The sequence below is a fragment of the Tetrao urogallus genome, assembly GCF_951394365.1.
Source record: "Tetrao urogallus genome assembly, chromosome: 1".
NCBI lineage: Eukaryota > Metazoa > Chordata > Aves > Galliformes > Phasianidae > Tetrao > Tetrao urogallus.
The window spans coordinates 109829946-110406661 of NC_136813.1; the positions used below are offsets into that span (position 1 = coordinate 109829946).

At 39.5% G+C, this 576716-nt stretch overlaps 8 protein-coding genes across 12 annotated transcripts; 3 read left to right on the forward strand and 5 right to left on the reverse strand.

Annotated features, from left to right (window-relative positions):
- Positions 1-18021: 18021 nt before the first annotated feature.
- Positions 18022-26213, reverse strand: LNP1 (leukemia NUP98 fusion partner 1; the record flags this gene model as incomplete). Its single annotated transcript, XM_079542835.1, has 3 exons — positions 18022-18201; positions 20181-20426; positions 26064-26213. 3 exons carry the CDS (start codon positions 26211-26213, stop codon positions 18022-18024), a joined length of 576 nt encoding a protein of 191 aa, XP_079398961.1.
- Positions 26214-30670: 4457 nt separating this feature from the next.
- Positions 30671-50679, forward strand: TOMM70 (translocase of outer mitochondrial membrane 70; the record flags this gene model as incomplete). Its single annotated transcript, XM_079549214.1, has 12 exons — positions 30671-30919; positions 38172-38345; positions 40109-40235; positions 42226-42335; positions 43636-43784; positions 44900-45107; positions 45735-45869; positions 47778-47885; positions 48541-48657; positions 49506-49603; positions 49936-50058; positions 50526-50679. 12 exons carry the CDS (start codon positions 30671-30673, stop codon positions 50677-50679), a joined length of 1752 nt encoding a protein of 583 aa, XP_079405340.1.
- Positions 50680-55609: 4930 nt separating this feature from the next.
- On the reverse strand, positions 55610-62100 carry NIT2 (nitrilase family member 2; the record flags this gene model as incomplete). Its single annotated transcript, XM_079544663.1, has 10 exons — positions 55610-55698; positions 56048-56103; positions 57033-57131; positions 57744-57822; positions 58253-58327; positions 58702-58795; positions 59135-59223; positions 59347-59467; positions 61407-61525; positions 62073-62100. The coding sequence occupies 10 exons, from the start codon at positions 62098-62100 to the stop codon at positions 55610-55612; spliced, it is 849 nt and encodes a 282-aa protein (XP_079400789.1).
- A 2283-nt stretch (positions 62101-64383) lies between these two features.
- On the reverse strand, positions 64384-93062 carry TBC1D23 (TBC1 domain family member 23; the record flags this gene model as incomplete). Of its 4 annotated transcripts, none has more annotated exons than XM_079546652.1 (19): positions 64384-64465; positions 65633-65827; positions 67175-67310; positions 69295-69383; positions 72082-72126; positions 73315-73457; positions 74140-74249; positions 74962-75004; positions 75228-75398; positions 77597-77689; positions 78716-78838; positions 79402-79505; positions 80683-80726; positions 80839-80963; positions 82918-83041; positions 84213-84417; positions 86739-86844; positions 87065-87176; positions 93028-93062. In XM_079546652.1, the coding sequence occupies 19 exons, from the start codon at positions 93060-93062 to the stop codon at positions 64384-64386; spliced, it is 2085 nt and encodes a 694-aa protein (XP_079402778.1). The 4 variants fall into 4 exon arrangements, with proteins under 4 accessions (XP_079402778.1, XP_079402777.1, XP_079402780.1 ...); XM_079546651.1 differs by having other exon boundaries at positions 69295-69386; XM_079546654.1 differs by lacking the exon at positions 72082-72126.
- Positions 93063-93114: 52 nt separating this feature from the next.
- Positions 93115-321223, forward strand: CMSS1 (cms1 ribosomal small subunit homolog; the record flags this gene model as incomplete). Of its 2 annotated transcripts, none has more annotated exons than XM_079546699.1 (10): positions 93115-93301; positions 302404-302501; positions 306974-307045; positions 309666-309795; positions 312678-312737; positions 313453-313555; positions 314941-315001; positions 315809-315896; positions 317437-317525; positions 321140-321223. In XM_079546699.1, 10 exons carry the CDS (start codon positions 93115-93117, stop codon positions 321221-321223), a joined length of 972 nt encoding a protein of 323 aa, XP_079402825.1. The 2 variants fall into 2 exon arrangements, with proteins under 2 accessions (XP_079402825.1, XP_079402826.1); XM_079546700.1 differs by lacking the exon at positions 93115-93301 and adding an exon at positions 293097-293193.
- Positions 97376-245343, reverse strand: FILIP1L (filamin A interacting protein 1 like; the record flags this gene model as incomplete). The annotated part of the gene is made up of 7 exons (XM_079538174.1): positions 97376-97466; positions 98801-98985; positions 109639-112393; positions 163530-163708; positions 169377-169550; positions 172617-172903; positions 245292-245343. 7 exons carry the CDS (start codon positions 245341-245343, stop codon positions 97376-97378), a joined length of 3723 nt encoding a protein of 1240 aa, XP_079394300.1.
- A 1304-nt stretch (positions 321224-322527) lies between the features above and the next one.
- LOC306957902 (cell cycle control protein 50C-like) lies at positions 322528-330194 on the forward strand (the record flags this gene model as incomplete). The annotated part of the gene is made up of 7 exons (XM_079549252.1): positions 322528-322740; positions 323504-323614; positions 324864-324965; positions 326282-326372; positions 327669-327806; positions 328735-328944; positions 330004-330194. 7 exons carry the CDS (start codon positions 322528-322530, stop codon positions 330192-330194), a joined length of 1056 nt encoding a protein of 351 aa, XP_079405378.1.
- Positions 330195-343814: 13620 nt separating this feature from the next.
- Positions 343815-383574, reverse strand: DCBLD2 (discoidin, CUB and LCCL domain containing 2; the record flags this gene model as incomplete). The annotated part of the gene is made up of 15 exons (XM_079538473.1): positions 343815-344257; positions 345382-345519; positions 347107-347156; positions 347520-347613; positions 348537-348710; positions 348960-349107; positions 351916-352040; positions 353195-353410; positions 355834-355874; positions 357209-357342; positions 360424-360496; positions 361742-361793; positions 363030-363167; positions 367315-367542; positions 383463-383574. 15 exons carry the CDS (start codon positions 383572-383574, stop codon positions 343815-343817), a joined length of 2166 nt encoding a protein of 721 aa, XP_079394599.1.
- Positions 383575-576716: the final 193142 nt, after the last annotated feature.

The window sequence follows — 576716 nt, forward strand, 5'->3', positions numbered from 1 at the left end:
GCTCCTGGATCCCCTGAATAAAAGACTTTTGCAGAGTATAACTCATGGGTGTCTCACATATTGGCTTGCCTGGGCTGCAAATAAAATATGTATGTTGCTCTGAAAGTAATGCTTCCTATTTATTTCCATAAAAACTACAACAGATATAAAGAGGAAAATAACACTATTAGATAGAGAACATTCTCAACAACAAAAAATTATTTTTCAACACAGCCACCACCATTAGCTATACATTTTTGCCATCACTGAACAAGAACCTGCATGATGTGCTCATAAAAATCACCAGTGGAGGTGATCCGCTGTCACCAGTGCTACAGCACACCACCCACCATCTCACTGTGCTCACATCCACTGTTTGGTCTTCATCAGCATTCACAGCAAGAGTCAATGAATGTCAGTGGGGGCCATTTTTTTTCCCACACGGAGGAATTTAATGATGCACCTTTGCTTCATATGTACTCTCGTGTCAGATGTCACTCTGTCAGACTGCTCCTTTGCTGCCATCTGTCACACAGCAACAAAATGTAAGGGAATATTTGTGGGAAAGTTCAACCTCCACTGCCGTACCACCAACATCCACCTCTGATGTGGGCCAACATCATAAAATAGGAGGCTCACAAATCTACATATTGCCAAAAGCGATAACATGGATAAGGTGCGACTGAAGCGAGGAATATCTTTCTTTAGGTAAGAGAGTGCTTATGAAAGTCCAGTAGAGAGATACAATCAAACTTTTGAGTTGAATGTCTGATTCCATTTGAAAATTTGCAGATAGTATAATTATGTTGACTAAAATGGAATTGCAAATATACCAAAAAACGGATGGTTTTTTCAGCACTCTTGAAACCTATTCTTAAATCCCTGTACGACAACAGAAGGCACGTCTGCATATTATTTGCTGTTCATAGGGATGTGTTCAGCACTGCACTGTGCCCCATGTCCCAGTTTCAGCCCAGACAGTGCTGCTCACACAGTTCTGTGTGGTTGCTGGGAGTGATGGTTGTGTGTCCAGGGCTGGGATGGGCAGTGGGGCAGAGCCACTGCCATGATGGCGTGGCATGAAGCAGCTGGAAGGCAGGATGGGCCAGGCCATGGGCTGCTGGTTGGACATGCCTGCTATAATTCCTAGCTCTTTGTAGTTCCAGGTGTGTTTACCTACATCCTCGCTGCTTCCTGCTAGACATGCTAGAAAAATATCAGGAGATTAAATGTTTGTTGGATCAGCTGGAGATTTAGAGCTGAAAGCCCAGCTCTGGAGAGGAAATGTAATAAAACAAGATTTGGTTTATATTAGCATCTTTTCTATGGAACTGCTCTTACAGTACCTTAACAATAGAAAAAGGCTTCAGCAGAACGGTGTAAGAAGACAGCAAAACAGTCAAGACTTCCAGATCAAGATAAATATTTGTAATCCATACTAGTTACCATCTGGACTGTGAAGAATCCTGTCTTTGGTGCTTACATAACACTTCACAAATTGCCAGAAGTTGCTGTGATGATTTACGTTTCCAAATACCTATTGAAGAAGAATCCATATTATTTTAAAAAAAAAAAGGATATTGAGAAAATTTAGGGCTTGAGCGGTCCAAGAAGGTATTTTCCACCTGCAAGTATGCCAGGTCTGAAAGAAAAGAAAGTGAGGAATTCTTTGGAGAAGAACAGATTTTCAGGTATCAAAGACAGGGCTTAGTATGATTTATTATCCTTTTGCTGCAGGGATTGTTCCCTTATGGTAGTGAGCAGTTACTGGTGGGAAAGGCATTAAGGTAGCACTTCATTTTGTAGTACTAGTTGCTAGGGTGACCAAGGGCTTTGAATGAAAAACTGGAATGAGAATATTACTAAGAAGACTATTTTAAAGAATCACCAAACATGGTAAGCAGAAGTGTCATGTACTGTGAATGCTGGTAGGCTTTCATCTGAAGGATAGGATCAAGCTGACAAAAATGGGATTGAGCTGACTTTAATACATGCAAGAGTACTAGTAAGTTATGGACAGTGGCACAGGTGGGACTCAGTTTTCATACCAAAACCCCACAGGCCAGCTCAGCCAGGCTCTGCAATGCTCAGCATGGCTCCTGAATGGGCACCAAGCAGGTGGCCCCCAAAAGCCGAGCTCCTCCTGTACCCTGTGAGGGAGGAGACTGGAGCACAGTGGCGTGTGTGTTCTGTGTGCTGGCTTCTCATGGAAATTGCTGATTCCTGTGAGACACAGCCTCTTTTTCCTGCATGCTTCTGAAAGTATTCCGTTACGCGATTCCTCACCTCCAGCCATCCTGCCTGTCTGTGGTGTATATCCAGGGGCTTCAGCAGGGAAAGGCAAACAAAGTGATTTCAAATATGTGTTTAAACCTCATGGATTTGGACTCTGTAACCAATGATATCTGAGAGCATGGGGCTTGCAGAGTTGTGTTATGATACAAAGAAAAAAAAAGATTAAAAGCTTCCTTGTGAGTAATTCCCATAAAGCCAAGCAAGGGAGTGGAAGGTGGGATTTGCATCAAGAGCTTTGCCTTTGCAGACTTGCCTTTGTAACTGGAAGTTTTCTCTGTAAGCCATGAAGAGATGTACTGCTTGTCACAAGGACAACCAAATAGACTTTACCCACTACTACAAATGCCTCTACCCTCTACTGCTTGGGAGAAACAGGCTTTCAACAGCAGAAACGTGGATGCAAAAGAAAAACACTAATGAATGAGTACTGGCAAGGTAGTCAATAACATTGGTAATATCTGTCCTAGTTATCCCAGCTGGAAAAATTAAAACACCTCACAGAAACAGGTACAGGTTCTCATTACAGGATCACCTTCATTCACTGGATGGGAATCAGCGAGAGCTAATGCAATATCATCAGGGAATGTAATGAGTCCTTCATAATGCAAAGGTACAGCAGCAGCAGCCCCCGCTGTCTCTCAGCTGGCAGTGGAGGTGGCACAAGCAGGGACACTGATGCTGAGCAGGAGTTGTGGGATCTCAACAGTCCTGCAACTCATCTAAAACGACTAGCATTACAGATGCTACACTCTGCATCTTAGAAATGGCTCAAGTGTACAGTCACGTGAAGAGGTTTTAAGAATTTTGCTCATAGAGCACTAAAACATTATAGCAGGTCCTAATTCAGGCATCACTGGATGAGAAGGGACTTAGGGCACCTTCTTGTCATCCAAGGCACAAAGCAGTCCCAGCACGCAAAGTCTGGCTCATGCTGAACAGTAAGAAAGGAATGCGACAGTGCCGTGCTACTCACTTCAGAAACAGATTTTTAAAAAAGCAGTGTCATTTACAATCCCTGGTTTTAGGAGCTTGCCTGACTCTCACCAAATTAGAGAAGATCAAAGTGACCACTGCTGCCCACCACAGCAGTGCGTGAATGCATCCAGTTGCACCTCAGAAGTGGAGCATGAGCCAGCTGACAAGAGTTCTAGCACCAAGAGCTGATCCACGTTGCCTAGAGAAGCTGTGTTGCCCCATCCCTGGAGGCAATCACAGCCAGGCTGGATGGGGCTTTGGGCAGCTGAGCTGGTGGGGAACAACCCTCCTGCCCATTGCAGTGGGATTGGAAGTGGGTGCGCTTTGAGGTCCCTTCCAACCCAACTATTCTGTGATTCTATGATTTCTGTCTTAAGCCTGAAAAGCACAAGTCTTAATTTTGTGCCGCCACGCTGGCTGTCTGCAGCACCGTAAGATGGTATTTCCAGGCAGATTCACTGTGCGAGAGCAGAGAATGGCTCAGCCAAACACTGGCATAATTATTCACACTGCTCCTCGAGATTCATGTGGCTTCTCTGCTCCTGCAGATACTTCTACCCATGCTCTCAACAACTGAGAGAAATCTGTTTGATTTACCCGTGTTTGTAAAGAGAAAGATACAGGAAACATCCACATAAACAACACTGAAAAGTTGCAAAAAAATTTTGAGTCAACTCTGGAATAGTAACAGCAGTCAGTGATGAGTTTTCATATCAGATAGATGCTGAATACACTCCTTTTGCAAATGACAAAGTACTTATGGTGATGTATGGAATCGCACATGCTGCAACTCTAAGAGGACAACAAAAATAGCACTAAAAGGCAAAGCAAACAAAGTTACACACACTAGAAAAATCACACAAGTCTGAGCTATATACGTGCATATATGTAATCCTCAAAGAACCCGTTCGAAATAGGAAAAAAAGCATACTTTTTCATGTAGTTCTACGTTCAGTTCCTGAGCTCTAACATCTCCAAAAGCCATTTCTCAGAAGGACAACGCAACGCTGGATACCCAGTCAGCCTTAAGCGCTGTTGGGCGAGCCGAACGCGATCCATCGCCGTAAAACCGAAACGAAACGCAGCAGAGGCAGAGCCTGGAAAAGTTTTCCCGAGCTTTGCTCCGTTTCGAAAAGGAACCGAGAGGCTGCGAGAACCGAAGCGCGGAGCACCGCTCCCTTACCTGCGCCGCCGGCTCCCGCGTTGCCCCTCGGCGCCGCCGCTATCGGCCCGGGCTGCCCCGCGGGAGGGCGCCCTGCAGCTGCCCCGGGAGCCGGCGGCCGCGGGGGGCGGGCGGGCGGGCTCCTCCCCACAGTCCTCGCCCAACGCCGGGGGCTTCGAGGGAAGAGGGAAGGGGCGGCCCCGGGAGCGGCGGGCGTGGTTGGACAGCCCGCACACAGCAAGGGGGTTGAAACTAGATGATCGTTGTGGTCCTTTTCAACCCGGGCCGTTCTATGTTTCTGTGATTCTGTGATCAAGGTTTTCTCCGCGAAAATAGTCACTCGTCGCTGTAGCTCCTGTAATTACACAGGAATGTATGGCAGAGCCCTGAATCCAAAAGAAGAGTGTCCAAAAATACTGAAAGGGTGATGCCACAACTTGTTTACAAATGTCTTGCCATCACAAACGGTGTTACTGACGATGCTGAATCAATCACATCATTCTGATGCACCTCTTGCACTGCCAGCTCAATCCTCAAATCTTACAATCTGAAAAATCCTCCTTCGAGACGTTTGCCAGGAGGCTGTGACAAACATGTATTTGGGCTCTGATCAGCCTTCCTGATCATTCCCACCACAGCACCAAGCTCCTGTGTTGGCAATCTCTATGGCACCTGGAATGGCCAAGCAGAATGTTCCCTCCAAACTGTTAGCTGTATCTGGGACTAAGCACTGAGGCTCCGGCAAGTCTCCTAAATTTCTGCCACGCACCATGTGAAAGCTTTTTGCCTAAAGGAAAAAATGGGTGAAATTAACTCCATGTAAAGATTAAAGCAGATTAAGAATGCATTCTTGTTTGAATCATAGAATCACAGAATGGCTTGGGTTAGAAGGGACCTCAAAGATCATTTAGGTCCAACCCCCCCTGATTTGCACTTCATCTTCTCAACCAGCTCTACCCTGTTTGTCTCTTCAGTATCTAGTTACACTTTCACTCTCAGATAAATAGTAATACAGCAAGTACCCTTCAGCATCTGGCAAGCAGATGTCTTTGCAAGTTGGGTGATGTCACCAGTACAGAGAAAGAGCTAATGAATATTTTCCAGGAGGACCACCTCTCTCCAAACAAAGCTCAAGAACCCATCTTCTGTGACTGCTGCTGCTCCTCCTTTCTGGTATGAGCAACTTTTGCAATTTGTTTTTATTTTTTATTTATTTATTTTTTTTGACAGCAGAATGCATCTCGCATAATAGCATTAATTCCTACCTAATGGATACTCTTCTTTTGCAAAAGAGTTTCCAGTTGGACTGAACTGAATCAGCAAATGAAACTCATAATCTCATAATCGCAATTATCTCTTTACCCTAGGTTTGATGTGTTTGTCTCAGCAGTGGAGAAAAATCACTTCCTGGGATTCCTCATTTCCATCCATTATTTAAATGACATGAAAGTGATTCTAAGTAACAATTAGTATCTCCAGTGTCAAAAACTCCAATTACAAAACTCTAACTGGAAGGAAGTCCTGTAGGGATTCTACATATCTATAAGGATGACTGCAATGTGCATTAAGGTAATCACAGAGAAGTAAGTGTGCAGTACTGTTAGTGACTACAGGAACAACAGAGCATTTGTCAGAGTTTTTTTAGAAAAGACCAACCAACAAGAAATCAAGGATTAGGATGCTGTTCCAAATGCATGATGCAAGCCTGGCACAACTGTGCCCTCCTCTAGCTGAAGGAATAAGAGCATCTACTCATTTCTGAAAGGGTTATGTCCCAGATGTTTATTGGTAAAATGAGACAAGAATATTTGCCTTGCTCATAGTAGATTCTGAGAACCAATACTAGGTCAATTTCCTCAAGGAAAACTTGAATATGTAAAAATTGAATAAAATAAGTGAAAAAGACTAGTTTGGTTCATACTCTGTTGTCCTGTCTGTTCAGGATTGCTTTCCACAGTAAATTTATAAAAGACAATCTAGATTATCAATAGATTCAGTTTACTACCTTGTAACTAATAAGCTATTTATTCCATTCTATTTTTCTTCCTCTCAATATGTCCATAAGCAAATGAACACTGCCTTTACATGCTCAACACTGTATTGAAAGTTAGGCCTGTTCTAGGAGTGATGACCACTTGCTGCTTGAATAACATGGTTTTGATGCGATTAACACAGCTTATGCTCTCTGGTAAAATGACCGCATAACTAGAGAATCACAAAATCAGAGAATGGCCTGGGTTGAAAAGGACCACAATGATCATCTAGTTTCAACCCCCTGCTATGTGCAGGGTCACCAACCAGCAGACCAGGCTGCCCAGAGCCACATCCAGCCTGGCCTTGAATGCCTCCAGGGATGGGGCATCCACAGCCTCCTTGGGCAACCTGTTCAGTGTGTCACCACCTCTGTGTGAAAAACTTCCTCCTGATATCTAACCTAAACCTTCCCTGTCTCAGTTTAAAATCATTCCCCCTTGTTCTATCACTAGACACACTCTTAAACAGTCATACCCCCTCTTGTTTATATGCTCCCTTCAAATGTTGGAAGGCCTCAATGACGTCTCCACGGAGCTCAATTCCCTTGACCTTTCTTCATAGGAGAGTCATCATGTGTCCTCTCCAACATGATAAATCCTATTAAATTGGCAAGAAGAAGATATCAACTAAAGGCAGATAAAAACTATGGCTTTTAAAATGGAAAAGCAAAATTGTTTGACCAGTTCAACAGAGGTGCATTCTGTATGTCTGCCCATCTGAGAAACTCATTATTTCTATATGCCCTTCTATCCTCCTGTTTTTGACTGGAAAATTCCTTCACAATTGGGATCCCTCTTTTCTTGCTAGTCAAAGGGAAAAGCATCCGTAAAAAATATTAAGAAACATACTTCAAATAAATATCCATTAGCCTTAAGTCCCTAAAATGCTTGGCAGAGTAGACTTTCTTGTGGCTTGTTGGTTGGTTAGTTGCTGCTGATACTGAGCACTGCACCTGAAGCAAGTCATAAAACGTTTCTTCAAGACTAAGTGCTATGGTATGAATTTACAATTAGTGCCTGAATAACTTTTCAGAGAAGTTACCTAAAGAAAGGATTGCAAGTTGAAATGTCTGTGGCTTTGAAACCCACAGGTCTGTTACATTGCTCTTGGTGCTGTGCCTGGTTTTTTTGCTTCATCAGAGTTATTATCAGAGGTATCAGGCTCTTATATCCACCACAGCAAGAACTTTCCTCTGTACTTTGCCATTTGCTCACTTGTCACACATTTGTGCCTCAGTCCAAATGCATTAAACACAAATTAGAGTTACACATGTTCTAGGATTATTTTCACACTGCAATTTGACCAAGAAGGCTCACAATAGCCCTTAAAGGCATCAGAACCAGTTTCAGCCTGGTCGTTTGAGGCACACAGCTCCTTCAGCCACTGTCACCACAACCACAACTTTGTATTTCCATTTTCTGGGCAGCCTGGTCTAGTGGTTAGTGACCCAGTACATAGCAGAGGGATTGAAACTAGATGATCATTGCGGTCCTTTTTAACGAAGGGCATTCTATGATTGTAACCCTGATCTCTGAGCTGGTTCCTTCAGGGCTCTAGTAGCTGCAGGCCATGTCTTTGACCTTTGCTCTCTCACTTCGGGCAGCTGCCTTCATAGCTGCCTGCCTGCAAGGAAGAAGGCCTTGTCCCAGCATGACTGCAGAGCAGACATCTATGCCATCCCAGCCCTGCACGGCCTGTGTACCTCCTGGGTCTGCTCCAGTCCAGCACAACTGAAAAACATTTCTGTCTGAAAACAACCCTGAAAGCTTCAAGCCCAAGATTTGCTCTCTGTCAGCATCTCTGTACGAGCACATCTAATTTATAGTGGAGGAAATGTAGCATACAAGTGTAGCTGATACAGATAAAGCAATCCATCTCCAGATAGAGTGCACAGAAAGTTGAACAAATAGTTCTGGTCTTGCAAAGCATGTGTGGCAGTTGAATAAGGAGCAAGTTCATACATTGGCTATGCCTTAAGAAAAGCAAACATTGACATTCTCTTTTCATTACAACTTGTTGTGAGCAAAATAAATGAGAACTGAATACAAAGACTCATTTTATAGTAGCCCAATTTTCAGAGGCATGCTAGAGATATTTGCTCTTGTATGGATTGAGAAGACACTGATTTAAATCCGTAAAGGTTGAAAAGGTTTCTAGGCCTAATTCTGCCATCAGTAAAACATGTGCTATGATATACACAGCATTTTAGAAAACATTGGCTTTAATTGTTATTAATTATGTTGTTGTTACTGTTTGAAGTACTTTTCTTTTTTACATATTGCTTGTAAAATTTTGTAAGAATTTTTTTGTTCTATTTTCGAGCCTGTGTACTCTCTGGGTTTTAACCAGCAACTTGCCAAGCTCACTTCTACCATATACAAATGTATACCCCCTTATGAAAGCCTTCCACATAGAATAATATGCAAAAACGACTACTGAGAAAAACAAGTAGAAAGAGGAAATGTCATCGTACCCCTACATGCATTAACAAAAGAGCTGCAGTGACTGCAAGTGAAAATCTGAAAAAATCCATAGGTCATGTGTAATTGGCACTGTTTCAAAGTGCTTATAATCCTTTGAACTGATCTAACAATTTGGCATGTGTAATTTAGTGCAATAAAGTCAGAAATGCCAAACATGCTAACAGTAAGAATTTTCTGTATAGACTTCTCCACTTCCATGTATTGAAGATTCAGAATGGAGGAATCTGGGAAAAGCAGAAGCACTGTGAGAGAACACTTTGCACATCCTGAATATTTTACTTCTCGTAATCTCAGTACTCAAATATTGGCACTGACACTGTGAGCTGTGCAATTGTGTTCTTCTACAGCACAAACATGTATGCAAACAGTGATCCCTATCTGAACTTCACGGATAAGGAATCTTTGCTTTTCTTGTCATAAAACTGCTGAATGAGACCAAACATGATTTCTAAGGCTGCAGAAATTTGAAAATCAGTTCTAAGAAGAATATTTCTGATTGGATGTGTCTTGGCTGATTGGATGTGTCTTGTAGCTGAACTACACTCCCAGTAAGCAGAGAATACCTTTATGTGCAACTATCATGGCAATTCCAGTGTCAATTCCGCAAACTCATGTCATGGTTTTAAACTACGATGGGGGAGGTTTAGATTAGATATTAGGAGGAAGTTTTTCACTCAGAGGTGGTGACACACTGAACAGGTTGCCCAAGGAGGCTGTGGATGCCCCATCCCTGAAGGCATTCAAGACCAGGCTGGATGTGGCACTGGGCAGCCTGATCTGGTCGTTGGCGACCCTGCACATAGCAGGGGGATTGAAACTAGATGGTCATTGTGGTCTACCCAGGCTATTCTATGACTCTATGATTCTATGATTTCTTTTCACTGCTCTTCAGCTCGCAAAGCAAATTATAACTCAAAGGTAATGTCAGACGAGGGAGTTCTCATCTATTTTACTCACTCAGGGTCAAATACCAGGCAAAGCCAAAGTTTATCAGTTGTTTCAGAAGCTGGGATGTGGAAATACTAGACAGGACTTTCAGAAAACAGGGGACATTCTGTCAGCTAATAAAAGAAACTAAGGCTATGGAAAACTAGAAACTGTCCCAACCACTGTTAGGTTCCTGCAGTAAAGGCACCCAAGAAAGTCTTATGAAGAAACCAATGGTTCTGAATGCCACACAACTCTCAGGTTGTATGGTGGCAAATAGAGCCTGTAGTCACACACAGAAATGTAAGCAAGGAAGTGCAGACACAATCTCCATTCCCAAACACTGTCCTTCATTTACACTAAATGAGGCACTAGCCCTGTGGGAAAAGTAGTATGCAGTCAAATGATTAAATCGTGTCACATAACGTGTTTCACTGGGGGAAGAGAGGGGGGGTCGGACTAAGCTGTAATCTGGATTTGTCTTGTTCTTCAGAGTTTAACGTTGTGAACCTAATGGTGTTCCTTCCACATTTTTTATGATGCAGTTTTGTCTTCCTCATTGTTTTGCTAATTTCTGTTCCCTCTGTCTCTCTGACTCATGTGCTGTTCTCTGCACGTAGGTCGGGTGAGTCAGGAGGGAGGGCTAGCAGGGAGGAGCATATGGGGTGAGCAACACTCTGGACAGAGAATCTAGGAAGGAGCAGCAAGAGGAGAAAACCTGCCAGCTGAACAGCGATATGAAAAGCACCAGCTGCAGCCCAGATTGTGGAGAGAGAGAGCGAGAGAGAGGTGCTTTTACTGGAGAAGGAGGAAAAGCAAGAGGAATAGTATGGGGTGGAAGGTTTTTGTGGAGGGAAGACAGGCTGGGAGATCAGAACCCTGTGCTGCCATGCAGGTGTTACTTCCTGTGGTCTGTCCGTAGCTTGTCTGGCTTGCCTTCAGTCTCCTTTGTGGCTTTTACATACAAAACTTTTGCTCTGCCAAAGCACCTCTTTTTTTTTTTTTTGCCCAGATCCTTGTCCACCAACCCAAAATTCCCAAACTAGAGACAGCTCTGTACTTTCTTCACCATGCTCCTCACCAATGGTGTTCTGTTCAGAAGGTCCCATTCAATCCACCAGCTCCAGCTCCTTACTCCTGACTTCGCTGTCTTTGCTTTCCCAGAAGCTACGAAGCTGCAGCTGTATAACATCAGTCAGCTCCCTTCATCTCTGCTGCAATCCATATGTCCTGTTAGTACTGATGAGGCTGCAGGCCCACCTCCACCTCCCTGCTGTAGTTTCAAAATGTCCATCTGTCTGTCTGTTAATAGATGTTGGCACAGTTGTGCGATAAGCATCTGAATGTGCATTGGAACTCACAGGGCGACGTCAGGCAACCTGATGGCAGGCAGCGAGGCATCTTTTTAGAAAAAGAGGGTGATAGGAAAGGAGGACAGTGAGAATGAGAAGGCTGTTTGGAGAAAGGAAGCTGAGTGAATGCAGAGAAGCATGGGGAGAGCTTGAAGGACATTTTGTGGTGAGGAAGAGGAAAGGGGAAATAGAAACCCAGCCTGCAGCACATTTCTCATGAAAGGTGCAGGGGCACAAACTTCTTGTGTGTCTCTCTATATATATCAGGTATATATTTATGCAACACACATATAATCATAGTCAATATGTATTAGAACATACGTACATATATGTGCATGCACATATATGTTTCACGGTAGGCAGGCACGTGAAAATGAAATCATCAAGTAATTTGGAAAGCTAGTGATTGGTGTAAAGGACAAAGAGTGAATTCTGATTCTGGATCTCCTGCTGAAGTTCCCTACCAGAACACTGTTTTAACGCCTTTCTGTTTCTGAGCAAACGTATTTCTTTATCTGCTCGAAAATAGATGTAAATGTGTGCGCTTGTGCTTCATTTCAAGTCTCAGTATGGGATGTGTCCTCCTTCTTCAGCTGTGACAGTACACAGCCCAGCAAAGCATCACATACCTACCTGCAGCTGCTGGGTCTGAGCTGGACCGGATGAAATCCAGGCAGTGTGCCACAGTGTTGGCTTTGATACAGACCCTTGCAGAGCAGAAGGTACACTTGGTGATGGACATATCTTGAAATGCATTCCTAAGCTTTCTTATTTTAATTATGTAGTATACAAAAAGTGCCTTTAATGTTTATTTTTTATTGGGTGAAGGAATGCAGATTTCTTACTAGTTAAGGCTGTGTGACAAGTCAAGAAAAGCCATGAAATTATTTGTACAGACCTGCACAGACCTCCTTAATGTAACTTACATGTTCTGGAAGGAAAATATTCCTTTAAAAAATAATGTTAAAACTGAAAACGGAAGCCATCAATTAGTCTTTCTATATTTACATTTATAGACTAGAATGTGCTGTTTATAAGGGGGGAAAAAAAACCAACAAAACAAAACACTTTCTCAGAAAGAAACTTCTGGGATCGCACACAGTTGATCTGTCAGAATAAAGGCCAAACTGGCCATGCCCTGAGGCAAGAATTTCCTAAAAGTGAGTATTAGAAGAGAGCTTCCCAAAAGCTTTTGTGTATTTAACAGTGAGAATACAGACAGTAAAACCAACCGCTGTGAGTACAGGTGATACAGACATTTTGGCCTAGAGAAGCAGCTCTTCTCATCCCTTAAGATGGGCACTGATCCCAAGGAAAGCAGGAACCACAGAGGCCTCTTTCGTTTCGTTTTGCAGGGCCCTTCTGGCCTGGGCATTCAGGGTATATGTTAGTGAGAGCACCCAGGGTAACATCAGCAGCTCCCAAAAAAATGAAGATGGGAATTGTGAACTGTGTGCTGGAAACAGAGGGCAGATTGAGAGAACAGTTGGGGATATGCCTGCAGAGAGGAGCTGCCAGCTACTGACTGAGATACACAGGGTCTCAGGAACCAAATCAATCCCTTAAACAAAACTGAACTTTGCCACGGATTGCAGTCTGTATTGATTTCTCTCATTTCAACAAAAGTCATATGTCAACAACACCGGGAAAAATTTAACCATATAGTCCTGTGCTCCTGGTAATGTTTTTTCTCCCACTGGCACTGGAATTGATTTTAACCTTAAACTGATTCTTGGTGTGAACTACAGCACGTCAGCTGAATTGGTATTGATGGGCTCCCTCTACTGGGAAATTGCTGTTCATGCTGTCTATCCATGAAATAATTTTTAAACGATGTATTTGCTAATGCATATACATTTTTTAATTACACTGTCCATAGAATTCTAAAAATATTTCAACCTTTTCCCTAAACACTACATGTTTCCATAACATGTGTGGACAGAAGGAGTTGGGTGTTGTTTTTTACCTTTAGAGTTGGTCTCTGAAGTGTATAAAAAGCCACAAAACTTAGAGTAACCTTGTAATGGATCACCTCATTGAGTAAAGTTTTCTTTCTTTTTTCTTTCATAGCTGGAATCAAAACTTGACTATTTCCTCTCTGTAGTCCTAAAGGTCCTTTTGTTCTTGGCTCTTTCATCACAAATGACAGGAGTCTGTTACTGACATTGCATAAGCACATGGACACAAACTGTTGAACAGGTTGATTTCCTTAGCAGACACTTAGAATTACACTGTTAAAAGCAAATGGAAAAGAGTGCTAGCAAATAAGATCTTAAGTGTTATGTTATATTAACAAAGTCATTTCCCAGGAAATTTGATATATGCTTCCATAAGAAATTAAAATCCTTGGTCTAAAAAATGTACTGAGTCAATATACTAAGTAAACAAGGATACTACTATTAGGTGAAGCCCCGTTATCATCAGAATATCTCACGCAAGATCCAGAACAGACAAAATTTTATTTTGCTCAGGAATGTGCTGTGTTCAATACTTTCAGTTGTTTGATACCAGACCAACAAATACTGAAATTAGGGTTTTGTGTTTGAAGTACAGCTATATCAAGGACATCATCTATATCACCTAATTTACCTCTATGGAGAATGGTGTACCCTCTTACACCAGAAATTAAATGAACATTTTGCTTCCTGCCTGCAGTGTCAGCTCAGAAGCATAGATGTGCAAACACCCAGATGCTCACAGCTCCTTTGGAGCACTGGTATTCCCCTTATTTACTAATTCAGTCATAAAAAGAATGACCCACACTGGCTAGAGCAGTGACTCCAGCAAGGCCAATCATCTTTACCCTTGGGTCTTTGCATCAGTGCAAAATTGCCTAAAAACCACTAATGATCATACTGAGGATTCCTCTGTCTTCTACATAGCTTCTATGATAATGAAGGATTGGTGATGCTTCTCCAGCAAACATAAACATCACTTTTAGCCACCATCATTCAAGGTTTAGTCAAAGTCTGGAGAAACTCATATATAAAACCCTTCTCATCTCCACATAGCAAGTTAAAAAAAAAGGGCCCTGGGATTTTGTCACAATACTTCTTTGTGAAAACTGTGCATACAGTTAAATTCTATGTTGCTGTCAATTCTCCAATGATCGTGGCAAACAACACATGGATGCAAATCTTTCTCCTTTAACTAAAGAAAAATTTTCATCAGTCTTGAATGGCCTCAGCTCTTTTTTTGTTAACTAATCAAGTTGCTGAGTTACCTAAAGGATAAATATTATGAATGGTGTTTGGTATTTGGATTATAATAGAATCATAAAAGGGTTTGGGTTGGAAGGGACCTTTGAGATCATCTAGTTCCAACCCCCTCCTAAAGGAGGGATACTTCTCTCTGGACTGGATTGCTCAAAGGCCAAATTGCTCCAGCCTGGCCTTGAATGCCTTTAGAGAGCGGGCATCCACAACCTAACTGGGCAACCTATTCCAGTGACTCATCACCCTCACAGTAAAAAAATTGGAATATTATGTCAATTCCACGTAAAACAGCAGAGTAATTGAAAATCAACTCCCTACTATGTTATATGCTATCATGAGGAAGTATATTACAGTGCTTGCTTATTGACAGCTATCTAAAACTCTGGTACACTGGCAGGGAAGTGTCTAAGAAGTTTGTGTGATTTTGGTACTTATTTCTCTGTGGTCTCCAGGGCTAGATTTTGGCTGCATTATCCTTCTGAACATAGTTCAAGACTTGCTTTTTTTATCAGTGGTTTTGGCAGATGGCTGTAGAAGTTCAAGGTCTCATGATTATAAATCATTTCTTCGTCAGTAATTCTGATAATCAGATTTGATTATACCTGTATTTAATTTTATATTTTTTATATGTACAGTGAGTACGTTCAGAGCCAGGGATTTTGCCTTGAAGATGCCCACCTCGAAGATCAAGTAATCACACCAGAAGATCTCTTCATACCCCTCTTTGAAAATACTGTGCTGTAACTGGATCTTGCTCCTGAAATGCTTACATACCCAAGCCCTAACATCTCACAGGAGCTCTTACCAGTTAGCTAGAAGCAGTGGGAAGGATCCACAAAGAGGTGTTGTTTACCAGAGCATTGTCTCCCACCTTGAACCACAGCAAGTTCAAAATGTTCTTCTTGGGCCTCTAAGCCAGGTCAGTTTTAAATGACAGCCCATGGAGGAAGTGAGCAACCTGCTTCTGCTGCCTACTACTCCACTCTGTTCTAAAACTGTTATATGTGTTCTGTGTTACCTGTTCCTGAATATTCTGGAAAATACATTTTTGATCCCTCTGTCTTCGCTGCCTGCTAACTGATCTTCTTTGTATCCAAGGTTTGGATATTGATCCAATTCATAGCCATCCCACTCTTGGAAAGAGCAAAAAAGCATGTGAGAATGAAAGCCCCCTTGAATCCTTTGGATTACTCGTACATCCCAGTTGTATTTGTTCCATCTGTTAAAATAGAAATATCAGCCATGCTATCCAAATCAAAGCCCTCTTTGAATGATTACCTTCCTTCTTCCTTCCCAAATGCCTGATTAGTTATGGAATAATTGCTGATATCTGTGGAGAATGATTTAATCCCACTACATAATTTTAACTCTTTCTAAGTAATGCTGCTTGCATGAGCTACATGGGACTACGTTGGAAAGTGCTGCTATCTGGCTCAAAAGGAAGCATCCAAAAGATTCTGTCTCCAGCATTACACCACAGGGGTAATGGCTGGCAAAAAACAACAAAAACACTGAAAAACTCTCCCATTTGAGAGAGGAGATTCAGTAATAAATACATGAGCTGCTTTCAGAGAGCAGATATAGTGAGAGACAGACCTGATAGGCTGCCCTGGGGGCAATGGGGCTTGCCTGTGCATTCACGAGGTAGTAAACATCAATTCAGAGCCAGTACTCAAGCCTTTCTATGTCAGCTCTCTTTGCTGTTTCCTTCAAGTGTGATGTACAACCGGTGCATTAATTTTACATTTGTTGCTGATCAGAATCTCATGAATACAATTTTTTTGCAAATTCTGGATATTGCTGGGTCTGCTGAGTTAATGTAGCTGCAAAACAGGAGGAGGATGTTGATCCTCCAAAATCCAGGCAAAACTGATGCAGCTATGACATTCAGCTCTCATGAGATGTGAGAGCAGGCTGCTATCTATCTGATATCATCTAGTAGGTGGCAATAGTGTCCAAGGCAGGGGATTGGAACTGTATGGTCATTAAGGTCCCTTCCAAACCAAGCTATTCTGTGATTCTATTCAGGTCTATTGTAAGGCAGTCTTCAAATCAGGATTATAAGAGGAAAGTTATCTGCGCAAAAGTTTTGGCCAATGGAAGAATTTTCTGAAAATCCCATCTGAACTGGGGAGGACAGGAACAATACATAAGAACAAATATTTTTTCAGTCAGATTTATTAGTTTGTAATATATGTTGCCAGGCAAGAAACATCTTACAAGCATTAGCAAGGGTTCAGTCACTTTCTTTTATATCCTCAAAGTCCTACAGAAACAAAACCAATCCCAGAATGAAGATAAGTGTCACAAAGTTTTGAGGATGCCCTAAGCTCTTAAAAGGTTGAACATTCAAAATTAAGGCTCTAAAGTAAAGTAATAAAACCTTTGTTGATTACAGAAAATCCTGAGAAGGATACCCAGCAGGCTTTGACTCTGGCTCATAAATCCATCAGTCTTCACTATCCTCTATTACCAAAGCAGGCTTTCTTCTTACTAAGCCTGGAGAAATTATTCCCAATGACAGTGATTTTCTCTGAAGGGAAGACTCCATGTCAAAAAGCTGTGTTTCTAAGCATATGGAAATTGTATTCCTATGCATAGAAGGAAATCTTACTTACAGATGATGAGATTTACAGCTGAGTTTAGAAAATCCTCAGCCAGAAAAAAAATTCCCAAGACCTGCTTATCCCTGGCAGAGTCACTTCCCAATTCCTTTGTTTGGCCTTAATTCATGAAAAAAAAAGGAAAAAATGAAAAGGATCCACCACCCTGAATTTGTGGGAAGTATAATCAGCCCCTTGAAGAAATTATATAGAAGTGCAGGAGGCTGATCATCTCTGTTTTTTACCAGAGGTTTGAGCAAGGCTCAAATTTTGATGAGGCAGAACTAGAGTTGTAATAAAAGAGTCTTACAGCTACGAGTCACAGCTACAAAATAGAAAATGAAGGGAGGAAAGGCCACAGCAGAGAAAAAGCTGGCAGAAAAACTAGTTGTGTGACTTGGGAAATGAGACTGGACATGGAGAGAAAAGAGTTTTATTGCACGGACAGTGACAACAGCAACATGTAGAGGAGAGTGTGAGGGCTTATTTATTTTCCTATCATCTCCACAAATTTGGGATTGGGAGACTATCAAAGAGAAGAGATCCCCGTTTCCAAACCATCTCTAAGTCTATGTCAGGGCCAAGTAATGGATGATAATTTATGTGTACATTTTCTTTCCTGATCTTTCTGTTCACAATTAAAGCACAAATATATGGCTTTGAGTGACTTTCCACAGCTCTGTAATACATAGGTGTTCTCCTCCTAAACAAACATATCCACTATTGTCCTGCTGCAATGCTAAATCTGCCTGAAACCCTCTAAAGGTGTGGTTCATTGCCCCATATCTCTGAGCAGGGTCACATTCCTACTGGAGAAAAAAACGACAGGAATGTAGTAAAATGGTATCAATTATGCAGTTGAATTCTAGTTTCATTTTGCAGCTTTGGATTTGCTCTAGCTAACAAGCCTCTTCTAGTCAAAACAAGAACGCTCCCTCTGTTCATCACAGATAGTGCTAAAATTCATTAGCCCAAGACATTCTAGCTGCCTGTGCATCAATATCCTTTCTCAGTGCTTGCTTGTGAAGGGAACTGTTCGTTGTGTTTTGCGGGTATAGCTTCTGAGTGTTCATCTTTCTGCACTCTCCCTGGCTCTGATTTCTCTCCCATTCTCTTGTGAGACTTGTTCTTTCTCAGATGCAGTCTCTCTCTTCTCTCCTTCATGCCTTCAGGTTGCTAAAAGGCAGGAGAAAAATAGAATAGAATTAAGTGACTCTTACATCATCAACAAAATCTGATAACAATATTTCAGTAGTAATACATAGTAAAATACTACATTTACCAAAATATCAGGCAGATCAGCTTTAACACAATGGGTTCAAACTCATGGCCCCAGCCAGTGACATTAATAATCAGCAAAGAGCAACACGCTCTAATACTTTTTGGGTGGTAGGAGGGTAGTCTGCCTGAAAGGCAAGCTTGGGAGAAGAGACATGAGGGGGAAAGGAGGCTCTGAAATTTCAGCTTAGATTCCTTGTTTTTCTTATTTCACATGATCCATCTTTTAAAATCTGAAAGTTGCTCACTGACAGTTACAAAGACCATGCTGAAAACAAGTGCTGAAACATTTATTTAGAGAAAAGCAACGTGCAGGGAAGGAGATGAAGTGAAATTACCTTTTCTCCACTTTTAATTTCTTTTAATCTGCTGGTCGTATAAAGGGTGGTTTGAACAGTACTTGTAGGGATCCAAATGCAAAAAAGGATTTTTCAACACTCTTTTTGGAGCTCTGTGTTTAAGCCCACTCACAAATTTCCTTTCAGATCTCTAATACCTATCACTCAGTTCTTCAAGGTTCTTCAGTCCTTGACATCTTACAGGCTTTAATAGTTTGGCCTAGTTGAAAGACAGATCAAAGTATAGCCCAGCACACCTTGCTGTAAATTACAGAAGAGTTCCAGAATCCGTGTTTTTAAAATGCAACCAAAGTCAAACTTAGTTTATTATATTCGCTGTACTTATCACACAACTGACATGCTCACAGACTTCCTAGCAGAAGTCTTTTGAGAAATGATAAACAATCAGCTACTGATGAGGGCTGGCAAATGAGGCAGTGGGAAATTCTGAATGAAATAAATACTGAGTAGTTCCTGAAAGGAAAAAAGATTACAGAATTCACATAAAATCTTAAAAATTGAATAACAGAGTTGTCATCACCATAACTCTTCATATTCCTAGAGGACTGAGCATGCAAGGACTGTAACTGTGGGACTGATCGTGTAATTATGCTATTTATTGAAAAGAGATTTTTATTGTTTCTTCTCTTACTGCTGAATGGAAGGTCTGCATAGAGAGATAACGATTACTTCTCCATATGAAACTGACAATGTCAAAAAACTGAAAAAATAAAGGACACTTCCATTTGTTGTTACTGATGATAATTATTCAGAGTTATTCAAGCACAGCTTTTCAGTGGGGTGACTGAATTTGACAGAGTTCTTCCAATACTTAAAAGGGATTTACTGTTCAGTACCCTTCCCTCCAGTATGCGATACAGCAGATAGTATGTATCATTATAATAAATGCATTAAATTGTCAGAAAGGTCATTATTGGCTCCTCCTTCAGTGCAAACCATGCAGAATCATGCCTCAGGAGAGAATAACAGGAAGAAGAATGAAATAGGAAAAGGTTCCATGCTGGCTGCATGCCCTTACAGTGAAAATATAGCAATGGCTGCTGCTGCAGTAGTGCAATGACACTGGAGTCCCAGGGAAGAGAAATCCCTCAAACACCCTGATGCTTGGCAGTCTTACAGATAACATGGCATGTGGTTAAACCAGGTCAACAGCAATGAGAAAGTCACTTGGATATCACAGCAAAAGCAAAGCAGGTCTGTTTTTATATTGTCTTGTTGCCACAGGGTGTGCAGTGTCTCATTTTGAAGTTACACACTTTGGAACAAGTCTAGGTGGTGACACTACATCCAAAATGCTCATGTTAATGACATTAGCAGTTTTACATTTCTTCAACTACAGTAAGGATAACATCATTCAAGAAATTCTAATTCAAGCTTATTTCTGCTCCTCCCCAAGCAAAGACACAAAGATTACATAAGGGATAAAGCTAGCCTGATTTATTAATTTACTTATTTTTTATTTTATTTTATTTATTTATTTCTGAAGTCTTCTTAAGGTTGCTGCTAGTTGTCACCTACCAAAGAAACTGAGCGTTTGCTCTTGAAATGCAATTGCTTCTCAAAGGACTCTGCAAATTCCTGCATGGAGTTTGACCTTGTCTCTGGGCCTGAGCTGTCTGCTGAAGGTGTTCTGCTTGCCTTCTTGTGGCAGTGGTATTTGACATCTTGGTCTTCTTGAAATTCCTTGGAGCCCTTGAGATGACCTGAAGATGAACCTTTGGCAGAGGCATGAAGTCGTGTTGTATGAAGAGAGGAAAGCCTGGCCTGCAAAAGAAGAGGTCTTTGCTGAGTATTGAATTCTAAAGCAGAGCACACAGGGCAGATTCTCTACTACAGAGTACTCTCCAAGCAGTACTACAGAACAAATAACCTTTCCCAGACTTCTGTATCTTTCCTTATTTGTGCCGAAGAATCACACTGTCAAAGAGCTTGCTTCCTTGGGGCAGCAACGAAATTTACTCATTCCCATTTTTGAGTATCTAAAGTTCTGGCATCCAAATAAGCATTTGAAATGTGAGGTGTGCCCACTGTCATGGAAAAGAACTGGGACACTTCATAATCCCAAACACCCAGCCATCCCCTCAGGGAATGGGTTCTAGGCAGGGCTTTTAAACAGCAGAGACCCAGCCCTTCTGTGGCCAGATGAACCAGACACTGAGTTTGACTCACAGGTGCTCTGGGTCTTATTAGAGATTTTGAGGTCAACTGAGTGTGACAGAGACCATTTCTAGCCCAGTCTTATTATATCTGCTGCCTGGCCTAAATGCAGACAAGATGCTCTACTGTTCAGCTCCAGTTTTTTTAGTGGTTTCTTGGGCATATTCATCCTGACCTCACAAGAGAGCATTTTCAGGGCACTAAGGGACACATCCCTAATAGAAAAATGATAGAATGATAGAATCATGCAATCATTAAGGTTGGGAAAGACGGAAACAGGCTTTTCACAATGGCTTGATGAGAGGTGCTAAATCACCAGTAAATCTACTTCTGTTGCATCTTCCAGCAAAATACCACAGCTCCATATAGGTTTTGCCTCCCTCATTATGACTTCCTGTATGCAGCTATTGGCAATAACTGAGGGACCGTATATCCTGCTGTTTATTAATTTATACTTCCCATTTTCACAGTCACCTGAAACTCTTTTTGTTGTTGTTGTTTTCTTTTATTTTTACATAAGTCTTATACTTTCTAGATGTACTTAACACCAAAGGGTCCTCAGCACATATGATGCAAGTTCAACTTCATTTCCAGACACAAGCTAACTCTGGCAACTAGTATTACAGACTGCTGCTGAGAGTAGTGGTAATGATTCCTGCTATGCTATTTTTACTTTGAGGCATACTGTTACAACACTAATCGATATTGCTGTGATTTCTGTAAGGTCATATCGTATTCTTATTTGGAAAAGCACCAAAGCAATCGGATTGTGCTTGAGGGACAGGAGTACACATGCCATGTCAAGCTGTACAAGCTGAACATCTTCTATGTCGTTTTAATGGTATCAGTGTATATTGTTTCCTGGAAACACACATTGTTTCACACTAAAAATCACAGGTATTTTTTCTTAGAGGCTTTAAAAAAAGAAAAATAAAACAAAACAGGAGAACAGATGAAGCAGAGGATGGTATTCATCAATCTTGTTTTGTTTTATCTGTAAATATTTTATGCTACAAAGATGTTGCTTTTTATTTTTCCTTCAGAGATGAAATTATAGTGATGCTCTTAACAAAAAGAATGTAGTTCACATGCTAACATAGACACTATGGTTCAGAAAAGAGACAGGCCTTCCTCTGAAATGCAGATTTGTCTCAGTGAACCTAGGGTACAGCTACACATATGACAAGGGGAAATGGTTTTAATCTGGAAGAGGCCAGATTTAGACTATATATTAGGAATAAATTCTTTATAGTCAAGGTGTTGAAACACTGGAACAGGTTTCTCAGAGAGGTTAGGAATGCCCCCTTCCCCCCCCCCAGAAGCACTCAAGGCCAGGCTGGATGGAGCTTTAAGCAACCTGGTCTAGTGGGAGATATCCCTGCCTTTAGCAAGGGGCTGGAACTAGATGACCTTACAGGTCCCTTCCAACCCAAACCATTCTACGATACTATGATCATGTAATCTCATTACAGTGGCCATGCTTTCTCTCACAGTGCACACACACATTAGCACGTTACTGTCTTATCAGCACAACCTGACAGAGGACAAAGGCCTTAGTACAATTGCTAAGAATGAACATTTCATGGCTTATTACTAGTAGAAAACAGTAGTCCTCTTTTATTTAAGATAAATTCTGGCAATGAGTTTACGTAAGATCCATTTCTTCGACTTAATACATGTGTTTAATACATAGATTTGGTGCCAAATGGATTGCATGATACCACTGCAAATAAGAACAGGCCTGAGATATCTTTAATCTATGCTTCCCTTCCTGATGTCTCAAGAGCTGCTGGAAACAGAGATTTTTTTCTGTATCCATGCTTTCTTGTCCACCCACTACTGCTGCCTTCCCTTTCCAAAAGCCTCTGAGTGCTGCTCCAATGTCTGCTCCCATCCTTGCCCCAGTAGCTGGCTCCTGTTTTCATGTGATGCCTCTTTAGCAAGCTTCTATCATCTCTGGCCTCTAGGATTTGCCTTGAGTAGTTCTTCAACTGGAGAAATGGAGAGGAGGTGAAACAAGGAAAAAGGCATGGGAAGTAAGAATTATATCTGTTCTTTGATATCACAATAGGGAATTTTTGCTACCTCTCTGCGTTTGTTTCTCACTCCATTTAGTACCCCCTTTTTCTGTATGAGCCTTTGTGTAATCCCAGTCATGCTTAGTGTCTGTTTATATAATAGGCAGCAGATTGTTTGCTAACGCAGAAAAAGCCCAGAAACAAAAAATCCTCAAGAACTTGGTGCCAATATTATTTGCCTATTCTATTTCTCAGTTTCTGTTGGAGACAAGATAATTTCTTCCATCTTTTGGCTTTGATCTGAGGACTCACACAGCTGTCAGTGAGACAATTAATCTTCAGACTGTCAGCGTTGCATTTGTTGTTTGCTCAAGTTTACATAACGACCCCAGTTCTCTAGGAATATTTTGGAAAATCTGACATTCCGATTCTGTCCCAGAGCATTCTTTCCTCCCAAGAAGCTTATAGCCAAGCATGAATTCCTTAAAAATGTTTCAGCCTAGGCTTACACTGATCTGTAGTAATGATATTGCAATAGATGTTTAGTCTGATTTTTAGTTTAGAATAAGTGTCAGTACCTTCAACTGTAGTCAGAAGTTCTGCTCTCACCCTTGGCTGTTTCTTATCTGCTTTTCTGTCATGAGCAATGTCTACTTCAAAGTTCTCCCATATATAGGGTTGTAAAACTCTAACCAGTGCTCCTCAGCATGCAATATTTTCCCCATAGCAAAATGCCTGGGAAGTAGGAAACAGTCCTGAGCTGAAATGATGGAGGATAACTAGAATGCATCAAGCAAAGTCATCAGCTTCAGAAAGAGAATCAGTTACTGTATCTAAAATTTGCAGTGTACAGCAAATTAATTAAAGCAGTTGAAAGCAGATGACTTAGTTCTCCTCAGGCTGTTTCCACATTCACTGCAGGCCTGTGATGACTTATCTGAACCTGATGCTTTTCAGGGGAGTGGATGTATTTGTTTTAATGGAGAGTTCTGGACTTATTGTTTTAGCCTGTTTTGGCATGAGAATTCCTGAGGCCAGTTACATGTTCTGCCAGTGACCCAGTGAGGGATGAATATAAGTTTGTGTTCCTCTGCAAAATGGGAATGATCACAACAAAAGCATTTTGTGAACCGCATCTCAGTAATGTTTGTCTTATAAGGTATGATACGATCCTGGGGAAAAAGAAATACAAATTATTGTTAGTTTCTGTGAAGCAAATCACAGAGGAGTTCTTCTACAAAGCTTTTTTAATTGCACTATTCTGACAAAAGAAAGATGTTATTTAACTAGCACTGGTAATTGTTTTGATTCTCATAGTAGTTATTCTTTGTAACAACAGTCTAAAGAGCACATCTAGGTGCAATAGCAAGTCGTGGCTCTGAGAAGGAGATGCACTTTTTGAAGATGTTTCTAAGGAATTACTAGTGCACCCAATTGAATAATTTCTAGATTTGATTTAACACAATGTATTTTAGTAGTCTTCACTATCAACTGATCAGAAATTTCTATTAAAATAGTTTATTATAAAAAATTATCAGAATTTGTTATAAGAAATCCAAACAAATCATCCTTTTTCATTCCCATGGTCTATTTCTGGCACTGAGATTGAGATCTATATGTGCTACATAGTATAGCTGAGCCAAGAAAAAAACTGTGGAGCACTAACATGAAGGCCAGACATAATTAAGTGTACAGGGTAACTTTAACTGATTGAACAATCATACAAAAAGTCACAGCCTTTTCTCTCTAAGCTAACTTCATTAAAGTTCAAGTGCTGATTCAGGGATACAATTATCATTAGCAAAAGCATTGAAATAGCTTTTGATCAAACTGAATTTAAGAACGTGCTTCAAATTAAATGTATGTGTACACACACAAGCATGCAATGAAGCCGTATTCAGCAACTTGCTGAATGGAATGCAATTTAAGGTACATTCTGATGCTTCAGTCTGTATTAGGCGTAAAGAAATTGTGTATGCATAATTCTCTGAAGAACAAAACTAAAATATCGTAAAGATGATATTCAAAGAGTAAGGAGGTCGTTTTGTTCTGTTTTGCTCCTCTTAACCATAATTTTTGAGAAAAGAAAAAAATTTTCCTGGAGGTGTAAGAAATGTGTAAATGTGAATGTGACACTGTGGGATGTGGTTGCATGGACACGGTGATGATGGGCAGATGGATGGTTGGAATGGTGGTTTTTTCCAGCCTTAATGATTCCGTCATTCTATTTTATGATTCTATGTAAAGGAAAAATCCCACCGCTTAGAGCATGGCAGATTCAGTGCAAGGTGATTTTCAAGGTGAAATATAGTACATGACAGAAAAAAATCTTTGGAATAAAATAGTATTGGCTTTGTTGCAGACATTATGATTTAGGATATAACTGAAAAATTATTTGTAAGTAAACATAATTACTTTGGGAAGCCAATCGATGCATCTGGAAAAAAAAGAGACAGGTTTGAGGTACCTACACTTTTTTTTTTAAGGACTGGGAATATCTGCTTTTTTTGCATTTTGATTATTAGTTAGTTGTCAGCTACCTTAAAAAACTGCTTTGGCATTTGAACCCTGTCCCTTTCCCCACTGTTCTGATGGTTTAGGAAAAAAGAAGCTGTTTCTCCCTTAATAATTTACTTCATAATATAATAAGCTTAGTTATGTATTTTTGGGTTCAGATACTTTAAACAAGGAGGGACCATATCCTCTAGCTTAAATTCAAAGTTACACCAGCAAGCAGCTAAATTCCAGAGAGAAAAGCACACAGCTTCCTTGAGAAGAGTGGTTGTAGAATTAGGTCAAAATCCAATGAATGTATATAGGCTTATGTAGTTTTACATGTGAGAACATACTCATTGAACACAAGTTCATGCACGCCAGATTTCTGAAGTGCTTGTATCTCTGTCAGGTCATGCTTTACCAGACAGAAAATCATAATGCATAGCTAGGACTCCAGCAGTTATCGCAGCCTTCTTCTTCCATTTTTTGGTCCTGTCTTTCCTCATCATGAAGTTTTCTCATCTTCCTCTATCCCAAAGACCTCTGAGGCTTCTGGAGGGAGCTGAGTTTGAGAAGCAACTTCTGCCAGTAGGAACTGAACCTAGTTGACAAGGTAAGTGAGGCATTCTCATCCCAGTGGATCTCTAGGGTTAACTTTTGGGATGTCTGCACTGAAGATTATACATAAGCCACACACACATGAACACAGAAAACTGCACGCAGCTCTTACCGGAAGGGAGGCTCTCCTTTCACTAAGGGATCTTGTTTGACGTTTCTTGTGGCCTCTACTCTCTTTCTCATTCTCATCAATCAAACTGTGGCCCCAGAAACTGCTCATCCATCTTGCAAAGGAAATATCATCATCCTCTTCATATTCCATGTACAGACACTCCAAATTTGCAGCAGTCTCCCAGCCAGACAAGGAAAAGCAGTATCGAAGGCTTCCGGTAAGCCAATAGCCTCACACTGTTCTGTCAAGAGGAAGAGGAGATGCAGTTTCAGGCACTCTTTCTGCACTTCACCCCCCAAAGCCCAACCCACTGCAACCCTAGGCACTGTCTAAACATAAAATCAATCCTTTCTCATCTATTTTCAACAAGGTTTCTTTTAATCTTTCCATTGCAGAGATGTTCAGTGACAGTGCCGCAGGGAGCTGATAGGAAGGGAAATATGTTCTCTACTCCATATACATTGCAGTTGAGCGCATCAGCTGTCAATGCCAATGGAGAATTGCCCACAGTAACATGCCTGGAAGGCGTGTACTCTAACCCAAAGCAGGCTTGTGATTTTGAGAAGCAGAATTGACATATTGACAGTGGTCAGAAACTGGCACATCTGCCTGCAGAGGCCTAACTGACTTTGTGGAAGGCAGGACAAATAGCCCTCTTCATGCTGCCCTCGCTGCTGATCTCTGTTGCCTCTGTGCTTCCTTTTGGTGTCCAGGAAATATGGTCTCTCTGGAACAAAGGCTCTCCTGAGAAAATAGTTCATTTTTGGGTCGTGGCATGATGCGTGAATGTGCATCGTTTGCTTTTCACCAAAATAGTTTCATCTGTTGTATCTGCTTTATGATGGGCCTGGCTTGAGCACACTGAACACAGAGCAGGAATGAGTCTGACCTCCTAACCAAGCACTGGGTGTAGACTATTGACCGTGTCTACACCGTAAAACAGAACAGAGTAGGGGACTGTTCCTCGTTCCTGAGACCAAGTGGCTAGACTGGACTCATTCATTCTACACTACATTTTTGTGCTACCAGTATCTTGTTATAATATTTGTGGCTTTTATTTTAAATTTCAACATAGCTGATGTAACCTGAAAACTCTGTTTGTAGCACATTAAAATGTTGTTTGTAAAACATGAAACTGAAGTATGTTACAGTGTTACATGCCTTGGAACACAGATGAAGGAAATGAAGGAGTGTTTAGAGGATGTGGAGCCTCTTGAGGTAACTATGGAAAACTGCGTAGGAGAAAATACATAAATCTATCTTCTTATTGGAAGCATTGGTGTGTTCTAGGTAGCCAGGTGTTCTCCTGATGCTTTGATATCGTCTTGGAGATATTAGTCAGCACTGTCCAAAAGTATACCGAAAAGCTTACTAGCAGTTTAGCATTATGTGCAATCAATGATACAGCGTTAAACCTTGCCGCTTGTCTCTAATCTATTTAGCAGTATACGGATATGATAGCAAAACTCTAGTTTCATTCAAGTCTGTGTAGATGTGAGGCTTAAGCTCTCCCAGTACCATAACTCAGATGTAGGACTCTTCATTCTGAATAATACAGGTGAAAGAACTGATTGGTAATAGATACCTATGTGAGTTTTGTTTTCTCTGGGGCAATGAGACCATGTGTAGCACAGAAAACTGTAGAACATGGGTATACACACAGAATATCCTTGGATGTTGCACATTAGAGCGTAGAGTCATAAGCAAACCTGCAGCAGGATGTGCTCTTGGTGAAAGTGTGAAGGGATAGGGGTGACAAGAATACCTACAAAATGGCACAGTAAAAATACACCTGAGTAAAAAGAACATGTAGGCCGATTATTCAAGTAGAGAAGAGTACTCCTGACCATATTCTGAGAGCCTAAATTTTTCTGCACACCCTGAGGCTACAGGAAAGGTATATGCAAGGGACTATCCTGGGTCATAAAAGACAACATGTGGCAGAAATTCAGACCATCCTGGTAGGAAACTATCAGCCTGTAGATATGCCACTTGTAGTGTATGGCATAAGGTTCTTCTATTCTGTACATAAAGTGCAAAGTGCTTCTGCTTTGCTGAAACAGCTGATGGAAAAATGAGACAATCCCACAGTTTTGGCAAAATATACTTAGGCAAATTATGATAATTCACACATGGAAAGAGCTGTTTATTACCAGGCACCAAGACATACTGAGCGTCCAGCAGGACAGCAGATCACACCAAGCAAATTACCAGGGCTCCATGAGATATGGGAAGAGTGGGAAATAAAAAAGGAGCCGCTGCTGCAGCTGAATGAATAAACCCTGTAGCAAACAGGAGGCCAGGATGTCCTGGTGCTCAGATCATCAGCACTCAGGGCAAACCCAAACTCACTTTGGAAAACATTAACAGGGCTTCTGAGGTGTTTGCCTCACAACCATGCCACTGTTTCTGTTTTCAGCACTTTTTTCTTCCTTCATAGTGCTACATGTGCCTACTGCTCACTTCAAATATCTGAAAGGTGATTGCAGCAAGAGCAGGGCTGGTCTCTTCTCACTGGTGACAGGTGACAGGATGAGGGGAAATGGCCTCAAGTTGTACCAGGGGAGGTTTAGGTTGTATATCAGGAAAAACTTCTTTACAGAAGGGGTTGTTAAGCACTGGAATAGGCTTCCCAGGGAGGTGGTTGAGTCACCATCCCTGGATGTGTTTAAAAATCATCTGGATGTGGTGCTCAGGGACATGATTTAGTGGTGGGTTGATAGAGTTAGGGTAGTATGGTTAGGTTGTGGTTGGACTTGATGATCTTTAAGGTCTTTCCAACCTGAGAAATTCTATGATTCTATGATTCTGATTCTATGTCTTCACTTCTATTCATTTTCCTTCCCACTTGCTAGGAAATTTTTGCTATGTGATGACAAGAACTACCTGAGCATGACATGGGACCAGGGACAGCTTCTCCATATCATGAGCTGAATTCTGCAGGGTAAGTGGAGATAGGAATGTCAGTTTTCCCTTCCTATCGATAAGTGTGCAGAGTTGACATAGTCACATGAATACACAACAGATACACAGTTCCAGTATTGCATATTTAATGATTTCCATGACAGATTCAGTCAATAACTTTAAAAAGAAGCGGTTACACTGCCGTGGTTACCTGGTCTAAAGTGAGGTGTCCCTGCCTATAGCAGGGGATTGGAATTAGATCATCTTTGAGATCATGTTCACCAAGTGGAGGCCGTGCTCGACCAACCTGGTGGCCTTCTATGATGTTGTCACATGCTGGGTGGGTGGGGGGAGAGCGGTAGATGTAGTCTACCTTGATTTTAGAAAGGCATTTGATACTGTCTCCCACGACATCCATATAACAAAGCTGAGGAAGTGTGGGATAGACAAGTGGACAGTGAGGTGGGTTGAGAACTGGCTGACTGGCAGAACGCAGAGGGTCGTCATTGGTGGTGCAGAGTCTGGCTGGAGACCTGTAACCAGTGGTGTCCCCCACGAGTCTGTGCTGGGTCCGGTCTTGTTCAACATCTTCATCAGTGACCTTGATGAGGGGACAGTGGCCACCCTCAGCAAGTTTGCTGATGATACGAAGTTGGGAGGATTGGCTGACACGCCTGAAGGCTGTGCTGCCATTCAGCAAGACCTGGAAAGGCTGGGGAGCTGGGCAGTAAAAAACCAGATGAGATTTAACAAAAGCAAGCATAGATCTTGCATCTAGGGAGGAATAATTGCATGTACCAATACAGGCTGGGGAATGACCTGCTGGAGAGGAGCTCTGCAGAAAGGGACCAGGGTGTCCTGGTGGATGACAGGTTGGCCATGAGCCAGCAGTGTGCCCTTGTGGCCAAAAAGGCCAATGGCATTCTGGGGTGCATTAAAAAGAGCGTGGCCAGCAGATCGAGGGAGGTGATCCTCCCCCTCTACTCTGCCCTGGTAAGGCCTCATCTGGAGTACTGTGTCCAGTACAAAGAAGACAGGGATCTCTTGGAAAGAGTCCACCGGAGGGCCGCAAAGATGGTGAAGGGCCTGGAGCATCTCCCCTATGAAGAAAGGCTGAGTGAACTGGGTCTGTTTAGCCTTGAGAAAAGACGACTGAGAGGGCATCTAATCCAGGTCTATAAATATCTAAGGTGTGGGGGCCATAGTGGTGAGGCCAATCTCTTTTCAGTGGTACATGGAGACAGGACAAAGGGAAATGGCCGGAAGCTGCAGCATAGGAAGTTCCGCACGAATGTGCACAAGAACTTCTTTACAGTGAGGGTGACGGAGCACTGGAACAGGCTGCCCAGGGAGGTGGTGGAGTCTCCTTCTCTGGAGATTAAGACCCGCCTGGATGCCTACCTGTGCGACCTGATGTAGGGAACCTGCTTTGGCAGGGGGGTTGGTCCCGAAGATCTCTAGAGGTCCCTTCCAACCCCTACGATTCTGTGATTCTGTGTGATTCTGTCCCTTCCAACGCGCACCATTCTACGCTTCTGCGATTCTAAGACCGCGCTGCACAGCATCTGGGGTCCTCCTAGCCGGCAGGCGGCGCTGTGAGCCGAATAGACCGGAAGTGCTCTCCCGCCCCGCGCTCTCCCGGCCTCCCCGCGTGTCCGGTGACCCCGTCCCTCCCCTCCCACAGGCGGCTGTGTGGGCGAGTCATGGCCGCCTCGAAGCCCGTGGAGGCGCCGGGCGGCGGCGGCTCCGGCACGGGTCTGTCCCGCTGGCAGCTTGCTTTGGTGCTGGGGGCGCCCATCCTGCTGGGCGCCGGCGCTGTCTACCTGTGGGGGCGGCGAGCGGCCCGCCGCGGCGGGAAGGGCGCGAGCGAGCGAAAGACCCCCGAAGGGCGGGCCAGCCCCGGCCCCTATGGCGGCGGCGCGCAGCCCGATGGGCCCGGCCACGAGGAGATGGTGAGCGCGTGCCGCGGCCGTTGGCGCGGCCACTCCCCCGGCACGGCCGTTGGGGTGGGGGGAGGGGACAGGCGTCGTGCCTAACGGCCGGGCCAGGGTTAGCCTTCGTAGAAACGCTGTCGAAGCTTGCGTTTATCCCGCCGTGAGTGACTTTGCTGAGGGTTTTCAGGCAAAACTCCCCAGCAGTTGAAGGGCGATTTCAGAATCGAAGTCAGAATCAGATGCGCGGTTCCCTTGTATACCTGTCTGTGGGAGATATTTCTGCCGTTGCTTCCCGTGACTGTATCCGCAGTCACAAGTGTACTGTGACACTCGTGTCGTGCTGCTGGGAAGTTGCAACTGGTAAACACACCTCCAGCGTTACATCTGGCAGCGTGCTTGAGTGGGAGAGCAATCAGTGCTCTTGTTTTAGTTGTGTTGAAGTTCTTGTTGGCGTACAGCAGCTAGTTTTAAACTCGGCTGACTGGAGCTAGCTTAGAGCCACGCTGCCATTGTTAAGTAAATCCCATTAAGGTATTCCTACTTTTTTTTTTTTTTTTTTTTTTTTTCTTTTTCTTTTCATTCTTGTAAACGACCTAGATACTCTGTCCTGGTCTGTGTGTAGTGAGAAAGCTGTTTAGGAGGTATGAGAAGGTAATTTTTAACCCTTAACACTTCAGTGATAAAGGTTAATGTTCTGTGAGCGATGGACCGGCAGTGAGGGGAACACAAAGGAGTGGTGGAGAAGGTGACAGCTTCACAGATAGGCCATGATAGAACCGCAGTGAGCTATAAAACCTTTGCTGGACCTGGAGGCAGTCATTTGGGTATAATGATTTGTTCTGAGCCAGCGATGCACAGAGGACTACTTTGTTGTAGTAGGCTGCAAACAACATCTGGTGCTCCTGTGACTGTTTACTACAGGTGAGCTCCAGTTTTTAGGCTATCTGTGCACTTTGTTCAGCAGCAGTGATTTTTCTGTTAGTGTACGTTAGCTCTGCATTACTTGATTGTATTTCTGGATTTCAGTGTGTACTGTCAAGTAGTTTGTAGTCATTCCGTTGTTGAATGTGAAGCAAGAAATATCTTTTGTAAGCAGCTTTTTTTTGGTTTGAAACATTGAGTGTCTGCCTCTTTCAAATTGCTCCCCAAAATAACTTGCTGTTGGACCCTGTGCATCTAACAGTAAGTATATGGTTGAATGGTATGACCCAGAGTTACTTGATGAGTGTCATTGTGTAGTGCAACAAAATGATGAACATTACTTAGGAAAGCAGAAGAAGGTGGTATCAGATTTGCCTGATTACATATGACAGTGGACTAGCTGGTCTAAATACGGCTGCTGCAGAGCAATTCATGTGGCAGCTGCTTCTCTCCGTGTGTATGGAAAGGGTTGTCTTCGTGTTCATCATGTCCAAAGATATGATGTCATGTAGATGTCATGTTTCCTCACATTTTATTAGTTATAGATACCATTGGTAGGACTCTTGATTCAAAATACGATCTTTGCAGATGCTTTACTTATTAACTACCTGCTCTGCATTGTATTGGTCTACCTTTCTAATAAGTTGGGATGTCAGATTTTGAATACAGATCTGTATGGCGATTAAGCGTCAGTAATTCATTTCACGGCTTGAACACAAGTGGAAAGTCCTTTAGAAAAGACATTGGTTGGTAATGGATGGGCTACCAAGAGATGTGTAACTGTTTGTCTGGCAACTGTTCTTTTACTTATGTATGCTACTTAGGACTTAGATTATTTTTTTTTAGCTTGAGAATTTATTTAAATCAGCTTCTGCATTCATTTGTTGTTCCATTTGCTGTTTCTGAAGGCACAACCTCAATTTATTATTTTTTTTTCTGTTCTTTAAAAGTATCTAAAGTCTTCTTTGTTCTTTATTTCCACTTATTACTATTTTGCATGCAGTTGAAGCTTTTGTTTTACCTGCTGCAGAAGCCTCACATTTTTTTCCAGGTTGTGTCTGTGCTACAGGAGCCTCCTGGCATAGATGTAGTGGCCGACTGTGACTGGCGTCGTGTTGGCAGAAGCCCTTAGCACAGGTGCTATACTGGGAAAAGCTCCAAGAGTCTTGACATTGCTTCTTTTATAAGCTTAGCTCCTCAACAGTACAGTGAGCTGGTATTCTTTTACCAATTAAGCATTGATGATAAAAATGTATCTATGGATGTTCAAATAAAGGTCAGAAAACCATATTGCATCTGTTCGTTACCAATGTTGTCATTATGGCTCATAGTTTGGATGGAACGTGTTTTAACTACTCAGTGACAGTAATTGCTTTTTAGATGCTCTACTTTGTGGGGAATATTGGCGTAACTTAAAATTGTTGCATTGGTTCATACTCAGTTGATTTGTGTTCTTTACTTACTCTGTGGTAACTTCTTATCAAGTTTGTCCTCCTTATATGAGACGAATGAGAGGAATCAGTGGGTAATGTGTTGGATGCTTCAGTATTTTTTTCCACTTAAGTTGAAATTGTTTCTTTAACAAATCTGTAATAGACCATATCTCACCCATTCACTATTTCATCAAGTTTGAGGCTAACCCTTTGCTTGATATGCCAGGAAGTATTGAGCAGTTCTGTCTGTTCTGTGGCAATGTCTTTCACAGACAAAGCTGCTTCAGTCCACAGCTGGACTTTGCTGTCAAGCACATTTTTGCTCAGTGTTTTCCTCTGAGCTGGGTATGCTTACTAGAGTGCAGTGCTGGGTGAATGTGACCAAGCTCATTGGCTTGTGTGATGCCACATACCAGGATCAACAGCCAGCAAGCATGGCTTCTTTCCAGGATCTATTTTAATAGCATTTGCTGAATGTTACCTGTCTCTCTGCTGAAATGTTAAATCACTGTATAAAAGGATTTTGCCTTTGTCTAGATGTATTTGTTTTGGTACTCATTTTGAATTAATTTAAGCAAAAAGTGTAAGAAGTCGTGTCTGTTGTATTGTCCACCTGTTGTGTAATAGATCTTATCAACCTACTGTGAGTTCTGTGTTTCATGTCAGCTGTAGGAGACAGGTGTAGAAAACCTAAATGCGTGTGTAATAGTGGTGGAACAATTGCTGGACTCCTGGCAGCTCAGGCAGCTCTTTTATTCATGGTAGGCATGGATGGCGCTCATTTAAAAGGAAGGTGACAGATGAAGAACATTGACCACTTGTGCTGTAAGTTTGAACTTGATTGTTTGTAACACATCCTAGTTAGAGCTCTGAATTGGTAGCTTATATTTGTGGAATATCTATTCTCCCATTGTTTTTATTGCTAAGGAGAGTTTTAAAACCATTTATGCTTGGTTAAAACCTTTCAGTGTGGTTCTGAGATAAGACTTGAAGTGAACATTAGTCAAAAAAAAAAAAAAAAAAAAAAAAAAAAGGAGGAAAGATGGATATTGAGTAGTAGTGAAAACAATACTTTTTTGGTGCCTGATCGTATCAAGAGAGCCCTCTTGCTTGGAGAGGAAGAAAGTGGTGTATACCACAGTTTCTTTGGAAGCTGATGAATTGAGATGGATGGCTGGAGTATTAGTCCCCCTTCTCCATGTTGTCTGTTAGCAAAGGGCTCATACAAATCATGCAGATCCTTTTCAGTCAAAAGAAAATACTGAAACACGCCACTGGTGTTCCTTTTTGTAAACTCCTGCCATCATTGCTGGCAGCAAATTTCTCATCCTGCTTTAAAAAACGACATCCCTCAAACCCAACCAAACTTGTAATTCATTTGTATCAGCATTGCTGGAGGTTGCTGTGGTTTCTTCATGCAGCTGCCTGCCTTTTGCTGTGAAGTGGCTGCTGTTTGCATGGCAGTTTCTGAACAGTTTGTGAGGAGAGCACATTTGCTGAGGTCAGAGTAATAGTTAACAGACGTTGGCCCATGCTGCCTGGTCTTTGGAAAACTAGGAATCTGCTTATTTGGTTAGCTAGATAACTGATCGCTTCTCAAATACACAAGTGTCCTCTGGCTTGAAGTCTAGGTTTTAAGACTTGTAGTGAACAGCTGCTAAAAGCAGTCCTAAATACAGAGATGTGGTTGGGTTGTTTTTTCCTTTCCGAGTTGCATACAAATTCTGAAACGTTGTCAAGATATGAAAAAAAAGCATTTATTTTTACCGAGTTATATTTTGCTCATTTTATTGAGTATTTTGTAACATAACTATTATAGAGACATGTAAATGGTGGGTGTCAGGAGTGTGTATTAAACAGCAGAGTAAACCGTGACGCATATCAAAAAATCACCCAGCTTTTGACTGTAATGGAAAATCCATACTTTGTTTTGGTGTGGCTGTGTCAAACATCTGTATGACAACCCAGTCCAGGTCTTAAAAAAAATAATAGTAAGAAAAATTGTACTCTAGAGGAGATGTGTTAGTGAAAGTTATTGTAATTGCTGCCTTTATGTTGGCACCTGTGGTCCTATGGCTCTGCGGTGAGAACACCCAAGAAAGTCCTACATTCTCTATGTCTGTGCAGTGTGTCAGCCTGAGATCTCCTTGCTGAAATAATAGTATTAATGCCCTGAAAGTGTATCTTCTGTCTTTTGATGGGACAGAGTGCCACTGGTGAGAATGAAATAAAATTCCCTTCTTGTGAAGTTGGGAGTAGAAGGAAGCCTTGTGGTTTATAAGCTCCGGGGCTTTGAGACGTAAATGCGCCATTTTTGTTATTTCTATTGCACACTCTGTATACGGTTTGTATGGGATTTGTTTACCATCCCGTACCCATGAAAAACAACTGTTTTTCGTATAAATCCCTATCAGATAGATTTATTCATGATACAGAGCTGTATCAGCCCCTGAGTGTAACATGGCAGCCATTTGAGAATGGTACATTGTGAGTGTAGAGAGAGCTATAGCAGAATAATGTGACAAAGCTTGCAGAGATGTGACCATTCATGAGTTAGGAATCTTGCTTGCTTCAGGCAGTACAAGAAAAAAGTTCATTTCCTTCTTGCATGGGCATTATTAATGGCTTTATTACATGGCAGTATGTTATGTTGTTCTCAGACTTGGGCCCTTCTGCCCCCAAATTACTTGCCTCATGTAATGCATGAGGCAGTGAGTGATCACTGAATTGTCTTTTCCTTGTAGCTCACTGTATGTTATTTGGCTTTACTGCTATTAATCACGCCTTGTTCTGGTAACAGCTACTGATTTTGAAGGTTTTCCCTTTGGCATCTTGCCCATATTCTCCAGTGCCCCAGTCCCTGTTGCATACACTTAAGCTTTTCTGAAGGCTTGATGATTTCCAGGAGCCAGCAGAGAACCCCAGAACTAGATTTCTTGCTGCGGGATATGGGTCAGAGCACTGGAGCAGCCATTGCACCTGGCTGTTATGCAGCTGTCATTTGTGGTGTGTCCCATGGCAATGGCAGCACAGTGCAGGGCAGTCAAAGTCCGTGGGATGGAGCAGACGGAGCAGGCAGCCTGCGATGCAGGTTGGGGTGGTACATCCCTGGGCTAAGGGATTTGGCAGTGACCACAAGTTAGCAATTTATCAGTCTTAAGAAGTTTTGATATAGGGGACAGAGGTCTGAATGTTGCAACATGGCTCTCTTGTCCTGGATGTTTTTCTGTTTGATACTGAGTGACTTGAAACAGCAATTAATTGTGTAGGTTATTTCACAAGGATATTTCCATTGTAGAAATACAGAAGAAAAAAAATCAAGCTGACTTCTGTGCATTTAGATTTGTTTGTTTCATGTATTAGTTGTATGAGAAGCAGGAGTTGAAGGAAAAAGCCTTAGAACATACTTGAATTAAATGTAACCTTCCCTTCAGATTTAGGTCTAATTTTTTAAGTAACAATTGATCAAAAATACAATTTTTTGGTTCCTGTAGAAGAATTTGCACTCCAATTCTAGTTTGTGTATCCACACAGTTGAAAACAGTGAGTGGAAAGGGTTGCAGTTAATCATCTTTTACCAACTGGAATTTAAATCACTAAAATAAAAACTTAGCGGTGCAGATTATTTTGTTCTGCGAGCAGTGGAGATGGCACAGATGGCATTCCTGTAAGCCTAGTGACTGGTGAGGCGTTACTGAAGAGCTTTGCTGGCAGTAGAGATATTTAAAAAATACTCTTCCTTATACGGTTTCACTGGTAAGTCTCTCCCCAGGAGAATGCCTGTAGAATATTTCTGTGATATCTGAACACTTGTTTTTTTTTTTTATTGGAACTTAAGGCTGGCACCCACTGTCTGATGTTTCTCATGCCATGGTTGAAAACCAGGCTTTAGAAGAGGCCTGTACTGCAACTCCTAGCCTTCCCTTCAAGTTTCCAGTTTTAAAAATGGTTTAGATGCTAAAAACGGTCAGACTGGCATCAAATAAGCAGACATCAGGGCAAATGGGCTGATGAAAAGATGCTTTGAAGTGTATGTGACAGCAGTCTGGGTGTAGTTGGTGATGCTGGCAGAGAATGAGGCACAATGAGAGACAAGTATGGTCAGAGAAGGATGACGTTTAGTGCTAGATAAGCGCTAGGATCTTCTGTAGCTCTGTGTGTCTTGAATATGAGTCATAGGCCTTTGATGAAAGCCCTTTTTACATCTCGTTCATCATAAGCTGTGTTTATGATAACCAGTTTGGGAGTTACATGCACAGGTTTCCTCACAAACACAGGTGATCAACGGGCAGCGCACAACGTAGAGATTCATTTAGCAAGGTCACAGGCTGGGTAGCACAGAGTTTTCCATCATCTGCTAAGAATGACAGAACTGTGATGGTTCAGCACTTTCTGTTAGCGGATGGATGAGCAGGTTGTGTAAGGCTGTGAAGTTAATTAGCCCAGTGGAAGGGAGACAAAGCAGTTGAGTTTTTCCAGGAAGTGTTTTTCTTAGTTCACGTTCTACTGAGTCAACTCTGATCTCATGGGCTGTATGTATTTCAGTAGCAAACTTTTCCTATTTGAATTGCTTTGAGGGCTTTGTGGTCTTCACACACTTGTCTTTGGAGAAGTATCTCTCAATTTCAACAAGAAATGTCATTGGTTCTTCTGATCACCAGTCACAGTAGATTAAAACCTGTCCCTTTGTAGTGAATCTTCTAGCAGCTTGTCTGCTATTTCCTATGGTTGCACCTGAAATTGTTTTTTTTGTTCCCAATGAAAGGAAGGGAGGTTTTCAGAAGTCCAGGCTATAATTTAACACAGACCTCCATTGTATATTTTTGAAGATGGACCCTTAAGTACCTTGCTTGTGAGGAGCAAAGCTTTTCTTACTCAAACTGACCAATCACTGTTTTTCCTTCCCTTTTTTTCAGAGCCCTCTTGATAGAGCCCAAGCAGCCAAGAACAAAGGAAACAAATATTTTAAAGCTGGAAGATATGAGCAAGCCATTCAGTGTTATACTGAGGCTATCAGCCTGTGCCCTCCTGAGAGAAATCTTGATCTTTCTACCTTCTACCAAAATAGAGCTGCTGCCTATGAACAGCTGGTAAGAAAGTAGTGAATTATGTTTATTCTAAAAAGTTGAATTTTAAATTATGTATACTTTCACTTTTGTCCACTGAAAGATCCCAGGTGGTGATATGGGCTGCATTCACAGCAAGATGCCATTGCTTGCAGCTGTTTTTGTCTTGTTTGTCGTGCTATTCCACATACAACTCAAATAATGTTCTGTTAACTAGAGTCTGTCTTAGGTGATTCTTAAGTACCCCTCTCTTATAAGACAGGGTTTTAATTTCTTACCCTCTGGAATAACTTTCTTGTTTACTTGTTAGTTTTGTTTCTCTTTACAAGACCATTGCTTTAACTGTTGAGTGAAAGGCCTAATATTTCAGGGGATGCCACTTCAAAAATGAAATGTCACAGAGCGTCTACTAAGGCCCAAGCTCTAAACTTTGCACACGTGGAAGTAATTACTTGGTAGCTGTGCATATGTGATATTAGTTTTTAGAAATCAACTAACATGTGTTTTTCATTATGATATCAGTAGATCTGCTTCTAAGGTCAAGTTGGTAGGCTGTATAAAGGAACGGAAAAATTGGCTTTATGTAGTCTGGAGTATCAAATTAGAAACAATGATTAAGAAAAGAAGGCTTGAACAGACTTTTTGGCAGGATCTGAGGCAATAGAACAAGGGGAAATGGCTTCAGGCTCAGGGAGGCTAGATTTAGGTCAGATAAAAGGGAAAAATTTTTTACAGTGGGGGTGATGAGGCATTGAAACAAGTTGCCTAGTCTTGTGGTAGATGCCCCATCCATGGAGACTTTCAAGGCGAGGCTGGATCAGGCCCTGAACAACCTGATGTAGCTGTGGTGTCCCTGCTAAGTGCAGGGGACCTGCTAAGGGAGTTGGACTAGACGGCCCGCAGAGGTCCCTTCCAACTCTTAAGGACTCATTAATTCTGTGATAGAGGACGGATAAAATTGTTTTTTGTTTAATGAAGTACCATTTGTAATACTAATTCACGCCATAATTAATGGCTGACTAAAAAATGTGCGTGGTTCTTTTTCAATTATTAGAAAAGCCTCTTTTGATCATTAATTTTGAATCGTAGAATGGTTTGGTTTGGAAGGGACCTTTGAGATCACCTAGTTCCAACCCCCTGCTATAGGCAGGGACACCTCCCTCTAGACCAGTTTGCTTGAAGTCCCACCCAGCCTGGCCTTGAATGCTTCCAGGGAGGGGGCATTCATAACCTCACAGAAGATAAATGCATTTTTAGTTTTTAATAGTCATAGCCAGTTCTGCTCCTACATATGGATTTATCATTCCTTTGTAGTAAGTGTAGTGAATTGCAATATCAAATCAAAAGCTAACAAACAAATGAAAACAAAAAATGAGTGAAAAAGACACCCCAAAACTATCAGTTTTAGTACTTTGTTAAACTTGTTTGTTGATTTTCATTGTGTTTTCACCCTTTTTCTTCTGTTGTATGTGTACCAGTCTTTCAGTTCCAATGTTACTTCCTGCGAGTATCTGCATCTTCTCCCATATGCTTTGTACAAAAACTGTCTGGTTTCATTTTTCTGTAGGAATTGCTTTTCTGTTTTGTGGCTCTTCTGGTGCAGGTGGCTTCCAGTGGCTCCTGACAGTTTCTTACTGAGAAACTTGCAGAAATAGAAGCCAGCAGGTAGAACCAGAGCCCTGGGAACTGCAGCTACTGTTAGGTGGGCATGACCCTCGAGTTGGTAGCAGAAAGCTTACATCATGCAGCTGAGTAGGGCTTCTTTCATCGTGTTTTTCTGCCCACAGCAAAAATGGACAGAAGTGGCACAAGATTGTACAAAGGCTGTGGAGCTTAATCCTAAATATGTGAAAGCTCTCTTCAGACGTGCAAAGGCTCATGAGAAGCTGGACAATAAGAAGGAATGCTTAGAAGGTGAGTGTCTCTTGATACGTGTACTTAATAGTGCTCAGGCACTTTGGAGATGATTAAACTTACATAATAATTATTATTTTTTAACTTCTTGTAACTACAGTAACCCCTAAATATTTTTAAATGCCATTTATAGTTATAACAGATACATTTTCTTCTCTTTTGAGAAGAAACATTTTACTGTTTTTCAAGTTTAGATCTGAAATAACTGCTGCAAAATAGATCTTACTGTAGCCACATCGGGTATTCTTTGTCCAGGAAGCTCCCTATCTATTGAAACAGAACTCATACATTATGTTGGGTATGTAACACAGGCAACAATCATTCTAATTCTGCATGGTAACAAAGTTTCTTGCTTTTAGAAAGAAAGTTCCAAAAACAAGGTGTTTTCACAGATGGAGGTGCTTAGTCAGAGACCAGTGTTACAGCCCTTTAAATGCGTGTGGCAGGTGTAAAAGGGAAAACAGTTTCAGTACCGTTTTTTTTCCTGATACGGAGGAGGCAGATTGGAATAGATTAGAATAAAAATCGTTTTTTTTATGTTAATGATGTGTATTTGGCAGAATCTGCTGTGTTAAACTCTTGCAATGCTGTTCTCCTGATGCAAGATTAAAAGGCAAATGAATTTTCAGCTAAGCCAAGTACTGTAATAACATCAATGACCTTACAGAGTTGGAATAAACAGGTTATAAAAGCCCTAAGAATGGGCTGCTGTTCTGATAGTATGACTCTCTTAGTCTGTTAGAAGCAGCAGTGTTTGTAATAATTACATTCAGTGCTTGATTTTTAGCTTGCAATTTGCTATGCATCTATTAAATACTTTTTTTTTAATCTGCCAACCATATATGGGCAATATGGTCTTTGGAAATAGAGTATGTTTGTGTAATGGAAAGAAGCAGAAACAAAACAATCTGCCACCACTGGTAAAAACCCCTCTCCACTGATCCATGGTAGTCTGGGAAGATGTTGATGCCTCACTCAAGCCTGGGCACTAGTTTGCAGCTTGCCTATATTGGGCAAAGCGTCTCTGCCAGGCACTTAAAGTGGCAGAGTATGGTATTACTGCATATGCTGTGATTGTGCTGTGTTTTTCCAGGGGCTCTTGCATTTCTTGACCATGCCCAAGTTACAGGGAGTTGTGCTGCATAGCAGTGTAGTATTACAGAAGTTAGACATAAACTCCAAGGTAGGACACTTGCTTTTCAAGTTTATTCAAACGAGACAGGGTTTGAATTTCAAGTCCAAACTCTGCTCATCTTCACTTAATAACCTTATTCATGGGATATTGTATCTGAGGCCTCTGATAAACCTCTTTTGTTGATTTTGTTCTTCGTGTATTTCCATTAATGGAACAGCAGTTTAACTAGAAAATAAATAGAAAGTATCAATAGTAGCATTGCATTAATTAGAAGAAATAAGGATAATGTACCATGAGAGTGCATTTAACACTGCAAAGCATTATTCAGGCATCAATGGGTTAACATTTTCAAAGGCTCTCAGTGAATGAAAGTGATAGGAGTTAACACTGCCAATGTGCTAGCAAGATACATCTTTTAAAGTTGCTTCTTTCCCAAGGCACAGAGGTAGGCAGAAAAAGATGGAAATGTAATATGGGAAGATTTCTTGAAAGCTGAGAAAGGAGTGAGACATGAACAAAAAGTGAGGTTTAAAAGCAGAAATTTATGTAGAGAATTATGACCAATTCCAGATGACAAACCACTTTGGTTCTTTTAATATGCACAGGTTGTTAACTTAATTACTATTCTTAACATTTGAAAATGTTGAGAGCCCCTGCTAGATGTATGAATTTTTACTATATGTCTATGTGTGAAGTCATAAAGATTAAAAATAGTAATAATGATATTTTCCTTCATTTGCTGTTATTACAGGACATGTGTTAGTTTGAGAATAACTCACTGTACTTGTGGCACATTTTAGTGCTTAGTAATTATCAGAATTGGTTGATAATCTCAATTTCTATGTTATTTCCTAGATGTCACTGCAGTCTGCATTTTAGAAGCCTTCCAAAACCAGCAGAGTATGTTATTAGCTGATAAAGTTCTCAAACTCCTTGGAAAAGAAAAGGCCAAAGAGAAATACAAGGTAAGGCTTGTGATGCTGCTGACAAATGCTAATTTCACTTGACTGTTGAAACAGCATTTGTTGATATTCTGGTGACTGTTGTAAGTTTGTCAGTGTCTTCACAAGACTAGTATGTCACCGTTGTTTTATGTTGGGATCTGATCAAACAATTTGAAACCTTTGTAAGAAGAAGGGCCTATTTCTAACAGTCAGGTTGTTTCCTTGTAATAATCAAAACTATGATGGTTTTCAAGAGACAATCCTGAGCTGATGTGCTGCCTTACTTCAGCTTTTCTTGACTTGGAAGATAATGGATGTTAGAACAACAGCAGTCAAATATTCAATTGCACATCAGGTGTTGAGATAAGAAAGTTTATGAACAATAAACGAAAATGGGTAAAAAACTTGTAATGAAAAACTAGGTAATGACTAGCTTAAAATGAGAAGGATGATAATAGAGGAGGTTTTACCCCTAGGTTATTCTTGGCTTTGTAAATAGAAATTTCATGCAGGAAGGATTAGGTCGACAGGGGAATTTCTGGATTTTAGAAAGTGGTTTAATAGTATTATTGGTTTGGGTGAGATTTTTTTTTTTCTTAAAGCCAGAAAACATTGCTGAAAAAAAATGGTGCAGAACAAAATCTCATCCTTTTATCCATGGTCAGACTTCCTGATTCTGTCTTGATAAATATGATTTAATCCCTCACAAATTATTTGCAACAGTCACTGTTCTTCTGATCCATTTATGTAGATGGGTGCTTACATTTGTACTTTTCTATTTGGACACTCAGATTTCTTTGCGTAAGTGTTTGGAAACTGCAGCAGCAAGAATTGTGGAAGTATAGAGGTAGCCTGGAAGAGTCATTTTAAGTGGCCTTAGGTTTATGTTAAATTATGTTAAATTATTCTAGCTTGTTATTTGTGATTATAGTTCACCTACTGAAATGCTCATTGGCTTTGAGATGCTGAATTTCTTTTCTGTCGAAACTTACATAATTGTGTGACATCAAGGTAACAAAAAGAAAATCCTCCTTTTAGTATGATAGTGGTAGCATCATAAAACAGATGTTCTTTCTGTCAGGAGTATTATGACTGAATTTAATAGAGAGGAGTGTATTCAGATTTCACTTGCAGGAAAGATTGAATCGTAATTCTCTTTTGTAAAAACTTTTCATGGCTGTGCAAAGGATTTTGCATTCAAGGTGTTATTTCTCATGCTTCAGGTGAAATATTTGGTGTCTGAGCCGAGCCCCAAGTAAGAATTAGGATATTGCCATCTGATCTTACAATCTAGTGAACTGACATTGTATTTGTGTTTCAGAATCGTGAGCCTCTGATGCCCTCGCCACAGTTCATTAAATCCTATTTCAGTTCTTTTACGGATGATATCATCTCCCAGCCTTTGCTTAAGGGTGAGAAATCAGATGAGGATAAGGATAAGGAGGGAGAGGCTTCTGAAGTAAAAGAAAAGTGAGTGTACAGTACAGTTGGAAATTGTTTGCTGTTGAAACTGTTCTTAGTGATTTTGATGTGCTTTTCAGTTTAAGTTGCTGTTATTTTATAGTACCTGCCCAGGGAGATCCTGTGGTAATAAAAGAAACCTATGAAGTAAAATCTGTATTAAAAAGGAAACTAGGAGGGCTGACTGGCTAATTCCAAACTGCAGATGTCTTTGATCCCTTACACAAAGGAAGTGCAAAATGGGGCAGACAAGCCAAAATTTTCTAAAATACTGTGATAGAGAGTAAGAGAAAACTAGAAAGTACTGAAAGTGGCTCCTGAAGAAGGGAGTATGTTATGCTGAAGGAAGAGAGCAAATCATCCTTTGGATTGAAAGGGAGAAGGAAGAGCTCAGAAAAAAACCCGTCTATTGATGAGAACTGAACAACAGCAACTGAGGCTGAAAGGATATTTGTGTTTTTAGAATCAAATGCCTCATAAACAAGTTTCATTCTGACAAAGAAAAGCTTGAGTGCTTTTGCACTAATTTTTTTTTTCTGAGTGAAGTTTGAGTACTAAGTAAATGGGGCTTTGACTTACTATGCTGTTTCCAGTTGATTATTTGGAAGATAACCACTGCTGTCAATATGGAGACCATTGCAAACAGCACAATGAATTTTTAAAATCAGGATAGAGTGGCCTGATATTCAGGCAGATTCAGTGAATCCAGGACATGTAGCTGAGAACAAGGCAGCATTTACTGTAATTTTTTTAAATCTGAAATCCATTCGTCCGCGTATAAACTGCACGTTGCTAGGTTCACTGTTCATTTTTCTGACCTGCTGTGCCATCTTAGCCCTTCCGTCTTAAAGTAGAGATTCACACAGTCCTTAATGTGAAAAACATTCAAGGGACAAATGAAGCAAGTAGGTGGAAAAAAAAAAAAAATATCTTTCTTTCCAATGTTACTGTGGCATTTTATGTCTGAATTGTTCTGGATCTGTGATGGTTCTGCCCAGGAATATTTGTTACTTTACTTATAATGCTAGTGTTATAATTTAGTATAGCAGAAATTAGTTTTAAAGAAAAGTCGGAATTGAAATTGCAGTGTTCAGTGAATACAACTGTTCTTACATCATTTACAGCTCTGGCTATTTGAGAGCAAAACAATATATGGAAGAGGAGAACTATGACAAAATTATCAGTGAGTGCACAAAAGAAATTGAAGCAAAGGGAAAATACATGGCAGAAGCTTTGCTTCTGCGAGCTACTTTCTACTTACTTATTGGCAATGCAAATGCTGCCAAACCAGACCTAGATCAGGTCATCAGCATGGAAGATGCAAATGTGAAGGTAAGAATCTGTCACAGCTGGATTGAAGTTTGGGTTGAGAAAACATATGTTAGATAATAAACTTGAAGTATAGCTCAGACCTTTCTTTGTTTTTTTCCAAGTTTTGAAGTGCTTTCATGGAAATGTTTTAGTTTCTCTTACTGTTTTGTCTTTTTTTTTTTTTTTTTTTTTTTTTTTTCCCTGACAAATAGTTTTTTCAAGGGGTTATTTCCAAAACATCTGTGCTAAGTGATAGAAACAAAAGAACAAAGGAAGCTAAATCAATTAGAGGCTTATGCAATCTGAAAATTAAGTTAATAAATAAGAAGACATTAATTACAGTTGCATATTGAACTGCTAAAAATGCTGGTTTATTTGTATGCATAGGGAAACCATCTTTGAATTAATTTCTGGGGGGTGGTGCAAATCCTATGGGATGGAAGCATAAGATGATATATTTGAAACTAGGTGAAGGAATTTACTTGTTTTATACTCAACGTGAAGTTTATTCCTTCTTTAGAATGAATGATATCTGTCTGTAGGAGAAAGCAGTCACTTGACAAGTTTAGTGTAATTGTAACAAAGAGCTAAACTGGGAGGAGTGTTGGAGTGGTTAATACTTCTTGGAACTTGTTTTTTTTTTTTCAGCTCCGAGCTAATGCTCTGATCAAACGAGGAAGTATGTATATGCAGCAGCAGCAACCTGCACTGTCCACTCAAGATTTTAACACGGCTGCTGATATCGATCCTCAAAATGCAGATGTTTACCACCATCGAGGACAAGTAAGAATCATTAGAGATTTTAGTCCCAATACTCAAATAATTCAGTGTATACTAAAAGAATAGTAAAGAGCTAAAAATGCCCATAGGCGTGGGCTGTGTATATATACATCTGAACTGTTTATGGTAGAAAAAGTTAAAGTCCTAATTTGGAACTGTTGCATTCAGATCTGCAGGTTGAGGTCAGGGAGAAGTAGCTAATTGCTGTAGGAGACAATGCAGAGTAACAGAAGTTCAGCCCTCTGTCAATATGAACTCTGACTTGAAAGTATTAGAGCTTATATATACTTAAACTGCTCTGTAAAGGGGCCTGATATGTCAGAGCAGTAGCTACTTGGAGGGAAACTTTGTTAGAACAAATGCAACCACCTGTTTTTGTTAACTCAGAATCTGCCTTGGTACATAAAAGGCTTACAGATAGGGGCACAGCTAAAGCATAGACATTCAATGTTTTTTTTACCTATGTTTTTAACACTGATGATGCTTTCTGGGACCCCAGATCCCTGAGTTGGTGAACTTGACTGCAGTAATTCCAAGCCAACTCCACCTTGTTCCAGCTGTGTGCTTAGGATTCTATAGGGCCGGATTAGATTCACCCCAGGGTATTCCAAGAGCTGAGTGATGTTATCATAGGACCTCTCTGAATTATGTTTCAATGGTCTTGGACATTAGGAGAGATTCTGGTCAACTGGAAGCTGGTAGACTTTGCCCCAGTCTTCAAAAAGGCAAGAAAGAAGACCCTGGTAATTATAGGCCTATCAGTCTCACTTTGGTGCCTGGCAAAATTGTAGAGATTATTCTGGGAGTTACTGTGAACAACTGTAAAACAGTGCAGTCATTGGTAACAGCCAACATGGGTTCTTGAGGGAAAGCCTTGTTTCATGAACTTAATCTCATTTTATAATGAAGTTACTCACTTAGCTGACCAAGGGAAACCAGTAGATGTTGTCTTGTTGATTTCAGCTAAGCTTTTGATACTGTTACTTGCTCACAGGTCAGGTTCAAAGGGTTACAGTAAATGTGTTTTTTAGATCAGGTTGATGTCCAGACTGTAGTGGAGGTCCACAGGGCTCCATTTTAGAACAAGTTGTGTTTGGGATTTTTGACCATGTAATCAATGATTTGGATGTAGAACTGAGAAGTATACTAAGTTTGTGAACGATGCTAAATTGACTCCCTTGAGGGTAGAGAGGCCATGCAGAGGGAGATCTTGACAAACTAGAGGGTTGGGCAGTTGTGAAGTTTAACAAGAATAAATGCTGGATTCTGTAACTGGGATGCAGCAGCCCTGGATCTGTATACAGACTGGGAAACAAGAAGCTGGAGAACAGCTTTGCAGAAAGGGGTCTTGGGGGTTCTAGCTGTCAGCAAGTTGAATGTGGTCCAGCAGCGTGTCCTGGCAGCCCAAAGAGCCAACTGTACCCTGGGGTGCATCAGGCCCAATGCTGCCACCAGGCAGGGGGAAGGGTTGTCCTGCTCTGCTCTGTGCTGTGCAGCCTCTTGTGAACGAATCAGAATGTCAAAACACCAGTTGGGAAAGCCAAAATATTTTGATGTCCAGACAGTTCACAGGCATTAGCTGCAGCGAGGTAATGTGACTTGAGAAAGTATGGAACAGTTTTGGAGACTGGACAATAAGCTCAAGCAATGATGACAATACGCCAGTCTAAAATGAAGGTGTTCTCAATCTCTACACATGAACGTTGCCTTTTTATGTATGAAGTCGATGTTTCATTGGTGGCCTTATTGTTTTATGACAGTAATTTTTTTTTTTACTCGTGGTTTTTGTAAATTTCTAGATCTAAAACTGAACTGTGGACAATATGAATAACTGATGCTAATTGAATTATCACTTAAATGTACGAAGCACAGATTAAATACAGAAATAGGATTTTCTTTTATTCTGGTTAGCTGAAAATTCTGCTTGACCAAATTGAAGAGGCTGTGGAAGACTTTGATGAATGTATCCGATTGCGACCGGATTCTGCCTTGGCTCAAGCACAGAAATGTTTTGCTCTGGTAGGTAATGTTATCTGGACGCTCTAATTTTAAAGATTTCTTTTAAGCATACTTTGTTTCTCTGTTTTCTTCCGAGTTTATGGAAAAGTAGTGCAACAAACAATATATTACAATAATAGGGCAAGGAAATAATGATCTCTTCATTGGAATAAGGATTTACTATTATCTCACAGTGCTCACTATTTAACAGTAGGTTGCCTTGCCTGTATTGTGATCGAGAAGCAGAAATTTGCAATTTAACTGTATCACACAAAGCTTTATTTAACTCAGTGTTATGTAAAATGTTGATCTTCAAGAAGATAGAAACAATGTTTGAAGCTGCTGTGGTATGTCTGCATGCAGAGATCTCCAGGGGTCAGCTTTGCGTGGTGTGAGAAAGGAACAGTTCTAAGCTTGTAATGTCTAGGCTTTTGAAGTAGAGGGAGGCTTTTGGCAACTATTGGATCTTATGGATTCCTCCTCTTACCCTTTCTTTTCTAGTAGTCCAGTCTGCTAGGAGGCTCAGAAACATGGTGGGTTCCTAAAAAGCAGGTTTGATAGGTTCACCTCCTAGAACTTGGAATTGCTGTCACATGCATCTCTTGGGGAAGTGAGTAGGTCCGATGAACCATATTTTTCTTACTATTTTTTTTCTTTTTTCTATTTCCTTGAATAGTATCGCCAAGCATATACAGGGAATAATCCTTTGCCTGTGCAAGTAGCTATGAAAGGCTTTGAAGATGTCATTAAAAAGTTTCCAAAGTGTGCTGAAGGCTATGCTCTTTATGCTCAGGTACATTTTACTCTTCCTTTATAAAAACAACTGCATTTTTTGTGCCTTTTGTCTTGGATAAGGTAAAACTCTTGAAATAAAAGTCTTTGAAGGTAAGTTCTGAGGTAACACACAGTGCTTGAATTTATGGGTGTGGGGGTGCTGGGATGGAGGAGGTAGTAGGCAGAATTGGTGCAGCCAGAAGGTAAACAATGAGAATAAAAGATGGTTATTAAGACAGAAAGGACTGAAGTACGCTTCCTATTGAATTCCTGCATATATACAATATCTCATTTGATTAATGGCAGGGATTCTGTCTCTAATTTGGGAGTCATGCGTGCAGAACTAAGGTAGCAGTTTTGTTCTACTACAAATTATATACTCTGTTTGGTCAAGGAGATTAAACTACTGATGTTTGAAGTACACTTGTAACAAAGAATGCACTTTGTTCTTTACGAAAACATGCTGCTGATTGTAGTAATATCAGATGTTCTGTTTTAAAGCAGGGGGTTCTATGGAAGCATGTATTTCTGATTCCTTTTGATCAGTTCAAAGAAATAACTGAAGCAGAAATACATTAAAAAAGGAAGTTGAGATGTGCATGTATGGACTTCCAGAATGATTTTTATTGTTATTTTTAGTTGCAGTGCTCTTTAACATGTTACTTGGGGATCTCGTGTTACAGATGGTACTGTGATCAGTAACTTTTGCACATAACAAGCAGCCTTCTTCTGAAAAGACACAATTTTGAAACAGGCTTGGCCTGCTCTCTGATAAGAGAGCTATATCCAATCTAATGTTAGAATTAGCTTAGCTGGGGCTGCAAGGTTTGATTACATATTGATACATAGGTTTCTCTTTCGTTGCAGGCACTAACTGATCAACAGCAGTTTGGCAAGGCTGATGAAATGTATGATAAATGCATTGATCTTGAGCCAGACAATGCCACTACATATGTTCATAAAGGGTATGTATCGAGTTTGCAATCCTCTGGGTCAGGGACAGTTGGCATATTTAGTTGAATCAATCCAAACTGAAGGTAGGTGTTGAGAAGTTTAGCCAAAAGTGGCTTTGCAAAAACAACTTGGTGCTGTTGTTTCTGCAGTTTCTCTTGACGGAACTGGAAATGAGATTGAAATTTCAGTAAAGTTTCATCAATAATCATTCAATTGAGTATCTGCTTGAAGTGTATCTGACTGTCACTTTAACCACATCTTAACGTCTGCCGTGCTCTACCCTTAAATGTGATCTGGGTTATGGAGAATATGTGAAGTTCTAAATTTTCTCTTTTCTTTTCAGTTTACTTCAGCTTCAGTGGAAGCAAGATTTAGACAAAGGTTTAGAACTCATAAGCAAGGCCATTGAAATTGATAACAAATGTGATTTTGCATATGAAACCATGGGAACGATTGAAGTGCAAAGGTAATAATGAAGCACAGTGTTAAGAATTCTGAGTTATTTTTGAAATACAGCAGTCCTTTAGCTTTCCCCAAAGATCTTAAACCTTTCTTAAGATCATCTCCAAGTGCAGTGAGAGGCCAGTTCTTAACTGTTGTCTTGATTACTGTTCTGTAACTCTTGGGCAAAGCCTTGCTTTTATTTGTGGTATCATTTTGGTTTATGATCTGGCCAATTTCATACTTACTGGATAGCGTGTAGATGAGTCTGTGTGTTTAAATAATCCCTTCTGCATTTAAAATTACTTCATTAATCCTCATTAGAATTCCTATGTATCTGATGTAGTCCTTAAACATACCTTAATGGACTATTTGTACTGAGAGTCCTGAACTGTACACCCAAAGCTGACCATTCGGTTTCAGAAAAGGTGCTGCAGAGATGCAAAAATTAATTTGCTGTTCTTAATTGGATAATGCTTTGGTTTATTTCAGAGGTAATCTAGATAAAGCCATTGAAATGTTCAACAAAGCTATCAACCTGGCCAAATCTGAAATGGAGATGGCCCACCTCTACTCGCTCTGCGATGCTGCCTACGCCCAGACAGAAGTTGCAAAGAAGTATGGATTGAAACCACCAACACTGTAAAAACAAACACAAAACAAACAAGAGGAGGAAATGACTTCACTTTAGAAGTTGCCCACTTCAGTCAGCCCTAAAGACGCTGTTGCAAACCATGTTGAATGGTGGAACTTAGTTTTTTCCCGTTCGTGGTATTGTCATTTGCTACATCTGTTAAATGTTTAGGTGTTGTGGGAATGGTTATTCAAGGGAGTATGCACTGTTGCATCTTGTTTCTTCTGCAACAAAAACCTTAAAGCGTTTTAAGAGGAAAAAAAGTTGCAGAGGAACAAATGGAAGATACTTAGGCCATGCAAATAAAAACTTTATATTGGTTCATTTTGAGTGATTACGTTATGGGTGATTTTTGCTTTACTAAATAATATTACAGCATGTTTTTTTTCCCCCTGTTGATTTTAAAGGTAATACTAGTCAGTGCTGTAAAATAGGTATCTCTTTTATATTAATTCTTGAGGGTTGATTTTAATTTTGCAAAAAGGAAAAAAAAAAAACAATTTACAAACTGTTTGTTAACAGATTTTTTCTTTTTTAAAGCCAGTAGCTGTGAAGAGAATTCTGTAAATATATGCAAGCATGCACAATCTTCCCTTAAAGCCCTTCCTACCCTCTGCATTACAACTTAAAAATAGTCTTGTGGCAGCTATTAGGGAATTAATTTGATAGTCCTTATTCTCACCCCAGAAAGCCCAGGTGTCCATGTAGGAGAGCTAGTACAAAGGTTTTTTGGGGAAAGAGGCTAGGTAATGCTACTTTACTGCAGATTTTACTGGAAGAGATGCCATGTTCCTGTGCAGCAGTCCTTACTTGAATGTCACAAGAAATTGTTCTGTAGGGTTCTGAGAGACTTTCAAGGATAGAAAGCACTGCTGGGAGTGGAGCTGCCAAGGTACGGTCATGCTTGCTTGTGATCTGTCCATTGCTGAAATCTAAGAGTTCATACAACTGTCTAAATTCTCTTCTTTGGTCCCTAGAGACTTCTGTGTTCTGCTCTAATCCTTGTAATAGCCCTCTGCGGGATTAAGTGAGATAAAGAACAAGGCATAGTCTAAACCCTCAAATCATGGATTCAGAACCTTTGCTAGTTCCCTTGTTCCTCAGGCCCTGTATTGTCTAAGATTACAGATACTGAACAAAAGAAGCAACTGTTTGGCAAATAGCAGGTTGGCAAGTTACTGCTAGCATAAACACTCATCCTCTAACTATGAACTTCAGTGAGCACTTCTCTGCTGCTTTGGGTTGATCCATCTGATACTGTAGTCAGTCTGTGGTGCCTCTCCCTGGGCTGATGTGGCTGGATAAAACTCATGCAATTATGTAATTGATGTCGCTTAGTTTACCATACATTGATCTGTGCTTCTACCCGTTCTAAAATCATAGATTTGCTTGTGTTGAATTTTCTAATGTATTTCACCTCTTAAAGAAATGAACCAGACTGCCATCAAACTGTCTTGTTCTCTCCTTGTGGCACTCCATAGCAGCAGCTTGTGTTTTCAACTTGACCTACCTTTCTTCCAGCAAAAACAATTGAGAATGGAAATGGTGAACTGTAGATGTGGAGAGTTAATCTTTGTATTTTAGTTAGCTTACTGATGTGATCCGAAATCGTGGTGTTGGCATAGAATTGAAGGCACTGGAAGGTACTTGCAGCTGCTAAGGACATTGTGTGTAACAAGTGTCAAATGCCTTCTGGAACTTGCTATCTCTGCATCAGTTCCTGCATTTGTTCCCGAGAACAAAACTATGCCATTCTGACCGAGTTGTCCTGTTCTCCCGAGGAGTTTTTATTTGCATGGCCTTATTTACATTGGTTTTTTCTCCTCTTCACCCTACTTTTACCCCGTTCCTGTCCCCACCAAACCAATTAAGGGAAAAAAGCATGTGCTCTCAAATACTAGCATTCCAAATCATCACAGACTCTTGCCTGTTCTTGAACTAGTTTGAAACTGCACTGAAAAGGATGCATTGTCTGTAATTTTTTTGTAAATGACGTATCACCTGTAAACTGAAAAAAAAAAAATAAATATTACCTTCAAGTATCATTCTCTGACATGAATAAGAGCAGGTTTTGATGGAAGTGTTCTCTGCACTTATTTGGGTCGCTCCGCATCTAGGAAGAATTAGTAATAACTGACTGCCTCTCATCTCTCACCTGAGCCTTGAAGAAAAGATGAGGAGACATGGAATGAAGGAACCTTATCTCTGATTGCTACCATCCCCTGCAGAGGTATGATCTGGAGGGCTGAAACTTGCAGGGAGATAGAGCTGGGAATTTGAGTAGCTGACACCCTCTTCACATGCGTGTGCAGTTAGATTCTGCTCAGGCTCCTCCAGGGAAAGGGAATTCATTTTTTTTATTGGCTGATGTGTGAGGGTTTGTTTTATGCCAGGTGTACATGTGAACTTGCCTTGAAATGCTTTTTTTCTTTTTTTTTTTTTCTTTTTTTTTTTTTTTTAAATAGGGGTTGAGGGCTACTGTTGAAACAATTATTGCTGCTATTTAAAGAAAAAACAGTGAAGTCATATAGGAAGTTAGTAATGAAGGTCGGGATAGACACTGTGTATGGTAAAACCTGTGGGAAGTTGGTTCTTCGCATAGTTGTTATGCATCTTAATTCTGATCACATATAATTCCTGCTGTTTGTGTTAAGATGCAGAGGTTAGTTTGCCAAAATGGAGATTAAAAGCTGTGCCTTGATTTAGTAGGATCTACTTTCACAGCCATTTCAGAGCTGTTACTGGCTAGTTTTATATGTTTAACAGAATATTAGTGCACATGCAAAAAATGGATACTTTAAAGTGCCTGTCTCCTGCTAACATAGAATTGAGTACTGGCTGCTTTAGCTACCTAGCTGAGAACCAGTTGTGTACATTTTGTTTGCAAAACCCTCTCAAGTTCACAGTCCATTGGTATCACTTCTGAGTGACTGAGTAAATTTTCCTGGAGATTCCCAATGCAGCCTCCTAGGACAAGGTACTTACAACTCGACCTGACAAATAGGGCTGAGCTCACATCACCTCTTCAGCTTTGTTCACCAAAGTGGGCCATGACACATTTTCACTTGTTCTGTCCATTTGAAATTCCAGGGGAGGATCATCCATGCCACAGATTTTGTTTTATTGCCTGTTTCAGACTGGATCTTACATCACCGCATTGAAGTGGTTAGCTGTTGAGAGACCTGCATTTCTTTTATCCTCCAAAGATGAGTGTTCCATTTTGCTGTATATTAGTATAGTGTAGGGGTGGTAGGAAAGATGTGGTAGTTCAGAAGGATATATAATAGCTGGTGTGGTTTAGAAGCCAGACCCCTGTGATGGCCTTTCAGTAGTGTTGATTGTTATGTATGTGACAGGCACCAATTTAATGCAGTAAATCTGACTCAATGTTAATTTTTCTATATTTATTTTTCAACAAATAAATTTTCACTTCACCTTACGCTCCATGGCGTGTTTCTTAAGAGTTCCATTACGGTGTGTAGACCAAAATGCTGAGAAAGCACAGGCACAGAAGGCTGCTGGAATAGATAATGCCACTGAATGGAACGATGGGACCTGCCTTTTAGGGGAAAGACTTCTTAGGGTTTAACTTAATGTAACCATTAATTCCCCTATAGGTGGCTGGGGCCTCTGAACAACGCAGCTGACTAACCCCAGAGAAGTCAAAGGAACATCAGAAAAAGAGGATAGCTGAGGGAGAAGGATGGCTGAAGAAGGAACAGGTAAGATGGTTTGGGCACAAGTAACTAGATAGAACAAGACAAAAGCTTTCAGCTGTCCTCTTCTGTAATCTGAAATCTCCTTTTGCCTGTCGATCATCCTTTGTGTTGGTGGTAAACTAAAAGCACAGAGGTAAAGCATGAATAGTCATATATGCTTCTTTTTGCTTCCCACTTCAGGAAAACATTTGCCATCAGCAAATACTTTGCTTTCTCATTAGAAATGGAACCACTAAGGTGCCCCCCTGAGAAAAAATCTCTTACAAAGTGCAAGACTGCCTTTAAGTTCTTTAAAGCCATCTTTAACCAGTTTGCTGGTCTCTTAAGCAAGAGCAGTGCAGTGGGGAACATATCCACGCAGCTGGAGGGAGCTGGCCTTTGGTAGCAGTAATGCTTGTAGATGTTTAGTGATACAGGTATCTGCATTCTGTGACACTGTGGACAGAAAGGCAACCAGTTTTCCAACCGTTTTGACTGACCCCTCAGCCTTTTCAATAGAACACAACAAGAAAGCGAAACTAAAACCAATTCAGACATTACACTCAGGAAGCAGTAATAGAGCAAGGGTGTGGTGACAAGTGAGCTGCTTTGACAGAACAGTAACATCACTTCAGCAATAAGCAGGAATTGTATTAAGAATTTAATACAGATATTCCAGCCAGGATCTGTTAACAGATTCTTGCATAGTAACGATTCTGTTTGACTGCTAATCACATTATCTTTAAGTAGTTCCAAGTGGAATTTGGCCTATTTTGCTTAGTGTGTTAAACTTTAAGCTTGCCTGGTTTGAAGTTGGGCATTTAAGAAACTCAGAATCATTTAGGTACTGATGTGGAAGTCATACCTGTAAAGCCCCTGATAATTCAGAGAAAAGTTCATAATACTAAAGCTGACTTCAGAGGATTTCCAGAGAGAACATAATTCCCACCTCTCTACATCCTAAAAAATACCTCAGAAACTTAAGAGCAAAACAAACAAAAGTATCTAAATGCAGTAACGACTAAAAAGGTTAACTGCTACTTAATTGATTTCACCTCCAGCTTCATCCTAGCTGTTTAATACTGTAAATTAAAGTTGTACTTCAGTCAATTTTAGAATTATACCAGTAAGTCATTTTGCCCCTAATCAATTATCACAGTAGCCTGTGGAGCAACCAGTAAGGGAATCCTGAAGATGGAAGCAGCAGCTACTGTGCTACTAGAACCTTTCCTGTTCACCCAGCTTCACTTTTTCATCTCTATGCTGTAGAGATCATGACGCTTCTGGCTTAAAATGGGAATTTGTTGACGGATTTCTGCAAGTTTCTTCAAATCTGAAGGAGAAAGAAAGAGCTATTAGAACAGTGGTCAAAAGGGACTTGCTGACGCAAGGCAGGAAGAGCGCTGCTTTCATGATGATTGAGTGTAGGGCACAGCAACTGGGCAACCAGGAAAGAAGCCTCAGCTTTGTTCTTTCCTAAGGTGGTAGCTTCCTCATAGGCAAAGAAGCAGTAATAGTCCAGTCCTGCTGCTGCTTGTTCTTTCCTCTAGTAAAGGTTGAGAAGGGATGGCAACACTGCTTCAGCTGGAACTGGGTGAATAAGGCCACAGACAAAAAAAAACAAAAAAACAAACCAACAACCTGTCTCTTTAGTCTTATGCAGGACAAAAACCTTTGCTTACCGATATCTGAGTAGATAACTGTTTCCTCAGCCCCAGCTTTGGCTATGACTTCACCCCTGCAACACGAAGCACATTTGTTCACAGCATTAACACAATCTCAAGGCATCAGATCAGCTGCTGCTGTTTGTATAAAAGGGAGTTCCTACCCTTGATGTCCACAGCTGTAGACACAGGGCTGTCCTAAAAACAGCATCATAATTCTTAACTGTGTGATAGAAATAGCTTCTATGCTTTACATGTGGCGCATTTTGAGTGTGGCATATACACATACTTAATATAAGCACATTTCCAAAGATCAAAAATAAGAGCACTTATGAGAACTAGTATGTGAACGTGGAATATACCTCAAGGGGAAGGAAGCAATTTCACCAGGAAGAACCATCGGCAGCAAAGATTGGTACTTTCTCCTTTTAGATCCCATCAGCTTCTAATAGGAGCATACATTTACACACTTATGTGCCCCATTAGGTGCTGTTGTATTCAACATAAACTTTGCAATTATCTAGAAGAGTAATATCAGTGGAATGATTTATTTGGAAGAAAAGTAACTATCAGAAAACTTTGTTTACCCAATTACCCATGTGCGAGGGGAAGAGTAATTGCTGCTTAAGTGAAGTGAGGTCTCATCTAGTTGAAGACATCCTTCTTGTTCTTTCTTAGGTCAAACTGATGCTCTTTGAGCAAATTAAATGCTTTTATATAAAGTTAAGATGGCTCTGTTCTACACAATTACCCCCATACACGGTACATAAAGCAAGTTGAAAAGGGCAGCAGCTTAATTCGTGCTTAATACTACTAAACTGGCTATTGTGCTTCCTACTGGAATGTGTGCTGTTAAACCAGTTTTAGTTTAAAGCTGGTTGGCTGAAAAACAAAAAGAAAAAGATGATTTTTTTTCTTTTTAAGAGTAATTGGAAATGTGGGACTGAAGTGAGACTCAAATAAAACATTTAATAATTTTGTTGGGTTTTTTTCCTGAACTCACCATGGATTTACTACGGTGCTGTGTCCCCAGGCAATGTAGGACGCTTTTTCATCTCTAGCAGGAGATACAGTAGCTACGTAGACTTGATTATCGACAGCTCTGTGTTCACAAAAAGACAGGGGGAAGGAGGGAAGAAAATGAGTAGCCTTTTCCCCTCCCCTCCTTTCCCTTATGCCACCAATTAACCAAGCAGAGGAGTCAGAATTCCTGCAGAAGGATGGGCTGTCCAGCCTCCTGTAGGCTTTTCAAAATCATAAAGGACACAAAGTTTAGAGGCAAAAGTGGAAGGAGTCTCTGCTGCCTGCCCCAGAGTTAGTGGACAGAAAGAATTACGTGTTAGTTTAGTATGCAGCACAACTGATGGAGGCAGACCAGGTGATTAATACTGCCTATTTGGGAGTCTCAGGATCTATTTCTGTCTGCATTTAAAGCAGTTCTGACATCATTGTTCCTGTCTGTTGGCCATTCTGTGTAGAAATTTCTTTGTGAACAGTGCTCACAAAGCCATGGGGAAAAGGTCTTTGTGAGGGCACAGCTGCAGTGGGAAGAACAGGAGTGAAGGATAAACAGTTTCTCCTTCTCTCCCTCCCAGCACAGTCATTTTGTCCCATGAAAGACCTGAAGAACTGTAAAGTTCTGACAGCATAGGGCTCCTGCAACAGAAACAGTTGTTTCACACCTAAACTCCCTGCTCAGTTACTTTGTTCTTACCGGCCCCTTTGTAGCAGTTCCCAATGAGCTGGTCCCGTTGTCATATTAAAAGCCCCTGGATATATCAGCAGCTGGCAACCTTTGTTAAAACAAAAGTAGAACCCAGCCATCATTAAGGAGAAGAAGGTTTAACCTATGGTGACTGCACATAGAAGCTCGAGGTCAGCTTTGTTGGTTGTTTTTTTTTGGTTTTTTTTTTTTTGTTTTTGTTTTTGTTTTTCCCCTGACTTTTGCCAGGAAACAAATAGACCCCATCCATGCATCACACAGATGATTACACCAACAAAGTGCTACGATACATTGCAATTGTGTGGGGCCACATACATCTCCATGTAGCAGAAAATGACTGTTACTTTACTCAAGGAGAGTAGATATTCATTTCAATAACAAAATCCTGTCCATAAGCTGCAGCTTGTGTTAATGGACAAGGAACACACAGGGAATTCTTGTTACGTTACACGCAACCCCCTTTAGTTCAGGCCTTAGGGCTAAGCATGACCCAGCCTTACCTTTCTGTCCGTAGATTTGAGCCAGCTCAGCAAATCTGATGTCATAGCAGATGCCCAGGCCCACTTTACAGTATGCTGTTCTCAAAACACCAGAAATAACAGCTGTATTACTGTCACATGCACAGAAAAGAGGTATTTGTCTCTGATTAGCTGCAAGCTTTTCAGTGGTAAAGAAAGCGCTCCTTGTGCTCCACGGACCAAAGCTACAGTGGCATACTTTCTTAGGGTGTGCACATTACCAGGAGGAGAAAGTCAGTGTGAGTCAAGACTCTTAGGAGATCTAAGTTAAGGGTCTGTGTTGATTTCTGAAGATGGGGTGGGGGTAGCAGGCTTGTTTGAATCTGATGTAGTTGATTCAAGGATGTTGGGATAGGATTTACAGTTGATTGCCTTCATTACAATACCATCCTCACATGAAACAATGTGCCAAAGGCTTGTCTTCTACTCACGAGTATCAAACATGGAGAAACTATCCCCTGGACTCAGTGTTTCAGACTCCTTGAACTGTATCTTCCCAGGAACATTAATGTCAAACAAATGAATCTGTAATTACAATATTATTAATAACAATTTATCCACCTGGTGTTGGAGCCTTTTCCTATGTGACACGTATGCTAGTCACTGTAATCTGGATTATTCTTTTAGCAAGATCCCAACTAAATATTGCTGAAGATTACAAGAGCTTCTAAGGATGATGTAAAGCAGTTTTCTTCTTTACAGAAACATACATATCTAAAGTTATTTGGGGAAAACAGCAACAAAAAAACAACTGAGCACACAAAACCTGTAACTTCAGTGTTCTGCTTATCAAATGTCATTTTTCTCAACACTGCTAATACTGGCCATGTGGATGAGAAACATAATAACGATTCTCTACCTTACCTTCCTGTGCTTTGCCAGTATAGCACCATCAGGACCAAAGACAGCACAAGTATTATACAGCTTTCCACCATCCTCTTCTGGAATGGATCCTTTAGAAAGTAGAGAACAAAGGTTTACCCACCCCATTGTATTCTATAGAGTTTTGATTCAGTTGCACCAGTAGACATTGCCCATTCACCCCTCAATAGAAGCAGTCACTAGGAATAAGCTACCTCCAACAAGATAGATGCTGCACTCCTTTGCAACTTCTGAGAGCTTCTGTGTCGATTCTCCAGGGATCTTCTCTGCATATTCCTTAAAGTTTTGGGTTCCATACGGAGAATTAAAGCATTCCTAGAATGATAAAAGAATTAAGTTCAAATCTCAAAACCCTGGAATTCTTTTGCTGATCATCACAGTGTGTTTTCTTCATTTTTAAAAGGCATGTAGCACTTTTAAAGATTACTTTTTTTTTTTTTTTTTTTTTTTTTTTTTTTTTTTTTTTTGCTATGGACAATCACTTAGACACCATTTCCCCACAGCTGAACTGTACTTTTGTCCTGGAGGAATCTCATTCATTTAAAATTTGTTGTCCCCCAGACTGAGGCATGTAATCTTTAGATGCTAATATTAACAGTGCTCTGTGTGGTACTTGAGAGGCCCACAGTAGTCACTTTCACTTGGCCTTATGTTTCCTAGCTCCAGGAGGATGCGAGACACACCTCCCTCTGCAACCTCTGTCTCCTTCTAAGGGAGTTACAGCTGAAGGCCACAGATGGGATATCTAATAGCAGAGGCGATAGAACTGAACCAGAATTAGATGGAAATTGTTTTGGCTGCATATATATGACACTGGGCCAGCAGAGCTGGCCAATCCATAGCACAATTTGCAGGTCCAAGGAGGGAAGCAAGTCTCTGCAGACTGTCAGATCTGCTCCCTGGGCTTTTGAAATCTGGACAGCACTTCAAGGAAATGAAAGCACTGCCAGCTGCCCCCACCTTCATCTTGCTGCTTTTGCAAGGCAGTGCGAGTGACACTGAAACCACAGACTCAGGAGAACAGGTGAAGATCTGTATGAGCTGCAGCAGCTCATGGGGCTGTGCTAGAACAGAACTGCAGATTGCACAAATCATCTCGTCCCCTGCTCTCCAGATTGGGAAGAATGTGGGGACAGACCTTTGAATGGCTTTCAATCACATTCCAGATTAAAATGGATTCTGCTGTTATTATTCCTTTATCCATAAGTATTACAAAGCATTTTTCTTCCACATTTTTCTAGGTTCATAAATCAAAAACACATGAAGACCAACACCACAAAAGAAATGGTCAATGAATTGTGAAAAGCTGTAGGCTATATGCTTGGTGCATATAGCTTCTTTATGTAGTGTGACTTCAAAAACAAGGTGGAGGTGAGAATATTTCACCTCTTGGTGTTAGTACAAAGTTTACCTTCCCAAACAGAAAGTGCTTTTGTTTGAGAGGTTTTACTCTATGAACAGAAATTACTATTTGTTTGTACACACGACAAAAGTAGCAAATAATAGATAACTAGGAGGCCCAGACAGAGCAATCAAAGGTCATTTTTGCAATAAAAGGGCTGTGTTAGCACAAAAAAGAAGGGGAGGTTGCTTAATGTTTTGCCCGTGAGAGCAGGAGAGAGAAACATTCTTTGTGTAAAGCATTGAGACCAAAAGTTCACCCAGAAAAGAACTTTGCCCTCCTAAGTCAGATGCTGCAGGGCACAGTACGTGTACCTCCAGGTATGCTGGGAAGATCACCTCACTGACACAGAGAAACAGATATGAAGTCCAAAAAGGAAATCAAAAGCGATCAAAAATGCTGTCATTGAGTTTCCACACAAGAATGCTTTTCCCTTCTGTAGCCTCCTACAGCATCCACACATAGAATCACAGAATGGCCTGGGTTGAAAAGGACCACAATGACCATCTAGCTTCAACCCCCCTGTTATGTGCAGGGTCGCCAACCAGCAGCCCAGGCTGCCCAGAGCCACATCCAGCCTGGCCTTGAATGCCTCCAGGGATGGGGCATCCACAGCCTCCTTGGGCAACCTGTTCAGTGCGTCACCACCTCTGTGTGAAAAACTTCCTCCTAATATCTAAGCTAAACCTCCCAGTTTATCCAAGCATATCCAGAGAGAAAAAGGAATAGACAATGCATAGTTAACAGTAAACAGAGGTTTGCCAAGAGTGTGAGATATAGGCATTTTGAATCACAATGCAAAATTGTGTTAAAAACACTTATTTAATTATGTAAATGATGATCTTTACTCACGGGCAGAGCCACAACTTTTGCTCCTTTGGCTGATGCTTCCCTTATCAGCCCACAGGCTCGCTGAAGGTTATCTGACTTAACAGCAGATACGTGAAGCTGAATCAGTGCCAGGCGGAAGTCTATTGGCAGAAAAGAAGAAATTACTCAGCAGAATTCCCCCAGGTAAAACTTCATAACTTTAATTCATGAATGAGTGTCTAACAGAATAAATCTGCCCGCATGTGGACATAGCACAAACCACTTCCAATGGCTCTGCAGTGGTTGCGTGACTCTGGAAATGGCCTCCTAGTGCAGGGAGGACCGCAACGATCATCTGGTTTCAACCCCCCTACTACGTGCAGGGTCACCAACCACCAGACCGGGCCGCCCAGAGCCACATCCAGCCTGGCCTTGAATGCGTCTAGCATTCCATTTCCAGCAGCAGGTGGTAGGGCAGGTTGTAGGACAGCACCCCCGGCCAGGTGTAGCCAACCGGGAACGAAGCGCTGCAGGCCCGCGGCAGCTCTGCGGTCATCTCCGTGACGGAGCCGGTGCCAGCCTTGCCGAGCCGCCCTTTACAGCAGCCATTAGTAGGTCACACCCGCAGCGCCCCGGCCCGCCCGAGCTGCGCCGCGTGGCCAGGAAGCGCCCTTCCAATCGACCCGCCGCGCCGGCGCCGCCACTCACTGGCCATGGCTCCGCGCGCCGCCTGCATCTCCGCGCTCCGCCCCGGCCGGGCGCATGCGCCCAGAGCGGCGCAAGGGCTGCTGGGAAATGTAGTCCCGGAGTCTGCCTACGGCTCAGGGCGGAGCAGCAGCGCACCAGTAGACAAGTGACCAAGCAGAAGGGCTCGGCTCAGCTCCGCTCCTCTCTCTCAGCAGGTGCAGCTCATTACAAGTAATCAGATCCTTCAAGATATCGCTATATAGTTCACCTGCACATGACATAATTCCTAATTCTCCCCTAATTATGTTTTCTATTTTATTTCTCCTGTTCGCACTCTCGTGGCTAAGAAATTTGCTGTATGTTCTCAATGTTTTGTCAGTGCAATATAAGCGTGTGATGCTGAGATGGGTGGAATTTACAGATACCTCCTCTGTGATCTGGTCATTTGTTATCTCGACCTTTTGGGAAAGCTGACCACGGTTCACCCAAAAGTATTTAATCCAATCAGTCAAAATTCCAGCATACTTACATTAACATGCTACTGCCAGCAGCTCCCCGTGATCCATAATCAACCACCTCTTCTGCAAACGACAGGCTGACTTCCACTCATAGCTCCCATTTACAGCATGCCTCTAAGAAAACCTGTTAACTGATTCAATGAATCCCACACTGTGCTGACAGAAATTATGTTCAAATTGTACTGGTTTATTTACATCCGTTGTTTATAAACAGTAACACAAACATCTTTACATGAAAAAAATCTCATTGCTGAAGTAGGCACGGAGTCAGAGACTCTTCAGGATATTTTCAGAAGGGAGGAGGAAGAAGAAAACGTAATACAACAGCTGCTGGGCAAAACTATAAATACACGAGAGTTGGCCCAGGTGCAATTTCATGCAAATATCTTTAACCGTTCAAGTTCTAATGGTGTTTACTCAGATAGTAAGGAAAAAAAAAAAAAGGAATTAGTTCCAGAATTAAGGTGCCCTAGCTTGATTCCTAGTAAAATAACTTAGAATAACTGGCTTTTATAAAGGTCAGTTTATTTTTTCTCCCGATGATGTACCAGTTCACAGGTTTTGACTCAACCAGAAAACTTCACACAGCAAAACTAACCCCTAACTTTTTAACTTCACAATTTTTGGTAATTTCCACAAAGCTGTCTACAAAGGTACTTTGCCTCAGCCATAAGGACATTCCTATACTGGGCTTCCTAGCAAGAGATCCATTCCTGTACCACGAAGAAGGCCAAAAATGCACTATTACACAGCTGCCTTCTGTCAAACATTCACTAGCTTACAGTTATTAAAGGAGTAGAAACAAATGTTGAACCAATGAAGGTGGCATTTATTGCAAGCATTTATTGCAAGTGCAAGCACGCAGCACAGGAAATCACTTTATTTGTACGCATTAATTTTCTAGCCACACCTTCAATCTTCAACACTCCTTTAGTCAACATAAACTCAATTCTGTGCTGAACTGAAGGCTTTTAAAAGCCTAACTTCTATTTTAGACATTTTACTTGACAGGAGCCAGATTGCTGGTTTTCCACTGCCATACGCATTTCAATGCGTGCACTCACCCTCACATGAGAAGCAATTTCAACCTATCAAATGTAAAATTTAGCATAATTAATGAAATCACAACCCTGTAGGAAAGGTTTATTACGCATGGTTCGTTTTGGTATTTAAAGATACCCTTATATTCCATTCCAATTATTTAATGTAAATTTAATTTCGTAGGACTGCTAAAATGTTAGTTTTCCAAATTATTGGCATTTCTTCCCCTTCATCTGCACTTGCCCATTTCTGACTGAAAGGAAGCACTATTCCTAAGATTTTATCTGCTCTGCTTACAAAGCTAAGTTTTTAATAGTTCAATTTATTACCCAGTAGGCAAAAATCAAATTTATAGACTGTAGGCTATGGAGATATTTTGCTTTCAAATATCAGTCATTTAAAGCCATCCTGTCTTCTACTGCTTCTCCACTTTGCTTCATTCTTGTAACATACTGTATACTGTATAATGTATACTGTATGAACCTAGCAGCACGCCCTCTTATAAATGTGCACATCACTCATATTAAAGGTGCATCGCAGTGAAACAAACTGACCTTTATAATACGTACTTCTACAAAATAAAAGAAATTAAAAATCTTGTTCAGAAATTGGTAATAATTTACCCTATCTTAAGCCTGCTATCCAGGCACTCCCGTCAGTAAACTGAAAAAACACAAAGTTAGTATTTGATTGGGAAACCATCAGCTCATGTCCACATACAGTATCTTTGTTACTTCTTCTTTATAAACTCTTTTCTACAACGTCTTTAGTTATTAACTCTCCAAGGCATCCAATACTTTCATGATCTGTTGTTTTATGGCTTTGGTTGCATCACCTGCATTTGGAATCAGATACCTTAAAAAAAAAAATAAAAGCCATCATTAATTCACTACAAAACTTTCAAGCATCAACTGAAATTCTTTCTTTCATTTTTCTTTCTTGCACAGATTAAGGGCAAAGCGAAGGGGAAGCTATTAAAATGAAGACCTACTGAGGAACTAACATTTATTTTTCACAAAACATTTTCTGCATGTGAAATTTGATCTGTTCAGTATTTCACAAACCATTCTAGAAAGAAAAAATTCTTTATTAATTAACAATGGCAAAGATTGATTGCTACAGGTACCAATGTCTGACGCATGTATGGCAGTCCTTGGTTTTCTTATTTTTTATTGCTATGGATATCTCCAGGTAATTTAAGTTGCCATCTTCTCTTTTGTATTTGCTCCAGTCAGTAAGCTGGTGAGGAAGTAATTCAACAAGCAGCACAGCTTTCTGCAATATGTTTAACTTACCTGTGTTGGACATAATACCAAACTCATTTTACCCTAAGCAGCCAGCAGGTACAGACAAACTTTCCTGGTGAAGCAGGAAAGTCATCTCCCACTTATTCTGAAAACAGAGCGCTTGCTGCACACCATTTGCAGCAAGGAAAAGGATGAGGAAATGACCAACTGATGTCAGCAGCTTTGTTAAAGCAGTGTCAAGAAACAGGGGGCTTTGCTGATGAAAGCAAACAAACCAACATCTCCCTGGCATCTTCTCCAGGATTAAATATTTCAGTGCTAATCATGGCAGTGTCTAATTTTCAGAACTTAGGTTTTCAGGAGTTCAGAGTTTGAGATCAGACCCTTATACAAGACACGGGAAAAACGGAATGTCTCAAAAAGCATAGCACAGAAGGAGGACCTCTCCTTTAAATCCCACCCTTCAGAAAGCTGTACTTCAGGGAGCAGATACATGAAATGAAGGACAACTAAGGCATTACAGCAAGAAAACTCTCATATTCATCTCACCCTCAGCAACAGTCACTGGGGATCCTGGAGTTCCCCCAGCTTGTTCTCCTTACTTTTTCACTCTACTGGCAGATATTCTTTCTAGCTCATATCTGAATATCTGCTCCCAAACAAAATCTATTACTTTTTAACTCAGTTTTGGGAATTACAGCACACATCTGATTTCCAGCTGACAGCATCCTGTGTATCATTGCTACTAATGCCAGTAGCTACTAAGAGGGCTTACCTTTCAACTGCCAAAATTTCTATGCCTGAAGTATTGCTATTTCCATATTTAAAGGTGATCAGTTCTGGGTGCTTCTTCTTGGATGTGATTTTGACTACAGAGTTGAGTGCCTGTCGAGACTGTATGTAAGCCAGCCCCTTCCGCGACGGAATCTCCCTCAAACAATACATATGGGTTGCCGTTACTAGGAGGTGACTTGAAAGGAAAGAAAGAAGGCAATCACATTTTTTGTTTCACTAAATATCAGCTACTTACAAAGCTAAATTTTACAAACAAGTCACACAGAGAACCAGGTAGAATGGTTTGCTAATCTAAGAAACGATTTGGTACTTCTGTCAATTAGGTATGTCTACAAAATACTTCCAATTTTCCCAGAGTAGTGCATCATAACCATTTTTAAAAACAAGCATGGCAGCCTCATAACATACATAATCAGATTGAGCAGTTTGCATCATCACCTCATCACAAACGTTATGAGTGCTATCAGTATCAAAAACCACCTGGAACAAGTCAGGTCACGCAGTGTGGGGAAAATGTCTCCAGCTTTCATCTTCCATCCTTCAGTCATACCCCAATGCCATCTCCTCATCTACAGAGTTGCAACTCTACATGTGAAGCATCAGACCTACGCCATGACTGACTGTCGCTATGCAAGCACTAATGTGGAACTCCTCACTTGCCCACTCAGTTCAAGACCCACTTTTGGCTTCTTCCCAGAAGCAATGCATGTGTGTGACCATGTGGTACCTGAGTGACAGATCACTCCACGTTTCATATGGCATATAATTTTATGCTTCCATTTGGTTTATGTTAACAAAAAATAAAAGACATTAACAGACCGTGATGAAAGAGAACGATCATCGTAATTTTCTGTTATCCACATTCAGTAGGATTTGTACTCTTTAGGGAAGCTAAAATGCAGTAAGCATAGAATTCCAGAATGGCTTGGGTTGGAAGAGACCTTAAAGCCCATCCAGTTCCAACCCCCTGCCTTGTGCAGGGCTGCCAACCACCAGCTCAGGCTGCCCAGGGTCTCATCCAACCTGGCCTTGAACACCTCCAGGAATGGGGCACCACAGCTTCTCTGGGCAGCTGTGCCAGGGCCTCACCACTCTCTGAGTAAGGAATTTCTGCCTAACATCTAACCTAAATCTCCCTAAAGCATCATTTTCTGCTCTTGCAGGTTAAACAAGGTCACTGAATCTTAGGGGCAAGATGAGCAAACAGTACAAGGCAGAGAGCTAGATAAGAAAAAACTGAATAACTGATACTCAGGTCTACCTGGTTTTGAAAGTAAGCCTACGTATACTAAGAACATTTTTCTTCCTTTCTTGTTTTACAAAGTAAACCCTCATACTATGTTTTGTACATAATTAACACTGAAAACACAAGAATGGAAATACAGTGGTAATATTTTGTTCTTATGTTGCTTCACATCTTCATTTTCTGATATAGTATCAAGAACAGTTTAACTGCTTGAGCATATTTTTAGAAGTGTATTGAGACAGACATGTTCATTAAGTTTAGGACTAATTCCACTACCTGGGAAACATATGTCCATTTTCTTTTACTTCATTACAGGGGAAGTTATACTTCACGTCAGGTTTATTTATCCATGTTTGGATGTTGACAACCTCTTTTCGATCATCATCAGACATTGAAGAGCTGTCAATTTCATCTATTTGAAGAAAAGATGGTGGTTTATAAGGAAAAAAGATTATTACATGTCAACAACTTTTCAATTCACTCGAAACAATAGGAACTATGCTATTTTAAACCAGGGTCCACCCAGCCCCTAAGCATCCATATACAATTCCTCTGAGGGAAAAAGCAGCATGCATATTTGATACTTCTCTATTAGTTCTCTCTCAGCAGACAGCTCTTTTCAGCTCCTGTGATTTCTTAAACTGCTTTTTTTTTGCTCTTTCAGTCAAGTGTGATAGATCTCTTCTACATGGGTTTGTTCAGACTCCCCATGAACTCATGTAAACTTTTTTCATCTATTAAACCAGTATCTTTCAGTAAGGAGTAATGAAAATATGGCATAATTCTAAGAAGGCCTCCTCTAATTTGTTTTCAGACTGTGTACTTTACTTGATGGCTCCTTGTTTCTTGCACGGAAAAAAAAAATCTGAAAAGATCTGTAGATCCCTTCCTAGATCTAGCTTATTTTATAGGCCACTTTTCTTTCCCTAAGCTGAGTATTTTACAGGACAAAAGTTCTAATATATTCAATTATGCCTGAATGTGAAAGCCATTTCACACTTGTCCTCACATTTGCTACCTCCCTCTGAACCTTCTCCTGTTCAAGCACATTATTTCTGATAGAGGATCAAGATGCACAATATTCAATGTGTAGGAGAACAATAGGTTTATACAGAGACAGAATGACCTCAGTTTTATTCTGTCCCTTTCCTATTAATTGCTTGCATTTGACCTATCATAAACCTATTGTTCTACCACTGGCTGGACAACAGCCAAATCAGCCTAACATTTTCTACAAGTTGTAAAGTACTGCTTTTATGTCTTAATATGATGATTACATTTAAACAGCACTTTTGGTGCTATATTAGAAGAATTAAATCAATCTACTTATCTGAAGCACTGAAGTGTATTAGAAGATGTACATAGAAGATACCCCCAGAATTAACTTCCAAGGACAACTTATTAAAGTGTCCCTTTTTAAAGTGCCAATTTTCTACACTTAGTTATATTATTTCTTTCAGAATTATAAACACACGCTTGAAAAGGTTCTCATGGAAAAATAACTGTGAAGTTGGAAGGAATGAGACAAAACCCACCCTCATTCCATAGAATCACATAAAGGCCGAGGTCAGGACAAACATCTGCTTGGAGGTCATCTGGTCCAACCCCTAGGCTCAAGCAGGGCCTCTTTGAGCAAGTTGCAATTTTAGCTGATTGTAGTTATTTAACTATTAAAACAACCCAACCAAACAAAAATGCCTAAACCACATCAAAACTTCACAAAAAAGAGATTAGTTTCACTTTTTGCACTCTTCTGTACTAAAAATAACACATTTCTCTGCATGTGTTGACTTGGCTTATTCAGATCATTGCAGTGATTCTTCTTACTCGAGTCTAATAGTGCTTTTAAGAGCAAATTGAGTAGAAATTAGCTAAAAGACATTACAGTAGGTATGTCCCAGGCAATTAATCTTCTAGGACCTGGTTTTCTGAAACCATATAGGCTCTGAGCATCCATAATATTTTGTGATAAAGAATGGCACAAACTTAAACTTAGCTATATGGGATTTGGAGAAGTATCTTGTTATTGTTAAAGCTTGCTTCATTTTGCTCCTTCCCAATTCTTATAGAAGAAAACAAGTGATCATTTAAACAACTCCAGGTATTATAAATCTCTTTTCTTTATCTTCCTAAATTATTTCATTTTCAAGTCAACAATTCCTAGTCTAGATATTTGTTTGGGCACAGAATGGCTACTTGTGATGTGTGTTCCACTTTTGCCTATAATTTTTCAAGTGGATAAAAAAATAAAATCAGCATTAACAACCATGATCAATGATAATACTTGGAAAAATGTCATACTGTAAGACAAAGATGTACAATATGCACCTTCTGACTTATGGACACTTAATGTCTAAGCATGTTTATGTAAGCAAGAGGAAAATTGTCTGCTTTACCAGTGTCATATTCTTCTTCATCTCCGATGCTGAATACTGGTTTCACACCACGGTAAGGTTTTCCTACTCTGTCACTGCTGCTGACATGTCTGCTGGCAATGAAAAGGGAGGAAGGGACATTGGATGGATGGGAAGAAGACAACTTCAAACTGATGGTATGAATCCTATCAAAACATACTAGCAAAATGTAAACACAACGTGCAATTGAAAAAGAGAAGTTTCCATAAAGCCTACAAGGAAGGTCGACCCATCAAGCATTCTGGTTAGTGAAAGCCTGTATTTCATAGTTATTTGGCAAGGCTCAGTACTGTAACAAAGTAAAATAAATGCTTAGAAAGAACTTTTGATCACCTTCTCAAGTGACAAAATACATTAAGAGACTGGAAAACTGAAGACATGCTATGAATTTTCAAGCATGGAACTCCTGAGTTCAATCTGAAGTGTTTCTGAACATCAAGGATAGGTTTATGAAAGAAAGTGCCAAATTGGGATGGAGGAACAGATGAAGACTATTAATTAGCAAGACTAGAAGTTCATTTTTCTAGTAAATAGTCACTCTTCAGAAAGATGAAATAGCTTAACCATTTCAAAGGGGGAATATTGTAAAGCATTCACTGTAGTGTGAACTCTGAGTTCCTGTCAGGATTGCTTCCTCAATGAGTCCAGTCCTATAATCTTTAGTCAAGCAATGCCTACTGCTAACCTCAGCATCACTGGGATTTCTGCACAGATACTGACTTCAAAATCACATTTAAATCTGCTTCTACAGATGATGTTAAATCACACAAGCAAACAGAACTGAGTTTTAATGTTTAAGGTGTCTGCAGTTACCAACTGAGACAGCTTAAAGCTCCAGCTCAAAGTAATGTGAAGACAGTCACAGCTGCCGTGTTAAAGGTTCTGGAGATTAACTGCAGAGAAATACTTGAAACTAATAGGAGAAAACCTAAGGTGTTCAGAAAGCCTCCAAATGTGCAACTGCCGAAGAACAAACAAAAACAATACCAAAACAACAATGCCCAAAAATTCATGATTTTTGCCTTTATAACAGGCAACGCGTAACAGTTCAAAACAAAAACCATCACCCCAAAACACATCTGTCCATTTCTCCCTTTGTAATTTCTATAACTTTTTCTCCACAATATCTACATTTCCTATCAACTATAACACCTGGTTCCTGTTCTGAGTATGTTCACACACTTGTTTACACGCTACTGTAGAACCAAGTCATGAAGGCCACCTCTCCAGTAATACAGAAACAAATGCTAATGCATTTGACGCTCTGTATTTATATATATTTGAAAGCAAATTTGAAAGTTTAAAAAAGCAATCTGTGTTTTCTGTGACTAAAACTTATCAGTGTAGACAAAACAAGGAAATGTTTAATAGGAAAAAATGCATTCTACAAAAAACAACAACAACAACAACAAAAAATAAACATACAGAAACATGCTAATTAGTGCTTAAGACAATAAGCATCAATGACACTGACAATTCAAGAGGGCAGTGTTTCTTTACGTACATTTTTGTAAACATGGACTTGTTTTAGGAATACATAACCAATTGAGTGAGAAGAAACACATTTAAGTCATGTTGACTTGGATTACACAGGGAAGATTTAAGAGAAGGTCTTATTGGTAAAGAGCAACGTTAGTCAAGATGAGAAATGAAAGAGCATTTTAAAGCATCCTAAAAACTGATCAACAAAACGAGTGTAAAAATTTCCACAATATTTAGGATTTCTAAAATTAACAGAATATGTAAAGTGCTACTGGGACAGCTGCACTTCTTTAATTATTTTTGTAAAAGGATACTGGTTAGCATTATTATTGGTTTTGCCCACAGGCAAACATTATTTTCAAGTACGTGCAATCTACTTGGAAAGCAGTGGACCAAAATTGTTGAGAATTCAAAAAGCATTTTAATTCTCCATTAATCCCTTTGGCACCAATCTTAGTACTTTTCAGTCCATGAGGGCAAAAAGCTGTAACACAATGTTCCTAAAGCATAAGCAAAGTTCCTAAGTGATTATGCACGAGTTGTGGAAGCGTGTACAGCTGTGGAAATCCTCCATTTACCACAAAGCCACGTTTGTGGTTTGTGAAATAACGATGAGGTAATATATCTGGCAAATGTGAGGGCACTCCACTTCTGTGTGAGATGCAGTAGTTACGTGAATAAGATGAGGGAAAGTTTAAGGCACGTTTACTTATTACCTCAGCATTTTCCCTTTCCCAGTAATGAGTACTTCTGGTTCTATCAGTGTATTCTGTCAGTGCATGCTGAGGTGTAAGAAGCACATAAATTCCAAATTGACAGACAGAATTTCAGAATGGGCTCCTTACAGAGTAAGTCTATCTCCTGAAGTTCTGATACTTTATGAATAATTTGAAGCAAATCGTTTCTGTAGCTGCAGTCTCTCTGAGGCCACAACTCCTTCAGTAACATCAGTACCTGTTCCTGGTGTCTCACTAGTACATGTCATTTATAAAATATAATAACTAGAAATAAACAGAAAAAAAATTGTTCTGCAGAAAGCCACCATGAGGAAGAAAACGGGAGTAACAGAGCAGAACCCAAGAGAAGAAAGCACTTCCAATGCACTCTTTTCTTCCTCTAGTCCCCAGAGTAGTACTTGTAAAAAGCTTTGATAGATTTAAACCCACTGAATTAACATGAAAACATCTGAGCAATTTTGTCAGTGTAACCAATGCTTACAAATATTGCAATGCCATGCTAAATACGACAAGGGTGGTTTTAGTCAGACTGCTGAATTCTCAAGCTTACCGCTCCAGGCTTGCTCTGTCTGGCCACGGAATATTGAAAGGTATTCTATAGCAAATTGGGGCAGAGGACAGAACAAAAGAATTACCAAAAAAAAAAAAAAAAAAAAAAAAAAGTTCAAGGGAAAAACCTGGAGAAGCAATGGAAATGCTCTATACTGGCAATGTATCTCTCTCAAGAGACTGTTTATAAAGAAATTAAGCAATTCCTCGTGACAGCTAGCCATGAGGTAAAGAAATCTGTAAAAATGTTATTAACAACATATTCCTTAATGCTAACTGTGGCTTTTATATAAATGTGTGTCCTACTGGAATTCTTCACAAGACAAAAGACAAAATTCTTCACAAGACAAATGTGATTTAAGAAGTTTTTGCTTCCTGTTGTGAACAGTTAAAAAAATATAATTCTAACGCACCAGCAACAATCTGTACATTTAATTAAATGCACAACTACCAAAAAACTGCTGTTGGCTTGACCTATGCCTTAATTCCTGCTATCAAGCAAACACTACCTCTGTGAGATTCTGGAATACTCATGTCTTTGCCATATACAACTCCAAGGGCTGAATTTGAAAGAATTCTGAAACAGACTATTCAATTAAAACTTCAGATGAGAGCTGCTATTTTTTAATCTATTTAAGGTAAGTATTTAGAAAGAAGACTTCATACTTTGAAAGTGTCTTTTAACATGCTTGCCTGTTCTCATTCCCATTTCTACTTGCAGATGAACAAATGAACAAGAGTTGATTTGTGGTTTAAAAATTACATTTACACCAGCACTTGAAAATTGCTATCTTCAAAAATTTTCATCCTCAACTTGATTGGATGGGGTAGTAAGAAATTACAACCAACCAACCCCCAAAAAACCCAACACAACAGAAATACGTCCAGAATCTTTCTTTCATTACCCATTCCATTAGAGTTAGTATTTCACCAAAATAGTGAAATCGTTCTCAACTTTTTGTCTGAAGATAGAAAATGTATGACAGTAATTCAAACTAATCACATAGTGACAAATTTTAGATAAACATGCAAAAGAAAAGGTTACTCACAGTGGCCTTGCAATTTCTAAGGCAGCACAACAAGCTCTATCAGTGGTAAAACTGTGAGGGGGCAGGCAGTGTGAAATCTAAAGGCTGAAACTATAAGGTAACTTTTGTCTTCACATTTACAAAATGGCCACCTGAAGTAGGTGGCATTCCTCACTGTTAATCGTAGTGAGATATAAATGACCCACCTGTCCACTGGAGTGGATGTATTTTCAATGAAACTAATAACTTTTTCTTTCACGTTCACAGATTTAGTCTTCAAAGCAACTGTCATTTTATTCACCAAGGACTTGACTCCCTTTCCATCACTTGAACCATTAGGAGAATCACCCTGTAAAAGTAACTCTTCTCAGGATTAATCGTTTAAAAAAAATCGGGCAATTTAATTAGGGGTCCTGTTTTCTTTAAGAGACAAAACAGACTGCAAGATATTTAACTCAACAGAACATCAACAACAGCATTACACGTTCTTTTGAATTCTATCAAATGACAACAGCAACGTGGGTCTGAACTAAAAACCTGAAAAAGCAAGCTAACAAACCCTATTAATCAGCATTATATATGAAAAATAGAAAAGGAATTCCATTTGTGCCAAATTGCATCGAAATCAAAAGCCAAGTTCTAGGTCTAACACATTAGCTGTAGAGAAAAGACAACTGTGAGCTTTCCTATGAAACTGTAAGCCAGCTTTGGAGTATGTTATTCCCAGAGTGAAAAGAAGCCAAGAAGAGCACTGCCCATTGCTTATACTCTGTTGGAGAATGACTACTTATACTCTGTTGAACTCCTAGAGAGTTCCTCTCTATAAGTAGGCTCCTCCTTTCCAGAGGACAAGAATCTTTAGGTCACCTCCAACTAGAGCTGAATAAAGTCTGAAATTAAACATACATCTGAGAACAATTGTGACATGCAGTAATGCACTTCACACGTAAAAAGGAGGAGCCTGAAGAAAAAGTTCAGTACATTCAATGGCTCTGAAACCACTGAATCACTTGAGCTTAATATTCACTTACATCGACAGAGGAGTTTATGCTACTTCTGGAGCCTGAGGTGCTAGCAATCCAGTGACCATATCCATTTTCTGGTCCTTCCACGTTGATATCTGCTAAGTGCTGCTGAAGGGCTGTTAAAAGGCCGTTAAAATGTTCAGAATTACAGTGGCATTAATCTGTAGATAAAAATACTGTATAACCAAGACTAATCTGAAACAATTTTTTGCTCCATCTGCATGAGTAAAGTTAAAGATAAATACAGATACTGCTATAATATAACTATTTTTTGTTTGTTTGTTTGTTTTTTGAGTAATAAAAGGCATCAGCACAGTTACTATTTAAAAACAAAGAAGTCAAATACAGCAGTAGCAAAAAATAAGTCACTGCTTTGATCCTACAGGTAGCTGCACATATTGACTAGCAATATCTCTGTACGTGTATGGTATAGACATCCCACTGCTGTAGAGCCTTACTGATTGATTCCAGCAACCAACTGTGAAATGATGAACTAACAGTTAAAGAAAACACAATAATTATTAAGCAGCATCTTCACACGGATCTGCAGTGTGCAGAGACTAAACACAGGGAATGAACACTTGGATGAGAAAATTTCCCCTACTTTCTACCCTAATTTTGCACCAATCAGAAATGCAGGTACACTGTAACAGTTATCCATACATGTTTAAATGCAGACCTGAGCAAATAATAAATCTGGCAAATGAAACAAATTTGCCATTCATTTAAGTGATTTCTAGCTGAAGGCTAATAAAAATATCAACAACATTAAGATACCCTGTTTTCTTAAGATAATATTAATACAAAAGTTGTTATTAATAAGCTTACCCATAAATCCTCCTTTGGCTATGCTTACATACTCCTTATTTTTCTGCAACAGAAAATATATTTTTGGCTGAAGAAAACATCCTTGGATAGAGTTTTGCAAGCATGGCAATCAAATGCAGGTTTGTTTAAAAAAAAATCACCACAAAATCTAAATAATGTTAAAACAGTTCATATTTGAAGGGGAAAAAATTCTGTCATTTAGTATCAATCATACAAACAGATAAACTTTATTTCAACTATTAAAATCAGCAGTAATTTAGTTGTACCTGTAAGAAGTGTGCCAGCACCATGTTCATATACATATCTTCTTCTTCCCTGCCACTTCCCATGAAGCAGAGATGTTCCCCACCAGCTATAGAGCCAGACTCAATAGACTGTTTTTGTGCTTCTAATAGGGATTTCACAGACTGTGCAAACTCTGATGGGTTTTGAAGCATCTGTGGAATGCACAAGAAAGTCTGTTTGACACTAACATACTGCAACACAACTTGTGAAAAGATACAGACTTTGAAAATGGTTGTAATTTGTTGAGCACAAACAATGCAGCATCAGCACTTTACTGGACAGACAGACAGACGTACACACATCAGACAGCTCAACCCAGACCTCCTTCCTCCTAAAGAACATGGAGAATGGTCCTTTTTTTTCCCCTCACTGCACTCCCCAGGAAAGAAATACAACTTCAGTACCTCAGCTTATTTTAATAGCAGACACTAAATAATGATGGAAAAAAAGTCTTTGCAACTTTTATGTTGCAGTAAGCTGGCAATATGTCAGAGAAACTGATTTCTGTTACTTCTATATGATCAAGTACAGCACTTTCTAACTTTGCCATTTTGGAAGCCTTTAAAATACTTAGAATTTACAGGTGCCAGTAAGATTCTCCTCTTGTCTCTTTGCAGAGCTTTTTTTCATTGCCCTATCAAGATTTAGGGAAAGAAGCTGATCAGAAATACAAGGAGATACCTGGATTTCTTAGTACTTTCAAAAAGTTAAGGCTGTGGTCTCCCGAAGGCCTATTATGCACGCAAATGCAATGCACTGCTACACAAAAGAGATGGAGAAACGTGGACATTCTAGATACATCTGAAATTTCTGCCTGCTATTATGAGGAAGGCAATTAATCAAATTAATGAGGAAATGTTGATTTGTAACTGGATTTACAGGGGAAAACATCATCCTTACCTAGCTTTTACACTGGATTAAAAGAAGAATTACAAAGCACGTGGGGTAGCCATCAGTACATTTGCCTGAATTTTAACTAGGGTTTCCTAGAACCAAGTGCTGGTGCTTTATAACTTAGAGCATGCAGTAAAATTTAGCACCTATCTAAAACTGCCTGTGTTTTTATCCACAGTCTTTCCCTAAAGCAAACTGTATTTTCTTTGCATATAGAATCATGAAATTGCTCAGGTTGGAAAAGACCTTAGAGATCATCAAGTCCAACCACAACCTAACCATACTACCCTAACTCTAACAACCCTCTGCTAAATCATGTCCCTGAGCACCACATCCAAATACAATATATATAAATACACAAAAGGCACTGAATTTCCATGAATGGTTTTTTGTCTCAAAGATTATTCTCTGTAATTTTTTCCTCACACTGTATTTCTAAGAATACAGGTGAGCCTGGCAACCTTCATGGCAACCTTCATGCAGCATGATTTGCAATAGATCTTATCTACGTCAACTGACACACAGTTCTACAGAGTAACTTAAATATGCAATAACCAATAATGTCCAATTTAAAAATTACTTTTGTGGATGTTTTCCCCCATATGTTAACAAGCTTCATTAGCAGTTTATAATGCTTATTTTTACTTTATTGAATCTGGTATTCAATTAAGTCTAGAAAAAAACACTGTCATGTACTGCTGGGAAAGTTCTTCCTAAATAATGTTTTATCTAAGTTAAAACCCCAAACACTAAACATTTATGCTTGTGCAAATCATACCAAATAATACAGTATCTTAACTACAGAGATTAAGATACTAGAGGCAGGATTGTGTTCCTTAACTGAGAAAGGTAAAACAGCTTGTTGTGCCATACGTAAAGAAAAATTAATTCAGAGCATTCATGGAAGCAGTATGGAATGAAACAGCAGAGGGTTAAAACAGAAATGAAGCATAGGTGATTTGGGGAAAAATGATAGAAGTATGATTGAATGTTCAATTAGAAATTCATAATCAAATAGAAACTACAGCAAAATTTTTAATAAAGTAATTAGTCTATAGTACATCTCAGTCCCAAGATTAATGCACTTCCTCTCTCATGCTATTTGCCAGCATTTTAAAGGAGCAACCACACCATTTTCAGGACGTGTGCTTCTTATGACCAGGCTACTGCAGTGCTAAAAAGAGATGATTTCTCCAACAATGTCTAGACTTTTGCTTCTACGAGTTGCCAATTCTCACCAGAGACCAGGAAGTTTGGAATCCCACATTCCAATGTCTCAAAGGACTACATTTCTCAGTAAAATGATGGTACCACCAGTTGTCTTTAGTTTTGAATCGTTGTAATGCAGCTAGACTACAGTTGTCCAGACAAGCTGTTTTTTCAGGACAGACATTCCTCTTTCCTTCCACTTAACCTGGGATTCAAAAATCAGTAGAGAAACAAATATCATACGAACCAAATCTGAGTCTAAATGAAAAGCTGTTGATAAGTGCCCAGCATTGTACTGTTCTGCAGGACGACAATCCACTACGAAGAACCTCACTCCTTCCTGAAAGAGAAAGATTACAAAAATTTTAAAATCATGTAGTTTGTGACAGGAATGTACACAATCCAACTATATTTTAGTAGTAATTCCAAAGTTTCACAAACCTTCTTCAAATGGGCTATTAGCTATCAGAAAACTCTATTTTGGAGAACTCCATACTACTATTATCAGATGACCAGCAGCGTTTTCATAGTGATTTCTCACTGATACACAAGCTTACAGATCAGAAAAGATCACAGAGTACAATACGCAGTACAGTTATTTCACCTCTACTCTTAATAAATGTAGTGGATACAGTAACATGCAGCAACAAGACAAGAAGGCTCTGAAGCTCTAATCTAACAATTCATTTCTACTAAGCACAGCACATATGGATAGATTTATGTCCCAATAACTTAAATATAATATAAGTACATGCATAACTTTATTTGCAGTAGGAGAAAAAACACATGCATTTTCCAGTTGGGACCTATAAGCTGCTACATAATACCAGCAGTGAACAAGAAACACCGTAATCTAGTTACAACATTATCCATGTATTGGTTTCAAAAATTGCAAGCATGGTATGAAGAGGTCTTACGTGCTGTTCCCTGCATCTAAATATGTCTGCAATGAACTACCACAGAAATATCTTGAATCCATTTTTTGTGTGTTTAAGCAGCTCACTGACAATAGACCATTATTTCAAAACAGCATTTTTCTCAATGGTGGTGGGTTTAAAATTTTTCTCTACAATAGCTACATCTGGAAAGGAATTCAAATTAGTGAATTACTTCAAGCATCCACCCCTCAGGTCCAAATCATTTATATTAAGTTCCCCTTCGCTGTAGCCTCTGGTTGCTACAGAACAGATGTAATGCAGTCAACAGATTATTTACAAGGGGAGACAACTTCAGTACAAGAATACTTTTTCATGAAATAGCAAATATTTATTTGTGTGTTAGCACTCAGAGCATTTCTGATACATGAAGAAGTCAGAGATTCCTTTATTTTTCTTAAAATTGGAGAAAAGTAATTCAGCATACTGACTCCTTGCTGCTGATTCGCTTGAAGAATCTCAGACACTGAAACTGCTAGACAGAGAGCCTGGCTCAAGTCTGTGTCATCATCTTTGAGGCCCAGTAAGCTGCTGCCAAAAAGACTGTGATTGTCCTGAAAAGACAAGAGGGGAAAAAAAAGTTAACCGAAGCCACTGTCTTTAAATGTGAAGGCACAAAGTAAAAATACATTTGCAATATCAAAAATATTAAGCCCAACATATGCACATTTTGTCCGCATAATCAAATACATTCCATGAATTCACTGAAGTCGGATTTCTTAGAGTAAGGAAGGACTGCGAGAACAGAGCATGTGACCACAGCTTTACTTCAGGTAAGTGACTTGTTTTCTGCTTGCTGTTACAAATACAGCTAAGACTGCTGTGCAGTCTGCTACAAAACAGTATTGTCGGCATGGAATTTGTACTTCATCTGTTCTTACAAGAACCTGGTTTGCAAAACAAGGTCACTGGTAATGAAGCAGCAATTCTGTAGGGAAGCTTCCTGCCAATACATTCCGCTTAAACTTCTTATCTTTCCAAGATTCTAGAAGTGAATGCTGCCAGAGTAATAATAAGGAAAAGATGCCTAAAATATCACAATAAAATAATGTGATACTGTTGGTAGAAGTTTTCAGTCACCAAAAAGAAAAGAATTTCAAAATTACTTTATTATTACCTTCCTGAAAGAAGCTGGAGTTTTGCTACAGTAATATTGTGCCAAAGAGAAGAGATCCTCTATATCCTCTACTTCGAGATTGGCTGGTGAAGTTTCTAGAAATTCTGACATATATATATAGAAACAATGTAAGTGCATCATTATTTCAGACAGAGAAGAGCCATATTTTAAGTTATTTCTAATTTTTTTTTAATTTGAATCTCTTTTTAAGTTTTTATTTTTTTTAATAAAGTGCAACATGAATGTTGATTCATTCTCTAAAGGAAACTACTCCTCATTCTAAGGAAGCCTATTTGACACAAATTCAAGGCTTTGATACAGAGTAGTTCAATTTTACCACACTCAGTTTTTGTTGTAACATTAAGTCAGCTGCCTTTCCTAAAACAGACTGAACAAGAAAACCCTCTGGAACAGGTTACTTACAAGTTGTACTGTTGTCTGCCTAGAATGATACAAGGGTGCAGTTCTGCACTATACAGCTAAGATGCAAAACCCCGAGCAATCTCATTTTTAGCTATCAGAACTGGTTTATTGATTGTATTGTGTTTTGCCATGTAAAAAAATATAAAGGTAGTGAAATAGGCTCACAAGAAATTTAACGTAAATTCTATTAATCATATTAAAACAAAACAGTATTTATTAGAAAGATGGAGATAGACTTTTTACAAGGATAAGTAGTGACAGGAGAAGGCAAAATGGTTTTAAATTGAATGAGAATGAATGGTGGTGAGGCACTGGGACAATCTGTGGAAGAAGCTGTGTATATCTCATCCCTGGAAGTGTTTTAGGCCAATGTAGATGGAACTCTGAGCAACGTGAAGTGAAAGATGTTCCTGTTCACAGCAGGAAGGTTAGACTAAGTAATCTTTAAGGCCTTTTCCAACCCAAACAATTCTGTGATGCTATGAAAAGAGCAACACATTAAGCCTGGATCAAGTGCATACAAAGATAATAATCACGAAAATGCAACTGCAGTAGTTCTAAAGAAGGATTTGAAAGTTGCTGTTTTGAGCTTGGAAACAAATTATTTCAATTACTCTGAACTGATGAAGAAAACTGGGTGTGGGAGTGCTAAAAAGAAATGAAAGAAAACAGGACAGGGCAGATGTAACACAGCAAAAGAACAAGAAAGAAATTAGTATGTGAGAGGATGTATCAATGAGAAAAACGAGTGGGTAAACAGTTAAGTGATAATTCACTTATTTAGTAATAAACATAAACAAAGAGGATTGTGCTATATGGTGAATATTTCACCAGTAGATGTATAAGTGAAATACTTACTTAGCATTTCTTCTTTCTCTGATTCCTGTGCTAAGATAACATCTCTGAAAACAGTAAAGTCACAGGCAAAGGTTAAGACAGTAAAACCAAAATGAAACAAAAAATAAATTGTAAATGTCAGCATGGAAAGTTTCAAAGATTTAACCGTACACTTACTTTGCATTGACAAGGATGATCAACATTAAAAAATAAATAAAGAATGGATCTGCTTGTTGTAGATAACCATCCCATATTGCCTGAGTTACTTCAGTTGAACAGTAATAGGAGAAAAGGCTTCCAAGCTAAGAATTTAGAAAATATTGTGAGCAAGAGATAAACATAGAAACAGTCTTGTCAAAATAAGATTTTTAAGAGATACCAACCAGCTAAAAGAAAACAAATAAACAAACAAAGACATGTGAAAATATACCTTTGTACTACATACTGAAACACACTTATAGCTTCAAAAACAATATTTAAGGAAACAGTGCAGTAATGCTACAGCTCTAGTGTGAATAAATATTCCTTGTGGGAAGGCAAACTCAGCTTTATGTTGCAAGCAGAGAAAACTCAACCAGTGATGCAGCAATCAGACTGGAATGGTCTTTAGCTCACGGCCACTCAAAACCAAATATACTATGCTAAGTCAGTTACAAGAAACTAATAACATTTAGTCAGGTAGCTTAGCAAACAAGAATAAAAGGAGTCAATTAACAAGCTAATTGAATATTGTCGTACATTAGTTTGATGACGTTATTTAACATTCTATTATGATTAGTTAGGGCTGACTAATTGAACATTTGCAAGCAACAGAAACTTTTCATTACCATTTAACAAACTGGCTGTTCCCACGCTCCCTTTTAAAAATACACTATCTGAAATGCAAAATTCAAAGTGGATAGAAGAGAAGGTAGCAATTTCCTTTTATGCATCCCAGATAAAATTTGTAATCTCACCTAATTCAAATGTATCCCAACTGGCTTCATTGGCATCTTACTGAGTTTTCTGTTACATTTAAATTGGTATTAACAAAATAACAGCTTTCAAAAGCTTAGTTAGCTGCCTTAATACACTAACATGGAATATTTCCATGCTTCCAGCATCAAACACCACTGAAGTCAGCATGTCTCTGAACAGTGACACAACAGGCCTCTGAATATTGCTTATGAATTTCTACACTTGGAGAAAGCTCTATATAAAGTTTGTAGTGAGTTTCAATGTAATTATATAAAATAAGATTTACGATTGTTCTCTAAACTTGTACATCAGAGAGCCTGACACTGAGAGAGACAGTAACATTAGCTCATTTCCCTACGTCCTTTCAAACAGAAGATGTTTTTCCTAATAAATCACTCTACTTTTAATAAACAACTTTAAAGAAGTTTCTGTTTACTAGGGAAAAATATACAAAAGGAGGTAGGCCCAGTAGACTCAATTCCTCTTTTGAAGATTCACGACTGGCCAAAGGCCAGAGAATACAAAATGATTTCTGGATATATTTTAATATTAAAACTGGTAACAGCCTAAAAAGTCTTTTTAAACACAAACAATCAAGCAAAATCCTAACCTTGTAGTTTAATACGTTATTCTTTAACTTACATAGTGAATGGAATTACAAAAAATTTTGTAAAGCCAAAGACAGAAGACTATGGAAAAGATCATGAGACAGTAATGAAGCCTTCTTTCAATTTATGTTCTGCAAGTCCTATATCATGTGATTTTATTGATGATGCCAAGAAACACTGGAACATGTGATGATTCTTGAAGGGTGAAATATATGTATGTCTAAGCTCTAAAAGGCATAACAGCTGTATGCTGTAGCACTGTACTAGGTAGTAAAATTTATCTGTTGGAATGGACATTCTTAAAACAATTAGAAAGCTTATTCTGAAAGATCTGTTATGCTGATATTTCTCCATATCTACAACTATACAACAACCCACTCTAAAAACTAATGTCAAACATTATAATTGCTTATATTTTGACCGTATTGGTTGCTCTCATTCATAGCTATTCCACATAGTTCCTAACATAAATGGCTCTGTCAACATATAGAACAATAAAAACGTAATGTTTACAAGATCTTACACCTTGCATCACACAACTGAAGACAAAGAAGCCCACACTATGCTATGTAATTTATTTCAATTTACGAAGTTGTAATCTCTTGTACTGCTCTTTGCTAAACTAGTAAGGTATATTTCAGTGCAAGATAAATTTAGTTTTCATTATGTTTCCCTACTTTCACTTTATTACCCAGTTGAGTGCATATGAGTCCGGTGTCATCTTCTTAGTATCAAGAAAGGAGCAGAGTTCAGGCTCATGGTACTGAAGAAGCAACCTGAATAAGTGAAATGGTCTTCCCTTCAGAAAACAATCCCTGAAAACAAGCAGTGAAAATAATCGTGAACCTTTCCAATAAAATTTCAGTCATCAGACTTAAAGTAGCAATTCTTTATCAGCTCTGATAATGTAATTTCCAGCATAGTTCTTGTGATTTACAAGCGCTAACCATGAAACCAAAATACCTCATAAAATTCAGGAAAAGCAAACCAAAACAAAAAGGACCTACAGATACCAAAAAACCACTATGCTGATAAGGCAGGAGAAAGAATTTAATACTTCTGTATTACACCCTTTCTCAAATATTTGCAGTATTAAAAAGATTGAAATATCAAAATAAACATTGCATAGTTAACCCAGTGTTGTGAGCTCAAAACAGTATTATTCTAATACAGCAGCCAATGGAATTTTAAAAGGTGGTAATTCTGCACACAACTAACAGTGAAATGTCAATTCATCAGGCAGGAAATAAAGTACTATTTAGAATGAAGAAGCGGGTGTGAATAAGGCATTAAGAACAAATCTCAAGTGCTACAAAACATTAAGTAAGCATATGTGGAATGGGATACACCAATCTCCATACAGTTATCAACCTAACTTCCTTAAACAAAAGTACATCTACATTAGTGACAGGGAAATATTCATAGCAAATTCCATGTGGAGATTCTTTCTGGAAATTATCACGCAATCTCTGATTTCCCATTAAGTTAACGACAAAAAATGTGACAAGAATAATGTTCTATTACCGAATTTAGCATAAGATTCTACACTTGCAAATCATTTTGTTTGAATGGCTAATATGGTCAATTATTCAAGTCAGTCACTAATTCCTTACCACATTTTAACATTAGGGATGGATATATATCCAAAAATAACTTCAAAAAGAACCTTCCAACATTTCTAGTGACAGCAAAGCAGCCCTGTTTGAGTTTTTCCCAAGCATTTTTTCGATTTCTTTTTCCCTTGGTATTTTCTGCAGTAATCAACTCTCAACAGCATACCCAGCTTGGAATAAGAAAAACAAGCCACCTGATCAAGAATTTATAACCAACAGGCATTGAAAAATGGTTCAATTTATCAACATATCAGAGAATCTGACAACACTGCTAAAAACAACGCTTCTGTAGTCCATACCAACATACACATTCCATCACAAAATACTTCTAATGCCCTTAAAAATAGCATACAGACAGAAGAAAGCATTTTACCTTGGAATGTATTTATTCATGATAGCATAAAAGCAGTTGTACAGATCACTGCGTGGCAATCGAAGGTGAACCAGAGGTCTGAGGAGATGTATCCAACCAAGGCAAGAACTGTATTTAACATTGCGTGATTTACAGTAAAAAGTAATAACAGACTCAATGTCCAAAAGCAATACTGACTTCTCGTCTTCTGGCACAGACAACCGGTCTGAAATAAGCACAGAAATACAAACCATGTTAATGGCTTTTCAAAGACTGAATACATTTAGTTCATAGTGCAACTGCACCACTATGGAATTCTGGATGCTTGGGAAAAAGAGAATAGCAAAAAAAAGAACCCCAAATTAGTAGCATAGATTAAATACTAATAGAAATACATCTTAAAACGCATCAAAATATGAGTGACTTTTTTAACCTCTGTAGAGTAAGACATTTAATATTACAGCAAAACGAGAGAAGTTAAGATTTACTGGAATCTAAAGGAAACAAAAAGATAGAGCCTTTAATTCTTCCATTTCTATTTCATATGCTCAGCAAATAGCTTATGGTCAACTCCACAACAGTTTCATTTGAATTTCAGCACTGATCAACTCACAATTCACACCTTCCAGTTCCTCAAAAGCTCACTGATGTGCAGATTCATGAATATCAGTAGTTTGAAATCAGCAAGGCTTAGAGACTTAAAATCTAGTCTTTATGTATAAATCACATTTTAATATCTACTCGTAAATTATTTTCGTAAAAGGTGTTTGAGTTTCTTGGGTAACCATAAAAAGAAAACAATTTGCTTACAAACAGGCTTTAAATTTAGCAGGTTTAGCACTGCTGCTAATCAGAAAATACACTGTGAACATATATTCCTTCATACAGTGCAGTACATTGTTCAACTTCCTATAAATGTTGTGAGGAGCTGGAAAGTTAAGATGTCCCCTATTTACTGACAGACTAATTCTGGACCCATTAAATAGCACAAAAAATTGGGACAAAAGCAGTTCTGTAATTGAAGTAGTAAGGCTTACACTTCTTAAATATCATCATGGCTGAGTTGGATACTTACACAAAGCTTCAGCTTTCATTACTTACAAAGCATCCTTCTGCATAGACTCTTACTTAAAAAGCTGGCACACTTCAGAAAAAGTACTGGCATTGTATTTCTAGTAAACTTCTTTCCCCATCAGTTACAAGAAGCCCCTGAGTCTCACTACTGGTAACTAAAGTTTTTTTGTTGCAGAAGCTTTTAGTAATTTCCCATCAAAGCCATTGGACATTCAATATTTCCTTTCCTCAGCATCTCTGAAGAAAAGATAGCATGCAAAACACAAATGTCATCCAAAGATTTACTTTAAACTGGGAAACAACTCGCATTGCAAGAACATGAAAAAGACATATTTAATCCAACCCTAAACTGAAATCGCTATATAACTTCTCTTCTGATCTGACTCTACATTAATTAATCAGTTTAATACTATTATATATTAGAAAGTTTGGGAATAAAGAGAGAAGGAAGGAGAAATAATGGCATGTAGAGAGTGAAGTGATTAATTTTATATGATATGAATAATAATTGTGATTTGTTGCCATCTTTCTGAAGGGATATGTGATTTGACAGGAGTCGAACTCCTTTCCTTTCCTTTATAGGACAGGCGTGGAAGGAAAACAAGTTCTACTACATTTTCAAGCTGGAAAATGTACAACTATTTTAGAAGTGGTATGTATGCATGCATGGAACAACTCCATTCTCTGCCTTAATTTTCAGTTCTGTAAAAGTAAATTAAAATGTGCCAGGAAACAAAATGGAAGATTCTCTTATTGATGCCATGGGAAGAAGTATCCTTACTGATCAGTCAGCACTGACTCCATAAGCAGATCATTGATGCTACCATTGCTGCAATGTTCCATCAGGAAATTGGCCATTTTTGTAATGAGCTGCCAATCAGATCCTGCAGCAGCTCCTTACAGGCATGCTGGAATACGAGTTCCAGTGCCAGGACAGTGCCCTACTTTCAGAAATACAACCTTTCATTTCTCCTGAAAAAAAGAATGATTAAGAAAATAATTCTTACCAAAAAAAACCAGCTTACTAACTGGAAGATGTTTAATACGCTCCTCCTCTTAGAGGTTATATGCACTTTTGTGCTATGGCAGTTTTTCAGATTAAATACTGACAATTAGACAATTAAAAACTTGATGGACACCATGGAAAGTTTAGAAGATAGAACTTGGAAAAAAGATATTTTTTCTTTTTTTTTTTTTTTCTTAACCTCCTGGAGTCTTCATCCTATTGGACTGTGTCCACACATGCTATAACTTATGAGTCATTACTTTAAAATTCCATGAGATCCACCATCTCAAAGTTTGAGCAAATATTATTTTCTTACAATGTTTCTGATTTCCTGTGCGTTGCTTCTCATCCTTCTCAAAGCTTCCTCCAAAATGTAAATATCATTTAGGCTATTTAATTCAAATAACAAAGCCCTAAGACAACTGAGAGCAGTTTTCACATAGGTGATCTAAATGCAACTAACTTACCAATTAGCTCTTGGCAATCTTTATGAATTATATTCTGTTCCGGTAGATCTAAACAGCCATCCCAGGATGCGAGGCTGTCCCCCTTTCCTACAACATTAAGTGCAATCTGGAAAGAAGAATACAGAAAAATTCTGAACATCTTAGTGTCCTCAAAAGTTGAATTCACTAAATAACATCCTAAACCTGAATCAACATACACACATATTAAAATTCCAGTACACATCAACAAGTTGGCTTGTTTGTGAAGATGCTTGATAATTAACTCATTCACCTCTAATCACACACAACCTCCTCAGGTATTTCCTGCTTTTTAAGACTGTATTCACCTTCCAAACTTTGGCCCTCAGATCAGCAGGCAATTGCCTTCCTTGAATGATGTTTCTCACAGTTTCAAGATCACAGCCTCCTTCTTCTAGAGCTTCCGCAAGATCCTTTTCCCTACAATAACAATACGTAACGTATTTATTAAAAAAAAATATTAAAAACAAAACCAAAACCATAAAACAATGCAATGCTCTTAAGTCTTTATAGACAGGAGGCTACTATCAAGCAAAAAGACACACATGTAAAGGCATAATACAATTTCCCAGTTACTGAAGCAACGATGAAGAAAAGGCTAAACTATTCACTCCTTTATTTTTAAGGCTGTTTGTTCAACTTCTCATTCTATTCTATTTACACGAGAGAAAAAATAAGTTCAGATCAGTTTTTTGTTTTTTGTTTTTTTAATGAAGTGACAATGCTGGAAAATGTGTCATAAAAACGCAAATACAGTGTTAGTTAACAAGTCAATAGAGACAATAAATTTTCACCCACATACACACACTACATTCAAAGCAAATGCTAAACCTAAATTAGATGGCAGAGCTCTTACAGGTCAATTATGAACGATCTAGAGAATGGAAAACTTATTTCAAAGATTTAGAACGTTTAGTTCCTAACTCTATCTTTCCCTGAAGTGGGGAAGGACCTTTTAGTTAAACTCAGGTTTACTTAGGTTCCAGTATTCTAACTGTGGATGTGTGCTTTAGACTGAAATAAAACACACACAAATACTAGTAATAGTGTAGAAAGTAGAAAAACAAATTCACAAGAGAATTAAACAGTAACGATACTTTGCCACAGTAAGACAACAGAAGTTATTATGCATTTATAGATGACAGAGTGCACATTCAGAAGTGACTGCTTCACAGTGTGACAGCTTCTGCAGACCGTTTCAGTGTTCCCATGCTGTCGGTAATGAGACAACCACAGCTGATGATTATTTTAGGATCACGTAGCAGAGCAATGGCAAAAGATCTGGTTCACTGGAAAAACTGCAATGGCAAAGATATATGGGTCCCTTAGGCAAAGCTTCTCACTCCCTGTATCCCCTTCACTGTTTACTAGGAGCTCTGACACATGCCTTAAGAATGACTCTGTGTCACCACCTGACTAACCAAACACACACCCAGGAAGTCAATAGCCAGTGCAAAACACAGAATATGGCTGTTAGGACAGATAGTGAAGTATAAAGATTCATTCCTTGTAACAATGCACCTCTTGGCATCACTTTGTATTTCCAGCATACAGTAGGGCACAGCCAGCAGTCTGTTTCTTTGGGTACCTTTGCTAATTTAAAGTACAGTTTACAATAATTTCCATATACTTCAGTATTGAAAATAATATCCCAAAGCTCATAGATCTACAGACTGCATGGGAAAATATCACCTCCCTGATAGAAAAATGAGGGGTAAAAATACACGAGCACACTTGCACATCTCTTATCACATCTCTTATCCTGTTGTCTAACTGTGTACATAACCATCGATGGTGGAAAAATTAAACCACCAAATTAGTTCATCCTGAATACAATTCACGGATTTCCAGGACATGTACGTAAAAGACTTGGTGCTCTGCAGAGCTGGATGAACTGAGGGGTGATCTAATGCCAGTAAAAGCCAATATCAGACATAAGCTGAAGGGAGACAGATGCTCTCACCTGTACTGCATATTTCTGTGCACTCCCTGCATGACAAACAGAACAGAGAGCAACAGCCAAGCTGGAATTATCGCACATACAAAATACGGTTAGTTGCTACAAATACTAGCCAAGTACTGAATGGGAACATGGGAATGAATGCAGTAGTTGCATGCAAGTTGTACTGTACACAACAAGGACTTTAAACGTAATATTCAAATTTGATTTCTATGTCCCTCAAAGAAAATTATTTTGGGGGGAAAAAAAAGTCATTTAATATATGGAGAACAACACGTGAAAATGTAACTACACCAATTACAAAAACATACCTGTCAAAGAAAGCTTCACGAATCTACGAGTAGCTACTTACCACTTACAAGTACCTAATATTCACAGCTTAAAAATCAGCAAATGGACTACACCAAGATCATCTTTGATACATTATCTGCAGTGGTGTGCTTCCTCTGTTTGGTTGATATTACATTACAATTTGCAAAATCTTCCTAAGTGCTGTCACAAGTACTTTCTACTCAATGAAGGCGACCATTGTTCAGTCTGTGCAGAGGCCAGAAAAGAGGACTTCTCAAAGGTTAAGAGAAGTTTTTTCCTAATAAATACTGTATTCAAGCTAACTGGTTAAGTACTGTGAGAGTGGTTTTGATACTTTATTACACGCCCCCCCGGCCATGTTTTAGCTGATTTCACTCTGTGTTGTACTATAAACGCTCCAGCAAACTGCTAGCAATCTGGATCCTTGTCATCCTTGTGTGAATATCAGCTAGGAAGTTCTCTGTTCTCACAGACAAGAGCTTTTTAGTTACTTTGGAAAGAATGCAGCACTGATCGTGGCTTTCCGTTCTACCATGGCTGCAGTCTATTTCAAGAAGCCATCCAAAGCTTTGATAAAGATGTAGACAATCCCATTCCACACATAAGCCATGACCCGAAAGGTTAATTCCCACAAGGCATGTGGCTTTAAATGTTATAAATCACAGTAATGCTATTAGTGTTTCTGGAGTAAATTTGCATACTCAAAGGATCTCTGATATTCAAGCCAGAGACCAATGATCTTCAGGAATAGTCAAATGCTTTTTTTCCACTATTTTTTTTTAATCTAGACACTTGAGATGTGACAGTTGGGGGTGTTAGTTGACAGCTGGGGGTGTTAGTTGACAGCTGGTAGAATGAAGCCAGCAGTACATCCAGGTGGCCAGGAAGAACAGCAGCATCCTGGCTGGTATCAGAAATAATGCAGCCAGCAGGAGCAGAGAGGTGATCTACCCTCTGTATCAGGCACTGGTGAGGCCACACCTTGAGTTCTGTGTTCAGTTTTGTGTTCCTCAATACAAGGAAGATATCAAGACCCTGGAGTGTGTCCAGAGAAGGGCAGCTAAGCTGGTGAGGGGTGTGGAGCACAAGTCTTATGGGGAATGGCTGAGGGAGCTGGGATTGTTCAGTCTGGAGAAGAGGAGGCTCAGGGGTGGCCTTATCATTCTCTACAACTACCTGAAAGGTGGATGTGGCAATATGGAGGTCAGCCTATTCTGCCAGGAAACAGCAATAGGACCAGAGGGAATGGCCTCAAGTTGGGCAAGGGGAGATTCAGGTTGCATATCAAGAAAAATTTATTCTCTGAAAGAGTGTTAAGGTGCTGGTATGGGCTGCTCAGGGAGGTGGTGGACTCACCATCCCTGGAGGCGTTCAAGAACTGTGTAGATGTGGCACTGAGGGTTGCAGTTAGTGGGTAATATTGGTAGTGATGGGCTGACTGTTGGACTAGATCTTACTGGTCTTTTCCAATCATAATGATTCCATGAAAGCCATTGTGTCCTAGAACATCAAGCACATCCAGTTTGCATGCTACAGTTATTGGGAATGCATGATAAGACAATGATAGGCACACATAAAGCAATGGTGCCATCACAACTGCTGGGACAGACTGTGGCTATCAAAGTTGGTGCCAGACTGGATTATTTTATTCTCCTAATAAATTTTTGTAACAGGGAAGGAAGAGCTAAACTGTATTTTAAGCAAATGACTTTACTTTGAAAAAGCTCACAACTGCTAGTAGTTTTATAAAACATTCTAATTATATACATGGTTTACTTAAAAGAAAACTGGGGAAGTGACAAATGCCTGTGAACATTTCCCATGTCAATGGCTAATATAAATGTATTTCTACAGCCATCTTTTACCTTCCCAACACAGGAAACCATCTACATAAAGGCCGCTATATTCCCCAGAAATATAACTTATTTGCCATGATTTCCGAATTTAGTTTATGATCCTCCCAACCAATGGAAAAATGCCTCAACAAGAGCTATATCAAATCAAAAGTAAACAAAACATTCATAGAACGAATCATAGAATGGCCTGGGTTGAAAAGGACCATAATGATCATTGAGTTTCAATGCCCCTGCTGGGTGCAGGGTCACCAATCACCAGACCAGGCTGCCCAGAGCCACATCCAGCCTGGCCTTGAATGATGTATTTGGAGATAGAATTACACTTGCCTTTGAATCCCTCTAAGGAACTGAACACAGGACAACAAAACAGAGCTGGCCTTTTTGGTCCCAGAGTTCAGATGTACATGCACATCATTTTATGCTTTATTTGTTTGTTTTTTTTTTAAAATGTGAATGTTAGTGCACAGCACTATATGTAGACTTTAACACCGTGATAATACAGTACCAAATATGCTGTAACTACTTTTTAACAGGGCTAGTCAGAATAGTAATACTGCAGTACTGAGTCTTAAAATATGTCAAGAACAAGCCCTTGCATCTCATTCTAACGGGAATTTTACCAGCTTGTTGCAGTCTGGAAGACTGTAATACTCTTTGATCATTGGTAATGGACGAGGTTTGCAGTAAGTTTTTTCACAGATATTTCAACATGGCTCTTATTCTATGTCCATAACCTTATTCCAAGGTTATGTTCCAAAGTGTCAAGATTGAAAGTCAATGACTCCATCCAGAATCACAGAATCACCAAGGTTGGAAAAGATCTTCAAGATTATCCAGTACAACCATCCACCTATCACCAGTAGTTCTCACTAAACCAGGTCCCTCAACACAAAATCCAAACGCTCCTTGAACACCTCCAGGGTCTGCGACTCCCCCACCTCCCTGGGCAGCCCATTCCAGTGCTTGACCACTCTTTCAGAAAAGTCTCCCCTGGTGCAGCTTGAAGCCATTCCCTCTAGTTCTATCACCAGTTACATGAGAACTGCCTAGCTTTGTAACTATATATACCAACAGTCAGGACTATTTAGAAATAATGGTACCAGACACTGTACTTGTATAAACACTTCATAAACACTAAAGCTGTAAAAAAACCCTAAATAAACAAACAAAAAAGAAACTCCATTCATTCCCCTTTGCTACTAAATGACTCTGGGTTGTTTCATCCCCAAGAGCTGTATTTGCAAAACCAGTGTAGACAAAGAACAGGCACCAGCAACATCTGCATGCTTGTCAGCTCTGGTTGTTTTCATAGAGAGACAACAATGCACAAAGAAGCCTGGGCACAGGAAGCATCAAACTTAGAATCCTCCACATCAAAGCACAGAAGCAAAACCAACAAGATTGGGAACGATGGTAAGGAGCAGCTCCACAACACACTGTTTGCAAAGTGCCTATGTGGAGGGGACAAAGAGCAAGGCAATAGCACAGCACTACATGCAATGCAGAAACGCAAAGAGAAAAGGGAAGATACGGAGGCGTAGAAGCACAGGGTGCAGTGAAAACAACTTCAATGTTTAAACCCGATTAAATTCAGCCTCAGAAATCTTAAGTGAATAAATGTGGCTGATACTGAGACCCCATCGGTACTGTTAGCATTGAAGTGATGCTACACACACACCAGAAGCAGTCCCTCACTAACGGACCAGGGACTCGATGTAAAATGCATTAGAAGTAATATCTGCGCTGGGGGAGGCAGAGGAGCAAAGCTATTCTAGAAACAGCCCAGCACCTACGGTTGGCAGGTTTGCAGGGAAAGCAAATCCATGAAGTGCCCGCTCCCAAAGGCTCCCGTCCCGCCCTAAAGCCACGGCCTAGCACTGGGACAGCGCCCTTCCCTCCGGCCGCTCCGCTCTGAAGGCAGCGCTTCCCCATTCCGGCACCCTCCAAGGGCTGGCATGGGATGCGCTGCGCTCGCCCCGCTCTGGGGCCTACGGGCCCCGCGGGAGGATGGCACCGAGAGGGTGGCGAGCACGGGGCGATCTCTTTTTCCCTCTCCACCGCCTCCCCCTCTGCTCGCCGGCTCCGCTCCTGGGAGAGGCGGGAGGGAAGGGAACGGGCGGGCGCGCAGCGGCATCCAACTCACCAGCTGCTCGGCGGCGCCCCGTCCCCTTCCGCCATAGCTGTTGACGTGCCGCCCCGCTCAGCCGTAAAGCACGGCCGGGGAGTCGGTATGTTGTTGTTTCTTTGCAACACCTTTCGGCCAGCCCCTCCACGGTGCTGTCGCAAAGTGAGGGCGTCGGCCGCAAAATGCGGAAGCCGGGCAGAGAGGAAGGCGGGCCCGCGTGGCGCTGGCAGCATGGGGGACGCGCTGGACGAGCCGTGGTGGGAGGCGGCGGCGGGGGAAGGCAGCGGCTCAGGTATGCCGCGCTCGGAGCAGGCTCTGAGCCCTCCTTCCTCTGTCCGCTGGCTTCCCCAGCCCCGTTTGCCCCCTCCCACTCTCAGCTTTTCACGTCCCGCTCCACGTTTTCCTCTTTCTTTCTCCACCCGCCAGAAATACGCTTTACGAGAGTTTAAAAGCAGAGGGGAGGGAGGGGGAGAAGGCAACGAGCCCTGAGGGCGGCTGTCCCTGAGGATACTTAGCCTGTAAACTGCTGCGTTCAGAACCGGGCTTAGCTGGTCATGGAATCATAGAGCATCTCGAGCTGGGAGGGACTCACAAGGATCACCGAGTCCACCTCGTGGCTCTGCGAAGGAGCAGCCAAAATCCAAGCGCTGTGTCACAGTGCCGTGTACGAAGGCTCCTTGAATTCCCGCAGCTCGGGGGCTTGATGAAAGGATGTTGCTTGTTGTGGGCTGATGACCGTTATCGTGAGCGCATGTATGGTTCTATAAGGCCTTGGGAATCCTAAACCCAAAGAAGAGCCTTTGGAGGGAAAAGTACCCATGGTACAAGAGTGCATCACCCATGTGCTCAGCGGGTGGACTCACCGCCCTGGTGATGTGCTGTGAAAGGACAGGAGCTGAATGGCTTCTTCTCCCCAGCCACTGCTCTTTGAGCAGGTAATTTGTTTCTCTTCCCAATGATGATGATATCTGGCTCTTATACCCGGTGTCTTATCATAGAATCACACAATATTTTGGGTTGGAAAGGACCTTAATTATCACTAGTTCCAACCTGTACCGTGGGTAGGGCTGGCACCCACCAGCTCAGGCTGCTCAGGGCCTCATCCAGCCTCACTTTGAGGGCCTCCAGGGTTGGGGCATCACAGCTTCTCTGGGCAGCCTATGCCAATTTCCTTTAAAGAGGCACTAGGAGAATATTTGAGATGAATTGTACACATATATTGTAAGGAGGCGGGGATCACAAGCCTTAATGAGGCTGCTGAACATTTCATTTTAATTCTCAGTTTCATCTGTGTTCTACAAGCACTTCCTATTCCCATGAAAAGTGCTCTTCATAAGGTATTTAGGATTCCTTAAGCCTCTGTGCTTACCCTGCCAACTAGAGGTTACCTATACGGTGGCTGATAAGCTTTGACAGCTTTCCTTTAGAAACTGAATATGTTTCAGGAAAATATTTATTCGCTTTGATGATAAACCTTAGGCATGATGTATAAATCATCTGACTTTGAGCTGAGAACCCCAGCTCTCAGTTACACACAACTCTTCCTGATTTTTGCAATTGTAAGGTTGCTAAGGTGTCTAATCCAGCCCTGTGCTAAAAGCACTAAATGTAGTGAACTCCAAAAATACTTGTATGGGAACTGCTGAGTCGCAGCCTGAACCTCTGATTGATCACTTGAGGCGAGCCACGAGTCAGACAGAGGAGCACAGGTGAAGGCAATTCTCCTGTGCTGCTGGAAGGGGCGGAGGCTGGCTCCACCTCTCCATGACCTATTTAAGAGCTGGCTACCAGTGGGGAAGGATCTCTTCTAGAGATCCAATCTACTGGTGTTTTGAGTGAGCCCAGGATAGGGGTAAGCCTTCTATTTATTCTCTTTTGTTATCATAGTCTGCTTTGCTTAACTCTCTTGTTTGTTTTGTGATTATAACATCCTAATATTCTTTGATTATACAACACTATATGAATGTTTTACTACTTACATTGCAGGTGAATGTTGTGCATGCCATATATGCGTTCTGATCCCCAGATCCCACCTTTGCAAACTTGCTGGCAGGTTCTTTATGTGGAGCCTGCTGTTGTATGATGTTGACACAAGCCATCAGTTAAGTAGGTAGAAGGTCCATATATTTTTTTATTTTGTGTTGCTGCTCCTCATGTACAGCAGATGTAAAATCAATTGTTAACTTGTACCATGTCTTGTGGACACTATAAAGTGCTTTAAGATCAAGTGGCAAGAAATAGGAAGTCAAGGGTTTACAATGTACGCTGTAAGCAGAAATACAAGAATATAATTTCCCACTAGAGCTTTTGACAGATTTGCTCATGTTTATTTCTGTGAAACACATAGTTTGTTTAAAAAACTATCCGACTTTAATTGCTGACGTATTTTAAAAAGCATCTCTGCCATAATGATGGGTAGAAAGCAGGAAAAAAAAAAAAAATTCTTTAAATACCTACCTTGTGCCAAGTCCCTTACAACTAGCCCTAGAATAAAAACTGACCAATGAAGTATTCATCCTAATATCTCAGCCCTTGTAAGTGTCTTCCATTTTAGCAACTTGTACTCAGAAGACACCACTTCTAAAAAGTAGTGTGTAAGAAGTGTTCAGACCCGCTAGAAAGGTATGAAAGAACAGAACACATATCCTAATAGATAGATGTATGAGTAATTCCTAATCTGATTTTGACCACATCATTAGAAACCATTAGTTTAGAGTCTGTATTAAAAATTGAAGGTATTTACTCCCACTTTTGGGACATGAAAGGATTAGCTGTCTATTTTACCTTGCCACAAGACAAAAACTAAAGCATCTTGCTCAGTAACTTTTTCAGCATACTTTTTGCTTTCAGAGATGTGGAGAGGGTGGTTGGAGATTTTTGGCTATTTATTAGTTTTGCTTAGTGTTGCGCGCGTCCCAGGTCATATAACTTCAGGCCTTCCTTCCTTCCTTCCGTTTTACCAGTTCATGCCACAGCTATGTGCAATACTGAATACCATTTTTGTGTTGTACTCAGAACTAGAAGGAGAGATTAAGGAATACTGAGGAGTTTGTTTAGCGCTGGTGTAAGACATCAGCTGTTTCCTTTTCTCTCCATGAGCAGAAAGAGCACTTCTGACAGCATTACAATGTCTCTCTTGCCTGTTATGCGTGTGCCGCATCTTTGGGCAGGTTGAGGGAGGGAGGACAGGCTTTTGTTTTCCAGAAATTCTTCCAGTTACCTCTTTTTCTGTTACCACTCCTTGTCTTTCATTCTCTGTGCTTTCCTTGTCTTCCTTTATCCGTAAGACTGTAGTATCTGTCCTTGTCAGTTCTTTTACATCCTTAAAGAAAAAGATGTGTGGATCATGTCCCTTATAAGCTGAAATAAATTGTGTCATCCCAAGTTAGAGCAAAAGGCAGGGAAACTCTTTTACACCAGCAGTAAAAACAGGTATGAAGTATAACACTGTACTGTAGATGATGATCTGACAGTACTTGTGGGGCCATTCATATGCTGTAAAGCAAAGGATGTTGTTGTGGGAATTCATTTTTTTTGCCCATACGTTTTTATTTTCTGTTTGTAGGCTGGTAATAAGAGCTGCCAAATGGCATCAGTTTGTTATGTGGGCTTTGCAACTAGTGAGAAGTGGACTGTTCACTGTAGCTCAATTATTAAGAGTTTTGTTGCATAATCAGAGCTGGGATCTGTTGGCGAGCTGACCTGTGTATGGAGAGTTTTCTCTCTTTCCTTTGGCTCATCCATCAGTTGCTGTCCCTTCTGATGAAAGCTGTTTTTGTGCTGATGCTCCTTTTCACATCTGTCTGATGAGCATGCCAGGCTGACAGCTGCTTTTTGGAAATCATTTTGCTTCTTTGCGTCGTGCACGCTTGTTCCGCATCTTGCAGAACGTATCACGGGGTGCTTCTGTGAGCTTTATTTGGACCTGAGCATGTGTCACTTGTAGCTTCAGAACTTTACTGTTAGCTGTAGATTTAGTGAATTAAATTGGAGTGCTTCTCTTTCTAATGTAGAAGAGTCTTTTCTCTGTTTCTTCTTTGCCAAAATGTGTCTTGTAAGGCACATGCTGAAGTAAGGTTTCGGTAGGCTGATCTTTTGAAACCTTCACTTTTTAACTACCCATTGAGATTTTCTTGTGAGGCTGTTGAGGGAGGCATAGATTTCTGTTGTGGGTTTGCAAAAATAGTCCCGCAGGAGTGCTAATGTGTTGTACTGGCTCAGTGGCTAAGTTAAACTTTTAGCTGTGAAATAAAAGGGAAACAAATTGGGTAACCGAACGCATCAAAATCTGTCTTTGCTTCAGCAAAACGGTCCCAATTCTGGCTGTGATGTTGCGATCACCACTAGCTTTTGCTTTATTTAGGAATTAAGATTTGGCAGTTCTTAAAGAAAGACCTATGTGAAAGGAGCTTTCCCACAAATTATCAGTTGAGCCATTTAGACTGTTGGAATGCACTCTGTTAGGGGAAGAAGAATGAGGGAGACATTAATACCAGGGAAATAAATTAAGTTTTATATTCTACAACAGTAACTTGGGTTAGTTGGCATTATGGATTTCCTGTGGGAGAGTTACTTGCAGTAATAGTATCTTGTTAGTTTTAACTTTCTACAATAAAACAGTCAGGAATTTTCTTGTTAGAGCAGCAATTGCTATTTTGCGGACAACTAAAAACAAAGAACAGATGTGGAGACTCTTCTAGCGTTTGGTTTTTTTTTTTTTGTTTGTTTGTTTGTTTGCCTCTCCTGGAAGTAAATTTGATTAAATTGTAAGTCTTTTAGAAAGGGTATACGTTAAGGGGGGGGGGGGGGGGGGGGAACAAAAACCCAAGAAAATGGCAAATTCTTTCATGGGTGGGCAAGATCTACTTGTGCAAATAATTAATTTGATTAAAAAAAGTATCTTCACTATGATTTAAAAACTATATCTTAATCTATGATTAAAAACTATATCTTCACTAGAAGATATGACTGCAACTGTCCATTTTCCATGACAGTGGGCAATTGAAAGGGAGGGGCAGAATTGCAGAGGACTGAAATAACACAGTTGCACTTCTTTAAACTCATAAGTATTGTTACACTTGACACAAATTTTGATCCGTTCCAATAAATACTGTTTAAGTGAACTCAAAACTAAATACTGTAGTCTAAATAAAAGGATGATAGTTAAAATAACTAATACAAGTAATGTCAATCTCAATTTTGCAACTGTTTTCTAAAGGTAACATCTGCATGCATGCAAGTGGGGTGAATCAACTCACTGAGGAGAGAATTGTTCATCTGCAGGTTATGCTTCCTAAGTGATGTTTTACACAACAACTTTTTGAAGCTCTATGCATTATGAAAGTAAATTTTTTTCTATCCCTCTCATCATTTTGTCTTTTGCTAGTTAAGGTAAAACACCCAGATTGAAACACTTCTTTAGTAGACTGACTGATAAACGAAACATTCCCTTGTTCAGCCCTGTTTCATGTAGTTCACTGCACAAGTCTGTAGAGACAACATTGGTGTTGCTGTTTGTGGAATGCGTCAAAACTGGTTTGTATCTCAATTGTTTCTCCACTGCAAAGGACAAATTCTGGAATTATGCCAGAAAAATGAGAGCAGACCTTGGTCCTTACAGACATGCAGTTGCCTGTGTCTCTTAAAAATCTGGCTCTCTTGGTCTCCTATAATTGGTGGCTGTTAACCTACTGACCATGCGGAAGGTTTCAGACTTCTCCCCAGTGCAAATAACTGCTGTTGAGGTTCAGATTGCTTAAACCCGTGTCATAGATCGTAGAAGATGATTTACCTTCTCCCTCCACTGTGAAGGCAGGCTTTAGACACAGTCCTTATAATATGTAGCTTTCCAGAACTGCTGTCTTGAAGTGGCTTGTTGAGATGTCCTGCAGGAATTCTGACAGGTAGTTTAGTTGCATTTGTTGGCTTTGGTTTGGGGATCCGACTTGGAACTGATTGACGGAACGCATCAGTAATCTTGAAACAAACAAACAAAAGGTCATATTAGGTGGAGAGGTTGGTTGTATGTTTAGCACTTTACTGTTCTTTTCCACTTCATATAATTAAACATGTTGCTCTCACTTAGAACTGTCTGCCCAAACTTCCTTACCCTAATTGGTAACGAGAGTGTAACACTGTATATAACTCACCTGCTTGTTTGATAAATAGCAAAGAATCCAAAAGGTTGGAAGTTCTCTGCCTATTAATAGTTTTTCTGTCAGGCCTCTGACTAGGACAGCAACCCTTTGGGCTAAGTGATGGCATGGCATTCAAAGGCTGCGAACTCTGACTTCTCTGGGTGAGTAATCAGAGAATTTCTATGTGCAGAAGCAGGACATGATTGAGTCCTGAGTAGCAGAAAAGACTTAGCTTGTATGTGAGAAACCCATTCTTTGAGAGTGACTGCAGTGTACACAAAGTGAATGTATTTGTAGGAGGGAACTCTCCATCCAGAATCAACTATACATGGAATAAATATTTTTGGAGTGTATCATTTTAAGAGCCTACGACTTGGCTGCAGACAACTGTATATGATACAAGTTCTCAAAAGGATAAAGCAGTAGTGGAAAAGCCAACATTAAATTTTTGCATGTATTTTTTCAGTATGGAGGAACTTGGGAGAAGTTTGCACTTTGTATATTTGCTTAATGGATCATAAATCAGGGAAAAAAGATTCATGGAACCATTAAGGTTGGAAAAGATCTTTAAGATCATCTAGTCCAACCATCAGACCACCCCCACCATGCCCACTAACCACATCCCTCAGTGCCACGTCTACTCAGTTATTGAACACCTCCAGGGACGGTGACTCCACCACCTCCCTGGGCAGCATGCACCAATGTCTCATCACTCTTTCTAAGATTTTTCCTAACATCCAACCCCAGTAGGGAACTGGAATTCTGAGGTCTGAACCAGTCAGAAGTTGTTTGAACTGGCTCAGAATTGGGTATAAAAGGATGCAGAGGAAGATAGCAAGGGTGATCAGTTATGTAATGCCTTCTGTGTAAAGAGTGGTAACATATACTGAAACTTATGTTTAGAAAATAGGCTGTAGAGAGAAAAACCAACACAAAATTCTAGCATTATTCCTAGTCCATGGATGGTGAATGGGGGAATTTGCTCTTTCAAATGACGTACATGAGAGGGCATACACAGAAGCTGTCAAAAGACAGGTAAAAGATGAGAAGGAGTGGTTTTTTTTTTTTTTTCCTTGCTAATGAACAAAAACGCCTTGGCACAGGCAGATAAGATGATCACATAAATTTCTTTGGAGAGAGATTAGAATGATTCATGAAGTTCATCAGGGACTGCTGAAAAAATAAAGATGCGATGCGGGTTTCAGCTGAGGAGAGCCCTAAGTTTTAGACAGCTAGAAGCTGGACTTGTTGCTCTGCTTGCTTGATACACAAGCTTTTTTTGGTAAGCATTTACTGCTGGTCACTGCTGATGTTGAGATAGATGGATGCTATGTCTAACAGTGTGTGACTTGTTTTATATTTTTCTTCTTGAAATTAGAAAGTATTTATTTGTAGCTTTTATCTGTACACTGGGAAGGGAAAGTGTTTGGCCTTGAAAATGAGAAAGAAAGGAAATGATTTTTGCTTTGCTTTGTGGTCTTTGAAAGATTTTACCTCTAGGTGGCAGCAAAGTTTGTAGGTGTGTGATGCATCATTATTTTACTGTAGCTGAACTGAAACTTAATTAAATGCTGAATTAAAAAAGGATGTGCATTTGACAAATAATTTTATCACTCAGATTGTTATTATGAAAGGGAAAAAACACAATTTTTTTTCCACATGTGAATGAATTATACCAATGTTAAGTGTCTATGTTAGGATAACTAAACATGCACTTCTGCAATTGGACTGTATTTGACTGTATCACAAATTTGATAAATCGCAGTGATTTCTGTTATAGGCAGGGATTTAACAAACAATTCACCTAGCTCTCTCCCTCCTCTTTCATCTCTTAGAAAAGATATTGGTGGTCTTTTCAGTTTGATATTTAGCTCTTATCTGTTTATGGGTAGTCTGCATGCACACCAAAAATGTCCTCAAATCTTTTCAACCCTTATTACCAATTCATTTCTTCCATCAAAAGGAATGGTTTTCTGTCTATCCAATTCTTCATTGCCACCCACTTGTTTCCTGAATTTGCCAGCTCCATGTTTGATTGCTGTTAAGTTATAGCTCCTTGAGTTCTCATTTGTAAAGCAGTTCTTATATTTGCTGTCTTTCTAAGTGATGGAAGAAGAAATATGACATTTATCCTTCAAAAACCAGGCTGAACTGCTTTTTATATTGCCTTTTCCATTTCCATCAGTGCTCTCAAAACACTCCTAGAAATTAAATGTTTCTCAGGAGCTACCTAATGAGATTTTAGCAGTTGTGTGGTTTTCCTTTATTTCAATGTCTGTAAATGCACTGATGCAAATGCGGGCAAATAGTTACAACAACAGTAAAGGCATAAAACTAGTCATGCTTTTGAAACGAGCCAGTAATGGAGCATGTCTATCTGCAAAAGTAACATAATTATATTAATTTTAGGTGTTGGATGCAAAAAGTATCAAACAAGTAGTTAAAGCAATGATCTAAGGTATGAGAAAACTGCTGGGCACAGAGGCAGCTGATCAGTACCAGGACTTCTGCCACAATGCAGTGCTGGTTTTCTGGGGAGGGGGCTAAGGCAGGCGTGCGTGCAGGTGTCAGGGAGGGCAAATACACCTGTTTATGTGCTGCTCAAGTAGTTTTGCCTTTGGTCCTAATCTCATTTTGCTCTGGAAGTGTGGTGCACGCGTCGCTTCCTGTTCAAACTGTATTCATTTGAATAGAAGAGTGTGCGTTGCACTTCTGCTGTGGGTTTTCTCACTTATGTTTCTAGTGTCATTGTAGAACTTTATCTAGGAGAAATAACTTCAGATCTGGTTCTCTCTTACTCCTTAACTTCTTTAGTTTAAGAAATTTGAGCAGTAGAAAGAATCATTTGCAGCTTTAATGAAAGCGGCCAGGGGATGGTGCTAAAGCCCTTACAAAGAAGCCTTGCCAGGCTGCAGCTTTTTCCTGGATGACTGAATGCAGTCAGAACATAAGCCAGGTCTGCAAGTGAGGATGAGTTAAGATTGAGTGGCAAAACTAAATATTCCCTCTGGTGTCCATGCAAGATGTTTTAGGCTGAAATTTTCAGTTGGGCCTCTTGAGCTGTGCAGGGCATTTGAGTATTTCTTTTTCTTTTACTGTGTCCTGGCATCCATCGTCTAGGGATCCAGTGGGAAATTTCTCAGTTGCTCTGTATTTCCTTTTGTGCAACTTGTTTATGTGCATGACTGTGTTCAAATGTGTTGGAAGGAGCAGGATTAGTAGTCCTTATTAATATCGGTAAGACCTCAGCCAGAGTCTGAGTCAGTCGCTGTCTGGCTTGGCGCATTGCATTTTCAGAAACATACACACCATTCTAAGTAGCTGTGCAGTGGGGAAATAATTACTGATCTGTATAGCTGTAGTACTTGAGCTATTAGGCAGGAAAGCGATTGGGTTTGTTTAACCTGGAGAAAACAGAAGTGAAGAAAGATATGTTAATTGTTTTCTAATATGTGAACGGCTGCTGCTGGGAATGTAGTTCTCCAATTCCAGTGGGAGGATTGGTAACAAAAACTGGATATCAATTTCAGCAAAGGGAATTCAGCTTACAAATTAGCAGGAGTTTTAGTGGCAGGAAAGCTTCAGTCCTGTTACAGATTCCTGAGGTAACTGAGAAATTATCATTGCAGGGGTTTTAGAACAGGAGGAACAGGCATTTGGAAGGGTTTAGGTCAAAGTGTAACAGGAAAAGAGGCAGAAAAATGTCCCAAGGTCCTTTCTGTGCTCAGTTTTCTGATTTCTACTGTTTTGCTGATGGTAGGCCTATTACAGTACCTGTAATTTCAACAACATGAAGTATTTGACAGAAACTCCTATATTAAAATTAGAAATAACATATACTTGATAAACTGTACTCGTGTGCCACCATGGTGTTGTTTGCTGAATGCCCAAGCTTGCATCTACTTTCTGACAATAGGGAAAAGAAAGTGCTGGACAGAGTTGGGGACAAAATTTGATTTCCTAATTATCAAAGTTCTGCCATGTGCCTTGTTCTTTTGGGACATCTTCACTGGGAAATGTGATAATCTTGAAATGTAAGGTAGTTAAAGGCTCATTTTTTTTAATAGACAGGTAGCAAGACACAGGGAAAGGTGAGTTTGTGTTGAGGGTCATTTCTCCTAGGGGAAGGACTGGCCTGGGCCCACAAGGCAGTGCAACCTGCCCTTTACTTACTGAGATGGAGTGCCTCTTGAATGAGAAGGGCGCTCAGGTGCCCTACTGGGAAACTGACCATCCCCAAGAAGAAAGAGTGCGTCCTTTTTGGGCTACGGGGCACCATGCAGTATTAATTCTGTCCAGGTGAGGGCAGTGCTGACACTTCAGTGTTTCTGCTAGTGCTTAAAAGGTAGCGTAGTTCTACAATGAGTTATTTTACAAATGTTTATGAGATCATCAATTCTCTCGGTTTAAATCACTGCTGCCATTCGTGGAGTAGAAGTCTTGACATTGAGTCTCATTCTGTATGGATGGTGGGCATCTAGGGAGGGATGTGTTTGTACATTCGTAAATATCCACCTCTCAAAGGTGAATAGAATTGAACTCACACCTACGGACACTTTTTAACATGAAAGCATTCTCAGTATTAAAATCATCAGCTGAAAAGCTCTGAATATATCTTTTCCTCATATTACATATTGTTTTCAACATATTACATATGTTGAAGAAGTTTACAGAGGTAAGAGGTAACCAGGTCGTGTCCAAGAATACTCTGAATGGAGGAGGAAAAAGAACTTTGTGATTTTTATCATCAGGGCCTTTTTTCTGTTTGGGAGCAGGCTGCTTTCCTCTGTGAAGGTCACATTTAACAGTGTGTTAATAAGAGTTCCATTTTTACATACAGAGATATATTTTACTATGCAATTAATATATAAGTAATTGTGTAATTAAACTAGCTACATATTTTATACATAGACATATTTAATTATATAATTATTTTATATTATATGCTAATTACATTGTTATGATGAATATACATTTAATTATGTAATTAATATGTCTAATCACAAATCTTTCTCTATATATACTACTCACATACAAAAAAAACCCTACATTTGTCCCCATTTGATTTGATGTGGGATAAAACATCACCTATAAGGGCTTCAGTGTGAGACATTCAAGGCAAGAAATTCTGGGTTTTAGTCATGACTGGAGCTGCCTTGCTATGCCTGTATACAAGTCAGTTAATTTCTCCCCTATTTTTTTCTTCTCTCAGCTGTAAAGTGAGAATAATTTCTTTACTCCAGAAGGCTGCTAGTAGGACTGTTGAATGGTGGTTGTATATTTGGAGTGCTTTATGATGTATTTATGTGCTAGATTGCATCTCTGCAGACATTCATGGTGATATCTAAGGAGATAAGGCCAGCGCTTCAGCAGCAATTTCAGTATTAAGAAGACTCATCTTTTGTTACTTGTCCCAGCAGTTTTACTGACACAGCTGCTTATTTGAGCTATGCTATGAAATTAACCCTTCTTTTTGTTAGTTTGAATCCAGGTTTGCTTCTTGGTCTTACAGTGCTACTGCATGTGCAGTAATGTCAACAAAACTGGAGTGGACAGTACCCTGTAGTAGGGATAAAGAGGGGAAGTAGCTTCTCTTGCCTGTCCTTGTATGAAGACCCTGTTACGTCAGGCCAGTGCCTACAGAGTGGAGAGTCCCTGACTGAAACAGGCTTATCCTGCTGCACTCAAAATGTGCTTGACAAGAGTGCTTACCTTAGTAGTCTGGCGACAGTCAAGTGCAGTTGGCAGCTCTGATAGTTGAGGCTTTCTGGATGCCCACACAATTGAGGGACATTTGATGATGGGCTGTGAGACAGAATTTGGCCACAGCAGGGGGCTGCTGGCCGCAGGTTTGTGGAAACACTTCATTCATTTTAAACTTTTAAGGAAAGCCTTTTTCTTGAGCACTTTCCCGCTTAGATTGCTCGGTGCTAATTTTGAGATGTCTTTATGCACCCACTCATGCTGTGTCTGAACTGAAAATAAGGTGTTTTCCTCTTCTATTTCTTGTTAACATAATGTGTGGTAGTCTTCACTTATGCCTGGAGATCAGGCAGTTGCCAGTTTTGTTTTGCCTGTATCAGTAGCAGTCCCTAGACATAAAGTCCCTGGGAAAATGGGTACTCCATTTCTATCACCTAACCCTGCAGAATCCATTCAGCCTTAATTAGAAAGTAATACTTTATAATTCTGCTTTTTATTTTTTCCTTAGCATGGGAAGCATGTTTTTTAGGCCTTTATGAGATCCATACATAGAGTTCTTTTTTTCTTCTTACAGCCTTGCATTCGGTCCCCAGGTACCATGTTGATGTTATCTACAGCGCTTTGATATAGGAAGATTAGCTGGCTAGTCCCATATTTTTTTTTCTCAATTATGTTCATGAATTAGCAACTGGAGGAAGGGGTTCTTTTCTTAAACTTGAGATACCTTTCAGTTGATGTATGGGCACTCAGCTCGCAGTACCATTATTGGCTCTTAGTTTCTTCGTTATTCTTTTCCTTCCTTCCCCTCCCATCCCTCATCTGTCCTCCCTTTTGTGACAAAAAATTATAAATATTTCAAAAGGAAATATTTTGTTACGTAAACATAGTGACTCAGAAATGCTGAGTACTGAATTGTTGATGCTGCCTTTACTTGTATTCCTTTGCTTGCTTACAGAACTAAAACTGAAAAGAGAAAGCAGGCTGATAATTTCTGCCATTTCCTTTATGATTTAATTTTTTTCCTTTCTGTTTCTGAGGACTTAACGTGACATCCAGTGGAGAGAGCAGATTTGTAGATCTGAGAGGAGATGTCTGCATGCTGTTTTGGAAAAGGGGATGGGTTGATACTATGGTCTGCTGAAAACTGTTCTAATGCTCCATTTCATAGTTTAATCCCTCAGATATACCCTATTTAGTGGTTTGGATTTTTTTCTTTGCGATCGTATTTTCCATTAATATTTATTTACATCACTGTTGTAAGTATCTGTCAAATTTTAGGCTTTTGAGAAAACACTGAAAACTAAAGTGTCTCATCTTCCAATACTAAAACAGCAGTACTTACCACCTGGATGCATCTGAATCCTGGGAAAACTGCCTTGCTTGGTTGAAATGTAATACAATTATGCTTGGTGTTTTTGTTCAAAGTGTTTAAATCATTCTTCAGACAGGAAATGTAATCTTTCCCTTGCTGTGTTTTCTCTTTGCCTGCTAAGCAAGCAGGTGAATATTCCCCTTCAGTAAAAAGAAATCATCTGAAATATGGAGTGCTGATCTGAACAACTTGATGTAAATTTGTAAACAATTGCAATTTCATTAAGCTATGCTTTCTCTTATGATGAAAATAGAGCTAGATTATTTTTATTCAGTGTAAGTTTCTGCTCTCAAGAAGTACGTCTGAGCAAGTGTTCTTCTCTGCTATATATTTTGAAAAGATACTGGGAATTTGAATGGATTGAACAGGTTGTATTCTGCAAATAAAATTATTAGGCAAAATAATAATTGTGTTTTTCATGTGTTGAAAATCTGTGACAAAAATTCCCGTGTGAAGTCAGTTGAGGTCTGTATGTAGATTATTTAATTAATGGGGGGATATAATCAGTGCCCTTAATCAAGGCATGCTTTTGAGGAAATGTAGTAGGTTCACTTACATATAATATCGGTACATCTTATTTGGGAATTAATGGTAATGAGTGACTACTTCCTCTGTGTTTTGTTAATTGGACAGTTACTGGTAAACCACCACCAGTAGAAGTCCTGAGACAGGAGCAGAAGTACTGCCCCATTTTAATCATTAAACTTGTAAGTGTTGTGAACTTTGGCTTAGGCTTCGTACTGAAAGCTTAGCTTTAGACTATGAAGTCCTTATTCATAATAGCTTGGGAATTGCCCAAAGGTCTAAGTATGCTTGTTGCTATTATGTCCTGTTTTGTGCTGTCTTTCAAAGACATTGCAATAGATGGGCAGGTAGTTAATAACACATTTCTGTACAATTTGAACATGGCTATAAAGTGAAATATTTTTTCCACAAGGCTTTAAAGTCTGATTGAAGAAAATGCTAGTGTTTCTGAAGGACAGTTGTTTATCCTTTAATTTGTAGAGAATCTGGCATCCATTAGTATGCTGTCAAGTATGCACTTCAGGCACAGTTACTCAGTACCATGCTTATAACATGCCCCTGCAGAGATCTTGGGTATCAATCAACAGAACATGCAGTATTCCAAATTCTAGATGTGCATAGAATGCGCTCTGAATGGACTGCTTCTGCTTTTTAATTTTGGATGAGCCTTTCAGTTAATAATGTGTAAGCTGAATGCAAGAAAGTTACTTGTTTATGTAATTGGCACAGTTATGGTAAATTTGTTATAAAAATCAAGTTAGAATCTTGACTTGCCTGAGTGCTAGCTACTGTCTCGACTTGTAACTTCTGCTGAAGTTGGTGGGAGCCAACTTGCAGTCTGCTTTGCAGGATGAGACCATTCATTTCTTCTGACCCAGATCTTAATCAAATCTCACTTTCGAGTCAGCGATAATAAACTGAAACAAATCTAGTGTGAAGGACCTCTTATGAAGCCTGATAACCTGATACAGCAGTTCTTGAAGCTATTCATGACAGTAAGCTAGACTTAAACCATCCCATATTTTGACCTTAAAGTTTCCACTGCTCAGCTATAGAATCACAGTCACAGAGTGGCTTAGGTTGGATGGGACCTCACAGATCACCAAGGGACCTCAAAGTACATTTGCTACATTGAGTTCCAAACGCAAAATCTTTAACTTAATAATTTTCCTTCCTATTGCTGATTTTACCTAGAAGAAATGTGTATGGGTGGTGGGTTTTGCTTTTCAATAGAAGCTATTCCTTTAAATATAAGCTATTACCTACAGCTGTAACCATTTGGGTTCCTGTCCCATAAAAGTCCCTTTATTAAAGTGTGTGCCAAAGTCCTTTGCTGAATCAGCTGCTAAATTATACTGCAGATGCGATTATTATTTCTTGAACTCCAGATAATGTAAGCAGAATAATGATACAGGTTTAGTGAAGAAATGAATAGGAACTTTGTCCTTACATGCAAACTTCCTTGTTGATAAGGAGATTTTATTTTAATTCCAATCCTCCCACCCCCTGGATGTAAGTTACTTAGCTTCTGATTCTAAAGAAGTGCCTGCCTTTCCAAATTCCTTTTTTTTTTTTTTTTTTTTTTTTTTTCCCTCCAAGACAGCTTTTGTAATCTGTGATCTGAAATTCACTTTCAGAAAAAAGTGAAAGTGAATTTCAGATCTTTTGGCTTGACTTACGTTCAGTATGAAGCTGGTCTACTACTTGCAATATTTTCTGGGAGGCTACAATTTGCTGTTTGGCCCACATGTAAACTGAGGCAGCATTGTTTAAGTTTCTGTCCTTTCCTCAGGTGCTAATTCCATATCCATCACTGAAATATCTTAACCTGTTTTGTCTGTGCTGTATGGTACTGCAAGTTACCCTAGTCCTAGAGGCCTGTGTGTTCAGAGAGGTGGTCTAGTGCTACTTATTGCTTCAGTCGAGCTTCCTCTGCCTATTATGTGAAAAATATGACGGTGGGCCACAAGTGCTAATCTTGTTTCTCCTTCAGTGTATTTATATAGCACATTGGAGTGATAATGAAGAGCTTATATGAAATTTGAGTGTTGTATGTGAATGCATTCTGAATTAACAACTTAAAAATGTATTTCTGTTAATTGTTTTACATGTTAATTGTTCTACAGTGTACTTAAGTGATAGCAATTCTTCTGTTGTATGGGGAAAAAAAACCACAAATGTTTGCCTTTTTGGGAGGGAAGTAGGGTTTACATGAGGGTATAAAAAGAGATTTATAAAAGGATGGGGAGAAAAAAGTGGTTGTCTTGGTCTGGAGCTTATCATTTATGCATCATAAATCTGATACAAGATACAATACATGTTTTGTTGATTGTGTGTGTGATATAATGATAATTATCTGAAATGAGAGAGCTAGGAGGAATTTAGAAGAAATGGAAGGTAACAAGTTAAGTCTTTTCTGAAGTTAGCAGGCAACATTATGGCTTAATTCAAATTCTTCCATACATGCAAAAAATAAAATAAAATACAAACACACACACACAAAGGAACCAAAAATGTTCTGCAAGCAATGATAAAAATAATCAATTATTTACTGGTTTTGTAATGTTAAAATATTTCACCAAGGCAAGTTGCAGTCAAAAGTAATGTGAGTTATTTTGAAAATGGAAATACATAAAGATGCATTTATACAAGTGCAAGACTAGATATTTTACATAACTGTATTTCAATTAGAAGATATACAGTAAGTGCACACTTGATAACACTAAGCAGGCAAAACTTAACGTTAGTTTCATATACTGTTGTAAAGTTCATGCACAGATCTCTCCCATAGGAAAAGGGCCGTTCCAAATAATTCTTGCTGGGATGAAAAACAGGATGGGTTGCTGGTAAGGGTGTCAGCATGGATGAGGGTCAGTTATAGACATTACTTACTGTAATTTGTGATTGCCGTGGGAGAGGAGTGGCTGTTGGTGTGATAGTAATACTGCTGGTGATTTTATTGGTGGGCTTACTGGGTATTCCATTAGCTAGTGCTGGAGTTCTGTTATCTTGCACTGGGGTACAGGGGCTGACGGTCTTGGTACCGGTGAGAGCTTGGACGTAAGGACTTCCTAAGTGGATGTGGATTTTGTTATCCTCAGTAGTTATTACACTTGATCCCGTGCTGTTAGATCTCTGAAACTGCCATGATGACTGCCTGTCTGGGGATACTCTGAAAACGGCATGCTTGGCTCCCATTTCCAAAGGCTCTGAGGAGAGCATTTGTTCCTGAGAACTTGAGCCTGGTAAAGCCAACGGGGACATTGTTCTTTCAGGCGTTAAGGAACCGCATGAGTCAGGAGTCTGAGATCTTGCAAAAGCAGCCATAGTAATGGGAGAAATGGCTTGCTCTGGGCTCATGTAACCTTCTGATGCTTTTGACTTTACAGGTGCGAAGGAGGCATTTTGAATAATAGTTATTCTTTGCTTGGGAGTGCCGCAGTTAGGTATAACTGCTGTGCTTGTATAGGAGTGAGGACTTTCTGTAGTAGGACTTGTTATTTCGAGCGTTGCTGTGTTCTGCCCATGGTCTGGAGTTACTTTTATGTGCAGAGGTTGGCCAGGTGTATGGCTTAGCACTAAGTCTCCAGCCTGTGCACAGTTTCCATTTTGCTTTGTATGAATCTTTCCATTCTGGTGGTGGTTTTCTTTGGACTTCATCCAAGGGATCCATAATTTCTTATGCATGGCATTCCCGATGGATGAGTTGCTTTTGAAAGCCACTGATTGTTCCTCCTCATTGCTGTCCTTGTCCTCATAATCACTGTCTTCATACAGCTGCCCATTTATGACTGCTCTCTCTAAAGGCATGAGGGTTTTGTAATCGGGTGGTTCGTTGTCAGCTGGATCTGTCTGGACTTCTTTAGAAAAAACCTGCAAGTCAGATATCCGCCTTCCATTAGCACCAGGTCTGAGGCTCTTACTGAAACGTCTGTACCTCTCTAATTCTTTTGTGAGGCTTTCCATTTCTCTTGCTAACTCCCTGTTCTTGTTTTCTTGTTGGGTGAGTTTCTTCTGTAAGACAGTATGATCACCTCGGAGGTGACAGATTAGGTCTTCTGTTGCCATGTATTCATGAATTTTCTCCTTCAGTGCATCTACTTCTCTGGAAAGGTGACTCGATTTAGCTTCTTCTTCTTTGAGCTTCTTAAAAAGACGCTGCTCTTGATTGGACTCTGCCTTTTCTGATAGTTTATACCTAGCTACTTCCATTTTCACAGCCTCCAGTTCCTCTGACAGGAGCTTGGCTTTGTCCCGTTCATTGACATATCTTCGTTCTAAAGACTCAAATTCATCTTCAGTTTTCATAAGATCGTCTTCTATGGCCTTCATTTCTTTCAGCTTCTGCTTAAGCCCCTCAACTTCTTGAGAAAGCTCTTTGATTTTGTTGTTCTCCTGCTGCAAGGAAGTGCTGGATTTAGTAGTCTCTTTAAGCTTATTTTTAAGAAATTCTTTTTCAACAGCTTCCAGTGACTGAAGTCTTTTTCTTAGAATGTTTACTTTGGAAGCAAGATCATTTCCTTTCTCCTCTTCTGCTTTGAGTTTGTTTTTCAGCTCATCTCTTTCTTTTGTGACACTGGACACTTTTTCCTCTGCATCAGATTTTGATTTCAGTGCCTTTTTACTTTCCTCAATTAGTTTTTCTGTAATGGACATCACTTTATTTTTTTCCACCTGGAGCTGAGAAGTTGCAGCTTCCAGTTTTTCTTCTGTTTGCTTTATTTTTTCACTCATAGCTTTTCTTTCATCCACAAGCATCACTGTTAGAGTCTTCAGCTTTGTTAAATCTTCTTTGAGTGTGGACTCAGTTTTTTCTAACTTGCTTTCAATTGCTTCGAGCTCTCCAACCCTAGCTTTTAAGCCTTCCAGCTCAAGGGACAACTGCTTTGTAACCATTTTTTCTCTTTCTAGGTTGCATTTCAGGGAGTAGCATTCCTGTTTGCTTTTGTTGAAAGCATCCTCTAATTTCTCCAGCTCCATAATTCTTTTGTTGAGTTTGTCAACTTCCCCTTTAAGGTTCTTGCTCTGTGATGCTTCTTTTTCTAACTTTTTATTAAGTTCTCTGCACTGATCTTCCATTTTTATGAGCTCTTCATCTTTTCCTTCCATCTCCAGCAGTCGTTTCCTTAATTCCTCCACTTCAGACATAAGAGTGGAGTTCCCATATTCTCCCTTATTTATCTTATCCCTTAGGTCTTGCAGTTCATCTTCTGCTTTTCTTAAAGATTTATTGGTCTCTTCCAGCTCATCAATTTGCCTGCTGAGTGCATTCAGTTTTAACCGGAGCTGACGATTCTGGCTGTCTTCATTGGTTAGTTTGGCCATCATTGCTTCTTGATCTTGGGAAACCTTACTGTTTTGGACTTGAAGTTCAGCCTCCAGCCTGCTGGCTTTCTGTTCTTGCTCTTGAGCTTTTGCTTCAGCAAAAGCGAGTTTCTCATGTGCTTGGTCTGCAGAAGTGGTTAACTCTTGAATTTTTTGACTTTGTTGGTTCAACTGCTCAGTGAGTCTTTGTTGTTCATCCACAACCATTAAAGCAAAGGATTTCAGTTTAGTCAATTCTTCTTTCAGTTTAGCTATTTTCTTGTTGTTTTCCTTCTCTTTTTTTTCTTGATATGCTGTTTCTTGTTCAAGAAGCTTTTTCAGTCTAGGGAGAGGAAATAATATAATATTTTGAAGCCATTTCAATGGGCATTTAAAAACACACTTGAAACATTATGACATCTGCCAGATGTGCATGAACATTATTTGTAACTAGAAGCAGAGCTCTCCTTGTAGTGTCATAAGGAAGACCCTAGTCTTAGCTTTTCTACTCAGAATTCTTTTATAGTGGACACTTCAATAATTATCGTTTACACTTAAAAACTTCTTTAGTTGTGCATCTTTAATTACATTTTTAGCTTTTGACAAGTATCAGCACAATGCAGCTGTTTGTTCTGCTCTGAAACAATGCTGATTTTGCTGTCTGCTGAGACTAGGTGTGTACATGCAGGTTATTTTGAAAATGCAATAATCACATGGTTGAGAAATTAAATCAGTGCAGCCCTCAAGGGCAGGTATACTTTACAGCTGTATAAACCTCCTAATACCTTTAAGCGACTTGTAAACCATCCTGATCTTTTACAATGTTTATCATTAAACCTTTAATGTTGAAGTGTTAAAGTGCGTGAAGGAAATGTACCCACACTGGGCTATTAGATGCGCTAACTAATGCCACTTTCTAAACAGTGCATCAAAGCAAAAAACCAAACAATGTCTCTGAGTCTGTTCTCTGTGGAAATACAGACCCTATTACATTATATCACCAAAAATCTTCTGTAAAGAGATAAACGGGAATGTAGGTTGTGAACATAAGAAGGCCAAATTTTCTGCTCCCTGCTGGGTTCGGATTTGGTCTTATATTAGAAATTTGAAGATGTAGTGAAGTGCATCTCTACTTTCTATGACTCTTGAAATTTTTCACAATGGTTCTCCCAAATCATTGCATACAAATTTGTATTAATGCTGTCTTAACCGAGATGCAACAGACTTAAATTGTTCAATGCCTGCGATTAGGTTGCACATTTGTTCATTTAAAATTCCAAGAAACCTCCAGAAATCTCAGATAATAATTAGGTTCTTTTGTAGATTTTTTTCTTTGTCAGGGAGGTACTTGTACAGTGCATATGAGACAAGATTAGGTTTGGGAGCACCTCCTTTCAATTAGATTTTTCCCATCGCTGATCTATACATTAAGTATGTTTCTGATATTCAATAAAGTACTTAACAGCCTAGATTGAACTAATGAAGCTTTAGAATTTTATCATGCTTCACTGCTGTTCATATGATATATATTGAATTGCATGGAGTGGCAAGGAGGAGAAGGAAGTGCCTTTCAAGAGTGTTCTTCCACAGCTTAAGCACTTATTAGCTGAAACCCCGTGCTTTTTTTCTTTCCTTTTTATTTTTTTTTTTATTTTTTTTTTTTTCCTCTTTCTGAAGTATGATAAGGACTTTCCAGAGTAAGTACTGATGCATAAGGTTCCTGTTCTGCATTTGTGCCTGGTCAGTGTTGTGATGTCCAAGCAGGAAGTCTTTACCTTTCCACTGACAAGCTTCTGTTGCAGCTAGCCTTTTAGTTCAGGAAGAGCTTAGATAATGGCATCCTTAGCACAGCTCTTTATTAGCTGTTGACTGACTGGAGGTATGTATTTCTGGGCCTGCCTCAGCAACATCCTCTTTGGTAGCATGGTAGCTTATGTGCATGTAAAGAGGAAGCCCCTGCCATTCTGCAGCTGTCCATCAGACCTGTGTGGTTTAATCACAGAATCATAGAATTGCTCAGGTTGGAAAAGACCTTAAAGATCATCAAGTCCAACCACAACATAGCCGTACTACCCTAACTCTACCAACCCGCCACTAAATCATGTCCCTGAGCACCACCACACATGTTTTTAAACACATCCAGGGATGGTAACTCAACCACCTCCCTGGGGAGCCTATTCCAGTGCTTATCAATCCTTTCTGTAAAGAAGTGTTTCCTGATGTCCAACCTAAACTTTCTCTGGTGCAAGTTGAGGCCATTTCCCCTCGTCATGTCACCAGTGAGAAGAGACCAGCCCTGCTCTTGCTGAAATCACCTTTCAGGTATTGAAAGAGAGCAATAAGGTCTTCCCTCAGCATCCTTTTCCCCAGACTGAACAGCCCCAGTTCCTTCAGTTGCTCCTCATACGACATGTTCTCCAAGCCCTTCACAAGCCTTGTTGCCCCTCTTTGGACCTGCTCCAGGATGAGGATACTCAATAGAAATCTATGACTATCAAATTTTGTAACACCTTTACCACCGCCCCTACAGTCTTTATTTTAGTGCAGCAGTTTCACTACATTCAGTGTAATGAAATACAGTGTAGTGAAAAATTGGTGGAATGCGAAAAAAAAGTGAGTTGATTTCAAAGTTGTCAAGCAGCCCCAAGTTCTTTACAACAGTAGATTAGCGTAATAGGGAAAACTGACATGAAAAGGTGTAAGGGGAGAGGGAGCGGTTTGTGAAGTGAGCTCGGAAGAATGTTGCTGGCTGACAGAACAAGAGGTCTACGCCATCTTCAAAGGCGGCTTTTTACTGTGTTGTCAGTGCATAAACTTGGGTCATCTTTTTAATGTTAGCGAGTCTGATTTCCTTTTAGAAAAAAATCACCCTCCTCTCCCCACCCTTGTCTCTGAATGCTTTAGTAGTGAAGTTCAATCGATGATTTACTGTTGCCATAGATATAAAAACCATAACAGAAGCACAACTAACGATTTCATTTGGAATAGACTCATTTTTTTGTGTGTGTGCGTGAAGTTAGGACAGATTAATATGGATGAAATAGATTTGAGCTATTAGCATGTGTTTTATTTTAGCTCGCTTTGTTGTAATTCATTTTTGTAAGGCAAACTTAGCTAACGTGATTAATACCTAAATTAATTGAGATTTTACTCAACACTTCTTTATTAGCTAGTTGATATCTCTGGCCAAACAAAACTGTAATGCCACAGTGACTGATGCCCCTTAAATTGCTTTAGAAGGAAGACTCTTGGGCTAAATAATAACCCAACAATTCTGATTTTCATGGGAATGCTGTGCAATATTTTATGGTGCAACTAAGAGAATTGTTCATAAATAAATCGGTAAAGTCAGTTGGCAGATCTTTGAGTGAATAATCCCACAAGTCCTTCCAGTGAGTATTACGTACATGTACAGTTTGTATTATTTTCCCATTTTCCTTTTTTGTCATGTAACTTCATTTCCCAAGCTTTGATTCAGCAGTATGCTTGAGGTTCCAGCCCAAAGTGAGTGCTTATCTGAGAGAGTCTAACCCAAACTGTGATCAGTAACCATGTATTCCCGTGGTTATTCGAACTGAAGTGCTTAAACTATTGGTAACTCAACTGGATTGTTGTATAAGCTGATAAGAATTTTCAGGAGATTTTGTTTCCTTGGTCATTCCAAAACACTCTAGGGTACATGGAAATGTTTCTTTGATTGAAAACATAAAGTACAATTTTAAAATTCAAGCAGACATATAAAGAAAATACTTCTAACCCCTTAAATCTATAACATGACTTCAGTGAAGTCAAATTATGGAGCATAGTTAGAAGCTGTTAAATGATTTTAATGTTTTTCTAAATAGAAGAAAAGGGGTGTAATATTATTACTTTAATATATGTAATCAAATATGTTTTTGCACTTGCTTTTGGTGACTGTGGGACTGCAAAATGGAAACTGAATACTTGGTGGACTTTCTGCACTGCCAATGTTAAGTCTGGCTTTCCTTGTCTTCTCTTATAAAGTCTGGCCACATAAGTAGCGGAAAAGTAAAAGTGAAGATGTGACTTTGGGCCTGCTGTGTTTTTAGCCATACCATAAGGTTTAAAGCTACCAGGTCTATTTGAAGGACCCAAGTATGCTGGATTTGAAGGAGCTATTTGACCAAAAGCTCTAGCGTGCGAAGGTCAGAAAAAGGTGGCTTTAAAAAGAAAAAAAGTAGAAATAAAATGAATAGACGCCCCCTATCCCATAAAATATTTTTAGCATTTTCATTTCCAGTTGAATTTTGTGATCAAGTAATTTTGTTTTAGACAAAGGCAGGTATCTCATTTAGACAAAGCATTCATAGATAGTTCCAAGGAGTTGACTTCATAGGACTACAAGAACCCTTTCTGAATCCAGGCCAGCAAAAACAGGCATTGGAAACTGCTTTTATGAACTTGAATGGTAGGTAGTTAAACAGAGTCAGGGCAGTGTCTTATTACTCTTTCTATGTGGCTTCTGTTATAAATTATTGTTTTATTGTCTTACTGTCCTACCTGTTTGCAATACCAGTCTTTTTAGCTTAAAGAAATACATTGTCTTTGTAAGCTCTCCTCTGTTCATTGTAATTGCTTTTCTCAGTATTCATCCTATAGCTTCTTGTCCTTGATATCATGGATTTAATTGCGTTGTCTTGGGCTGTATGACATTACACTTAGCAGCACAACTTTTTAGTTTGCCTAGAATTAATCATTACTCTTAGGATTATAATAATAATTTTTAAATGCTTTTTTAAAATTTTTTAAGCAGTCACAGGGTGAATTCTGTAAGGATGCTAGTGCAGCAGGTGTTGGCTTTTAAAGCTGGACTTCTGTCATCTCTTTCGCCAAACTACTGGTGATCTTAGTATATCTGTGATGAGTATCAAGATTTTTATTTGATTCAGCAGAAATGGCAGAGATTTTGAATGTCATTGGTGCTTTTTTGGTAAGTTTTCAATACACCTATTTTTATTGAGCTCATGTGTTATTTCCTCGCTTAAATGCGTGGCTTACCAGAGGTTCTGCAGGTTATAACATGAAGGAAACTTGCGTCTAAGGTTTTTGGGCATGTACTTGAATTTCCCCCTGTACAATGCAAATAAAAATGCTAAGCTGAAAGCTTTTAAATGTAGATGAAGTCATGCCTCTCCGTCTGAGGCATTCTTCCCAGTTAGCAATAAGCCACGGTCTGGCTTTTAATAAGAGAAGAAATGTGCTTCATCATTTCTGGTAAATCATACAAGTTGGTGTAATTTTTGACACCAATACAGTTAAGTATTTATTTTCGGCAGAAAGCCAGTCTGTCTGTGCCTTCCGCAGTTTGTGGCAATAAAATCTGGGTTTGCTGAACTGGGTTTCTGGCCTTGGGGTGGCTGCACATTTCTTTTCTTTGCCTGCAGTCCTACTTTCTGATGCGTAGCTTTTATGAAGACATATGTTTTGGCTACTTTTATAGCTCTCTTTATTATCTTTGTTGATGCTTCTTTTTTTCCCCCGTCATAAAGAAAGTCAAAAGCCTTTGAAATTACAGCGGCAACAGCATACCATAGCTGTTGGGTAATGTGTTGCCTTTATCTGAATCAGTCAGCACTTCCCAACAGAATGCTAGCACTTACGTTAATATTTTTTTTCCAGTATGTTATTTATGTATAGATATTTTTAAATCATTAGTTTATACTAGGATGCAAATCTCCACAAAGGGTGTTTCAGCAGCAAGAGACTGTCTGTAAGGCAGATTTCCTGATAAGGAAATTTATCCTATTAAATGAGGACTTTTAATGAGGGGAGTGTGAGTTCTGCTTATTACTCCACAGACTACTGCAGAGAGGTAGTCATTGTTTTATCTGATGCTTAAAATGCTGACTTGCTTCAAAAGGCTTAATACAAGTCATATATGGTGAATGGCGTTGCCAGTTCTGGGTTAACTTGGGCAAAATTTTAAATGGATAACCAGAAATATTTAGCTGTGATGCTGAGTAAACGTGAATGGGATTATTTGGTCTTTGAAAACCAAATTAATCTGTAAGAATAACACTGATTGTGGCCATGATTTCACAACTATTGTGCTGCTGAAAAATCATCCTGTGGGATAGAGATACAGATATTAGGACTGTGGTTGGAGTCATTTTAGTCCAGCACTAAAATTCAGTTTCATTTTATCATAAATTTTATGTTAAACCTCAGTTTAAGAAACGTCTATCTTGAATTATGTCCTTTCCATATCTGGAAGTTTGTGTAAATCATCTATGAGAACATCAGTCTTTCATAAATAAATCTCTTGGCAATAACTGCTTGTATTTGCAAGTTATGAGTTCTTAATTCTGGCCTTTGATTTCTAGACTTGTAATGCTAGCCCTGAGATTTGCAACACCTGAGACTTAAAGGAAGGAGCAGGATTCTTAGGAGTGAAGATGTTGCTATCCTATTCACTTGCAGACAGCTTTATTTTTTTTTTTCTTGACTGCATATCCTGAAAAACATAATTGTAATGAGTTCTGTCTGACCGCAGTAGTAATAATCTTTACTTGGGGTTAGCCTTAATAAGTCTCACAGAGTTCAGCTACTGGAAAGCATGGCACGATGAGCTGTGGTCTGTGTTGTGGTGCGTTACATGTTGGAGATGTATGTCTCTTCCTTCCTTCCTTCCCTCTTTCTATTAACAGCTATTTCAGGTTACTTAATTATTCTTTGAAGTTAGTATCTATTTCTCTTGGCATTTCAGTGGCATGCAAGTGTTAATCCTCTTCTGTTCAGAATTTAAATGGATGAATAACTTCACAGGCTCACAGGAATACGACTTGGGTTTTGCTGGTTAATAGTTTGGGATTTTATCAAATTACCGTAGTGCATTCTCTCCTTCCCCCCAGCAAACTGCCTGTAAAGTCAGAAATAAAACAAGTAACTTCAGAATTTGGAACTCTTCAAATTTGCGTCAGCCAGGAAATTATAGTTTTGCAGATGGAAAGCTTTCTGAAGGAAATGGAAAGATGAACCACAAGAGATGTGGTATAGGGGTCAAAGCAACAAGACTGAGGCAAATCTTCTCAGTTACTAATCCAGGTCCTGCTTTTTTTCTTTTCATCTTAAACAAGTAAAATTTTGTGCCTGAGCTTCAGATTTATTAAAATGGAAAAGCAGTGTTGACTTACTATAACAGACCATTTTGAGAATTAATTCAAAGAGGCTTTAATGATACTGTTACTAGACAAAATAAGGCAACTAATGCTTTGTGTAATTTGTGAATTTTAAATGACAGTGTCACTTTGACTTCATTTTGAATAAATTAAATCAGTAGGAAAGATCATGTGTCTTTATGAGCCTGAGCTGTGTACTTAATGTTTAATTATTTAATCATTACTGCTAGAGCGTTATTGCTTGACCCCATGATGTTGAACTGTTCTTAGAATCACCAGTGTTATGAAGCACTTGGTACCACAGGGGTAAACAGGATAGTGCTTTCCCACCATTTTTACTCATCTTTATTCCCCGTGGGCAGATGTATGTGTTTGCATTCTCTGTATGGAGTATCTGTACCGTTACCACTGCGGACTTCTACCTAGTATTACACTGCATGTAATACACTGTATGCTGTGTTTCCTGTTCATACAAGTGCCAACAGTTTGAGGGTTGGCTTTTTGTCTTAGGTATCTAATCTCCATCAATTAAGTAACTGATCAGTTTGCAGAAGTTTTGAATCCCTAAATGTGTCAGTCATTTTAGCTCTATAAAAGTGTGTAACATTTAAACCTTCCTTTCACACTTTTTGGTTAAATAAACGTGTTACTACTAGATTAAGACAACAGTCTGAAATTTGTTATCTCTAAACAATTTCAATAGATAATTCCTGCCTATAATTTAATTTGATTTCCTCCCCCCTTTCCCCTAGGTATATGATATTATAGTGCGTAGGTTCAAGGTGGACCTCCACTTTACCAGTGCTCTTCTGGAGGCAGTTAGGTAAATAGATGCTTTTCTGCTACCTGATTCACCTGGAGCTGTGCTGCTGTCCTGACCAGAAATGAGCACGATTGTGCAAGTATCCAATTCATACCAACTTTTTTCTACTTTAATTGGTTAATATTTTTGGTATGACAGAAGATGGAATTTAGCCAACAAAAACACATCATGTTTCTCAGAGGAGACTGGTTAGTCATAAATGTCATTTTCCCATAACATTTACAGGAATTGGATGTTCTCTAAAACAATTTTAACACACGTTTAATATAGAAGTAAATGTCTGGGGCCACATTTTCATCTAAGGGCAATATAGGCATTGTGCCTCTCTGTTATGCTGGCATGGCCTTATTTGTATGTTATTGGCTAGCAACAATGATAAAATTTAAAATTTTCCATGCTCCCATGCATGCTTCTGTTGAACTGAGAGGCTGAACTTTCTGCTGCCACCAATGCTGGGTAGGCTGCTCAGTCATACAGTGGCCACTTGCTCTAAGGTGGAAGTTGGCTGCAAACTGGGATGCGTTCTTCATGTACTCAATGAACATGACAAGAATGTATGTGCTTAAATTGTAATTATTACATTTAGATTAAATATTGTAAGATAAATGTTAATGGTATTTAAGTCTAGAATGGGATTTTCTGAGAAGACATTGAGTTCTCTATCATTTTGAGGAACAGGAGATACATAAAAACAATCGGACAAACATTCCTCAGGCGTGACGTCAGTGTCATCACTCCTGTGTGGGAGGACAAAACTATGTGGCTTCTTGAAGTTCTGCTCGTATCCATAAAGTCTTTATTATATACATACATCCTAGGACAAAAATAAACCCTTTTTGGTGTGCTTTGCTCCTGACGTAGCTCTGTGTATAATAAACTCTGGGTGCTTGAAGGCTGGGCTGGGGTAGCACCCCATTCTACTTTTTCGGGGCAGAAAACATGAACCTCAGTTTTTACTGAAAATTTAGACTGAGATGATTAAGTTTTCTGTGATGCAGAGTTGCACGAAGCAGTGCTGTTAAGGCTTCCCAAAAAAAGCAAGGGATTTTAATATAATCAGGTTTGTTGATATGGATGCAGTTCTTTCTAGTAGCTAAGACTGGAAGCAATAAGAACAGTAATAACACTTATATAAAACAGAGATTTCCCTTTGAAGCTAAACATACATCTTTTTCTTAGTGGCCTGTTAATATGAAGGTATCTGTTTTCTCTAAAATGGACTTTTCCAGCACTTCACCTTGGAGGACATAAGTGAAAAGGAGACTGTAGGAATGCATTACAGTGCAGTTCACTGGCTAAAGATAGCTTTGAAGTGAAAAAGTGATGAAGGATGCTGTTAGTTTCCAAATCTGTAGTATTGTTCCTTCCAAAATTGTATTAAAACTATCCCAGTATATTACAAATTGCTTCTTAGCACAGTTTCAGGTATTGAAGCTCCAATTCTGTGGACATTGCTGCCTGGGAAATAACTCAGTTCTTTGCCATCTGTCCTAATCCTCCAAAATGTTTTGCTCTATGTCTCCTACATCTGAATGTGTTGAGACTTGAAGTGTGAGATGCTTGGCTGTTGTGTTTTCTCTTGTTTCAGTAGGACACTGGTCCACCTTGGCCTGGGAGTAGTCAGTGAATCATTTAAAGGTGCAAAGTCAAGACGTTTAAAGCATTTAAATCCTTAGCATAGATGCTCTTGTTGGCGATTTACATTAACATTCTCAAAACTGATCCTCTTCAAGAGGATCTTGCACTGTTTTAGAATGTAGGATGGAAAGGTACAATTGAGAGCTATAGATGATAGTCTGAGAATTTTCTTTTACTTCTGATGTTTTAGTAAAGAGGAAAGTCTGTGAATTTCTATTTCCCTTGCCCCTTCAAATAAAGACTTTTGGACTCCAGGTATTCCCTGATCTTCAAACAACTGTTAGTTCAGTCAAGCAATCCCTACCTCATGATTGTACCCCAGACTGATTTATAATTGAGTATCATTATGTGACTGAAGGGCATTTGGCTACGTGCCCTATTTGATCTCTTACCTCTTGGCTGATGATCTGTGATGTTTAGGTTACATTTTCCTATTTTCAAATGTCACTATAAATGAAGGACCTGTAGTATGCTTTCATGTACAGTATGTTTCTGATGTAATACATTTTAGCTTTTATCATTAATTAAAAAAGTTATTTCAAATGCTGAATATAAAGAAGACACCATTATCTCTAGACAGAACTTGCTAGTTGTTTGGTTTAGAAATATGCAAAGGTCACATACAGGTTATAAAAAGTTACCTTGTCAAATTCTGATATTTTCCCTCTCAGTTAATCCTGATTGAAACAGGAGAATTTAGCCATTTACAAAGATTCTCAAGCAGAGAATGGGAACAAGGCAAGGAGAAGCAGACACTTTCCTAAAGGCTCCTTTCTATGTTGTGCTGCATTTTTCCTTCTCCTTTATAGAGGTTAGCAAAATCTTTAAGCTTTAAGGTTACTGTCAGCTTTTCTCTGCTATTTTACCAAAAGAGAATAAAGGTGCCACCTCTTAGCAGAAGCCTAAACACTGTTATCCTTGCTTTTTGCACTGCATGCAATCTATTTTATCTAACTTGGAATGTCCTATCTAGAATTTGTACTTGAGAACTTTGCTTCAGAGGGTTTATATCCCCTATCCTGTTAACCCATATGCATCCAAATGTGTATAAGACTTGGTTTTAGAAACACATGTTTTAGGAGAAGTTTTAAGTCTGCCAAAGTTCATGGTGGCTTTCTCACTGAAGGGAATTCCATATTTAATTTAAGATTGATGTGGGCTGCTAGTCAAAAGATTTTCTCTTTACATGAAAAAGTATATGGTGCTATTTGCAGGTTAAGAAAATGTTTTAGCTTTGAGCATTAGCAAATTGCGTTTTTTCCCATGTTCCTATACACTAATAGCTGTTGATGAGTTAGTTCTCAGAGAGCCACATCCAAGTTAATACGAGCAGTGCTGGATTTCAGACACATAGGTCAGGGGCTAGCTGCTCTGAATGTGGTACTGTGGTACCCCCAAGTTCAGGAGGCCAAACTTTGAGGTACAAATTAGGCTCATTTAATTCACTTTCCTCTTCTCTAGGAAGGGATCTGAAAGTGGAATGACTGAAGTTGAAGAACTGCATAACTGAGAGGAGCACTTTTAAAGTTTAAAAACTAAAACAAGTGTGGCATTTATTAAGCTGCTTCTGAGAGATCTCTAAACCTTCTAACCTATTGTTTCCTCTGACTTCAGTGTAATTGCCGTGTTCCTTCCCAGGCCTTTGGAAGCCTGTAAAGGACAATGAAATTTGGTTCATGTATTGTTTTACTTCCCTGAAATGTATGCAAGATTAATCCACCAGCCCACGTCTAAAAAGAAATAATGGTAAGGCTTTTCAAGGTCTCAATGTTGATTGTGTTGGATATTGTATAAACATGAAAACTGAATGTTGTTTGTCCTGTTGGGTGTGAATGCTGTGAATGATACTGGCATCTGGCAACATCTGGCAAGATTAGCAGAAAGGTTTTTTATAAACTAGAAATGGTCTTATTGTGGAACTGTGCAAAGATCAAAACGTGTCTGATAGCTAGGTATTTTTTTTTCCTTGTCAGAAGTATTTCAGTTCACTCTTAGCATCTGCATTCTCTGTCATGTTCATCAGAGCTTTGTGTACCCTGCCTGTGGTACTTCTCTAACGGTTTGTGGAAGCCTGAGCCCGAGTGGGCTCTGCAAGTAGGAATTCTGCTTCTTGACCATGGCAGCCACTCTCTGGTGGTCAGCAACAGGTTCCCACACACAGCTCAAGGCTGAAGAAAAGTGTGTGTAATGTCATCACGACATGCACGATGAGCTGTAGCAGAAGGGGTGACTTCTGCAACAGAGGAAAAAAAAAGTGTGTTTATCAACCTGAATGACTTGTAGTTGTTTTGAAGTGTTGCCTAACAAGGTCAGTTTGAACTCTCACCCTCAAGCTTTCTGTTTTATAATTAAGGGAGGGTTGCATGGTGCTGGTGCTGGGTGTTCACTTGTCTTGGATAACCTGGCGCTCACTTACTGCAGGAATGTTCCCCTGCTCTGTCACCTCGGTTCTGTCACTCTGCTTAGCCAGCAATGCTTCGGGTGGGACTGGCTTTGTACTGCCTTTAAACAGGAGGCTACGCTGTGCTACTGAATTCTTAATAGCATGTCCTTGAACTCCTGAAAACTCGAGGATGGTGGGCATGCTCCATCAGTCAGGCAGCGAGGTGCTGTTCTGACCTCCCAGAGACAAGATGGTGCCAGAGTTGCAGTCAGAGTGGTTCTTGTCTCACTAGCAGGAAACACAGCAAACCTCAACATCAGTGGAACAGACTGAGAGGTGTTAAGACACAGAATGCCCATTACCTCACATAAGCACAAGCTCAGCCTTGTGCTTATATGTACTCATATGTGCTGATTTAAAGTATTTCAGCAATGTCTCCTACCCTCTTAGGGGACAGGAGTGAGGGACTGAAACTAACCAAGCCTTCGACCACATTGAGAAAACTCAAGATAAACCTTGTGGATATCCATTTATGAAGAATCCATTTATGAAAAGACAAACCTAAGCAGTGAAAGCTTTTGTTTTTTAATGGTAAGGCATGGTTTCTAATTCACATCAATTTGATGACAGGCTGGAGGATTAAAGGGAACTATTAATGAGTCAGAATTAAATTTTATAGGATGGTTTTTAAAGGCGAGTCTTCCTACATTATAACCTCCTTAGTACTCTCTGACTTAGATATTTTCCAGGGTATTTTAATTGCATCTGTAATGAGCTGTGTTCTGGTGATACCACACCCAGGATCTGAGAGAAGCTGTGTGCAGGAGAGCTCCCAAGGAGTGTTGGCTGTGCACTTTCCCATGCCAGCCTACCCCTATAAAGGACTTTTTCTAAAGAAAAATGCCAGCTTTTAAGAACTGACATGAAATGCAAACTGTTGCTGCGAGTAAAATCAGGCTGTTTGGTTTTCTTTTTTTTCCTCCCATGACAGTGACAAATGTGATAAATCATTCCAGCATTAGGTAAGTAACACGGGTGATGTTATTAAGCCAAATCAAGCAGTGACTTGCTTATACTGGTACTGGTGGGGAAAATAAAATAAGGGCAAGTTAGATATGTTGATCCATGAGATCAATCTCTAAAAATTCCCCTATCAGCATTTATGTGACATCGGTCAGTGGAAGGAAGGGAGTGACAGGGAAGGAACAAAGGGTCAATGCAGTTAGATAGGAGGCTGACCCTCATTTCTGGAGGAGGTGCTTGCTCCTAAAGCACTTTCTCTTTACGTTACCTGTTGTAAAAAAAGTTGAGAGGTACAGAGAAAGTTAACAGAAGAAATCCAGGTGCTGAAGACTGAATTACATGATTATTCTTTCCCTTTACTGTTTTCTTTCCTCTTAGTGTTAAGTGATATCAGCTAACATTTTGTTTACTTAAAACTCGTTAGTTTCGAGACGTACTAGGAAATCTATAACAAAACAAAGGCACACAATACTGTGGGGGGGGGGGGGGAAACAACTACGAAAGATTGTTATACCCAAGTCTAATTATTTTGGACATTTACCAGTAGAAATTAGATCAAAATTCGTCTAGAGGTGTAAGGCAAAGAATGTTTTCCCTTTAGGTGTGTGGAAGGCAAACTATGGGAAATGAAGTAGTTTTATTTTTTTAACAGATATCATGATTTGCATTAGACTGGTAGTACTCACAGTACAGATGACACTTATTATCAAAATAATATAATGATGCGCATTGCCCTTATTCTGTTTTGGATTTGGAAGAGCTGAAGTAGTCTCTTAGATATGGATAGGCTTTTTTCTATTTCTAGTTACTACCTTCATAAAACATGTTTATTGCATTTATAGTATTCCTGCAAATGCTTTTTACTTTATCATAGTGTAGTCCTTTGAGTTCAGCCTCTCCTTTTCCTTCAGATATATGTGAAGGGCTGCTTATTAATTCTGCTTTTTAACATGTCTTTTCATAATTTAGCTAACATTTCCACATTATAACTTGCCAATGCATTTTTAAAGTATTAAATTGACTGAATTTATAATGTATAGGAATCAAAATTTATCAGGGAAGGAGAATTAGGTTGCTAGTCTGCAGCTACAATAGAATAGCAAGCAGAAGGCTTGGTAAGGGTTTAGGATGCCGGTCTGAGTTGTTAGTTTTCTAGTATAAACTTCCATTTGTTCTGCTTTATGGGCTTTGTTTCGTTCCATATATACTAGACATTGCTTCCGTGATTCTGTAGTCTGGTGCACTGATGGCATCAACGGAAGTGTAAATTTTGCTTGTTACAAGAAAAACTACCTTGGAAACATGACATCTATTTAAATGCCAGGGTTATAATAATATAATATAGAAATACCTGAGTTATGTTTGAAAGGAAGGGTATATCTATAAAGGATTTTAGAGCCATGTGGAAAATGACTACTCAAATACTGTTTGCTACTTGTTTTTAGAGGAAAAATGTCCCGAAAACATTCACAAGGGATTTCAATTCTCAGTCTCCCATGCCTTGTGTGCAGGATAGCACAGTAATGCGTATGGCTGTATAATAGAAGCTTAAACTTTTCTGAACAAGGATTCTGAAGGGTTTAAAGCACTGAATGAAACTAAATAAATAAAAATCTCCACAGCTTTCTGCTGTCTGTACTAGTAGCTACGTAGCTCGAGCCTGTACTAGTGTTTTGTAGCTACGTAGCTTGATATTAAGGAAAATGAAAACAACAAAACCAGATTTTTTTTTCTTTCAAGTAGAGTTTGTCCGACTTTAAAGGTCTCGCGGCAACATTTGGAAGCGCACATGAGCCTCAGGAGAGCATTGCTTGGCAGCCTGAATCAGCAGGTAGCACGGTGGAGCTGACCTGAGCACAGTTGTTCCTACAAGCGGAGATGTGACAGCTCCTCAGCCCGGGGACAGGAGCGCGTCCCCGCAAATTGCAGCTGACAGCCGCAGGCTGTAGCCGAGCCTACCGGGTGCCCATCCCGCTCTGCAGCGGCTGCTCTCCTTCGAGATTTCGTTTGCTCGGTGACCGGGATTTAAAGTTTCCTTCTCACCGTCTGACAGCTCAGCGCTGCTGTGACTTGACACTTGCACACAAGACACGGAAGAGGGAAGCAGCGTGTAGAAGTTGGGAAGTTTGTCGATCTCCGAGCTGGTCGCAACTGCTCGGTTCAGACGGAGCGCAGCCCCACGGGCAGAATCGTGCTGGTGGCAACTCCCGCGTCGCCCCATGAACTACAGCAGAAGTTGCTCAGAAGTCTGAGCATACGCTCAGCACACCACCTGTGCGGATAAGGGCAGCGCAGAGGGGCAGGAGCCCTACCTGCCGCGTTCCCACGCAGCTGCAGTGCAGCCGCGACGTTACCCGGCTACGGAGGAGCTCCCGCATCCCTGTCTCCCTCCTTCCTCACCGCTGAGTTCACCCCTCCTGTCGTCTGCTCTGCACCTATGCCAGATTACAGGGAAATAGGATGCTCTGCCAGCAATCCCGGTGAAACCTGGCGGCTTTCAACCTTTTTCCTCAACGCCCTTCCGTAAGCAGGGTCCCCGCAGGCCGTCCCCGCCCGCCCGCTCTTACCTGCCGCTCCCGTAGCCGCTAGGGAAGAGCCGGCTACGCGGGACCGTGCGGGCTGCGCGCCTCCCGCCGCCGCTCCGCCGGCAGCACTGCGAGACGGGCGCCGGGCGGCCCGAGCCTAGGCGGCATGACGTCATGGCCGCGCCATATAAGGCGCCGCGCGGCGAGCGGGCTCGTGGCGGCGCGGCGCTGCGGGGAGCCGTGCCGCCGGCCGTGCCCCCAACCGTGCCCGCCGGGTCGTGGCCCAGGGACCACGGGGGAACGGTCCGGGCTGCGGCAGGTCACTTGTAACGCAGGCGCTCGAGCTGTTGGCTGATCAGCTGTAACGCTTTGCAGTTAGGCTGGAACTTGAAAAAAGAGGGGGTATGTCATATCCAACCGCATCTCCCTTAGTAACTTGTCCCGAAGGGGTTGTTATTATTATTATTCTTTAATTATTTTTTATTTTTCTCTCACTTGCTTTTTCCCGTGACAGAAAAAGTGATCTTAGCTCAGCTCCTCAGAGGGTGATAGGAACTTCAGCCTGTTCTTTTTTCTCCCCTCCTTCTTTAAAGAGTCGGGGTCTGCAGAGGATAGTATTTTATTTCCTGATGATGTAACTACCAAACAATTCTCCGAGTGATGATGGGAAGGCCAGATGAAATCTCTTTTTTTTTTTTTTTTTTTTTTCCTCCTTTTCTTTTTTTTTTTTTTTTTTTTTTTTTTTCTCCCCTCAGTGTTTTTCCTGCAGAGCCCTTTCCTTCTCGCATGTTTGTGTTCCAGCTAACACAATTAAGTGGCCCGACTGGCTATTTTTAGTAAGGTCTTAGAGAAATGAGTCGCTTGTTTTAATATTTAGGAAAAAGGCAGAAGGCCAAAAAGAGGGATTTAGACTGTGGAGCTTAAAGCGTATCTCTTGTATTCCCTGTCCTTCAGCGTACACCCTGAATAAACATGGAGAACACAAGGAACAAATACCTGAAATAACAGTCAGATCTGTTGTGGAAATTCCACTAAGTTACTGAAATAAACTCTTCTGGTGCTGATGAGTAAATTAGGCCATGCAAAGGGCATTCCGTGCTGTTTAGTGCAGCTCTCTTAAGACTAGATGCCTCCACAATTCACTTTGAACATTTGAATTTTAGTCTTCAGATAAACTTTGCTATGATCTACTCCTCATATGACCTACCTGGCCCAATCCCCACCATTCCCACTAACCCCATCCCTCAGTGCCGTGTCTACATGGCTCTAGAACGCCTCTAGGGATGGTGATTCCACCACCTTCCTATGCAGTCTGTGCCACTGCCTCACTACATAATGCAGTTCATTTATTTGGGGGTACTGTCCATGTGTTTGAAGACAAATGGTGATTAAAATGTTTATGTTTCATTAAAAAGAAAGATATCTGCTTGCTACTTGCTCATACTTATCGTGAACGTAGTCTTAAAAATGTGTTTGTTTTTCAGATGGAATTTTTTAACCAAGCCTTTGCACTGTGCCTGAATAAGCTAGAGCTTATTCAGAAGTGTGTTGCTTGTGTGCATGGAGGATTCTGCTGTCCCCTTGTAAGTCCTTGAGGAAATTCAGGCTGGTGTGATCAAAATCTTCCAGATCTCTTTAATAGTGTCATACCTCTGTACTGATCCTTTAAAAATTGACTTTAGGGATAACAATGTATTGTGTGAAAATACCAATGGACAGACCAGGATAACGTTTATTTTGTACTGTAAGAAGATTTACCAAATCCAAACAAAAAAGAGCCTGTCTTCCAGCTAGAATTGGGCTGTATGGAGGCTTGGCTAAAGTTCTTGGGAACTACTATTTTGTTTGGTTTATTTTTCTTAAAAGTACTGTGCTGATGTGGCATTTGCATTACATAGCAGCTCATCAAGGTGATCTTGGTATGAGAAACATGAAGTTGGTTTCATAGTCACCTACATACTCTTCTGTGGGGACTCTGCAATTATCTGGAAGATGAGGACAGCTGCAGGTGCAGGGACTGTCGCAGAGTGAGCTGTGGGGAATGCTGCATCCAACTAAGGTTGCAGGGTGGGAATCTTCAGAATCTTATCTGAAGGTAAGTAAGGGACTACCGTGTGTAACGTATTTGTTAAAGGTAGCTAGGAGTTAAATTTGTATGCATTCTTCTAAATGTGTGTTTACCCATACAGATAGTTAGAGTGAAAAATATTTTTCTTTTTTATTTAATGATTTTTTCTTTCCTTCTCTATTATTATTATTATTTTTTTTTTGTTCATGTGCATCTTCCCCTTTACCTACACATCCCCTATCTCTTTGGTTTTCATTGCGTAAAAATTTCCTGCATGTTTGTTCTGCCATACTGAAAGAGTTATTGTAGCGTAGGAACAGCTTAGAAGAAGACTTCCTAAAAGCAGGTAAACAAAAGAGCATCCTTGTGTTCCAGTTCTGTTTTCGAGTTGCTAGGAACGCGGGTCAGATAGTGCTGGTGATAAGTTTATTGACAGTCTGGGGGCAGGCTAGAGCAGGGAACAGGGAATGCAAATCCTCCTGTTTGTAAATCTGTGTTTACATCTGGGAACGGCTGAAGTATGAACTTCAAGTTTCTTAATTTTCCTCTGTGATATAAAAGTGCACATCTGTGACCTTCTGCAAAAGTGCTTTGTCAAAGAGCATCAGCTGAGTGTGCAGTGACCTGACTTCCTTCTCTTGCACTGTCACCACTTCATAAAAGACAGAGTACAGCACTGTTTCAAGCACTGTTAAGGAGATGCATGATTAAAAATTCCAGCTCTTGGATTCCTGTAACATAAAAAGCCTGTATTAGAGACTAAGAAGCTCTCCTTTACTGCCTTCTGACAGTGTCTTCCACTATTTCTGGGTGCAGATCTGTCTATGGTGAAGTTCACAGGAGGGAAAAAATGTCTTTGTCACTTTCCATTGCTCCCTGTGAACCAATTTGGTTTCCTTAGTTACTAGTCAGAGTTGTTCAGAGCTGGTGTATTTGCAGGTACTGTTGACAGCAAAAGAAAGTGGATCTGTAGAGAGTGAAGACAAAATGAAAACCTTATTTGTTGCATTCTCTGACAATGTGGGGCTGCTCCCTGCAGCCTGTTTGCAGCATCTTCTTTCTAGTCTCTGTTCTCTCTCTGCTTACCATTCTGTTTTATTATTTGCACCCACACTATCTTAGGATTCAGCTTTAAAAAATTGAAGCTGGAAAGATGGCAGGTTAGCAGGCAGGGAAGAGATGGGGCAAGTAAGCTAAATGACTTTGAGCCTCTTATTTAGACTCTATCTTAAAATATCTCATTTCTTCCCATTATTTGCACCATTAAAACTATTTCTCTTTCTTCCCTTAGCAGCTCATAGCAGCCGTTCCAGTGTCCTTAAACTCATAACCTATCTATTGCAGTGTTTGACCCCCCTCCTGTAGCCATTTTGTATCTAAGATAAATAAAGGAAATTAGAACTTGGGCCTCGGTTCAACAGAGCACTTAAACATAGTCCTGTGTATTTTTGTTGAAAAAAGTAAGGGCTTCAGCATAAGCCTGATTTTAATGATATATTAAAATTCTTGGCTGGATTGGGCTCTTAGTCACGTTTCCTCCATGTAGATATCGCTGAATCGCTGAGGCTCAGTCTTCAAAGTTCTCTGTGGGATCTAAATCTTTAGGTTACTTTCATATTCCAAAAATAGACATCTACAGAAGTACAAATACCATCAAAGCATTTGTTAGGATCCTACATTACTTAAAACTGTTTGTTTTCTTGGATGGAGTTCTGCTTAAGCTTTGCAAGGGATACTGGAATACTGAAATGCATACAATATTGACAAGTCTAATTTAGTGGCTTGTATAAATGGGATCTGACATTTAATGTATTAATAGCTCATGTGATTTCAAGGATTTTTATCCAGCGTATACTCAGCCTTTTCTCTGAAGTCTTATGGGAGTTTTACCATTAAGTCAGTGGAAGAGGGCTCGCTTTCTGAATGTTTTCCTGGATTAATAACATCTTTTTAAAATTTTCTGTTCAATTTGTTTTTATTGCTTTTCCTAGCTTTGTTGTTGACGATCTCTTAGATTTCATCAGTAAAGACTGTTTTAGTATTTTGTATCCCACTGCATGTATTATTTTTCTAAATATTATGGGAAGAAATATGAATGTCACTGTGGCTAAAAGATGGTCTGAAATGCAGTGACTATTGATAAATTGCATGTGGAAGGCAAGGGGGAAAAGCAAGAGAAAGTTCTAAAGATAACATTCTTAAGATTCATGTGTCTTGACTATGGACTGTGGACGGAAAGAGATTCATATCTTCATTACTGTGTGTTTTTTAATTTTTTTGGCAGCAGGAAGAAATATTTTCCCAAAGTCCCCTATTGTTTGCAGATTCCATTATTCTCCCCACTTTGTCAGATACAAACAAAATTCCTAGCCAAATATTAGGGATAATTTGATCCCTTTTTGTTGGGCTCTGCCATGAGAAGTGTATGACAGCATCTTTTCATGTCGTTACTAATGACTTCTCTCCTAAGAGGAACTGGCAAATGTTCCATGTCTTTTTGTGAGATGGAGTCCTGTTGTATATAGAGCCAAGATAAATTTTAATGAAAAAGGCATTTTTGTGTGGGACAGAGCTTGCCATGAGCAAACATTAACTGAATTTAATATGTATGTCTTCACGTATAAATCTTGGCCAAGTAAATTTTCTGCATAATGAATGGAGATAACTTTTCATGGTCTATGAAAACTCTGCACAATAGTGTATTTTACCAAGCAGTTTGAACTCAGAAGTTTTTATTAGTGTTGTTCTGCGTTAATTTTTTTTTAAATTTTTGTTCTGCAAATACGCTTGTCTGTTCAGGCTGTTTCTGGAAGCACGGCAGCCATTTCACTATTAATGCGGTAGCACAAGGAGGTTGTGATAACAGAATCACAGAATGGCCTGTGTTTGGAAGGGACCTCAGGATCATGAATCTCCAACCCCCCTGCCACAGGCAGGGCCATCAACCTCCCCATTTAATACTAGACCAGGCTGCCCAGGGCCCCATCCAGCTTGGCCTCAAACACCTCCAGGGATGGGGCATCCACAACCTCTCTGGGCAGCCTGTTCCAGCACCTCACCACTCTCATAGTAAAGAACTTGCCCCTGATATCTAGTCTAAGTCTTCCCTCCTCCAACTTAAAACCGTTTCCCCTTGTCCTGCTGTTATCGTGCTTTCAAAGAGTTGATTCCCCTCCTGTTTGTAGGCTCCCTTTAGGTACTGAAAGGCTGCAGTGAGGTCACCCTGCAGCCTTCTTTTCTCCAGGCTGAACAAGCCCAGCTCCCTCAGCCTGTCTTTGTAGGGGAGGTGCTCCAGTCCCCTGATCGTCTTTGTGGCTCTCCTCTGGACCCTCTTCAGTAGCTCTCTATCTTTCTTGTACTGGGGGCTCCAGACCTGGGCACAGTATTCCAGCTGGGGCCTGACTGGGGGTAGCTAAATTATGTATATGGAGACATATTTGAAAGTAGAACGTATTTTCAGTAGAACATCTTCATTTTAGTCATTGGAACCCAGCAAAAAAAAAAAAGCGGCACTTCACTCAGTTGCCCTTTTCTTCCTCCATGTTCTTTTAAATGCAGCCAAAGCAGTAGAACTTCACTGAAGTGGTGACTGACGCATTTTAAGCTTCAAATCAGGCTCCACATGAATCCCTGTCTCAGGATTTTTTTTCTGTGTGTTAACCTAAGCTGTGAGTCCAGTCATTATATTAAATGGAGCAAATCTTTCTGAGCTGTTGACCTAACTTGCTGCATAGGCATGACCTAAGCATGGTGTCAGTGATGGTTGCTCTTTTCAGGGCTTTGAGGCAGATGAAACAAATTGTAGATTTTTGATGTAGATCAAATTATCCCTTTGGTTCCTCCATATCACTGAACATCTCTTCACTAATACTTTTCCCTTTGTGTCTGTTGTTTCTTTACTTGTTACTGAGTGATGCTGACCCACAGGTGCCTTGGACTGCTAAAAATACATTTTAAAATGTTTTCCTTATTCTCTGAAATTTCGCTAGTCATACAGTAGACTTTAGTTATTGGTGATTCAAGGAATCTATACAGAAAAAACACAGAGGCAAGTGTATCCCATACAGCGCGTTTTAGATTGTGGATTCCCAGGGATGTAGCGTACCCTGAAAAACTTCGATCCAGCGCGTTTTAGATTGTGGATTCCCAGGGATGTAGCGTACCCTGAAAAACTTCGATCCCTTTGGGATTCAGAATTGCAGAGCTATCTGATAGATTAATGGTTTAAAAATGTGACTTTGTCATGTGGCTCAATTCTGTAGTCTGGAAAAGCATTTAGAGAGTTTCTTGATCTCCTCGCATGTTGTCTCGTGTAGTTCTTTGTATTAGTATTGCCCACAGCAGGTACTGTTCAAGGAGTCTCTTGGGCATGGGGAAATGTATTTAGCAGACTCTGACTCTCCTTAGCTTTAGAGTCTGCAACAAAAATTTCACAGAATCCTTGAGTGAGGAAGGAGAATAAATGCAAAAAGGTATTAATTTGGCTTTTTTTGCTTGTTTGTATGGCAGCCTGCAAGAAAGATGTCAACATTAATACCTATTACCTTAAAGTCAGCAATCTTAAATTTGTGCCTGTATCTTGGGACATTTTTATTGATCTCATGCCTTTGGAAGTTGTGTCAACAGGACGGACTGTTACTAAGAAGGTCATTCAGGAGATGAAGTAAATGCTTGAATAACCCACAGATTGCTTCATTCTTGAATGCTGTACTAGAGCACAAAGAAATGACTTAAGGCAATTCTATTTTAGCACCTGAAGCAAAGACAAAATATTTTTGTTAGTGTCTACAATTCTGTGCTCTTTTAACAGTCTTCCCTGCAACCTTCCCTGTGCTTTATTGTCTCCTTTACCTTGTGTTGTTTTGGTTGTTCTCTTTTTTGTTGTTTGTTGTTGTTGTTGTTTTGATCTGGTTTGGTTGTTCGGTAGCTTATTTTTAATCTATTTCTGTTCTTTTCCTTTGAATGTTGTTTCCCCTTGGTAACTTGGTTGGAAGCATTCTCCCAGGGCATTATTTCTGTTTGCTCTAGCTATTGAACTCAAGCTCACAGTGTAAAGATCAGTATCCATTAGATGAATGATAGTTACAATTCAGAAAAGGTTGTGTGTATGTTATGTGTGTGATCATGTGATGTACCATGTAGAACTGATTAAAGGTAGAGATGCATTGGGTTCTCTCATATAGTAATGCAGTTTTGTATAAGAGAAGTCTGAAGTGAGTCCTTTTGCTACCAAACCCATTGTACATTCAATAATCATTAAGTAAGCTGTCTTCTTAAATGAGCACATAATTTCAAGTTGTAATTTTCCTTATCTTTCTAACATAAGTTGTTTTTCCCAGTGAGGGTGATACAGTGGTACAGGCTTTAGAGCTCTCAGGTGATCCTTAAAATACAGAGATTTGAGCATGGTAAATTTAGTATTTTTTTTTTCCCTTCAAAAATAAAAACATAAATGTATGTATAGGTAAAAATATATGCATAACTCTAGCCAGTAGCGAGGACAGAAGGAGGAAATCAGTTCTAGTTACTGTAGCACAGTGCTTATGGTACTGCTTGCAACTGTTTTGTGAAAAATAACATTTATGGTTATTTAAACTTTCAAAGCAATACCTAAAGAAGTGTCTGGATTCTGCATATGAGGAACAGAGGCCTAGAACTGGCAATTGAAAAAAAAAAAAACAAAAAAAAAACAAAAAAAAAAAAAAACAAAAACAAAAAACAAAAAACCAAACCATGTATTTTCCAAATTCCTAAGATATGTTGTGTTGGTTAAATAAAACCCAGTTGTGGATGACCTGGTAAAATTTGATTAAAGTTGGCTTTTCTTAAGATGTCTGCATTTGTGAGGCTTGAATTTTTTTGTTCTTTGATGCATTTTTGTTTTACCCTGGTCATCTGGTTTTATTTATTTCAGAATCCCCATAGTAGATGAGCAAAGGCTATTCTTGCATTAAAAAAAATCAGTCTTTTTGATATTCCTTCTGAGTAAAGAGGAGAATACATGCATCCAACTCTACTGAAATAGAAGGGATTATTTTACTAGAAGTCTAAATTGTGTCCAGAGTGACATAAGGTTATATGGAGCTTGACAAGAATAAACACTTTATTTGGGAGTTATAAAAATGTCTTTGACCTTGGAGCTGGAGTATGTACGTGGAGTCTTGTAGCTATCCACGTGTATCTAAATCAGGGCAAGTCATGTCTGAATGCTGCTATGTATAGCTTGCTCAGTGGTCATTGTGGTGAGTGAGCAGAGTTCTTGGAGCAGTTTTGGTGGGATAGAAACCTGTGTAGAAGAAACATGCATAGCTTGTTGAAACCCTTACTGGTGATTTTGCTTTGGTAGACCTTGAGTGGGAGTGAAATCTGAAATCCCTCCTGACCTTTTGAGAATTGCTCTGAGAAGTTTGCCTGTGTAAATGTACACAAAAGAACTGTAGATACTGCAGAACACTTATGGATGATGGTTGCAAAGGTTGTTGATCTATTCAGTGAGTTATTCTTTAGAAATGTGTCTGAGAGCTGTTTATGATACTTCTAGCTTTAAATGCCATACCACTATGTTTTCCACATGTATTGATATCAGAATTTGGATCATTTAAATGAACTTTTCCTATATTTTTGCTTCAGTATTGTGGGAAATGATTTCTTGGAAGCATCTTCTCTATTTTAGGTATATCATAAAAGCAGGAAAGCTATCCGTTTTTGGCAGTGAATTCCTACAGGCTTCGGGGAATAGCAATAATGACTTAAGTAATACAGAAGAAAGGTGGAAATCGTGTTTGAGGATCCTTTTATAAGTATAGTAATTTATTTATTTTAAGATTACTGGAGAAACAGGTAGGTACAACCATCCTGTTAATTTTTTGACGACTTCACCAGATGTTAATATGACTTTTGCTTTTCTCTTTTTGTGCTGTTCTATGCTCATCTCAGATTTTTAAGGGCATGCAGGAGCCAAAAGCTGTAAAAGAGGCAAGCACTAGTCTGCCTGTGTGATATTGAAGAAATTCAATGAGTGGGTTATTGGAATTTGTGGGAGGGACCATGTGAAGATACTGATGCCCACTAAAGTGACTGGAAAGAAATGATATAGACACTTTTAGCATTTGTACTTAATGGAGGGAGGCTTGTTATCAAACTTCTGGTTCCTTTAGGAATGTCATTAGAAAAGAGAAGAGTTCTAATATAACAGAGTGGTCCTCAGAGAATCTCAAATTCCATTTAGCCTTAATCTGAGTTGAGAAAGGATTTTACGGTGATGATAGTAGAATTTTGTTTTTCACTGTGTGATTCTTCTAGTAAATGTCAGAATGTTTTAATTCTTGTAAGCCTTTTTCTCTTTTTTTTTTTTTTTTTTAGTGCTTCTTCATTGTCCTGTAGTAGTAACTTTATATATATATATATATACATTATATATACATATATATATATATATACATATATATTATATATACATATATATATGTAAAGCCACAGTCTTTTTAAAACTATGTGCACATGTGTGTTCTTAAGATGTTCATAAGCTCTTGCTGTTCCTGCTTTGATGGACAATGAATGTACTGTGTATGTGTTCTCTTCAACGTTTGAATGTAAACCCCAAGTAAAAACGTCTTCCTGACTCTTAAATTATATGTATGTTGATTTAAGTTGCATTTCCATATAAAACTTCTGTCTTAAAAATTGCACAAATTCTTAATGTGTTCTTTTGACAACTTCCTTCTAATTCTTAAAATTAGCTATACAATGTGTTTTTCACATTGATTCATAAATACAAGTTGACAAGCTTACTTGATTTTTTTTTTTTTGAGAACCTGTTAACTACAATTGAGGGAGTTTTGTGGCTAATTCTGAAGAAAATCCTAGTTCTGGTTTGATATCAATGCCTTTAAGAGCTGCAGAGGCAAAGAAATCAAAAAGGGAAAGAACTGATGTTGAATAGTTCAGACTGAAATGTACTTTGGCTTTTGAAACATATGCTTGTTACGGGACATGCTCATATGTTTCATTACAGAGCAGTCACTTCCAGAGTAACATTACATCATCTTATTTGCAAAGTCACTATGCTATAGCTGTCTTTACATCCAAAAGAGCTCTCAAGTGGGATATCAAATTATTAAGCATTACATAATCAGAACAATGCTCTTATTGGTTGATTGTACCCTTAGGGTGGGATGCTGAATGGTAGTTGCATATGGAAGACGTAATCTTTCAAAATTAACCATTTCTTAACCGTCCTATTAACACTGTGGTGTTAAACAATTGACTGGAGATAGAATTAATGTGGGCAGGGTGTAACTGAGGGAAAACAAGATTTTAGAATTGATAAAGGGTTCACTTTACTTTTGTAAACAACAGAAAGAGCCAGAAGACTTTTACAGACATGTTTATAGACCAGTTTGCTGAAATTTCATGTGGTGTAATTCCTGTTGTTAATGAATTCAAAGGAGGCAGACCAATTTCCACTAAGTCTGTAGTTTTGATTTATTGGAAGATGATCCTCTTAAAAATGTTGGAAAGAAACTCTTTGGTTATGGGATATTAAATTTGTCTTTCAAAGCTAATTTAAGCTCTTATTAGGATTCACTTGGTGAGGACCATATGTGCAAAATTACTGCTATGTGTCTGGCAACTTTAGTTAGGCTAGTCTAGAACTAATCTGATTTTACTAAGAACCTTTTTCTTTTTTTTTTTTTTTGTCAAAGATTGCATACAGGGTTTATAGCTCTCGAGGTGTATATGAAAGTGATACAGAGTTTGGTCTTTTATTGCTGACATTTTGTGTGTGATCTCAGTCTAGCTTTAATGAAGCCGGACTCCATAGATCTTAGCTTAAATAAAATAAATAGGTAGGTCCTTACTTGATGGAAAATGAGACTGTATTTTAAAAAAATATTAAAAAATAACACTTAAAATCCTAACCTGTAGACCTGATGATCTACAGATGATTTCCTGTGTTGTCGTAACATAGTTTTTATGTGTGCTTTAAGGGTGAAATTGCACCAAACTTTCAAAGTAAGACTGCTCAACAGCCTTTGGACAAGTTTATCTTTTAGACCATGGACTGTTCTTCAGTGAAAACTCCAGCTCAACCCAAGGCCATGAATTTTTCTCATCTCTTCCAACCTGACTTGCTCCTACACTGAATTAAGTACCACAGTGAGTCATCCATTAATATTGACTTTCTTTTTGAGATAAATAGGCCAGAGTAATTGGCAGCTATTTTGTTCATGTGCCTTTCCCGGTGTGTCTTCGGAAATATTAAATTTGATCGGTAATTTTTTTTTAAAGTCCCCCAATTCTTGTCTAAATCTATCCCTGATAGTCAGTGCTCCCACAAGATTTCAAAACAAGATCCTGATTTTGAAAGTATAAGCCTGAAAATATTCATCTTGGTACTTCAAAAACAACTGGGACATGTGTGTGCAATAACAATTACATTTAAAAAACAGGTTTAAAAAAACCCAACTATTTTCAGGAGAAGTCACTTAGTGACAAAACACTGCAAAAGCAAACTGTGTTGGGTAGTTTCTCTTATCACCAGTACATTTTTAATTTTTTAACAGGAACATGTTCATCGCTTAAAAAAAATACTGGGTTTCATGCAGTGCATCTTCATTGATTTCGTTATGCTCCTGAGAATTTAATGGAGGAAAAAGGTAATTCTTCATTGTCTGATCATGTGGTTTTGCAGTTTCCTTTGAAAACCATCTGTATGTCCTCATGTACAGAAAACAAAACAAACAATCTCAGACCAACGCAAACCAAAAAGCCCACCACGATGTAGAAATACAAAGTGGCATTTTTTATGCTGACACTCATTGTAAGAGCATCAGATAAGAAAATAGTGAAGGTGTTAGTTTTCAGTAGAATTCATTTTAGTTTGATAACACGTTTTGGAATTGCAGAATGACAGAATGACTTGGGCTGGATGGCACCTTAAAGCTTATCCAGTTCCAACCCCTTGCACCTTGGCCTTGAATGTTTCTGGGGATGGGGATTCCTCACTGCTCCCTGAATGAAAAATGTCAACCTAACATCTAAATCTCCCCTCTTTTAATTTAAAACCATTTCCCCTTGTTCTCTCACTATCAGATCATGTAAAAAGTTGTTCTCCCTCCTGATTATAAGCTCCTTTTAAATACTGGAAGGCTGCGAGGATGTCTCCCCTGAGCCTTCTCTTCTCCAAGCTAAAGAAGCCCAGTTTCCTCAACCTTTCCTCATAAGAGAGGTGCTCCAGCCCTCTGATCATCTTCACGGCCTTCCTCTGGACCCTCTCCTTTTATGTCATGAACAGTTTATTGGGGATAGATAAGTTCTTTTGAAACTATCGAACACATCTTTCTTTTGTTCTGTGTTTGTCATTGAGCAGCTCCTGGAAACACTTGGTTATTTTTTAATCTGCTTTTGAAAATGTTTCCTGATGGATGAACTTCCGGTAACCCCTCTTTAATGTTAGCAAGGTTGAAAGGTAGCTGCTGGCATCCATTTTAGCAGATGGGTTTTTCTTTCTACTGAGTTATTAGAATGCTTGAGATAATCCATCCCCATGGGCAGTTGTTCAGCCAGATTTTCAAGGTGCCAGAATAACCACCCTCAGGAGAATGAATTCCTCAACACTGGGGGATTCTTTAGCTGGATGTTTTTTCCTCTTTGAAGAATTATGTTCATGACTTTATTTTTTTGGTGGTCTTTTCTTGAGGGGAAAAACAAAAGCATAGATACAGCTATGCATGTTTTTAGAGGCCCACTGCTCTGAAACTGTGGAGTGCGCATCTAGGCTGACCCCGGGGAAGTACAAGTTCCAGGGACAAAGCTTGCAAACCACTGGTAAACTGAGCAATGAGTATACAGGAAAAGAATGTTGGATCACCAGTGTTGATGCTTGGGTAAGCAATTCACAAAAGAATCCTCCATCTGGAAACTGAAAGAAGAAAAAGTTTATTTAAGGTGGCCTTAAAAAAAAAAATAAAATAAAATAAAATACTTCTCCAGTGCATGGCTACAGCTATATATTTTGTAGCATGACTCATGGATGGCTTCATAGTTACACATCCCCTTGCATAAGAGGAATAAACTTTAGAGAAGAGGAAGTTAAGAGAAAACAGAAGTGTGAATAACTGCTAATGGTGCTCTCTCTGGCTCCATTCAGTCTGCCATTTCATCATACATGAAGGGGGTAATTCAGAGATTCCTTTCTTGGCACATAAGTGGCAACATATGTTTGAAACAGTGAGTGGAAACTGTAGGGAAAAAAATGACAGGCATATGGCAATAGGAAGGCAAGGGAAAATTTGTTGCCCTAATGTTAGCCACATAATTGGTACACTTAACTTCTGAGGGACTGATTTATTTAAAGACAAAAATGCTTGCTCCATTTATTCAGGTTTTCTGTATGTAGCCTGTATCTTACAGTTCCTTCATAATGTCTGCCCAGAGAGCTCTCCAAGGGAATGGAAGGTGATGTGCGAGATTCAGAGTGTCTTTGCCAAGGAATAGAGGGAAAATCTGGATGCAAAACACAACCCTGTGTTCAAACATATTCTCATTTTTAAAGGAGGAAGAAATGAAAACCTCATATATTTTCATATTGTTTACTCTTTGGTTTTCTTTTTTTCTTTTACCATGTTAAGTTAGCAAGAGTGTTTATGGATCAGTGCAACTTAAGATTTACTACTTATTGAGGAGAAGAGGCATCACCCAAAATAGCGTTTCCAGTGTGAAGTACATGCTGAGGTAACCCGCTAACTTTAGTCAAAGGAGCATTGCTAGCCTGAGCACACATCTGTGTACAATTGTAAGCAAAATGCAGCCTCCCCAACTGTATGCGGCATGCAGGAAATGTGCAGCTCTTTCTGTTTTGGTTAATTTTGTGTACTGAGATAATCAATTGCAAGTGAGAGCATCACTGAGAGGGTCAAAATCAAAACTGGTCTTAAAGGCCTTTTGTTGCCATATAAAGTAAGTGTTCAGGGACATAGTTTGGCCTGCAACTAAAAACTCTTCAGTCCAGAGAATATTTTCTAAAAAAAAAAAAAGCTTAGGAGGAAAGTAGAACATTTTCTTTCTATTGAAAAATGATTGTGCAAACCTGATGAGAATGCCCCTCACCATATTTGCCTTTGGAAATATGGCTTCTGTCCTTCTCAAGGGCAGTGTGGCCCTTGGAAAGCTGCAACTGAGCAACTGAATGCTGCTTGATCCATTGTGTGTGAGGCTTGTGCTCCTCAGATTTTAAACCCTTCCATAGGAAAGCAAAATGAACTCAGTGACATTTTTATTTGTTCACTCTTCTTTGTGACCTCTTCTGGCTCTGGGGTTTTATGGTCTGGTGGTTTAATTTCGAAATGAGTCCTACAAGATCATAAAGCAATGTTCATTTATGAGGTGGTTTTGCTAGAGTAGCAAATGAGCTGGGGTGAAGGATTGAGGCTCTATCGTTTCAGCTTGAACTGGGAATGGAGAAGAGTAGCACACAGTATAAGCAACTAAATCTAGTTTTTTTTCTATCAGCTCCCTAATTAGTACTCTGTGTTGAGCACCCTGAAGAGTTGAGAAATCTGAGCTGTGGGATTCTTTCATTTCTTTACCACAGTCATGACATCACAACAAATACCATAGTCAAAAAGGATGAAAACAAACGTTGCTAAAGGAAACCAATTTATTTTTGTTGTCACCCATTCTAACTAAGCACTGGGGAAATGTATCTGGTATTTGTACTAATCTGTGGAGCTGATTAGGTTTTTAAATATACTTCTGTATTACTTATTTTTCTGCATTCAGTTGTCCCCTAGTTTGCTGGGTTGTTTTGATAAGTTGACTTTGGTTGAAGTCAGTTACATGCACACAGAATCCTTAAAGTCACTATGTGGTCTGGAGCGATGTGGGTCAAATAGGATAAAGGCTTAGTGCTCTGATCCCTGATTAAGAGTCTGTTTTGCAGAGTGCATTTAAGGAAATTCTGTCCCTCTGGTGTTCTGTTTGGGTTTCAGTTTATGAGAAAATAATTGTGAAGGAGATAGCTACGTTTTGTATCCCTGTTTTGAGTCTTTCATGAACTGGCTGTTGCATGGGCCTGACTTGCTCTTATGACTTGCCTTGGGTGACACAGAGCTTTTTGCTTCAGTATATTTGTTAAAATTATATCAACCAATATCCACTGTCAGGTGACAGAAGAGAGTTAACTGACAGCATGTACATCATGGTATTCCACAACCATGAAACCGTGACATTTTTATGGTGTGAGAAACTCCGCATGATTTGTATAGCCTTGTTAAGCATGAGGGTTGCAGCTTGTCTGTGTGCCATGGCTGGCAAAAGTCCTGCAGAAGAGCAAATTTCAAACAGACATGCAGGCTGCCTGCTGGGCATGGAGAATATGTGCACGTGTCTCCATTTCTTGTGTAATGCTAACATTTTCAGCACAAATGAACTCATCCCTTTTCTTTCTTCCTAACTTTTCTCGTGTCCATTGCTGACTCTACTGCTCCCTGTTATCCCTGTGCCCATTCAAAAGATGCTGGATAAGAGCCAGATACTGCTGCAGCTCTTTCCTGATTGAAGACTAAAATGCCTGAAAGGTCTTCTATGCCACTAGAAGTCTTGCTTTTTTTTTCTATTGGAGCAACATATACTTCTCAAGATCAGCTGAGCTTTAGGAACTTGTTCTTTCCATAAGACCTGGCAATCAGTTGCCCTATAAACAGTTCCTTTTTTTTATGAGCTACTGGCTGCGTAAAACATATCTTCGGAGCTTTGATATGTGCATGTGTGCAGCTCTTAATTTTTGAAAACGTGCCCAATTTCCATCTACTTTGTAGAGAATTCAGGTAGGTAATCATGTCAAAGTATCAGTGGGCTGCTGATCATGTTCAAGATCTGCAAATGCATCAGTCTTTGAGAAGACTTTGACCAAGCGTGCTCTTTAGAACTAATTGGAGAGCTGCTTTGAGTATTTGTGGCAAGAGTGGGACAGTCGGTTTGGAAGGGGAATATTTTCCATTGCCTGAATTAAAACCCATCTAACGCTCCATTTTCAGTAGTCTGCTATATTTTAGACTCAACTATTGGTGCAGATGGAACTGAACTTCATTATATAGTGTCATATTAATTTGGCTTGTTATCAGGGCTTTAGGAGAAATGTATTTTGATCCCGGTCTACCTTTGACTACTTGGTTCTAGAATTACAGGGCATTGATCAGAAGTCTGTTTCCTCCAGCTACGGACATTGTACCTGCTGCTCTGAAACCCCATTCAATTTGCCACCCAGGATGTGAAACTAAGTGGTCTCATCGTGCGTTTCTCCTTACCTTCTTTCCCAAAACCTTGTTATTCATTCACTTTTAGGTACCTTTCCACGGGATGTAGGAAGGCGTCAGAAGTTCTAAAATCGTATCTACTACTATTACTACTTCCACTGCTGAGTGGCACAACTCATCAGTGCAGGGCTGCCTTCTCCTGTCTTATCTGTGCTGTTACACAGCAGTCGGTACTGGTTATAATGAGGCTTTGGAAATCACTGCCATATTTGGTACAGTCTGAGAAAGTGCTAGTATTCTCTAAACTGAGACTTTTAACCTGGGTAGATATAAGCTTCTTTGGGATATAGAACCCTGGAAATAATTTCCTCCTTTTGTCCAGCGTCACCAGAGTAAATTTTTCAGGATTTGATGTGGGCTTAGTTGGTCTGTTCCACTGGGATGAGTTTCTGCTGTGGGTCTTGGGGCTCAGTTTTCTTGTTTACTTCCCCAGCCTGCCCACATTGCTGTTGTTCTTGTAGATTCTTTTCTATGTTGTAAATCTGTCCAGAGATGATTAAGAATTGCATACTCTTGGTAAACTAACAGACAGCAAATCTAATGCTTTTAGGACTTTATTGCAAATGATGATGTAAAGTTTGTAAATATTATAAGAAAAGGACGTAAGATGACTAGAGTACAGATCCTCTGTAAATATTTGTTTTTTAAAGCCTAGAATGTCATCTGATGCTATTTTCTACTGTTTCCTTTTAAGGAAACTGTTTGTATGCTTTTAAATGATGTAAAATCGTATGATATTAGCTAATTAGTGTGGAGAAATGAAAGCGTATTGAAAAAGCTTCCGTGTAGACTAATGAATAAAGTATTTTCCACCATGTAAATGGATGACAGTAATTGAAATATGGTCACCTTTTGAGATTATGGTCATCAAGTCAGGATTTTTACATTTATGGTTGAATATGTTTTTTTTCTCCTTTCATGGAATAAATGTTGTAAATTCCTTTCCCCTTGTTCCCTTCCCCTCCAAGGAAGCCAAAACATCCTAGTTTTATTTTTACGCGTTTGTTTATTTATGTTTAGGGTACCACCAAGCACAGTCATTGCCATTTCATCATGACTTTGTAGTAGGGAATAAACTAAACTAAGTTTTACAAAATTTACTTGAATCTTTCCTAGTATTTTTTGTTTGTTTGTTTTTTGTTTTTGTTTTTTCCTCTAAATTACAGATGGAGAATTTCTGGCTTTTCACAACGTTGCTAAAGAAACTTAAAATGGAGGTGTGCACTGTAATTTTGTTTTTGAGAGAAATGCAATACATACTGCTGTGTGCTACTGTTTATAGAGGCTGAAGCTTTCCTTACTTGACAGACATATTTGGAGATGAAGTTTTATTGGATCCTTTTTCTCACAGTAAGAATTTCTCTTGATCAAACATCAAAATATACAGGTTTCAAGCTTGTGCAATTTGACTCACTTTAGTAACCTGCAGCAATGCTAAATGTCACAACACAAAAAGCAGCTGAGGAGTGTAGCCTAACCTTTTCTGTGTGTAATCCTGTGTGGATTTTGTTGATACTGTGAAAGACAAACTATAAACACGAAGCTTAGCAAAATCTAATCTTGTTTAATCTGCAAAATCACTTTTACAGATTTCTAAATTATGTTTTATGTTATATTTTGGTGAGAAATGATTAGTCAAACTTTCTCACGTCCTTTATGAGAGGGGACAAGTACCGAAAGCTGGCATGGAGCCCTCGTTGTCTTGCTGCTCCCGCCATTTCAGTCAGTCCTTAGGCAGTGCTTTGCCAGTACCGCTTGTAAGAACTACAGATAAACTAGAAGCTTGCAGGGTATGTATTTTATACACCATAATCTGTAACTCTGTGCCAGACCTCATCCCAAGTTTGTGCATCTAAGGATAACTTGAGGTTTTAGCTGATAACTGCCTTTTCGCAATTTCTTTTTCCAAAGCTTCATTTTTAGATCAGGAGAGCTATTCCGTGACCTATGGGTTGGGCACAGCTTGCCAGAACACATCACCAGGCTTTTTTCCTTTTACCATCTTTCTCTAGAGTTCTTCCATCCCATTCACGAATCTTGTGGCTGGAGGCCATGATGCCTTTTATGCCCTCTATTGAACTGATTGCTGAGATGATGGTAGAGTTGTAACTGAGCAGATCCCATGTCTAAGATCAGAAATTGTGTGGCATGTGCATGCATTTAGAGTGGAACCACTGTGAGTGGGCTGTCTCAAGGATGAAAACAGCCATGCAGTGGTGTAGGGTGACCCCGTCAGCCTGTGCACCTTTCCTGTGCACAACTGGTAAAATGCTGTTTTGAGAAGCATCAGTATTGTTTGCTCCTTGCTGCTTATATAGCATCCTGAATCCCAGGGATGTTTGTGGAGTCTCCTTCTCTGGAGATGTTCAAGACCTGCCTGGATGCCTACCTATGTGACCTGGTGTAGGGAACCTGCTTTGGCAGGGGGGTTGGACTCGATGATCTCTGGAAGTCCCTTCCAACCCCTACGATTCTGTGATTCTTAAGATGCACAGTAGAAGAAAATGTACAATGAGCAGTCATGGTATATTCTAAAATACTGGTCCTGAATAAACCTTAAAAATAATGATATCCATTGAAATTAGAGCCTTCGTATTACTATAGTAGGGCAAAGTATATTATGTTATACTTTGTCAAACATAATGTGAGGACTCTTTAACAGAAAATGGCCTAGGGTGCCCAACAAACCAAACTGCAGGGTAGGCAGAGGCAGGATAATTTCTTTAGTGATAATGCCTCATTTTGATTTCTAAAAAGTGATACATTTGATCTCAGAAAAATCTTTTTCCTTTCTTTTTCTTGCTTGCCCCTGAATCCTGCCCTTGTTTTGCGTGTAAAGACTAAGTAGATATTCCTGAATTCTTAGATTCAGAAACTTCAGGTGGAAGTGAATGTCATGATCTATTTATCAATAACAGAAACAAAAAACGTTTGGATATAATTTTAGTTTTGGAGTTAACATGTTTTTATGTTAGTGGAAGCTCTCTTTTGTTATATAATGTGAGATAAACCAAAGAACAGTTCCTGAGTAGCCTTCTCTATATTCATCATGTACTATGTGTGTGATGCATTTGATTATGCTCCCTCTTCATATATAAAACAAGAAATCCAGTAGAAAGAATAGATGGAAGAATGAACATATAAATATGTATAGAAATTTTACCGAATATGAAAATTTCAGTTTGAAGATGGAATGTTGGAATGCTAATAAATAACATCAGATGTTCAAAACGATAAAATATATCTTAATGTACATATGCAAAAATGTATGCATGTATGTATGCATGTGCATGTGTGTATATGTATACAGATATTAGTTCATCTAATGCATTAGTGTCAAATTCCCAAAAACGTGGTGATGAAAGAGGACTGTTTTAGCTCATGTCAAGACAATATGCTTTAGTAATTTCACCATCCCTCGAGAGCTTATTAAACACTAAACAAAATGCCTCAGAATGTAACTGATTGAGTGTTTTAAATTATTCACTTTTGGTTGGCTCACGGCCAGCTTCTCATTGCAATGGGTTGTGGCAAACAAGACCTGTAATTTACACTGACAATAGCAATACACAGTTTATTCTGCTAGCTTCTCAACTTGGAGTTTTTATAAACATTCAAACAAAGCTCAGGTTCTTGATGTCGATACATTTTACAACTCTAAACCTAGCCAAACAGCTAAAACTGAAACAGTGATTGTATTTTTTTTTCTTCTTTCCATGATACAGTGCTGATACATTTTTCCTTTCCTTTGCTGATAAATAGGAATGTGTAACTTGGATAAAGAGAAGAGGCAGCACTAGCCTAATAACTTTTTTTTTTTTTTCACTCTCACATTTCCTTTTTAACTCTGTGGCTTTAGCACCAATTTCCTAACCATCTTATCCTCTACTGCAAATGTGTCCTTGTGAGACTTGACAAAACTCCCATACACTGTGTATCTGCTAGCCAACTTCCATTTGCTCCACATGCAGACTGCAGAACAGAAGTTACTGGGCTTCTACAAAATCTGTACTTTCTGGATATTTCTGGGATTTTTTTTTTTCCATCTCCTGAATTTTTCTTCAAAAGGTGAAGGAAATGATGTTCTTAAGAACTGAAATGAGAAATCTAATTGTGTAACCAGGGGTGGAAATCTGAACAGACTACAGAAGTATATCAGAGATTTACTAGATTAAGTCAAAGGAGTATAATTTGATCGTACCACTTTATATTTGTGAATTTTTTTCACACATGGATTTCATAGCACTTCATAGATGCTTGAGGTCTAGACATAACTAAGAGTGTGAACCATGTCATAGATTTTATTATGTTAGATGCTGGAGGTTTTGGTTTTTTTTTTTTTAAACACGCTGTTCTGGGCCTTGGAAAGCAAGTCTTATGGTGACATGGCACCCCAGAAAGAATTGAGTCAGGGCTCATAAACACTTGGGCGTTGTACTGAGTAGGTATATCATATCCCCTATCATGCACCAGCTTCTATCACATAACACTGTATTTCTGAACATAAACACCCTGCACAAAGAAAGAGAGAGAAGCAAAATGTGCAGTGTGAGCTGATAAACTGAGAAAGTGAGGTGTTGCTTCCTAGATGCCTGGCAGGATTAAATTAAAAGTTGCCTGGTGAGCCAGCTGTAGTGATTGAGGGGAAGGTAAATTTAAGGAAAATTAGAGTTGAGAGAAAGTAAAAGACACAGGAGACGTGAACTTGCTAAGCTGGGTCAGATTCAGTGGCCTGCACTGGTGCACAAGGGAGTGTTCTAAGATACTGTGCTATTGATCACTGTATTATAAATGTAAGTAACAGCCCGGTGAAAATTTGACTTTCAAGTTGCCTATGAAAACACATGTCACAGAAAGTAGTAGTGAAACTGTCATCTTAACAGTTTCCACCTCTGCAATAGGATTTGACTCCACCTGAAGACACCTCTTCAGTCAACTGAACAGGCCATCATGACCGTCACGGGAATCCATGGGCAGAGGTGGGAGCTCAGCTGTCTGCCTCATAGCAGAGACATATGAATGTAGTGACTCCTTATATGTGACTTTAGATGTTTTCTTCTGTAAGCTGTTTATAAGCTTTTAGTTGTTTTCATCTTCACATTTTGTTTCTGATTATATTTTCTCCAGGTTAAGTAATCTTACTATAGTATGAGGTTATATAACCATCAGATATTATGAGTACCTCGTATAAATGGAGAAAAGGGAATATTATCTGAACAGAAAGTGAAGGTTTGGATTCTTTTTGGATACAGCCAAATATATATGTTTTGTCAGAAAGATTGCAAAAATTAGAACACTTTTGGGACCGGATGACAGGAACCAAAAAAGAAAAGCAATATAATTCCTTTAATATTGAAAACTGAAGTACTTGAGGTCAAATTGGATTGGATGTGGATGCTAGATGTGGGTCTGAGCAGCCTGGTCTAGTGGTTGGTGACCCTGCCCATGGCAGGGGGCTTGAAACTAGATGATCTTTGAGGTCCTTTTCAACCCAGGTCATGTGATTCTGTGATAATTCTATGAAATTGATGAAATAGACAAAGCCTATTTAAAAAGAAAAGGAAACCAACATGCAGTGCTTTCATAAGAATGTCTACCTAGTGTGTTCGTTAGCTGTAGTGCTTTGTTGTTTGCACTTTCCTGAATGCAATCACTATGAGTAAGACATGGCATCAGTAGTGATGCATGGTGTTGTGATCATTCTGTTTTATACTCGAGAAGAGTGAAGTGCTTGCATTAATTAGGAAGCGTAATGATTTTTTTAATGTTGTACATCAAAGGCTCAGCTTTCTTTTTCCAAATGTAGTTATACCAGCTGAATAATAGAACGTTGCCCTGCATGTGGCAGGGGGGTTGGAGATTCATGACCCTTGAGGTCCCTTCCAACTCTGGCCATTATGTGATTCTGTAATAAACAAGATAACATGACAAGTTTCTTAAAGCAAAGATCTGGGAGCTATGAGGAAATGCTATGGTATTCACATGATTCAGGATTTTTTTATCCCTACGTTCATGGTTTCATTATCTTCTTGCGTTGGAATCCAAGTCCTCCTATGTCATCATTACTGAAGATATTACAGTGTCTTAAATCATTATGCACGTTTTGTGCACTGGGGTCAAACTGGTATCTTGTTTAATGTCCTGGGCACTAAAAGATGATTGTTGTCAGGAACCCAGCAGGCGTTTCATACTTTATACATCTCTGCTTCTTTCTTACATTTCTTCTGAAATTTGCTGATGGGTGACAAAGTAGAATGATGATGGAGAGGCACACAGAAACTCCATAAGAAACTTGATTTTAAAATTGGCCTTTGTAAACATCTATTTCAAACAATTGCAAGCAGCTAGTCAGACCCTTTAATTTTGTTCTTAGGCATGTCAGAATGTGAGTGCTTGAAAAACATATTTGTGCTGGGATAGGGATGAATGAACTGCTGTGAGCTCGGTTAGTCTTGCTTCACTTGCAGATACCAGGGTTAATGGGGGGATAGAAGGGCAAAGCATTACTCAATTCAAGGACTGATGGGGATGGAAAACAGACTCTTGGCACGATTCTGCTTTCCTCTCAATTGGCTGGATTTTTTTTTTTTTTTTTTTTTTTGCATTTGCGTGATATCTGTTAGCTCTATTCTTTAATTTCCTTTAATTAGTTGTCAAATCAAATGAATAAGTCTGGAGTTCTACTTCTGTTAATCCTAGAATCTCCGCTTAAAAATGAATACTCTCTCTCATTTCTCTGGCTTCTCTAGGGGAGGAGTTAGCCATCAGCTAATGGCTCACTATTTCTCATGCAAACTTTTTAATACCATTCAGTCCTGGTAAGGTGTTAGTAAGCTTGTTGTTTTGTGTTTGCACGAATTTAAAACTTTTCCTATTACCAGCTCGGCTTTAGCTTGCTTTGTGAACTCATACCCCATAAAGGGACTCATGTGAACGCTTCCTTGATTTCCCACATGGTGGAATCCAGTGTTGGCAGTCAGGGCAAAATTAAAAAAAAAAAAAAAACAACAACAAAAAAACAAACAAAACCCTGAAGTAGTGACCAGAAAAATGAATTTTGTGCTTCACTGTTCACTGAGAAGAAGGATGTCCACAGCAATTCCCTCTTCTCCACTTCGAGTGGGACTTTCCTCTAGACAGTTTTTAACAGCATTTCTATTGAGCAGCATTTCTATTTCTGGTCTGTGTTGCACCCTGGTTTGCACACTTTCCCTTCTTATGATGTCTTTATGCGTAATTTATTTTACTCATGTTAAATTGTTTAGCGTGCTGTGAGGAGAATGTTCTAGTTTCTTTTGATTTGCTAATACGTATTTACATTGAATCTGTTTTGTTGTTGTTGTTTCCATGTTGAATCTGTTTTGAAACTGTTGTTGTTTCCATGGTGCCTTCAAGCAGTTTTAGACTTTTAGGCGCTGTTTTTAACTAGGTTCCATCGGTGTTATGTACCTATCTCACCTAGAGCTAAATATCATTGTAGTTGTTTTTTGTTCTATTTTCTTTTTGCCTTTCCTTCACCCCTCTTAAAACTAACAGGTTGAATTTGAGAACTTACTCATCCCTGGCTTTTTATTATGTATGCTGAGGACTAGTTCCTTGCTCTAGCACAAGCCAAAACCATAATTTGCTCCGCCTCTTACAATTCATGATTTGATGTTTTACAGAAGTTAGACTATTTAAACAGCTGTTCTCTGTTGTACTTTAGTGTGATGCTTATGCAGCATGTGAAAATAACTTCAGATTCCCCTTACGCCTCCACTTTCTACCTCTGATGGCTCTGTGGTTAGTGTTGTTATTTTAGATTGATGGCCAGCAGTCTAGCATTCATATGATCATCTGTTTGTATAGAGAATTCAGCTCATGGTCTTTTACAGAATTACATTTACCTTGTTTCACTCTGCTTTTCTGCTTTCCTTTTTTTTAATTATTTATTTTTAATTTCACATGACCTGCTCCTACATCAACAAAACCAGTGTTTTTTTCTTAGATTTGAGTTTTTCTCTTAGTGAGTTTTTCTCTTAGATTTTTAGACTTCTTGTATTTGTACAGGAGCACTTGCACCTTCATGTTTTTTTCTTTCTTTTTGTAAACTCTGTTTAGATTAAATACTGTTTTGTTAGCAGTAGTGCATCCTATAGAGGTCTCATCTCTTCCCAAAGCCCTTCCACAGTCTAGTAAAACCAAGCCATTTCTTCCTGCAGCATTTTTTCAACTGGATATTGAAATGCAACTTTGCAGCCAGAACTGGCACTTCAGTACTGTTTCAGGGATACAGTGATAGAGACAGGCTTGTAGTCAGGTGGTTAAAATGCTAAATTTGCCTTTGAGCACATTTCAAATTCCTTTGTATGGTGATATTTTTATCCTTCTCAATTTTCTCCAAGAAATGCTCTGGATGCCTCCTGGGTGTCATAAAAACAGCTATCTATGCATTTAGAAATCAGAATACTCAATAGCAAGATTGTGTCTGAAGTTTCAGGACTCCGGTCTTTGCATAAGAGTTGAACTACGCATTAAATGAAATGCTGGCAGTGAAATCATTAACAATATGAAGTTGGCTTAATCATAGGATTGGTTATAGACAAGGAATTTACAGCAGGGGAATCCTAGAATTTGTTAACACTTGTAAGCTTGCACAGAAAACAAAGCCTGATTAAAAGAACTCATGTATTTTAAATGTTTTATACATTCAACTAGCAAAAGCTCTGTTGTGTGCCTTCTTTTCTTTCTGTGCACCTGAAGTTATAATAGGGCTAAAAAAAATGGGAATTAATGGATATCAGGATCTTGAATCTGTAAGATACATTCACTAATAAGGCTCTAGTGAGCTGTATAGCGTACTGTTGGATACGTGCTGCTGCAAGAAATGATGATTTCTGAAATGGTATTTGAAATCTTGTTCTTTTTAGTAATCTGAGAGCTTATGAAGCAAAATCAGCTAAGTATTCCTGTCTTTCTGTAGATTCAATGCAGTTTATTTTACCGATTTCTAGGCGAGGTCTTACAGTCAAGGAGATGTAAAGTGCACATAAACTGTAACAGTGGTCTCCACTGTCTTTTCAGGAGAGTTGAAATGTGCAAGCCCTTGTTTTATTCATTGCTTCTTCAGTCAGAGCTGCAGTGTTGGCTGTTACACTGTGTGCAGAGACCATAAGAGAACTGGGTTCTGAACCAAAGATGATGTATGCAGGGCTGATATTTCTATAAAGATTGTGGATGACTTAGCAATTAATAACATGGGTTTAGTGCTGTGGCACCATTTAACAATGGTGAGGCTTTGACAAGCAGGTTTATGAGGTCCTTTGAGTTTTAATATAGTGTTTTCATTACGTTTATTTATAATCTATACTTTTCATTGGCTATGCTTAAATCCAGTCTATAAGAATTTTGAAGGTTTATAGCAAACTTAAAGTGATATAAGAAGGTAAGTAACTTTATCCAGTGAGTGTGTTTATCCAAATATGTCATTAAACTTCTCAATTTCCTTTTTAGAAGGCCAGTTAGGGACAGACTGACTCATTCTCCCGTCTGACAGAATGCGAAGACATCCAGAGTTTAGCTGGCAAGACTATTGAAAAAAAGGAGAATTTTAGGATTTCAGGGAGTGTGTCTTGCTTCTCAGTCCCCCAGCTGGACGTAAGATAAAATTTTCAAATGAGAAACATGTGAAATCTTGTCTAAACATCTGAATAAATGTTGTCCCAATTTCTTGTTGACTTAAGTGAAACTGGAGGATCTGAACATCCTTAAATGTCAGTTTGGCAGTCATATACATATATATATCAGAATGCGGTTTTCTGATATTCCTAAAATCATTAGCATGCAAATCAAATTAAAGGAAGAGGAGGGTGTAAGGTCTCCATTTCTTCTATATTTTTGTTTCTACTGGATCATCTGTTTTTGTCTTTTGTCTTTTTTTTAATTTTTGCCTCCAGGTTATGAAGAAGGATAATGTGAGCTGGTAATGATTATACTTGACTGAAGTGGAAGGATAATTCAAGAAAGCCCTTTTTTTGTCACTTGTAATGTCTATGGTGGCCATGTGTATTTGGGTTTCATTCTCTTTACTTGGAGCTGCTTTTTTATTGTCTCAGTTCACACCTGAATTTAGAATAAAATAATACAAAATCCATCCTGTCTTTTCAGTCTGTTTGGTTAGATGTGGATATTTATTTATTTATTTTTACAATAACTGGTATCATTTAGATACTTCCATTTGTACTTGTGTTTATCAAATCTCACTAAATAGACTGAAAAGATTGGATGGATTTTGTATGAAACTTACTAATAAGACTTTATTTTATAAATAAGTGTTCATCCTTAGCATTTTTCTCATGTAAAACAGTCCTGATTTTGACCTGAGTGTACGCTTAGTTTTGGTGGGAGCAATCTCCTCCTATAGAATTCTGGATGGGATTTGAGAGTATTCAGCATCTTCCAGGATGCAGTACCTCTTTTCTTCTTTTCTCCTGTGACTTGGAGGTACCGTGAATCAAAATGATATGGCTAAGGAGCTCTGTGATAGGCAGTAAGAGGCAAGATTCCTTATAAGTGGCTTTGAGAGTGAAGAGCTGCTGCTTCAAGTAGCAAGTTTTTAAAATCAGTTCTCAGGTTTTCAACCAAAATTTAGAACTTAAATGTACTGGCAAGCAATACAGCACTGTTACGAAGAGTGGTTTTAGTGATTTTTTTATTTTTTTATTTTTTTTCAATGCAATAACCTGTGATGTTCTCTCCACTGAAACTGCTAGGAGTATCTTGAGCTGGTCTGTGCAAGGCATATCTAGTCAAGCTCATATGCACATCTGAGAACAACCAAGTTTCTGTGTTCAGTGAGTTTCCCTTCTTCTCCAAAATTCTTGGCAAAGGTAGGGTCTGGGAGAAGATAACTGATGTTAGGCCAAGTTTGGCAGACACAAATCAGTTAGCTGTCTGGGTATTTTCAGAGTGACTGTCCCTTCGGCACTTTCAACTTCCCATTTAGGGGGTGAATAAAAGTTTTCTATGGCATAATATCTCCTCTTTCCTCTTCCATTAGCCTGACATCACAACTATTCCTTAATTTTCAGGCAGGAAAAAAAAGGTTGTCGATCAAATGATAGTTTGAGATCTTTTAGTACTGGAGCCTTCTGTTGTCAGTAGGTCTGTACATACTCTGGCTTTTACCACTAGTGTTCTCCAGCACTCACTTATCTGTGGGAGGGTGAAGGGATTGGCAAAGTCTCTTTGCCTGCTCAGCCTTTGGAATATCTCCAAACCATGCCTCACAGAAGCTGCTATATCAGTTTCTCTCCCAGGGGGCATGGTTTGAACCCCACTAACGAAGACTTTGCAGTTCTCCATTCAAATGCTTCTTAGGTAGCAGACCTAAGTGGCTGCAAGCCACTCAAGCACCAGTCTCAGGGTTTCTCTGCTACAGATCTTAGGTAGACTTGTATCTATCACCTATCTGGTCCATCCTAACAGTTTATTTCTGTATTTATGCGCTTTCTCTGGCTTTGTCCTGATCTTCATAGTTAAAAGGCTGAAATGTTCAACATGCTTTTTCAGTGCGCTCATATTGGGCTTGGTCTTCAGACTTTAAGGAAGTTGTGTGTTACTTTGTCCACATATGTGTTGTTTCTCATTGAAGTTTATATAGCAAGCATTTCAGGCTCCAGAAACAAACAAAGAAACAAAAAAATGCTTATGCAAAAAGCAAAATTATCATGTAAGTAATTTTGTTTTATTTCAGATGAGTTTTTTGCTAGTAACCTTTGTTCTCATTAGATTCAGTGCTACTGATTTTCCTCTTTATTCAATTTAAAATTACTGCCCAGTGTGGGGCTGTGACACTGCACTTAAAGTGCTTTAACTCCCATGTAAGCTTCTTTCATTCATATACGTATATATGTGTATATAAGAAACTGTAAGTGATGTTCAGTGATTTTGTAGCCAGGCATAAATGCAGCAAGGTTCACAGTATGCCATGAGAAACTTGGTTATGAATGTAGACCACAGATCCTGATAACCGGTGCATGACCTGTGTCCCCTGTTCTCATGGCCATTTTTCTCTTGCCTATCCTTAAGATATGAAGCCAATATTAGTACATAAAGTCACTTACATTTTTCTATCACGAGAAAGATCTTGACTTCGTTTGGATTTCCCCTCCACACCGAAACAGGAATATAGCTTTTCCCAGAGCAATGACTTATTCTGAAAAATTATGATAGCATCAAACTTTTCTGCTGTCTCAGAGAACAATTTATAGATTCTTCTCTCTGTCTGATGTCGGGTGTTTTCTTTTAAAACTGGTTACAGTATCTTGTGCCAATTTCTGCCCTTCTCTGTGCCCCACCCTGCAGTGAATCAGAAGGGCACTGTGTCTTTTTTTGGTCACAGGTCTCAGTGCAGTCATCCGTTTCTATTGTTGCTTGTGATGAGGCAAGTTATGCTGTGCTATACGTGGAGCAGTGCACTGCGTCTTATTTGGAAATTTAAATCAGTGAGTGGAGCAAGTGCCCGATTACTAAGGGTAGCATCTCAACATGAGAATATTTTGCCTGTCCTTCATCACCCATGCTGGTCACTGGTTAGGTTGCAAATAGAATATATGGAGTTGGTATTGATTTACAGGAGCCATAAATATTGTGACACTTGCCAGCTTTCAAAGATCATCTTTCCCTTTGAGCTGTGACACCACGGTTAGAAGTGCTGACTAGAGCTACCACCAAGGTGGCTTTCCATGCTCATCCCTCTCAGAAGAATTCCTTGCCTTTTGCTATGAGAGCATATGATGATGCCCATTGATTTCCTCACCTAAGTGGGGAGATAGGATAGCAGGGTAGAAGAGTGTCTGACTAAGATTTTTCCATCGTGTCCTCTTCTGCCTCAAAGTACCCAAAGATAGTATGGATGTATAGTCATGACAGTGCCTTTGGCAATGGACAGATATCTCCTGTACTCAAAGTTTAAAGAAACTGAGTGTGAGCCTCACTCCTCTCTCATTCCATGAATTGCGTGAGAAATGGTTATCACCAGATCTTGCATCTGCTGGCTAAATTGCACTAGGTGGAATAATTGAAAATTGCACCACAGATCCAAAAACATTTCTCAGTAGTATTAACACTGAGTTGAAAGCACTGATTCTGTTCACATTTCTCTTTACTCTTTGTTTTGAGTAAACATAATTTGACCTTACTTAACAGTTTTGAATTTTTTTAATTTCTTTGCTAACCTGATCTTATTCATTTATTTTTTAAGATAAAGTACCCTACCCTTCATCATTCACAGAAACTGTTGTATAAATCATGGAATCCTTGAATTTTGACAAGAGTTTAGTTTCACAACATCTGTTGAAAGTTATGTAGTATAATGGTACAGAGTTCTTCACATACAAGCATGAGGTAATTAATCTGCATACATCACTTCCTTGTGTCTTGTCATTGTGTCTCAGTGGTACTTATGATTAGTGGGACTGTTCCATTGGGAACAGTGCAGAATAAGAAAGCTAAAGTTTTGTTTGTGGTGGGTCTCTCTCACTCACCTACAGAGCACTAGATACCCATGAAAAAGGTCAAATGTACAGAGATCTGGCATCGATTTCACAACTTGCAAGACATAGTCTCAGGCATATGTAATATATATAACTCATTGCCAGAAAGCTAAAAGGAAATGATTGCATTTCAGTACAATGCAATCTATAACAATAGTTTAGTGTGCATGAAATTAAAAACTGCTGCTAACGTATAGAATAAATAAGTCGACTGTGTTTATTTTTACTGCAGCTTTCTGTAAAAATAAGGTCCTGCTTCTTATAATATTTAATTGGTTTCATTAATAAAAACAGCAAATATTAATTATACCCATTGCTACAGAATATTGAATTTTCCAGTACTTGACATACACGTTGGAATAACAATATTTTGTGAATGTGTCAGAATTCAAGTACAGCAGGGTTATGCTGACAACATGCTAACTAGCTTCATGTCTGATCTGAGGTTTCTTCTCTTCTTGATGCACTGTACTGGTTTTCCAGCATTGCTCACTTGACCTACTACGTGTAGCAGTTAGTTTCATATGTCATTAGAAAAAAAAAAACAAACAACAGAACTCGAACCCTAAATGCACAATTATCTAAAACCACACATTTCACCAAATTTTACTACATTTGTATTGTGATAGAGAGTTTGGGCCATGTAGTTACATTCAATGAGAGGATAAAGGTGTATTATAAAGGTACACAAGAGGAAATAGATAACCTTTATGCAGTAATGGCCATGCATCCATGGAGAGTTGTATGGAGAGGGGTGAAGTAGCTAATATGGAAACCATAAAAGATTTATTTGGATGAAAGAACAGAAAGGTGCCGGCAGTTGGTTATCTTCTTTGTGTTTCTTCTTTCTTTTTCTTGGAGGTGTGGTGAAGAACTTAAGAGACTTAAAGAAAGGCTCTGAGAGAAAAAGGATCTAGATGTGATAAACTGAGTGACAAACAGCATGACTTTGTTAATTTGTTTTTATGAAATGAGGTGGTGGAGAATCTTAAGGATGAAACCATAGACAGGGGGATAAAAGATCGACTTCCCTTTTTGTCTGATAAAATTCTCAGGCTGCTCACAGAAGGTGAGATTTTTGTGGTTGTGGTGTTTTGAGTAGACCCGAGAATCTTCAGCATAGAGGTGGTAGCTGATTTCAGGATTCTGTGAGAATAAGCACAGGAAGAGAGAAAGGCAAAGATCTAAAGAATAGTATGTATAAGGTCCCATAGACAGAGCAGAGGTGGAAGTTTGCAACATGGAGGACCACTGTGCAGAAGCTTTCAGAGAAGTAAGGGGGTTCCAACTGATTAACTGAACTCTGTGCAGGTGAGATACTGAGGAAGTGTGGAAAATTCATTTGTGTCCAAGGCAGCTAAAATATAAGAGATTATGATGATGATTTAGGTTTAGAGGTTTGCTAGAAAGGAGGTTGCTGAGCTTGTAATAACAGCTATTTCAAGGCAGAAATGAGACCAGGATGATGCCTACAGTGAACCTGAGAGAAAGGGTCTCCAGGCAGGGATGGCAAAGACTGCAGGAGGAGCCTATAGATAGGCAGCAGAATCACTGTTCCTTGGAGTTCTTCGCAAGTCAGCTGGAGAAAGGTCTGAGCAACCTGTGAACTTGGCCCTGCACACAACAAGTTGTGCTGGAGGCTTCCAGACCTCTTCTAACTTGTAGTGCTCGAAAGTGGTCTCTGTTAATTGATTGACATTGAGGGGGATAGCAACTGAGGCAACAAGCACAGTTCTTTTGTGTTTTTTTTAAGATGAGAAAGACCAAAATTTTGAGACTTTTGCAGGTCAGGTTCCAACCATTATGTTTGGTGAATGTTGACTCCCCAAATAGGTACGACAGTAACTTATTTCAACACTGAAAATGCGTTTTTCTTGATGGGTGATGCAGTGGAATAGAATTTGGTTGGCTGGGTTTTTTTTTTTTTGTTTTTTCTTTTTCTTTTTCCACTTGCTTAGAGCAAAATGGGTAACTTTTATTTATGAACTGTTAGGATTATCTTACTTGCAAAAAAATAGTTTTCTTCTCCTTTGGACTACGTTCTCTGTCTGACCTTTTGTGATTGTGAACTAAATGCTAAAGCAAAAACTCTGTATAGAAAAATCTCATCTTTTTCAGATAGAGGATCCTTAAGGTAAGAGCTTATTAATCACTGTCATACCAACTGAGAAGTTTTGGGCCAATAATTGAATTCCTGTGGGCAACATTTATCCTAACTACCTTTAAAGTCTGTTTACATCTCTGATGGTCAAACTGCTGTTTCTTTTCCTGTCCTCTACAACAGCGTTCACTTACTTGTGAATTACATTTTGTTGTTATGGAGAATCAACATGCTAGCCATAGTATGTAGTGAGTTTGAAGATGGAGGACATCTGTTCACTGGGAGATTTCTACCTTTCCTGCAGTCTAAGCATTCAGGTATGCTGTGAACAGAGAGAAGTTATTTTCACTCATACCTTCCTGTCCTTTCAGTATTCAAAAAACAGGAAATAACTGTACTCACATACTATTTAAAACTGTGATATTTGCAGTGGAAAAGGCTATGTAAGTGCTTATCATTTTACCCTTTTTGTTTCTTTTCTCAGGCATTTCATTTTGTTTTGTGAGATGGAGAATAATATGTAAATATATGAACACTTGCATGCATATGTCATGTTATCAAACTAGAAGTATGTCTATCTCGTAAACTATTTTAGCTTTGCAAATTATGTCCTAAAATAACTTTTATTACTTAATTGTACTCCAAAAGCATGGGATATTTATAAAGTTATCTGGACAAGTAGGTACATCCTCAGTAAAGATACAGTGGAACCTATATTTGAATCTATATTTTAAAAATTGTTGTGTATTTTCAGGATTGGTTTTATTTATTCATTTATTTATTAACCACTCTTTCTGACAAATTGGGAAAAGAAAGAAAGGAAACATCAATACTATCAGACAAAGCAGTGGTCCAGAATGTATTTATTCTTGATTCTTTGTAGTTGCCTTAGAGAACGAAGAGGAGAGGGGCAATGAAGTGGCACGTGCTTCTAGGGGGCATGAAATGCTCTTTCTGGCATACGTTTTCTTTCCAACTTGGAAGATCCATTTTCATCTCTGAGCTGAGACTATGGAAGAGTAGTTTTGGCAGGCAATAAAACAATGTTTGAAATATCTAAAGGATTAATATTAAACCTAGAAAGCTGTTGCTAATCTTGTCTTAAACTCACAAGTCTAACAATGCACAATTGCTTAGGAGAAACTTAAGTTTTTTTGCCCTGCTATGGAGTCAAAGGGATTGTTGAATGATTGAGATGAAGTGTTTGTACCGACTCACTGAAGGCTGCTGATATTTTGTACGATCTAAACACAGCGTAGTTAAAAATGTAGTTAAGATCATTTAATTAGAAATTCAAAGTTAACCTTTCTACTGAGAACTGTTGTGTATGGAGGGAGTAATGCAGCAGAAAGACATTATGGTGGAGGCTTGCCTGGTTTTGTAAAACATACAACCATCTGATAAACTAGTTTATGACTCACGTTTTCATTTAAGAATTCAATGGTTTTACTCTTCCTGAGAGCATACCTAAGAAAGAGGAAATGCTTTCCCTCCTCCTTATTTTATAAGAGCTTTAATTGTATATAAGAATTGGATCTGAATCACAGTTTCTTTATTCTGGATGAGGAGCTACGAGATATGGTTTAGTGGCTTCTGGTAGTAAGGGTAGTGGGAGAAGGGTTGGACTAGATGATCTTGTAGGTCCTTTCCAACCTTGTGATTCTATGATTCTATTCCTATTATAAACAGTAGTTCTCAGTCCTTCAGCATCACCACCCCATAACGTCCAAGTCTTTTCATGTTGATCATATAATCCTGTATTACTCAGATACCTTGTTTGGCTTGCATGCATTCTATACTCTTGAAAGTTATTTTAAAGCATATACTGTAGCTTTGCTCTTTCATAAAAAAAAACTCTTCTTTGACTGACTGAATGGAAGGTCAGGATTTTGCTTCGAAACTGAAATCCTGTTACTAATGTTATGCACCTTTCCACACTGATAAAGGAATACTTCTTGTTGAAAAAGGAAGAAAGTTCTTTGACAAACGGTTATGGCTTTTCTGTACAGCTTGTTCTTAAATGGAATTTCAGCAGAGGGAACCAACATTCATTGTCATTGTTTATGTATGAAACTTCTCACAGAGTTTTATTTGTTCTCATAAGCCAAGAGCAAAATTTACATCCTGTGAAGATTTACAATAAGACTAAGATTTTTGAAATGAAAGAAAAGGTCACTTTGCTGTGTATGGGTGTGTATTCTGAATCTCAAGTCATGCAGGTAAACACAGAGAGATGTGCCTTAACTTGCTGAGCATTTTTTTGTTTGTCTTTTTTTGTTTTTTCTCTTTCTTTTTATTATGGCAGGCAATTGCATGGAGATCTTGACGGTGACATGACTTGGCAAACATTTTGGAATCAGCTCAATATGTGACATCACACCCCCTTATGGTTTTCCACATAAAATAAGCACTCCAAAGAAAATAGAAAAATTGAGACTTAATCTGAAATCTATCATTACGTCCTCTAAGGTCTCATTAGGCACCTCACTATTTTCTTTTTTCTTATTTCTTTTTCGTTTTTCCAGGCAGATAGACTAAATGTTGCAGATCATAGTGGTAAATGTTTTATGGGGAGAGTAGGGGGAGGTGCAAGGAATGGAGTTTTATTCCCATGCCTACTTTGTTTTCACAAAGATCGTGGTTTAGTCTTTCCTCCTGAGCAGCATTTCAGGCTGTGAGAGCGCATGTGTCTGATGTAACATTTAGCAATTGCGGTTGTTTAGCTCTGTCTCTAAGAGATAGATGAGTGACTCCTACTTTATGAGGAATGGACAACACAGATGAAAACCTCTGTTCAGCTCAGACTTCAGTTCTCAATAAGTTGATGTTTTACAAAAGCAATTTTTGGAGAAAAACATCCATTCTGCCCTTTGCTGGGTGACTGTATGTGATTTTCTGTGCATGCTTGTGGTTGCGTGCATTAATGCTCTTTTTTTTTCTGAGAAGCAAATTATTTTTTCCCCACCTTCTTTAATTGCAGTGCATAAATATGGCTGTGTACTTGGTGGGAAGCATATGTGCTATCATTGATATGTGAAGGAGAGAGGTGTAGTGGAAAGGGTGAACGTAGTAAATGCTGCCAAAATACATGGAACGTGATGTTACACAGGCGAAGCAGAGGAAGAATTATCTATGCATAATGTGAGTTTAGAATAAGCTTGACATTCTCACACCCAAACATTTCCATCTGGAAGCTGTTCTGAAGCAAAAGGAAGCAGAGACAATATACTCCTATCTTCTGGAGTAGCTATCCACAGCATAGGAAATGTTCTATTATTTTTTCTTTTTCCCTAGAACGTGTTCAATTTTACAGCAGATTCAGAGAAGTTGTGTTTTGAAATTTTAAAAACAGTAAATGTCATTAAATTCTTCTTTATCCTTCTGAAAATTGGTTTTGAAACTCTCATATTATGCTTAAACAAGCTGTTGAGATTTTTGGTTACGGTTTTTATCCAGTACTGATACAGGAACTTATTTTCAAAGCTTTCTCAAACTACCTTCTGCCTTTGTGTCATCTTTCTGTGCTTTGATTTATCCAAACACTTTCTGTTTTTTCTCGTGTCTTTCTTCTGCCATTGCAGTCTGCAGTCCAGATTTCATATTCTCTTACTTACATCCCATTGTGCACACTGAACATCTCAAACACACTGGAAGACCAACCTGCTTTATGTGGTTGTAACTTTAAACACATTTGTGCATCTCCCTGGGCTCCCTGTATTGTAACATACTTGTTGCTCTCTAATGGAGCTGAAGAATCTACCAACATGCTGTTATTTAGGAATAATTCATTATGCTTTTATAGCTGAACTCTCAAAATATGACTACCAATATTCCTAATTTGCAGTGGATGCAGAAAGTGGACAGATCTGTACACGTTATATTAAATTATAGGTATTTCTTAGTACCATGCCAAGTGGTAACCTTACCTTTCACGTTCTTTTTCCAGTAAGCTTATAAACTCATCACTTTTCTCCATGTATTCACTGTGCTTCCTCTTCTCTTCCTCTAATTCATACAGGGTCTGTCTGTGTGATTTTTCTACCATTAGAAGTTGCTCCAGCATTCGTCTGTGAGTTTCCTTCTGTTTCTCTACAACTTTATCAAGCTAAAAAAAAAAATAAAAATAAAAAAAAAAAATTGAAATACTTCAAAACTCTTAGTTGCTCAGACTTCCATCAATAACAGATTATAGGAGAAGCTTACTAATACAAAGTATGTTTAATAGCCTGATGGCTCTGTACTTTGTTTGGAAAAAATTATTTAATTCCATCAGCCTGAATCTAACAAACCAGCAAAATTAGTTAAGGTACTGTTTTGAGGGACCCTCAGTCACCTTCTGTACCTCCTCCTGCCATGAATGTGCTTTTGTCATTGATATTTCTGATACGAAACAGATTCCTTGACAGATGAAGCCTCTACTTCACACAGAAGTAGACCTATTTTTGGTTGAATAGAAGTAGAAATCTTATTTGTAGTTCTGTAGAAAATGAGAGGGATCCTCCTCCTTAGACATTACTGATCTAGCTGAAGTTTGAGGAGGGATCACTTGAAGCCATCTAGAGACCTGAGGAGAATTTGTATTTGTGGGCGCTTTTGTTCACTGCTCATTCATCCTCCTCTGAGGAGGCTGCCTTCCTGATTAGGTCAACAGGAGAATCCTCAAATCTCTTTTGGAGAAGATTAATTTTCAGTGCAGAGCCAGATCCAGCTCCTTCTAACCACAGACTATTCTAGTAGTTGAGCTGCTTTGCAGTAGTTCACTCTATTAATAGGAAAGAATTCACGAATGGGCAGTGTGGGAAGCAAGACTGGTTCTGGTTCTCCGACATTTCCCCCTCTAGGAATTTCACATGCCGCAAGGCACACTGGGCCTTCAGATTCTTAGAGCCACTGCTTATTTTAGGCAGTATAATTCAGAGAACTATAATAAATTATCTTCTCTTCATGCTTATTGACAGTTTGGCTGATAGAAACGATGTCAGGAATGATCAGAATACCTGAACATGAGTTTTTTGGAATGACTGAGAAAATCCTCTACTTTTACATGGGCTCCTCATTCTCCCTCTGCTTACTTCAGCTTCTTTCTAAGCATCTCTTGTTTTTCCTGTCATTGTTAACTTTTTTTTTGTTGTTGTTGATGCTGATATGAATAAGGAAATAAGGTCTACTGACAAAACTTTGATTATTTGAATCCAAAATATTCCATCAGAAATGATGGGTCACTTTGAAAATGGCCTATTCTTTCTCCTCACAGCATCAGTGTCTTTTCTGTTGCAATGGAACTGAGTTAATTTCATCCATGACCTAAAAATATAAAGAAAGTGGTGGCTGACCTTCTCAGCTGCTTTATGGTGCTATTACAGCAGGTTGTCAAGACTTTCCCCATCCCATTCCCTGGCATTAGTGTACTTTTGCTTCTACAAGGTCAATGGGAATTATGAATCTGAATTAGGATTTCTCTTGGGAAAATATTTCTTATCAAAACCCTTCCATACTCAAGCTTTCTCAGGAAACAAGTGTCACCTCTTCCAAACTTCTTGGCTGTGTGTTTTACAGAGGTTGAAAGCTGAATTGCCTTAAAAGGTCCGATTGAAAAAATCCGGCTATTTTAAATTTCTTCACATTCTTCTTCCACCAGGAATGAGGATTTCAAAATTTGAAATCCTTTGCTGAGCTAGTAGATTTGGCAAAAAGAGAGAAAACTTTCACTGTATTTTATCAGCCTTCTTCCCTGTCCATCATTTCAGAGGGGTTTTTGGAGCAGCTATATCACAGATGCATGAAGCACCATTGCCTGAGTTTGTGCTCCTTGTGGTCTTAAAGACCATGCCTTAAGGTGACTGTATGCTGTCCTCTGAAAGCAACCAGCATTCTGCTTTTTGATAAAGCTGTGTTGTGGTGCTGTTTGTGGCTATGGCCTTATCTTGCATGATCACATTTGCTGGTCTCAGCCTTCACTGTGAGGTCAGGTGAGGAAGAAAGCAAACATGTGAAACTCTTCCTTGTTTTGGCAGTAAGCCTGTATGGATAGAGCTAAGAAAATGAAAGGATGCATTTATAGTGACACAAACACTGCTTTGAAAGCACATTTAAGAATGTGAGGGGATGCAAAAGTTGTTATTGTAAGAAAAGAAAGTGAAATTTCTGGCTAAAAGCTGATCATAAATCAAATGACTTGTGTATCCCAACATATAAATGACTGACGAAGATGGGGGTTGCTCAAACTAATCCGTGCAAACAACATGAATCAAACAGAAATATTTCTGCTTCTGCACTGTTGGGTATGAAGGATGCAGGACCTGCATGGTGTTTTATGGGTTTGTTTGCTGTAGAGTATTTGCAAGGGACCAAGCAGAGAACAGAGATATGGTGTCGTGTTGCTGTTTAGAAGCTCTGTTCTGTCCCTGCAGGAGAAAAGGGTTGAACCTTGGGGAGCCAGTTTGCCTCCAGCATTTTCTCCTGGTATCTTATAATGACTCACACATACCAGCAGAGAGGAGGGAGAAGCCATCTGAGCTCCAGCTAGCATGAGATACTCTGAAAAGAGTGTTCTCCAGCAGCCCGTTTCTTCCTCAAGTTACCCTGTCCAAATGCTAGATGTGCACATATGAAAACGCCCATTTCACACAGCATTTACTCAGCCTATACAGTTCTTGGCTAAAAACCCCAAATAAGACTAATAAGCAGTAATATAAATGTCTTCTGTGGAAAATTAAAGTGATAAAATCTTGATTAAATGATTTGCTGTTTTGTACTTGCTAACCATATGGACTTTTTGCTAGAATTAATAGTTCTACATAGTGAACATAGTGTACAATACAGTGGAAAATAGGAGGCATGAACTTACGTAACTGTGAATAGTTGAGCACATTAAAAATTCACAGGCATTTAATTGTTTTGCCACCAACTCGTGTTTGAAGTCAAATTAAGATGGTACATCTCATATTCATTCTGTCTTATTGTCTTTCTCTTTAGACTGCTTTGTGTTTGGCACAGAACCAGAATACAATCCAGGCTAGTTACATTTATTTATCCAAAATATAGTGAAATATTACTCTTGCTAATAATACCCTCATGGTCACTCTGTGGGTGTAAATGTATAGTCCTGAGTTGAGGATCTCTGGAGATGGTGGGAGCAGTTCTTCCCTTGTCTTCTTCAATCCTGGTTGTACCAGAATTCTGTGCGGATACATTGATCTGCTTTTCTTGAATGCCATGTTATCAGCATCTCTTCCTGTGAGTGTAACTCTTTTGGTTTCCTACAGCTGTCTTCCCTTGAAAGTTGAGAGGATACCGTCAGTTATGCTTTGTTAAAAGGCAGATGGTAGCGCTGCATTCCTCAAGACGATTGGTGCCTGGGATTTAAAAAATGGGTTCCACTTTTAATTATCCCTGACTTACGCAGTATATAGGCTTTTGTCTACCATCACTGCTTTTCAAGCACTTAAAGTGTTAAGAGATCCTGTTCATCAAGTTTCAACCAGTGAGGTCCCAGAGTTTGTATCTTTGCCTGTCTGATTTGAATCTGGGATCAATTATAATCCAGAATTGGCTTTCTAATTCCATGAAGGTTTGAAACTTGTGACAAGATGCCGTTAATTCTGCAATATCTTCCTCTTGGTCTTCTCTCTCTCTTACTACATCACCTTTTCTGAGTTGATTTTTGTTTTTAATGTTATTATTTTGATGATTTGGGGTTTTTATTTGAATCTGGGAAAATGGTTCTTTTGCAGTATTTATTAGAATGTTGAATACCATTTGCTTTCTATTCCAGAGAAGTGGCAATTGATCTGAAGCCAGAGTTTTTCATGAATATCTGACTCAATCATCTAAATTTATAAACCATGCAAAGATGGAAATCCTTTTCAGACCTTTATGTGTAAGACAGAAGCAAAAACAAAGAAAGTCTATTTTCCTTTCTTTAGCCTCCTTTAAACATTAAGCAACTTATTGTATCTTGAACTGTGAGTAATGAGAAACCTTATCCAGCATTTGTTAGGTTGCAGAAAGGAATACTGTAGAGCAAATTTACCTGAAAAACCTTCTGCTTAAAAAAAAAATAGTTTAAAAATATATATACATATATATCATAGCCAAGGCAGATACAATTTTGGTGTATCACAGTCCTCATCATTTTTGCAAAGAAAATATATTACTGCCATTTTCTATTTTGCTAGATTTTACCCATGAATCCTGTTCCTAGTGACTAAGGCTATCCGGTCACCAAATTTTAGTGCTCTATTCTTAACCAAATTCACCAAGAAACTTCATAAAGTTTAAGTGAGATGAGTAAGTTGCGAGAGGATGATGAAAAGCCTGTATTCATAGATGTGCTCTGAAATTCACTGTGTTTTCATCTGAGATTTGGGTAGATCCTTCATGTTCAAGGCCACAAAGCTAAATTGATGTGTTTTAGAGAGACTGAACAATTTGTGGGCAGTGAAAGAGGTTCATTGCCATGGTGGCATGGGGAAGATTTAATGGTTATTTCCCACCTTTTGTGCCAGGTTTTCCTTCTCCTTCCTCCCTGCTCTCCCCACCCTCCCTTTCTTTTATTAGTATCTGAAAAAAATGCAGGCAAAACCAAAACAGATCTTGGACTTAGTTTGGGGGTATGAAGATGTGAAATATCTGACAGTTAAGGCATCCTTTGGTTTACAAAGGCGTACAAAATGCTAGTGGTCTTTCTACCCTTTCAGTTGCTCATAGGATGTTTACCTTTGCCTCTTGGAATTGCCAAATCAAGTGGTGTTAGAAATCCTTTCTCTGCCATTAAGTGTAAGAGGGAAAAATCGTGTATAAACTTATGTAAAGTAACAGACTGAACTTACGTTTTCAAACTCTTTTGGACTTCTCTTCAAATCATTTCCATTTGTGCTCAAAGTTTCTGTGACATAATGCCACTGCGGTCTAAAATAAATTAACCTCTGGAGTTGAACTTTATCTGTTTCAGATTATAGGCAGAGGTTTTAACCTCTGAGCTTCTGAAATGAGTGCTGACCTTTCGCCTGACAATCTTCTCTGAAATGAGCTCTGTATTCTTAGGTATGACTCTCTCTTCAGTAAGTTTGGAAAATGCTCAGTAGAAGAATTTTGTTCATAATTTTCTTTTTTAAGAAAACTATAAAGAGCAGAACATTAAGGAAATGTTGATATGACCCAATAGGAGATGTTGGGAATTCTTTTTTTGGAAAACAAGAAGCATTACTGATATGAAGGACTTTTAATATATAGTGACTTGCATTTCAGGACAGAAATGAAATCCTTGTAGCTTGTTCAGAAAGTATGACTTCTGCTCCAGAGTAATTAAACTGTTACTCATACATAGTGTGAAAATATTAGATTTCTGCTTGGATTAAGTTTGTAATGACAGTTCATTATTCAGATCAATCACGTAAACCCATGATTCTCACAGAATTAGTGGGAGCTGGAATATGTAGGGAGTAGATGGCCACAACATGATGCTGTGGCATGACCTCATCGAGGCTAATGGAGAGGTATCAGGCTGTAGGAGCTCTGAATTAGGATAACAAGAGAAAAATATGCAGAAGTGTTAAACACAAAAGGCAGACTATCAGAGTTGGAGGTAGTCATAAACAGTCTCTCCATGGTTGTAGCCCGAGTGAGGATCATTAGCAACCTGCTTTTATTATTGACCCCATTTCTATGTTAGATTTTAAACCAAGAACACGTTTGCTTTCTTTCTCTGCGATCAGTGAGATCTTTACTATTGATTTCTGTGAGATCTATGGTTAGATGTCAGTAATACATACCTCTCCCATAGGCTTTTCATAGATATCTTCTTGCCATTGCTCAGCCTTTGTTTGAATAGCGTCACGCTGGAGGGCTTCCAACACCTTCTTGGGAGTAACAAAGCCATATTGTGCTTCAAGCAAAGCCAAGTCAATTTTTTCAGCCTTAAGTATTCCTATAACTTCATCTTGAGCCTACAGAAAGAGAATGTAAGTTTTCATTTTGTTAAAACCACGTTTGTGTGTTTACAGGTTAGTTGGATGGTTTCTACTTTTGGTTTTATGGGAACAGAAGAACTTTTAGAAGAACGCTACATCTATAAAATGCCCCAAGATAGTAACATGAAGACAGTTAAAGCATGAGGGAAGAACTGGTGTTTTTATTTTGTGAGTCGTGCATAAAGAACAGGATTTTCAGAATCTTCACTGGTGCTTAATTACTTCATTAGCAGTGAGGTTGAAATGCCATGCCAGGAGCAGCTCGTACTGGAAAAAATGTGACTCGTGGCATTAGAACCTAATTTTTACTTTTTTAATTTTAGTGAGTTATTAGCACGGTTCTGGAAGCCTAGACGCGTGTGAATGGTTTGGGTATGGTGGTGGCTTTTGTAGTTAAAGCCAGCCTGGAGAAGTCTGCTTTTGTCATTGCATTGAGCGTGTTTGAGCACTGAGTGTGGGGAAGTATATGGTGCAGGGGATGTGACCTTTCACAAAACGCATTCCAAAACCATGCAATAATGGCAGTTCTTTAAAACAAGATTGATTGCCTGCAAAGTTGGCAGTTGGGGCCTTAGTGCATGGATATGTAAGTATGCATACATGTATGAGACAGTGCCTTCTGTACTTAGAGATATGTAGATGTGCACACACTTGTGAATGTGCCCTCAGTCAATCTTGCAGCATCATTTCTTGGAAGTAATTGCTTTAATGGCATTCTCAATTTGCAAATGCATGCTAAAGAAAAAAAAACATTTTAAAAGGTGAGGATTAACATTAAGTTGGTTATCTGGTGCCTCAAAATGGTGTCATTTTAAAATGCAGAACCTAAAAATATGCATTGTACTTTTCCTTTTCTAATGTCACTGCATTTTTTTCTTAATCTGGCAAAATACCTGATGGCATTCTATTCCCAAAGAACAGACTCAATATGCAGGTGCATTCTCAACATGTTCTTCCATGTATGTATTTCAGAACTGGTTTTAGAAGGCAGTCAGACGCACGTAACTTCTTCCTATTTCACAGCACTCTCTAAGTCCATGCTGGACTGTATGCCTCCAGTATTTGAAATGGTCTATAGATACTTTGCTCTTTAACAACACTTCTTTGTTCTGAATCATAGAATCGCTCAGGTTGGAAAAGACCTTAAAGATAATCGAGTCCAACCACGACCTAACCCATACTACCCTAACTGAAGTTATGAACTGAGAGATAGGAAGTTGGAGGAGACAGAATACCTCCTGTGAATATTGCGCTAATTGTCTGGAAGTCTCACTTCCAGAGATTGTGTTGTTTCATGGCAATGTCTGCTTATCTGAATATTTCCTCTGGGGGACAAACTGGCTTAGGTGACTGCCTGCCCCAGGCTGTGCCCAGCTGCTTCTTGTGGGAAGACATTGTCCTCTGCCTCCGTGACAATGACACAACCACATCACTGTCTCAAACATCACTTGCAACACTTCAGTTAAAACCAAAACCAAGGACAGGCTAATCCTAGAAGGGGGGGGATTGGAAAGAGGTGTGTTAGGATCAGTAGCAATTTTGCTCTGACTGCTGTTGGAAGGAACACTCCTATTTGTCTATTTGTGACTGTGCTTAAAAGAAAAAGAGGAAAAAATCCATTTCTAATCTGTGTCAGAGCAGAAAAAAAAAAAGCTGAAAGAGCAATCTTTGTGCACCTTAAATGGTCTGGAATGAGAGGGTTATGGCACTTAACTTTGAGACTTAATTATGTCTGGATAGTCAGCTGATCTTTAGAGATTTGACTTGGCATTACAGGAGGTGGAAAATCAGGAATAAAAAATGACTTCCCTCTTTTTTTCATTTGTAATGCTTTCTTTAGAATGTCGGACACAATTTGAAATTTTCCTGTCAGGCTCATTGTTTTCCAGTTTCTCGTTTCATTTTGTTCCAGTTTTAAATCTCATGAGTTGAATTGAACGTGGGTAATATAAATAAATAAATGTATATGTATAGATGTGTATGTAGTTCTCTCGTGGAAAAAGAGGACTCTTGTGGAGGAGTGTATGACATCTGCATTTTAATCTTAGTTTAGACAGGGCAAGTGAGCACCCCCAGAGACTGGTGTATCTATCAAAAAGCACTCATATAGCACGTGTGTTCCATTAAACATTTCTATTAGTATGTATTATGTAAATATAGCTGCATATGTTAAGGAGGAAAATACGAAGGTGCTGTCTAGGCAATAAGCTATGAAACAATGTGCTACAGCCATTGAAGCTACTTTGGATGCTTGCTTGTCTCTCTACTTGTTAGCTGTTTAAAGTGGCTGTCACTTTGTCTTTGCAAAGTTTGCAATTATCCATTGCAGAATTATCTCCTCTTTTCTCACTGGAAATCTGCTTCCCAGTTCCTGAAATTATGTTTGGCCTCCTGGCATCATTGGCTGCTTGGCAGCTGACTTTTTCCAGATTAAAAAAATTCACTTTCTTCAAAATCTGGTATGTTGCGGGTTAACTGCATGCATTATGGGACATAAAAGGGATATTTTAATGTGCTAACAAAAGTTGCTAGAAAGCTTTTGAGTGAGTTACTACTGGTGAGCTGGCATGTACTGATTGTTTTGTAATAATGCTCATGACTTCATGGGAGAAGGAAGATAATAAGGAATTAAGTAACATATCTTAAAGGTCTCTACAACTTTCTCCATATAGTTTTCACAGTACAAACACTTTGTAATCAAAATACTTACAACAGGGCAGCATAATGGGAAAGTTTTGCAAGTTCTCTGCTTTGAGAATTTCACAGTTGTATACAGTGGATCGTGAGTGTTTTAGTGTTATACAAACACTGTGAATAAATTATATTTGCATTTAGGAGAATAACATCTTTTCATGTTGATAACTATTCTGAGTATCTGGATAACCTCTAGTTTTACATGTTTTGTAGTTTATATTAGTCCAACTCCATCAAACTAGACAGGATATTTCCTTAATAGGAAAGCTGTGTGTGTTTGCAGTAAAGTGCAGAGGGAAAAAAAAAGAACTTTTTAAACTTGGAATACAAAATAAGATAATAAGTCACCTGTAATTCACCCTCAAGGACACTAAGAAGAAATAGCAGATCATCACGAGAGAGGTCCTCTCTTTTCTTGAAAGAACTTCTTTGCTTTTTCTCAGCCTTAGGGCTTCTTATGATGGTGCTGGCTTGGGGCACATCGTCCTTCTCCTTTGGCCTTCTTTGCACATTCCCTTTCCCACTGTAACCTGTTTCTTCTCTATGGTGGCCTTTTGGCCTTTGTTGGCACGGCTTCGGTCTGGTTGGGCTTTCTGCACTGTTACTTCTGGAACGCATGGTTTCTCTCTCTGAAACTGAAGGAAGGTGGGGAATAAAATAAAAGTTTTAACTTACAGAGAGTATAAAAATCTTATGCTAATTTATGGTAGTGTCCTTCCCTCCAGACTGGTAGTTTCCCCTCCCGTACTGGGCTTGTCTTTTGAAAGGAGCTGACAGCCTTGCATGAACAAACAGGACTGAACTGTCACCCTTCCTGGATCTCAAGTGGCACTGAAGGGAGACTTACCTTGTCCTGTACATCTGGAAAAATCTCATTGCTAACACTTGCAAAGGCAGCACCCTTAGCAGCAATATTGCACGCATCAGTGCAGTCCAGATTTCCCATTTGAGAGATAGCATGAACTGTATGCTTTTCAGGTAGGTCCTTCATTAGGAAGATCTTTGTTTGTATTTCCTTTATTGGATAGCTGTGGGGTTTTTTTGTTCTCTTTCCAAGGGAGAACACAAAAGCAGTCCTCCACTACTACAAGTTACGCAGTTGTGTTACTCGTAGTTCATGAAGCATAGAGGTTAGTACATGCAGACTGTAAGGCATGAGCCTCACCATACCTCTCCTTCCTCAGTGATCACAACGCCTCCCTGTTAACCATGCAGTGTGAAGTCTTACTGCTTCTTTGGTGCTGCACTCTGAGGCCATCATACAACTGTTAGCACCTCACCACCAAGGGAAGCTTAGCCTAGCTTGTTCCCTTTGAAGTGCCACTGTTACATAAATGTACTGTAATGCCTGTGCAGACAAATTACTAATGCTGTATAAATACTGATTAATCTCAGGAACTCTGTTTTGCTTATCACCGTTACAATTAAGGTATGAATGGATTATAATCCACCTCTACAGAAAAACTGTGGTGTGGTCATGGATACAGTTTAGCAGACAAAAACCCAATCATGCAACTGGGAGGGGAAATTATGCACATTCCACATACAGATAAATCACATTTTTTTCATATTAAAGTGTGAAGCTAATTGCTGGAAGTTGTATTGGTGAAAGCTTATCAGTCATTAATTTGCAAACGAACGAGGAAAGAAAAGCTTGAGCTCAACAGCAGCTGTTTGACTTGAAGTGGTGATTTTCTCCAGAAAATTGTTCTGAGCCATGGGGGGCAGGAAATTATTGTGCTGTTGCTTTTTGGCCATACAGATCTGTGGCTGATAAAGTTTCCAGAGCTCCCCCTTCAGCCATGTTCTGAATCTAAATCTTGAGGTACTCTCTACAGCTACGCTCTTTAACCATGGTAATTTTCTACTGATTGCTATAAGCACATCTTTTTGCAAGAACAGAGGAAGGGGAAAACGCTTTTGGTTTGGTATGAATGGTGGTTGAAAGCAGGAAAAAAAATATCCAAAGCATTACAGAGAAAGCAAATGAAATTTCCTTTAATACTGAAGGAAACCTCTTCTAGTCAAAATCAGAATAGCCTGTCTTTCATAAGAGAACTTGTTTCTCCTAGTGTCCAAAAACCAAGGCGTGTCAGAGTTGTGTGACATTGAGCACTGGATACCTGTTTGATGAAGCTCTGCTTCAATGATCTCACATTGGGATGGCATTGTTAGATTTGCCAGAGAAGTTACTATACTTCCTGAAGGGTATTACCTGTTCAAGTATCAGCGCTTGCAATTCACATTTGTCTACACAACTAGTGCTAACATGTAGTAATTTGGTACCACGGCAGAAATGGTCACGTTTGTTTCTAAAACAGCAGTTCAGTCAAAACCTCTTGGCTGAAAACACAGAATATCTTTAGAATATTTTGAGAAATTACAGCATCAATGCACCTGATGTGATGGGAGAAATGAAGGTCTTGTCTTTCCTAAAGGTCTTTTCCAGTCTAAATTTTATGTTTAGTTTACTATCACTTCTTTCACTGAGGTCTGCTTATTTGGCTTGTTCATTTTTTTGTATCTTGCTTACAACACATTGCTACTTTGGAACATGACTGTTGATTTCCTTTCAGCTTCAAGTGTTGCATGTCTGCTTGGTTTTCACATGTGGGTTAATGGCTGGCGGTTGTAGTATCAGAGCCATAAGCTGTGAGTTAAATCAGATAACCAAACTCACTTTAAGCTTGCCTGTTCTCTTTGATCATGCAGGCACAGGATGCAATGAAACATGTAAATAGCCCAAGAGTCTTTCCATTTTTTTCCCCTCATGTGCCAGGTGCAGGGGCAGGCTCGATTGGATGTCAAGCTGTGAGACTAGTAACCAGGGTTAACATGGCATCCTTCAGTGAAGGGAAGTGAAACAGATGGATAATAAAGAGATTCTTACTTTTCCAAGTTTCTTTGGTTGGATGCACTGGAAACAGTGAACTTGAAAATGGCACAAGTCTCAGCAATCCTGATAAGATGGACATCTGCCTTCTGTTATTTTCTTATGTTATATACATTCTCTTGGTTTCAAAGCCACATGCCATGCATAGTTTTCACAGCTGAGGAGGCCTTGTGGTGACTCTTTTGAGCCTGTTGTGCCTGCTCCTTGATCAGGTAGATCAGTCCTTATTACACTGACAAAGAGCACTGGGTGCCTGAGAAGGTCAGTGAGCCTGCTGGTTAGGTCACCCTCCTACAGAGTTGGTGCCTTTCCAGAATCCCAAAGGGGATTTTTCTTTTCTTGTTGAAGCCATTACCTACACTTCATTTGCATTTTGTTCTAGCATTTCTGAATGCCAGGGTCTACTATTAAACCTGCTAATGCAAATGTTTATCAGATGTAGCAATTAACACAAATGATTGAAGTGACATACTAAATGTATGCTTTAAGCACTTTTTTTATTATTATTTAAATATACCTGACAAAAGAGACACAAACAGTCTGGTATTAGTAGGCTACCTTATTGCTATGCTCATTTGTTGATTTATTTAGGCTTTCTTACTACCTGTACATTGACTGGCATTTTTTTTTTGTCTGTAGTGCTGCATGCATACATAATAATGATAGTACTAATAATGTGTTCAAAGGATACAAATATGACAGATTTGGAGGAGGGTGGAATATTTCTTGTTTGCTCATTGGATACTTACTAATTTGAATTTCTATTTGAGTTAAAACCAAGAAGATGGGAAATACCCATTCTTTTTCAGTTCTGAATTAGAGGCTATTGTACTTGAAACTGTCTGTGTGTTGTCTGATGCTAGTGCACCTTTAAATTGTGAGCCTTTATGGATGTAGCACTGTCTAAGGGACTAACAAAGTGCTCCTGACACTTCAGGCAGATTACTGCTGCCCTTGCACCAACGTAGAGAAATGATCACTTGTAGTCCATAGGATGCTGGTTTTCTGTAAGGTTATTAACCCCTGGAGTGGCCCTAATGTAACACTGAGAGTGGAAGCAGTGTCATTTGAAATTTTATAGCGGCGTATTTTGGTAGATTGGGTTATCTTCTTTGAACAACTCTTTCCATTTACTGGAATGGTAATGAAAAGAAAATTCTTCGATATTTTGGAAGGTGAAAATGTTAATAGGGTCTTAAAATTTGGGGGTGTAAGTTGTCTCGTGTCACGCAAAAAAAGATATTTCATCCTTCTTTAGCTCTCAAGATCAGCTTGATGAGTACAAAATTTCCCATTTGCCTGTCTGCATGTCAGTCAGTTTTCATTATAAATGAGGTATCGATGGGGTTTGCATACAAGAAAGGTAGCTTGCAAAAAAAGGTTAAGGAAGTGTTCTTTTTTGTAGTAGTAGCTGTAGTTCATGAACAGTCTCTGTGGTCTCTCCTTGAGTGTGAAATGTTGCATTTTGTGACAAACTCCTCTATGAAAATTAAGACCAGTTTCTACGTACAACCAAAAATGATGGCAATATAGAATAACTACCAGAAAAAGTCAACAGCTTCTAAGAAGGAAGAAAGTAAATGAGAAGATTTGGTTGAGCCCTCATCTATGATCTGGATCAAATAATATATACTAGGGAATGTAGCTACAGGAACAGAAGAAACGAAGATACATATCAGCATTCTCATATGATTAGAACGCAATCTGGTTGCATAAAAATAAATGAAGATTGAAAGGGACCATCCTGATCACAAAGTCACACCTACTGACATCACAAACAATCATGTCCTGGGTATTTAATCCGGATGAGTCCCTGGACTGGACCTCAGAACTGTGCTTGAACTCTCTGTGCCTCAGGATGCTCTCTAACAAGCAGACCATCTTTTAGCTGATTTTTTTGAACTTTACTGCCTTGTAAGTGTGCTGAGGTTACTATTCTGAAGTACTGTTTTTTTGAGTCCTGATACATGTTGTCTGTTTTACTGAAGAGTTTGCAGCAGTATCTTGCTTGATGTCACAGTGATGATTTCCAGGCTTGCCATTCAGTGCAGCTTGGTAGACTGGTCCCAGTTTCAAAATGGAGCAAAGCTGGCTTACATTGAAAAATTTTGGTAAGCCAAATTCTTGCAAGCAACATACTCAGCAAAACTTGAATCTATTCTTAGCATTCATGTTTTTGTTCTTCTTATAGTTTGTTTCTCGTTCTGTTTTCTAAAGAGCTTGCTCATCTCTGAACGTCTATGCTGTCTTCCTTGCATATAAAGGAAACATTTTCTCTCAGTGATGAGCAAGTAATCTGAGGGATCAAAATATACTTTCCTGAAGAGCCAGATGAATAAATGACCAAATGTTTCTATGATGTTAACTTGGTCTCCACCCTCTCAATCATATTCTGAAGGAGATGAAACTGCGTTTGTCTCTTTGGCAGCAGCGAACAAGCAGGTGGTTCAGAAATCCTTGCACTTTTGTGGGAAAAACTGAAATATCCTTCAGAGATGACTTCACCACAGACACCGAAGGGTTTTAAGAGGCATCCATTATTTTTCCATCTATTTTTCCCCTTACTATTTTCTCTTTAGGTTGTGATTGACTTATGAGCTAAGAAAATCCCTCACAGGATCAAATCTTCTCTTAATCCCAGGGTAAGGATCCTGAATAGTTGAGAAATTTCTTTTTCTTCCAGAAATCCATGACTAAGCAAGGAATTATGTCTTTCTGTTTTTTAACATCTCTTAAGGTGATATAATAACGCTTTTGATTTGCTGAAATATTTAGGACTTCTACCAACAGACTGACCTTTAGGACTGAAGAGATTATTGCTCAGTATGTCAGTGTTACAGGAGAGCACAAAAGCATACCTTCTCTTTCGGAAAGAGGTACGGAATCCTCCTTCCATCACTGTGAATGTGCTTTTAAGCACTCAGCTTATTTGTTACAGGACATTTTTTTCATTCCCATGTAGAAAAGCTGCTGTGAAGCATCATGTTCAGCTTGGTGCGCCATTGTCTAAGGATAAATTAATCTGCTGTCCCCATTCTCTTGCCTTCTTGAGTGGCCATGTGCCAGGTATTGTGCAGGCAGAGGAAGGGGCTTTTGGCAAGTGGCCACATCCTGTGTTGTGCCAGAGAAAGCAGTAGATTTGTCTTGTTCTCTTTCTGTAGTTCTGGTGTGGCCTGTGGGCAAGCTATTGAACCATGCTGAGCAAAAAGAAGAAATGAAAACACCATCTTATTAATTGGAATCCCAGGATCTGGCCGTCTCATGGCATCACTGAGCCTTTTCTGAAACTGATGCTTTCTGACAGAACGTGTTTCTCAGTTATTACGACTTTCAAGTGGAGAATGCAGAGCTTTGTGGTAGTTTGGCACTACTTCCAAAGATACAGCCCTTCCTTTTGGGCAGACTGTTTTAGCATTTTCCTTGAAAACCATTTGCAGTGGCATCTGTCCAGAAGCTTGTTCTGTTGTAGTAAGGTTGATTACCTCATTGGGACCGTGCTCTCATTCATAGTTGACTCTTGTGCTGTTTTGGTGCATGTGCGGGGCAATAAATGAGAAGAGGCTTCTTTCCTGCAATAGGTTCTTCACCTAAGGGCTCTGGAATATATACACTTTTCCATCTTGGCATGGAAATTGCAAGATTAAACTGCTTTTCTGGGAAAACTGATGAAGGAGTGCTTACCTGCTTAGCCTCATCCATCTGTTGGCATGTAGAGTCACAGGGAGTCAAGTGGGAGCAAGACAGAATAGATTAGAAGTCTGTTTTCCTCTCATGGAATCTTTTCAAATCTTGGACTTTGAAGCCCTCAGGAGTCCTGAAGGAACACTGCTGTCATTGTTCAGAAGAGGAATTACTCATATGGGAAGAAAATCTGGATTCAACAGAGGATGTAAACACTCCCAGACAGGAAAAGTGCACGGGTGAAAGCTGGATGTCATTTTTCTGTTCATCATTGCTTATGCTCTCTTGACCACGAGTCAGGTTTCTCATCCCCTGGAGTTAGGAAGCCTGTTCTGAGTAAGTAAGATGCCATTTGGAGAATGTTGGAGAATTGTCACGTTAGTTACTTTGTTTATGGCAAAGGTACTGTACAACTTCCACCACCTCTTGTCTCATTCCCATTCCAGTGATGCCGCATTTTGCACATATGCAGTGATTGGACTCCCTGTTGTATTACATAAAACTTCTCTGACAAAATGGACTGGTTGCTTTGAAATCACAGAGGCTTGGATTCCTCGTGAGTTCCAGTTTGGAAAGCTGTGCTTTGAGAATATTTTTTGACATGGGCTGAACTCTATTTGTCATAGGTTGTAGCCTGGCACAGGCTTCCAGTGCAGCTAACGGTCAAAGGCACTCCCATCACTTTCTCCTCTTGCTAAACCCTTATTCTGTCTCTTCCAAAGGCTTTTTGTGAATGCAGTTCTCCTACTCTGATGTCCAGCATATTGCAAAGTTGATGGTAGTCTTAGAAAACTATAGCATATGCATCACTTTATACATACACAGTTTTTGTAGAAATGGGTTAGACACAGTGGATTTGCTGGAGGTGATTTATCTTCTCAGTGAGGGACTACACATGCCACAAGGGCAGAACGTGTAGATCAGGTTTTAGTTTTAGCGGAAGGATGACTGTGGAGTCTTGTGTGGACCTTGAATGTGCTGCAGCAGTGAGACAGCATTAGTATAATTCCACATTTTTATGGGTTCAAAAGTTTGAGGAGGAATCAAAAATAAAAGTAAAATAGCTTGATTTTCTTCAGTTTTCCACTTCTGGGAATTGAGAGTTGTGGGGAATTTTATTCAATTACGCTGAAGTACTTCTGAGTGATTAACGTGGGGGACTTTTTCTCTGTTTGTTTGCTTGAGTTTCATTATTTTTTCTTTGCAAAGTAAAATGTTCAAAATTTGTCTCTTAATTAGGAACTGTAAATGTAATCTTATGAAAATCAGTGCAGGGAGATTTGGAGGTCATATGAAAAAATGTTACTATAACATCAATTCAAAGTGTTCGATATGGAAAAACTGCAATGCTGTATTATGTGTTTGTCAGTAAAAAATTTAACCTTGCAGTTGTCTGTATGACAGGGTTTTGTTAGTAAATTACACTGAACTAAAATTCAGCAGTTTCAATTTTGGCTAAATGAATTTGCTTTCCAAACATATGATTTTCTCGTTTCATGAGCATAAAAATGAGTTAACATTATTTAATACAGTGATTGTGGTTTAATACTTAATGTTCAGCTGCTGTAATTTTGGCTTCAGTCGATAATTATTCTGTAGTTTACAGCATTATCCAAAGTGAATAATAGTACTACATGGGAAGAAAAGGTTAGTATCTTAGATGTTATTTATCTAAATTCACCTTTTTTTTTCTGCATATTCTGAGATTAGCTAAACTGTAGCTATTTACATAGCAAGAAATTTCAGCTCCAATGTATTTAAAATGCTCTAGTACATATAATGAAATATTAAGAAGAGAACAAAGAGAAAGAAAGTATTAGTGGAGCCAGGTTTTCTACTGACCTGTCCTTCCTAAGTGATATTAGACCCACTCTCCCTCTTCTTTCCCTTTGCCTTTCTCTCAGCTCCTCCCATCTTCTCTGCAGCCACCAGAACAGCCCTATGTTTTCTGCACATCTCCCAGGAGGGCACCTTAGCGAAGGCAGCAGCTACTGTGGCTGGGGCCGAACCCAGAGTTTCATTTTTTGTTCACTGTGGCAATCTCTTGTCCCCTTCTTCAGGTTCCAGTCTTCCTGGACTTGGGGAATGTCTTTGTCTTTGAGCTCTTGTCCTGTCTCTCTGGAATTGGCTTGAGAAGAGAAATCTTGGATGGACCAAGTGCTTAGCCCATTGCCATAGAGGAATAGTACATATGGTTTATTCTAAGTTTTCCTGCTCCCTGTTCCTGCTAGACTTACAAAATGAAATGCTATAGAAGTCCTGGTCAAAATTACTCTCTACCAAACATTGTACAAAAGTTCTTTAAGGTAATGTCTCAACAGTGGAATTAAGGTGTACAAATCTGTAACAGTTTTGATAGAGTTTAAGATCTAGGGGAAATTTCACTGTCACAAGACTCTCTGAATGCTCAATATCTTTGCTTGTCTCATAGCTGGCAGGTACTTGCAGTAAACAGGAAGCCTGCAAAAGCAGACATTCCCAGTGCCCTGACAATGTAGGTTATTGCCCACAGTTCTTTTGGTGCCTTCTGCAGTCTTGATATAGCCAAAGTGCCATCATTTTGTGGTAATTATGAATATTCCAAGGTTAGTTTTGTATCATCAAATTTTATATATGTATCCACTTTCTATATAGTTCCCTCTCCCCAAAACTTCTCATTTCCCTCCAAGTTGGACACTCATTATGTTCTGTTTTAATCTAGACAGAATATTGTCAATTTGATGGTTTTCTTAAAATATTTTTATTAGCATGACAAATCTCTTCCAGTGCGTTTTTTGCATTTCTGTCTTCAGCAATGAACTTTCCCTACACAAGTGTATGTGTGCATACCAACATGACTTCAATGGCCAGTATATCTTCTATGATAGTGTCCTTCTATTTTGATGGACTGGACCATGATTCAGGCAGAGAAGGGCATGTGATAAACAATGTCCTTCTGAGCCCTTAAACGTGCTGGTTGCATGGTGTGATTTCATTTTAAAAACAGCATATAATCACAACTCTCCAAACACTACCTAATTGAAGAAATATATTGTTATGGTATTATCAGCTATAATTCATATTACGTATTGGGCTACATCTTGGTACATCCCCACTAGATAAAGAGGAGGGGAAGGGGGGGCAGCGGCTGATAATACCTGTGCAACAGAGGAGGGAGAAATTAAGGACATTTCTTCTATTTTAGTGCGTGTGTGTGTTTTTGCCTATGCACACAGTGTCTTACAATTTGTGTACTTAGTGCATGTCTGTGTAATTCTCTACCCTTGTTGCTTGAGGGAAAGACAAGCGGTCTTCCTAAACTATCAGCAAAAAACAGTAAATGAAAACTATCAGCAAAAAACAGTAAATGAATTGAAGTACTTTGTTTTCAAGGTGAAAGCAAGATAAGCAAGAGTTATCAATTGCATATTGCCTGGTGTTAGTTATCTTGTCACCCCACAGTAATTGGTCTGGGTATCCAAAACCCAAACTTCTTAAGCCTTTTGGCCATCATAGAATCATAGAATGGCTTGGGTTGGAAGGGATCACAAGGATCATCAAGTTCCAACTCCCCCACCACATGCAGGGCCACCAATCTCCAGATTGGTACAAGACCAGGTTGCCCAGGGTCCCATCCAACCTGGTCTTGAACACCTCCAGGGGTGGAGCATCCACAGCCTCTCTGGGCAAATAAAGAGAAGCCATCTTCAGTTCCATTTTAGTCATTTTTTATCTGCTTGATATTTGCATGGAACCCATACAACGGGCCTCAAGTGAGACCACAGTGAGGACTACCAGGACAATACCTTCAAAGTCAGTACATGTTAATTTTCTTCAAGGGTATTTCTGACAAGCATAGTTCTGTTGAGACAGTTCTTTGTGTGGGAGGGTTCTCTCAGCATAGCTTTTCTCCACACATGAAAATAAACCACAGGCTTTTAACTATCCTGAGAAAAGTTCCTTCAAAGAAAGATCAAAAGTCTTTACGAATGTCTGAGGAAGCTGCAAGGCTGCCTCTCTTGTGAACTCATGTCTGTGGAAAACTGACTGAGACAATCAGTTTCATTATTCCGTGGACTTGATCATTTGCAACCTACTCTGAGAGAGAAGGATTATTTGGAGAAGGAGACAAGGGAATCTATAGATGCCCTCTGATTTTACCAAGATATGAATAAAAAAACTTTTAATAAACCAAACTCTCTTGTTTTTGCCACTGTATTGTGTGCAGTGTTCGAGTTCAAACAGTTGTCTTTGACACATGTTCACTAGCTCAGTATAAGTGCTAATTGAGTGACATTTTTAATGCATAATTTTATCTGCTTTTGTGGCTATTGACTTGATGTGAAATGTCCAGATGTGGCTTTCAAGGCTTCAAAGAAATGGTGTATTTGATTATTTTTGGTTTTTGTTTGTATTTGGTTTGCGTTGCCTTAATTTTCCATCATCTATTTCTGCATCTAAGTGATACAGAATACATATTAGCCAGACTTTGAAAGTTTGTGAACTTCTGGAATTTCCCACTTCAGACAGCTTCTGGGACAACTATTTAATTTTTGTTCTTCCCGAACTACTGTTCTTTTTTTCTTAATTTTTTTTGTAATACCTGTTTGACTTCATAAACTGCATTTTCTCTACATCAGAGCAATGCTTTATGTGCTGTCTGGTAGTGGAAAATACTTAAAGAGGCTATTTAGAACAGTATGTTGCTTTTCTAAATAGATAACTGTTTTTGTCGTGTTGACACCAAGCATCTAGGAACAATGCTAGGTAAAGTCTCAGGTTTGTATCTAAACTTAGGATTTCCAGGTTTGTGTTTGTTTTCATTTTTTTTTTAATTGATCTTCACACATTCAGTGTCAATGACTATATTCTGCTTCTGTCTAGAAATCAGAGAGGAATCTTTCATTTGTTTATCTGAGAAGTGAAAACACTCCATTTTCTTCATTTTTCTTGGGTAGTAGGGCTGTTTTTTTTTTTTTTTTTTTTAATCTGCATGTTGGATTTTCATTATATATGTTAAAATTCTGATTTTTTTAATGTTTGGAAATCTGGTATTTTGCATTGTTATTGTTGGGGAAATCCTGAGTTTTTTCTTCATTTTTGGTAGTACTTAAACAGTGTGATTGCTTTTTTTTTTCATTAATAACAACACATAAGTATATGGCAGCAGGCCTTTTATTTTTTTTACTAAGACAAGGTTCAGCTGTGCAAAGAATTTGCTCTGTCATTTTGCTTTGTCATTTTACTTTTCCAGCTGCAGCCACAAAATTGCAGCAGCATGCTAACTAACAGTGATGGAAGATTGTTCACCCCAGTCCCCACGCCCACATTCTCCAACTTTAATATCCAAATGAGAATTTAGATGAATTAGGTAAATAACCTAAGTGGTTTTTCCCAGGACTTTAATGGAAATGACATTTCTCTCAGATTTCCAATTGTCTCTCTGTGATTGTTCACCTGAAAAGCAGACATTTTCTTCTGGAAGAGAAGTTTCAGGTTATGGAGGTATGGTGGAGGAAGGAATACTGGTGAATAGCTCCAGTTCTCTGCTTGCCTTGGGGCTAGAAACATTGATGACCCATGCCCCATACCTCTGCCACCCTGTCCCACTGCTACTCTCTTGTGCTGTCACCAAAGATTGTGAGGACTGATGGCACAGTGTGACTTTCATGAGCACTCTAGGGTTGCAGGCTACTGTAGCTCCTGAAAAGTTTTGAGAATGCTTTTATTGGTAGAATTTAGTGCAAGATGAAGTCACTGTTGTGTTGCTCTTTTGAATCAAATTTCTTTTTATAACAAGAATCTGGATATGTGTTTTTAGTTGTTTGGAGGCATTTTATTTTTGTTGACTTTTACTGATTTTGTTGGTTTTGTTCTTATTTATTGTGGTCCTATCTGCTCATTTTGTGGCAGCAGGATTCTCTTAATAATCTGCACACAACTGAAAGCAAAGGAAACGTGAGCTGCCAGGTAGATTCTCAAGTCAGCTTTGTAGTCGGTTTTAAGTTTTTGAAGAATGTTTCATTGAGTTTGATATTGCCTTAAGTAAGTCAAAGTAAAATTATGACTTTGAGTGATGGCTTATATATTTTTTTATATTGTTCTTATTAATTGGTGACTGTGGCTATGTGCATTTGCCAGGAAAAAGTGAAAAGCACAGAGTTTGAAAAGTAAGTGAACGGGGTGAAATTAATTTTTGTATGTGTTCAGATTACAGATTTTACTAGCCATGACATTCATTATTATTTATTGTAATGGCTTACAGTTTGGGACATTCAGATCCCACAGGAATATGCTCTGATGACGCAACTTTGGAAAATGCAATAAAAATGCACTGGAAACCACAGCTTTCTAATAGGAAGTTTCTTAAAAGTTATAAAATTAAATTGCCTCCACATAGAAAAAAGGAATTGGAATGAAGTTCAGTAAGTGAAGTAGATGGACCTCCTGTGTGTCCCTAACTACCTTTTTTTTTCCCCCTCCTTGCTTGAAATTTTGTCTTGAAGCCATACTCTGTGCTTTGGCATAGAGAAGATGGAGAAAATGTGTATATTCCTCTCGTTGCTCCATAAGGACACCACAGTTCCACTGCACGAGCTTCACACTCAAAAGGGGAATGTTGCTGTTTTCTGTCCTCAGCTGGGACTTCTCCTGGGTTTGATTACACCATCAGCCCTCTGGAGCGGGGCCAGAGCAGGGCAGGCTGGAGAGGTGGCACATGCTGTCCTTTGTTCCTTTCTTTGTTTTTCCACTTGTTCAAATCAAATACGGCTCTGGCCAGCTTCTGGTCCAATTTTCAGTGGGAGCTGAGAAAAGGGATTTTCCAGGCATGAAGGGACATGTGGGCATTTTAAAAGGTTGTGATGTTTGCAGAAAGCCTAAGGGGGTTCTGTTGCCTCGATGCCTTCTCCTCCGTACCTCTGTAAAGGCTGCTTTATCTTTTTGAAAAGTATGGTAATCAAAGCTACCATGAAAACAAAGTCTTGATATCCCAAGCCAAGCAAAGCGTTGATACACCCCAGCACCGGTTGCCATATGCTTAGTTGGAGGTCATTTCTCTGGCTGTTGGCACCCGAGGGAGCTCCCCAGCCTGTCCACCATGGTGGTGACAGGCTGGGATGGAACAAGATGCAGACAAGGTAAGGAGCAAGTGCTGCAAATGCAGCCTTTCTGCTGATGGTGTTCAGCATTGCAATGATCACTGGAAGATTTTGGAAGCACGCGATGCCTGAGCAGCATGTGCCATCTGTGGGGTGATCTGTCAGGGAGTAATTGTTTTGGTCTCAGCTGCAGCCGTGTTGGTTCCTAGTGGTATCTTGGCAGCATGGTCGTGTATGCAGTTTTTTAGGTGTGTTGAGGAAGGCATGAGCAAGTAACTATCAATATTTGCATTTGCATGCAAGTCCTTCCTAATGAAGTAGTGAGTCATATCCTGCTGGCACACAGGGCCTCCTTAGAGCTGCTGTTTAGTAAGACTTCACTGTCATTATTTAATCTGAAACTAATATTTAGCTCCTGGGAGTACTATGCCTCTTCTGCACGTGAACAGTGCTAATTTGTTATATGTCATGTCAGGAAATAAATGCCACTTATGAAAATACCTGTGTACCACATCTGAACATATCCTCCTAACTCAGTGCTGCACAAGAACACGTCTCTCTGATAGGCATATATGAAAAAAAAATACACTTCCTAGTCAATTCATTCCTATTCCTATTCAAACTTTATATGTAAGTCCATTTGTGAACATTTGCTTAGCATTCAAAAAAACACAAAAAAAAAAACAAAAAAAAATCCAAAGTAGCCCCATTCGATTTCTGAATCGTTGTTGAATGGTTGTAAAGGAGTCATTTTTACCCACAGTGGGTGTGGGCCTCATGATCAGACATTCCTGTGTATTAATAGTATTTATGTTCTTACTCTTTGAGGATAATTTTTCTGTAGCACTCTATTCCAAACAATTCCATTTTGAGTAAGTGAACAAGCATTTGGAAGTGTTAACAATGGAGTGGATTTACCCTGATTAAAACAGTACACGGCCCTGAACAGTAAGCTGTGCCTGTATGTGCAAGCGGCTGGTTGATTGATGATCACAGATCCTAAGAGTGCTCTGACATCAAAGCTTTGTGTTTTCTGCTCACATTTGTGGAGCTGAAATGAAGAAAAGGTTATTAAGTGAAAGACTGGAGAACCTGTCCTGTGTCATTTCATACCAAACAACCAGCCAGCATCAGAGTGTACACAGTGTGAATTTCTGCAAGCTGCCCTCTTGTAGGTTGGCCTGCAAAGGCTGTGGGGCTGCACGTACAAAATTTGTAACAGGATTGAGGACTGTGTTTTTGTGACCCTTGTTTCTAGTATAAATCAGAGTAAGTATATTTTCCTTTATGCAACCAGCTTCAAAATGTATCTTTCATAAGAATCACAGAGTCACAGAATCGTAGGGGTTGGAAGGGACCTCCAGAGATCATCGAGTCCAACCCTCCTGCCAAAGCAGGTTCCCTACACCAGGTGACTGGTGTATAAGGTCTAACATTAATGCAAGCATAGTTGTTAATGAAGGAAACAACTCTAGAGGCAGTAAGATATTTTCACCTTACTTTAAGTGTTAGTCATTTCCTTGCTGGATATCTAGAAAAAAAGAAAACAATAACAAATAACATCCACCCCAAAAATCAGTGGAACAGGAGAAGGGAAGGTATTTTCATGATACATGAGAAGCAAAACTGACTGTCCCGATTGGCTTATAGAGTATCAGAGCTGAAGGGTGAGGAGAAGAAAAATGCTTACATATGATAAAAAGTGAAGTAGGTCGTCACTCATAATACTGTTAGTAATAATGACAGTAGAACTGTTTTATCATACACCAAAGCTTAATGTGTATGATACTTACTTTTACCTTATGTGAGTCCTGGACAGAGTATGTACGTTTATACTCAAAAGCTTTGCATGAGTGATACTGTTTTATCATAATTTCAGGGTGTTTTCTTTTTTGCAATTCAGGGATGCAGACCTGAAACTTACTCAGCTATTTGAGATTGTTTATTTACTTACATAGATTCATAGAATCATAGAATCGCTCAGGTTGGAAAAGACCTTCAAGATCATCAAGTCCAACCACAACCTAACCATACTACCCTAACTCTAACAACTCTCCACTGAATCAATAGAATATGTATGGCTGCAAGCAAATGCTCTAGCAGTAAATAACAGGGTTTAAGCATCAAAATTTGTTTCAGGAAATTTAATTAAAATGGAACAGTTTTAAGTTGTCTTTCTGCCCTCCAAGAGAGTTAAATAAAATCTTCAGTCTTTTTTGAGTAAAAAGAAAACAGGTTTTTGAAAATGCATATTCCAATTCTAGTGCTGTTTTATCAGTATTTGAATGATGATACATGTTAGATCCTAGACATAGTTCTTAAGTGCCTCTAAAAAAAAATGACAAGAGTGATTGCTCCATTCAGAAATCTGGTCATCTTTACCTCAAAGCGTCTGCATTCTGCAACTTGGAGTGAAATTGTTTCTGTGAGAGTATTGCAGTGCACTGCATCTCTTCAGGGTTTGGATGATGAAAAAGCCTTGTGGCAAATTCTTGTGGTGTTCTTCATATAGCCATTAAACCAACAGTGTCCCAACTGATGTCCTTTATGTTCTGTGATCAGCAGGATTTGTCAGAGATGCGGGGTTTCAAGAACCTGGACTAGATGTAATTCAGTTTAGCAAGTTGAACTTGATGCTAAATGATTACTATTGTTCAGGGCCCATAAAAATAGTTTGGAGGCTTAGTCAGAACTACAGTAATAAATATAGCGTGCAAGCTTTGAAAAAAAATATTAAGAACAGGATCCTGTGAAGTTATACAGGCCACCTGTGCAAGACGTAACCCTGTGGAGATTTAAGGCCGGCTTCCCAAGGGGCTTGTACAATACTTGTCAGAAAGAGCTTTGTCAAATTTGCAGCTGCGTCACTAAATGTGGACCCCAATCATCCCCTCCTCTGCTTGGCAGGTGTAGCAGAGGCAGCATTGAGGCTGTTGTCTCATGCCTGGCACAGTAATGCTGGCCAGCCTGGCTGCTGAGGGAGCCCCAGCCGCTGGCAGTGTCCCCTGTGGGATGGACAGTCCTCACTGAGCGCTTGTTCACCACTGTGTGCTGAAGCACATCTCTGCACCGTGGGGGAGCAGAGCTGCCCAGCAGAGAAGCTGGAGGATGGAGGATATGCTGAGCGGGAAGAAAGGGGCCCTTGGTGAGATGTGTACAGCAGCTTTGGGAAGTGACCACTATTACTGGCATTTTATCTTTATTTTACAGAAGCTATATATGTCATTATTATAGAATGAACTGCACAGAGTGTCTAGAAGCATGAGAGTAATGCTGCATCCTCAAATAAGGCTCCTATGTACTTATGTGCATGAATAAAAATACGTATATGAACACTTACTGTCAGGGAAAACTGTGAGGACTGAGACCATTACACCTTGTAGGAGTCTGAATTCAGAGGCTGGCTTGTAATGTCCCTAAGCACAGAGCTGGGAGAACTCCCTGCCAAACTCTGTGCTCCTCCTTCCCAAAGAAATTGATGTTGTCTCTCAAAGATGTTGAACTGCATCTTCAGCACAATATACTTGTATTTGTTTTGCTGAGGCCCTGCAGAATTGGCCAAAACTGTAATGGAAAGTCATTAAATAGACAGCTTATTAGCCTGCTTAAGAGTGTGCTTTTGTTTATACCTCATGAAGAAGTCCTGAAGTAGCCATTATCACTTGTTAGGCAGCAAAGAAGGCTTGTATTGGATCCCTCTTTGCTGTACTGGAAGTGTGTGCCTTAGCACCTAGCACTGATCAGAAATTAACATTAATTTCTTTAACAAACAAAGCCCACCCACAAAGCATCATTTTGTCTTAGTGCAAGCATATATTTGGTTCTACATAAAATGTAGTTACAATTCTTCATCTCCATAAAATACAAGGTAGCATCGGATTACCAATGCTCTGTCTGCTTGGACTGTCACACCATGACTGTTGAAATGGGAAAGAAAATGTAGATATGGTGCCTGATTTAGAGCTCAGAAATCCTGAGTGACACACAAAGTAAATGGAAATAAATATTTTCTCATAGTATGATAGTCAGGAGACACTATGTGATTTGATACCATTCAAACAGTCACAAGACTTAAAGTCAAGTACTTCCTTGCACAGCACATGTTCATACTACAGTAGTCAGTGCCACAGGATAACACAAAGGCCAGAAATGTTGGTAGGTTCAGTAAGAAGACTCATGGAGGATCAGTTCAGTTGTGATTGCTTAGCAGGTTGCTCTGGAGACAGCTTAAATCATAGCTGAAGGCAGGCTAGGAGGAGGATCGCTCTGATGATGTTCCCTTTTTCTCCTTGGCCAAGCATCTGTCTTGGCCCCTGTCAGGAAGGTTTTGGAGTTAGTTCGACCACTGACTTTTTTTATGCATTTATTCTTTCGTAGGGGTGAGACTACTTGTTCTCTAGTACCTTTTAAAACTGGATAGTGAAATACATTTTGTTGCAATGCACTGATTATTTACAGCAGGGAGTCAGGCTAACTTTGCCTCACTATACTGTATATATCATCAGTTACAGCTGTCACAAGTCATTATTTCCATGAAGAACAGTGATTCATCTTTCCATGAGTCGTCAAGAGATCTCACTGTGGGAGTGAAATTTTAACTCATGTCACCATTCTGGAAGAGGAAATACTGGAGTTACAAATGGAGACAAGACATGATGTTTGGGTACATGTGTTTTCAGTTGAACAGGGTTGTCTTTAAGAACTTCTGTCTCTCTCTCCGAAGTGTTTTGAGTGAATTTATTGTTTGTTCACTGCTAGCATCAGCATAGTTGTTGCACAGGAAGAAAGCTCGCTGTGGTGGAAAAGTACCTTCCAGCTTTGCCTTTCAAATGCAGCTCAGTCGTAATCTGGAAAATCAGCTTTGTATGTGACAGTCTTTTACTTCAGGTTTTTGTTTTTTTTAATCTGTGCTAAGACTGCTGCTGGTGATGCTATTCCAGCTGATGTTTTAACTAAGAATGTATTTCTCCTATATTACTTTTATCTATTGAGTAGAAATTTACCTTATTTTTCTCTAATCACTTGTGCAAGCAATCTATTCATCTACTTATATTGCAAAGGCTTTTTAGACATGAGCTCACTACAGCAGCTTTGCCATGTGTAGGCCCATGAATTCTGGACATTTTGGAAAGAGGAGGTATGTGGAGAGGAGAATTTAGGGATCTAGTCATTAATAAATCCAATGTATCACAAGTTACTTCACACTTTGGTTAAGTCCCTGCGTTGAATTCTTTGTTTTTATTTTTTGCCTCGGTCGTCTTTTTCATGCTCATTATACAAAGACTGCAGGGGAGTTGGAATGGAATTTGGAAATATCTGAAATCCAAATGTCACAGTTTTATGAAGAGAATAAATATGTTAATGAAGAGCATCTGTATAAACTTGGGGTAACGCTGTGCATATTTTGAAGTATTGTATTTCTCGTGAAGAGATGTCTTTTATGTGAATGTCAGTGCCAATGCTGAATCAAAGGACAATATTCTGAGAGGTCTTTGAATCCCTACCATGATAGGATGTAATACTTGGACCTGCCCTTTAAGAGCTTCATTGTGGTGCAGTATTTCTCCCAGATTCTAGTCTTTTGGAGTTAGGAAGCTAGTATCCCTGAAGTGATTTTTCACAGCATAAGCCATTTTGCTGAAGAGTCTTTTTACAGACTGGGGGGTCATGAGCTTTCTGAAGCCACATGAGTGATGACAGTCAGAGAAGCACTGTGAGAATGTTTTCAATCTACTTTATCTTTTGGTGTTTCTTGCAGCACTCTATAGCTTAGGCAATGGCTGCGGTAAGAGGCAATTAAATTGATGTAAAGACCAAGTTGATTTGACATGTTTTTTAACCAAGTGTTTATTAGTTGAAATAATCTTGGGCGTTTTTTGGCATAATTTATGTTTGAGTGGGAACTTGACTCATTCTCAGAAGTCTGTGCGTATTTGAGCAGTTTAAGCTGGTGTTACCAAGTGGAACAGTGGGAGGCTTTTGGCTTATATTTAAGGAGTATGAACGAGAGCTCCTACCTTGCTGCCTCCAGAGCCACGAAAATATTAATAGAAATCAGAGATGCAAGAAAAGATGTATTCCATATAGCTTGTCAACTTGCCAGTTCTGGCTTTTTCCTTGGGCTACTTTCCACTGTTTTGTTCCATCTACTTTTAAGGATCACAAGGGATGAGACTTCCTCTGCACTACTTTGGAAATGATTTTGCAGTCCTCATAAGACTTTGTGATTTTTTTTCCCTCGATGTCTCGTTTATACTTCCCAGCCTTTAGATTTCCGTGACAGAACCTGCACCCAGACTGACAGGGGTTGCCTTCCTGTTAGCTTTGGCAAAATGATCCATGCTCCGCTCTTGCTGCTCTTTCTGGTTTTGTTTAACAGGGTGAAACGGTGAACATTTACATGCTTCAAATTACAAATGTTTTAACGTGGGCATTGGGATGCTTTCTGCAGAAGGATGCTGTGAACATTTAAAGCCAACGCGCACGACTAAGTGAAGTAGCTGTAGCTACTGTCTTTTACTGTATTCTCCTTTGTTTCTCTCTGACCTATTCCCTGTACAGAGCTGGCATCTCTTACATGTGTTGTTTCCTTCATTCCTCTATCCCTGATCCGTCTTCTCTTTTCTTTACTGCTGAGGTGCTTTTGCATAAACCCTGTGATAGCCCCATGAAAAGGCCCATTATAGCCTACAGAATTATTCAGGCACTTTAAGCTATATAAAGATGAAGTCTCTGATTTAACAGTAGGTCAAAGGAAAAGACATCATTTAAGCTGCTTCATAAGATTGGACAATTTTTTCCCCATTTCATCAAAGAGAATTTGTCCCTGAAGAATGAGTTGTATGTATCTCAAGAGGTAGGGGCCAGTGCATACAGAACACAAGGCAATATTGATTTGAACTGTTAGAAGAGCCTGCAGGACTGTGGTAATTTTTGTAATCGACTCAAAGCCCTGAATGTTTCTGGTCTGTTATTGACTTAGTCTCCTCTATTTCATAGATATACATGTGTGTATATATATATATGCGCACATATCCTCTAATCAGTATAGCTATGGAAAAAAAAAAGGGGGGGGGAAGGGATTGAGGCAACCGAAAAACAAATGTAAATGACAGTATACATGTTTTCATTTTTGGCTTTGGGAGGTTACATATTTTCTTGATTCCTAAGAATTACTAAGTCTTGTTTGCCCTATAAAGAGGGATGTAAGCTAATAGAAACCACAAGGCACGAGCTTTATGCAGGGGTCTCTTATGCTGAAACAGTGCAGATAGAATTACCAGTGATTGTATAATTCTCAAGTGCTTCTGGATTCCTGGAGCTAGAAAGGCAGGAAGATTTTGACCTTTGTTTTGAGGCTCCTGAAACAGTTGGTTCCTAAATGGATTTTTAATACCTGTTCAGGGGTCTTGGCAAGAAGATGATGTCTGACAATTTAAAAGTTCTTTACAGGAGCTGTTGGAATCCTGTGTTGTGTCCTAATACCTGCGGGCTCTAGGTTGTCTGTGGGCCTTACTCCTTCATAATCTGATTTGCAAAAACATATCACTCTCAGTTTAGAGGAGAGGAGAGGGAGAAAGTCTATGAAAATTGACAATTTTGCCCATTTATCTAGAAATAGCATTTTTTCCTGGTTCCTAGCTCAGCTGTCTTAACTTACGTAGCTTCTTGTGGCAGAGATGCCAAAGGAGGTGAGATGCCAGAAATGGCCGAATACAGGGTTCCTTCCTCATTTTTTTTCTTTCCATAAATCTTATCTGATTTTTGGCAGATTTTTTTTCCTGTACACTACAATATTGACTTAAAATACATTTAATAACTAAGTGGTTTGCAGATCCTTTGTTGGGATCAGCAGCTTTGCCTTACTCAAGTCCATCTGTCTCTTTCCAGCACTAAATTATTTTAGAAACTACCCAAAAAGAAAAAAAATAAAAATAACAAAGCAACACATAAAAATGCACCACTCCTATTACTGTGGTGCTACATGATAATTATCAGCTTAAATGAAGCATGCCTTAGCCATCTCACTAATTGTCAGTGTTCCTTTAGCTCATTAAGAATAGTGTACACTACATTCATCCTGATGATTTTGTTCCTGGCTTGGGAGAAATAAAACCAAAGTGATTCATCTAACTTCTGTAAAACTACACTGGACTTTCAGGCCACTTCTGTCAGTTGTCCATAACTGTGTGGTAACCACAGACTCATGGGATTTTATAAAGGAACTCCCTTTTTTGGTCAGAAAGAGGGGAAGTGGAACAGGAGTTCTTCTACCTGCAGTGTTGTGCTAGGTTGGCATAAACAATCTGTTTAATTGAGAGCAGCATGATGTTTATTGCAGTGCAACCTCACACAGTGTTAGGAGGCTGTCATTTGATTCTCGAACCCAGTGAAATTTAGAAATCTCTAACATTCACATTTGTTATTGTATTTTGTTTGTTTTTCCTGGAGGCACAATTGAGTTAATTTCTTCTGTGCTGGCTCCCTTCTCATATCAGCCTTTAGCTTACTGTGTGCAATAAGGTGCACCGTGGCAGCTGCTTTTTGAAAAGCTACTGTTTGGAAAGGAGGAGAGAGGGCTGCCCTGCAGACCTGCACACACATGCATGCACTTCATCTGTATACGCCCTAGCCCAGGTGGGGACAGAAGCAGCCAAAGGCATGCTAAGTGCTTTTGCAAGACAAGATCAGTTTGGGGAAGGACTTTTTTTTCCTTTCTTCTTTCTTTCTTTTTTTTTCTTTTTCTTTTTCTTTTCCAAGGTGAGTTTGTAAATGCTTTGTTAGATCTGGTTTGCACCCTGAAGTGTTGCAGTGTGGTAATAGATGAGCTGAGTTGCTTGCTGCCAAACCTTTGTGTAGTATGAGTGGTACACAGCCTAAGGAGGGAACACCTCTCTGTTAGAACTCCGCCAGCCCTGATATTGTAGCCAAATCATGATTTAAATCACAGATGCATCACAGTGTCCTTGAAATAAGTTGTATATTATGTCTGCTTGACAAAAATTGAGGGGATTCACATGACTCACGTGAAGGCACTTTGGTAAAAGGAAGTAAGGAAATGCAGAAATTGTGTTACCAAAACACCGGTGCAGCATGTTTTTTCTGTCTTTTCTAACATGCTTTTACATAAGTAAAACTGGTATTCCAGACATCATTGGTCAGCACCACAGTAACTTTGTCCTGAACCACCATGAATATAACCTGAGCACTAATTCTGGCTCATTTAATGAAAATATGGGTATGTTTGATACATGTCAATCGTATGCTATTGAAAGATTCATTCATTCACTGAGCTCATGCTAGCAATTATGGGACCACCGTTTCATGAACAAGTTAAAATGCTTTGTGATGGCCCTCCTGACCTGAGAAAGCTTGTTTTAAATGTCAGGAAGCTTTGTAATGGTGTTTGGGATGTAAGTTTGTGGTGGTACATTATAGCTAAGCTCTGTGCAAATTCAGAGTGTGTTTTCCCACTAAAATAGGTTTAGTTCAGCTTTACTGGTTGTCTTGAGCAGCTGTGCGATTTTATTTGCTGAGAGTCAGCCAAGTGGGTCTCAATGGGACGATGCTGATAAACCTTACTACTTTAAACCTGTCGCTCTCTCTCTCTGCTGTTCTCAATATAATGTCTGTCTGTCATCTGTGTAAATGATACCATCTTGCCTCCCCAGCTGTGTTTGGGCCTGGCCACTACAAAGGTGGTATCACTTCTCCATTTTATATAATGAGCCTTGTTCATGTTCTTTTCCATTTTTGCTCACCTGAAAAGCTCAGTCTTTTATTTCCCTCAGTTAAACACTTGGAGATTGGATGATGGAAGGCATCTCATGCACCCTGAAAAGTCATTATTACAGTGGTGTTCCTCTAACAATGTGAAGTCTGTTTTGATGAGGAAGTGAATGCGTTAAGGACGCTGGAGTTTCAAAGAAATGCTGTAAAGTATCCCTACAATTCTAGCTTACCTCACTCTTGTCAGACAACAGTGATAATATCCAAAAACGGGTGCAAGACAGGAAGTGTTTCAGGAAGCTATGTTTCGTGCAAAGGCATCAGAAATGTGCTCTCCCAGAGGGCCACTTATTGAAAGATCCATATTAATTCAAAGAAAACAGTAAAATTCCAGAATGTGTTTTCAGAAACATTATTTCTGTCCAAAATAACATTGCATGTTGTTCTAGTGTACAAATGGCAAAAACAGACAAATGAAGCAGTCTCTGTTTTTGAAGTAACAGGATAGCTGCCTAATGTAACCTTACTTTTTTAAGCATTAGGAGGAGTTGGGTACTTTTTAAATAGTTCTGTGTACTATTTTAAATGGATCTTTAGGATCTTTAGCTTGAGAAAGTTGGATAGGAGAAATAGAAAGCCAGTTATAATATATTTTTACTTTTAGTTTAGATTCAATGGCTGATTTGGTATCTAATAAACATTTAATTCACCTAAAGGGAGTTTTCCTCTAGTAGGCAGAACAAAATCTTTTTTTTTTTTTTCCTTCTCATCACACATTGTATGTCTTTGCATTGAAAAGTATAGGATAGATAGAATAATGCCAAGTATATGTAGGAGATGTGAGAAAGTCTTCCAAATTTCTGCCAAGAAACTGGAAGTGATTTGTTTTTGAAAATCTGTATCATTTTTTTACTAGTAGTTTACAGAATTACCTGAGAAAAGAACCCTGTGTGTCCAGATTCCCCTCACTTTCATGTTATCTAAAAACTCACACGAGAAATTAGATCATGTTTTTAACCATCAGGTGCACCCACTTTAAAACATGCAAAATGAATAAATAAATAAATAAACCGTACCAGTACAGATCTCTTCTCTTGATAGTTAGGGATATTTCCCTAAATTTCCTTTGTCGTGTCCAGAATCGTCTCTTTTGTAATATGAATCTGTAATGAAATGTAGAAGTCGATGTCACTTTTTATAACAAGCGTAAGTAAATATTGCTTTTATCAAACATAAGTAGACTAGCTCCAGTAAGGATGCTGCCAAATTTTGCACTCAGAATGTGCTTTTCTGATGTACTGCTTTGATGGCTGGCACATGCCTGTAATAATACTAGTATAAAACGCTGCCATTTAATCTCTGACTTTGGTTCATTTAAAGATTTGTTCCCTTTTTGCTTTCTTCTGTATTCTTCTTTAGTTTCAAACATATTCCTTTACTGTGATAGGGGAGAGAACAAATTGTCTACTTAAGTTCTGCACATCTGGGAGTTCAGTGGTTCATGGAGTTAGGGCACTGTTCTAGAAGCCACCTTTTGAAAAGTTATATCCCATAGCCAGGTGGGTACAGGAGTGGAAAGAATACCACAGTATTGATGTTGAATTCTGTGCTAGAAACCATCTTTTTCATGGAGATGTGACCATGTAAATCCATGTAAATGATTTCTTCTAGTTAAAGCACAAAATGAATTGAAGGCAGGCCGCTGCAAAGACCTCAGTGAAACTGGACTTGATTCTGTCATACACTGAAGAGTAGAATGAATGTAATCTGCATTTATAGATGATGTTCCAAGGATTTAACAGAAGAGGAAAGGAAGGAAAGTGGGATTACTTGGACGCAGGAAGCCAATTTTTTTTATTTACTAGTAACAACTCACTTAACATAAGCTCAAGAGTGGTTTCAAGCTGGATTATGCTTCATATTTATCCACTGTTTTTTGGAACTTATTGCCGAGAGGGAAAGCCACTTAATGTATTTATAGTGTTAAACCATCAGATGGATAATGACAGAAGGTACCAGTTCATCTGCATTTGCTCATGAGTTCTGTATAACTTCTTGAACTCTTAGATTTCTGAAATTCTACCATGCTGTGTCAATTTTTCTCTGCTTTTCTGATGTGATGAACTGTCTCCTCTCCTTTGTCAATGTCAGGTCATCTCCAGTACTATCTTTATATTATTTTCCCGATAATGTGCCATTTAATCACTTTTCTATTAGCTGTAAGGTAACAAGTACCATATAAGGTAACAAGTATCGTATGAGTTGTAATAACAGTTCTTAATAATAGAAGCATTTAGGAGTTTTTAAAATTATAAATGTCCCATATTCTTACTTAAATATTAGGTATTTTCCTTTGTAACGTTACAGATGCTAGATTTTTACATCTGTGATGGCATTATGACCTAAGCTCATTAAATTCTGAACCACAGAAGTTAGGCTGTAAAGTCAACAAGGGCAAACTTGAGAGATTTTTATTGCTGAATGGTTACTGATGAAATTACAGGAGAGAGATAAAAAAAAAAAGAAAAGAAAAAAGCCGACACATCCCATTTTTGTAAACTGCTGGTTAAAATAACACTAGTAAGAAAGCTTCTTTGAAGGGCTATATAAATATTCCTTGTAAAACCATACAGAGTATTGGAAAGGATGTCAGTTCATCAGCCTGTCTCCATGTCTTGGGGGTTTTTTTTGGTTGCTTGATTTCTCTTCAAAGTATACTGGATTAGTTTTGACTAACAACAATATGAATATAAGGAAATTGCTTGCATGTGCTTTGAAGAAGTAAAAATTTTTTCTACTTATCAGTATAGCACCATTAGATATTTTATGGTACATTCTTGTCGTTAGCCGGAGCAAGCAGTGTAAGATCGTACTAGATAAGAATCACTGTACTTGTTGAGAGGGAAGAAAGGAAACTTTTTTACATGGCTTTCACAGATACTTAGATCATAATATGATAATGTAACACCATTCGATGCACTGTCATAGAATTTGATTATTAATTCAAACAATCAAATAAGTCTTAACAGTTTTAAGTCACTCTTTGAGTAATGGTTTGCAACAAGATTAATTTTTCACTTCGTGGTGTTTTCTGGCAACTGCAGTGAGGTTTGATCCATGTCCCAGCCCCTTCCAACATATGGTGAGTTTTTCTCTTCCATTCGTAATTCTTGCCAGATCTATGACTATCCATTTTTGATGTCACAGTATTCTACTCTTTCTCCTTCATCTTCAGGCATCCACCTGAAGCATTACAGTAGGAATTTCCTTATCAAATGTAGAGATTACTTGATACTTGACTTTGTCATCTATGAATGAAATCTAGGAATCTAGAATGAACTGTTACCACTGTGCCCCTCAAAGGCCACATGGTGTGCATGCAATATATAGGAAGACAAAATCTTGCTGCTTTACTTGAAAGTCTGTATATTTGTTACTGAGAAGAGTAGAACTTCAGTTCATTTAATTTTTAATCATTGAAACTAGCAAATTCAGATTTTCATTCAATTCAAACAATTTTAACCTTTGTTGTTAGTGAGATAATGGATGTAATTGAAAGAAGGCCTGGCATGGATGGGTTGGAAGCATCAATTTAGTGTGTAAAATTATATGTAAATGTGGAAATGCTCAAAATATCAAAATCTCAACACACTGCTGTCACTGGCATACTTAGAATGTTGTGTACATATACATTAGTAAAAAGCTGAATTACTGAAGTATATGGGGTCTGGTGCAAGTCCTGCTTTCTTGTAGTAGCAAAAGTGAGGCAAAGTTTTAAAGGAACAAGGCTATATTTAAGATGCTTAGACACACCTTCCCTTAAATGAATGCAGTCAAATACCAAAGTCATTCCAGTGTTGTCATATCTCTGCACATTATAGTCTGTGTGCCCTTTTCATAATGATAGTTGTTGCTCCCATTGACCTGCATTTTCTTACTGTAGTTTTACAATCACTGTTTGAATTGCACCAGTAGCAGTTTGGGTAAGGGCTGGCATTGTTTGTGCTCTGCATTGATTCGCCTTCTTTGTTCGGAGGGTATGACCAGGTGCTTCTTAGACTGTTCTCCTATCAGGGACAGTGACTGCCCTGCTTTGATAGCACACCTTTCTGATTTAGAAGAGCAGATGGATCATTCCCTTTAATGGTCTATCGCAAAAGATCTGGAGCATAAACTGCATGAAATCCTGTCATTTCTGAAAGAAATTTAAGGCAATCCTGCTGGGATTTGATACTGTAGATGAATCATTTCAGGCACGTTTTTCTGACTGATTAATAAACCCCCGTCACAGTGCTGTTATTGCCTTTTCTTTTAGTCATTACATTCCTCTGGAGTCTCTATAGCCATTGTCTGTTCTGTTTCTTTTTCTTTTTCCTCATTAGGGATAGATTTTTTAAGTTGGCAGAGGGTATCAGGATTAATTCCCACCACCAGAAGACACCACATATTTGCATGGGGCTTGTAAACCATCAAGTAGGCTTTGCTGCCTCTTCCTTTTGGGAAGGTGTTCATAATGTGTGCTCCCATGCCAGAAGTCGGGCAGGAATGTGTGTCCAGTGTTAAGTGGGTTGTGCTCATCCCTCCTGCATGCCTTTCTAGAGTCTGTGTTAGTGAAGTGCATGTGAATGCCCGTGAGAGTACATCATGCATGCAAAAAAATACTTCCTCCAAGCTGTGAGTAAAATGTTGAGACCCCCTGTTGAGATGTGATCATGGAAGGATGCAGTGCCTTGGAGAGGGGAAGGGCCTGGAAGGACCATGTGTGAGACACTCAAGAATGTGGAAAGCTCTTTTCACCCTTTTGAGTGTGCATGGAGGCACACACAGCCTTACCCCAGGGGACAGATAAATTATGCATTTGAGAGAATTTCTGGGGGCTCTGGCTTTCTGCACAGTGTATGGGTCATTTGGAGCAGACTAATGACTTCCTCGAAGGGGCCAGAGGTCAAGTTAAAATTCTTAGGTGTAGTATGTAATACAAATTATTGGCAGGTTTAGAAGATATCATTGAAGTCTTCATTAGGGAACGACTTTGTTTTTACTGAAGATAAGGCTTTGGATGTAGGCTGGGAAGGGGTCTGTTTGCTAGATGTGTCTGAAATGGGTTTGTTTTGAAAGGCATCACTAGATTAACCTTAACAAATTGTGATTCTGGTTTATATTCTGCAGAGCACCTGAAAATCAATCGTGGTTTATTGCGGAAAAATTGTGGTTTATCAGAGAGCAGGCTTCCCCGGAGTGCTCATATAGACTATAATGTATATATAGTGCATATTCTATAGAATATGCATTAAGCTGTTGGCATTGTCTCCCTTAATCTTTTTCTTCATTTCAGTAGGTCTCAAATTAAGACGTAATGAAGCAGTCGCACACACCCCTACCCAAATCCCATCTTGTGAAACTGTCCTTAACACCTTTGCTGAATGAGGCACAAACATGACGCTCACCAACCTACGGTTTCTGGCACACCCTGTTTATCTACGCAGGGACTCTTCTGAGAGATTTTTCTCTGTTGCCTACATAGTCTTAAACTGTCCTCCATAAACTGTTGAGAAAGGGAATAGTTATAAAATGGACTATTGCCTGTTTCAGATTGAAGATTACAGGCATTTTTCTTCATATGATATTGAATACCTAACAGGAGCAAAGCCGTTGCGTGATTGTCTCAACTTAATGTTGACATGAAAAACAGCACCTTGGAATGGGATGTATCCATATTTGTACATTGAGAAAACCTGAACATCTTGATTTCAATTTTAAGGGAGATTGAGTCCTATGGTCATGGCACAACAGAGTGGCTTTCCAAATTGTGTTAGTATGTTGTATTTTCTTTGATGTTATCTCATATTCCACTAATATTTTGATGTATTATCTTAATATTTGAGCAATAAAATTAGTATTTTTTGTATTACTTCTAATATTTAGGAAGAGATGCCATGAATAATCAGCAAGAACAAAATGGTTATTTATTTTAAAATGAGCTGATGTTTGTAGCTATCAGTAGCTCCAATGCAGCTGCAGAATTGAGTCAAAGACTAAGGAGAAAAGTAGGAGATAAAGTAGTTTACCTCTTGACTCTGCTTTTCTATTTCCAGAACTTTGCTTTGTGATGAAAAGTAGACCTACAACCCTATGGTTTGAAGTCATAAAGCTAAGATCAATTTAGCAATTCACCAGTTTGACATCAGATAAAATGAGAGGAAAGTGAAAGAGAAGGGAGTGTTCTCTGGGAAGGAAATGGTGAGAAAATAGGCAGCCTACTCTAGGAAGACTTAGAAGCAGATGAAATCATGAGAACCTGAACAAAAGTTCGTAAGCACTGAGGTTTCCATTTGGTTAGAGAAACTTCAGTAAACATGCTTGCTGTGAATGCTCTCGAGAAACCTAAGGATAATTAGATTCTGTTTTTAATGTAATCTATAGTGCTTTTTATTTGTTCCAGAATGAAAGTATCTGCAGTTTCTTAAAATGACCGTTACCCTTTTGAGGTAATTAAGTTGAATAACCACATACAGTATTTTAAACAATCGCCTGCTTCTCAAAGCTGCTACTATCAATCCAGAGCAAGTAATTATTTTAAAAAGATATTCTGAAACTTTTTCTTTTTTTCTTGTTGCAGTGTTTCCTCATCTTTTTTGTTTTAGTGGAGTAGCCAAAGTAACTGACTGGGACATAAATCTTTTCTAGCAGCACACTTCATGTGTGCTTACTGTAAACTGATTCACAACTGTATGCTATAAAGGATGTTTAAAAACATTTAGGCTAATGTGAAAATTATGTAACTGCTGTGGAAACTTCAAAAGAAAGCTTTTTTTTCTTTCTCTTTGCCTTGTTTGGAAGCATGTTCAGGCTGGCTCTCTAACTGTGTGCTCTTGTGTGTCCTTTGTATTTGTACTTTCAGTAACTGGTTCATCAGGAACTTTTAACCAAGTACGCAATCTCGCTGTGAGAAGATAACTTTTTTGCTTTGGGTTTTTCTTTTTCCTAATTTTCTCGTTCTTCTAGGGTGTGGCTAGAGCTAAAATGAAATCTGGGTTGGTCTTCTCTTTTTTGACCTGCCAGTGTGTTTGTTCTGTTAGCGTTGCTCTGCTCCCTGTAAATCAGACATTCTTCTCAGCTTGCATCAGGTTGCTAATGACATGATTAATGCAGGAAGGGTAGAGAGGGATGACGTAGTGGCTCAGGCAAAGTTTACCTGAGAATTATCTCTAGCTCTCTACTGTTTAGTGTCTGTGTGAGTCATGGCCTGAAGCCCTGCCATTCCCTGTTCTTCAGCTGGGCAAGATCACACTTACCTCATTCTGTGTATGCATTTCTCCCTTTCCTGCCAGATCTGATTAGAAGCGCTTTTGTTTTAAACTCTAGTTTTATGAAACATTAAATGCCCTTTTAAAGATAGCTGCGCATAATGCTAAAGGAAAAGAACCACAAGTATCTGTGATCCAAGGAGCTTTGGAAACTTTTTCTGTCCTTATATGAATTCTGATTTTATCAACACTAAGTCTTTTTTTGTGTTTAGCAATGGTAGTGTTATGGCATTAGCGAGCTTTGACCATGATTCAGTTGCTGTCAATAAAGTGTCCTGTCCCTTCTTGTGCATGTGCACGTATATGAACTTGCAAAACACAAATGGCAAGTTTGTGCTGCAACTTCCAGCCTTGGAAGCTTCCTCTAACTTCAGGTACAACTGTTATGCTCATATTTGTTCCAGTCATTGATTCCTTAACAGAGTAGTAGGGAAACTCCACTGATCTCACTGATCAAGAATAAGATGAACACATTGATACACTTTGAAGGCTTTCAAATTCCCTTACTGTGGACGTAACTGGAGGAATTACACCTCTTTTGTACATAAAAGTCAGTATTTGTTCTACTCCATGTATGTTTTCTTCAATTATAAGTTCTTCAAAGAGTATCTGCATTGTTCTTCCACTAAATTTCCTGGAAAGTGTGCTGTTGTGCTCTCAGGCCTCTCTTAAGGGATTGGCACGAAGACAGTTTGCAAGAAATGCTGATTATTTTTCAAGGTTACTGTTACTTCTCTGTAAAACTATCATGAAGTATTTGACATCCTTCAGGACTTTAGCTTTTTCAACTAAAACTATCAGCTTTTCTGTGTATGCACTGCTCAGTCTGAATTACCTTGTACAAAAAGTGTTCAATGTTTAACAGTAGAAGGGTATGCCGAAAACAAGCTGTCCTTTTCCAGCCAGCGCATACCTTTCAACCTGCCAAAGTCTATATCAGGAGCGTGATGTGTGGGAAAAAGTTCTGAAACGATAGACAGAAAAGCATCTTGTGGGAAACCTAAGATGCCATGAGACTCAGCCTTTTAATATGGAATGTTTTTACAAGTACAGCATCATCATCATCTCCCTTGCTTTTTGATATTTGCAAAACTGAAAGCCTGAGAACATAACATTTGTGTAGAATGTAAACAACCTTGATAATTAGAAAAGTGACATTTCTTGTAAATAACATTCATTTCAGGGATGAAGAACGATCAAAGCAAACAATTAGCAAAAAAAGTTATTTCTATAAAACATAGCCCTTAACTGCTCCTAAGAAAGGCTATAAGGATGTGTGGGATAAAATTTTATATGTGCTTACTGATACATTTTGCAGATGTATTTTAAAGGAAAACAACCTCATCCAGTAATCTGCTGGTTGCATGAAGTGCACCAGATGAGTAAATATTGAATGTAATCATATTGCAAATAAAATTAAAACAAACAAACAAACAAACAAAAAACAAAAAACTACCCTCAGTTCTTTAATGCAACATGCTGCAAACTTTGAGTATACTAAGCTAATGGACGTAACAGTTATAATTGTGTAGATGCCCAAATGTAGATGGCAAAAGTTTATGTCCAGCTTAAAGCTGTCTGCACTTTGTTTTGCTGGCTGTAAAGGAACTCTTTACATGTCAAAGTAGTGCAGATTTAGTTCAGTTGAGTCAGTGCTGAAGAAAAAAATCAAGCGTGTTGTTTGACGTGTGCCATTGTGTAAGCTGTGTAACTAGGATCTGTCTTTCAGCTTGAGCAGTGACATGGTATTTCTGGGTTTTATTTTCTTTTTTCTGAACAGCCTTTGCCTTGGCTGTGGAACGGATTGGTAGCTTTTCATCTTTTGCTCTTTCAATGAGAAAAGGAACCAAATGAGGTTTAGAAGTCTGTTTTTCAAAATTGAAATGTGCTGAATGTAGTAGAAGGTGAGGGTGAGGAGAGGGAGGAAACTGTCCTTAAATCACTTATATAAGCCCTTAGCCCTCACTTGTCACTCCATGAGGCAGGATGTTGCCTGTCTCACAGTTAATGTCAAGCTTCTTGGTGCTTGAAGCAGCAGCTCAGCTATGGGAAAGGATCTCTGTGCGGCTGCTGGGCTAGGTCCAGCCCCAGGTCAGTGGAAGTCCTGGTTGCGGAAAGGCCCAAAAAGCAGGAAGCAGATGTGAACAACAGGGGCCTGGCTCAGGCGACCTAATAACAAGTGTTCCAAGCCAAAATAAGTAAGTCAGTCAAAAGGCCAGAACATTGCCTTATTTACTGGATTACCTAAATCTATATTTATGTGAGGGTTGATGTGCCTTTTGCTTATGCTTTTCTTTGTTAGGCATTTGTAGTCGGTGTGCAAGCTGCTTTCCCAACGACAGTGCTGGTCACCATCACAGGGTATTTTTCCCAATTGCCTCAGGCTTATTTCTGTGTGCATTCTCTAAATGCTTTGTGTTATCTTCTTGGTATCTTGGTAGTTTTCATCTTCTGCTTTGCTGGAAATCAACATGCATAAAGAGGCCGGCATTAGAGTCCTACATATTCAGAAAAGGCCTTAGGAAGTCACCAAAATATTCAAAGATTTAGAATTTTTTTTTTCCTTCTGTCTGCCTTTCTTGCTGCTGCTTTCTGGTGCAAAAGTGACTTTGGCTCAAGCACTGCAAGGGGCTGCCCAGGGGAGTGGTGCAGTACCCATCCCTGCAGGTGTTTAAAAGGTGTGCAGACATGGCATTAAGGGGCATGGTTTAATGGAACTCAGTAGGTCAGGTTAGTGGTTGTACTTGACCATCTGAAAGATCTTTTGCAAACTAGATGATTCTATGAGTTCTCATATTCTATGAGGAATAAAGCAAGTGGAATTGAAGAGAATGATAATCTCAGAGGATAGGCATATGATGGTCAGTGGGTATGGTGAGTAGGCCTCACGTGCCACAGAAAGATGGCTCATGCTGGTGACTCAGTGGAAGAGTAGCACGGAGATCCATGATATGAGGCTTTCCTTTGGTTCACTTTCGTTGTTGAGGAGGGCTCAGGTATGGTCTCTCCCTTGGGATTTTTTTGAATTTGTTCGAGATTCTGCATCTGCCAGGCCTCACCCTCTGCCTTTGTTTCAGGCTTGCAGTCTTTCTGTACCTTAAAATGTCCCTTAGCAGGTTGCTGCTGGCCATTGGAGCTTTCTTGGTTATCGCTTGTCAAGTAGTAGGGAAGGCAACTGCAGGGTAGTGCAGAGGATTTCCAAGTGTGTTGTTACTCTTTGGTTTAACGGTGTGAGAAAAACACATCATTTTACCATCAGTGATCTTTCTGACTGTAACATCTTTTGTTTTTTTCCTCTAATTTTCCCCCTGGGAGTCAGGGGAATTTTGTTATTTTTTTGATAGGCCTGACTTTCCCTCTTCTTTCACAGTAGCTGCTGCACCATTTTTCCATTTAGAAGGTGTTTCCAAAGGTAATCTCTTACTAGGCTTCCTGCATGTAACTCTGTGCCATTCTTAGTTTGTACGTGTTGTTTTCTGCCATTTGTCTTGCTTTGGAAATTTCCATTTCCCAAATCCCTTTAGGAGAGAGAGGAAAAACTCACTTTGTGACGGTGATGCAGTAGAGGGTGTATTTCTGTTTCATAACTCTGTAACAAATGTTTTCCATTTCCTCCTTCACCAAAATCTCCTTCTCGGTAAGTGTTGGGATTTGCTGACTGTAGATCTATTTTAGCATCTTATAAAGATGTTTCTCTTTCAGTAATCCTTGTAAACATGTGTGAAAGATAACATGAAGTCACAAATCTAAACAATGCTAATAATATTAAGATGATCCAGAGAACAAGGAAATGCTTTTTCATAGTCAAATACCACTTTGTAAGAACTGAACAAAAGAATTCTGTAGCAGAATTGTTCTCTCAATTAGCTTGTTCTTCCAGGGAAGAAAGGCTTTTATCTGTCTGTATGCCAGTAATTCCTAGTAACTTCTGGACCACTTGAGAAAGAGAGATTTTGATGATGTTAAGTGTCAGTTCCAGAGTTCCATCACAGTGGCTTTCCAGGTACAAAAGAGAGATCTTGGTGCTCCATTGTACAGAAGTCTACAGCATGAGCTTGCAAGCCTACTGAAGGTTTTTAGAGTCCCCAGAGGATGCAAGTTCTCAGGAAGCCTAACTATGCTGGTTCCATTGCTTACAGAGCTGATTGCTGTATTGTGCCTTGTTTTGGTTTTGTTTGTGTGTTGGTTTTTCTTTTTAAATCAAATTATGATTGCCTTTGCTAAACTTTTGTTGTGTTGCTAGCTTTTCTGTTTATGTTGTTGTTGCCAAATACTAGAAACCACAAAGAGAACCAGTGTGATAGACAAGAACAAATAAGGACAATATCTGAAACACTGTTATTTGCACACAGTTGACTTAATAACATCTGAAATGAAAAATAGTTCCATTTTTAGTGTTTATTTTAGTTACAGCTTTTCTTATGCCCCTACGAACTTTTCTCCCACTGGAATATCAGTAAATACTGAAAATCAGTAAATAAAGGAGGGCTACTGCTCTGTTGCAACTCTTTAAGAACCACTGACAAGAAGAGAGAGTGAAATTAATACTTCAGGTTTAAGAAGCAGTTCCGGTATAGTGAATACTGTTTTAAACTCTAAAAATGAGAGCTACCTTCAATTCATGTTTGTCCTGAGAAAACATTCAACTTGCCTTTTTCCTTGATTGGAAAAAAAAAGTCAGGTTTCTGATTTTTCATATTTTTTCATTTCTGATTCACATTTTTTTTAAGGTGATAAAATAGTCACCAAGACAACTAGTTTAGCTCTAGTTATTTAGAATGACAAGTATTGGGCATCAAAAGCTATGGTTATAAAAGCAAATCAACCTGTTAGTGAAGACCAATGATCCTTCAGATTCCTCCCGATGAGATTGTATTCACTTTAGATTTAAGTCCTCTATTTAAAGGCTACTGAATTTCTGTAGGAGGTACTGCCTCCTCTTTAAAAATTTGAAAATTGAAATTTGATGGCTTTGTCTGCACGCTTCTTACTGCAGAATTGCTCACATTTTCTTCAGAAACTCATCTCTTCAGGCAAACTCGTTTCTACTCCCTTGTCGCAGTGCTTTAAGACAGGTTTCCCTGTGGTAAAACGGTTTCCTTTATTACTTGTTTGTTTATATTAGTAGTGGTTTCCTTCTTAAGGTTAATTATTGTTTCAAAGAAATTGCAATTTCCTGTTCTGGTGTAGCTTGTTTTCTTTAGATTTGTTCCACGGCTGTCATGATGTCTGTAAAATATTGTTCTGAAATTCTCTGTGTTGTGAAGGTGCAGTGTTCCAACTGATGATTATTAATCCTATTTTTTCTCTCTCTCTTTTTTTTTCTTTTTTCTTTCATCTCTAGGTAAGAACAACTTTTGTAGCGATCTTTGCTTTCAAAGAAATTCTCCTGTGGTAAAGTATTAATCTATTTTTCTGTCTTCCTTTACTAATGGTATTATTTTTCTTTGTATTAAAGTGGGGGCTGGGGGGAAAGAAAAAATAACCCCTGGCTGAGTGCTGTACCCTTTTGAATATGCTATACGGTTCCTGGAAGAGAATTTTAAAACTTCAAATGGATATTTGGGTTTTTACTTAAAAAATGTTCTAAGTGCAAGGTGACAGTACCAGCACACAAGCAAACTGCTGACTATCACCTGCAGAACTCGGAGCAAGTATGAAATAGGTTTTCATTTAGCAAAGAAGTGCCTCAGATTTTTTGTTCAGTATCTGCATGTTCTGAGGCCCTGCCCAGGTTTCTACCTGAGCTAATGTAGCAGCAGTTTCTTTACCTATTTCACACCAAAATAATTTGAAGTTAAATAGCAAAAGTAACATATCAAGTAGCTAAGTTAAACATGTACTGTAAGTTAAATCATGATTCAGTGGAGTAATCAACAAGCCTTGCAATAGCAGACTTTCAGAGCTGTTTTTTAAAACACAAGTCTGGTACGTCTAAATTTACTGTCTAGTGATGCTGCAGGGTTTGTACTGTACTGGGTTTTTTTTTCTTCACAGTCACTTCTAACTGTAGTTTTAGAAGCTTCCTGTTAAGATCTTTCATTTAGCAGGCCTAGAGACAACTTCTTATTACCAGAGAATTGGTATATTGTAGAGAGTAATGGAACTATAAATACGACTTCCTGTGTATTAGACATGTTTGCCAGTTACTGGAAGCTTGAAAAAGGAGATCTTGTCTGGCTACAATTCACAATCAACCTATGGAAACGAGTTGAGAACAGCAATCCATTTCTTTCATTGGGGACACTGTTGGTTCATTTCATCGCAGTTCTGCTTTTTTGTTCTTTTTCCTTTACGTATACAGTTTTAATTAATCAGTGAGAGGCCCAGGCATGAGGTAATGCTGGAAATCAACATTTTGAATCCTGTGATACTTAATAGGGAATTAATGGAAACAGAGGTACTGCTATCTCCTCGGTCAAAACTTTGTGTCATTTGGACAGTATCTAAAGGCAGACTCTGGGCTGCTGTGTGCATAAATTCCTTTGGGATTTGTGTGTTTTTGGAAGACCAAAATTAAAACAAGAAATAGTGTAATTCATACTGGGAAATAAGACCTCTAATCTTTAAAATTCACTGGCATCTGTATTGTCACAATTTGAAGTGAGAAAGGCCCTCCACAATCATCTAGTCTGATCCTTCCTATTACACAAGGCCAAAATCTCTTGCTTATTATTGAAACAGATTTTATGTGGGTTAATAAAGTCAGTGGAAGTTGCATGAATTTTAGTTTTCTCAAGTCTTAAATATGCTTTCTCATTGCTGTTCCATCTGAAAGGCAGTAAGTGATGTTCTCAAGTAAACTCTGGAGTATGAGATGCTTTTGCCAAGAAGCAGAGCTTGTAGCTTCCCAGAAATGGATGGATGGCATTCATCCTCAGCCTAACTGCTCCCACACCACTGGTTCCCAGCTGGCGAGGAGGAAGAGGTGAGAAGCAATGTGACAAGGAGAGGAGAGTAGAGAGGCAGTGATACAGATGGCATGAGGGAGGAGGAGTAAGGAAAAGGTGCAAAAAGACTGGCATCAGTGAGTCTCTGCTTCAGTGAAGTAAGAAAAAATTGGCATATGAGATAAAAGATATGATCCTGCCAGGTGTTCTCTATCTGTTGGTTTTACCATGTTCTTCTAAGAGTAAACAGGCTTTGAAGAGAATGAGGCCCTTAGGAGGTGGTTGTTAGTTTATGGCAGGAATGAGCAAAATGCATGTATTCTGTCTCCTGCACACACTGTTGTACCCTTGCTCGTGTGCTCTTTCTCTCTGACTTGCTCAGTCTTTTCTTTCTTTGTCAGTCTCTTGTTGGTTAAGGATTTATCACATTTGACTCTTAGAGGCAAAACAAAGCTTTATCAATCAAGAGCCCTGCATTAGTTTCCCTGTGTCAGCTACACTCCTCCATAGGCTATTCCTACTTCTCTTGAAAACGTTATGCAGTGTTATGTACTCCTCAAAGGACCACAAACTCTAGCACTGTAGCACTTGCTTTGGACGGTAAAAATGTAGAAAAGGCATTTTACATCAGCATATAGTTCATGTATGTGTAGCACGCACATGAAACAAGCCCAGACCATATGGAATGGTCTTGTTGCATGCAATTTTCTTCTCACTTCTCTTTCCCTCCCTCTTTTTTTAATATGGGTTTGTTTTTTTTTTTAAAGACTGTAGTTTGGCGACAAGGAGGAGAGAAGAATCAGGTCTCACTGATTTGAGAAGACTTTTTGCTTTGATTGAAAAGGAAGGAAGTCTTTATGCTTATGTCTTGCGTGCTGGCAGCATTACTTTCTTTTATCTGAATTCTGTCCTGTGACATAAAAGACCTGTGTTCCTACAGACAAACAATCCATTTCTTCTGGAGGTTTTCATGATCACAAGGTTCACAAACTGGGAATTAAATTGAAGTCCAGATTATTTAATTTAAAATATAAATTTAACTGCACATGTTGTGTTGTTTTTCTTTTTTTGTTTTGTTTTGCTTCTCCTGCCTTTGATTTTCCTATTCTTTCCAGAGTTTTCCTCTCTAAAAACAAAACAAAAAAGAAGTAAAAAGGAGTTAAATATAGATGTAGATTACATCACTTGGTCTGTAGTACTTATATTTTCTCGAAAGATATAAGTTTACTGCCAAAATATGACTCAAAGGATCAATAGCAAACAATCTGTGCAAGTTTACACAAGAGAACTGAAGTATTTCATTCCATAAGAATTGTGCTTTAAAAGCACACACTGCAAAAATAGATACTTCTTTGGGAACATTGCTTTTTTAATTTTCACTGTTGCTTTCAGAAGTATGTCCAAATAGTTGTTAAGGGGATTTTTTTTTCTGAGAAATCTGTTGCTGCACACTGAGAACATAGAGGAATTCAAATGGCTGCGGCTTCAAATGCTCGCATTTAACAAAGATCGGTCATAATATTTCCGTCCACATAAGCAGTGTTAAATTTAAAAGATCATTTGTAATTTACAAGCATTTAATTGTAACAAGGAATTCAAATAGGGATCAGGAAGATGTGTTCCCTGCTGCTCACAGTGGCTATGGCTGAGGAAGTTGCGTTTGCCATGTCTTTAAAAACATTGCCATGCTATGCATATGATGTTTAATATTGTTTGATTATTTTAAAATCTTTTGGAGCAACTTATCTAAAATCTTTGTAAGTAATGAATAGAATTATACCCTTTCCATGTCTGCGCATGGCTGACATTATATAGAAGAAAATTATTTGGACAGAGTAACACTGAAATAATAGGCACATTTCTTCCTATATATATATATATATATATATACATATATATATATATATATATATATACTCTTTGTACAGCCCTGTTTTGTTGACTCAATCATTTTGCTCTTCTGTTATTGTCTTAACAGTTCCTCTAATCCTTCTGATGTTGATCCATTTAGCTTGTCAGGTGTCAGAAGGGAGGTGAAGGAGGGCTCTCCTCTTCTGCTTCTTTAATCCAAGACTGAAAAAATTGATACAGACTTTGTAAGCTTGGGCTAGTGAAGAATCTCATCCCTTTTGCTTGCTTCTTGCTTTTAGTTCATCTTTTTCTTTTGATGTAACATTATCCACACAGTTAATAATTAGTTGAAGTCTCCACAGTGCCTCTAACAGTTCAGAGGAGTCTTGACCATGAACTGATTGTAATGTCTGATAGCAGTAGAAGCTTTTAGGCTTCGAATGTTTGAGTGTGTCACAGCTTCTATGTTTGAGAAGAAGCACAAAATTTAGAAAACGTAGAGGGATAAAGTAGAAATTATAGAATTAAAAACTTGGAGTGAGAAAGATATGCTTTCAGCTTTGGGTTTGTTTCTGTGTGTCCCTTAAATTTGGCACGCGTCTGTTGAGATTGCTGGAACAACCTTCATTATTCTTAGCAGTTTACCCACCACAAAGTTTTGTTCTCCATTTACAGAAGACTTGTCAAAATGCTATGACAACTAGCTGGTTTTAGACAAACAGAACCTGGCTCTAAAAAGACAGTAAGTCTGTAAGTCAAACATGGAGGGCAGCCATTGGCACTGGAAGAAGGAAGAAACCACAGATTGTTTTCTCATTGGATGAAGAGCTTAAAGCAATGTAAAGTTAATTGAAGAATTCCTTGAAAGTGAAGTCAGACTGAAATAAAAGCTTAGGGGTCTATAATTTACTAAATGTGAAAGCTTTGTAAGCAGTAGTGAAGCTAAAAGTTTGAAAAGAACATTTTTTAGTAAACAGATCTGGCTTGTGTTACAGACTGTCCTGTTTTAATTATTTGTCCAAATAATGTAGATTTTCAGTAGGATCTCTAATTAGGCACAGTTTGATTTATTGAGCTGGCCCCATATAAACCATGATGTCATGCTGTACTGCTCAAAATTACAGCTCTGCTCATGCAGTTTCAAGATGATTATTTTTAACTTTGGAATGTTTCAGTTTTGTGCATCTTGGCTTTTGGCTTTGTGAACTTAAGATGTTCTCTGTTCCTCTCCTCCTCCCTCCCCCAGATCAAAGCATTTTGTTGCAATGCAACAAGAGTAAAAGCCATTGAAATGGACTTTTAAACACTCTTCTGTTTAAATGCTATTGGTAAATAAGAAGAGAGGCAAGGATTCTCATGCTTACATTAAGGGGGTTGAGAAATTGGTACAGTCAGTATTGAACTGTGTGTATTGCCAGGTGTCCAGATGTTGATGCCATTCCAGAGCAGAAATGCTTCATTTCTGCCTTTAGAAGATCTTAATTTTCTTTTGATGCTGCAATTGAAGAAAAAGGGGAGGGGGAACAGGGGGAATCTGCACTGCTTGTTCCTGCAGGTAATAAGTAGTAAATAGGAACAGAAACCCTTATACATATTCAGTTTTACCCTTACGTGCTGCATTTTCCTCTTGTGTCCGGTTTAAACAGGGAAGTTTACCTTTAGTTCAACCCATGTCCATTCCAAATGGAAATGGAAGGCTTTTCACAGGATTTCTGAGCTTCTGTGTAGGGGAGGTCTCACTTCTGCAGTAGCGAGCAGCTCCTTGTCCTGCCAGGATCTGGAATGGCAGGCTGCAGAGGAACAGAGGTCTGGGAGTGAGGTCAGGGTCTGGTCTGTCCTTCCAACCTCTTCTGCACAGTAAAGAGACCAAGGTGCAGGAGAGAAGGGGGGGGGGGGGGGGGATGGCTTGGGGGGGTGGGAAGAGTTGTCCAGGCAACTCATGTCTAGAATAGAGCTTGTCAGCAAACCAAGAAGGGAATGAAAGAGCTGAGATGTCATCCTTGGGCTGGCGACACTTCATAACCCATAGCTGGCATGGAGTGGAGCAGCATCTGGGAGGCAGTAGCTGTGGCAGGGAAGGACAGGCTCCATTTTCTCCTACAGCCATAAGGAACATTTCTGAGTGGGAGGGGAAGGTGAAAATGTCTTCCTGTGGGTTTTAGTGGAGAGGCTTGGTGAGCTGCCCTTGGTGATGACTGCAGCATTTCAGGTTTGTGTAGGTGGAGGATAATGCATTTCGAGTCATCGCGAAGCTGTGCTTCTCAGGAGGAGCCTTCATTACATAAAAGCTAACTCTGTTTCTATGCCTTTAATTGTGTATATAAGCTGGATTGCAGCTTTAAAGACTCACAAACAGCCATGGAATTCCTTGTTTGTTTTTTTTTTTTGAAGGTTATTTGCAATAAGCATCACATTTTTAGTATAATCAGTTGTTGACTCAGATATCATTTTTAAATGTGTAAGTGCTTTTAGTTGTCCTGTAACTTGTCACAGTGTAGCTAATGAAGATTGGACAGAAGGCTGCTCAGAGGGGAAAGGAGTTCATGCACTCTCTGTGCTTGGTGCCAGTGAAAGTAAATGGATGGAAAGTATGTGTGTTTGCTAACAAATGGTATGTGTAGTGGAAAGATTTGATATCTGAGCCCAGTTTTAAAAAAATACATATTCATTTGCTTGTTTTGACCTGGCAAGGTTGCCAACTGAAAACAAATTTAACCATTTAGAATAAGGTGGAAGCCTTAATCCATCATCCATCAGCTCTCTAGTTTTCAGTAATGGGGTCCTATAATGTCTCATTTGTAACATAACCTCAACAGAAATGGTATGTAGTTCAGTAATCAGAAAGTTCCACTTCCTATTAATTGTAACCCTTTGAGAAGCTTTTTACAGTAGCTGAAATCCAGTGATAAGCAGACCACCTGTCTTGTTTAGTTTTGCTGAAATGAAGCTAAGTAGTAGATTTCAGATCTACTGATCTGAACTTCAGATGAGCTGCTCTTGTTTTGTCTTGTCTTAACAACACAGGCATGTCTTTTTTTCGTATCGATCACAAAATCTTAATATAGTTTCTTTTGCAGATAGTAATTAGCAGATAGTTGAAATGGATTTTGCTGTGAGATTTCAGTGGACTGACCGATTATCAGACACTTGGTTGAGTTTACGTGCATGCATGCACATGCGCTGGCTTTGTCCTCATTTTCTTTAATGGATCTGGCAATAACGCTAGGTAACAAAACAGAAGTAGACCTTGAGAAGCATATGACTGACAGCAGTTTAATTCTTTTCTGTATAATAAATAACTGATGTAGGTTTAATTATCTTTTTTCCTGGCAGCTCTTACATGACATTTACTTGCTGAAACAGGTGTTGGAACTTACAAGAACAGTTTGCACCTGAGAGATAAGTATAACAGGTACCTCACCACATCAGAGATGTGGTAGAAGCCCCATCCCTGGAGACACTGAAGGGCAACCTGATCTAGCTGTGGGTGTCCCTGTTCATTGCAGGGGAGCTGGACTAGATGACCTTTAAAGGTCTCTTCAAACTCTAAGGATTCTATGATCATTGCACATCTTGTCATTAAAGCTGGACTTTCACAAGCATTCTCACAACTCAGAGAGAAGCTGCAGGTCTGAAATTGCTCAGTGAGGATCTGTAGCCTGCAGTATAGGATGAAGCGAGACAAGACAAGTAGGTTACGATGGTTGTCATGAGAAACTGAACAGGAAGGTGGAAGGGATCATGCTTGCTGTGGGTCCTGGAGTTGCCAGGGGTCACCAGATGGACAGCAGTGGTATTTTCCAGCTCATAGTACTTTCAGTAGCTTCCTTTTCCTTTTGCTCTTACAATGTAAAGCTGTTTATCATCTTGTAAAAAAGAATTGTAAAAAAGATATCAGTGCCAAAAATCAAGAGGAACAGCACTGCACAAAAATGCTCCAACAGAGAGATGGTTACCTCTGACTGCTGGGTTGCAGCTCAGTAACTTGAGTGTGGTTAGCAGAGAAGCCACGATGCCACAGGTCAGTGTGCAGGCTGTATGAAACTTAACAAAATAAGTGGCTGTGCATTTAAAGGCAGATTGCTGCAGTTTTTGGCAGAAATTAAAAATAGCACAGCTTTGATCTTGGTGTTTTGCAAGACTGCTTTTGACTGATGTAGTGGAAGGCTTGCTTTTCCTCAAATATAGCTACAGTTTTACTTGAGTAAAACTTCAGCTGACTCTTGGTTACATCCATTCACAATACAAGAACCGCTATTAAATTAGTAAGTAATAAGAAGATTACACCATTAGTAATACGATTAAACTGTCCAAGAACCAAGAAAGGCTGTCCTTTCTTCCTATCTGATTTCTCTTAAGCCCTGAAGAACAGCCGTGTTGTATCAGGCTGGTGTCCGTCAAGCTTTGTATCTTGTCTCCAGCTGTAGCCATTAGCCACACTCCAGTCACAGGATCAAGGCATACAGTCACGCTCTCTTGGCCACATCTTGCTGTTTTCGGTAACGTTCTGCTCAAATTCTCTTCTGAAATCTATTTTCAGCTTTAAATTTTGGTTTTGCTGAAAACTCTGCATCTTTGTGGCAGCAAATCCTAGTGAGCTGCTTTTTCTTGCGAACAGTATGACTAAGCTCACCCAGGCCTCCCTCAGACATGTTATAATCACCATCTGCTAGTGGCTTCTTGTCATCTCTATTTGTGTATGAGACATTTCTTTCACAGGAGGATAAATTCATCTGTCCACCATAGCCAGTAATGCTTCCGAAATGTGGTGAGACCTAGTAGTTTGTTCTTTTATGCATTTTGTAGAACAAGTAATGGTTATGGGAACTATCAAGAGACACTTTAGTGTAGGGGTATGAAGAGAAGTAAAGGAGGTCCTTATAAAACGTGGAAGAGGTTACTGTGCTTCGTGTTTTCTTCCTGTAGCTCTGAAGCTGCCTATGTGCTAGAAGTAGGCCTATCAATGATGTTAGCATCATGTCACGTGCTGGCAATTATTTTGCATCAGTCAGAGGACATCTGATGCACAGTCTTTGAGAACACTCTGCAATGACTTTGTACTTCTGTGAGCATTTTAAATCAAAAAGAACACCTTTAAATGGTGTCACTAAAATTGGAAAAAATGGTTAATAAATTTTGAGAAGTCATTTTATAAAATTCTACTATGCTTTATTATGTATGTCTGATTTAAGTAGTTTTAGATGTTCAGGTGAACAAGGAACTCAGAAAAGCAGATTTCCCCTAGATTTCATTGTGGGGTACACAGGTTAAACACGAACCATGTTCTCAGAAGAAACAGTTTCATTTTTCCTAGTGTGGACATGCACTGCTAAAGCTTGCTGGTTTTATGACTGAGTGGTACTAAAATTCTGTTTATTATCAGTCTTTTCACATCTGAATCATGTTATTTAACCCAGATTTTCTTTTAAACTACTGCCAAATGTGCAGTATGGATGAGCGCTTGGAAAAACCAAGGGGTGATAGGAACTCTGATGCTTTTAATTGTTTAGACTAATCATGAGTTTCACACGTGGAGGGAAGATGTTTATTTCTGTTCTCTAGGTTTACATGTTCAATGAAGAGTACAGCTGAATTAAAGAAAAATGCTGTAAGATAATTATGGGAAGTATAGTAGCCTTTTTCTGTGCTTGTGCTGTGCTTTTGAGAACAATACTTGTTTAATTCATTTCATTCAGTGCCTTTGTGATCAGTTAATGTACTTTTTCCTTTTTTTGTGTGCCTTTCTTTCATGCAGAACAAGGTGAGAAGAAGAGAAACAAGAATAAAGAGAGCTTTCTTTTACATTTCATCATTCCATTTTCTTAGCTTTCATTCACCTGCTTGTTTGGTCTCAAGGATAAGAATCACTATGAAAAGTGATCCTGTAAAAGTAGAGTCTCTGGATATTTCTTTAGCAGATCATGGAAAACCTGAGTATGCCTACTTTATGTAGATGCTAAAGGCAGCACTGTGACTAGTGTGTTTTCCTCTTATTTTCTACACAGTGGCTAATCGTACTGTCACTTTTTTTCTACCATATGCTTGTTGTAGCTCATGTAGCTCCTAGCAGTAATTAATTACCGGCAGTAATGCTGGCCATTGTATGCTATTAAACAGGATTTGCTTTTATCAATAAATTGTCTTATGCTTACAGTTTGAGCCGTGATCGGCATTAAAGCTCTTGTTGTCCCTGTTGCTGAGTCTTGGCACTTGGAAGTAAGATGTTGCAGAAGAAGCTAATGCAAACTCTAATGTTGCTGTCTCCATGGAGAGCAATAATTTAGATGGAATGAGCATTATGCTACGAAGTAGAGTAGCATTTGGTTTCTTCGCATGTTCATCCGAACCATATGAACCAACCCAAGCAGGAGCAGAGCAAAACAGTTGGACTAGATGATCTTAGTGGTTTTCTTTAACCTTAATGTTTCTATGACTCTATGGATATATCCATTGCATTCTTTCAAGGAGAGAATCCCTGTTCCTGCAAACAGCAACATCTCTTGATTTACTGTACCCAAATTAAACTCAAGGGCTCCTCGTTCCATCTGCCAGAACTACAGTTTGTGCCTGCTTGGTTGCGTCCTGTCCTGACACAATTTGTTTTCCCTTTCTACATCTCTTCCTGTTATGAAAAAATGCTTATTTTCCTTTTATACCTTTCTATACAAAGGTAACTGAAACCTGAAGAAGGACTTTGGTACCTGAATCTTAACTTTTAGTTGTAGAAATTAAATACAGTTAAAGATGCTGCGTGTTCCTACAAACCTTATTGTTCCTGTATTTGTTATCAGCTTTTATGTGATCCCCCTTGTATGGACTTCTGATTTATTTTTCTGTTTTCTATACCTAGTCCTTATCAAGTATGTCATACAAATCAGAGAACTATACCCAAGAAATAGGGGTTTCATTTTATGTTGGAACATATCTACTTCTCATGACTGCAGCGGTTCTCTGTTACGTTGTTTTTTTTCAGTCATGGCTAAAGCATTGCATATGCCTTCATACTTTCCATTTGTAGAGCCTTCTGTTTGATAAATACAAGCTGCTGTGTAAAGGTTTTTTGATCTGACAGACATTTCTCATAGTCTGGAGCCTTCGCCATTATCAGAGGGAATGTGGCTAAGAGATTTGCTCATGATCACACAGTGCAATAGCTGGAGCATAGTGGTAACTTGGAACCATGAATTATTTGCTTTTAGAATGTTTTGATTGTATTTTTCTTTGCATCGTACAGAATGGTGTAGTGCAGTGTACCTGGAAAATAACTAGAAAAATTATTTGGACTGAAAGTAAAAAATCCAGAGAGTAACCTGAAAAAGTTTGGAACAATTAACTATTAATTCCTTATATATACTTCTGTATTATGGTCGCTGAGGTTAATAAATGAGCTAGATTACACTTGCTGTCTTAGAAAGAGATTTCCTTTCAGACTTCTTTAGGTCATACACAGATACTACATCTTATGTCTGAAGTTAAGCTTAGGCTAATTTCTGAGACTCCAAAATTGAGAATGTTAGGATAAGAAGTTTTGATTTGTATGGTGGTGGATTTTTTTCCTTCTGACTGATACAAGTGCAATATGTTCACTATTGCTAAGTGTAATCAACTCTTTCATGCAACCAAAGGTGATAGGCAGAGGGGTTTTCAGTAACTGAACAACAGAATATGTCAGTACTAGGTTTGCCTGGAAGGATTTTAGTCTCCCTGGTAATGCATTTAATAATGGTACTTTTTCTTCCCTTTTCCTTCTTATTTCCATTATTTCTTTTGCTATTTCAGTCTTGGTATTTATGAAAATATCTTCACTCCCAGTAATGGATAGATGATTGTGTTCACTATATATTAAATAACTTTTCAAGTTATTCCATCATGTAATTAATGTTTTTTTTTCATGCTACTTTTTCTGTGTAGCTTATCTCCTTACAAAGAAGCTCTTGGATGTTGAGAATGTTTTACAAAAATTGGTTAAATGCACCAACAGGATAGAAGAAATTTCTTGCATAAGGAGAAAGAATAGTTTTCAAACAGCAAGTGTTAGGAAATTTAAAGTGTTTTTGTTGTTTTTGTTTGTTTTTAACTGTAGACATTTGAAGCCCATTTCCCAAAACAGTTTACATTTGGATTTAGAGTGGGTACAATAGGTGTGCTTTAGTAAGCAGTGAGCATAGATTGTCATCTCTTGTTATGTCCTTGGAGAGTGGAAAGGTGTTTCCATTTGAGGTTGACAACTTGCCTCTTCCCTATTTATTTTTCATTCTCGCTAATATTAGTATCTTAGTAGGAATATACTCCTTTCCCCTGTGTTGCCAATCTTCTCTGTTTCAGTGTTAGAATATTGTCTGTCCCAGCTCCTCTTCTTTTCTAAACATATCCTGATCAGAATCCCAGGCTGTATGTCCTCCATTTTTCTCTGGGAGAGCAATGGCTTTCCTCTCCCACCAGCCCATGAACCTCTATTGTTAGTGGTTTTTAAATGGAGGACATGGAGAAGAGTTGATGAGGATGAAAACAACGCTGACAATATTTTTCTTTTTTTTTCTTCTTTTCTTTAGCCAAAATTAGAGTGCTTTCTGACCAGCCTGTGGTATCCTGTCTTCACAGATTGTTACTCAAGTTAAATCAGGCATGCTTACACATGACATAAATATGTCATTGAGTAGAGGAAGTCCTTTCTACCTACCTTTAGCCGTGTGATGTCCAGACCCCTCTCATTTTCAGTGTCAGGCCCTTTCCTGGCCCAGCTCCTTTTCTCCCTTCCCGTGTACAACAGAGAGCTCAGGTATTTTAGTGATTGTGTTGATAGCGGGATATTCCCCTAGACGTGCAACCTAATTTATTAGCTGAGTGGAAGTATTTAAAATGTAGTCTCACACACAATCAACTGGGAGATACTACTAGTTGTAACAGTGAGGCTATTCTGATATTTGCTGAGTTTTTCTAATGACTGAGAAAAGCTTGAGGGAAATATTTATTTCCTGCTCCATTTGCATAACCTGTTGCTGAGTTTAGCGTGTTACATTTATTGAGGTTTTCAGTTTCTAATAGAGATGTGGCACTTGGCAGGCTTATAAATGATATATTAAGGTTCCTCCCTGGAGTAAACTATGTATGGTTCCAGTTAATAACACTGGTGTTCAGTAAGGAAGAGAACAGATGTGATAGTGGTTTGGGAGGCAGCTGAGGTAACGTTGAGGAACATCTGGTGCAAGTTTCCCCAGCAGTTCAAGTAACTATACAGATGCTAAGTATTTTTTCCCATATTCTGCCTGACATACTTGAATGTTCATCACTAGAATGGACACCCTCCAGTATATGGCTTGCATTTTAATCAGTGAAAGTTTGCCTAGGAAGTGGAAAAGAATAATTTGGAAGTATTTGGAAATGCTTTACTCTGAAAGGCATCAATCAATGTAAGAAGAGAACTTTTGGTCATTTCCCTTCTATGTTCTGTAATAGTTGCATATATTAAAATCCTCTGTATTTTACTCTCTGCCACAGGTGTTAATTTACTCGTTTACAGCCATCTCAGGGCCATCAAGCAGTATAGCTAGAGACTTGCAGATTTTGAGCTGAAGTGTTTATTTTCATAGACACTTCTCTGTGTGGAAGTTTGAAGAGCATTTTGCATTTAAGAATGGGTTTGGGTAGCTATTAGTTGCTGAGATTAGAAAGGTAAAATGAACAAATGAATTGACAATCTGATCCTCCCTCCTTGTAATCAAAATGATGTATTTTGGGAAAAATGCAACATCATTAAATTTATGCCAAGAACAAGAAATGTGATTGCACATTAATTTTCAGCAACATAGCAAGTATTTTTTGAGACCTTGTATCTCAGTTGTGATGTTAACTCCCTTCATTATAGCAACAAACAGGCCTAGAAGTTTCAGAGCAGCTGTTATGCTCCCTGAGGTGCAGACAGTACGGTGGCAGATCCCAGTCTACGTGGTCAAACCTACCTTATCCTTGGGTATGCAGTTTTTGTTTAAAGTATGCAAAATTGACAGGGATGGCAATGACTCTTCAGAATTTCAGACTTTTGCTTCCTTCCTCATGCCTTAAATTGGCCATTTGAGTTGGTCGGTGTCTAACTGAAGTCTATGAGGAGACTACTGAGGGCTACTTCATGGTTAGAGCAGCAACAGAGCTCATTGCTACATATGCCTTTGGTTGGTCTCATGAAAACTGATTGTTGGTGGAAGATAGCGGGTGAGATAGTGGGATGCCTTCTGTCACAACTGTACCAGAGATCGTAATGATGTTCTTGTTTGAGAAATCTCTTTCAGAATTTTTCCAAGAATGCATGATTTCAAGTTGTGTTGCATGTCTCTTGGTGTTTGGAAGTTGGACATGAGTGTCAGTTCTTTTTAATTAGGCTTAGCCTGCATGAGTCATGAATGCGCCACTTCTTAGTTTAGCAGGTGCTAGGAGGCCCCATCTGTTTCTGAATACGGTGGCGGTTTCTTGCTAGTGGAGTGCAGACTGAGTGGATTGAAGAGCTTTTGTTTCATTTATTAAATGATGTTTTAAGATAAGTCGGGGTACTTCATAAATGTGTTCAGTTTCAGTTCTTTCTATGAAGACACATCTAATTTTTCTTTTTGCACTAAATGCAAAATTTCAGGCTCTATAGCATGTGTTTTCAGCTTAGTGTATCTGAGAAATTTTGGCTTATACTTTCTCTGTTACCCTTAAATGGAGAAAGAAGGGGGAACTAAAAAGTCCTTCATCTTGCTGATTACAGTTAGAAGGGTTATGCTACCCTATGCAATACAACATCTAATGGATGAATGATTTGATGCTTTTGGTTCCTTTCTGCTCTCTTTTGGTTTACATTTTTCTGCTTTTTGTTTTCTAACTACTAATTACAAGATGTTTTTGAAGCTAATATGGACAGACAGTAATTAAAAGAAAACGACTGAACTTTGATAGATGCCAAGTTTCACTTGCCAACAACTTCGGCCACATGACCAACTTTGGGAGGAGAAAAAGGGAAGTGCTCCTCCCCCCAAATGAATTCTTAATTATGATAAATGAGTTGTTGTATTATTATGAACATAACCTAATGGCCTTATAGCTAAATATTTACTTGATAGTTTATTTAGTACAGCTTGCTTTCTTTTTAAGCTGCAGATTTCTTCACTGTATCTTTCCTTCAACTGCCTGGTCTTCCTAAATTCATAATCTCAGTATCTGTGATGTTGAAGAAACCAGAGTGTGAGGTCAAAATTTCCATTACATAGCCAGCAAAGAATTTCAAGGAACAATGCCAAAATCACTTTAAAAAGTAAATTTACAGGAAAGATGACTCATCAATCAACAATTGCAGTTCTAGAAAATAGAATTAGTTGTATATGTTCTGAATACAGAGAGAGACAAAATGCACCCGGCCTGACAGGCAGGGGGTAAATCAGACTGATTCTGTTTGTTTCCAGAGATTTTTACCTTAACCTACGTTTCTTTTTCACTTTAGAAGGAGGAGTCCAAGTAATGTACAACAAGTAATGTTCAGTGTTGCAGAAATCATGCCCCCTTGGATCTACAAAAAGAAAAAGGAATTCAGGCTTGTTGTGGCCTGCCTTTATCAGTCAGGCACAAGGACAGAAAGAACAATCTCCTCTTCTGAACATCTCTCCTAACTATAAGAATTTTAAAATTCAGCCATTTAGGAGTGCAAAATACAGCATTTAATGCTTGGTGGAGGTAATGGGCTTCTGCTTTAGCATGCAGTAACTTGAGTCTGAGAGAGGTGATAAAGGGCAGTTTCCTTCCTTCTCAAATACTAAGTAAACAACACTCAGGAGTGAAAGTACTTCTGAGAAGGAAACCTCTTGAGCTGTGCAGAGCCTATGGGAAGCCTGGAGCTTGTCTGTTCTTTGTGGCATTCTGCTTTATGCCCAGCTTTTGCAGGGGAAGGCTTCTCATTTTTCTTCCTGCCTCAAGCTGCACAGTCTTTCTGCTAGGTTAATAATACACGAGAAGAAAGCAATGAGCGCTGGGACCTTAAGGGGATGGTCCTGGAGATGAATCTGCCGTATCCCTTGATGGTTTGTTGTTTCTGTAACCCTGTTCACTTTCTCACCTCAGAAGGTGGAACAGAAAGGGAGGAGAGTGGAAGAAGTAGTGTAACCACTCACTGTACCTGTCACAACTAGTAGGATGGGGTGCTTTTAAGTCTGGGTGTCCCTCCCTAGCACTGAACATAGTGGTACTGTCAGGCTTTCCTGCTCACTGGGAGTTTCAGCTGAGTAGCTACCAACTCAAGGTATAACTTCTGACTGCGTCTCTCTACAGCCTTAGAACAAATTAAGCTGAGATAGTAATTATTTGTAGTAAACACATTCTTGTAATCTCCAAACTGTGTGTTGTGTTTGCACATGCACGAGCAACCTTGCAGTAACTACCTTTTGAAAGGATACCCTGATTGCCGCATGTGTTCTACTACTTTTCAACCTGATACTTCAATATATTACACATCTGCTGGCGTTATAGAATGTTTTGATCTCACTTCACATACTGATGCAGATAATGTTCATGAGCATGTACAACACTGATCATCTCTTCTAGAACCTAAACCTCGCAGGGGAATGGAGGCATTTCCTCCATTTTCCTCTGCCACTCTTGATAGGGAAAGAGAGCCTGTGTGTTAGGTGAAGAGATAGAACTCTCAAACTCTGTAATTTTTAAAATACTTCTGAGAAACTGCAGAGACTTCTGGGTAGAGGCCCTGTTGTCCAGCTGTTCCCCAGTTCCAGCTGTTCATGCAGCCACATTTCCAACATGAGGCCAGGGGCTTGGTGAGGGCAGCTCTGTGCTTTGGTTGAGCCTAGGGCTTGGCCCACAGCAGAGGAACAACGCACATTTGGTTAAGGTAAATGGGGATGCAGTGATGGAACTGAAAAGTCCTTTTGAGAGTTAAATTGGAGTGCTGAAGAAAGCAAGTACATTCCTTTGTCTGCTTTCCTTGTGCTTAGTTCTGTCCCTCTACAGCTTGGATTTCTGCTTTTTTTTTGTGAGCGATAGTGCAGAGAATTAGGTCATGGATGACACATTTGAGTGATGGCCACTATGCTTCCAGCGTTCAGAGCACAACCCGAGGCCCATCTCTCATCTTTGCCTTGCCCTCAAGGGTGATAATGAAAGAAGACCAAAACAGTTTCTCCCCTTCTTACTTAAGAAGCGTTCCCTTTTATCCTTCAAGGTTGGGAAGCCTAGCAACTATCTGTCTGTTTTATTTTCCTTAAGATGCTGTGATACCATGGTGATAGGTTATTAATAAAACTCTAGGCAGATGGAGAGAGCTTTTAACTGAGTAACTCCTTGGGTATTTTTTTTCCTTTTTTTTCTTTTTTTTTTTCTTCTCCTTTATCTTTCCATGCATCTAAGAATAACCATATATGAGCAAATGTCATGATTTGGTCTGTTGGGTGAAAAGTAACTGAGCATTTAGCATAAAAATACAACTTAATCTGTAGATTAATCAGAGCAGACTTTTTGCTTAAATTTTGAAATACCAGCAATGTTTATGGAAGAACAAATAATTGTAAAGCACTGCATGCATTATTTTAAATATATAAACATAATGAATCAGGTCTGATTTTTTTTTTCTTTTTTTTTCTGATTTGTTGCATTTCTGAGTGTACTAAGACTGCAGTGAGTGCAGTAAGAGTTTCCCATACAGCACTGTGCTCTGTTTTGGTGGCATTGAGTCAAAATTCTGTAGTAAGTCTTTATACTAATGTGCAGTAATCTTTATAACAGTGACACTAATCCCCTCTACTAATGTGGAACTTGAATTTAAAAATCTGTTAAATGTAGCTTTAAAGGAGCTTTTGGGACTTATTAATTTGAAAACCCTTCATCGGTCATCCATGCAAATGCAAATATCTTTATAAAAACAGACCAAAGAGGTAGTCACATATAGGAGAAGCTCTGCAGCCTTGAGAGGTTTTTTTTTTTTGTTTGTTTGTTTATTTATTCTTTTTTTAAAGTGTTAAATTGCATAACAGGCACAGAGGTTGGTTAACAAATGGTGTCAAATTTTTATATTGTCCAATCCAGATAATGCACACTCACTATCTCTAAATTTAGTGCACTAAGTTCATCAGTAGTCAGTTTGCAGTGCCTAAACTACTGTTGAAGGTTTGAGGTGATAATATCTTACATGACAGCATTACAAAGCTTCCTGAAGTTCTGATTGATCGGTTGCTCAGATGCTAGTGGGAAAAAAGCAGATGTCACCAAAGATGTTGAGAGCTGGACAGAAGATTTTTTTTTTTTAAATATTTGACATATTAATTTCAGCTGAAATTGGTAGCTATTAAAAGAATAGGTCCTTTAAAGTCTCTGAATGCCCTGACTTGAGTGAAGTTTCTTTCCCTGTTTTGTGGCCTTGACCAGGAATTGAACTCTGTGGTAGTGAAGCTTCTTGGGTGAATGGGTAAAATGGAAGACAAACTATGATGTCCATTTGGGATGTCTGCAGCACATGATGCCTTAGATAGTTCTGTGTCCCAATATATTGAGCACAAACAACAATGCCAAGAAAGATTATCTGTGGCTAGTAAAGGCTTGGTTAGAAGCCTGTAACTAATGTGTCAGGGGCTTTCCAGGCACCTACCTACTTGGCACAAGGGACAGCATATAGATTATATGGGCTTCTCAGTCTCATTGAAGTTACATGGGAATTACATGTGTAACTCATGTAGGAAATTCTGAAAAAGCTACAGATGATGCATAACCTTATTTCGTCCCTTTCCTCTCCAGTGTATGCAATAATCCATGTCTTTTAAACGAAATTGATTTTCCTCCATGATTTGAAAATTGCCTTAAAAATGATAATGATCAAAGCATGCTGAAGAACTTAACACAAAATTCACATGGCATTTTAACTGAGATATTTGTAAAATATTGGTGAAGTGCAGTGACATTTTATTAGATGTGGGGATGTAAGTGATTTTGTAAAGAATTCCAGCGGAGTGAAACAACCAACAATCTTTCTGCTGTGTGCGTGAAGTACTTAATTTGTTTTTCAGCCAAGAATGCTTCCAAGTGGAAATTATTTTATTTTTTGTCATTTTGGTGTTGGTGGTGGCTGAGTTTTTTTAAGCAAACAAACAAAGGAGCAAAACAAGATGTTCCATCTGGAAAATGTGCTATTATTCTCCAAAGAAGCCTTTGTAGTAGAGAAATGTTGGAAAAGGGACATTCTTGGTAAAGCAATGGTCAGGGAAGCTGGAGGAAGAAGTGTTGTTAAAATAAAATGCTTTACATTCATTTAGAGCAGTGGTTCTCTTCTGCTTTTGAGGTTTTATAAACTCCCAGGATAAAATATTTCTGACTTAGCAAACCATCTCTCCTTGAAGAACGTTGGGCTGGTCTCTGTCCCTTGTGCATAGCCATCTGTGTGACAGTGTTCTCCTGGGACTCTGTTGTGTTGTATTGTAGAGAACCACACAGTCACCTTGTTTAACCATAGGATAGGAGAAATCCTATCTCGTGGCAGCCAACTAAGTGTACTTGTAGTTTTTAGCAATATAGAACAGGGTCTGTTGCTACTGTTTATTTTCATTTGTGCTGAGCCTGAGGGGCCTCTCTCATGAACCATGATGATAAACAGGGTGCAATACAGAAGCAGTGGAATGATGATTTCTTCTTTAGAGAGCCTGACTCCATAATGCCTTGCACAGGTGTGCAGAAATACCTCACCTAGTTCTGAACAAGCTTTCTGCAAGATTGAGAATGTAAGTGTGCTAGCACTGTCCTTTGTTAACTTTGTCTTTGTGTTGCATAAGCATCGATGTGCTACAAACAAGTTCAGAGGTTTACAGTGGTGTACTGGGCTGGGCAGATAGCCTCAAAGAATGGAGATGACAGAAGGGTGCAAACTGCTGAGGAATTTATAGGAGCAGCAAGATGTAAAACAAGCTGTGGTTAAGGTCGAGGCAGTGATATTTCCTATGGATTTAGGCGTAGGATTTTTTTTCCCTGAAAGGACATGCTTCTAGGAGAAGCCATAGGTGTGGAAAAACGGGAAGTAAAGAATGACTTGAAGAGATCACACCCAAGAATCAAAGAACTGAGCTGAATGCGGCGTGGCTGAGGAGTTCTTTCTACACATCTTAATGATGTGAATTTGGTGTACAGGTAGACGCAGAAACCCTCTGGAAAAACAGTTTGGCAATAACCATTGGAATATTTTTTCCTACAACTCATTATTTCTTCGGTTTACAAATTGGCTCACCGTATTTGGGATCCTAGACACATTCCCCGATAAGGAAAAGTTGTTACTATTTATAATTTGGGATTTTATTATTCAAACTGCTGTGATGTGTAATTGCTTCTGAGAAGGCCTGTAATGCAGAAGGTAGTATAAGCTCTAAATTTAATGAGAGAATTGCAATATAGACAGCATTGTGTGCTTTACAGGCTGTATTTTTTTTTTTATTTCTGTTAAAGGAACCAGAAAATCATTGACTGCTTAGTAGGAAGTAGCTTATTAAAGGTGTGCCTTACAACAGACTGTAATGCTGATGAAATTTCAATGCTAATGCAAATGCTCAAACTTCTAAGATAATCATGTAAGTAATGCGTTCATTAGTCTGATAGAAATATTAGTCAGCTTTCTTAAAGGTGCCTCATACACTTTGAACTGAACTGGACTGAAGTTAAAGGGATAGAGGATGGGTTAAGGATATTTTTGTTTCCTTGCCACCTCTTCCATCACTTACTGCAATGTTTGGAAAAGCTACGTGATCCCTTCTTCTACTGCTGTTGATTTATTTTACAAAGAGCAGAAGCTGCAATGCCTTCACCTTTTACATTGTACTGGCAGCAAGTGAATTCCAAATTCAAAGCTTTATTTAATTTTGGCCAATATGACATAAACGGACATTGCACATAAAAGAAAGAGCCATTGCATATGGCTCCTGGTACACAGAGTATTACAGTAACAGAAATGCCCTGGTCATAAATTGATGTGAATGGTAACCATGTGTCTCCGAATGCCTCCTGTTTCTCATTCCAGTTAAATGTTACCCTATCAATGCTTGCCAGATCTCTTGCACTCTCATGTCTCTGCAATATTTTTAAGCCTTTTGATGCCTTGCAGTTTTTGAAGTAGTCATATTATTTTTAAGATCCTTAAATTCGGTCATAACAAAAATATTTCTATTTATCTAATCCATTTCCCTGTATTCACAGACCACTTGGTGTACTGTAGTATGTAATAAAGCAGAGAGGTTTAAATGGCTTACTTCAGTATGAGAGGAAAATGTTATGAAAATCACAAGTTTCCTTCAAAAGCTGAAGCCTTCTCTGACTGAGATATGATAGGAGTGGTTGAAAATAATTAAAGTTCCTTGCAGGGGGGAGGATTTGTAGGATACAGAGCTTGTGAGTCACTGGTTCAATTTTTTTGACAGAATTAAAAAAAAAAAAAAAGAAAAAAAAAAAAGAGAAGAAAGGAAAAAGAGTCAGTCACTCATTCTTATAGCTGGTGAGTGCTGTGTCTTGGGTGAAGTAAGTGTTGTGCTCCAGTGTCAGTTTTCCAGGTGCTTTTGCCCACTCTGGGTTGGAATCCTGAAACCATTCACTTGTCACCGCTCACAAAGTGAATGCATGGATTCTGTAGTTTTCATAATCACCCAGATTGTCATTGTAAGAGGTATGAGTTATCCACGTGGTCAAAAACTGGAGGCTCCAGTCATGCTGAGGGTGCAGCTCAGAATCCAGGCATGAGCTTCTGGAGGAATGATTTGGTCTGGAGTCACTGTTTAACTTCACCTGCATATTAGCCATTTAGCTCATAACTTTTACTTCCAAATAAATACTTCTGACTTCTCTCTCATGTTGGATTCACTCAGTGAAGTGGGTAGATTGGAGCCTACTGCTCCTAAATAAAGATCTTGTAAGGAGGCAGTGAACTGATGAAGCATTTTGTCTGCATCCAGCTAATTTCAGAATAAGCAGTGCTTTATCAAACAAAGCCTGACTGTACCGTACATCTATGAAAAGCACTCAGTAGTTTTACCATGAAAAAAATGTCTGTTAGAATCACGTAATCTTCTGAAATGTCTCAAAACTATTCAAGCACTGGCAGCCAGCATAAAGCCTTTGCCTGATTCTAATCTCCAGAATGCAGCAGGCATAATTGCCTAGCTATTTTCAGTCAACTCTGCACACTGCACGTCTAAATCTGGAATAAAACTATCACCGCTCTTTCCAACCCTAACTGCTGCAATGGCCCTGTCCTCCCGTCCTTTTTTTTTTTTTTTTTTAGTCCCTCTTTGGATATTTAGAATAATCAATTCCATTTGTTGAGATTTTTGTTTGTTTGTTTGTTTGGGTTTTATTTGCTTTTGTTTTCTTTTTAAGGTTGCAACAGTCTTTCTTCTGGAGAAACCTGCTCTTATCCTTTTTCTTGACAGGCGTTTGACTCCGACCTGTCCTGATGTCTTGCTTAAATAAGCAGCTGCTTCAATACCGTATCTATTCATAATTCTCATATATATATCTGTTAAGTTTTCAGAACAAAACCAAACATGTTACAGAAGTTTTTGTGGGATTTAATCCTGGAGTTGGTGATTTCCCCTGGGTTATACAGCTCAGTGTTTACACATGTCTCTGTGTCCCCAAATTTTTTTTTCCTTCCTTGTTTTTCTTAGTCCTCCAAATTTCCAGTTTAGCCAGTCTTCACACATACCTTCATTGCTTTGCAGTGGGTTGTCAGTGGTAGCTGTTGCTTGTCCTGTGTCTCTAATCAGTACATACACTGAACTGATATCCCTCACACTGCTGCTCTCTGTCTCTCAAAAAATAATAAAAATAAATAAATAAAAATGTATATTACATATATATATATGAGCTGGGGCCTCTGTAACTTCCTTCTAGAGAACATGTGAAGGTCAGATTCCACTTAGGCCAGAAGCAGAACACCTAATCACAGAATTACAGAATTGTAGGGTTTGGAAGGAACCTTTGGAGAACATCCAGTCCAACCTCTTCTAAAGCAGGTTCCCTACAGTCGGTTGCGCAGAAAAGTGTACAGATGAGTCTGGAATATCTCCAGAGGAGAGGAAAGTCCTTTAAATTTTTTTTGTCATTTGAGCTGGTACATAACAGGTAAAGTTACCCTTTAGGTATGTGAGTAGAGAGGAAGAAGAGGGAAGTTTACTTGTGGTTTTTTATTTTTTAATATAAGAAGATACTTCATAAGGAAAAATAAGAAAATGTGCACAAGCACAGTGGAGAAATACAAACATCCTTGAGAATGACAATAAGAAAATTTCTAGCTTACATTACTTGACTAAGTGGCATTGGGCATGAAAGCACAGAAAACACTGAGACATAGAATTGCAGAGTGGTTTGAGCTAAAGACCATCTTGTTCCAGCCCCTCTGCCATGCATGGATAGGGACATCTCCCAGCAGATCAGGCTGCCCAGGATCCCATCCAGCCTGGCCTTGAACACTTCAACACTGTGGGATGGGGAACCCACAACTTCTCTGGGGTGCTTGTGCCAGTCAGTGCCTCACTGCCCTCTGAGTCAAAAATTTCTTCCCAACATCTAACCTGAATTTCCCGTCTTTTAGCTTTAAGCCATTTCCCCTTGTCCTGTTGGTATACTCCCTGATGAGGAGTCCCCCACAAGCTTTCCTGCAGGCCATCTTCATGGACTGGAAAGCTGCTGTAAGGTCTTCCCAGAGCCTTCATAAAATCATCATAGAATAATAGAATGGCCTGGGTTGAAAAGGACCACAGTGATCATCTGGTTTCAACCCCCCTGCTATGTGCAGGGTCGCCAACCAGCAGACCAGGCTGCCCAGAGCCACATCCAGCCTGGCCTTGAATGCCTCCAGGGATGGGGCATCCACAGCCTCCTTGGGCAACCTGTTCAGTGTGTCACCACCTCTGTGTGAAAAACTTCCTCCTGATATCTAACCTAAACCTCCCCTGTCTCAGTTTGAAACCATTCCCCATTGTCCTATCACTGTCAACCCATGTAAACAGTCATTCTGCAAGCATCAATGAATATCAATGGGTGCAGTTTTTTCCTCATAGAGGAACTCCATGACAGACCCTTGCTTCATCTGCACTTCAGATGTCATTCTTTCAGACTGCTCCTCTGCTGCCATCTGTCACATGGCAAGAACACATAAGGGAATATTGGTGGGAAGATTCAACCTTCTACCACGTACAGCCACCACTAATGTTGTGGGCCAACACAATTTAATAGGAGGCATTACTTTTAGAGCAGCCCCCATATAGTAGTATGCATGTTAAATTGGGAAACATTAAAGTTTGCTATACAGTAGTAGAAAATAAAAGTTGGAAGCTGCCTTCCGTAAGTCTTTCTGACTTTCTGAGTCTTTCCATGCGTCTTACCCTATCCTGCCCCTATGCTGTAAATGGGAAGGGAGAAAGGGAGCTCAGACTTTGGTGAACAGAATTCCCAAAAGCTGAATTTGGAAGGATACACTGAGACAAAGAAGTCAGCCATCCTATGCGCAACTTCTTCATTGCCATTAGTTCTTCCCTTGCATTGCTCTAAAATATTTTTGGTGGGTTTACATGAAGATTTGATCTCATCTTTTATTTTCTTATTTTTTAATTATTTTTTTTTATCTCTGACAGTTTTTAATAAGATCCACAGAATCACAACTCTCTAGAATTGATGCTTCATCCACATGGTTCAAATTAGAACCTGTATCACTTAAATAGATTTTTACTATAATAACATTTGAATGCATATAAAATATCTTTTTCATTGGCTAATTGTTTAAATGTGCATTCAGACAATTGTTAAAATGAACGCTATTTGTATGATGTAACTGCATAAACCACAGCTGTGCATAGTCTTTTCTGTAATTAAGAAACAAATAAAATTACATAAAGTCCATTGCTTAACAACAAATTTTCAAAAATGACTTCATGCTTTATGTTGGATGTTTGAGTTGCTTTGTAGCAGCTCGGGACCAAGCTACAAAAACACCTTTACCCCTTGTAAAGCTACTGTAAGTGTCTGTGTAGGAGTTAAATACATATCTTCTATCAGTCTAACTCATTATGGGGGTAAACTTCAAGGGCTGGTCCAATGGTAGAGCACTGCAGAAGTTCATTGGCACTTCTTCAGCTGCCATAACAGAAAAGTATAGTATGTCTCTCATATGTAATTAAATAGCTCTTTAAAATATTTAGGATTGGAGTCTGCATTGCTATACAGACCAAGCTTTTATATCCAAAAATAAGACTCACCAATATGCTTCGTGTTTGACTGTGGACCACATCATCCACAGTATAAAATAGCTGTTTTTTTAATTTGCTTCAGTTCAACATTTTAATTATACGTTAAAACAAAAATAGCTACAGGCCCAAATAATTCCCCTTGTGGACTGCTGTGTTTTTTCTTCCTTTTTAGTTGATGGAAACTGCCTAGAGTGTTGGGACAATGAAAAGATGCAAGGCTTCTTCTACAAAAGTCACTGAAGAAATACTTGAGTTTGCCCTCCAGCTGATTATTTTGTTCCTTCCCTCTCTCCATTGCAGAACACATGGTGCATCTCAGACCAAGCTCTGACTGAACACAGAATCTGTTGAAGTATTTCTTGTGTTCTGATACAGAGTTTTGCTTTTTTGCTAGATGCGTAGGTTGGAGAGAAGTAGTGTTATGCTATCCATTTGGGGTAAAATTGAGGCCAGTGTTCAGCTTGATGTCAGTTGTGTTGCACTGTTTGTTTGTTTGTTTGGGGGTCATGATAAATTCTTCTCAATTTTGTCTTCCAGTAGCTGAGAGGATGGCTGTGTAATCGCTCAGAGCATGGGCACAGAGTTCATTAAAATATTTTTCACACATAAAAGCCTGTGCAAAACCGCAGAAAGCCTGACCAATCAATTCTTTCTGGGCTTCCATGGCACTAATTTTATCATATCATATGGTGGTCTTAGCTCTTTAGCTCTCTTGTCTACATGTTTTTGTCTCCAGAAGTCTTCAATGGCATTTGATCTCATCTTGTTCTTAAGGTATTTAAACAGAGCTTGGATTAACCCAAACTACAGTACAGTGTATCAGTACTGGGCTGACTGCGCTGTTTTAGTTTGTAACATAGATGGGATGCAAACTGCATTTTATACACAGGCATAATTTGCCCAGATGCCAAATTCCATATACTCAGTTCGCATATTTATTACAGCAGTTGGCCATGGAAAGAAATAAATCACGATTTTCATATACAGACAGATATTTCCTGCCTTTGTTAGAGTTGACATTCATCCTGAATTTGCTGAAGTACTTACTGTTGTGTAAAGCTTGGCTCTTGTACCCGAGGTGAAGCTGGTTGTTTTGAGACAAATACCTGTTGTGTGGCTTTCCATGCCACCTAACTCACTTTATTTAGCATTGTATATGTGTTTGGAGAAATATATGACCTTTCTACTGAATGCACTGAATCTGAAATGGTGCTAATCTGATGTTAAATCAGAATCCTGTTTTAATGCCTGGCTGAATTTAATTTTTACCTTAGAAAAAATAGAGATTGCAGGAGTTATGACAAGGTGCAGGCCTGAGGTCTAATTGGCTCCTGAGATGAGAAAAATCAAGGAGTGATTTTGTATCTCAGAGTTGCTGCATTCCTTGTATTCAGCAGCTCCAAAGTCCATTGCAGCCATTGTTTTTGTTTGGTTGTTTTTTTAATCTTTGGGCATTTAGAGGTCACTTAATGCAAACCTCTGTTTAAAGCTTGTCCTTCATATGTGTTGTCTTTGTGTCTCTGTAGACTGAATGGAAGAGATGCAGTTTTTTTATTCTTCCTGTCTTGGAGCTGTTTTTAAGTTCTACTTAAAAACAATAACAACAACAACAAAACACTTCATGAGGATGGGGAGTCTCAGTGATCCCTCACAGCGTCAGGTTCATCATACTCTTATGCTATTATTTGCTGCAATGAGTTACTGTTGCCAGTCTGGGATTGCTAACAAGGTTCATAGACTAGGATTACTAGCAAGGTTTATAGGTTATGAGCTAGTGAACCTGCACTGTATTCCTGCAGTCCTAGCTGGGATGCTCCCATACTTGACCTTTACAGAGTTAATAATACTATTGCAGTGTCTAGTTTAAACACGTTTGGACACCCACGTTAGTTTTCTATGTGCTATGGGATCTCTGCATTCTCATTCCTTGCTCTTGCAACAGCTCTAGCTTTTTCCTCCTTTTCAGCTTCTCTGATTATGTATGAGGACAGAATTTTGTCCTTTTATCCTGCATGATCTCTAAATATTGGCTGATGGATAGTATGTGTTTCCTTTGCATTTCTTGTCTTACACAATGATTTTGCATGTTTTTTAAGGGACTTCAAACTTTGGCAAGGCTAAGATAATGACAGTTCCATCATTTCATCAAGTTCTTCCTCTTAGCTTGATTACTTTTCTGTTCCACTTGAGAGCAATAACAAGTCTTCCCGTTTTGCTTTTACTGCTCAGCTTGATGCTAATCTGTCAGCGTTTCTTTTTCTGATCTCTTATTGCTTGGCCACCCTCAATCTTGCTTCCTTTATTCTTGTAGCTGTTCCACACTCTTCTTCTTTTATGTCCTCCTCATATTTTTTCTGTGTCATCTTTGTTGCTGCCTTTAATGTTTGAAATGAACCTCACTGAGATCTCTGGTTGAAGGAACTTGCCTTTCTAGTGGCCCAGAAGGCAGAAGGAGAGGAGTCACAGAATCTCACAGAATCACAGGGGTTGGAAGGGACCTCTGGAGATCATTGAGTACAGTCTGTCTGCTAAAGTAGGTTCCATATACTAGATTGCATAGGAAAGTGTCCAGGCAGGTCTTGTATATCTCAGGGAACAACACTCCACAACTTCTCTGGACAGCAGGTTCCAGTGCTCTGTCACCCTCACAGTGAGAAGGCTTTCCTCATGTTCTTATGGAACTTTTGTGTCTCAGTTTGTGCTCATTGCCCCATGTCCTGTAGCTGGGGAAAAGAACCTGGCTCCATCCTCTTGACACCCACTCTTCAGTTATTTGTGCTGTTAAGATCCCCTCTCAGCCTTCCCTATCCCAGGTCTCTCGGTCTTTCCTCATAAGGGAGATGCTACAGGCCTATAATAATATTTGCAACCCTCCATTCAGCTCTCTCTGGAAGTTCCCTGCCATTTTTGAACTAAGGAGCCCAGAATTGTACAAAGTACTTCAGATGTAGCCTCATCAGAGCAGAACAGAGGGGGAAGATCACCTCCCTTAACCTGCTGGCTACACTCTTTTTAATGCACTCTAGGATACCCTTGTGGCCTTCCTGTTTCCTACCAGTCATCTGGAACCGGTGAGCACATGGACCTGCTATGACCAAAGTTTTGCTTCTAGGCAGTATCCTTCTCCCCACAGTATGGGACAACATGCAACTTTCAGTTTCTTCAGTCTACACCTTGCATGCTATGCATGCTTTTGTGTTGTTAGAAAGTGACCAGGTACCAAAATGGACTGGGGCTCATAGTTCCTTTTGGTATATGCAGCTGGTTGAAGTCTTTTTTCTGACATATAAGAAACTTGTTCTTTAAGGACAAACATATTTGAGCAGCCTTTCTCAACCTTTGTGAGATGCAAGTATTTTATTCCCCAAAATAAGAAGTATTAAATTCTAAAATACAGTGTTTCTAGACCAACTGCGGTGATTTCATCTTGGAATTATAGAGGTTCCAAGACTGTGTTTTGCCTAGAGAGGTTAGAATAGCATTTCTTCATTGTGGTATTTCAAAGAAGTGATAGGCAGACGTCTACGTGCAATTCAGCAGTTCGTAGTGAATTTGAAGCATTTGGCCAGAAAATAGGTTTATGAACAAACTAGTACAGTAAGTGTATAGCCAGCTGCTTTGAAGTAGTGCTCGCTTCTTTAATTTCACATTAATTTTTAATAATAAATCAAACCTGTTTAGTCTATTAGAATTCCAGTTGGTGTGGATTCTTAGACCTCTGTGGTCTTTCAGTGGCACAAGGGATTTTGAGACATTAAGCTGTTTACTTTCTGAACTTTCATTTGCATTGCACTCTATTCTTTTTAATAATTAAATGAGCATTTAGTACAATAACAATATCTGAGGTTGGGATTGGGAGCAATTCTTTTTCATCTGTTTCTCATCGTCAGTGAAGTAATATGGCACTTACGTACATTGAAGTTTCTCAAAAGAAAAGAAATAAGATCTGAATAAGCTAAACTATCCAAATTAGTGAACTTTCTCTTGGTGACAAATAGCCCCATAGAAGGTATCGGTTAATTCAGCTCAAATCTTTAAGAGGTAATTTTGACAGGATTCTGTAAATGCAGAAAGTTAAACAGAGTAACCAGAGAAAGGTTCCTAATGAAATCTTAGCTTCGGTGGTGAAAAAAGTCTGTCTAGTTTTAATAAAAGCTTGATTACACTGTGTTCATGAGGGTTTCTGCAAGTCTGCCCTGATGTCATATAAACTTCAAATTCGGCATAGTCAATAAAAGGCCACTTAATATGGTTTGATATTTTGAGAGGTTTCCCAGTGATTACCCAGCCTGTTTTCTTGCCAATTTGGAATCTGTGTTTGCTGAAAGAGATCATCCTGTGGAAGGTGGTACTTGTACAGCATGATGATGGGTAGTGAACTGGTTGAGACCTGCCCCCTCTCCTTCACTTCTTCATTTTGTGACCTTTCACAATTGAGGAGACTGCAGCTTGTCTCCCAGCAGCTGGTTTCTAAATTGGGCCTGAAAAATGTAAGTGTGATAGGTGATATCTGATCAGAACATACTGATTTAACAGCCACCAAAAGGTACAAAAGAATGTAAGGAAAAACAATCAAGTATTGTCTCTTTATCATTGTATCAAATTTCTTTGCACGGTCCCTAGTGAAAGCCTTTACTGATGGCTTTCAGCGATGTATCATTATAATACATACAATAAGCATTACATAATATGAAAAATATGCCATATTGAGCAATGAAACTAGTCTTAGCCAATCCTGTGGCCCATATCAAAATGCTCTCACTAGCATTCACTGTAACAGCACTTCCTCAGATGCAGTAAGTTACGGCATATCGTCAACTTAAAGTTCATACATCTGCCTTAATGGTTTTTGCATATCACTGTTACAAGTAATGGCTGCAATTCCTTATGAAAACAATCCTCTTTTTTTTTTTTCTTTTAGATTATGGTGTAGGTATTCTTTGGCCATGTGATCTTCCACCGCTGTATTTGCTTGGCTGGGTGGGGAAGTCCTGTGTGTGTGTCTGTCAGGCAGTAAGGAAAGGAGAGAATTCCAATTAAAAGAAAAGATAAATACAGTAATGATAAAACCATAAGAATTAACAAGAAGACATCAGCGCTTAACTGATTTTCATTATTGGGTCTTATTGTAAATAGTTGAGTAGACTGCAAGTTTTCTCCATTTAATGGGGCAGTTTTATAGCAAGGAATTTGCAGCATAAATACATCTGAAGTGCATTTACCAGGATGGCAGATGCATATTTCAGGAGTTCAGATACAAGGAGCTTTGAAACAGGTCTTCTCTCTTAATATATATTGATACATCACTAAACAGTTGGGCTGGAAATACAGAGACAGCATTGGAAATCACACCTGCTGTCTTGAAGTGTCAGGGCTTCAGTCTAAGACAAGTCATGAGCTCATGTACTTGAGGAAGGGCTCTCGTGCCCAACTGCTGTTAGAAAACTTCTGAAGTGTGTGAGTTCTGGAGTTACAGTACTGTATTCACTAAGGTACCAACTGCAGAAAATGTCCCATAGCAGTTACCTGGCATCTTTACGAGGGTGATTCTTCCCTATGATTACTTTCTCTGTGGGATTGAAATTTTGTATAGTTTTCTACAGTTTAGAGATTCTCACTTGTCATTTTGGACAGTTTTGAAGAATACCATTCCAAATACAGGTTGGTGAGGTATTCATAGGCTTAGAGACCTTCAGTCCTTTATTTCCAGTTAAATATTAAAAAAAAAAAAAACAAAAAAACCAAAAAAACAAACCTTAATATGTTCCTAAAATGTTGAGTTATTAAAGGCACATGCCTTAAGATTTGAGTGGCCAAATATGACACAGAGTACTTAGGTAACAGATTATTAGTTTTTTTATATTGACAACTCTGTGTATTCTAGCAAACAGGCATGGTAAAGGGGAAAATGGCTGGTGGCCATGGAGTGAAAAGATGTGGACTTGGAAGGGCTAGCAGAGGATAAAGAGGAGAATTGAGGTTGATTGCTTATTAGCAACAAACTTGACCACTAACTGACTGTGTTTAGCAGTGATTGTTCTCCTGAAGTATTAGATAAATATCTTGAGAAAGTAAATTGGTTCAATGAAGTCAGTTATTAAAGGTCATCAAAGAGGATCCTGTAGTGACATTTAGCATCTAGCATTCAGACACTGAAGAAAAACACAAAATTGTGCTTGAAGTTTGGTGTTTTGCTTCCTGAGTGGGAATGATTCACTTCAGCTCCCGAGAATCTCAGCTTCTGCTCAGAGAGCCTTGTGATGATCTTCTAAGCATAAATTGGCAGCCACCATCCTGCTCAGGACTTGCTCTGCTCTTACTGGACATGCAGCAGGTAAAAGAGCCCACTGGGCATGTATGCACGCACAACAGTGACTGCTGTAAACATTTATGTTTTCTTCAGCCTGCATATTGGTAGGCAAGACATAACAGAGACCTGGTTACAATCTTGTTTACTCATTCAACACTTTTAAGATATAAATATTTTTATTCTGTTTTTGGATATTTGTCAACCACATCTTGGGTTCAGTGGGAAACCTATAATGTAATGCTTGGCAATGGTTGTATGTTATGAGGATGGTGCCGTGAGAAACAGGATGCCCACATCGTAGCCTGTTCAAACAATTTGTCAAAGTTTTACAGCCATGCTCAACACCATGGTATGCAATTGCTTACCTAGCCCTCAGAGCTGCTGTGGAAAGGGCTGGGGAGGCACTCAGCATTATCTTTTAAAGGATCAACTTCAAATGCCTTTTGCTTTGTACCTGGGAAGAATTTTCCCTGATATCAGCACCAGTTTTGCCTCTTGCCTGAGGTCTGAGGTGAAATTGCTCAACCATCTTAAAAGTTGCCAGGAAAGTGACCTTGGTGAAAATTGTATCAGGATTAAGCTGGGGAAGGATGCAGTATTAACATGTGGATCTGAAACATGAAACCCTAGAGTGGAAATAAGGTGAGGGCAATATGAGAAACAACTTATCTGTCTAGTGTTAGATATATCTGTTGGGCACAGGCTCAAGGGCCAGACTTGTTCTGAGTACTGTTTGCTATGTGCAGTCCAAATTTGAACAGGGCTTTTCTTAAGAGCTTGTGGACAATGTTAATGCAGGCGAAGGGGTGGGAATGCAAATGTAAAATCAGCTGTGCTACACCCATGAAATTAGATTAGCACTATAATTTTTCTTGCATTCATTGTGAAATAAAATGCAAGAAGAAAGAGCTGCTTTAGCAAAGAGGAGAAAAAAACAGAGTGAAGGCAAAGCAGAAACGGGCAGAGCACACATTTGAAGCCACAACTAAGAAGACTGAAAAAGAATGCACGGCTTAAAGGAGGCAGAGAAATAAAGAATAGTTGTACATTAAGAATAAGGCTATAAAACATTTGCACCTTTTGGAAAACGCATTCTGAATGCCATCCACCTAGACTCTTGGAGTAGCTTTTTCTGAAACATTGTGTTTTAAAAGAGCGGTAGTAAATTTGTCTGAAGGACAAGTAGAGCCTCCTAAAAGTAGTTGTGCCCTCTTGAAGAAAACTTTCTTCTCTCTCTCCTCTTCACATGGAGCTGAAACTATTCCTTTCCCTTTCCAACCTCAGTTGCTTCACAATCAGAATTTCGAATCATGCAAAGATGCCTTAAAAGAAAATTGGAGACCAGATCTGTTGTCCCTGTCTTGCCTGCAAGAGGGGAGGCCCTTCTGTGGACACAAGTTTCCCTGAAGTTAGAAAATAGCTACTATCCTTGTCTCATCCAGTTCTCTTCTTTGCTTTGGAGTCCAACCCTCAGAGCATTCCTCCTCTTCAGTGTTAACTTGACCTTGCCGTGGTATGAGTCAAACTCTTCAGGTCCTCGGGTGCCTCCAAAGAAGCCCTATTCCGTGACTAGATCCCTTCCACCATATCCAGCTCTAAAATATGTCCTTGTATATACCCTTATAAGAAGGTGTCGGCCTTTTTGTCTCTTCTCGATGAAGATTTCACTTCAGAGGGAAACAAGTGAAAACATAAGGGACAGAGAAGCAGTGCTACATATGTACTTCTCCCAGATAAAAACTGTTTGTGTGTTCCAGACTCTGTTGCCTCATATTTAGGATGCTCACTGATCCTCCAGTGTATATGGCAGCCCACAAATATTTGCAAGGAATACAGAAAGTAGGTGGAAATTATCTGATGGCCAGCAATATTTGCAATGCAGGGTGAAGTTCAGGAAGAAGCTGAAATCTCTTTTATCCTTTTTCTCTTGTTCCTTCTTCCTTTCCCAAGTCTAACATTCAGGATTTAGAAAAACCAACCATAAAAAGTTGTTCTGCTTCTGTTTTTCATGCAGGTGGTGCTTCTGTTAATATAGCAGGGAGGATGTCTGCATAACCTGTGTCCCACTCACACTGCTACATGACCACTGGATAAGACCCCCATGGCTATTTCACTTTCCATGTACAGACCTTGCCCAACTGTTGCACAAAACAACATCTTTCATCCTTCATCACAGATAGAAACATACATGTTATGGCATCACAATAAATAGACCAGGATTTGTTTTTATAACCTTTGTCTAGCTGTGTGTCACACTTACAGCTTATCTGTTAACTTCAGCAGAAAGCTGGGATGTTTTGAGGCTTAGATACCACTTCACAAAGTTGGCTGGGAAAGCATGATTTACATAGATGGTAAGATCCACCATGACTGTGACTTTAACTCACAGATTTCCACTATGAAAATTATTAACTTACCCTGGAAGCTTCCAGATTCTTTCTTTTCTCTTGGTGTCCTGTGACCTTTCAGCCCCAGGGTTTAGCACCCACCTTGTTATGTGCTTTCTTATCTCAGTCCTGTTTTTCCTCCTCAAGCTTTAGGCCTGCGTCAGTGCAGTTGCTCCTGTCCATCAGTGATAGATACAGAAGTGTACAGACTTGTGATAGTGGATAACTGCTAAATCTTTGCCAAGGAGCAAAGCGTGCATATTTAAGATATAAAAGTAGCCTTTCCAGTGAGTACCATAACAGAACACATTTCTACTTCTGTTATTATTAACTCCCCTAGCAATTGATTTAATAATATTTCCTTTGTGAGGTTAGTTTGGTGTTTGTTTATTTGTTTGTATATTCAAAACTCCTGTGTTACATAAACATTTCAGGTAGGAATATTCAGCCTGCAAAATTAAACATGTACATTGGATAGCAGTGGAGGTGTTGAGTTTTTTGAGTTGAGGTATGTGGGGTTTGGTTTTACAGGACCCAGGCTTCTGGGCTTGTGTACAACGGAGAGAGGACTCATTTTTCCCTCACAAGTTCTGCCCAGCAAGTGGATGGTCTGATTTTGATTAGGGCTTTTAGATGCAACAGTGATACAGCTAATAAGAAAATGATGAGTTGGTGAGTAGCTGTGTGCAGTGCTATCTCCTAACATGTTGTCAGAATGCCAGAGTTGTCAAAAGTTTAAGAGGTTAACAGCTCAGAGGTATTCTCCTTGAGAGGTGGTAGTGGAGCCTGGTGCTTTTACAAGTGAAGGAAGGTGTTGGGAGTCCAGCTATGGTAGTTTATCTCTGTTGTATCCATAAAAAGAAAAAAAGGTAATTTTCCAGTTTGTGCTGCCTCTTGCACTTAGCTGTTCTGTGCAGCAAATAAGTCCTATTGCCACAATTAACTATCAGCCAATTTACCATATTTGGATTCCAGAAACAAAATGCAATGTTTAGTTCAGCTTTGAATGGCAAGCAGTTCCTTATGGAGCTTAATTGTTTTGTTTACATGTAGTTAGTTACTTACCATGTGGTAAGAACAATGGACTGACTGGATTGTTATACTCGTGATCAGAAGGAGATAAAACACGGGAAACAGCGAGGCTGGATTTCTTAAACAGACTGCACATCAAATCTAGACTCCGCAGCTGGTTGCTGCATTGAAAACTTGCTGCGTGGTGTACTGTTTGTCACATTTGTGCCACTCTGTGCTATATTTCAATTTCTGAAAGCTGAGCGTCACCTTTCTGAGAGATCTCGAGTCTGTGACCAGACCTGTCAGACTGCATGCAGTAAACATGAGGCTATCACAAGAGGCTTTGGCCTGGATTTCTGTCATGTTGCAGCAAAGGCAGCTGCTTTTCCTCTCCTCAGTAAGGAGGCATGGCAGGTACTTGAGGGAAAATAAGCCTTGATTTCTTGACTATCCACAGCTCTTGTGGAATCAGGGAGCAAAGCAGAAGATGCTCCACTTGAGCCAGATATCTGCCAGCCAGTTATGCCTGCTGCTGAAAGAAGCCCTTGTAAAAAGAGTGCTCCAACCATACCACTGTGCGCATTATCATCCACTCTTCCTAACTCAGGCACTGCCTTGTGATCCAGCATGACAGGACTACATGACCCAACGCATGTTTTCCTGCTTATAACTTGAGATGGCCATTGATAGAATAGCAGAATAGCAGAATCTGTCAGAATAGCAGAGACAAAAGGATTTTTTTGCTTAGAACTCATGCTCTGATGGAGTCCCCAGCGTCTCAAGGGAACACGGGGCTGGCATCAGGTTTCCCAGTGTAGCAGAGTAATGTGAGGATATTCCAAAGATTTTTATCTGTTTGTTTCTTCGTTTCACTGATGGCTTTTCCCCTCAAAACATCTGAACCAGAAGTCCAAAAAATGTTTGCTGAGAAAGACTTAGTTTTTACTTCAGGTGGTTTCTGTAGGTGGAATGGGAATGCTCGGTTACACCTACTTATACTTAAGGACTAGAGTGGGTGTTTTCTGTTAATTTACCTAAAGTTGAGTAAGCTGCACCCTTGTTAATAAGTGGAGCAAGCCTTTTTGCCAATGCTACGAATCAGAAAACAGGATTCTAAAGCCTTTCATTTTGTGAATCTGCATGCAAATGGGAATAAAAATAGAAGCATGGAGGAGCGCCTGTACTACAAACCAATAGAGCCTAAAATCATATTTAACATACTGTTTCATGACTGAATGGTCATCTGATGGGTATAGAAGTGTGCTCAAATCCTAGATGTAGTTTACAATTGCCACCTCAACTTGAAGAGAAGTGAGTAATTCTTTATATCTTTTATAGGAGTATATCTCAGCAGTTGTTGCTCTCTCTAGGCTTCAGTGCAGATATAATGTAGGGCAGAAATCTTTCCTCTGTGTTTGTGGCATGTAATGCAAGTATCTCAATGAGACCATAATGAGAGTGGTATTCTAGAGAACACCAAAAGTTATCATTACATCATTATTTCCTTAAACTGACAGACTATGAAGGAAATTTAAACTCTACTGAAGATTAAGTAGTAAGAGCCCTGTTCTTCCACCACTGCCCAGATACAATGTGAGCTGCTTCTAAAGCTGGAGGCTTTTCCAATAAGGACTACTGTTTGTTTTGAACTTACTAGCTTTTAGAAGCATGGTATAAATTGAAAGGCTAGCATGTCTGCTCTTGCTTTGTCAATATTCTCTTTGTGTAACAGATACCAGTAGTCATCAGTACATCCAAACACCGAAAACAAATAAACTAAAAAACTTTAGAAATGTATCTTTGAAGAGGGAAAAAAAACTCACAAGAATCAGTTACATTTCTCACAAGAATTCAGCATCTGAGTTGGGGCTTTCAGGAGGCTGACCTGGAAGGTTTCCAAATATGACCCTCATAGGGATTTTCATATTGTGGCTGTTTGCACTGTCCTACAGATTGATTTTTCTTATGCAGCCCCTAGCCTGATGTTTCACCTATTAAGTTGCCGTCTGTGGACAAAACTCTGGGAACCCCTATGTTAAATAATCATCCAAGAAAATCTTTATTTTGGAAGACAGACTGAAAAAGATAATCTGTTTTGTCGAGCATTACCACACCTCTCCAAACATACAGTCTTCTCGTCTAGATGATCTCATGCATATATCTGTCAAAGTTTTTGCTTTGCTTTGAAACAGCAATTGCAGCAAAACAGTAATGTATGTAACATATAAAAAGTTCTTGGGTGAGATCCAGTACAAACATCTCATGGTGAAATCATTCCTAATATTATTTAACAGGTACCTGGTGTTTGGTCCAGAGAAACCGGTCACAAGTATGCGTTCCTTAAATGAATGGAAGATATGAGCTTGGACATTCTGTGAATGTAGGGCAAGGAGACATGGATCATAATCTGTCTCTCACCAAGAGTTGTCAAGTACATTCCTCCTCTGCTGTTGGCAGTGAATTGTTGGTACTGTCATAGCTGCTAAACAAGTAGGAACTCTTCAGTACTCCTTACCAAAGTAACCTCATTTAGAAACTCTCTCTGTGCTCTCTGGGAGGAGAGGGAAGCAATATTGCAAATCTCTAGCTTAAAGAGAAACATCTGGTATTACAGAAGTTAAGTGAAGGTTAACTAACCTGCTGGAGCATCACAGGCTGGAAACCTGAACGTTCTGGCAGATGTCTTCATTTTGGGAACTGAGCAGGTAGCAGTCCTGCCAAGTTGCCATGGTCTTTCTCACATTGTGGGAAGTAGCACTGCTGCCCGGAACTACAAGCATCCTAGATGAGAAAGTGAACAAGGTAAGAAGTGACTCCATAAAAGTAAATACCTAGATTAAAAAAAATAAAATCAAAAAGGAGAACAAACAGACAAAAAAGAGTAAAAAGCAGCTTGAACACAGTAGATATTGTGCTACCTTCGGGAAAAGGTGTGGGTGTTTCCAGTGAAAGAGATAATACCTACCTATGATTAAATCTAAAAGAAAAGCAAACAAACAAATAAACCCAGCAGTCTTACACAATTATTGTTTTTCAGCTTTCAAAACTGTTGTTCTGGAAAGTTTTTGCAAATGGTTGGTCCAAAACCTAGGCTGATCAAATACATAAATCTGCCTCCGGTTGCTTGGAAACAGGAATGCCTGCTGTTAAAACTGATCCTGGAGGATCTAGGATGGAAGTTCGCACATAAAATAGACATTTTTCCCCTTTTTCCATGTCTCAGAGCAGCAACATGAGAGTCCACAGTAAGATCTATACATCCAACCACATGCATAGTATAAAAAGTACCCTGAGGTATTTTATGACAGATAAAAGTTTATTGTAAATGCTATATTGGCATTGGGGTTGCTGTGTCTGTACTGCTAAAAATAGGGGGGGAAATATCAGTACTCTCTGTAAAGGATAGCATGCACCCATTGCTCCTTTTTTTCTCCAGCCAGTTTATTATGGGCCATAGTAACTATGTTGTGCATCTGTTTTTGTTTGTGCTATGAGGGATAATGAGATTAAACAGTAGATATTTTGACAGAATGTGGTGGGAGTGTTTATTCTTTTGCCTTTGTTCTGTTCTCCATGCAGCCTACTTAAGTGATCCTTTTCTATATAGGTGAGTCTTACAATTTTCAAGTTTGTTTGTTTGTTTGTTTGTAAAAGATCCCTGAAAAATGAGGTGTTCTACTTGTATTCCCAGAATGCTTTTTTCCTGCAGAAGATCTGTCTGTATCCGCCCATATGTCATCTTTTTTCTCTGTCTGTAATCTGTCTTTGATATCTCCAGGCAACCAAGAGATTGGCCTTTAATCTATCTCGAGCTCTTTAGTATTACTCAACAGTTGTGTAAAACTTCTTTCTCCTTCAGTGAAGGTAGCACCAAGTTAGGAGTGTGTAATGGGTTGGGCTTTTTGCTTTTGCCAGGGGCTGTGATCTTATAGGTCTGAAGGTGGAGAGGAATGTTCCTCACTTCATTCAATACAGGTGCCTGAGAGTCCTTTCCTCCTCCAGTCCTCTTAGGATTCCCATTAGGGACTTTCTTCCCTGGCTTTTCTTCTGTGTGACCAGGTAGGCATTGTAACATGTACATGGCTGGTATGGACAGTAGCCCTAAAATATAGTGTAAAGAAATGGACCTAACACATTGTCTGTTTTCTTGCTCCTTGGTCAGAGGCTGTTGTGGATCTAAATAAAAAGTTAGCCCTTCTAACCTGGTTCTTCACTGAACATTTCCTATAAAGATGCCAGGCTTAATAACTTGGTTTGAGTATCATAACCTCAACGCTTGTGATTGCCCTGTGGTTAGGTCTTCAACTTTGTTCTATAGCTTGATGTTCTATTCTCCTGAAAATTAAGCTGTAATGAATGAAATGTTTGCATCAGTGCTTTCTTACCAAGATGCACAGGCTGGTTTTGAAGATAAATGCTTGCCTGCAGACAATGTGCTAGGCTGAAGTTCACTTAAGAACATTTTTTTTCTTGGAATGGCTCGTGTAACTTCTTAGCATACAAGAAATTATTAAGCTTTCACTTCCTCCACTCCCATTTCCTGTTTGGATGTTGAAAGGAAGCCCTAATTGCTAATTTGTGATTAGCCAGCAACCCAGACCAAGCTTATTCCCATGGGTTCACACGGTGCTTGCCTGTGCACATACTGCCTCTGTCCATAGCAAGCAGTTGAGTCTCACGTTTCACGGTGGGAGCTGTAAACAACCTGCTTTTCTTCTCGGGAATTCGTTGCTTGTGTTTTGGGTGCAGAGGTGAAGGAGACGTGGAAACATTGGATGCTGTGAGAGAGAGGGGAGGCGAGAGTTTCCTCAATCTTGCTTGCCCAGGAGATGGCGCTGTGCAATAGTGGGATTTTTACCTGTGATGTGGTGCTGTTGGTAGGGTGATGGTGCTTTGAGATGCGACAAATAAGCGGGGTTCTTGACTTGGTGTCAGCACAATGTCCTGTACTTCTCTTAGGAGGCTAAAGTGCTCAGTTGGTTTGAAATTTGCTTTGCACCCCCATTTTAGGGAAAGAAGCATGTATGTATAGTACATGCCTGAAAACAAGGGTCTTCAGAGCTGCTGTAGGATCCTTCTTTCTGTCCTGTACATACTGGTGTATGCTCCTGTTCACCTACCAGTTGCTTTGGTTTAATGCTTGTAAACGGAGCCTGCAGAGCTTTAAGGCATCTATGACCACACCTGCAAATGCCTGAGCTGCTTCATACTGCCAAATGCAGGCCAGCACAGCTGAGCTACATCAAGAAAATCCACCTCTTCTTCCTTTTTGTAATGCTGATAAGCTTGAGAGCGTTTTCTTTTCTTCCTCAAGTAAGAACCTGAGATTGAGGAAGCGTACAAACCTGAGGAGATCTTCTGATCTTGGAGAGGATTTACTGCTTTATAAAATCTGAGGTAAAATCTTCCAGTTTTAATTCTGAATAAGGTAAAAATGGGGTATTTATTTCTTACAGCACAGAAGTGTTGTTTTACAGATGTGTTCCTAACATATTTAAAGCGAGAAATACAATGTGAACATTAAATGTTTTTGTTACTATTAATTTAATCTTAAGTGGCCTGTATGTCTGTAACAAAGGCTTCTTAGCAAACACATGCCCTTTGAAATAACCTGACCCTTTCCACTTTTTCAATCATTAATGGTTTCCTGGCTCTGCGTTTTAGGAAATGTCGTCATAGTCTGAAGGAACCAATAAAAACATAAGTCACCTGTTTTGTCTGATCATTTTATGCCAGGATATTTGAGGCGGGAAGCTGTGGAGGGACGGGAGGGGACTAATTTGTGTGGATGGAAGATGTAAAAGTTTTAATACCATTTTAGTATTGCTTTGCATATTAATCCTCTAGTGCTGTGTGAGCAGTAGTATTTTTGGAGTTCATGGGCAGGGACTCAAGATAGTTTTAGCAACTAGTTAACTAGGTTATCTCCTTCTTGACCATGCATCGCTTCAGTGCCTGAGGAAACGAATGTCACATGAACATTTTGCTCATTTTGGGCTTATGTTTTCTTCTACTAGAGAAAGAGAGTTCCTTTATTTTTATGTATACATACATACATATATATATATATGTATATATGGCAATATGTATGGCAGTGCCTTAAAACAAAAGATATTGGTAAAGGATTATGGAAAAAATACTCAGGCATTGGCTTGTGGTCAATGCAGATTGTTTCTCACTATATGGGAAATATGATTACTTGAATTAAGGGTCTACTGTATAAAAATCTTAATACAAAGTATTATAATAGGACATCATGAAAGGCATGCTATGTCTGTAGCACGCATATAGTGATGCGGTGCTCCATTATAAATGCCACCATTTGCAATGGGCTAAATCCCATTATCCTTAGAAGATTTTGATTCTCTGCTTACCAAGTCAAAGCCTCCAGCAAGTGAGTCCTGACTATGATCTTTTTGGGTCTGCAAAGCCACTATGCAGGATAATTTTTCCCCTGCACTACTCCCTTCCCTCATGAGTTTCAAAGTACCCCTCAGAGCTTAGGTGAGCTATGTCGTTCCTGACTTCTAATGTGTGGCTGCACAGAGCTGGAAAAGGCTGCCAGTCCACATTCATCCACCATCTCTTTTCAGAGTTCCTTCAGAGAGAACCAAAGTTTATGCCTGTTTTTGGGAGGCAGTGCACTGTATTTTCTCTTCTGTATTCCATCAACATTAGAGATGAATCTAATGTTTGTCAGCAATCTAGAGAAACTGAAGAATAACACTTACTTCATCCTCCACAGCTATTTTTTTGGAGATGAACTGCAGCACTGAGACAAACAACCACCACCAGTGCATACTGTAGCGTAATGTCTTGCACAGCCTTTCCCCTCTTTGTTCAACTTTCTGACTAGCAAAAGTAAATACAGTCTCTTCACCTTTTTGCTGTAGCCTCAAATGGAGCTGGTGTGCAGTTGTCAATTCACTAAAAATTCCACTTGTGTGTAGTCTGCAGTTCAGGCACTGCAGGCCCATGTTTAAAATTCCTTGAGGATTTCTGAAATGTACAAAAAGAGGTCATGGTTCCTGAGTTAACTTGGGATCGGAGTCCAGTCCAAAGGGGAATTACTACTGAACTACTATTTGTATGTGTTGTGAATCAAACAAGGTGTTACCACAAGAGCTGTGCAGTAGGCTAATGCCCCTCAGTGAGATTTGATGTTAATTCTTGCCAGGCATCTGTCCCATGTGGTTTTAGGAGGCTTTTTTCTCCTCCTCTAAACTTTATGCACCATATACTGGTTCTTGTTCTTTCTCCCACCATGTGTGTGCATGAATCAGCCCCATGGTGGAGGTGATACAGCCTGCTGTTTTCTACTCGCAATTGTCATTTGGAGATACTGCTTTTATATTAGCAGCAGTGGCTCCCTCACTTTGTGCTTGGCAAGAAGATTGATTATCCTGTTCTTCTTCATATGTACATTTTGTCAGATCACGCCTAGGTTTGTCACTTTGTACCTGGCTGTGAGAGACCCCTTTCAAATACCCATTTGTGCTAGAACTGCATGGGATTCCATATGGGAGTCAAGATCTCTGTGACATTGAGGTTATTGCTCAGTCTCCAAAACCTTTAAATATTTTAGGAGAAGCTGGGGTGAGGCATTTTTCTTCCCTAGAGTAATACCACTGGTGTCCTGAACAACCATATGCATTGAGCAGGATACAGAGGTGAAGGAAAAAGTACAATATTGCTCTTGTTGCTGATCCCCCAAATCAGAAAAAAGTGCCCGTGGCAGGTATTCCTACCAACTGTCCTGGGCTATCTGAAAAAGCAAGATTCCTTCTCCTCTTGCAGTCTACCATGCCCTGATTTCATCTCCATTAAGTGGCTGTGGGCCTCGGGGATGTGGAGAATTTGGGCTTTTTTTTCTTATTTCTACTCCTTCGATTGTTGGGGCTTGAGGAAGGAGGAGAGCTGCGCAGTTAATAATTCATTTATCTGCAAATGGGAGCATTCTGATTTGTACTGACTGCAATTAAACTGTCACAAGCTGTGCATGCACCTGTGCTTTCAAAATAAATATCTTATTCTTCCATTTAACATAATAAAATGTGACCAAAACAAGAACCAGATTTAAAAACAGCGTTAATAATTTTTAGTTCCCAGCTTGCCCTCTATTTCTCTCAGGGTGTTGCTGATGGCCGGAATTTCTTTACTTACTGTAGATACTTTGTTGTTTTTTGTTTGTTTGTTTGTTTGTTTTTTAAAAAGAAAAGAGACCCACAAAAGCAAACAATAGAACTCTCCCAAACTAAAAACTATTCAATCCCACTCAACGAGATTAGTGAAATTGAAACTGGAGAGAAGATGAAGGCAGGCTATTCCCTTACATTGTATTCATATTCTTGTGTCCTAATATGCGAGTTGGCCATAGCAGCTGTGTGAAAATGAATCTGACCCCTTCTGTTAAGCTGAATACCAATACCCTGTTGTCTCAGTGTTTACATCAGATACAAGGAAGAGGCCTTGTCTTCATAAGTGTCTGTGCGAAGCCTACAACATTTCTGGCTCTACATAAGTAATAATAATAATAAGGCCAAAACTTCTCCGCCAGCTAGTGAAATGAAAATGCTGTACTTCACAGCTATGTCAGTGGAGAATTATATTTCATTAGAGCTGTTATTAAAAACCTGATGTCAGTTGTGAAATGTGGCTGACTTCAAATTTGCAAAGCACATAGGAAATTTTTTCGTAATGCGTTGTCACTTCAGAAGTCTGGCAGTCATTTAGGTTCACTCATAAAACTTTAATCTCTCAAAAGAGGAAAACCCCACAGTTATTTCCCCCAAACTTTAAAAGCTTTACTCCTACTGCAAGCGCTGTTTTATAATACATATGCAAGTAATGTTCTGGATGCTTCAAATGGCAGCAGTTACAGGGGCCTTTAGTCTGGAGAACAGAATTGAGTAGTCATGAGAAACAAGGTATTTCAGACATTTAAATGACAGCATTTTAAAAGTTTGTGAGCAAGGTAGGCAATAGTAGTCTCAATTGTTACAGGTTATTAAATACGGAAGTCTATTCTTTTGCCTATTTTTCTTCCCAATTGGTGGCTTACAGGCTTGCTTTATTGGGAATGAATATGTGCATAGCAGTTATTTTGAATTGGTTTCAGTGGGTCAATAAGCTGCATAAGTTTCTATGCTAACCTTGTTTTCACAAAATTCTGAAATTCTTTGAAACCATACTTGTACTTATTAGTCATGGTAAAGATGTGGGGTACATAGTTGTCAGCTTCTCAAAGTTCTACAGTGTGAAACTTCTTAAAAGGGAAAAATTCTCTTACATTTGCTTGCTAGTTAATAATTAAATTTCTGATGCAGTTTGTGAATATGGTTACTTCTGTGACAGATTTATTGTAGGAAATTGTAAGTAATACATCATTCTGGATGGGTTTTTCTATTCTGGATTTTTTTGCTCAGATGTAGAAAACTTGTGAACATACATAGAGTGTAATTTGTAATAGAAAATGATACTATGGTTGAGTAAATCGAAGTTGTTTGTTGGCTGACAATGTAGTAGTAATAATAATAATAATGATAATAATAATGGTTAGTTTCCTACTGATTTGTTTCCTTTTCTGCTTGGTTAGTTATATTTCCACAGTGACCCAAGCTTCACTGTGCTCCGTGCCAAACATTCCACCAGGCTGTTGCGTCTAACCAGAAGCAATGCTGGTATTGTATCACCAGACAAGATGTGTAATAGCAGAGTTTGCCGATTTTTTTCTTCTACACGTGCTCTGATTATAATCTTCTGTTGTCTGCTGTGACTTCTCACCAGATTTTTAGCAAACTTGGTGTCTTCAGGACTTCCCTCTCCCTTTTGGAACTGGCCAACAGTGAGTGATAAGGAACAATGTCTGACAACAACTGTAAAACATACAATGCAAAGCTTACTTCTTTAGGAAGCAGTACTGAATCAACCTTGTAAATCTGTTCTTACAGGTCTATCTAATGGTTCATAGTATTTCTTAAAATTCATTGCATTTCATGGAATTGAAGCAGTGAGTCCCAGTACTGTGAAGGCTGTTCAGCAGGCAGACAGTGGTGAAATGCAAGGTGATCCCCGACCAGGCAGATTTAGCTGTTTCATTTTGAATTTGTCAGCTGATTTGTACGAGCAGGCTGTCTCCAGGGTGAGGGCAAGGAGCCGGATGCTTGTGTGAGGGTTAGCTCAGCCTGTGGGATCAGGGCCTAGGTAAGGGAGTTTGTGTTAGGGTTATCAATTCTGAGGTGGGTGGAAATGAGACAGGTTGGATTTGGAAAAGTTCCTGAGGTGTGCATCTGTTCAGCTTGTTAACTTTGTGCACTCAGGGACTGTAAAACAAGGGACAAACACTTTGTTTTTCTTCTTCGTTTCTTCCTTTTTTTCTTCTGATGAAGGCATTAAAACACTCTGGAAGCAGAAAACATTCTCAACTTTTATGGATATGTGGTCAGCCAGCTCTTGCTTGTTCCTTTAATAAGCAGTGTTACTTAATTGGATGAAGTTGCTTCTCTTTGATGTCAGTGTGTGTGTTTATTCTTACTGTTGCCATGGCACTGGTAAGACAGATACGTTCTGTAGATGTGTTTGAGCTCTTATAAGATGTGAGGTTTTATTTTCAGCACTGCATTTGTAGCATGATACCGATTGCATGTTCTGCATACCTTACCGAAGTTGCCCTTATTGAAGTTTCTGTTTTATTATTCCTCATTAGCCATATGTTAGTCTGTTTTACATGCCCGTGCTTGCTTGCATCCATGAGAGTTTGTATCTCCTAGGGCTTTTGTATTTTGGGGTATTTTATAGATTAGTAGATACTTACAGTTAGAGACATTATGTCATGTTTGCAATCTTATATAAACATAAACCATGGAGCCTAATCTAGCATTTCTTTATACAACTCAATAAGCTTGGCTGAGCTACAGCTTATCTTCTAAGGAGGTGCCCCATATTGATTTAAAGGCTTCAGGTGATGGAGAAACTAATGTATATTACTTATACAAGTTATTAGCTATAATTCATTACTGAGCATAGTCACTGTTAAAAAATGCAGCTTTTCTTAAAATAAAGTTGAGCAAAACAACAGCAGCAGCAACCACAGCCAAAATCAACCATTTCACTCTTTTTCCCCCTATAGCGAGATTTTCATCATGCCAATTCAAATCAAGTAACTTAATAGTTTAGTTTTACTTCTTGCTACAATAGAAATAACTTCTGGGAAGCCTGAAAAGTTTTTCAACTGAATTTCACAATTGGGAGTGTGTTGGAGTTCGTAGTCATTTGTGGAGCGGCCTGAGACACACTGACACCAGTGTTGAATTTCAGCTTTCCTCAGCTATGCATACCCATTATTTTAATGAGACCTATAGCTAAATTCAATGAGAATGCAGTTTTACTGTCTGATGTTAGTCTGTTTGCCACAGAAGAAACTATGTTCTGTTGAGGGGTTTCAGGAAGAAACCCAGTCACATTCTACATGCAGATATAGGATAGTATAGAAGGAAGCAAGAATTTCATATCAACCTTTTAAAGTAGGACTTTCAATGTTGCTTTTCCCTGCTTTTCTTTCTGTTTCTCTGTCTGTCTTTCTTTCTGTCTTAAGTAGCATCCCTAAGAGTTGCTGGTAGCTCTCTAACGCCACAGCTTTGAAGGAAATGATGAATAGAGAAGACCAAACTACCAAAGCAGTCATAGCTGTTGCTGGGTTAGCAGAGTCTTATAGAACATCAAGATTTTGGCAGTGGATATAAGAAAAATGCAGAAGCATTATGTGCCATTGCAGATTGCAAAATATAAAAAATCATGTTTTTGAGTTGCAGTGATGGCAAACACAGAGGTTGGATAGAGGGTGGCAGCCTGCCCTTTATCAACTGGCCCTTTATATGGGATATCTACAATTTAACCTAAAAGGTGAGGTGAAGGGACAGAAAAAGCTCACCCCTCTGTTTACTTTAAAGTTTGTAGTTGCTGGAAAATACTTGGGGGCCTCTGAGTTAAAAGTAGTTACAAATGAAACTGCTATTCTCAACTGTTTCCTTAACCCTCCTAACCTGAAGTCATCCTTTGGTATGTGCACAGGCAGACAATTCTGCAATAACTTCTTTAAACTTTGCCAAGTGGGGCTATTTAAGGAAGAAGGAGCTAGTGATTTGTGTCATGCCTCTTCATGTTGGTATGTTCTCATGGCTTGTTTCTTTTTTGTATGTTACCATGAGATGAAGAGACTGTTTTTCCCTATGTATGTACAAAACATTCGTTTCTAAACTCTAGACTTTTTCTGACTGTTGGTATGCTCAAGTGTCATTCAAGTTGACAAACGTGAGTAAGAATCAACCCAATCTTGGTCATGGCTGTGGCAGGTGGGTTTGTTACCATCCTTTCATTGGGTGACCCACTTCCCATTGCAGATATAATCTGAAGACTATTGTCATTTGCTTTGTTCTTAATTCATGTGCTGTTTATAAGCTGATTCTTGTATTTGTTATGAACATGTGTTCTTGGGCCATCTGTAGTTGGGGTTTTTTGTTTTTTTTTTTGGTTTTTTTAGGATTTTTGTTTTTTTAGGATTTGGTGTTTATTCCTGCTGTAAAACGCTTTCATAACAGCTTTTCTTGTGTTGATTTCCTGCACTTATTTATTATTTTGAAATTTTGAAATTTGTCTGCATCACTGCTGTTTCCTAACTGTGAAATGAACTTTCCAGTAATCAGTATGTTGATTTTTTTTTTCGTTATTGTTTTTAAAATCTTATTGTTCTGCTTTTCAATCACTCCTTTTATTTTATTTCTTTTTGCTGGTGTATTTTTTTTTTTTTTTAAGTGACAAACCACTATATTAAGTGATACAGAAATCCAGAAACTTTTCAGTTTAATTCACTTCTTCGGGGAGTATGCTATAAACAGTCTCTGCTTGTAAAAAGAGAAAGACTATATGCTGTCAACAAAGAGGAGGTACATTTCCTATTTAAGAAACAAAGTGAAAAAACTGCAAATTGTCTGAGGGCACTTGGGGCTGCCTCCTGCCAGGAGTCCTGGGCAAGCAAGGTGAAGCACAGACACGCACGTAAACCAGGCATCAGAGTAACTGGGACCTGTGAGGCCTAGTGCAGAATAATGCTGTTGTTTGCATACGCAGGACTCTCGTTATCCCTCACTGTCCAAATCCTGTCTTCTGAACTATACTTTAAACACAGTGCTTTGCTTATTCCTAATGAAATTATTTGTTGGCATTTAGAATTGTGTGGTATCCTTTTTTTTTTTTTTTTTTTTTTTTTTTTTTTTTTTTTTTTGTTAAAGCAGAAATAGCAAAAGTCATAAGAGCATCAGACTGAAAGATGTTTTGGCTCTTTAACTTTAAAGAAATAGTAACATCAGCTCAGTTGAGCTCCCTGGTTCACATCTGGTGAAAGAGAGATTACATATTTTTCCTCATGCTTGGAAAGAGTTGGTCCCCAAAATTTCATCAGGCTGCTGTGTACAGGCCTCATTCAGCCTTATGTACCCAGATTGACCACAAGGGCCAATGTCTGTCTTGTCTTCTCTTGAAGTGATGTGTTAAATCAGTTGAAATGTTCCCTTGTGTCAAATTAAGCTCATGAAGTATTGCTTGGGCCAGGCTGGAGAGAGGAAGAGTAAGTGTTAAATTAAACATTAAATTCTTCAACCGTTAATAAACTAAAAGTTGGTGATTGCAGAAAAATGCGTAATGCATTCTTCTCTAAAAAGAAGGATGATGGAATTCAGAAAATCCGTTTTTTGAACATTTATTTTCATGCTTTCTGTGAGGATTGTTTGGTCTGATCCTGGTTTCTCTGTTTGTGTTTCTGATACAAATGCCTTTCATTCTTCCTCTAAATTATACCAAATGCTCAATAGGAAGAGCAGATGTTTTCCAATTATAAAAGAAAATATATTGAAAAGGAAAATAAAGCTAGGAGGGAGTTTAGGTTGTCAGGTCACTCTTGCACAAGAAACATCTTAGGCTGTGTGAGCACAAAGGCAAATGGGGAATCCTAATGAGTACATTGCCTCCCAGGCCTGTAGAACAGGAGCCATCAGTCCACCAGAGGCCCAGCTCCACAAGCCCAAAGGAGCACGAGGGCACAATGGCAGGCAAAAGCCCAAATTAAAGTCTCCAAGGAAGGGACGTCTGGTCTGGACCCTCCCCAGGGCTGCCCTAAGTATAAACTCCATCCAGATGAGTTGATGCCAGAGCACATTTTAGACAGAAAGGGGTTGCTGCTGAGGTCCTTGGGATGCACATTGGCATGCAGGGCAAGAATATATGAAGATTACGCAGGACTTCTTATAGTATGTTAGGGGAGGAACCAAAGGGTAAAAGTCTCCTAATGAGAGTTGGTAGACTGGCATTCGTGTACCTTTCTAGGTTTCATACAACAGCAGGTGAGCAAATGGAGCTTGAGGTTAGTAGTATTAATATTAAAGCAGTGGAAGAATGTAAAGTGACCTGTCATTTCTGAGCACTGACAGATAAGCAGTGACGTCCCATTGTGTTCTTTGAGTCACTGACGTACTTTTTATCCTCCCTGTACTCCCTTATGTTTTGGCTATTCCACATAGAGCTGTAATCAGAGTCCAGAGTACTCCAATAGCAGAATTAGATAGAACACAACTTCCATCTCTGGATGGACGTGCTTGTAGCAATTATTTGCAGAAAAATGCAAATAAAATGCAAAAAAAAAAAAAAGTCTATGAATTCCAAATATTGTTAAAATAACACATGCAGCTTATTTTGCAGCTGCGTGCAACCACCCATTTGCTTGATCATTAGCCAGTTTAGCTTGTTAGAATTTGCCCAGTGGCTAGTTTTTACTCATCACCACTCTTGTAAAAGCATCTATTAATCATGGTTACTTTCCTTTGAATTTTAAAATCTTGATAGAGTGGATGACCCATTTTGTTTTAAGTTAAGAACAAAAGCAGTTTCTTTGCTTCTTGACACTTCTTTTTTTTTTTTTTTTTTTTTTTTTTTTTTAACCTCTTCCTTAAAGGAGAATCTTTCAAAACAAGTTTCTAGCTTTACTTTTCATCCCTTTGAACAACTGTTTGACTATTCAGTAAAAAAGAAGACAGAAGAAAATTCTGCATGGAGAAAATTCAGATACTTACTAAGGTGTCACCAAATCAAGATGGAAATCTGGAGTAGCAGAATAGTTTAGTTTGGAATTTGGGCAAACTAGTAATGGGAGAGGATGGACAAGTTCTTGTCTTTTAACGAGCACTACTGTCCAAGTCTTGAATTTTATGTCTTTGGCAACAGAAGTTACCCTGCAAAACACCATGAAAGAAGGAATGTGGAGGAAGCAGGACTTTTGTCCTTACTTACTTTGTCCTGATACCATACAAGATGGCTTCACTCATGGTCACTTGTTGAGGTCAAATGAGTGGACTGTGTAATGATAATGTGGGGTTTTTTTTGTTGTTGTTTTTGTTTTTTTTTTTTTAAGGTTTTGTGTAAGCTCCTGTGTGAGAATGCTGTAGTACAGGTCCATCTGTTTAATACTATCAGGTGCTGATGTTAAATTTGGCTGCAGCTTTTGCTGTGTTTTGATGATGGATTCTATGAGCTCTGACCTCTGGAACAGGGTCAGTTTGAAGCTGGTCTTTACAGGTGTACTATTAAATTAGCAACATCTGAGATCCCAATTGACTCATTGGCTGTGTGAAGGCCTCCTTTTTTTAACATTGAGGGTAACAGAGCACTGGAACAGGCTGTCCAGAGAGGTTGTGGAGTTTACTTCTCTGGAAATATTCAAGGTTCGGCTGGATGCTTTACTGTGCAACCTACTCTAGGGAACCTGCTGTAGAACAGAGGTTAAACTAAGTGATCTCCAGAGGTCTCTTCCAAAAACCCCTATAATTTTGTGATCTCATTGTGCTCTCGTGGCATTTGCTACAGGATCTTTCCATCAGTGGAAACTGAATTTCAAGGATTGTTTTATTTGCAATTGAGCAGTCCTTCAGGAGGGAGCTCTATAATGACTTGTTTAATGGGCTAACTCCTTGTTATATTATACAGTCATCTCTCATTTAACTGATGGCTATCTGGGTTTCAGATTAGCAAGACCATGTCTTCTCCTGGTACTCTCTGCTGCATTAAATTGTTGTAATATCAGGAAAGCAGAGTCAGGGCTGAGCTAATGACGGTGCCCACCACTCACAGAATCACACACTGTTTCTTGTGAAAATCTAGTTATTCATCCTCAAGAAATAATATGGCATATGTATGCTTTAGCCTGACTTTACATACAGTTAGTTTGCTTTGGGTTACAGTATTGTCTGGGTATTTTTTTTTCAGTTGCCTATCAAATGAAGAGTTGGCTTAAGACGGTTCTGGCCTTTCATCAGAATGTCAGTGATGAGGGAAAATGTTCGTCAGATTCGTCTTTCTTTAGTTCTTTCATCTTTAAGTTTGTAGAAGCCTTCATGGACTGAACACATTTTCCAGGTAGTCATGGAGACATGCAACCAGCATCCATATCATAAATGATACCATTTCACCAGATTGTGAGAGGTTCACTCCTTCTCCTGTGGACCGGGTTTTTAGGTGGTAACTTGAAAGTATCTGGTTTATTCCTTTCCATGTCTTACGCTTTCCCTGTTCACCTTTACTAATTTATAAAATAGCAGAGCTGGATTACAGGAGGCGCATAAGCCACACTTGAACCTCTAGTTTACCTGGGGCCGTGCTTGCATCAGAATAGAAAGAGAAGCGTTGGCTGACTCTGTTCAGATCAAAAAGATTTCAGGATGAAGTGTGGCTCCATATAAAACCAGTGTCCAATAGTGACAGGCGAGCATGTTGTGTATAGTTTTACTGAGGTTGATGATATGCTCAGCAGAGATTTCTTTTTTTCGCTTTATTTGGGTGTAGATAAAGAAGAAAATACTCTCTGGGCTTCTTGCAGCTTATCTAAGTCACCTAAAAGTCAAATTGCTTCTTTTGGGGTGTTGCTTTCCTGGTCTCCATCTACTCTGCGAAGACTTTATTGAGGCCAATAGCCTGGCAAGGACGTAAATATTTACCAGATGAGTGCACCTGGGTTGTAGGAGGATGGGCACTGGGACTGCTGCAGGATCTCTGCAGCAATTGCAGTGTGAATACTTCGGAAGCATATTGCTCCTTGCCTGTGTAGTGAAACTACTCTGCAGTTCCCATGTTCCTTTCACATCTCTCAGGATTGAAATTTCCTCGTCATTAAAAGCAAGTGCAACACATGCATCTGTTCAGTCCCGCTCTGTTACTTGACCCAGTGAAATTCATAGCATGAGCAGGGAAAAACTGCCATTGGAGACATTTTTCCATCTCCTTAACATTCACTACAAACAGCTTTTCTCCATTATCTCCTTTTTCATGGCTGGGAGACAGTTCTGGTTGGTGATCCTATATCAGCGAGGAGGTCATGCTGTGAGTTAAGGATGTGGCTACTTTTATTTCTCCTTACCTGAAGAATGAGAGGCAGCAGGCAGTATTCAGCTGCACTGAGTGAACAGTTTCTGGGCTTGAAAAGGAAGCCAGAAACTCTGCTAACAAACGAGTAGCTCTGTTTTGTTATCTGTCTTGGGTGAATGCAGATCACAAATTCAGTGATCAGTGTTCAGTGCTTCTGCTGCGCTACTTGTAGTACCAGCTTACTGCTTCTCTTACAGAGAGATCTGAAAGCTTGTCCCACACACATGATATGGAGTTACCATCAGTCTTGATAATGAATGTTTTTCTGCTGTTTCTTCTTGATGGAAAGCACACTGAGTTGATTTTTTACAATAGACCATTTGGTATAAAACGTTCATCAGGAATTGAGAAGACCTGGGGTAATGCCTCTGCCAGTCAAACATTTTAGCAGTCAATAAACTAGAGCCTGTACTTAGAAATCAGTCTCTCATGAGATCAAATCAAGGTCTTTTCTTATATAGAGAGTATATCAGAGACTGGTAGGTGTTTTTTTCAGTTCAGTTTTTTTCAGTTCAGTTTTTTTTATTCATATAAACTGTCCTCAGAGACTTTTTAAAACATCTCTAACAGTTCTTACTGGGGGCAGGGATGTATTTGTGCAGCCATGTCAGCTGAGCTGGAGATAATTCCACAGGTGTATAAGCACTTCTTTTTTTTTTTCTTTAACTGTAACTTAGCAAAAAAAAAATTCCTTTTTCTTTTTTTTTTTTTTTTTTTTTTTTCATGCAAAAGCAAATGCTATTCTTACTTTTGTGTGTCTTATTTTTCAGTAAGTGTTTTCAATATATTTTCTCTGTGGAGTTAAGAAATAATGTTCAAACAATACGTATGGGTCTAGAATACTGCTTTACATTTGGAAAAGAAAGACCAACTCAGTTATTCAGAGGAGAAGCTACTGAACTGTCTGTAGACTTTGTGGCTTAACCTTTTTGGATAGAAGTCAGTTATGTATGTTATATTATACTGATGTTAAAACTTGCTGTTTGTAAAGTATCATGGGAGAGAGAATGTGGAGTACTTAGAAATCCTAAGGAATATGAAATTCTGGCCTTCACGAGGATGTTTTCAGTGTTAGGCACTTGTGAAAAACTATCGCGGGTCATACTGAGAGTGATGCCTCCTATTTATCTCCACGGAAACTACAACAGTTAAAAGAGCACAAGAGCACTATTGGGTAGAGTAAATTTCCAGCTGCGAAATACTGTTTTTCAATATAGGTGCCACCACTAGCTATGCATTTTTGCCAGCGTTGAACAAGAACCTGCATGCTGCACACATCAAAGTCTGAATCAGTGGCAGTGCCCCACTGCTGAAATGTACCACCTACCATCTCACTGTGCTCACATCCACTGTTTGGTCTCCAGAAACATTCAAATATCAATGAATATCAGTGGGTGGTTTTTTTTTTTTGGCTTTTTTTTTTTTTTTTCTTCCCCTCATGGAAGAACTTGGTGACACACCTTTGTTTCTTCTACACTTCCATGTCAGATACCATTCTGTCAGACTACTCCTCAACTGCCATCTGTTTCACAGCAACAACACATAAGGGAATATTGGTGGGAAGGGTCTGCCTCTACTCCCATAGCACCTACATTCACCTCTCATGTTGTGGGCCAACATCATAAAATAAGAGGCATTACTTTTGGAGCACCCCTCATAGCAGCTCAAAATACTTTTGAGGAAGTTCAGTCTCAGATTCGTTTTGTTTTTTAATGGAGAAATTTCAGTAACAAAGAATTAAACTTTGGTCCCTCGAGAACCAATAGGAAGTTTGCAGTTTAATGCAATGTGACTTAGATTTGGCTTATGGTATTTATGATCCTTGGCCTGGATTCTTCTCTGAGTTACACCAGTGAAGCTTGAAAATGGTTTGCTGGCTATTGACAGTAATCTGCAGTGGTGGGTTACTACAAATAAAAGTTCTCCAGAGAGATTTAGTATTTGTTGAGGAAAGCTTTGGGAGGATTGCCTCTGCTGATTCCACTTCTCAGGCACATTAGAAGAGGAAGGATGAGGCATTCCTCAGGCAGTTGGGATGGAGATACAGAGAACTTTGTACCTCAAGCTTTCTGACCTTTATCTAGACGTCACCTGAGAGTAAATTTGAAGTATGCTTCCATTTTGACTGCTTTTCCATCTGTGGAAATCGGTGATGAGATATTATTTGACATGTCTCTAAGAAGATAAATCTTTGTCTTGGATGTTCTTGCAAGTCTGTGCTGGCCGTTCAAATGCATCTTTGAGGATAGAATTGCGGGAGGATTCTGGCTTCTGTTACTGATGATATTCTAGAAGTGGTTCACTCTCCCAGTGTGGTAGTCAAAGCAAGCAAGTAGTTAATGCTTCAGCTCTTCCAGATGCTTTGGCATTAATTAAGAGGAACGGAATTGATAAACATGCTAATTATTCTGTTACATTTTTTCCCCCAAAGTAAAATTCCCAAGTTACAGGAAGGTTATGGAAGTATTGCAACAATGCTCTTTAATGAAAAATCTCAGCAGCAAGAGGATGAAGATGACTATCTGTAATGGGAATGCATGACTTACTACCAAACATCAAGAAATATCCATAATAGGAATTGTGTTTTTATAGCCTTTTTAATATGAAGCCAACAGATCTAACAATCCTGTTACACAACATACTTATGCACTTCGCTAAGTTTTGATTACTAGACTCCCCAAAGAGTCTAAAAGAAAGGAAATAAAAAGCCCCTGACACTCGTGTTGCTGACCTCCTTCCAACCTGCCAGCAGTTCTTGTGACATTTTTATTGTTTGGGGAGCAAAATACAAAAACTGTCTGCAAGGACATCGGATCTCAGCTATTCTGCACTCTGCTGTTGCTGGAGGCTGTGAAATTTGCACTTCATTTTTGGAATGCAGCTTCAGGCATGGGCCAGGGAAATGCTTTTAAATGTTCTTTACCTAAAATTGTAGGTAAATCCCACGGGGTTTTTAATAACTTCTAGTGTCACTCTGGTTACACATGAGAACCATTAATAATGCCATGTTCTATCTCATGCAAGATTACAGAGCTTGAGAAACACTGTACTTTGGAAATTCACATTAAATATTTTTCCATGATTCACTTGACTGTAAGTCTTGTTATTCATTTACTTTTAAAACACAATACAAAAGAACTTGTTAATCACTGGAATGAAATGTAATTGATCTAACTGCTGCGTTGGTTCAATTTTTTTGATTTATTCTGTTTAGCCATAAATATGTGTGATGGCCTCAGAATTGCCTCGTGCTAAGAGAAAAATCCCTATATAAGTCAGAGGCATACCAACGACCGCCAGCAGAGCTCATCACCTCGAGGTGTGAGAGAGGGTGTGAGCAATTGGGGCTAGCTAAAGGATGGGAAGAGTTGGCACGTTCAGGTGAGAGGCTACAAAGAAAGCAAGGACTCAATCAGTTTTAATACAGATTACAGAGAGATGCAGAGTGGTACAGTTACAGGAATAAGCAGATTGATTTGCTTACTATCTGCGGTCAGTGTGTCTTTACGAAGACTCTTCCTTTACTACTTCTGTAGGTGCAAGGTAGAAATAAAGCAATGCACTTATAGGCTTTTTCTCCTCCCCCTCATTTTTTCATGGCTAATAGCAGTGGTGGATTTCTGCAGCTGTCCCTGGGTGTGCGCAGGGAATCATCTGTGAAGGGTTTTTCCTAGTTCATGTGCTAGGTGGAAATCAGCTCAAGTCTATCTGTAAACTTAGCCACCCTTTTTGTGTTAAAGGCATCTATGCAAGTAAAAAGTAGAGTTCAACTTCAGGCACATGTGTGTTTCCTAATTTGTGCTTTGAGTGAAACATGTATGAAAACATGGCATAGCCTTGTAATAAAGCAAGTGAGTCATCTAAATGTATATCATTGGCTTGTATAGGGCAAACATTCATTTTTCTGTCATTTTGTTGTTGTTTGCTTGTTTTAAGGCCCTTTTTTGCACTGTTTGCTATGTTTAGTTTTTCTGGGTTTGGGTTTGGTTTGAAGTAAGTTCTGAAGTAAGATTGAAGGAATACCTTAATATGAATTATGCATAATAATACAAAATGATGTCATTTGGTGCTGGTACTGTACAGATGCTTCATTTCTGTGTAACTTGCTTCCTAAGTCAGTGGCTATACTTAGTCCATCCATTTTCCTTCCATTTCCCTGATGTCTCATATCCACAATAACTGCATGATTTGTAACTCTACTCATTCCTTCCTGTCTCCGATGAAAGTAAAGTGCGGTAGTCTAGGATAAAACTATTGCTTGCTAACAGTTCTTTGAATGTGCCCTCACAGATCAAAATGCCTGGAGGAATTCTTCAGAGAGTCACGGTTAGCATTTCTTGAATTTTCCAATTAATATCACTCTTTTGGTGAACTGTAACTTTTTTAACGTCTTTGTAGCATTTCATTTCTGTTCCACTGGGATAGCCCAGTTTCCAGCCTCTCATTTTTTTTATGTAGCTCAGCTGTAGCTACATGCAAGCTATGAGAACTCTGTTCTTTCCTGAGAAGATGCACCTCCTTGTCTGCTCGGTGAGGAGCATAATCTATTTACATGTGGTATGTCAGAGTTTGGAGCCCAAGGCCAGAGTGCATTGCCAAGAGAAAATCCAAAGCTTCCTTCTCAGCAGGCCATTTTCCTCTTTTTGACACAGAAGTGGTCAGAACAAGCATCTTCACTCACAAATGAAAATGCAGGATGATGACAATAGCTGATAGTATCTTTCTTGTGGCAGGGGATTGCTTCACATCTCTCAGACTTGAAGAAATCTGTTTCATCGCTGTGGTTTGGCCATCCACAGAAAGTACCTCTGCTTCATAGCAAACTGTGGTGACTAATGAGGGATTCCCCACTGAGGCCAATTAGAACCTTGCAGTAGCTCCTTGCTCAGAATAGAATGGAAGCTGCATTTTCCACCATAGAGACTGGAAATATTCACTGGAAATGAATAAACTAGTATTTTTAAAGCAAATGCTGTGCTCCCTGTAGGTGATCTTGCATACCTGCATCTCACTGCATACCATCAAGTCCATCCAGTGAAAGTCCATCATGCCCTGGGTTTGCAGGACTTGTTTTCCATGTGCCTAGTGAAGCCTTGCCTATCAGCTGAACCATTTTCTGTGACTCCTCTGACCCAGTTTTCTGTGCAGTTCTTGTGGGAACCAGCTGTCTGTAGTCCTAAAGAAACCCTGCTCTTGGTAAGCCATACTTGCGCAGCATGGTTTAAATTCCTGTTCTTGGCAAGTCTTGTTCAGTGGCTTCAGGGCAGTGAGCTGGCACGTTCCTGGGGACCCTACAAGGTGTGTTGGTTGAGCCTGGTATGGTGGTTTTCCATATTTTCCACAGTCAGGTTCCTTCAGCCAAGAATTCCAGGTTCATAACTGGAATTTTAAAATGTGCATCTTTAGTCTGGAAAAGTTTTTTTTGTTTTTTTTTTTTAAATGTCATTTCAGTCCCACATCCATACAGAGATTTGCTTCTCTGAATCTGAGTTACACAGTAAGTTTCTGGGCTAATACGTATGAAGAAATGCATCATCTTTACTTATAACTACAGATTATACTTCAGTTTCTGCATAATCTGGTGACACGTCTGAGAGAAACAGGATAAATATATGTTACCTTTATTGGGTATTGGAAGTTCTCAGAAGAAAATGGATGCAAGGTTGCCTGTTCCTTTCTGTTCTGAAGAGGGTTAGATTTTTGAGGGAGGCCATGAGGTTGATTCTGACCTACTATCTGTGCATGTCCCCATTACACAGCCATTTTCTCACATGCAGTGCTTCTCCTGGGCTAATTGCCTTTAAAAGCATGTTAAGTTCCATGTCATGTCAGGAAATGAAGCTGGTTTCCTTTGCTCCCTTGCTCTCTTCTCAGGCACTAATATCCTTGCCTTTAAGATCTACCACTCTGCAGGTAGGTGTGTTTCTTCAACCACCCACAATAGGTTTTAGCTGTGGGAGTGTACATTGCTCTTCATTTCCATGTTGAAAAGGCCCTTCTTTACCTTTTTTTCAGCTTGGAGGTGGTCCCATTGTGTGGCAGGTTGCCATTTATTTGTACATTGTTATTAATATGTTAGAACTGCCAATGGGCATTTGGATTCATTCCTTTCATGAATTTAGGTAACCCTCCAGTAGCTTCTCTAAATGACTATTATATATTATATATATATATTATATATCTTGAGGTCTGCAGAGTGGCTAACAAGATCCACATCTCTTTGAGTACTGTTGTAAAGGAGATTAGTTGGGGTTCACTTCCTGCTCTTTTTGCTGTGCTTCTAGACTCTATTTCAGGTGAATTAGGCATAGGAAGGTTCCTTGTAGTGTTACCATGAAGGTGAACTCTCATTTGGAGGAGAAAGGGAACATTATTTTCTGGTAACTTTTGTTCATTTTCTTTATACACTGACACAGCTAACCTTCCTGTCTGTTTGCCACAGGGTCCTGCTAGGATATTTAGAGGACTGTGCATTTTAAAGAAACGGTTGTGATCCACCAATACTTGTGTGTAGATTGTCAGTAACTTTATGGTATTGTGGAAGAGTCATAGCGATGTCAGTGTTCTCAGTTCAAAGCAGCTGTTTTAATCACGTGTCCATAGTGCAGAAGACAGTCTGAGGCTATTGCTATTGATGCTGGAAGTCCTGAAAGCACTGTGGTTTGTGCGACTTCTTACATACAGCCATGGCATGATAAACATTACGATGACATGGTCAAAGTAATCCTTAGTTACTGACCACTAACTTCTGTTTAAAAAAAAGGTTGTGACAAAACCCCCAACTACCTGAAATGCTTCTAATTCAGATCCCAACTCAGACAAATCAAACTGCAGTTTGGATTAGCTGGCTAATGTGGAAGACCTGTAGTGGTGTTGCTGGTTAGTATATGTCAGCTCCTTGTTTTCCTCTGGCAGAAGAAGCCTTTTTGCATGGCCACCTTCATGTTACCTTTTCTGCACTTCTCTGTATTACAGAATATGTGTAGTTTCTTCTTTTGTTTTATTTTTTTTTTTAACATAATCTTAAGAAAGTGGAGAGGAGAAAAAAAAAAAAACAACCAAAAAAAACCCTCTACTTTTAATCCCAGCCCTATGACTATGCTATTTTCTTTCCTTTAATTATTAGCCCCAAACACAAGAGAGTATATGAAGCTCAGTGCTGGCGTCATGCAGTGTGCTAAACCTTGCATAGCAGTGATGTAAATGATACAATAAAAAGCACAGAAGAGACTAATTGCTCAATTTTATATCCAAAAGTGAGGGTAACAGTGTTTTCTTAGTTTCTAGGATTGGCTGTATTCACTAATGCTCAGTGACTAAATTCAGTAGGGACTAGACAGTAGAGGGGCCTTTGGATCCTGCTCTGAAAATGCAGTCTTGAGCTATTTTGCATCTGGAAGGAAGAAAGTTCCAAATTTTGAGGTCAACCATATTAACAAACCTCTGCAAATATATTTTTAGTTCACTGAGTGAAAGTCAGATTTGGCTGGTGAAGGCTGGGTTTCCTTCTGTTAAGTGTGTTAGCTGGTAATTTATTACAAAATGAGGTGTTTTGTTTCCCATTTTTCTTGCAACTGGCAAGGCGCAAAACTTCCAGTTTGCAGTTGGCCTCAGAGAAGACTTCTTCCTGCTTCCTCTCAAATTCTTGTCTGAAGCTTGTCAGTAACTTTATGGTACTGGGTAAAAGTCAGAGAGATGTCACTGTTCTCAAGAAAAAAAAAAAAAAAAAAAATCTCTAGTTCTTATGTAGATTCGAAGTTGCAGATGTTAGCCATTGTCTTCTCAAGAATGAAATTTAATTGTTATATGCTACTAAGACTTTAAGATAGTCATGGGAATATTATCTCACTGTAAAAATAATTCAAACCTCCTTTCAGGATAATGCACATGTGGCTAATATAGACATTGGCCACAGAAGTTGCATCTGGGGATTTTAAGATTTAAGGTATTTTTTTGAACGCTGTGTTGTGTTTTCATGTGAATGGACATAAATCCTTTGACTTTAGTTTAATTTGTTCTGTTTTCATATGTGAGATCACAATCCCTAAAACCTAATTGCTAATATTTTTTTTTTGATGTGTTTTATCTGCCTCTGAAGACATCAGAACATATTATTAGAACAACTTTTTAGTACGCTGAATTTTCAATCCCCTGCTTTGAGCTGGGATTATTTCAATTCTATTTAGGATTGTAAAGCCAGGGAGATGGAACAACAGATTGGTCTTAGGATATGCTTGGACTGGTTGTCTTCTTTTGCAGATCCTAGTGGGAATGTTTAAGTTTTATAATGTTTGCATTCAGAGCTAAGAGGTTCTCAGTGCCCTGGTGAGGTAGGTTCTACTTGAGAATTTTTGTTCCAGCAGCTTTTTCACTGAATTTCAGATTTCTCTTAAATCAAGTGGTCCAGGCACCAGTACAATACCCAGATCTCAATGTAGAGCAACTTGGCTACAACAAGAACATTTTTTCATAGTACTGAGGATGATGCTTTGGCTACATGAGGTGGAACTGATCAAAGGCTCACTTTTTTTTTTTTTTTTGGCGGGGGGGGATCTTAAAAGTAATTTCTTCTTTGGTTACTGAAAAAAAGAACCAAGAGATTTCTGTTCAAAAGCTGATACCTTCTGTGGGAGACCTGAAGTCACTGCAAGTCCAGTGCTGTGGATTTGTGGTTGATATATGCATTAAAAAGTATGTCGTAGCTCTTTGAAGACACCATATAAACAGAGTATTGTACTTCTCCCTTGGTAGTTAATGTGTCTCTAAGGAGAAAAACACAAAAAGTTGAGCTCAGAATACTAAATGAGTATTCAGTCTGCCTCAGCTTCTCCGAGCAGTGTGCCTTACTAAATATATATATATATGTGTGTGTATATATATGTATGTATGTATAAATATGTATGTGGGGGCACCCTAATCCTGCTTAAATCAAGCAAAGGAGAAAAGGAAAAGCAAATATTTCCCTTGGCATACTTACTTTGTTCTGCTGGTTCAGTACTGTTCTGATTTTACCTCATTTTAAGACTGTTTGTTAGGGCAGTGAAAAACAAGAGTGATGATCCATTATTCTAGTGCTAGTTAGTGTGCAATTAGTGGGGTCTTCTAGCAATCAAAATGGCAAAGGCCCAGTACAGGTCATTAGAGACGCTGTCTCTGTCTGAATTGTTAGTGTGGTCCATGTGTGCTTGTAATGCAGCATGCAAAATGAGAATATGCCAAACCCCTCCAACTGTGGAACCTGATGTTGCAGCTGAGGTGCTAGTGTTAAAAATCAGAATACTTGACCTTGATGTTTATGCAGCAGGAGAAAAAGTGAAGAAATTTCAATATAAGATCACAGAATTGTAGGGGTTGGAAGGGACCTCCAGGGATCATTGAGACCCTGCCAAAGCAGGTTCCCTACACCAAGTCACACAGGTAGGCATCCAGGCAGGTCTTGAACATCTCCAGAGAAGGAAACTCCACCACCTCCCTGGGCAGCCTGTTCCAGTGCTCTGTCACCCTCACTGTAAAGAAGTTCTTGCGCACATTTGTGTGGAGCTTCCTATGCTGCAGTTTCTGGCTGTTTCCCCTTGTCCTGTCTCCACACACTGCTGAAAAGAGTCCAGCCTTGCCACTCTGCCCCCCACGCATTAGATATTTATAGACCTGGTCAGGTCCCCTCTCAGTCTTCTTTTCTCAAGGCTGAACAGACCCAGTTCACTCAGCCTTTCTTCATAGGGGAGATGCTCCAGGTCCTCCACTGGACTCTCTCCAAGAGGTCCCTGTCTTTTTTGTACTGGGGAGCCCAGAACTGGACGCAGTACTCCAGATGAGGCCTCACCAAGGCAGAGTAGAGGGGGAGGATCACCTCCCTCGACCTGCTGGCCACGCTCTTTTTAACGCACCGCAGAATGCCATTGGCCTTTTTGGCCACAACGACACACTGCTGGCTCATGGCCAACCTGTCGTCCACCAGGACACCCAGATCGCTCTCTGTAGAGTTCCTCTCCAGCAGGTCATCCCCCAACCTGTACCAGTGCATGCTATTATTCCTCCCTAGATGCAAGACTACACTTGCTTCTAGATCATGGCTTTCTGCTGTAATAGGAAGCAAATTCTAGACCCATCACATCTATTTTCTGTATTGCTGGTGTTTCTTAACACTTTTATCCAGTAAGTTACCTTTAAAGCCTACAGCAAGCTAGGATAATAATCAGTATTATCATATGTTTAAAGGGCATACTTAAAATATAGAGTAGATTTCTTCCATGTGTGAAGGGGAAACTTAGGAGTGAGGCTTATCTGCATGAAACCTCAAAACAGACAAAAGCCAAAATTCTCAATCAATTACTTTGCTTATTCTCTGCAGGGCATTTTAGTAGGATGGGAAGGTATTCATAAGTACTCATTGATTTTTCTACCCACTGAAGTGGGTTGTTTGTTTCAAAGGTTTGTTGGTGGGTTTTGTTTTGTGTGTGTTTTTTCCTGCTAAATCCTCTGAGAGTGGATCTGAATGTCTCTTATATGCTTCTGCAGTTCTTATTTTTCTAATGCAGTGGCCATGTTTCTTGAATGTCAGAGAACTGTGCCTGTAATTCTGTAAACAATCACAAGTATGCACATGTACGTCAGCTACATGGGTGGCTTTTGCCATGGCTTACTCCTGCTGTATTCCCGTATTGGGTCTAAGCACTATTTTAACCCTAGCCTGATCTGTATGTGTTTTTTCTGTGTTTTAAATTTCTTTGATTAACAAGTGTGTTTAATTCCTGCTAAACATTGTTTACTTCCTGCCTATGAATGGCAAAACCTCAAATGTCTGTTTTTCATATAAAGTTTCCAGGAACCTCATGCAATCCCAATGGTATGCCCTAGGGAATGGCTTATGAGGTCAGCCCTGCTGCTTACTTATCTTGGGATTCAGCCCTTCCGTATTTGTTCTTCAATAGTAAAATTCTTGGTTCAAAGCCACTATTGAAAGATGGAGATAGCATGGAGAAGCCATATAGTTCACCTGGAGCTGATGGTATTGCAACGTGTGTCATTCCAGAGAGGCAGCCATTCTACTCTGGGGCATTTGGTAGCTTTTTACACACTGTAATAAGGGTGAGGAATTTCTTTCTTTGATGAGGATCAGATAGACTTCCAAACACCTCTGGCAGGTTGTGTGTTAACTTGTATCTTGGTCCTCAATCAGTAGCATCATAACACAGCTAAAAGGTAAGTCATGCAGTGCTTAGAAGTGCATAACGGCTGAGCAAGTTGCAAGTGAAGAGGAGACTCCCATTTACACGCAAGTTCTGCCTTGCTTTTTCTTTTAGGCACCTTCTAAAAGCCTTTCACATGTGCTGACTTCATTGTTCTCTATTGTACATCTCAACTGTGTTTTAAAAGAACTTGAGCTGATGCCAGCAACAACATGTCTGAACAGCTTTGATGCAACTTAGGTAACTTTTTAGGATTGAGGTCATTTGAGAAATGTTGCTTTGGGGAATAAAGTCTTAAATATTATCCCGTCAGGAGATTTCTTGGACAGTTCATGAATACCATACAATTCTCTAGGGTTGAATGCAATAGCATTTGTTATCTGTTTTAAAAGCTCAGGAATTAAATATAGTGTCTATTTTAAACCATACTGGAGGTAGGATAGGAGAGTGAAATGAGATGGAGGTTAAGGTTTTGCAGTATGTTGATTCGACATAATACCGAATAATAGACTACTTACTTAAATTACATTGTCACTAAGAAAATGTGTTCTGACTCCATTTGCATTTAAAAATAGTAACAGTATATATAAAAAAATAATTACATATTTGCCAGCTAATCTCCATGTTTTTGCTCCCTTTATTTTTCCTCACTTGAATAACTTTTTATGGCTACTGACAACTTCTGAATACCGGTTGGAATAACTGACCTTCTTTTAGAAATGAAACTGAGCAATGTCTTGCATTGAGATAATCACATCCTTCAGTGCTGGCAGATCTACTAGTTTATTGGCATGCCCAACAGGAAAAGTTATGCTTCCAAAAGCTTTGCTTTTAAATGAAGTGGTTAAAAGACTTCTATTGCAAATGTAGTTGGCTGAGTAGAGGAGCTGGCTCCCTCTGTTAAGCCAGCTGTAAATTCAAGGGGTACTTCTCAAAGTGCCTGACTTTTCTGGATGGAGAAGTCAAATGATTCATTCTTCTGTGCCCTCTTGCTGCACACATTGCTATGCCACACTGCCTCAGGGCCTCACCTCACCCTGGATCTGAGATCTTTGAGCTTATTTTTCATTCCCCTCACCCACTAGAGATGTGAAAAACTTGGTGCTGTTAAGTTTTGACTGTGCAAGAATGAAGTAATTCTTCTGAGCAGGTGCTATAATACATAGCTGGTGCTATAATTCTATAACATCAGTATGTAATGCTGTAAGTTCTTTGTGGTTGATGTGACCAAAGTTCTGATTAATTAGGTTGTTTATGCTGTCAGGCTTTTTAGAGTATGGAAGATACAATGAGAGATGATCAGAAGACAGGAGGAAAATTGTTCTTTAGGAGAGAAATAATAGTGGAAAAGTGATCGGCTGCTTTTGTTGTTCTGTACTTCTGAAGTTCCACTTCGTTGGGAAAAAAAAAAAAAAGCAAAAAAAAAAAAAAAGCCCTGGGAAGCTTAAGCACAATAGTTAAATTTAAAAAGGGATCAGAAAGTCTATTGTGCCGTGAAAAAGGATTTCAGGATACGGAAAATATCTAACTTGACATTCCCACAAAGTTTTTAGTGTAGTCCACACCGCTAGTGGGATGATTTCATCACCCACATGTTCCTGTCCTTCAGCTTGTTAACGTCTGTTGCACAGTGGGATGAGATGGAGACCGCGGAGCGTTTGGGCTGACTGTGGTAATGAAAAACATGTCCTGAACACTTCTTTTAAAGTGGCACTGTTATGTTGTGCTTGGCCGCTGGCAAGTTTGCTCATCAGTCAGGTAATGTGTAAGTGACATCAACTCCTGAGGCATTTTTCCCTGAAGGAAGCCTCCTAACCTCTCAGGCAGCCATAATGGCGGCGGCCTGGCTGCACATTAGCTCTGACGTGGCCCTGTTCAGATGCGGCTGGCAGGTTGCAGGCAGCATCATTAGGTAATTTCACTAAAAAATTATCACTGCCCCAAAGAAGTGCAGGCACAGCAGACTTGGCTTTTTAAGCCAAAATCCGTCGCTGTCTGTGCTGATTCATGATGGGAGCTGACACGGAATATCAATGAGGGATTAGTGTGCCTCGCACACTGTTGTTAAAGGTTGTGGTTAAGTGCTTGTGCCGCTTGGTCAAACCACAATACGAAACGGCGGTGAGTGTTGAGTTGCTAATGTCTCCCCGGGTTACTTGCCTTGGGTTTGTGTGCAAGCAGAGCAAGGTGGCTGATAGGCAAGCTCACTTAAATATCAAGGGATGTTGGAGCATTTCTGAAGAGTGGGCCTGTAATATCACCTCTCATTGCCTCATTGACAGGAGCAGCCAGGCAAGACATAGGGAACACTAGCTTGGATTAAAATGAATGTTTTATATATCTTTGACTGTTTTTTTTTGTTTTTTTTTTTCCCCCTTCCATTGTGGTGACCTAACCTAGTTGTTCCTGGCAAGCAGAAGCTGAAGTGTTCTGTTGAGCAGCCCACTCAGGGTTCCTACATTACTATGCAGGAGTACATGAATAGAGGCGTATATCTAGAGAAAAAAAGTTTTAGCCCAAGCATTTCTCGATGCCCAAGTCCAGCCTTTTAAAACTCTTGTTAGTACTGGGGAGATGTGTTCTCCCATCCTTATGTGTCAGATGAGAGTCTCTGTCCCACCTTTCATATCAGGGATTTGTCTTGCTTCCTGGAGCACCAAGTTTACTGCCAGTGTCAGGACCCAGTCCTGTCAGAATTGCTTCACTTGAGCAGCTGGAGAGCTGCAGACAATGCTGCAGAAGAGGCACATAGTGGGCATTTTGTTAGTGTCAGGCATGCTCAAAGCCTTTGACAAGAGGAAATGTATGAGGACTGCTTCTGTTTTACTACATTGGCCCATGACATTAGAGGCAAATGTTGGTGGTATGGCAGTAGAGGTTGAACCTTCCCACCAATAATCCCTGTTATAAGCTGTTGCTGTGTGACAGATGACAGCAGAGACGTGGGTAGTCTGACAAAATGACATCTGAAATGAAAGTGCATATGAAGCAAAGGGTTGTCACTGAATTCCTCCACTGGAACTTCTGAGCATTTCTAGAGACCAAACAGTGAATGTGAACACAGCGAGGCCACTTCTGCTGGTGCAGATTTTGACAGGCATGGCATGCAGGCTGTTGTTCATCACTGGTAAAAAATGCACTGCTAATAGTGGTGGCTAATTTGAAAAAAATAGTATTTTATAGATGAGAATTATCTCTGTCAAACAGTGTTATTGTTATCTTTTTAGATGCTGTAGTTTCCATGGAAATAAACAAGGCATTATTTTCAGAGCAACCTACTTCTATTCATCCAGAAATCCTAAACAGAGAAATGACTATCCACTTTGGGATTGCAATTGCAAATGAAGTACAGGGCAAAAATACTGAACTGAGGTCTTTTTCTGATTGCCTATTACAAATTTTGCAGATTTTAGAACTGTTGTAATATGGTCCATTCTGTAAATTTGACATGCCAGATATTCTCCTTCTTGTAGACTAGTTGGAGATTAACACAAGTATTCAGAAAAGGTAACTAGACCAAACAGTCTAGCAGACTGTGGTGTGAAGGATCTGTTCTTTTTTTTTTTTTTTTTTTAATGCTGAAGTCTTTGAGGAGGGAAGCATGTATTTGTGTTAGCGCATTATCAAGTATCTAAACTCCCTCTTGCTATTTCTGGCTCTCAAACAGATTGTTATTGCCAATTCACTGACCTCTCCTATGCTGATTATGCAAGACCAAGTTGAAGGTCTGTCATGTCATCACCTGGGAAACTAGAAAATAAATTGAATAGATCCCATTAAAGTATTTATAGATAGAGATTGAGTCATGGAGGGTTGGAGTACGCAGATATTTTTAGTGCTATCACTTACACTGATAATAGCTAGTTTGCTTTTTGGCAAAGTTGACATCTTCTATTGCTGGCAAGAGACTGTTGAGAGACTAAAAACAACAAAATAAAAATCCTCCAAAAAAAAAAAAAACAAAAAAACCAACACCAAAAAAAAAGAGTAATTCCTCCTTGTGAGAAGGAGCATTGAAAGTGTCACCAGTGGAAAGAAAGGAAGATATATGACAAAGGGCAGTGGTATTGGGTAGCCAGACTTGATGCAAGTGAGGTATGTGGAAGGCTTTGAATGGAGCCTGCAACTCTCTTGCTATACCATGTCTTCAGTTTCTTGGAGGTTACAGGTTAAAAAGAAAGTGTGACAAGACTCAGCTCTTGCTTACCACTGAGATCTTCTGCTCAGCACAACGATGTGCCTTTGTTTTATGCTGCCTGTATCTCACGTATTATGTTGTTAAATACCTGGTTAATGGAGGCTGTGGAGGGAGACTTGACATGTGGATGGCTGAGTCTGAACTCCTCAAGGGACAAGTAAGTATACATGCTGTTCTGTCACTACTCTTCCAGCATGGAAGAGTAATACATCCTTTTGTACTAAGAGTACGCCCTCATACAGCAAACTTCTGGTGAAAATAGGCTTCCTTTCCATTATTATGCCAGTAGGGAAGTTTTCTATTTCATGATAAGGTTTGCTTAAACTTGGTCCTCCTGCAGTGCTTTTGCTGGCTGAAAAGGTCACTGCTTGCTTCCCACAAGAGCCTACAGATTTTTTACTCTGTGACTGCTTTGAATTAAAAGGAGCAAGGTTAGTGGTAAACAGCACAAGTTGTGGGGCATTGCCAGTTTGGTTCATTGGGGCTGAGAAGGGCATCTAAGAGGTAGGTAGATCTTGGGTAAGGGTGATGATGGCGTCAGCCTGCTCCTTTTTCACTTTCCTTGAACAGCCACGGTCAATGCTAGGTGGCAACATGTGATCAGAACATTCACGAGAGGTGTCTCATGTACAGACCTTGAGAAAGCAGGCTACCTATCATTTCAGAAGCTATGGTGTTCTGTGTTTTGAAAGCATGAAAAGTGTTTGGAAAAAAAACTAGTTTAGGAACAAATACCATTTCTTGCCATGGTTTGTCACAGGCTTTTTTCTTCTTAACTTAGAAAATACAAAGTCCACTTTTATAAAGATACTCATTGTATTAGCAAATGTGTTTGCTATCCATCATTTTGCTATGTCCTTTTCTAATGCTGGGAAGGATTTTTTAGAGGAGACAAAGGAATAAATCATTCACAGGACTGTCTTAATGCCTAGCAAGGCAAGTAGTTTTCTGAGCAGTGGGGATGGCCACAAAGAGATTTCAGTGTTTAAGAGGAATATCTTACCTGCAGCATAAAGTCTTGGACTGTGGTTGACCTAGGTCAGGCTGTTCAAAAGATTGGTTTCCACCATTCTGGTAGTTTGCTCAGTGGTAATAAACAGTTAAATGTCACACTTCCCAAGTGTAGGAAAAGCATACCTCCCATCTTGCATAGTCAGTGGACGAAAAGTGAGTAGACTTAGAAACATATACAATAAATAACCAGTAAAGCCACACATGGAGTTACTGATGTTGTGCTATGGAAGTAAGACTTATACACTCTTCCTGGTTTTGCCACCAACTTCATGTAACATTTGAGGGAAATTGCCTCACCATCCTGTGCTCTGGTATATCTGCTCGTGGTAGATTATGGACATCCTCTGAAAACTCATTCTACTTATATAGCTGTTCCTTTCTGATACATCTCTGAGTTGTTTTTGTTTGTTTCCTTCATGAGAACTCTGGAAGGTGCTGGGAGAAGGGCTGTATTTTGTAGCATTAAGCTGCAGCTTGAGTGCCCTGGATTTTAGGAGATTTCTCAATCTCAACCTTAAAACCTAACTGAAGTACTAGGGTTTTAATGCTTTCCATTGAATTCCCAGTGTAGATGAACTGGAGTGCCAAGTGAACATTTCAGCTAGGCCTGAGAAAGGACACAAAAGCCAGGTGTGGAGGTGCGGAGTGGCATTTCCCAGAGATGAGATGAACTCCAGCACAGTGCTCCCTGTCCCTTTGCTACGATGCCACAGCTCAGAGTCTGAAACAGCTCATGACTACAGCAGGGCCTGAGATGGCTTTCACCTCAAGCTGGGGTCTGCTTTTGTGGGCAATTTTCAAATGTCTGGCAGTTTTAACAAGAGAGGTGTGTGGGTTGGCAATAAATTATTCTGCTGTTTACTGACAAGCTAACCTTTTGTGCAAATGGACTTGAAAGAGACCCATATGTTAGCAACTGCTCTAGCTGAGAGCAAGTAATAGTGTCCTTTCCCACATCTTCAGCTGCTCCAAAGTTCTTGTGAAAAATTACACTTCTGAGGCTGAAATTTCCCTACATGTACAACATTTATTTATTTTTGGCTGTTCTGAGAATAGAAGGGTTCAGACACACTTCAATAATGAGAGAAGAATGAGACAAGATTTTCTTTGTCCCCAAAAATGTTAGTTTTAAACATCCTTTCAACTGAGTGGCTGGAACTTGAAAATCAAGTGTGACAGTAGTGCTCCAGAAAATCCCTAGGGGCCTTTGTGTTTGACTTCATGGTTTCATGCAGTTTTTGTGGCAGACATGGAGCCTATGAAGCAGACTTTTCCAGTTCATTTTTCTGAAGCGCACAGCTGAGGAAAGATTTGCTACAGAAGCAGCTGCAGCTAATTTAGTAGAGTAGCGCAAGGAAGTATATTGCTGCACGTTGGTGCAGAGATCTGGAGTGGTTGTTGGAAAGGTAAGGGAAGAAGGCTTACTCTGAAGTCTTGGCCTTCAAAGACAAAAGGAATCCCTTGCACTGTTGCTGAAATGCAGGAGAGAGTGTTTCTTAAAAAGCTGTTCTGTAGGCTGAGATGGAGGATTGTCTCTCAAAGGCAAGGTATTGTTTCTCTTTTTCCCCATTCCCTTGACCCCCAGAATGTTCTTGAATCAAGGAAAGATGTTTAATGATGCTGAGGAGACTATTGAGCCCCCAGCAGTTTCTTCAAGTGCCTCAGTGACCAAGCAGGCCATTCCTTCCCTTCTTCTAGATCGTGTTTAAGAAGTGGGATTTGACTCCTCCTGCAATTACTCTGTCTCATTTCACAGTCCTCGGTTCCTCACGTCTCTGTCTTTGCTTAATTTTGGTCATGTCTAAAAATAAAAATTAAAAAATGATGGCACCACATGGGCAAAAGGATGTCTGGAGGATCACATCATTCAGGCTACACAATGCCTGGATCTAAGCCATTCTTTGAGTTCATTGCTTACATGACCTCTAAATATTTATTTTTGCAATGGGTTTACAAATTGCTCTGGTTGATTAAAAGACTCCTGGAAAATATGTATTCTACCAAGCATGTGCTGAATGTTGGTTCACTTTAACAAAACAAAGCAACAAAAAAACCCAAACAACTTGTCTAGTTTTATGTGTAGTAACAATTCTATACAAAACGAAGCGTTATTTTACTCTTTAAGTCTTGTGACCAGTGTCTGAACAGCCAGTACAAATTCAGGATGACAATAGCCTTGGCAGCAATTCTGAACTCTTTTTACCAGCATTTCTACACGAGAGTCGTGACCATGATTTTTCTTTCAGTGTTCCAATTTTTCTGGATATATTTTTTTTTCTTTTTAAACACATTCCCCTCGAGCTTTTACTTGGACAAATGCTGTGTCCAGCATAATTCAAATCAAGCTTTCTCCATTTGCTTTGTCCTGCATATATGAACAGATCTTGGCTCCACCTGCGTACACTAGTATGCAAGACATCAGACTGTTAAGAGCAGTGGTCAGTTGGAAACCAGGTAGTGAAGTAAATTTCTGGTCCTTGTCCTGTGATGAAAGCTTAGTGGATGTGTCTTAAGAACATACGGAGAAGACTCTGAGGGTCAAACCCAGGTAGGATTGTGGGGAGGCCTACAGGCTTTAGCTAAACAAGTATGTTATATGTGCTTATCTAGTCTTCCTTTTCTACAGTGATAAACAGGATAATGTCAGGTCTAGTCAAACAACACTGTATGTACTCACCAGGTAAATATAAATGAGTAGGTTTACCTTGGTGTTCAGTAGTTTGGCCTTGTAGAATTTGAGTGTGGAAGTGAAATATTTTTTCATCCTTCTACTTGAAAATCTTTTTTTTTTTTTTTTTTTTTCCCAAGTACTTTATACTAGAATTAAACAGGGGACTTCATGCTACAAAACTATCAGCCTACTTCCATCATGAAGTATAAAGAGACTGTAAAACAGCCATGAAGCAAGCATAGATCCAAGACAGTTTTTTTTTGCCATGCCCAAAGTTAGTGGTAAAAATGGCAATATAAGAAGCACATCTGGGGAGACAAATGGATTAGTCTACTCATCTTGCTTTCAAAGCAGTAACTGAGTGAACAGTTGACTTGCATTGTCAAAAATGAGCTTTAGAAAATAATGTCTTTTTTTTTTTAATGATGGAAGGGGGTGAAGATAATACTATTCAGGCATAGTGCTTCATTATGATTACCAATTAAAAAAATAATAATCTTGTGATCTTGTTAATATACTGACATGCTTCAAATTCAGCTTTCATAGGAGAGGCCAGCCATGTAAAATGAGCTGTACCTTTGAAGTTAATATTCATTTACCACACAGTGCCTCCTCACACAAAGGCTATAACATCTTTATTATGGGACATTTCTGTTGCTTTAATCACCACCTATTGCACTCATACTGGTAGTCAGTCATTAATTCTAGAAGTTAATGACACAAATCTGGATTTATTAGCGCTGTAAACCTGTGGGAAATAGTGAGTAGAATTAGTATTTTTTCCATAATAATGAATAATGTGTTTTCGTTAGATGTGAACATGGTGTGTTGATTCCTGCAGTAAAATTCCTGCATGTTAGTCATTCAGATTTTACTTATCTTTCATCAGCTTGGCTGTAACATTTTGAATTGTAGAGCACTTTCTCACTTAGTATCAAAATCTCGGTCCCTGGTTTAGGGGATTGAAAACTGGAAATCATTTGACCCTATAGCGGATGGTTTCTATTTTAAAATATCTCTTGCTTATAATGTTGCCACAACAGAAATCTCTGCCTTCTTTGGGAGGATGGGGTGTGCATGTGTGTCTTGGTGTCACTGCTGGACTGCATCTTGAAATTTAAAGATGGGGCCAAGCAACAAGTTGATAGTGCAAAATTAGCTACGGTGCTTAGTGTTCTTTGATTTTCAAAGTGTTTAATCTACATACTGAGCCATGTATTTGTAGGTCTGCACAGCTCTTCAGACTTCTTTGAGATTGTTAGAGGCTTTGAAATATCTGTAACTTACTAAAAATCGTTGGGTTTTTTTTCTAGTTTTGGGGGTAATTTGCTGTCCAGCAAATTGGGAACTATGTGGTATTTATTGGTTATAATGCTCCAAGGCCCATAGAACAAACAAAACAAAACAAAAAAGCTAACCATGGGTATTATTAAGTCTTGGAACCAATTCAGTGAAGGATGACTAAGGAACAGAAGCTAAGGAATTATGTTGTGTATCTTTCTTTGCAGTTCCATTCCTAGGCTTTGGGAAGTGTAATGCTATATTTTCCACCACTGCATGTTCTGTTGGTCTGATAAAGACAGTCTTGCATCTTGAAAGTCAAGTGGATGGGCCAGTTGGGTCCAAGTCTTTGTCTGATTGGAAGTGGGACAGATATCTGGTAACCAGAAAATACAAAAAGGAGTGTCTTGTATCTGTAACTGCAGTGACAACAGAGTGGGATATGAATCGCAGGCGGTTGCTTTGGTAGTGTATAGGAAAAGAAAGGGGGAGACAATTCTGAATCCTGCGAAGTTTTGAGAAGTATTTTCTTGTGCTACTTGCAAACATTCTCTCCGTTTTCTTGGGCTGAGTTTGAGACAGCTGATATTCTTCCAGACACTGAGGAAGCTGGGCGTCAGCACTGTCTGCTTCAGATAAGATTAATAATGTATAGGTTCATAGGGAATGGAGCTTAATCTGCTGGATGCCATGGAAGGCACTCCTAGTGAGGAGGAGCAGCTGCCTGCCTTCAGCCTCCTGGTAGGAATGAGATGAACCATCTGAGACACTCTCAGATCGACTCCTGTTGGGTTCTGAAGGCAAGTTGCTTACACCTTGTAGTTGAATGTGCTGAAAGCAGCAGACAGATCTACGGACCTCTGATCAAGTCCAAATCCTAGCACTGTACTCTTAAATTCTCTCTTTGTAAAACAACCCATAATTCAACACAGGAGTACATCAGAAGGAACTTTGCTTCCTACTTGTATAGCAGAGTACGAGGATACTTCAAGATTCCTGAAGTATGTGCTAGCAGCAGTCCACCGACAAACCAAAAGAGAATCTGTTCTTTGAATGAAAATCCTCTGCAATTACTTCTGCTTCCCATCCCCATTCAGTCAATTCCCATGAATTTGGATGTGAAAAAGAAAAAGGTTTGACCTGTTGGAGGCTTCCTATGTTGAGCACAGGTTGGAGACTCTGGGTCTTCCTCTCTTGCACCTCACGCATTATTGTCCTGCCCATGCTGGCAATGAAGCCATGATCTTCATCCTCCTCTAATGCTGGATGGAAAAAGTAATTCTCCTCTTCATAATTTCTTCCTGCCTTATGCAGTGTTAAAATAGACCAGCAACTCTCCAGTGCTGTCAAAAAATTCCAAGCTTTGTCTGAGATGTTTTCCCTCTCAGTGGCCTGTATTTTTGCGTATTCTTCTTGACCATGAAACATGACTGGAATGGCTAGATGGCTTTTTTCCAGTGTCACTGCAGGAGGCACTGCTGCATGGAGGCAGTCTGAAGACTCTTGCACTTAAACTTTCCCTTCACCCCTGCAAGTGTTGCTTGGTGAACTCATACAGACGTGATTCAGTCATTTCCAAAGCACATTCTCCACTCCAGATACATGCATGAAGAGTTTAAGAAAGAGGATATGTATCTAATTTTCTAGATAGATATCTAAAGATTTCTATTTCTAGATGGATATCTAGTTTCTAGATGTTGTGTTTTCTAGCAACACAACATTCCTGCAGTAAAAACAATGCTTGCTTATCTTTGCTTTCTTAATTACTGCCATGTAGAAAGGTGCTGGGACATTAGCAGCTCTTGATATTGCTGAGGAGGCTGATTAGCAGCCAGTGGGGCTCAGAGCTGTAGAGCGATAAGGCTCTGTAGGCTCCAGCTCTTTAGGACTCCTTTCATCCCAAGCTTGCCCTTCTGAAGCAGCTGCTAGAGTCAGCCTTGGGTAAAGCCTTCTGCGTTATTTACCTGTGCTCATCCTTGGATGCAGTTGAAAGACAGAGTCAAAAATGGAGAAGTAGGAGGGAAATTCTAGATCCCTTGAGGCTGCACAGTGGGAGTGCTGGTTTTTTCATGTGTCCCTGGTGGGGAATTTCCCTCTCCAAGTGCTTAACCTAAGGCAGGGAGATCAATAGCATCTGTTCCGTTCCTTCTGATCTGAACAGTGCTGTGTGTTAGTGTACGCAGCAGGTATTACATGCATCAGTTGAGCTCCTCTGAAACCTCAGCTAAGTGCTCCATTGGTCTCTTGGTGTGGAGAAAAAAGTGTTCCAGGCTTGCAAATCTGTGCAAAAGCTGCCTTCCCACACCAGGAAGTCAGTTCTTGTGTCACGTGCTATGGCAGTAGTTCACTTTTTCCTTTTAGAGGTTTCCAATCTAAACTCCTTAAGTGTTCTTTTCCCGAACAGTTCTCGATAAACACAAATAGCTGTTTTCTAACCAGGAGTAATTTTACATGCAACTGAGCATGTTGCTGTCTTTACAGTTTTGTGGTTGTTCACTGCAGCAAATTATCCTGGTAATATTTTGGTAATTAAAACTAAAAATGGAATACCCACTGTTAGGTTAGCAGAAACTGAGGGAAAGCAGCGATTGCTGAAGCAGACAGGAGCTCAGGCTCTGTTTGTTTGTCCATTGTCAAAGGTAAATCATTGTCATTATCTGAAACCAGATGTCTCCTTAGTTCCTTGCATACATGTGTGAGCTCCCCCCCTTTTCCTACACAGAACTATTTCACCCTTGAAAACTAATCTAAATTGATGTTTTATTTTATTTTGGTTTGGCTTTTTACGGTAGCTCTATGGATACAGAGGAGTAAGAAACAACATGAAGTAATGTTCTGTCTTGCCCTAGCTTTTTCCGGGATGAGCCATAATTACAGCACCTTCTCAAAAGATCTTGGTCAGAGGTGGGCTGCATTTGCCCAAGTGATGCAGCAATTAGGGGCTCAGCACCCCTCAGCAGACTGAAGCACTGTTAGGAGCAAGTCTTTCTACTCCAACTCTAGGACCATGCAGTTAACAGTCACCCCTTCTGCTTTGTGCCTGCACAGAGACAAAGGAAAGCTCACTCACTGAGGTGAGCTTGTTGTTTCATAGAAAATTAGGCATTTTTGTCATGAACATGGAAAAGTGCTGAGGCTCAGAGCTGGAGTTCCACCTCGGTTGCCTTTGTTGCCCTTCTGCCATCACCTCAGAAATGTGGATATGTCTTGCCTTTCTTTTGGGTTCAACCCTCTCACCTTGATCACTGCCTGCACGTTTTTCCCTAATCTTAATCTTCCACACTTTTTTTTTTTTTTTTTTTTTTTTAATAACCATCTTGAAGGAAGATCCAGTTTCTACTGCTGCTGCTGTGGATTAGGGCAGCAGACAGACACCTCTTCAGGTCCCACTGTACTAGAGGTAGGGAATACAGTGTCTCAGAGCAAACAAAACCAGTTCTGGACAATTTGCTGTTCTCGTTTCCACATAGTAGCAAAACACTGGTGAATTTGGGGCACGGAGGAGAGTGCAGAGGAAAATGTCAGTGCTTTGTGAATTCAGAGGTATAAATCACATCGTTCCTGCTGAGTCTTATGATGTATTAGTACTCAACTTGCTTATTTGGAGATCCAGTTCTTCATTTGCCACGTATTTCTCAGACAGCGTGTGTTTTGTCAGTCCTTAAACTTTGGCTCATTTAGGCCTGGCTCATGCAGATAACGTAGGCACTGCACTGTTTGAGAAACCCTGAACATTCTGCTTTTCTACTGTCACTGACAATTTCTGTGTTTCTCCAATAGCAGATGATACCTAGTATTATTTTTCTTCCCCTGTGCTGAGCATTTTAACCAAATGTTGCTGTGGGTTGCCTTTGTGGAGAACTACTGAAAATGTTTTGTCAACACAGAATCACTTTTTATTTTGTATTTAGCAAATTCACGGTGCTTTTAATTATTACAAGACTTGGAGAGGAATTTGTTTTTGGAGCCTATTTTTGGCATTTCAGAAGCACACCATCTTAGTTATTTTTAGTTGAAGTACCTGTTGAAATCCTCCATAGTAAAAATAAAGAAGAAATTGGATTACCTCTGAGATTTGGAAATACTGTTAAAGAATTTATGAGAACAACGTTAGAATATGCGCTAAGCCAAGTCATGTTAGTCTGCAGGTTGAAATGGGGTACCTGGGAATTCAGAGTGTTGTGCTACTCCAGTAATTAAAGTGTAGTCAGCTGAAACCTCCCTTAATAACCAGAATTGTTCCCCAGGACTTAACCTTCATTACAGTCCTGGTGAAGCCCTCCAGTCGTGACCATTGCTGAGGTAAGTGATCAGTTAGAAAAAATAAACAAAAGGATTAAATTATCATGACATATTTGGGCTTTTTTCTTCCTATGCCAGTCTTTGATAATATGAATTGTATAGGAACATGATTTCTGCTGCCAAAGACAAGCAATGAAACACAGCATGTCTGATTTGAAGGCTGTTCTGCTTTCTGTATTGTCAGACTTGGATTATTTCACGGTTTCTGTTTTCTATAGCTTTGGCTGAACTAGGACACTCATCTCTCGTCTGCAGTTGCGCTGCCTATCTCATCTCTGTTGTGCTCTGTTGCACTGGAGGTAGTGTTCTGCTACAGCATGGTTTCCTTATCAGTAATTTTAAAGTAAATCAAGTAGGAGGAGACTACACTTCCCAGCAAGGTCTGGAATGAGGAATTCATTGCATGTGAATTCCTATAGGATACTGAAGGACATCTGCCTTAAGAGTCTGTCGCCAGAGCTGAGACCTTCAAGGCCTAGATAAAGTGTTGCTTCTGTCTCTCCCATACCATATATATTTTCTGACCCCTGTTTTACATAATCTGTCATCAGTTTTTCTTTGAGCTGGATTCAGTAGTGAAACCCGTTAGATACGGATAACCTTTATCATTCCTTTGTTTCATGTCAGGGCATTCTTCCAGAAGCCTCTGAAAAACAGCTATGACAAAGAAGCCTTTGAATGTGGCTATCGATACACAGACCAGAGTACTGTAATTTCAAATTAGAAAGGATTCTTTTGAGCCTTGTCTCTCGGACAGAGCTAGCCTCAAGTTTGTTTTTCATCCTAGTGGTCTGAATGCAAGTGGTTTGTATTGTCTAACATGTTAAAAAGTAATAATAATTTCTACTTTTATGAGGGTTGTTCTCTGAAGTGTATCAAACAATAATTACTTTATCATACTATAACGTTTTCTTCAAGGATCCCACAGCACTTTAACTATGTTATTGAAGCCCCAGGATAGCCCACTGACATTTCTGTATCTTGTTTTTTACAGTAAGATGAACTGAGATGGAAGAAATGCTGAATGTAGTAAAGATGCGTTGAGCACTTAGAAGAGCAGTTCCAATCAGATCTAGAAATGCTGACTCTGCAGCTCCTTAATTTAACAGTGCGTTTACATGCACCTGACTTCTATCCAAATAAACCCTCTAGGACTCCTTTCTCTGACCATGTGTTGTGTGTACACAAACTGCAAAGAAAACACAGCATATTAACTAATACATGCAGTATGTCTTCAACAATTGTAAAATAAGAAACTGCTGGCTGTGTACTGTAGTTTTGCACTATTTACAGTAAAAATATCTTCAGTATGAACAGCTCTTCTTTGAAATGAAAAACAACCTCTGCTGTGAAAGATCTGTGAGATTCATAAGATGCTCTGCCCACGTGAGGGCAAGAAGCAAGAAACCTATAATTAGCTTACACCTTGTCCTCCTCAGACAGCTGAAGGTCAGTTGAAAATTGATGTGAGGGGGAGTGAATGCTCTGTTTCCCTCCTTCAAGAGTCTCAAGTTCCCTGTTGCACAAGAGATGAGAGAGGTCATGCTATTTCTGTCTTTTGGTGTCTACTTGTCTGTATCAAGAAACTCCACCACTGCATGAGCTGCCTCAGCTCCCATGAGGGCTGGTGGTGGATGTTGCATGGATTTACAGTGGGGAATATGCAAGCCTGTTGGCTGGACTGAAGGAGAAACATGGCAAAACAGCACTGTGCACTAGGAGTGCAAATCTCGATGTGATTTCAACCCTTCCTTTTTCTTGTATGCTAGTGAGCTGATCTCATTTTCTTCTCAAGTGGGATTTCCTTTTGTTGTCTTCCCATGCCTTTGGTGGTTATTGTAAGAGTGGACATACGATGCTATGCATCAGTTTGTATTGGATGACATCTCTAACCATTGTATCAACAGAGTAAAACATAGTAACAGGAAGAAATTTGCTGCTTGCTTTGTTTAAGTGAGTACTCTTCAAGACACTCAAGATTTTGCATAAAATGCCTGGTTTTGACTGTATTTTGTGCATGATTAAGTTGTCCCCCTATAGGGAGTATCTAAAACATCTATTGTTTATTGGGGATTATCTTAAATTCTTTTCATCGTATGCTCGTGTGTTCTTCTGCAGTATTATTAGTCATTAAGAAAACTGTCTACTACAACCATGTCGTAGTTACTTAATTTTTTAATATTGGGTACTTTGTTCAGTTCTGGACACCTCAATGCACAGAGGGCACTGAGGTGCTGGAGCAGGTCCAAAGAAGGGCAGCAAGGCTTGTAAAGGTCTTGGAGAACATGCCCTATGAGGAGCAACTGAAAGAACTGGGGCTGTTCAGTCGAGGGGAAAAGAACGCTGATGGGAGACCTTGTTGCTCTTCTCAAATAGCTGTAAGGTGATTGCAGCAAGTGCGGGGTTGGTCTCTTCTCGCAGATGAAAGGTGACAAGACGAGGGGAAACACACTCAAGTTGCATCAGGGGAGGTTTAGATTGGATATCAAGAAGAATTTCTTTAAGTAAGAGTTGTTAAGCACTGGAAAAGGCTCTCCAGGGAGGTGGTTGAGTAACCATCCCTGGATGTGTTTAAAAACTGTTTGGATGTGGTGCTCAGGGACATGATTTAGAGGTGGGTTGTTAGAGGTAGGGTAGCATGGTTAGGTTGTGGTTGGACTTGATGATTTTTAAGGTCTTTTCCAACCTGAGCAATTCTGTGATTCTGTGATCTCTAGAGATTGGACATTGTCATGTTTAAAGACAATTGTTGAGGAAAAAAAACTGGTTCACTAAAAAGCTGCTTGTGAGTAGAAAAAAATGGGAAAGTTAACCTCTGAGGATTTATTTTAACAGGACTGTGTTTAGTCCAAGTTTCATTTTATGTAAAAATGTAATTTACAGTTCTGCAGCTGTGCTTATGCATTTTCACTCTATGATGTTTGAGACGAAAGAATTCAGTGTTGTTGGATTTCTTTCTTTGACTTTGGAGGCCCAGCAGTAATCACTGTAAATTTGCTGAGGTTTGAAAGAATTTAGTATTATGTAATGGAAGATAAGAAATTTGTGTGAGACATTTTAATGTAGTACCAGTTTGAAGAGTTTCTTCCTGCCTGACTGTGCCATACTGCGTAGGTGGAATTTTTACTGGGACTTGTTTTGAACTTAATTATATGTTAAAATGAAGTGCACTGGTACCGTCTAGCATTGCCTGTAATCCTTTTCCTTGGCAGATGTCACAGAGCAGCAGAAAGGCATGCAGACACTATTCTTAGAGAGAGTGCTCTCACAGCTTTTGCTGTGCTTTGCTTTCCCAGGTTCTCAGCTCCTCTCAAGCTCCCTGCAGAGATCTTTTTGATTGGTGTGCCATGTGCCTATGCTACACCTGTACAAATGTGCTCTCCAATGGAGCCCTCTGTTTTCAGATTACTTCTGTACCTGTCTGTAAGCTGGGAGCTGTGGACTGCTCTATGAAAATGAAAAAATAACACATGCAAGTAACCAGCTGCACATCCTCAATTTTTACATACTTTTGAAAGCATATTTTCAAGTAGAGACAAACACTCTTGGGTATATACAAGCTCTCGCATACCACTGCACCCTTTTATGATATTGCAGGTGAACTACTTCCAGTTGCTTATTTTCAATCTCATCACTGTTTCTAAGCAAAATTGTCATAGTTGCTCTCCATTTCATCTAGCCAAACTGGGATTTCATATAAGACAACTATGTTTTTTTGAAAGAGATGCTTCATTTTAGCTCCCCCCACACTATGTTTTGCTCTTAGTGGACAGGGAGTAGGTCTCCACCCCATAAAGCTTCATCATATGTCTGTACACAGCTGCATTACGTATATGCATGTATATTTCTGTGACTGCAAGAGAGATGCAGGCATGATGAGCGGAAAGTGGACTGCATCTGCTGTGTCCTTAACTGCACCCATTGTCACTTTCTGAGGTGAGATCTAGCCACTTCTGCACCTTCCTCTTGAAGTGAGACCAGCCCAGCTTTTTGTTTCAACGTGGAGACATGCACAAAAGACCGTAGCTAGTGGAGGCATTATAGAAATAAGGCTAGGATGCTTTCTGATGCCCATAAAACTGTGCAAGTGGTGCCCATGCCCAGAGATTGTGAGGGAGCAGCTTGGCAGGTTGTGTCAGGCCATGCGGGGCTGCAGGCCTAGAGAGCCTGGTGATGTCTTCAGTGGATTCCTGTCTGTGCCCCATTCTGCTTAGACATAAGCCTAAAATCTTCCTCTGCCTTGGATAGAAAGGAGTGAGTTTATTTAGGTGATGAGTAGTATTTTCTCATGCAAATCTTGAAAACCAGTGTTGGTGACCATTGGTCCCAAGTCCAATCAATCTGCAGGAAAATGCAGACTTGGGAGGTTGTTGCTCACCTCAGAGTTTTTTTTTCTCTGCAAATTGGTATCCCTATTTCTCAAAGAGAGCAAAATAGAAACAGGGACCCGGTTGGAGGGGTTTTATTGTGGGTTTGTGGTTTTTTTTTTTTTCCTCTTATACTTGGGGAGAGCCTTGTGAAAGCAGGTCAGACAAAGCTTGGGGCTATGGACTTTGATGTTTTTCCCCCTTCCCTGTTACCATTCAGCCTTGAGAAAACACTCTTCAGCAGAACAACTTAAATTATTTAACTAACCATTTGCTTCACTTCAGCTTTGTGATTCTTTTGTTTTCTGCACGTAAGTATCTCTTTCCTGTAAAACACACATTGGGACGTCCTCCTCTGCCTCTCTCTTCCTAGATTGATGTCAGTCACAGCAGTTTGGGAGCCATGACAACTCAGCAATCGTGACAGTAATTATGAGAGGTTTTGAAAGAGAATTTGTCTGCAGATGTTGAGCTGCAGCTCCTTCTGCAGCTGTAGCAATTCATTTGCCCATCAAATACAGTATCCCCTCCTCGCACAGACATACAGCCAGAGAACTGTGCCCACATATTTTGGGCTGTCTCTCTAAGTGCCACCTTCACTCTTCTTGCTGTCTATTCCATTCTTTGAGGTATCCCTGCCTAGATGCTGGCTGCAGCACCAACTATGCAGTGATGGTGGTGGACAGAGGTGGGTTTGAGTCTCACTGTCTAACTCTGGAGCTGTGTGTCAGGTAGGCTGCAGCATATGGCAGGGCCTCTCTGCCCACTGACTAAGGGTACTTGTTTCAGGATGAGCTGAGATTGCTTAGTCTTCCCTCAAAACCCCAGCTTGTTTCTTCAGCTTGGTTTGGCTGAGGAACGGTGGGGAAGGAGGAAAATCCCAGCACCATTTGCTGTTCAGTTGCACCAGAAGAAAGCCGCCAGAGCAGGCTTGTAAATATTACACACAGTAGTAGGAATCTGACTGCTACAGGGAATTTCTCACCCCCCCCAGTGCTGTTTGGATTTACCCACCTGGCTCGAGTTCTACGTACACCTGTCAGCTGAGGGTGACAGCACCAGTGCCAGCAGTTCGTGACTGTCCCCTTGGAGCTTTGCCTGGCCAACTGGTAGTGTACATCATGAGCCGTGCCTTCTCTTCCTCCTCCTCCACAACCATGAGCACGAGGTTTTGGTCCCACCACCAGTGGGGAAAGTGGGTATCAGCCCCATCTGAGGCCTTCTTTGCTTCCTAAGTAGAAACAGGGGGGTTCAGCCTTACTTTCCTTCAATGGTTGAGGAAATAAAGATCTTTTCTTTCTTTTTCTTTTTTTTCTTTTTTTTTTTTCTTCCTACCTCCCTTCCCTCCTCCCCGGTCTCTACTTTAGCAGGATGAAGCCAGCTCATTCTGGTGCTGGAAATTTAATGGAGGGGAGATATGAGGAAGAGAAGGATGCTACCAGGAGGGACTGGCCCCGACAGGAAGGAGATTAGAGGCAGATTGAAGTTTGTCCACAGTAGAACAATGAAGCTTGCTCACTCATGTGCGTTTCTCTCCTACTTTTTCCTACTTCTAATGTCTGACTCATATTTATCATGACAGTGATATTGCCATTTTCCATTGCTCTCACCTTGTCACCCACATGCAAACAAACCATCCAACAGTTTCTGTGACAGAGACCTTTTCAGCTGAGCTCTGGACTAGCTAGCCCCCGCTGCCACTGGCAGGGTTTCTGTGTGAATGCTGTATTTGCAGGCTATGTTCACACGCGTCATGCTTTTTTAAGCCTGCAATGTCTGTTACGCTGACAGGGAAATAACATTTTCCCACATACAGAGAACAGGTGCTGCAGATTGTTGTAAAACCTACATGGGCTCATTAAACAATAACTTCAAGAAAAACTGACTTTAGAAATTTATAAAGCTGCATTTGTTTCTTCTCTTTTCTGTCAGAGATGACAGTTTATTCAAGACTGTTACCAATCTTAGCACTCGTTGCTTTTCTACTATGAAGCCTCCTGATTACTGATGAACTTCATGAATGCATTCACATTGCTTCAATGGTCCACATGTAAGAGCTGCCTCCAAACTCTTGCGGTGGAAACCTTCTGGATGAGTCTGATCTGTCACATGCCACACAGCTCAGGCCTGTCACATGCCACACAGCTCAAATTAACTCCTTAGTATGTTGCCCTAATTATCGTTTGCTAAAGAATCTAGAAGGAAATTTATGCAAAATAGATGGTCTTTATAATAACCTCCAAATAAACTTAATGTTCATGCTGAGCATAAATTGTCAAACAAAAAGCAGAAGTAAAGGAAGGTCAGATGGTCCTATACAGAGTTGAGAGTAACCAGAATCAGGTGTTTCTTCAGCAGGTGAGGTTTGTGCGGCCATGTAAGCTTTTACTTTATTCAGCCTCATGTAAGGCATGTAATCAGCAGTTAAGCTGATTAAGGAAAGAAGACTGAACTAAGTGCAGGAATCCATTCAGTTGCTCACTTTGTTTACTGTTAGTGTGGAAACCATCTACCTCTTCAGACGCTTCTGCTTGGGACTCATGCATGGTGCTTTTGTAACCAAAAGCTTTTTGGTGCAGTGGTTTGGTCCTGTGGGTTGAGAGGACCTTTCAACCCCATTTCTTCACCATTACTCTGTGTTTGCCTTGGAGGACTCTATGGTGATGATGTGTGTGTGTGTGTATGCACACTGGAGTGCACCATGGCTCCAGATTGTCTTTGTGTGACAACAGTTTCCCCATGTTGGACTGCACACCACTGGATCATGATGTCCATGTGACTTGAAGTGTGTTAGTTGACCTTACAGTCAAGCATGCTGTGTTATATTCTTTCCTGGTGATTAGGGGTTTTTTTGGTTTTTTTTTTTTTTTTTTCATTTGAGTCACAGCAGTTTAAAGCAGTGCTGAGGAAAGTTGCTTGTCCATATATGCTTTTAAAAGGAAAAACAATACAAGACTCATGTAAAGTGTTCTGTGAAAAGGAGACTAAATTGAACATGATCTTCAGTCTTGCCTGTACTAGGGCTGCAGTTGGGCAAATTCTTTGGACTTGTGAAGAAATTAGAGCATGTGTTCATCTATGAATTATTTTTTTTAACTGTACTATTTGCCTAACGCCCTATATTTGCAATATTGAAGCCATATATTCTCATATTGTACAAAATAATGCATATAAAACATCTCTCAGCACATCTAAATGCACACTTGCATATAGAATCATCATGCATGTAGGCACTCATCTGCTTCTCTGTTACTTTCAGAATTATATCATCTGCCTGCTTGACTACGTACTTTTTAAATGAAATGGGTGAAATCATACTATATCTTCTATTGCACATGCTGATATCCTCTTATTTTCTAATTTCCTTTACACAGAGATAATGAAAAATGGTGATATGAAATTGAGATGTTTGTTATCCCCTTCCTCCCCCCAAATGTTAATGTTGACACACAGAACTAGTCTAGCAGAGAAAGCGTATTTGGTCCAAGTCATCCTCAGTTGTTTTCTAATTACAGTGACAGCACAAAAATAAAGCAAGCTTACCTCAGCTCAGGAGGCTTATTTCTGATGTATCCCAGGCAGTTCCCTCTGCTTATTCACTTGAAAAGGGAAAATCCACTTGAATAAATTAAAAAAAAAAAAAAAAAAAAAAAGACTTTAAATAATAAGGAAGCAAGGGATTCAAGGAATTATATCTGAGCTCCTGATCCACTTGTTCTACTGAATTGCCAAAACCCAGCTCCGGTAAGTAGTAGCTCAGAATGGTTTTTCTCCCTTCGTTTATTCCGTGGGCTGAGGCTACAGGAATAAACCTGAGACAGTGCTGCATGGGAGAGACAGCGGGGGGACCTTGGCACGGAGTTGGACCAAACTCTAAATATAGCCCATCCCACTTTCCGTGTAGTTCTCTTCATGCACTGAAGGCAGATGACCTTGTCAGAAAACTGACCTCACAGCATGTCACTCTCTACAAAGAGAGAATCTAAAGGAACAGGACTGCAGTGTGAGAGGACAGAAAAGCAATCAGCCATCTGCTTGCAGCACATGAATATAGGTATGAGCTCTATTTTTATGGCAGTTGCAACTGATCGAGTTGTGATGTGCTTTATTTGACCATTTGGACACGTGTGCTGCATGCCAGTTCACAAAAGACTTTTACAGATGAGAGATTGCATTGTAATTTCTAGTCTTGAATAGAGAATACTGACATAGATGAATGCCTGTCGCTTTTCCTCCTTTGAAAAATGTTAATTCAGCAAAGTGGATAGTATTTCTCTTTTATATTCCATTAATCTTCATTCATATATAAAAGGTTTCTGTCTAATAGAAGATGTTTTCTCTCACTTGCTGCTGTAGTGAGATTTTTGGGAAAATGTTATTTAAATCCACAAATGTATATTCCAGTATTATATAAATTAGAGATGCTAGGGTAACTTGAAAGGGTGGTGCAAAATGCAGTGTCTGAGACCAAGTGGCTGAGAAATGTTTAGGATATGCAAAGGAGGAAGCAGGAGAATAAGAGGCTTAGATATATAGCCACTGGACCTTGTATCTCAACAGATGGTCTATAATCCAGTGAGTTTGCCACTTGAACTCTGTTCAGGGAATTTTGTTCTTAACCTGAAGTTTAATTTTATATGAGTTAACGTGTTGCTCTTTCAAATGGACTTGGTGTTGCTATGTACATGAAGACCTCTAATATAGAAAGGTTGCAGAAGTCTGAATAACTCAAAATGCCTTCTTTCACATTTTGTATTGAGTCATCAAGGAGGGTTGAGATAAAAGCTTGTTTGCAGTACTGTTCTTTAATGAGATGTATTTCTTGGTAGTGACGCATAGCTAAGTGTATGCTACGTTACATATGTGCATGCAGTTTTTAATGTTCAGAGAAAACCTGGGAAGATGTCAGGTCTGTGATAGCCTTATACCATAGGATTATACATCTGCAAAACATGCACGAGTCAAAAAGGCTTTTAGCATGAGCCAATAATATCAGTGGTCAGTAAAATATCGATGCGTATCTATGAAAAATAATGTAATATGCGCTGTTAAGTTTTTAAAACATGTGCTGTCTATTTTTTATGGAAGCCTACTGTTTTTGGCAAGTTTTGATATGTAATTTTATCATGATCTATCAGCTTCCAGTCCACAGTCAGCCAGACTCCGTGTGTTGCCTTCACAACAAGAACTACAGCTGTGAAGCCACAGCTGCTTCCCAAGACAGTGAGAAGACAGTAGGAAATATGAGTCTCTCGCAGTGCTAAGGGAGACATCACATCTGGGCTGTACTACATTCCTGGACAAAACTTAATCATGGCCTGATCTATGCCAGCACCCACCAATGAAATAGTTTTATGGATTTCTCCCAAGTTTTGTCTGCAAGGTTTGCTCCCAATTTACCTATTTCCTTTCGATTAACAGAAACATCTATAGGAGAAAAGATTATAACTAATGAAGGATAGTGGTTGGTTTTTTGTTGGAGAAGTTGTGGCTTTTTTTTAGAATGGCTTTTACATATATTTCCTCATATGCCAGTTAGGATTGACAGCTACTTCAAACCAGATTTTTGGGATTCTCCTTCATACAGTCATACTTTCTGTAATGAATACTTGTCAATTGATTTTTTTTTTAATGACTAAACCCGAATTCCTAGGCATCTGTAGTTGTTCAAAAATCCTATGGGATGTTTTATAATGTAAGATGTGTGGACCACAATGTACAATTTGGTCAACTGTATTCTGATGTATTTATTTTTTTTCCCTATTGCCCAAATTTTCAGAGTTAGAATATTCTGTTACTATTGCACAGCATTGCTGGCATCCTTTAACTTGTTTCTAAAGTGCCTGTAAGGTATACAAGGCCTGGCATCTGTCAAGAGGAGAAGCCCTTTTTACAAGGTTAAGTATTTAATTGTTTCATAACATTCATCCCGTAATATTTTAAACATCCCAAACCCATACTACTTCTAAACAAGCCAAACAAAATCATCTCCAGTTTCCTTATCTCTCAAAGAACATGCTTTTAGGCTGAAATGGAATTTTAAAGAGCTTGTCAGAAGGATAGTTTTTGAAAGAACAGAAGTAAGAGTAATGAAGAGGCTGCAGTGACTTATGTGCTATCTGAGCCTTCGCTCTTAGTGTCATTGACTTTGGAGTACTTGAGCAGACAGCAGAAGTGATGTGCACTCTGTGCTGATGTGTTTCTGTATCTTCAGGCTCCGGGTGCTTGTTTGACAGGCCAGTCGTGAAGAAATTAGGTTGGATGGCAAACAGTCAGTCTGTCATTTTCCTAAAATGTGAAATCTTAGTGTTTGCCCTTCATCTACCATGGGTTTGAAAGCCACAGTGACTGAAAATGAACGTCAAGTCCTCCCTCCTTACCTCAGTGGTGACATTTTTTGTCATGTGAGACAGGGGTGGGATGTCACATTCAGCTCACATCTTGTGGAAGTATGAGACTAAGACACAGACTAAGTGTGACCTACAACTTTTATACTTGACCAGTCTCTTTCTGTTTTTTGAACGTGTTTCTGTCTTATAAGGCAATATGTGATAATGAGAAGGTCAAATTATGAATAGGCTGGGTTATAGCTGTATTGCAAGCTAAGCTTAACCTTATGTGAGGTAGATTCTTCTTCTGTACTCACTTGTATGCAACAGGATTTCCTCTGACCTTGACTCCAGGCATGCCCTCCATTTTGCATTTTGGCTCACTGCTAGTCAGTAAGTCAGAAACACTCTTTTTGTGGTACCAGTTTTGAATATTAAAATTGTTAAAAACTAGGTAAAGGGAGAAATGAGCTGTGGGAGACTTTTCTTGGCACAGTCTGACAGGTGATTTCATTTGTATGCTAAATGACTCCCTTAACTTCTCCTCTTTCAGTGTGAGAAAGAGGAGCCCCAGCTGAATGTCCTCTCCTGCAGTTTATCTGTGGTAGATCTCTCAACTGACTAGGGATGGTGTTTACACATGTTAACATGTTGTCTTTGTAGTACCAACTATTGCCAGTACTTTTAACATGATACATGCTGGTCTTGCAGACAGTTTGCAGAAAGTTCTTCCTTGACACAGGCCTACTGAAGTCCTTTTCAGTCTTCTGTAGGACCATGTCTCTTCCTGCTCTGTTGCATACTGTGTGCCTTTGTGTGTGCTTCACAAATGCACTGTAAAATACACTTCTTTTTAAAGTACCTCGGGCAGGTCAAATCTGCATTTCAAGGTATGCTCACAGATGTGAGGTCTTACTGTTGTGCTGTATCAAGACTGTTCTGGAGAAGGAGTTCATTCAGACAGAAGAGGAAAACAGTGCTTAGACCTTGGGGGGATAGGGGCTGCTTTGGGGTAATGACATCACGTCTGGTTATCTTGGAGATTGCCTCCATGTTGGGCTGAGATAACTTTGTTCTCTTTTGCAGTGGGCAGTAAAAGCTGTCAAAATGGGAGTCAAAATGAGAGCCAAAATGACCTAACTGCTAGTCACCTGCACATGAACTTCATTGCTTTTTAACTAATCGGCTTGATAACCATCTCCCTATCTCCCTCCTTTTGTCAAAGAAGAAGCTGTGCTTGGAATACTTCAAAATATTTGAACTGTCAAACCCTTTTTCTTATTTAACCAACTCCCTGTCCTGTTTCATTGAAAGACTTCATCTGTTTCTTCGCGTGTTGGTGGGAGTGATGACTGGGGTCATGACACTGAGCTTTGTGTTCCTTCTGCCTTGTGTGATGATGATGCTGGAAGGATTTGTTTAGATATTTTCATTGTTGCTTTCAGGCCAGCCTTGGTGATCAACAAAACTTTAGGGGCAAGAAAAATTCAGGCAAATGCATTGACATTAAGATTAATTAATCTGATTCACTGCAAATTTGGTCCAATTTTAAATGACACAAATATGAAAATGTCTGATTTCAATTGTGCTGTTTTCCCAGAACTTTCTGTCTGCCCATTCCATTATTACTTGCAAAGAAAAGGAATCTAAAATGACAGTTTAAAATAAAATAAAAAGACTTCTGCCCAACACACTTGGCATTTTACTTAGAATCAAATATTTTTCAATCTGCTGGCTTTAAAGCTGGAAGCCCAAGAAGTGCTTTTTCCCCAGATTAAGTGACCAATAGATAAAAACATAACCTGCAAAGCAGCCTGAAATTATTCCATCATAGCATGCCCAAATTGAATGAACCATGCTCAGTGACAGAGTAATGTCAAGGACACGTTTTCCTGCAATATGTTTGAAACTAGAAAGAGAGAATAGCAAATACAAAATCTATTTCTGCAACATCCTTGATGTTTTTTAAAAATTGAAAACATGGGTCCTATTTAAAGTTTAGTTTTAGGTATAAGGCAATTTTAGAGCAGTCAGGGGAGGAAGGAAGTCAAGGGTGGAAAAAGGGGGAGGAATGAAGTTTGTAAAAATAAATTATATACAAGCTTTGTTTTCCTATATGCAATTCTGGATTAGTATTGATACATAACACTGGTGGGAGTAAAAGAGAGAATGCAGGAATTTCTGTAGCAGTTCAGACCTGTGGGCTCTTTTAGCCCAGAATTCATCTCTGTCTGTGGACAGTGCCAGATACTTCAAATGAAAATTGAAGGAGTCTCCCTCGTGGATGCAGTTTCCCTCCAAATTCTAGGGTAGAGATAAGTTTAACTAAAAGAAATGAACTTTTCTTATAGTGCCTTGTTTCGCTGGAGGTCTTCTGAATGCCAAAGAAATGTCAGATCTCACTGAGCTTCCAGGTTTGAAAAAAAGAAATATCCCAAACTAATAGAAAGTATTCTCTCAGGTGTCTTCGCTTACATAAGCAAAATAATATTTTTTTTTCCCAGTGAGTTAGGCTCAGTCCTTAAAAGACTGAGCTATTTATATTTGTGGTCACTGTAACTCCTGTATTCACCACTTCATACTAGCAGAATGGCACTGTGGAAGTTGAAAGTGTCAATAGTGACGAGATACAACTGCAAGCACCAACTGTATGTGCTAGCTAGTATGAACAAAAGTGCATTCACATAAAAGCTTGTATTGTTACCTCCCGTATCATTAAAGCTTCATCTGCTTTTAAAATAGTGGAATAAAGGACAAAGCAAATATGCATTCTTTGTGGAGGTAATTGTTAATAAAGTGGATATTTAAAGGGAACCTATTAAATTATCAAAAGGTCTGAGTGCTTCTTTATGTATGTATATACATTCATCTACATGCTTCTGCATTAATGCATGTATATGTATACATTCAGTATACCTACTGATGCACTGAGATGTAGGTATGTATATTGAATTTGTAAGTTAAAAATTCTTACACTGACTGAATCAATTTAAAATACTGTGATCATTATCATAAGTGAGAAAGTCTATTCATGGCACAGGGTGTTAAGTGTAAATGTATTTTCCATCTCAGCATGGTTCAAAGCAAAATGAAATATAACTACCTAATGACTAGGAAGCCTGTTAGTGTGTGCCACAGTGCTGATGGATAGCATGGGAGAGAAACACAAATTCCAGAGCACTTCACCTTTTTATTTATATCAAGAGCATTACACAATCATTTAGGCTTTGGTGACCTTGTGGTTCCATAGTGTCTGCCCATTACAGGAAAGCAGATGCAAGAGATTGTTGTGCTGAGTAGCATTGCCCCTTCAGCAGTGTGTTCCAGGAGTGCCTGCCCGCTCATCTGCACAAGAGAGATGAAAGTCAATATTGCATTAATCAATTAGCTTCTGCCTTTGTGTCAACTGTTTATTAAGGAAGGATTTGTCCTCTTCTTTTTGGACGTAGAAGAGTCTCCTGGGTAGCTTCACACCTCAGAGCTGGGCAAGCAGCACTGCTGATGTGGGGATGTTTGAAATCTGTGAGCTGGATGCCTCTACTTTTATTCACATTGAGTTATGATTTATTTTGTGGATAACCTCACTGAGTTCAAGGTAACTATCTGCATAGGGAGATGCACTGCTTAACTTGAGCAAGAATGGCAGGGTCTGGCCTGTGGGACTTGAATGTCTAGAATGAAACCGTCCTGTCATACAGGAGTTGACGCAGTGTCACAGACTATCACAGCTTAAAGCAAGCTCCCACCTCAGCTGAGATGTGAGTGACTGTTAATGAAACGGACAAAAAAATACTGCTTGTATGATGTAAAATAATCCGATTCTGCAGAAAGATGCACAAACTGGAACACTTTTTACAGATGTTTGATGAGTTTGGGGCTGGGCATTGGATTCCTTTTTTTTTTTTTTTTTTCCCAGCTGATAGTGGAGGAGGGCGTTGCATCATGAAGTGCAGCCCGTAACTCAGATGGGCAGTGAACAGGTGGCACATTGTTTGTCAGGCTATTTCATATCATGGAAACCATTTGTCCAGTTTTAGATTGCTATTATCAGCGGTGTATCTTTTAGTTATGAGAAAGAGAAGAGGTTATTTAAAACTTAGGCTGCCCCTGTTTGCCTTTCAGAACATGCCAAGTGGGTTTTAAAAAGGAATGCCTAAAGATCCCAGACATTTTTCCATTAGTTGTTTAATGCTGCTCTCATTTATTTCCAATGTGGAGTGAATAGGTTAAGAAGGAGCTGTCTCAGCAATTCAGTTCAATGAGACACGGATGGATAGACTTAGAAATGGTGTTGGAGGCTCAAGTAGGGATGAGCAAGGACAAAGAGGGGGACTAGTTCTGATCTCCTGGGTGTTCTTCATTTTAATGGTCTATATACAGCCTGTTTGGATGGAGCGCAGCCAGGACTTCAAGACTGCAGAGCTGGTATGTATAAAAGGTGACATCTCTCAAGCATCTCTTCAAGTCATGTTAGAAGAGACAGATGAATTATATGAAATTATATTATATGAAAGTCTCCAATGGATTCTCACACCCAGAAGCTGCTCTACCAAAATACAGCATAAGCAATTTGCTGGGAAGAGGGTGACATAGAAGGAAACAAGTCCTTGATCAAGCAGAGCAATAACACTAAGTGACCAAGGCGCGTTTTGAACTTTCAAGAGTATGAAGGATGATACAATTTTTGAGCTTTTCCTGATGAATACCTGAGACTCCGTAGTGACAAAAGATTCACGTGCTCAGAGACTTTGGAAGGGGATGACCATGGGGAAGAAGGTGGTGGTGTGCAGAGAGATATGTGATAGAGGAGCATCAGGCTCCTTGGAAGGAGAGAAAGTAAAATCCCAGTCCGGAGCCACAGATATTTGAGCTCTACCATAAGAAAGAAATCTTCAAATTTGTATCTTCACCCGCTGCCCTGTGTGCAGGATTAGATACATTGGTGGAGTGTATTAACAATACATTTATAATAATTTATATTGAAGTAAACCCATGTCACCATTGATAAAATTGAATTAAAAAAAATAAAAAATAGGAGTAGGCTTTGGAATGCTTTCTCCTTTTGAATTCTAGTAGCTAATAAACTTTCTCAGAAAATCTTATTCCTTCAGCTGATGTCTGCTGGACACTCTTGGAACAGAAACAGCCGTGTTTCAGCAGAAGTGGCCATAGTACTACTGCGGAGAGGCAATCAGTCTTCTTGCTCATGATCTAAATGGCAGCTCAGTAATTCAGTCAATCTGACTCCATTCCTTCCCTCAGAGGACAGGACTTTGCAGCTACGTAAGGGACACCTTGATGTTACAGCTAGCCTATGGCAGGGGCTAACGTGAGGGATATCCCTGCTATTCCTCTGCCATCAGCAACTTGCCTCACGTGGGATCTTATACTTTTGTGGTCATAGACTGTTTACAATTTTTTTTTCTCTAATGCCACTGTCTTTCTAAATCTATTGCAGTTTGCCAAGAATCTAATCTATATCAAATGAGATCTCATGATAAATGGCACCCAACCTGCTAAAATATTCACTGATTTTCTCTGATTGCTAGCTTTAAGTTCTCAAGCTTTTGAAAACTCTTAAAAGCTATCGTAACTCCATTTTAGGATGCTGACTGTGACTCAAGCTTTTCAAAGTGTGATAAGGAATGGCAGTTGCAAGATACCATTTTCTGGGCAGATTTATATACAGAGTTTGTTACCTCTATGGATTTTAGAAGCTATGGCCATTGTTGATTTTATGTCACTCATGTCCTCTGGCCTTCTCTTTATTCTGCTTACTGCTAGTGATTGCACAGACGTTATATAATAATTGGTAGTCAGATCTTCCATGCTTTGTGTGATGCTTATGGAATTTTACTGTTCCTATTCAAAATAAATAACTTTATCTTTGAATTGGCAGCTTCCAACTTCAGCATATGGGTAGTCTGAAGAATCACTAAATCCAGCAAAGGGGAAGGAAAAGTTGAAATATTCCAGATAAAGAATTCTAATTATTCAGTTAAACAGATGATGTGTCCGTGTGTACAGTTTTCTTCCCCAAAGTACTCTGTAGATAAAACAGGTGAATAAGAGTATGAGTGGAGACATTTTAATTTCAATAGTTTTTGTTCAGAACATAAGAATTTCTCTTATAGTTGTGGACATTTTGCTTAAACTGTGGGAATGGTGCCTTTACCTTAAAATGTGCTTACAGAAAATGTTCATATATTTTTTTAAACAGTAGGAGATTATGCAGATCTTAGAATTCTTCCTCTTGCAGATAATTGTGTCAGGCATTCTGAATTTCTAGATGGAAGTTGGGGTGTTTTCTGTGTTATTTGTGTATGTGTATTGGTGAGAGGTGTTTTTTTCTTCCTCCATCTGCAAGTAGAAGGTGATGACTTACTCCAAAAGGAATATCAGCACATTTAACTGGAATTATGTATTCTTCTCAGTGATCCAACAGCCCATGGAGCTGTAACTACATAAGTACAGAGCTATAGATCAAAGATCATATTTAACTTGTTCAGGAATAACGCAGAGAGATGTCATGGAGTTTGAGGTCCTGGAGCTCTTCAGAAAACATCTTCTTCCAGTGTTCACTGCGGGTTTATTTCACATAGGTTTATGGATAGATTACACATTTTCTACCTGTGATGGTAGCTGCAGATGGCACTGATTATACAACATGCTAGAAGGATACAGAAATATATCCTGCAAGATTAAGCATTTTAAAGAGGAAGCAAAAACTGGAACTTCTCCTAAAATAAATTTCAAATACTAGTTTTCTAAAATGATAAAATTTTCCATTCCAGCTGTACTTACTGCTAATCTTAAGGTTATATGATTTTGAAAATATTGCAGTTGAAGATCTTAGTCCTATTTTTGAATGCAAAAATAGAAGATGAGTGAAAAACATAAATGAAAGCTCCATTTTTTTTTTTTTCTCTCCTTAGATGCTTCGGATGATGAAGCAATTGAAAAACCAAGTGATGAGACAGCAACATATAAAGGTCCTGATTCCAAACCTGCCGTGACAAAGAAAAGAAAACAGGTATGTAAGTTTAGCAGTTGTATAGACCATAGAGATGATATTGCAAGTGAAATGTAATCCCCACTGATTCACTATAAAAGGATGATTTTCTTCACTTTTTGCCTTATCTGATCATGTGATAGGATTTTTATATATTTTTAAAATTATTTTTGCATTATTTGTAAGTGGTCTCCAAGTGCATTTTGTTAATAGCTTTTGTTTGATGCCATGATTGTCTCCAGCTAAGAGAATGCCTACTGATAAATGCCTGAGTAGTGCTACTATGTCCTTCTCCCTTATCTTTTCCCTTTCCCTGCACACAGAAAGTCCTCAAAGCTGTGTCTTAAATGTTGTTTTGCTTTACACAGAGTATATCCAGGAAATGGCAGCAAGGTCTTTCTCAGTCAGCATCGCTTTAGCAGGACAGAATTATCTAGACCTCAGCTTATTTCAAGGAGTCTCTTGTTTGAAAGTTAATTTCTTATGCCTTCCGTGTATCATCGAATGGTATAGACTGAATGGCTGTCAAGTTGGTAAAATGACATTGGAGACTGTCTCTCCTTGAGGGTATGGATATTAATTTAGACCCTAGATCAGTAGTAAATTCACTGTATGATGCCTAGCCAATAGCCCAAATGAAAATCCTTTGTAACTCTGTTCTTTGTTTAGTAACAGAGAAGTGTAAGCAATATAGTAGTACTTATTATGTTTTGGTGTCTTTCCAAAGAGACCAAAGGTGAAATGAGTCAAATGTCTCAACTGATTCCACATTTTGATCAGGAAGGAGAAAACTAAGTAATATAGGAGAAAGCCTTTGTATATGCCTTATCTGAACATCAAATGCAAGGAATTCAACTCAGTGAGGATGCCTATGGAACTTTTTGTTTTTTTTTTTTTTTAAATCGCAACTACATTCACTTATGTATTTAGAACAAAGTTAAGATGTTTTTTTTTTGGAGGAGTTACTTTGCCCATTCTGTGAGAACATTAGAAAGGATCTCTGACACAAATTACCCTGCTGAGGAGGACTGGGTCTGCTCAGCTGCAATCGGCCTCCTGCCGCAACTCTTTCGGTAATATAAAGAACATTGGTCTGTATTTTGGAACATGCTAAGCTGATGTTTAACAATAAAACTGGAGGCAATGAATTTTTGGGAGCTCAGTTGCCTGTGTTGTTGCATATCTTTTAGAGCAAAACTCTTGCAAAGTTTGGGTTTACAAGCTTTCTCTAAAGGAAACTAGTAGTTCGTAGTTTCAGTTCTTCTAACAGTCTATCCTACTCACTCATTTCTGCCTTACTCACAGGCTGGAAGCTATTCTGCAGTGGTCTTGGCATGTTAAAGCCAGTCAGGAGACAACCAAACAGAATTATGAACATTTATGTTTCCAGTCTGCAGACTGTCCACAGAATTGCAATGAGATGAATAATTTGTCTCCAATCTGAATGGAGCATTGATGTGTTTACTTTGTCACAGGCTCCAAAAGTCAGAGTACATGGCTGACCTAGAATGTAAACTTTCACACACATGCAAGAATGTTTTCACTTTACATTTGAATTTCCAGTAACTTGGCAACTTCTTAAGAAAAAAGTTGTGTTAGAAATATAATACAGGAAATATTTTATGTTCTGTCTATGATTAACAAACAAGGAATTTATGACATTTTAGTTCATAAATCAGTGGTCTCAGCATAAATTTCCTGTTTTCTGCATTTTAAGAACTTCCATATAAAAATAGCATAAAAACACAGAGCACAGGGGAGCCATGTCAAAAACCAGCAGGTTGTCTGCTTTGTGTCTTGCATAAGAAAAGCATGTAAATGACATTTTCCTAAGGGTGCCATGCAAACAACTATTGCATGAGTAGGTAGGCAGCTAATATTTGGTTAAGGGTCAGAAGTTCAGTTAGATCAGATACTTAAATATTTTAGACTACAGATCATCAAAGACACGTAGATTTACAGCCATTCACCACCGTGAAGTTTATTTTTCTCTAATGTCTGAATAGGACTTGCTAACAGCATGCCATGCCTAAATACCTATATATGTTGCTGTGAAGAAGGGATTTTTGAGTCCTAACATGATTTTCTGAGGAAGCAAGCCTGCTGTGTGCTTCAGTTGCAGTTGAAAGATAGGGCTATACACTGTCATCAGAGAAGAAACCAGTCCATGACACTTTTAAGCATTTGAATGAAAGGCTTCCAGTCAGAAAATTTTGTTTCTCATAGAAATTATTTTTCAGCTCTGTTATTTTTTTTTCCTTCTTTACATATATACAGGTTGGGAGCGTGCATGGAGTTGGAGATTTATATAAAACAGTTCATACAGCACGTGAAGGAAGAAGTGGGCTCAAAGTGAACAAGGCTTTTTTCTTTATACTGAAAGGGTCATAAATAGTGATGATGTTAGCTAGGATAAGGATCCATCATATTCTATGGGAAGAAAGAGATTCAGGTTGGCCCATTTTTTAGCTTTTTGGTTTCTTGATAGTATCTCATGACTAAATCAATCCAAAGGCTTGTTCTCTGCATAAAATCTAATGTCAAACGTGGAATTTATGATAGTAACACCTGGCAAGTCGTCTTCAAGTGTCTGTGGACAGCTGGAATATGTAAGGATAGATCAGGAACTTAAGGCAGAAGGTAGCTGTGCTTCAGTCTCAATGTCTGGGAATGCTAACAGCAGGGCTAGGAACAAAGAAATGTATGGTGTTCTTCTTATAACCACTAGAATCTGAGACAGGACAGATACATACATATACATACATATATATATATATATATATATATATATATATATATATATATATATAATGAAACATTAATCCTGAAACACTTTTTCTAAATGAAGTGAGTTTGTGCTTGCAGTTAGTTCTTTGATTATTCCTGACAAAACAGTGGGGACAAATCTTTACTTGTTATGGCAAGATACCATCCCTGTCACAAGTTCTTATTGATCCAGGCTGTGTTATATTCCAGCCCTGTCAAGAGCTTCGCTGGCCCTGTTTAGTCCCCACAGCCACATCAGCTGTGGTAATTCCTCAGTATCATTTCAAGCCTCAGACAGTTTCAGAGCTGCTTTTATACATAACTACTGCTTCAGCAAGTGCATGACCCTGTATCACACAGCACAGTAAACAGGAGCAATCAATAGGTCATTTGTTTGCAAGGAGCATGGTGGTTTCCTTGTTGCTATATCGGAGTTATCAGGGGAAGCGGGGAAGATAGGAAAGTGGGTTTGGAGAGGCACAGACATGCTGGCCAGGCTCATGTAGAACAAGTGATTATGAAGGGCCCTCCTGCTGTGACAGCAGCACAGGAAGCACTCAGAGGGGCTCAGCTGTTCTGAACCTCTTATTAATTTTTCTCTGTCCCTGCTGTAGGTGCCCTAAAAAGGGAATGAAGGAGCAGCTTCTCTGGCTTTTGATCAGACTCTTTTCTGTTCATTCTCTTCCTCCAGGCCCACCCCAGGGAGCACTACTGGACTCTGAGTTTTTCTAATGTTTCTTGTGATGAGTCGTCTTCACTATTTCTTACAGAAGCAGATTTTTCCAGCCAAATGCATCCTGGTATCAAGGATTTCTTTCTTGAAGTTCATTTTCCCCTTGCACTTTGGCAAATCACCTATTAAGTTAAAAAGTTTTTATAATACAGACTCATTTGTGTTACCAGAAAGTGGACATCCCTCAGAAGGAAAGAGAATTGCTGTGCTTATAAATCTGTGCCTTATTCCTTCTGGTTTGTCTTTCAGACAAATCCTAACCTTGGCTTATGTGAGCAGGGACTCTTACAAATGGATCACTTCAGCCTGCTTGCTCAGGCACAAAAGTGGGTTAATAATTGCAACATGTGCTGGATGAAGATTATTCTGAAATGCAACATGTATTTTTCTTATGCATATTTGACCCTGTCTGTTATGAGGAGGCAAAGAAAGAATGGAGCAGAACAAATTTGAAACACGTTTTCCTAAATTTTGCTTTGCAAATGTCAAAGGAAATTCAGAGCATTGATATTTTCCATTTATTGTCACTCAGTTCCATGGTATCTTGCACCATCTGAAAGCTCGCACGAGGCTGGTTGTTTTAAGGTGGTACTGGAAAAATTTAGAAAAATGATCATGCACAGTAATAGAGATTAAAAGTATATGGTTGTTGAAATATTTTCTTCATGTTTTCCTTTTTTTTTAATTTATCAAAGCTGCTTTTCACCATCTTCTGGAAGCATGTCTACAACCTGTGTGTTTCAGCGTTCTGTTCTTTTATTCTTCTCTTGGTTACAATAACATAAATCTCAATTCCAGAATTACTCCAGATATAGGGCGTTGTAAGAAATTGAACCTTTCTACAGGTAGGAAGGTTTGGTTTTGTTTTTTTCCCTTGCCTAGCATTCCTGTGTTTTCTCTTGCCTCCCTGTGGTGATGTTTTATTTTCCCCAGGTGATTAGATATCTAATACTGAAACTTTCTTTTTTACTTCTTTTTAAAATGTGTTTTGCAGCCTACAGAGTGTTTTCTAAGTCAGCCTGAGGAAACACCAGGGAGCACTCCAAAAGCAAAGAAGCGAAAGAAGGTATGAGTGCCCTGAGGTGTACTTGGGGACTGGGCAGTGGGTGTGCCTGCTGTTGTGGGATTCCAAATTGGGTCAACTTTGTTGCTGTGTGAAGCTACGTAGTGTTGCAGCCTTTATTTTAGAGAAGAATAAAAATCCCCACTTTTATGACTTCAGTCAAATTATCCATTCGTTACATGAACTGAACTGCAGAATTGTGCCTATGCTCCTCACAAGGGTTGTGCGTTATTCATACCCACCTTGCAGGTGTGGCACACCAGGAAAATTAAACTGGCAAAGAAAGATGGCAATTCAGTTTCTGCAGCATCTGCCCTGATTCAGCTGTGTGAACAGGCTCCAGCATCCTTTGCACCAAGAACTGCCCTTGTTCCCTCTTCTCCTGGCATAAGTATATAAATAAATACTCTGGGCTGACCGTCTGGCTGTGCTCCATCTTCACTCAACAACAAACACAGTCTGCTGTCTAGATGGAAATAATATGGCACTAGGCAAGTTAATTGTCTTTTGGGACAGCCTGTGTTAAGTACTTGGCTCCCTCACAAGGGTGGCTTTTTTAGGTTATGTCAGGCCTCTTAATCAGCCGGTGAATGGGCAGAGTTGAATTTAGCCTTCAAAGCAGCTCTGACAGAAGTGACCATGGAGCTTGATCCACTTCTGCCAAGTGAAAGCATTCCACCAGAGAATGGTGCAGCAGCCCTAGGAAAAAGACCCCGTTCCTAGGCAAACAACAAGCATTTGGTTACATCTTTAGTTTCACTGAGGCTAGGCCTCTGAAATGATGTACACAGCCTGTTAGCAAATGCATCAGGAAATATTTGTCAGATTGATCCATTGTTTCCCATCAAACTCTTCTCACTAAATAAAAGGAGGGGAGGGGGGAAACAAACAAAAAAAGAAAGAAAAAAGAGAAACACAAAAAACACCTTTGCTTTTAAGCATCTGGAACAAATTGGAAGAAAAATAGTAAAACTTCCTGTGTTAGGACCATTTCCCCATAGCTCTCCTCAAAGGAAGAGAGTTTGTTCAGGTGTCCTTACTCTTATGGACTTTCTCATTAGTATCAGGCTTCTCCTCTCAAGAGTACCATAATTTTTTTGGAGGAATCAAGTGGCCCAGTAAATGACATAATGGTCCTGAGGAGTGACAGCTTACACTGAGTTACCAAGTGAAATGAGCCCAGCACTTCTGTGTTATTGTCTGCTAAACCAATGATTCCCAAATGCAGGTCACTGAACAATCTGGAGCTGGAGAAGAGCATTTCTCCTTAGGACTCTGCCTTTTATATTTGGTAGGAATAACGAAGAAGGAGCTCATTTGTGGACCTCATGCAATAGCTGCGTGTTCTGTAGGTGACCTGTGGCCATGCTTGGGAGAGGCAATTGTTGCAAGGCAGAAAAATGTGAGTGTCAAATGGTGGTGAAGCTTGAGAAAGAATACTGCAGATTCAGGTACCAGAGAAGCCAACCAGCTGGAAGTCCACAGGAGAGTCTTCCAGTTACCATAGATCAACCTTTGGACCACACCAAAGGTCAACCTAGAAGAATATAAGCCTTGCAGTGACCCACCACCCCTCCACAGCTGCTAAAAGTGGTTCCAAGCCCACTTTGTCTCACTGCAGGATCACTTTTCCTCACAGATGCTCTGTTGTAAGCATGCTGTCCTTCTGCTCTTCACTTCCAGGCTTATACTCCCACTCATCTATATGACAGCAAGTTCAGTTTAGCTTGTGCAGCTGAGAAACTGCAAGCTGTCCTTTCACAAATGACTAATTTCTCAGTGAGGATAAGAAAGGCTTCAGATCCATGCTGTTCTCTCCAGAATGTCTCTATCCTTGAAAATCTGCTGTATTCTTAAATGCTGACAGATCATTCAGATAATGGGTATCCTGGGCTGTTCTCCCTTTATCATCCAATTTAGTTATGTTAAAAAATGTGATAGCAGTTTCTTTTTAGTGAACTTGCTAACATTCTAAGGCATAAAACATAATTGTTATGAACTCTTCTCCAAGCTCAAAATACTAGTTAGGTTTGAAAAATCAGGCGTTTTGGGAGAGTAAAACAGCTGCTGAACTCCTTCTGCTTGATTTCTGGTTTGGTGAGCTTTAAACTCATTTTTGTTATGGGTTTTGTGATAATGTATATTGTGAATCTAGTTAACCATCTTCTCTTCCCAAAGAGATGGATAGTTACCCTGTTTAACTTAAAATATAGCTGTCTTAAGGTATTATTTGATTCCTATGATTAGTGCTTTAAGGACAATAAATTAAAACAAATGATGAGAAAACTCAATTTTCGAACTGCTTCAACAGCAAAACCCACAAAAGTGTTTTTCAGTTATGTTTTTGTTACAGCAATGTTTTAGGTAAGTGAACAAGAGTTTCTGTCTTCAGGGTCCCAGGCCATTGTGTCCAAGTGTCTGAGCTTTATCCTAAAGTCTGTGTTATCCCTAAAGACAGTGGGAATCATGTCCTGTTAGAAGACCTTTTTCTAGTCAGGCTTTTGTTAATGCAATTCACTGTATGAAGTTATGGAAGAATTTACATATGTTTATTTACAATGTTGTTATCTATGCTAAGAGCAGATATGGTAGATATAACATACGTTATTATTTGTCTTTTTAGAAGAAAATTTCTGATGTTCTGGAAAAATCTCCTCCAAAACCTGGTGTCCCTGAGGATCTACAGAATCTGCTTAGTCAGCATTTTGGTACAAAACGTTCAGTGATTGAAATAGAGGAATTAAAGCTGCCAGGTAACTTGTCCTATATTATATATGTGTGTATATATATATATATATATATATATATATATATATGTATATGTATGTATGTGTATTTTTTTTTCCATGACACTAATAAGTTGTTTTTCTGTAGGAAAAAAGGAGACTTTTGGGACAAGCCTTGTGAGATGTAATCTTTTATTGAAATGTTTGTATATACCATTTATTACTTTGCTTCTAAGAAGAGGCATTAATTTCTTTGAAACAAATCCGAGTAAGAATGTGTCTTATTATAAAAAGGTACTAATTTTAGAAGCTTGCTTTTCTACTAGAAATTGTGTGATTCCTAATTAGTATGTTCCATGATGCTGGTTGAGAAAGACTGTGAAAATATATTTCATTTCTGGGATTATACACGTCTACCCAGATGTGTAATAGGAAGACTGAGAGGAGTAGACAAAGAAATAACAAAACGTGATTCTGGTATGGTTATGAAATATTGAACACAATGGATTTTCAAGGAGTGGCATGGAAAAGAAAGGTGGTAGTTTTGATCCAAGTTGAAAACGAACAAGTTTTAACCATGACTCTGACCCTCTTGGTTTCCTTTACTCTGTCTCCAGTTCAAAGCTAATGACAGAAAAGTCAAAGCAGGAGAGAGCAGGGGTAGCTTCTGTCTGTCAGCTTGAGATTGCATTAGAGATTAAGGCAATGTTCTCTGCCTCCTACTCTAGAGATGAAGAGGCACTGTCATTTTCTAGGTGCTATTCCATTATTTGTTGAGAGTGCATGTGAAGAACAAACTGTCTGCATCATCAACATCTGCATCAACAAATCTGCACGTATTAATACTTCTTGAACTGTAGGTGACCTATCCCTAAACTAGTACCCTTCTAGCCCAGCAGTGCTTTCTCTCTTTTAATGTTTAAGCTTGGCTTTCTAATAAATATGCTTCTCTTTAGGATCACGAGTCTATGTTGACCTTTCCTTATTTCTTTGGGCCAGGTTCAGCTTTCTTATTGAATCAAGAAAACCTGGAGAAGTCCCATGTAGATTGCTTTCAAAAGCTTATGTTAAATATTTCTAGGCATGTAGAGGTTTAGCAAATAATAAATTGCTATGGTTTCTTTCTTATTGAAAGAGGTGTTTAGGTTAGTGAAGTGATCCATTTCCACATGGCTCTTGGGTTGGATGGGGATTTTTTAATCTTTCTTTTTGTGCTGGGAGTTGGAGGCTGAGAAGCCAAGCAGTTCACTAAACTTCTACAGCTGTCAAGTCATTCACGTCAAAGCACTGAGCAAATAAGCAACTACTTAGAGTTGTGTGTTCTTGTTAACTGACACAGTGCAGAAGGTCGGGCTTATAGGCAGCATGATCTCTTGCTGCATGCTGAAGCTGTGGATTTTTTCCCCCCTTTCTGAAATTTTAAATAAAAGTTGTTAATACTCAGTTTTGCTGGAGTGTTGATGAAAAGTCAGTAACTGATGCTCGTATGCTTTAGAAAACACCTTCTGAATTGTTTAGTCAATAGTGTCAGTGTATTCAGAACAGCAAAACAACAGCTAATGTATTTTGTCCACCAGGGAAAAGGACTATGGTGGGTGATTACAGTTCTCCTCTTACCAACAAATGTTTATGATACTCTACCAGTCTTTGCCCTTCCCCACCAGCATCACAAGCATCTTTTAGACATAATTTAAAAATTAAATCAGCTGTTGATGCTTCAGTTGTACACATTCAACTTCCTTTGGAGCTGAAGCCCCAGTAAATGTCAATCTTTGGTTTTAATAGAAAGGATTGGGGAAAAATAGAAGTTTTTGGCAAGACAACACCAATTAAATGAAGGATATAGTGATGGAAAGTGGTTATTCTCAAGAAACTATACAGGCAGACTCCAGCTGCAAGCCAAGTTTGTCACACTCTCTGTTCTGGTAGAAACCATGGACTGACAGTGCCAGCATTAGCACAATGTGCCATCCACATGAAGGTAAATAGCATGTGTAGGGAAACCTCTTTAATTTAGTTAAAATGAATCAGCAAACATCTCATTCCAGAGAGAGGCACTCTGAGGTGCAGTGCTTCATGCAAAATGGCAGCAAATATGTGAGTCCCCAAAGATGGGGTTGTTAATGCTATGAGGGAGAATATTGTTCCATTAGGCAAAAGACCTATAGCAGCCATGGCAAGTTTTCAGGCCATCTACTTTGAATCAACTTTTTAAGAACCTACTTTCTCTATATAGGCACTAGAGAAAAGGACTTTCCTGACTACCTTAGTTGGGACGTTGTCTTTTTTTGTTGCCCCTATAACAGACCTTAAAGGCAAATAACATGTCTGTCATCTATGGTCCTTTTCAGATTTACTTCCTAATGGCATAGGTAAAAGATAGGCAATCCATGGGCAATGAAAACAGGAGTCACAATGCAATATAGGTGCTACTATTATGGCTAGTACTTATAGGTAAATTGCCACAATATGCAAGACCAGAAAGTAAAGCCAGCTCACTGAAGGATGAGTGGCCAGTATCTCACTTATTGGTAGGTTCTTGCATTTACACATTTGGCTAAAACCTTTGCTTCATTGTGGTAAAAAAGAAAAAAATATGGAAAATTGTTTTAAAGCATGTGATCACCCTTAGGCAGCCCTGTGTTCAGAATTTAATGGTAGGATAAAATGGAGGAATTGTAAATGGGTGGTAAGGTGTTACCCTTGTTGACTTACCCAATTTAAAGCCTCAGTAAAATGAGGAGTTCTTGAGTCTTTTTTCACAAAAAGTAATTTATTGATGATGAATTTTAACATGCATATGATTTCATCAATGTAACTAACTAATAACTGTGTTGCACACATTTAAGCTCTATTTTTCTGTTGTTAAAAATACATCAACAAAAATATTTTCTCCTTTATGTTTTCAGATTCTTGCTTTTTGCCAGCCAATGACCTCACCCACAGTTTTTCTTCATACCTGAAAGAAAGTAAGTTGGTCTGGATGAAATGAAAGTTGTATGAAAAACATTATTTATGTGCTATTATTACAGCTTTTATCTGCACTCTCAAATATTTTTAATAATGTGTCATTAATAATTTCCAGGGTGGTGACTTTTTTTTTTTTTTTCATTTGTTTGCTTGTTTGTTCTATGAGAGGTGTTTTGTTTTGTTTTTTTTACAAAATAACTCTTGTTTTGGACCTAAATGTTTTAGAGTTTCTTCAAACTATTTGTCATATTTTTTGTTGTAAGTTGTTTGTTGTGGCTTCTTGAGTAGATATGTATTATCTTACAGTAATAGTTTTGCCACTGCCTCCTTACTTGAACCAAGAGAATTATTTTCTCTCTTGTAAAGAACTCCTGGTTTGGTAAATGTTTCAATTGGTTTTACCTGGTACAAATTACCATATGTGTCAAATGAAGACAGTGGGCATGTCACCTAACCAAATATTTATTTTTAATGCTGTCTAATTTGTTCAGCATTATAACATATCTGTATTTTATCTATCTTGGGTGTTTTATTTTCCAGTTTCTCAGCCATGACTAAATGTAAAAGTGTTGCCAGAGATCCAGACCTCATAGGAGTCAGCATGTGTGTTCTTGTTGCTGGCTACCATTCATCATGTACTCTTGTAATATAAAATTGTGGCATGTATATAAGTAGTACTTTCTCTGACTGTGTATGTGGCCTTTTTCATTACAGTCTGTCCTAAGTGGGCAAAATTCCGTAAAAACCACAATGAGAAGAAGTCAGTGGTGATGCTGGTTATCTGCAGTTCTGCCCTTCGTTCCTTGGAACTCATGAAGTATGTTGATAGCAAACGTTTTGCTGAGGTTGGCTGTCAGTCAGAGGTTTTGTCTTGGAACCACATACATAAAGGCAAAACTGGGACACTGTTCTTTGCTAGCCAACAAATTCACTGACTGAAACTGATGCAATATCCCTTGCTGCTTTAAACTGTGGGAGTGCGGTGTTTGGTTTTAGCCTAAAGTAACACTTAGTAGTTCAGTTGCATGGAAGCACTGTTTCTGTTGAAAAACAAAACTGAAGTGTAACCAATCTGGGAGGAACACGCAACGTGTTATACGTGGGAACAAAGTAAACCCACAAGGCGTCCTAATCAGCAGTAGAAGTCATGACTGTAAGGCCATGATGCTGATAGCACCAAAAGCAATGAAACAAAGCATTGCATAGCCTCAAATGGCAATGTGTATGTCTGGCCTGAGTGCCTCCGTATCTGTGTCCATGTCTCCTTTTTCCTCTCTCTCCTCCCCTATTCATTCCAAAAGACTTGATGAATTAACGTATACCTTGGAGATTTCGTGACTGTCAACTGTGTCTTGACCTTGCTTCCTAAGATTATCTTTCTGTACAACATACAAGCAAGAGTTGAGAAGTTTATGCTGCACTTAAAAGCATTGATGTCGTAGATGTGCCTGTAGTGCTCAGCTCCTGTATGCAGATATTAGAATCTGAGTGGTTTGTCTGTATATTTGTATATAACCTTTAGCCTTGCACGAAAGTTTGAAAACTTGGCTCACCACAAAAAGCATGCAGAGAAAGTGTCTTAAATGACATTCCATAAATACTGACTGTATAGTCCCCTCCTTGACTAATACGGAACATGGAGTTCTTAGTGCATACTCAAATAGAGCATCAAAAGAATAAGTCAAGTTTTCAGACTAATGAGTTTTGGTCCTCTGGAATTTGGACAATCTGATCAGGAAAATATGTGGCAGGCTAGGTTTTCCCAGTAGCCATGCTTCAGGAAGATTTTGTAAAATGTACATTCATCCATACACACACAGCTCTTTCCTTTGCCTGCATGCATATGTTTGTTGATGCCTATATGTCAGTAACAGAGCAGTTTTTAATTACAATTTGATGATTAGTCAGTTTTGAACTGTTAGTTGTGGAAGCACAAGCTGTAACTATTCAACATTATCTGAGAAGCTATCTGAGCAATATTGCCCTCTAGTGATATCTGCTATTGTATTTGTCCAGTTGTTTATCACTGCAAATAGTGAAGGGAGACCATACGTAGTGTTCAGAGTACTAGCGTGGGTCACTGGGGGAACTGTGTCTCTCAAGTATGTTGAGAAATCCTGGCTAGTTTTGTTTTCCTCCTGTGTGGTCTTAATCTCAGCCCTGATACTTGCATTTCCTTCTTCTTTTTCTTTTTATTTCTAGGTCAATGACAGTATTTAAAGGCGACTGCAGAGTTCTGAAATTGTTTGCAAAGCACATAAAGGTAAGAAAGCTGCAAAAGTGACAGAAGAACTGAACAACTAGCTAGTGTCAAACCATGTTTTTAATACATTTAACAACAGTGCCTTTCATTTTAGCGTTTCTTTCTTCAGGTTTTGATTCTTGGAGAAATCTAGCCAAATACCATCTCCAGTAATTCTGGCAAAATCCCGTGCAGATGTTTATTCATTTGCTATGTGTTAAAGATATTCCACATTGCTGTGACATGCTCATTCAAATGTATTTTACCTGTTTAAATCGAAGACTCACGCATTTGTAAAAGCATCCACATTTGCACATGCTGATGAAATTGTCTAGTTATCCAGTATTCATACGTGCTGGAAAGCACAAACTGTGGGAATATGGGAAGTAATAAGTGGAAATTTAGCCTTTGATATAAATACTGTCAAACACAAATGTCACTTGCTTTATTTCATTTTTTCCAATGTCATCATCTTGAGGGAGTTTTTATCTAAGTCAGATTTGTCAGTTTCCCAAATATTTACAGAGAATTTGTTTAAATACAGAAGAAAACCTACTGTTCTCACTTCCAGAAATAGTTGGTGCAATTGCAGTTATTCAAAACTGAAAATATTATGAAGAACTGTGATGCCCTGCTGACTGTTATGCTCTCCCCAGAAGATCAACTTGACAGCTTGATAGCTTGATAAATGAATAGCATTTGTTACTTGATAGTAGTCTAGAAAGAGATGCTGCATAATCTTGGATTTATTTCCAGCCTGGAGATGTTCTTTGAGAAGAAATTTGAAACAATTGTGGTTTCACTGTGGTTTGTCTTTCTTCAAATCAGATAAAAGAACAGATGAATATGTTGGAGAAAGGTGTGTTCCACATTGGAGTTGGAACTCCTGGGAGGATAAAAGCACTGCTGGAGCAAGGTAGGAGAAAAACGAGGATTTTATCAACGGGTTATCCTACACTTGATCTCAGAGGAAGTGAGACTTAGCTTTTGAAGGGCTTAGGTTGGTATGAGTCCATAGATTTAGGAACTAAGCTCTGCAGTTTTGCTTTTCCTCTTCTGTGTCAGTCAGAATGAGGTCAGTTAATAACAGTTGATTTAATAAACACTTTAAGCTGGAATAAATCAGTGTTACAAGAGAAGGGCAAAATAGTGCCTCTCACACAATCAGTACCCACTTAGTCACCCCATCCTGTCTCTTGTTCTAGCACAAGGGTATGTTTGGCAGCTCAGTGACCTGATCCCAATTAGAACTGATCCCAATTAAAACAAAACCAGCATGCACACAAAATCAGGTAATGAACAGGCTAAGGTGGAGGACTTCCTCCTTTGGCAGGAATACTGATTTATGCTGACTTGAAAATGATTGCAAAACCATCATGTAAGATTTAAAGTTCCAGGAAACCAAACACTGCAAGTAAATCAAAAGGAAGTAATGGCAGAAGTCGTTGTATCATAATGTCACTCTGAGCTCAGCATAAATTTTTGTATGGGGTGGACAAGATCTGCTTGCTGATTTTAGTTATGATTTGTGCATGATAAAATCAAATATATAAATGTCCTTTTCTCTTTCCAGTTTTACTTACTCAGTAGACACCACATGCACAAATTAAAACAAACAAAAATGACAAGATAAGGCGATTCTTTCCATTTCTCTTTCTAAGCACTGCCTTTCCCCAACTATGATTTCTTGGTTAGGGTCTGTCTGTAGATTTGAACTCTAAAGCTCCTTCCAGTGGGGTACAGGAATAGCTTTTTTTTTTTTTTTTTTTTTTTTTTTTGCTATGTCCTTCACCAATGTTAAATTGTTGCTGTTCAACACTTTGGCATATTACTATGTAACTCATGTAGGGACACAAGGTGTCTAATCCTTTTTTGACACCTTAGTGTTGCAGTGCTAGGTCACTGAAAAATGAAGAGGAGTAAAAAGCGATATGAAGAACTGTGGACAGCATGTAGAAGACCAGGGAAAAATAGGAGAACTACTGGAGGGCAGGTTCACAAAGGACCTTCTTCCTTCAACAGAATTTGTTTGGAGAATGAATGAATCCTTCAACAGCACCACTGACCTGACTCACATTCGCATAGCACTTGATCCTGTAAATTCCTAAACACCATCAATTCACATTAATAAGATTTTTCAGGCTAAGGTCCTTGTAACTTACCAGCTCCTCATAAGCTGTGGAAATTCAACTCTTGTGGTTTCATCAAGAGGAAGCTTGAGGAATTATGTGCTGGCAGGATGTTAGCTCCTGACAAGCCTGGCAACAGTTCTGCTTTTGTGTTTATCTTTCAAAAAGGCATAGGATTATGTGGTTAAAGGAGTTTGCAGTGTCACTGCATTAGTTTTCCAAGCACAAATGTAGTGTTCAAAGATTAGTTTCTGTGGGAATAGACAGCAAAAGATGTAAAACATAAAAAATAATTTTGATAAGCACATGCTATGTTGTCTTTTTTAGATGGCCTATGTTTGAACTCCACAAAATATATTATTCTGGATTGGAACTGGAGAGATCAGAAACTAAGGAGAATGATGGATATCCCTGAGGTATTGTAGGAGCACCTGTATATATAATATTCTGTGTACTCAGTGCTTTTGATTCTAGTGCCTTGGTCAGTAAGGATTTATTTCTGTAAAGCAGACTTAGCAGTCTAGGAATGCAAAAACAAGTCACTGTTTCACTTGAAAATCTGTACTCTCGGATCTCAAAATTACCTCTTGAGGAAGTTGGTTTCTTTTGTTGTTGTTGTTGTTACAGGTCACAGCTGTGACTAATACAGCTGTGCTGTGAATTTCTGCTGTTTATGCTAAATAGTTGTTCTGCCTGTTCCTGGGAAATTCAGTAAGAGGACTTCATGCAAAAAAAAGTTTCCACAAAAACTAAATACAGCTTTGGATGGCATTTATTGGTCTCTGAGAGTAAAATAACTTTGTATAGTTAGTTTTCTTTTTTTTTTTTTTTTCTTTCCTTTTTTGGAAAGAGGTAGGTTGCAAACTATGTAGAACCATCCATTATTTGTAGACTCTTTTTTAAGATAGCTCCCCATGCTTTTTAATTCTGTAATCCAACTTCCACATTAATTGCTATGACAAGATATGCTTACCATATGCTGTGGGCCATCAGCTGGTGTCTGTCCAGCAGAAAGAGGTGGATTGCTCTAGTGGTCTCTGCTAGAGAGCTCCCATTTCACTATACATTTTCACAGGCTGATATGCATTCCATACTGGGAAAAGGCTTCCTTACATGTAGATAGGAAGCTGTTTCACAAGTGAAATAAATGGTCAGTCTTTACTCCTACTCTGCACCTGCCTATATCTTTGAATGTGCCGTATTTTATAGTCCCTCCCCACACACAAAGATGCAACTTTCTAATAATCTTGGATAAAGCACCCTGCAAAAAACACACTGCCAAAATGAAGCAGGGAAAAGAACAGCTTTGCATACTGAGGCAAGGAGGCTCCCTCTTGTGGTAAATGCTTGAGAATCTTTTGTACAGCGCTAGCACTTATTTGTAAGTTTTTTAGCACCAGAGAACCTGCATTCACAGGCATGTTACCTCAGGATAGTAGCACAAGTGCTGCTGCCACTGGGACAGATTTTTGCGAGTCAGCTGAAATAAATATACGCACAGTATCCTACAGGTGATCCATTGAAAAATAAATAAATATTATATTGTTAACATTTGATTTGGGGATATTGCAAGTTTGAAACATCTTGTTCAGCTCTCTGTAGGAGGCATCACAGCATTTTGGCATGTCTGCCTAGGAATACAGGTCAAATTGACTTCGGCTCTATTTTGTTAAGGGAAAATGACCATCAATGAAATTATAGAAGTCAATATGCAGGCTTAGTTTCAGATAAAACCAAGAAAGAATCTTACACTTTTGGACATAGTGTTAACCTAAGGATAGGTCCTTTATATTTGGTTACAGAATAGTGAATGTGATTACAGCAAAGTCTTCAGATCTGCCCTTGCCTCAGTTAAAACAAAGATTTTTGACATGTTGGGCGATGTAAGTGGAGTACCTTACAGCTTTTTTTTTCCTGCTGGAGACAGCACGTAGATTCCTGAAAGTTATTTTTAAGAAATATCCGTAATAAAAAATATCCAGCTAATGTTTTTGAAATAGCGCACCTTAATGCAGTAGAAGACAGTGGTATGTTTAGCAGCTTGCAAACTTAAAATACAAACTGCAGTCTCAGTAAGCAGCGGATCTTACTCTTTCATCTTTAGAAGTATTGTCAAATGCATGATAATAATAGTCATATGTTTACTCGAAGAGGTGATTTTTAGTTCCACCAGCATGAAAATTGGCAATTCAGTGTTCTATTTTTCTTTATCCTAAATCAATTGTGGAGGCAAAATTGTGCTTTAGAATTGGAGAAAAGGCATTGTGACACGTTTCCATTGCAAATCTTGTTTTGTCAGTAATATCTTTATATGTTTAAGGTGTTACAGTGCTAAATTTTTGTGTAGTTATACTTGTCTGCATAATGAAATGTGCAGAAAACAGGAACAGCTGGAAGAATACGTACCTCTTGTCTACTCATGGGAAAATCCATTGCTTCATTTTGAAGGTGCAAACTACTTGCTGTTCCTGTCTTCATTTCATCTTCAGTGGAGAATAATATACAGAGTGGTGTAATCTGAAATGTGTATGTATGTTTAGAAATACATGAATCCTTCCCCATGACAGTCCTGTATCCCAATGTATTCACTGAATGGATGACCAGTGCTCTTTCAGTTGCCTCTACATCTCATTCATTAATGCTGTTAGATTCTTTTTTCTGTTTTTCTATCTTTCATTGCATTCATCCTAAGCAAACAAAGGAGAGAAGGAAGTAATTTCACAAAGAAACCAAAGGTCGAATGAATGAGTTTACTGGGCTCTGTTTTTATGAGCTTGAATTACACTACAGTGTAAAGGCTTACATAAAAATTGATGGTGTAATTTCAAATCTGACCAAAGGACAAACTTTTCTCTTTGGAGTTTTTTTCTTTAGCGGTTGATGACAATACAGACCTGTCTCAACTCTTCAAATTACTTTTTTGTAAGATTCACATATAGTTTTCAAATATTTTGCTTAACTGTTTATTATTTCCTTCTAGAAGCAATGTAAGCACTGAGCAAGTTTCAGGTTTTATTAAAGCAAAAGGGTTTGTAAGAAAGTCTAGATAGACTTTCTTACACAACACATTCTTCTGCACAGAAGGATATAAACCTGAGGAAAGCTCAGAAAGAAGTTATTCACGAGCAGGAAGAATGAAGCTATAAGGAAATTCTAGGCTTGCCATGATGAGCAAATCTTCAGTTCCTGCTGAAATATGTCATCTGTTCTTACCCTTGTTTACATTTGTTTTTGATCTTTAGATAAGCAGTAAGGTACAGTCGTATCCGTGTTGTAAACCAAAGTACTTTGCATGTGGCTTAGTTACACCTGAATGCTCAGTTTCATTCAGGAGTCTCAGCCACAAACATTGTGTGGCTGTTACAGTGCAGGACTACCCTTGGACTCATTGATAACACTTGATACACTGTAAAATCCTACAGAAATCTTGCAGCCCAGGGTGTATCTCTTGCTCTGCCAAGTTTAATCAGCTGTGCCAATTACTGTGTAGCTGTGTTGTGTGAGCTGTTGTTGTACCTTAGCACTGCACAGTAAACGTTAGAGGAGAGGCCCCATGGCAACCTACAACCCCTCATGAGGAGAGCGGAGGGGCAGCGCTGAGCTCTGCTCTGTGTGACAGCAACAGGGCCCGAGGGAACAGCATGGAGCTGCGTCGGGGGAGGGCAGCTGGGGGGTGAGAGACAGGGTCTGCACCAGAAAGCACTGGGCATGGAACAGCCTGCCCAGGGCACTGAGCTGACTGAGTTCTGGGAGCTTTTGGAAGCACTCAGACATAGGGTTTGGATTTTGAGTGGTGCTGTTTGGGGCTGGGAGTTGGACTCAGTGATCTTTGTTGGGTACCTTCCAACTCAATATATCCTGTGATTCTAGGAAAATGGAACCATTGTAGAGCTAAGGACCTTGTGTGGGAACTTCTCCTTTAATTTCTATTTCTATAGTAAGATACCTGAGTAAATAAATAAAATCATGGTTTTTGGCTAAAGCATTACCAGTAACCTTTGATGCTTTCTTTGAATTTTGTCTTCCTTAGATAAAGAAAGAAACAATCGACCTACTCGAGATGAGGATTATAAAGCTGTGCAGAGAGGGATCTGTGAAGCTGGGACTCTTTTAATAGTTTTACCCACAAGGAAGTGACTTACAGGTTCATTTTACTTCTATCCTGTCTGCAAGTGGTCAATGGTGATTAAGAATTTTGATTTTTCAGAGATAATTGATGCAGAAAGAATGTGCTGTGTAACTTTATTCTGAGGTTCCTTTTAATAATAAAAACAGAAGTTTTATTTGTACTTTTTTATTGGTAGTCTATTATTGTACAGGCAGTGCAAAAGCGAAGTTAAATGTATATTGCTTTCACCCACGAGATTTACCATTACATGCCATTTTTAAGAGCAAAAGTGAGTGTGAAAGTCTTTGTACAATTCAATTCTCAGTTACCTCTTTCTCTCCCAGGAGTGGTAAGCTAGTTCTTGCCTTAAAATAGCTTTGGAAATATCTGAATTTCAGCAATTTGGCAAAAAAGTATTTTTCTCTCATCTGCTCTACAGCTGGCCAAATCCTATTTTTTTGTTATTACATGATAAATTATGTTTAAAGTATCTGTCTAGCAAACTGAGAGTTTATTGTGATTAAACTGTTGAAGTCTTCAAAAAATATTCTACTTTTTGTCCATTGGAGTTGAAAACAGCTTGTCTGTGGGTGATTCTTCTGTAATTGTGAGTAGAAGGGTGCTTTTATTTTTTTATTTATTTATTGCATGGAAAAAGAAGATGAATAGAGGTAGGCAAATCGTCAGCATCTTGGAAGAATCCAAATGAGACATTTTTAGAATTAATTTCCCTATTGTGCTAAACAATACAAAGCATTTTAGAACTTTAAATTGCTTCTTAATCAATAGCAATGAATGCAGGTTAAGAAAGTTTATTTGGTTGTACAAAGTAGTGTTGTATACCCAGCACTCTCAGTCCCTCCAGTCCACCTCAGTGGCATCCAGTGAACTGGAATAGGTCTTTTCTTTTATCCCATGTCTGTTAGCTAGGCAACTATAGAAGTGAAGGGAGAAGAAATGATGAATCTGAGATTACACAAATTCTAGTATAGCTGGCAGTATCCACACAAATGAATAAGACTTAACAAATGCTATTGTACTGTGGGGCAGGAATAAATATATAAGCTTTTCCAGGAAGCATGATCTGGACGTACTGACCGGAGTACACAATCATCTGATTGGTACAAGCTGATGGTGGCAATCCATACACAAATGTGGAAAAGGAGGAAGAGAGAGATCTAGTTAATAAGTAATTCCTAGTCATAATGCAGATCTGAACAAGCAATATAGTTTCCCAACAGTAAAGACTGTATCTCAGCTTACACACCGTCCAGCACAAGTATGTTGTTTCTTCCTCTCACAAGAAGGATATGAAGAACAAGAAGAGTTCTGCTTCACAAGAAGCAGAAGCATGTCCTTCCAGGTGTCCAGATAACAGTGCATTCAAACAACAGAAGCTACCAGCATGGAAGCCCCGACTTACCACGGCATCTGTGCTCTCCACTTTCTTTCTCACGGGAGCGTTTTGCCTTTCTGTGGGAGTCTCCCTCATAGTAGCTGCAAACAGCGTCAGAGAAATCCAGGTCTGTTTGGAGTGGGTGTTTGGTATTATGTTAAGAAAGAGATGGTCTGTATTTGGGGGGAGGGGGAGGAAGAGCATTGAATTTGTGTGCCTTGATAGAGCTGATAGCATTGGTTTTATGTCTTCCACGCATCCAGCAGCCAGTAGTCCTGTGAAAGTTCTCAGAAAGATGGTCACTGATGACAGCCAAGCTCTGAATGGGTAACTGAGAAATAATTACCACTGGGTGGTAATATCTAAATGTCATTATCTCCTCCTCCTGGTATTTGGCTCTAGGAGATAAATATTTGCTTGGGCAAAATATTAAAGTGCAGGGAGCCCTGACGTTTGAATGCTGTTTCTTGGAAGCAGAATTGGTTAAACCTGCTGCTGTTAACCTGCTCCTGGTTGGAGCCATTTCTCAGGCACTACATCCAGACTATTGATGTGAACCATAATTCATGTGGGCTTTTGTCAAGCGTTACTTGGTAAGCCAGACCAAGCTGCACAGGTGTTTTTCTGTCAGCACTCCTTTGCCAAGGAGCAAATTTGGAGGTTCTGCAGCAATCAGAAAACTCTACAGCAGCTTTTAAGTAGGGATAAAATTTGTGAATGTTCCATTGAGGTCAAGTCCTGATTCTCTATATCTCTGTTGATTTTAACAGTTTTGTTACAATCCAGGATCACTTAGAACTGCCCTGAGAGGTCTTGTAGCTAAAACACTAATCTTTTCCTGTGTTCATGTCCGCTAATGCAATGTCTCTGCTTGTTCACTTCTCTGACAGGTTGATTATTCAGATAAATGCTCAAATTGTTCAAAACTTCGTGAAAATTCCTCTAATTGGAACAGTGAATGCCTCTGTTCTATTAATTTCACACTAGCAGAAGATATGCTGGTAAGTGGATATCAGAAACCAGCCAAGTTGCTTAGTACTTCCTGATAGCTATGTCCATGAATGATAAAATATGCTAAATTTCTTCTGTAGAGCACCTGTCTGAATTTTCTTTTTGCTTTTAGGGACATGAAATACTCAGAATTTTACTATTTTGCATTTGCTATTGGTTTGGGGCTTGTGTTTAAAAATAATCCAGATCAGGATCCCTCTGCCCTTGGACGGGAGATCTTCAAGGAGGAATTGGGGATGGAGGGAGTGGTGTTTGTCTATGGAGGTGATTTCTCTCTCTGAGTCAGTAGAGAACTCTAGCCCTTGGCCTGGAGTTGTTACTGTACTGCTAAACTCTTAAATGAGAAAGAAATCTGTAACTTTGACCACTTGTCATAAGTAAACCATTGCAGTCCTTTTGACAGGGATTACACTGTTGATCTCCAGGGTCCTTGAAACAATTCAAGTCTAGCAGTGGCATTCTGCAATTTCATTTGGGAGAAGTATCCTTCATTTCCTGTCTTGAACTGCTGGTTGTGTTGTAAGGCTGCTAAAATGCCTTATTCTTCAGAGGGGATCTCACACTTAGTACTGCATAGATGAGCCCTTCGTATTATAGTGTGATTAAATTATAAAGTTGCTTTATGTTGCTTCAGTACTAAAGAAGTTGCTAACATTCTCTGAGTAATCCTTCAGATATAGTTACATTTGACATCAGTTTATTTAGTTGGATAATGGTTTTTGAATAGATTACTAAACCTCTTTGTTGCTTATATTTGCCTGCTTAACATTCTCTGTTTAATTACAGGACTAAGCTTTCCAAAGGACTTAGATAATTGAGTAGAGGCAGTCTTATTTTTTAAAAAATCTGCAGGAATTAAGGCTGGTGGCTCTTTTTTGAAGTTGTTTTGGCATCTTCCTTTTGTAGAAAATGGGTGTCCGACTCCATTCAATAATTCATACCCACTGCAGTTTCGGGACCAGTTATTACCATCTTGAGTAAAATACTAATGATGCCTTTTCATTTTAGGTTTCATTTGGTGTTTTAAAGTCTGTTTAATTTCGTGCCAAATACAAAAGCTTTCAACTAAAGGGGTAAAGAATAGATAATAAACGACATCTGCTGGGGTAATTAGTTAGAATGTAGTTACCAAGAAGCGAGTATGAATTATTCTCTCTTTCACTCTCTTTTTCAGTAGTTAATAGGACTTTCTGTCTACTTGAGCTCACCTTATTGAAGAGTGGTATTCTTGAATTCTAGGGTGATGTCTTTATGTACTATGGCCTGCAAAACTTCTATCAAAATCACCGTCGATATGTGCTATCAAGAAGTGATGAACAACTGTTGGGTCGAAATGTAGATGTAAGTTTTTTTTCTTTATTATGAGATCAGTATTTTTACCAGGTGTGTCTGACTACATGGAGATCTAACTAAGCATAACTGTAAGCGTTTTAAGATGACTCTGGGAAATGATAGGAAGGTTCAGATTTTCAGTGTTTAGTCTCTGCTTTTATGATTGTTAAAAGTGACTATATAAATAAGTGTCAGTCCAATGTTGTGGTTTCCAAACCTGATTTGTGTAGGGATAGTGATTAAACATATGCTATCTTTTACAAATAAATTTACAGAAAACATTTCCTTCCAGTCTTCCTTCTAGTTGTCTTAGCCAAAAATCTTTTTATCTGTTGTTTTATTATAAGATTAGGGAATTAAGTTGTGCAAAGTCTTTCGTTATGACATCTGGCTTTGGAGGTGGACAAGAAGCTGGAAAGGGCACATGGTGAAATAGGTCATCATGTAGCATTCTGAAATATGCAATTTAGAAATTTGAATAGGAGGCCAGACAGCATCCCTTGCAGCAGCAATGCATGCACAAGGAAATTGGAGACTGCAGTGATTATGTTAACAGAGGTTTTTAAAATTGTAAATAGAAAATGTGGGGTTTTTTTGCTTGGAAGTAGCATTTCTGTGTACTGTCCTGTCAACAGATATGATGATTGCACCATAATCATCTGTTGTTCTTATTAAATATTTCTTATAACTCTCAAGACATGTTCTCCATGCAACAGTTTCTCCAGGTTTCTGGTCCGCTTGTTTGCATTCAGGTGCAACAGCTTTTATGCCAATCAATACAAAGCTTATCCAAGCTATTTGAAAATGTTTCTGTGCTATAACTGGAGGACTTGCAGTTTCTCATGAGCTGGGGCAGAGAACAGGGGTTTTTGAAAACCCATTGAAGATGGGTTTTTGGTTTTCACGCCGTGCATTCATACATAAAGATTTCCCCATGCTGAAGTAATATCACTAACTCTATCTGCTGTTCTACGTCATTGAAGCACTGCAGGTCAAAATTATAAAGAAAGAAAAATAAGATATTGTAAGGTAAGTCAGGACTGGATTGGAATACATTTAGTTGCAGCTATATTACAGCAGCAGATCCCCAAATGACTTTTTGTGATCTGGAGTTTGCTAGGCAGCAGTAAAAATTTGGAGATGACGTTAAGTTTGCTTACTGTGATATGGAAGCTGTTCCTCCACTACAGACCCATTCATCTGGATTTTTCTTGAATGTGACCAGAAAGCACTGGAGACCTCATTATTCATTGACTTTTCAGAAGAAGGAGTGCGAGGAATCCGGCAAATGAAAACCTCAGTTTTTTTGTCTGATCGTTCTGCAGGTTCAGAACTCGTACTGTGCGCCCTTCGCTGCTTACCAAAATGGAACACCAATGGCTCCGTGCGGTGCTATTGCCAACAGCTTGTTCAATGGTTAGTACTTTCTGTGTCTGTTTTACTAATTTCAATTTTAGACTGTGATGTTGTCCCAATCCAGCTGAGTCCTGATATTGCAAGGTAACTGTTGTTCTTCCACAAGAAGTCTTGTTTGACTCTGGTATTGTGGTGAATGTGTGCTCTGCTTCCTTCACTCTTCAATGTGACTCTGTAACAGGCCTGGGGAACTGAGTCTTGATGAAACAGGAAACAATGGTATACACAATAGATACAGCATACTTCCCTGCTAAAACATCAGGAGAACTCAAATTCTACCTTCCTGCAGCAGTATGCTTAGAAAGAAGCAGTGTGCTCTTGACATTGGTTCAGACCTTCGGATCTGCATGTTTGCATTCTGTTCTTTGAATGCTGGAAGCATCCATAGTCTTACATGAATTGGTTTGATCTTGTATACGGTTTCCTGGAGGGCATAATCTGCCTATTAATACGTTCAGATTGAAATCTAGAAGGCAGCTCCTGGCCACAAAGACTAGGTTTCAGATTGGATTTCTGTGGGTAGAAGGAAGGCAAAAACACTTCTATGGACTTCTCTTTCCACCCATTCATCCTTTTTTATGTTTGCCCCATCTGTTTTTGGCAGTTCAGCAGCTACCTGCAAGTAGCTGAACCACCTACACCAGTGGACTTATGAAGTGCAGCTGTAGTAAATTCCAGATCCATTTGATTTTCACCTGTGTGCACACCTGGTCCTCTGGAAATCTGAGCTACTAGGCGGGGCTCAGACCTAGGGCAGCGGAGCTGACTCTGTAGCCCATGTGGATCAGAAGTCCTGGCTACTGGGACAGAATTCTGCAGAGAGTTAGGGATAATAAGAATTTAAAATGCTAAGGGTAAATCTTTCAGAGCCTGCCTTTATATCAGTCCTTAGTATGCAGTGTGGAGCCAGTGGCTGGTGGTGTGGGAGAAGCAGGTGATGTCTGAATTGCCACTCTGCTTGCTCAGTTCTATCCCTCTGCTGTAACAGAGGCTTATTTCCTGCCATAAGAACAGTTTTTAACCCAGGCTAGCAGATAAGGGAACAGCTGAGTAAAAGAAAAGCTGAGCAAACTGCAAGCCCTGCTAATAAGCTAATAACAAACAGCTGGAGATGTAGTGAGAAGAGAGAGTTGGAACCAAATGATCTTTGAGGTCGTTTCCAACTGTAGTCATTCTATGTTTATTATTTTTTCTGTTCAGTTGAAAGGTGTTTTGTAGTGTTTGTTTTGTTAGTCGTGCTGGTCATTGGAACAACTGTCTTTCACTCAGATGTGTTGCCTCTTGTATTCCCTCCAGATACTATTGATCTTTTTTACAATTTTAACTCATCTGTTGTTCAAGTACCACTGCTGAGGACTGGAAACAGTTGGTGGACAGATAAACACGTGAAATTTCGCAATCCAGAATCGCACAATCTCTCTACTGCATTTGCAGGTAAGAATGGTTCTACTAGCATTCCTTACTTTTCAGTGGCTATCACCTTCCCTCTCTCCCTCCCTATGTGCAGAGTTTTCCCATTCTGAAAAGGGAATTGCCCCTGTGAGAAATAGCCGGTAGTAGAAGCAGCATTGGAGGGTGAATGAGAGCAAAAGCCAGATTTAGCCAAATTGGTCCTTTATTTTTCCACTCACCATCAAAACAGGGAGAAAGTGGTTTTGTAAGAAGCAGTTAATCTGTCCAGAGAAGGCAAGGATGCAGTCTCAATATTTTCTACTGAAAACATCTAAGAAGGAAAAGTGCACGTCATGTTTCCCTTCTTCTTGCCTTTGCAGATCCATAGGTAATTGTGAGCCAAGTGAGACTTATGTCTTGAGTAGTTATTTCCAACAATTGTTTGCTAGGGCTATCTCCTTGTTTAGGTTAAGCCATATTAAAGGCTGCCCAGGGAGGGTTGTGGATTGTCCTCTGGGAATATTTAAGACCTGCCTGGACACTTACCTGTGCAGCCTGCTGTAGGGGGGCTGCTTTGCAGGAGGTTGAACTTGATGATCTCTGGAGGTCTGTTCCACCCCCTACAATTCTGTGATATTGAAGTAGGACTAAAAGCACCATGTTCTGGATCAGGATGTTGCTGTGCTGGATACAATAGGTATGATACATCTCCCTGCGTCAGGGAGAATGAATTATCTAAGTAATTTTCATATAGCAAATTCTAAATATCATAGGCTGTTTATTCATGTTTGAGTTGAGATCCATGGAATCTAAGTGTTACCAAACATAATTTTGTGGTAATAGACAGTCTTGTCTCTCTTCCTTTTCTCATATTCTGTGTTAGTTGTGAGCAGGCAAAGAAGTTAGTAATTGACCCCTGTTTTTCCTGACAGTATGTCTTTCCTGTTTTGTTTTTTTTTCTTTTTCATAGGAACAGCAAGACCTCCTTACTGGCATAAACCAGTGTATTTGTTAGATGAGGAAGATGAAAATAATAATGGATATATAAATGAAGACTTCATTATCTGGATGCGAGTATCAGCCTTTGCTACATTCAAAAATCTTTATCGTCGTATCAGCCGGAAAGGGCAGTTTACTGATGGCCTCCCAGCAGGGAATTATACTTTCCATATTTCCTACAGTATCCTTTCATATTATCCAAGGAAATCCTTAACTATTAGGTGGTTGCAATGTGGATGGGATTTCTATAGTAAAATGGCAAAGAAAACAAGTGAAACACTCCAAACTAAATCATCGTGAAAAGACCTGACTGTAAGGGTGATGGCTGTTAGGGTGGAGTTTCTCTAGCCTGTGCAGATGAAATTAAGACTTGTTGCTCATGGCAGCACCCAGCTTTGGATTTGATTTCTGTGGGGAGGTAGTGGGTTTTACAGAGAGGATAAATCTGGAAGATGGAAATCTGAAGAGGTGGCTAAAATGTTCAGTATTTGCCTGGTCAGCTGTGCAGTCACCATGACTGGGGCACAGATGTGCCAGGGGTAACCCTGCCAGTGAGAGCTGTGCGGGATGCCTGTGCCAGCAGAGCCCTCTGGTGGATTTCAGCCGTGGGCTGATAGGAAGTGCTCACACACCAAACAGTGTGAAATTTGCTGACTAAAGGCCTCATTTCGTTCACAGGAATTACAGTGACTGTAAGTTTCTCTTCAATCTGAACAAAAGCAGTTAGGATTTTAAACACTGTAGCTCCACTGAAAGGCTCCATGTGGGTAGAGAGCATATTACATTAAAGGTGAGCACCATCCCTCACAGAGGATATGTAGAGTGTCATCACGGTAAGTTTCCCAAATGGTTCACTTTCAAGTGAGTTTTGTTTGCTGCTTAAAAATATTATGGATCATATCCAGTTAGCCCAGTAGCCATTACATACAGTATGAATCTGAAATTCTTAGTAAAAAATCCTAGAATTTCCTGAATTACACTGAGATTGCATCCAAAATAACTTGGAACTGCTTCTGATGTTTTTGTTGTTGTTGTTGTTGGGTGGGTTTTTTTGTTTGTTTTTGTTTGGTTTTTGTTTTCTGATTAAGATAGCAGAGACTTCTCAGGTCACTTAAAGGAATTTTTGCAGCAAGTACAGATCTCCTGTCTTCTCTGTGTCTTGGGAAGGATTTTGAGTACTACGTTTTCTCCTGGAGGTAATGTAAACTTTGTTAGTGAATCCTTAACATCCTTCTGTCAGACTTCCCTGTTACCAAATTCAAGGGGAAGAAATACGTGATTCTTTCAACCATGGTATGGAGTGGAGGGAGTAACCCATTCCTGGGAATTGCCTATTTGGTTTGTGGTGCAGCAGCAACCCTGACAGGTTTTATCATAACTGCCATCCACTTAAAGCTGAGAAAAAAGAAAACATATTTTCAGAGACGCTGATGTTCTCTGGATTGCTCAGTGAAAGCAAATATGTGCTGTGAATGAAGAAGGAGCAGCATCTTTCATTCTTTCCCCAATGCTCTGGATTTGCTTTAGTAACAGGTTTGGTGAATGTAAGCAAATTGAGGGGCAGAGCTTATTCATCATCCAAACCCAAACTTAAGCGAGGCTGCATTATTATTAATGCATTTATGCTCCTAAATTTGTTTCTTAGGAAACTTATATTGAGATGAGTTTCAAAAAACAGATAGCACAGTGGTTTGGAATTGCAAGGACAGCAAAACTATGTGGTGCTACTGTTTATCCAGAAGTCAGGGTCTATACTCATTTCTTACTTAGCCCTTTGTTGCTACTGTATTTCTATTGACTAAAATGCAGCTTTGGGTCAGTAAAAAGTGAGATCTTGGTCCAACAAAGAGCTTGAGCTGGTAGAACCTAATGCTTAAGCCCCCTTGTTGGCCACTTGCATGGGCTGATTGGCTTGGCACAGGCTGTACAAAGCTTTTTCCATTATCCTGGAAAAGCAGACCATTCATTTGTGTATTAGTGTAGGATAATCATCACAGTTCAATACTTACAATAGAATACAGATCATGTTTTAAAAACACGGAGTGTGTTTAAACCCTTTGTTGTGTTGGTTTTATATGAGTACCAAGGCTAGCCCACAGAGCTAGATAGAGGATGTGAAAACATCAATTTATATTTAAAAAAAAACAGAAGTGGTTTAATAGCTTAAAGTAAAGGCTCCTTCAGTGCTAACCATTTCAGCAGAACCATGTAGCTAATGCAGCCTGCCTACTGAAGCCTTCTGTGCAAGACGCTGACTCTCAGTGACATGAAATGTCTGTTCCCCACTCAAGTCCCCATTTCTGTGGTGCAGAAGCTCAAAGTCAGTACTAAAACCATCAGAAAATCTGACAACTTCATTTTCAGGAAATCAATGCTGTAGCTGGTGAATAGACCATTTTTGTTTTCCATGTTCAAAATTTCAGATACTTTGAAGCTATTTCCAGAATGCAGGAATGACGCAGAAGAATTCAGGTCAAGAATAGCATACCACCTATGAGTTCTTAAAAACAATTTTTTCCTGGCATAAGTGGAAATAGAATAAAACACTCTTAATGAATTTCTTTGATAAGTACTGTGTGTCTTACCATCTTTTCCACCAAAAAGCCCACGCCACTGAGATAAGGAAGAAAACAAAGACTAGAGCAGGAGAAAAGAGTGTGGCATAGGGAAGCTGTGTGATTCTGTCAAGTCTGGTTTGCTGTTAAAGATGCCCATGTCTGTCTTTAAAAATGTGTGCAGCTCTTAGGACATGGAGCTTAGGCAGATAGACTCTGGTGAATCAGAATGCACTGTTTCTTTCAATGTCTGCTTCTTAATTGTGCCATGAGCAGCAGAAAACCATGCTGCCCTGGTTCATAGCCTGGCCTGTCATTACAAGCTTGCTCCACCAATGTCTTATGCTGATTTTCTGGGTTAACACACATCTTGTTCTGTTCATCCTGGTCGGGTCCAGTCCCCTTCATCAGAAAGCTGTGAAAACAGGGTTCCAGAATTTCAAACCACTGCATCTAATCCTGCCAGGGGCTTGGGAGAGCCCTATCCCTGACTGGACTGGACAAGACAGGGCACAAAAGCAGTACATTTAGCAATGCTTAAGCTCATTATTCTAAATCACTTTTAACAATGAGACATGCTCCTGAACCTTCTTAGTTGCTTTTGAAAATTTAATCCCGTACAGCCCTTTGGAAGGCTCTGTTGGTGTTGCTGACAAAGCTGAATCAGGACTTATAGCTCCAAACAGACCACAGGACTCTGTTTCTTCTTTTTTTCTTTTTAATGCTTTTTCCCCCCCCCTTTTCTCTCTCTGTTTTGTTTTTTGTTTTTCTTTTCTTTTGTTTTGTTTTGTTTTTCTCCCTTTCCTTGTTTCTTTTTTTTAATCCTCTGAGAAACGATATATCATCTGGGTGCTTAAGCCACAGCACAATTGCCATTGGTTCTATTTCTTTATGGAGTATCTGGTAAAAATGTGACTAAACTGAGACTGAATAATGAGGTATGCATTCCAGTGATTGAGTGTCTACAATAAAGAAAAAAGTATTTAGAAAATGCAGTCTCGCAAGCAGCATTGGCGATGTGTCTGTTATCTCCCAGAGGTTGGTGCAAGAACCTGGCTCTTCTCTTGAAACGTGATATCTTTCAAGTTCTCCTCAAGGAAACCAGTCTTCAAACCAGTCTTCCTCTGTTATTCTGGAGGTTAATGAAAGTTCTTTTTCACCTTACCACACTACTTTAAACATGTCTTCCATCTTTAGTGAATCCTCTGAGCAGTGTCCTTGGCAGCTGCTACTTGAATTCAGGAAGTCACTGCTGTTTGGTCTAGTATTAAATGGGGAGGTTGGTGGTCCTGAATGTGGCAGGGGAGTTGGAGATTCATGATCCTTGAGGTCCCTTCCAACCCATTCTGTGATTCTGTTACTCTGAACAGCTCTGCAGAGCATCCTGTCATTTTGGGTAGTACTGCCTGGTCCACAACGATGGGGATGGCAGCTTTGATGAAGTACTTGCAGCAGATATGTTTGGATGAAATCTGCCTTGCTCAAAAAGACAGAAAATAAAGTGTAGTACCCTCCCTACCCTGCTTTTTGTGCAGTATAACCAGTAGTAAGTGAACCTTTTTCTGTGAGATGGTAGCATTTGTGAACTTACTGATTCAATGCGTAAATATCCTGGTTTAAGGTTGCTGAATGAACCTAAGAGCTGTACCTGTTATGTATAAATGAACAGCACCGCTGTGAGTGCTCCATTGCTAAGCCACTCAAGACTTACTGCCATGATCTGTAACATTTTGGCATAGCAAAATCATTAAGTTGTTCGAAGCCTTTTTCTGCAGATGCCAGTGCTTCCGAAAACAGCATAATACCCAAGGTATGTAGATTTTTGCTTTCAAAGGAAAATAGTCATGCTTTTCTCACTACTACTTAAAGCAACAGGCAAATATGCCTGTTTCTTTCCTGAAAAAGAAAGTAGTCTATCAGAAACAGGGCCAAATCACAGTATCACAGAATTGTAGGGGCTGGAAGGGACCTCCAGAGATCAAGTCCAACATCCCGGCAGAACAACTCTCCTACAGCAGGCTGCACAGTTTGCTGGACCCAAATTAATGATATCATAAATGTTCAGTATAGTAATAAGTGGTGTTCTGGTGTGTTATTTTTCCCCATGTGTTCCTGGAGCAGAGGAAGAGACTATTTATTGCCAGCTTTTACTTCTGAGGATGTTTAGTAACTGGGGAATAGGCAAAGAATTCCTGGTGGTATACATAATCTAAATTTATATGGTATGCATGGACTAAAACAGGTGAGCTAAATGGGATGTAAGTTCCTGTTTTGTCTTTAATATAAATGTTTTAATTTGTATTGTAGAAGGTAACAATTACACAGGAAAGCATTTTATCTCCTGAAGTTCTGCAGCTCAGCTGTAACTCTGGCAAAAATATTTGGGGGTGGAAAGATCCCACTATTTTAAAAGCCTCATGTGCAATTTTTAAATCTCATTTTGAAATTGCAGGGGGGCAATAGAGAGAGCTGTGTTTCAATGTCAGAAATTTTCGTGCTGCTTTTGGTTGCTAACTCTCTTTAGGACTGGATTTCATGAGTGGTATCTATATCCATAGAGGGAGGCGTAAAACAGAAGTAGGAATTACAGGACATTTCAGGAGTACTTCAGATACAGATTCTTCCAAGACTTTTTCAGCTTTACCATTTCACACGCATACATCCAGGATCTGTTTGCCATGGTTCGTTTTTCTCTCTAAACACAGATATTTGCTTATCTCATCTGGAAATAAAAGGATGGAGTCTTCATGTGAAACAGATGAGCATGATCGCAGACCTATCAAGTCTGGAAAAATTATTTACATGTTGAATCTGTTTTGTATAAACAGCTATGTTGCGTGGAGATTCCTAGTAATAGTACGTGGATGGAGCACCATGTGTTTTAATGATGCATTACAGTGTTAAAAGTCATTTCCTTTTTCTGAGGAACCAAACTGATGGCAGGGAAGGCACTTCAGGAAAGGGAGGGCTTGGAAAATCAGATAATATGCAGAGAGGACTGCATTTCAGTTTGGATTTAAGTTTTGGTCTGACGTAGGAGAAAGCAGCTGCTTCACTGATCAGGTGGTGCTGTCTTCCTTGAGAGCAGTATGGTGGGAGTTAGTCTGAGAAAAAAGCTGAGCTGCTTCTGTTTGCTCTGTGTCCTGCTCTCCTACCCCCCACCTCTCCAGGCTATGGGAAACCAGGCAAAGAAAGCGCTGGGTCTCATTTGGCTTCTGCTTAAATTTCATGAGTATGTGAGAAAGTTGTCTTCCTTTCCCTATGCAGCTGACTGGAAGAGGAAAAGGACTATGAGGCTAATTATGGTCCAGTGTGGGTGGAGGCAATAATAAATGATATCAAAAGGTAATTTCCTTGCAAGTTCATAGAATCATAGCATGGCTTGGGTTGGAATGGACCCTGAGCATCATCAAGCTCCAACCTCCTGTCACAGGCAGGGCCACCAACCTCCGAGTTGCATATCAGTTGGGAATCATCAAAAAGCAGAAGCTGTCAAATGCTTTTTACTTTTTCTGGCTCCTATAAGATGTAGTGATCCTGAGAGATGATTGTTTCTGTTATTGCAAGAGAAACTGTTCAATTATGAAGTCTTTCTTGGGCCCAGGATTAGACTGCTAGGCTTCCTACTGCAAGGCTGTGTCCTGGAGTCCTGGGAGTGTTGGAATTGGCAGCTGGGTCCCAGGCTGGTGGGCATTCAGCAAGGTGACCAGGGGAGCTGGCTGAGCTTTTAAACTGAACATCTTCAGCACCTGTCTCATATTGGAAACATCTTGCTTGGTTGTTTCTGGGAGTGTCTTTCTCCTTCAGAATTGGTAGCTCACAAGAAACTGCTTGAAATGTTTTTTGGTCCAGATCAGAAGCATTGTGTAAGAAATCAGAAGCAGCTGTAATGAAAAGACTCGGGTACCCACAGAGCATGTTGTATGTACTCTGGACAAACATGCTGTGTGAGACCAGGTGGAAAATGGTCATTTAGCTACGCTGCCACTCATTACATCTGTGCATTGAAGAGCCTGAAGCCATGCCTTCATATCTGAAGCCATTAACAAATAATTTATGAAAGAAGGCTCAGCTATCCCAAGTCATTTGCCTATTTCCCTGTGAGGATTCTTTTGTGTAACGAGAAGCTGTCCCATTAACAGCTCTGTCACAATACTGAGGGATTTGGGTCTGAAGGTTTGGTCAAGCATTCCAGAGCTTTCTGTAATAATTTATGTGAAGCGCTGGGCTTTCCTCAGACTATGTTATTATTGACAGTGAACCTGAAAGCACTGTAAAAAGAACAGAAAGATGGAGTGGTTTAAAGGAGAAGGGAAGGAAGTAGCATCCAACCCTGCCCATAGCCCCGGTTGTCATAAGTTAGCCTTTGGGGGTCGTGTACTGAGCTGCTGTTGCTGCTGCTGAGGTACAATGGAGCAGCTGCTATTTGGCAGTGCGGAGAGACATCGCAGCAGCTCAGGACAATAATAATAACATCTGCAGCTCATAACAGCCCTCCCCGGCGGGTGTGCCGAGGCATCCGGCACAGCAGCAGGGGACAGGCAGGATTTAGCGCTCGGCGTTGGCAGTACTTCATCCTTGTGGGTGGCAGGGTGGTGTGAGGAGGTGGCAGTCCTGTGTGGGCTGGCTTCTGCTGGCTGCTACTAGGATGTCTGAGGGGAGGGAGGGCCGTCCGGAAGGCGTTTGAGAGCTCTGTGGGGGCATGATGCTGAATGCAGGGTACGCTGTTGGGATGTCTGCACAACTTAGCGTGTGTCAGAGCTCGCTTATGTGGCCTAAGTGGGATGTAAAGATAAATCACAGAGTGGGAGAGAAGGTGAGGGTGCATAACTTCAGAAGACACCAGCCTGTTAGGCACTGTCATAGCTTTTGGCTTTGTCGGGATTTTGATTGAAATGGAATGTCCCACGCGATGTAAGTAAATAGGCTGCATTTTATTTGCCTTGAAGCTTACCTGTTCTGTCAGGAATTCTCATATCCACCAAATTAAGTGATATCAATTGTGTGGTAGAAAGAAATGAAATATAAATGTGTCAGGTGTAATTTTAAGTGTAATCTAAGTAATCTAAGAGATTGTGTTTGAGAATGACTTTGATTCAAGAATTATTGATTCAAAAATGTTCCCTTCCCAGAGGGTGGGTGTAATTTTAGTTTCAGGAGCACACCAGAACTGACAGAGTTGCACCCATTGTGCACCCTGGGCTCTGACTCTTCTGTAAGAGGCGGACCAGTAGCTCTCAAGCAAACAGGACTTCCTGAGCATGTGGTTTTAATGCTGCCTTCACTCTGGCTGGGTCGTTTCTGCTTCAGGTGGCTTGTTGGCCTGATGCTGGTGCTGAATTACCTCCCTATCAAGTGGCTCTTCCACCTGTGAAGTGTATATGAAACTTTTTTTCCCCCAGCTGTGCATCATGGAATGGCTGACCAGAGCAGGAGCTTCAGAATGGCTCAATGTGCCCTGCCAGTCCTGTTTATAACAAGCTTTTTCTGGAGGCTTTCCTCAGAGGGAAATCAGGGAGATCTTCGTTCTGCACGTCACCCCACCGGTTTCACTGGCATTAGAGCTGTAAACATTGCCAAATCTTGGCAAGTTTTCCCCAGGCAGATTTTATTCAGGTATCATTCTGTTGGCAAACCAAGCATCATTTCTTTGAGAAGTGGTGAGAAAGGCAAGTCTTTTGTATTTCAGTCTGGTGAGCGTGTTCTTCAGGCTTCATCTGCTAAGTGTACAAATGCTTGCTCATGTACTGGGAGAAGGCACTTGGTTGATGCTGGTTTTGTACAAGGCTGCGGTTACCTGTTTTCTTATTGGGACAGCAGTGAGAAGAAATGGGGTTCCCCTTCAGCCCTGCATGGTAGGTTTGGCCAGATCAAAATGCTGAGGAACTCAGGATGTGTCAGTAGACAGCTCTGGGCAGTGGGGCAAATGCTGCCTCTCAGAGATAAATTGCAGCCACCTACATCCAACTTTCCTGACATCCCACCTGTGCTCCCAGCAGCAGGACTATTGCTGACCTCCTACATTTTTGAGAGAAAAAAAACCATACTGGAGGTGAGAGAGTGGGTGAGGGAGAGGCGCTCCTTGTGAAGCTCGGTGCAACGTGGGGCTGAGAGCTCTGGGCAGGCGGGGTGTTTGGGGTGCTGAGCTGTGAAAGCAGAACCTCAACTTCTGTGTTCAGAAAGCAGGGCAGAGTGTTGAGCCCTTCTCTTCAAATTGTGTTTCTCAGTGTTGTCAGGTGACAGCTTTATTTTGGACCTTATGTACGAATGGATGATGGGAAACGTCAGGGAATCTCAAATCACGAGCAGCATGGGGCAAAGTTAGTGGCTGAACAGCCACACAGACTGTGTGCAACTGCAAGGGCTGCTCTGAAAGTAATTTCATTATGTTGGCCTATGCTGCCAGAGGCGGATGGTGGTTGTATGGCAGTAGAGGCAGAACCTTCCCACCAATATTCCTTTACATGTTGTTGCTGTGTGACAGATGGCAGCAGAGGGGCAGTTTGACAGAATGGTGTCTGACATGGGGGTGCAGATGAAGTAAAGCTGTGTCACTGAATTCCTTCATGTAGAAAAATGGCACCCACTGATATTTATTGATGCTTGCTTAACACTTCTAGAGACCACACAGTGGATGTGAGCACAGTGATGGTGTGTGGTGGGAGTATGTTTCAGCACTGGTGACTGAGTGGCAGTGGGGTCATATAACCCATGTTCATAGATTAACGGTGGTTAATAGAGAAATAGGTATTGGAAGGCTGTTGGCATGACTTACGTAGAGAATATTCTTGGGACTATTTAATGCTAACTCACATGCTCATACACATACCTTACAAAAAGTCAAATTTGGAAATAAGTGTAAATGCTTAAATTATGAATATAGCTGTAGTCACAGTGGTCTTTGAAGTGGACTCAGTGGGAACTGATTTTTGCAGGCAGTTTTACTCATACTGGGTATCACGTGGCTGCTGCTTTCAATATGGTGCAAGTTTCAAATCTGATACAGATGCAAAAGCCATTAAAACTTCGGAATAGTGAATGATGGTTTCAGTTCCTCGATGCTGACAAATTTAGTATCTGCCACTGTTTTGTGTGGGAGCGCTGCCAGGGAAGGTGTAGTTTTATGGAAGAAGTTTGGTTTGATCATCAGTGATTTTATCCCTGCAGGATTCGAGGCCAGGCTGGATGTGGCTCTGGGCAGCCTGGACTGGTGGTTGGTGTTCCTGCACACAGCAGGGGGGTTGAAACCAGATGATAACTGTGGTCCTTTTCAACCCAAGCCATTCTATGATTCTATGATTTTCCTCGTTTTATGCAGTAAGGCAATTCTTTGTGTAGGTGTTTTCATCTTCCTCTACTGGGTTGAAGAAAATACTATAAAAAATGCATACAAGCGTAAGTTGTTTTGTTTTGTTTTGTTTTTTTCCCCATGAAAATGTTATTGAAACGTTGCTGGTTACAATCCACTGTTAGAACTGAAATTTTGTTTAGATGTTATTTTGTTTCCCCTTTACATTCAAGTGTTGGATTTTGGTCCCATTTAATTTTGTTTCCTGCTGTCAAAATAACACCGTGTTGTGGTTTGCTCTGATTACTAAAGGGGGGGTGTTGGGTTGGAACAGAAATGAAAATTCTCAATGTTGATGAAGATCTCAAGCATTTGGCATGAATCAAGTGTCTCTCATGTGGATGATTCTCCTGTGGATGGTCTCATGCTTGTAAATACTTCCTGGAATGTAAGGTAATAAGGTAGGCTGCTGGCTGCCTAGGTGTGTAATGGATTGATTTTTAGGCTTAAAAGGAGAAAGAGTGAAAGAGAGAAAGAATTCCTGTAGGATTTGTCAGTATTTGGAAGGCCATTGCCTCAGAGGAAGAATCTCTGAAATACTTCTGTCCTATAATTTACCTGCCAGAATGGAACACTGTGTATGAGAGATATGGTACGTGCTTATTTATATGGTGTTCGTTGTGCCAGTTATGACTCCAAACAGGATGCTGCATAATGATGTGAGAGCCGTAACGCGAGGTCCGCTTTCTGAAGTAAGATGACTTGCAAGGATGGTAGCTGAAATGCTGTTCCGTGGGCTGAGAGCTTCAAACTCCGTTGTATTCTGGGTACCTTTCTACATTAACTAGTGTTTGGATTATGGCATAAACTGACACTGGAATACCTCTTACAGTGGAAAGATGATTGGGCGTTACTGAAAAATACAAGTTTTTCCTTCCACTTGCTCTGAGTTGTTGGGCAGGAGGTGCTGGGATAAGCTACCTTGTGATATGGCACAGCTGAGGGATTTTCTCTGGGATTTCTTTTTTTTTTTTCTTTCTTTTTCCTGTTATGAGTTTTGTTCTAAAATTATCCTCCTAAAATCTGAAGAGAAAAGCAGATGTTTGTTTGAAGGATCTTCTGTGTCTGAACAACCTTCTTTTTAATTCTGCAATTGCAACCCCGACTGAATTCCAAATATATTCTATTATGCCTGTGTCACGTATACAAACGAGTTTGCATTTTTGTGTGTGTTATATGCTCTTATATCTGAAAGAGAACACTACAGCAAATTCTGGAGAAGCTTTGCACTAGGGTAGGGCTTTGTGTTGGATTTCCCCACACCTCTAATTATGATGAACCCTTTAAAAGAGCAGAAGTGTTTTCAGTTCAAAAACTTGGAACAATTTTAAAGTGACTGAGTAAGACCAAACAAAGACCCCATAAAGCCCATGTGTCCTTGTAGGTTTCCTTTTGGTTCAGGGTTCAGTCTGGATTCAGGCATGGTTTCAGTGCTCCATGGGCTTAGCACTTTCCAGCTCTCTTAATCAAGGTAAGGGAGTGGAACAGAGTTGGCATTTGCTGTTTTGGTGTCTTTGTGTAGCAGCCTGACTTCTTCTAAGAAAAGCCTGCCTTTACACAGTAACCATTGCAGCCATCACAGGTACCAACTGTTCCCTATGATATCTTAAAGCACCGTGACAATAGACCTGTACTCTTACTTCTTTTTTATGTTTACTCTTTTTTCTATGGTTACTGTGACTAGAGAAAGACATTGTGTTAGACTGGAACGTGACTGCAGATTTCCCTTTCTTCTTCAATTGCAGAATGACTGTATTGGACTCTGTGACTTTAACTAAGAAAAGATTTAAAAAAAAAAAAAAAAAAAAAAAAAAAAAAGCTTAGAATTCACATAATTTATTTTGTGTTGAGTTTGTATTTAGGTAGATTGCAATTCCAGTTCTTTGGCCATAGAGTTGTTCGCATGGTTATTCCAGGTACGTTCAGCACACAGACAGCTGTATGGCTGAAAGCCGTTCCCGGCTTCTGCCAGTTAAATGTGAATGTCCTTGCATGTGGGGCCAAACAGTGCTTCTTTCCCTTTCACCACTGGCGCTTACAACTCGGCATGCAGAAAACTGACACCAGTTTTGAGGTTTTCAGATCAGCAGCAACCTCGGGCCCCAACAAGAGCTCAGGTAAGTGCCAGAGCTGGCTGCTACAGGCGGTGATGCGGTGGGGAGTTTTCCTCTGAGCACTGTTGTGGTGCCAGTGCCATGCTGCTGTGGGGGCAGGGCACAGCCCCAGAGGGAGTACAAACTAGCAGTGATACAGAGATGAAAGTAAAGGTTGTTAAACACAAACTGAGCATAATAGGTATGTACAATTTATTTAAAATACTTTTTAACATACATTAAAAAACCTCACTATTTATACAGTCTAATTTCTAGCAACATATACAGATACTGAGCAACTACGCTACATGCTGAGGTAAGAACATAATCAAGCCAAAGAAGGCTGAAATACATTTTATATCCATAGAGCTTCACATGTAAAAATGAGACCCATTAATTGTACCTCTTTGCTTGCATTGTACATGGGAGAACATCACTCTTAGGTCTGTCACACAGTTTACATTTGGGAGTTGATGTTTAACAGTTTGCAGCATACACTTTAAACCCAACTATGAGAAATTCCAACTTACAATGTAAATGTTGAAAGCGGTGAGCAAAGCATGAGGCCGTTTTCTTTCATAAAGAGGATCTAACTCCATTCTTAACTCATGCTGCTCAGATAATGAAACTGCATCATGGCTGCTTGAACAAAACCCACTCTCTACACTGCCTTAGCCTACAGTTGCACCCATTGTTACACTGTACCTGGCCTACAATAAAAATAAAATGCAGATTTCCAACACTGTTTATTAATTTTACCGGATTACTTAAAGCGGTGTGATCCACGCAGATATTTTTGTTTCAAAGACTAAACGTTCAAAAGTTTCTTCAAGTGAATTGGAATAGGTATGTCACAGCTCCGTGCAACCAACCAACCTTTCAGCCCTTTCAAATAAAATGCCATAATGTCAAAGTTATAACTGCTGTGAGGCAAGAGCACTTGAGAGCAAGAGCCTATTTAAGGAGAGCACAGATGGCTGTGACTTAGCTTTATCAAACAGATGAATTGCAGTTACATCAAAAATACAACTTATATGCAGGAAATGCATATATTTCCACAACTAGGCCTTGCATACTGCCCTTTGTTGCCTACTCAGATTTAATCTTAGGCTCCCAATTCTAAAAAACATTCCCATTCTTACAATCAGAACAATATAGAATTGAGTTTTAAGGCAGCAGAGTGTAGGTGACAACGTTCTAGGCAGTGGATAGACCATGAGAAGTGCTGGTTCACAGAGTTATATATAAAGCCTCTCTGCAAAAAGACTCACGTGCTCAGTCAGGGCACTGCTCTGTACAAGCGTGCAGTAGCTGTTCTCTTGTACATGACTTTGGCTTCGATGGGGATGGGAGCCACCTCGTGTCAGGCCCACGGGCAACACCAAAGCTGACAAATTATGTTACAGAAGCAAACAGTAACCGTTACAGTCCATAAAACTGGGCTAATGTGTAGCTAGGGATTTTCACATTTATAAATTAATTCAGCATCCTCCCACCAGTGCTGTTACAATAAAAATAAAGCTTTTTAAGAATTCTTTTCTACTACTTAAGATAAAAAAGCTGTGCTTTGTTTCTAACAAGGTTAAAGAAAAAAAAAGTGGCAAATACAACATCCAAATGGTTCTCGTTTTGTGATTACTGAGATAAAACTAGTCTACCCAATCTTCAGTAGAAGACTGACTGCCATGTTTCATTGCAGAGAAAACTGGAACATTCAAAAGATATAAATTCAATTAAATGCTTCTAAAATGACACTCTTTGGGACAGCAATTGTTCTCAGTAAAAAGCATTAAAGAGTCCAAGATCTTTAATAAAAACAATCGTAAGAAAAGCTCTAGGACCAAAGATTTCCAATTGTGCTAAAAGTACCATACGTGCTAAATGCATGTATTTACACAAACTATGCACCCTTAGAATATTTGTGTGCTTCTTCAAGCACTCGCAAAAGTATGTACATATCTTTCTTTGAATATGCTCACCTCGTAATCTACAACACTAGATACTGCTGTGGGAGAGGGAACATCTCAGTCACTTTGAATGCCTGCATGCTTCTTGCAGAATTTTAACTGAAGGCAGACACCAGTCAGAGCAGCCTTTACTCAGCAGGGAATAAATGAAAGCAGTTTCAAAGTAATTTGCTTGTAAGACTTCAGACTGTACCTGCTGTATCCCTACCAGGACACAAAGGCTGAGTGGCTTAAGACATGAGGCAGAAAAGAAAATGGGTTGTACAGACAGCAAATTCTAATTTCAGAAGGCTAACAGAAATGATAGGAAACTTCTAAGGAACACATAGCTCATGATTCCCAGTCCTGTGAACAAAAGCCAAAATTAACATAATTTACAATCATGACTATTTTTATGTCATGAAGTTAATGGAAGTTCAAGGCTGTACACACGTTTTGTAGGGTAAAATGAATTTTAGATGCTGTAGTACCTATGTATCGTAGAACAGTAGAATTGTTTCAGTGGAAGGGACCCTCATCATTCATCTGGTCCATCTCCCTGCACTGAACAGGAGAACCTACAGCTTGATCAGGTTGCTCAGAGCCCCTCTAACCTGACCTTAAATGTCACCAGAGATGGGGCATCCACCATCCACTCTCTGGGCAACTCAGGCCAGCGCCTACAGATTTTTGGAAGTCTGAAGTTTTGATTGTGGATTATTATTTTTCCCCAGAAATAGTACCATTAGCAAAAAAAATTACCGTCTTTCATACTTTCAACAGTTGTTTCTCCAAATTTCATTCACATCTATGACTTTCTGAAGCTAATCTTGAAGCGACCTTCTGTCATGCCTGACAGATAACTGTACAGCAGTGAAAAAAAAAAAAAAACAACAGAGCTCCCGATTATAAATGCAGCTTAAGAAAAGGCAGAATGACTGGTTTCCCAGATTTCCAATAATACATCTTTTGGCTCAACACTGTATTACTTAAGATTAACAGTTATCAAAACAGTGTGATTAAAAAATGAATCCGTCAGCTTTACGAAACCGGCTTTTAAAAACAAGCCGTGTTTGCCATCATCCTACCTTATGTACCTTATACATGAGCTAACTTGGTTCATCTTTACTGCTGATGGAATGGGCCGTGCTCTGCGGTACCTGGTACACCAACTCGTCAGCAGTGCCTGGCCCCAGCTGTCCCTTTGGTGTGTCATACAGTGCCTGTGCTGAGGACACGCTGTCTGTCCTGGACAAGAGCTTATTGTAAGTTCCCACCAGTGAAGGAGCTTGATTCCCTGCTGCTTTGAAGGTGGAAATAGAAGGAACACCAAGAGGTGTGCTGGGATGACTGGACATGTCCATGACTATTGGAGTTGCGTATTCTGGTCCAGTTATAGGCAGTGGTTCAGCATAGGCATGATAAACTTCTTGTATAGGTGAATTGTAAGGGTCCAAATCAGCATAACTTGCTTCTTTTCCTTCCTCTGGTTTGAAGGTTGATCTCTGATGAAGCGAGCCGACAATGCCGCCGACCAGAGGCTGAGCATACTCTGTATTACAAACCCCAACAAAACAAAGTAAAAATGCACTTACTGGATATTTTCCTTACAGCAGCAACACATTCAACACATCCTGTCAGCAACACCCCAAGGAGTATTATCAAAGTATTATCAGATCAAAGTATTATCAGATCAAAGTACTGGTTGGTTTTTGTCTGTTGTATTGAGTGTATTGTTGTATTGAGGTGCTTTGTGGGGAAAAAAAGTAATCTTCGCCCAACAGATAGAGCATAAGCTCTATGTGTCTATGTGACAGCACCTGATAGCTCAGGTTTATCATTCTTCCCTTATGAGCTACTATTGCTCAAGTTGAATATCTGCTCTAAACTAAGTGTTTTCAAATGTGCTTCCCTGAAAGCTTAAAAGTGAGTGGAATTATCCTGTCTGGTACTGGATAAGAAGTGGTCTTCAGCATGGAAGGTTTGTCCTCTGAGAGGGGAGCCAGCACACAGCCAGCTGCAGCTGAGATACTGCAGTTTGACAGATAATCTGAGAAACAAAAGCTCACCCAAAATCAGCCCACCACCCAAAAAGAGAACATCGTTACTTCTGCATGCTGTAAAGCTGTAATTCCTGTACATCTGCAAACTTCTGCCATCAGCACCGTCAGCACAGAATCAAAGGTAGTCAGCCATCTTCCTCTAATGGCCAGTTTACCATAAAGGGCGCATGCTGTTATCAGTAACTGATTTTCCAGACCAAGCATATGGCTTAATCAGACTGTCAGTGTAGGGAACCAAATGCCACATATCAGATTTATGCATAATGTGAGAAGTTATTTTCAATGCTTGTAAACACAGCTAAAGAAACTGCACTCATTACGGCAATTAAAACGAGCAGCTTTCAGTTACTGCTGTACTACTGCTGTAACGTGGGGAAGTGTCTACCCCCAGCACATCACCAGTCAATTAATGCATACTTTCATGGGATTCACTCAGAGAACAGATCTGAAAAAATCTGCGTTTTAATATGTGTTTATCAGCACATTCACTTCTATTCATTTCCCTTCACCTCCCCCAAGTAAACACGAAATAATTAAATGCAGGCACATTTCTGCCATTTTTTTGGCATTTTGTGTATTTATCACATAGCCTGCGAAAACAACAAAAAAGTACCTGCAGATTCTGTCTGCAGCACTGTTGGAACTTCTCTTGGTCTGAGGCGGCCAATTTCACTGCTGCTGTAGCGTACAGGAGTTTCTTCATGTTCTGCTGATTTGGTAGGGAGAAACTGCTTCATTCCTTTCCACCACCCTTCACACAGTTAAAAAAAAAAAAAAAAAAATGATAAGCACAGATACTAATTAATTGTTAAGCTATTAAAATGTCATACGCCATGAGTTAACTGCCTGCCCCCACTGCAGTCGTTAGGTTCTGCTGCAGTGCTGGGGCAGAGCAACTACTTCCCCCCTTGTGTCCTTTAATCACAGTGCTGCTCCTACCCAGCACACCTGTAAGCTTGCAGAATGCAACACAGAAAATGCTACAGAGTCTTACTTTGTAACGAGGCCGATTTATAAATCAAGTATTTACACAACATTGTAACCCAGGAGTATGTGAATTAATGGGCTGTTAATGTTTCTCACTCATTTTGTTTAAAAGAAGCTAATCGGTGAATATCTGCAAAAACTCAGTATTTTTTAACTTTGGAAAGGCTGATAAGGAGTGACTGTGGTCATGAAAGCTCTCGGGAGAGAAGGCTGCCTTTGCTGCAGTCATTCCATCCCTCTCACTGAGTAACCAAAGCCATCCTGGTTACACTGTCCATGAATGCATTTTATTTTAGATGTAAGAAACCATCTTGTAGGCAAAGAAGTCCAAGAACGAGCAGACTTAAAACCACAGAACAGTGTTAAAAGTATGAGGAAGCCTGTGGGGAGAGCACAAACAGAGGTCCCACAGAAAACTGCAGCAACATTTTTGTAATATTGCATTCTGCCCAATTTCAGTACTCCTTTTAAAACAGACTCATGCACTGAACATTTAAACTTAGATCAGCTTAAAAAAAAAAAAAAAAAAAATACAGTGTATTCATCATAAGCATTTGAATACAGGAGACTTTGACACTTAACATTCTACAGCAACTATGCTGCGACCTGTCAGAAAACAGACATGTAATAAAGAAAAATAAATTCATTAACAGGTTTCTTTTCTAGTGAACAAGGCCATACATGAGACTGCCAGAGAACAAAGACAGGGATGTGGCTATTCTGTAGCGTAAGGTCAGAAAAATGAAGCATAGTTAGTCATGCAGACAGTGAAAGCTAAGCCAGCTCTTTAAGCTGCAGCACCAGAGTTTATGTTTGAGACTCCTTCAAAGAGCTGCTCTGTGGAATTGTCTGACCTGAAGTTAATGAGGCACAAGAATGGGAAGGCTGAAAACATACCAGGGAATACAAGGGGATTCTTGGGATACGAGTAATCCCACATTGTTACAAGGACAATGGAGAAGAAGAAACTTGACAAGCTCCATATACCAAGATGAAATGTTTTTTTTTCCAGCACAAAAGAAGTACCAGAAATAAAAGACTATTACATTTACCAAAAGTTTCCTCATGAATGATTTTTCCCCTCTTCATGCAATTAAGAGGCTCTAAACTTGTTTTACTTAAAAAAGAAGACTGACACTGTAAGCTGGAACTGGAGATATTTTCCATGTCTTACAAAAATGCAGAGAACAAAAAAGCCAAGTCTCATCAGCAAGCAAGTTCTGTGCTCTCTGTCCCTCCATCTCCACCAGTCAGCACTGCAGAAGCTTGTGCTGGTGGAAAACAGCACTACAGTTTGAAAACATTACACTAAGAACGCCAAGTAAAGGACTTCATAAGATCATGTTGTTACCTGCACGATCCCAGTAAGGTAGATCATAGGTGCCCTCAGTTTTTTTCTTGCTGTGAGAAAAGGACAGAGTATTTTAGCCAGTCTTCCTACCAGAAGCGCATCCGTGCTCAGCAACCTCGGCTGTAACTGCTTCTCAAGCTTACAGCCCAAGCCCCAGCAACCCGGCCTGCTGCTACCAGTCTGCTGCTACTGGAGAAATCAGTTTTCAGAAAAAGCACTTGAAAGGAAACTATTTACAAAAAGCACTTCCGCTGTGCTTGCTCTCCAAATGAACATTTTCTCATAAAGAGTGAAAAAAAGCCCTTCTAGAAGTGCGGATCGTGTAGTTCCCATAGCAACACATGCAGAGTGCTTCATTCCCACACACCACACCAACATTCTACTCAAGTACTTTCATTAATCCATTCATTTACCGGTTTCTCCAATGCCACGCACAAACTAAGATAAGAATCAGAGTAGTGAAGACCATCACCAGCACTGGAACCAGAACTGCTGCCAACGCCACATCTGAAAGCCATTAAATTAAGTGGTGTCAGACAGAAGTGCTTCTCATATATCAGTTCTTATTTTGAAAATTACTTGGGTAAAACATGTAGTTTTCAGGTACAGCATCTATCACACTGGGTCCCCCTGCTAAGCTACCCTGCTGGATGCTCACACAGTTTAAACAGCAATTATTGTCTTCTCTCTTTTACATGTACACAGCATTTCTGAAAGCTTTTCCAACAGAATAAATAGCTTTGTTTCACTACAGATACATGGTTCTCACAGGAAAATGGTATTTTATCATCAACATGGAATACCAAGAGCCCAGGGGTATGCAACCACTGAAGTCTGAACCTCTTACAAGAAGTAAATAGCACAATATCCTAACAATCACTACTTGTCCATCTGGGTTTACGTGTGACATGAGAGCATGTTCTGTCCGCTGCTTCCCAAAGGACACTTCACCAATGCCTACATTTGCCATGCTCTTGCTCTCTTTCTGACAACTTTAATAAACAACATGATGGCACCGGGTGTATTTCAAATTTCATGCCAATGGGACTGATTAACAGAAGAGTATCTGTATCTAAGTGTCTTGTCCTAAGCAATTATCAGATTAAAATGACAAAGTTACTTCTAACTCTGAAGGGAAGTCCAAGTTACAACTTCTCCTTTTGAGAAAAGCTCTTTAAGTAATTAAAAGTTAAACTCATTTTCAACATAATATTTACATCCCTTAGAATACTAGTTTTGTTTCCACATGCTGTATGCAACTGAGCGTTTTTAGCATCTGAATCTTTAATAGATTGGCAAGTATTAAAAAGATTGATGCTTTATTACAGTATATAAAAACTGACAAGCAAAATTAAACTCAGAAAGCATATTTAATATATTGCAAAGTACTGTAAGCAGTTCCCAAATTTCTACTGCTCAATCATGGATACCTTTGGTTACGCTTGGAGTCACTGTGGTGTTTTTTATTTCAGGCGTGAAAGTTGTTTTATCTGTCTGCAACGAAGTCTTCACCGAGTGGATGAAGTCCTCACTGATGTCATCAACCTTGTTGGTGTTGTCCTGAGGCGGTGGGGGAGGCAGCATGGAGATTTTGGGAGCACGGACTTTAAGAGAAAAGTATTTAGAAATGAGATTAGGTTTTTTGTTTGTTTGTTTGTTTAAGTGCTAGCTTTACATGTTTCCCCATCAAGAAAAGAGCTGGAACAGTTTGTTATAAAACTTCTGTTCATTTTGTATAATGAACAAAAAAAGCTATGAATCAGTAACATGAGAGCAAGCGACTAGTGTCTCTTGAAACACTTTTTCAATTGCTCTGTTTACACACAGAATAGGATAGTTTTTAGTTGCCTTACCTATACTGAACTGACATCCTAGCAGTTCTACTTTCATTGCAATTTTCTGGTGCCATTTTAAGGGGTTAATCCTAACAAATCGTGCAATAATAGGTGGGATAAAATTATTGCGAACTTCCTGATACAATTCAGTGTTCCCTTGAAATACCTAGGAAAGAAAAAAGAAGAAGAAAAAAGACAAATACTATGTTACACAAATATAATACTGAGTAATTAAAACCAATTTTGATATTTCACACAGCAAAAGTAAGCCGTAGGGAATGCTAACAGTATTTCATACCCAGAACAGTGCTGCTGCCTGACCATCCCCACTCACCCTGCCTCCTGCTGAAGAAATGAATGGTGTGTGTGTGTGCAGACCAATGGGAATACTGGCTTTGTTTCTGCATGCAGTGTGTGACTGATGCTTGGTGCCCTCTGCCTTCCTCCAAACAGAGGAGGAAGGTAAACAGAGAAGAAACAGTGTACTGATGTGACCCAGGCAATCCCTGTTGCTACACAAATGCTGAGTTTGTATGGCAATAAAAATAATTTTAACTCAGTTCTTTCTTGGTGTTTTGCACTTGCTCTTCAAATACAGCAAGCAGTTGTGATAATGTGAAAGTAAGTATTATCAGAGTCTTCACACTGCATAAAAGCTAAAGAATGGTCTGTCCTGTGAATGGATATGGCATCTATTAGGAAGAATTAAAGTCTAATGTAATCACACTGTCCTCTAGTGGTTGCTGTCTACAATGACTTGCAAAAAAAAAAAAAAAAAAAAAAAAAAAAGCAAAACATTAAGAACTCGAAATCTCTGGGTCAAAAACTCTTCAATAATAGAAGTGAGCAGAAATTGCCTAAAGAATGAGCTAAAGCTCATTCACACACAAAGAACTCATCAAATCTGCAACACATCACAAAAGAGGGGACAGTAACAGAGCAATGTCTATTTTCAAAGCATTGATACTGATGCTTCAAGATGTAATTCAGAAGTCAGTCATGGCACTTACTGGCACAAACCTGAAAAATAAACGCCATGGAGATGTAGGATTTTTCTTCTCACTCACACTACTAGGTAAACACAATCCAAATTGTACAGAAGCAGGAAGGTGCTTTGGTGTTTTGTACAGCATATACAAAAAGACAGTGCAGGAGACTGGCCTTTCAAAAGCCAAAACCAAGAAAATCTCGCAGCAGCCTTTAAGCAGCATCTTAGCTCCCTGACCTCCATAACATGCCTATCCCTGCTCTTAGGAGACACACAACCCCCATTAATATTGCTACTTAAAGTTCAGTTTTGGTTTGTCCTTACCTTGTCAGTGACTGTCTTTATGTTTGAAAGCACCAACTGATCAAACAAATACGTCAATTTAGTTAAGAACAGAAAAAGGTTTGCCTGGTGTTGTGCCAGTTCCCCCTGCTCAGGAAAGCCCGTGCTCAGTTTGGTACCCCAGCAACAAAGGCACAGGAGATGAGAGAAATCAACACCTCTGTGTCTATGATTCTCTCAACACTGACAGTTTTCAACTCTGGTTTCAGAGGTTGAGCATGTAAGAATGAAGGCAACAAGAATCCTTAGTGTCAGCTATAATCATAGAATGGTTTGGAAGGGACCTTTAAGATCATGTAGTTCCAACTCCCTACTATAGGCAGGGACACCTCCCTCTAGAGCAGGCTGCTCAGAGCCCCATCCAGCCTGACCTTGAATGCTTCTAAGGACTGGGGCATTCACAGTCTCTCTGGGCAACTTGTTCCAATGTCTCACCACCCTCACAAGCATTTCTTTTTTATATTTTTTTTAATATAACGGTGCTAGAAGGACTTTTCTTGAGCACTAATGCACCTCTAAAAGCTCTTTTCATAGAGGATCACAAGAAGTCTTGGAGTCTTGGAAAACTTTCTGGTCTCCTGAACAGAATTTTCAGACATTTAAAAAAAAAAAAAAAAAAAAATCAAAACAGGGAACTGCAACTCCTAAGCTAAGTAAAAATCAGAGGGAGAAAACTGCATGCACATACAACCAGAAGTAAAGCTGTATCAAATGAGATTATGCCAGACAAAGGGAAAACCTGTTATATTCTGAAGCCTCAATATCAGTCCCTTTTTTGTGCTAAGTATTTTCTTTCACAGCTGGCACTTTGAGTACGTTTGACCATTTGCACACTGTACCCAAAGATATAAAAAAGTGCAGAAAAGATCTGTTAACCTGTAGCTTCAAGCTTCACATTTTGTTTGCTTCAAGAACTTGCAAGGAAAGGAAGCGGCTCAGTCAGCAAGAGCCAAACATGTAGCCTCCATCTACGCAGCTAGCTGAGATTGTATTTTACAGCCAGAGAAGGGCACTCAAAAAACAGCAAAAGATGCTGGATTTTTAAATTTTAGTTATTTATTGAGGCCTTCTTACTAGAAATTTGATAGTTGTGTAGGCTCAAGGAGATGGACCAGTCTCTACAATAAAATCACATCAGTTCAAGAAAGTTTCTCACTACAATTGTGTTCAGTGTTTGGAAACCTCTTAATTTAACAAAAAAAGATACTTCCACCTTTCACTTCAGCATCAGGAGGACTGGAAATAAAACAAGACAGATAGAACCATTCAGTTTAGCACTTGAAATCCTTTCCAGTTCTCCAGATTATGAAGCTCAGAGAAAGCAGCTATTTGGGAATCTCTTCAAAACAGCCCAGGTCACCAGGAGATGCTGCCATCTGCCGGAAGCGAGTGCTTATTGCTGGCAATAGAAGTTTCTTGTCCAGAATATTATCACTTCCAAATCATCATTAAAATCATCTCTTCATTTCAGTCTTCTATCCTTTTCCGATTCCTTTCTGCAGAGACACTGTTTATGATTCAATATCACACCGAAAAGTTAAATGAAAAAAACAACCAAAACCAACTGGTCAAGCTGGTCATACTTATTACTTACAATTGCACAATCTCCACAGAGTATTCCCAGAAAGTATATGGTATTTTTACCTTATCTTTATCAATGCCAGGTTCTCTGTATACTGTCCACTTTTGTGCATCATCACTATATAAAATTCTGTAGGATGAGACATAATAGTAGTACTCTGCTAAGGTTGATCCAGTAGTTATAATACCTGTAAAAATGAAGGTGTCCAGTTATACAAAAAACTGCTACCAATTTGTAAAAAAATATATCAGCTTCTTAATCCAGAGTTTCATAATTAGAATTTCCACTGCTCCAGTTACACTTACAAAAAGTTTATCCAAGGTGTCAAGGTCTGAAACTCCTACAGTGACTAAAATCTCATTTTACTTATTTTTTTATGTCTTAATCTACATTTCTGCCTCATTTCTTGATAGAAATGGCCTATCCATGTGCCAAGGTATCATTTTTCTTCCTTGCTTTTGTACTGCCAAGCTAAAAGCATCACTGAAAGAACTTCAGCTTCCTAGAGCAGTCACTGCAGTGCTGTGGGGAGACTCCCCAGAAAAGCTGTTTTGCAGAAGGTTATTAGCACAAGAATGGGAGGACCAATGTAAAATCCAAATAGTCTCCAGGGAGGTAGGACCAAGGTAAATCTGAGATGTTTAATGACAGGAAACCCAGGTGCTGATACATAGCAGGGCATGCAGCTGCATTCACACAGCCCAACTCAGGCACTTGAGAGCAAGACAAACCCAAACTGATCAAAGGGGATGTCTGGGGAAAATCTTAAAGTCCAGGATTCTAAAAGGCACTTTATTTTTACTATTAGGCACTTTATTTGACTTAAGTCAAACTGCAAACACGCTCTCCAACAAGGATTACTTCTGAACATGCAACCCTGAATTGCAGTTCAAGCACCACTGCATGCAGGGGAAGCTGCCAGCTGCTTACTGCAGAGCATGGCAACTACTCCCACCTCTGCTGCTGGATTTGCTATGGCTGTAGAGGGCAGCAGGGGAAACCTGGAAACCTAATACACCCATATCGGAGGTACCAGAGGACTGAGCTGCCTGGATATGGACTTGGACCCTCAATAAAACAGCAGGAACAGGCAAGTATCAAGGATCCGATATAAACACAGGAAACACTTGAACAAATCCTGATCAAGGAGGTTTTTTCTACCATGAAACTCCACCTGTTCATCTTTAGGCTCTTTGGTGCATTTGCTAGAACACAGAAACAAACTTGTTGTAATGGTAATTAAATAACATCCAGATTTTACCTGAGACTAAACACTGGAAGAAAAATTTTAGTGACCAAACTTTCTGAAGGCTGCTTAAAAGCCAAATCCATGTAACTTACCTGTAATTCTCTTTTCTTTATTCAAGTCTATCTGCAGCCACTGACGTTCATCACTGTCCAAAGCAGCCCAAGGAGGCCCATGCCTTTTCAGTCTGGCATTTTCAGGTTTCCAAGTGTTCACTCGTCCTGTTTGGTCAGGCCACTCAAGAATAGATGAAGCCGTAATCTGGGAATCAGAGATTACCCCCGATTCCATTCCCAGCGTCCCATAGCAACCTGAGCAAAGGAAAAGGTGAGGACTTAGAATTCCAAGCCACACAGTGATCTTACTTGCCATGCAAATATTACACTGCCATCTAAATTTATTCCGTAACAATGCTACTAAAAAAAAAACCCACAATGTTTTTTGCGTTCTTCCAGTCATGCTGGAACCAAACTTCTCATCTTCAGTATTGAAAGATTTACACTTGTGCAAGAATAATGTGGATATTCTCTCAATCACCTTCCACACAGAGCACTAGAGAAGCTCTGGGGGAACTGTCGTGGTTTAAGAGTTTATCATGTGGTTGGTGCAGTAATGGGAAAGAGATTACTTGGTCACTCACTCCTTTTGGAGCCTATTTAACTCTTGGTTTTCAAACCTACCTCAGTATCATAACGTTAATTCAAATAAAACTCCAAAGAATGTAGGAAGCAACACGACAATCCTGCCCCTGAGTTCAAACGCATCCTTGAAGTTAACTGTATGTTTTGTTACCACTCCTACTAGAAGTTCCTTCCTACATCCTACATTCTTATGGCTTAAAAAAATAATATTTAAAAAAAAAAAAAAATCTTTGTGGCTGATAGCCATTTGCTCATTTGTTGCCTCTGCTGGATGTACATCACCTGCTACAGCACAAGATCACTTGAGCACTTACTCAAACTCGAATTTTTTCCTCCATCTGTCACTGCAACCTAAGAAGCTGTCAGTGTGAAGCAGAAATACAGCGGAGTCTGTGTACTGACACTGTATGTGCTCTGTGATTCTTCACTTAACTTCTGTTACTCAAATCACCAAGGCAGCCAGGTCTTCATGTACAATGGTTCCATTTTCCTCTGCACTGACCACATCTCTAGTATTAACACACACCACAATTTTGTACCAAGTCATGACATCAACTACTGTGAAGAAACCACACTGGTAATACTACCACAATCAGATAACTGTCCTTACAGCACGCTACAAAACCCTCTTTTTTCCTTCAGCCAATTCCAAGCCCATTCAGACACATATATTTTAATCTACATCTCTTGCTTGTTCAATAAGTTGTTAAATGCTTCTCCAAAATTCCACATTTTTGTCCAGATCAGCACTTCTCACGCTGAAAAATTAGTAATCAAAAAAGGATCTTAACCTGCACAACCTGCTGTGTGGTAAAGCCAGGTGGCATTTTGTCCCATCTCTTCACATTCCCAGCCCACTGAGTAACTTTTATACAACCTGTCAGATCACATTTTGAAAGACAAAAAAAAAAAAACAAGAAATGCTCCCCCAATCACTATGTTTCATATCCTCCAACCATAAGGTCACTAGACAGGCGTTCCTTCTCCTAGCTTTTCTAAAGGTCTAAGAGAGAGATCATTGGATGTGAATTACATTTTCCAATCTTTGCTTCATTATGTAAGTTTCCACCTTCAAACATTTGTGCCCATCAGATTCCTGCATTTATCTCCCCATTTGGATCACTTTTATTAATATATTAGGAAAAGCGTTTGTTTACTTCTGGGAACGTATGCACGACTCCCCTTCTTTTTTCTTGATTAAACAAGGTCCCCGTGCTTTTGTTGCATTCTTTGTATTGTTACTAAAACAGCTAAGAGACTAAGACCAGCCCACTGTCTTCATGGTATTTCCACCACTCATTCAAAGATGGCACATTAAGTGACTTCCATTTAGAAAACCGCAGCTATTCTGTTTGAAAAGGAGGCAATTGGCAGAAAGCAAAAACATACGAAGCAATAAGCTTTAAAATGGGGCAACATCTGTTATACCAATCATCAACACGGAACATGTTTACAGGAACAAATGAATGGCAGCCAAGGTGAAACACAGCACACACACAGAGCAAAGCACAAGAAATGCCTTTCTAGAGCTCAGGAGAAAAGTAATTTATCACACAGCATTCAGTTGAAGAAATCAGGGGAAAGAAAAAAAAATTAAAAAGTGAGGAAGAAAACTCAGTCATCATTTTGAAATTTATGCTAAGTTTCTCAGGAGGCAACAAGAAAGCTGTAAGGACTAAATATGGAACAAAGCTCTGTAGTGCACAGTTGTTATAAATAAAGAGTAACTCACAAGTGCCTCTGTAACTCTGCTTTAAGCAGTGCATTTAAGGTGGGGGAGTCAAGTCACTTTAAAGCAGATTAGACCGGAGGAAAAAAAAAAAAACATGAAATAATCTCTTCTTCCAGATGAGCAGAGCTACTAAGGAAAGGTTTTGAATAGGAGAAAATATTAAAAGATAGATAAGTATAGACTGTCAGGACAATCACCCTGTGGGACTGAGAAAGCAGGTTTTAGAAAGTCTGCACTACTGAGGAAGCCAGTCAAAATATTACACTAACCAGAACAAAAACTAAGAAATACATTGGAAAGAATTGATATGAAAGGAGCAATTTATATGAAAGGATTATGTAATAAAATTGACAGTGCTTACCACTAGTCTTAAAGGTGAAGAGACTTGTAGATAATGGTCCCCTGCAGAGAACAAAAAGATGGGGTTTGTGCTACTGAGGAAAACTGACACAAACTGCCTTCCATTTATTTTTCTCATCTGACTGCTTGCCTATAAAATCTATGTACATGTTCCTGAATACAGAAAATTCATGATGAAGTTGTAGTATAAACCTCTTTTCACCTGAAAGCTTGCCCAAGGATTCTACTGCTGTAACAGGCTTTCAAAGAGCCATCTACGCAGCAAGATGCAGGAGCTTCATTAAAATACTTCCCTTTTGAATGAACTTTATCATAGTAACAAGAACCAGCCTCCTCTGATCACTTAATTCTTGTGATTTCTGAGATAAAATGACAAGTTACAGCATAATATATTTCCATATGCAGCTTCAATGGAAACGCCAATCATTAAGTGGAATCATTTTGGAATTTCCAAAAACGCTGCATACAAACTCTCAAAAATCTCCATCTTCAACACACTGATATTTCCAGAACAACCAAGACTGCGAAGATTGTGTTCTTTACTATTCAAGTTTCATCTCACCATTTCCCAGAGTGAGTCTGCCCACACACGCCAGGGGGCCATTCCTCACACTGACTGAGCTCTCTGACCCAACCTCTGGCCTCTCAGGACAACAGTAGTTGCCCTCACTTCACAAAGACAACCAAGGGAAGTGACCTTTGTCTATAGGTTTCAAACATTGACAGCATTACCAAAACAAAGCAGTTATTATTTACTGGATTTTTTTTTTTCCTAAAGTTTTGTAAAAAAAAAAAAAAAAAAAGACAGGTTTACTCTGCTAAACACATTATTCCTCAAGTTCAGACTGGATTAAAATGACAGCTCTGGAGAGGGGGGGAAAAAAAAAAAAAAAAAAAAAAAATCAAATGTTTCCCTGTCTTTCAATTCCCCACCCCCCAGATAAATACTCTCCCACACTGTTCATACACAGAGCCAAAAATAAAAACAGAACACTGTACACTAGCTTGTGAAATTTTAAGTTTTATGTGAAAAATATTGCTTGCCTCAGATACCAATTTTCCCCTCTTTTACCTGAAAGAAAATTACAGGATTTAAATTGGTAATTAGAAAAAATAAACTACACAAATTATTATTTTTGCACAGATCACTGGGAATTTATGGTCATGATGTGTATTTTGGAAGACAAAAGTTCCTTTTAAAGTTGGTAAAATTAATCTTTATGGTTTAGAGGTTAAAAAATAATCTGGTAAAACAATCACACCACAGAACTGTGAGAACTTCACAGACAGCTCCACTTGCTGAATTTACTCCTGGGAAGAGGCACTACCAAAACTCAAGGTGCTAAACATAAGGAGGATGTAAAAGGTACACTTACATTTTTGAGGTGACATTGTTAGCCAGGGAGCCCTCATAGTATGGAATGCCTTTGCTGATTACAACATTAATTTGGCCACCCAGAGTATTTGATACGACGCCTGCATGAACACCAGCCATGCAAAGTGATGACGACTTATGGGGAAGAAAAAAACAACATTACTACCACGCTGTAAATAAATTAAATATTACACTATTTACTGTAAACGCTGCATTGCCAAGTCATGTTCTTTGTTGCTATCATTACATTAAGAAACTTCTTACTTAGCTTTATCTCTGTTTTTTAGAAATCCTTAATCTCTGTTTTGAGAGACTTATACAGAGCTATTCACAGGCATCTGCCTCCTGAAACATTTTAGCTTTCGGAGACACACATCACTCTGCAGCCCCTTGCTTTCATTCAGGGATGGATGTGGGATCAACCTGAATTTTAGAATATCAAGGGGAACCAAGCTATCTTTGAAGGTTCACCCAGATACATCTCCATATACATTCCAGAAACCACATTCAGCATTTTATTATCAGTGTGGTATTGCAGCACAGCTTTGCCTAAGCCAATAAACAACAGACAACAACTGTGGATTTTTATTTAATAGCTGCTCTCCAAATCAATGCTGCTGGTTGCTATTACTAAACAAAGTTATTGGATTTTCCTGCCAATCATTCCTCTGGGTGCTAGTAAGCCTCACAACAATTATCCTAAAACAAATCAGCAGATCTTGTCTAGAAAAAGGGAAACTTCACAGAACCACAGTATATCAGCGAGTCCAACTCCTGGCTCCACACAGCGCCATCCAAAATCCAAACCCTATGTCTGAAAGCGGTGTCCAAATGTCCCTTGAACTCTGACAGCCAGGGGCAGTGCCCACCGCCCCGGGCAGCCTGTTCCAGGGTCCCACTGCCCTCTGGTGAAGAACCTTTCCCCAACCCCCACCCTGACCCTCACCAGAGAGCAGAGCTCAGAGCTGCCCCTCCTCTCCCTGTGAGGAGCTGCAGCTGCCACGAGGCCTCCCCTCAGCTCCTCTGCTGAGGCTGAACGCACCACAGGACCTCAGTCCAGCCCCTCACACACCTCGCCCTCCTAACCACCCTTCCTTGTCTTTGCAGCCCACCTTCGGACACGCTCTAATATCTTTACATCCTTCCCATTCTGTGGCAGCCACAGCTGCACCCAGTGCAGGAGCTGAGGCTGCACAGCACAGAGCGGAGCAGGACAAGCCCTCCTCACGCTGCTGGTGGCAGCGCTGGGCCTGGTGCACCCCAGAATACAGTTGGCCCTTTGGGCTGCCAGGGCACACTGCTGGACCACATGCTGTCAGCCAGAACCCCCAAGATCCTCATCATCAGGGTTGCTCTCCAGCCTCTCTGTCCCAAACTTCATGGATAATTTTTCTTCTTATTTTAAAAACAGAACAACATTCTCCACTATGGCCTCTCGAGAAATAACTGCATCATGCTACAGGTCAAAATGCCCCTATATCTCAAGCTCACTGGCACAAAACCTTCCTGCAAAGATTCTGATTCCTTACCCCACAAATACCTTCAAAAGCTTCTAGATAAATCTAAACATGACTGGCTTAAACACCCAGTTTCCCACTCCCTCTTATCTCCTCCTGCAAGTAGAGGTATGGGGATTCTGTAAACTAAACTGTCTCCTCCCCACTCACCAGAAGATGTCAGCAATGAGTGCTCCAAGTCCTCCAAGGGATTACACAAAAGAACCAAGATTTAGGGTACTCTTTAAAGCAGTACACAGCTAAGATCTTTAGGAAGGGATGCAAGCAAAATGTCTACCTGCAACTTTGTCTTACGTGTTTTACAATTTGATTTCTTTCCATCCAATTTGACTTCTGGGAAACTCTCTGCCCTTTATACAGGCCATTAAGTCATACAAAAAGAGAGTCACAGGGGATTTATTTGCTGAAGTTTTCTTTTTCCTCCATAGCAAAATTTTTCCTGATTTTGGCCAAAAGAAACAACTCCAACAAGCAAGGCTCCTACAGATGCTGCAAATATGAGATACAGAGAATAAACTCCTTCTTATAAATAGGCATAAAAATTATCCTGCAGCTATTTAGCAAGGACTCACTGCAGAACATAACACTTAACAGCTACACTGTGGTGACTTTGTTTTTTAAACATATGAATAGTTATTTAAGCAGGTAGCCTAGGATTTACAAGTATTTGAAAAAAGTAAATGACAGAGCAGCACATTTTAGGTTCATATTAAATATTAAAGACCAGTGTACATTCTTTTGTAACATTCCAAGTAAACTACATTATTACATTTCAATTTCCAGTTAATAGAACTATTAATGCTACAGTATAAGCTGTTTTGTAACTGTTTTCATAGCTGTCCAGTGTAAACAGTGTAAATCATTGAAAGTCTGTTTAAAATATCATAGTATCAAAAGCAAGATGACTTCATAAAAAAAAAACAAAACAAAAAAAAAACACTTTGGTTCTCTCTACAAAGCTGAAATTCACAACTTGAAAAAGCCAACAGAAACAAAGCAGGAAGTATCAGAGTATTTTGGTTGTTACATTTTTTTCTCAGAAGGCCTTGCAAGTCTCTGCTATACTGCATCACTTCTTGGAGATGGCAACATGGATTCATTGAATGGTGTGGGTTGGAAGGACCACCTAGTCCAACTCTGCTGTCAGCAGAGGAGACATCTTATAAAGTTGCCCAAATGCCCGTCTAGCCTGGCTTTGAACACTTCTAAGGATGGGGCATCCTCAGCTTCTTTGGGTGACCTGTTCTAATGCTTAATCCCCCTGGTGGCAGAAAAATTCTTTCTAAAATTAGACTAAATCCAGTCTCTTTCAATTTGAAGCCATTACTCCTTGTCTGTCACTACAAGCCTGCACTAAAAGCCTTGTCACTATAAGCCCTTCAAGTATTATCAAAAGGCCGCAAGAAGGTTTCCCTGCAGCTGCCTCCTTTCCAGGCTGAACAAGCCCAGCTTCCTCAGCCTCTCTTCATAAGAGAGATGTTCCAGCCCTCTGATTTTCATGGGCCCTCTCGGACTCACTGAAGCACCAGTTGCTGAGCAGCTGTGCAAAAAAACACGAGTAGCATGGCATTTAATTTAGGAGGTGCAACTTCCAGAGTCCAGACAGCAGAGCTAATACAAATAACTATAAATGAGTTTTAATCAAACTTTAAGTATTTTACCACAATTAATGTGTGCCTACAGTAGTAAGTTTACTTACATCTCTGTATCCATGGGGAATAGTGCCTGAAATATCAGCAAAAGGAATCACACATCCAGCTGGGCAATACTTACTGAAAGAAAAAATAATAATAAAAATTCAAGTCAAGGCACGCATGCAGCTACAACTCTTTCAAAACATTATAAAATAGACACTGTATTTATAATATTTATAATACACTGTTATCACTTCTACCACTATGTAAGGATATATCCTAATCAAAGACATAAGAAACCAGACAAAAACATAAAACTGTCTCGGCTGTAACTGAGTTCTAGTCTGAATATAATAAAATTGATATAAATACTTCATGGTTTCCATAAATTGAAAGCCTCGTAGGTAGCAGTATTTATACATTATATTTTATAAACTAGAGACATGCATATCTATTTGTTTTGCACGTTTAAATTTATACCTGAAAAATAATGGTACTTAGCAATAGCTCCTGGCAATGCTTTGACCATTCAAAAAGAAAGAACAGGTCAAATATTCAGCTTGCATCACTAGCTCCTGGAAAGAAGGGAAAGACATCTGCACATCTGATGCAAGCCTATGTTTTAGCCAAGATTTAACAACCAACTTGGGTAAAATATCAACTCAACAAAAGTTGAAGCAATTTTGCAGGTGCCATGAAAACAATGGGATTTGGAGACCTAAGCACATATTGAATAAAACTACAGCCTATAATTTTGGAACTTGGGAAAATGAATGAGGAATGCAGGTTTCACAGCTTCAGTGCTTAAGATCTCCAAAAGGAAAGCTTACATACCTCATGATAATCTACAGCTTTTAACACTGATGTTGCTTTAGACAGAAATGGGGGACAAAACAGAGAAATGATGCATTTCCTCCATCAGAAAGAAAAGCATTTTATATCTCTATAGAACCTCGTTAACTCACACCAGGCTGAGAAATGGGTTCGTAATTTTTCACCTATTCCAGAGTTTAGTGCTCCTTTGATAACTTCAATGTGAATTTCAGTATTTAAAATGTATACGTGCTGTAACGTAGATTTATAAAAGTGGTATTTTTTTTTTCTATGGGAATGTAATATTGGCTTACGTGTGTTAGCACAAATTAATGAGGTTCTTCCTGTGTATGGTATGTAAGACTAAAAAAAAAAACAGGAGAGAGGGGATGAAGAACAAATGCAAATGTGAACATTATTCAGCTCTCTCCCCAGTCTTTTCATTGCTCAAGTCCTCAAACCCCAGTTTTTAAGCTGTATCAGGTGTAAGTTATAGAGTGAAACAGAAACACCAAAATGACCAAAATGAGGGAAGGGGAGCGGGAGAAGAAGAGGTAAAAGCAATCTTACTTGAATTCTGGTTCAGAAAAATGACTTGCATTGTCCAAACAGGTAATTAGGTCTGGAAAGAAAAAATGTTGGGTCAAGAGGGTGATAAAGACATCTGGTTTGAGCATGCTTTTTAAAGTGTACATAATTTTCTTCCAGTCAGTCTTATGCTATAGCAGGACCTCGTAATTTGTCTTGAGTAACTGGGAAATACATTGAGACTTACAGAGACATGAAGAGAAGCACTACAAACATATGGCTTTTTTGGTTTTTTGGGTTTTTTTTTTTCTGCATCTTAATTTGCAGCTATGCTTCAGAGAATCTACATAGGAGACATAAACATGCACTCTTTCCACAAAAGCAAATTGAAACAGAGAAAATTACATTAGTAAGCCAGATAACCAGGTCTGTGTTTTCAGCATGTAACAGTCCAACAATACTGAAAGCAGGCAGCACAGGAAATCTTACAGTGACACGTTGCTGGGATCCACGACTTCTTTCAAATTTTATGTTTCTGTGCAGTGTGTGAGCACAAACAATCCAAAACAGAGAAAAGCATCAGAATATCCACAAAATTTCTAAAATGAAACTTCTTCATCTGCTCTTTTTAGAACTACATCTTATCTTCCTGAGCTCTGTGGCTTGAAAAGCAGTTCCTGGTTAATTCTTGTCTCCTTTTGGACAATGTATGTCACTCACCTCCACAGTGAGTGGAAGTAGATGCAAAACACAGCAGCCTCTTTTTGAGGCTAGAGAAAAAAAGAATAAAAAACACAAGGAAAAACAAAACAAAGCAAAACAAACCAGCAAGAAAAACAAAGCAAGGAAAAAAAAAAAGCACACTGAAAACTAGTTAGCAGTCACAGAGAGATTGCTGAGTTGAGGAAGTAAAGGAAATTATGAGTGAAATAAATTTTGCCATGAGGTGGGCGTGCATAGAATATATACAGTTAGATAAGAAAACATTTCAAAGTTATCGGTCATCTTGATTATGGCTGGAAAAAATGCATCTCATCCTTTATCCAGAGTAGCTTTTTCATTCATAACAGATAACTGTGATTCTTGCTTTACCGAGGGTAAGGTTTGATAACCCTTCTTTTCTTCTCCTTTTTTTTCCTCCTTTTTAAACTACAGTAACTTAAATAATAACAGTTTAATTTCCTATGCAGAAATATCAGGAAGACTGCATCATAAGTCATTATTTTTAGAAGTCAATCTGTAAGAATGTGGGTAATGAAACTGGTCTGCGGTTTCACTAGACCACTCTAACTTTACCAGCACAGAACAATTATGAGGATTTTGCAAATACCTGATTTGTCAGTGGTTGAGTAAGCTGCAAGAAATCCACGCCCCGAAGTGTGTACCCCACTCATGAACTGCACTGTGACTTCATTGCTTCTTGAAGTTATTAAACCATCCATTTGAAAGCCAAATCCACAGTACTTTCCTAGGGAAAGAAGGGGAAAAGAGTCATGGACCCAAACCAACTTCAGTAACAAGTATCTTTTTTCATTTCCACTATAAGCTCACAATGCATCTGGTGTATATTCAAAACCAAACACAGGCAGTTGATAGGAATGAATGTGGTCAGTGTCTGTTTAAAGCAAATACCAAAGTATATTTACTTTGACACTGCCAATAGATGAGAGACACTGGTATCCCTAACACTTACAGATAAATGTAACACATCCCATTCACTTCCAGCCATATGTATCCAGCCCATTCTTCCAAGATGAGAAAGATGGGGCAACAAGAATCACGTACAGAAGCAGATGAGGAAAAAAGCCCTTCTTTCCTCAGCTGTTGGAGTGTTTCTTCCCTGCTGATTATCTCATGCTTTCTGTCATTTGCTTTTCTTACTTTTGTGACAACAGCAGGCATGATTCACTGCAAGTCAGCATCAACACACAAGCATATCTGAGTTCTACTAATATAAACCTGCAATTGGCCTATTTCTTCTTTTGCTGCTCCTGTAACACCTAAGACAGGTACTGCAGCTATCTCAGCAGGACAAAAAAAAAACCAAAACAAAACAACAAACAAACAGAAAAACAACCAAAACCTCAAACCAGATTAGGCTTGTTCTGTATCTGGGTATTTTTCTTGCCATCCAAACCGACTATAATTAGCACATTTTAAACTGAGAAGCTGGAGTCATCAGATATTGATAATAACTGCCTATTAAGTTAAGAATTACTACCAAATGACTTGAAATTACCTGGATGAATGGCTATGAGAGTCAAATCAACATGGAATTCTCCAATTCTACTATGTGAAACTTCACTAAACTGCTAACGGTTCATTAGACAGTTACGAAAATGTTCTGCTCCATAGGCTCTCTTAAACAATCAATATTATAAGCCAAACACGACCCTATTTAAGACTCTGTGTGGACAACCACCAACAGCAGATGGCTCTGCATGTTTCAATTTACCATTCGTTCATTCGTTTTCATGATATTTAGGTTGTCATCTTGTAAAATAGCAAAAAACAAAAACCAAAAAAAAACCACCAAAGCCAGGCTCCCTTTTCAAGATGGAGTAGAATAATACTGCCTTGCAGAAACAGTTCTGAACTAAGGTAATGTGTCAAATTCCTTTAAGAAGTGAACTGCACTCTCAAACACAATTTAAATTAGAAATACAAATTCCTATCATTCACCAGAGGCATCTAGATTTTGTTTATTCTGATACTTTTTCATACATATGAAATGAATACATATGAATGAAATATTCATTCATATTCATACTTTTTCAATACCAAAGCATGGGTATTTTGGGACAAAACCAGAAAATAGATTTTGTGATACTTTAATGAAATATATAAAATTATACAGATATAACCTTATTCCAATTCTTACTATTTAAGCTGGTCAGCAGCAAAAGTTATGAAAAAATAAGTTTCCTTTTACCAAGGCTCCACACAGACCCTACACTTTGCCCTCAATCTAGTTTCAGTTACTAACTGAATTCATGATGATGAATTGCAGCATTTTCCCCAACTACTACTTTTCTCTTTTTTTTCTCCCATTTTTTTTAAATTCATTTTCAGCCTCTGGCTCTTTTTACACCACTGACCAGCATGAAACTCCTCTCAGAGTAGGTCAGACTGTCCACAAGACACCATTTAAACTCTTCTTTGGGCAAGTACACGCAGCAGGACACATAAATATAGCTTGGGTAAACTAGCTGGTGCTGCTTGTACCATGGAGATACAGCCTGTGACAAACTGTAGACAGAGGCACCATATGATTCATTGCAAGACACACTTTTGAGACCCTAAATCATTTTCCTAGCTCTTCTTTGGTTTCCTTCCAGATCTTTAGCGAAGTATTTTTAAAAAGTAAGCGCCAGAAATGGACAAAACACGACTGCAGTGATGACTGTCAATTCTATGCACAGAAAACTACCTGTCTGCGTGCCTGAAGGAACCAAAGCACTTTTGAAGAAGACTACAGCAAGAGGTGAATAATCTCCACAGTAGCTTACATTCTCCGCTCCAATAGATCTGACCTTACATCGAATACATTAAATAAATATACTTGTCTGCAAATGTCTATTGGCTGGATTGCAATGAAATCTAATACAAAACACCTCCAGATCTTACTTGAAAGAGAGATAAATTTAACACCGAGGATTCAAAGCTTCTTTTGATTTACTGATAAGTATTCAAAAGGCTTGGACTGAGAACTAATCCTTAAGAGCTTCATAAGAAGCCTTCTCTGCTTATCAATGAACTAACCCAGTAACAATTCAATTTGAAATCTGATCAGCCAACTTTTAAAGCAATTTGGAGTTAAAGTAGGTGAATTCACTGAATTCCAGGTTTTATGTTTCAGCATTAGAACACAGCAGCAATGCTGAATTAAAAAAAAAAAAAAAAAAAAAAAAAAAGGACAAATTCAGAAGATAATTCCATCCAAACAAATTCAGATCACTGTTTAATCTCACTGTTTGCTGCTCCAGATACAAACATTTAAGAAATAGCACCATCTGCATCTGCTACTGTTAAGATCATTGTTTGTTCCGTGATTTCATTTATTAGGAGCAGAACACCACACACATTTGCTCGACATACTTTGCTACTACACCAGCTGGAAACAGCCGAAAGTCAAGAGAAACAAATGAAGTAGAAAATTTACTCCAACCCATTAAGTCACTTGTACAAGTGAGTAATAGACTTATCAGAACTGGATGTTCCTTGCCATTTAAGGACTTCAGTGCTTTCTATTTCAGACCAAGCCTGGCTCCGCAGCTCCAAGCACGTATTTATTTTCACACATGCTTAACTAGGTAACGGTTGGAAAAGAGGGTTAACAAAGCTAACATCCCCCTAGCTTTCTTATAAAAAGACTCGACATGAGTTGCACTAAAGCAATCCTGGTGAAGTAAATCTCTAGACAAAGAAGGGAAAAGTAAATGAATCTGCACAATAACAACCAATGTTAGTAAAGGAAAAATGATAATTCCAGTTTTATGAAGAATCAAGGATCTTAAAATCCTACAGATACCTTTGATGTGGATAATAATTTCACACTGCTATCTGAAAAGTAACTGCTTTACAGTCAAGAAATCATAAAAAGTACAAAGTGAACTACAGATTCCTTACCATCAGGAAATGGAAGATATTTAAATTATAAACTATTGAAGCTTGACATCTTTTAATAACACCAAGATGAAGAGCTCAAAAAAGAACTACTTCAGTACAAGAAAGCAGGCATTTCAGGTAATGTATGTATGTATATATATATACTTCACTTTGCCTTTTTTTTTTTTTTTTCCTTTTTAAAAACAATACTCAGAATTTTGCAACTCCTTCACTGCTTACAATGATCTCGCAGTCTCTTGCCACTCTGCAAGCTACTGGGAAATGTCTGAGAAAAAGGAAAATTATAATGGAGTTTCCTTCAAGAGTCTGAAGATCACAAACTATCACAGGATCTGGGTTGCATTTAGTATCTATCAGTATGCATGAACAAAATATAAGATGCTTTGCTATTGTGGAAATTCATCATGTTTTCAGGGCATTTTTAGCATCTAGGAATGGAGTCAGAACAGACATATGCATACACTTTATAATACAGTAAACAAAATGAGACCATGTCAGAATAATTAAGAATACTCTGGCCTTCCAGAAACCTCATCTGCTGAGCAACAGTGGTGAAACGAGCTCATCACCAGAGATGCTGGTAAAGTTGGTGAGGTACAGGCAGCACTCCATTATGTTTTGCAGAGTTTCCTTGGCATGAAACTCAGTAAAAACACAACTTTGACTACAGAATTCCTAAAATTCCTTCCTTTGCCTTCTTAAAGATTCTTGTACATAACAAACACTTCCTTCTTTTCACCACTTCTCCTAAGTGTCAAAATCTGCACTGTACAAAGTGTTGCATGCACGTATCAGGCAAGGTCTCATCACGTCCAATAAGCAATTGAAGTACAACAGCTTTCAAGAGCAGTAAAAATAACTGAAATACCATAAAACTTGTGATTATTATACGCACAGTGAAGGCTGGGAAGGTGAAACCAAGAGTTACAAAAGTACTAAAACTATCTTCCAAGCCCTATACATGACAATAGCTGAAAATAACTTACCTATCTCTGTCCTGGTGGGGCCAATCCCATTGTGAACTCTCAAGTAACTGGAATGACAAGAATCTGAGTCATCAATATCTAAATCACCAAATTTGAGCTGAATTCGCTGCCCAGGCTTTACACGAATTTCCCATTCACAGACTGTGCTATTGGGAGAGGTCTGTGGGTAGTTTATTGAAGCAAGAGTTCCACTTTCAGGACCCAGAATGGTGTGTCCACATCCATCACCTACAAAAGAATATAAATAGTTAGCTACATCACATTTACCTTTACTGGGTTCACTGGTGATTCAATTACCACTGTCTTCACCTGCAGAAAACACTTTGTTGGTGGTGGTGATTGTTTTTTTTTTTAACCTTACCAATCACACTGCAAAACCACTCAAAGTCACACACAGATGGAGCTGCAAGCGTGTCAAAATACAACAGAATTTATGTTAGCTACCACTTAATTTCTCATCGTTAGTGATCGGAGAGGTTCTACAACTTCCTCAACTAGATAGAAGCTTATCCTTAATGATGTAAAAAATGGCTCTGACAGTACAGAACAAATCCCTGCTATTTCATGTTCCCTCAACACCTATATACAGAAGAAAACTGGTTCTAAAAATGGAGGGAGAAACACATCAGTAAAACATGAGCACATTAATTCTATGTTATTACATTCATAACGCAATGAGAAAGAACAGAAGGGGAAAGACAAGGGACAGCAAACACTACTGAAACTAACAGCTAAGTCTGAACATCATCCAATATTTAATGCATTGTTTTCTACTGTAAAACATGTTTAATGCTGTTAAACTAATTCTTGAAGGAATTCAGTGACACCCTTTGCTTCACACACATTTCCAAGTCAAATACCATTTTATCAGAGTGCCCCTCTGCTGCCATCTGCCACACAGCAACAACATGTAAAGGAATACCATTAAGAAGGATCCACCTCTAGTGACATACCACAACCACTGGCATCTGACAACATGGGCCAACAGAACTGTCATAGCAGCAATCAATATACTTTTTGTTGCTTAATAGTTAAAAGTGACAGGCAAAAACTGATCCTTTTTACACATTTCCTCTGCTATGAGGAAGGTTGAGGGAACTGGGATTGTTTAGCTTGGAGAAGAGAAGGCTCTGCAGAGACCTCACTGCAGCCTTTCAGTACTTGAAGGGAGCTTATAAACAGGAGGGGGAATGGCTGTGTACAAGGGGGATAGTGATAGGACAAGGGGGAATGGTTTTAAACTGAGATAGGGTAGGTTTAGGTTAGATATCAGGAGGAAGTTTTCCACACAGAGGTGGTGACGCACTGAACAGGTTGCCCAAGGAGGCTGTGGATGCCCCATCCCTGGAGGCATTCAAGGCCAGGCTGGATGTGGCTCTGGGCAGCCTGGGCTGCTGGTTGGCGACCCTGCACATAGCAGGGGGGGTGTAACCAGATGATCATTGTGGTCCTTTTCAACCCAGGCCATTCAGCGATTCTATGATTTCCACTTCTTTACTAAACCTAAAAACATAAGTCACATTTTAGGGACAAAAAATGTGCAGATACTGAAGATTCTCAACTAAATTTAAGAATCCTTTGCATAAAAGGATTTCATGCCAGACTGAACAGAACGGCAGGACCCGTGCACTGAAGCAGCATGGGGGAAGAAACAATTCAGTTGAACTTAACTCTGATTAATCTGCTCACAAAAGCACCTAATTCTCAGTGACAAAATGTTGTGGGTTTGTTTTCTTTTTTCATAATCCGAGCACTTACAGAGATAGCCGTATGTTCCAAAATCTAAAGTGCTGTGGTTACATGCAGAATTACAAACAGATGGAAGCTTTCTTGCCAGCAGTCTTGAATTGGAATGATGCATCTTCTTTTTGAAAAGGTAAATGGACTATCTGCTCCAGTAAAATCTAAAGTTCTATCTGTAGAGCTGTTACTTAGCCACATTTTTCTCAAGTCTAACTTTAGCATGGTGTTATAAAACACTTTGTTCTGCCTCACAACAAACACTATTCCCATTTGGGTAGCTGATAAATTACATTCTACTTCATTTACACCTCCCTTTAGGAAAGCAAACAAACAACACATCTGTATTTTACTTTCCTAAACTGCTATTATTTTAACACACAATTGTTCTAGAGGTAGCTGAAATACTACATGTTGTGTATCATTTAATACTGGTTTCTTTCTAAAGGCATGTTGTAGACTGAAAATATTATTGAGCTATCCTAATGAAGTCACCTTTCAAACAAGAAATCACAGTAGCAATCTGAGTGCAATTAAAACATTGCAAGTTTTAAACAGCATTGAGACTTATCTTTTAAAGACACATCTGTAAGAAATGTCAACTGGGTATTTTAGACCTCATTCTGGTATGTGTTTCACTTTGGTTAGCGAAAGCAGAAGTGCCACACACTTCATGCCTGAAGAAGCTAAAGATTATCAATGCACGTCTGGCATGCAATATACAGCACACCAAGGGCAGATTCATCATTCAGGAGCTATTTGAAAATCTCTACAAATTAATTCCTAGTGAAATAGTGAAACAATGAAACCTCTCCTTATTTTTTTAGTTCTAAAAGGGTAATTCTTGAGCTCCCCTATACAAGCGGTGCTTGATCGCTTCTACTGAAGTTGTATAAACACCCACAATCATCCCCGGAGACACACATCTTTTGTCACGTAACGAACCGGCAACACTCAGCAATTTCTCCAAGAGAAAGCACAACTGTCTGCAATACAGCCACGTGCATGTTAGTATTAGATTGTTCTTCACGTAAAAGGCATTGAGTACCACAGAATCTTTTGCTTCTGTTAATTTGCGTGCATGAATGTGGAACATTTGGGCACATATAAGAGACAGATGTCAAGCCCTAAATCAATTACTCTTGCAAGAGATGACAAATTCTGTCACTAGTTCGCAATACACAGCTGAATGAGTCCTTTCTTTCAGCCCTGTCCATCACAAAACAGACACAGTGTAGTCGCACAACTAAGCAAGCTCCTCACCACATCACTTGTGCATACACATCCCACCTGACACTTGCTGGAAGGTCAGCAGCACATGTGCATCGATTCTGTGTGCCCCAAGGAGCAGGTTCACAGCAAATACAAATAACCTCAGCTCTTTGCTGAGCGGTGTCAGAAACACGGGCGCCTCTTCTCGAGCTGGTAGAGGAAAGCAGACTGATGTCGTCAGCAGAACCATTTGTCTCTTCCAGAGGTGCCTCCAAATGCAGTCTGAATGAATTATCCTGATGGATTACAGATGACCCCTGGGCTATGGCATGCTGATGTCTGATGCAGTCATGCAGCTGATTTAACATAATTTCTCATATCCAAGTTCTTTATATCAACAAAATAGAGAATTTCTACCAACATAAGCATACCAGAGTGCATTTGATAAGAAGAAAACGTAAGATTTAATAAAAATGAGAGGCTATCATACATGCAGAAGCGGGTGCTAAGTACTCTATTAATCTCCACTAGAGAGATTAAATGACTTCAACAACTATGAAAATAATTATTCAGAACTTTTTTCCCTTGAGATCGGCTGCTGCTAACAACTACTAATCTTGTTTCTCACTATCAAAACATGTTAAAAACGAATCTTATGGCCTTGATAATGCTTTCCCACTCCTTACTTGGGGAAGAGGGAAGGATAAAATAAAGACACCAGACAGTTTACGATTAAAGCATAACTGATCAAAACAACAACCTCCATTTTTAACACATGGCACAGCCACCTTGCAGATGACAAGACAAGGGGAAATGGTTTTGAACTGGAAGAGGGCAAATTTAGAGCATGAAAGAAATTCTTTACTGTGAGGGTGGTGAGACACTGGAACAGGTTGCCCAGAGAGGCTGTGGATGCTCCCTCCCCGGAAGCATTCAAGGCCAGGCTGGATGGAGCTTTGAGCAACCTGCTATAGTGGAAGGTGTCCCTGCCTTTAGCAGGGGGCTGGAACTAGATGATCTTAAAGGTCCCTTCCAACCCAAACCATTCTGTGATTCTATGACACAATCTATCCACTGGGTTTCCTGAGAAGGTCCTGCCTAAGTAAACTATGACTTTCTGTACGTTTATGGCTACATAAAAGATACAATTAAATCTTTCTTAACTAAGTAATGGTAGAACCAAATCTATTTGGCACATAAGCAAAAATATATATTTAAATCATTCACTTTAGCTCCAAATATGCAACTCTCTCTACTTCAGCCTTCATCTCTCCTCTTCAGCTTAGCTCCTGTGCGCCACATTTCCCTAATCATTAGCAGCATCATTGGCACAGCATCTACTTTTTGCTTTCCTCAGTGCAGACAAGGAACACTAAAGAATTAAGTACCTCAAATTCTGAATAGCTTTTTTAAGGTATTTCTACCACAATCCACAGCAGTCTGTTCTACAGGAAGGAATATGCTCCTCTGTCAGAATTAATTCTCTTAACAAGCCAACACAGCCCACTTTCATCTTCATGACATAAATTTGCCTCAGTAACATACTGTCGGAGCACTACAGATGTTTCACAACATAAAATGCCCCACACCTCTGCAACGAAGCTGTCGCTCAGTCACACTCGAAGGCACTTAAATTAGTGCAGCTGTGAACAAAAGCGAGCCTTGTCTGTCCAATGCTCTGGGCCACTTCTTTTCACACCCCTTCTGGTACAGGAGGTAAACGTTTCTGCAGCCATGTGGTAAACCAGACTAGGGACTTGAGATAAAAAGAGCTGTTTAGTTTTAACCTAGAGTAACCACTCCATTTATTTTATGGCGCAAATGCAGCAGTGCCTTCTCTGAGGTGTCCCTCAGGTGTCGGTTCTGGAACCAGTGCTCTTCAACATCTTCATCACTGACATAGATGATGGCATCGAGTGCACCCTCAGCAAGTTTGCAGATGACACCAAGCTGAATGGTGCAGCTGATACACTGGAAGGAAGGGAAGCCATCCACAGGGACTTGCACAGGCTGGAGAAGTGGGCCCATGAAAACCTAATGAGATTCAATAAGGCCAAGTGCAAGGTGCTGCACTTGGGTTGGGGTAATCCCAGTTATTTATACAAACTGGGGGAAGATTTCCTTGAGAGCCCTGTGGAGAAGGATTTGGAGATCCTGGTGGACGAGAAGCTGGACATGAGCCAGCAGTGTGCACTTGCAGCCTGGAAGGCCAACTGTGTTCTGGGCTGCAATAAAAAGGGGGGGGGGGGGGGGGAGAGGGGGGGGGGCAGCAGGGAGAGGGAGGTGATTGTTTCCCTCTGCTCAGCTCCTGTGAGGCCCCATCTGCAGCACTGCATCCAGGCTTGGGGCCCCCAGTACAGGAAGGACATGGAGCTCCTGGAGCAGGTCCAGAGGAGGGCCACTAAGATGATCAGAGGGCTGGAGCACCTCTCCTACGAGGGAAGGTTGAGGGAACTGGGATTGTTTAGCTTGGAAAAGAAAAGGCTCTGCAGAGACCTCTCTGCAGCCTTTCAGTACTTGAAGGGAGCTTATAAACAGGAGGGGGAATGGCTGTGTACAAGGGGGATAGTGATAGGACAAGGGGGAATGGTTTTAAACTGAGATAGGGTAGGTTTAGGTTAGATATCAGGAGGAAGTTTTCCACACAGAGGTGGTGACGCACTGAACAGGTTGCCCAAGGAGGCTGTGGATGCCCCATCCCTGGAGGCATTCAAGGCCAGGCTGGATGTGGCTCTGGGCAGCCTGGTCTGCTGGTTGGCGACCCTGCACTAGCAGGGGGGTTGAAACCAGATGATCATTGTGGTCCTTTTCTATCCAGGCCATTCAGTGATTCTATATTTGCTGTCCAAAATACAGTAATAATTTAAAACAAATTACCTTAAATCACTACATCCTCAAAGCAGGTAAGCAATTTTCTCCCTCAGCCTCTGCGTACTAATGAAACTGACTACTTCAGAAGAAGGAGAAAATACCACCAACTGTCTTAGACGGCAGACCTTCTGCTTACTGGTGTCAGGGAAATGATGTGAGCAAGTCTCCAGGGACAGGCACAATTTGCTTAAATAGTCTCCAAGCAAAAGCAGCTGATAAAGGCAGGCTAGCCATGGTGAAAAGCAATTTAGAAGAGGACTCCATCAGTGCTCTGTATTCAAGGATACATACAGCAGAAGCCCTCCAGGATCTGCTGCCCGCACTGAATAACAATGACAGTTCATGTTGTGTGCTGTCTTTTGTCTGGCACACACAGCTTGCCAGCTTCCCAACACATATTATTTACTCAGCAATCTGCACCAACATGCTTGTAAAAATAAACACTGTTGAGCTTCAATGCTCTGAGTGCTACACAGCAAAACACAGCTGACAAAGGAAACAGAAAGGAACACACAGATGGTCACACAAAACTGGATCACAATAGCCTAGGCAAGGTCAAAAAAAGCTACAAATCACTTTAAAGGTATTCAAATGCCTCATCCAGACTGGCCCGAACAGTTTCAGAAGTCTTCTATACTTCAACAAAGAAGTAAAAAGGTCTAGACTCACACTAGCAATACAGATACTAAATTATCACAACTGTCACATTTTTTTCTCTTCCATCATCAGATCACAGAATCACAGAAAGGCCAGGATTGGAAGGGACCTCAGGATCATGAATCTCCAAGCCCTCTGCCACCGGCAGGGCCACCAACCTCCCCATTTAATGCCAGACCAGGCTGCCCAGGGCCCCATCCAACCTGGCCATGAACACCTCCAGGGACAGGGCATCCACAACCTCTCTGGGCAGCCTGTTCCAGCACCTCACCACTCTCACAGTAAAGAATTTCCTCCTGACATCCAACCTAATCTTCCCTCCCTCAACTTAAAACCATTTCCCCGTGTCCTGCTGTTATCTACCCTTTCAAAGACTTGATTCCCCTCCTCTTTGTAGGCTCCCTTTAGGTACTGAAAGGTTGCAATGAGGTCACCTCACAGCCTTCTTTTCTCCAGGCTGAACAAGCCCAGCTCCCTCAGCCTGTTTTCGTAGCGGAGATCATGAGCACACAGCCTGCCACTGCTGGTCCACAGTGGCACAATCTGATCTAATAGCCAGTGGTTGCAGCACCACACTGGCCTCTTCAAACAGCAGCAGTTTCACACCTCGTGCCCTGCTGGTGCTCACTGTACCCTCGCTAAGCTGTACAGCAGTTCTACACTCAGGTTACAACCCTATTTGCCCTTTACTGAGTTCAGGTGTGTATGGGTCAACTGGTGTCTGTGCATGGGAGCAGGCACAGCGGAAACAATGGGAGCTACAACAGGGAGGGGAAAACCAGTTTGGCCACCATGGAACAACAGAAGATGGCAGGAAGGAAGCTGATGGTTTGCGTCCTTGAACAACAACAGTGGAGCATCCAGATGCTTTCAGAAAAAAAACACAAGAAAAGTTGGAATGATTTGTGCCCAGCAACTGTACCAACAGCACTGGCTTTAAATACAAATCTCCAATGCTCATTAAAGTTCATACTCCAATTGCTGAAACAATCTACCACTAATCTACATCTCACCACTAGCATCCCCTTCTGCCTCTGAAGGTGACATACAGCATTGCCTTAATTTCTAATACATGTTTTCAATGCTAGTTTCAAGATTACAATGGGGATTGTTTAAGGCCTCCCTGTCATGAATGGCTCCATCTGAGCATCATGAAATGTAATACACAATTTGTTCTATACTATAACTTGGTCCCAACTTTGCCTCGTACGTTTTCCATTAAAAAGAAGATATTTCCATTCCTGTGATGGTCTACGAATACAATCAAGTCAAATAGACATAGATGTACTACTGAATAAGATGATTATTTAGGAAGAGCAAAGTTTACTTACTCAAGTGACTGTTTTATAAGTATGAAAATGACAATGTGTGTTCATATATATATGAAAAAAAAACAGTATAACGAGCACTCAAGAAGTCACTAATGTGTGAAACTCCAGGAAAAAGGTATCTGCCAACTTTCAACCTGCCCTTTGGCTTTGCTTCAGCAGGAAGAAAAGGATTCCTTCTGTTATACAACTAAAGAGCTTGGAAACAGCTCTTTAAACATGAAAACATCAGTAATGAACATGCTTTATCTGACATCTGCACATATATTCGAGGAAAATTAAGCTTTTATGCATTACATTTATCTCTTTTATCCATCTTCATGATACTGAGCCACATTCCAACACCTGTACACAACTTATGAATAGCAATTAGCAGATAACAGACCTTACCAGTTTCATAGAACTCACCAATTTGTAAAAGAAAAATTCAGTGCCAATGGCTCCCTTCTATCCCACTGGACGTGGTACAATGTCTTTCCCATATCTTCATCATTTTGGCACAACATGAAGCTAACCAGATAAAGCTTTAACTGGCTACAATCCTGTTGACAACACAACAGCTGCCAACTATGAAAACCACTGTGGCCTTGCTGGCAATCTAAGTGCTCAGTGTATTCCACATATGTGCTGGATCACTGCAGTCAGTTATCCTTTCAGAAGCAAAATCTCCTCGTTCTGAGAAGTAATCAAGAAATCACAGCAATAAAAGTCATCCTCTGTTTCTACTGCTTTCCCAATTCGCCTCCGTTTCATTCAAGATACTGAGGGACTTTCATCTGCCTCGTGCCTGTGGGGCTGGACTATAAAAAAAATATTTACGTCTGAACAGCTGTACACCCCAAGTCTAATTAATACACCACTTCAGTTCCACTTCAATATAAAACTAACAGTGTAGAGATATGATGTATAACAAAAACTGTGAAAAGTGACGGAGCACTGGGACAGGCTGCACAGGGGGGTTGTGGATTCTCCTTCTCTGGAGATATTCAAGACCAACCTGGACACCTACCTGTGCAGCCTGCTGTAGGGAGGCTGCTTTGTAGAGGGGGCTGGACTTGATGATCTCTGGAGGTCCCTTCCAGCCCCTACAATTCCGTGATTCTGTGATTCATCGACCAGGACTTGTGCAAAGCACTTGACACTGTCCCACATGACATCCTGATTGCCAAACTGGAGAAAAATGGATCTGATGGATGGACCCCTCACTGGATAAGGAATTGGCAGGATGGTCACACTCAGAGAGTTGCAGTCAATAGCTCAACAACCAAGTGGAGACTTGTAGCAAGTGGCGTTTCTCAGATTTTGCCATATCTGAATTGAGTTTTTACGTTACAAAGACTATATGAATGTTAATATGCAGTACACCTAAACTTTCGGTGAACAACGAAACAAATGCAGAGATATCCACAGGACAGAAAAAAAATCTGAACTAAAAGAATTAGTCTTTTTTTTTTTTTTTTTTTTTTTTTTTTTGCAATGAGCAAAACTGATGTCGTAATACAGTCTTGCCAATGAAAGACAAACTGGTGTAAAGAAAGCAGACAAAGTTCTTCTCAGACAGACAGACAAAGTTCTTCTCAAAAGAAAACAACAAACAAAACCACCTGAAACAATTCATCAAAAAGAAACAAACAAACAAAAAAGTGCCTGTCTTGACCCCTCTCTCTGAGCTTAAATTAGAGGTCACTTTACAGAAAGGTGGATCCACAGGATTGCGGACCAGAAGGGCCCTTTTAAACAGGATGTCTTGTATGGCATAACTGCACACACCTGGGTTGGTATGATTTTAAACTGAGAGAAATCAGAATTCTGCATAAAATTTAACTTTCCAGATAGTTGTCAGACTTTAAAAGTGTCTTGAGAAGAATAATTCTTGACTGTTTCTGAGACTAGAATGCTTTAAGCACTCAGAGGGGAAAGACAAACAACTCTTTTCTAACTTATTCTTAAATAATACACCTCCTCTACAACACACGGGTGAATTCTCTGTTATTCAGTACTGGAACTGCCAAGAATGACACAACAAAGTTCATAAACTTCATTCAGCTTCCACAAAAACATTTACTAATGCAACAGCTATGTATGCTATCATAACAGTGGTTACAGAACTGGAACTTTCCTAATTCTGTTACCCTTCAAAACAAACAAGATACGTGAAATTTATGTTAACAAAATTCATCCATTCATCCCCATCTCAATTTTCATCTCCTTTCAGTAGCACAAAAAAAACCTGAAATTTATTTTTTTCAGTGAGATGTTAAGAACAGCGGATCTCAATAATTCTAAGAAGGTAATGTTGTAGAAGGGAAAAATCCAAAACACCTATCGTACAGACCAGCAAACAGGCTCAAGGAGACTCTTCTCATTAGCAAAAATGAAAAGTAAGCATACATGACAAGTTCACACTCAGCCCCTGCTGACATGTTCTTTTTTAACAAACTCCTTTTCTTCAAAAGGATTTCCCTTGTTAAAATAACTACCTATAGCTGCTAAGAACCTGTAAAGGCTTGAAAGGCTTGCACACTCTATGATATTTTATGGTTTTTTTGTGACTGTATTTCAATAGTTTTGTATCTATAGAGAAATCCACTATCCACTAAAATCATAGCCTCAATGCAAATGAATTAGGAAAGAGTATAAGCTGTTATGTATGGACAAAGCTCAACACCCATGCTTGATTTTCTGGGCCCAACTAGTCTCACCCAAGTCTAAGGATAACCAGCGGCTGAGTTTTAGCACACATCACCTGTTTGCTGGCCTAAGCCTTACTGAATGAAAGCTTGTGGTCATTTTCATTCCAGTCTTTGCACTGAAAAAAGAATCTGCCTAACTCAAACAGAAAGAACAATTATAAAAGTAGAGATTTTGTATGAAATGCCAACAACAAGCATCCAATTGTCAGATTCCCATAATTCCAAGATCTACATGCTGAAAAAAGTGAAACACAAGTAGCTAGATAAGGTATGAACTAAGTCTGCCTTACATTAATTTTTAAAGAGTTTAACAATCATAAAGAAAGCATGAAGATACCAAAAATCTGGTTTCTCAAAGCCATCACACTAATGAACAGGCTTCACAAGCAGTAACCCATTACTCTGCAAAAGCCAGCGATGACAATTTTACAGACCCAGTGTTATGCTATGTGGCCTTTTAAGCAGTTAATACTACTGCTACCTGTCCATCCCCATAACATCAGCTCAATAACAAACCTATATAAAAACAAACCAAACATACAGCCTATGTTGCACAATGATTTCAACTATACCAATGTTAAAAATAATAATAATTGATTGAATAAATTAACCTAAAAGAAGCTCATCACTAGGAAATGCAGGAGGAGAGAAAAAGCCTTTGACTGCAGAACCAATTCTTGGTAATCCTGACTGAGCGCTTCCCCACTGTGAAGCACAAAGTTGCAAGGATGGGGATGACGTGCAAGAGCTCATTCAAAAACCTTTTAAAATATAGAAAAGTAACCAACAGAGAAACATTTGTCAATAAGGTGAGCAGCACTTCCAACAAGAATCGCATCTGTACTGATGACTACCTGAGCTAAGCTGATTCATTCTAGGTAACACTTCCCTAGTTGATGACTAATTGATAAAGGACAGCAGCAATCAGATTAAAAACCTCACACATCACTTCTCAGAGCAAAAAACATGTGAAAGAACAACAGAAAAGGAGACAATTTGTTTCTCTCTTATGCAAGTAACATAAGAAAACATTTCACCCTATCTCAATCTCCATCTCCTTTCAATAGCACAAACGTAGCTTTCATAAAGATGTACTACTCTGTCAGAGGGCCACTGGCTTGAGATGCCCAATGTAACAGCCCACAGACTTCTGAAAGAATATTTATTTACATTACTGCTTTAACACTAACTCACATACTCCTTTTTTGAAGTCCTGTACACACACACACACACATACACAAAAACTATGCGCACCGTGCTGCTTGAATCCAAAGCAACATGCAATACATTCCGGATGGAATACAAGAAGCCTAAGAGCATGGACACAAAATGGCAGTGGCAGCACACTCTCAGGAGGAGCAGTACCTCAGCAGGCTCCTGGACATCAGCTGTGCTGAACAGAATCAGCACTGCATGGCAACCTCCCAGACAGCATGGATCTGCACAGCACATGTGTGCACCTTCTGCCTACCACATCTACTTCACCACTACAAATAAGGCTCAGTAATCGGTGGAGGAAAAATAGTTTTGCTGAGTTCTTGTTTTTCAAATGTGAAGAAGTAATCATCATCTTTAGGTTCGTACTTTCAATAGAATTTCAATAGAATTTCACACCTCTCCTGCTTATGAAGAGCACTCTTCCACACAATTCTGTAGGGCGCTCCTTCTCTCTAATGTCCATGCTACAATGCCAGGAAGCAAAGGAGACCATGAGAAAACTCAAGGCAGCAGACACAGCAGCTAGGTCTGGCAGAACTTCACACCTCGGTCTTGAAAACCTTTTCTGTATGCCTTGTCACAAGGACAAAGGGGATGTGCTTCAGCACTCCTGCCTACATGGCACAAATCCTGAATCCTCAAGAGTCAGCATTCTGCACAATAACATCTGCACAATGCTGCATTCTTAAGTGAAACTGTAACATTAGTGAACAGTAAATAGTTCAACAGAGCACTGCTCTCCTCATCATAAAAGACCTACTCTAATATTTATTTGACAGGTAATAAATCATCCATCCAACAAGCTTGGAGGGGGGTGTCTTTTTAATCAAAATAATTCCTTAGGGTTTGGCTGTGATCCTCTTCTTCCCAAATGAGCCCAGCCCAGGACTATGGACACAAAGGGCAAAGAGACACTACCCAGCAGAATACAGCAAGAGGAGAAAATGGCACTGGTAAGAAAGGCAGCACATGACAATTGTCACACAGCAGACAGTCATGCGGTAGTGCTTCACACTGACATGCCAGGAGCTCTTTGCAAAAACCTGGGATGCATAATTATGCCCTTTCAGCTGGAAGGTTTTCCTAGTCCCCAAAAGGGATGGACATTTATTTCCAACTCCACACTGATCACAGTAAAAGCCACAGCTGTTGGCTGCCTTGCTGGCTGGTGGACCAGAGGTGAGGCAGGGGCGCAGTCCCTGGAAGGGTATGTGCCGGAGCTCCAGAGAACAGCCAGTGAATCCAGGAACATTGATGCTCCATGGCAAGATAGGAGGCCGTGGATAACTTTCACTAGGCTCAGTGCACACAGTCATTAACTCCTCCCGAGGTTTCAGATCACAGTAACTCAACACTATACATTCAAAAGCGATTTTTCTCTGCTGTGCTGTAGCAAATGTTTTTTAAGCTACAATGATGAATTACTTTCTTGTAGGAGGCTTGATTATGCAGTAACATTCTCATAGATTGGCAAAACATGGCAATCGCATTCAAAAACAAGCACTGTAAGTCTAATCTTTTAAAGAGAAAGTGGTAAGCAAATCTGCTTCAGATCACTTGGGTATTAACTTCAGCACTGAAAGTATATTTGATACTTAAGGCTTTATATGCAAACCCATATTCACTAGGAAACCAAACAGATGACTACCAAACGTGATGAAGTTCTTGTTCCCTACAATCTCTGTACCTTTAGAATAACTGACATCACTCACCTTCAATTTGGGTGCAAGACAAGCAAGCAACCATTTCCCTCTGAGCTGTTTTACAACATCTCTACACCCTCAAAAAAAGCTAACTAATAAACACGTCACACAGGATTTATGCCACTAGTTGGACATCTCTTAGGAGCACTGCTTCTCAAAATACAATCTGCAGAGAGAAGGAATGGGGCTGGCCTCCTTTTCCTCAGCTACTTAATTGTATGAAAAACAACTAAAATGCTTTGTGTTCCTTTCTAATATCAATTTCCTAGCAAGCAGGAGCTCGAGTCACCACAGCATTTTCAAAATCACACAAGGTGACTTGCACAGGAGCCACCTGGGCAGTTCCCGATGCACAAGACTGTATCAAATACAGTACAGGTACTTTTCTCTTGAACTTTCCTCAATGTTTCCAAAGGTGTTAGGACCTCATGCAAAATGCTCTTATTTTCCAAGACAGTGAACCATTGCTCAGCAACCTGTCCCAAAGAATGCTGAGTTTCTTACACAAGATCATTTTCAACATGACAGACCACACTTTAATCCCACAACACAGTGGGCTATTAAGTGAAACATCTATTCACTGCAGTGTCACCCGCACTTCTTCCACCCTAGTTTTGACTTCCTCATTGGAAGGGTAGGAAAACTCTTGACAAACATTCAAAATCAGTTTCACACCAACCAAAAAACATACAGTTATTTTTTAATCACTTGATGCCAACGTGGAGCTCTCCAGGAAAGCATGTAGGAGATGGAAACATTCCATCTTCAGAACAGGATCCACATACCTTGCAGTGTGCGAGGCTTAGAGCTGCTGAACAGCAAGAAAGAAAACAAATAGCTGTTTGTTGAGAGGATCAGCTTCCCTAACGTACCAAGGCAGCCTGGGCTCCTACAAAACACGTAGGAACTCACTGTATTTCTTTTAAGAGATTAAAGGCAACTTTAACTGTGGAATTTCCTAAGCTTTGGGTACTTTCCTGGTAATTTTCTTACAACTCTGCACACATTTAATGTGCTAATTTAGTTTTGTGCAGACTCTTCATGAACAAGGCAGCAGTTTCATTTCTATGTCTATTCTTTAACCAAATTAGAATGACACCAATATTGAAGATACAGGCTCTCCAGCCTTTTCTGTAGTAAGATAATATATTATGAGGAAATGGTCGGTCACAAGCAGAATTTTCTCAGCATTTCCAACATTTTCTCACTATAAAGACCATTTTATCCAACAGCACAAGAGATCTTAACCTTTGGTTACCAAATAAAATGAAGCTTGTCAATGAGCAGCTTTCCCTCCTTCTTTGAAGCGAATCTTCTGAGCAAACTGTAAGCATTAAGCAGACAGACCCTTAAAACTGAAATTCCGGGTAGGAGTACAAAAGGAACAACACGAACAGCACACTTAGAAATCCACTGTCCACTGGCTCCCACTTCTTACTATGTGGTGCCAACCCTTTTGCATACAGCTGACCACTCACTGAGCCAATTCAGCTCCCTGAGCTGAAGGAAAACTACACCTTTCTTTTCCCCTTGGTTATTTCAGTTTTCTCCTAGAATAACAAACGCAGTCTGCTCACCAAAAGGTCAGACAAGTGTCAAGTCAGCAGAATCATTTGGAGCACACATTCACAAGCATGATGCTTCAGCAGCACAAACCAACACCTCGCTGCTGCCAGACTCATCCAGACACAGCCTTCAAAAGACACAATGCTCCAACTGCCCTATTTCTTCTCAAAAACAAATGGGTCTTCTCCTCCTCTGTTAACAACAACAAAAGCATGCCAAATGCTTGCTGGTGTCAGCTTCGTATGTGTATATGTGGAAACAAGATGACAAGGTAAGACAGTGGAGTAGTTTCCTCTATGAGCACTTCTCCAATCTTTTCCCATACAAGAAATAAGATGTGTGCTTATCAGTACACTGCACGCATTTTCTGACCACCGCTGTGTATTTCAACACAGCGTCTGTGACATTTCAGATATATTTCTACCTCTCCTTCAGATGTGCAGAAATTTACTTGAAGAGAGCTGAGTTCCCAACCCAAAGCCAGAGTGGTGCCAAAGCAAGAGGAGCTGAAAACTGCAGCATTTCTCAAGCCCTGTATTCACAGAAGGAAGAGCTTCAAGATGCTGTCAAAACACTCACTCCCACCGCTCTCTCCCGAGGCTGTGATCAAAGTGACATTTACTGCGGCATCCTCTGATCTGCTGCCACGAAGTGACCACATCTCGCCCTGTAATTTTCAATCCGTTGAAGCCCGATCATTAATACCACCAAAGAACAAACCTCTCCGACTTCTCTGAACCAAAAAAAAAAAAAAAAAAAAAAAAGGAAAAACACCCCCCCACAAAGCCACAGCGACCAAACACAGATTCAGCACTTTCGCCCCCAGATCGGCTTCCCGCTCTGGGGTGCGCTCAGTTTATCTTCGCAGCCAGCACGGCGCTCTGCCCCCCGGCTCGCACCACTCTGTTCACCCCCGCCGAGCTGAAGCGCGGCAGCCGTGCCCGCAGCCCCGCGTTCCCCCCCGCCGGAGGAAGGCCTGCAGCCTTGGGCGGCCCCGGCACGCTGGGAAAGGGAGGAAGGAACGGGGCTCCGTCCCCGCGAAGGGGCTCTTCTTTGCGACGCGGGGCCACGCGCCGGTGGCGAAGCACAGGTGGCAGCCCGCTCCCGACCGCGCAGCCACGCAGGGCCCGTTTCTCTCCCTCGCCCGCCCGCTCGCTCACCTTTCTGTGCTCCGGAGCCCCGCAGCAGCGGCGGCAGGAGGAGGAGGCCGAGGCGGAGTAGCGAGGCCGCCTGCCGGGTCCCCGCGGGGAGCGGCCGCCCCGGGCTCACCATGCCCCGCGGCGTGGCCGGCGGTCCGAGCGCATCGCGGGCTGCGGGGCGGCCGGGTCGGGCCGCGTCTCTGCCCTGCGCCCCGCGGCCGCCGACGGACCGAGCGCACGCCCCCAACCGCAGCCAGGCGCCCCCTGCCAGCGGCCCAAGCGCTTCCGGGTGCGCGCCGCGGCTCCCGGCGGCTGAGGGGCTGCCCCGCTTCCTGCCGCCCCCGTGGCCCGCCCCCGGCACGCGGGAGCCCCGGCCTCGGGAGTGCTCCTGAGAGGCGGGGCGGGGCATTCGCCCCGCGGGAGACGGGTCCGCGTTTCACCGCCCCTCTTTGTGCCTCCTGGATTCTCCCTTAAGATCTGACCGAGAGCATTTCGCTTTTGAGGCAAAACTGCTTCAGAAAACTCGGTGGAGGCACGAGTTTCGCTGTTTCAAACAGAAAAGAATAAACTGGTGTCGCTGGTCTCCGCTTATAAACACGATTCCAGCTCTAAGAGAGAGAACAGCCAAGAGGGCTCAGGGCGTTGCAATTCCAACTATTTCTCATCTAGCTCTTGGAACACCTAGCGTGTGATCAGAGGCTGGTTATAGAGGGCTACACTCATCTAGACGATCAGGTATTTTGAAGAAAAAGAACCTATCTTTCAAGTATTTCACCAAGAAAGCAAAATTGCACTTCAGGAGAGACTTAGAGTAGCTAGTGTTGCACTGAACTAGCTGCCCAAGGCAACCATGAAAGCCTACTTGGGGGGCAACAAGCACTCAAAGCATTCTCCGCATCCCGCAGCAGTTCTGTGAGGCAGATGCTGCTTTCCTGACCAGCGGTGTCTACACCCATGGCAGGAAGGGCACCTTAGGAGAAGCCCTCCTCAACCATGCAGCTGCTCAAAGAACTGTTTAAATGGCTCTCACTGATTGCGTTAAGATTACTGTTGCTAAGTCAAGATGTTGAGAGTAGACAGACGGTCAAGTTGAAGCTCAGTGCTTACTGAGGCTTTTTTCACATAAAGCACGCAGGGTGTTACAAAGCGTTCCTTAACGCAAGTTTACTAAGTTTTACACTTTTCTCCTGCTGATACCTTCTTAGCAACATCTCAGTGAAAGCTGTCAATGAAGGCTGTCTGACATGAGGCTGTTTTAAGTCAGCTTGTAGGATGTAATAGTCACCGAGACATCCCACAGCACGTAATGGAAGATGGGCTGTAATCTATATGTGCTCCTTTGTTTCCCATTCAGCAGACGCAGAGGTTCATACCGCAGGTCACATGAAGCAGTTATATCACTGCAATAACATCCTTTCTGCACTATAGAGACCACATTCCTAGGATCACTAATCATTAGCGGTATTTGTTGTGTACTGGAAAAATCGCTCCTTGAATAATTTGTGGCTTAATAGTGCCGTGCATTAACATCCTACACATAAATCAGCAGTGTTCCCTGGTGGACTCGGAAAGGTTTTCTCCTGCATTATTTTTTGTTGTGAAGACTGTGTGTGGTATTTTCCTAGCTCGATTCAACTGTTCTAAAGGTTTTTATTTGCTCATGTGAAAAGAACACTGGATTTGGGAGAGGGCTGATTTCTACAAGGGGTATGAGAACTTGCAGTGATTCCTAAAGCTGCCAGAGGCTGAATTTGCTTCATCTATCTTACAAGTTTGTCCTGGAGCCACATTCCCTAACCACAAATTGCTCATGCAGAGCTCTAGGATACATACTTCGCAAAGAGAACGCCATCCTGATGGAAGTGGTGACAAACTATGACAGTTTATCCGCTCTAAAAGCCTTAAAGATTTATGGAATATACGGAGCCAAAGAATGAGGAATATCATTCCATTAGCAATGCAACTGTTTGGATGGCTTGTCTTAATACACACTTTTAATGCAGAAGAAAAAAAAAAAAAAAAAGAAAAAAAAAAGAATAATTAGATAAATCCAGATGGTCTCCCTGGCTTTCAAAATCTTCCTCCTCCTAAAAAGAGTGCAGTACAAAATGAGTTTAAGTAGACCATCTGCAGAGTGCTGCACATTTCAGTCTGTGAGAGTTCCCAGGCAACTCCTCTGGGGGAAACAGAACTGTATATAAAGACTCCATTTTAGACTGTGACTTAAAACTGCCCCTGTCATCAAATCAAAACACATACATAACTAAAATGTTATGGGAGACAAATACAGTATCATGCAATATCAATACCATAAGGCAAGGTGCCAACAAATACTATGAAATCAGCACAAATCCTTTTTTTTTTCAAGAGGGTAGGACCAAAGATTAAACTAACTTAGTGCCAACAGAAAAATGCTTAGGCAATCGAGCATTTCTATAATGTTTCCTTTCCATTACGAGTGACTTCTAGAGGTAAATGCAGATATCTAATCTCCATCTGGTTCTCTTCCCCTGAGAGGCTTCTGATGCTTCTTTCCCACTGTGTTTCTCTAGCTTTCCTATTCTTTTATTATATCTCAAAAGCAGAATTCAGCTGGAGGGCAGGGCTGCTATTCAGAGAGACCTTTATGATCTATAGTAACAAGGTGACACAAACCTCCCAGACCCTAAGAAAAGCAAGTGCAAGCTCTTGTATCTGAAAGGAATTGCCCATTGCAACTATATATTCTGGAGGATATTCATAAATAGTCTGCAGAAAAGAGGACAAGCTGCACATCACAGTGAAGAAAACCAGTGGCATCCTGGACTATGTTAGCAAGAGGTCCAGAGGCCAGCAGAGCTACAGAAGCGATCCTTCACCTCTATCCGGCTCTTGTAAGACTGCATCTGAGTACTGTATCCAGTTTTGGGCTCCCCCCGTTACAACAACGATACTGACCTGCCAGACAGTCAGTTCAAGAGGTCTTGAATGGTCAGGGCCTGAAGAACATGCTGCATATGATAGGGCTGAGAGAGGTGGACATCTTCAGCTTGGACAGGAGAAGGCGGAGGGGAGATCTTGCAATTACCTGATAACTGCGTGCCTACAGGACAGGGCTGGAAGATGGAGCTGGCCTGTTCTCAGAGGTGCACAGTGGTAGCAACAGACATAAGTAGCAACAAGGAAAATTCCATATCCAGATAGAAGAGGAAAAAATACCATAAAAGTGTTCAAACACTGGAACTGGTTGTCTGGAGAAGGTGTAGAATCTCTAATTTTTGCAGGTTAGCAGCCCTTTTACCTAAGAGATCCAGTGTCCTCCTGATGCCTGCCCATGAATAACTGGATCCATGTTATCTCTGAAACTGTTCAAGCTCTGTTTATATACTACAGAGCAGTATATTCACTGAAATATGGCTTTATAATTTAACAGCCACAACAACACTGGAACAAAAACTCACCCTTGTCAGAAAATTTTTTGTTGTTAAATTATTTCAATTAAGACAGTACCAAAGCCATTATTGTAATGCCATATTCAAAAAGCCATTTTATAACCATATGGTTATTGTTCTCCTTTGCCATAATTCCGCTTTTAAGAAACACATTTTGACAAATGATTCCATAGTATTTTTAATTAAAAATCCAAAGAGGAACCATGAAGAATTGTGAGTAACTATAACCTATCATGAATTCTGCCTATTGAAAATACCTCTGGATTTTCAGAAAGTTATGTGATATTTCATATCTTATTTGATTAACTGCAGTTACCTTCTACTGCTGTTTTCATTTTTTTCTTTGTTCCCATTTTAACTGCCTGCCATACTGATTTTTTAGGGAAAACAAAGTCCCAGTTGTAGAATGGCTTTGATTTCAACCTTTTAGAAAGGAAAATGGATATCGATTGTATATTATTCATATCAATGGATGTAATTAATCTCATCCCCAGAAACACATTTACAAAACCACCACGATATATCTACCTAAGATTAATTTTTAATTAACTTCAGATAAGAGCTTTATGATCGTATATAAAACACATTTATTTGACAGTCTCTAGCTTTGTGTTTTTAAAAGAGAAAAACCACTTAAAATTTAGTTTCACGCTATTTTGGTAGGAAACATCTGCTAATTTCACTGGGCCTAAAAGTCATTAACAGAGAAAAATTGGTAGCATAAATTCCAAAAACAATTTTCTTTTACATTTTACTGCATTGTGTACGTGAAGCAATTCAGGAATACTAGGAAAAACAACAAGCAGCAGCAGCTATTTTTTGTTTCAACATAGTAACATAGGGAAGAAAAATTTTAGGGAGGATTTCAAACTGTCTTCTACCCTCAGAGGAGTTCATATGTATTGGATCAATGCCAAGGCCCACTAAAGCCCTCTAAGTAAAAACAGTCTGAAAAATGTTAAAGAGAAATCGTGTCTTTTAAGTGTAGGTTTTGTGTTCTTAAAGAAGAGCAGTTTTCTGAAGTAGCATGCAGTCTGAATTCCCTGGCTGAAGTGAATCCTACAGTTCAGTGACAGCTGAAGGACAAGACTGTGTTAATTATGCCATTAATTTAGCACATAAGCACAGGCAGGATACTAAGCACAGGTTCAGCCTCTGTGGGACTGAAAAGCACACTTAAAATTCAATCTGTATTTGCTGAATCTGCTGCCTCAATTATTTGCACCCATATAATCTCAGTTTCATAGTAACCCTATTAGCCTCCTTTTCAATATTTTACACTTTTGTGAGGACCTCAGTTTCTTTTCTTAGCTTCACTTCTTTTATGCAAACCCCAGTTCGAAATGGGCTTTCATGCTCTGTGCATCTCATTCAAATTCTGTATGTTCCCTATCTTTTTTTAGTCCTTTTCTCTTCCTGCATCTTTATCTTCTACTATTTTTGCCTCTGAATCACTTTTAGCCACTGGACTGATTCATAGCTTTACTCACTCATAACTGATTGATAGCATTACACTGATTCCTGCTTCCAATCTCACTGACTGGTGACACCTACAGAAATATTAGACATCTGGCTCTCCAAAAGATGAAGCTCTATAGTGATACATTTAAGAAAATATAATGAACAATTTCATAAAGGTGAAAGAAAGCAGTTCAGTGCTGCATGTTTCAGGTCAGAGAGCAACATAACGTAATAAATTGATGCCTAAGGTTTGTCTTCGGGAAAGCCTCAGATGTAAGAACAAACTTGAGATGAGATTATAGCGTTAAAATGTGATACCTGTGAAGATGCTGTTGAGAAGCTAAGAACAAAAAGGCTGAACTTCAAGTAAAATTTTCCTTTCCAGAAATAGAGGCATTCTTCTGTTATTGCAGATGAGATTAGTAATCTCTGTAGCAAAGAAGCTCAGTTTTTCAAGAGGTTGTATTGTGTCTGCTCTTAAAATTGTGCATTAGACCATGAACATATTGCTATCAGCTCTGTCTGTAACAGATAAAGAATCCAGACAGCAGTCTATTTTTTTTTGCCTGACTGTAGTCCTACCAAATCAAACTGATCTGATCTGGGTTGCTACCACATCAGTACCTGACGAATAAAATGGTTTTTAGTGAAAAGAGGAGAATCAACATGTGAAAACGTACTCTAGAAACAACAGAATGGCATTGAAAGCTAATTATGCCTTTTGTGTAGATGTAAGTAATGTGCTGCTGTGGACAGCCCTGTTTGGTGCTGATGAAATACAGAGCTAGAACTGCAGGCAAAAGCAACTCAGCTTCGATGGTGCTGCATTTAACTGAAATAGAAGAGAATTATAATTTTAAATGGGAGGAAGTCTGAAAATATTTAAAGCTTCAAAAGAAATACTGCGCTATGCTAATAAAGACATATGAAAATGACAGCATATGATCAAATTTAAAGAAGAAAAAGGGCTGTTTTATATGAAATCCAAGCTTTATGCACAGGGCTAACGCTTCTCCCTGGGGAACAGCTTTGCCAGTTACTATAAAACCCAGGAAATTTGTGTTGTTTTGTGTTGTTGCCAGCACTTAGACGCTGGCAAGCAATGACTATGTATGAGTTTCAAGAATAAAAATCCAAATTAAAAAAAAAAAAAAAAAAAAACCAACAAATGAGGGTGGAGAAGGGAGACACAGAAAGATGTTAGACGCAAAGTTTTTGCCAGTATAACTGCTGAAAGGATTTTAAAATACAACCCAAATCAACCTGAAAGTATGATAAAGCCAAAAGGTAGAAGAAAGCTCTCCTCTTTTTAACTGACCCTGCATCTTTTAAAAACATCACTGTTTTCTATCCCAGTATTGTTTTTTAAAGCTTACAACTCGCAATACTCTACTGCCCAGCCCTTTTCTGTTTTCAGATGTATGAGAAAAATCTCATGCATGCACTTAAAGCGCAGTACCCCATCTTTTCTGCCAACACGTGCCCTTCATACAAGACTAAAGCAAAAAATAAGCAGTACATTAGCTGCTGTATGAGATTGCTGCATATCACCTGGAAGCATCAATCTCTTAGGCTGTGAGTGAAATGTGACTTACACAAATGGTGTGAAGAATTTATTTGCAGAAGGTCATGAAGAATTTGGACAGCCAGTTATGGCAGATGGGAAGAAAAAACATTTTTTTTATGAGCAAATTTAAAGTTGAGGGGATTACCATATTGAATAGTGAATGCTTGGAGTGCTAACTGACAGACTTCCTGGAAAGTCCTGGACTGACTGTGCGTGGAATAGCTCTGTTCAGTGATACAGAAAGCATGGCATCTTATTCCATTTTATCAAAAATGAAAGGTAAGGAATGCTGGTCAAGAAGGTTGAGCAGGAGTGTGGTGGGTACTTTTCTACTTAGTTCTAAAGGTTAGCACTAAAAGCCTGCAGACATTTTTGTGTCGAGAAGGAAAACTGTAAACAGAATCACGTAATTGCAGGGGTTGGAGGAACCTCTGGGGATCATTGAGTCCAACCCCCCTGCAAAGCAGGCTCCCTACAGCAGCCTGCATAGGTAGAACGTTTTAGAATGTTGCAGATTAGAAATACCTTTTCCTAATGAAAAGATTTAGTGCTTAAAATAAGGCATTAAATACAGGGTTATATCTAAACATAAGCAGAACTCTCCCATCCCACAGTTACATTCAGTCCCAGAGAGTGTCAAAAATGAGGATATTTTTGGCTATAAGTTCTCTCTTGAAATATGAAGTCCAGTGCCCAAAGTCAGTCACTTAAGCAACTTTAAAGTGATGGGAGAAGGGATATTTACTAAAAGAAACATTTCTTTCACCAAAGACTGTGAAATCTTAGAATGGCCTGGGTTGAAAAGGACCACAATGACCATCTGGTTTCAACCCCCCTGCTGTGTGCAGGGTCGCCAACCAGCAGACCAGGCTGCCCAGAGCCACATCCAGCCTGGCCTTGAATGCCTCCAGGGATGGGGCATCCACAGCCTCCTTGGGCAACCTGTTCAGTGCGTCACCACCTCTGTGTGAAAAACTTCCTCCTGATATCTAAACTAAACCTCCCTTGTCTCAGTTTAAAACCATTCCCCCTTGTCCTATCACTATCTACCCTGTAAACAGCCATTCCCCCTCCTGGTTATATGCTCCCTTCAAGTACTGGAAAGCCACAGTGAGGTCTCCCCGGAGCCTTCTGCAAGCTAAAATCCTATAGCCTCTCATACAGGTTGTAATGATAAGCACCAATTAGCAACACTAATATTTTTCTTCTGTCACCTCCAGTTTCCCTAGGCAGCAGCAGGTCCTTCATTTGTATGCCAGTGTGTAAAGAGTTCTCTGGGACATATTTTATGTTTCAGTAACTGATTTATATTCAGTCTGCCATAATAAAGGCCAGATGATCACCTCTATTATGCAAATGAATGCATGGAAACAGTGAGGAAGTCAGTAAGTTAAAGTGGCAGAAGGAACAAGTGCCATTCTGTTCTTCTCTCTATCCTTTGACCTTTCAATAGCTTTCTTGCTTGCAATTGTGAATTCAAGGGGAAGGTACAGCCAGCCAACTGGAAAGTGATGAATTGAAGTTAAAAATCATTTTATGCCACAGCTGACACTCAGCTTATACAGGGAAAGGTACACTGGAGATATAAAAGGTTCAGTAAATAGAAGCCTTGTTACATTTGGACTGTAGTGCACATAAACTCTCAGTAGTTTAAATTTAAAATATGCTAGTTGTTAAGACATTGAAAGGCTTATTTTAATGAAATGCTTAGGGAAAGAAATATAAACCATGTACATGTCACTAACAGGAAAATGTACTTAAAACAGCAGATTACCTACTTACATCTATATCTTTCTTTGTTTTATGTTAAAATATCTCTAAAAGACAAAAACTGAAGTAATTTGACATTCTTTTGTCCTTCACAAAAAACATCTTGGCCTCATCTGAAAATGTACTGTGTTAGGAACCAACACGTCCAAAAGCAGAGATTACACCATGGGGTTCCAGAATTGAATCCATTCACTTTAATTAAATAACCAAGTCACCAAGAATCTGTGGAACAATCATAGTCATAATGAAAGAGTTTTTCTGACCAGGAGATTTGTCAGTATAATTTTGCCATTCTAACTGCAGTAGCTTACATCTGAATGTGTCCTTTGATAAAAAGATATAGCATCATAATTGTGGTACTTAATTATCCTAAATATTCAAAGCTATTTTATAAAAAGTCATTTGAAGAGTGAAAACAGGAGTTACAAGAGATTCACTTTCTAGCTGGTCTCAGAGCTCTACAGGTGACAGTAAGACCCAATAGTTTTATGAACATTCTTATCTTGCCCAAATATAAGTACATGAGTAGAATAAGTTTTACCTGTGTGGGATTAATGTGTAGCTTTTCCTGAATTGTTTGTTTTTGTTTAGAAGGATCTCACTTTTTTTATTTTTAAAGAAAACAACCCACAGTGAAAGTAACAAATTAATCTATTATTAATTTCACATCTCTATATAGATATTTAATACATTAGTAAACTAAATAAAAGGAATAATTCTTCTGGATTTTGAGAAGGGATAATCATTCATTTGTCTGGAAGAGTAGTATACTCAAGATCACTGTCCCAGAACTGCAGATAACGTAGGCTAACAGCTTGCATTTCATAAATTAGAAGAATAGGGCCTAATAGCCTTGGATGTGAGGACTTTCTGAATTTCAGGAGGCTTCATATCTGAGTCAAATTTTGTATCACAGACCCATTTCTAAAACCTATATCAACGCTCTTGATTCTCTCCTACCAGCGTCAAACAGATAGAATTCTACTTCAGTGGGTTCATATCTGAAGTTTAGCCTTTGTTATCGGAAAATGAGTAGGTATAGTTTATCATCTCTTCTTTTGCTACCATTTCTTTCACTAGAATTGCTTATCCATATTTCTTGTAAGAACTGTTCCCATCTCACTATTTATGGAGCTTGAGATTTGTGTTTCCATCTCAGACTAAAGAAGGACCCGCGCACCTGAAACATTCTTGTTACATGCCATCAACTTCATGAGATGGTGCCTCTCCTTACAGACCTTGTCTGCACAATTACTGAGAGAAAAAATATGAGAGATAATAGCAGTAACTCACAAATTATTTAACCCAGAAGCCCTCACAGTCAGCAGAAGTTTTGCTTAGTCAGGCTTTGATACTAGATTTCTAACATAAAGCCCCTCCTGGAAGATCTGAATTGAAATAGCTAAGTTTAATCAGTATCAGATGTATGTATAAAACAGAACAAGGGACACAGTTTGACCTTTTGGTGACTGACCTACTAATAAAAGCAAGGTCTTTCGGGATTTACCTCTTCATGCTCATAGTGTGGGGCAAAAAGCCAGTATAACATCTGCTTAGTATTAATTGCAAAGCAAATGTATAATGCTGACACCATTAATCAGTTTGTCCAAGTGAATAAAATGTCAAAAACTGATGTAAGAACGCTTGGCTTTAAAAGCAAACATTTCATAGAGATCTGCATGGGTCCATCTAATGATGGATGTTAACCCTGGAGGATGAAAAATGATTCCAGCCTAATGTTAGAGGTGGAATGCTTGTAGATCTAGCTAAGTACACAAATACTGTAAAAAAAAAATTAGAGGTATGGGAACTAGTTCTAAAAAAAAAAAAAAAAAAAAAAAAAAAAAAAAAAAAAAAAACACACCAAAAAAAACACACCTGCCATTGGTGCCACAAATATCAGTATGTGGTATTAAACGGAATGAATGAAAACATCTTGTTTTGAGTCCTACCTGCAAGTTGCAAGCTTTGCCCTTAAAACTAAGTATTTACTTCCACAGAACCCCTAAAAAGCAACAAGTTCCCCCTTTCCCTACTTGTGCTGGGCCACAGGCAGGAAAAGTACCTAAGGGATAGACTTCTGTTAGCACCAATCAGTTTGGTACAAACAGTGCAGCAGAACCTGAAACCTGGGCTTAAATTACAGATGAAAACGGAGGATCAGTCAGTAAAGGGTGCTGTTATTCCCTTATGTAACAAAGAGTAGAACATCTGTCAGGGAAGGAGGAGGTAGAGAATACAAACACATGGAAGATAGATATGGAAAAAACCTCTGCTAGCCAGCTTTAAAAATGTAGGGCTAATTCTATTGCTTTGTCAAATCTGGTTTTAAATTTTTAAGGCTTTTGTGCTTCCAAGATCCCCTTTGGGATATGTTTCTGGACTGCAGCGTATTTGAGTTTCAGTATATTTTTTCCTGATGCACTTTTTTTTTTTTTTTTCAACCTGAATTTGTTCCCACAATTACCAACACACCCAATCATAACACAGTAAAAATTCACCACCCTCGTAAACTCCGTAGCATTCACTGCATTGCCTTTCTTTTAGGGTCAGATTCTATTATATCTTCTCAGAACACCGTGCCTAGTACTATAAATTTTCCACACTGGAAATAATCGGAATTATTCAAGGGTACAGCTCTACTCTTAATAAAAAAAAAAAAAAAAAAAAAAAAAAAAAGACATTGCTGGAAAAGGCACAATATGTCTTGAAAGTATGAGACAACCTTTTTTTTTTCTTTTTTTTTTTTTTTTTTTTTTTTTTTTTTTTTTTTAGTTTGGGAAGAAAAGACTAGGTGTTGAACCAGCCTCTTCATCACTATAAATCAGAGACCTGGTAAGGAGTTTTTCCATCATGTGAACTGAAAGGACTTTATGTGGTGTGCTGTTCCAACAGAAGAAATACATATTTTGTTGTTGTTGTCATAGTGTTTCTCATTTACCTAGTGTAAATTGTAAAGCTTTTTCCCTAAGTTGTTACTGAGGAAGGAAGCATGTTCTTTGCTTCACCTAAATGGAACAAGAGCAGCACAATATTATTTGTGGTTCAATAATCATAAGTTAGATCATATCAATATAATTGAAATTAATTAGAAGAAACTTTATGAAGCCAAGAAAACCATTTGGTGAAGTAAGCCAGACTAAAGAGCTTCAAGTCCTGAATGGTTAGAAAACCTGGGAGAACTTATTAGTAGGAGATGCAAAAATTTCTTGCAACTTGAATTCCAAGCAAAGGAAAACACTTCTAGTGGACTGCTGTGCATCAGAAAGTAATTATTATCTGCCTAAGACCCCAAAACTAAATCAGTACTCTTATCTATATTGTACAGTGAACACTTCTGAACTTAACCATACAGAAGGAAGATGATGCACTTTCAGACTTCAATAGTATACAAAGCTTTAGTACATGCTTGCAATGGAAAAAAGCTAGTGCAAAGCATAAAGGTAATGAAAAAGAGGACAAAATGCAGTCTGAGTTTACAGATAGACAGTAACAAATTCATCTGGCTTTTTTCCACAGCTATCAACTTTTTTTTTTTTTAGGGAAAGAAAATGTAGTGAATCTATCATGACTTCTATAAAGCTTTCTCATGTAGTCCATTTAAGAAAATTGAGAAGATAATAGTATAATAATCACTTAAATATGTGAATACAAATGAATATGTCAACAGCAAGATGGCTTGGGGAAACAGCTGAGTAAGGGAGGCAGGTGACAGAGGTTTATCACTGAGCATTCAAGGAGACACCTTCCAAGACTGCTTATGGAATTCAGCATTATAAAATTTTCTCATGAATTGCCTTGGCAGAAAGACTAATGTCATCTGTTAATGACACAGTTGGAAACATTTTCAGTATGGTGGCTAAATGTTGTATGCAGAGAAGGAAAAGAACATCACAAAAATGATGATCAGTTCTGAAGTCAAGATAGAAACGTGATGGAAATGCAAGGCACTTGCAAGGCCTGGTTTAAGTTGGCACTTTATCAGTGAGAGATGTATGGAGACAATGACATGTATTAGGTTGATGACCCACTTATGACATGTAACTGACATGAAGCAATAAAAAAAAAAAAAGACAAAAAGAATCCTCATCTGAAATATATTTTAACAGAGGTAATTATTAACTTCAATTTGCAAGGAAATAATGCAACCTCCCCTGGGAGGTCACGTTCTAGTTATCATTATTTAAAAAATTGATTAGACTAGGATCAGGTGCATAGAACACATTCAGTGGCTGGACGCTAGGCTGGTCAGTAGGCTGAATACAAAGTTCATGAAGAGCCCATCTTGCTAAGGCATCTAAATGGCTGAGGTTGCTCAATGAGCAATTAGATAAGCCGTGATGTGATCGCTCCCCATGAACACATCAAGGAATAAATATGGAGGAGGAATTTGTTCTTCATTCCAGAAGAGTGTACTGGCATAATGACAGCTAAAATAAGGTTTCTAAAGAGCAGGGCAGGGAGTCACTAAAACAGCCCATTGAGAGACATAATAGGAGCAAGAGGATCGATTATACTTTAAAAGAATTGCCAATAGTTTACGAGTAGATTTTTATGCTATGATGGTTCACCTTAACAGAAGATTGCACTCTGTAGATTATTGGGCATTTTTCGCAGAAAATCATGTCCCTTTTACCCCACTTTCCCCAAAAGAAGAAAAAGCCCCAGAAGGGAAAAAGACAAAGTTACCAGTGCCATTTAGGACAGAGTATTCTGCTTTAACACCAGCAGTTCAGAAGACTCTAAATTGGCATCTGAAAGCTTGGTAGTATTTAGATCACCCTCAGACTCTAGTGGATTCTCTACTCATTCTTTGACTTCTGACCTTCCTTTGACTCCATTTCATTCTGTAGAATTCCTACTCAGATGCTCTTGGACTAGACTGTGTTTAGACACAATGCTGAAAGGCTCCAGAAGCCCCACAGCAAGATTGTGGCCTTCCAATACTTGAAAGAAGCATATAAACAGGAGGGGGAACAGCTGTTTACAAGGGTGGACAGTAATAAGACAAGGGGGAAAGGTTTTAAACTGAGACAGGAGAGGTTTAAGCCAGATATCAGGAGGAAGTTTTCCACACAGAAGGTGGTGACGCACTGGAAAAGGTTGCCCAAGGAGGCTGTGGATGCCCCATCCCTGGAGGCATTCAAGGCCAGGCTGGATGTGGCTCTGGGCAGCCTGGGCTGCTGGTTGGCAACCCTGCACATAGCAGGGGGGTTGAAACCAGATGATCATTGCGGTCCTCTTCAACCCAGGCCATTCTATGATTCTATGAAATCAGACACAACTGTCAGTCACCTTCTCAAGATAATTTGCTGCCCTGTCTTGGCTTTCTCAACTCAACTCTATCCACTTCACTTGTCAGGAAACCTGCAAAAACATGCCAGCTCAGTTATACCAGGACAGATACTTACCTGTTCATCTAGTGGAGCGGTGCCAATTCAGAACGTTATAGTCAGATCTGGATTCATAAAATTACAGTTAGAAGAATATAAATGGCAGAGACATATCCACACGTTCACTTTCTATACACTACAGACCAACTCTCAGAAAAGCTTCAATGCAGATTGGTAACCTTCAGAAATGCCTTCATAATGGCATACATCAAGGTTTCTGCTGGTTTCATCTTCCCCTCCCAGCAGCTTCTGCACAGGGACTGCTTGTGTCCTAGTGGGATGCTGATGCGGCAGTTTCTGTATGCACCTTCCAAAGTGAGGCCAGGCAATGCAAAAGGTAATCAACAAATGTATATCAAATTGAAACAGGGAAAGGAATGGTTTGAGTGTCTGTAAGCATCATAAAACATTATTTGTAGTGAATGAGTCTTCAAGAGAACTATTCACTGACAATTTGAATTTCACATTACAGCTATTTAAAGAAGTTGAATTTAAATTGAACACAAAATCTGATCATTCTTGAGTTGATAGTAATGTTTGGTTTGGCAGTTACATGCCAAATTATTAAGCAGTCTGATAGTACTTACCTATAGGAATTGTGTAGTGCTTAGCTTTTGTGACCGCGCAACAGACCTCACAGCTATATAAAGGGCTGCAGAGGTATATCTAAGACTGTAGTACAGCATATGCATAATATGTATTTTGCACAATATTCTGTGGAAAAAAAATTATATAAAGCCCCTCTTTTCTCAGGTAAAACATCATCAAAGCATAGGATGGCCTATACTCAGGATTCTAGGATGTGACCTTCTAGTACTTATAGGGAGCTTATAAACAAAGGTGACCGATATGGTTTGATAGCATTATGTTACAGACTGTTAAAGGTGAGTGATTTAAAACTAAGAAAGGAGAGATTTAGATCAGATATTAGGAGGAAGTTTTTTTTATTCAGAGGGTGGTAAGGCACTGGCACAGGCTGCCCAAGGAGTTGTGGATGCCCCAACCCTAAAAGCTTTCAGGGCTAGTTTTGATGGGACCCTGGGCAGCCTAGGCTGATGAGTGGCAACACTGCCCAAAGCAGGAGGTTAGAACTAGATGATCTTTAATGTGTCTTCCAACCCAAGCCAATCTATGATTCTATGCTATCAAATTTAAGTTACTAACACTGGTATCCACAAGTAGTCAGAGTTATAATATTTATGTTTTGTGTTTTCAAGAACTCAGGTTTGAAGATGTTCTGGAAGAGCACATGAGACATCTCACAGCTGCATCATTCATATTTTTTTAAAAATAAGGGTTTCTAGAAAATATATTTTAGGCATAAACTCAGTTAAAAGACACTCTTCAGTTTCACACCCAATAAAAATTAATTTACTTTCTCCATAATTCTTCATATTCAGCTATAAGCAGTGTTACAGCTGGAAAGATTATCACAGCAAAAACAAAGAAAGAAACAAACAGGGAAGAAATGCTCACCTGTTTCTAAAGACCCAGGTTTGCAGAAAAGACTCCGCAGAGGAGAGAGCTCAAGAAAGAGACCATTTCCCAGTAGTAGGCAGCCCTTAAATGGGGTCTAGGAGGGGTGGAGCCTGGCTCCTTCCGGTCACACAGGTGAATTGCCTTCACCTGTGTTCTGTGGCTGACTCAGTCCTTGCCTCAGGTGATCAATTAGTGGTTCAGGCTGACTCAACAGTTCCCATACAGGTGGCGATAATATTTCCACTTGCATGGCAAAAGCTGGAAATTCTGGCAACTCAGCAAAGAGCAGAGGGTCTTTTCAGATCTGTTATAGTAGGGAAGGCAGCCTGGGACTGTGAGATAGGTATGGCTGGAAGGCAGAATTAGACAGTTGTTCTGAAGTGATAGGGTTAATCACATTGCTTGTAAACAAGCATTTTTCCTTTCCAGATTGACTTTCCCTCACCTCTAGATGATGAGGAGCTCATCCTTCTTACAGCTAATATTAAAAGCATTTATCAGTATACTGGTGTTATTGGCTAGAATTGTGAAACACCCAGACAGATAGACTAGAAACAAATCCGCTTTATAAGCAGCCAGCCTCCATATTTATTTTTTTTTTAATCCTATATATTGCAAGTTGGGATTCATACTTTGTGGTGCATCTTCCCATTGTATAACCTGTGCTCATTTAGGGACAAGACTGTCCTTGTTAAATGTCTGCAAAGTGCTCACTACAGAGACTTCCCTCAGGACTTTCAAAATCCTTTGCATACCCTTTCATATAGTATGTAATAATAAGTAAGAGTCAAGACAACAATTATTCAGCAAATTCCACTGCTATGGAATCATGATATACACAAGACCCTGATAATATCTCTGTATTTTGTACATGATTTTGTTCCTAGACAACTGCACATAGGGTCAAGTGCTTTGGGAGTTTAGATCATTTTGTTTCCTATGCATTATCTAAGTGAGGAATTGCAAGCAGGCACAGAGTGCCTCCTACATTATCAGGAAGCATCTGCTAATTTGACCAACCGTTGCAAATGAAATTCTCTCCTTTGAGTTTCAGATGTAAAAGTCCTGCTTGTTTACAATATTTAAAACCTTATTATTAGGTCTACTCTTTATCATCTTTCAAGATGCTACTGAGCTTTTCCTTTTACATTTTTTACACATCTGTGTAACCTCCACTCTTTCAAACCTATTTAGCTATATGGATAATTGCTCTGAAAGCAATTAATGAAAATCACTCTCTTTTTTGGACCAGACTTAATAGCGGCCACAAAGAAGGACTCATATTACAACATGATAGTGACTGTCTTCCTGTTAATCATGAAAGTTCTCCTGAAGTTGCTGGTAATACATTCGATTTCACAAACTATTTTTGTCTTCTTTTTTGCCTAGAAAGACCATAACAGCATTAAGATGTAGCAGCACTGCTATAGCTAAAATAGCCTAAGGCTGTAATCAGGGCAAAGAGGTCATCACTTTCTATACAGGCTGCAAACCACAATCTTGTTTGCAGATTACAAAGCTTTTCTACATCTCTAATGAAAGATACAACTTTCTGAAAACTAGTAACGATGGCCCCTAAGCAATGGTTTGCTCTAGAACCAGTCAATATCATTATTTTACCTGTTTTTGTTGGTATTTCTAGTCTGGTCACAAGGCACTCCTGTATTCCATAGCATGAGCACTGGGCTTATTCAAACATGCCCAGTTCTTGGTCCTCCCACTTTATTCTTTTTCTATTCTGTTCTCTGAAAGCAGGCATTTTTGACCTATTTGACCATTCTCTACTCAAAACCCACCACAATAGAAATATTAATGATTACTTTCCCTGGGCTAACCAAACTCCTGGAAAAAGCACTCAGAACTTTTTGTGTCAGAAAGTTCTCTGGGTAAGGTTTTGAAGAGCCCAGCATTTGGCATGTTCCTGGAAAAGAAATGAGCAGTTTTGCATTTGATTTCCCATTATCTCATGTATCTCCAATACATCTAACTCATCATTTCATCAATTCAAATATTCACCTTTAAATTCCTAGAAAATATTTGTTTGAGAGAAAGCAGGACGTGCTTTTTGCTTAACAGGAACAGGCTGCCTTGTGGAACGTTCATCACTGTGAGTAAGAGCCCTGGAATGAGAAGCTAAATCTTTCCTCAAAAGCCTGATGGATTGCTTTCCTTTTGTTTTGGCTCAAGGAGGATTCTGACACCATTTGTTCAGCTCTCCACACAATTGCTGAGCCCTGCATTTCTGAGAAAAAAAAATCCTGCAATACAGAAAAATACGTCCCTTCACTTAGGAGGAGGCAGTAATGGGACCAGCAGGTCGTTTAAAGAAATATTGCATTATAAAATGGTTGTTGCTCACAACATTTGAACCTGTAATTTTGAGAATATTGTTTCCTGTTCTTCCATGAAAATTTAAAAGGAAACATTCTCAGGACAGTAGGATCAGGACCAGATAATTAGCATATATGCGTTTGGGAAAGTAATAGTCCTGTGTATCAATGTAGAATGTTTTTCTGAATGAACCCATGACTTAAATAGTCAGCATAAAGGAGATACCTGCTACATTTGCTCCGAACAGTCTGTTCCCTTAAAGAACAGTAGGCTTCATAGAAACTTATCAGCTCACAGACCACTTTTAGATAGGATTGATCTTCCCAGTGCTTTGTAGGCTGAGATTACAATCTTGCTGAAAAACAGTCAGGAAGCCACAGAAACAATAAAATCTTTGGAAGGAAAGGGGTAACCCAGAGCGGATGGCAAGTTGAGTCAGTTCCTTGTGTCTGCTCTGCCTAATTCAGGAGTTGACTCAAATATTTCTCCTGTTTCACAACTTGACTTTTTTCCACTGCTGGCCAGCAGCCAGCATTCCTGTCAGGCACAAGCAGTGGGTCAGCGCCCTTCCATGGACAAAAAAGGTGCTGTGAAGATAAAATCTTAACTGCTTTCTGGCCAAGATCAGGCTGCAGCCGTCATTTACTCATTCTCTGTCTTTCATGCTGTTGCAGCTGGGTTCGTACCTCTGAAAGATGAGAGATAATAATGTGTGAAGACTAAATGAACTTTTCTATACTGAAAACAATAGGGAAGAAGCTTTGGGAGCAGATACAGTGAAACTGACTGTGGAAAAACTACCTTATGCAAAAGTGCATGGAATTCTCTTGATCAAAACCATTTCAATTTTTACAGCACTTTTTTTTTCCTAAGCAATAGGAAGTATTGCAGACATTTTATTCACAGTGCTGCCACTGGAAGTAAGAAAGTAGTATTATCGTAATATTATATATTGCAATATTGAGAATGAGACTGTCAAGCTACAGGAAAACAGTGACTGAGTTAGGACTGGATACTCAGAATATCAAGGAATCAACTCCTGCCTACAGCTTAAAGTTACATTTTCACTGAACTAGGCCATGCAGGTTCTTAAATAGACTCCAGGAACTGACCGCCTCTGTAAAACACAAAAACAAAGTGATCCCGTCCTGATCGATAGGGAATTGAAATTCAAATGTATTTTGTCACAGAGGAAGTTTATGGAAAAGGCAGGAACTGAACCAGATGTTCGAAGGTCTGGCCCAATGCCTTAAGCATCAAATAATGCTTTTACCTCATAAAAGTGCTCTAGACTAAAACCGATCTCTCTCACCTTTTACAATCTGTTTTAGTAAAGAGAATAGAGAGATATCTAGAAGTATGCTATTAACCCAAAGGCTATTCCGTGATAAGAGAACATCCTTTGATGACTGTGGAATGTTATATAGCTTTTACTTAAAACATAAAAAAAAAAAAAAGAGAGAGAAAAGAAAGAAGTGTCTGTTTTGTGAAGACAATATCCAGACTTGGATCTGCTTTCCTCTTTTCCCTCTCTAAACTTGTTTTTTATGTACATCTTTAACAAAATTACTCAGGATTGACCAACATGGATGGTACTGACTAAGCTAGACAACGTAAGTCCTTTTTTATACACCATAAATTTTTTTTGTGAAAACTTGGTAGGGAGAATACACGGTTCCGTAATCCACACTTCCCGAACTTCACAAGGAAGATATCAATTTCAAAAACATTGTTTCTTTACAGCATGTAAATAAATTTGACTAGAGATGCTGGGCAGAGAAAAACTCTTGTGCTGTCATCTTTCTATCCTTCTGGATGCAACCTGGCCTGGATAATTAGCCTTGGCTCCTGTGAGAACAGAAATGTGTAAATGACTGTTCCTGTTATCTGGGTTCCCTACTGTGCTGTGAGTCCTTCGCTTTAATTTCATTAACTGCCTTAAAGTTCAGTTGTGTGCAAAATGTCTTTTTTCTTCTTCTTCTCCTTCCTTTTTTTCTCCTAACAAAATCTGCATTAAGGTAAAAGCTATTGCTTAATGGCCAAATCAGCAGGGTGAAGCAAACAAAGAGCTGCACTGCAGGTTTGTATGTGAGTGAATGCCAATTCAGATCTACTTAACTTCTGCAAATTGATTTGAAGGCAGCACCAGATGTGCCACTAGATTTCCATTTATTCCTCACAGAAAGTCAATGAAATGCATGTCATCTGGAAATTGTCCCAGGGAAGCAGATGCGATATGTTTATTGAGGCTTTGACTGAAGACCAATTCCTGAAGTTTCAGATTGGTGTTCAGGGTGCAAAGCATCTCTCAGGAGACTTCCAGTATAGTGGTAGGCCACAATGTAAGTAGAATCTGCGTTGTGTAATAAAACAGAGATTGAAAAGGCATTCTGAGTAATTCTCTGGATGGAAAACTAAGATCAGATCAGATATTTATACCATAATATCTTTCTCTACCTAACCCAGATGAGAGTACTTTGCTTCAATGATCATTGTGGTAATTCAGTTCAATTTTCTTTTCTATTGAAAAGTCCATTTCCTGTGGCCATTTTCTGAGATCTCAGTATTTACAGGAAACCAAACCCACTAACACATCCCAGTTGGAGGGGGTTTCCACTGCTCAGAGAAAGGTACTGAGAGGTACAAAAGTTCAAACGTACTCAGCTGCAGATGAGCTCAGCCTCACCAGTTCTCTGCAGCTGATTATAATAAAAACATCACCTCCCATGTGACCAGCTCTCGCCATTGGAAAGCAATAATGTCATCTCCGGTGGGATCCTGGATGATATACAACTAGTATTAAAACACATATATTTCTCCAGATTTCCCTGCAGCCTGTAATTTCCTTTAGTGGAAAGGACTGGCTGATGGAGCAGAGTTTAGAGAGGATAAAGGAATAAATATTCTATCAATATTAAAGAGCAAAACGAAAAGATGATCACCTCAGTAAGACAGATTGTAGCTTGGCAATTGGGGTAAACACATGGGACTGCTTTGACAATAACAGTTGATTTTTGTGTTTGTTTCATTTTGTGCTTATAAAGAGAAGTATACAGCGTTGAATAAATTAAGTAGCTATTAGCATTTACTTCTTCAAGCTAAATGCGTTCTTTCTGGTTTGATCAAATAGTCTTTGGCAGTATTAGTTTCATGAGGCCTTTGAATAAGTCAGTAAAGCATTTAGACAGAAAAAGTATTATACAAGAAATTTGCCTTTCCATGCAAGAACGCTGTTTCCAAGAAATATCACAGACTTCTAAATTGTGCTGTGCCTGATGGCCTCAAGGAAGAGCAGAGACATTCCTGTAAAAAGAATAAAGGGGAAAATACTTGCTGAGTAACTGTCCTTACTCATTAAAAATGGGCAATTACTTGTCTAATATTTAATTTGCAGCATTCTTTTCTTCCTTTCTGGAGAAAAATGACCGTTGTATTATGCATGCCTGTCATGAAAGAGGAGATTACTCAGAAACAAAAGAATTCAGATATCCTGAGGAACATCAGATAAGCATTACAATATGCCCCAGAGTTTGCTTGAGACAACATAGCTATGGGGAAGCTATATAATTTCTAGATGCTCCTCTCAGCTAGATTCCATTACTGAGCAGGGAGGTATGTAATAAAAAAAAAAGCAATGTTGTTCCGCATGTTCTCATGGCTTTAAGAACACATCTCCCATCCCTCTGTGTAGACAATAATTACATGAAGCCAAGAAAAGAAATATCTGCCCAACCAAAGTGTCTCTGGAAAGACCACATGCAATAAATATTGTTGGTAAATATTCTTATTGGGACATATTCTTTTTCTACAGGGAAAACAGATCTTCAAAATAAAAGACGCTGTTATTTTGACAGAACAAATGGAACTGCTAGCATTGCAGACTGACTAATCAGTGCACTGGAAATTGCTGAATAAGTTTAGCTTTATCTTCACAAAAGCCAAACAGACCTAAGAATGTGTATTAACTGCTGACAGTTTCAATAACTTATCTGAAACCATTTATAGCTCTTCCCAGTCTTCATTATTTCTCTGAAGAGAGATTGCTGGACTAAGTGGGCCTGAGAAGATACATAACTTGCACCATACCATCTACTTTCTTTTCTTAGGGTTACTTTCAAGAGCCTTCAGAAAGTGTGAAGTCAGCCAATGCTTGACACAGCTCAAAATGTGAGGAGGGAATATGGGGCATTTGAAAAAAAAAAAAAAAAAAGTCCACCAGGTATGTTAGTGCTGTAATGCTGAGGCAATGTTACCAGAGTGCTTTAGTGATGCACAGGGCTCTGACAATTAGCCATCGCTGGCAACAGCCTGAAAGACCAGTCAGAGAAACCAAGGTTTGTCAGTCACAGGGTCACAGAACTGCAGGGGTTGGAAAAGACCTCTTAGAGATCATCAAGACCAACTGCCCTGTTAAAGTAGGTTCCCTATAGCAGGTCACCCAAGTAGTTATCAAGGCAGGTCTTGAATATCTCCAGAGAAGGAGACTCCACAACCTCTCTGCACAGACCTTCTTGAACCTCATCAGATTCCTCTCTGCCCAGTCTCCTCTCCAGTCTCTCCAGGTCTTGTTGAAAGGCAGAACAGCCTTCTGGTGTGTCAGCCACCCCTCTCAGCTTTGTACCATCAGCAAACTTGCTGAGAGTGGACTCTATCCCTTCATCCTGGTCATTGATGAAGATGTTGAACAAAACCAGACCCAGCACCGACCCCTGGGGAACACCACTAGTTACAGGCCTCCAACCAGACTCTGTGCCATTGATGACAGCCCTCTGAGCACTGCCAGTCAGACACTCCCCAGTCTACCTCACCGTCCATTCCTCCATGCTCTTTTCAGTGGTGTGTAGAGATAGGACAGCAAGTAATGGCCTGAAACTTGAATGTGAAATTCTGTACTAATGTGCAGAACTTCTTTATGATAAGGTGAAGGAACAGGTTGCCCAGAGAGGATGTGGAGTCTCCTTCTATGGAAATATTCAAGGCTTATCTGGATGGCTACCTATGTGACCTGTTGTAGAGTCCCTGCTTTAGCATGGGGGATTGACTCAATGATCTCTTGAGGTCCATTCCAACCCCTATGATTCTGTGATTCTGTGAAACCTTGTTTAACTAAACTATGTATTCTGTGGTAAATAGTCATTAATTTAGATTTTATGTAGTTCCTAATTTATTCTCTGATATTCTTTAGAAGAAAAATAGCCAGCCATGTATGTACACAAACAATTTGGTATAATTTCAAAAAATGTTGGGCTTTGGTCTAACTTATGCTGCTTGGAAACTACACCTGCCATTAATTATTTTTGTTCTTTCCTGCTTATGAAAGAGGTAAGTAGGCTGAGGAGGAGGAAAGCTAGCAAAAAATGTGCAGAGGTACAATGCTGTAGATCGGAGCATAGAAGTTAAAATGACACTCTTCTTAGCAAAAAAATTACTAGCAAGAATTTCTCATTTGACATACTTCTCTTTTATGTTCTTACATATGGCTAGCTGCTAAAGCTGCCCAGAAATGCTATCCTATCCATAACTAGGTGTTGACTTGGCTAGGTGTTGACTACAGTGTTGAATTTCTGAGTATGAAAAAGTGGGAGTAGACTTTTTCAGACAGCAAGAATGATTTGAAAAACAATCATTCCATTAAAGCAGCCTGGCTCGGAAAAGATTCTGTCACTCATTCCTCTAAAAAAATCCCCATACTTAACCAAATAGAATTCATGCAAGATAGTACTACCCAGGCTATTAAAAAAAGGAAAACTTAAATAATTTTGTGCATCATTTTTGTGTTCTGTGCATTCTGTGCATGCAGATTCTTACCTCTTGGTTTGCACTGAGTTAGTGAGTGTCAGAGTACAACAAAGGCCAGCTGTTCCCCAGGGTAAGGGAGCTGTTGAGGGACCAAGCATGACAACAAGGACAATAGGGCAGAGGCCCTGTTACCAGACAGAATCCAGACCAATGGTAGTCAAGAAAGAAGAACGGAGCCAGACTGGAGATAGCAGTCAGGGTCAGCCCAGAATCCATATTGTGCATGGTAATGAGGCACATCTGAGGAACACAAGCTCATGGTTTTTGTCACAAGAAATAGTGACAAAAGCTGAAATAATGAGGTGTTCAGAGCCATTCACTGCATCTTACGAAAACAGCAGTAAGCAAGCTCTGCTGGAGAATCCTTAGATAGAAAGGAAGCACTAGTCATCTCCTGTGATTATCCTCTGTGAACATAACACAGAATCTGCAGCACATCGCCTTTACTCTATCATCTCTCCCTGCCTGCACAGGTCATGCTGTTTAAGGAAAGATAAAATATCTTCTAGAACAAGGCCTCACTGCTTCATTTCTTCAATTCCCATCTTGGTCAGCCCATGGAAAAGCAACATTAAACAAAAAGCACAATGCAGGCAACCCAGCACGTCCATCTGCTTATCAGTCTCACATTTGATTTCTGTATTGTCAATGCCTTTGAGAAATGTTAGAAGTACTCTGGAAGGAAGAAAACAGGCAAAGCAGCAGCTTCAGAAATAGGGTGATCATTAGAGAGTTCTGCTAGTAGTAAGACATATGCTTAAATTTTATTTCAGCGAAAAACATTCATAATCAGACAAGACATTCCACTTGAAAAAGACAGGGAGGAATCTCCCTGGGGGTTTAGCTGTTGGGTCGAGAAAGGAGGAAAAAAAGAGAAGGAACTTCTGCAATTGAATCAATGGTTGGGACAGTGCTGCTCTCTACTGGTGAGGAACACACACTGCTCTAGCAGTGCACCCGTGCCTGGACACGCATGTAGGCAATGCTTGTAAAGGTATGTGAGCTATTTTAACAATTTTAAATAAAAGCTGTAATATCTACACAAATCTATATCATGTCACTATTAAAATTAAATACTTAAATTTTCCGAGTGTCTAAAAGCTTAGTTCCTTCTTCAGATTTTGTTGCTTCAAAGTAAATCCAGCAGTTTAATACAAACATGATGCCATTGCTTTGCGGACAAGAAAATGTTTCCAACTGGTCATAATTTTTCTTCTTTCTTGCCTTCTTTTCTATGGAAAAATCATGGATTTTCATTGAAATGGGAATTTGAACTGTCTGAATAATAGCTGCAAATTTAGAGGGTGTTTGAAAATTGGTTCCGAGTTTACTCTAAGAGTTAAAAAAATAATATCTATTTGCTTGTAAAACAAGTAAACATAAAAGTGGTGCTCAACTGATAGAATAAGAGAGGTACTTTCACATATTTGAAGATGGATATCCACAAGGAACTCATAGATCCTAGAGATTCAGTCTCACTTAAGCTGAAGATAAGAAGGTAAACACGATACTCAGAATTTAATTGTGGATAAAATAATAACTGAGTTTGTGTCTCACAGACACAAGGCTGAATGAAACGGTAGGCAATGAAATGGTAACTTTTGCAGGCTGGATCAGAGAAGATTCTTAGAGAGACTCTCTCTGGATTCTCCCTGTGTACTCCTCCATCTGGATGATAATGAGACTCCAGAATGGAGTCTGATTGCCAAGAGAGCACAGCACTCTCCTTTATTGCAGGAGAGATTCCATTTTGACTGGAGGTGCTCATGGTTTTATCATCTGGTTCTCTTTAGGCATATTCAGATCTTAACACAACAACTTGCCTCATCATATCCACATGATACATGCCTATGACAGCTCTCCTGAGCATCATCATCAGCATTCCCTGTGGCTTTTTCTCACACTACTTTCACTTAAAAGTCTCACTATGAAACACTGTCCACCTTAAGTGAAACAGAACAACAAAGCACTGAAGTGCCCAGATAAGCAAACATCCCCTTTCTTGTGTAAAATCACTGAATGTGGAAAAATATTAATACAACAATTTGCTCTTTTTTGTTGTTGTTGTTGTTCTATGTCTCTCCTTTGCCTGGGGGATTGTCAGTTACAGACATGGTTCTCATGTAGTCTCTAGGTACTCTCAGCTTGCAAATTGTCAGTGTGCAGGTTATTCTGAAATAATTGAGTCGCATCTTGAAGTCTTCCCCTTCTCTCAGGGCTGGTGTAGGCAGCTTCTGTTCCAGCAGGCAGCAGGCAACCTGATGGACAGTATTTATTTGAGCAAAGATAGTTGCATCAGTCTTCCAGGAAAGTCTGACACTGCTTTTTCCACAAACATGGACTGTCTTTGTGTGGTCCTTCCCCTCACTCCACTTCAGGAACTAAATGAACAGTGGAACGCCAATTCTAATGGTGTTTGCTGAGCCCAGCATGGTCACCCAGCTAAAGGCCTCTGTGCTGGAAGGTAACAATGGTACTATACATTCATGTAGAATGACAAACAAGTCTCCAAAAGACATTAGGAAACATCCTGCAGTGCCTTGTTTAACTGCAGGAGCAGTTAAGTGCAGTAAACTGCATATGAGACAGAATGCCACGGCACACAGGGAGCATTCATCACAAACAGATTGCTCATTGTTTTACATAAAGTAAGATTTGAAAAGTTGTAATGTTGCCCTCTCTCCTGGAAGGCTTGGTCACAAAAAGTTTGTTGTGGGACTGTGTATACAGCCAGAGAATTTATAGCTGGAGTCTCAAGCACGGTGGTCTTGGTGGTCTATTGCTGAATATATATGATGATTTTATTTTTTTTAATGAGTGGCTATGATACAATATTAGTACTTTGTTCCACTTTTTGCTCTGTTACTTGCCATCCTCAGGAAGGATTCACAGCAATGAGGAGTGGAATCTCAGCCTCTTCTCTGGTAGTCATGGTAGCTGACAAGAAATACTAAGACTGCAAGAAAGAGTTGCCCTAGCAAGACACTACATAAGACTATCAGCTGTTTTTTCCTATTTGCAGGGAAGTTTTTGAGCTACCCATGAGCAGTTGTAAATTAGCACCAGTAAGGGACAATTTGACCTTAGGGTAATCCAGAGGGTACATGATAAGACATAAAGTCCCTCTGCATATCCCCAAGCTGAGTTTGCACTGAATATAATTATACCCCAAGGACAGAAATGGAACTGATGAAAATGTCATCTTTGTTGTGTTTGTTTTCTGAGAACAGAAAATCCACTAGAGGTTATCAGAAGAACAATTTTATTTTTAGAATACTCTTGTTCCCATGAAACTCAAGAGAATTTTTCTCTTTTACTTGAATGGGAACAAACCATTGCCCTTGGGGAATGACTTCTTACATTACCAAAAAAGAAATATGATTAGGAAAACCTGTGGAGTATGTTTTTTCTAGTAATTTGCTCTCAAATAAATGTATCTGTAGAAAGAAGTCTTTATTGTTCATCCTGAGACATTATTTTGTCATGCTGTTAGTTTTATAGGGTACTGGCTTGGATTTTTTTCAATGCTTATTAAAATTAATATGAATCACAAGTTTTTAGTAAGCACTGGATTACAGGATTGAGTCTCTTAGCAGAATTCTATTAACAAAAAGAGAGAATGCAATTTTACTAATCTATTTGATGCTTTTGCAGTAAATTAAATACGTTCTAGCACATACAAATGTAGAGGAAGATAAAGATAAAAATCTCTCAGCTCAGATTTGAAATAGCAAAATTGAAAAAACTTTTAAGTTTCTCCCTTTCATTTTAAAACAAGCCAACGTTGTCCATTAGTTCAGGGATTGCGAAAGCACTGACAAAGCTACACTAAAACTAAAATCTGTTGGTCAAAACAAAATGCTGTTGAAACTGACATGGGATACTAGAATTTATAATTAGGATCACATGTCTGGTAGAAGGTGATCAAGGTCTTGGTATTACATACATCAGTTCCTTAAGAGTCTAAGGAAGAGGAGCTGAATTTGGAGTTAGGGATCTGTGCAGCAAACGTCACAGATCAAATATTAGTGTAGTTTCTTGCAGGGAATAGAGGCCTACAGCAAGGAGTAATTCTACCAAGTGGGATCTTCTTAGTCTTTCTGGAACTTAAGAAGAAATCTAGACTCAATGTTGAAATTGCAATTCAGGAAAGCAGAAGCTGCAGATCAGCTTATTATTGGGGTCTTAGTTCTGTAGTGCAGGATGAAAGCTACTGTGAGGAGGGGACTGTGCTTTTTGCATGGGTCAGTAAGGTTTTCACTGAGAACAGAGCAATGGTGCTACATTTTAGGTAAACTATGCCTGAGGGGCTTGTTCTGTTGCTACATTCTGTGAGACCAGTAATACCCATTTCACTGTTGATCTTTTTAATAGAGAACAACAGGCATTTGACAGAAACCACAGTGTATGTAAGATTCTGAACAAGGTTTTAAATTGGAATTTGCTTTGGATTTTCAGTAGTTGTGCCATCTTCAACACAAGCCTTTATAGAACTGAGATGAAGACTGACATAAAGTTTAATTACTTTTAACTCAGATTTGGAGAAGTGTTACAGTGGAAGCCCTGTTGGGCTGGGCTGGGGATTGGAGCTGGCAATGGACATTGTACTTCTTTGTACATCTACTTCATTGTACATCTGGTTATTTTTGGAGAGAGGTAAGTGTTAACAGAGGTCTGATGAAGGAAAGTGATAATATTTTAATGATACCTTTATGGATTATTTTTTGAGACCGAATAAAGTTATTTGCTGCAAATAATAGAAAAGAAACAAGAGATTGCAGTTCTGAACTGCTTTTGAGAATGGTAAATTGAAACCAAATACAAAATAAAATAATGTTAGTTGTGTTAAAATAAATTCTTTGATTAGCTTTCATTTTTAATTATATTTCCACTGTCATGTTTCCCAGAACAACTTTTTCTCCCCTACTTTTCAATTTGACTATCTAGGCTAAAAGTTTTGCACATAGTGCTGTATTCCTTTGCCATACCTAGTTTAACTTTATGCATGCAGGAAGATACAAATACAAGAGTTAAAGAGAAAAGTAGTCATCCATGATGTTAGTGAAAAAGTAAAGATTTCAGCAATTTTCTGTCTTCCCATAGCACAATACATGGTAGCATGTTAAATAGGACACTGCATTAGATTCCATCATTCACCCCTGTTGCTTTCCTTGTTTTGCAAACAAACACAAAGTTTCAACATTCAGAGTTGTCCTTCTGGCATGTTTTATGAATGTTAAATATTCATATACAAAATCTGTTCAGATCAAACCTTGGAATAATTTTGACTTTGTTCATGACCAATTAAAATGCCATATAAATTTCAGATTCTGCCATCTGAGTAGCTTGAATGCAGAGAATGAAGGACAATATCCTGTACTCCTAATTTAATTTTCCCATCAGTGTTTGTTTGAACTCTGTCTGTGGGTCAGGACAATGAATGTCTGTGCAAATACTTTCTACTTACATCAGCCAGGACTGTGTGTGCATAATTCCAGCTAAAATTTCAACAGATTATAGTCAGTTAAGCTGTCTTTTCCCTCATAGAAAATAACACTTTCAGATTGAAAACTTAATTAATGGGTTATATGTGTCACTTGCCTGTGGCAGAACTTTGATTTTATGTAAACTGATCCCCACCCCCCCTCTGGCTCCAGATCTTGTCTGGAGTTCGAGGAATCTTATAACCTTCAGAAAATAAAATTTTATTGAACTTGGAACTGTCCCACGAGCATCAGAGATTTGCTGCGCACACAGGGAATACAGAAGATAAGTAAATGGCAGAAGAATGCAGTGACTCACTTAACCTGAAAAAGGAAGGTAAAACATGTGGAGGAAGATGCTCGCAGGTAGAGGCCGCAGTTCCCCTTTGGGTCAGCTGGAAGTGTTTTTCCACTCACTTCTAATTGTTTGCTTTGCAAGCCCAAGTGTCATCAGCCTTGAACTTGGCAGTGACGTGGAGGTAGAAAGAGGTGGGAAGGGCATTTCCATGCTTCTCAGCTTGGAAAAACGAAGCAGGAACATCCGCCAAATAAATCTCTGGTTGCTCTGGAATTTCTTGAAAGTCCCAAATATTGTTATTTCCTCCGGTTTAGTGCAGTATCTGAACAAGATTGAGTTGTAAGCGTTCTCATGGTCTTTACGTGCACAAAGACAAACGAGGTGATTTCAAACAATTACATTTATTTCACACTGGTGAAACAGTGATGGAACAAAGAGCCAAGCAGCTTCCAAGAGGGTGTTTCCTCAGCGTGACCCTGAAGAGAGTTTGAGAACAGGCTGGGTGCTCCTTCTGAGCACAGTCAGAGCTCCTGAAAACTTCAAGATGGCCTACTACCAGCAGAAGAGACACGGCTGGCTGCTTCTGGCTGAGGGGAGACCTTATTGCTCTCTTCCAATACCTGAAAGGTGCTTACAGCGAGAGCAGGGTTGGTCTCTTTCACTGGTAACAGGTGACAGGACGAGGGGAAATGGCCTCAAGTTGCACCAGCGGAGGTTTAGGTTGGATTTTAAGCAGAATTTCTTCACAGAAAGCGTTGTTCAGCACTGGAATAGGCTCCCCTGGGAGGTGGTTGAGTCACCATCCTTGGATGTGTTTAAAATCCGTTTGGATGTGGTGCTCAGGGACATGATTTATCACAGGGTTGTTAGAGTTAGGGTAGTATGGTTAGGCTGTGGTTGGATTTAATGATCTTTAAGGTCTTTTCCAACCTGAGAAATTCTATGATTCTATGATTCTGTGGGCAATATCATGCAGCAAGATTCAGATTTAACACAGGAATGTCCTCTAAGCACAAATGGAAGGAGACACGATTTAGCTGTGGATCACTGTGAGGCCCACTGTAGAAACAGGCCCATTTGCAGAAGCTGAGTGCAGTCAGATACGAGATGCTCAAAACGTATTCAGAACTGGGCAGTGACTTAGGCCCTCTGAAACAAACCATCAGGTGTAGCTACATTTTGTATTGCCAGTACAGCAGGACAGAACAAACGTGAAATAAGTTCAGCTAACTCACGTTACGAAAGAGAAAACTAATTTCTTTCCCACAGCATGTTTCTCATACCCAGACCACTATGAACATTGAGTATTGCTTCAAACCCCCACCTGGCTTGGCTCCCACAAAAATTAGTCAGGAACAAATAGAAATTTAGCACATATGTTGCAGATCTTCACTAATTCAAACAGCACCATCCAAAGTAGATAGCAAGACTTCTGATGCTCTCCAGATGTAAGCCTGATTTAAAGACCACGGTGACTAGATTTTATCCACTGCAGAGCAGAGCATGAAGAAAATGTATGGTACTTCAGAGAAAGATGCTATTTAAACTTACTGGCCATTGCCAGGTCTCCTTTTCCTTTCAGTGTTTCAAAGTTTCTTCGTGGCTAAGATCCCATTTCCAAGGAATCCAGATTCTTCTAATCCATATCTGCAACTCCAGTCACTGCACCTTTCACAACAATTCCACTCTTCCCGTGTTGTAGAATAATGGATGGAGCTTCTCACAGTCGTGATTTTCTTTAGGATAGAAATCGTGGAGTGATGGAATTAAGAAGGAAAAGGAAAAACAGTAAATCTGAAGTTTTGGAAGACACAATAAAAAAGAAATCACACAATTTAAATGTTACATTTTGGCAGAACCAAAACAAAATTAATCCTGATTGCAGATTTGAAGGTGGTTGTTGCTGGTACCTTTGGCATTTCTGTTCTCAAAGCCATTCAGATAGCAAATGTGCTCTGGAGCTGTTACTCAGAAAATGAGGTCTCCCAGGTGAGGTTTTCTCACTGAGTAAATGCATCCAAAATCCAGGCATAGCACTACAGGAGGCTTATATTGGAAGCATGTTAGTGTACTGATGGATGCCCAGATCCCCCTGGGATACCCTAGGTTGATAGCCATGATGACATAAGCTCTTCCCAGCCAGTTCTCTCTGCCTCTGCTCAGTGACCTTCAGATAAACATCATGAAAGCTGATAATCACATTCCACAAACATTACTTAAAACACACTTCGGTGACTTCAGCTATAAACATTTCCTGCCATTTTTCTTCTTGTTGTAATCACTGCATGACTTCAGTAGCTTTAAATATTCACTATCACAATTGTTTTAACCTATCTGTTTTATACTGGCCAACCTATCTGCTTCTAATTTCTTTTTGCTTTCAAAACAAGCTTATGTAACGACCAAAGACGGATTTTTGTATTTTCAGACCATTTCAAACAAGAAATCTAGATTACTATGGAGTACAATCGTGTATAGAACCATGGAATCATGTCTTTAAATCAAATTTTGTTATGACAGCAGTGTGGTGGAGAAACAGTGTTAAGTGAAGGGGCTGCAGAGCAATGCTTGGGGCTAAAAACAGTATATTGAAGACTCATTACTGTTCAGTTCTGTGGGACAGAATTCCAGGCAGAAGAGGACTGACACCAACACATATGCTTTTGGAAGTGCATGCCTTATTTTAGTTTAATTTCTTTCTCAGTATTTCTGATTGGCTGCAAGCTTTTCAATCTGGCTTTAGCAGTGCTACAATTAAAATGCAGCTGAATTCCTGTCATGGAGAGGGAGAAGAAACAGCAGCATTTACTATGTCATTTATAGCAGTTGTCATCTTTTAAAAGTTACTAAACTCTCTTTACATAGAAAAGTATTTAATCTTTTCACAGCCCCAGGCATTTGATTTTCCTTTTCTCTGTCCGCTTCAGCTTTCATCCTTTCCTTATTACCCAGTCTGTCTATCAACACAGTCTTTTCTGTATTATTGTCCCAGAAACTGAATGCAGAACTTTGTAAAGAATTCTTAAAACAATTGTCAAGGTTGAACTGAATTCAAGAATAAAAATACATATCTGTAAAAATAGATATCTGTATCTCAGGAGTTCCATATCTCTAAGATCTTTGGAAGCATTTCACGACAATTGCCAAAATATATAAAGCAATTAAAATACTGTGTTCTGGAATTGGCACAGTCGGAGATAAATATTTATAATGATTATGTTTATTGTAGTCTTGGGGTTCCTTGTATTTGGACATAATTTCCATCAGACAGTTAAAAGCCTTAGTTTAACCTTCAACCCTTTAAAGCTTTAACTCTTTTCAATTGAGAAGCACAAATCCCCCCAGCAGTGAGAGCAAACACAGTTCTTGGCTTGTTCTTAGATATATTTTACGTTTTATAAGTGAGAAAATGGAGACAATGAAACTTCATAGCCTGCAAGTAGCTGTGGCTATTACAGCTCCCAAAGGTCCTCACTCCCCACTCATGTATTGCCCCTGGAATGACAGCACTACAGGCATTTGCTTGTTCTCATTTTGTTCTAAAACAAAATGGACTGAAGAAATAACTATGGGGAGAAAAACCTTGTAGGAACTTGCATCTTTTAATTTAGTATTCTGGAAGTATTTTTTTTTTTTTTAGCTTTATCTCACCACAATACCAAACATAAATGAAATACACTGATTGTGCCCAGAATTGGATGGGACAAATAAAATGCAACATTTATTTTCCTTGGATAAACCAAGCTTGATGATTCTCATTTTCTCCTTCACTTTTGTATGATCTTCTAACAGTGAAAAATTAAATGATGAATGGAAACCTTCCTGTGGTGTTCAGCTGCACTGAATGCAGCATATTCCATTTGCTAATGAAGGAGGAAAAAAGCTTTCCACTTATTTGCAAGCCAGATGCAGAAATGATACTTAGACCTTAACTACAGTAGGGACAAATGGTAGATTTTTTGGAGCGAATATTTCTCTCCTTTGATCCAAGATAAATTTTAATTCAATTTCAAAATATAAACAAAATATAAAAGTCTTTGGAGTTCTGCCATCAGTGCAGAGTCTTTCATTAACTGTATCTCATTAGAGCTACAGAGAGATTCCCTACAATATACTTGGAATAACATCTTACCACTTCTGTCTGAAGCATGGATCTGTTTACATAAGTAGGTTGATCAGAGACAGTTTCTAGCCGAGCAAATGTTCAAGAAGATTAATGATGAACACATGTTCTATTTTATTATCTAAAACAACACCCAAATTCTTGACTGAAATCTAGGTTATGTGATGACATAGAGAGTTGGTTAGGGGTATTTCCTGTTTTCAGAGTGTTAACTCACTGTGTCCGCTTTTGTTGCTCTTCGGAGAATGCAGATAGTTACATTTTTGTAGAAGGATTTCACTTCATTACTAGGGAAATAGTGATTTTTTGTTTCTGTTGTTGAGCTGAAAAATGTAAGGCTGAGAGGTAGCCAAAAAGTGTATGCAGAGAACAACCACCAGAAGGAGAACAACCAGATTACTAGGAAAGGTGGTTCCTCTCATTTCAAGATTTTCTGCAGTTGTTAGGATGCCATTGAAATGTATGGCACAGTACGGTTCATGGTTTGGCATGATCCAGGTTCACAAGAGAACAAGCAACTTGTTTCTGCTTCTCTTTGCTCATGGTAGTTACACACGATCCAGTCTGCTAACTCGGTGAACAGCTTGGAGGCCTATTAGGTCTTTAGTGTTTGTAGATAGTTAAATAGCATTGATTCTAACAGTTCATGCAATTCATCAGGCCTGAGCATGTTAATCTACGTATTATAGAGAAATTGAAGCAATTAAATCTAGAAAGCAGAAGAGAACTGCAGCTAGAAATGGTCATTACTGTGAAACTAGACATCAGATACTAATCTGGGTGTCCTGGTGGGCAACAAGTTGAAAATAAGCCAGCAATGTGTTTTTGCTGCAAATGCAGACAACTGTTTCTGTGGATGAGTAAGGAAGAGTGTGGCCTGCCAGACAAGAGAGGTGATTCTTCTTCTCAGCCCTGGAAGCTGAGAAGCCATATCTCAAGTGCTACATCCAGTGCTGGCCTTCCCAGTCAAAGAAAGATAGGAACACTTGGGAGCCAGTCCTGTGAAACGCCGCAATGATAGCGGGTGGATTGCAGCATATGACAGGAGGAGAGGCTAAGAGCTGGGATTCTCTACCCTTGGGAAGAGAAGCATCAGAGAGAAACTTATCAACAAATATGAATACCTGATTTGGTGGATATAAGGAAAATAAAGCTGAGCTTTTCTCAATTGTATCCAGTGGAAGAATAAGAGGCAAGGGGCACAAATATGAAATAGAAGAATTTCAATTTAAACATCTGAAAAAAATTGTAAGGGTGATTCATAACTGAAGCAGGTTGCCCAGAGAGGCTGTGTGTCTTCATCCTTGAAGATATTCAAAACCCAGCTGGGTATGGCTCTGAGTAATCTGTTCTTCTTGGACCTGCTTTGAGTAGAGGGGCTGGAACAAATGATCTCCAAATATCCCTTCTGACCTTAATTACTCTGTGACTCTGTGATTGCAGCCTTATTTATGTAATTCAGTCTGATACTGCAGGGACTTGCTATTTATATCACCTCTGCACTGAATACAGAGTCTAGTTCAAGAAAGCACATCCCAGCTGAACATTCAAAATCCCACGCAAAATGGTTCTTAGTGCCCAGACAGTGACACTTCAGTATTGCCTTTGACATCTACTTTATGCTTCACAACTCTTGTTGTGTTATGTCAATAGGGGAATGTAGCAAACTCTCCTGCCCTGCATAAGGATGACCAAACACCTCATTGTTGCTGGATCTACAGTCCAAAGTCACTTCCATTTAGCACTCCAAAACCTTCATCTCACAAGGTAGAACAGCCATACTAAGTTGTATGCAAGTTTCCTTCGCTTATAAAGCTGCTTGAAGCCCATGTTAACAGTGGCAAATACAAAACGGAACAACTGGCCTCCAAGCATTTAGCAGGACCTATCTTCTTCTTTTGCCACATGTTGCAGTTTTTCTGTCCAGGACTGCATTACATATTTCATGTTATAGGGCTGTGGAAATCAGTACTGCTTTTCCATTTCGTTTCTCTTCAGCAATGGCAATGGCGTAACTGTCAGCAAAGACTGAAGTACCACCAACCCTTGGCTCACATCATCCTCAGACAAGCCTGCCATGAATAAGTTCATGACCATCTCCACAGAGAAAAAAGACAGGGTAAAGCATAAACCTACGGGTTGCAACTTATAATTGCAAGTGTTTCTAGCAGTAACAGTCAAAAAAGACACTTAGCCTCACAGCTGTGAAGAAGTACAGAATGTGACCTGCTTAAGCCATTGCAGTTAGGTATAAGTATGTCACAGCAGCATGGCAAACATGTGGTTCAGTGGAAGGAGAACCCAGGACTTACAGTTGTTGGATCTGATCTCCACTTGATGTTTTCTCCAACAATACATCCAGTCCTTGCCAGCTAATTCTGAATGATTCATTTTGTTACTGGATAGTCATATTTTGTGGGTAGCCACTAGTCAGTTTGAGTTATTCACTTCTACAAAATACTTCCTCTAGAAAGTACTGTAAACAGAATTAATTTTTAAATAGTTTGGGTTGTTTGAAAGCCATGAGCAATGGTTATTAATATTGGCACAGCATAGGTCACATGCTAATGATTCAAAGGATGGAAACTGGAACATTTTGGACAGAACTGATGTTTTTACATTCACTTATATCCAGACACTCTGGTGGCAGAAGTGTTAATTATACCCAGGACAGCAGACTGGGGAAGTTACAGGTACTAAATACATGTAGACGTGGTAAAGTAAATCTTTGAAGATGAAGAAAATCATGTATATTCAAGTAATTTATTTTCCATTTGTTGGCTACAACATGCAACTCTATCATGCATCTGTTCTGAAAGATGAGGGGAAACAAGTTTGTCATGCTGAAGGCAATGGAAAGTATGCTTGATATAGCATGCACAAATATGGACATGAAACTGGAAGGCTGCAGTGCTAACAACTCTTACAGATGCAAAGAAGCATGCACCCAGATTCCCAAACAGCATACTGTGATGTTTTGACTTGAAATCTCTTGCACTGAAACTAATTCTTGTGTTAAAAAAATGGCTGGTCCCCAACCAGCAGGCTCAATAAGCCAAGAAAGCTTTACACTTGGTGACAGCAGCCTAGTTACCATTAGCAGAACTCAACACTGTTCTGCTTCTCTAAAAAAATAAAAATCTCCCAGGCTTGCCACTGTTTGGAAAGAACCTATAGTTTTGGTTACTGTTTTTTTTTTTTTTTTTTTTTTTTGCACGTCTAGACTGGCTTACTGCTTTTCAGTGCAACTTCTTGTCATGGTATCACAGCCAGTATGAGCTTTTTGACTGCTGCTGACCAAGGCAGAGTCTAAGTAGTCTTCAAAAGCAAAACAATTTGCCAGCAACTGAGTCAGATTTAGCTGCCTGCCAGGAATTTGCTGCATGCCATACAATACAGTCTTGAGTCACCTTCTAAAAACAGACTTGATTAATATGTCCTTAACAAGAGAAAAAAGACTGAAATTCCCATTTGGTCTTATGCCAAGACTCTACCATGCTCCCTTTTCCTCCAAAGTCAAGGCACTTAGTTGATTTCAGTATAAATGGCCATTCAAAATGTCATGTTCAGCGAGGAACATGGCCGGGGACTGACTGCATGCTGGGCCTTATTGAACATGGCCTTCTGTGGAGAGGAGCAGGAGTCACATGCAACAAAACACGGGCGTTGCATTGGACTGTAAAAGAAGAGTGGCTGCCTGGATGTTCAGATTCATGAGGGTAATGCCCACATCTCTCATACTGCAATATGAATGAGAACAACATGATGATGGAAAACAGCAGCGAGTTCTTTAGGAAACTGAAGTTCTTCTTGTTTAATTCACCACTAGGTGTCATGACGTCTTCATTTTTAAGCAAACAACTGAGTTTTCCATGCCTAGGGGGGAAAAAAACAACTCTGGGTGACGGCAGGAAGCCAGCATATTAGCAAAATATTCAAGCTGGCTCCAAACGAAATTCTTTTCAGTAAAGTGAGGTTGGTAGACAGCACATTCAGAGAAAAATGAGAAGTCATTTACATGAATTTTGCAGATCGCTGCCATGACTGACCATATTGAAACACTGAAAATGTCATGACTGCAGGTAGCTGTAGAGCTCAGCATTCACAGCGCATCACAGGGCTTCTCTTATATTTGTCTGCTTTACTCTGTCAAAAATCAGCCCCACACTCAGTAGACTTACAGGTACACGAAGGTGAAAATCATTTTCCTCACATCTGTGAAATTACTCTTTGGATGTGTCTCAGAACAGCTGATTTCGTGAATTCAGTCACTACTAACAAACACTGCAATTTTGATAGGTTTGGAGATTGATAAATACAGAGAAACAGATTTAAGTGTACATTTTTGATATGCATTGACAGGAAAAGTGCACGGCAGGAAAAACGTCATTACAACTTCCTACTACCCCTCTCTATGCCATGTACTTCCATGCTGCTATGCTCTCCAGGGAAGTTTCACCACCTCCTGCTTTTCTGGCTTTTCCATTGGGACTGAATTCAGTGGAAGTGTGCTGGGTTGGCACCCTCCACAGAACTGTGAATCCTATCTCCTTTCTTGCAAACAAATAATTGTCATCACAAAGAGCTGGAGCACACCTGATTTTTGACACCATGGGTTAGATGCTAACCAGCAAAGGAGTGAGGAGCTCTCTTGCCTTCTCAAGGCTGCCACAGTGGGATTAAAAATGTGAGACTTGTCAGAACAAAGCCAATCAGCTTCAGCAGAGCGCTCTTCCCTTGTGTTTCTGCATTTTCTGTCACGTTTAATGCTGAAGGCTCTCTGGAGAACATGAATCCACCAGCCCATGATGAGGCAGAGACCTGGTACATATAGTACATCAGACTACGTACTTCTGGGCGCTTCTTAGGAACTTGGCAGCACGTTCTAAACAACTCATTATTTATTTAATTAATTAAAGCTAAGTCTGAAGTGGCTGCCCTGTATGGGCAGATGGTTTCTTGTCTGACCCCCATGTAGAGAGCACATTTGGTGGATGATTTACAGCTTGCTCTGGGAGCCAAAGGAAAAATCCAAACATTGCTGGCTGCAGTTTAATTTTGTTTGATCTCTTAAGTAGTTTAACATGGTACTGGCCTTCTTTCTCCATTTTAGGTTTCTCCCTTCCAGAACAACAGAATGAATTCAGTGATGCAACTTCTAAACCACCTACGTGATGTCCTGATCTGGAAAAAGTATTATAATTGCCTTTAAGATAAGAGGTCTTCTGTTTCTGTCTGGGGACATCCCACAGAAGCACAGGGAAATCCAGAAGGGAACCTCATGAGTGATTTCTTCTCTTTTCAGGTGCAATGTTTTTACTGTAACATACTACGACTTTCCATCTTCCCATTTTAATAGTTAGGAATTTGAGAATCAGCACTTGCACGAGAATTTAAAGCTACACAGTTTCCTCCATCCTTCAAAGTAAAGCCATGTCACTGGGTGGTCTTGGCACTGAGCATTCATATGGGGCTAATAAAGGTGATTTTTCTCAGTACAGAACCTGAGATATCTGATTCATGTTGCAAATGTGTAATTAATCTACTGCATAAATCAAGAATGATTCACACTCTATATTCTATGTTGAAGCAACACAAAAAGATTCTACTCACTGGGATGCAGTGGACATTTTGGACATTTGTTTCCCAAGGGACTCCGTTCTGCCTTCTTTACTTTTTTTGTAGAATGCCTTCAGTGTTTACCATTGTTCATTTAATATTCCCTTTGCTCTTACAGAAAATTATACATCTTTCTCATTTTTTTTCCCAGTTTATTTACCTTGGACATTTGACAATATTTTGTGTCCAATCTCCTTCACTTCTATTAAAATTGGAAAACATAATGGAAAAACCATTGAAAAGCAGGGGAATTCAACAGTAGGTGCTAAGTATAAATTATTTCCACTCATTCTTTAAATAAACTGAATGATTTTCAAATTTTCAGTATTTAGTTTATAGCTGTAGCTAATTGCTAAGCATACTTAAGAAATATAGGATAACCTGAACACTGGATATTATTTATTTGCTGCCTGTTATAGGGAACTAGAGTATAATGCTTGCATTTCTTTTCTAACCCCTAATTCCCAACTACCAAAGAACTGACACAATCCATCGTGCTTCCCAGATCTTTCCATGTCTCTACAACTGTATTCTCAGTGTCTTCAAAGTGCATTCCATCCATACCTTCTCTGGTACAGATGGTCTGGTTTCTAGCTCCCAGTAAACTCTTGCCTTGTATAAGAACAGATAAATCAGTAGGATCATTACCCTGTGGAAAGTAATATCTGGTGGGAAGCTAATTAGATATATCGTCAGAGACCCAGATATTTTGCTTTAGCCAAAAATGGTGTGTGGGCACCAACTGTGAGCAGAAGAGAGACATGTTTTTTTCAAGAATTCCAGATAAACTATACAAACTGCTGACAAATAAACTCTGGAGATCTGTTAAGGCTCCTGCAGTGGTGTTATCGACACTACGAACTGACTTGATGTGAAATATATACATTTTACTAAAACCAGCTCATGGATGATACCTGAATTGCATAGTAGCAGAAAGCTGCGGTAGGACATACTGGAGACATCTGATTAAATTCTTAATCAGCAGATTTAGGGGTGAATGAGCCTTGTTGGAACAGAAATTGTCCTGAGCATAAGCAGAAACATAGCTCTTGGGAGGCTCCTTCTAGGCAAAGCTGAAGGATGTGAGTGCTTCACAAAGTAGGATTCCACACGTGGACTTAACATGTAAGCTACATTTAAGTCTCACTGTAGGGCTGAAAAAAGAGCGCTGTGCATTTGATCTGTACACAATTTCTTCTCAAAAACAGGGAGATGGATATGAAACAGTTTGGGTATTTTTTTTTAATTGTTCCTCTAGAACTACTACTGAAAAGCACCTCATGGGAGATAGAGATTGTTATTACCTGTAAAAGGGGTACCAGATCTTCCCTGTTTCACAGCAGTGAAGTAAAGATCAGGACGTTACATTATTCTTATATCCAGAGGGATAAAAAGCACTAGACCACACAGTAGAGCAGGAAACATAAAAATATTGCCCTGATAAACTATGAGTTGAACACCAACTCTGAAAGACTTGAAGCAAGGAACTCAGCTGCTCTTCTCATGTAAGTTTACTTAGGTGCTGACTGGAGATGTGCATCTCTTGATGAGAGATGGCTGCAAACTAGGAGATCTCTGGCTTGTAAAAATGTGGCTAATGATGTTCACTTGTTGCTGTGTTTTGGTTTTTGGCAGGCAGATCAATGTGTAACCATGCATATGATTAATTATAATGCCTCTGAAAATAAAAGAAATCCAGTCAGGGCCACACTGTTAGAAAACTATTCTCTGCCTGTATGGAAAAGTCTCTTCTGAAGCAAAAGAATGTGACTGAAGGCTGTAACTATCATAAGGGGTCTCACTCAGGGAGCTAAAATGAAACTACTGAAGTAATTTCAGTGACATATGCAACAGGCAGTCGTAGCTATGTCTTGGAGGCACAACTTAACCATGGAATAAGTCACAGGATCTGTTTCAAAAACGCATGTCATCAAAGAGGCTGCTGAGATGAAATCGCAACAAATAGCCAAACACGTGCTTCATAAAAAATGCATTCAAGGAACAAAATCCACACCAAAAAAAGCAGTTTTCACTGTTGTTCCATAGTGTTCCTTAAACAGCAGATGGCAAAGATAGTTGCATGAACTTCTTAATAAATGAAATCCAAACAGCTATCTCCAAGCTATTCAAAAGAGTGCCATTCACCAGTAGGTCATTCACCAGTGATACTCTTTAATTTACTGGTCTTTTTTTTTTTCCCCAGACATGTGTGCCTAAAGCACTCATTTATGACAATGGCCTGATTTTCACGGCAACTGTTCCCATATGCTCCCACAGGAATTGTAGTTTCCAGAGTCTCTAAAATAAGTCTGCTCTTCTGAGTGGTTAAAGATGGCTTTTAGTTGTGTAACTTTTGGGCATCCTGTATCATAGAGTTTAGGCCAAATGGAGAAAGTTAAAGCAGATCTCAGGCAGCTAGTAAGTCCTGCCAAACCCCAGGGGACGGTTTATTCATCAGAATTTATAAACTGAAAATGGTGCCTTTGCTATCTGGGAGCTGCACAGTCAGTCAGTCAGTCAGGAAGCCAGTCAGGTGTGAACACTGCAAGCAGTGCTGAAAATAGTTTTGTAAAATGGCATATTCCCAGCCAGCTGCACCAAACATGCTGAGCAGCCCTCATGTAGACTAGTCCAGCTCGCTTGATGACCACAGAAGCTGCTGATACCAAAGTAAAACATGATTTGGGCATCACAAAAAAATGACCTTCTGAATAGCACCCTGCTGACCACCGCAAGCACTAAGCCACTTGGTCTTGACTGATGTTTTGCCAGTTAGTGTTAACTGGTCAAATTCAAGTTCTGGTTCATTTGGGGCAAGCTTTTCTTGCTTTCTTGGCTTTGCAGAAGTGTCTTGGAACACTAGTGGGGAATTCAGGTGTATTCACATTACTGTATGGAAAAAAGACGTAAATTCCAACCTGCTTGTCTTGTTCCTTTCCAAGGTTGAGGAATTTCTCTCTGACTTTACTTCTCCTTCTTTTGCCAAAGAGGTCAAGAGAGATGTGCCGATATCTGCATCTGATTGTCAAATGCAATCTGATTGGTCTTAATGGGATCAAGCTGTCAAGGTAATTGAGTGCATTATCTTGATCCATTCAGGAGTAAGAAATGAAGATGGGGCTTAGTTTACTGTCAGATTTTTATTTATTTATTTTTTTTTTGTGGAGTATGTGGTTGCCAACATGTGATGATTCATGAACACGACTGTAAAAGGAATAGCTTCTGTGTAGCTTATGGGAAATAATATCTTTTAAGTACCTTTTTTAACTTATTAGGCCATCTAAGGCATACTTTCAAAGACATCACTTTGCTGCTGGTGTCAAAGTTTGGTGATACAAGTTCCTGTTACTGCCACTTAGCCACTAAAGAGATAATCTTGCTGCTGTTTCTGCTATAATGCTGTTCTATCACTGTCAGTAGAGGTGAGGGTCTATTAAAGCTATTTTTTTCTGGACTGAGCAATAATAGTTTCAGTGAGCCACCAAAATCTAGCACACAATTGCCCTACTTTCTGGAATAAGATCCAAAATGTTGCTAGTTCTGCTTCATATATTTGATGGAAAACATGTGTTCTGACCCTTCAACTAACACTAAACAATTCACTATACGTTTTTGATTGCTTAGCCTCAACTTCAGAGTTGCCCCTAAATAGGGGCAATGGAGGAAGTTGCCTGGGTCAATGAAGTGTTGGGATATAATGAATGGATCTCTTTCTTTGTGTGCCTATGTTGGTTGATGAAACATACACAGTTGCAGCTTATTTTGTACTTTGAGTGTTCTGCATATCTAAACTGCCATCTCTATCCATTGCTCTTCTATGACTCTTCTATGATAGAGCAGTAAACTGTATTCTAGCTCCCTTTTCTCACCGTGTTCCCTGTGGCCAGAAAAGCCATTGTCAGGCAATATGGAATATTCAGCACTGCCTCTGGATCAAGAGGACATAATTACCAGGCCATGACAGAGAGGCTACACCATCTTTGCAAACATCCATTAAAACACATCAGTGGCACTCATCCATTAGCTAGCTATCACAAGAATGATCAGCCTTATCTCTGCTGACAAATGGTGAGCAAATATCCTTCCCTGGCCTTCTCTCTCAGAGAAATAATGCTACACAAACTAGACTAGATCTGCAAACTAAACTGCTTTCTTGCACAGGTATTTGTGGCTTTGGGGAAATAAAGCTTTTCCAAAGAGTTTGTGGAATTTTAGAAGATGACAAACAACAAAAGAAGTGTCTTGCTTGGAAATGGGGACACCAAAGGGAAAGGTCACTTTTTTCACAGAAATGCAAGGACTTCACAATTTCCCTCCCTTATTAAAATGAAGTCAAAGAGATACAGTGTCAGTGAAGAAGAGCAGAAGCTCTCTTGAATCCACTGGGCTAGCATCCGCTGCCAGCAATGATTCAAATCCCAAACATTTCATTATTTTTAGAAGACTGAGGTTCCTACAACAGCTGACAGTACTTTTTATGAATAAACACCTAGAGTTAAAATACAAACAGCTAGCGTTACAATACAGGGAGTGATAGTATTCAAGAAAGAGGATGTATAGGAAGTACCACATCCTTTCCTTATAATTTACCTGCACTACATTCTGATGATTAAACATCTCTGCTCTGAGTGCCAACTGGGTCATATGAGGCAAAGCATCTATTGAGCAGATTTTTCTTGCCAGACATTGGCAGCAAGAATTGCATTTGACATCTCTGACTAGACATCAGTTTCTGGTTCTTTGGCTCTGGCTTACAAATGTCATTGCCAAGATGCTTTGGCACTCTCTTATAACCGGTATTATTCAGAGTTTTAATTTATTTGAGCTCCTGTACTCTTTTTTCCTTGACTGGAATAAAATAAAATCCAAAGATGCTGCATCTCTGTTGATGACCAAGAAAAAATAGTATCAATGCAAAGAGGTAGAGGGGACAGAAGAATTTAAAATAAGAGGAGAAAGTTACAGGAAATTAAATGGATGAAAATAATCAGGGCGATTACTTCATAGGCTAAGTGAACACAGGATTACTTTTGAAAATGTCACTGTGAAATAAGGTGACTCATACTCCAGAAAGTATCCTTCCAGAAAGGGAAGGATAAATGCAGTGTTAAAAAAAAAAAAAAAAAAAAAAACCAACAAACATTAATTTATTAATAATCAAACAACTTTGATTTTAAAACCTGTGTTTGAACTTATTTTACAGTCAATGCCATTAAGCATTGTGTGCAAATTGAAAGGTGATGGTTTACTGGAAATGTGTTCCAGCACAAATTAGTTCCATGCTGATAAAAAAACAAACAAAACAACTCTCAAGACCCAGTCCTCATTAACCTTGGCCTTCAGTGGATACAGATGTAATATTCTAGAAAATCTGACTTTCAGTGAGTTTGGACATCAGTATATGCTATGCTAACTTTCATTCTGGAGGTGTCATTTAAAAAATCTGACATTAGTTACCTCAGTTACTCAATATCCCATTGGAAGTATGGTATAGATAAATGACATAAAGAAGTCTATTTGCATTTGTGTCAGGTCTTTTGAAGTACCATCTACTACAGTCACCAAAGACAGTTCTTTGAATCCAAGGTACCCTGCATTTTAGTCAAAACATCTTAAGTACCATAATCTTTTGTTCAGTATGTTAAAAAATATTTTGAGGACACAGTTTGCAAAGGGTGTAGATAGGAGATAGTTAGGTCTATGTCCTGCAGAACAGAGTACATTCATCTTGTCCTCAAAAAGGGTTCCTCTCTTTTTTTATGAGTGTAGAATTGCAAAGAACATCTACATATTGTAATTCAATCTTTTGATTTTAGAGCCAGGTTTGAGAATAATATCCTGTACCTCTAAGAAGTAGGGATAATTCAGTTTCCTAGACATCTGTATCTATACTTGAGGATTCCTACACCAGATACTAAATGTTCTAAATGATTCTGTTGCCATGGATGAAATAAGACAGACATTGATTGGACAGGTCAGAACATTGTTATTATTCCAACTATTCTGGGTCAGACTGCTGGTGAGTATTCAAAAGCAAGAAATTACCTATGTAACTGTTTAATCTCAGAAGAATTTCATAGACTAACAACATACTCAACGTGCTATTAAAGATCAGTCTTTGATAGGACTAAATCATTGAAAGTTAGAGGGATTCTGGTGAAGTTCACACACCAAAACAAGAATGATGCTTAATAAAAGATGCCAGAGTACAATCTATAGATCTTCACTCTGACATACTTTGTGTTTACACAAGTGAAAATGAACATGCAAAATTCACCAGTGCTACTGACAAAACCAATAGCAGGTCCACTGGTTAATATATGGTCTACTTGTTCTATAGCTTCTGCAGAAGACAGGAACAACTAACTTTATTACTGAATTTTGAATGTGTTTCCTGCCTTCATAGGAATGTAGAGAAACCTCGCTGAAGTTAATTGCGTACGGCAGGATTAAATTTGGTGCAAAATCAAACTTTCACCTAGCGTCTGTATTAAAAATATTGCTGCAGAGGGAAAAATAGGAATGTTTTTAACAACATTTATAGGACAAGTAGAGGTCTGAAAAGGAATGGAAAATGGCAAACATTTTTCATAAAATAAGAATTGTCCCTCCTTCACAGGCCTGGATTGTTTGCATGTGTGGTACAAAAATGTGTAATGGAAACCTGGGAAACAAAGAAGGCTTTTCAGTCTGAGGATTCCAGCTGTTAGCAGACTGTGGAAGTGAAAACAAACTTTATTCAATGTCTGCAGATGCTTCCAAATTTTCACAGTTCTAAAACTTAAATTCATTTACCTAATCAATATTAAGTACCTAAGGGAAAATGTGTTGCCCATTAAATACAGTTTAGGTGGTGAAGAAAATAAAGGACTTAAACATTTTCAAGCAGAAGGAGCTAGTGGCTCAGAGGCAGCAGCAGATGAAAACAATGACTGGAGACAGTCCATGCTGTAATGATAAACGAACATTCATTTCTAAGTTGCACTGATGCAACTCCACTGGCTTTACTGGAGTGCAGTGTAGCTCAAATGTAATTTACCTACTATGCCTGATCATCTCTCAATAAGGACAAATTCTTTTTATGGTCACATGCTTCTGAAATAACGCTAAGTCAAAGAAGAAGGGCTTTGGGGGTCTTTTGCCTGACACCTGTGAAGCACACAACAATTTCCACAAAAGGAACTCTAGGAAGAAGTACTTGTAGGGACGACATAAGGCTGCACTGCAGGATAGGCTGAGTAAGGAGCAGTGGGTGCAGAAGCTTATTTGTCTTGTAAAGACTATTTTTGTGCTATTTCAAAACCCCATGTAAGTTGTGATTCATTGGTGCCAAGGCCCTATCTTTAAACAAATGTCCTTTAGACTTTGACTTTAGTGGGGTCAGGATAAAATAATGTATCTACAGGACTCATAGCTGACAAAACACTATCAAAAGTGTGTATTAAAATTTTTGAAGAAAAAATTGTATATGCAGCCTGAAACTGAAGCATATGGATTTCTGTAGTTCTTTCAGACAGGCATTGACTGTCATTTCACAGGCAATAACTTCACATTATCATACAGAACCAAAAATACCAAGTATTCTTCTGGTGAGGCATCTTTTTGTATGACAAGTAGCCATATTTTGGCTGGGGTGCTCCATACCTGATTTTTGCATTGAATCTGCTGCAATCTCTATGCTGAAGATTACTATCATTGTTCCCAAGCAAGATTTTTATCCTTGAAGCGCTCTAGTTCATGGAAACAAACCAGGCAAATCCCTCACTGAATTACAACCGAGGGCAGATGAAGCTTTAGTGTTAAAAGACACATAAACAAACTATACCTCAACCCTACCGTGTTAGGCTACATTGTGGAAATGTCCCTTCCTCTCTACACTGTCACAGGGTGACATCAGCCCAGAGTAGCTGATAGAAGTATGGGAGCAGTTGCAGATCCACTCTGAATTTGGTGAAGGTGGAGAGAAACTGAGAGACATTGCAATTGATGAGTTATTTAAGTTGCTCCTATTACAGTGATCGGTGGGAAACTTCATAAAGATTCAAAAGATTCATATGATGTTGATCAAACAAATATTAATAATATTAACGGCACACTTAGTGTATTGTTATACACAGTTCAGTTTACAGTTTTCTAATTTTCTTCACATTTATAAGAATTCAATTCACCAACATTTGCATTCAAACTTCGAATGAATAAAAATTATACAGCTAAATACCAAACTTTGGTAAAATGTATCTTTAAGAAGACAAGGGACAAAAAGTTGTCAATGCTGTAATGTGTTGTAGAGGATTCAGGGTGGATTAGATGAGGTCAGAGAAATAAAAGCCAAGTGTTCTGTTGTATACATAGAAGCAGATTGATGTGCCTCATTTTTAATGATGGCGTAAGCCATCTTCCAGTATATGATGGAAGTGAAGCAGATTAAAATTTATGTTAACACTCTACACAAGGTCCCCCTGGCTGTGAAAAACCCTATAAAGAATAGGATTTAACTCATCTAACTTTTAACGTTTTCTAATAATGTCTCTACCACACCTGGAAGAAGAAACAAAGTTTTAAAGCTTCTTAGAGAAGGTTTTTTTGCTTGTTTTTGTTTTTTGATTTGTGTTTGTACCAAATCCAGAATGCTCATAAGGTGAGGTTTCTGTCATCAAATCTACTTCTCCCAATAATGAGCATGCCAACATGTAACCAACTTTTGACCCCCCAAATCCTTAGTTCCAGCATCAGTCCCAGACCTCTTCACACAATCCATGAGTGTGCATGCAATAATCTCTATGCAATAAAAGTTACATGCATCGTTGAACTCGTGAAATCTTTCAGTTTTGAAACTTTTTGAAAAACAATCAACAAGAGAACAACAACAGCAAAACTCCTGTCCTTCTGTTCACGTGGCCTGCAGTACATATGACTGAATAACCCCCGACCTGCCATCAGTAACATCGGATGTGAGCTTCCTTTCACTTTAGTGGGATCTTTAATGAAGATAGTCAGGAACTGAAAATCCTGCTACAGTTAAGATAGCAATATATTTCACTCCTTTTACCACTCCAGATGCTGATTTCTTTCTCACCTCAAATGGCCCTTCTTACATCTCATCTTCTCACACACTCTCCAACTCCTATGCATTTTTTTGTCATTATTTAATATCGTTTTAGAGTGTTACTAGCTCTAAACCCTTCCTTCCTCACAAATCTAAATTTTCTTAATGCTTCGCTGTCCAGAGTTGGCACAATTATTTCAAATGATCTACTTTTCAGATGATTCCCAGATCATTCCCAGACTGTGAGACAGCCTGTTTATGTGATGGAAAGTACCAGAGGAAACCTTATACCGATATGTTAATTGTTTGCGTGGGTGACAAAAGAAAATGAACTTGACTTTTACACTCTGCATTTACCCATGCTTCTGTCTGATGGTATCACCCTTGGCTTCCCTTACAATTTCAGAAGCACCATCACTCTGCTTATCTCTCAAGTTCACTTCTTTGCTCCTGTACAGGCCAGTTTACCTTCCTGAAGGCCTCCAGCATTGTAAGCTAAGAGCTAAGCAGATGGAACACTTGTAATCAAAACACAACAACTGTAAGGAAGGAAAGAAGTGATGACGCTGAATGGAGAGTGAATTAATGCCGAGAAAAATGAGGGAAGAGAAACACAGTAGGAGACTGAGGGATTTACATACTTAGAAGCAATAAGTCACCATTATCCAGCAGCCAGACACCTAACAGTACTTGTAACTGCCTGTGCCCTGGTCCCTTTGCTCTATATTGCAACTTGCTCACTCAACTTTTGCTTCCAAGTCTACTAAGGTCTGTGAGACAAGAACAATTTATCAACTTGTGAAAAGCACCTTTTGAGACTTTGTGATGTCCAGAAAGACAGGCCCTGGAACTATTCCTTTGGAAGTGAATGGGGATTGTCCCAAACAGCTTTTTTGCTGAAGATTTTGTTACTGGGTGTCTGGAGAAAATGTTTTCACAGTTTTCCTTTGTGGTTTTGACAAGCACACTTCTATCTTCACTTGGAACTGTTCCTCCTTTTATTTGCTATTATTTTCAAGGCTAAATTTAGTTTCCTCTGCTATTACTTTTCAGAGACTTAAGTGACTAATAATCAGTCTCCACTTAGTCTGTAAGTCGTTGTTTATGGAGAGTAATAAAGAGTACCTAACAAAGCAAGATACTGCATTAGAGTATCACAAAGACATGAGAAAGATTACAGATATATAATGGAAATAGGGAAACTCATCCTGATGTGGAGCAAAATTGCTATCAGTAGAATTTCTGTATATTTAAAACAACAACAACAACAAAATGAAATTACTGAACCCAGACTCTTCTATAGAGCAAATTAGGACATTTCTAGGAGCTTGCCCATGAATGCTGACATTCACTTAAATGTATTTCCCTGTTGACTCAGTCACCAGAAATCTTTCTCTGCTTTGTATTTTAGCTCTTATTTTCAGTGCTCAGATCTTTTTAGCCTGTCTTTTCCAGCTCAGAGGCAATGCTTCAGAAATTGTTTTCTAAAAGGTAATGTTAGGAATTGAAACAACGTTAGATTTTGCATGGTTGAGTGCTCTTACCTCCCACTGAGCTGCTTTGTTTTTCTCCAGCTTTGCTAATGATACCCTATTGCAGAGAAACAAAAGCATCAAAGACAGTCAGAGGCTACCTGAGAGAATAAACTAAACCATAAAATAACTGCCTAAATGAAAACAGGCAAATCTATTTCTGGATATATGTTTTCTGGACCACCTCTGAAATGTGCTCATTTTTGAGAACACACAGCTCCTTGCACAGAGAGAGAAAAAGAAATCAAATTCAGTTTGCAGTGGTGGGGGGCAAAGTCAAGTAACCAGTAAAGGAAATTCTTCACAGAAACACTGGGGGAATCAGAATTACCAGCTGCTGTGAGCCAAATTGAAGGAAAAAAGCCTCAAAGAAAAAAAACAAAAAACCAACCAACTCAAAAGCGAAAAAAAGAGCAGAAGTCCAAGAATTCTTTCTTCAGGTCAATTTTGTCAGTTCTGGGCTACCAACAGGGATGGAAGCACTGTCAGAAATGTTCAGTGATTTAACTAGCTTTCTAAACTTCCCTGACACAAGTGTTACGACCAAGATGTTAGGACACAATAGAAGGCCCAGAAGTAATCCTCTCTTTGTGGCACTGAGACAGCTCTGCCCTCCCAGGCTCCTACAGACTGGTGCTGCAGACAAACACGTGCTTAGATGTTCAGCAGCAGCACTGCACCTTTCTGACATCAGCTTCCGCAGGAAGATTTTAGAAGAATGAGTTTCACTGCTTCATTTTAATGCGCCTGAGGTAAGGTCACATTTTTGTTTGAAGCCATGAGTAGGAAGCAGCATGTACAATGCTCTCACAGCACTTCGAGGGCTGTCTGGCAATCCTTTTGCTCTTTATAAGCAATAATCACATGAAATTCAGTAAGCACTGTGATATTCAAAAGAAAAATAGAAAACCGGGCAATGAACGAGTCTCATTTTCTGATTCTCAGTAGCTTGCAGTTGGGCTGAAATATTTAGGTTCCAGTTACTGCAGAGAAAGGTTAAAATCCTTTCCCTTCCAGAAATGAAACAATAATAATCCTTGGTTTTAATATATGGAAATAATTACCCCAATTTTATTTTCATCAAGCCTAATTTTAAGAAGTGTGATGCTGGAAGGGGACTTGAAAATTAGTCTGCACTGTGCAGTGCTGTGATAATACACTTGTATCTATGTGAGGCCATGACTAGACTTGGGTGTGCCTGAAGCTAGGCTCATAAATCCATACTTAGACAGTTAAATAAGTGGCCTGATTTTCAAAAATGCTTATGACCAAGCTTCTCCAGCTGATTTCAATAAAACGTGTGTGTGTGTATAACGCCTGTGTGCGTGTGTGCATTCAGTTCACTTCAGAAATCAAACCACATATTTAGATGCTTAAATCTAGGCATCTAAGGTTTGAAAACGTTGCCAGTAATAACTCTCCTGGCTTCATGACTGAGGCAGTACACAGTGGATTCTAAATACAGGTGCTTCCACAGAAGAATAAGCTCTGTGAGCAGAGGGACCTGATGTAACTATTGTTTTTCCAGTTCTTTCCAAAACAGTTAGAGAACTGTGTTTTTGAAACATCAGTGCTGCCTTTCCTACACCTGAGCAAACAGCCCATAGGAAAGCTATCACAGAGATCTGCCTGGCTCCCTGGCTGATCCTCCTGATCAATGTTTAATAAAACCAATCATAACACATCGCTTTACATGAATAACATGCAACAACAGAAATCGTTCCCTTAAACTGTTTCTCTGATAATCACGTTTAAAAGGAATAACCCATCAAAAAGTGCACCTATTCATACAGTCATACCTTCTTCAGTTTCAAGTAGAAATACTAGGCTTCCATTTTCAGTAAGGTTACACGTTTTAATAAAAATTCACAGACTGCAAGCTACACTTCTGCGGAATGTCTGTCTTTCAGTTCTTTTGGAAAAGAATTCAGCTGTAACCCAAATCTCAAAGCCATCCTTGAGCTGGCTGGCAAAAGTTAAATGTACTCAACAACCATTAGTAGTAATGTCCTTCTGAGTGTTTCAGAACAATTTACAACTGAAATGAGGAACACGTCTGTTTGTTACAGATAAAAAAGAAAGTGGTGAACTCAGTAATCCTCACACATTACTTCTCTATGTGACCTGCTTATTTCTATGAGTCACTTGAGCTTTGGGATAATGGAAAACATTGTTCTTCAGGTTAAAAACTTGTTGTGTTCAAGAGGTTTCCTCAGCAGAACCTGCCAAACATTGATCAGCTTCCATTGATCATCACAGCCTTCACATTTCTAGGTAATTTCAGTTAAAAAAAAATAAATAGCAGGACTGTATAGAAGAATTGTAGTTAAGTTACGGTTAAAAAGCTTCTAGTTTTATTATTAAAAAAAGTCTTCCAAGAAAAATAACAAACATTTCTAATATTATACTTACAGAATTATTCCATTGGAAAAATTATGTGAAATCCAAGCACAGGTATCCAACAACAGCTGGAATCAAACTTACCACAGAAGGCATTTAAACTAAGGCCGGTGTCTGCAAAGCTCATATTTCTTTGATTTCCTCTAGGGAGAATGATGTTGGTGAGATGTAGGCCAACATTCGCCTCACCTCCAGCTTACTCCTTGTTCCCCTTACAATCTCTTCTCTATGATACATTTTTCTGACTATATCCACTTACGAAACAGAGGGGGATGTGTCTGCTGGAGTGTGCACAGACAACTGTCGTGGTAAGGTGAGAACGTTGCATGAGGTCAGGGTCCAACTTTCTGCCAGTAGCGCTTTGACAAGTACTTAGTTCCTGAGAAGCACTGGGCATCCCATGCTCAGTATGATCTTTAAGAGATATTCAGGATATTACCATAGGGAAGATATTACTGTCTCTACTCCTTTCACAAACGCGTAGGGGAACTGACATGTTGTGTTAAGAGACAACTTGCTGAAGGCCATACATGGGTGGCAAATTGGATGTTGGATGTGCTAACTCCTGCCATATGTCCTTGATCTCACACTGTATGAGGCCAGTCAAACTAGTCAAACGGGGCCACACAGCTTCTCCCAGTGTAAGCAATACATCTTAAGTGAAAAGAAAAACAACATGCAAAGCAGCCAGGAAGGTAACGAGTAATATTTAGAAGGTAGTTATGAAAACAGTCTTTCTGAAATCAAAGCACTCGAATGAGTACAGAAAGAATAATCGTATTTGTGTTTTTAACATTTTCAGCTTCTGGCAGGGCATTTGTCTTCCTAAATTATAAGCAGCAAGAGATCTGTAACTCCTTCCTATGGAGCCAAATGGCTGGGCAGCCTGGAAGGGTCCTTGTGGCAGGGAAAACGGTACCCTCTAGGAGCTGCAGTAGCTGAGGCTGGAGAGTGGGAAACAGGAACGAACGTCTCACACTGGCAGCATGAGATTTGTCACATGTGCATGTGGTGGGCCTGCCACATTCTGTTTCACTGTATTGCTACAGAATAAGTGTTGTACAGAGCACAGTAAGGCACAAAACCAAAGCCTTTTATTAACACCAGAGGATGCTTCAGCACTTCTTGCTGCCCTGAGGTGTTAAGACATACTGACACAGACATTTTTACTTCTCACATCTTGGGCCATGTGTCTCAGGAGGTGCAACAAAGAAATATACAAGAATTCAAATTGTACTGTAAATGACACACAGTGTGTGGACACACAAAAGAAATTTTCACAAAGCAAACTGATGAGAAATTTACATGTGCATTTTGCACATAGACTGAAGCCTGAGACAAGACTTCTGGGAAAGACTTTAATTGTTCAAGACTTACAGATGTGTCTCACTTTACAAATGAGTACTTTCCTGAGATCAAATGATATCAATATGAATTTTTTGTAGGATTGGTCCTTGTTCAGTAAGTTCTCTAAGTAAGTGGAGTGAGATTTTAATTGTTGGTCCAATCTAAGTAATCTGTTGGAGCACGTAAAAGAAAACTTGAAGCTGTGTGTGTGTAATTACCCAAAATCACAATAAAGTAACTTGCTGAGAATCAAAATTGTAACTTCTAGATTATACACTTCCACTTCCTTCTGAGATTAAATTTGTAATGCATGTTACTCCTATGCTTGTATACTGAATGAAGCTTTTCCTTCAAGAAATGCCACTTGTCTACTGAGACTGTTTAGATAGGAGACATACTTTTTTCTGCTACAACTAGACTCTGGTTTTGGACAGGTATGTTAGGAAGTTAATTAAATAGCACATTATGTACTTTAACATACTGTCCCAATTTCGTGGGTTAGTTGCTCAGCTACTTGGAGAAGCAGCTGCAGATCTTCTTAAAAAGAAAAAAAAAACAAGGAGGAACCCATATGGTATGCCAGACAATAGTACATCATTAGCAAAACATGTCACGTTGTTCTGGAAAAAAAACCTGAACATACCCGTAAGAAATTACAACAAAAGGAAGGGAAGGTGTTTGTTTACTGTCAGGAACTAAGTGTTTGGTTTTTTTCAAGAGATGTTTGTAAAGATTTAAACATGAAACAGGCAGAATTCTATTTCAGCATCTTTTGGAAACAATGCTAGCAGGCAGACATGGTAAAAGGGAAAATACTTCTGAGCTAGGTGACATCAGATTAGAAAAATTCTTCATGCTGTAATAAAAATTCTCTCTAGTGTCCAAGTAGTAAGAATGGACTTTCTGAAAAATAATTCATAAATTATATGAACTGCAGAAAGAAATCCGTGAAATAAATAGAAAGCAATGCAGTATCAAACAAATGAATGTACTGATCATGTGAATGTAAGACCTAGACTCAACGTCTTCTCTCCTGATGTTCCCCTTTCCCTGATAGAACTTAAACACATAACCATCCCTGCTGCAGATAGTTTCTGTATTGTAGGTTGCTTGGAAAATATGACTATGCTGGCAACGTATTAAGTGAAAGCTTGCCCCATCCTGATGCTCTTCACCAAGCATCTGGTTTTGGTCACCTTTTGGGTGCAGGATCCTGGGCTAGCTAGAGTATGACTCAATCCAATCTGATACAGCCATTTTTCTTTCCATATATAATTAGCTCCAAAATGCAAAACGTCATTAGAAAGGTAAAAAAGAAAACAACAAAAAAATCCACAACCATCTTTTAAGGCTGAAAAGAAGTCTGCAACTGTTCAAATGACAGTGAAAAAATGGAGGCACAGGAAGGGATATGTTGGACATTGTTGACAGGAGAGATGTTTGAGAGCTTTGATGTTCTTCCTCTATCTAGTAGTTTTAAAAGTGATGGTCAGTAGTCCACTGAGGCTCTGGGCTCCCTGTATTAAAGAAGGCTCAGGCTACTCTGAAGCCTCAAGGAAAACTCAAGGCACTCTGAAGTGAACCATCTGCCCTTTTGGAGGAAGAACAGCAACTGTATGGGCCAAATATTGACTGATTATGTACACAGGAAAAATGTAACTATTGACTATAACTGTAAAAAGACAATGACTTGCTGATACAATAGACCTGGTGTATTGCTTCTAAGTACGGATACGCCGAAAGTCTGTACAGCAGCTATTTCACCTTAAAGTGGAATTTAGAAAGGATTTTCAGCTGTAAAGATGTAACCACACGTGTTTACTCACAGTGCCTTCATTATAGGTATTATTACTACATGGAAGAGTGGTCTAAAATTCAGGTCCTCCTGAAACCAGCAGTAGAACTATGCCTTTCTGAAGGGAGAGAAGAGTGGTTCTCCAGAATCTAACCCATCATTTGGTACTCTTACCTGGTAATGTTGGTGTACTTGCAGGGGCAGCACGGATTCCTTTTCTCTGCTCACAAATCTCAAATTCTGCCTACTGCTTGTGCTCATGGTGTTCCTTTGCATGCAGTTCACAGACAGTATCTCAGTTATTCCATCTGTAAAATGGAGATGAGAGACTCAACTTGTGAAACATTCAGAGATCAATTCATAAAAGGTTCCAAATAAGAAATAGATTTATATATTTTTTTCTAATAAATAACACTACCCTTGGGTCCATGAGAATGGCATACTGCTGCAATACAGAGCCTCTTTATCTCTAGAATGATGCAGTATAATTAGTTCTTTCACTGTTTTATTTAATGATACTTTTGACAAACTTCAGGAGTTAAGCTTTCCTGGCCCCCTTCTATACTGAAAGCACAATGCAAAAGCCTGAATGCTTTTCTTTTCTCTTTCTACCCCTTCCCTCTGCCCTCTCTCCCCTCCTGACCTCCCATTTTGCTCAAAAAAAAAAAAAAAAAAAAAAGTAGATTAGGTAAGGAAGGGTCAGATACATCTTGTGTTCCAGAAAGAGAGATATTTCTCGTCATGCTGCAACCAGACTTTGCACAACACAACATTGCTGGGCAAAAGAGACAATTTTAAACTAATCATCTAAGTTTACAGTGGAAAAGTTTTCAATGGAAAGAAAATACAATTCAACAAGGAACAAGCCAGCTCATTTCTAAAGACAGAACAGAGGCAGAGTGCTGAGTTTCTGTTGTATTTTAGGACATGATCTCTGCTGAATTATTTGAGGCAACTGTAATGGTAGATGTTTAACTCATCAAAGAGCCAGGTGCTGCAATAAGCAGTAAGTTTCTAATGTCACAAATGTTCACAATCCTTTCAAGTTCAACCTGACCACAGTACTCAGCAGAACTCATCCTCTCCCTCTGACCTCTCAGATAACTTTTATTTTAAAAAGATCTATGGAATATGCAATACTACCTATCTCTAAGATAGCAGTCTCTCCATCTCATATCTCTCGGGACTACATGGAAAAGCACTGTAGGAAAAACGCTGAAGGAAAAACCATCAAGATAGTTTTAGACTTCAGATTGTCTATGAATACATACAAATGGTCTTCACCAGAAGAAAAATACTGATTCTTAAATATATTTTAAAAAATAAAATGGAAATGTAAGGCCCATGACAACGTCCCTTGTCCTGTATGTGTAGCTTCTGTGGTACAGAGTGCACCTAGAGGTGACACTGGTGGGGACTGGCCTCGATCTTTGATGACTGTGGGAAGGGATCAAGCAGAGCTGACCCATCTGCAGGGCCATGAACCTACACCTGGGACCTCATCACAAAGGACATGGCTGGTGAGGGCTGGCTGTGTCTGGTTCTGCTTACCCTCACCAGTCCTGATTCTGACCCTGACTCACTCACTGGCTCACATTCCTAGCTTGGCCCTGGACCAGCCTTGTCATTACACAGTGCCCTGTGCCCTAGACCAGGGCTGCTCTCTGGCCTATCCTGCTCTCTGGCAAGGAACAGTAGGATGGGCCCTGGCCAAAGGGATCCAGTCCTGCTGCCACTCCTGGCATCCCCGCCTTTAGGAAGAAGCACAGCATTGTTGTTCTGCAACAACGAATTGCAGATATTTCACCTTGCTTTGGAAAGAGGGCGAAGGCAGTAAAAAAACAAAAACAAAAACAAAAAAACAAAACAAAACAAAAAAAACCCAACCCCATAAACACAACTAACATTTTCCTATGGGAAAATCCTGTTTTGATCAGATTGATATCTCTGGATCTTTTCTTTTTGACAAAATTATCACAATTTTTTATATTTATATTTAATTTATACTTAAAAACAACCCCTAGTAACTACTTTCAGATCACAATTCCACAAATATGGGTTCATTCCCATCTATTTCAGTAACTAGGATGCCTCTTTCTGCATCACAAAGATATATCAGTAGCTTTTCACTTAATACTTAAGTATTATATGTCTGAATTACACAACTAAAGAACAGCTGACAATATTGAACAGGTACAAGATAAAAGACAGTGCAAGCCTTGCTGGAAAACACAAGACAGAGCAGAGTCCACAGACAAGCTAAAGGGAAAACCTATGGTGTTCCAAAGAAATGCCCAAACACAAAAATCCATTATTCTTTTAACTTTAGTTGGGCAAACTGAAATATATTGGAAACATTGACCAACTCTTAAACACTGCTCTACTCATAACTATGAAATGAAAAAAACAACTACCTCTTTATAAAATGATTAAGGTCATTCTTTGTTGGAATAGTAGATGCCAAAGAAAAACAGTCAGAAAGGTTGACTTCCAGAAACACTTGCAAAAAGCTATCATATTTAGAAGCTGGTCTCTGTTAAAAAGTTGGAAATAAAAGTACTGTTTTGAACTGAGTACAGCTTTTCTCAAACTTTTGACAGATGTGACTGGCTTATTGCTGCTAAGCAACTGTTATTTAGAAGCTTAATAAAGGAGACATTATCTAACATATTCTACAGTTGAGTTTCACAACAAACAGAAGCAGGTCTGTAGACAGGTCTCTAAATGAGAGACACTGCATTCAGTGTGCCTTAGGTCAGACGTTGTGTGGTAACAGCCCCCAGGGAACGGGCTGAATATCTATCTGTGTGGAAGACTGCCTGTGTGTCCCACCACAACTGAAGTAGAAATGTAGATGCGCAGTTCTTTTGCCTGTGGAGGGAATTAGTGCTGGAGACTGATGAATTGTTAGTTAACACAGGGTTCCTGACTTGTCCTGATGTAGCAAACGGAGAGCTTTGCTGGCACACTGGCCTTCCTCTGTGATGATTCAGATTCACATCCTCACACTGGTAGGCAAACCTCCCATGCTTCTGTTGTGAGTTTAGAGATCCATCAGATTATTTTGAATTAGTAAAATTTTTCTTCTTGCAATTTAAACATGTTTGTTCACTTTTCCCTCAGGGGAAGTTCAATGTGAAATAGAACATGTTCTTTTTCTAGCTAAACAAAAACATACTCCTGGTAGCACTGAATGACTAACGTACCTAAAAAATAAGCAGGTACAAATGGTCTTTTTGGGCACACAGTCTGTGCACACACACACTGACACACTTTCAGGCCTCCTCAGGTTTGGGCACAGGTATAGAGAGGACAGAAGAGAGGCAAGAGGAGAGGGAATGAGAATTAGGATAGCTATTAGGTTATGGTGTGAACATTAAGTTGGAGAGCTATATGGGGTATTTACACTGGGGAATTACCATTTCCCCAGCCTGCTCCATCCTCCTCCCTTCTATCACTGAGTTTGGTTCTCTTCTCCCTTGTTTGCTCAACATACTTAATTTGTCATCGTATTTCTCATTGTATCCCATGTCTATCTAGATGACCTTACAGCACTTGATATGAGGTAAGAGCTGCATGAAAATCTCTCCATAGTTTATGTTTCATATTGCATGCAGGTAGTATCTATTGATATTTTAACACACTGAAAGGAAAGCTATGCTGGTGGCACACCCCATGGTTTGGCTGGTTTCAGTGCATACAAAACATTTCACTACATTTATCCTCTATTTCTGTTTCTCCAATGAGAAACGTGAACCCATAAATTTTAACAACTTATCAGAAAGGATCATTCTGGACATCCCATAACACACCTACACTGTGGGAATACTCCATGTGGAGGCTGGAATGCTGGAAGAGCCCTGACAGTGACTGACAAGTTTCTACAGCTGTGATCGGCAAAAGAAAGCTAAATGCACTTCTGCCCTGTTTATTCAGAGGTACCTCATCACAGAGCAAGGGAACAATTACCTAAATTCTTCTAGGCACAGGCTTGGAAATTTCTGTTCAGTTCCAAACACCGAAGACTTCAGAGATGCAAGAAATGGCTGCATTTCTGAGAGCAATACTCAGAGGAAAATAAGCGCGATCACATATAAGCTGCTAAAAGAATGAGGTGAACCACAGTTCATGATATAATCTACAAGTGGATTAAATTTAAACACCAAAGAGTGAGACAAGAATATTAATATAATGTGAGGTAGAAATAGGAGAACAGGAAAGAGGTATTAGGAGAAAACTTAGACTGGCATTAGGGAAAAACAACAGAGAGAGCTCATCCTCATTAAGTCAACAATTAGACTGACAAATACAGTAGAGTAAACCTTGTCATTTGGGAGACTTAGAATGGGATGAGGAAAGGAGCTAGCAGCACGCAGTAGGGAAAATTCTTCCTTCGCTGGGAGATGGAATGAATCATTCACTAGGACTTCCATCCAGGATATTTTTTTAACTAGCAAAGTGCCAGCAAATCTACAATGGAAAGCAGAGGCCAATGCTTTATTTTCAGCAGAAATAAAAGACGTTAGGCCCATAAGCCAGGGGTTGACAGCAGTGACCTTTGTGGTACCAATGGTAGTGAATTCAGTCTTTGGTAATTTGGTGAAATATTTGATGTTACTGCAAAGGATATTCCAAGGGCACATTTTACTGATCTTATAGAATGTGAAATTTTTCAGGCTAGCAATAAGCCTTTGTAAACTAGTACTTTCATTGCAAACTATTGACAGAAGAGCAGAATATTCTCAGAATCTGAGCATGATTTAGACTGGAAACGACCTCTGGAGGTCATCTAATCCAAGTCCCCGCTAAAAGCACATCGGCCTTTGAAGTTAGAGCAGGTTCCTCAGAATATCCAGCCAAATCTAGAATACTTCCAAGGATGGAGATTTTAATACTTCTTTGGGCAACTTGCTCCAGTGTTTGATCTTCACTGCACATTTTTTCTCAGGCATCTAATCATATTTTCTGTTGCTATCCCTATTCTCTTATGCCACTAAGCTGCCCCTTGAAATAACAACAGAACTTCAGGAATTACAAAGTAAATTACAAAATAACTACAAAGTAAAATTCGCAATACTGTAATGACAGACTAAGAAGGCATGCTTTAATATCAACAAATCTTTATGTGAATTTGCTTTCTCCCAAGGTCTTTTAACAATTCTAAGAGTGGAAATTAAAGTGAAAAAAACATTTTTCTAGAATGACATCCACTTTCTGTCTGACAATACATCTGTTACCATGCATGATACCTATCTCTTAACGGCTTCTCTGACACCAAGCACACAACAGTGAATTAAAAACGTAAAATAATAAAGCAATGATAGATCTTTGAACATTACTCACTTAGTAATGCATACATTAAGTGAACACAAACGAAGAAAAAACTGTGTATTTCATGTTATTGAGAAGGCAGGCCAGTATAGTGTGGTGACATGCAGGCAACAGCATACATCACTGTTCAAGCTACATTGACAGCAATTAAAAAAAACTGAGATGAGACAAAGTGTGCACTAAAGAGTGGTAATGATTATGAAATTTTCTACTGAGACAAGTCCTATTTCTTGGCAGTGTAGCCTCGGTTAAATTGGTCTGTGGACAACCTAAACAATGAGAAGCACCCAGACAAATGTCAATATTTGAAGTGAGGGAGCAACAGGCATTTTGGAAAGCAGGCACATTTTCTTTGGATCACCCACCTTTCAGCTTAATATTGTCCTGGAAGAAATTTCAGCAATGTATGTTTTAAGTGAGTGTGTACGTGTCAGGATAGCAGCACACGTCTGTTTGGAAGGACCATCCAGAAGTTTAGAACAACTCCTGTATCTTTTCTATATCTTTTCTATATTTTATATAGAAAACAGAGACATCCTAAAAAACAAGCTCTTCTTTTGTTTATTTTTCTGTGCTCCTTTCATGGTTGCCCCGCCAAGTTTGTATGGAAATACAACGTTGATTCTTGCTAAACTGTCCCATCAGATTTCTCTGTGAACCATAATACAGAAGGTTTTGAAAGCCTAGATGCAGCCTGACTGGTTAAAAATACATTAAATTTTAAGTTTTCCTCCAGCACCCACATCCATGCTGCAAGCCTTTTCATGGACAGAGCTCATGTATTACTGCTCCCTTTTTCTTCACTTTAGCTTGAAGAGAGACAATTGAGACAATTCACAGAGAGATCGTCTCGGTGGCCCTTACAAGGATGCTCAGGGAACAGTCATGGGGTAAATATAGAAATCACACTGGAGAAGTCTTTCATTTTAATAAGGACTAAAGGAGCATTCATATAAATCTCTGTACTGACTTTCTCCAGACACTGAAAGGAACCAAAAATAGATGCCTTCAGTGACTGAATTCAGTCTCTGTTATTATCAGTCTGGGGATTAAATAAAACTTTCACTGCCTAATGACTCTGCATGTAGTCAAGCATGAGCATTGCGCTATATAGAATTCCTCATATAGTCTTCTGCTGGTTCTTATTATCATCTCATCTATCAGCTTGAACACCTGCTGGTTGGGGAAACAACTGCCAGTTCTGACATCTGAATGCAATCTGGAAAATTATAACCATGCATCACTCAAAACATCCTTTTCAAAGACGCAGTCCAAGCATCATAATTTCCTTGGTTAGTTGCCTGTTAGTATCCTTTTTACTAATATTTTGAAGATAAGTAGAAGAAGCTTCCAGATGCACAGCCATATATTGTAACTATCAGATCATAAAGAAAACCATTACAATTAAAAGACAAATTATCAATTTTTTTTGGAGCTCTGCTAGGATTAAAGAGGAAAGACTGAGAAAGTCTTGCTTTATTGCAGAGTATGTCCCTGTGTTGGTTAGAATAAGATAGATAAACATCCTGAGTGCTTTTGTATTAAGCATCAAATTAATGTCTTGAATGAAAAGTCACATACAATACACTTTTACACACACAAAAAGTCTGCTCTGGTTTGCACGGAAATAAGAGAAAATACTTAAGTTTTTGTTTGTAGATTAAAAAAAAAAAAGATGAGGAAGAAGAAATTTTAAGGTCTGTGTTTCTATTTTATTTTTCTTGCTTTTGAAGACCACCTGCAGGTGTTTTGGTAAGCGCCTGAATTAAGACAGTGCAGGTATGTAATTCATATTGACAGCTGGAGCCGGCAGCATGATTTTCTGAGTGGGGATAGTAAGAAATGCTTGGGCAGCCTCTTTAAATGTGGCTCATACTCCTCCATCATGTGACACAGCAACAGAGTGGAATGGCTTTGTCTTTCAGCCCAACAGATCAGTACTTTTGCCTGTAAATTTTCCTACCCTGTCTGAAAGTTTTTTCTGTGCCCCAAAGTCTACTGCATCTCTACTAATTAAATTATAAGGAAGACAGCTTTGTACAATGACAAGAGGGATAACGTTTAAGAGGATCAAAGTTTTAGGGCAGCAAGATAGACTTGTCTTAGTTGTAAACACAGAAGGAAAAAGCTCATGTTCTCAGTTTTGCCTGTTCTTATAACATAGGCAAGTTTTTGTAAACAGAAATCATCGACCATGGTTGAAGTTTTGATGTATTTTCATGCTTGTTTTAAGACCTCATTGCTTTTAGTTGTTGCAGTTCTGCCCAACTTATTAAATTTAGACTTAAACAACATTGCTGAAGCATTTGTCAAATCTTGCATTGCAGCAAAGTGAACTTGAACGAATGAAGAGCAGGAGGAAGGCTATAAATGGTTCCAATTTGGGGTCTCGAGTCCTAAAGTCACTACTGAATATACACAACTCATTGAGCATTACAGCAACCTACGCAGATGGACATCCTTCTTTTTCATTAGCACCTGTATCACAGAAATGTGATAAATGAGGAGTCTGCTCTCCTTTAGTTCTCTTGGGAGAGAAGTTTGAAAGCTCATATGAGAAACTCCTAAGCTTTGGTACTGTTGGTCACCACAAGCATAAAATACAAACATGCAATGCAGAAGAAGATAAACAAATGAGGTCTGGTTCATTGGGTCCCTGGTATGTAGTTGCATACTCTGGTAATACTGGCATTGAGTTAATCTACCTTAAATGATTAATAACCAAAATAGCAACCCAACAACCTTGCCTAGTGACTAGTCTTAAATTTTCTGCTGCCTGGACAAACTGAACATTGATGTTATTCTTCTGAAATTAATGACACCTCTTATTTGGGGCGGTTGCTGGCCCAGTGATTTAGCTGGATTTGATCTGAAATGTCTGTGAAAATGAAATTCTCAGAAAGCATTTATTTTAAGATAGACATCATCATGCCACCTAGTAAAACTAAAAAAAAGAAATAGCATCCACGCAGCTCTGCAATAAATAACAAATCAATCTTCTTTTCAAACCTTCTAATTGTATAAAAAGACTCCAGCCAGACAAGCCAGGAAATACTTGACCAAAAAAATATATCTTGCACTGAAGTCTGGGAGCCTCTTTCCAAGTAGAATCAATTCCACTGCTTCAACTCTTCAGCTACTCAGGAGTGAATATTTAAGCTAAATCATCAAGAGTGAGCAAAGTCAATTTAACAGCTACTGTAATAAGTAACAATCACCAACTGCTATGAACAATTCAATTCAGAAGGTTTCCATGTGATCCATGATATCTCCCAGCTACCCCTTACACTGAATCCTCTCCAGCACTTAATAGAAGAATGTTTTCTCACATCCACATTGAATAAAATTCTCTACAAGTAAAGGAAAAAAAGAAAAACTTCTGAAAATATTCTGCCAGAAGGATGTTTCTTTACATAAACCGTAGATTTCACAGAAGCTAAGTCCAGAGCAATAACTTCCCACCTCTCTTTACCCAAAGTGTTGTAAATTTTCTGTTCTTTCACTGAGACTAGAAGGACACAGGTTTATCCTGTTTTTCAAACACTGCATAAAAAGAAAATCCAGAACAGGTTAAATGTTGGTTCTCAAACAGAAGAGAAACAAGATAATAAAATACCTCAGACTAAACATTTACACAGTGTCTGCTTGGGCTGGAGTCTATGGGCATTTGAGTTCTTCGGATTTCTGATGGAGTCTTAAGCTATAGCAAAGTGTTTGGCTGAACTGCCAACAGCACCAACTTACCCAAGGAGGCTGCAGGCATCTTTCCATCATTTCGAGATTCAGATTGTCTGAACAAACAGAAAAAAAATGTGAAAAAGAAGCTGAAGAATGTCAATGAAGCAGAGAAAGAACTAAGTTGGCCTTGTGCTAGCTGGACACCAACACAGCATATTTCCCGTCACACCTGCTACACTGACCAAGCAACATGCTTTTCCCGTGAAATGCATGTTCATCTGCTAAATAATTTGGTTTGAGATATATGATTTTGGAGGTTATTATGGCTATCAAAGGGGTCCAATATGTGTCAAATAGCTACATTGCTTCCTCACATTTTAGCTGGACTAAAAGCAAAATAACTTTAACAGGATGGAGTATCCATCTGGATTTCAGGCTACAAAGTAAGCCAGCTTTTTCAGGAGAGTTAAAGAAAATCAGGGACTTAAAAAGCCATAAAATTGTTTTGCTTACTGAAAACTAGTTCCAGACTTCCAGCAGTGTATGCAAAATCAGTTTTTGTTGTCCTAAAGCTTGGGAGGCAAAGAGAAGGAGAAACAAAGCAATAAATTCCCATTACGTCCTCGACCCAGATGTGGCAAAATTAACTTTGCAGTAAACCAATTCGCCTTCATAACCTTCCTCCCCAGCCAGCTTTGGAGGCACTCCTTCCATTTCCAGGGCCATATCCAGCCCAGGAGGCAGCAGAGGAGAAAGATCAACCTCAGAAATTGCTTATATTTCCCCCAGAGGGTGCCAAGTGGTCTCCTCCAACAGTAGAAGTAGGTGGGGTGTGAAGGTGGGAGACAGGCTCCTCTGCTTGGTCCTGCCCATCCACGCCTGGGGCCATGCCTCCACTCAGGCTTAGTGCCCTGAGCTGTTCAGAGGTAGTAGCGCTTATCACCTGCATTGCAATAGACTAAATAGCTATGCTTCTCAGTTTAGCGTACAATAACTATCTGCTCTATTTGAAGTAGATGTATATGCAAGAGTGAGTGGCAATTCAACTCATGATTATAAAATGATGGTAAATATGCTGGCAAAAACAAACAAACAAATAACAAGCAAACAAAAAAAGCAGAATAGGAGTTAACTGCAAAAAGCAAATGCATATAGTCTCATCTCCAACACTGTTAAAAGTTCAGGCACTACTGAGATCACTTTTCTTCCACATCCCTTAAACAGAATCAGATCGTGTCAAGCACTGGCACCTGCAAGACTCTAGATCACCTACCAGAAAACACTACACATTTTATAGCTTGAAAATGCTCAAAAGAGCACGCTGTAACATTACGCAGGAAGAAGGATTCTCAAAAAGCATACTATAAGTGTCATCATAATACTCAATAAATATCTTGCACTAAAGAATTACCTTTCATAAATCTGTTGGAAATTACAAGAGCAGAGGAAATATCCACCTCTTGCACAAGACCATCTTCACCTTCAGCCTTATCCAAATCCATTTTGAAATGTTACTCTTTGCTATTTTATAGCTGATGTGTTTCACCTCAGAATGGGCTGCATTTCAGTTGTTTCTGATCATCACATCTCATTTATCAGTTTCTGAAGCACCATGAGAAGAAAGGTGTTATATAAAAATAACTACTGTCATTTCTGGTTAACAGAGCTTTCATGATATTCAAAACAAAATCCACTATAAAGAAGACTAGAAAATTTAAAAGCAGTATTAAATTCATTCACTATTTTTCTCCACACTGAATAGAATGAAAACATTCATTTCATGAGAATGTTTGCTGTGTCTGTACAAGAGATGAGCAGTTGCAGCTAAGAAAGGTGTTGGCTACTGAAGAACAAGTCAGATCTTTAAAACATGACACCACTGCTGGACTTTTGCCTTAACTGTTTGAATCTTCAGCTGCACCAGCAATTCAAATGCATGCAATATGTAACCGCAAAAGAGCAATGTCAAAGAAGTCAAAGCATAAGAAAAATGACTCAAATTCAGTACAGAAAAGCTGAAAAGGTTTGGCAAAAAGCAAGCACTTTCCACATGTCTCTGCAGTTCAAATGTTCATCCTGTATTCTGCTTCCTTCAGACTGTAGCAAAGACAATTTTCAGAATTTGGCAGTATTGCCCTGAAGAGGTACCTGGAGAAAGCTTAGATAGCACACAAATTGGTGAATTCTTGATAAATTCTGAACTAGTGCCACTGGACAGCTGCCCTCTTTACTCTAGGAACAATAATTCCCTTTGCACCTCCAACTAAGTACACCTGACACTTTAAACTCCCACCTGCTTTGCATCCCATTGGGTGTTAAAAGCAATGGTACTTTCAGACTAAAACCATGGCCGCTCCAGCTATCCAGTTGACAGATCCCTTTGTCACTGGCAATGAAAGTACTTCAACAATCTGAAAGCCTATGCTTTGTTAGCTAGTCCTAAGGAGGTAAATGAAGTCAACTCAAAACCCTTACTAAATTATTAGGTAAGCCAGTGCTTACGCTAGCTTGAATCTAGCACCCCATTAAGCCTCCAAATCATCAGTAAAAGACTCTTCATCTTATTGGAAACATACAGACTTTCGCTCTATGGCTGGCTACCTGCAGCACACAATCAGCTGGCAGTAACAGCAAATGACAGCAGCATGAATGAATAGGAGCTGTGCTAACAGATGCCACTGGCTTCTTAATCAGCAGTTACGCTGGTGTGATTTTGATGCTAACTGCTTCATAGAATCATGGAATCATAGAATGGCTTGGGTTGGAAGGAACCTCAAAGATCATCAAGTTCCTACCACCCTACCACATGCAGGGCCACCAACCTCCAGATCTGGTTCTAGACCAGGCTGCCCAGGGCCCCATCCAACCTGGCCTTGAACAACTCCAGGGACAGAGCATCCACAGCCTCTCTGGGCAGCCTGTTCCAGCACCTCACCACTCCCTCTGTGAAGAAATTCCCTCTGACATCCAATCTAAACCTTCCCTCCTGCTTCCTCCTTGTCATGAGCCTTTAAATCTAAACTTCAGAATAAGCTGACAAATTTTGGTTGGTAGGCTAATTTTTTCCTCATAGATGTTTTGTGTCTCTTGGGAAACAGGAATAAGTAGCTTAGTAAACGGTGACCTGGAGGATTTGGAGAAATGATTAAGTTTTACAAACCAATAAGGAAATACCATCAGTCCTAGTACATTCTACAGAATATAACAGGAGGGTTTCAAACAAACTGCATGTGAACTCAAAATGTCAAGACCATTTCTTTTGGAGACTGGATACCTTTCTGAACCTGTCCAAACTTTCTGACCTGCAAAAAAAGTAAAAGCCCAAGATAGCCAACACACTCCATGTTCAGAAGTTCTGGATGCGGTCACCAGAACTCAGAATCTGTGAGGACGTTCATTTTCTAGTCTGGAGTATCAGTCTCCCTGTCTGTACAAATTACATCGATGAACAAGTCTTAAAACTTCTTCCTACCTGAACAATAAGTGTTCTCATTATATGTTTTCTGAACAACATGGGTAAGCTTTTCTTTAGGAGTAAATTCACTCACACGAGCCTCACCATTTTTGTCAGAAAATCCAGTTTTCACCTCACAGCTGTCATCCTTGAGCTCCACTCTCTCTATTGCTCTGACTTTTTAGGCAGGAAAATTTGAAATGAAAAGGGACACAACTGTGAAAAGGACATTCATGTGGCCAGCATTGTAATTTCAGAGACCAGGGTAAATAAGACCACTTTGTCATATACACAAAGATGTCAAGCCATCCCTTCAACTGGAAACATCTGGAACTTAATTATATTTTCTTGAAAGCCCAGAAAATGACAAAACTTGATTCTTTCACCAGGTTTTGTAAAGAAATAAGACTTATACAGAAATGTTGTCTGTGAGTTTGTCTGCCCAGCTGAATCACTTGAATACTGTGATCAATTGCAATCATGTTTGAAAGAGAGGGAGACAATGCAGCTATTAAAACTGATGTCAAACACTGATGAGTAAAAGAGAAAGTTTGAGGGAATGCAGAACTCAGCCCTTGTAAATATAATTTGCAGCAACCATGCAGAAGAATATATGCATATGTGTAGCCTGAGAGTGCTCACAGCCCCGAGTTCTCATTCCAGTGAAAATATCAGAAATAATACAGGCAGAGCTGAGGTTAATTGTCAGGAATTTTACATGATGAAGAATCCAAAGGCATAGAAATGCTGTTCATGAAACAGCTGTTCATTATGAGGTCCTTACTAAGAAAGTAGCTCACAGATGTAAGATCAGCAGCTGCACGTGGCCCAAGATACTTTTCTCTTACTGAAGTGCCAGGCACTTTGGTTTTGATTTTGGATCATTAAGAAGGACACCCCATTGCTTTGGATCAGAGAAATACATGTGGAGAATCAATGCACATAGCCCTCTGCCAAAACACCTGCCGTTTTACCACTCCTCCTGCTGGTTTTAGTACTTCTGTTTGCTGAAGAAAGAACAGCAGGGCTTTAATACTACGTAAATGCTATTTGCAAATGTGCATGCATCTTTATGAATGAGACATGAGGATCTGTTAGCAAAGAAAGTGCAGCCATATGCATGTGGTGACAGTGTGTGATATAGCCCACAAGTCTGCACTGATGTGACTTCATCAGGTCCTCTGCTGTCCTCTGCTCATTCACAATCTTCAAGCAGCTTTCAAAGACCTCAGTTCAAAAGTAACTTAAATGCAATTTGATATGAAATTATGCCTCTTTTTTCTCCTCCTTTGTCTTCGTGAGAAAGAAACACACTTTTCGAAGGAGAAAAAAAATAGTAACTCCTAGATATCTGGTAAGTTAAACATCCATTACTAGGCAGCCATTAATTTCCTACGCAAAACAAATTCATGTATTAAAAATTCCTGGCAAGTGGGCCCAAAATGAACTGGACACTTCTAAATTATTATGAAAAGCAAATCACAATTTCCTTTAAAATTCAGATTGCAGGAAGATTTTTTCTAGAATATGACTGGTTGTACTTAAGCTTACGGGCTGTGTCTTGTGCCTTCTTATCTGTGTGACTGTTTATTAATGCAAATATGCCTGATAGGCTCATTGTGCCCTCAAGCCTTCTAAAAAAGGAAAATTTCCATCTGCTGACTTCTCTACTTCCAGTAATGGATATGACTGATTACATTCACTGTGAAAATTCTAAGCTGGTTATGGAGATTCCTATTTAAAATACAGAAGAATATGGAAAAACCCTGTACTTTGTGCCCTATATATTTTGATGTCTACCCTCTGTCTTCGGAGGTGTTTAAAACTGGACCAGAAGAAACCTGAGCAAATTTAAATAACTTGAAAACAGGCTGAGTTGGGCTCAGACCTCTAGAGGTCCCTTCTAACCCAAAATTATTTTATGATTATTTGATTTTGTATCTTTTACACTGATATACACAAAGCTGCAAACTTGAGAGGAGACTCTTCTACAAAACCAATTCTTCAGTGTATCAAATTATGGAAACCGTTACCATTTTGTAAAAGAACAGCATGTTTATTTTTCTGCTTCATTCAGGATAACTTCAGTGGAAAAAATAGTTCGGATGCACACATTCATGTGCATGCAGAAAATCAGATCACCTTTCTATCCACAACCCACAGAAGCAGCTGTGCTCCACTGAGACTAAACGTGAAAAGAAAGACATATTTTTGCTTTTAGACAGTGCTAGGGGAGAAAATTTCAGGGATTAGAAGTACTGGCTATGGAGTTCTTTATGGGAGATCACACCAAGCCCTGAGCCAATGTAGGTCAAAGAAACAGAAAGGCCACTTCTTCAGCAGTTTTCTTTAAAAAGAAAACACAACAAAATTGTCCTTTTGCCTCCCATATATCAACGATGGCCATCTCTACTATCCACAGGGGGAAAAAGTACTGCTTGTAGCACTTTGCATATATCAAAACACACTTTGAAAACACTAAAAGCACTGGCTAAAAACACTGGCTTTCAAACATAAGCATGCACTCATTGCAAATCATAAGCTCTGTCTTTTTATTTATAATCTAGAATTCTTCTCTTTGAAGCATTATTAGTACTTCTAATTATCATAATACACTTACATTGCCTCACTATTCTTGTTTATTGACACATTAAAAACATCTACATGCCAGAACTAACAAAACAGCCAACAGAAGCATAAATAGAAACACAGCTTTTAGAAGCTCTTCCATTATTTGTAGAAAATAATTCTGTATGCATGTGGTCAGACACAGACAGCGTTGGTGGTCTTGGACTCCCCATCACCTACCTCAAAGTACAAATAATAACAAAAGAGACCGATAAGCACCTATTCACAAAGAAATGGCTCAAAACCAAACAGAGTTGTGGCAGATGGCTTACACATTTCAGAAGAAGCATGATGTGTGATTCAGTTTAGAAAGTCTTGCACAGGACTAGATGAGTATGATGTGTGCGAAGTGGAGAGGGAAAGGGATTGAATCAAAATCACATTATCTCCAACTTCCCTGATGGTGGTAGTACGTGTGTGGTATTCTGTAGAACATCAGCAATCAGTCTGGGCCACAAACATTTGTGATGCCCTACAGAAGTGCTTTGTAAATCCCGGGAAGGTTTCTTCATGCATCAGGGTTGTCACAGGATTCAGTTATTTTAGTCATACCTGTGGGCAACAGTGATTTTCATTCTAGGTTTTTTTACTGCCTAAGTGGGAAGGAGACCTTTTGTTAAACATTACTCATGGCAGCTTCCTAAATTTTTCCAGTCCAATCTTCTGCTTGTCTTGATATATTAACATTTCAGTTTCTGTTATAGGTTATAAGTGTTTCAAGTACATTGCCTACAACGTCATTATCATTACCACATAAGCAGTTCTTCTCAAACAGAAAACGTAACTTCTGTTCCAAAGTAAAGAGTGGGAGGTGATGAACTTGATCACAGGTCTCCACTTCCCATGCCTTCTATGCACTGCTGTTTTCAAAAAGCAAAAAGACTCAACATACACAAACAATTGCAGCAAAATAGAAGACAGAAAATGTTTTTCATGAAGCATTATTGGGGTCTGGAACTTCAGGTCAATGTTTATGAAGATAGCTCAGCTTTTATAATTTGTATGAGACATTCCTCATCAAGAGTTAGGACAGCTGCTTCTCTTGCCTTTGCTTCTTCGCCTTTAATCTATTCTTTCCTCATATGACTCCTTGTGAACTGTGGCTCAGACATGTCTAGATTACAGGATGGGCAATGTAGAAGAGCCAATATAACTGAAACATGCTGAGATTTATCATTTTGCATGCTCTGTAACAGTACATAAACGTTGAACTATAGCTTAAGATTAGATTTATTCCCTTCTTCCTTCCACCAAGTATCTCCCATGGGAAAGCACATTATCTTTCACAATAATTGCATATTTTCCTCTTTAAGCATCTGACAGCATCCAGGAAGCTGGATGACAAGCTCAATGTGCTGCCAGCCTGAATGAAAAATATAACGAAGAGAAAATCCAGAGAATCAGAGGTCGAGAGGGCAGTCCTGTGAGTGACCACAACTTCTCAAAGACTTAATTTAGAAAAGAAATGCATCTGATTTTTAAAATTCTGAAGAGAGCCCATCAGCTCATTTCACAGATTAGACTCTGAATTTCTGAGTGATTTGGGGTGAATTATACAGGCATTGCCGTGTTTGGGAAAAGGGATGCTTTTATGTCACAACTAGGCAACTGGCATTCACTCTTCCAGTTTATTCAGACTTGCCAGCAGGTAGGAACATTGCAGACTTTCTTGACCATATTAAAGGTTTACAAGACAAATAGTCATAAGATCCTGCCCTTAGTTTGATTTACAAGAATATTTTACATCATTCCAGTATTAAGGGCTTTGTTTTAAGAGATGTCTGTCCACTTTAGACTAGTCAAATGTGCTGCCAAAATTAAATGCGGATGAAAACTAAGGTGTTTATACTTCCATGTTCTCTTTCCCCGCTGGACGCAAAATACTGTTTCCTTTGTCTGTTACCTCTTGCAACTGAGATTGTGCTTCATTACATGTATTGCTGCACTCAATGCAAGAAAGCCATTAGCGTGGTTTGATATGTGAGATGGTGTGATAATAAGGAAGAAAACAAAACTATTAAAAAAAGATGATTCCTTTTAAAAGATCTCATTTGTATTCAGTGATCCTAATGTCGTTATAGAATCACATAATAATATGCACACAAAAGAAGGTTTAGAACCATAAACATCTCCTAAGCGCGTTTTTTAACTTGTGCTCTGAATTCCCCATCTGTCAACCAACACCAAACTTCTCTGCTGCTGCAAGGTGCCTCTTCTTCCTCAGGCATGGCTGAGCACAGGAGGTTATGGTTAAGGCCAGACTTTCTCTGCCTCCTCATCTCTGCCCTATTGCAAACAATGATTTCCCCTCATTTTGGTTCCGTGGGACAGGGAGGGATTTGCCTTGAATCTACAGCCACCTCTTCAGAGTTGGCCGTCTGATGTAGAAAACCAAGTACATTAGCTCAGAGGAGGCTGTTAAATGGAGTTCAGTGTTTCTCTCTGTCACAAGGACAAACAGTGGTGTGCCTCTGGGAGAAGGCACTGAGAACAATAATAAGCATTTAAATCAAGTTCAATGAAAAGGGGCAAGCAGGTAACTCACTAGGGGAAAAGCAAAGGGAAAGTGGAATATTGAGCTGCACAGTGGTAGTCTCAAGCTTACTTCGTAAATTGTTATCTGAGCTGAAAATCAATGAAGCCACCATCACCTCAGCTCAGTCACTTGTGCGTTTAAAAGAAAGGCCAAATTTGTCTTTTGTGGAGGCCTTGCACTGAAGCAGTGATGTTTCTACACATAATTCCCAAGAACACTGGGAAAATTTATTGTATATTTCCTAGTAAAAAAAGGTGGGGAAATGAATACAATAAATCGCCCATCAAACTGTGTGCGTAAAGAAAATAAAAAGACTGTTTGAACAGCTGGAATTCAGAATTTATATTCCCAAGTTATTTATTTTAATAAACGAACAGCTATAATTAAGTTCAAAATGATCATATAAGCAGGAAGAGAAACAATCTTGTTATTATGGCTTCCAAGAAGCTGCAGCCTGCAATAGGGTTTGCAGTGGGCCTGTGTTACTGGTGGTAACTTTGAGAGAAATTAAAGTGTTTTTAAGCACAGCCATTTGAAGGCTATGAGCTTCTGTCCCAGCTAGTGGGAACTGAGTGAAGAGAGGGCTGAGCTTGACATGTCTGCTTTTATATTTACTGCCCTGATATATTTTTCGAAGCACAGCTTCAATAATGAAACAAGAACAACGATGATCTCTGCAGTAGCCACAAAAGTGGCAAGGAATCAACCTCATGGAAGCATATATTTTATTATGTATGTGCACATATTTGTTTGCTACTATACTTACGTATGGATAGATGGTACTTTAAACCTAAGGAAAAAAATGCATTCTTCAGACTCTCAATTATAAAACAATTGGCTCTGCTATGAAAATTGTCCTGTTTTTTACCTGGTCAGAAATTCCTTGGGCAGGAGACATATAGGAGAAAAGCCTCAGCAACTGTAACATTTTTGTTACAGGCATTCACCAGGGCTACCCAAAGTACCTTCATCAATAAATACACTGGATCTAGTGTAAAGTTGTCCTGAGTTTAGGTTCAACTTAGCCAGTGCTGCTGGAATGTGGCAAATAAAGGGAAGCTCCCCATCTTTTGAAGAAATCCTCCAGAGGTAACAAACAGTTTTAAGTGGATCTCATCCAAGAACCACTGAAATTAGTGAAGACAGGATTTCAACCTTGAAATCACTTCTGAAGGCCAATGAGGCAAAAAAAGAAAGGCTGCCACTGATTTTCATGGGTTTTGAATCCACTTGTTTTTCTCTCTTGGGAATTTGATTCAGAGCAGAGTTTCGTAAGTCCAATTTGAGCAGCAAGATTCTTCCCTTTTCGTAGGTATTTTCCCACACCCAAAACCTTCCCACATTTCAATAAAAATCTTCCCACATTTCAGTAAGATTAGCCCTTGCTTTTCATGATAGTCCCAGGTTTGTGGAGAAGTTCCAAACAGAAAAAACATATCCAGGAGAGAAAGCTATACATTTTGCAATCGTATTTCATCATTTATGCCACGATATGCATTTTTTTCCTAAATAACATTTAATTGCTTTCTTCTGAGAAACTCCTTTTCAAGCCACATTTTCCTAAATAATTCCAGAAGTCTCTACATCTCGGATGAATGACATATCCTGCATCTAGTCTGATTCCAAATAATTCCCTATGAAAACATGCTCGCTCATTTCATTATAAAACAAAGATAATCAGACTGGAGAAAAAAAAAATATTATTGTTTCTCAGTTCTTTTTTTTTATTTTTGAATTTCTGTTTAAAAACAGTATCTTTGTAAATGAAGCATTCAAAACCACATCTTACGGAAAGAAATGAAGGAGATGACTCCATGCACACGTGTTTAATAAGGGCTCAAGAAAGTACTAAGTATTTTGGAAATCCCCATTTTTTTCTTTCCCTCCACACGTATGGAGCAACCTCTTCAAATAGGAAAGCATGAATATATAAATCTAGCAAGGAAGTCCTGCTAATTCCCCACAAAAAGGATCTGAAGACTTTATGTGATTTTAGGAACTGTGTCTTTAAGTATAACATTTAAGAAATGTATTTTAGAAGATATAGTACATACTGATAACAATAAACAGCTTTCTCTTCCACCTGGTTTGTTCAGTTCTGTACAGCAGTAGCAGCTCATTACATGAGCTGAAGTTTGTGCTCTCTAAGACAGACCATGATCCTAATGAGCTGGTGCTATTGTCTTAGCATTTTCCTGTGGAATGGGGTCCTCCCAGAAGTGTTCCCTCAAGCAAAGCATTCACCATTGCCTGTAGTCCGAGGCTAACTTCTTTTGGAACATGCAATTGTCCTAACGTGTTTCCCTAGACCACGTTTAATTCAAAGTCTTTTACTTCTGGTAGGAATTACATCAGGCCAACTGATGTTTCAGCTGTGGTGCAAAGCTCTGGCTGAGCTCCTGCATGGAGGCAGTAATGCAAGGCAGCAGACATTTCCTCCTGCACCCACATTGGTGTAATTTCAGAGAAGTCAGTCAGATCCTTTAGGTCATCAGTTGGAGCAGGTCCCCTGTGTATGCTGAAGTGCTGTGGATTTGCTCAAACAAAGCCAGGAAATGGAGAAATGTAAACCAAGATGAAGTAATTCAAGCAACTGCTTTAATGAACCTAACTCATTACAGCATATAGTACCTGTAAGAGCAAGTTTTCAGAATCTGATAATAAAAGCGTTTTCCAGTCAGGAATTTGGATGGGGTTATTTTGAATATAGAGGAACAGTATTATTTTTATTTTTTCAGTGAGTGGTAGAAGAAATGGAATTCTGGAGGCAGTGAAAGAGTTCAAAAATTTCTATGAAGATCAACTGAAAGAATTATAAACATTAAAAGATTATTACTTCGGGTTTCTTAGTATGAAATATTTGATTAACAAGAGCTAGAGTGGTCTGCTTTGACATTTCCACTTCTGATTTTATGATGTCATTTTTCCATTAGGAAGACATATACTGTAAGAAAAGAAGAACACAAAACTTGTTAAACAAAACAAATGAATCCAAATTATTTTGACCTCAGAGTAAATGAAGCATTTGGAGTGATCCAAAAACATCTATCTGTTGTTTCTATTCTTCCAAGCCCTCTAAACTCAGCCAAAATAACTTTTGTTCAACTTTTTCCATTCAAGCACAGAGCTAAAAATCCATTATTCTCCCAAGACATGTTACCAAACCTTACTTGAGTTATGTGAATTATATTCAGTAGGTACAGCTAAAATCTTTACAACTTATTAGGCCAATGATTAAGTATTCAGAATGTTAGAACAGAGATTGCTGTGCACTATAAAGGAAAATATACTGGAAGTACAATGAGAATTTTAAATTTTCTTATCTACCTACAACTACAATGGAACTCAAAAAGAGACAGAATCTGCAGTTAATTAATTCAGAAACTTCTAATAAATCTGGATAGTGTTTCTTTATTTGTAAATATGTTCCTTACGTTCTTAGAGATTTCAAGGTACCATGAAATATCTCACAAAGACCTGGGAGGCTTCCGTGTCCAGCTCTGATGAGACACTGCATCTTAAACCTTTGTTTTACACCTCGGGTGAGTGCAAATTAGAGCAAATGAACATAAGGAAAATTTCCTGGGTCCATACGATTGAAATAATAGGTCCTTTACAAATTTTCTTTTAAATATGGACCTATTATTTCAATCGTTTTGAAATAATATCAAAATGCAAGAGAAATGTCTCAAATGCACAAGAAAATAAAAAAGCATCAGAAGGGCATATCTGTGCTCCTGTGAACTAGGGCAGAAGGTTGTGATGTGAATTCACCAAAAAAAAAAAGCTCATACACATTCCGCTGAAAATCTGCCTCAACCAATATCTTGTAAATCAAATCAACAACCCACAGAAACTAAGCAACTGGAAACTAAGCAGGTTTTGTGCATATGCTGTCTACCTATCCATTTAACAGTCCTTATTAGGAAGAGATACATACGCGCTAGCATGAAGAACTTGTAGAGCTCGTTTGCAGCGTGTGGTCAGCATAAAAGCTTGATGAATGCTTGGCAGAAATTCAGTTGGCATGGCTGTGATCCAATGAGTAGGAATGAAACACTGAAAACTGGATACTGAAATTTTTAATCAGTGACCAGGAAGATCTGCCACTACTTAGCTAACTAATGACTTACCATATGCCAACCTATGCTATTCACTTTCTGATTTGGTGATGACTATGCATGCAGCAAATTATTATTCATTACTGTTCAGTTCCCTCCCTCATGATATCCAAAGCAGCAAAGAACATGTTGTTATAAGCCAGCAGATGGCCACTTACAAAGCTCAGCTCAACTGCACTTTGATATAGTTGAAGCCTGTAAAGATAAATTAATGCTCATCAGTTGAAGGATCTGGTCTCTTTCCTTCTGAAGGAGACCATTCATGCATGAGTTCACTGATTTACTGCTTCTAAATAAAAAGAGGTTTTTTTCTCTTTTTTGAACTGTGTCAATCCCATCCACTCCTTTTGGCTCATCTGTCTTGGTGTGACTCCATGAGTGCACTGTGGCTCTTTTTGTTCCGGGCAGAGCATTGAGAAATTGCTGCAAGTACTATATGAAGGCATAAACGCTCTTTGGATGTTGCAGATAATAAAATTTTACACGAGCTCAAGAAAAACTGGAATTTCATAGCAGAGATATCACAGAAATCACAGAACATCCTGAGTTGGAAGTGATCCACATCAGGGAGTCATTCCAACTCCTGGTTTCACACAGAACCAGCCAAAATTCAAATGGTATTTTTGAGAGTGTTGTTCAAACTCTGGCAGATCCGCGGGAATGACCGCTGTCCTGGGGCCCCACCGCCCTGTGGTGCAGCCCCTGTCCCTCACCCCCAGCTGCCCTCCCCTGACGCAGCTCCATGCCGTTCCCTCGGGCCCTGTCGCTGTCACACAGAGCAGAGCTCAGCGCTGCCCCTCCGTTCTCTGTGAGGAGCTGCAGCCGCCAGCAGGCCGCACCTCAGCTCCTCTGCTCTGCGCTGCACAAAATGTGAGATCTCAGCCGCTCTTCATACACCTTGCCCTCCTGACTCTTCCCCATCTCTGCTGCCCTCCTTTGGATGCACTCTCATAGTTTGAAGTGCTCCTTACATTGCAGCACCCACCCAAAACCGTACCCAATGCTTGAGGTGAGGCAGCAGAGTGAGACAATCCCTTCCATCGACTAGCTGAGGGGTTGCTCTCTGAGAGATGCTAAATGCAACAATATCTAGCAGAAAGCTTGAGAGTTGCAACTGCTTGGAAGCAGGAAGGATATTTGGGGAAAATACTGTGTGTGTCTACTTTCTCCATACACTTGTAGGCTTGTGTTTGAGGTAGGGTACAGAGATAATAACAACATTGGTCTGAACCAGAATGGCTGCTTACACGTTGCATTAGTTAAATGCTTATGCATGGAGACAAACTATGTGCAATTAGTCAATTTGTCGCTTCCTGGCTAGTCTAAAAACTACAGCAAATAGTAGCTGATTTGATGACAGGAGTCGGACTCAGTGATCCCTTCTAACTCAGAATGTTCTATGAAACATTCCATTCTGTTTCCCCTCCTTCCTCCAAACCTGCATGAACTCACAGTGCATGCTCCCAGTTTGGTGGCAGTATTGCTTCAACTGGTGTCTGTGGCTTGTGTCCTCTCTGTGGAGTTGCTTATTCCTACCCTGTCCTGCAGCCTGTGTCTGTGCAATGAATGGAGCTTGGAAACTGATCTGACCGTGACAGAAAGCACGTTTGTCTGGTGAAATGTTTCTTCAGCCAGGTAAAGCCCTTGATGTGGTTCCTGATTCTGTGGCTCCACAGACTTATGCTGGAGCCATGCAGAGGTTGGCATGCAGGACAGGAGCTGACAGCTGGGAGGAAGGATGGGACAACTGCTCACACCAGCACTGCAGCCAAAGTAAAGCCGGTGGAACCACAGTGGGGGCTGCTAGTGATTAACACCACTTCTCCTACAACTTCCAGCCTACTCTTTGATCCTTTCCACAGACCCCAAGGGGACCATGACCTTCACTTTGAAAAACACTCCTAGAGAACAATGAAGCTGAGAGGGGAAGTCCACTGACCCTATGCAGCTGTAAATCTGAGCTAAATAACAATTTCCCCTGGATTTATGGCTGCTTGCCTTTCCTGGTGTACAGAGGTGAATGTGACCTATTAGCAGCAGATGTATATTTCTTTAAATTAGCCTTTGACAGTAAAACCCAAGTGTAAGTAAAATCAAAAGCAAGGCCTCAGACTTTAAAAGACTGTGAAAGAAAAGAGGCATATACACACAAACTCCACTACAAGAAGCCGTTCTTCTTCCTTAGGCAAGAGACAAGAACAAAGATTAATAGTTTGACTAACCAATGCTAGAAGTCAAGATGATCATTTTTGCTAACACTACATTTGTTTTTTACTCTTTTTTTTTCCAACATAACAGTCATAGTCATTTTTTCCAAGTGTTCTTTCATAAGTAAAAACACAGTCCTTAGTGATCAGTAATAATGACTGTGTGCAGACATTACTGTGTAAACCACCTGAAGCTCTTTGTAATTTTTTGCCACACAACATAAAACACAATAAGAATGATACCAGCTCTCCCCTCTCCAAATTAGATCAAGTTGAAAATGACACAAAAATATTTCACAGAAAAGACAGCTTTCCAGTATAGGGTGGAAGAAGCCAACACAGACTGATGAGGAGAATGTATAGTCTTTTGTGAGAACATGTCCAATTGTAAAAAAATAAAATAGAATCATAGAATAAATAAATCATCAGATAATTAAAATGCCTTGGCTGGAAAACAGATTGAAACACATTGTATCATGTCTGGCTAGGTCAGCAGCACATCAACCTAATGAAAACTAACCAGTTTTTTGAAAGTCCTCTCCTTTGGTAAGTGATCCTTAGAACGTCATTGTCTCTCCTTTCAGTTTTTTGGATTTTAGACAATGTAAGATTCACAGAATCTGAGCCACTTACCAGTGGCTTTCTGCAGACATATTTGCCATGTCAGCTGCCCAACCAGAAAGTCATCTGATACTACTTCATTATATAAATGCATATATTTGCAAAAGGAAATCTTGGCAAGCGGGAAAATATTATGATGCATTCCACTGTTTCATGGTAAGGGGGAAAGTAGCAAATTAAATTAAGCCTTTTGGGGAAAAGTATATTGGAGGACAAATGAAGCTGAAACCTAGGGAAATATTCTCAGGGAACTAAATATAATTACATTCCTTTCTTTGGAATATGCTTTTCTACTCTTTTATCAGAATGTTCTGAATTTGGCATACCACGGAGCTCCAGCTTTCATAAAGACTTTCACACAGACAGTGTTGCCTAAAGGATTCTACCCTGTGTGGACTGGGATATATTCCTTTCTATTTCAGCAGAAGAAAACATTTTTTTCTATTGTTGTATGTTCTAACAGCTGCAAATGCTGACTGCTGTGCCAGTGTCTATTCTGAGGCCCAGATGGATTTACAGCTGATTGTACTTTTTTTTTCTTTTTTTTTCTTTTCTTTTTTTTCCTATTAAAGATAAAATAATTATTTAGAATTTGGCAGAAAACCCATGGTACATGTTAAAGGATCAAATTTGGCTGACCACATAGAGTGGTTGGAGGGACCAGTCTGACCTGATATGGCCTTAAAAAATACAAATAAGGGTGAGAAAGAAGGTGTACAGTTGTCCCAGTGTATTTTATACTACTCAAAAACTGTCTCATAAGAAAGCCTAAGTGTCTCATTTGTATAAGTAATTCATTCCATGTGAATAATCTCCACTACAGATAATAAGGACCAAGAATCTGTGCTACGAGTTACTCCTGAAACTTAGCCAAGAGCAAGTCCCAGGTAATAAGGCAATTCAGTGTTTCTGGAAGGTTGTGGTCTTACAGCCAAGGGACTGATAACCCTTTGTTAGGCACAGAGTGGGTGCACATGATAGTAAATGGTTCTCCCATCTTCGTTGCTAGTACACTTTGCTCCTCAAAAGGAAAAGCTAGCTTTAAGTTGCTAAACACAGAGCTTCAGCTGGAGCCTCTTGATCTTGGTGAACTTACTGGTTAATTTCTGCTCTGATGCAAAGATCCACTTGGAGAAAAAACAAAGCTAACCAACATGCATTAGACTAGATTACAAAAATATCAGGCTTGAATGACAAAACAAAAAGATACCTCTGAAAAGAGTTGTATGTTTGAAAGCATTTCACGCTTACCACCACATTGCAACATTCCAGAGTTTCATATTATTTTTCTTACTGGAGTAAAGATGAGGTTAAATGTTATTAAACCTGTCACTACCATTTCTTATGATTAGAATAGAATATTCTATGAAAACCAGGCACTAAAGTGCTTTCTAGACTTCTCTACAACTTCTATAGCTTGAGTGCCCTGCCTGTTACTGCTTACTATTGCTTACTATTCAATTATATGCATGTATTTCTCCAGAGGTGTTATTCCTTCCCTAATCAACACTCCACAGAAATACTGGATTTGCTTCGCCATTATTAGATCATTATTAAAAGACTTTTTGACATTTCATGTTGTAAGTAACTGTTATCACTTAATTAAAATTTTACAAGTTGAAATTTTCAGTTCAGTTGAAATTTTCCATGCCTGATGTTTGCTCCAGGCAGCTGTTTTTCATGTGTTTTTAAATTGCAAGCATCATGATTTCTGAAAAGAAAGTTTCTGAAAAGAAAGTGAGGGAAAAATAAGTTTTGCCCACATACCAAAAAAATTAGATCACTTCTTGTACGCAATTTGTTTCATGCACAAATAAACAACAAAATAAAGCACACGTGAAATCTGGCAAGGAAAGGGGCAATTCTGCCAGGAGTCCTTTTTGCTGTCCCTATGAACACTTCTTAGAAAAAAGCATTTCACACATTTTTAGTAAAACCCTTTTTAATTTTCAAGTAGCTGTGATCACTTGGGGGTTCTGGTACCACGGAATATGGTCAGACTGCTGCCAGCTTCTAGTGATTACCAACTACATTGTGCTGTTGTGCCAAGCTAGGCTTACCAGAGTGAGGACAGTAATGGCAACTTGAAATCAATCTGTACTATGTATAGGAACTGAAAACAGGGAACCTCTTTGTTAAAAACATGACTGCCATTAACCAGCAGAATGAAAGAAAAAATGTGGTGAAGTAAATCTAGAAGAAATGTATGCTGGACAGACTGGGAAAGAAGGGAATGGTTGAGAACAGCAAATCTAATGACAGAATGAAACCATTACCATATGCCTGTGAGCAACTGAACAGAGAGATTGGCTGAAGGGAGCATCAATGGGATCAAGTAAGAGGGAAAAAGGATTCAAGATTTTTTCATGATCTTACTGTTATACCTAACACTGGAAAATGTCACACATGAAAACTGATGTCTGATATTTACATTACTCGAAGTGTAACAACTTTGACGATTTCAAATGGTGTTACTATCACTCTTTGATAGCATTACAAAGAGCAAAATTGGATCCTTGAGTTGCACTGGAAAACTCATTACTTTCCAAATGCACCAGTAAAACAGATGACTTTGCAAGTAACCACTACACATGTGGTTGGTTCTAGAATGGATGGAGTTGTTCTGCAAACTTGCAACTGTTCTCAAACATCATATGTGAGCAGCAAACTATGGGCTTTTAGCAAGAACAGTCAAGCAGGGCAGAAACACGCTACCCTTCAGTAATTTTAATCTTCCAAGTGAATCATGATATATTTGGTTTGCTACATTTTTCTTTATACTGAAGACACCCGGATAGTAGATGAAAAAAGAAGCAAGCTGGTTATTTATTTTACGGGTTAAGCAGCACAGAAATGTTTGATTAGAAATGTCAGGAAAACATTGTCTTAGAAACTTTGTTTCATTATGGATGGCATTAGTCTATTTAATCTTTGATGAGTGTTTGTATTTGCAGTTATATGAATAGAGCATGTATACGTAAAGGAAACAAACAAAACCTCCACATCTGGCCATAGTCTTAATAGTATATACAAAGCACTTGATGTGATATAAAGTTCACTTTGGGGTAGAGAACTAGAGTAGGAGTTGAGAGGAAAGGAAGGCCTCCAAGCCCTGCCTTGCAAAAGCCCCACACTCTGCTCACTAAACATGACTGACAATTAAGCAGGTCTTGCCCATGAAACTGGAAGTTGAATAGATTATTGAGTTTAGACTCAATAGAGTATTGAGTTTAGAGGTTCTATCAGCTTGTTTTACATTAACATTGCTTTTCTCACTTGATTACCTGCATGGGAAAATGCTATGACTTCCCACAAAAGGGAGACCATAAAGCCTGGGACTTGCATCACTTTTAAAGATTTTAAAAAACTAAACACCTGAACAAAACCCCATTAAGACAAATACAATAAAATTTTCAAACAAATGCTTGGCCAACTTCTGATCTCAGCTGAACTGAGGAACTGCTAAAACAGTGGGAGCTGGAAGAGAGAAAGGAAGAAAACAGATGGCAGAAGCAGATGAAAACAAGAACAAATGTAGACAGTATGATTAAACTTACTTCAGAAAGAACAGAACCACTTATCCTTTACAGAACTGCCTGTAATGCAACACACACATTTTTCCATGTACACAATGCTTGAGTGGGTACAGAGACATTATGTGATTGTGAATGGGAGGGCAAGAGGGGATGAGACAGTCTCTCTGGCCCTGGATCAGAAAAGGATGAGCTTTGTCTTCTGTGAGCTTAAGAACATGCTGTAACATTTTCCTGAACTGGAATTTCGATCAAGAGATGCTTCATACTATGAAAATGTTGAGAAGTGTCTAGTCAGTAATCATGACTACTTTGCACTAATAGCCAAATGATGTTGTGAAACTTTCTCTAAGTGCTGTTTTATCAACCCTTAACATCAAAACCAAGATTTTCTCATGCTGTTGAAATTCAGTGGAATGGATTTAAACTAAAAAAAGCGTGGCACAGTAATTCTGCAGAACTTCTGATTAAACAAAGTATCCAGGAACAGCGCTATTGAGACCACAAAATAAAGCAATCAAATTTGAGGGAATATCAGAATTAAGGGCTGCTTGATCAACATGGACAAGGCCCTCTCACACAAATGCATTTTGTGGCATTCTTTAATCATAGAACATCTATTAGGTTTTCCACACAGAAACCCTATCTCCTTCCAGTGGGCAGAAAGGATAGTGATAACTTTGTTAAAAAACAAACAAACAATAAAAAATCAACACATTGAATTGCTGTCTTCACTGTTTGATGTGCAACTGCCTTACTCCTCAAATACCTCAGTTTCTCAGATCAAATGACATGGATCTCTTAGCAAAGGACCGTAAGGCCTGCTGACAGAAGCACTATACAAAAGTTAGGTGTACTAATAGTAATTGCTTTATGATAATGCTAGATGAAAAACAGAAAATGATCAGAAATGTCTTTTCTCTGTGATTTTACAGATAACCTATTGATAACTGGATAGAAGAAGTTAGCAGTAGTGCAGAACACAGACTTTTAGCCATATTCTGGAATTTGTGTGTAATGGCACCAAGGCACAAGTCCTGCCCATGAACACCATGCTTAGATGATGTAAAATTACCAGGCTGTCACCATCATGCTATTTGAAGTCTTCACATGAAAGTCATATGGAAAAAATCTGGTTGTAATAAAACAACTTAATGAAAGAGGGGCCTATGCAAAGGAGTTTTGCATGAAAGGACTGCTGTCTTCCTCCCTTTCAGTAAAACTGGATTTCAAGGATAATGATTTTTGATAGCTGGCCTTAAGAGGATGGGTTACATCCTGGCAGATGTAGCTTTAATGATCAATCTGTTTCTGTACACATCTGTAGCAGCAATAAAAACAGTGGTTCCAGTGATAGATGTAATGTCACGTAAGTACATTTTCTTGTATTCAGAAGACAGTCATTCTTGTACTCTCACAAAAGTGACAAAGTATAAGAAGAAAACAGTTTTTTTGTGGAAGCTTTTCAGAGGCAGATTGAGAACTGCTGTTCTTGAAAGGAGCAAGAAGTAAATAACTGCCATGGGAGGATTCTTTCTTCCACAATTAATTCAAGTAAGACATCTACTTCATCATCACTTTCAGCTCTGTTAATGATCACTTACTCTTAACACAAATACTCTCCTAGTATGCTTGGAGCAGTGATTTCCTGACCACATTCTGCCTACTGAGTTTTCAAGTGCCCTGCTATCAGCGAAGTGATTGAGAGAAGCTACCTACTGAAAATTCATAAGAGGATATACAATACAGGAGGTACAGTATTGGCATGGGAATTGTGAAGTCTAGACTTTATTCCATGTTTTGCCATGGGAATTTCTGAATGACCATGGAAGGATCTTCTGCAGATAAAAATCTTTGCTGGACAAGGGTAGATTTTCTTCTGTAAAAGGATGTCCTTCCCTTTATTCCTTGGAATGTATTTTTTTCACAGCAGAGGCTGTTCCATAGGGTTTTTTAAATGAAGATCTATGACAATTAGGGCTCTTAAGCTATCTTGTCAATTCCAGTAGGCTTGTTCAATCATCTTCTTCCCAAAAAGAGACAAAGGAGAGTCTTCAAGCGCATACTGGGCATACTCCTGTGGGGTCTCTCCAAGTACTGGGGTACACAGCCCCTCTTTTATCACTGCACCCCAACACTAGCAAGCCATTTCCCCTTTCCACATTGGCTGAGGTAGTCAGTGTTCACATTATTCTTGGTTCACCTACAAGTGCTAATCCTGCCAGTAGGTATCCTCTTCAGTTTCTTTTTTTTATACATTGTAATCTGGATTCAGTGTTTGTTGTTTTTCCCAACTACAACTATCTTTGTATGCCGTAAAGTCTATCACTCTTTTCTGTTCATCAAACAAGATTTACACGCAGGTGCTCCTGCCATATACCTGCAAGATATGTTTGTGACTGAAACTCTTCTTCTCAGCTTTTTCATTATCTTGTTTTGCAGAGACCCCTTATTCCTCATTTGTTCTTCCCAAATTTAAGCTTATTTTACAAGAACATTTTATCCTTGTTTTAACATAAGTTAACATAAGTGATTTAATTTGCATCCTCTTCCTGGATAATCTTGAAGTATTCTTAACAGTTACAAGGTAAAACTCACATCAATATGAATAATGTATCACATCACAACTGATTTTTTTTTATTTTAAATTATCTAGACATATTCAGATGTTACATTTTTTTTCCACTGTGGTCTGGCAGTCATTTACAGGGCATAAAAATGGATATAATAAATAATGTGACTGTACAGAATGGAATCATAGAATCGTAGATTATTCTAAGTTGGAAGGGACTCAAGAGAATCATTGTTTTCAGCACCTGGCTCCATGCATGATCAGCCAAACTTCAAATTCTATGCCTGAGAGCACTGTCCAAACATTTCTTGAACTCCAGAAGCTTAACCACTGCCCTGGAGAGTCTGGTTCCAGGGCCCAACCACCCTCTGGTAAAGAACCTGTTCCTAATGCCCAACCTCATTCTCCCCTGATGCAGCTCCATGCTGTTCCCTTGGAAGATATTGCTGTTAACCAGAGACGAATTTCTTCTAAATGAGCTCAGTGATATGGCACACATTAAGAGTTCAAAGACTGATCTCAAAATGGCCAGATTAAGCTGGGAATCGTAACAACAGCAGACTACTGGAACAGAGTAAGTGTGACCAGAGTCACTCTACATTCAAGTGACTCCTACAAAGAGAGCCTTTCTTCACTCCTGGAGCGTTAAAAGGGAATCTTACCTGCAGAGAGGAAGGGGAGTGGAGCTCTGGACTTCTGCTGAATCTATTCAACTTCCTTGTATAATAAGCCTTGTGCTCAACCATTACCACCCACTTCTTGAGATGTCTTTTGTGTGCTGGGATAGATTGTATGAATTATAGAAAATAGCACAATTCAATGTTGTTGATGGTTGCACTGAAAAGACTTTGTAGGCATGTATGACTTAGCTGTCAGATTAGTTTCTCAGAGTTGGCATTCCTTCTCTTTCAAGATTGAAACAAATAAATAACCAACTTGAAATAAATAACCAACATTTGGGCTGTAGAAGGTCCTAGAAATTCAGTGCAGCATCTTACAGAGAATAAAATTTGCAAAGTTCAATTCAGTCTCAATCTAAAACATTAAGTCAGTGAGCATCAGAGAACAGACTGAAGATAATGCTGCAAAACCATTAACCTGAAATATTTTTGGAGAACTTTCTGTTCAGCTCAATGTCTGCAGTAATATATGTTTTGTCTTGAAAGAATGAGTGGAATTATTTGCTTTGCCTGGCTCTCAAGTCTTTTTTGGCCCACTGGAAGAGAGTGCTTGTTTTTTTATATTCTGATCAATAAATGCACAAGTTCCCCATTTCCTTAGAAGCCCAGTCATGGCTTTTCTTAGTGCAGACCAAAGTTATCTCTGGGCACCTGGAAATTAACTGTACTAATTGGAAATTACATTCAGCTTCTTCACTTTTTTTTTTTTTTTTTTTTTTTTTCTGAAAAATGTTTTTAAAACTTTGACGTTGTTAGTCAACTAAATATCACATTTTATGAGAAAGGCTATTGGGATAATTTCCAGTACTGTTAAGAGTACTGGACTTAGTAAGAAAGAAACATCAAAGTATTGGCCAGATTGTTTCATTTTTATTGCAGTTTTGGGCGAAAGTTAAAGCCATGGTGCTAGACTTACTGCAGCGCCCAATATTCCTGTACAGAGCTGATACAGAAAGAGAAGCAGTGAATAGAAGCATATCAGGAGAACACGTGCTGTGTCCAAAAACTAGAGCCACTTCTGTGCTAAGCCCAGCAAGGATTAGTGTTCTTTTTCCCAACTTGGAATGGTATCTGGAAGGTTTTCTGTATGTCAAGAGCCATGAGAATGCAGTCAATTCTTATCTATGCTTGCTGTACCAGTATCTTCCCTTGCTGCCTTTCCCTTGCTGCGAGCAGGAAAGGAATGTTGGTGGCTAATATGAAAGCATCCTTTCTCTGTATTATCTTTCTTTTATTTCACACTGATATGCAAGTTATGTAAAACTTGCTTCCCACATATTCTGTTTCTCAAGTAAAACTGCACCAGCATTACACAGCATTTCTCAATTAGGTTCTGGCATGTAGCATTGACAGGTGATGCATGTCCAATGGCTGCCTTTTTGGTTATACTAATGATTAAAATGGGAAATGAAACACCAACAGTAACACCAAATCAATAAATAACAAATGAAGGTGTCATAAATTGTAAAAGAGTTTTGAGAATAAAGTCCTATCAACCAATAGGTTTAAGAGTATTACAGACATAAAAAATCCCTTGATGTCTAAAGTTCAGTAGTATTCACTTATTTCATTTAAGTTCATTTAAGAAGTTCATTTAAGAACATTTAAGTTCATTTAAGAACTGATTTAGCTTTCCTTTTCTTTTTTGTTGTCCAAAGGAATATCAGCAATGAAAACTGACTTCCATTGCACAAAGAAAGTAACTGTCTTGCTAATGAAGACACATCCTGCTATGTTTCAGACTGGGGACCTCAGTGCTTTTCTGGTTTTCATCCTTAAGTTCCTTGCTTGGTAAAAGTCTGAGGGATGCAATTCAGGCGTCCTTGGATTGCTGGGACTGCAGCTCCATTCCTAAGTGACTAATGGGGCTGCCAGATTTTTAGAGGCAATGAACACATTTACAGCCCCTGGGGAACTGAGTGGAAATCCCGGGTTGTTCCACACCTCTTAAAAATCAGACCCCTGTTTATTTTGATGATGCTTAAATACAGATTTAAATGTTTAGCTTCAGGCTGTGCACTTGAAAGCTCTGGTTTTTAAAATCCCCTTGAAATCCTTTGCTTGGTGGTTTAGGATCACCCGCGCTCTGCTGGGCTGTCCGCAATGTGCAGTTTCCACCTCAGTTAACGAGCAGCAGTGCTGCAGGTCGGCCCAAGCGCTGCACTGGGGCAAGGCCAGCAGTAGCAGGGGTCTGGGGCAATGGCAGGGGCTCAGGGCCAGACAGTCCCCCAGCCAGGAGGGAGAACAGGCAGTCAGCCTCTCCAGTGATTCCAGAGGAGGAAAGAGTTCATCTGGGGAGCCCTGTTATTTTTACTTATGAAACATCTTTGTCAAGGAAATACAGGCCTCTTGAGATGCAGCAATACTAGCAGCTGCAAGCCACTAGCACAGTGTAACAATCCCCCATAAAATTTGTTTTTTACTGGACTGCCTGATCTTGCCTGTGTTGGTTGGTCAAACGAGAAGAAGGCTCAGACCTGGGGACTGGCCAGAATGGTAGCATGGAAAAACTTCAGTGCCATCACTGCTGCCCTGAAACAGCAGCTGTACCCAGGGGGGCATACTCATAGAAGCAGGGCCAAAGAATCAGCCTGAATAAGCACTGCTTCGCTGACTAGAAAAAAGAGCTGGACCACCTGGAACTGGCTGAAACCTTTGCTTATACTTTATTTCTGTAATTTCGTGTCCATTCACCTTGAAGAAATCAGTGGTGGCAGAAAAATAGTGAGAGCTGAACACAGTATATCCACTTCACTACTGCCATGAAGACAGAGGGTGTTATGCTCTCTAGGCCATGTCTTGGTAATAAATGTTTTTGGCATTTGAGGGTTTTTTGTTATTGTTTTTGCTTTGTTTTGCAGTGAAACTTGCCAATCTGATGGAGTTCAGGATTGAAGCTCTTTACTGAACAAAGAATATTTGCTGGGGTGACATAGCCAGAGGTGGTACAGTCTCCTTCCATTTCACAATGCACTAAATGGAGAGGCTGCCATACTAATATAAACTGTACCTCAACCCAAAGAAAAATATCAGGTTCCCACCACTAAATCTGTTCCTGAATGACCTATCTGTAAGCAGTTACTTTAACCCTCTGATGATATTTGGAAGCATAGAATCATAGAATCACCAACATTGGAAAAGACCTCAGATTATCCAGTTCAACCATCCACATACCACCAATATTTTCCCACTAAACTATTCCCCCTTTGTACAACATCTAAACGTTTCTTGAGCACCTCCAGGGGTAGAGACTCAACCACCAACCTGAACAGCCCATTCCAGCACCTGACTACTCTTTTGGAGAAGAAATTTATCCTAATATTCAACCTGAACCTCCTCTGGTGCAACTTGAAGCCATTCCCTTTAGTCTTACCTTTACCACAACCTCATTTCAGGTAGTTGTAGAGAGCTATAAGATCTCCCCTGAGCCTCCTCTTCTTTAAGCTGAACAATCCCAGTTCTCCCAGGCACTCCCTTAAGACTTGTGCTCCAGACCCCTCACTAGCTTAGCTGCCCTTCTCTGATCACACTCCAGGGCCTTGGTGCCTTTCTGAAGTGAGGGGCCCAAATTGAACACGGTACTCAAGACGTAGCCTCATCAGAACTGAGTACAGAGAGCAATCACTTTCCCATCCCTGCTGGCAACACTATTTATGATATAAGCCAGGATGCCATTGGCCTTCTTGGCCATCTGTGCACACTGCTGGCTCATGTTCAGTCGAGCATTGATGAATACTCCCAGGTCTGTTTCCTCTACACAGTCTTCCAGCCTCTCTGCCCCAAGTCTGCAGCACTGCCTGGGGGTGTTGTGGCTGAAGTGCAGGACCCGGCACTTGGTCTTGCTTCATCCCACTGGTCTCAGCCCAGTGATCCAGACTGCCCAGATCCCTCTGAAGAGCCTTTCTACCCCCCAGGGAAGTTGACACTTTCTCCCAGCTCGGTATAATCTGTAAACTTACCGAGAGTGTACTCAATCTCCTTGTCCAGGTCATCAATAAAGATATTGAACAGGACAGGCCTCAATACTTATCCCTGGGGAACACCACTCATGACCAGTAGCCAGCTGGATTTAACTCCATTCACCACCAGTTTCTAGGCCTAGTTCTCCAGCCATTTCTTTACTCAGCAAAGAATGTATCACCTGTCCAAGCTACAGATTTCCAGCTTATCCAGAAGAATACTGTGGGAGACAGTGTCAAAAGCACTTTGCTGAAGTCTAGAAGATTATGTCAACACCCTTTCCCTCATCCACAAGGCAGGTCACTCAATTGCAGAAGATCAGGTCGATCAAGCAGGATCTGTCTTTCATGAACCCATGTTGGCTAGCTGATCCCCCAGTTGTTCTGCACATGCTGTGAGATCTTCCTCAAGATGATCTGCTACATAACCTTTCCTGGCATCAACATCCAAAGTTACATACTAAATTCTATAAAAGATAGTAATGCTTTACAATTCTAGCTCTTTGGCTTGGAATCCCTCACTAAACATCTATGTTATTCCCTTTCAAGAACAGCATTCGCTACATAATGCTTGTCCAGTGGAAACCACCCATTTGATCCCTTATCAATTTATGCTTAAGATTTTTGGTGAGATAGTTATATAGCAGTGAGCAAGACGGGAAAAAAAAAAAAAGAAGGAAAGAACCAAGTTAGAACAAGAGCTCAAGAGTGTAAGAGGCAGCCGGGTTACTACCATACACAAACCCAGAGAGTGCAGTCCTGATTTCTCTATGGAGATTTCATCTTCTTGTTTCACTTGTTGCAAATGGTGGCTGGTCTGGTAGCAGGGATTTCTCTACAGGTTCCAGCTTATGAAACACTCACTAACTAAACTTACATGGGATTTTTAGCATGTTAAAGTCAAAGCATGAGTTTCAAAAATAACTCACCCAAAGTCTGAACTCAGGGAACTTCTGGACTTTGGTTACACTGTGGTATTCTTTTAAACAGCTGTCACTTCATGCCCAAGTTGTAGAATCACAGAATCACAGAATGGCCAGGGTTGGAAGGGACCTCAAGGATAATAAATCTCCAACCCCCCTGCCACAGGCAGGCCACCATCCTCCCGAATTAATGTTAGACTAGGCTGCCCAGGGCCCCATCCAACCTGGCCTTGAACACCTCCAGGGACGGAGCATCCACAACCTCTCTGGGCAGCCTGTTCCAACATCTCATCACTCTGTCTGTAAAGAATTTTCCCCCGACGTCCAACCTAAATCTCCCCTTCCTCAACTTAAAACCATTTCCCCCCATCCTGCAAATCCAAACTGGTTCCTACAACAGTGGCTCCTTGAACTTTGTCTCTAAGTACTCTGTAATTCTCAGCAAATATATTCAGAGTAGTGGACCTGATCTAGCTCTAATTTTCCCTGGCTTCCTGAGTGCTTCTATCAGCATCAGCTAGAGTCAGATTACTATCATCATCTATCCCATGGGATTCACTACCAAAGCCACAATTTTCTTCTGTTTTCTATATGTCTTCCATCCAGAACTTTTTCTGGAGGGAGAAGAGATGGCCTGAACATGTAGCCCCAGCTTGGAACCAGTGAGGACAAACTTCTAATCAAGAACAGGCTGGGAAGTGATTGAATGAATGAACTGGAGGGAAAACGATGGGTAAGGAGTTTAGGCCTTTTACTTGATCCAGAGTAGATCTTTCCCAAGCTATCTGGCTGTCAACTAGGTAAGATTACAACTTTGTAGAGAGCAGGAGATGCTCCAGTCACTGGATACAGCTTCAGAAAACAGCACATCAACTTACAGGACTACTACATGCAGAAGGTGCATTCAGCTGTACTTTAATGAAGTTCTTCTGAGACTTCCAAGTCTAGTGAAACAACATTGTTTAAGTGCTCACAGCACTACTTAGAAGAAAAAACTCAGACAGGACTATGTTATCATCAGTAATGCTATAACACACTTTCCTCCTTTGGCAGTTTCAGCAGCATTTGAAATTTTGCTGTAAAGTCCAAGGAAATCAGAATATGAGACCTTTGTTGAGATCTTTCTTTCTGATATATATGATTCTCAAAAAAAATACTGACTTGGAGCTCAGAGAATTGAGAAAATTACACACTGTGAAGATACTGAGAGTTGTTTTTATGCTTCAGAGACCTGGGCAGGTTCGGGGAAATGTCAGTCTGTATAACAGTGCAATAAAATTCCTGTCAAAGGCCTACCGGTTGATCTGTATTTTATCAGTGGTTTAAGAGCAACAATCTCCTCTAGATCTAACTTCTGGGTTGGAAATAAATAACACAATTTTTTTTTGTAAGCAATTATGTCTAACACAGGCCAGACATCATCATCTGCATCTTTGTTATTATTTTGTTCTTGTAAGTAAAGTTTGGAAATTGAGCAATCAAATCACCAGTTTTCATGAGCTGTAATTTTCAGTTTTCTAAGGAAGATGCATGAAATGGAAATTGGCAAACCTGTGATTCCACTTCAGAGTGTCTGGTGAAAATATTTTGGATCGGTAACATATCTGAAAGACTGGAGAATTGGCCAGACGTCCTGTATGAAACATGCCAGAAGAGCCAGAGCAGCATCCACTCAATTCAAAGGCTTTTTAAGGTTTATAGAGGTTTAATTAGAATAGTATTCACTGTTTATGAAGTATGGCTTAAAGAACAGGGTCCTATATGAAAGCTGAAATTATCCATTAATTGATAGCTTTATCCTGGGGATGTTTCCTCCTTCAACATAAACATTTGTCTTGAGCATTTTTTCAAAATTACAGTAGACTAGGAGCTTGCCAAATATTTAGTGGTTTCGTGAAGTTGTTTGGTATTCATGTCTACTACAGTTCTACAGAAAACATTTCTAAGACCCACTGCTTTTACCATACGGCAATCCACAGAAGGACAAAAGATGATAAACTTTAAAGATGTGATAAAGAAAAATGCACTCTGAGCTGCTTTTGTAGCAGTTAAAAAAAGAAGCCTTTGCAGAGGTTGGATTCATGTCCTGCCAATATTTATAACAGTGTTTATCATTAGGACAATGATTCTGCACATGTTCAGTCAGCTCCAAAAGACAATGCTGTAATGTTTTCGGCTCTTGGGCTTCCCGCCTTCCTGAGAGTAGATCAGCGGCTGGCGGAAGCTCTCTTCTTCCCCACCCTTGTTTACATCCCTGCTGTCCCTACAGCACAACCGGCACAGCAGAATGCCAGAGCTTCAGTGCTCTTTGGTTCCGCTCCAGCTGTGTCTCACATGGAGACGTTTCAGGCCAGGCCTGGCCACTGAGGAGTGTGAGGAGAGGATACAGGAGAGGTCTGTCCTGCATTTTGACCTGAGGTGTGATCAGGTATAAACTTAGGGTGTAAACAGCCATTTCTCCCTTCCCATTCAGCCAAGTAGAGATTAGTCCCTTCCTGGTGCACAAACTCCAGCCTTGAGCTGAACTGAGCCACCTTCTGTTTTAACCAAATACGTGAATTGATCCACTTTATTCACAGACCCCTAACATACCGCTTTTGCTCAGTAACTTTCAAGTTGATCACAGCTACCAGTCAGCTACCATTACATTTAAAACATCAGCTTTGACCAGCGTTACTCACCAGCAAGAATCTGTCCCTGGCTAAGCAGGACAGATACGCTGCGCTCCCACATCTGCACACTTTGCTCTAAGAAATGGTTTCTTGATGATCCGTGATTACTCCAGTACCTTTTTATTTTATTAAGTACCAAAAAAAAAAATACATGGTGACAGACTCAGCTGGTAGGCTCTGGTACAATAATTTCTACCTTTCTGAGTGTAAAATTTAAAATTAGAAGCATCAAGGCAAAAGCTGGGCTCTCAAATTAGCTGTTCTGTAATCTCAGTTCAGTTTTAGGAATGTCTGCCTGGGAAATCCTGCAGACCATTTGAGGGCAGCTTTCAGTAACCACACAGGACAAGAAAACGTTTGTCTGGAAAACATACAGAAAAGTCCCCAGAGACAGTGACATCTCAGGAAGAAGCACCAGCCCATAGGAAGCAATACAATTCAGTACCATCAACCACAAACAGTTCTGAATTCCCTGAAGAGTTCAAAGGAAGGTTTCTGTTATGCTACTCCCATGAGTCTCATTAGAGACTCTATCAAGTTTCTTGACTTATTATGGTCACAGATGAGCAAATTTGTTTCTTGCTGCTAACATTTCAGGTGTTAAGTTCTTCATGCACATGCACTATAAACTCTGTCATGTGGAAAACACCCTTAGCCTTTTGTGCCAGGAATGAAGTGAGAACAGGCTTTGTCTATTTTTACCAAGTAGCAATGATATGCTCAAGCAACTTTTCTATTTACAGGCCTGGCCTTTTGTTCTCACAGACTGTTTGGAAATAATATGAAGAGAGATCAAACTGCAGGACAGACAATACTTCCTCCACTGTCTCTACTGTTAAGGGACAAATTATCAGCTACTTACTAGAGAATCACTATCTGAATAATTGCTAGTTCACTTGCCAGCCTTAAGTGCTTGTCTCTATTTAACACTTACTTATACATTCAGATAAGAACATGGGAATGACCATAGAAAACAACCTTTATATTCACCATATTTGTCATTCGGCAGATTAAAAAAAACAACAAAACCAGCACTGATTTCTGTCAGTGTCGGTTGCTCACTGCGCTCCCTCTGTGCTTGAATTCAGCTTTTGATACCCTCATTATTGCTCAGCTTCTGCTATGCCCTCTCCTTCTGCTCTGTCTCCCATCTCACTGCAGGAGCCAACATGGCAAATGGACTTCCATCTTGGCTTACAGAATTTAAGGGGTCAGTCAAGACTGTCTGAGACCACTGTGTCTAGTTTCCACCCTCTACAAAACTGGCACCACACTACTACATTTTCCTGGTACATACAAATTAATTATTTAAACAGCATAATTTTCCACTTATTAGGTATTAAGCATACATATTTAATTCTCCCACTAGTGGCAGATTGCTAGGCTTTTCATCTGGATAACTGTTTTTCATGTTATGGTTTCAACTGGATGTAATTGCCTCTATGAAAATCCATTTCTGCTCTGGGATCTCAGCAATTGATTCCCACAGGAAAAATACTCTACAGAATTACTTGTGAATTAACTGCTCAATAGCTGTGCCACAACCAAAGGGTTTTCATCAACACCTAAACATATTTCATCATTTGATAAAAACCAGTTCTGTGCTACTCCCTCCCAGACTCCTAAAACCTTGTGCATGCTTGGTGCACAGTTCATATTTCATGAGAGATTATTTTTGAAGACAAAAAGCCAAATCTGGATTCAGAAATCCTAACACCCTCTTGAGCTTTACTTCCTACTACAAACAAAAGAAATATTTGCTGTCTGTCAGATGCCCTTATTTGAGAGAACTTATATTAATATTTATGTTGGTGCAAGTCCACCTCCTTGACAAGAAGTAGGATTAGATATGCAGAGAGCTTCCCTATTGGAGGTGTTCCAATATCTTGAGCAATATGCCCTAGCTATTATAAGTCACAGAATCACAGTGTCACAGAACTGCAGGGTCTGGAAGGGACCTCTGGAGATCATCTAGTGCAAACCCCCTGCTAAAGCAGTTTCTCTTCAGTAGGCTACACAGGAAAGCATCCAGTTGGGTTTTGAATATCCCCAGCGAAGGAGACTCCACAGCCTCTCTGGGCAGCCTGTGCCAGTGCTCTGTAATCCCTAAACTAGTACTTTCCTTACATTCACACAGAACTTCCTGTGTTCCAGTTTGTGTCCGTTGCCCTTGTTCAACTGGGCATTGTTGAAAAGAGTTTGGCCCCATCCACTCAGCTCCCACCCATTAGATATTTATAAGCATTACAAGCATCTCAGTCTTTTCTCCTCCAGGCTGGACAGTCCCAGATCTTTCAGCCTTTCCTTGCAGGATGCTCCAGGCCTTTAATCATCTTTCCAGCCCTCCACTGCACTCTCTCCAGTAGTGGTCTGTCTTTCTTGAACAAGGGGAGTCCAGAATTACGGCAGTGATACCATTTGTATCACATACACGGGATAAAAAGAGCATAAAGGATAAAAATTATAATTATTACTTCTTCATATCCCTATCATCTCAATTCAGCTAACACAGGCTATTATATTAGAAGATGTAGAAAAATTAAAAAGAGTAATTGGCACCATCAGGAAAACAAGCAAGTCCAAAAAAGTAATTTAATATGGGTGCAACTGGACTATCGGAAGATATATTTAATTCAGGACTTAAAAGTCAGGCATATAGCTAAGATTTTTCATCCAAGTAATAATAAAATCTCATTTTGAGGACTCATAAAAACTTTCAAGACTCAAGATACATTCTTTTTTTTTTTTTTTTTTGCACAAGAATAAAGTCTCCTTTACTTCTGACCTGGCTCTGAGTATTTTCTTCTGTAACTGAAGATGGTAGAAATTCAGGCTATTCTTCAAGTCCAAGTGGCATTCAGCACCTCTGTCAACACAACTGCAGTCATGGGTTACACTGTAGAAAACACATATTCTAGGAAATGTTGTATCAGATAATGTCTGTGCATGCCTAAAATTAGAAACAGATGTAACAGGATCCTTCTAGTTTTGAAGGATTAACACCTTTTAAAGCTTAAGCATCTCCCTAGTCTTGTCACAGAACGAACTATGTTTTTTTTTTCCTCATAAACTCTATTCCAAGGTTCATCTTACAGTTGTGAGTACATTCTGAATTCAACAACTGAGAAGGATCATCATCAGCTATTCTGTCTACTGTTGCATTTATTTCTGTATCTGGCACTTCCACATTATAGATGAAGTTTTAAGCAGAATCCTTCTTCTGTCAGCACCCTAGGATATCTGCAGATGTAGGCTGTTTCCCAGAAGAGACACCAACATTTACAAGAGCACCCTTGTATGTGCATTTGCAGTGGTGCAGTAAAACTCCACTCCTTACAGTTCTGAAAACGTTTCACGTAATACTGAAAGTTACTGCACAAAGAGTTACATCTCTTTCATTCTTTTTTAACACAATGTTTGCCTTTTTCATGTGCTTTCTACCTTACACATTTAATATTATTTAATTCCCACACCTTATGTGACTGCTGATAATAAATCAGTTCCATGGACCATGTGCAATATAGAGGAAACCACTATTCTGAATTCTTCGAACATCATTTCATGCTTTCAGACAGCCAGAATCACACAAAATAAAGTTAGATGATTTGTTACAATTGGATCATACACTGACATACCTAATAAATTTCCTTGTATCTAACCTGAGTCTAGCCTCCCTGAGCCTGAAGCCATTTCCCCTTGTTCTATTGCCACACATCCTGCTGAAGAGTCTGTCTCTTTCTTTCCTGTAGCTCCCCTTTAGACATTGAAAGGAATCAATAATATTGAGCTTGATAACTGAATATTGATAATTGAAACTGATAATATAGTTACTGAAAGGAAAGATAATATTTTGGTTTAAAAGCTTCAAGTTTGTGTGCTCAGATAAAGGAACTTAGTGAATACACTCACTCAGGTGTACATTTGTTTCATTAAGACATGTAGCAAGGAAGTTTGGTGAATTAATAAGAATCTGAATGCTTTGACCCTTTCAAATGAGGAATGTAGATACAAAACTGTCCACTTCAGTAGACTAAAAATAAGAATCAGCTTGTACCTCAGCTTCAACATCTTCATGGTAACAAAAATCAAAAACTTAACAAAGTTAGAGGACGTCCATGTGGACACCGGGGAAACAGTAAAAAAATACTTGAAATATGTTCCCTGTGCTTCAGCGATTGAAAACTGGGCTTGAAGATTTGGTATGTAATTGACCTCAGCAAGGCACAAGACAGGTCCTGCAAGGAGGAATAATCCTGGTCTCTTGGGAAAGGAATGTATGAGATTGATGTGTCCTTTTATCTCATGATACAGAAACTTTCCTTATTGAGAATAGAAAAATACTAAATGAAAGAGGTTATGGCACAAATTCTGCAAGACAAAAATAGAAAACAAAATTGTTAAGATAAAACATAATGAATGAAAGTGATGAAAAGTAACTACAGATCAGAAAGAAAGAAATCAGGAAGAAAAAATAGACAGAACTACTAATTTGAAAATGATCTAAATGTTATGGAAAATGAATCAGTGAAATATCAAGAGAAAAAGATACGAAAAAAAAAAAGAAAATATATGCCCCTGATAACTACAGACTGGGGGAAGGAAAGCTAAGAGGGAGCTAAGCAGCAGTAAGTAACAAAGACATGAAAATGAAGCATGTATTTGAATTGGCACAAATAAGAAAATGACTACAAATATGGCAAAAATATTTAATTCTCTGTAAAATAGTTATATGTTTTCTGTGTATAAAAGATTGGTTGGTATTAAAATGTTTTTCTAGCTCCAGACTTCACTTGACATTAAGAATTCCTGGAAAGGTAGGCTTGAGATGTTTTTTTTTTCTACTCCAGGCCTAGCAGGTACTTATTGATGCTTCTGAGCAGCCACACATGGGTGCCTTACTTTGAACAGCCAGTGGGCTAAGCATGATCCTTTCATAACAACTAGATTACAGATAAGGTATGTAGACCTAGAAGTGCAATCTGACAAAAGACAGAATGCACCAGCCCAGTACTGCACTAGTAAGTTACAGCCTTGGTGAACACCCAATAAGTTCTCCACAGGTACCACAGTCAGAAACAAGAACTGTGATCTACAGAGTACTCTCCTAGTGGGAAATTTTAGCTATTTTTATGCTGTTAAAATTATTTTAAGACCTCTGTGATTCAATTTCATTATAAATATGCAATACTTGGCACATATTTTACCCTCAAAAATCCCTAAGTAGTTGAGTGACCCCTCTTTTAAAAGTATCCTTTACATTTAACGGATAGAAAACTGGGTGAATAAACCAGCATGAAACTGAACTTAATGACAGAACTCAGTGATGGGATTAAGGGTAAGTACCAAAGTTCACTTCAGCCTTGATCAAAATATAGTTACTTGCGCTTTTCATATGTATTCCAGTTCCCTGTGTCGGCAAACAGTCCTCTTGAAAAAAAATATCCTTAGAATGCTGTGAAAGAAGTTAGGAGTTTTCAGTTTAATTTGAGTTCTGTTGGTGTTACATGGCTTTGAACACAGTACTTGCATTCTGAAAGCCATTTACTTGCTACATTGGTACAGTCAGAATCCAGGGTATGGCATGATGTCTGGTTAAACAAGCTTCTCAGTAAACATAACATAAAGCACACAGCAAAAGGGTATTTCCAGTCCCTCCCTGGTGCACATGATGGGTAAGTTTTCCTCACGGATAAGCCATGATCCAGCTTGGCCCTGAGTTATATAACAGTCAGTTTTATCGGAGCAGGCCTGAGAGATGTATTCTCACCCACTGTACTCACAGTGAATCATTATGAGAAATAGCCTGGGAATTTGGTTTACTCGTGGATTGTTTTTTGGGAGGAGTTTATTCTGTATAATAGAAACAAAAAAATCTAAAGTCTACAGAACTGACATGGATGTAAGTTAGCCATGGTTTTGTAAAGAGGCTTTAACCTATAACACTGGAAGTTGTCTTAAGTTCACAAGAACAGAACTTTTGCTACTAAAGTGCCATCTATGACAGTCAACATAAGAAAATTCTTATCGTGTTGTCACAACAGATAAGGGGCTGAAAAACAAGGGTCCTTTCCTGCCTTTGCCACTACACTGAAAACAATGGGACAGGGTTTGCAAAGATAACCAGAAATTGGCAGACAATTCTAATCACACTGTAGGCATCTAACTTAACTAGCCCTTAAGCTAGATACTGAATTTAGATGGTTTTAATTCTCTAAGAATCAAAACTGAAATAGGGCATATACCCATAAAATAAGCTCCTTAGTGATATCATGCTGCTCATCCTAAGTGTGCAGCACCCCAAATCATGAGTATCTGGAGAAATTCAGCCTCAGCATATTCCTTTTAACCACTCATAAGTGCTCCAATTAAAAAATATTTTTTGTTCCATGAACACCCCATGGTACAAATAACTGTGTGTAGAAATGCAAGAAGGAAAAACAGCAGCTCCCAAGCAGCCCTCCTGATGTATACTGCTGACCAACAAAATGTAAAGTAAGTCTCTGATCATTTGCCAAGGTCACATCTGTGTGCAGAAGAAGCAGCAAGATCACAGAGAGAGTTTTCCTTGTTCCTATTACCTGAATGGATTATGACATGTGTTTTACATTGGATAGGCAAATTGATTCATATAAAATAAAAGCTTAAACATAGTCTATTTCTTAAGCCATGCTTTCCTAAGGTTTTTTCAGATTCAGAGAGGTATGTCTTCCTTTCCTTTTAAAGTCTTGTTGCTTGCTGCCTGGGTTTATCAAAATATGTTCCTAAGGGGTTCACTATTTTTAGTTCTTACCTCTCGCTAAGTATTTAGGGATATCACTGAGAGCAAAGAAGCCAGCAAATTCTGGGACCTTGCAGATGAGGAGAAACAACAAGAATACACTATTTAAATAGAAAAAGAATAGATAAAATCCAGTTAGGAAAGGCTCATCCCTATGAACCTCCTTTTGGTTACTTGCACAGCATTATTTCACAATTATCTAAGAACGTAAAGACTCTTCTTAAAAATTGCATAAACATGGAAGCATAACTTCTGCTTGTCTGTATGTCAGTGGCCCCAGACCTATCAAATTGGACTAGTCAAACCCCAGCATACTACCAGACGGTTTAATGCAGACTCAGTAGCCTCAGAGCAATTCCCAGCCACAAAACCTGCCCTTGGCAGTATCAGGAATGCTGGTATATTTTTCCAGGACCTCAATGGTTAAGCCAGAGAGTCATTAGACAGCTTTGCTTTTGAATTCTCTCTTAACAAGTCATGTTTGGAGAGCATGGAGTGCTCCATAAAGCCAATTTGCCTGTGCAGGCATTCTGGCTGCTGCTATAGTACAAGCAGCACAAGAAATAAGAATGTCTGCTACAGTTTTTTTCTGTGACTAATACTTGCATGTCAAGAAACGGAAGCCTACACCATGGAGCAAGGAACACTCCAATATGAACACAGACATCCTCATACAGACCCACAGACAGGCTCACAAAACTGCCCTTTGTGCTCATTTTTGTTTTCTTTTTGGAACTTAGCTCATTTTTATTAAGTTGCTCAACAAAATTTAATGGGATTGGAGTTTCATGCTGTGCTGAAGAGTTTACAATGCTCAAAAAACTGGCGCTGAGAGTAAAAATGACAAACTCATTAAAATATTTAGACATTATACTGGTGTAGCTGTTTTCATTCAAGAATTTCAGTAACACATTCTGATCATTAATTACCATTCCCATATGCCGTATATAAAAGGCATTACTGAACCAAATACAGATGAAAGAAAGAACAGATGCTAATTGATTTGGCTGAGCTCATTTGGGACTCAATCTAAACATTCTGTTCAAATTCATGTGCACTGCTATTGCTGTTGCCTTAACATGGTTAGAGAGGCTTGACCACAGCTCTGAAGAAGAATCTAGGGATCCATAACCCTAAGCAGCCAGCTCTGGACACCTGCTCCCAGGATGAACAACAGGTACGGGTTTTGTGGGTCTACACTGAAATATGGCTGAAAAGTTATCATGATGTAATTTTATGGCTTTGATGGACTTTCCATTTTTAATCAGATCTGTCATGTGCACATGCACATATTTATTTGATTTCTTTCCTCTTTGTTTATTGTTTATTCCCAAGCCAGTTGCCTTCAGCTTGTTTGCAACCTGATGAAGGAAAAAGGACTTGACACATGCCTATAAGGACACAAGTCAGCCTGCATCATCTGAATGATGCAGACTAAAACAAAGAAATTCCATCTACCTTTAAGACTGGGCTGAGTCTGCACCTTTAATACCTAAGAACAACAGACTTTCTGTACATGAATAATTGAATCATAGGATGGTTTGGTTTGGACAGGACCTTAAAGATCATGTAGTTTCAGACCCTGACCATGAGCAAGAACACCTCCCACTAGGTCAGACATCCCAAAGCCCCACACAACCTGGCCTTGAACACTTCCAGATCAGAGTCCACAGCTTCTCTGCACAACCTGCTCCAATGACTCATAGTAAAGAATTTCTTCCTAACGCCTAATCTAAATCTCGTCTCTTCTAGTTTAAAACTGCTTGCCCTTGTCCTATCATGACACTCCCTGATAAAGAGTCCCTCTCTAACTTTCCTGCAAGCTCCCTTCAGCTACTGGAGTTCCCACAGTCTTCTCTTCTCCAGTATGAACAACCACCAACTCTCTCAGTGTCTACTCACCGGAGAGATGAGCATCATCATGCCCCTCTTCTGAACCTGCTTCAAAATGTCCATGTCCTTCTTGGGCTGGTGGCCCCAGAGATGAACAGAGCACTGCAGGTGGGGCCTCATGAGAGCAGAATAGAGGGGGAGAATCACCTCCTTTGCTCTGCTGGTCATGCTTCTTTTTATGCAGACCAAGATATAGTCGGCTTGATAAAGGCTGATATTACAACACTGAAATGAAATAAAATCTGGAAGCTACTTCAACTGCCATCCTTCAGAGCACTGCACTAGATTGCAGTAAGAAGTCAGTCAGTTCTGATAGGATGCCATCCCAGGTAGAAGTGGTGACGGGCCTTTGGTAGTAGAGCTGACATCCCACTTACTGGGTAGCATGCTGCTGACATTCCCGTAGTTTGAATGTGCTGCTATCTATTGCTGACAGGAATGAAACGAGCTAGTGGCTGACAGGTTAGATCCAGGAATATGGCTGCAGTGCTTCAGATGCAAGCAGGCCTCCCTGCATAGACCTGCAACAAACCTTCTAGAAAGACATTTCTTTATGATTACTTTTGAGATTTGCTTACTCGTTTTTGTCAAGCTCTTTAGTGGCCCTCAAGCAAGGGGCGCATCAACATTCAAATGTCTTACTTGCTCATGGCTGTTACACTCCAAGAAAACATAGTCCAAGGATCAGTAGAGCAGCTTAATGTACTCTGGGGAAAACAAAAAACTGCAAGGCGAGCCCACGGGCACTACATTCTTTGGTCACACAGTGCTGCAGGTTCTTTCCATGTTAAAACTTCTCAGTACGAGTATGCATTCTTCACACAGATGTTGTATATTTTGATTTCCATCCTGCATAAATTCTCAACATAAAGTCAAGAATCCATGTATGCACTTTACCCAAATTTTTATAGAACATTTCACTTCCTGGAAAAAAAAAAAAAAAACAAAAAAGGAAAAAAAGAAAAAAAAAAAGAAAAACAAAAAGAAAAACAAAACAAATAACAATGTCTGAAACATTGATGCACTGATTTATTTTTTACCTTCTCTCCCATTTCTCATTCTGCTGGAATGTGGAAAAATAGTTTTAGGATGTCAAGATTTCATGTAAATCTGTCTTACAAGGTGTAGAGCACGGAAATGCCATTCCATAGGACTCCTTCAGAAGCTATTAACTCTAATAATGTCTAATAATGTCTAAGACCTATCCGATGCTTACAGATTGTCCACAGCAAAAACCCATGGGAAACATGTACCAGAAGAATGGCTGCTAGTACAGCACTGCTCCTTTCAAAACAGAAGTGGGAGCCAATAGGTTGACAGGATCTGTTCTTGACTTAAGACAAGTTTATTATTTTAAACTGCTTTTGAGAAATTCCCTGGGTTTTACTTGGTAAAAATAGCAAACTTTACAAAGACATAACATAAGAATTACAATAAACACTACTTTTTAAAATCATTGGTATTATTATTCCTTCACAGGTCTAAAACCTGAGGAGAAATTTGCTTAGGGCCATAGTATCATTCACACTAACATCCGAAGTGTTAACAAAATGACTGTGTTTGTATGTTCATAAGTAATTCAGTTTCAGTTTGAGAAAGCAACTCTTAATTTGTGAGAAGTTCAGGAAAAGGTGGTTATGAAGTTATTGCCAAAGACTCATATGTAACAAATGCCCTTCTGTGTTAGAAGCATATTAAGTAACAGCAAGACCTTTCTGTTTTGGAAAAACTGTAATTTTCATCTAGCTATCAGTTCCTAAGAGATTATTACAGATGATCTTTGGCTCACTCACTGGGACTTATGGTATGTGCTTGTGCCATCAGAAACAGGCATCTAAAATAAATGCTGCAACTTGAACTGAACTTCACAGGCAAACTGGGCTCTCTTCAAAGTGCAAAGAGAGGACCGCTGTTCTTTTTATAGCCTCTCACACTGAACCTCACATGAAATATTTCTGTCTATAGCAGCACTATAAGAGAGAGGTTCATAAAACTCTTTTGTATCGTGTACTAACAATTGCTGAGCATGATAAAGGCATTAGATGACAGTGATCTTGCAATGAGATACTCTCCTGTTAGCTTATGTTATGCATGAAAGATGTGTTATGCATGAAAGAGCCAAGGACGTTATTCCTGCCTTTCAGCAGGAGAAATAAGGGCAACACCTACTTCTGCTTCCCTAACAAAGGTTGCTGTTCTCTGTAGGCTGTTCTGATGCCTAGATGAGACATCCAAGCAGAGCTCCAAGGAGTTATATTCTTTGATATTTCTTAATCTTCTCAGACATTGCATAACTTTGACGTAATGGAACAAGCTCCCGACAGGCAAATACTGACAACTCCACCATTCCGTAAGGCATAAAGAGTCAGCTTCTGCAGGTAGAATCAAGTACTGTGACCCATGACCAGCCAGAAGCCAATAACAAAGGAATCTGAGGTACGTAGAGTTTAGAACAAGGCAAGCACACCATCTTTGAGAAGACAAAGTTATCTTACTGCAGGGCTGAGATTAAGATACGAGATAAGAAGGCCTGGTTCAAGATTGTGGTGATTGAGCAGGACCCATAGCAGAGATATCGAAAGATGCAAAATTCTTTATACAACTTGGGAAGTCAACCCAAACATTTGAAAGATCTAAAATACTTTTCAGTATGATCTCCTGAAATGCCATAAATTGATAGGCAAAACCTGTCACAATTGCCCATCAACCAGTGGTTGCTTAGAAGCTTCCTGATAAACCTATGATTTAGTAGCAATCACAAACCTCTGTAATTATTTACGAGGACAAAGCCTTATATTCAGGCAAAAGAAGAGAAGACTCAGTACCCTATTACGTAGCAAGAAAACAGCAGAAGCCATCAGCTTTTGTGGGTGAAGTTACCCTTACTAGTGCACTGCAAACTGCAAGGAGAAATGCAGAAAGAGAAGGTAAGCAGCATGGCAAAGTTTATAGACTGGAACTTGCCAGAAGGACAGGCAAGGAGCTACAGGCCAAGTCATTGTTTTTGCTCAAATATGGTCAGCTGAATATAATTTGTGTATATCCTTTATACATAAGCAGGACTGTATCAAATATGCACCCCATCATCATTATGTTTTGTTGTTTTGTTTTTTTTTGAAATGGTAATAATATGTATGTGCTTTTATTGACATTAAAAGATCATTTAATGTGAATTAAAACAGCTAACAGGATGACATATTACAGTCTGTAATGAATGTAGAAGAACAAAACCTCCTCAAAAACCTCCAAATAGCAGCCAGAACAAGGCTGTTGACCTCCATCCCCAAAGCATTTTGCGAAGAATAGCAACACCCACAGAGATAGTAAAAACTGTCAGTAAAACAGAGAATGAATGTCACTTAATTATCAGTGCACCAGGAGGAGATAAAGTTGTAACGCAGTAACAGAGCAAAAATGTCCAGTAGTTTTGCCTGGAATTGGAGTGAAAGCCATCATGCTGCTCAACCCACATAAAGAGGCAGGCAACACAAAGCAAGTGCTTGGAGTTAAGCACTAGGAATGCAGAAAAATATATATTTATTAATCCATCAGTAGGAGGTTTGATCTGGAAAAGAGTGAGAAACAAAAAGGATACCTCAGTGTCATTTCTGATGTCACTTACTGGAGCAGGAGCTGGGCACTGGCTACCCAGAGAAGACCAGTATCTTCAGAATACAATTGTGTTGCTTGGAATATAATGTGATTCATAGGATAGCTTTCTCAGATGTTTATAAAATTCAGTACTGAGCACTGTGAAGCAGAGAATGCTTTAACTGCTACAGTGGTAGCTCTGCTGTACAGTAGAGGTCAGCAATTTATTACTACCTCAATTTCAAAGGGTAAGGATAAAGGAAAGGTAGTTGCTGCCATTTTTTCTAAAACAGAGCTACTGATAATGTAAAGTGATGGAAATTGGCCTTCCCTCCTATTTCTTTTATTTTCTCACAGTCCCTTGAGATGTGGCACCTTCTCAGTTCACTATACGGCACCATGAAGGTGGATTTGCTGTTTCTTTGTTTGCTCTGTTTTCACATTCCACAGGGAGAACAGAGAGATGAGCCTTCTAAACTAGCACAAATGAATTCCGCTCTACCACACCCTTTACAAAACAGGTGTAACTTCCTTCAGATGTTGTCTCTTCCTTTTCCTTTTTTTCAATTAACGAAAGGCACGTCCTGTTATGACTACGTTCTACTGTTCTACTTATTCTATGCACTTGAACTTTCCCTAAACCTTCCTTTCTGGGGAAATTCTAAAAAGTGTGTGGCAGGTTCTTCAATTCATTTTTAGCTGTAGCACAATATTGTATTTGGCTGAGTGATTAAGACTAACATTTACATGACACTTAGGGCACACTATTTTCTAGACTGTCTGTCACAAGTTGATGGACAGCAAAAAAGCCTGGATGTGAAGTCTTGTATATTCATGTGGAAAAGCAGAGTGGGGACTGCTTGGCTTGGAGGAAGAAAGAATTTGGGGCTTAGAAAGCCCAATTCTCCTCAGTGAGAATTTGTAAAGGGAACAATATCATAGAATCAGAATTGTTTTAGTTGGAAGGGACACTTGAAGATCACCTAGTCCAACTCCCCTGCAATGAGCAGGGACATCCACAGCTAGATCAGGTTGTTCAGAGACCTGTCCAGCCTTACCCTAAATGTCTCCAAGGCAGGGCATCCTCCACCTCTCTGGGCAACCAGATCCTGCACCTCACCACATTAACTGTAAAATATTTCTTATATCTAACCTAAATCTCCCCTCTTTCAATGGTTTGAAACCATTTCCCCTTGTCTTGTGACAGCAGACCCTGCTAGCTAAAGAATCTGTCCCTTTCATTCCTGTAGCTCCACTTTAGATAAGAAAAGGCTGCTATACCAGGTCTCCTCAGAGCCTTTTCTACCCCACGCTGAACAGCCCCAGCTCTCTCAGCCTGTCCTCATAGGAGAGGTGTTCCATCCCTTGCATTACTTTTGCGGCCCTCCTCTGGACACACTCTAACAGGAAACGTGTGTTTCCTGTACTGAGGATCCCACATCTGGACGCAGTACTCCAGGTGAGGCCTCACCAGCACAGAGTAGAGGGGCAGGATCACCTCTCTTGATCTGCTGGCCGTGCTGCTTTGGATGCAGCCCAGGATTCAATTGGTTTTCTGTGCTGTGAGGGCACACTGATGGCTCACGTACAGCTTTCAATCCACTAGTATCCTCAGGTACTTTATAGCAGAGTTGTGCTCCGTCCTTACATCCCCCAGCTTGTTCTGATAGCACAGCAAGACACTACACCTGGATATCTCTTGAATCTCATGGATATCTCTTGAATCTCATTTATGATGTTTGCCTGTGCCCACTGTTCAAGCCTGTCTAGGTCCTACTGAATGGCATCCTGTCCCTTGGGCATGTCAACTGCACCACACAACTTGGTTTTACCTGCAAACTTGCCACTGACCACCACTCTCTGCCAACAATCTTGTAACCAGTTCCTTGTCCAAAACAAATCCACCCATCAAATCTATATCTTTCTAACTTGGAGAGAAGGATGTTATGGAGGACCGTGTCAAAGGCCTTACTGAAGTTCAGATAGGTGACATCAGAAGTTCTTCCCTTGTCCACTGACACAGTTACACCGTCATAAAAAGCTACAAGGTTTGTCAGGCAGAACCTACCTTTGCTGGTTATCCCATATCACCTCCCTTTCTTCCATGTACCTTAGCATAGCTTCCATGAGGATCTGCTCCATCATCCTCCCCAGCACTGAGGTTAGGCTGACAGGCCAGCAGATTCCTGAGTCATCCTTTATACCCTTCTTAAAAACAGGTTCTATATTACTTTTTCTGCAGTCACCAGGGACTTCACCTGACTGTCTTCACTTTTCAAATATCATCAAGGATGTCTTGGCAACTACATCAGTCAATTCCCTCATGACTCTGGGATAAGTCTCATTGGGACCCACCATAGACTTCTGGATGTTCAGGTTCCTCAGGCATTTGCAAACCTGATTTTACCTAATCCATTATCATTCTAGATGAGCATATCTTCCTTACAACACTGGAATATCTTCTAACATGTGTAGGCTAAGAAGACGCATTTGAAAACTGGAACTGAGATTTCAAATTGAAGTTAGATATCAAGTCTCACCAAAAAGAAATGGGTATTTGGTATGCATTTCCCTTTGTAAATTCCGGTTTTCATTCACTTAAAAACAGTACCTGTTACACTATGACAAATCAAATAAAAATAATTCCCTATGAACAAATGCCTTCAGTCTTGAATTCTTCACTTTTTGAAACAACTTATTGCATTTGATAGGTGCTACTGTTAAGTCAAAAAGATAAGAATTTATTTAACACTAGTCTCTAGGCAGACTGCTACTCATTTGCAATCTGACTTTTTCAGAAGAACTTGAGAACTGTGCCTGAAATGACCCACAGGAAGCTCTGCCTGTTTGTCAAAGTATAGTATTTACGTCCATTTTAGCAAGTTTCAAAGAGAAAAAAAAAAAAAGACAAAAGAAAAAGGAAGAAGGGAATGAGCTTGCATTTAATTTTGGTCAATATAACAGGCACTTAGCATTCTGTTCTGAACAGATAAATTTGACTTGAAAGCAAAAGCTGCCCTACAATTTCATTCTATGCAGTGAGTTCAATTGTTAGCCCATCCAGGTAACTATGTAAATGAGTATAAAAACAGGCAAGAGAATTGATCCAGAGATAGTCAGTGGTATCCTGGCTTGTATCAGGAATGGTGTGGTGAGCAGGACTAGGGATGTAATCCTGCCCCTGTACTCTGCACTGATGAGGCCTCACCTCGAGTACTGTGTTCAGTTTTGGGCACATCAACACAGAAAGGACATTGAGGTGCTGGAGCAGGTCCAAAGAAGGGCAATAAGGCTTGTGAAGGGCTTGGAGAATATACCCTATGAGGAGAGACTGAAGGAACTGGGGCTGTTTAGTCTGGGAAGGAGGTGGCTGAGGGGAGACCTTACTGTTCTCTTCCAATATCTGAAAGGTGCTTACAGGAGAGGGGGGTTGGTCTCTTCTCACTGGTGACAGGTGACAGGACAAGAGGAAATGGCCTCAAGTTGCACCAGGGTAAGTTTAGGTTGGATATCAGAGAAAACTTCTTTACAGAAAGGGTTGTTAAGCACTGAAATAGGCTCCCCAGGGAGGTGGGTGAGTCACCATCCCTGAATGTGCTTAAAAACCATTTGGATGTGGTGCTCAGGGACATGATTTAGCAGAGGGTTGTTAGTTATGGTAGTATGGTTAGGTTGCTGTTGGACTTGATCTTTTTCCAACATGAGCAATTCTGCGATTCTATGAGTCTATGAACAGGAGCACTTGTTACCTCTCTGCTTTTTCTCAGTCACCCAGTGAGAGCAACAGCAGGTTACACAGAGCAACCTTACTGGATACATCTGTATTGTACTCGGTATGCTGAGACTTGAAACTAGCTACGCTTTATATCAGATGGACAAGACAGAAGTAATGAACACAAAGGCTCTAATAATTCATCTTCTCCACTTCCAAAATATTCCTATGGCACATTTTACCAAGGTACTTTCCCATTCAGATGCAGTTATGCCTAACCATTTAGAAACCTTTAGAAACATTCAACGTTTCTAACATTTAGAAACCTTTCCTGCTTGCCAAACCAGGAGATTTTTCACATTTCTTCAGTTCATTTTGTTCTTATCCAGACAATGGGGAAGAACATGCAGAAATATTGGAAGAGATAAATTGCTGTTGAAATCACAGCAAATAGCATTATCATCCATCTCTGACACTTTTCAACTCTTACTTTTGAAAATGTGTATTATAGAATTGGTTTGCATGTACAAACAGCCCAAAGCAATGTACTCTCTTCATAACCCCCTTCAAAAGTTTCATTCTTCCTATATATCTGTATATGTAGCACCATATTTAAAAACAAAAGCTGCAAACTCATAGTAGTCAAACACTCAAAAATTCAGACATACGAAAGGCAAGATTAAAGCACATGTGATCGTATCTTCCCTCATGGTGACAACCACAGTCTCCTTTTTCCCCCTGCTTTCTGCTTCATTCTTACCAATAGGTCTTCATTATCTCTTTCCTTCTTTTGAACTTGTCAGGCTTGTCCTTTACACTGTATCTAGCAAGATAATCCTTATTTCTAGTGTTATATCAAGTTTGGGCTGAGGTCCCAGTTGTACTGTGGAAATGGCTTTTCTCCTTCCTTCACCTATTCAACCTACACCTCTTCCTCCAGAGCTTCCTCTCCGACTGTCCTTTTTCTGCCCTGACTTACGGTTCTGTCTCAGTACCTGCCACTTCAAGTCTCTTTACTTGGTTGCTGACCTGCTTTTGGCGTACTCTCTCAACAAAACCTACAGTTCCTTGACTAGCCAGAAGCCTGGGCTTTTCTTGCTTTCATCACACCTGCCTCATCTCCTTTATTTTCTCTCAAGTCTGCTAGCCCCAGTTCATGATCTCCTTACTCAGCTATTCCCAAACTCCAGGTCTCAGTTTTGTCTAGATCTGCACATCACACCGGCACTGAACCCACTTTTCCAGGAAGCCCTTGTCACTTAGTCTAGTATTCTCCCATCCAGCTGCTGCTCCCAGTTCCAGATCTGTTTTTGTTTTTGTCCCCAGTACCTTTGGTTTTGTTATTCTCCTCATCTGTAAGCAATAGTAGCAAGCCTTCTGCTAAGTTGCACACTTCAGCTCTGGTTACTATCCACCCTGCACTCTGATGGAACAAGTCTTTCTGATGATGAGGGCACCAGGAGCAGAGGGGCGAACAAAAGTCCTTTTGCTCACAATCTTGTTCCTGGACTTTTTCCACGGCCCTGACTCAAGCTCCAGCACTTCAGAGCAGCAGTTGCAGGAACAACCTGGTAACTGGAATACTCTCTGCGTGGATGCAGCCAACCAGAGCAAGGACTGTCAGCCCAGACATCCAAGAACAAGATGGAGAGGACAGCGGTAGGGCTGGCAGCTTGGGAACAGCCACTGCTGCTGACCCATGGGACGTGGCTGCTTTGGGTAGCAGGCCCTGTCTCTATCTGATTTGCTAAATTGTGTTTAATGGGTGTGAACTCTGGCCTTCATGTGTTCCTGAACCTCTTCCAGACTCAGAGACCTTCCTCACAGGAAATTTAAGTTTTACTGTTCTTTGGCTACACTTTGTGGGAATGTAGATCTGTGAAATATGCCAGACTACATGATGGGGAAATGTTTTTTAAGCACCAGTTTTCTTCTATGTAGTCACATGGCCCTGTGTGAGCCAAGGATGCAGAAAGTATTAGCAGAGGTGTAAAAAAAAAAAAAAAAGTACTCTGAATTGCCTTCACATTGTCGATCTGTTTAGAGCTGTGAAACAACCTACTTTAACAATTCCTTTCATTTCACGCAATTTCTCCTAAAAATTGAACCATGGAACAGAGTTTTCTTTTTCCCCATATGTAGCACCTTGGTTTGGTTTGGTTTGGTTTATTTCCTGGCTTATGCTTTGAAATTTATTTTGGAAAGAGACTGTAATTAGTGAAGGGTGCAGGACTGAACCATGCGTGTCACTCCAATCTGCCAGGGAAATATACTGAGCCCTGCAGACACAGTGATATTCTGTTGCCTAGAACATGCGGTATGTTGCAAGATACAACGCTTCAGCCCACGAGGGAATAATAACTCTTTATACATAAAGACCGAAAGAATAACAGCTCTTGCTGTAAGGACTGAAAATTCAATGTGAGGAAATGTCACCTGTGAAAATAATACCCATCAAGCTTACCATAAATCAGAGCTTAAGAAAAAAATTTGGTTTTTTTAACCAGAGACAAGAAAAAAAGTTTTGTTTACACATGGCTAAGAGCCATATCTGAGCCCTCCAGTCTTCTATTTTCCCTAGACAGAAGCTATAGCTAACTAATAGCTTTATATTTAAAAAGCCTTATAATTACTCCATATATGAGGGCTTCTCATATTTAAATTACTTTCCATAAGAGCCTAATAATTACTTTATATTTGAAAGCAATGCCTCTTACTTTATTACACTGGCACTCAACATCAGCAGTGGATGCTGGTGGTATGGCAGCAGAGGCTGAACCTTCTCAGCGATATTCCATTACATGTTGTTGCTGTGCAACAGATGGCAGCAGAGGGGCAGTTTGACTGAATGCAGTCTGATGTGGAAGTGTCTATGAAACAAAAACGTGCCAATGAAATTCTCTACGTAGAAAAAATGGCACCCACTGACATTCATGGACACTTGTGGAGACCAAACAGTAGATGTCTGTATAAGGCAGTGGGTGGTGTGTTTCAGCAGTGGCAATAGTGACAGCAGTCACCTCCACTGGAGGAGATTTTGATGAGCACAGAGTGCAGGCTCTCGATCACTGCTGGCAACATTGCAAAGGTAATGGTGATGCCTATGTTGAAAACTAGTGTTTTGTAGCTGAGAATTTGCTCTATCAAACAGTGCTGTTGTGCTCTTTATATCTACTGTATTTTCCACGGAAATAAATTGGCATTATTTTTGGAAAAACCTACACATTTTATATACCTACTGTTGGGAATCTGCTTTAGCAGGAAGGTGGAACTTGATAATCTCCAGAGGTCCCTTTCAACCCTTATGTCTCTGTGATTCCTCCTTTGTTGAATTCCATATTACCCCATTCCCTTCTGCCCCAGTATTTTTCCCATGTTTCAACATAAAATACAAGCTCTCCGCAGAAGGGCTTTTTTTTTTTTTTCCCACTTTGCACTGCATTAAGTGCATTTGCACTACCCTCATAATGTAAACAACACACATCTGCACAAAAGAAAGAACAGTTAAGCTATGTTCAATATAATCCAAAGAATTATAAAAATCAATCAAACAAACAAGAAAAATCAGAATGAAGAGTGCTCAAGTGAAATCAGCATGGCCTTAAAAGAGAGTAATAATCATTCTCCAAAGCATCTCAAAACTAATTTCTGAGAGCAAGGGAAAAGTAGCACTTTTGGAATCATGGGTTCAAAACAACATTTGCACTGTTTAGATGTACTGTTTGATCCCTTAGGGCTCATTTCCATCTCATTTCTTCATGCCTCCTCCTCATAGCTTTTCTTTCATCCTAATGCTTCAAATTTTCGCTCCAGAGACTGAAAGACTCTGGAGATTCCTGATGGACTTAGGACTTATGTTGACTTTTTTAATCAACAATAGAGAAAAACAATGCAGTTTTCCCTAATCTTGTTCTTGGAAACATCTGTACCTTTTAATCTGAAACATTAAAAAAAAAATATCAGGCTAAGACAGACATGGAAAATATCACTATAAACAGTTCAAATTTGGCAAAGTAAATTCAACTGAAAATAGAGCCATATAAAGGGATCTCTTGAATTTGAAAGGGGAACATTTAACAGTTTTGCATGAAATAAAAGGCTGTATAAAAGGCAGTATCATGACTCAGTGCATACGTCGCTCAAGCATAATAATAATGCACAGCAGCAATGCAAGTATACAATTTCTGTGGATGGTATGGCTCTTCTAAGCTCAAGCGCAAGTAAGAAATCAGATGCCCAGACTCAGGAAAAAAAACAGCAAAAACCATACAGATAAGGAATGACAAAATAAAGACAAATCTAGTGAAAAGCTCAAAAATCCCATGCTGACCATTACTTTAAAAAGCAAAAGAATTCAAGGAGTGAGTCAGTTGTTAGTTGCTGGCAGTAACCCTCAGATCAGATCAATCCTCAGAGAATTCCAGTCTAGGAGAAAATGTCACAAAGTGGCAACGCACCAGCCATGTTTATCAGCTCAGTTTTTGTCATTGAAAACCTGTAAGTTGTGACTCTAGCTCAAATATTATTTCTATCCTAACAGCTGTACATCCAACCTAGAAATCTAATATACACACTGGCTTTTCATTTAGGGTATTGAACAAAATGCATCTGCAACATTTTTCAGTATCTGTCAGAACTAAACGGTTCCTTATCTTTTTGTTTATGCATAAAAGAAGATAAAAATACAGCAAACAGAAATGTGAGCCCAAAACTGGTGCCATGGGAAACCTAAACCTGACCAACTGAAGGACTATTACAAAGAAACAACCCAAAGAAATCTTCCAACATGCAGTAGATGATAAGGAAAAACAGACCAGACTTATTAACACTAATGAAGCCTACCAAGCATCCTGAGATATGCTGGAACAGTGACAAACTTTAGGAAAATCCCTATGTTGTGGGAATGTTTCAGATAAGAGTATTTTTTATTTGTAATGCAGCCTCTGTTCTGGTGCCCAGCACTTAGCCTAAGTAGCATGACACATAGTCAGATAACCAGTACTGGGGAATTTAAATCCTGGTGAGGTGCTCTGCATTCTTAGCACTCTAGCATCCCTGCCATATTGGGTTGATGAGCGAGTCATCTCAGAAACCTGACTGCTCCCTCTGTATGCAGGAAGTTGTGAAAGAACTCACTCATATGGAGGGAGCCAACAACAGGCAGGATGCAGCCCCTGTGCACCATCTGACTTCTGGATGGGCAAAACTTTGCTGACCCACTTCCTTCTAGAAAACAGTAAATCTTTAACTTCTACTCCAGAAGTCATTAAGAAGCCACTTGTCCCAGTTCAAGCAGTGCAGAGGAATAATTCCAGTAAGAGCCACATGAGCAGCATTTGGCAAACATCAACTGCAAGTGAGCTACACCTAGAGCTTCCTGAAAATACAGAACCTAAACCAGAGGAAATGCATCTGCCAACATAAGCCCCACAAAAACAGATAAGTACAGGCCCTTAGACGTGCTAGTCATCATTCTATATGATTCTTCAGTATTGACTAAATGTCACTGTTTCTATGCACTGTTTGGCCAGGAAAACAATTTTTTTTAAAACGGGGGCGAATTCATCTTGCTGTGTAAGCTGTGCTTGCTTGTTAATTTGTGCTGGCACCTGGGCATTTGTCTGGCTCTCAGAGATAATCACTGAATCTCCCAGAATGGGATACATCAGTAGTTTCCCTGTCAGATCGTTCCACAAATGCTGGTCTCTCTGTAAAAGCGTGGAAGTACTACAGATCTGATGTTATGTATCTCCTTCAGTTGGGTTCCCGAAAGTCTGTTTTTGTCATAAGTCTCTGGCAGTGCACCTTGGAAAATCCAAATCAAATTTCCTCTTACTTAATTCATTACAAAAGCAAAAAGCAAAACTATTGTGAAGCCCAATAGAAAGTCATCTTAGTTCTATTCGAGTGACAGGCTTTTCCCTCACCTTATCAAGTGTGTGAAGTTTCTTTTTTATGAGATTTTTTTTTTAATCTTCATGTAAAAAAAAAAAAAAAAAAAAAAAAGTATTGAAGTTATTACTCCTTTAATCAGGTCATATACATTGTCTTACTTACAATTCCTGAAGAACCACATGGCTCTGAAGTAGATACTGAAACAGCACTAGTGTCTGTTTTCACTTAACCCATTCTAAAGTTCCTTTTTACTTAAGCTGTGTCTGGCTTGCTTGGCATAAAACATCTTACTCACAGTATTCATCAGTGTTTTCAGCCAAATACTGAAGGTGGGGTACAGTTAGCAGGCTTGGCATCTCTGTAAGTATTCTAGGCTAGAAATCAAACTTGAACTACTCGTTCAATACTTTTTTCTTCCCACGCAAAACCTGACATTAGTCACTCTGTACCAAAACCTATTCATGTGCTCAAAGCTAAATGTGGTCCAAGGAACTTGCTGTTTGGCACCTGTCATTTTCTCACAGTATATGACTCTAAAGGACACATTCACACCATAACACCTATGGTTTTCCCTCAGCAACTCCCCCTCTCAGAGCTCACAAAATGATACATACACTGAATTTATCCAGACAACAAAACCAATGAATCCAACTCCACATGCTTTATATATGAACCAAAAAAAACCCATATACATGCAGTGAAATATGTTTGCTTGGTTCTCCACTGGAAACATGCTGGATACATACCTCTAAAATTCTTATGGAAAAAGAGGTTTCAAAGAAAAAAACAAGAACTTGGGACCACAGTTTAGGTCATTATGTCATTGTGTTAGCTGCAGTACTTTCTTTACTATCTCACAACACTGTCTTCAGGACAGGCTGTACCCATAGTCATCATATTAAATTGAGTACCACTCTAAGTATTACTATTAAACTCTGTTTACTTTCAAACTGTGAACTCGGGAACACTGAATATCTTCTCTGGATTATGCAAAAGATGAAAAGGAACCTTACAGGCAATGTAAACTACCCAGCAGTCTAGATATGAGAAGGTCAATAAATCAAAGAGTGTTGAAAGCAACTGCTCAAGATAAATGAATGGTTGCAGAACACAAAAGCTAGACATCCACTTTTACAATGGTGTTTTCCAAGAATGTTCTCCACATAAGGTGAATTCAATAGTTTACAGTTCTATTGAGATACCTGAATTCTAACATTTTATTTCTAAAAAAAACCCGTGCCTTAGTTTCACTGGTTTTTTTTTTGTTTCGTTTTGTTTGTTTGTTTTTTGTTTTTAAAACAAGCACAAACTAGATTAAATGAAACGTAATTTGCATGTAGCTTGCAGGTATTTAGATCTTAAAAAAAATTAGCAAAAACCTAAATTATCAGGCTGCTCTCTCCTGCATGCACTGCTGCTAGATTTTGTTCGTCCAGGAAGAGTTTTGGAAGAATACTCATTTTTGCAAATACTAAGCACATGTGCAAGGAAAGAAGACCTGAGCCATATCAACTTTGTTTCCATTATCTGTTTGTTTGGTTTTTTTTAAAGATAATTAAATTATATTTCAAAATATGTTGTCACTTTGATTTAAAATGATAATAAACATCTTATTTCAAAATTTTGGAAGTATTCTCTCATTAGCAAATGACAGTGTGATTGATCTAGATGGTTTCAATTAGCATCTTTGGGCTACAGTATTTTTTTTAAAAGCAATATTCTGAACGTTCCCTTGAATCCACCTCAAATTGTTTGTGTAAAACTGCATGTTCAGAAAGGAGAGTTTTGCACAACTGGTATAGAGGTGAATTACTCCACATGAGACCCACTCTATTTATAGCACGCCTCTTTGGATTAAGATATACAGAAGCCATTGACAATGCAGCGGTTGCCAGTAAGTAGCAACTGCACTGGCATAGCCGTCTCTATCATTTGCAAGATATCTGGTAAAGAATTAGAATTCAAAAAACATGAGGATGAGTGCTGGGTATCTGTGCAGTCACCTCTATGCCAGTGAACAAAGCATTGCATGGCCCAGGACGTCAACAATAGCAGCAGGGGTGGCCTTCTGCCTTCCAAAGCTTCTCTGTGCCCTGCAGATAATGAAGTCGAGTGGGATTCCACCACAGGCAAACATCAGTAATGTGGTAACGCTATAGGCAAAATCACAAAAGCTCTCTAACCTTCCATGGAGCAAATGGATTCAGAATGGAGTCACGTTTGTGAAAAACATACAGTGTTCTTGCTGTCACCTTAACTGTGGGTGTAGTTGGGCATCTAAGCTTAGATAGCTAAGAGGTGTCACAGCAAAATCACTGTGCGTATTCTTTAATGTAAGATGGAACATTTTTAACACTGTATTCAGAATTGCAAGCTGATGCACTTTGACAAGCTGCATAAACAGTACGAAAGCTGTAAATGCTCATTTTCAGTTCACATACAGTGCTGTCATTATGTTTAACCAAGGCAAACTGGAAAAACAATTAAGTGGCATGAAAAAGTGACTACAGTTTGAAACCAATGTTCTTAAGACCTTAGAAAGGCACATACGATTGTCAGGATGTAAAAGAGGTTGAAATGTTATTGGTGTTGATATTTCTTCTTAGAGAATATATAGACATGCTTAAACGTGTATTTCTGAAAGAATCCCAAAGGGAGATACTGGTAGAACTAAATATCCCCATCCTTCCAGTTTGCTGTACGGCTCATCAATCTAATACTGGTCAATCTCTAGCTTGTAGGTGAGATGCATAAATATCTGTGTCAAAATTAAACATTTGCTAAGAAAAAAAGGCAAGTTCTTTACCACTGACAAACTGACAAATTTCCATGACAAAACAGACAAATACGTTAACTAATCTTCTTGGCAAATAAATAGAAAGGGATGGTTTTTGGTGATCAACTGATTCATTGAAGGGTGAGAAGTCATTCAGAGATACTACACTGTAACTTAATTTAGCTCATCTGGTACATAAATCTCCACTGCATCACTTTCCATGAATGCTGTAAAGGGATACAAAAGGCCAATTAGAAGTTTCTGCTGTTAACACAAACCTTTGTGGCCTTATATAGTATTTCTGTAAGGAATGTAAAATTGGTATCCCTCTCTAGCTGCAAGTGGTAATAAACACTAACATTAAGTAGTTTAATCCAGAAAGGATAACGGAGCACCAGTGCCTGTTCTGTCTGTCCTTTGATCATCTCTTGAATCCTTTCCAGTGGATGCACATAGTCTGAAATCAATCAAACATATGGAAGGAAATAAAGGAAAACATTAGAAAACGGCAGAAACAAGAGAGAATTTTCCCTTTTCTGTCAAATGAGATGTAGAGACAGAACGCACCCCAAGCATTTAGAGAGAAGAATGGTACAGTTGACTGAATTTGTCAGTTTTTCTGGCTTCTCCAATGCCAGATGGCCTCTGTCTTTCTGATTCCTCAAAGGTTCTGGTACACTCAGCGCTAACCTTTCCATATACCTAACTTGGGTGATCCAGGAGTCAGTATCTCTGTGCACATGCTGTCCTTCCTACCCATCTATTGCCATGCTCATCATTATGGTATTGGGTAGATGTTGATGCCTATACTTGTACAGACTCATATAGACTATGATTTCTCCTAAAGAATCTCAAGTGAACTTTCTGTATTTGTCTTTGACAGTGACAACAGTGCTGTAAAGATTAGACTTGTTCAGGTCTCTCAGTCCTTATCTATAGCATCTTGACTACTATATGGAGTTTTATGAAATTACAGTTTGTTGGTGTATCCAGCAAGCATCCTACTAATGTCACAGACAAGAAAACTATAAAGTGGCTTTGATAAATCCTTGAGCTATATACATATCTTTTTTGGCAATTCTCATTTGCAAGTAGAAAAAAACCAAATCTGTATGCCACCAGTTCTGATGTTCTCAGCAGGCCACTCAGTAGAAATCAATGAAAATAGCTGAATAATTAAACTCATTATTCCACTTTGTTCCTCATGTGGATTATTCTCACATACCACCTTTCCTGACTGTGCCCCATCCTCAACTGACAGCTACAGCATCACTTTCCACTGACAATGAAAGATGTTAAGATGTCAGCTTTCCTGATTTTTGCAATAGCTCTTGCACATGGACCTGGGCACAACAACAAGGAAGCTAAGTCAGTGATTTGTCAGTTCTGAGGCAGAAGATGCAGAAACACAGAGTGCAGTTCACTCTGTGGATTGATTTAATTAGAAGACATTATGAGCCAGTAAGGTGAAGAGTTGAAAGGTTCTTTAACTAAAACAAGGATACAAGAACAGAAGTGTCTCCAAGGTACCTATCTTCCTACATCCTTACTTCAGGTATATTTTGTTCAGCTAACACCTGTGAACATCATTTGGTTATTCAAGTACACTTCCATTTATTTGATGCATATTTATGATAGAATCATAGAATCACCAAGGTTGGAAAAGACCTAAAAGATCATCCAGTCCAACCGTTCACCTATTCGCAATAGCTCCCACTACACCATGTCCCTCAACACGACATCCAGCCTTTCCTTGAACACCCCCAGGCTCGGTGACTCCACCACCTCCCTGGGCAGTCCATTCCAGTGCCTGACCACCCTTTCTGAAAAGTAATACTTCCTCATGTCCAGCCTGAATCTCCCCTGCCGTAGCTTGAAGCCATTCCCTCTGGTCCTATCACCAATGACACGAGAGAAGAGGCCGACCCCCAGCTCACTACAACCTCCCTTCAGGAAGTTATAGAGAGCAATGAGGTCTCCCCTGAGCCTCCTCTTCTCCAGGCTGAACATTCCCAGCTCCTTCAGCCTCTCCTCATATGGCCTGTGTTCCAGACCCCTCACCAGCTTTGTTGCCTTCCTTTGAACACGTTCCAGGGCCTCAATATCTTTCTTGCAGTGAGGGGCCCAAAACTGGACACAGTACTCGAGGTGCGGCCTCAGTAGTGCTGATACCAACACTTTCTGAAACACGCTTAAAAACTCAAAACTGGGCTGAATTTTTGTTCCAACAGAGAGGGCCCTCCACCTGTCTCTGGTCATTAGAAAGACTAGACATACAGTGTCTCTCAAGAGACTAGTCATTCCTCATATTCAAAACCTTTTCCTCAAAATTACTCAAATCCACTTTCAATCTCTTTTCTTTGAAACTCCTCCTCTCCAGACCACCCACTGCCCTTTAGACGGTGGCATTTATCCAATAATGTGCTGAGAAAACTTTTCAAGTACTGGCTTTTCCCCATAAATATCCACCCAGATCCTGTTCTTCCACCTACTAAAGCCACTGGCAAAACTCCATATGACTTCAATGGAAGCAGAATCAGGTCGCTGATGGATAACTGCATTTCTTTCACTAAATTCTGACATCAAACATTGAGTTGGTAACCGTGTGGACCATTTATTTTTCTCTACTGCATTACAGCGATACTGCAAAAGTTTTGTAACTGTATAATGCTCTACGTGTCTCTAACACTGTTTTTTGATTCCTACATGAAGTACTTGGCTTCTTCCATTTTCTTTTGATTTCAGGTTCACCTGCCAACAACCACTTGTAGAAGGAAAAAACGACTCTTCTGGCCAAACAAAGAAGTACATTCCTGATATGATATCCAGCTGAAAACTTGAATAGGAAGTAATATACCCAACAGTTACCTGTGTCTTCCTCCAGCCCTTCATACCACTAATTTTCTGTTCTCTCAACACTCCCAGGGACTAAGCACCAGTAGTTCCTTTACAAGGTTAGCTTGCTCCAAGATATTTTATTACCTTAACCATTTGTTTTATAGTGGTGGTTGATGAATGCAATCTAACAACAGCATAGACAAAGAGAGAGGAAAAGGTTTGAATACAATAAACTGCCCTGAATCTCAGTCTAGAACATGTGCTGAACTGTTTTTTGAATTACAGATTTATGCACAGAGTGCACTGCTTGGTTGCCTTCCTTCACTGAGTTCTACCTAATTAATGCCAGGGGCTGCTCTGCCTACCAGAACTTCCCTGCTGTCAGCCTCTCAAGTAATAGCCTTTTTCTGTAACCTACAAGCCTTTCTGTACAGTCAGACTCACATTTTGCCACAACTGTCAATCTTTGCTGGAAAGCAGGATAAAAATAGTCATATATAGGTTCAATAGTACATATCATCAAAACAGCCCTCAAATAAACAGCAGTGAACATAAGCCATGATAGTTATGACCTGTGCTGTGAGCTTCCATCAGAACACAGAGACTCTGGATCTGGGAGTTCTCCTCAATCCCTTTCAGAGCCAGACAATCAAAAAAGTGAGGTTTGAGTGCTTCCATGACAGGTTTTGGTATGCTTTTCATTATCCCAAACTGCATTAATTACTGAAAGAAAAATCAAGTTCATTTGCCATAATGTAGGACGAGGGGAAATGGTTTAAAGTTGAGGGAGGGAATATTTAGGTTGGACATCAGGGGGAAATTCTTTACAGAGAGAGTGGTGAGGTGCTGGAACAGGCTGCCCAGAGAGGTTGTGGATGCCCTGTCCCTGGAGGTGTTCAAGGCCAGGTTGGATGGGGCCCTGGGCAGCCTGGTTTAGCATTAAACGTGGAGGTTGGTGGCCCTGCCTGTGGCAGGGGGGTTGGAGATTCATGATCCTCGAGGTCCCTTCCAACCCTGGCCATTCTGTGATTCTGTGATTCTGTAATGGCATGATGGAAAATCTAAAAATATGATTAAAGGTATTTCCAGATTCTTGTCAGCTTGCTTAGTCAAATATAAATCTTTTATTTACCAATGAATTCCCATGAATGTGTAGTGATGTCACGGGCAGACTTCAATGTGAATTAAGATTATCCATAAAATACTTCTGAATTTGCAACGCTGAGTAATTCTTACTCCTGTTTCTTATTAGTAAAATCCTGTTGCAAAACAGATAGCAGATCAGTCTGTGCTCTACCCATTTTTTCTTGGGACAGAACTATTTTCATTTATTCCATGTCCAAGTGAAGTAAGCTGTTAGTCAGACAAATATCATTAACACTGTTGCACATTTAAGTATACTTAAAGTGGAAGATTTTTAAATACACTCTTGCAAATTGAAAAGAATTAAGAGTATACGAGATTTATTATTTTACTGATTATTTTATATTAATTATTATTTTATATGGATTTATCTTGCAAAATTATCACCCAATGTCATACTTTGAATTTTGGAAGTAACAGCTAGAAACTTCATTTGATATTCTAATGAAGTCCAGAACTAAACAAATCCCAAATTAAAAACAACCAGATTTTAAGAAAATTCCAATTCTGTCAGCTGTTTTGCATCTCAAGTCCATTTTGGCACAACACTCTTCAGAAGCATTAGCAGATCTACAATTGGTGGACCTAGAAATCCTAGAAACGAGCTCAGAAATGTCCCACAAAGAAGTCAAGATAGTCCATGTCTTTTTGATTCAGCTTCATCGTCAGCCAACTTGGCATCTCTAATAAATGAGCCAAAAAGCCAGTCAGGATACAAGAAATGTGGCAGCCCACAGACCACGAGAGCTGAGGCACTGCATCATGAGAACAGCAAAATGTTAGATGGCTCCGTTAGACCCACAGCCTCTGTTAGATTCTGTGCAGGTATTAGAGCCCAGTTTCCTTCCTTGATAATTCAACCACAGATCTTCTCAGACTGACCACATTCCTATTTTGGCTTCTCCAACGTTAACGGAACATGACCTTTTTTAAAAATCTCATCTTATTTGCTTTTTTCCATTTCACCAGTTTCATTCCCCCAAGAGACCCAAAAAGAATCTTTCCCCACAGTCATAACAAGAACAAAAATAATTGCACTTTTATCAGGACTTCTCCCTATAGGGAAAAATCCTTTCGCACACATTCTTTGACATCTAATCAAGACTTCTAGCTGCCCCAAGAAGCCCAGAACTCTGACTTGTTTTGTTTTTTGTTTGTTTTTTTTTAATAGAGAAGACAAGTGTTAGTGAGAGTTTACAAAAAAAAGCCCACAAGGGTGATGGAGAAAGAACAATTTGCTGAGAAAATGTGATAAATCATTTGAAGCCTGAGCTGTTTTTCTTCATGATAGAGGAGCACCAACCACACTGCACTCAAGCAGTATCAATAGCAGTGCCAGAGGATATGTGATAATGGGGAACAGGAATATGTGCTTTTCCATGCTTCAAAATGGGGCAAGAGTTTCAAAACCACTGATGTGCAATTTAGCATGCTAAATGATAAATAACCACCTGAGAACTTCTTCTCAACAAGCAGTGGGCCTTTTTATGCTTTTAAATATTAAATTCAAAGCCTATAATTTCCTTTAAAACTAGGCAGTTGTCTTAATGCAGATGATTCCACAGCGCCCATTGTGACAACCACATCAGCTGAGTGCCCTTATAGAAACCAAGGGCATCCAGATGGAAGCAGTCATTTTTAGTTCAGTCCTCTCAGTCCTTCTGTACATTGTCTTCCTCTCCTCTAGAGAGAAAATGGCTGGCATGGATCCCAAACAGTGAGGTGATTAGCGTTATCAATCAGTGAGGTAAACAGTGTAGTCAAATCCCACTGTAGTACCTGCATGTTTCCAAAGCATTTCACAGCAGGGCTGCTACATATAAACTACATCATCGTGGTTTTTACACTGCCAACGCTATGTAAAGGACTTTTTGCCCATACAAATGTCACTCTATCACAAATGTCACACGTCACAAAGGAAAAATGAATGGGGTCTGTGACTGGGAGTGTCTGGGAAAGAAACAGCTGGATGTCATATGGTGAGATGTAAAATGCCTGGACCACACCACTGCAGGCATAAAGTCATTTCAACAGGACTACATCCTATCAACCTCTAAGCCTCTGCCAGACACCACAAAGGAAATTAATAACATCATAAAACAAAAAAAGCGAAAAGCACAAACCACATTCCTTGCAGCATTTTGATCCTCAACAACTTAACGACAGACTGCTTCTTGTAAAATGGGGTCCCTGTTAATGTGACTTATAAATGACTTTTATACAGTGTGATGATAGGCTGCAAAAAAGCTCAAGAACAGACATCAGCACTCAGGAGATTATGAGAGAAGTATAGATGCTAGCCTATTGTGGAACGAAAAGAAGTTGGCTACTCAACTTCAATAGTTCACAAAGTAACTGCAACACTCCATTAAAGATGTGAGGGAAGAAAATCAGCTCTACACGAAGAATTGAAGCTTATAACCAGTGTTTTCCAGTATGATTTTGTCAGCCTGCACATATGAGAACAAATGTTGTCATCAGTGCAGTTGAATTCTGGAATTCTATTAGCGATGGACTCTGAATTCCACAAGACTGATATATTTTGTCTGTTGACAGACTGTGCATACCTTCAATGCCACAGAACAGGTTAAGGACACTATATTGACCTGTAACTTGGTCACACAGTGTTTGAAATAACTAGTGCTTTACGTTTTCATTACTCCTACCATGATAGTTGCCTGAGTCACACAGCTTTACCTTGTTGTCTGAGCAGATAACCCTTCCACACAAACATGTGAATCTGAACATTTCTGATGAGAATCTTGATAGACACATTTGCTCACAATTCATTACATTCTCCAGTACTGTCCTGCAGAAGTTCTTGCTTCCTTTGAATAATGGTGAAAAACTAGCAGGGGGCATCATGACTGCTGTGTCATATTTCGGATTCTTTTTAAACAAAAATATTAGAAATACTTCTACTCCTGTCTATTCCTGCTCCTAAGGAAATTTGATTCCTGTGGAATTAGGAGGAATCGCCACATTATAATTCCACTTACCAAACTATTTAAATGCTCTCTAAGCTGTCTTTTCCAAATTCTTCTGTAATATGCTTTCATCTTTCAGGAAATTATAAACCTACACACCCCTAAGAGGATTTTCAAGCAGAGCTCATACATGAAAGAAATAAAGAAACTTCCTGCCTTTTCAGTAACTTAACAGAAGGACTCTACATGAGCAAAATACATTTTTTGCCATCAAATGGAATATCTTTCCATGATCTTCTTTTTACGTAGTCTGCTTAATTTCACTGTTACTGCTTAATATTTAAGTGCTTAGAGAAAAGAAGAAATATATTCTGATAAAATATAGCACCATGTTCTGTAAAACACTAATAGATATGATGCTGCATAATTATGTAACACAGTGCAGTATTTTTTAGTAAAAAGTAACTCATTAAAGCAAATGTGGACATTTGTACTGCTTCTTCAAATCAACCTAAAATTAAACATGAGCTTTCTATACATAGTTGGGAAATTACAAATGACTGCTGTTGGTTGGTGGACCAGAAGGTCTTCCATTCAAATTATAAAAATCTTTCTTAGGGGGAACGGGCAAATAATTGTTTTTCATTTCACGGGAAATTTTTAAAATATTAGACTGACACAGTTTGTCTTTTCTTGTTTACTTTCTTTTCTTTGGAAGAAAAACTGGAAAGAAAAAATAATTTCCTGCGCACAAAAGATTTCATTTGACCATTAACAGCATGCTGCATTCTAGAACATTTGTGTGAAAAGTAAAGCAACAGCAAAATGGAGAGCATGCTTTTTTTTTTAATCTCATAGCCCCAAAGTCTCCTCATTGGGTTTGTCCACATTCCTCAAGTCTAGTCATTAATCTCCACTTATCTCTCTTCTTGTTGAATGCCAAAACGTAAATGGAGCATTTAATTTGACCTACCAAAAATGTCATTTGTTCACATTGGGCAGAAATAGAAAATTCAGTTTGGATCTGACTTTTTAAATATTTAGCTATCAAACTGAAAACCAGTCATTAGCACAGTCCTCCATGAGGAAATCTGGGCTGAAGTTAGTATTTTTATTTAACAGAGCACCCTACCTTGTGAGGATTTACACTGGGAACATATACATACTATAAATACATATGCACTATATTTGTGGAAGAGTGGAAAGACCATCTATCTAACAAGAATAACAAAATATTTCAATTTTCAAGAAAAAAACCCTATTAAATTATACAATGGAATCTTAATCTAACAGAAACGTTCCCCTTTCAGACAAGAAAATGCTTTTAGAATGATAAGAACAAAAGTTACTTTCCTGAATGACCAAAGCAGAACACACAGCTGGACTGCTGAAAGTCTTCTATTTTCTTTAATTTCAGTTTTGTAAGATCACAGGTAACAAATCATCATTAATTTGACAGTCTGGCTTTCTGTAGGTTTTGTTTAACATGCTGGCGTGCTGTCTTTGACTCAGAAGTTACAATAAATTATAACAAAGCCTCCAAATTCAAACAAGTTTCCTTCACATTATCAAATCTTAGCATGTTTTTAAAAATCTGCTTACCAGTTTCAAATAGCCAGTTGACTTGACTTCCCCTATCACTGTATCCTTCAGAGTTCACATTGCTGGCATGACTATTTGCAGGATATGATTTAGAGGTTTCACTCCTATGAACTCACAGTCTTTGAAAAGGGCAAATAACTCTCAGATCTTAAAACTGGAGATAGAGAAGAAATGTTGATATATGTTACAGCAACAGACGTATAGCTAAACTCAAACTCTGCATGTTGGTTTATGATTCCTTGTTGCACCTAAGAGCTCTGCACCCTGTAATGCCGCATTTTCTCTCTTCAGCTTTTTGTCACACAGAAGTATTTTCTAGGTTCTCTGTCCTCCAAATTAAATTCAACTTTCTGTCACCATCCAGGTAGCTATCCAAACCTGCTCTGTGAAAACAACAATGCACGTATCACTCTTCTTTCAGCCAAGAATTAAGAAGATACCTGACTTGATTCCTCTCTAAACTGCTCATGTTTTTGTTTAGAGCTCATTTTCTCCAGAGAAGACATTTTTCTGGCACTGCTTTCTTTTTTTTCCAGCATCAGGCCAACACAGAGCTGAACACTGAGTTCAATTCCCTGTCACCACTGACAAGAGAATTCCAAGAGAGAGTTGTTGCCTGTGCTCAGCCTATTTCTTCCTCTGACATTTCCCAGCTTTGGGGCATTTGTCTCCCAGACACAGACAGACGCAAGGTTTATCTCATCTTGTAGACAGCCAGGAACTTCTTAGGGCTTTTTCACTGGAGTAGCCCTTACAATGCCTAACATTTGCTATGATAACCTAAGCAGGTGGGTCTCAAGCAAAGAAAAGGTGTGATATTATCAATGTGTAGAAATATCCAAGGGAAAGAAGTCAAAAAGATGGAACCAGACCCTTCCCAGGGGGTGTGCACTGACAGAACAAGAATTGATGAGCACAAATTATAAAGTTCCACTTAAATCTAAGAAAAATCTTCTTCACTGTAAGAACGGTCAAAAGTCAGAACAGGTGCCCAGAGAGATTGTAGATTTGGAGACCTCCAGTGTGGACTAACATCAGCTACCTAATACAATTCTCTGATCCTGTGACAAAGATGAGTAGAAGTAGACACAGGTACAGGAAGGGATAGATGATATCCAGAGCGAGAATGAATGAGAACATACATTGGGCCCACATAAACCTAATGCGGTCCAACAAGGCCAAGTGCAAGGTGCTGCTCTTGGGTTGAGGCAATCTCAGATGTGTGTGGAGACTGGGAGGACTCATTGAGAGCAGCCCTGGGGAGAAGGATTTGGGTGTTCTGTGTGATGTGAAGCTGGACATGAGCCAGCAGTGTGGGCTTGCACTCTGGAAGGCCAACTGCCTGGACTACATTAAAAGTGGTGTGGCCAGCAGGGTGTAGAAGGTGATTATTTCCCTCTAGTCTGCTCTTGTGAGGTCCCATCTGGAGCAGGGCATCCAGGCCCTGGGCCCTCAGCACAAGAAAGACATCGAGCTGTTGGAGCAGATCCAGAAAAGGACCACAAAGATGGAGGGCTGGAGCTCCTCTCCTAAAAAGACAGGGTGAACTTGGCTTGTTTAGTTTGGAGAAGGCTCCACGGGCACCACAGTGGGGCCTTCCAGTACTTGAGGGGGCTTAAAAACAGGAGGAAGATAGAATTTTTGCATGATCTGATAGTGACAGGACAAGGGATAATGACTTTAAAGTAAAAGAGGGGAGATTTAGATGTTAGGCAGAACTTCTTCATTCAGAGGGTGATAAGGCACTAGCACAGGCTGTCCAGAGAAGCTGTGGATGCCCCATCACTGAGGTGTTCAAGGCAAGGCTGGATGAGGGCTTGGGCAGCCTGATCTAGTGTTGGCAGCTCTGCCCATGGGAGGAGGTTGTAACAAGATGATCTTTAAGGTCCCTTCCAACACAATCTATTCTATGATTCTGTGATTCAATAATCCTAATGATTTAAATGATGCAAGATGAAGGATGAAAATATGCTTTATGTAGTCAGAGAGGAAAAAAAAAAAAAAGAGTAATGCTGAGGCAAAATGCTGAGAGAAGTATGGTGAGGAAACCTATCAGGCAAGCCTTGAAGCTTGTCATACCAATGTTAATTCATCTATTTATATGTTTAAGCCATAAAGTTCTCCCTGAACTAGCATCTCAACCCAGTGGGCTATAAAGTTTTATTTGGGCACTCCTTATGCTACTAGTCAGTGGGTGACAACCCAAACATCAGCTAGATAGATGCTAAGCAAGGCAGTGAGCTGATTTATTGGTGTGAAATTGGAATGGAAGAAATGCCAAATTCCAGAAATCACAATCTGAAAGACTGCACACATTCTATCCCTTTCTTCTGACTGATCTAAGACTTATTTTCCCATTCCTACTCCTCTTCCTACTAACTCTGGCAAGGAGGTACCACAGCCACCATTGTGCTTTGCTGTACAGAGAACAGCCCATCCAGAAGGACAGGAAAGCTTTGATCCCATACAGCTGTTCTCAGCCAGGTACAGAGGTGCCAATCTCTAACACAGAGCTCTCCTTAGCCATCACCAAAAAATGCTTCATCAACTTTTCATCCTTCCTGAGCAGTTTCTGAAATCTCCGGTTTGTGAAAGCTCCGATTGATGGCAGATGGCATGTGAAGAGACGAGGAACATCTGTTTCCAGATGAGAAAGGGAGTAATACAGACAGCTAAATTAGTACAGATAGGTTTGAGCTGGCAGCTGTGGTAAAAGACCAGCAGGAGAGTTAAGAGGTATAAGAGGGAGCTGACAAGACAGCAGAAGGTAAGAAAGCAAATACTAGTCGATCACCTTCTTTTATTTTCCAGATCCAGGTAGGCCTGGATTTTATTTAATGCAACTAATAGGGATTTTTCTGTCTTCCAGAGGGTATTTGTTTAACACAAAACATAGGCGTATGGGAATGATTTCCCCTTTGTTCACAATCAACGGAATCAGAATGGCAGGTGGTCATAGAGATGGGCTAAGAAGTTTGGGAAGAATAAAAGGCAGCATGTGCTTGCATGAAACATTCTGCTTATTCATTGCCATTTATCCTGAAACTATTTTTTAAAGGCATGTTCACAGTACACATTTCTCACTGATCTCTTACTCTACTTTCAGCTATAGATGGTCATTCAGCAGTATCGCTGGCCCTAAATGAGCGCTTACTCAGTGGCTGACAATATCTGGCACGTAACTTTAGAGAGTGCGATTTCTACCTAGACAATGGCCAGATAAATAATATACCATGCAGGAAAGCAAGACTGAGCACTTGCTTTATAGTATTTCTCATCTCCTGATACTGGAGAGCTCTCGGAGAGAAAGTACTATCACAACCCCATTTTTCAGTGAGGGAAAATGAGGCGGCAATAAGGTGAGTTACTGAAGCAACCCAAAAAAAGAGCAAGTTGCAGGAAGAGTAAGCAGTAGGACCCAGATCTCCTGATCTCAGGCTGTAGTCTCCCACACTTCCTTTGGCAGCTTAAATCTTCTAACATCTCTACATGTGTTGCTGAGCACCACTCAAGGTTTGTAAGCTTTTGATGGGTTAATTAGCACTGAAGTATTTTTTTTCTTCTGTGGTCTAGACATAGAAATATCCACATTTTGTTTCCCTTGAAAGGCAGCCCATGCTGGAAAATGTACTTGATCACCCATTTCCATGTTTTTCTAAGGCCAGATGGGGCTAAACATGATTTGAAGATTTTTTTTTCTTTTCCTTTCTTTAATGTTTCTTTTCCTTTCTTTCACTGACTAGCAGCTTGTTTGTTTTCTTTTGAGGGTGATGCCAACTGTAAAATAAAAAATGCAATTTCCAAGGTGGGGAAATTAGAGAATGATGGATTTGCTGTTGCCAAGAAGAAATAATAATTCCTGGACCTAACAAATATGTCTGAAAATAAAGAAGGGATTATTAAATGTTATATAATTTCAACAGCTTCAATGCTGAAAGAGCTTTCAAGAGACTGCCCTCATTTCTTTTTAACACCCTGGAGACCATAGCCCATGTTCTTCACTTAGTTATGCTGCTGTAAATTTGTGGCCCTCCACTTGAATTACCTCAAATATCCCTGATGTAGCAAAACAGGGTCTTCCTCTAGTCCTCTGCCCTTCTCTTTTAAGCGTATGCTTACATGCATTGCATTAAAGGCCTGGGCCTCGGCCAGACAATATGGAACTAGATTTGAATTTTCCATGTGGTAGAAGATTCAAGTCTGGTGAGTTGTGCCTCTAAATTGAGTGGCCCAAATCCACATACAGTTAAATATCAAATCCAATCTAGTACTTCATTTTAATGCCACTGCTATCCTATTTTCTTCTAAATATATTTTAAAGTGCAAAACCAAATTTTCAGCGCATTCCTGGGGCAGTTTCTCCAATATACATACAATAAATACAGAACTAAGTTTGAAAAAAAAAAAAAAAAAATGTCACTGGCACTCATATGGGAGGAGCTGTGCAACTCTTTCCGAGTGTTCCCATTTGAAATAATATCCCCAGTCTGTAAATAGTGCATGCCACACCACACAACTTTACATTCTCTTCTTGCTACGTTATAAGTCAGTGTACCTGATGTAAGTAGTCACTCTGCCAATACTCAGAAAAGCACTGGCCATCTGAATGTCAAATGTTGACCAAGAAAACTAGCATATAGCAGTGGTGGGGTTTTTTATTACGTAGATCAGCTATGCACTTGTTGACACTAACTGTGCAAGAGCAATAGAACAGTGTGCTCTGGATTTATTAATAAGATTTTATCTTTTTATGTCAAATGTAGGTTACTGCATATAGCAATCAAATAATGTACTGCCAGAAACAAATGACTTCCATGCGCTAGAATAAGAACGTACAATATTAGGGTTCTTTCCAAATATTATTGCTTTGGGCACTCCATTCATATTTATTGGACATAAACACTGTATTGTGTTTCTACTGAAGTCAAGTTTATGAATGCTGACACACAGTAGTGACATCTACATTCCTGAACAGGACTTGAAAAAAAAATCTGTTTCAAGCAGTAAAGCAAGTGTCAATGTGATAAATTTACAGAAAACATACTATTTCACCCCTAAAATTGTAGGATAAATGCTTAGAACAATCCTTCTTCATCTGCCAAGGCTTAATTCCAGTTCTTTGCTAGCGTTACTGCCACGACTACACTGGTTTAAAACTACAGTAATGAAGTCCCAAATCAAGCCAAAGGGGTTACCCAGCAGTAAAAAGAGTGTGATTTTATGGTCTGCATCTTGATCTCAAAGACACCCCAGCCCCCCGCGCCTTCCCCTCAAACCAGACTCCTCTTCTGCCCTACCAAAAAGTAGCTAACTCAGAATGCTAAGGTCAAAGACCACCTGGAAATTGCTGATATTTCAGGTAAGGGCATTCTTCACGTCTTTGACTGTTGCCAGAATTATCCACATGTGAGCCAGAAAACCTGGATTATAATTTGGTTCTTAGCTGGCCTGACGTGGATTATTTCACATGTCTTTGCTTTTCCCTCTTCTCTATTTTTTTCTCTCCTACCTCCTCTTCCATTTACTGAGATTGAATTTCTTTACTTAGGAACACACACCATTCAGCATAATGAGCTCCAGTCTCATGTGCTTTAACCAATGGCATAGCACAAACCATGTTAAGGCTTTATTTACAGATTCACTTTCCTACTCTATTTAAGCTGGTGCTGTTGGTTTTTTTGGTTTTTTTTTCTCCTTCATTTTTTCTTCTGTATTTCTGGTGTTGTTCTACAGTTATCTGAAGAAAATCTATCCTGCTGAGGATAGCAAATTAAACATAACAAAATAATTACTTAGATTACTATGCATTCTTATAGTGTTATAAACATTAATACCGTGCAGGAAAATAAGACTTTGGATTTCTGTTAGGATTGCTACGCCACGGTAGAAGAAAAATCAGAAAAGTTAATGCATTTCACAGGTAGTTGCTGCTGAGCATAGAGTAATATTGAGAATCTGGTATTAGTATCACCACGGTATCTGAATGTGTTTACTTAAGTGCTATTTAACATTCTCCATGATGCGCAGAGTCATCTGAAGACTTTTCTGAACTGTTAGGGAGTACCAAGAGGGATGCTACTTCATAAGAAAGGAGAGCCAGCAGCTAGGGTGATGGAAAAGCAAGCAGGCACAACATCCTTACTAACAAGGAATGCAGCCCTACAGCATTCTAGGAGGGGAAGAATCACAGAACCACAGAACTGCAGGGGTTGGAAGGAATGTCAAGAGATCATCTAGTGCAGTCCTCCCATTAAAGCAGGTTCCTTGCAGCAGGCTATGCAGGAAAGCATCCAGGAGGGTTTCAAATATCATCAGGGAAGGAGACTCCACAGCCTCTCTGGGCAGCCTGTGCCAGTGCTCTGTAATCCCTAAACTAGTACTTTCCTTACATTCACACAGAACTTCCTGTGTTCCAGTTTGTGCCTGTTGCCCCTCGTTCTGTCGCTGAAAGGAGCTTGGCCCCATCCACTCAGCTCCCACCCTTTAGATATTAGATACTTATAAGCATTACAAGCACCTCAGTCTTCTCTCCTCCAGGCTGAACAGTCCCAGGTCTCTCAGCCTTTCCTTGCAATCCTTGAGATGCTCCAGGCCCTTAGTCTTCTTTCCAGCCCTCTACTGGACTCTCTCCAGTAGTGCCATGCCTTTCTTGAACTGAGGAGCTCAGAACTGGAGAGAGTTATCCAGTTATCCATATGTGGCCTCATAAGGCAGAGTAGAAGAGGAGGATCACCTCCCTTAGCCTCCCAGCCAATCTCTTTTTATACACCGCAGGCAACCATTGGCTTTCTTGGCCACAAGGACACACTCCTCACTCATGGCCATCCTGCTGTCCACCAGGACCCCCAGATCCTTCTCTGCAGAGCTCCTCTCCAGGAGGTCAGCCCCTAATCTGTACTGATGCACGTGGTTACTCCACCCCAGGTCTCCTACTCAAACAGAAACACATAAAATAACAACTTAGGTTACTATACGTAGTCTTGATAACCCCCAAGGTCCAAAAAGCCTGTACTGAGAGAGACTTTTTGAATATTCCACTTAAATTCAAGCAGGTCTTTTCAGAGCCCATGCAAAAGGTGCTTTCTTGGAGGTTTATAGCCTGACCACCTGTACTCAGTGTTGAGTAAAACAAGAAGTCCTACTGACATACAGCTTCTCCTCAATGCTTTCAGCCTCATTGCCCCAGAAAATGCTACACCTGTGCCGTAAAGCACTGGCACTCTAGAGCTTTTCAAGGAAAAGTTTGCCACAGGTTTTTAAAGATGGTCAGAACCAACATATTTTCCTCTAGTCTTATTTTTGGAAATGGCTGAACTGAGTTTTCCAAAAACAATCAGCTTGAGCAGACAACTGACGTGGAAACCTTCTGCCTAGACTGTGCAAATTTGACAAAGTTATAAAACAAGGTGTATTATGATAGGCAGAACAGGGTCAGACAGGTACTGCTACCAACCATACCTTTGATACTGATGAGTGAAATAGCTACCTCAGTGTAGGTTATCAAGGAATTTCTGCAATAATCAATTCACTTTACAAAACGTTCATCATCTTGGCCAAAGTGTTTAAATCTTGCCAATGAGCCTTTTTTCCTCCCTTTTGCATAAACTATAACCAAGTCCTACCTAGTGCCCACTGTTTTAACCCCCTTTGGGTAGCCTCCCTCTTGCTGATTCTAACATGAGTTCTGAATATGACCTGATGCCATTTTGAAAGACAACATTGGGATTAGTGAACTTGGTCTATCACTTCATCACCGTTGAAACCAAAAATATCGGATAACTCAATGCCATTCTTCTCTCAGATTATGAATTTTATAGATAGAAGGTTAATTTTCCATCAGTTTGGTTCTGTTTCATCTCTGTACTCACGAACCTGTACCAATTAATTTTTATCTGAAAAACCCTCAGCATTTCATCAAACTACCCCAAAATAGTCTACATAAAACACGGTAATATCCCAAATAGTCTGCATAAAATACAGTAATATCCCAAGAACACGTTCTCTGAAATAGATAGTGTGACCACACAGTAACTTAGCATGAATCTGGGGCATGACTGGTAACGTACACTTACAAACTTTCTACAACACACAGCACATGAAACAACCAAAAGTAATGTGTGAGGGTACAGATGTGGTTAGATAATCCTCTTTACTTTGGGAGACAAGGTACCAGGCTGCAGAAATGAGAGAAATCTGAGGTAAATCACAGTTGACAGCACATTGTCCCTGTGCTGTATATAACACTAAGTTTTCTGTCCCACCCTACATCACACCGCTCTGCATTTTCCGCACTCTCCAAGCTTTTCATGTTCTGTATTTGTATTGTACCTGTATTTGTGCATATACAACCAAGTGGATTTATCACAGAAACTGAAGTCACTTAGGTGCCTAGACTTGGCTGATTGCGTAGGCTTACGCCCTAGCCACTGAAGGGAGACAAACCCCACAGGGAAATTCATCTGATCTCAGCATAGATAGTAAAGGTAAGTGGAATAATTGCCTTCTCTGGAACTGCTGATCTTCCTATACTAACAACAGGAAAAGCCCATACAGGGAGCTAGACTAATTGCCTATATTTTAAGACAGCTAAAATAAATTGTTCCCAGCATGTCAGTATCTACAAACACACATTGTAGAAACCTTCTTGATCTTCTCTCACTTAAATCCCGTAGTCTTGATGGTCAGAATACATCCAGCTTTCTAACGTATTCTGAAAGATGTTTATACGCCAATGATTTTGTTTTCCAGGAACATCTTTACTGTAGCTTAGAGTGGAATCAAACTAATACCAAGCAGTAAGAGGCAGAAACATTTATTTTGGCTCCAAAATATGAAATTTAGCTCATTCAGCATTCACAGACATTGGCAGGAGAAATGGCATAGCAAAAGCTCTGATTGTTAAAGAGCGGCAGCCCCACCTGACACAATGGAAAATATTAAAGACTTTCCTTGTACCTGTGAGTTTAGAACAAGAATACTGCAAAGTTCAGGAATGATTTAACAGAATCTGAGATGTGAATTTATGTAGCACCATTAAAATGATCGAACTTGGTAAAGAATACAACAGTGTACAGTCAATTGCTTTTGCAGGGAAAAAAAAAATCTTGTCAATGACATTATTGTGCCTATATGTCTGCCAGTGTAGTTGCAAACTTTGCTGAGATTCTTGCTGAAGAAATTGTTTCATTTAATATTCCTTTCTTTCTTTACCTAGCAAATATAAAAATAATATGAATACTCCCTATGAGACAAGCTTCCACTTTTTATTTAGTTGGATATTTCAGGCATAAGGAAGAAAGTTTGCCATGGTAACCCAGCCAGCTGCAAATGTCAGCTGTTCTCAATTTCATGGCTGAGCATCTTGCAGAGAGCTCTCTCGCATTCTATGCAGTGTTCCTATCCATATCATTCATAATCTTGTTTCAAAGTCTCATTGCCGTTTTTTTTTTTGTTTTTTTTTTTTTTTTCCCCCTCCCCTCTGCAAGCATCAGCCTTCACTGCTCTACTCCACATAGCCCCTTCAAGCCTCAGCCTCCGTCTTTTGGATCTTCTCCTGAATCTCACTGAAATATTCTTCTCCCTTCCTTGCACCAAATTGACTTGTGGCAGTTCTGTCCCTTCACTGGGCTGAGCAGAAGGAGTGCTCACTTCCTGCAAACTCCCAATTGCTGTACAGGGACTAAACTTTGATTATTGCATGCAGTCTTGCTTGCAAAAACAACTTCAGTTCTTTGGCATTCTGAAAGGCAGCCACAAACCCGCCTCTGTCTATCCAGACCACGAAGACCTTGGAGGCTTCATATACCATTCATGAGTTCCTTGCTGTCTTTCTAAGACACATAAACCACCCTGTTTATAATGAAATAAAGATTTTTTTAAAAACTTTTAAAAAGCTTCAAGTTTCCAGGTAGTAAATTATACTTTCCAAAGCACAATACTGCTCTCAGCGCTCTTGCACAATGCATTTTTTCTGCACGCCTGTTCTTTCTCCTCTATATGTCCACATACAATCCAATTTTTAATATTCATGGTATGCACAGTAATATGATATCATATTATTTCAGGAATAAGGACTATACTAGTTTTGGATAACAGTCATCATATAATAGGTAACTGCTTAGTGGAATTAAAAAAACATTTTCCAGTTCTTTACCTACTCCTGCCTCCTAAAGTTGATCGCACAACACCAGATCAGGCTCCATCTTACTGAAGCAGCTGAGCATCTACCAAGTACAACTCTGGGACAGTTGTATGGCTTAAAGACCATCTTTAACACTGTAAGTTGATAAGACTATTTTTTGTCAGATGTTTTCATGAAACAGAAGCTGCATTGCAAGCTTCGCTGGGCAATGGGAGGCAGGAAGCATAGCTTGTGTAACAAGGAGCAGCACATGTTTTGTATTCAGGCCTTTGCCTGACTCAACAGCAGTGTCAAATGGCCCTGCTGGGAGCCACATCCAGAACTTCTTGGCCAAAAAGAATAGCAAGTAGAGTGCCAAGGTTTGCAGAGGTAAAGAAAGAGAGAACAGATGGGACTCTCAGAGACCTGAGAGGCTGTAGAGAAATACCCTGTATTGAGAGAGGACAAATGACCCTCTAGGTGCTAAGAACTGTATCGGTGTTCAGGCCGAGAAGGGTTCAGAGAAGTAATGTAAACAACAGCAGAACTCTTTTGCAGATGGAAAATTAAGCTAATATCTCTCACTTTGGATCAAACCACATCCTATTTTCAGGATCGTTGAGTGTAGCCACATTAGACATGCATCTGGCCTAGTGCGCTTTTCCAAGCCCAGCAATGCCACAGCAGACATACAGTTTAGTTCACAGAAACTGCTATGTTCCAGATTTCCTTTATTATAAAATGAAAAAAAATAAAGCAATCATAGGACAGCCCAAACTGTCCAGAGAAGACTTACATGCACAAAATCCCTTTTAGCCTCATACAGACCTGATCTTTAATCACCTAGATTCTTGAAATCCTATGTTCATCCTGAAAGGTATCAGGGAAGCAGATCACAGACCAAGCAAATTGCAAAGTGTTGCTGCGTAGCTCTGTATGCCTTTCCTATGTTGTCTTGTTCCTGAGAATAAATGCCAATAACGTCTCATTTTGCTTCTTTCATTTACTTCTTTTGACTCAGAGATCAGACTTCTCCTCCCTAATGGACTTGAAGCTGTGTGTGAATCCTGAATCTCCTGCACTGATTTACTGTGATGGTTACTGTATGTATACTGTAGATATTGAATCAATACAATAGTAGGACAATCAGGCTTAAAACTGAAAGCGGGATTAGATCAACATTCTTTACTATACACCTGAAACTTAGGGCAAGAGCCTTTTTTTTTTTTCTCCCCACAGAACACGTGAAAGACAAATCTCTTCTTTCCAAGAGATAAGCAGTCCTGGTGGCAAGTGCAGGAAGCCAGAGATTCAAGATTCTTTGAAGAATTAAACCCAAAAGAAAGTGGGAGAGAGATTTTGTTTTGAGACTGAGAAATCAGAATCTTCTATACGATGAATTACAGAGAGGAAGACCCATTAGTATGCCTGGGAAGAGATAGTAAAAGCCAAGTCAGGCTCCTGGAAAACTGAACGATGTATAAACCTACTGCAATTTTAAAGGTCTTTTTCTCTAATGTTACGCTTTGGTCCAGTTAGAGCTAAACAGCAGTTTTGCCTAGGCAGTCATTAAGTTTACTAGCCAGAAAGAAAAAACAGTAGTCAACAGATAATGTGAGAACCTGCTGGGTAAGGCCAACTGATAGACAGGTTGCTTTTTTGTGCCAATGTCCCAAAAAAGATGGAGACATGAGTCCTTGTATATGCCTACTGGGGGTATGCTCAGAGAAATCCTGAAGGGAACATCTCTTATTCTTGAATTTACCCAGCTTTTCCCCCCTCTGTTAGATTAAACTGATGGCAAAACATTCAGAACCATAGAGCTTGTTAACATAGGGTCATTTCCTAACTGTTAATTGCTCAAACACCTGAATTAAAAAGAATAAAAACATAACAGACAAATGTGTATTTAAACACTCAGATACTTAAGTTCCTCCTCCTGTTACCCTAACACCTGCTTCAGAGGTCACTGTTACTTGTATGGACGAGTCACATTTCTGCTACTGAAATACAAGCTTTCCTCATCCCACAGCAGAAAAGGCTGCATGAAATCTAGGACAAGTCTTTTTATGCAATTGCCCCTGTGCTAATACAAATCCCTGTGGGTGCAAACTCAAACAGATGAGTACATCTGCAAACACCGGTTAGTCTTGAACAGCTGCATTTGTAAAACAGACCCCAGAGTCATCATAAAGCTCCCTGCTTCTAGTAAATTAGCATTTACTGACTTGCAATTAAACAGAATCATTTACAGAGCGTGGAAGCTCAGCCTGCACTCTGCAAATCATAAGAGATAGTTACTTTGTTATAAATTGCTGACAGCACCAGTGAGGGTGGACATACAAACAGATGTTCCTACTGTGACTCAGTGACACTTGCTGTTTCAGCTACCAGTGAGTTTGTTCCTACATAGTAAATGGCAACAATTCAGTTATCAGTTCTGATGATGTACATGACATAATTTGAGTCCTTTTTCAGAGCTGTGTTAACTCTAAAGGACAGCAGAAGCAAAAGGCAGTAAAAGGTTATTTTTTTTCCCCACCGTGCCTTTGATAAACACGAGCTAAAGCTCTGCTGAATAAAATGGAGCTGCTGTTTTTGTGTTTCAAAGTAGAATCACAATAGAAAAGGTTGCTACGGAAATGAAGGAAGGAAGCCAAAAGAAAATTGTGTTTTCTTTTTTCCTTCAAATGGACAAGTTTTGAAGTGGTTATATAATATTTAAGTTACTGAATACTGAATGTTACTCTGTTCAAGAATAAATGATTCACATATGCGGAATGATTCAGCCAAATTTATATTCTGTGAATAAATGTTTATTTATGAAATTACACATGCCGCACAACCAAAATGAAGCAGGGACAGGCTATGACAGCTCTCCTAGGATATGTATGATACTGAATCTTTCACAGAGCTACTAAACTGGCAGATAGACATTCAGCAGGTAGCTAAATTCAAAACGTGCATCTCATGACAGTGTTCCCAATTCATCCTTAGCAGTCTATCCACACATCAGGCAACCCTCCAGAGATGGCATACTAAGAAAAGTTTTAGATGCTAGGGATACAGTGTAAGGTGGTAAAAAACGAGAGGACAGCTGTTGAAGAAAGTCATCTAGTTCACCAGTGAGCAATATGCAGGGTCTGAGAGTGCAGTGCTCTAGTTCACAACAGAAAGAAACGCAATGATTAACAACTTCAGTAACGTCAACACAACTGCGACCTCCTTTAACTTTCAAAGGAATGGCTTTCTAAACTGCTGGAAAGGTTGAATAAGTTTCTCAGCATGAAGGCTCCAAAAAAAAAATTTCTTCAACTTTGGCTTGCATGTGTGTATATTTGAAACTTGAGGACAGAGCCACATATGAAAAATACATGGATTGTACTGAAACTTTCTGCGCTTGAACTTAGGGTTATATAATGTGTTAGCTTACAGCTTACCAGAAGGTATTCCTCAGGTATCTCCATATACAAGGCAGAGGAGCTGTTTTATATTAAACAACCAAGTGATACTGCCTTTCAATCACTTTTTTGTTGTTGTTGTTCTTTACAGGTAAGAAAGGAGAAACTGACTAAACAATTTGCCCTGAGCTAAAAAAAAAAAAAAAACAGCTGACATACAGGAGCTAAAACTCTGCTTACAGCAGACCTGTTTAGTACTTCAGATGCTGACTTTCTTCTCACCAGACCCTTACGATTTTCCAAAACTTGTTTTCCCACCTGTGAAAAGGCTGTAACAACCAGCCCAAAAGAATGCCTGCTAATTGTGGAATTTGTACAGCTGTATGATAACCAAATTGGAAGCTGAATTTAGGAGGCTTTGTCCTAACATTTGTGCCTGTGAGCTTCCTAACTGAATACAGAGGTACCAAAACTTGCAACTTTCCTAAGTGTTTGTGAAAGCATGCCAGAGAACATTTCAAATTGTGAAGAACCTGTTTGCATACACACACACAAAAAAAGCACAAAAGCACTTCTCTGCATTCTGAAAAGTCAGAGTTAAATGTTACCAAAGGAAGATTAATAACAAGAAAACGAGAGATGCGAGTATATTTTAATAAAGCCAAGTTCGTTTCCTCCTCTTTGCAATTTGTCACTTATGCCCAATAAAATAAGTACAGATGTGCTGCTAAAGCACAGTATAAAATAAGGAACTGAGAATTCTAGATCAGTGTCCATAATGTTAAAATCTGATCTTCAAAGTCTCAAGACTTAGTGAGAGTCACAGAAAACGACAAATTATAGCATGCATAGCTAAGCATGCATATTAACCACATGCAAATTTATGTTTTAGTAGGAACAGTGGAAATGTTCTTCACTAAGGCTGAGGTTTCTACTACTTATCACTAGGAGTTACTATAGAAGGGTGTCTAGGCTCTGTTGAAAGCTTTCAGATAAATTTTTCACGTGTCTATAAGCAAGAATGTAATAAATTCAGCCTGAAAACTGTGCAAGCTGCTTAGCAAGTTACAAAATTAATTGTATTTTCATTGAAAACTATTATCACCACCCTTGTTCTCATTATACAAATCCCATAAAAACAAGAGGCTGTTTAATCTACTGTTGCAGAAATGATACAGCCATGATCACTTATGTTCTTACACGGTATTCTGATCAAAGAATTTTTCAAGCTGAATGCTTCAGTGGTGAAAAATCATATGGATAAATAACATTTTTTTTTCCTCTGAAGTAGTGAGAAGTAGTCAATGATTTTTATAAATACCATTCTACAGCAGTTTAATGCGTGATCATTTCTATTCAGAAAGATGAAAATTTCAGTGTAATCAGTGAAATGAAGACAAGAACTGTCTGCAGTACTTCTAGAATCTTGCACATACTTAGTGAGCTCACCCCATCTGACACTTTACAAGCTTGGATAGCCTCTGTGAAGATTTCTGTACATATGAACTACTTCAGGATCAGTGACCACCGAAGGGTAGAGCTTCATTCTGTTACTTTAGAAAGTATGAAGCCAACTCATCCTCCTAAATACGAGGATTTACAATCATATTTCACCTACAGTTCTTGACCTCTCTCACGGATAAAATGTCATGCTTACCATTTTACATGTGAGCCAACTACAAGGCAACAAGGAGCAACTTCCCATAGTCCATTTGGAAAGTCACGGGTTTTCCTGGGTGCCCAGGAAATTTGTTCAAGCCTCTCATCTTGGACAAAATGATTAACAACAGACATTAACATTGCAAAGCACTAACATGACACCAGCAGATGAATAGATTACAGAAAAGGTTTAGATTACTAAATTAAAAATCGCTTCAAATACCACTGAATTCAAGCAGTGTTTCATAAAAACAGGAATGATCAAAATATATTACTGAAACTTTGATACAATATGAAATTCGGTTGCATTTTTGACACTTGAGGCTGATTGAAACCTTGGAAGAAAGGCACTGCGTTTGCAGCTCCTGCTTTGATTTTGAGCAGAGCCTTAACTCAGAGCAGGGACCTGCATGTGGTCCCCATCCCCAGGCACTGAGATAAGGTCGCTCTTCCCTCTTCTTTAAAGCTTTTCCCAGAAAAGGCTTTGTTGAAACACGTATTTCTCCCTTCCTGAATGGCGTATTTCTACCACAGTGTTTAAGCCTGCAAATTCCTCCGCTCGACCCCAGCCACCATCCCCAAAGGCACAGCGGCGGCCGGCCCACGGGGCTCTGCGTGGGCAAGGCCGCTAGATAATGCCTAACATCGGGGACACATCATCCCGCCCCGCTCCGCCGCGTTAAGACCGTGCCTGCACTCCGCCGCTGCCCGCCAGCCGGGCCGCGCCGACCGCGGGAGGGGGTGGGCGCCACCTGGCGGTGCGGCGGGAGGAGCGCATTCCTCCCCAGTCCCGACCTGGGGATGCTCAGGCTGAGCCCGCCTCCGCAGCGAGAAGGGGCTGCTGCCTCCTCCCGTGCCGCGGCTGGAACGGCCTTCTAGGCATGCACAAGGCAGTCCTTCCCGTGCGGCTTAGCGTTTGTACGATAGCCAGAGAAGGAACAAATTAAGCTCGCTTCACCTACAGTGGCTCACGCCATGCCCCTCTGCCTGAGAGCGAGCCTCCTCCAGCCCCAGCTCTTACAGGCAACACTCGCTGGTATGGGGACTTGAGCCACCAATGTGCCAACCACATCCAGCCCAACACAGCCTTCCTCTGCTGAGCACTCTGCTCCCACATCCTCTATTGACACTTAAACAGCATCCACACAACTGTATCGGTGTAAAGGTGAAGGTTAACAGCACAGTGCTGTCTCAGTGCTTCACAGAGCAGTCTCCTTGGCCAAGAGCCACAAGCAAGCTGGTGACAGTCAACATTAAGTGAAAATTAAGCCAGCCTGCTTTGATTCTCCTGGAAGCCATCACAAGCCTTTCATAATTAGCCGCTGTGCTCCACTGAAACTGGGAGGCTTTGAGTCTATAAGAGCATCAGAGGGTGTGTTTATGTGTTCAGGTGCTGCCATGGTGCAAACTTCCTGTGCCAGCTCTCTAGCCACCCCTGCTTACTCTAGCTGTGTTATGCCCCAGCTTCCAGACCACAGTCATGCATCAAAATGGCTGCCAGGCCCAGCTGTCAGCAGCCTGCTGCCTTGGAGTTTGGGTGGAGCTACCATCACTATGTAGATACACCCCAAAAACATTGCAACTCAGTTGTGGTTTTAAAACATCAGGCAAAAAATAACGTGCAGTTGGGCTAAAAAAACCTGAATGCTTTCCTTTTAGTCATTGCAGCAAATACAAGCACTTAAATGGAGGAGGAACAAGGAGCCACACTTGATCAAATAACTACACTAGTTTACACTACAGAAGCTCTACAGACTTTGTTGAATCTATTGAGTTTGCACTTGTTAGAAGAGGATGGGTCCCAGGTTTCTAATCTTACAGAAACTTGAAGGTATGTTTGCATGAATTACTGTTTTTACATCCTTTCTCCCTTTCCCTATGTTCAACTTCAGCTGGAATTAGTAGCATTTCTTCTTGAAATTACTTTTGCCATAAACAAAAACTGTTGCTTAGAGCAGAACACATATATAGTGAAGACAAACTGTCAAGAGAAGCAACCTCCTTCAACAAATCCATTCATCAGAATTCACTGTGAAAAGTATTCAGCTCATCTCAGTGAGACTAGAAATCAGGCCCTCCGCCACCATCCCAGGCAGGAAGGAGTAAATTTCAAGGCTGCATCTTGCTCTGGGCTCAGGCCTTCAAGGAATGAGTAAGGAAAGATCAGAAATAGGAAATACAACGGAGACCCCTCTCAACCACTCCCTTCAGTTTGTTTTTTTTTTTACCCTTTTGGAAAGCTTCTAGAGAGTAAGCATAGTTATATTAAAGGAAGACCAGGAAAAGAAGCATGTTATTCACAGAATGCTGATGCTCATGGCATAAGAATATGTATGAAGGATGAGAGAGCTTTCTGTTCAAGGTTTGAGGTTGTTTGTTTGTTTTTTCTTTAAAGGATATCGCATCCTCTAGTCATGGACAACAGCTAATGCACTTATAAGCTAGTGTACTGGCTTTATATGTGCCAGAAGAGAGCATTTTTTGAGAGACAGTGTGCAGGACAGCATGGGAACCAGGCTTTGCAATTTCTGAGGGTTCAGAATAGTTCCTGCTTTGTTGCTAGTAGAAATAATTTCTATTTAAAAATAATTTTAATGCACAATAGGTGATATTTACTTCATCCCATAGCATTTCTAAGCTATAATCAGAAAATAAACAAGAAAACAGGTTAAGTGGGATCACCAGTTTAAAATTTAAGATCACTTGTTTTAAAATACATAGTAACCCTTAAGTGTACGGATTATATAACCATCTGTACTGTAAGATTTCAGAAAGCTTATATTAAAGAGCATAATGAATAAAAGTTAAGAAAAGAATAAAGGAGAAGAGCAGGATATCCAGCAGTTGTTTGCAATTGTACATTTACTTCAAAGTTATGGCTTTGGTAAGTTCACTATCTAGTAAGTATCAAGTTTTCCCACTGTGGTGTCAGCTTTGGAGAGAGGAGCTTTCTGCTTGTCTGCCTTGCCATTCCCAGTGACACAGCAGCTTGTAACATTCCAAGAACTTCTCACTTGCTCTTTCTATGTTGTTTTTTTTTTGGTCTCCCCAGTCTGAATGTGTTCACCAGATGCAATGACAGTTATATGAAAACATGGAAAAAAGAGACCAAAGATCTAAATAGATGCAGTATTTCCCACTGGCTTATTTTCTAGTGGTTATCCTTGCTGAAATGAGTATGTAACAAACTCTGCTAACCAGTGGAAATTCCAGAGATGAATTCATACCAGATATACTCAGCTCCACGTAGTTCTTGTCAGCTATTGTGCAACAGCTGATCTAATCACTTTAAATTTACTAAATTTACTTAGTCGTCTATTCTTTTTCCCCTCATTTCACTCGTAATTTGTGAAAGTTCATAGAAACAAATTTGCATGCAAAGAATATTCATGATGGCAAGAAGGTTCTGCCGATGTTTGTGAGAAGATTCATCTGCAATGGAAACATTCATGTATCCATACTGAAAATTCATTGTAAGCTTGACAGTTAAGTCAAGACACAGAACCATACCATCTGGAATAAACCTTACAGCAGACTCAAGAAAAAAAAAAAAAACAAAACTTCCACAGCTCTCTAAGGAAAGAACTTGAAAGCAGCTCATAGCCTGGAAGGTGTTCATCTACATCTCTCACCAAGTCCTTGGAAATAGTCAGTTCATCTTAAAAGGTATTTCTGCTTCACCAAACTTGAACAGTGCTGGATCTGAGTAGTGAAGGGTATCTGCCCGAGTACTGCTGATAGCAAAAAAGCATGTGGAGAGAGGAAACAGCTGAAGGATACAGCAACCTCCCCACTCATTGATAAAGTTGAGCAGGAGCAGTGTCACCAGCCAAGCTGCCCTGCAGAAGCTTACAAAGGAGTGGTCCAGTCAGTTTGCAGAGACTGGACACTAACAAAACCAAAAGCTGGATCTCAAAAGTGGAACAGGTAGGAACTGTCAAGTGCTTTCTGTGAGGTCTGTCACTTATCCAAGGTTCAGAAGTATCTCTGTTCCACTCCTACGTGATGTATTTAACACCAGCTCTGCAGAATTGCCAAGTCATAAGATGAAACTACAGAAAACATGAGCAAAGAGAACAAATCTTGCATCACTCCAAGCTGCTTTTCAGGCTGTTTCCCTGTTCGCCTCCCCTTCCAGCATGGTTCTTTCTGAACTGTTGTTTCACACTTCAAACCCCTAGTGCCTTGATAGTTCAAGAGCTGATATGTTGTGCATCTGTAAAAGGCACGCTCCTTATTCAAAGGGTGGTGTCCCATTAGCAACAGCTTAAAAAAATGATTTAAACATTATGTTCATTGCACACAAACACTTCTCACAAAGCCTTCTGTTCCCATTGAGGCTAAAAAATTCCATTGTATGCGTAATCTTTTATGAGTGCATTCTTTGAATACTTTCTATCTTAGAACTGTAACAGTGCTGTTTATAAAAAGGAATGATACTGATAGCAATGTTAGGAACTTTCAGAAGGGACCACTTAGATCTTTAAATTTCCATATTAGTCCCATTTCAAGAAAAATACAAAGCAAAACAAAGACCCTCAATTGCATAGTTTAAATTCTTTAAGAAACAGCTTCACATGCCAGGCTAAGAGGATAGAAAAACCAATCTTTGCCTCCTTGATCAGATCTTGCAGCCCTTCTGAGGACAAACTCACATTGGAGATTTTAATTGGGCACAGCTGCAAATTGGTTTACAACTACTGAGTCAGATGTCCCAGGCTGTCCTGCTGGACTGAGGATATTTAGGGAACACAGCAAGGTGGGAGGTGAGAGGTCTGAGGAAGCAGAGGGCCGACCAGTTTGAGTTGCACAGGGAGTTTGAGGATCTTGCGTATGTCAACCAGGGCCTGCGTCCAAGGACACTCAGATGAATGGTGTGCCCAGTAGACTCTTATTAATACTCAGATGCCTTTTATCATGAGTTACTCCCGCTGAAACAACTGCAGTACACTACTTCAAGATACAACCTTGGATACTACTCGAGTCATTTCAGTGCTATTCAAAAATTATCTGCATTGAATCCCCTCACTTCCTGCAGAAGCAGGGGAGTAGTTCATCTCATTTCCAATTTCTTTTAGTTTAGAACAAATATTCATCCGTTTAAATTAAAGTTTTTTCTCTCAGCTTAACAAAGAGCAATATTAAACGCTTATTGGTTTAACAAGTTACAGTTACCAACTAGTCAGTCTCAAGGGACTTTGACTAGTCATTCCTCAGGGAACTTTTCACACTGCCACAACATCACATATTGTAAAACAATGCTGCCAACAGAGCTGCGGGTGACCGATTTTAGGGGACTTCTGCACAGTCCTCATAATATGGACACACTGGAGCACAGGAATCATGTTCTGCTCTTCTCTTTCCATAGCAGCAATTATCCAGTGACTGAAAAGCATCATACCACTGGAGATGTACACAAATGATTTCAGAATTCAGTAACTCAAGGGCAAATACACAGATCTGTCATCTTCTTTTAAACAATCTTTTCCATGCCTCAAAACAACTTGTCAGAATTAAGTGCAAATTTCAAAGTTCATATCCATAGAGGCACTGCACTACCTTAGAAGGACAGAGTTTTCAGTGAGCAAAACTTTTGTTGTAAAAGGTTAGCACTTTGCAGCCCAACTCAATTCTAGCCCTACCAGCAAGGGACAACCTTTGCAGTGTAAAGTTGCTTGATCTTTCTGTTGCCTTCAGCTAAGATAATCTCACTTCACTGCTACCCTCTCTTGTCATTTTCTTGGTTCTCCCCTTAGTTTGCTTCTGTGGGTGAAATCACTCCTTGTTCCCAGCTCCGTTTAAGCTCAGTACCACCCAGTCATTTTCCCTATTTCAAGTATTAGTCTAAACTTGAATGAGTTTGGTTTATTTGCAGAAGCACTTGCCTCTCTGCTAGTTCTAATGTGAGCAAAGAAATCATACCAGAATATATTAACAAGTATTTAGGACATATGAAGTAGCTCTTCAACTCTAGGTGAAGCACGTGTAAAGCCTCAATTGCAATGCATGAATGAGACATGAACATGCTGGAAACTTTCTGGAAGAAAGCAAAAAAAAAAAATAATAACAACAACAACTGAAGGTCTTCACAGCAAGACCTAAGAGGGAATACTGAATGAGCCAAAATTGTTTTCCCCACTGAAGAGAAAACCAAAGGGGGAAGAAACACCAATATTCCCATACATAGAACACTGTTGCAGAGTTAAAAAGATTACACAGATTTTTCTGTTCATTGGAAATAACATAGGTAGAGACAAGGTATTTGTTGAGGGAAGGGGAGAGAAGGGACCCATCTGGTTTAGCTGTTTTTCTCATTCCATGCAAACTTCAACCTTGGCATGTTCTGTCCTCACTCGATTTTCTGTCCCTACGTTTAGTGGTTCCGAGTTGGCTTTTTTTTCCTTCCAGTTCTATACTAGCAGTCCTCACTAAATTTTGAAACATTTACCTTGCTAGACAGTGAGCCAGCTGACCTTATTTTACATGATAAACTTAGATTTCAACTGCAATTAAACTCTTCCTTCACTTTCAGACCTCCCCTCAGCTCATTTCTTCCTTGAGAAAACACTACCTAGTAGTACTCTTCTCTAAATCAGAAATGTAATTTAAAGGTTCAGTGAGGGTGACTATTTCAAACCCCTTTTAATCATCATGCAGGAACACTTACATTTAATGTCCCCAAAATATATTCTGGCTAGCTGCAAGTCTGCATTCCAAGGAGTAGCCAGATTACCCTGCACTGTGAGTGCCCGTGTTAGGACAGCGCTACATCTTTGAGAACAAGGCACGCAAACTTGGACTCACCTCTGTGACAGTGCAACCACTTCATTTTGAACAGGCTTGAAGAACTGAAATAAGCTCATTTCTTCCCAAAACACATCATGGAAAGGTTCCTCATTGTTTCAGTACCTTTAAGAACTTGCAAGTTACTCAATAAGAAAGAGCGCTTAGCATTTGCAGTGATATGCATCTGGTTATATCTGTTACCTGATGGTTTCAGCTGCAAGACGTGTTATAGCATTTCTACATGCTGGGTAGCATGACACTTGTTTTAGAGCAAATGGTGAGGCCCATGAGATTCCACTAAGGCCACATGATTCTTTAGCAGACCAAGGGCCAAAACATGCAACTCATTTTTACAAAACAGCTTGCACAAAACCTCAATTTCTTAAGATTCTTGAAGACTCACAAGATGTTTTGCAACTACAAGTTTAGGGAAGAAATTAATCTTATTTTTCTTGAGCATCTGTTTTTCCAGCCACTTGTAATTCAAGCAGCTATCTACAGTACCCGAAATACCTTCTAGAGAAGAGAATGTGGTATTAGCAAACAGCAATTTGCCCTCACAAGTTAAAAAAAAAAAAACAAAACACAAACAAAACAGAAGTCTTGCTTCCCTTAAAGTGAAAAAGGCTGACCATATGGTGATCAGTGTGAACAGTTCTTTCAAGAAAGTGTTTTTTTAACTAGAGCTAATGAAAGGCATGGAGGTTCAGTGAATTGACAAATACCAGCAAGTCAGGGCATGCAATAAGAAAAAAAAGCTTATTTTCCACCCAAGAATTAACTGTTCTAAAAAAAGTGTAAACTCAATTTAGAAAGTGAAAAAAAACTAGGGGCAGTGGGGAAGTCACACAGGACAAAACTGAATTTTATATTAAATTTACTAAGTTATCTGGAGAACAAAGACAGTCTATCAAAACAAAAATGCTGCAGTTTCCTGGAGCACTCTGGAAGCTACAAATCTTTGCATAGGAGAAATTGCTAACATTACATGCCCAATCTGTCAGTGGGAGCAGAGCTGACTGTAATTACTACATCTTTACCCCTGTAAATCTTGTGCTACTATTGCAGAATGCATTCCTAAGCAGAGAATTTAATCATTTGAGCTGTAACTATTCTGTTACAGCTACTTCTGTATAACTCCCTCCTGTGGACACACTAGTCTGGAACAATTAGTGAGTAATTATTTCAAAATGAAGTCAGTTCTATTTCAGAGCACAATGTCCACATGAGGGAGTTACACTAAGTAAAGCTCTTCCACTGCAGCAGTGCTGGTCAACTTCCCCATGTAAACAAGCCCTGTGACTCTGGTATTAAACTACTTTAATACAGATGCCTCTTGAAATTGAAGTTATGGAGCCCAAGAGGATCAATCTTCCAAAAAATTGTACAGCTTCAAAAACTGACCCTAGAAGGACCAGAACACATTAATACACAAGCTTTTGTATCATAAATGTAATTCATTTTATGTTGTGTGAAGTGTAATAGAAATAACTCTGGTATTAAGCAGCCACGCACACATTTTGGAGTGTTTTTGCTACCCCAAGTTACTAGAAAACTCAGAGGAGCATTAAAATATGCTGCCACTCCAGAAGATTTTATAAGCACTCAGTGTCAGACAAGAGGGAAGGCCCACAGAAAATAGGTAAATGTTATCAAGATGAATTCGAAGTTCAATAGTTTGTACAGTGTGTTATAGAAGTGTAAAGGCAAAAATTTCACCCATACCATGCAGTCATCCACAAGCATCATAAAATCCAAAGAGGAAAAAAAACAAATCAAGGAAGCAAATAGTTTATACTTCCTACAGATTGGGCAGAAATGTAAGAATATATATATTTCCTATGATTTGACAACAGGGTAAAAAGAATTTGTCCCCAAACTCAGAAGAGCAGAACAGCAGTTTCCTAATTTTTTTAATGGAAGCTCGCCCTATCATAGAAATGGCAGAGAACAGGCTTTTGAACTGTAAGTCTCATCCGTAGCAAGAGGGAGAAAGCTTCTGTGAAGCTCTCTTCATGTGCTTGGCTCCTCCTGAAGCCATGATTTCAGGAAGAGAAGCCTTTCTGCTCTTCCTTCAAAGATGTTAGCTTTGCACCGTTCACAAGCCCAAATCATCCCAAACTGAAAGCTTATGAGGAAAATAACCTATCCAGAATACTCTTCATTAGTTCTCCAATAGCCAAGGAAAAAGAAGTTAGAATTCAGTTATTTTGTTTAAGCACATTCAAACATGCACTGCCTTTTCTGGCAACTTTCCCATCAGACTTCATCATTCTACCCACACCCATCACAGCAGTACAGCTGTTCAAAAAACCTGCAAACTCTGTGATAATGGAAAATCTATTTTTTTTTCATTCTCAGAAGTGGTTTTATTGCTTGCATTGAACCTTACCAAAAGGATTCTGGGCAAAGCAGAGAAAAGGAAAAAGGTTTCCTTCTCCACCTACTCACAAACAGCAGAAATTAAGGAAGATCTGAGGCCTCATTGAGTCTACAGCAAACCTTAGGCAAGGTAAGCACAGCTGACTGCAGTCTATAAAATATATATCTTATAAAATAAATGACAGCTGCAACAAACTCACACATGCAGAACAGCATTTAGTCCAAAACCAGGTATAATAATGCATCTGATGTAGTGCTATACCATATGCAGATTTTCTTGGCACAGATCCATTCTGTCAAATTCCTGCAGTTTTTCTTTGGTTTGAAGAACAATATCCTCAAGAATAGTGTGATAGTATAATGGATAGCTCACTTGTAGAAGCTGCAGTAGTGCTGATGGTTGCCTTACTGCTCTTTTGTAATAAGGAAAAGATGTGTTACATCTACAGACACTGGGTAATGCTTTCACTAGAGCCAAATGGCTTAGTACAAGATTTGTCATAAACAGGTTGTGAAATATAAGTGATTTATATGAACATATTTGGAAAGTGTTCAAGGACTATGTATGAAGTCAATCCTGATTTATTCAACAAAGCTGGAAAAATTATTTATGCAATAGAAGATGCATATGGGAATTATTGCCAAGATTTTCATTCTTCCATTGCACAAATGTATACATACTTAAAAATACTATACAGAACATACCTACTCTGCTGGGTAGAGAGCGATCCACCCTCATTCTGCTTGTGCTCTGAGCAGACTGGACAGAAACCAGTCCCAGATTAAATCCATACAGTCATCTAGAATGATGCTGCATCCACCCCAGTTTGGTGGGGTGTTTTTTTTGCCTCATCAAAACATGAGCAGTATATATGAGGAGTATAAAGCAACTCATCTGCAGAAGCCATCAGCACAAGGCCAGACTTCTGTGGATGTGTTCATAAGCAAGAAATATTAAGGCAACATTTTATTAATTTAAAAGACTATGCTTCCCAATAGGAATGGCATAATGGTAGCAAAGTAAAAAAATATTAAAAGCTGGAGGTCAATTCTTACTGGGAACATTCACGTTCTAAGTCTTAGAATTCTTGTTTTGGTCAACACCATTATTTATTTTGACATATCTAACCTGAAGAATATTGCTGGTGTGTTCTAGATCCTATGGAAAAAACAGATCAGATAATATGTTTCTGACATGAGTTAGCATGTGCCATCATCATTATATGCCAAATATTGTGCATACCAAAGCTCTTGCTAACATACACTTTTATGTTTCATGTGGAGAAACTGAATTACTGCAATTACAGCATGAGTGACAAGTTCCTAATTTGCTGTCTTAATTCTAACCATATTTATGGCGAACTTTGATGTGAATCATTTAATGTCTTTCCTTTTCCCAAAAGACATTCATTCATTTTTTGGGGTCCTGCTCAGAGACATCTTAGTCATTGTTTTCAGCACCACCAAGAGAAGGGACATGGATCCTCCAGCACTTAGATTATAAGGCAAAGTTAAAGAGCTTCCTTTGGGACACAAAGGAATACAGTAGGATAAAATGTAAACAATTCTGTAATGTTGAAACTGAGAAGCTTAAGACGCTCATCACTATTGTTAGTAATTCTAAGCGAAAATGTTACTCTACAGTTCTAAATATCACTGAGAAATTTGGAACTGAACAGTTTCAATAGACAGTGGTATGGTATCCTTGGTATAGATTACCACATCAGTGGAATAAGGGTGAAAAGTCTTCATTTAGTCAGTTCAAATGCTGAAATTGGAATTAATACTTTGTGACATTCTTAAAATACTATGCTGCCTCCACAATTTACATATAAGTTTTAAATCCTCTATCCTTTAGTTTGTACTATTCAGATAGCAATTCAGAAAAAAAAAAAAAAAAAAAAATCAAGCATTTTTTTATTTTAGGGACCAATATAAAGGATTTAATCATCAGTATTTTAAGACAGTTGTGAAGAGTATTGAAGGCTGTTAGGTGTACTATGCCATCTTTTACATGCTAAAGGAAAGGAACAGGTAACAGTGTAAGAGACTCTGGTGGCTTCAGAATTTGAATACTGCTCCAGATTTATATTCTGCATTCATCTGAAGCACAGACTTCACCGAATGAAAAATCTATGAAGTTACCACCAAACCAAGGTGACAACTCAGCTCAATGAGGAGAGCAGTTTTAAAACAAAGGTACACAAAGGTCAGTCTCAAGAGAATTCTTATTCCAGGCAAAGCTCAGTATTCATTTACACAGTTTTCCAGTTACTCTACAATTAACTTCTTAAGACCCCTCTACTTGGCTTATCAAGAATACACACTATTTAGGAGGCAGCTGCATTACCCCAAATATCACAATTTCACTGTGAAGGTAAACCATACATGCAGTCATCTGTAATGAGCCATGAAAACAAAACACTTGGGCTTCACTGAAAGATTGTTCATTCTCAGAAAGCAAATCGTATCTTCTGAAGTCAACAGGAATTTTATCCAGAATTTCATTTAAACATACATGGTCTTCACTTTATAGCCTAGTAACTGCTCTTTAGGGCAATGTAACTTCTGACAAACAGAGCAATAAGGTCTGAACAGGTAAATATGCAACTACTAGGCTGCTCTCAAAAATCTGCAGGAGATTCTAAGGCAAAACAGCTCTTAAGAATCAGTGCTTCCAAAACACTGGCCTGCTATTCTTTCTCTAAGATGAAGTTATAAAGCAGGGTTCCAGTACAGCCATCCACATTCTGACATTGCAGGCTGAGAGTACAGGAAGGAAGTATAAAGACAGTGCTGGAACATGCCCTAACCTGCTGGCCAGATGAGTTAAAGAAAGTTGATGACTACTCATAGGTTCACAGAATTGCAGGGATTGAAAGGAACTTCAAGAGATCAAGTCCAACCACCTGTGCTAAAGCAGGTTCCCTACAATAGGTCCTACAGGTAGGCATCCAGACAGGTCTTGAATATCTCCATAGAGGGAGATTCCACAACCTCTCTGGGCAATCTGCTCCGGTGCTCTGCCACCCATACTATAAGTCGTTCTACACATTAGTACAGAACTTCCTATGTTCAATTTTTTGTCCGCTCCTCCTTGTCCTATCACTGCCCACCACCAAGAAGAGCCTGGCCTCATCCATTTGACTCCCACCTCCTTTTAGATATTTACAAACATTAATCAGAGCTCCTCTAGTCTTTTTCCCCCCAAGCTGAATAGACCCAGATTACTCAGCTTTTCCTCATAGAGAAATTGCTCCATACCTCTAATCATCTTTGTGACCCTCTGCTGAACTCATTCAAGGAGATCCCTGTCTTTTTTTAATGGGAGGGTCCAAAAGCGGACACAGTATTCTAAATGTGGACTTACCAGGGCAGAGTAGAAGGGGAAGATCACGTCCCTTAACCTTCTGGCCATGTTTTTTTTTTTTTTTTTTTTTTTTTTTTTTTTAAAAATGCACCCTAGAATACCGCTGGCCTTCTTAGCCACAAGGCTCACAGCTATCCTGTTGCCCACCAGAACATCCAGTTCTTCTCCAGCAGATCAGCCCCTAACCCCATGCAGTTATTCCTCCCCAGGTGCAAGACTCTACACTTGCTCTTGTAGAACCTCATCAGGTTACTCTCTGTCCAACTCTTCATCTGTCCAGGTCTTGCTGAATGGCAGCACAGCCTTCTGGTGTGTCAGCCACTCCTCCCAGCTTGATATCATCAGCAAAGTTGCTGAAGGTAGACTCTATCCCTTCTTCCATATCATTGATAAAGATATTGAACAAGACCAGAACCAACACCAATCCTTGGAAAGCACCATTATTTAAAGGCCTCCAACCAGACTCTGTGCCACTGATGCTCTCTGAGCTCTGCCAGTCAGCCATTTCTCAATTTAACTCATTGTCCACTCATCTATCCTTCACTTTCTATGTTTCCAAACATGTAATTGAGGGAGACAGTGACAGACACCTTGCTGAAGTCAAGTTATACAACATCCATTCCTTTCCTCCCAGCTACCCAGCCAGTGACGACATCATAGGAGACTACTAGGCTAGTCAAGCATGATTTTCCCCCTTGGTGAACCCATGTTTGACTACTCCTGTTCACTACTACTACTCCTCACTGTCCATAAAACATCATAAGCTTACCTGAAACATTAACGAAAGCTGCATCACAACAAATTTTAGCTGCATAGATACAGATCATCCCTAGCTGCTATTACACCTTTGCAAAACCTTACTCAAGGTCTTCCCCAAATGTAGCTGCTTCAAAGGTTATGTGACTTGGCAAATAAGTTCAGCCTCAGCTAAGGAGAAACAGTAACAGTCAAAGATACTCAGGTACTATTACTTACAAGATGCTAGAGTAACTCACATTAAACAAATAGACTTTTCCATAAAAAAGTACAGGCAGTAGAGAACACCAATGGTCATTAACTTCTACCTCCTACTTGAGACTCAAGATAGTTTTATACAGGGACAAAAACTATTTCCACCTCCTCAATGCTGAGCCCCCCTGTAAGAATATAAGGATGCTGAGGTAACGCTGGCTTCTTGCTTACTAAGGATTTTGTAAGCAAAGTCATTGTCAGGAGGTTAATACTTTAAATAGGCTGAATGCCCTATATCACAAGGCAGCGGAAATCCAGATGACACAGGAAGCAAAAGGAACACAGCAGCAGTTTCATCCTACCAGTTCTGCTTCAGATATCAACTTGAGAGATGAAAGTGTAGCTAGCAATTTTAATTGCTTATTTCAAATTATCCAGATATAAATCAATATCTCAGAGTCACGAATCAAATAAAGCTTTGTGACCTCTGAAAGAAGTGAATTCTAAGGCCACAAGAATAAAACATCATCTAAGACAAGACTTAACATCTTTTAAATTATGCTTTCTATGTTCTCATTACAGTTTTGCATACATTTCCTAGCATGAATAGAATTGAACTCCTGAAATGAAGTTTGCAGTGAATATATCCAGCAAGATGTCAGAAAAAAGAAATAAAGGCAGCAAATATTGGAGTCTAGAACTTCCCCACAATGTTCTCACTACTTTAAATGTGAACTAAGCATAATTGTTCAGTGAATTTTAAAATAACTTGGATTGGCAAATAGGCCAAAGCAGAGCTATTACATACATATCTAGAAAGATGAAATAAAATTGTCCCAAGTATCTTCTGAAATATCCTTCAGAGCAAGTTATCATCTCAAATATATATATATGCAGAATTTCCATTCCCCCATGCTGTTAAAAGAAATGACTATTTAAGTGCTCTAACAGCCTCATGAAAAATGGAAGTATAGATTACAGGGTGGGTTTTTTTTTTTTTACATGGCAAATAAAAGCACGAACATCTTAAAGCAAGAAGGCTGTCCTGACACCCCACACAGACAGACAACGTTGCCTCTTGCCTCTTCACAAGACAAAAGGCAATGTGATTTTTGAGTTTAGATCTCGTAGTTACTAGAAAATTAAGAGTTTCATTTCTAAAACATTTAACAGCCTTAATTCAAGTCACTCGCAATTGTTACTGCTTGTAATGTAAAGACATACTACAAGTTGACCCTTGTACATACAGACTTGAGAAAATGGTCCAAGCAGAAGAGCAGCACATCAGGCGCTGTATGATAATAAAAAATATTTCAGCTTTTGCTTTTCAGCTAAGACGCAAGAGGGTTCACTTTGGATAAAATCCCCCTCTCTTCCATTTGCAAGCTGCAAGGTTCAAAGAGAAGCTTGCATAGGTGTGCAAACCAGCAGCCAAAGAAACTCCTTGGCCTGCACTTGATCAGAGAACCACAATCAAAGGATGGTTTGGGTTGGAGGGCATTTAAAGATCACCTAGATCCAACCCTCCTACTGTGGCCAGGTGCATCTTTCACTAGATCAGGTTGCTCAAAGCTGAGCTGCAATTTTTTTTTTTTTTTAAATGCAAATATGTTCTTGGTCTGTGTCTGCTGCAGATTACTGCTCATGCCCTGGACAGCAGAGACAAGATACACCCTGCCATCTTCTGCAGTGCAGATGGTAACAGTGGTCTTGTGGGCTCCTCGTTGGTTTAACAATCAAGATGGAAATTAGACTTTTAACAATGGCACAAGTTATGTCAAAGGCAGATGTTTGTTTCATAACGTTATTTAGCAGTGTCTGGAATATGAAGAAATGCTACATTAATTTCAGTACAAAGCCTAAGATAAAATATTGCCATTGAAAAAAACTCAGAGCCCAATCCTTCCCTCTTAGGAAGGAGAAGAAAAATGTCACTAGTCTTTTTCCAACATCAGATTCTTGCTTTTATTTGTCTCAGGCCTTTCCCTCTTGGCTCTGAGTGCCTGGTGTTCAACTCTGGTATGGCTGCTGGTACAAGCAAGTGGTCATGGATCACTTTGTAAGTTTTTTAGGTCGTGACTTTCATAAAATAAGCTAGTAAGCAGTAAGAACTGCTGGGATTATTGTTGTTGGTGAACTTCCCTGAGAAAAAAGCATGTTTGAGAAGCACTGAACAATTGAAACCAATAATTCAAGTTGTCCAGCTTTGTTACCAGCCATCCCCAATTTGTGGAAATCATTCCATTCCCATCTGTCATCATAGTGAGTAAGAGAGCTTCCAACACAATCTTAAATTTCTAGGAAATATCTTTATCATAATAATTTACAAGTAGAACTTTCTATCAGACTCCAGACATCCCTTATAAAGAACTGTTCAGTACCCAACACATTGCCCTGAGGCTTTCATTGTCATGATACAAAAAGCAACTGAGGCAGAGATGAACAGATTACCCTTTGTCAAGGAAAGACTTCAGTGAGTATTTCTAATCGGTCATAAACATTAAGATAGAGACCCAGTCTCAAATTACTGCTTTTTGGAGTACCATAAAAGGCAGAAAAAAAAATCTGCATGATTGTCTACAAGGCTACTCTTATAGACTTCCCAAGTTTTCCTCTAGCTTTCCAAGGGTCCCACTAGACTATTTCTCCTGCAGAGAAAGGAAGCTGCAGGTACCTAAAACTTACCCACTGATCTTTTGAAAACTACGTGCTTGAAGTTTCACAGCACAGGACCTGATCTGTGGTGATGAATAATATAAGGCTGGTTCAAGGGACAGAAAAAAACCAGTGTTCTCTGTGCACTGTTTCAGCAACAGGTAATCTGTGTGTTGAAGTATAATCAAAATCCACATGTCTGGAAATAACTGCATGCTTTATTATCCTTCAAATTCTTCAAGAAAAAAGTTATCTTTGTTAGGAAAATGAAGGGACTTTCTGGAGCTGAAAGAGCTACATGCTAAACCAAGAAGGAAAAAAACACCAGATATGGAATTTTCTTCTGAGACCAAGAACCCCCTCCCTGGAACTTGATCCAAAAATCTGTATCACCTACATGTCAGTAGGAATTTGCAGATTTGCAGGGATTTCAGTGGGAAGTTACATAAATAAAAGGCTCTTCTTGCAGGAATAGGCTGGAGGCTAGAAGAGCTCCCATGATACTCATATATCTAATTAAGAACAGCAGATTGGAAGGGACTCTTGGGTCACTGAGTTCAGTCCCTTGTTTTTGCAGGCAACCATGCCATATAATCTTTTTCATATGCCGCTCAGGGTCTGCTTAAAATCAATTAGGAGAAGTGTGTGTGTGTCTTGGGTTTTTCTTGTTTTGCTCCTGGTACTCTTATGGAAAGTTGTCTTTCAGAATGAGAAATGCTTTAAAATCCAGAATAACTGCACTCAGATTATACCCATCTGTTCTCGTGTCAGCATTTAACTCAGCTTAAATAGTACTTTTTTTTTTCTAATATATTTATAGAATGCATTCATAACCCTCTCTTTGTTTGGCTTAATCATGCTGGCTCAGCTCTACCCCTCCCTTGTAAGATTTCTCCAGCCCTGAACATGCTGAGCACTTCTTGCACCTGTTTCTGTTTGAATTAAGCTTTCTTTATTAACAGGTATTCTAGCTGTACTCAGAGTTCCTGAAGCAGGCTGTTTGCAACACTACTTCCTCAACAAAGCTTTTGGAAGTATCGACTGATGCTGCCTAGTACATTTAAGCCCATTTCTGTTAGACATAGTAAGTAGAAATTTCAGCAACAGTCCCACTGACTTCAGTGGGTGAACTCTGTCAGCTTTCTTTGTTCCTAGCGTCCAGATTTGATTCTGCAGTAAAAATACTATTTCAACTCATAAAGATTTAGAAAATAAAAGCTAACAATATGCATTTGTACATAATTATGAAATGAAAAATGGTAGTATTTGTAGTGGGTACTGGAAGACAGTTTTGAGAACTTATGTTAAACTAGTTGAATTAAAAAAAAAAAAACATCTTTTAAAATTAATTGATGGATAGATTCTTTGACCAGCTTTAATAACAATATACCCAAAAGATTTATCAGATTTATCAGAAATGAGATTAAAATTATTCTTTCACATGAAAGAATTCAAATTTATCTGCTGCTGGATGCTGCATTTGGCATGAAGAGCAAACTTGCAAAAGGGTGGAGGATTTGATCAAAAGGTCCAGAAAATTTATGCGGGTAAATGAAGCCAATCTATTTGGCAAAACATACAGATAACATTACTGTCACATTGTTTTGCTATTCTTTGATATTGCAAGTTTTCCAAAGTCTGTATTCAATCAATTGGAAGCAGCAAGCCATAATAAAAGGTATTCTCTGTAGGAAGAAATAAGCAGAGAAGATGCAGGATTTAAGGCTGCAGAGAATGTCTTACTACACTCACAACACAAATTCTGGAATTTAAGAATTGTACACCCATCTGCTACACTGGCCACTTTCTCAAAAGTGACAGATGACACTCAGTGATAACTTGATAGACCTCAAATTGATATGCACCTTCCTGATTCTTTGGAATAATATGCTCTTTGGAGTATGTCCCTAAACATCTCAAAATATACACCTGAAACCTGAAAATATAGGTCACCATACATGGTGAATACTTGCTACTTTTGTTTAGAGGCAGCTATGTATTAATTGACAGCTTCCTAGTCAAGAACGTTGACAAGATAATCCAGCCATATAATATTGATAACAGGATGAATCAGTATTTATGGGAATATTTCAGTCAGCAGCAACATGCACAGTTAAAACAGACTAAACTGATGGGTAACATTTTTATGACCAAGACATACTTCCATTTATTGCCACTAATCATGCTGTAAATCAGAATTGGTTTGGGACATGCTTGCAAGGAGCTCTGAAGACTTATAGAAGACAGATTCTTTGAATGCAAATCACCCCATATTTCCTTCTCTGACAGTTATCCCATCTAATCAATAGACAGGATTAAAAACAATCACCATTTCTTCTAAAATCAGCCTGGTATATGCTGTGCTGCAATTGCCAATACTAATTAACATTCCTGCCAGCTGTTTGCTGGTAAAATGAGTAGCATTGAACAGAGAATCTGATTATTCTCAGACCAAAAATAATGAACTAGGGTTTCCTTTCTGATGAAAAAAACTCTTGTTGCCAGATGCTTCTTGTCTGAAATAATGATTTAAATCTTGGCTGCAACGAGTAGTGAAGTCTTTTCTCATAACCTCTTCACAAAGCATGTTCAGTCAGTACCTTCACCCTCTTAAAACTTGCATGCAATTGTGATCCCAGACACTTGAAGTTGGATTATAGGCATGCTGAAGCCAAACCAGAGCCACAACATTCAAGCTCTGGACTCTTAAAGCTCAGTGCGTAGGGGTACATATGCATACAAGTTCAAGATTTTGGGTTGGAAACCTCTTCCCCCCCCCCCCCACCCCATATCTAACTTGTTTTATTTTGAAGTTACTTTTCTCCTTTTACTTTTGTAGGCACAGAGTAAGCAAAAATGGAAAAACATTTCTATACTGAACAATGCAACCAAACTCTACCATGAGGAAAAAAAAAAAAAAAAAAATGAAGAAACCACGTTTCAACATGTTGCATGGTTTTGCAGGAGTCTTCCAATAGCTGTCCACCTCATTTAATTAAATCATTTTACTTCCTTGCCCACTTATATTCTAGCTATCATGTTAGCTTCAACTTCATGGAAACAGATAAAGAGCTAAGGTAGTAAATGTCATCATTGCAGTAATAAAAGCAATACTTATTATAGAGGTATTCAACTGAGAAAGAGAACATCCGAGCTCCCATGTTGATCTAAGAATTGCTAATTCAGTCTGTACAAATGCCTGACACGTGGTTTGAAAGTGACAGGAAGCTTCAGAAAGAATCAAAAACATCTTCAGCTTTCAGACAACCAAAATGGATGACGTAGTTAATTTTTGTTTGGGTCTAATGAGAAAGGCTTTCTGTACGACTGTTTAAAAACATACTTTGAATCTTCAGCTGTCTTTTACATCTGAAGCACTTGGTTTCAAAATGTTTCTTTTAGTAGACTTCAGACTACCATTTCTGTTGCTTTTCTTCAAGTATTTATTTTGGCCAAAAACTATACTAACACATATTTATGAAATGTTTTCATTCAAAGTTTTTTTGAACACAGTTCTGACCGATGTTTGTCCTGATCTGTTTTAATTTCACTTATTTCTTTCTGGAGAAGAGCAGTGTCCAAGCATCAACATTCAGATCCACAGGCCATGCAAGAGCTCCCAAGATGAAAGGATTCCACTGAGTTGCTTGGCAAGTCACTCCCCTCTCCTCATTTCTATCTAATGGCTCAAATATTTGCTCTCCTGCATCACACCCAGGGCTCAAAAAAAAAAAACTCAAAAAAAGAAAAATCACTTTGAGTGCGCAGCACCAGAGGCACAAAGCTGTCAGGAGCTGGATGCCTTTGGTAGCTTTTAGTCTTTGCTCCCAGGAAAAGCACATGTAGTGGTAGAAAACAAAGAAGAAATTTTGAAAGACAGCAAGAGTTGGGTTCCTGGGTGTCATTCATGCATTTGGAGAGACTAATTTGTTCACGCTGTGCCCTATAGCAATTTCTTATAGTGGAATTAAATAGTTAATTGAACAGTATTTTATAACTGTAACCATCTCAAAGCAAAAAAAAACAGAGCTTCCACATGCCTTCTACTTTCTTGGACAAAATTGGTTTGTCTAACAAAAAGACCATGTGTACTCCTTCTTGTTTCTTTCAATTAGCTGCTGCTTCTCTCCATGGCTACCAGCATTTAGCTGAATAAACATCATTCATTCACTGACAGTGGAGTGAAAAATGCCATTTACTTTCACTATAACTGACATCATCCCTACTTAAAGATACTTAAGGCATTCTGTCCTCTCTCCTGAAGCTTACACACAGCCTCTAACTCTCACACAATAAAACTGAAGTGATATTTTTTTCTCCCTTCACTAGGTAGGATGCTTAACAGAACTTAACTACACATGGAGCACAAAACCCATTGACTTTCAGCAGCATTTAGACAGAACAGCACTTCTGAGGAATTCCACCTAGAATGATTTTTTTCTGCCACACTACATAATTATGAATCTTTGGGGAAAAAAATGCAAGCACTCAGAAAAACAACCAACTGAACAAAAGGCCCAGGAGATTTAAGAAGACAAACTACTTTTGGAATACGTATTCTGAACAATTACTTCTCTATCTGAAAACTTCAGAATATTTCAAAATCTATGATATAAATGTGTCTCCATCCAGTTCCAGAAGAACAAACACCTGCATCACAACACCCCAGAGAATTACTCCACCAGAGATGGCAGGGATCACAGAAGCTCAGACATTTCCCCTTCCCATAGAGGCCGTTGGAGGGAAGTGGAGAACATTTATCCATTGCCTGCCTCTGCTGGCAAAGAAAAAAAATCCTTGATGCCCACTGCTGCTCTCAGCTGACACTGGTTCTCCTGTAGCATAGTTATAGTGATACTTCACAACCGCTAAAGCTTTCCAGGTAAGACATTTAAACCTGTCAAATACATCACCATGCCTACTTCAGTCTGTAATCAGTTTTCAGGTAAGTGACATGCCCTCATCCACTTCCTTATGCCTTAAAAAAAAAGTAAAACCTCTTAGAAATTAGTTGCCACCCATATTTGGTGGAACTTCGATGCTTCTTGCAAGTTGCACACTTCACATAGTTGCCTCAGCAGAGCATGAGAAAAAACCTCTGGCTTGCTTAACTTTTTAACAATTCCTTTATTAAAAAGGAAAATTATATTGATGCCCAAATTAGGACATTGCTGAATCTGAAGATAACATCTGTGGGAAATGTCAGTGGCAAGTAACTTGTGTCTATCAGAGCATGAGTGATTCATAACAAATTTTGTTGGCAGGAGCTCAGATACATACATTTTATCAGAATGCATATTTAAACATGGAATAAATTACTCTAAGCCACAACATACACACACCACAGGCACAACAAATGCAATCTCCTTTGTAACCAGCAGGTCTAAGCCCCTTCGGCCCCATTTGCACCATTGTTTTCAATTGAATCTAATGAATGTTTATGTGAAAAAACCATTGTTAAGTATGAGGACTACATTACTCACTTCCATGTCTCACAGTACACACCTACAACAATCACCAGCCAGTATTTTATTAAGAGAAATCCCTAAATGCTGTTACTCATTTTCATCTCTGCCAGTAGCTAGCAATAAGTTGCTTTTTCAGCTTAACTGCATCCTCCTTTTTACTCTTCTCAACTGCAAAAGAAAAACACAGTAGTGGCTGGGAGGTGGAGGTACTATTTCATTCTGCAGCAAATCTCCCACGGAGAAGAGATCAATTGCTATGCTCTTAAACAGATTACTAAGTCTGTTAAGATTTTAATTCTCCCAGGGGACAAACTGTTTCATACTACATTTTTTTGTGTAAGGCCAAGAAAGAAGAGGGCTTGATCTTAGTTAAGGCATTGTTGTAAAATTAAAAACAATCTAAAAGTCTCACTTTCACCCAAGCACATGTCCATTCTGAAGATGCCGTTATCATGGAAGTTTCTGGAATAAGCAACAGCTGCAACCTATGCTCACTTAAGGTGGTAAATTTTGTGTTTTTTTGACAGCCAGTCAGAAAAGCCATCAAAACATGCAGATGAAAGAGCTACACCACCCTGTGCTGCTTACTGGACCAGCTGCTATTTCCATGTGAGTAAGAGCAATGAGGCCAGCAAGCCCAGACCAGTGCCATATCCCTCCACCTTCCCCAGTAAGGAGGAGAAGATAGACTACTGTCAGAATCTAGCTGGGAAAACATCTGCCATATCACTCATCCTTCGTATCTGATATTCCCCACATATTGTACATACAGGAACAAGACAACAAGAAAGATCTATAGCATCCTTATAAAGATCACTTATGCTTGTAACACAAACAAAACCTTAAACACAATTTTCAGATATTCAGCTATTTAGTAATTTAGCTATTCAATGACAATATTATCTATTATTCAGTTTATATCACAAGCTTGAAAAGTCTTTTCCACCTCTCAACAGACACCCTTTCAGTCTTTCTTTAAAAGAAATATTTTTCGCCTACAGTTCTTATGTTTGGTCTGTAACCAGAGGAAATTATTTTAGGAAAGTGTGAGGCCACATGGACAAGACAGCCCTGGGAAACTGGACAAAAAAAAAAGTGCTGTCACTTCAGAAACAAAATTGCTCTCCTTCATTTTCTTACATACAAGGCACATCTTCAATATAGAGTTAGCAGATAAACTCTAATGACCTTTTTGATTACCTAAGAATCACAGAATTTTCTCTTGTGAGAGAAGGCACAACTTCTGAAGGTAACTGTCAAGAAATCCAGACCACAACTTATCCATCGCAAACAGCTTTGCACCTATCACATCACTCCTGTACATAGAAATTGATGGTAGCATACTGATCCTCTCACAGGATGTTTACTGTGCACAGAAAAAGCCTGCATGTACAAACATCCAGCTATCAAGACAGAAGCTGCCCAGAGAAACAGACATCCATCACTATATTGCAATTCTATATGACAAGAAGGAAGTTCCACCATTTGACCAATCTATTTAAGAAATTCACATGGCCCTGAAAGGCACTTGTGTCCCCTAGATAGAACACAACAGGTATTACAGCACATCACTACCCTGGCATACAAGGTACTGAGTCCCAGTTACAGTCACATACAACATAATCCAAGTTTACCTTGTTAAAGGCAACAGCTTTCAAGAATCACCTAAATGGTGCCACTCAGTCCTCTCCAGTGTTTTATAAACATTGCCTGGAAATCCTTCTTTTGTAGGCTTTTAGACTAATGCAAAAAAAAGGGCAGAATTTTCCCTATTTCTTGACAGAGAAACTAGCAAGTCTTTCTTCAATAAGAATAATCTCAAGACTTCCTTTTAGTGATACTTCTGGCACTCAGACACAAAAATAAAATGGTATTTTCCCTCCAGTCACTTGTTGTACTGGGACTAGGAAAACGATTCCATCGCATAGAAGGAAATCAGGAGAGCTATACATAGAAGCAAACGCATGTTCCACATCACAACATTCAAGTTGAAAAGAATTTTCAGTGCAGGCAAGGAAGCTGAAGGCACAAAACAGTTCCAGGCATATGAACTTCCTACTTTTTATAGCCTTTTTCTTATGCAAGGCAAACAGATAAAGACTGTTTCCAATTCCCTGGAAGTGCTGAAGGCCTGCACTGCCTTCAGCAAAGGGACTCATAGGTGCCAAACTGATAAAGCCACCACAGATGACAAATAAGGGCAGGGAACAGCTGCCCCACTATCTCCAGTCCTACAGCAACTGGGACACGCAGTTCTGCCCACAGCAAGGACAAGCAAGAATGCAGGGTACACTCAAAAGCGTAAAGCACTGTTTATTTTGTAAGTGTGCCACAATATTACATCAGTCTCCCTTACTAACAATTTTATTTTACCCCTGAATACCATTCCCTTACATGCTCAATTTTGTGGCTCAGACTTAATAGCAAGCATCCATATCTAGGTGTAACTATGCTACAGCTGTGATAGAAATTCCATGAACACCCAAAACAGACAGAAGCCCACATGGCTTTCACTCTCACAAACACTCATTGACTTAATTGTGTTTGCAGCAATATTTTCCTTACTGTAACCACTCCTTAAACACTTTTTTTTTTTTTTTTTTTTTTTTTTTTTTAAGACCCTTGCCAAGGCTTCTCTTCTACTATGTGCTCACATGTGTGTATTTTTGTGTATACTTATTTTCATAATAAACTTCCCAGAGTACTATTCCTTCTGCCTGATGGTCAGGAATGCCAGCCCTGCACTGAGTTTTTTTACTGTACAAGGCCTTTCAGTAACAAATTCAAATTTAAAGAAATTAATTAACTCAGTGCTTGCTTTGTCAGCTGGTACCCTACTATAATACAGCAAAGAAAGTGACAGCAGAGCCACAAGATTCCAAGCTGCAGCCAGACAAGATTTGCTCATAATAAAAAAGACACAATAGCCATAAGCATAAAAGTATAGGAAAGAAACTGCTTACCTTTAAAAGACCTCAGATACACAGGGATCCCCAGAGAGACATCCTTGCTTTCACTACCAAAACTTAAATGAGATCTGGGAGAAGATGGATCCTGACTCCACTCCTTCTAATCAATCAGGTGCATTACTTGCAGCTGAGCTCCCCCTATGTTGGTCCTGCCTTTCTACCAGGTGCTCAATCACTGCTTCAAGCTGTGACTCAGCATTTCCACTGAGCTCCACCACTTCACAGCATGAACCACTGATTGAGCAGGTTAAAGGTAAACCCTTTCTACGGCAGCAATCCAGTACACCGTGACACTTTACGTTGTAATAGGCAAGTTGTACAATTGACAAAATACAAGACAATTGATGACTGGTTTATGGTTGAAGCCTGCACTTCTTCATGGGCCAGTATGCAATTCTCCCGTCTGGGTATGCAAGTGTAACACAATAGAAAGCACAGCAGTAACAGCAGAACAGCAAGATCCCAAGCTACAGCAAGTGAGATTTCGCTAAAATGCAACAACTGCAGAAATAATAGAAAGAGGCTGCTTACCTCCAGAAAGCTTTAGGCACAAAGGAATCTCCAAAAAGATACTCTCACCTCCGCTGCCAACACTTAAACGAGACTTGGGAAGGGTGGATCCTGGCTCCACCCCTTCCAGTCACTCAGATGAATTGCATGCACCTGAGCTCACCTGGGATGGCCCTGCTTTCTTTCCAGGTGCTCATTCAGTCATGGAAGCTGTGACTTAGCATTTCTGCTACACCTATCTTAAGTCAGGCCTCCTTATACATTGTTGTGTGTAAGCAGGGACTTCAGGTTGAAGTCAGAATAGAAGATGTAGCCATTTCACAGGGTGGTAGTTGTGGATGTTGTTGGGCACTCTGCCTTTTGGTTTGCAGACTTAGAGACTTCACCTAGACAGCAGTGAGCATCAAATGAGGCCCATAGACTTCATCTAGAAAAGAGATAACTGAGAGAGGATATAGTAGAGGTCTATAAAATCAGGACCATCACAGGGAAACTATGGCTGCTCCTCATTGCCTCTTCTACAATACAACTATGAGGCATAGTTGTTCAAATTCAAATGTTTTAAGTGGCTTTGATAGTAAGCATGAAAAGTTAAAAGCATTTAGAAAAAGCAAAATCTGTTTCAGAAGTATGTATGATAGGCTAGAAGCTCTCTGGGGTACGTTGAGCTCTGCGAGTCTTAACAGTACAAATGCTTTCTTACAGCTTTAATTTTTACTTAGGCAAATAAGTGGGGCCCCAAGCAACAGGTAGCATCGCAGAATTAGATGTCAGTCTGTGATAAGTGCAAATAGAGCTTGGGTTTTGAGAAGTTTTAGAATGGGTAATTAGGTGGGAAGACTGGGCACAGCACAGAAAAGTATATGAGATTTATGAAAGCAAGTTGCAGGAAGACAGCAGAATTTTAATAGCAGTATTTGGGATCATCTGAAAACAAGAAGGCAAAAGCCTCTTATTGGCTAATTTACTTTTCGAAATTAATTAGACAGAAATCAACAGATAGTGATGAGCCAAGCACTAGATTCCTCAATAAAAAGTAAAAAGCTCCATGATACCAGATGTTCTGCTCACCGGCAGACAGATCAGGTTGTCCAGTAGGATATCCAGTAGGTCTTCATAACCTAACTGGAGTTCCTTTGTATACCTGTGCACATGCAAGAAGATCTGGCCCACATCTACACAAACGAAACTTCTGGAGAGATTTTTTTTCATTTTTTTCCTCACTTCACCACTATTTGAGACAGCATAGTAAGTTAGTTTAGGTTGTACTCCATGGTTATCCAAACAATAATTCAAACACAGTGTGATAGAACAATAAACCTTTTAACATTCACATCAGCCACTGGTGAGCGACCATTCTTAAAATACTTGAAAGCAGTTTGTGTCATAATGGGACTTTTTTTGTATTCTCAGATGTATTTATATGGTCAGACATCCTTGTAGCGCACGAGAGAGAGAAAGTAAGAGCAAAAAATGACAGAGGGAAAGAGGAAGGGAGGGAAAGAGAGACAGAGATAAAACATAGATGGGTGGACCATTGGAATTACTATCATTTTTCCCAACATTTCTTCTGTTCTCTCTCAACAACAGATTCTACTTCCATTCTTTTGTGTTGCCATATTTCCTGTCTTCTTATCCTTCTATTTTGAATGAACATTTCTTCCATTTTGTGAAGAACAGTTTCTATTAAAGACATAAACTGCCCTTCTAGCTTTTTATGTTGATCAGTGACTTTCAGTTATGGTCTCCATTGCACGTTCATTGATAAGCTAGGTTTGTTTGTTCTCGTTACTAGTCCTAAAAAGCCTACAGCATGCACTATTCTCCCTTTGGCTCCTTTCACTCCCTTGCAGTCATGTTTTGAGTGCTGCAGCACAGACAGTCCCACAGAACCAGCCATGAAACCTCTGTATAGTCTATGTTGTTAGCCCATGGGAACTCTGCTGAGCTCCTGCAGTGTACCATCATCACAGGGAGACAAGAGAAACCACACATTGCTCAAGTCTCTCTGCTCAGTGATTCTGTGCTGCTTATTTAATGGTATTTGTGTTAATTTCGTTTGCCACCCATTTGTGAGTGGCTACCACCTCTCCTTAGTAAAATGGCAAAGAACCAGTTGGGTCAACAGAAAATTTAATTGCAGATACAACAGAAAATTAAAACACACTTTAATATACCCTAGATTTAAATTGGGATGTATACCTCAGGTTCATGTCTAAGTTTATGATATAAAAAACATGCAACATTTTCTACTGTTTAAAAAAGATGTTCCCCTTGCTAGTATTTGAAACAGAAATCACTGAATATTTCAACGGAAAACAATGGTTTAACTTAAACTGAACTGCTAAGAGATCTCTACAAGTAGTCATACACACACATACAATAACTGTGGCTGCAGCAGCTTATCATTTATGAAATGACAAAGTACTGAATGTATTTCAGAGACAAATGCAGTGAATTTGTTTTTATTTTTTAATTGCTTAATATCTTCTGGTATTGATGCTGAATTCCCATTTTACACTTGGACTCGTCACAATCCTACGTGTCATATGTGATAGCCCTAGCTTCACAGTATTCCCCTTATCTAGTGAAAGTCATCACACTACATATAAAGACAGGACACCAAGCAGGTTTTCTTCTCTAATTAAAAGCAGCAATACAATATCATTAGAATCAAATTTATTATCTAGAACTCTAGAAATTTTCTGTAGATATTGGTCAGATTTTGAAGGGGAGAGTGGGCTATGTCTATTGAAGTTGTTCCAGGAAGAGGAAGGAGGCTGACAGGTAGGAAAGAGTTATTTTAAAATTGCGCCAATATTTTATTTGTTTCCCAGTTATCTGGGACTTAGCTGACTCTGAAAGATCATGTTAATGTTTCTGAAATCCGTTAGACATAATATGGGAAAGATCTTATATTTTCTTTTTCCAAGCAACACTTGTTAAAACTCTTTATTAACAACTCCATGAACAAGGAGTGAGAAATATGTAGACATGGAGACTGGAAACATCGGGACAAAATAACCATTTATGTTTAGAAAAGATTAATGCAAGCTTGTACTAGTAGAGGAAATAATCTGAAACATAAGGATAGAGGAAAACCTGGAAACAGTAATCCTGAATGATTCAGAAATGAAAATAAATACTGAATGATTCAGAAGTGAAAATAAATATTGAATGCGGCTGGACAGCATATAGGAATAACTTAGTCTGTTTAAGGTCAGAATCAATCACTGAACAGACTTCAAGCATTCAGAATTATTCAAAATCACTGAACAGACTTTGAACATTCAGAATTATTTAACTATTTTTTACGTGACCACACTCCACTTTATGGACTGCACACAATTTATTTTTTTTTCCCAGTTAATAAGGGCTTCAAGTACTTGCTATTCAGAGCATGTGATCCATCATTTCAAGTGCTTGATACTGATTCACACACTGTCTGGATAACTCCCAGTGCAACACAGAAGTCTTTAAAGTTGGCTGCACAAATGTTCCAGTGTAAATAAGCAGACTAGTTGAGATCCTTCTTCAAATAATAATAATTAAAAAAAAAAGATAGCAAACTTTGCTATTTGTTGCTCCAAATTTTGATTCTATTTATTTGTTTGCCTCTTCCACTCTGCAATGCCCTTTTACATGCTTGTGAAGGCAGTCAGTTAATGTTCCCCATAAGTATTCTCTTTCAACCAAAAAGCCCAAACTCTCCTACTTCCTTGGAGGTCAAAAGCCACAGACCTCTGATCATTCTTCTTGCTGTGTTCTGAATCCTCTGCAATTAGAGTGCATCTTTCTAGAAGTGAGATGCCTGAAGTTGGACCTTCCAGAATTGAGCAAAATGAATATTTGCATGTGTAGGAGATGCAGATGCAGAAATTCAGATGCTTCCTACAACTCCCTGAAAGGAAATTGTAGTAAGGTGAGTATTGGGCTCTTCTCATTAGTGATAGGATGAGAGGTAATGGCCTTAGTTGAGTCACAGAAGATTCAGGCTGGATACGAGGAAACATTTCTTCTGAGAAAGTCACGAGGTATTTGAACAGGCTGCCCAGGGAGGTTCCTGGAGGTTTTCAAGAAACTTGTAGCTGTTTCACTGAGGGACATAGTTAGTGGGCATGATGGTGATGGGCTGACAGCTGGACTAGATTACCTTAGTGGTCTTTTCCAGCCTTAATTATTCTATGATTCTACATTCTGCCTATGATGGCGTGCTCCCCAGCCCTCCTGTCTTCTTCCCTCAACGTCCTCCTTCAGACTGGTCTTACACAGGAGGCCTTGCACAGGAAGACAATGATAAGCAACAGTACTGGCAACAACTACATATCTGTCTCAAACTAGGGGAGGCTAAAAGAACTGAAAGGACCAACTGAGTACGCACCTAAAAAAACAACCTATGACTATCTGCCAAAGGTCTTATGCCATGAATAGTGAGCAGTGCAAGAGCCCCCTGAGCTCTTCTGCATGGCAGCAGGCTGCCTGACAGAATCTCCCCTTGAGCAGGGAGTCCTCCTGAGATAAATGCCTATGCAAAGTTCACTTTGACATCAAGACGCCTTGCTAACACAGATCCTCCGTAAGCAGCTAACAGTTGTTTTAGGCTTTGCTAGCTTTGCTAAGATCATACACTAGACTGATTGAAGATTTTTTAGCTTCACTAAAATCATGTCTTAGATTGATTGTGCACTTTTAATCTCTTCAACATAAACCGTTCACCAAGTCTGGGATTCAGTCACACCGAGGCTCCTTACCTCTGTGGTTCAAGTTTAGGAAGCAAGAGTGTCCACTCTAACTGATGTGACTTAACTGAAAAATCTCCTATATGTGTAGGTTTACCCTACCCGCTATGCAGTAATTAAGTGTATCCCACCATCTTGAATCTCGTTAGGTCACTGCCTTACTTACAATTAAGCTCTGTTAAATCACTGCATTGTTTCCATATTATATCAATAAATGTTTTCTAGCTTCTCTCTTACAAATGCAGTGTAATGTAGTTGTTTCCAACTATGACACCATCTAAGAAACATCATGAACTCTAACATAGGTAAAGGGGGATGTAGATTACCAGGAATGATGTGCCATCTCTCTAATAACTCACTATTAAGTCATTCCCATCAATCCTATATAGGATTGATATAGGACATCTACGTATGTTAGTGCATGCTTTTAAATAAACACACTGCCTTTAAGTAATTACATGTAAATTACATATTCTTACAAAAAAAGTCATAGATTCTTTCTTCATACATAATGTAATTCATTCTCAGTTGTCTTAGGAATGTAGAAGATGTTATGCAATGAAATGTTATTTGAGGTACTGTAAAAGTTCAGCAAATACCCTTGATCCTCCTTCTGTAGCCAGTATGGGTAGTGCAGATATTTTAAAATGGCAGTTTTAAATATAACTGCTCTCCTATTTTACTTCCAAACCAATCTATAGATCATGACTGACTTCTGATTCTTGTTTTTAAGTAAATAGTACACATTCTGGAAGTATCTCCACCACTCTAGAGATACACTGTTCTCTATATGTTCAAAGTCAAGTCAAATAAGTAAAAAAATTCTCTCAAGGACTTGTCTATTCCCTGTTTCTCACAAGTCTGGAGAAAAATACGCTGAAGTAACATCAAGTCAGAGATACACATGAAGACCTCTGTTTTGACCACCAAAAAAAGATTATATGGATATAGTTGCTAGAGTTAGGGGTTTTTTGACAGGTGTACTACAGAATTGAAGTACTACCCAGCCATTCTGATTGGATCGCATCTACTTGCAGAGAATATATTGGTAAGTTCTGTATGCTGCCTCTCCAAGATTGGCCTTTCTTTATTAGTTTGTTTTTTGTGCAGTTTTTTGTTTGTTTTTACATGTGAGAGGTGTATAAATTTGTTAGCAAAGTTTACAAAACATTTAGCAAACTTCAGTACCCAGCCTAATGCTCACCGTAGGGACCTTATCTACAGAAAATGGGCTCACTAAATAATTTTTTGCAGCATTAAATCCAATATCTCCAAATTACAGCCACTTTGAACCATTAAGACAATTCAATAGCCAAGTCAAGTGTCATCTTGAAAAACTTTTAACCTTAGTAGTATTTTTTTCCTAGCTTTTTATTAGCAAATTTCTGGAGTGCAATCTGAAATGGGCTCTGTCTTATCTCTTTCTGTAGATTGTTTCACAAACAGGAGCTTGAACCAACTTTACTTCCCCAGTTCTCACAAATTTCACTCTGAAATTTACCATTCCAGAATCATAAAGCTGGCCTACAGGGACGCGGTTGGAAAGGCCTGGTAGGAGCTGGACCTCACTACAACAAGGCCTTGAACTGAACACCATAAAAATCAGAATAAAAGCATTTTATGCTAGCAGATTTCACACAGTGGTGATTATTACTGTACTACTTACCCACCTACATTAAAGATGGATGAAAAATTCATGTTTTTGCTGGGCAGAGGACATGAGGCTGAGGGTAAGATCAGCTTGTAAAGTGTAAGACAAAATCTGTAACAAATTTTAAAACAGCCTCAAACAAAAATTGATCTCCCTTAAAAAAAAAACAACCAAAAACAAAACCAGTAGTGCCTTCAAGGTGCCAGCAACCTCATTCCAGTTTCATTTCTTTTATTTACTACAATTATGGGAATGCTAAAAAAATTTATTTGCTTCAGACAAACTTATGGCAGTTTAAAAAAATATTTCCTAACTCACCTGCATGAAAACATACAGTATGAGTGTATATGTACAGTATATATAATCCTACAGTCATGCTGCTTATCTTCAGAGAAGCAAATATTTAAAAAGATTAGTAAAGGAATACTCTGCTGCGATTTTCTTGCTTCCATAAGATTAAGAAAGAAAAAAAAATCCACTAATAAGAAAATTTTCTTAAAGAAAATTTATTTGGAAAACTAGCTGAAGATTCCAAATCATTAATAAAGTACATGTGACAATGTCCTTCTCCAAAACCACACATAATAAAAGCCAGAGAAAGGCTGTAGCCACAGTATTTGCTCTGTCACCAGAAAAGTAGAGAATCTTGTGAGAAAGACTATTCATATGTTCTCATTGTTCCTGAATCAGATGGTATATATAAGCATCTCTGACTTCAGTGAGTCATCCAAACCAGAAACTGGACAAGCATGTATCCCCCGAACTTTTCTGGAATGGATAGATAGGATTTATCAAGTGAGGATTTATCCTCATTTCTAATCATCTTTGGGAAAAATTGCTCTATAAGTGGTACTGAGAAGCCCAAAGGAGCTACATATAGCTGATTCCATTCATTTTTTTAAAAAATGCTTTTTTAGTTGGCATAAACTTCATCTGAGTTCTGTGGGACAGAATGCTTTTGGCTTTGTGCTTATTCAAATGTTAACAGTAACACATAAACATGAAGCTGTTTGAGAAAAAGTAATGCCTGGACACTCCATCCAGTCCAACACAAATAGAAATAAATGTTTTAAGATATGAAGTGACTGTCCATCTGGATTAAGCAGAAGGGCTTTCACAGAACTTGCTATGCCTAGAGAAGTTTCAGTAGTTCAGCCTGCTTTTTCTTGGTGCAACTGGGTGAGTGACAGATCCTAGCTAGCAGAGTTCTTTCTTCTAAAATAAGTCTAAACTGAACACTCACAGAAAAAACAGAATGTCAACTTCTCTATAAATTAAAAAAATTTATAACACTGACCTTTGGCTTGGAAATTGGTACTTGAAGTAGTTTGATAAACAGTCTAAAAGTATTCTCATACAAAAAAGCCCCGCTGTTAGCTCAGTAACTCATGGCAGAGGTCTATGAATCTCCCACAGAGAATGTAGTGTCTGTACTAGCAGTACCACTCACCTACTTGTGAAGCAGAGGAAGCACGTTCCTGTTACAAAGCTGTGACAGTTTCGGATGCTTCATCTCTCTGACAGTAATAGAACCATCTGCACTAGGAGAAGAATTCTCTATTTAATCACATACAATATGTTCCTCTTTCGCTAAAGCTCCACTCAATTTCTAGGCCAAAGGGAGATCAGAGTAGAGGAAAGCCCTTTCTGCAGGTTGTTGTGTTGCCATTGAAGTCTATCCAGCAGGCACACACAAATGAAAACTGTTTACTATTATCATCATAAAAGCAAAAGGCCCTTTTCAAGTAGGTGGTGATCTTACTCTCTTGTCACTCTTTCATCTAGTATAACTCACTGCACTACAGTGCATTAGCAAAAGGCTGTTAAAGTCAGAATGGAATTAAATTTTAAAAAGCCAACATTGATCTAAATCTTCCAGTTTTAGTAGGAGCAGATGAACATACCGAGAATGAACCCATGATGTGAAAGGAGACAAGTTAATAAAACCAAGGCGATTATTATAAACTTTTAGGAGCTGTCTAACAGGATTTCTACAATTAGGAAAATACCTTTGACTGTCCAGGATATAATACACAAAAATGATCATTTTCTACACATTCTTTTCCTTCAGTGTTTTGAATATTGGAAAGAGCTTTTTCCAGATGAAACATACACCAAAAAAAGAGCAGAAGTGCCAAGTACCACTTGGGAATCTATGCAAAAGTGCCAATGTGTTATGAACCACTCATTCTATATTCCTTTCCTCCTCCTGAAGAACATGCTGGTAAGCAATTTTTTACTCAGTGATATACTGATACTTTCAAAAAAACTTAGGATTATTGAAATTTACTTGAGTTTAGTATTTTTCCACCAAAAATGATGGAAAGCATTTAATTCATACTAGAACTTCTTTCAATCTAGTTGTTGTCCAGTGGTAATGACTTCAGTGGTTTTCCATGACAAATCCAAGCTACAAGCTGAACAGGTCACTCAAACGTTGTCATAATCATCATGTTAGGGTGAACTCAATACTTGTTTGCAGAGTTTATTGCTCTTTTGGATATTCATTAAAGTACTTTGTTGTGGGTTTGTTGTTTTTTAAGCTGTTGTGGTCCATGGGAACAAATTAGCATGTTTAAGGTCTACACTAGAAAAGAGTAGTGAAAGCATTGAACTACGAAGCAAAAATCAATAGATTTAAGACTGTCTACAACTTTATGTATAGTAAAAATAATGGAACTGATGAAACACTTGCAAATGGCATCAAGCTGACAGACAGTCTTTGCTAGACACTTCACAGACCACACTGATCTATTAAGCAAAGCAAGAATCCTGAAAAATAGACTAAAGGAATGAAAAGCAAGTCCACTGAATTCTTATGAGCACCACCAGTCATATCTGTGTACAACTGTACAACTGAGAGTGGAAGCTGACCTTCCTCCTTGACACAGTATTCTGCAGACAAACAGAATCACAGAATAACCAAGGTTGGAAAAGACCTTCAAGTTCATCTAGTCCAACTATCCACCTATCACCAATAGTTTTCACTAAACCAAGTCCCTTAACACAAAATCCAAATGTTCCTTGAATAACTCCAGGATTGGTGACTCCACCACCTCCCTGCACAGCCCATTCCAGTGCTTGACCACTCTATCAGAAAAGTAGCATTTCCTAACTTCCAGCCTAAATCTCCCCTGGCGCAGCTTGAAGCCATTCCCTCTGGTCCTATCAGCACTTAAACGAGAGAAGAGGCCGACACCCAGCTCACTACAACCTCCCTTCAGGTGGTTATAGGGAGCAATAAGGTCTCCCCTGAGCCTCCCCTTCTCCAGACAGAACAATCCCAGCTCCTTCAGCCATTCCTCATAAGGCCTCTGCTCTGGACCCCTCACCAGCTTTGTCGCTCTTCTTTGAACCCGCTCCAGGGCCTCAATGTCTTTCTTGCAGTGAGGGGCCCAATAAATAATATTGTGTCTGTTCCAACACTAAAATGAGATACAATTTGAATGAAGTGTGTGTCATTATTATAATGTGGTTTTGGTGTTCTCTAAAAACTGTCCCTTTCCAGAACAATTAGGGCCATCTTAAGTTTCAAAAAATTTTCCATCAGTCTTCAAAATTAATTTTGAAAATGACCAAATACTCACTTTTTCAGGAAAAAGAGAAAAAAAAAAAAAAAAAAAAAAAAAAAAAGATATTTGGAATTTGGAATCAGATTCCTATGGTTTATTGGTAATAATACTAGGCAGTTTTATGAAGATAATTAAGCTCTGTCTCAACAGGGAGGTTTTTTAGTGCAGAGGGGGAAAGAATTTAGTGATGACATAATCAAGGCAGCAAAAATTGTTCATCATTTCAAAACTAATGAATTGTATAGGGTCAAAGTAAGCAATACCTATGAAATAAAGCTCAGGTTCTATGTAGTAGAGCTGGAGTAGAAAACACTGACATTTAATCGAAATTCTGGTTCACTCCATTGTTAATCTCACTGTCAGTGGAGAAAATATTTCCTTTGATCAGAAACATGTTTTCCCAAGGATGCTATATTTCATTTGAAACAGAGCACAAATTAGCCTTCCTAAAATAAAAAATTAAAAAAACAAAAACAAAAACAAAAACACCCAACAACAACAACAAAAAACCACTATATAAACTTTTGGCAAAGAGATTTAAAAGAATATATATTACAGCCAAAATGTATGCCACTTGGCTTCATTAAATAAACTTTCAGGGAATGTATTTAAAAGAAAAATACTCAAAATCTACACACAGAATGCATAACACTGCCACCAAGCACATTCTGGTGGAACTGAAGACAAGTCTTATTTAATCCCCAGTCATATAATGAAAGTTAAGACCTTCATTTGCAGTGTGCTCTTTTTCAGAAATGTACACACTCTGTATTTAAATACAGGGACACTTCATCAACTTTGATCATACTCTGGGCCAGTGCTTCAGTCTCTTAAATGCAGGTGAACTGAAAATCAACTAATTTGAACATTTCCCCAGTGTCAGGTGAGAAGTAGTATTATTGTCCTACAGCATAGGATTGGATATTCATTTTGTTTGGAAAGGATCTCAGGAGGTCTCTAGTCCAATGCCCTCCCTGAGGCAGCCATGAGGTCAGACAGGCTGCTCAGGGCTTTTTTCAGTTGGTTTTTGAAAACCTCCAAGGATGGAGGCTGCACAGCCTCACCAGGCAACCTGCTCTGTCTACTGTCTTTCTACCATGCATCACTGCAAAGAGCTCTACTTTCTCAATAGCTCTCCCGCAGGTAGCTGGGGCTGCTGTTTGTTAAGTCCTCTCCAAGCCAATTGTTGGTCAAGCTGAATAAGCCTGCTTCTGCATTCTATTCTCACAGATCAAGGGCTTTCGCCCCTGAGAGGCACTCCTCTGGACTCACTCCAGTTCCAGATATCTTTCTTACGTTGGAAGGCTCAAAATCAAACATAGTATTCTAAATGTAGCCTAGTAAGCACTGAGTACAAAGGGATGATCACTTTCCTTAAGCTATTGGCTGTGCTCCTACTCCTCTAGCTCAAGGTAGTGTTGGCCTTCTTTGCTGTCAGGGCCCAGTGCTATCTCACATTCAGTTTGCTGTGTATCGAGACTCCCCGATATTTTCAGCATAAAAGCACCCCAGCCAGCAAGTTTCCAACCTTTAAACATTCAATCTAGCTTGTTATATCATATTCCTTCTGAAAAACAGACAGCCTAAGTAAACACTGCCAAGATAATAAGCATTTTTTCCTATTTTGATATGGTTAGCATGAAAATCAGCTAATGTATCCCAATGGAAGCCCCAAAGCTGACACTCAGACATAGGAAGTCAGTAAATATAGAACACGTGCAACACAAACAATTGTAAGCTGGATGGATTGCTCTAATGATAGCAGTATTGGACTGCATTCCCTTTTCACTGGTGGACACAATACTAAATAGGTGAGACACATTCAGAATGCCATCAGTTATAGCTATAGTGTGTTCAGTATCAAATCTTTCCAGTTTTTTCAATTCTGTCTCTATCATGTTATTTGGTAAAGAATGGACTCTGTCATACAGGTGAAAACATTGGTTGAGGTTGGCAGGTATTGCTTCCATACTCACACTCAGACTTGCTGTATGCTTATCTACAATGCAAGATCCACGCTTTAAAAATGTATCCTGATTATCCTACAGTGGAATGCCATACAGCAGTTTGTAGCAGATCACTTAAGTGACCCTAGTGTATGGATACAGATTGGAAAGTGGAATTCAGACATTCTTCAAGACGTGAAGAATATAAATTGAATTGAAAATGTTTTCTCCCCTTATCCTTCCCTCTAGGTTTGTGAATCTTTACTGTGGAATAGACTATGTTCTATAAAAACTGCAACTCATTTAATTTAATCACATTTAGTTCTCTAAAAGTCAAATATGCTGGAAAGACTATGGATAGATCCTACACTGATGGGAAGCATGACAGAAGACAGAATGTTTCCTGAAACCACAGGTTAATAAAGCATACTGCTGGTCAAGTGGAGAAATCATTCATGTCTTTGGTCCTGCAGTCAAATAAAAAGAAGAATACATTTCCATGAGGATGGTGTAGATTAACAGAAATTTACTTATGAGCTGGTCGGTATATTTTTCTACTAACTAATTTAACAAATAAACTTTGGAATGTCTTTCTCCTTTTTAAAGTTATGGTGGTTCTAATGTGTAGATGAATGTTGGAAAAGTACCTCACTAGGGTTCTATTGCTATATTATCCTACTTTATGTTAGGAGATTTCTCAATTTCTATCTGGTTTGTGTTTGACAAAAGTATTGAAAGTTTGATCTCGATAGCTCATCTTCCGCCATCAACATGCCATTTAACTGGATAGAGACCCCTTTCCTTTGATACAACCACCAAACAGGAAGTAGTCACCTACCTGAGCTGTTGATGCAATGCTACGTAAATCATGATTTATTCACAATTGAACTCTCCATCAATTCACATTCATTCTTTCTGCATCCACAGCCAACACATTCAGCCACATTTATTTCAAGTAAGCAACACTCAAACTGGGAGTTAATCACTTGGTTCTTTTATTGGAATTAATGTAGGAATTTGGACATATCTACTTTTAAAAGATCTAGAGTGAAGTACCTCTCATTTATACAGTTGCAGTTTTAACTACCTCTGTTAATGATTATTCTTTACCGTATAGTTTGTGTGTCTGACCAAATTTAATTTAACAGAAGACTCTGACTGAAGAACAAATGTACTTGAAATACAGAAAAATATAACAATTATGGTTATAGTTCTGTCCCCACTGGCAAGCTGTAATCTGTCTCATAATCATAACATGCTACAGGGATACTGCTGGCAATAACAATATTCTATGTAGTAACACTAATGCCATAAGACAGCTGCAAAGGCTGCCAGGGGGAATCCTTTCGTGGGATCATTGCCAAGTCTGCTAAGTGATAAGAAAGTGTCAGGGCACTCCAACCCTTCATGGAAGAGTTCAGAGTTCCCATATGAATGTAGTGTATTTCAGGAGATTCTGCACAGAGCTCTTTGTGGAGCCACAACAAAAAGGTTAGTTGAATTATGCCAGACGGTCATCTTGCTCTCTGAACCACCATATAGTATTTCTTAGCTGAGCATGTACAATTCCCAAAAGCATGGTAAAACACTCTTCCCAAGTTTAAGGTACTTTCACAAAGCTGATTCCCTTACTAACAGTTCCTTTTTGTACAAAAATAATAGACCTACTATAAAATAATGTGAATACATGATATGGATTTTGGATGTGCTAAAAGCATGCGCTAGTCCAAACAATTCTTGGAAACAAATAGTAAACCAATCTGGACATTTTAGGGTAAGAATGAAGCAAGAGGACTACACCATTGAAAGTACTCTTGGAAGGATAACTTTGCTTTTAAGAATTAGATAGGGTCTAACCATTTTAGAAAGTTGGACATTGTTCATGGTCACTAGGACAAGACGAGTTAACAGTAACTGAAGTTACTGTCTAGCCTGGCAGTATGCCCTGAAATCTACTTACTTGTGTGACAAACTACATCAAATTTCCCACAGAGATTTTGATAAAGCCTTCATCTACTAAAAAACTCATTAGAGAAGATAAGCAATGCAGTGCAGTGATTAGATAATTACATGACTACCTAACGTTCTAGTCTTATCAGGTAATCTTCCATATAATTATATCACAGTAGTGCTTTAACAATCATTAACACAGTCTGATACTTTTCATCTATTTCAATTTAGTATTTGTAAAGTGCTTTAATGTTGCCTGAAGGAAAGAACTAAAGAAAAACTTGTTTATTTCTTCTCTTCTGGAAGTACTAAAAGATAATGTTAGCCTTCAGTCTGCCATGCAGTAGGACATGAAATCATCTGTACACAGCCAATGGCATATGAATTCTCTTGAGTATTGACTCACTTTTGAAAAATGTTACTTAGCACCTGAAAATAAGGGTCAAAAGCTTAAATAAAATAATTCTGCAGATAACTCTGCATTTATGTCTTTGTTCCCAAGAAAAAAAGTAATGATCTTTAGAAGGTATTGATCTTAAAAGAAGAATCCATTGATTCTAAAAGGGATGTAGAGAAAGGCCAGCAATTTTGAGACAGTAGTAGTCATTAAGGACAGAGGTATCTATTTACTCTCTAATTTCTGAAAATCTTGACCTAGATTTCTGTAAGCACATAACCAACCAGATGTTAGATGAGTATAATTCCAGTTTATGTGCACTACTTAATCTATCAAACCATCACAAATTGCCCATGCCTGAACTAATTATTGCATAACCTTATTGCTATAATTTGCACCTTTTATAACCCTATTCCTGTTATCGTTACTTAATGTAGCCTTCCGAAAACCATGCTGTAATCTCCTCAGAGAACTCATCTCTTCATAAGAACTGTAAAAATCCATTGAGTGCTGCAGGAATAACAAAATAGCATGACTTTTGTTGGTAATTAGTTGCAAGAACATAGAAGCTGTCCAATCCAACAGCAACCTGATACTTTAGAAACCTTAGCAACTTAACCAGCCAGTTAACCCTTCAGTTCAACTGTTCTCAGTCTCAGTCTGCATCAACAAAGGCTCTGCAGCTATTTCTACCACCTAACACTGATATACAAGTGATTTATAGGTTGACAAAACCAAATTGAATTGCAACTCAAGTTGTCCTGGTCAACTCACCCATTCAATACTTCTTTTTTCAAAAATGCTTATTATAATCAAGAGAAAAGGAGAAGAAAACTAATGATGTGAATTTCACCCTGAGTCCATATTAAGAATTAATCTGCATTCTCAGCATAAACATCTTAGGACTTCATACATAGTTAGACTGATAATAACATATATAATCAGATCACAAAATATGGACACAAGAGTCCACCACTGAGAACAAATTCAGGATACTGCCAGAAGTGCCAAGGTTCTATTAGCATCTCATAATTCTTCACCCAGTGACAACTTTGGCCCTTTAGTGCAAGAAGTAGCATATATTACACTTGATTCTCCATCACATTCTCTACTGTCTTGCTTATCTTAACTCTGTTAATTCAGACTGCCATTTGTTTTTCTCCTGGTCTTGCCCAGATTGCAAAGCAGGATACAGCTGTAGCCTCTTCCTTGATTTCACACCACAGTCCTTCTCTCCCTGTTCTATCTTTCTGGCTTTCTCTACTCACAGACATTCCAAAATGACACAGACATTACTCATGGATTATGGTAAATAACAGCAATAAAGGTTCTAATGGCTCGTTCAGAAATTTGTGCAAATACAGAATCAGAGTATTCCAGATGGGTACAACTGTCTGTATCACCTCCAGAAGCCAGTGTCTGGATGCTGTGCCACCCATTCTTCCATGCCCTAAAAGCAGTGAATGAGTTAAAATGAACAATGAATAATTTTATAAAGAAACCACCAGGAATGTGTATTCCTACTGGTTTGTCTTTCCGGCTACATTTGCCTTTTGAGAATACCAGTTGGGAAAATTGTTTAGAACTCAGACACACGGAACAATAAAACCACTAAACCGAACTATTAGAAAGTTAGTGTGTAGATGGAACAAGTTACAGCTGCATCAAAGAAAAGCTGGGTAGCACAGCACAAGAGAAACTGAGAAGGGTTCCGGATCTGCAATCGAATAGATGTTCTGAATATAAAGCAAGCTGTTTATTCATAGTCATTCCTTTTTAGAAAGAGAAACACAAGCCTTTCTGATAACTACTTTGTGTTACTATCTACTATTACTGTTGAGGTAAAAATCTTTCCAAAAGACCTAGTAGCATTATAACTGCAACCAGAATAATGCACCAGATTCAGAGAAACAAACACAGTAGAAAACAGTTAGTTAACTAAGTCATTTAAAAAGAAATCAATAAATCCAACATTATTTCTCCTCTGAATGCCATTCAGTTTACTTTTCCCCCCTCCTTCTGTCCCCAAAGAGCAAAATCCTACTGTGCAGTGCCTTCTGAAGGCTGTCTGCCTGCTGTCCTTACTGCCCACCTACCGTAGGGAGCAGCTCCTCCCACCTGCACATAAAAGCCAAGTGCATGCTACCAGCAGCTGATCAGAGCACTTTCTCAGCCCTCCACTGTTTTGAGCCAGTGATCTTCTCTCCTTGGATCTTGTACACTCAAGGTAAGATTACCGCTGCTTCAGGTTTCTCTTCTAACCAGTTATTGTGAGGAAGTCTTAATGTGAACTCTAGCACTGCCTTGCTGGGTGGTGCTGGCAGCGTGCTTCGCTTTTTATTTTTTTTAAGATGTAGTGTCATCTGACAGTTAAGTTAGTAACAATCTGTTGTTGTGGCAATGAAATGAAAACAGATCTTGCTGGGAAATATTGTGTGGCTGAGAAATGGTCTTCTCTCCCCTTCTGATAGATTTTTGAAAAGATTTTTTATCCAGATCACTTCCAACAATTTATTATCCCTCTCAGTGGTTTCAGTCCAGTCAAAGTTATTTAAAAAAAAAAAAAAAGGACACTTTAGAGCTGCCTTAAGTTTGACGAAAAAAAAAATAGCTTAGTGATAACTCGAAGTGCTGACTCAAGAAAGAATCTTTGTGTTATTATAACTGTTATTATTTACGAGGCAGACTGAGACAGTTTTGGGGATGAAGTGCACCTTCACAGGTTTCTCTTCCCTTTAAAAATCATATAATTGAACTTACGCTCTCACAGGAGCACAGTAGTAAGGCTAAGGGAGTTTGCTGTATGGTGTCAAATATGCTTAAAGTACATATTTCACAAGCAACATTCTGCTTCTTGGAACAGACCTCTTACGTCTATGAAAGCTGTAAATCAGCTTGAATTGCATTTTATCAAGGTTGCCCACATAGGCATTTCTAGTGCCACAGGAAGGAATAGTTAACTGTCTCATGCAGACAGCTGTTGAATAGTGGAAACAGTAAAACATAAGTGCTTTCAAAACTGTGTTTGCACTCCCCTCTGTTCATGTGTCATCCTCACAGAGATGAATCTATTAGCGAATAGCACTCTCAGTGCCATTCAGTTGTGTCAGTGCGCTTTTAACAATCACCTGCTTAAAGAAATTCCATCACAGAAATAAATCCTCATTGTAGAATGCTTCTCCAGTTCTCAGAGATGAGAGACCATGAACTACTAAACGCAAGCAATAAATGCTGACTCTAAATAGTTTGTTTATATTACATGTAATTCATTCTGCTGTTAGAGTGGTTTTCTTTTTGAAAGCCAAACAATTCTCTTCCTAAATTGAACCTTTGTTGTTCTTTCCCCAAATAAAAAAGTCTTTTCTAAGAAAGAATTATCTCCACGCAAAGCTGTACTCACCGTAGCTGGAACTTTTTAAGCTACAACTCTGTATAACATCAGCAGAACTCTTCTCAAAAGGCCTTTTCCTGCATACTGTAAGAGATTCTTCTCTTTATTTTACATGTTATTTGTTGTATCTAATGGAGGAAAGAAAACATTGCCTTCAGCTACTTGCCTGGAAGATTACATAAGTAACTTCTCTTAAAAAACAAAACAAAGAACTAACTATACAAAACAAAGTAAAGTGATTTCTACAGGAGGATTACAGTAAAACAACATTTGCATCCAGAAAATCCATGCAAGTTGCCTATAGAAAACATGAATCATTGGATTCTATTCCTAGAGCAGGTATTCTGTCTTTAAGCTACAAAATTTTACCCCTTAGTTAACACTGGATTTTTATAGTAAGCCCCCTTCCATCTACTGAAATGCCCCTCTTGTAAAGCACAGATATGCTTTCAACTTAGAATCATATATAGAATTTACATCTAAAATCTGGCAGTAAAGCCTCATCTTTCATACAGAACTTTAACAGATAAATCAACTTCTATCAGAGCATTTTTTCAATTAAAAAAAATATTTAAAAATGCATTTGTCACAAGAAATGTGTATATAGCAAAATACCTTTTATTAAAGCCTGCTGTGAAATGTGATGTTTTGGCATTTCAAAAATGGATTGCAGGGCATATTAGGAAAACTCCACTGAAAGGAATGTATCTAATTTAGATCAGAATCTCCTCTGAGCAATTCCTCTCTTAGGCTGAATAGATCATTCAGCTGAGCATCACTTAGCAGCAGGGAATGAAGGGAAACTGTAACCAGCTCATCTCCCAGAATACTTAGGTGTCTAGAAATGCCTTTATTGGCTTATGTGCTCATCTGAAACTCCTTTTTAAGATTAAAACATGCTGACAGTAAGATAAAAACATTATCACTTAAAAATAATCCTATAACCACACTAAAAATAAATAAAAAGAGAGTGGGAGAAAAAGGAATTCAGATTTTTTTTTTGAATGATGACCACAATATTTAAAAATATACATATATAAAAAAATGTTTTTCTACCACTGACCAGCCAAGTGTTAAGAAGGCATTCTGAGCCACTTCTCTTGATGGTGGCATTTAAGGGTGTTTTTTTGTGTGTTCATTTAGGGCACAAATGCCCAGTGAAATTACTAGCACAATTCCTACATCTATTAAAAATGCTAGACTAGATACCTGAAAAAGTTATACCTGTATAGGCTGAACTACTTAGTCAGTGGCCTGCCATTCCCACTGACTCTGAGACATTCTGATCTACATTAATTTATTTTCACCACCTCTTTGTGAGGCAGAGATATGTTCCCTCTGGCCATTCTGATACTCCGAGGACTGCCCCAAAAGCATTACCTCCTATTTTATTATGTTGTCCATGACATCAGAGGCAGATGTTGGTGGTACGGCAGTAGAAATTGAACCTTCCCACCAATACTCCCTTACCTGTTGTTGCTATGTGACAGATGGCAGCAGTTGGGCAGTCTGACAGAATGGTGTCTGTCATGGGAGTGTGGATGAAGCAAAGGTGTGCCATTAAACTTTTCCATGTGGAAAAAAAAAATGGGACCCTGAACATTTGTGGAGACCAAATGGTGGATGTGAGGCGCTGTTGTGTTTCAGCAGCGACAACATTTTTCGCAGAATTGCACAGCTAATGCTGGTAACTATGTTAAAAATAGCATTTTGTGTCTCAGACTTTGCTGTATCAAATAGTGTGATTGTGCTCTTTGTAACTGCTGCAGTTTCCATGGAAATAAACAAGCATCACTTTCAGGGCTATCTGCATAAATACATGGACTGTTTGCCTCATGGTCACAGTGGAAATTCATTGCAGAGGAGATAGTCAGGTTTAGCTCTTTTGGGTTTCAGTCCAGCACTTTAATCCCAAGCTTCATTTTGTATTCAGCCTTATAAATTACACCGCTTTGCAGCTGATCTATCTTTGCATGCTTCCTTAGGCCTGAACAACAGGGAGGATTTCAGTGTCACTTCTTACGAGAGGTAATCTAATCCTAACACTTTGGATCTTCCTTTGAAATCATTTACAACCCCCTTAGCAGGATTTTAAAGTCATTCTTGGAGAGGAAATAGATAAGAAATAAATAAATAATCAAATGACCTCCCCTTTCTTACCCTCTGTGGTGAGCTGAGACTAGCCTGCTCTTGTCAGAATGAGCAAGCATGGATCCACTGCCATGGACCAGAAAAGGCAGCAACACCTAACTATAACAGTGCAGTCTTGGTAACACAAGATTGGTCTTGTGAATGTTGAGTTATCAATAAATAAAATTAATACATGCTTATGCTTGATTTCTGAAGTAACTGCCTTACTTGCTTTTGGAGGTCATGTCTCTCACTCTTCTACATTGAAAGTTACCACAAACCTTGCATTGCTCACAGTGAATGTGTGAGAGGCAACTGGAAAATTAGTATGGAGAAAAAAAGAAGAAGAAAAAAAAAAAAAAAAAAAAAAAAAAAGATTGACATAGTATTACCTGCAATAGAAGTAGGACAGTTGTTATAAGTAAGTGAGAAAACCTGCAACACAGCATTTTCAGCCCGTTTGCTTTATGTCCTGTTATATATCTCAGGGGAGGAAGGATTACGTTTTATTGCTGAGCTTTAAATATATCCCCGTATTTGCCCTTACTCTTTTGGCCTTTCAATTACCCTAGCACATGGATTCCTTCCTTCTCCTGAGAGATAATTGTTTTTTTTTACTGGTGTCATATTTCTAAAAGAGCAATGGCTTTCAGTGGAGTTACTGTAGTGAGGAACAAGAAAAGACAAAAGCATAGCGATGGCTTGTTCTGTCTTTGATTAAAACCAACAAATATCTGTATTTAACTGTGCAGAAGTTTCTTACTTCTACCTCTTCACTGACATGGAATCCTAGCAAATATATATTTCCATTTTATGGCTTCCCCTCCAGAAGAAAGTGAGATCTATTCTTTATGCTAAAAGTATTTTGCTTCGGCAAAAGTTATGAGTTTGAAAAGATAATGATGAGTCCTGGTTCTGAAGCCTTTTGTGGGTCTTGTGCAATAACTGTGCCTATTCTTTGTACACATCAGTAAGCAATTGTGCTTGGTCTCCCCATACTCCTGAAATGTTGGATGTGTTTCTGTAATTGTCTTGATTTGTAATGAACTTAATGTCTCATAATTGCACTGCAGGAGATTAATACCACTGTGCTGTCTAGGGACATCTTTTGATTATTAAATCTTCATGCAAGCCCACATCTCATAGCAAAGGCAAGACAAATGTAAGTCTCTTGCTTCTTGGATGACAGGTGAAACTGCTGAGGAGTGACACTCAATGGAGTGAGTGAGAATCAGTGCCCTCTTTTGGTTAGAAATAATATATAAAGGAGCCCTATGAGAGTGTTTATCAGTTCCCTCTGCTGGCTACAAAGCCCACAGCCAGATGAGCAGCTGTGTTTGCGGGGGCGAAGGTCTTAAGTTCTATTCCCAGCGCTGTGTGCATGCGGTAAACTGATGACTGTGGTGTCTATGCACGTATGTGGACATCATTCTTCTTAGGGTCTCATCAGAAACTACACTGAGTTCAACAGGAGGGCACTCAAAAATAATATGGAGTTCCTGGGAGGTAAAAAGCTTTCCATAAGCATCCTAGCAGCTACACCATTCTTAATATTATACAGAAAGAGCAAGAATATCAATCAGTTACACTTCATATTCTGCATTCAGATTCACTCCTTCTTTTTCCACCTCTTCAGGACAAGCATGGCTATACTCATTACATTCAGTTTAGAGATGTCTGGTCAGTTATCACAAATATTCACAGCAAGAACACCATAATTGCCAAAAGTAATAAATAAATAAATTAATAAATTAATTAAAGAGAAGAGGAATTAAGAAGACCAAAAAAAAAAAAACCCAACAACAGAAAACGACAAAAATAAGCTATACTGATCTTCTCTACTCTCTTAGGAAAAGGCCTACATATTCTGGTTATACAACTGGAGAAACAGGTTGTGTAATTTATGTAGCTTCTCTGAAACAAAACTGAAATGGAAAAACTGTAATATTTTGCAAACTTAAGAGGGAGTTTTTATTTTAAATAAACATATATGCCACTGAAAATCAAAAGTTCCTGAGTCAGGTATCCAGATTCGCTTCAACTCCTGGAAATTTCTCATAGCAGTGTATAGGATACACAAATCTATTCTATTTAAGGCAGAATGATTCACAGCTAATAGCCTGACATACTAGGAAAACAAATGTATTTTAAAAGTCAGATTTTTGAAACATCTGCAGCATGTTTCCTGCTAACTATAAAAGGAACCACTCTTTCTAGACCAAGATACTGCTCTATTCTTGTTTCAGAAGTGAAATAATAGTACACTGAGGAGTTGTACACAGTCCTTCAAGCAAAGCATCTGATGACTTCCCAAATTAAAACTCCATAGAGCAAATGAAAGTTTCTAATACAACTCAGTGTTAAGAGGTGAAGCAGCAACATATGTACATATAATACAGTACAGTCACTAAAATGGCAATGCTTACATTGTCTTTCATTTACTTGATATAATTTTCAACAGGACAGAATGATGATGGCACAGCTCTGGGGACACTCAAACCAAATACAATCAGCTTACCACTGAAGCAACTAGCAGTCAAGTCTGTTTATGCCAGCAAAGGGCTTACCTCTGTTCTGCTCTTCCATTCTTCCCACCACGTGCAGAGCTCCAGTGAATGTGGAATATCAGAACAAAGATCTTTTATATAACTCAGAGACCAGAATTTTTCATTCAGTCCGCCTTTAGAAAAAAAGGAGAAGAAAGTGTTCATATATTTTCCATCAAAAGAATAAGGTGAACTTAGTCCAATTTTTAGATGATGAACATTAATATAAAACGCACAGCTGGGACCTCTGTTGGCAAATCTCAGCAAAAAAAAAAAAAAAAAAAAAAAAATCAGAAAGTTGTTAATTTAGGTCAAAGTTGAGAAATAAAAGCAGGCTTGCGGGAGAAATTTATGTTGCCAACATTGATATCTGTCACCTGTACAGTGGATAAAAAGCAAATAAGCTAAGAGTAGTTGAGCAAATACACCCCACAAGCACTAGCATTCACATAAAATGTATTTTAGAAAATGAAGAAAAAAAAAGACAACACTCAGTACTTATTTGCTTTCAGTCAGTGGCTTGAATTGAATTTACCATAGTAGCACATCACATTGTTCGCTACAGAAAAATGCAAAGCTTAGGCCTTTAGGAGTAAGTCTCTTGTGCTTTACTGGTTCCAAAAATGTCAGTGCTTGTCAAAGTGTTTTTGAAATAAAACCAAAAGCATGTTAATAAAGTGAACTTTCCAAGACAATGCTGGCCAAAGCCGATTCTTATATTTCTTTTCAGTAACAAACTGCCTCTGCGGTTGCTGAACTGATAGGGAGGAGGATTTAAAGGGCCAAAGCCAAATTCTGGTCAACTTAAAGAGGGTAAAAAATAAAACAAAAAATAGAGCTCTCAAACAGAGCACAACCCTCCAATGAATCAAAAGATTTTTGCTGAGGGTGGGCAGAGCTTAGCAAAATCCAGCTGAGCTTTCAAAAACGCCTGTAATCACTATTAGGCTCCTCTTGGAGGTATTTTGAGACTGGAATACTTGTGGGTATGATTGGTGAGGTGCTGCTGTAGGTTACTGGACAAGACTCAGTACTTATGTAATTTAGAACTCACAAGCTAAGCATCAGTTCACAGGAGCTACCCTGCCTATTTATTAATTCCCTAAATGAATTGACAAGGCATCAAAGGGATTGTCCCATCCTACGATGGCGCTCCTGCAAAATGGCTCCAGAAATAGGCTCCAGTGAAGAATGAAGGTATTCATGATGAGCCGAGTTCCCACTGTGCATACAAGCTGCTTGCAAGTCTGGGTGGTGAGATGTCTGAACTGTTTGGCTGTATCCACATCTGTAGCAGCAGCTTCTGTCTCCCACAGAAGAGTCCTACAGTAGCTGGATGCTCTGTGCCAGTTACAGGAATCCCTGCAGTTTGCCCCAGCCAGTACAGCTGACATTAGGAGGCCTGTGCTGACATTAGAAGGTCTATGCAGTACAGCCCAAGTTGTCACTGCAGGGGTTCTTTCTTAGCTTTTGCTCTCAGGAACTCCTATGGGCTACTATTATCTTTGGGGATCTGAGCATAAAACATTACCTTGGGGAACACAGAAAGCATTTTAGGATTGCTCCCTGAGTTCGCATTACCAGTCACAGCTAAAACTTTTGTTCATAATATCCGGGTATGTTAACATCCAAGCCTGATTCTTGATTAAAGATTCATTTTCCAGCAGTAAAGTTTTTATTTTTGTACTGGTATAAAATTATCAGATGACCTTAAAGCTTTATTTTAAAGGAAATCCACTCTGTTCTGCTTTTGTAATGTCACAAACGCTGCCTTTTCGTTGCACAAGAGCAATCTAAAACGAGTTGCCAAACAGCATCTAAAATCTAACCTACTTGGTTTCTTGTTGGCATGTGGCTCTCAGGGTACACCTCTGTCCCACAGACAGAGCAAGATGGCTCTTAGATTCAAATTTTGAGCACAAAAACTGCCTTTCACTGAGTTCAGAATTAACTTGCAATGAATATTTTTATTCTTCTTTTGAAACCCACTATTTTCAACATCACATCTGTCACTCGTATGTCGAATGCTCTCAAAAATGCAATACAAAAGGTCTGTGAGACACAAGTTAAACAAATTTAATTTGCAACTGCTCAGAGACATTTTCTCTGCTACTCTTGCTCTTAACTTTCTATTAACTGTTCATGTCAGGAAAACAAGGGTCCGAAAAATAAACAAGTGGAAGTCTATTTTATTTGCAGCGTTCCATTCATCACACATACTGAGAGCTGGAATTTTAGTGTGACGGATGCTCACAACTTCCAGCCGTAACCCTCAGTAATAATGACGATGCTTTAACCATGTGCATGAGACCAAAAGCTGCTCCTTTAGCTGCCACTGAGACTGACGCACCTGCTGCTCCACAGGGCACACAGGGCTCAGAGGGGTGCAGCCCTCGCTCCTTTTCATGCATTCCCCTCCCTGCAGGTATTTCAGACCCACTCAACTATGAAACATCTTTGAGGCCTCCAAAAAGACACAAACTGTCATACCTGAAGCCCCAAATCTCTCAAGGTGGTATTATGTGAAACTGATTCAACCTGCTAGACACTTCAAAAAAATGAACAAGCAAACAAACAAAAGCACCAAATAATCTGAAACAACAACGAAAACCCTACTTTTGCATAATACACCGTGAGCGGCCATTAAGCGCCTGCCCCCCCCCACCCATCCCCTCAGCAGCAGGGTGTTCCCACTACCATTAATTGCTATTAACAGGCAGCACACTCCACCAGGGCATCCCACCTTCAGTGGGCTGTGTGCAGGGCCAGGGTACCAGGCAGCTCTTCTTGGTGCCCTTGCCAGCCAGATCAGACCCTGTGTGTTATGTTCACGCCTTCTGTGTCCCACTGTGGTGGGGTCAGCACCACATCTGCCCACAGGCGGTCAGAAAAGTGATGTGGAGCCTGCCCTTCCCTTTCCCAAAAGGAGGGGCAAGGGTTGGGGAGTGCAGAAACTCCCTGCAGCCCAGTCAGCTGAGAAACGTTTATGGAAACAATGCGTTTGAGGTTTTTTTGGGTTTGGGAGATACAGCCCAGGGGCTTCGCTTCTGCGTGCCAGCCCTCAGTGCCCCTCGGAGAAGGATCTGGGCAGCATTAGCACGCACAGATGCTGACAGTACTGGAAGGCCAAAATGGGGGAGGAGAAGGAGGTGAAGCTTCTCCGTCAGCTGGAAAGAAAATGTCGCATCCTGTGAGAGGGCCGCTCAGCATGCACAGTGGGAGGCATGGAGCCTTTCAGATTTCCCCCATCTGGCCGCAAAATTGAGGCCACTGTGAATTTAAAAGTAAACTAAAATTAAATTTCAAAGTCAAGTTCCTTTGGTGAAAAAAACAGAAAAGCCCCAAAATAACGCTGTATGTGGGTATCCTGTTTAATAAGGAGAGCGGCCGATCTTTTAAAGTTGAAATCTGAAAATCCCAAAACTCCCACATGAACCACCAGACACTTCTTGTCTGGTTTGAGGAAAGCAAACGATAAAACTGCTGTATTCAAAGGCAGGGAGGAGGCAAACAGCTGCATAGAACAGCTTTATCATTTCTCTCCAAAGAAAATTACCCACCCTGCGTTGTTTGAAACAAAGATTTTTCAAGGTGCATCATTTTGATCTCCTTGTTACATCCTCTAGCATGGTAGAGCTCTGACTCACTCTTGGGAGTTTAAGGCAAATAAAGAGCAGCAGCTCCTGAACTTGACGGCCTGTAAATCTTGCATACAGTAAAGCTGATTCCCTGTCCTGC